This window comes from Sus scrofa, chromosome 11, assembly GCF_000003025.6.
Source record: "Sus scrofa isolate TJ Tabasco breed Duroc chromosome 11, Sscrofa11.1, whole genome shotgun sequence".
NCBI classification, from domain to species: domain Eukaryota; kingdom Metazoa; phylum Chordata; class Mammalia; order Artiodactyla; family Suidae; genus Sus; species Sus scrofa.
In genome coordinates, this window is record NC_010453.5 from 56,023,984 (window position 1) to 56,600,699 (window position 576,716).

General features: G+C 33.9%; 1 protein-coding gene and 1 long non-coding RNA gene across 3 annotated transcripts; one reads left to right on the forward strand and one right to left on the reverse strand.

Moving 5' to 3' along the window:
- LOC110255839 lies at positions 33,721–355,917 on the forward strand. The gene is made up of 3 exons (XR_002336718.1): positions 33,721–33,962; positions 34,662–34,869; positions 354,211–355,917. It is a non-coding gene; the product is annotated as an uncharacterized LOC110255839 (long non-coding RNA).
- On the reverse strand, positions 484,730–498,287 carry SLITRK6 (SLIT and NTRK like family member 6). Of its 2 annotated transcripts, XM_021065782.1 has the most exons (4): positions 498,125–498,287; positions 491,407–491,447; positions 487,732–489,045; positions 484,730–487,140 (listed from the first exon to the last, which is right to left on the reverse strand). In XM_021065782.1, exons 1-4 carry the CDS (start codon positions 498,142–498,144, stop codon positions 486,494–486,496), a joined length of 2,022 nt encoding a protein of 673 aa, XP_020921441.1. In that variant the 5' UTR covers positions 498,145–498,287; the 3' UTR covers positions 484,730–486,493. The 2 variants fall into 2 exon arrangements, with proteins under 2 accessions (XP_020921441.1, XP_020921440.1); XM_021065781.1 differs by having other exon boundaries at positions 484,730–489,045; positions 498,125–498,286.

Genomic DNA, 576,716 nt, shown 5'->3' on the forward strand with positions numbered 1-576,716 from the left:
AATACTAAGTCTAATAGAGTAGAGTGGGAACAAAAGACCTTGAGATACAGGTTGTTGACCTTTGGACAGATGTTGGAGAAGCTGAATTCCTAAACATTCAGCCCATCCTCCCCTCCAATAAAGACTTTAAATGAGTTTATCATTGTCAGTTTACTTCCAAGAAGAATCCTGTTCTCTTCAGGAACAAGTTTTTCTACTCATCACCAGGTCCAAGTAGTTTAACAGGAATTAAGCTCCAACATAATCCAGAGAGAGTATTTTAAGTTTGGCTCCCAAAGAAGATGCGTCTACACTAAAGGATCTGATAGATCGATATAACCTGTATTAGCTCACTTTGGGAAGCAATAGTAGAAATGAATTTTAAAGAATTGTACAGAGGAGGACAGTATAAGTTTGGCATAGGTTAAATCTATGAAATTGGTCATTTGGAATTTAATATGTAAGCATGAGTTTTTAGATAAAACAATTGCTTCATTGGTTAATTAAGATCTAGATTCAACACTGGTCTATGATCAATGAGGTTAAGAGACTATACCAGTGAAGAATGAGTCTGAAGGATTAGAGAAACTGCACTGAAATGGTTTTTTATACTCAGTGTGCTTGCTCAGCACTCTAACCATTACCCTTTGGATGGTAGAGATGAAATCAAATTTTAAATAAGTAAATAAGTTCCTACGCATTCAACTTTTGTAAGTACAATTAAGTGAAATGAAAGGACTATAGTTTCTTCTTTTATACCTGAATTCTCATGCCCCATTCATTGTGCATTCCCTATGCACACATCACAGCAATTATGCTGATCTTATATTGCCTATCTTATATTGATTATTATCTTATTTCATCCCCATACTCTCACCAGTTTTCTCTTGCCTGATATGAAGCATTCTGAAGCTTACTAATTTTACATTTTATGTTTTAGCAGTGGTCTTATAACTTAACTGATGTAGTCCCATGGTGATATAATACCTTTAAAATTATACATACCTTCTATTAAATATGAGTTTCTTAACTTGAGGAAAGGAAAACAATTAAAAAAAAAAAAACCTGAATGGTAAAAGGCACTGTTGTGTCTTTTCCTTTTGCCCTCTTCCAAGTTTATTCTCCATCTTTCTTTGTTCCCCAGGAGACTGACCTCAAAAGACAGCATCATTCACACGCTCATGTGGGCCAGATTCCAAGTAGTTAGGAGAATGGTGGGTGGGGAGTGTCAGAGGGAAGGAGGAGGAATGAATGGCTCTTACCAACCCTGTTTACTTTATACAGTACCTTGATTGTGGCTGTTTCAACTCACCTGTGTAGCATCTCTTGGGTGACTCTTCTTCTCTGGCTCTAACTCTAACTGGCTTCAGTAGCATGATTTACCCTAGTGGTTTGTTGGTGTTGTTTTGTTGTTTGTTTGTTTTCTGGTGTAAGGACAGTAAAGGCATATCAGTACCTTAGGACCTAAAGAACCTTTTGTTGTTATTTCCCTTAGCCCCGCCATTACTTCTGCAAACATTTCTTTTGTTAGAGACTCTTGAAAATTCACAGTGGAAATCTATTTCTTGTTGGGACTTTGACTGATAACTGCACCTACCATTTTCAATACGATGTTTTTGGAATTGTACAGAAAAATGAGAGGCTGACAAGAACATAGAGACTGAATGTTTTATACTTTGTAACCTTAACCCTGACCATGAGAGGTTTCTTGTACTTTGAGCTCTTCAAAAGAATCTATATAAATCCAAGGCTTCTCCTTATAATTCTTGTTTTCTTTGAACTTGCTAAAGTTTAAATCCCTGCCGCAGTGCCAAGCAGGGGGCCTCCAAACAGACCTCTGCTTTCTTAATAAAAGGAATTGAAAAAGGAGAGAAAAAATAATGAAATAAAAAGACCTGAGCAGTGACTCAATTGTGAGGTTCTGGGATGCTTGCAGAGAAAAAAAAAATTAGTAATAAAGAAAAAAGTAGTCAGTGAAAGCTTAGTATTTAAGAATACAGTCTTTTAGATATTATTTGCTTGTGATATTTATGCAAAATTAGATTTATAGGTATATTTTTATTTATTTTTGAGAATTTATATCTCAAATCTCATAATGAGAGTAACACTATGCTTTAAACTTGCACAGTGACAACTGTAAAAGACAAGTGTTCTAATCTCTGTAGGAAATCACAAGAGCTGTAGAGAATTGTGTCGTTATATAAAGTAATAGAAATCCTGGCCTTATTATTCTTAAAACTTTGATCTATCTAGCCAAATAGGTTAATAAAATAAGGGGCTCAGGGTGGATATCACTTCCAGTGAAAAGTCTAAATACAGAGTACAGATGTACAATTTTGAACTGTTATACAGTTAAAGAGCCATCAACAGCTTAAAGGCAAGTTTTATCTACATAAAGACCCAACAGAGTGGTGATGGATGCCTGGCTTTTGGTGTTACTAACATTTCTTGAAATCAAAGATTATGATTAGAATATCTTGGTTAGATACTGTTGAGAAAGTAAAGTTTCTGATAGTTTTGTTCACAAGAGTAAAAAGCAAAGCTAATGATGTCGCATTGAAATTAACCAATGTTAAGGGCCCACAGAATCCAACTGCAAGTGGGTTTCAGCCTCATTTTTTTTTTTTTTTTGATAATCTATCTATGCATCAAGTACTATACAAATGCAATGCTGGAAAAGGCCTATTCAAACTTGGACTGAAGGTTAGAATTAATCATGAGATATGGCATCCTAACATAAAATTTGAAACTCACTTCTGGTTTTTCCATGTTGTCTTGTATAATTAAAGTAACAACTTTTGGAAAAAATTATACACATCTGTAATTTCAAAAGCATGAGAAAGAATTACCATGTGATATTAAGTTAATGATAGAGCACTGGTCAACTAATGTCATTGTGATTTAAAGTAAAGATATAATTAATGCAATATTCTGTTCTATACCTTGTCGTGTTTTTATGTTTTTATATATCTTTACCTGGTTTATGGTATTTAAAAATTTTATCAACATACATCAAATTAGAGTAATAAGATGGCCATTCTTAATTGTTTTTCATGTTTTAAATTGTAACATATTTGGGGGGTTCTAAGCTTCCAGTACCTTCTTTATTATATTTAGTTTACCAAAATATAGCTAAGGAAAGCTTTTCTTATCAAACTATAATCTTTATTCTGGAAAGATTTTCTTCTTGAGTCCCTTTCTCTATAATGATGAACGGAATGGGACAATCTAAAAGAACATCTGAAGCTCCTCTCTCTAACATTCCTGAACTTTAGTGCAAAAGTGTCATTACAATGCTTTCCATCTCTGGTCCCTACCAACAAATGTTTATTTCTTTATAGATTTAGGAAGTGGAGCAGTTCACCCTCATGTTCAAAGTATAAAATACAGAAAATAGTAGTGTTAAAATCATTAAAAGTAGGATAAATGCTACAATGCATGTTGATCTTTCAATACATTGGCTGAACTTATTGTTACTATTCAAAATCAGCAAAATTGAAGAAAAATCCTGTGTTTCCCAGAGCAAACAAAAGAACAATAATTTCCTAAATTCTCAAAAGACTATGAGCTGAACGTCTCCACTCATCAGCCCACAGAGTCCTCCAGCTAACTGAATTCTTTCATATCTTTATTCCTTCTAATAATGACCTTAATCTCACCCCCTGCTCCTTATGCACTTACCATGCTGGGATGCCAGTCCCTGATGATGAGAGATGGCAGTGACAGGCACATCTGTAGAACATAGTATAGCTATAATATCTACCGTCACCTTATTCAGACAGGAATAAATGTAGATTATTAATCTGAGACAGACAACTATCTTTAAATATGAAATGACATGTTGCCTTTTACTTTCACATGACACCTTAAATTTGAAAGCTGAGGAAGAACTCATTAGATTCTAAAGTAATTAAAGGACACAGCATCAAGTGTAAAAGAAAATGGACTGAGACATACTTTCATATCACAGAAAATGCTTTTTTTCCTTGTGTCTGAAATGAGATAGAATTTAGTGGGAAACATAAAAAGGTAGAGAGGTGAGAATTTTCTTTTCTTAAGTGATGAAAGGCAACAAGTGTAGTGCAGAGTATCTTTCCACTGAATCTCAGTCCTCTGCTGCCACGTGCATATGCATGAAGGCCAGAATTTCCTGCAGAGGTCCAACACCACTTCATCAGAATACCTTTGGGGAAGAAAGCTAGAGTTGGTGGTGGAACTAAGGCAGAAGGCTGAGGGATAGGGTTATGCCTATGCAAAATTGGCTGCCACAGCAATGTCTGTAATAAATGGGGGCCATGCAGACAAAAGGGAGAGAGGTAAAAGAGATGTTTGATACACTCATTGTGTTCCAGCCTTCCTGGACATACACTCATTTTGTTTCAGCCTTCCTTGGTTTCTCAATGGTCCAAAGCCACTTCTACAGTTTTGGTCTCTGCAATAGCTGGCCCTTATGGTTGGAATTCTTCCCCTGAATGTTAGAAGAGTAGATCTTCACTAATATTCAAATTTAAGTTAAGAAAATATCCTCTGGCCTCACAATATAAGTACTGACCCCATCTGTCTGAATGAAATTATTGCTTATATTACTCACCATAGCAGTCATCAACTTTTTAGTTGCATGTTGATATTGTTTAGCTTATTTTCTCTCTCCCTTAATTGAATGCTGCATATGAGTGGTGCCTTCACTATCTTCTGTTCTCTACCATCTCCCAGTCCTAAAGTAATATGTGGAATAAAATATTTTTTCAAGGAATATTGTGCAAATCAAATGAATATATGTATTTTTTTTCCCTAAATAGTAAGCAGACCTATCCGCCTTGCCTATATATTAACTTGGAAAGATATTGATGAGCTTAAGTGATGAGCAGCACCTTTAAGATCTAAGAGAAGGGCACACAAGACTCATGCAGTCCTTCATGTTTTGCCCAAACTGGAAGTTTGCGGAGTTACCAAGTCAACAACAGGAGCCAGTGGGGGAACAGAGAGGAAACATTGGACCAATGTGTAGTATCCCCTTCTCCCACAAATAATATGTGGCTATTCATGAAGAGCTGGTTTTCTCCCTGCAGGTACATTGATATGCAGAAATGTATTCTCTAAATGTTTAAAAATAAGACCTGGGGAAGCTTAAGCAAAGACTAAGGGACAGTGTTTGACCTGTGCTGGGATTGACTTATTTACCCAGAGTAAATAATTTTGAAATCATTTTGAAAATGCTGGGATTGGTTGAATTTACATTTTATTTTTTTTTTTTATTTATTTTTTTTTTTCTTTTTGCTATTTATTGGGCCACTCCCACGGCATATGGAGGTTCCCAGGCTAGGGGTCAAATCGAAGCTGTAGCTGCCAGCCTATGCCAGAGCCACAGCAACGCGGGCTCTGAGCCGCTTCAGCAACCTACACCACAGCTCACGGCAATGCCAGATCGTTAACCCACTGAGCAAGGGCAGGGACCAAACCCGCAACCTCATGGTTCCTAGTTGGATTCGTTAACCACTGCGCCACGACGGGAACTCCTGAATTTACATTTTAAAAAGTCAGATAATTATAGGCAAGAGAGATGATTAGGAAAAAAAATCAGGCTCAGAAATTAATATAGATTGTTTTAGCCCAGTTCCTTTCAAAAACCTGAGATTGATGGATTTTTATAGATGTTATGTATCATATATGTGAATCATTTGTCCCCATCTAGATTCGTATTGGTTTTGTAGGCCAAAAGTGAGACAGTCATTCATATATTTACTCTTTTTCAGCAAATGTGATTTGTTTCAAGAATAGAAATTTCCCTGAGGAATTAGGAGTAAGTGGCCTAGTAAATGGAGTCATTCATACATTAATAGATATTTTTTCTAGAAACTGTTGAACAAAATCTTCAAAAAACCCATGTATTTATCAAAAATATTGGCAACATTTAAGATCTAATTTTATATAATTCAGTGATTTATTACTTATAGGTACTTATTCATTTTATTCAAGTAGGACATTATTATTGTTTTCTCTTTTATATACATATACATATATATATATAAACTAAGATTCTCTTATTACAGCTCTTAACTATTTGTGGGGTCAAAAAAAGCAGCTTTTTTTTTTTTTTGCAACAGATGTTTTGTTTTAATGCTAGTGTTGTGAGTCTATCTTTAGTATCTGACATAATGGTTCAGGAAACAATTATCTGAAAATGGTTAAGACCACAGGGAAACAACATAAAGTGGAGGCAGGTTGATTGAGTCAAATGTTCAACAGAATTCAATGACTGAGGACACTGATCTTTCAGGATTTAGTAAAATAACGTTAAATAACATTATTTATCTGCTATACCATAGCTTTTCTTCACTACCTAAACATTTGATTTTGAATCTTGGCCCATGCTTACCTTCCTTAGCTTTCCAGCAGCCTTGCAGAGGCCCTTCCGCCAATCCCTCTGCAGTCCCCAGTCATCCTCTTTAGCTTGTTGGCATATCATGTTGGATTTCTAAAGATTGTAAGAGTGTTTTCCTGTTTGGGATGTAGAATAGTAGCATAGACTGTGCAAGTACTAATATGCCTAGTTTAAATTCTATCAGTTTTAACTTTGACAAGTTTTGAAACCTCACTGTCACTTATTTATATTCTCTGAAGGATATAATGAACCATAAAGATGAGTCCTTTTACATGAATAAATAAAAAAACTTTAAACATTCACTAAAATCCACAAAGTAATATATTCCAACCTATAGAATATGTTTTTCTAACTATTTGTGGAGATTATACAGAAAAAACCCTAAAGCCCAATGTTTAATGAAAAGTTTAAACTCAGTCTGTATTACATGATCCGAATGCCAAAACTCTAGCAAAAAGCCAAGCATTCAGCTTTCCCAATGGCATAGTCAAGAAAATGGGCAATAGGGGGTTCCCCATTTTGGCTCAGTGTTAACGAACCCAACTAGTAACCATGAGGATGTGGTTTCCATCCCTGGCATTGTTCAGTGGGTTAAGAATCTGGTATGACTGTGAGGTGTGGTGTAGGTTGTAGACTGACATGAATCTAGCATTGATGTGGCTGTGGTGTAGGCTGGTGGCCACAGCTCAGATTCAACTCCTAGACTGGGAACATCCATATGCTGTGGGTGTGGCCCTAAAAAAGACAAAAAAAAGGGGTGGGGTGAGAGTAAAAAAATGAGAAGTGAGTTTTTGGAACAGAACTTAGCCAGAAAAATTACTGAAGGATATTTTCATAAACCCTTAGCTACAAGGTATGCTATAAGTCTGTGTTTGAATCACTTTTATTATCCCCAGGAACAGTATTATGTATTAGTAAATGTTTCTTTTTATATGACTAATTCTTGCTTCTTTCCCTTATCAGATATAAGCCTTAATAAAAATTGTAAAGTCATTTCAAAAAATATTTATGCCAGAAATAATGTTTTATTGTGATTTATATTGCTGTTTGCTTTGTTCATGGGTCTTAGTAACAGTGATATTTTCTGAAATTACCACATTTCCAGGAGAATTTTGGATATTTCCAGCTATATTTTCAAAATTGAGTAATACATAACTTGAGCATGTTTATAGCTTTTTATTTTTTTATTTTTTTTTAAATTTCCCAATAACATTATTTTTTCTACTGTACAGTATGGTGACCCAGTTACACATACATGTATACATTCTTTTTTCTCACATTATCAGGATCCATGATAAGGGACTAGACATAGTTCCCAGTGCTACACATCAAGATCTCATTGCTTATCCACTCTAAATGTAATAGTTTGCATCTATTAACTCCAAGCTCCTATTTCATCCCACTCCCTCCTCTCCCGCTTGGCAATCAGAAGTCTATTCTCCAAGTCCATGATTTTCTTTTCTGTGGAAACGTTCATTCGTGCCATATATTAGATTCAGATATAAGTGATATCATGTGGTATTTGTCTTTCTCTTTCTGACTTACTTCACTCAGGATAAGAGTCTCTAGTTCCATCCATGTTGCTGCAAATGGCATTATTTTGTTCTTTTTATGGCTGAGTGGTATTCATTGTGTGTACATACCACATCTTCCTAATCCAATCATCCATCAGGGACATTTCAGTTGTTTCCACCTCTTGGCTATTGTGAATAGTGCTTCAATGAACATGCGGGTGCATGTGTCTTTTGCAAGGAAAGTTTTGTCCAGATACATTCGCAAGAGTGGGATTGCTGGGTCATATGGTAGTTCTATGTATAGTTTTCTAAGATACCTCCATACTGTTCTCCACAGTGGTTGTATCAGCTTACATTCCCACCAATAGTGCAGGAGGGTTCCCTTTTCTCCACACCCCCTCCAGCATTTGTTCTTCGTGGACTAATTAATGAGGGCCATTCTGACTGGTGTGAGCTGGTATCTCGTGGTAGTTTTGATTTGCGTTCTCTAATAATCAGGGATGTTAGGCATTTTTTTCATGAGCTTGATGGCTATCTGGATATCTTCCTTGGATTAATGTCTATTCAGGTCTTTTACCCATTTTTTTCCCTTGCATTGTTGACTTTTTTGCTGTGGAGTTGCATAAGTTGCTTGTGTATTTTAGAGATTAAGCCCTTGTCTGTGGCATCATTTGAAACTATTCTCTCCCATTCTGAAGTTGTCTTTTTGGTTTCTGTTTGGTTTCCTTTGCTGTGCAAAACTTGTCAGTTTAATGAGGTCCCGTTGGTTTATTTTTGCTCTTATTTCTGTTGCTTTGGGAGACTGACCTGAGAAAACATTTGTAAGACAGATGTGGAGAATGTTTTGCCTATGTTCTCTTCCAGGAGTTTGATGCTGTCTTGTCTTGTATTTAAGTCTTTAAGCCATTTTGCATTTATTTGTGTGCATGGTGTGAGGGTGTGATCTAGTTTCATTGATTTGCATGCAGCTGTCCAGGTTTCCCAGCAATACTTGCTGAAGAGACTGTCTTTTCCCCATTCTATGTTCTTGCCTCCTTTGTCAAAGATTAATTGGCCATAGGTGTCTGGGTTTCTTTCTGGGTTCTCTGTTCTGTTCCAATGGTCTGCATGTATGTGTTGGTACCAGTACCACACTGTCTTGATGACTGTGGCTTTGCACTATTGCCTGAAGTCTGGGAGAGTTATGCCTCCTGCTTGCTTTTGGTTCCTCAGATTTGCTTTGGCAATTGTGTGGTTCCATATAAATTTTTGGATTGCTTGTTCCAGTTCTGTGAAGAATGTCTTGGTAATTTGATAGGGATTGCATTGATCTGTAGATTGCTTTGGGAAGTGTGGCCATGTGTACAATATTAACTTTTCCAACCCAGGAACATGGAATATCTTTCCATTTCTTTACACCCTCTTTAATTTCCTTGATTAATGTTGTATAGTTCTCAGCATATGAGTCTTTTACCTCCTTGGACAGGTGTATTCCCAGGTATTTGATTTTTGGGGGTGAAATTTTAAAAGATATCACATTTTTGTATTCCTTTTCTAATTTTTTTTTTTTTTAGTATACAGAAATGTGACTTGAAATTTCTGAATGTTAATCTTATATCCTGCTACTTTGCTGAATTTGTTTATCATTTTGAGTAATTTTTGAGTTGAGTCCTTAGCGGGTTTTCTGTATGTAGTGTGATGCCATCTGCATACAGTGACAGTTTTACCTCTTCTCTTCCTTTTTGGATGCCTTTTATTTCTTTTGTTTGTCTGATTGCTGTGGCTAGGGTTTCCAATACTATGTTGAATAATAGTGGTGAGTGTGGGCATCCCTATCTTGTTCCAGACTTTAGTAGGAAGTCTTTCAGCTTTTCTCCACTGAGCATAATTTTGCTGTGGTTTTGTCATAAATGACTTTGATTATGCTTAGGTATGTTCCCTCTATACCCACTTTGGTAAAATATTTGATCATGATTGAATGTTGGACTTTGTCAAATGCTTTTTCTGCATCTATTGAGTTGATCATGTGGCTTTTGATTTTTCTTTTGTTAATGTGGTGTATGACGTTGTTTGATTTGCATATGTTCAACCATCTTTGTGCACCTGGGATGAATCCCACCTGGTCGTGGTGTATGATCTATTTTATATGTTGTTGGATTCGGTTGGCTAAAATTTTGTTGAGAATTTTACCTCTATACTCAACAAAGATATTGGCTGATAGTTTTCTTTTTGTGGTATCTTTGTCTGGTTTTGGAATTAGGGTGATTGTGGCATCATAGAATGTCTTTGGGAGTGTTCCTTCTTCTTCACCCTTTTGGAAAAGTTTAAGGAGGATGGGTATAAGTTCTTCTTTGTATATTTGGTAGAATTTGCCTGTGAAGCCATCTGGTCCTGGACTTTTATTTGTAGGGAGTGTTTTTAATGACATATTCAATTTCATCTCTAGTGCTTGTTCTGTTCAGTTGATCTATTTCTTCTTGATTCAGTTATGGCAGGCTGTAGGTCTCTAGAAAGTTGTCCATTTCTTCCAGATTGTCAAATTTGTTGGCATACAATTGTTTACAGTATTCTCTCATGATTTTTTGTATTTCTGTAATATCCACTGTGACTTTTCCTTTTACATTTCTATTTTGTTTATTTGGTTTTTTTCCTCTCTCTTCTTGGTGAGTCTAGCCAGAGGTTTGTCGATTTTGCTTACCTTTTCAAAGAACCAGCTCTTGGTTTGATTGATTTTTTTCTATTCTTTTTTGAATCTCTATTCTATTGATTTCCTCTCTGGTCGTTATGATTTCCTTCCTTGCACTGACTTTAGGTTTTCTTTGTTCTTTTCTAATTCATTTAGGTGTTGGGTTAAGTTGATTTGAGATTTTTCTTCTCTTTTGATGAAGGCCTGAACTGCTACGAATTTCCCTGTGATCACTGCTTTTGTGGCATCCCATAGATTTTGAGTGGTTGTGTCTTCATTATCATTTTTCTCGAGGTAATTTTTAATTTCCTTCTTGATTTCATCATTGACCCATGGGTTTTTTAGTAGCATGTTGTTTAGTCTCCATGTAGTAGGTTTTTTCTCATTTCTTTTCCCATGGTTGATTTCTAGTTTCATGCCATTGTGGTCAGGGAAGATACTTGAAATAATTTCTATACTCTTAAATTTGTTGAGTTATAGCTTTTAAATAAATGGTAGTAATAATACTTTAGTGATATAAGAATGAATCTTTTTTCTTTGGTTTAAATGTTAACACATGGCTTGGTGTAAATAATCTAGACATTATGGATGAGGAAATCCTCATACAATCTCCAGAAAAATTATCAGGTGATATGCATTATATCTTACAGTATAACATGGACTATAAAAGTGCATGCAAAAAATCATGTCATAATTTTAACCACTCATGCTATTATCTAAAGTTTTTATTTCTCTAATCAAATATTCCCAGTCTTAAGAGTGACTCCATATTCTACATTGCTGATTTTAAAAAACACTTTGAGTTTGTAAAAGTGTTTTTACAAACACTTTTTTTGTAAAGTGTTTTTGAGGAATTTGCATGCCAAGGAGTTCCTATTGTACAGGAAATGAATCAGACTAGCATCTGAAGACACAGGTTCCATCCCTGGCCTTGCTTAGTGGGTTGAGGATCTGCTGTTGCCATTAGCTGTGCTATAGGTCACAGATGTGGTTTGGATCCCATGTTGCTGTGGCTCTGGAGTAGCCCAGCGGCTACAGCTCTAATTGGACCCCTAGCCTGGAAACCTCCATATGCCATGGGTGCAGCTCTAAAAGGACAAAAAAAAAAAAAAATCAAAGAGGTATCTTTCTGTGACATAAGGTAAATGTATAAATATCAATACTAGGACGATAGTCAATATACTTTCCAGTTTATATTTTAACTTTTACAAAAAGAAAACAAAGAGGGCTATTTTGTTCTAATTTGTATATAAAATTCTAAAATGTTAATTTTTGATAGTCTACTTTTATAATCAGGTCAGACTATCACCTACATCAAGTCCTACCATTTTACATAACAGCAAGTCACTCCCTTGGAAAAAAATTGATCTTATTCTTCTTGATAAAAACATATTAAATGCTACCATTCATATTTTGAATAAATTGTAAATTGCTTTCTATAGCCAACACGGTTTTGCACGATCCACACTCTGCCCAACTGACCAAGACTCTCTCTTGACAAAACTTCAGTCAGTTCCCTCTGAGCTCTCTTCTGTACCAGGCCTGGACTCTGAACCCCTTCTCCCTCCATCCTAACTTCCATCTACCAAGCTTAGTCTTAGCAAGAATCCTGATAAGTGATTTAATGAAAAATCCTCTTACTTTTATCTGATCAAGTTCCTCATCCTGCACCTGTGATGTGCAACATTTCAGCCTTACATATATTTTTATTTTTATTTTATTTGATTATTACTCAATGAATTTATTACATTTGCAGTTGTACAATGATCATAGCAATCCAGTTTTACAAGATTTCCATCCGATAACCCCAGCTCATCCCCCCACACCACAAAACTGTCTCCTTTCAAAACCATAAGTTTTTCAAAGTCTGTGGGTCAGTATCTGTTCTGCAAAGAAGTTCATTTTGTCCTTTTTTTAGATTCCACATGTTAGTGATAGCATTTGATGTTGGTGTATCATTGTCTGACTGACTTCACTAAGCATGATAATTTCTAGGTCCATCCATGTTGCTAAAAATGCCGGTATTTCATTCCTTTTAATGGCGAGTAATATTCCATTGTGTATGTGTACCATTTCTTCTTGGTCCACTGCTCCGTCGATGGACATTTAGGTTGTTTCTATGTCTTGGCTATTGTAAATAGTGCTGCAATGAACATGGGAATACATGTTTCTTTGCAAATCATGGTTTTCTCTGAATAGATGCCCAGGAGTGGGATTGCTAGATCAAATGGTAGTTTTATTTTTAGTGTTCTGAGGAATCTCCATACTGTTTTCCACAGTGCTTGTACCAATTTACAATCCCACCACAGTGTACTAGGGTTCCTTTTTCTCCACACCCTCTCCATCACTTATTGTTTGTAGACTTTTGGATGATGGCCATTCTGGCCTGTGTAAGGTGGTACCTCATAGTGGTTTTGATTTGCATTTCTCTAATAATGAGTGATGTTGAACATCTTTTCATATGTTTCTCGGCCATCTGTATGTCTTCTTTGGAGAACTGTCTGTTTAGATCTTCTGCCCATTTTTTGATGGGGTTGTTTGCATTTTTGGTATGGAGCTGTAGGCAGTGTTTATAAATTTTGGAGATTAATCCCTTTTCAGTCAATTCATTTGCAAAGATTTTCTCCCATTCTGTGGTTGTCTTTTTGTTTTGTTTAGGGTTTCCTTTGCTGTGCAAAAACTTTTAAGTTTAATTAAGTCCCATTTGTTTATTTTTGTTTTTACCGTCATTATTCTAGGAGGTGGAACTGAGAAGATGTTGCTGTCATTTATGTTGGAGAGCATTTGGCCTATGTTTTCCTCTAAGAGTTTTATAGTGTCTGGTCTTATATGTAGGTCTTTAATCCATTTTGAGTTTATTTTTCTGTATGGTGTTAGGGAGTGTTCTAATTTCATTCTTTTCCATGTGGCTGTCCAGTTTTCCCAGCACCACTTATTGAACAAGTTGTCTTTTCTCCATTGAATATTCTTGCCTCCTTTGTCATAGATAGTTGACTGTAGGTTCATGGGCTTAATTCTGGGCTTTCTATCCTGTTGCACTGATCTATATGTCTGTCTTTGTGCCAGTACCATACGGTTTTGATGACTGTTGCTTTGTGGAAGACTGTTACTTTGTCTGAAGTCTGGGAGCCTGATTCCTCCAGCTCCATGATTCTCTTTCAAGATGTCTTTGGCTATTCTGGTCTTTTGTGTTTCCAAACAAACTTTAAAATATTTTGTTTGAGTTCTGTGAAAAATGTCCTTGGTAATTTGATAGGGCTTGCATTGATTCTGTAGATTGCCCTGGGTAGTATAGTCATCTTGATAATATTGACTCTTCCAATCCAAGAGCATGGTATGTCTTTCCATCTATTTGTGTCATCTTTGATTTCTTTCATCACTATTTTTTATTTTTGCTTTTCAGGGCCGCAACTGCAGCATATGGAATTTCCATGTTAGGGGTTGAATCAGAGCCACAGCTTCTGGCCTATGCCACAGCCACAACAAACCTGAATCTGAGCCTCACCTGTGACCTGCACCACAGATCAGAGCAATGCTGGATTTTTTTTTTTTAATTATTGTTGATTTCCTATGTTCTTTTGATTTCTGCTATAAGTGACCCATATATATATTAATATATATATTATATATATTTTATTTTTCTAACATCATCTTCCATCATGTTCCATCATATGTGATTAGATATATTTCCCTGTGCTATACAGCAGGATCTCATTACTCATCTACTCTGGATGCTATCATTTGCATCTGCTAACACCCAACTCCCAGTCTGTCCCAATCCTTCCCCTCCCCCTTGGCAAACACAAGTCTGTTCTTCATGTCCACGAGTTTTTTGGTTTTCTTTGGAAAGGTTCAATTGTGCTGTATATTAGATTCCAGATATAAATGATATCATATTGTAGTTGTCTTTCTCTTTCTGACTTACTTCACTTAGTATGAGAGTCTCTAGTTCCAACCATGTTGCTTCAAATGCTGTTATTTTGTTCTTTTTATTGCTGAATGGTATTCTTAAACCACTGAGTGCTGCCAGGGATTGAACCTATGTTCTCATGGATACTAGTGGGGTATGTAACCTGCTGAGCCACAACAGGAATTTCTGTTTTGGCCTTTTAGAGCAAGAATCTTGTTATGTCAATTTAGAAGAGTTCTTCTGCTTTTGATTTGTCCTTTTAGAAAGTTTCCATCCACTGGCTCCCTCACTCTCCTCCTTGGCTGCAAATCCCCAGTTGTATTTACAATATTCAGTTTTGAGTGTAATCTCTCTCTGTATATAAATGGTGTTAAATAAAGTTTTCCTTAGCATTTTAAGGAAATTACAGAATTATTTTTTCTTTAACACCATCCACCCACTCAATGCTTGTCCCACTTTCTTTCCTTCTTGTTCATTATATTCTATTGAGACTGCTACCTTTAAGTTTCCAGTGTTGCCATTTGAGATATAGCATGTGCTAATTCCTTTTATATTGCTCTCATCCACTTTTTTAGATGCCTAGGTTCTTCTTACAATTCATCTTTCAACTTCCAACTCTATTTCTTAGAGAGCGATTCCTGACAACCTTTTCACAAGAACCTATTGCCACATATGCTCTTATTTTCTGTCTCAGATTTTTGCTCACTTCATTCATTGCATTTAATAACAGCATTTTGTTAAGGGGGTCTTTTTTATTATTCATTATACTGGTCTGTGATATTCATAATATACTTACTCCAGTATATAACATGTTTAAAATTAAATAGAAAATGCTTAATGAGTATTGTCAAGAACTGTGACAGAACTAACATATTTTCTTCTGCCTAAAACCAAACAAATTTACTTGCCACAATTTCATGGATGCTGGCAGAAGCCCTTTAGAAATATTTAGAAATAAACAGTTATTACAACCTACCTAGTGGCATTAATTTCATATTCGCATCAGTTTCACTTCTCCCTAAGGTCCACAGGGGGAAACATAGGTGGGTCTAAATTTTATATGCAATAGATTGCTCTGAAGGAGAGGAACACTGATCTTTCTTTGAGAACTCAAATCTTTGGGATAAACTTTTTTTTTCTTTTTCTCTGCACTTGGATAAAATATTTTGAAGATAGATTTTATGCTTCTTTTTCTTCATCATGGACCTGGGGTAAAAAAAAGTAAAAAAAAAAAAAAAAAAAAAACCAAAAAAAAACCAAATTAAATATATCCTCTATTAGAGCACCTGTCATGTCTTAGCAGTAAGAAATCTGACTAGAATCCATGAGGATGTGGGTTCAATCCCCGGTCTTGCTCAGTGGGTTAAGTATTCGGCGTTGCCATGAGCTGTGGCACAGATAACAGACATGGCTGGGATCTGGTGTTGCTGTTGCACAGGCCAACAGCTACAGCTCCAATTCACCCCCTATCCTGGGAACTTCCATATGCCACGGGAGCAGCCCTATAAAGCAAGTAAATAAATAAATAAATAAATAAATAAATAAATAAATAAATAAATAAAATCAATGCTCTATTGTTTGAGAAATAAATATGATATAAAACGAACAATTTTTATTCTCATCTATCCCATTTATTTTGTGTTTATGTTTTCCTCTGGCAAGTAGAGATGTGTGAACCCTGGGTTCTTGTTTATTCATTCACCAGTACCTGCAGGGCATATATTTGTCTGTGAGGTGTACTGAATTTCTTAGTTAAAGCTCAGGTGACGAATTAAGACTTTTTACTTGATAAAACAATTTGAAGAAAATATTGATGGGAAAACTTTAGCCCCAAGTGCATGTTATATTTAGTTTTATAAAACATATACTTTAGTTTTGTTGAATTTTCATTTACCACAAAACCAATTAGCACTAGCTTAAAAGCTCACATTATTTTTTTACTTTCAAAATATAAATTATAAATAAAGGAGAATGTTTACATACAACTTGAGTAGAATCTAGATGAAATGTGTGCTAACTACATAAACATTTTTTTAAAGAAATAATGAATTAACTATATAATTCAGTTAAAAAAAAAGTCTTGAACTTTGTAAATAACTTCAATTCTCTACTTCCACTGGGAATATACAAACAAATTTTCAGGGAATATAAAGTAGATATACAAAGTCATTCTGCAATATGTATACATTCATAGACTTAAGAGCTATTTTAAACAAATGTGAATAATTTGATTTCCCATGCCAGCAAAATATAACTTCCTGGTTTCAATAAAATGGCTTATAAAAGAGATTCAGAAATTCTGTGGACATCAAATACCTCCTAAAACACAGTACTTTTATGAGCTGTGTGTAAATGAATCAAAACCATATGGCAATCATTTTCTTTAAATAAAATGCACATGGTAAAAACACAAAAGAAGAAAGTCCTAGGCAGAATTCTTGTAAATGCAGCCTCTGGATTTTTAAAGTTGATGTTGCCTTTTCCTGGTACTGAAAAAATGTGGTCAAACATGAAGGACTATTGACATTCTTCCTACCCTTAAGATGTTTGCTTAAGACTGTCAGAGCAATGGGTGTACTTTTTCATATTTTCATTTCATCAAAGCACTTTTCTTTATAGATTCTGCCTCTATAAAACAAGTGTTTCTAGTCATTTTCTTCCTTTATATAAAGCTACCATTAGGACATGAAAAGAAACACATAGTGTGAGTATGATTTGGCATGAGAAAGACACTTAGGGTAGGAAATGCCCTCAACATTACAAGATACAGACTTGGAAGAAAATGCTATTCTATTATAAAATACTTCCTGTGGTATTTTTTTTTCCATTTTGTGAAGTGGCCATCTCTATACACACCTCTTCATTTATTCCTTCCTAAAATGAATGTTTTTGAAAGTGTTATTATAAAATCAAAATGTGCATAAGTTCTTGAAATTCTCCATATTAAATTCTCTCCCATACATTTTGCAGCCTTTGATGTGTACTATATGTTCAATATAAGTACATAAGACTGATGAAACAAAAATAGTGATTAATAGTTCACAACTTTCACTAACATCTTTTTTTTTTGAAAGAAGATTTTAAATTAACTGTCTCTTAAGCCTACCCTAAAAGTTATTTCTGCGCCAAACATAATATTTTACATTCAAAATACACAGTTGAGAAGAACGGAAGCAGGTCTGGCTACATAAGTTAAGAGGACCATTACAAAATAAAAATGTAGGCTTCACTAAAAAAGCTGTTAAGATTTCAAGATGGCAACAGCAGAGTATTATGTCATGTGGCATATTAAATCATAAATTCATTTCATAGTGCCTTTTCATATTAATATTTCCCTAAATGATCTCCCTAGCCTCAGCAGCTAAAATCCAGAATCACATGGACTGAGGTAACATTATTTGTTGAACAGTCTTCAGAATCTTAGCTGCATGCTCATCAATACAACCTCGCCTCAGATTCACTTTTTTAGGCCACAAATGGAATATGTGAATGAACTTAGACATCTTAGATCATAAATAAAGAAATATTTAATGTTCTTATAGGAACAAATAAAAGTCTGGATTGCCCTTATATTTTCCGAACAGACTTTCCATATTGGTATTTGTTCCATCCATATCTATTGATTAGATTCCTTTATTCATGGCAAGAACAAGCTTAGTGTAGCAATCTACTGTGTGGTTGGTTGAAACTAATAGAAAAATCTATGTCAAATTCTCATTATTTATTAGTTTATTTGAATTTGAAGTCAAGTGGGGGACGTTGTAAGACATACAGACTCAAGTCTAATTGTAGTGATTTGTGGCATAATATCATGGTGGATAAGTAGGAAATTTAAGACTAGTGTGTCTCAATTGTAACATATTTTGATTACTTTGTGCAGATTTATTCTAAGGAATAATTTTAAGTCTCAGAAATATGGTGCCCAATATCTCATTATTTATGATTTTTTTTCTGGCAAAAAATATATAGTGTTTTTTGAGGTATACTTTGTATATTAGAAATAAAAAAATTAAAAAATACTGTAATTTTCAGAATGCCTATTTTGGGCTGGATATTATGATAGTCATATTTAACACATGTAATTCTTGTAAAAATGCTTTATTAGGTTTTGATACATGCTTTGTTTATTTATTTGGTTAAAAATGTTTTCCATAAAGTTAAGAAGGCAAGTTCCTTGTTATGTCCTCTGACTCAGGGAGATTGACTTATTTTTGTTTTAATTTTGCACAGCTAATTGTGGTAGATACTACATTTGAACATTGATACTTCTTACAACATGCAATTATTATCTATCATTTATTAACACATATATAAGAATTTGCCTTAGAAAGTTCACCATAAATATAATCTGAATTGTTCAATCACTTGCATTAAAATTTTTAACTGCTATGGTAAAATTTTCTGTGTTTCATGGATTTACTCTACCATAGTATCTCATTTTTCAACTATAAGTAATTTTTACAATAAGATAAGGTTAGAAGACATAGGAGGATAAATAAAATGTACAGCTAAATTTTCCTAATTAAATCCATTGCTTTCTAAAATTCAGATTCAATTGGTATTTGTTGATATGTACTTTGCTATAAGCTGTGCTATGTTTCTACATTCATCATCTCATTTATTTCTACTCACAACCCATAAATACCAGTGAGCACATTTTTCACAGTATAGATTATAATACTGAGGCTCATATAGGTTAAATGATGTATCAAAATTTATAAACAAAGTCAGTGAAGAGCAAAGCTCAAACTCTGGTTTTCTAATTGCAAGATCTATGTTTATTTGAGGTAGCATTTTATAAAATATACAAGGCAATTTGTAGACAAAAAAATTACCTTTGTGACTGTTGGAATTTTATTTATTTATTTATTTATTTATTTTATTTACTTTGTTAATAATATTTAATTCAAAATACTGAAAATATAGTACATAAAACAACATTAGTTTCATCCACTGAACCACAAAACTATCTGTATTTTCAGGAAAAATTAAAGACTAACACATTTTTAAAGTAAAATACAGTAATTTTTTTAGAAAAGAAAAACTCTCAATGCCATTTTAAGTACCTTTGAAGAAGAAATTCATTGGCTTCCCCCTCCACCACCCTGAGTTCACGCTTTGTAAATCTTCTTTTATTTTCTTATTCTAGTTGGTTCACTTACCACACTTGAAATATATATTCATGGTAAATTAGTTGTGGATCAAAAGTTGGGGACAGCAAAAATTTCTTGCAAGACAATCACATTTTAAAATCAGCTTTTTTTATGACACCTTCAAAATATGTAATGCAGTTTCTCTCTAGTTATTTATTTGTTTAAAATACCTATAGCTAAATATAATCAAGCATTCTTAGTGAACATATTTATAGTTATTTATATTTTCCAAGTGGATTTTCTGGAATACTTTGTATCAGTGCCCTTATATTTGGAAACCTATTATTTTTTAATTTATTTTTATTTATTTATTTCTTATGGTTCCTACTTGGATTCGTTAATCCCTGTGCCATGACGGGAACTATTTTGCAGAACAGATACTGACTCACAGACTTTGAAAAACTTATGGTCTCCAAAGGAGACAGTTTGGGGGGTGGGGGGATGCGCTGGGGATGTGGAATGGAAATCCTATAAAATTGGATTGTGATGGTCATTGTGCAACTACAAATGTAATAAATCCATTTTAAAAAAAAGTTCTTTGCTAGAGGATAGACCTACAAATACATCATTTTATACAGAAAAAAAAAAAGAAATAACATGTAGTTCCTGTGGTGGTAGGACATAAAATGGAAATAAACTGAAAACATGAAAAACAATATATTCCATGTTAAGTTATAAATAAATGGACAAAGTGATCCAAGAAGCTAGAAGAGAACTGTGTACTGGATTTATCAATAGTGGTTTTACAGGTCAATACATTTCAAAAACAAATTCATAGAAAAGAGATCAGACTTGTGGCTACCAGAGTCATGGGTGGGGGAGGGGAATTGGATGAAGATAGTTAAAAGGTACAAACTTCCAATTATGAGATAATCAAGTAGAAAAATAATGTATTTGGGAAGGTGTGTGGAAGAGCAAGTACAATGGACAGACTAGATACTGAAGCTCTTTCCAATAGGAAAAAGACCAACGGAACTAAAAACTTAGAATGATCTGTTGAGTAAAGCTGTGACTTGAAAAGGATAAGAAAGGACACAAAATAAATAGAGAAAATAAAAGAGAACTGACAGTGATTAGCAAAATTATTAGCCAGAGGTTTGGGTAACATATTAGCCTGAATGACTGGAAACGTGTGATAGACTTGCCTAAAGTAGGATATTCACAATGGTAATTTAGAACTCATTCTCTGCAATCCATCCTTAGTCTCCCCAGCTTATTTGGGATTCAGGATGATGACATCGTAAGGCACAAGTTGATAGGGAATGCTGAGAATCACTCATGAATAATACCCCCCAGAAGTGAAGATGTGCATTATGGGATGAGTTTATCATTAATAAATGGGAACGGAAATCTATGGTATGGGGAGTTCCTATTGTGGTGCAGTGGAAATGAATCCAACTAGGTTGCTGATTTGATCTCTGGCCTTGCTCAGTGGGTTGAGGATCTGGCATTGCTGTGTGCTATCATGTAGGTTGGAAGCTGTAGCTCCGATTCAACCCCTAACCTGGGAACTTCCATATGCCATAGGTGTGGCTCTAAAAAGCAAAAAATAAAAAAGAAATCTATGGTATGACCCAAGAGCAGTGAAACATGGTTAGTAAAATAAAAGGAGAAATATGTAGAGATTATGAGGAAGACTCTGGTGTCAGATCAACTGGTTTCCAGTTTGGAGTCTACAACCTATTTAGAATATAACCTTGTACAAATAATTCAGCTTTTCTATATCAGTTTCATTATCTCTGAAATGGGGATACTGTTAGTAACTATCCCATGGAGTTGAAATGAATACATATATAATGTTCAGAATAGTGTCAGGCCTATAAAAAAGTCACAGAAGGTCCATTACATGGAAATATAAGAATTTCAGGAGTTCCTATTGTGGCTCAGTGGGTTAAGAACCCAGCTAGTATCCATGAGGATACGGGTTCAACCCCTGGTCTTGCTCAGTGGGTTAAGGATTCAGCGTTTCCCTGAGCTGCAGCGGAGGTCCGGCTTGGATCCTGCATTGCTGTGGCTGTGGCTGTGACTGTGACACCTAGCCTGGGAACTTCCATATGCTGCAGGTGTGGCCCTAGAATGCAAAAAAAAAAAAAAAAAAGACAAGAATTTCAAAATTGAAGGTGTATGCAATACAATTGGTAACTAGGGAAAATTATATAATTTCAAAATCATTATGTAACCCTTAAACATTTTTGGGGAGCTGCTTCATTTCTTTTAAAATAACAGTTTTATTAAGATATAATTCAATTTTACATTTATTTAATATGTACAATTCAGTGGCTTTCAGTATATTCACAGAAATATGCAACTGTCACCACACTTAAATCTGAGAGGATTTCATCAACAAAAAACTGCACATACTCTTTAGGTATCATCAACCTATCATCCTTAGGCCCCAGTTCTAAGCAACAACTAATCTTTCTGTCCTTAGAGATCTGCTTATTCTGGACATGTCATAACTATGGAATCATATAATGTGCAGTTTTTCGCAACATTTTCTTTCACAAAGAACAATGTTTTCAGGCTCATCCATGTTGTAGCATTTAGAGTATTTCTTTCCTTTTTATGACTGAGAAATATTTCATGATAGGATATAAAACTCTCAAACTTAACCACACTTTTCTCTTCCTTTTTGAAAAAGAAACATAATAAAGCCACATAATTGTCGATAGCAATTAATGATAGCTGGGCTGGTTTGGATAGTAATTTGAATGTATCAGATTATAAGGAACAAGATTCACAAAGATCTTTTTCTGTGTGTTTCCAGAGTACTGTAGTCTCAGTCCTCTTATATTTAATATGGGGAACTGTTATTGTGCATTTAGTTTGGTGCTTTTCTGAATATTGTTAACAACTAAATTTAGTGCTTTCAGTTTAGTGAAACTACTGATCAAAGTAGACATATACTGACCTGATAAATATACTTGAAATTCTGCAGGTAGAGAATATCCATCATTCCCCTCCTGCTTATGGCAATTGATTCATGTTTTAAAATTTAACAATCATCTCCCTCACAAAATATCAAACCAATAAACATATCTTACATAAACAACTGGATGATACTTTGAATAATTGTTCTACAAAAGACGGAAAATTTTACATTCAATCATTGGCAAGAAAGTATATTCCTATGGGGAAAATAAAATAAACCACATGCATGTGACATAAACAAACATTTGGCATAAATCTCGACAACAATGATATGTTGCAATCATATACACAATCGTACATAAATGGTTAAATAATAGTAAAGAAGAAGTAAACACCTAATGTTTTGAAGTGTATTTAAGATAATTTTAATTCAAAAGATGGGTCTAGTTTGGCCTCTGTGGTAGGTGTGTGATTGGACAATGTGAAGAATGGGAGATGGTTAGTTTTAATGTAACATGTGCCTGTTAGTCATGTATTTTTCAGATGAATATTTTGCCAAAAAAAAAATCTTACCTCATTACAAAAAATATACACATATACTTGAAAATTAGCTGTACCCACTCATCATCAAAGGTCAAAATGAAGGCATTCTGTGGTGCCGTTCATTTGTCCACAGTGATTATTAAAAACCAAAATCAAATATCTGTAATACAGATCGATGGATATTTGCTTGTCTGCAAAATGCTGAAGAGTTAAAATAATATGAGATTTTAATGTACTGATCTTTTAGCCTAGACACAGTTGGATTTCCAATTCATATGGTCCTGAGAAAAACTTGCTTTTGTCACTTCATAATGACAGTAATTACAAAGTATTCTTGATGATAGACAAGTAAGATGAGTTGTTGCTAAACTCATTTGAATTTTTGAACTTGTTATAAACTAGCACCAAAAAAAAAAAATGTTTCCATTGTAATTTAAACCTAGTGAAACATAAACTTGGTACCATCAAAGTCTCATTATTTCTCTTTTCAGGGAAAAAGTTGGTGATTACCACCGAACATATTTTTATATTCTAACTGCTATTTATCTCAAAAGTTTCAACTGTGTATAGTAACAAAAGAAAGCAATTAAAACATCAGGGGTGGTTGGTAGTGCAGAGTAGATAGCTATTGTCAGCAGTAAACTATCAAACACAGTCAGTAGTAGGAAAATGTGTCATGGTCCAGTAATCATGTAAAAGGAAGGAATGAGTAATAAGTTTCTTTATAAACTAAGAATGCAGAAAAATTTTAATACCATTTTAGATTTGTATCATTTAAAACATAGAAACTCATACATACATGTGTGTACACATGTACTTACATACATACAATAATTTTTCAGCAGTTCATTTGAGATATTCCCTTTTTTATAATAGAAAATTTGCACAAATCTTAGGGAAAAAAATTCCTAAACCCGTCAGTTTCTGGCTGACTTTTCAAAGAGGCTGAGTGTGGTGTATTTGTAGCATGATAATAATTTGAAGGCTATCTCCATAATAAGTGTCTCTTGATTTTCGATTCACATCTAATTGTTATTTATTTATTGACACAAATTATCAGAGTTTAGACTTCTGAGCACCGCAAGGAACCGAAACCGTGTTGTCAATCTCAGTGATTTATGAAAAGTTATGCTGAGGAGATGACATGATTATGGCAAACTGTCCCAGAAAACACTTGTGGCTCGAAAATTAGTTGATTGCTTTTTTAGGGAAAGCAACATTATCATCATCTTCCTTCAAACCACAAGGTTTAGGGTGGTTAGTGAAAAATGCAAACCAAATGTCTTGTGTGGTACCAGGCTTGGTGGGCAGTAGATGTAAATTACTTGAATATTTGATGATATTGAGATAAAACTCAAATATAACATGGAAATGATGCTATAGGTTATACACGCAGATCTCGTTTAATTGCTCTCAACTTTATAGAACTTAGCTAATGAGTCTTTTACAAATTGAAGTTTTGGGGTAACCCTGCATTGAGCACCTCTATGGGCATCATTATTACCATAGAGTTTGCTCAATTTGTGTCTCTGGGTCACATTTTGGTAATTCTCAAAATACGTTAAATTTTTTCTGTGTTGTGGTGATGTGTGATCAGTGATCTTTGATGGTACTGTGAGGATTCACTGAAAGCTAAGAGTAATGGTTAGACATTTTTAGCGATAAAGAATTTATAGTGCAAACAAAACCTTAATCGGCACTGGGAAACCAAAAAAAATATGTCACGTGAGTCATTTTATGGCAATATTTGCTACATTGCGGTTGTCTGGAACAGAACCTGCGATATCTCTGAGGTGTGTCTATAATTATAATCTGCTATTACAATGAAATCACACACCTTGTTTTTTTTGTTTGTTTGTTTGTTTGGTCTTTTGTCTTTTTAGGGCCACACCTGCGGCACATGGAGGTTCCCAGGCTAGGGGTCTAATCAGAGCTGTAGCTGCCAGCCTACACCACAGCCACAGCAACGCCAGATCTGAGCTGCTTCTGCAACTACACCACAGCTCATGGCAACGCCAGATCCTTAATCCACTGAGCAAGGCCAGGGATGGAACCCGCAACCTCATGGTTCCTAGTCAGATTTGTTTCCTCTGTGCCACAATGGGAACTCCCAAAATCACACGTCTTTTTCTTATTTATTTGTGTGTGTGTGTGTGTGTGTGTGACTTTTAGAGTACTTGCCATACATAGTTTCTGTCTAACTTTTCAATGATCGTTTAAAAAAAAAATTGAGATTTGGACTTAAGGAGTAGAGGAGATGAGTATATCAGAATTTGGGAAATAAGTACAGCTGATTTCTCCTAAGCCTCTTTCCTCTGCCCTCCTGATAATCTGTTGTAATTGGGTAGTATTTTCCATTATTATTAGAATGGACTTGTGTCCTGTGGGATGACAGAAAAATTAAACTGTTTACTGAAATCAGATATTAAAATGAGGTCAGAGAAAGAGAACATTATTTACACTGAGCAAACAAAGTAATTGCAGATCCCATCTGCAATGGTGTCCATGGAAATAAGAAATCCTTCATTGTAGCATCATAGTGATACTTTTTGTTTTAATCCAGAAACAATTAAAAACATTTTACAAGGATGTATGTGGAACTGCTGATAGATTAAGGGAAAATTGAACGGGAGTGAATACCTAGACTGAAGAAAAATAAGAGAAAGAGAGATAAGCTAGAATAAGTTTAGAAACCAAAGTGCATGTTGTAACAAAAGTGAGGCCCCTTTTTGACTTTAATGGCCATTTACATGCAAGCTGATTACAATGAGATATCACAAATGAATTTTTTATTTGAGGTACAATTTTGCGTGATGCTGAGAAAAGATTAATTCATTCACTTTCTTCATTATTTCATCCACTAAACAAAGATAATGTTGAGAACCATAGATATTTCTCTCATAAGTCTAAAAAGGAAATAGTATGTGATATGATGTAACATAATATAAAATTATGAACAATGCCCAGGAAATTAGTCTTAGTTCCAAATTTATAATTAGCCCCATTCCTTATAACTTTCATTCCTGTGGAACATGGCAATGTATATATCACTCAGTAAAAATAAATTATTCCAGTGATCTGGTTAATCCCAAGCTTTAAATTGCTTGTGATAATATAGATCCCAGGGTTTTGGACTTCAGAGACCTAATAATATCAAACACTAATAATGAAGGGATGCAATAGAGTGCCTAAATTGGAGACACAAAAATATATCAATATAAAATTTAGACTCAATAATCATCACCATTGTTAGAGGAAATGGAGATCCCTTTATTATAAATATTATTTTCTGTTTTATTTATTGACTTACTATCTTTTAAATCCTATGCTCCTCCCTACTACACTCTCTTGATTTTTATTGTTTAATTTGTACTTTGTGTTTATTTATACAATTGCTATTTTCCTTTTCATATGAAGTTGTTTTATGTAAATGGTACTCCATTTTTAAAAACTTCTCACTAACACTATATTAAGATATTCTATAAATGTTTTATTGAATGCGAAAAAAATAAAAAACCTTGTTATATTTTTTCTTTAAGAAAAAAAACACTATTGTTTCTTATTTTTTGTTTTATCATCTTGAGTCTATGGACACACTTTCACGGTTTGTCTCTATTCCATGATGGTTGCTTCAGAAACGTTGGATTTGGGATGAATTCATTAATCCTCCATAAATATATTTATGTTAGCTGAGCTTTGATAAATATTGACAGATGTGAAACCACAATTTAATGGTGTGTGGCAAGTAATTGGTGTCGAGATAATTGCATTGATAGATTAGTAAATCCATTAAGAAAACAAACAAAAACAAAAGTCACCATGAGCATTGTCTTTAAAAGCTGAGGACACTACTGAAAGCATGTGACAAACAAGAGGTTGCTGACCACTGCATAAAGTTGGGTTGTGGTAATTTCACAAACAGAACAGAAACTATCCTTGTAAAGTGACTTTACATCCATTCTGGATACACAAAAAGATGATCAGAGCCCCAGAAGAATATAATTTAGAATATCGCTGCAATAAACATTTAGCTTGCAGTATTTTATTATTATTATTTTTTTTTTTTTGGTCTTTTTGCCTTTTCTAGGGTCACTCCTGTGGCGTATGGAGGTTCCCAGGCTAGGGGTCGAATCAGAGCTGTAGCCACCGGCCTACGCCAGAGCCACAGCAGCGCCAGATCCGAGCCACGTCTGCAACCTACACCACAGCTGATGGCAATGCGGATTCTTAACCCACTGAGCAAGGCCAAGGATCGAACTCTCAAGCTTGTGGTTCCTAGTTGGATTTATTAACCCCTGTGCCACGACGGGAAATCCTAGCTTGCAGTATTTTTAAAAGCAGAGTTATTAAAAACAATCTCAAAGAAAAACAACTCAGTAAAGCACCAGTCAAACATTCAGCTTTGACCAATGTAACTTCCTGGTGTGTAAATTCAAATATAAGTGGGTTGCAAAATGTATAACCCAACTCTTTGATTACCATTATGATTTAAAAGCTGGAGAACTCTTTAAAAAGTGAGTTATCTAAGGATACATAAAATGAGGGTATTTCTTTTTGATCCGGAGTTGGTCTGACATTGGAATGCTAGGTAAGTGCTCCTCTTTCAAATATCGCACTGCCAAATCTTTAGAGTGCTGGTGTTTATTTTAAGTTTTTCCTCCAGGCTTAAAGTCTGCAAAACACATGTTACCCAGGCATATTGTGTTATTTGACCTAGACATCTATTTCCTTAGCAATTAATTAGTCCTGAAGAAAACTGCAAGCACTCAAATTTAGTCTTTGTAAAATAAAACTGAATCTGAATTGAAACAGAGAATACAGTCAGTCCATTTCAACAGAAATACAAAAAAAATCGGTATAAATGGACATTTTAGTTTTGCAACTCTAGCCACCTTGATCAAAAGTCAAGCTATTGGGTAAATCATATTTTATGCTCTGAAAAATGTCTAGATATATATCTATTTATAGAACAGGCTCTTCCAGGCAGATTGTGTCTCAATTCAGAACAATTTAACTCTGTAACCTTTAACAGTAATGAGGGGGTTCTTAGACATTGGTGCCAGATTAATGACAGATGTTTTTGAGACCAAGCATGCAACTACATCTGTGAAAACACACTGCTGTTTAAACTTGGTGCTGTATCTAGGTGATTAGTTTCTGCTATCTGATTCTTTATTCTTAAATATCTCTGTTCCAATGACTTTAAATTGGATTACTCACCTTCTCCATCTTGTCTGTCCTTTGAAAGACATGTAAGTTGGAAAGGTGATGTGCCTTTACATGTATATGAATTTTATATTTACGTATTAACTGCCTTTTCATACAATCTCCCATTTTCTTTAAACAACATTTTAAATGATTATAATTTTCTCTGATAAAATATAAATTTAATGTCTTGACAAATAGATGAATTATACTTTCACTCTGTCATAGAGTAGAGCTGTGCAAAAACAAGAAAGATTGAAATGCAACAGCCTACTGGGACTTTGCTTTTCTCCACATTCCTCATAACAAGTTATCTTTCCTTTTTTTTTATTGCTTAAAGTTTTATTATAGTTGATTTCCAGTGTTATGATTTTTTCTGCTGTACAACAAAGCATTACAGCCACACCTGCACACACACCCATTCTTTGTCAGATTCTTTTCCCATATAGATTGCAGCAGAACATTGGACAGATTTCCTCACATTACACAACAGGCCCCCATTGGCATTCTCACTCCACACACCACAGTGTGCAAATGCCAATCGCAAATACCCAGTCCATCCCTCCCCCACCCCATTTGTCCTCTTCACACAACCACAAATCTGTCTTCAAAGTCTGTGAGTCTGCTTCTGTTCGGCAGGCAAGTTCATCTGCATCCTTTCTTTAGATTCCACATATAAGTGGAATGACATCTATCTTTCACAGCCTAACTTCACTTAGTATGCTTATCTCTAGGTCCACCCATGTTTCTTCAAATGGCATCACTTCACTCCTTTTCAGGCTAGGCAGTATTCCACCACATATTTGTACCACATCCTTTCCATCCATTCCTCTGTTGCTGGACATTTAGTTACTTCCATGAAAATAGAGAAAATTCTATTATTTGAGGTAGTATAACTTATTGGTCTATTGTTAAGTATCTCAAAATATTTTTTTTTTTTGCTACATAACCTTCTAATCACCCCTCTCAACTCCAGTAGGATTAAATAAAAGTTCATCTACTTCAAGGTTTTGACTGACAGAGTAGGTTATATATTGAAAAGTGGTAATCACATAGATTCCTAATGAGCATGTATTTATATTTTATGAATTTCTAAAAACCTTAATATTTTCAAATAAGTGTTATTAAATACCCTACTTTTCATGGTAAATCTGCAAATCTATGAAATATATAACTAGGGTGTTCAAAATCTTTAAGTTTCAGCAGGAGTACATACGATTCTATAGAACATTACAATAATTCCCAATTAATGATAAAATAGGCAGGCAATGAAAACAGAGTAAACTTTGACTAACACAGAATATTATTCCCCACAAATAAGAGCTAGCTCATGAAAATATATTAGAATCATTGGCTAATTTCCCTCTGTAATTAGTTTCTCTCTAAAGAAACATTATTCTCATAAATTTTCATCTATAGTTTTTCTTTTCCTATATATCTGTACATAAATATCATAAGCCATTATTTGATTCCTATGGCTCTCACCTAGAGGAAAATATAAATATTACTGACTTAAACATTCACATAATATTTTTAACTGGATGCCAACTCATGCCCAATTAGTATTCTATATATTATCATACCAAAGCTAGTATGGGAAGTTTTTAATGAAGTCAGATATGGCTGGAGTTAGTCATATGAGGAAGTACTAAGAATTTTGGGGTCCTGAAAATCGTCACTTTTTTGATGAAATACATGAGCTCTATTAACTCTCTGTCTACTGGTAATTAATGTCACTACACTGTTAGACAGAAGCTTGATTAATATAATAATAAATTTCGGTCCATACCAAGGTAAACATTACAAAAAACATAGCTTTATCCTCAGGACAAATTTAACTTTGAGGAAGAAATGTATTAGAGCATAGTGTGGCTAGATGGATCTATAAAAACAGAACAAAGATAGGGAAAAAAAAGTAATCTGTAAGGGAAACAAAAACAAACTTAAAATGTACATATACTGATTCTGATTTAATATTTGCATTTATTTTTTATTTATTTATTTATTTTTTTGTCTTTGTTGTTGTTGTTGTTATTGTTGTTGTTGTTGCTATTTCTTGGGCCGCTCCCGCGGCATATGGAGGTTCCCAGGCTAGGGGTCCAATCGGAGCTGTAGCCACTAGCCTACGCCAGAGCCACAGCAACGCGGGATCCGAGCCGCGTCTGCAACCTACACCACAGCTCATGGCAACGCCGGATCGTTAACCCACTGAGCAAGGGCAGGGACCGAACCCGCAACCTCATGGTTCCTAGTCGGATTCGTTAACCACTGCGCCACGACAGGAACTCCAAATAATATTTGCATTTATTTTGATGTAAAAGTCATATGCACTGGTTGACAACATTTAGAATTTCCATTACATTGAGAAAATATATATTATTGGTAAAGAATTTGGAATAATGTCAAAGGAGTTTGCTATTAAAGTTGTTTTCTCTTTGTTATTGCAAATGGTGAATAAACTTGTAATAGGTAGGAATTTTTATGATTAACTTTTTATATTTTGCTCATATTTGTCTTATTAGCTTTTATTACCAATTTTGTAGAAAAAAGCATTTTGTAAGATTTAAACTTTATTTCCACAATTTATATTTTATTTTTTCTCATTATATTTAACAACAACCATAGAAAACTGCATCTTCTAAATTATTAAATTTCCCTGAGAACTTTGGCTATTAGAATTGAGATATTATAGCTTTGCCCTCAAAGTAAGAAAGGCAAGCACCAAAGTATTTTCTCAACATTTCATTTCATTATGTTTGTAATCATATTATTGAAATTTCCTTTGATCTATGTGTTTTATAGTAGAGATTTTCACATTAAAATAAATCTCCCAAATTTCATTTTCCTGACACCAGAATTTTTATCTTTGTTATAATCAGGAATCCTATCTAAAATGTAACAAAATATTACATATATATTTATATGCAAAACTTCCTAATATATATGGTAAGTATGAATAATTAGATTTTTGGTTGCAGAAACATGATTAGGAAGGTAAGTAGGAAGAGAGATAATGCTCTATCATAAATCCATTACCCAAATGCTACAAAGTTTCATCATGAGGATGAAATCACCCGGAAATATCATTCTATAAGTTTAGATATTAGAGTTTAAAGGCTTTTCCCTAAAATATATCTAATTCAACATTTTTGGAAAATGTGGCATAGTTTATTTTATATTTCATACAAATTAACAAGAGAGCTGTAGAATTTTTACCTTACATTGTGACTATTGGACAAACTGTAAGGAACATGTAAATTTGCAGTGTAAATAGCGATTTCTGGTCTTTCTCCCATCTTATCACAAAAATATATGTAAAGAAAGGAAGGGTTAAAAACACTATGGCAATATGAAATATTTACAGAAGTTTAACTTCAGTTTCTCATAGGAAATATCTCTAGCTCAATCCTCTATGAAAATAAAATGAGAAATAAAATCAATGATCTTTGACAACTACAAAAGAATAATCACAAATTATTTTGATAGCCTAAGATTAAAAGAATAAAAAAGACATAAAAGAATAAAAAAATACAATTCTGAAACAAAGAGAAATAAATTAGGAAATAAAATAGACAAAGCAATATTTAAGAAGAAATATGTTAAAATGTTATATTAAAAATTGGTGGAAACTTAGCTATTGTTTTTGCTATAAAGCTGATACAAAAAACCCTGGAGAGGAAAATATTTTGTTATCAAATAATTTGGGAATCAATCTAGAATTTCTCCTTAAATTATACAACAAAAAATTTCAGAAAGAAAATAATTCATAAACTATATCAGATACAAATAACTATTTGCATTTTGTCTTATTATGATGTTTTTTAAAAAAGATTTCTAAATATTTTATTAACAAAAACAAATGTCAAGAGAATTGACATAAAGCTAAAAGACTGCATATAAAACATAAAATTTTTTAAATGGAAATATGAGGAAAAATAAGCAACATTTTTATAAAAATAATAATAGATAATTTTTAAGTTTATTACATCATATAAAACATCAAAAGTTAATTAGGTAAGAGTAGAAACAGACAATATTTGTTTAAAGCATTTTAAATGACTAGCTTACAAGTAAAAGTATAAACATAGTGATAAACAAACATAACAAAAGAGCAAGTAACAAAGAATAAAATATAATTTACAATCTATCTTCTAACTGACAATATAAAATAACATTCAACTTTTCCTAAAGCAACTTGAAACAATATGTTATAATCCTTTAAAGATCCTTCAAATTCCTTATATATGTTAAGTATATGGTAGGAAATAATCACTGTTGTAACTAGCTTTTTAAATGACTTAAATACTGTCATATTTATACCGGCAAAATTTCGACACAATACATCTAATAATTGGAAATATTTAATTGTAATTCATACTGTACAATATCATTTCAAAGAATTTTCAAAAATATTAGACCATTTAAAGATATAAAATAGGAATTTCCTTGTGGCTCAGTGAGTTAAGGATCTGGTGTTGTCACTGCTCTGGTTCGGGTGGCTGCTGTGCCACAGTTTCCATCCTTGGCTTGGAAACCTCTCTCTGCATGCTATAGGTACAGCCAAAAAAGGATTAAAAAAATAGAAATTTAAAATTATACCATGTGGAAAAAATCAACAAGTAAACACTCTATTCAACTTGGTTAAACAAACAAAAATGGGAAGAAAAAAATCTATATATATATGTGGAATGGATAGACTGTGGTTGTGTGATTCTAGAGTCAAATAGAAAGAATCATGAGACTTCTAGATGGAAGTATTAGCTAGGCTAGTATTCAATATGCTTCTTAACATTTTGTCACAACATTTTTTTTTTTTTTTTTTTTTTTGTCTTTTTGCTTCTTCTTGGGCCGCTCCCGCGGCATATAGAGGTTCCCAGGCTAGGGGTCAAATCGGAGCTGCAGCCTCGGGCCTACGCCAGAGCCACAGCAACGTGGTATCCGAGCTGCATCTGCAACCTACACCACAGCTCAGGTAAACACTGGATCACCAACCCACTTAGCAAGGGCAGGGACCGACCCCGCAACCTATGGTTCCTAGTCGGATTCGTTAACCACTGCGCCACAATGGAACTCCCTCAGAACATTTTTTGACAGGTCAAATACTGTTAGCAATGAGTTTGAGTTTGCAAAAAACGTTACCAGTTTTGCCTTAAAACTTAAAATTTTTAGGAGCCCAGGTTTATAGAGCAACTAAAAGAGCATCCCAATTTCTAGATACTGCATTGGTGGGAGAGTTTAAAAGATCCTGCTAGAACAATCAGGCACTTTCTTTACCTGGTTACTCATTAGAATCACCTGGAAGTTTTTAACAACTGTTAGGTTCTAGCCCTACCTGGAATCAATTAATGCAGAACACTGGGGAGTCTGGCCAGGGCAAAGTTAGTTTCAAGAGCTCCCCAGGTGATTCTAATTTTCAATTAGAAAAAAAAAAAAAAAACCCACTGAGTTATAACCTTCTGCTTTAACCTGTGAACTTTTGGTCAGACCCAGAACAGACAACAGTAGAACAGAGATTCTAGCAATTAATATTTCAAATCAAACCTTAGGCATCATTTACAGCCAAAGCACCCTTAAAGCCCCCAAAGGAAGAAGTAAAGATGGGAAGGGCAAAGATATATCTGGCTACTAGGGGGATAAGTGAGGTATCTCGCGTCTCCTGCAGAGCCCAACACAGCCTTTGCATCAAGGCAGCCAAGGCAGAAGCAGAAGGCAGTTTGAGCCAGAGGAAGCTTATAGTTGGGTGAGTTCTGATCAGTTTTTTCTGTTGTCTTGCCTTCAGAGATCCTTCACTACCCTATTAGGATAAAATTGCATTTGAAATTGTATATGCTTCCCCAGAATTTCTCTGAAACCAACTCCAGCCAAGGCTGAAATGTAGCCTGAATTGTAATCCCTCAAAAATTAACTTTGAATGCTGGTGAAAAGTAACATGGTTTTACTGAAGTAAATGATACACTCATAGTTTAGTGATTTTGTGATCCAACAGAGAAAAAAATCTGAAATGTACTATATTTTAAGAAGAAGGAATAGTAGGCCGAATACGGCTTTGAATCACTAAGAAGCCTTGCATAAAATTGACATTATTAATAAAATGTTAGATTTGCATCCTCATTTTTCCCATTCTAGGAAAAAAAACTTTTTTAAAAATACATTGCCTTAGAATAGTATGTAAGTGGAGGAATCTCATTTTGCTTCAACTTTTACTTTCTTTTAAGAAAAGCACAAACACTTGTTATGGCATATATATGACTTCTTACCTTTATTTAAAATTCAGTGAAGGTGTTTAAAATAATGTTAAAGCCTATGACTTCGGAGACTTTCCTTTACAGCAGGCATGGTTTGCAAACGTTAATGCTATTGTTCTTTCCTCAGTAATTAGTTAAATGGGCCCAATCATGGAAAAGCTGAAGGTTTTTTTTTTGTTTGTTTGTTTTAACAGGTAAGGGGAGCTTTGCTTTTGGTCCTCATGGATATGAAAGATAAAGTGTTCTGTCTGTTGCTGACAACCCTCTCATGTGACAGTGAGGGAAGCCAGCCAAGGCATGAGGCTGAAACCTCAAGGGGAGAATAGCTAACAAGAGTCTCAGAATGAAGCCAAGGAATGGAGTCCTGCCTGAAGCTAGTCCTACTTCTGACCCCTCGGATGGGTAAGTCAAAAATTTTATTTTCATGCTTAATGGTTTTAGGTGTGGTTGGCTGTTGTTTACAGAAGTAAACATTTTAAATGATAAATCCAGTGTAATCCGACATTTTCTTAGCCTTGTCTTCAGTTATATTATATCACCTCAGAACCTTGGAAAGAGCAAAGAAAAAATTTAAGTGGGAAGTAAATGATTAAAAATAATTATCAGATATGCATCAATTCACGGCGCTAAATCTTGTACTGAGTCTAATTGTGTTCCTTCTCTTTTTGTTGATGAAAGGAAGGCAAAATAGTGTTTAGTTATTTAACTTTTGTTTGGCAATTATATGGATGTGCTTTATAAGGGTAATGACTTTGTCATAGTAAGAAAACATGGTTCATTCTTTCTCATGAAATGAGATTCAAATTATTTCCTATGTCGAATATTATTCATATGATTGAATTTATATGTCCACAAATAGATACGCTTATTGTAGAAACAATTTGTGATAGAGGAACAGTTTGTTAATTTGAATATTTTAAATTTTATAACTTTATAAATACGTTCTCAACCTAAATAAAAGAGAGAAACTGAGAGAAGCTTGGGGTAAACATAAATTGCATTTATAAGGGAAAAGCAGAGGGATTGTGTAGTTCAAGACTCACAACTGAAGATAACTACAGGTAAGTCTGTTGATGGTTTGGGGTGAGCTATTTTTGTGAGAAAGAATGCAAAGAAGGGGGAGTCCAGCCAGAGTCCAAGCAGCAAGTCCATTGGCTTGGTGGATATTCGCTGGTTGATAGAGAAGTTTGGGTCTTCTGTAAATAAGAAATTTATGATAAACCAGTCTCCCAGTTCTTAAGTTTAAATGGCTTTCATGTTTCTTAATCCACCAATCAATGAGCAGGCTTCTCAAGATGCAAGCACTGAAAGTGCTATTGGACATTATAGGAGATCTGTTCTAGCAAAATAAAGCAGCATTTCTCAGGGACGTGACTGAAATAAATGCATAAGTAATTCAGAGCTAAAGTTAATGAAGGGGCAGTGATGGTTTCACAGCCTCATTAGGTACTGGTGTCTGAAAGAAAGTCCATTTTGATAAATAACTTTATACAACTGATTATTGTGTTTTTATAATGTACTTCTAAAAACTAAGTCAATATGAACCATTGGAAAATATAATAGATTCTGATGTTAAGAAGTTAACCCAACTCCTTCGTATCTCCACAAATGTGCTGTGGTCTTGGGGTCTTCAACAATGAACTGGAAATATAAGATTATTACTTGATAGAAGCTTTATGTTTTACCTAGGTAATGAATGAAACTCTTGTTTCAACACTTAGCATATAATAAAAACTTAATACATTTTCCCTACTCGTAGTATTCATGTTTTAACTACCATATCTGCATGTGTTCATTTCCTCTGCTAACAACTGCAAGCATTATTCGACCAAATTATTTTAAAAGCTTACTAAGACTGCTCCCAACTATCCACAAACACATAGCCTTTTTGACCTCTACTTTAATGGTAGAATGCTTATTTTAAAATTGCAATTATGTTTCTTTCAATTCTCTTTTTTGAATTTATGTATCCTTCTATCCTAAAGTTAAATCCTAAGACATGGCCTATAGAACACTAAATAACTTAGATCTCCAGTCTATCTTTTGCCATCATCAAACAAACTTTCCACCACCTTATCCTGCCAATGTGCTATCTAGCCTTTGTGTTTTTGTTTAATAGTATGCTCTTTCTTTTAATGGTCTTCGCAGTAGCAATTCCCCCACCTAAAACTTGTAATCTGTTCCTTTACCCCATCTCCATACATCTAACTCTTTGTATTTCACATTCTATCTTTACTCAATCAAGTAATTTTCCCTAAATACCCCAGTCCCACTCCCAGAATAGTGTATGCACCTAAATTATCTATGCCTCTTCAACTATCTTTCTTAACAGTCATCATACCCATATTTAGTTTTTCCATATGTATGATCCTTCTTAGCCATATGGTCTGTTTTGGCCAGTGGAATCAGTAGCAGATAGGTAAATGCTTTATTATTGAATATATGACTGGGCTTATCCTCCTGAATTTGTACCATGAGACTCTCTTGCCTTGAGCAGTCACTGGCTGAAGGGCATGTGCAACATGTAGAGTGAACTTGAGCTCAGCACTCAGCTTGGGATCAATCTCTGACAAGCCCAGAAAACATCAGCTGAATCCCTGCTGACCATGAGATAGGGGATTAAGAAATGAATGTTTATTGTAATATGCCAATAAGTGCTGGTGTAGCTTGGTGTGCAAAATTATACACACACACACACACACACACACACACACACACACGTATACCTCAAAACAGGACAACTGAGGTTTGGCAGTTAGAACTAAGTATTGGAAATATGTTTATTTTGCTAGGAATTTCTCCTAAAGAATTCATATATTTGTAGAAGATTTATTTTGGAAAAAAGTATATGAACTTGAATACATTCTAGTACTAATTTACCTGTTCCCCCGGCCCAACCTCATAACCCAGAATTAAAGATAAAATCATCAAGACAACAAAACTGGTGGGGTACTTACTAATCTAGCCCTATTAGAGCTGAAATGCTGTGTGAATCTTCTTAAATCTTCGTAAACCTGATATTGTCTTGAATTCTTTCATCCTGAAGCTTAAAAATTTATTCATGACAAGAATTTATGCCACAAAGATTAAGAGCATGATTCTTCACCTTCATTGAATTAGGAATGGCATTTATTCCAAGTGAGGAATCTAGAGATTACAAAAGACCCACTTCCATGTAAATAATTTGAGTTCATGTTGATTTGATAGTCACATAACACTTCTGAGTCTCCATATGTTATACTTTATTAAGCCTTATCTCCCACATGCTATGCATAAATGAGTTTTGTATTTGTTTGATGCTTACTTTTTTTGAGCTAAGTGAAACATACACATATATTCTAGTAAACTTTGCCTTGCTATATTTAGCTCATTGTTTTAGACAGTTTTATCTTTTGTGGTGTGTGCCTATGACAGAGAGAGGGGGAGGAGAGAGAGAGGGAATACAAACTCAATGTTTCTATTTTTCAGTCTTCCAATATTTTATCTAACGATTTGATCAGTGTGACATCAGTGGTCTTCATTAGAGTATTTCATAAAACACTGAACTGGATATATCTAAGCATGAAGACTTTCACTACATATCAGCTCAGGAATTATTACATATTGTTGATTTAAATTATTTAGATAACTACTTCAATATTTACTTCTACTTTTTTGCAGTATACTATGAGCTGATCTTGACTGTTTAAAGATTCTTGCCAGTGTTAATTTTTGGAGGGCATCCACATATTCTAAAAAATAAAATAAAATGATCCCACTACACTCCTGAATGTTTCAAAACTATAGTTAGAGAATTTTTAATCATACATTTGAGATAATACTACATTATTTCTGTATGTTTTTATGCAGTCATTCTGTTTACAAATAAGAACATGAGAATGCAGTTCTCATTATAATACAAAGTGGACTGGGTGCTTTCTCAGGAGACTCATAGTAAAGTTCACAGCTATTTTTAAATGGTTCAGAGTAAATATTTAAATTTCTCATATTTCTGCACACTAACTCCAGGGGAAAAAATAAAAGTTATAAACCATAAAAAATGTTTTGAATGAACCAAAGATTTTCCCTTTGTTTTCCTCTATGGTGACAGCTAAGAATGGTGAAAGAAATTGTTATAATGACTATTCTGTGATTATCTTGATGGAGTGAAAATGATACTCAAACATTCCAACAGATTCTCATGTGAGCAATGATATATTTGTTAGCCTAAGTTTAGTTCAGAGATATATATTTTTAAATAGTATTACTTTTTTAATATTTGAATAAGGCTCTGCAAAGGAATACAAGAGGTTTAACTAGAATATTGATTTGAGGAACATTGATATATTGTTTGTCATAAAATACATACTAGTTCTCTGTTTATAAAATATTTCATTATGGAGTTCCCATCGTGGCACAGTGGAAACGAATCTGACTAGGAACCATGAGGTTATGGGTTCGATCCCTGGCCTTGTTCGGTGGGTTAAGGATCTGGCATTGCCGTGAACTGTGGTGTAGGTTGCAGATGCAGCTCAGATCCCATGTGGCTGTGGCTGTGGTTGTGCAGGCCGGCAGCTGCAGCTCCGATTCGACCCCTAACCTGGGAACTTCCAAATGCTGAGGGTGTGGCCCTAAAAGAAAAAAAAAATTCATTATGAATCCACTAGAAGTGATTAATATATGAATCTATAAGCGAATAAATAGTTAATCATCTCTAAACTGCTCTTTAGAGATTTTGAGAGATTCTTTAGCTTTTTGCCTGACCTATTAAAGTGTTTCTAAAAAGTTTGAAATCCTGTCATTTAGTCCTCGATAGTCAAGGTAAAATTCCATCATCAGAAGTAAAAGACCTACAAATGCCTGAATAGATGCTAATTTCTCACAGTCTAACTCACTGTGACATACTTCTTAAAACTATTCTGTTTAAATATATACTGTCCTTGTGAAAATATTAAAAGGCAATTCTTTCCACACTAAACATAAATATTTGAGGCAGAGGTGTGCCACAATATACTTTTATTTGCAATTTACTTCACTTCTGTTAGTGGTTGCTAGCCCATGATATATTTCGTCTGTAAGATTTTAGAACTAATAGTAACATTTATCTTTGTAAGTCCAGTAGTGTTTTGTGTGAGAAGGTACAACAGATAAGCCTGATATGTCTAAAAGTGCACATCAGTTAATTGTGAGCATATGTTCATTGTCTTTCCCTTCTGTTACCTGCTTTATGGAATGTGTAGTAGTTTATTAACCCCACCTATAATAACAGATCTGGTGGACTGTCAGGAAAAATTATGCAGTTTGTTTTCTTTACTCCTTTCTTGTATTGTTTATGTATTTATGTATTTATTTATGAGGCAAAAACAAAAGAAGGAGCCTTGGATTATCAAAATAAAAAAAAAGTATACTGTGCACTCTGCATATGTGACAGATTCACACATTTGGAAGCTTCTGTTCTTAGTTTGTTACTGATATTCACCAATCCAGATTCAAGTAAAGTGGTTATTGACATCATCAAGGAATTGGCTTAAATTTTGATTGACTCTTAAGACTTATCTGAAATTCTTTAATATTTGTTTCATGAAGCAAAAAAATTACCAAAAACAGCATGGCCCCTTTGAAAAGGAAGAAAGCACTCTGGGAACTTAGATCTCTGAAAAGCATGATCATGGGCATGGGTTAGCTAGATCCAATTAAAATGAAGCCTTTGAATATGAGTTAACCAAGCCTCAAAAGAAAAGCAGGATCCAAATAAATGTAGTTTTTTTTTTTTTTTTAAAGAAGACTAAGAGAATATGTAGAAAATCAGGATATGTATAAAATACATATTAATTTGAATAGTATAAAACATATTTAAAAATCATGTTATGACTAGTATTCAAGTTCCTAAACTATTCATACGTTGTTTGAATATTTTATTCATTAAAAGTCCATATGTGTTAGAGAATGTGAGGCAGTGACAGCTGGTTAAAATGTGATAATACTATTAAAAAGCATATACAATTACTTCCCTAAGGAATATACACCCCTGCCAAAAAAGAAAAAAAAAAAGTAAGGAGAATGTTGCTTTGGCATTGGAGAGAAAGCCAGTGCCCCTGGAAGGTTATAACATGAAAGAAATCTATTTCTAATGAAATCTGTATCTCAAAAAGAGAATAGTTAATTTCATTATCAATAGAAGCACTAAGAGTGTTGTCATCAAATTCCTCATTTGTGGTTCACTGCAGTGCATTACAATCAAAATATATATCATTAAATTATCACAGAGTATATCATCTAATCTGTACTATATGACAACTGCTAAAAATATACTGCCAAGGAATAACATACAAAAGCAATTTTATTTATCTAATTTTCAACAAGCAAATAACAAATTGTTTTCCTTTTCCTAATCAAGCTTTTGTCAACTATATTCCAAACAAATTCAGCTGTGTACTTAATATTATCAAATAGATTTAGAAATAGATCTAAAATATATCATAAACAACAAGCCTTGTTTATTGTATATTTTACCTTAAGATACTGAATATGGTCAAAAGTAAGTGCTTATAATTATCTAACATATAATAGCAATCATCCAAAACAATAAGAAACGTTTCTATATTTTCCAATAATTAAAAAACTTGTAATATACAATACAATTTTTTGTTGATAAATTTCTCTAAACTTATGATAATTGGTTATAAAACATCATTTAGTTTTCTTAAGGGAAAAAAAACAAAATGCCACAAGTCATTAGAGAAATAATTGTTCCTTTGACTATGGTAAAAAATAAGAGATACACTACATAGGGAGTATTAAATTGTACTTCTCTGACAGCAAATATTACTGAGTCAAGCATATAAATTATGCTTAAATTATTAAAAATAACTAAATTTTTACATTATGTTAGCAAATTATGTTGATGCTCAATGACAACCATAGAGTTGATTGTCATAGAATTTGCCTTATCATTCACTTGTTCTTTGGTTTTTGTTTTGTTTTCAGTACTATTAACAAAATGACTTCATTAAATGTAAACATTCAAAAATTACCCCATTTTTAATACTGTGAGAGAGAGAATATTCTCTCTCTTTCTTGCTCTTACTTTCACTCTCTGAATTTATCAGAAATCTAAAGTAGTTGACATGGATTGAACCCTTCCTGACTTTTGATAGACCATTTTCTTGTCATTCTAGAAGTTCAGTTTTATTATTTAATTAAAGAGAGTTTTAGGGTGGAGATTTTTTGAGGTGTTTTAATTTATCTTATTATCCTGTTTTTAAGATGTTGAATTATGTACAGTAATTTACAGTTTGATTTTACAGTATTAAGAATTTTGGCAAATGTGTATAGTCACATAATCACTATCATCAAGTATGAAACTGTTTTATTACCCCTGTCCCTTTTTTGTCAACTCCTGCTTTAGGGCAGTTATAGCCACTGATCTATTTCATGATCCTGTAGTTATTTAATTGTCAGAAAGTTGTATCAGTAGAATAATACAATATGTTGCCTTTGAGTCTGACTTTTTTTTCCTGCAACGTAAGACATTTGTGATCTATCCATGTTGTTAGAAAATATCAGTATCCTTTTCTTTGTATTGCTGAATATCATCCCATTATATGGCTACATCGGGGTTTGTTTATTCATTCCCCAACTGAGGGACATTGGAGTAATTTCCAGGTTGAAATGATTACAAATAACCCACTATTCAAATAATGCATTTATAAGTTTTTATGTAAATATAGGTTTTCATTTCACTCAGTTAAATATCAATAAGTGGGTTTGCTGGGTTGTATGCTAAAGTCTATGTTTAACATTTAAGAAGTTGCCAAGCTGTTATCCAGCATTGCTGTAATGTTTTACATTTTTATCAGCAATGAATGAGAATTCCAGTTTTTTGACAATCTCTGTAATCTTCAGTAGTCAAACCTTATTTTACATTTTCTAATATGTGTATAGTAAAATCTTATTGTGCTTTTAGTTTGCATCAGTGACTGAGAATGTTGGGCATATTTGCCTGTGCTTATTTGCTATCTCTGATTCTTTGGTGAAATGTTTCTTCCAACTGTTTGTCCATTTTTGCAGTGGGACTGTTTGATATCTGAATACTGAGAGCTTTTTTTTTTTTTTAATATTCTGACACAAGTCCTTTATAAGACACAATTTGCAAGTATTTTCTCCAAGTCTGTGGCTTCTCCTTTATTTCCCTTAATAGTGTATTCACAGAACATAATTTCCTAATATCAGTGAAGTACAATTTGTTGTTTATGGGTCATGCATTTCCTGTCATATCTAAAATGTTTTGTCTGACCCAAGGGATCACAAATTTCTCCAGTGTTTTATTCAAGAAGATTTATGATTTTAATTTTTAGTTTGGTTCATAATCTTTTTTGAGTTAATTTTTGTATGTGATGCAGAATGTGGATTTTTTTTTTTTTAACTTGGACATCTGTTCTAGCAACGTTTGTTAAAAATTTTTGAACTTTACTTAAAAAGTAACCTTTGCAACTTTAAAATCTTTTGGCCAGGTTTGGTTTACCTCTAGACTCTCTATTGTATTCCACTCATCTATAGTTTAATAATTTCTTTACTATAACAACGCCATGATTACAGTAACTTTATACTAAGTATGGATGTTAGATTCTAAGTCCTCCAATTTTATTCCCTTTTTAAAAATAATTGTATAGGAGTTCCCGTCGTGGCACAGTGGTTAATGAATCTGACTAGGAACCATGAGGTTGTGGGTTCAATCCCTGGCCTTGCTCAGTGGGTTAATGATCCGGCGTTGCCGTGAGCTGTGGTGTAGGTTGCAGATGTGGCTCGGATCCCACGTTGCTGTGGCTCTGGCATAGGCCGGTGGCTACAGCTCCGATTGGACCTGGGAACCTCCATATGCCGCGGGAGCGGCCCAAGAAGAAACAAAAAGACAAAAAAAAAATAATAATAAATAAATAAATAAAAATAATTATATAAATTTGAATGAATTCACCATGTTTTAGGATAAGCTTGTTAAATTCTATTAAAAAATCCTGTTATGATTTTGACTTAAAATACATTAAAGGTATGGATCATTTTAGGGATAAATGACATCTTAACTTCCAACCCATAAAAATGGTATAGTTTTCCATATTCTTTGATTTCTTCCATAAGCCTCTTATTGTTTCAGCACACAAACATCACATTTACTTTGTATTTTTGTGCATAATAATAAGTGAAACGTTTTTGGCATCAATATCCAAATATTATTGGTAGTATATAGAAATATAATTGAATTTTATGTTAATTTTATCCTGAAACATTGATAAACTATTAACTAGTTAAAAATAATGTTTTAAAAATAAATGTCTACACAAATTGAATATAAAGAATGACTTTATGGAAGTCAGAAATTTAATAATTAAAATTATAAATTGATTTGTAGAATTAATACATTTGAGAAACTTTGAGCTAATAACATAAAGTTATAATATGCGATGCTATAGAGATTTGATGTAAATTTTGAATAAAATTTTCAATCATGTGCCTGGAAGACAATAAAAATATAAAAATCTATTTTATGGCCCAAGTAATACCACTTATTGTGAACTATACAGAAACTCCAGTGACTTATTTTGAGGTATAATTATTTTTAATTAACTGCTAAGTGAGAGAATTAATTTATCTATAACTGAAATTTTGCGGATGATGGAAACTTTTTCAGCAAGTGTACCTCCAGTCTGGGCCTGAATTAAACATTTTCTGCTAGACATTAAATTATTTTAAAAACAAATAATTTCATGCAAGTAATTATAAGGTCTCAATCTTTTAAAGCTTACACAGGAAATATGTTTTTTATCTACATTAATGGGTCTTAAGACTGTCATAAGGAGAGGAATAAAAAATATCTCACTCTTCAGAGAATGTGTTTTCTTTCCTAAAAATAAATTTAGATAAGATCAAGATTTTAATATTTTTCAGTGATTTTTTTTCTTTTTAAGTGATAATTGAAGATGAGTTGACATATTCGATTGAGTCAAGTAACTAGAAATGCACATAATTTTGTGTTACTATGTGACTTTTCTTTGGTTATAACTCCAATTAAAAAAAGTTTGTCAAAAATATTTTTCAAAAACATTCTAGACCAAGATACAACATCTATCATTTCATTGGCATCTGTCAGCTCTGCCCATCCTTCCCAAATAGACTTCATCTATTGAGAATAAACTATCACACAGAAATTACAATTTCCAAGTATGAAGCTGATCCCTACATATGGTAAATCCATTTGTGTATTTCTTTTTGAATTCTGGAGCAAAGACAGATCAGAAAGGGAATATGTTGATCGTGTCCTGATTTGTCTGGCAGTTTAGAAAGTTGGGGTTTTTTTGGTCTTATTATCTGCTTTAGGTGGTTATGAGTAACGTGTCATTGTGTGTATGTGTGTGTAATGTAGTATGCATACAATTTATGTCTTAAGTAAAGAAACACTCTTGTTCTAAAAACATGTTGTATTAGATCTGATATTAGCAAACTATATTGTATACTAGGAATCACACAGTTTGACTTAACTAATTAGTCACAAGTGCCAGATGGGAGAGTATTGTTGATAAGTACTTGTCTTCTCAGGATTCTATCCTAATTTGTAAGTAGCTGGCACTATATCAAACTTCTGATATAAAAGAATATTGGAAACAGAACCATATCAATCACTATAAAACTGTTTAATTTCTCTTGTTATTAGAGAACTAAAACAAAAAATGCTTGTGTCCCTGGGCAACAAATTAGACAACAAATTTATATTCTTATCAGGAATTAATGTGTCTAGTCCTTAAAATATCTTATTATTTACAGAGAGAGATGTTTGAAATTTCTACCAGTGCTAGTATTTAACAATGGTCTTATGTTTTTTAAGTATAAATGCTTTTATTTATTATCAAAGGCCTGAGGTAACTTAGGGTTGAGGAAAAATCTTCTCTAACAGCTCAGCATGTGTGCATCTCATTTCATCTCATTTTGACATGAGACTTTAAATCTTGAGACACACAATCAATATTACATTAAATTTGGATTAAAAAGGTAATTATATAAATTCCTAGGATATTTTTTCCCCTAGAAAGTTAGAGGTCTAGGAGTATTTTAATCTTGTCCTCCCTAATTATAAATCCTCTTTGGTGTGGGTGTCTGATTATTTTTTTCTTTTGTGTTAAATCATCACTAGAGACAGCCAAAACGTAAAGTTCTATAACTTGAATAAATGTATTGTGATGATTAATAAAATTTGCATTTTGAGGGCAGGTTTTAAATTTTTTTTCCAACTCAGAAAAAACAAACTTCCCTGTTGAAAGTTTTAAAATAAAAATCAGTTATTAATGCTGGATTAAAGATTATGTATTTCACCCATTTTAGTTTAAACTAGAGATAAATGCTGTTTGGGAGGCTTTTAAATGACAACTTTATTTGTCTCATCACCTCCTGGAACAATTAGTAGTTGTCTCCATTTGCATGAATTACCCAGATGTTGATGTTGAGTAGTGATGAAGAAGCAATGGTCACCGTTCCAGATGCCCCCTCCATACAGCCAGTTTCAATGGGTTGATATATGATAGCTAACGATTTTCACCTTTTAATTTTCAAAGTGCCTCCTATTTAGTAAGACTAAAGTTATAAGCAGCATTATAAACTAATTATTCCATTTTCCAATATAATAGCTTTCTTCTTTTATATAAAAAATGGTGGAAGAGAAAAGCAATTTTCATTTAAATGATTTTCATGTCCCTTCTGAGTTGTGACTTTAACCAGAGCTGAATAAATAATAGGTTTTCTTTTTGTTTTTTTAAATTCTCCTTTCTTCAGACCTGGATTTTCAGTCTAGAGACAAGGGTCACACAATTTTTTAAATAAAGTGTAAGGTTTTACAATGGCATATTGCAAATGCTTTCTATTAAAAGGAAATTCTATTCAAAGGCTTTAAAACTAAGAAATAGAGAGTTATGATGTGGCATAAGACTGTATAATATCAAGATAATTGGATTTTAATCCAAAATTCACTTAATGCTTCTAGGTAAATTTAACTCTTCAGCAAATTGAATTTTTAATGGGCTTTAACTTAAGCATGACTATATATTTTGTTCCTATTGTAATAGTGTGGTAATATACAACAAAATGTGTAATAAGCATGGCATTTAATTTATGCAGACATTTGGATTTAGCATGAATGATAAAATGGGTAAAGCTTTTTAAAAGAGCATATATTTGCTTTGTAGGCCAGCTTAACTTCTTATCTAAATTCCTATTTGGGAGACCAGTAAATATGTTTTTATAATTGTTATATTTTAAGTAATTAATACCTTATAAGTAAGTTCCTGCAAAACTAAGATAGTACTGCAAACTGTGTACATTTTTTTTTCTTTTTAGGGCCCAACCCGCAGCATATGGAGGCTCCCAGGCTAGGGGTCTAATTGGAGCTACAGCTGCAGGCCTATACCACAGCCATAGTGATGCCAGGTGCGAGCCGTGTTTGTGGCTTACACCACAGCTCACGGCAATGATGGATCCTCAACCCACTGAGAGAAGCCAGGGTGGAACCTGCAACCTCATGGTTCCTAGTCAGATTCGTTTCCACTGCACTATGATGGGAGCTCCTCTGTACACTTTTGTAATTGTTTTACTTAAACATTCTGGATCTCCCTCTCCATGTATAAATATATATGTATATATTTAATTTTAATATTTGATATATTTTAATATTTTTGTATCTCATTTTAATATTAATCTGAATGTATCTTCTGAATATCTAGTTGTGGTTAAGAAATTTAGAAAAATATAATACAAAGATAATTCATGTTGAGGTGAAGATTCTTGAAAAGATAAAATGTATATTTTTCAAATCCTCAATTTAAAATAATAGTTATACAGTTAAGAGTAATAGGTATGTATATGTTTACACTTAATATGTGTGCACATGTGGATATGAATATTGTAGGTAACCAAATGTCTAATTTCAATACTATGGATAAAAATGTATTAGAAACAAAATTACGACAATCAATATAAAACCATTTAATTGCTCTAGTTTTTAGAAAAAAATGACTTATCTATTTCCACTCTTTGGTCAATGATGATAAAGGTTATAATTATATAAAACTGTAACAAACTTGTTTTTACTGTTGAGTATCACCTTTTTATTAATCAAGTCACCTAATTTTTTAGTTATAATTTTTAGCAAAAGATAGCTATTAAATTCAAAAAGTAAGAAAGGTTTAATTTTGAAACAGAACTTTGAATCACTATGCTAAAATGTGCTTAATCAGCAGTTAAAACGTTTTTATGCATACAATTTTGTTACTCTCACCATTATGTTAATAATAGCCTCATGACTATAGAAATACAGGTTACTGCCCATAATAAATAAAATTAAATAAATATTTTAAAATTACTTTCATATTTATTTCATTCTTTAAATTTTTTACTTTTGTAGATTATATGTTATAAAAATATATTTATCTCAAGGAACATACTTTTGGAGTTCCGTACAGCTCAGCAGGTTAAAAATTCAGCTTTGTCAATACTGTGGTTCTGGTTACTCCCATGTCGTGGGTTCTGTCCCTGGCTTGGGTAACTTTCACACACTGCAGGTGTGGCCGCAAGAGAGAGGAATATATTTTTAATAAATATGATCTATTTTCACAATTATATTTGAACACCAATGAAGACATTTAAAATAATTTAAGTTGTTTTTTTGTTTTGTTTTTTGTCTTTTGTCAATTTTTTAGGGCCGCTCCCGCGGCATATGGGGTTTCCCAGCTAGGGGTCTAATTGGAGCTGTAGCTGCCGGCCTATGCCAAGGCCACAGCAACACAGGATGCAAGCCGCATCTATGACCTACACCACAGCTCACGGCAAAACCAGATCCTTAACCCACTGAGCGATGCCGGGGATCGAACCTGCAACCTCATGGTTTCTTGTCTGATTTGTTTCTGCTGCGCCACAACGGGAACTACTATTGAAGCTTTTGTATTCATTAGCAAAGACTTATTTCTCTGTAACTACTTTTTCGTGTATAACTTAAGAACAGGAGCTGTTGCATGGTTGGTTCTCTGTTGCATTCTAAATATCTAGAAGATTGCTGGGCATGTAATAACAGTAACTCAAAGCTTTTGTTGAAAAATAAGTAAAATTGTATTTCGTATTTAGAAGATGTGTGATGGTTGGTATTGCTTTATTTCCTTGATCTATAAAGCAAAAATTATTTAACCATTTTCCCATTTGGCATATTTGAGTTCATCCCAATTTTTGCTATTACAATTATTGTTTCTTTGGACATCTTTGTAAAATGCATCCTTGAAAAATCAGATGAATTTAAGAAAGTGTGTGTGTGTTTGTATGTATGTATGCAATGGTTTATTGTAGTTTCTTCATCAAGTAAAAAATGCACGTATATTCCCATGAAAGTATATTTATGCAGTTCAAGTTATTTATGCAGTTCAAGCCAAGAAATTGTATAGCAGAGACAAATGAGGTTCAGATATATTCTCCTATTTTATAGGTAGTTATTTTCTTTTACAGGCAATTTTGATTGATGCCTCTTTCAATTGTCATCAAATTTCTGGGGATAAAATAATTTACCAGTATCAATAGTTCTGTGATCCTAGCATCTAAACTAGTTAATCAACATCCCTAGGCTTAGTTATGCCCAAGTCTCTAAGATCAAATCTGGCTTCAGTTAGAGTGAGATGTAAATTTATTCATACTACAGTTTTTTTGCCTTATATTTAGGCTGTGTATTTTCAAAGATGATAGGGAACACTATAAAAAAACAAAACCAAAATTTAGGAATATACCTATTAATGGATCATTAAAAAATAAATAATAATACAAAACAGCTTGAGAGACTTGCCTATTAAATATTAAAATTGGTTATGAATTTATAACTATTTGAGGGGAAAAAAGAAAATCATATGGAAGTTGTAGGTAGGGATAATTTGATTTCTTAAGATTTTTAAAAATTTCATTAAATATTGGGTAATCTGTTGTTGTTACATGAGGCAGCCAACTTCCATACCACAAAGCATAAAAAAGCAAGATTTTACTTGTAAAACATTTTAAGAGCTGATGTTACTAGATACTCAATCATAAAAATATGGTTCCTCCTGAGATTTTATATGGATTTATATTTTGGTACTGATATGTATTTTATAATTCCAATAGTAGAAATAATTTTGGTTAATAATATGTGAAATTAATTTCATAGTTGAGTCCAATAAGGTATTGGGCTATATAGTAAAAGTCTGGATATATATGTATAATTATGTATTTTGGGATCCCTTCATATAAGTTTTATAAAAACATTATCTCAGTGATACTTCACTTTGGTTTGTCCTTTTTAGGAATCTCTTAGGACACAAACAAATATAGTTAAAAAACTAAATAAAAGAAAGATAGGCATTGATTGCCATGATTATAAGTAGAAGTTGTTTCCTTGCTGGCATGCTATATGATAGAAGAAATAAATCACTCTTCTTCCACATGGCAGCTCAAGCAGAGCTCAAGAGATTATTTCTATTTAGCAAAATTACTCATTCAGAACTACCAGTAATTTACCTCAGATAGAATTGTGGGTTTTACAAGTAATATTTCCTCTAGTTCTAGTTTCCAAAAGTTGACTACTGTAATAGTTTTGTTTAATACAGCTAAATAACTTCTAATAGTCATAAATTAATTAAAATATGAAATATACCAAATGTAGTGAAAATAAATATTAAAAATGTTCAGACGAGAGCAAAGGATCATTAAGGAGCAAATTTATTGGTCTAAACTTTGAGCTCAAGTGGGATTTTAGTGTGCTTGCTGTGGGGGACACATTATTAGGAAGTGTCACAGAGAATTGCTTGGATGATTTCTCCATTGCCTGAGGTTCTCTGACTTTAAGGAGGATATCTCAGTAATAAGTAGTATACAAATGACAAAGAGAGGCAAATTTAGTTGTTGTGTGAGAACTGGCAGATCCACAAACCAAACCAGCATGTAGAAATTAAATGAGAAAGTGGTAATGACATTTAATATGTCAAAATTAAGTATAAACACAACAGAGATTTAAAATATATTATAATCAATTGCAAAAAGGGGGGAAAAATCCCTATTCCCTACTTGAGCTAGAGTTTTCCTTTTTTAAAAAAAACATGTTTTTAATATATGGTAATGGGATAAACATTAGAAGACAAATGGATAGAGTTATAAAGAAAAAAATAAGGTGAGCCATGAGCAAATATAATGATGCTCTCTAATTTCAGTTTCCCTTTGACAGCTATTCTGTAACTTCTGATTGAGTTGGATTTATCATATTACAGTTTCAAAGTATAAATATGTCCTATTACAGATGTCAGTGCCCTTGAAAGTTTAAGAACAATATCCATACCTATATCTATAATGACTTCTGTATCTTCATTTATGTATATCAATATGTACACCCCAAAGTATATACAAAATAGATCAGAAATGGAACTTTTTACATTTACAAAAATGCATCTTTTTTTTTTTTTTTTTTTTTTTTGCCTTTTCTAGGGCCACACCCGCAGCATATGGAGGTTCCCAGGCTAGGGGTCGAATCAGAGCTATAGCCACCAGCCTACACCAAAGCCACAGCAACACGGGATCCGAGTTGCGTCTGTGACCTACACCACAGCTCTCAGCAATGCCTACACCACAGCTCTCAGCAATGCCGATCCTTAACCCACTAAGCAACGCCAGGGATTGAACCCGCAACCTCATGGTTCCTAGTCAGATTCGTTAACCACCGTGCCATGATGGGAACTCTGCAAAAATGAATCTTTTTCAGAGACAAGTAATTTACTAACAATGTGTAGGATGTATGCCAAAGAAGCCATAATCACTCATACTTTTTATTATAAAATAATGTATTATTTTAATTCTTTGTCCAAATAATCCTTAAAAAAATTTAATCCAAATTACTTTCATTATTTGGTAAAATTAACTATATTTAATGTAAAAACATTCTTCTAAACTTTTTCAGACTTAACTGTGGCTACTTCTAAGGAGATTAAATTCCACAAAAGGGCAGGTACTTTTAGCGATATACTTTTTTGATGGATAGATAAAAGTAATAGTGCATAATGTCATGTGTTAGATAGACTGGAAGGTGAATTTCCATTTCACCATTTCTGGTTATTGATGCTTTAGTGTAATCCCTTCTCCTTGAGAACCCAGGACCTGCAAACTGCTTCTAGCGAATAGAAAATTGCAAAGGTAAAATGATTCCATTTTCATAATTACATCACATACACTGCTCCGTCTTGTTAGTGGACCAGACTAGTTACTTTCCTTGATGTCTTGATTAACTATGTGGCCATATTATGAATGTTATGTGGCAAGTAACTGAAAACATCATTAAGGACTGAAGATGTCCTACAGCGAGAAGCCTGGAAATTCAGTCCCACAAAAACAAAAATAAATAAATAAATAATTTAATGAATTAATTAATTCAGCCAACAACCTGGGCGACCACTGAAGCAAGCCTCCAGATGAACATGGAGTCCAGGCCCACTCTTTGATTATAGCCTTGTGAAATCTTAAACAGCTAACCCAGTTAAGACATGCCTAGACTCCAGTGCCAGAAACTGAGATAATAAACATGTATTGCTTTAAATTGCTAAGTTTACAGCATATAAAACTCATAATATCCCAACGGAGACATTTTCAAATCTATTCATTAAACGAACATATTTTAAGTGCCTATTTTCTGTAAATCAAAAACTCAAGTGGATGGGGATGGAATAGCAATGACTGAAATATAGTCCCTGAACTTGAGGTGACAGGCTGATCCCTTTATTGTAGCATATATCTTAAACTTCCATCTTATTGTTTCATCTGTTGATAATTTTCACTTGAATCATTTATTTCATTAGTTGCAAATGATATCCATGGTTGTGAATGATGATATTGAAGTTTTCATATTGCTTCTGCATTTATCAGTTTCATTTGTAAAGCAAACTTTCTCTAACCAGCTAGAGTTATTCAATTACTTTGAGATACAGCATATATAAGAAAGACAGAATAAATGCTTAATGTTCCCATCTAATTGGCCATCTGTGGAATTAAAAGCTAATGCTTCAATGGTGAATATCAAGTTTATGTTTGTGTCTTCTTGCTCTCTTTTTTAGAATGTTATAAACACCATGGATTTTATATGTATTCAAACTTTTTTCATATATTATTCACAGTCATTTTTTATGTTAAAATTATCCCATTTGGGACCAACTAGGTCTTTCACATTGATGCCTCTTTCCTTCAACAAGCTTCCTTGTTCTGGCAGCTTCCTCACCTATTGACAAAAGTCATCCTAGAGCCCTGTCTCTCTCTTGTGGGAAATTAGAGTCCACAGCTTGAGATCTAGAAGTTGGTATTAATTCCCTTTGAAAGATCATCCCTCTTGTCCTTCTGAGTGGGCAGAAGTAAGAAACATGTATTTTCTTTTTTTGGCCATGCCCATGACATGCAAAAATTTCTGGGCCAGGGATCTAACTCACACCACAGCAGTTCACACCTGTCAAAATGGTAATTGTCAAAAAATAAGAAACAACAAGTATTGGTGAGGATATGGGCAAAAAGGAATTCTTGCGCACTGTTGGTGGAATGTAAACTGATGCAGTCACTATGGAAAATGACATACAAGTTCCAAAAAACTAAATATATAACTACCCCTCTATCCAGCAATTCTAGTTCTGAGTATTTATCCAAAGAAAACAAACAAAAAACTATGTTGAAAAAATAAATGTAACCCCATTGCAACACTATTTATAACAGGAAAGGTATGAAAGCAACCTAATTGTCCATCAATACATTAATGAATAAAGAAGATGAGGTCTATATATATGCATAAATATATATATGGAACATTATTTAGCTACAAGAAAAATTACATCTTTGCCATTTGTAGCAACATGGATGGACCTAGTATTATGTTAAATGAAATAAACAAGGCAGCAAAAAAAAAAAAATACCATATGATTTCACTTACATGTGGGATCTAAAAAAAAAAAAGAAAAAAGAACAAACAAAACATAGACAGACTCATAGATACAGAGAACAAACTGGTGGATGCCAGAGGGAAGTAGGGCCAGTGAATAGATGAAATAGGTGAAGAAGATTAAAAGGTACTAACTTCCAACTACAAAATAAATGTCACAGGGTTGTAATATATAGTATAAGGAATATAGTGAATAATATACTAACTTCATAAGATGGTAAATGGTAACTGGAATTATTGTGGTGATCCTTTTATAACATACAAAAATATTGAAATTCTGTGTTGTGCATCTGAAAGTAATATAATACCCTATGTTAATTTAATTCAGTTTAAATTTTTTAAAAATAATATTCTCATTATTTTGAATATCTCATGTATTCTTTACCCATTCTATCCTATTCCTTCTGTCCTTCGGTTTTATCAGGCTTTTCTTTGATTTACCATATAGTTTTTAATCCACAGATGGTATTTTATGTAATTCTGAATGCTTTTAAATACCATATATAAGAAATCATCATCCACATGTCTTTCTCTCTTGTTGCCTTTGATAGAAACATTGCAATGCCTGGTGCCTCTTACATAAATATGTGTATATTATATATGCAAGTGAAACATATTCCTATGTCATATGCCTACTGTTTGGTCGTGGTACAATGAGCCCATTATTAGACATATATGGGGGCTAACTTTTTTCCATCTTAATTGGAATGGAAACAAAGCTCTTGCTTATGATAGAGATGAGATGATATTTTCTCTTTACTGAATTCCAAGGTAGACAGCTGCAGCTGGTTGTATCTTGAGTTATTTCTTCTCCTCCCTGGCGTTAGACAGTAGAGAAAATTTACAGCATCCTGATATGTGTGCATTGTGAAAGCTTCAAAAATTACGTATATCTAAGTTTTTCATTTGACACTCATGTTTATCCAAAAATGCCAAGTCCCCTTACTATATTCTCTGTTAAAGCCTTTCTTTGCAAGGCACAACTACCTCTGTTCTCAGTGAAATATATATATTTGCTTGGCATGCCAATCCATGTTAACCGGCTATCATGGAGTGGACCCTCAAAGAGGCAGTACATTTATTTTTAAAAATGAATTTAATAATTAAATTCTTGCTCCCAAATTTCTGTATAACCAGAATCTTTTTGAGATGTTAGAAAGTCTTTCAAAATGAAGAACCAGAAAACAACTGGTCTAGTATTCTGTCTTAGTAATGTTTAGATTGCAAGTGACAACTCATTTACCTACAGCTAACAGGAAAAAAAAAAAAAAAGAAAAAAAAAAAAAGAGAGAGAGAGAATAAAGCTTCATCACTGGACCAAGCCTTTTGATCCAGAGGTATTAGTTACTATAAACACCTGAGTCATGTTCTCATACCTGTGACCAAAGGGCAGGGGACTGAGTTTAAAATTCCCCATTGTGACAACATCACTATAATTGGGAAACTGTTCCTAAAAGAAGGGGGAATTCTGCTGGATTGGGGGATTGCCCCAATTTAGAGTCTCAGGATAAAGACTGTCACTTACTTTAAGATTATAGTAGTGTTCTTATCCTATAACTCAATTCAAAGATGGACAATATTTTATCCAATTGAGTAAGAAGTGTGAGGCCATTGTAGCTTAATGTTCTCAGTTTACGTTGTTTTGTCTGTTTCTAGCTACAAACTTCTTTTGAATGAATTCTCACCAGTGGCAGGTGCTCTGGTCACCCCTGTGAAGATGAAGACAGTATGAGTCTTTCTTTTCAAATGTTCTCACTTTCTCATTCATCCTGTAACTGATTATACTGGAATATTGCCCCTTGGATTCTCTGTGATAAAGGTTTCATTGATAGAAGCCCATTCCTAGATGCCATGTAGAGACAAGGGGATTAACCTAAGTAATTGAATGTTAGGGAAACTCAATTTTAAAAAGACATTTTCAAATCCTTTAAGCCAATATGACTGACAACTCTTAGTTCATAGGTTCCAATGTGATGGCATGGCAGATAAACACATCAGGGAAATGAGTGGGAACTACTTTCCCACATGAGAGTGGATAAAATATTACATTTTCTTCTCTTTTAATGCCTATGGGATATTATATTAGAGATAAATAGAAATATAGTTATACCAGTGCAGCCTTATAAAATGAGAAACTGTCTAATAGACAAATGATTTAATGCTGTCTGCTTATTGTTAATTAGCTTGGGGAAATGGGATCTGTTGACATAGTTTTTAATGACCTTTTAAAATGGTTTTGCAGTCACTGGTCTGTTTAAATAAAGGTCTCTTCACTGTCTCAGTGTCTGATCTTTCAACAGACTATTAATAACTCTGTAGTATGTATGACATATCTAACATCCTTCCACAATTTAACTAAGTAATATCCAGCAATTAAAATTATCCATCCCCTTTTTAGTATTATTCTTACATTTTGCTTGAAGATTTCATTATAAAAGTTGTAGCATTCTCTGCATTCTTTAGTAAAATATTAGAAATAAATATTTCTGGAAGAACACAGAACATGGAAAAAATCACATGGATCTCTCTCTCTCTCTCTCTCGCTCCCTCTGTCTCACATACACACACACACACACACACACACACACACACACACACACACACATATACACAAACACATTGGAATTTCAAAATGCATGTTTCATTTATTAAGGAAAGTTTCACCAACTCAGGATTTTCTATATAAACTACATAGATTAAAAGGTAAAGGCCTTCTTCCAGTAATTAGTGGCTTTATTTTTTTTCCTACCTCCCTTAATGCATTCTTATTGCTTTGTTCTTAAAGTAATGAACTATTCAAGTTTATTCCATTATTGTCCTATACTCTAAAAATACTCTAAAAGATTTGCCATTTTATCCTTTCAATGTGAAGCTTAAATTGGGTAAAGACATTGCTCCTGTTTTTTTTATTTTTTATTTTTTAATCATTTATTTATACATATATTTTTTCTATGGTACAACATGGTGACCCAGTTATACATATACCTAGTGCCTCGCAGCATAACTACTCAGCATTGCTTCTACAGTGGCTGTGGCTCGGCCCCTGGCTCCTGTTTTCAAATATTATGTAACCTAACTTTTGTTCCTCTATTTAAAAAAAATAAACTCACATGTATGCTTTCAATTACCTGTTACAGTAAGTTGTTTTTCTTGAAGGGACAGTCTCATTTTATTCATTATTCAGAAACGTGTAATAACCTAAGACACATTTTGTCAGTTGTCCATTCAAGTAAAATGACGTTTCATGAAAATGCTGTTACTCACAATCATACAAGTTCTTTTCTTTATGCAGACTTTTCATTTTTACACAAAGAATATTAAAACAGTGTTTACTCAGGGACCAGAAATTAATGAAAGTAAATAAATAATAATAGTTAACAAGTTTTGTACTTCATAGATTTTCACTGAGATGCCTCAAGTAAAACTGGCATTTTTCCTCTCAGACTGCTTAGGAGAAAATAATACAATGGCTAGTATAAGAGTTTAGTTTCATTGTCTTAATAACTGCTAAGCTGCTTGCCAGCAGTTTTACCTACCACTGTTTATGCATATTCAATGTAAATGTCAACAGTGAAAACAAATATATTGTCTGACCATTGTAAGGAAATTAGTTTTGACTTGATACCCCCTCAAGTACCCAGTTGACAATCAGGGATTTGCAGACCACATGTCAGGATAACTGGTCTGGGGGACATGGCTCTACCTCTTATTCCACAGACTTATAGTAGGTAACTGTTGAGTAGCTCTTGTCCTTGAAGTGTTCTTTTCTCCGAACTATCTTGGCATAGTAAACCAGAAGTTTGTTTCTTGATGAATCCAATGTCTTATGAGAAGGGTGAAACTTCTGGGTCATTGTCCTCTTTTTGGTGATAATTCTGGCTGCTTCATTCATGTAGCATCTCCTCTTCATATATACTTCCAAGATCGCTGGGGTAAGAAAAAAGAGTAACACAGGCAATGACAGTTAAAACCTTGTATCAGAAAACACACACTATTTCTACTAATTATCCATTGGCTAGAATCCATCATAGGAACTACCTAACCTTGTGGTCATTGGAAATGTAATACTTGCAATGCCTAGACAGCAGGGAGAATCAGATAAGAACACTAAAAGACTCCATTACACCTCCTTGTTCATTCGTTTGTTAAATGTTTTTGGAGTTTCAGCATGCATCAGGAATTTTGCTGGGTGTTTTTATTGAGATTAAAAGAGGTAATACTTGGGCTCACTCCAGGGAAATAGAGATGAATAGACAATATAATAAAATGTGATATATGTTCTAATTAAGTGAAGTGTATGTAGTGTTTCACGTGCTACAGAGGTAGGGTGTGGGCAAACACCCAATGGTTTTGGCTACCTGAAGAGATGGCAACCTTCACATGAGCAATTTCTGTGGAGCTCTGGTGATTATTCATTTGGGTTTTAATGAAATCAATAATTTGAGAAAGTTACGAGGAAGAGATATCTAGAAAGTAACTTTAAATGAATTGAGGGGATAACTTAACAAATTGACTCAAATAAGATGAAGGACCAATGTGTTTGCTGAAGTCGTAAGAGAGCAGGAATGGCATAAAGTCATTAAAGTGGGGCCAAAATAAAGCCTGCTTTTTGCATTGTGGGACATCAACAACATAGTTTTTGGTGAAATGCCAATTTCCAGATACTAATCAAATCATTTCCTTAGAATTAAAAGGGTTTTTTTTTTTTCTTTTTTTCTTTTTTTCCCCCTTTTCCTTTCAATATTGGCTGTGGATGCTAAACATGAACTTGAATGTCAAACCCCTGCTTTACTTTGATCATGGATGAGGCATTGTTTGGCAAAGAGACTTGAAGTTTAAACTCTCAACAGAGGCTTTCTGCTGAAAGAAGAGATTTATGCTCCTCTGTCAGGCAAACAACAGAAGGGGTTTTGTGTAAGGCCACATAAGCATAAAAATGGCAGCTGCCCTTACTTTCAGCAGCTTAAAGTGTTCAGTCTGAACAAAGCATTCGTCATTGGGCATACAATGAAGACTTCTAGATGTCAAAGGAAGAGATGGTTGGATGATTAGGGTGCCATTTCATCAAACAATAGAGTAGTTTGATTCACTTTCAGTGCAATTGTCCTTTTTTTCTTAAATTTCATGACACTATCTCTTCACTTTCAACAAAAAAAGAACAAAGTCTTCGATGGTAAGCACTATTTTTAATCATCATCCAAACAGGAAAAAATAGAGGTTAATAATTAGTTAACATGGTATCAATAAATAAAGTTTTCTTTACTATTCAAGTGAATGTTTTATTTTTTATTTTTTCTTTTGATGCTCAACATCACTAATTATTAGAGAAATGCAAATCAAAAGTACAATGAGATATCACCTCAAATCAGCCCTCATTGACTTCACATGAATTCAGATGAATTTTTTAAAAGTACATCATTATCTTCATAAGAAATATGAATAATTTTTTTTTTGTCTTTTTGCTATTTCTTGGGCCGCTCCCACGGCATATGGAGGTTCCCAGGCTAGGGGTTAATCGGAGCTGTAGCTACTGGCCTACGCCAGAGCCACAGCAACGTGGGATCCGAGCCGCATCTGCAACCTACACCACAGCTCACGGCAACGCCAGATCATTAACCCACTGAGCAAGGGCAGGGACCGAACCCGCAACCTCATGGTTCCTAGTCGGATTCGTTAACCATTGCGCCACAACGGGAACTCCTGAATAAATATTTTAATACAAAATTGATGTTATCAAAATTTATGTCTGTGCAACTTTGGAAAATATGTTGAAATTTAAGATAAGCACAGAATAAAACTACAGTGGTTATATTATAATGTCATAATATCTGAATATTATGAGAATGAGACATTTATATTCATGTATGTGTATACAGTTGTATGTGTAAGATTTTTATCTATATAGAATACTAATTTATTTATTTCCATCATCTCTTGATGACTCCCCTTCTAAATATTATAGAAGATTAAAACTTCCCTATTTCATGAAAATATTAACCAATAATTTGTTATCACTCCAGTATTTTCTCTGGTTAACATTTTTAGCAAATACTCAATTCATTCTTTGTTTTGATTCTTTAGTATTAAACTTTTGTATATTTAACCTGCAGTTTTTCTTTGCCAGCAAATAATGTTCATTTGAACTCTAATATAACAACCTATGTCAATATGTCTATGTAATTTTTAAGTAAAATAACTGATGATTTGGTTAACAGGCTGTTCTTACTGAATATATTCCTCTCTTCATTATTTGCCACTGATGTTCTTTTCACTAAATCCAACATATTGCAAAGAATATTGGAATAGGACAGACTTAGATATATGTTGTACTTACTAACTTTTTAATCTTAACCTTAGATAAGGTACTTAACTCAGATATGTAGGGTAGCAAAGTACTACCTGGTGACTAAGATTACTTGATGAATTGCACATAAAATATTTTTAAAAGAACAGACATAATAGGCATTTAATAAATTGTAGTTATTATCTTTCCTATTAGTATTGTCTTTTAACCTGAAAAAAGGGCTTCTTCAGGATAAGACAATGAACATATACATACATATAAAGGGATTGCTTCAGAAATTTAGAATTAAAGCATATTTACATGTCTGTGTGCATTTACCATATTCTCTCTTCAAACATTATTAATATGATAGAAAAATAATGGTAATAGAAAGTGCATACTCACAAGAGGAAGAAAATAGGAAAAAAAATAAATGGCAGGCAGAAGCTCAGTGTTTTAGAAAGAAGATAAATATTAAAAAGTGCACAAAACAATAATGATCAGGAACAAGACAGTTCTATGGAAATTCCAAAAAGAGATATCAAAAATTGCACAGATTGTGATGATTTGGAATTATGTATGTGGAGGAATTAATCTTCCTAAATACCTCTCTAATTGATACAACTGATCTACTCCTCCCAAACCCAAAGGAGCCCTGATACTTAATCTCTGGAACATGTAAACCTGAGAGATGCTGGATTAAACTGAAATCTTCTCCACAATACCAAGAAACATAGCTTCCCAAATTCTAGTACCAAAACATTAGCAGTTAATTGTATACAGCTAAAAAAGGGGGGGGGCATGATTTTTTTTTTTAACCTGAAATTTTTCAAAGAAGTAAATGAACTTGGACATTTAGAGAGCTTATAATGAGGGAAAAAATTAACCCGGTCCCTCAGGAGTGCAGACCTCAAACATATAGCTAACAATAGGCTATTAATTTCTTTTAAATTCATGACCAAGAAAACCCAAGCCTACTAAGCATTCAGGAAATGCCACCAAAGAGAAGACATACACTAAACATAAACAAAAAATAAGATTATTTAAAGGCTACAAAAGTCAGTGTGAAGAGCACAACTAAAATTAAGCAAACAAATATAAGTCCCCAGGGAGATCATAAACAGTATTGAATTTGGATCTTTCAGGAGAAACTGGATACCACTCTTGTAGGCAAACAACAGCAACAAAATAAAACAAACAAAAAATGTCAGTGGCTTAAGAAAATGAAAATGCATGTATGTATTATTCTTATTATTATCATTTAATATTGCCGTGATACTAGTGGTAGTGTAGTAGTGGGGCAGTAGAAGAAGGAGAAGAAGTAGTAGTTGTATGATACAGTACTGCTTGAAAGTTCAGTTGGTATGCAGATGACTCTTAGCTCACAGAGTACCCATACTGATACAACTGCCAGCATCCTATAGCTCAACACCCGTACATACATGATTTTTCATCACCTGGGTGGGAAATGACAATATTGAGAAGTTCTTCATCAAGAACTAAATGTTCAGTTCAAAAACAAAGGGGAAACACACCGGTGGTCAATATAGCCCACTTGCAAATGTAATCACATGGTTTATCTCCAAAGGAAATGAGAAAGTAGAATTCTTCATTGACTTGAAAAGTAAAGAAAACTGAATATGGTTAAGCATTTGAGGTTTTCTAACATAGAATTTTAAATATATATATGATGCTACCAACTAAGAGGTATCCAAAAGCAAGATACACTGCTTGTATTTTTGTAGTTGTGACAGAAAAAACAAATTCACTTATGAGCATGGAAAGTAAAATTGTGCCTCCAACAATGCATAAAAATAGTAAGTAGATTACTATAATAAAAGACAAATAAAAAATTAGAAATTTCAGAAAGAAGGATACAAGATAGTTGAAGTCATCAAAGAAATAATACATAAAAATATCATCTCTAGATGGAACAAGCTTATTTTCATTAATGAATGGTGACTAAAAAAGACATATTCTAGATATTCCATTCTAAAATAGTAGATATTCCATTCTGAAAATATTTTTTCAAAATAATTGGAACGAAAATGAAATGTCATTAGCATTCTCAAATGTAGCGTTATGGAACATAGTTGACTAGTTTTTCAAATTTCTGAGAAAAAAATGATTTTGAAATTATTAAACTATTACTGAACTTCTTTGAAAGCATAATAAAGACATTTATAGAATGAAAAATATAAGAAAAATTTCCCACCTATCCCTTTTCCTAGGAATCTACTAGAACAGAGTACGGAGTTGATTTTTGTGAAAAGCAAGCTATATGATCAAGAAGAAAAAGAGAATTCATAGGTAACGAAAAAGTGTCATAGTGAAATTCAATGCACAGAAAAGAGTGAAACCAGTCATGTTGAGAGCCAGAGACTAGAATGTGTGAGCACAAAAGGCCTCAGCAACAACAGAAAGGAGCAGCAACAAAACACTGGGGGAAAAACACAAAGGGACCAGTATAGAGTAAAAAAACAAATATTGAAAGTATATGAATGAACTATGTATAATAATAAAAACAAATATCTATTAAAATGTTACATATATAATATTCTATAATAGAACCAAAATTGTTCCAAACATAGGATAGGATGTGGAAAGAGTAAGCCATGTGAAGGATTTAAAATTACTAAATATTAAAACACCCCAAAGACAGTAAATAGATAAGGTCACAAAACAATTAATCAAAACATGTCTGTATAAACAAATTATTTAGAAATGTATAAGCAAAATAACAGAGAAATAGCTAAAGAGTTGGAGGTAAATGAGTCAAAGTTGTGGAATTTTTAATAGTAAATGGCTATTTTTTATAGTTTTTAAAAATTTAGATAAATACTTGATAAGGTTTGATGGAAAGTTTATTAAAAAGACAAAAATACATAGTTAAAACTTATTTTTTGAGAATTTTTATGACTCCTAAAAACATAAACTGTTTTACGTTTATGTTTATATGGTGAAACATAAATAATATGGTGATGGGGTATTGTTCTGCAAAGAATAAGGAATTTGGTAAGTTTGATAAATGGTGTTGGAGGTAACATTCTTCAAAGGATAAGGAATTTGGTAATTGCTTATGCTGATACTTGGTAATCAGGCAGGCTAGAGAAAGTACATTCAGGAGGACTAGTAATTGAGTTTTAGTAAAAGGTGGACTGCCCCTGATTTTCATAATTAAAACAAATTATATGTGGAAGAAATTGGTAGGAAGAGGGTATAACTGTCAATTGAAACAAATCAATTTTATAACTACAATCCCTGAGGTATTGTTCCTAATCAATAAATTAATACAGGATTTGGCAAAATATGATCACAGGCCCAATATATCTCCTTTTTTTTCTTAATAAGTAAAGTTTATAGGAACAAAGGCATAGTCATGTACTATGCATTGTCAATGACTATTTTCATGATGCTACAGGGGACATTTGATAACATCTTACAGAAACTGGCCCATAGAGCCTAAAGTATTACACTATATGTGCTTTATGGAAGTTTACCAATCTTTGAACTGATTACTTTTGCTTTGTTTGTTTAGTTTGCTGCATTTGCAGTTCCATGTAAAATAAGTTATTTGAAAAAAGGGATTGCTCTAAATATCCTTGATGCTTCAGTCAGAGAGCATGTTTTAAAAGATTTTGTACATTGGCAACTAGAATGAATATTTTTGCTAAATTTTTCAAAATAATAATTATGAAGTGATGGTTAAACTGTTAAACTTTAACAAAGAGAATCATCATTGTTGTTTCAAATCGATTATATTAAATTCCTCCGTAGAGTTAAAAAGATCAATAATAATAAAGGAAAATATATTTTTTACTGAGTGTCTATATATTGATAAAGATGAATTATAACTACATACAAAATTTCCCTGGTGGACGTTTCTTGAATATATTCTAGTTCTATATATGTGGCCAACAACCATGCCAAATTGCAAATTCTAAATATAACAATGACCTTTAAATTATTTTTTGTACTTTTTTTTGCAAATCTAAACTTTCTCATCTATGAGGAACTGTATTGAAATGTTCATTTCACCTTCTTACACAATCAAGGTTATAGTTACCCTGCTTTCCACAATAAAATGTAACTGTTCATAAAAAAAGTATACTTAATTTTGGAGTTCCCTTTGTAGCTTAGTGGTTAGCGAATCCAACTAGAAACCATGAGGTTGTGGGTTCAATCCCTGGTCTTGCTCAGTGGGTTAAGGATCTGGTGTTGCCATGAGCTGTGGTGTAGGTTGCAGATGCAGCTTGATCTCCTGTGCTGTGGTGTGGCACAGGCCAGAGGCTACAGCTCAGATTAGACCCTTAGCCGGGGAGCCCCCATATACCGCATGTGCGGCCCTAGAAAAAACAAAAAAAAGGACAAAAATAAATAAATAAATAGATAAATAAATTTTAACTGGTTGGCTGTGTACTTGGCTAGTCACTGTTACACTTCTCAGCTATGGAGAACTGACCCAACTGATTCCACATTTATGAGAGGCAAAATCTAAAATATACTTATTCCTATTAAAAATGATAAGCATTGCAATAATTAGTCAAATCAGTCCCCAATCTGCATAAAAAAATCTGAATATTTCAGGTATTGGATCTCTTCCTTTGTATGGAAACACAATGTAATTGAATGGGATTTCGGGAGAGAAGACACAATGGTGTTTCTGGATAGAGCTCCTACTAGGCCTAATTCAGGAGGTACTTCTATTAGCAATGGCCCTGTGTATCATAGAGTCCATTGCTTTTAGCTTCTTTGTCATTTTCAATAAGCATGTTATTGTCTACCACTCTGTGTTCATCAATTCATTCTTCAAAAACACCTTAATCATACCAGACATATCTGCTTTTTATGGAAGCCAAAAAGCTATAATCTATGCCCCAAAATCTGCTGGGATAAATTATTATTGCAGACTTTGCACCGGTCTTTTCCATAATATGCTTTTACTATGTGAAGTGAATTACTTTGATGGCAAAGTAAACAAATAATAATAATGCTAAGGCTGTCTTCAAATTTTAAATATTCACTTAATTGATAAAATCTTGAAAAGTGCATATAAGAATTTGAACGCAAAATTTTTTTCTGCTTTTACTCCAAAAGAACAGATTCAGGAAAATGAAGAAAAAGGTCAAAAAAGTAAAATGTTTTTACTTTTAATTTCCAATATATGGCAGAAATAATCCAGCCTAATAAATTAGAGATCAGGTGCTATACAAAAATATATAAATTACTCTGTAATGCACTTCAAAGATTTGAATGATGTTCAAAGAGTATTGGATAATTGCTTCCCTGGACCTCAAAAAAAGTTCAATGTATCTGCCTCACATTCTACAAATTAACTACTAACAATTATTGGAAAAATATGCATTGAGAAGAACTATGTTCTATTTTCATTATTTTCACAAAGCAGCTAAACCTGACTCCTGAAAAATATACATATTTTTAGAATTTAGATGTCATTAGTTTCATTAAAAAAATGAAATGAAAAAGATATATGTTCATTCAGGGAAGAAAATGGAAAGGAATGCCATTCTATATTTGGAGATGTTATTTGCACTTTTAAAGTATTCTAACTGCCTAAATATATTATATGTATTATACTTATTTACAGAAGTAATGTAAGTGCTGAATTTTGCAATAAAAACAAATAATTATTTATGTAAAATGTCTAAAAGTATTCCAGTAACTGACAAAATTTGTAGTCTTTGAAAAATCTGATCTTAAATTTCAATTCATTGGGGAATAGATTCATGACATCCTAGAAGGATGTCTTTGACATGCAATCTCCTACTTCAATTCCACATGGCATCATCTTATGGAAATAAATTACAGTGATTTTTCAGGAGGTTATTATGGTATTGATATCCACATCAAAGCCTGCTTCCCTAATTTTCTTTTCCTGATACAACTCGGACTTATTTTTGATAAAAAATGGTGATCAAATACTGAGACTATAATAGTGTCATATCATCTCAGTCATCAGGAAAAAAATTCCTTTCAGAAATATAATGAGAGATTATTTCTGGCTAGATTCATATTTGAAGAAAATTGTCCCCACTCTATTTTTACAAGGTAAAGCCTTGTGATATAAAATTTCTCACCAAACTCCAGAGGTCTATAAAATATCCTTTATTATAAGACTCTAGCATCTCTAGAAGCATGAATAGTTAAGACTTAGGACTATTGATTTTAAGTCATAAGACTGTACTTTTAAAAAATAATGTCAACAATGGCAAACAAATACAAATAGGAAGAATATAACTACTATAAATTAAATATTCAACTATATCTGATCCATCAGCCATTTTCAAACATGTAGAATAAGCTATTCTTTGATAAAATAGCTATTAATAAGTGAATATAGAAAAGCATAAATAGGAGTTCCCATCATGGCTCAATGGAAACAAATCTGACTAGCATCCATTAGGATGCAAGTTCGATCCCTGGCCTCACTCAGTGGTTTAAAGATCTGGCGTTGGTGTGGATGTGGTGTAAGCCAGTGGCTACAGCTTCAATTGGACCCCTAGTCTGGGAACCTCCATATGCTGCAGTTGTGGCCCTAAAAAGACAAAAAGACCAATAAAAAAAAAAAAGACAAGCATAAATAATGCTAATATAAATGATTTTAGAACTGCCAATCCATTAGTAGCTTTCATTGAGTTTTATAACATACTTCCATGAGGTTAGGGCCCCGGTGAAAACATGCTATAAAAGACCGCATACTCTTCCTGGCCCTTTATATGTGTATCATTGTATTTATTATTATTTTTTAATTGTTATTTCCCCAATACAATTTTTTTTCCTACTGTACAACATGGTGACCTAGTGACACATACACATTATCACGCTCCATCATAAGTGACTGGACACAGGTCCCAGCGCTACCTTTCCATATGTGTATCATTTTAAATTCATTGCAATAGCTGTCCTATGGCCTTGATGTTTGAAATTGGTTTTGTTCATAATCCAAGCAGAGTACAATAGGCAAGCTGTAATTATAATGTTTCATAAAGAAAACATAAAGGACAGTTGAGGAGTTCCCATCGTGGCGCAGTGGTTAACGAATCCGACTAGGAACCATGAGGTTGCGGGTTTGGTCCCTGCCCTTGCTCAGTGGGTTAATGATCCGGCGTTGCCTTGAGCTGTGGTGTAGGTTGCAGACGCAGCTCGGGTCCCGCGTTGCTGTGGCTCTGGTGTAGGCCAGTGGCTACAGCTCCGATTAACCCCTAGCCTGGGAACCTCCATATGCCACGGGAGCGGCCCAAAGAAATAGCAAAAAACAAAAAAAAAAAAGGACAGTTGAGCTAGATGCTTTTAAGTATCCGTTTTAAAGAACACAACCATGGAGCTCCTTCTGTGGTGCAGTGGGTTAAGAATATGACTGTAGCAGCTCAGGTTGCTTCAGAAGCACAGAGTTCATCCCCAGCTGGTGCAGTGGGGTAAAGGATCTGGCATTGCCACAGCTGAGACTCAAATGCACTCCCTGGCCTGGGAATTTCCATGTGCCATGGGTGCAACTACATAAAATAAAAATTAAGGAACATAAACATGAAAAAATTGACTTTTCTTTGCCACAGGAAAGCCCTAAACAAAGTTATTTTAGATCAACATTTTCCACTGCACATTTACCTGAAGCTTAGAGGAAGGAAAACAATTTTCAAATATTTGACAAGGTAGAATTTCATGTCAAGTTGGACATACCCTGTGAAATACATGATAGTTTGCTTGGCATTTTGAACAGAGAGTCTCCCATGACCCCATTTCCCAGTTTGTGATAAACCCACCTTTTCTATTTTTTTTCAATCTGCAGTCACTGATTTCCACATATGTTTCCATTTGATATTATTTTTAATGGAATTATAGTTTATGATTGGGAATTAGGAATCATATTATGGGGGAAATGGATCTCCTTGATTCATCATTACAAGTTGCAGCCATAATTTTTAGTTATGCTCTGCAGTGATTTGAATTCACGCATGAGTAATTGTTTTCATCTCTACATCTCAAGATACAAGCCTAATTTCAGTGCCACTCTAAAATAACCAGATTTGACTACCATCCCCCAAACAAAGATTCCAACAAAACTATATGAGTATTTCCAAGACAATAATGAAAAAAATTTAAAGCATTTAGTAATTAGTTGCTAATGGGAGGGATTTCTCTGATAGCCTAAGGATTCATGTTTTTACTTCTGTAGCTCAGGTTTGATCCCTGGCCTATGAACTTCTGCATGCCTTAGGCATGGTCAAAAATTGCTAGATTTTAATTTTGAAAATTTATTGAGTCTAAGCAAATTTTATTAACTTTCAAAAATTACCATTAAAATGAAATTATATATCTGGAAATTTTTATAAAAATGAGGGTAGTAAAGCCATTTTTTCAGAGGCTATTAAAATGATATTTCATATTTTATCCTTTATCTTACACTTTTTTCAGTTTTATTTACTGAAAAAAGATGTATTTTAATTTTCAAAAGTAAGTTGCAGAAAATAGACACAATATATTCCATATATGTAAAATGCACATTGTAAAACATCTTTTATGTTTCTATATATGTGTTTATATGGATAACATCATACATAAAATAGCTCAGTGTTCGTAATTGTAAAATTCAAATTACTTCTGAACAAAAAATTATGCTTAAAAAAGTTATTAAAGGATAATCTACTTTGTTTATATTGATTAAAAACTATAAGACTATAGCCATATATATCCAATTTGAAATATTTTTTAGAAAACAAAAAAGTAAATATAATTCATACTTACAATTTATTACTAAAAAGTCAATATTAAAGAATCATTATTCTAAAATCAGAATTAGTAGTTTCCTAAAATTTGCATTCACATTACAAGTAAACACATAGAGCTATTAGAATAATCAACTTAACAACTCTACTTAACCATCTTCCAGCCTAATTTAGCTTTATGGTGTTCATTCATGCAAGCCAATTTTATTTCAAGCTATACCCAAGAATGTTTTTTATTAAATTCCAAGACATTATTGTGCTAAAATTAGATAAATTACATGTTATATTAATCCTGAAGTTACACTGCATGTCAAGTGAGATCATTCAGTCCTTTGGGGATAACTGAATTTGCTGTAAAATATGGAATCTGAAAGTTCACATCAGTTCAGAGTCAATTAGCCATTCTTTCCCATGATGGGAACTTTTTTTGAACAATATATAGTTCATTGTTAATTGTGAGAAATTGCTTTCTGAAAAAAATTTATACTCATTGGATTATTACTGAAGAATAAAAAGTTTAAAGTCATAATTTATCTATCCCTTGATCATATTATATATTCTTCTTATTAAATATGACGAGTATAGTATTTTGTCAAAAAGATTACCTTATTCTAAGTTTAAATATTTTAGGAAAAGAAAGAAGAAATACATATTCTGTGAATACATATTTCTCTTTGTGCTATATAGCCATTTATGTATGTGTTTTCTTTTTTAACCACTGTAAGCTTTAAATCAAGTCTTCCAGCTATAGTTAGTATTTTGACAAAATTTAATTTTTTTTTCTGATATAGTTATTTTTGAAAACCTGATAAATTGTGTGTTCATGCACAAGGAAGAAAATATACTAAAGAGTATTTTTTGTTTAAACAAGTCAATCTTCAAAAGAATATATTTGCCTTTAACAATGAAGAGATTACACAAGAACAGTGAAATTCCAAGGGGGAAAAGAAGTAGAAAACATCTAAATTAGATGATTTTGATAATCTCCTGCTGAGTCATCCTCTCACTTTGTTACATTTGAAGAAAATAAATGGAGAGAGGTTGTTGATTAACTACAGATATAAGAAAGAGTGGTGGAAATATGAAGTTATATATTTATTTAAAATACAGAACTTCCAAACGATGGGAACTATTACACATTGGAATTAGATTTCTACTGATAGTAAGTAAACTTCTTAGCACTGGAGGTGCACCACTGAAGCTCTGTGAAAATGTAAAATAAAGTTGAGGAGAGACTTCTTTCACCACGCAGGCATTTGTCACAGTTGACCCCCAAAAAACCCTCCAATACTACAGACACTGTATCTGGGAGCAGTTGAGGAATCTCTACTATCCAGAAAAGTTATATGGATAAATAATTTATGACAGTGGTGCCAAGAACATACAATGGAGAAAGGATACTATTGCATAAATGGTGTTGGGAAAACTAGACAGCCATGTACAAAATAAAATTAGACTGGTGTCTGATACCATACACAAAAACCAACTCAAAATTGATTAAAGAAGTGAATGTACAACTTGAAACCATAAAATTCATAAAAGAGAACATAAGTTGTGAGCTCCTTGACATTTGAAAGGTGAACTGGAATTTTGGATAGGAGGACAGGAAGTGGCCTAAGAGACAAAGCTTTTGTGTAATATATTTGAATATTGAGGGACAATGAAAAGATCAGCTTGGCTGAAACAACATTTTGTAAGAGACAGTGGATGATAAGTGATAATTCTTGTGCAGTTCTAATTTTTGTGCAGTGGAGAATATTTAATGTCCAAGTTAAGGAGTGTGATGTAGAACTATTGAGGATTTCAGATTGTTGTCTTGGCGTTCTCATCCTGTGGCAGATCTATTGAAAACAGTATGGAGGTGCCTCAGATAACTAAGTATAGAACTACCATATGACCCAGCAATCCCATTCTTAGGCATATATCTGGAAAAAACTTTCATTGAAGAAGATGCATGCACCCATATGTCTGTTGCAGCACTATTCACAATAGCCAAGACATGGAAACCACCTAAATGTTCATCAACAGGTTAATGGATGAGGAAGATGTGGTATATATACACAATGGAATACTACTCAGCCATAAAAAAGAACAAAATAATGCCATTTGCAGCAACATGGATGGAACTAGAAACACTCATACTAAGTGAAGTAAATCAGAAGGAGAAAGGCAAATACCATATGATATCACTTATATCTGGAATCTAATACATGGCACAAATGAACCTTTCCACACACAGAAAAGAAACTCATAGACTTGGAGAACAGATTTGTAGTTGCTAGGGGGAGGGAGAGGGAGTGGGATGGACTAGAGAGTCTGGGTTTAATAGATGCAAACATTTGCATTTGGAGTGAATAAGCAATGAAATCCTGCTGTATAGTACAGGGAAGTATATCTAGTCACTTGTGATGGAACATGATGGAGAATAAGGTGAGAAATGTATATGTATGACTGAACATTTTGCTGTACAGTAGAAGTTGACAGAACACTGCAAATCAACTATAACGTAAAAAATTAAAATCATAAAAAATGATTCAGGATCGCAGACTAACCAATGCTGTTAAAACCTCACCAACCATATTTTGGAGCAATGTAGAAACACATTGTACATATGGCACTCTATTTAAGGATTTACCACATATCACATGTACTGAGGAGTGACCTTAATTGTTTTCCCAATTGTACCCTCCTTCAGCAGCCACTAGGAAACAAACTTTCGTAATCCAGAAAAAAACGATGTCCATATCGTTTCCAGTGCTGCATGCTTGCCAAGACTGACTGTAGTGATGCTCTCTGAGCTGAGAACACTAAGACAGTGAGACTGAATGGAACATTTAGTGGCCTGATGATTAGGAAAGAAAAATTCCTGAGGACCGGTATTTGAATGAGGCTAAACAAAACCAGCTTACACTGCAGTCTCCACCACAGGATGTTACACTGCCTGACTCTTATTCTATGTTGAATACTCAACACTGGCCCTTATGATTGAATGTCATAAAAACCACCCAGAAAGTTTCTTTAAACATTTATATTCTCATCTCACACTCAAGAGTTCTAATTTGGAGGTTTGGACTGAGGCACAAGATTATTGCAATCTGGATTGCCTGTAGAATGATTTTTGAAGGGAAAAACACTAGTGTATTCTAAAAGAAATACAAAATAGTTTAAATTTTGTTTAATTTGTGCTGAAAAACACTGTATCTTCAGAATATCTGAGTCTGAGATATGTTCAGTAATTCAGCAATTAAATGACCAGATTAAGAAAAGTTTACTACAAAGTTAAGGAAAACACAAAACAAATTCTTTGAAATAATTCAAGTTACAATTTGTAAAATATGACTTGCTTTATAAGTAAAGTATTAAATTCACATCATTATTACTTTCCTGGAATTTCTTTGGCAAATTCTAGTTTCAATATTTGAATTTAGGAAACTGACATAGAGGCCAAGAGCCCAAAGCCAAGTGCAGTTTCTTGAATGCTGAAATAATAGATGTAAGTACAATTAATCAGAAAATCCTTCAAAAATATTACTATAAAAGTCATTCTTGGAGTTCCCGTCGTGGCGCAGTGGTCAACGAATCCGACTAGGAACCATGAGGTTGCGGGTTCGGTCCCTGCCCTTGCTCAGTGGGTTAACGATCCGGCGTTGCCGTCAGCTGTGGTGTAGGTTGCAGACGCGGCTCGGATCCCGCGTTGCTGTGGCTCTGGCCTAGGCCGTAGGCCGGTGGCTGCAGCTCCGATTCAACCCCTAGCCTGGGAACCTCCATATGCCGTGGGAGCGGCCCAAGAAATAGCAACAACCACAAAAGACATAAATAAATAAATAAATAAATAAATAAATAAAATAAAAGTCATTCTTACCTTTGCTCAGAAATTTGAATATCAGCTGCTGTATGGCCCACTTACAATTTGTGCATGGTTTCATTTTTTTAAATTCTCTGTCCTTTACCATTATTTATTAGGCAGCATGTGTATTTTCAGTTTTACGTAAGAAAAGATAAGTATCTCAATCATTCAAGAAAAGAGTAAAAAGAAAAGAGTAAGCTTATTTAAGGGAAAATGCATTAGCTATATTTAAAGATAACTTCACAGAAATGTGTATTCAATGTAATTTCTTCCAAAACCATTTTATTAATTACACCTTTCCATTTTTATCTCTTATTTTTGCATTTTGTTTAGTGAACTAGAAGAGAAAACTAATCACTTGGAGGAGTTTGGATGTGCTTTTTTAAAATGACTGACTTATAAATGTCTGCTTCAGTCTTTCAAGCAGATTTTTCACAGAACTTAAGAGGTTCAGGCAAGCCACAATCACATCATTGCAGTAGATAGCGGACTTCAGAAAAGTAGGTGTGAGGATGAGGACAAAAGAAGCCTAGAGATGAGAAAGAACATCTCTATCTATACCTATATCTCTCTAGCTAGAATCACATGTATCTGTCAATCAATTTTTCTATATATGTGCAGATAGACAGGCATAGATATAAGTATAGATATAGATACATATTATTTTTGTAGGAGTTTGTTAGATATTGATTACTTCATATAGGAATATGTGCTATATATAATCATGGAGTTTTTAAAATAGCAAACAAAGCTTGTTACAGAAACATACATTTATGACATCATTGGTAAACAAGGACTAATTGTTCATACTTTTTTGTATTTTTTAAATTAAATTATAGTTGATTTACAATGTTTTGCCAATTTCTGCTGTACACCAAAGTGATCCTGTCATACATATAGATATGTATGATTTATACACATAAGTTTTATATGATGAAAAACACTTATGTTTTTGGACTTTTGGTCTCATGCAAAACAAACCCTTGTTTTTGTAGATGTCTTTATAAATGCTTAAGAATTTGAAAAAAAAAAAGTTATGTTTAGATGGAACAGTTCAAAATAAATTTGGGCCAATAACTCAGTGAATTAATTCAAGGAGATATTTAAGATCTAGTGATACATTTTGATACATACTTTTTCAAGGTATTGGTACATAGTTATAAAATAATTTTAAAGTAAAATTTAATCACTAATTATTAAGAGCAGTTTGTTAACAGTTCTGTAATTTTGTGCGCTAACGTTCATGTACAAATATATTTTAATTATCAGCATGTGTGTTAAATTTGTATGTCATTTTATGTTTCTAAATTGTCATGAGACTGTTCAAATAACTTATATGGAATGAATTAAACTCTAAAAAATAGGCAAAAAGATTCATATTAGTAGGGCTGACCTAAGGGAAATTTATTTAAGCTAGTCAGAAAGATTTGCAGAGCATTCAAATGCAACTTTTTAAGTTTTAAATAGGTTTAAATATTGCTAATGCCCCTGGGGATTTTTTTTCTTTAGGGCCACACCCATGGCATATGGAGGGAAAATTCCCAGGCTAGGGATTGAATCAGAGCTGTAGCCACTAGTATATACCGCAGCCATAGCAATGCCAGATCCGAGCTGCATCTGCAACCTATATCACAGCTCACTGGAACACAGATCCTTAACCCAGCCAGCAAGGTTGGGAAGGAACCTGCCTTCTCATGGTTACTAGTCAGATTCGTTCTGCTGCACCAGGAAAGGAATTCTCCTCTATGGGGATATGTTTAAATGCTGTTAAATATTTAAAATGCTAGTGAATAATTTTCTTGATTGTCTCCCTACTTCTATGAATACATCTATGTTCATCACCAGTTTCTTAAAATCAATATCAAAGGAACATCAGTAGATGGTCCAAACTCCCAATATACTGCTTTGATTGGCTCATCATGAAATTCTTACTACATAGCTACCCAGAATGCTTGAATATTACTAGTGTCTTTCAGTGAATCAGATAATCATGAAATTTAAACTATTCCTGCTTAACATTTTAAATACTCATTTTTGTCTTTTCATTATAGTTTATACATGTGTTCCTATAGATTTTTTGGTTGAAAGTGTTGGATTGCTTTGTATTTAGTACCTGCGTGGTACAGGAGTTCCCAAGACCACTCACTTCAGATACTTACTATAAATTCAGGAGTTCCCAAAACCACCTTCACTTCTGACATAAACTGCAAGTTCAGAGATTTCCAAGACTACACTCAGGTTTGATAATTTTTCTGAAAACTGTCCAAAATTCTTCAAAGTTCCTATACTTGCGATGATGATTTATTATAGCAAAAGGACTGATTTGGATCAGCTAAGGGAAGAGGTGCATAGGGCAAGCTCTAGAAGTTACAGGTATGACCTTCTAGCTCATGGAAGCTCCCAGTGCATTGAGGTGAAGGAATAGTATTTGTTTCTCCCCACCGTGATATGTAGATATAAGCATGTATGTTGCTAACGAGGGAAGATCACCTGAGTCTTTATTGGTGTTCAGTCACAAAGAGATGGTAGATAACATACATAACTGACTTTAGCCTCTAGGCCCTCCAGAAGCCAAGATGAAACTATTTGGTCCAAAGCTCACATGATTAATATAAAGCAGTCAGTTTGCCACAAAGCTCTATGGTAAAGAAAGATAGTCATCAGGCTGGCCAGTTTGATGCATTAGATACACCTCCTAGGAGCTGAGACAAAAGGCTCGTCCTACCCTTGGGAATATTTACATACTGTTCAGAATCTTAAACTTATGTAATCACACACTTATTTTATTTTATTGCCTTTTTAGGGCCACACCAGCAGCATATGGAGGTTCCCAAGCTAGGGGTCAAATTGGAGCTGTTGCTGCTGGCCCACCTCACAGCCACAGCAACCAGGGTCCAAGCCATGTCTGTGACCTACACCACAGCTCATGGCAATGCCAGATGCTTATCTCACTGAGCGAGGCCAGGGATCAAACCTGTGTCCTCATGGATACCAGTCTGATCCATTTCCACTGAGCCATGACAGGAACATTGGAATCACACATTTCTATGTCTAGCTTGGAGAGCAATTTGAAAAATGTGCTTACAAATTTTTATTAAAACTGGGAATATCATTATTTTCTTTATCAGTGCTAAAAAAAAGAAAATTTGTAGAAAGTATCACCCTATCACATTAATTCTACTTCATCAGTTTACACATAAATTGGATAACTAAGAAAAAATTGCACTGCTACACATTAAATTCTTAATGTCTCATCACATGAAATTTGACTCTGATGTCCTAGCATATAAAGACAGTGACATAAAGAAGAGCCAAATAAGAAAATATAGCTTTAATTTTAAAATTCTGCTGGAGGTTTTAGGAGACTAGAAATCTTATCCTGGCTTTGTGACTGATTTGTTATTTGTTAGATTGACAAGCTAAAACAGTGTGGTGCAAACATACGCATTCTTTTATTATTTAAATGAACTTTCTCCCTATTTAAATATGCCACTAAAATATCAATCATACAATGAATAATATTGAAAAGCAAATGCATAATGTGTACTAATTTTCCATTCTTTATATATTTTATGTTCTGTTCAACAATATGGTTTTATCTTGTATATACCTTGCAATGACATATTTACACTGGCAAGAACTTCTCAAGTAAAATATTTATTTCTGCTAAGAAAATGTTTTATTTAAGTATTTCCTAATAGCCCCAATGTTAGGTTCAGTAGCAAACATTTATTCTTCCAGAAAATGTTTCCAAAATGGACTATTACTTTCAAGGGTTTTGGCAACTGTATAGTGTGGCAGTAAGCTTAGCCAACTGTCTTTCCATCTGCTACTCTTGCTTCCCTGCAGTTTTTTTTCCCAATTAGCCAGGAACACTTTAGAGATTTCAGTAACTTCCTGGAAAAAAGCATATTTAAACATTTGTTCCACTAAGGTAAATCAAACATTTACAACAATCCATACTTAGTGCAATCTTACAAGGAAATATTACCCATTACTTAAATGACTTTGAAGTTAGTGAACTTTCTGCAACATTTTCCTTCCAAGTGAATATATAGCCTTAAAAATAATCTATTAGAACTATAATAAAGAAAAAAATTCTACTTATATCTAATATGAAATTATAAATATAGAATTTCAAAGTTAAAAACCTAGTGACTATATTTCCTAGTAAAAATCTAAAGTATTTATACTTACTAACAAAATAAACTTATGTAGTCACAAATATAAATACTTACCCAAATTTTTAGAATTAAAAAAATAGGAAATAAATATTTTCCTTTTATAATTTTTCTCCCATACCATAGTTCTTCCCCATTTGAGTTCTGAATCAATTGAGAAATAAAATAATAGAATAATAATAGAAGCAGTGGATGGAACATTAAAACATCATCCCAGTTACTAATACATCTAGATTAGACTAGAACTAATTAGCATAGACAAACTACTAGTCTCCATCAGTCAAGACCTGGAAAAGAAAACAGGACAATTTTTTTTTTTTTTTTTTTTACCTGTAGAGTAGATCCCTTTTTGCTTTGGCAGTGAAGAAAACATGATGCCTCACATTCATTACTATTATTTGTGTGTTCCAATAAAACTTTATTTACAAAATTGGCAGTGAATGTGGTCCTTGTGCTAGAGTTTGTAGACCCTTGATGTAGAATACTGGCAAGCAGCCCATTTCTCTATAGGGCTCCAGCCTGTCTGATTGCTCTTGATATTTCTTTGATCAACTGTAACCCTTTTTTCTTTTTTTATTAAAGTATAGTTGATTTATAATGTTATGTCAATTTCTGCCATACAGCAAAGTGATCGTCATGTGTGTGTGTGCATATATATATACACATTCTTTTTTTTCATATTATCCTCCATCATATTCTATCCCAAGAGACTGGATATAGTTCTCTGTGCAATATGGTAGGACCTCATTGCTTATCTATTCTAAATGTAATAGTTGCATCTACTAAAACCAAACTCCCAGTCCATACCTCCCCTAGCCAGCCCCCAACTTGACAACCGCAATCTGTTCTCTATGTCTGTGGGTCTGTTTCTTTTTTGTAGATAGGTTTGTTTGTACCATATTTTAGATTCCACTTTTAATGATATCATATGGTATTTGTCTTTCTCTTTCTCACTTACTTCACTTCATATGAAAGTCCCTAGATGCATCCATGTTGCCACAAATGGCATTATTTTGTTCTTTTTATTGCTAAGTAGTATTCCACATGTATGTGTGTACTAAATCTTTTAAATCCTTTCATTTATCACATTTATTACTTTTAAAAGATTACCTCCTGATAAGGAGACTAATTCTATTCCTTTACTAATCAGAGAATTTGAGGAGTAACAAGGTAGACAAGATGCCAGGACTTTAAAGCAAATCCCTCTTTGGTTGTAAATGAGCACTAGGAAAAAAATATTACTACATATTCCTACACTTTCTTCCCTTAGAACCCTGAACTGAACTTTTTTTAATTTTTGTTTGTTTTTTTTTTTGGTTTTTTTGTTTTTTTGCCATTTCTTGGGCCGCACCCACGACATATGGAGGTTCCCAGGCTAGGGGTCTAATCGGAGTTGTAGCTGCCACCTATGCCAGAGCCACAGCAACGCAGGATCCGAGCCACGTCTGCGACCTACACCACAGCTCACAGCAATACCAGATCGTTAACCCACTGAGCAAGGCCAGGGATCGAACCTGCAACCTCATGGTTCCTAGTTGGATACGTTAACCCCTGCACCACGACATGAACTCCTGAACTGCATTTTTAAATCTATGGTCAATCATAAGTGTGACTGTCTGCCTTGAAGAGCAGTCATTCAAGAGGGCTTTTCTGTTCACACATTCATTTATAACACCTTTGAGCACTGAGCTGGGACTGCTGGTAGAGAATTGATAATGAAGATTTCCACAAAACCTCTGAAATGGGTCAGAAGCATGAATAAATAAATTGGATAAATAAAATTGGTTCAAGAATATCTTCTCACCTCTCTAATTGTCTTACTATTTGTGTGAATAAAATTTCCAAAGTCTGCATTTCAATACCCTGGACATTTCTCCAAATCCTAGACATGATAAGAATTCACCTTTACTTCCACTTGGTCCTTAATACTGATGTCTCAGAATTCCTTTTCTAAATGACCACAGTTTTCATTTCTGCTATCTCAATGGTTATTTCCTTAGGAAAGATAAAGCAAGTGAGAAAATAGTCAATGATATTGGTGACATCTTGCTTATATCCACCTCACAAGAGTATAGATTAGTCAGAACACAAACATTAAAGTAGGCGGCACACATGGTGAACTCTGTCCATGAATTTATTTTTGTAGTCAAACGCTCTTGAAGACATACGGCCAAAACTCACTTGCTTCATCTAGTACTGCAGAATTTCTCCCTGAAGATGGCTCTGAAGTAAATACTGATCAGATGTTCTGAATTATATCCCATTCTACCATGTAGATAACTGATATTGCCACAATGAGGAGATCCTGAACTGCTCTTTCTTGTTATTCTCATTTTTTTCTAACCAGTTCTGTAACCTCTAATCTCTCATTAGAGTCATAGCAGGCCATAGTTTGTTAAAGCTCATAGCCTTATAACTTGGGCAGTGCTAATCATATGTTCTTCAAACAAGCCCTTGAACTCATTTTGATGTGGCCAGCTGACTTAAATGCCCTGAGGCTCATAGAATTTCATCAGCCTCTTTCTGTCTCTAAATGTGCTTGAGATTTTATCTTCCTCATTTTCCTCTGTTAATATATCTGGTTTTCAAAGTTTGGGACACTAAACTATTCTCTTCTTGTTTATGTTTATGGAGTAATACATTTATCTACAAAGTCCTCCAAATAAATATGTAGTTTAGATAATAGTAAGAAATCTACCTCCTTTGGTTCTAGGTCATTTAGGAGTATGCACTGATTAGAATTTCCGACTTATTCCCACTTTGTATAATCTGCTTTCATTGAGTTATTTCTTCACTCCACTGTCTATATCTCGGATTATACCTATTGTGGCCCTCTCATTTCTCCTATAGATTGATTCATTCTGCTTGTGTCTTGCTCTAGTTCCTGAATTTCGCAAATTTCAGAAACACATTTCCTCATCTCGGTCCCCAATAACAAAGTTATGTTGAAGATCATTCCATGAAATTTTGAGTATTTATAGCTGATGGTATTTAATAGCAATTCACCCTTTCATACCTATTCACATCTCATTTGCTATAGTTTTTTCCAGCCTTCAAGAATGGCTTGCCTAATAACTTTTACTATGGAGACCATCTAATTTTGAGGAAACCTTCTCTATGTTTTTCCAGATCCAGGTTCCCATTGAGACAGTTGTTGAGTTCTACTTCCTTAGATTTTTCCATTTCTTTCCCCAGCATTTCTACCAGTACTTTTCTAGAGAAAATAACCCCTAAAGCCTCTTAAACTCTTTTTTAAAATCTTATTTTTAAAAGCAGCTTGAACATATTTTAATCCCCCCCCACTCTTATAACTATCTAGATTGGCTCATAAATCTTCAGATTTTTTGAGACATAGTACCTGCTGCTCTTGCATCATTGGGTCCTTCTCCAAAATTATCGTTTATCATTCATCTTCTGTCACATTTAGAGGTAAGGCTATTATTTAAACTACCATGTACTACTTGGCAAAATAATGTTATGTGGTGGTTCCTGAAGTGTCTGCACTCCTTCCGGACGATTAAGATATTCCAGGCACACATTTTTCTTTAAAAGTTGTATTGTGGAGTTCCCGTCGTGGCTCAGTGGTTAACGAATCCGACTAGGAACCATGAGGTTGCGGGTTCGGTCCCTGCCCTTGCTCAGTGGGTTAACGATCCGGCGTTGCCGTGAGCTGTGGTGTAGGTCGCAGATGCGGCTCGGATCCCGCGTTGCTGTGGCTCTGGCGTAGGCCGGTGGTTACAGCTCTGATTCAACCCCTAGCCTGGGAACCTCCATATGCCGCGGGAGCGGCCCAAGAAATAGCAACAACAACAACAACAACAAAAGACAAAAAGACAAAAAAAAAAAAAAAAAGTTATATTGTCATGTTTTTAATCACTGTACACATTTTATATATATATATATACACACACACACACACATATGTAATCATATCTATATACATATATAACAATGTATATCATTTTTATTATTTTTCACTAAGTGTTAGTCATATGTTCATGGTAGGGATATCCATTTTAATATATTTTTAAAATTTACAGTGTTCATTATGTATCTGTGAAAGTAATTGTTTTCTGCCTTCCTAAGAATTGTTATTAAGGAGTATGCACTGCTTAGAATTTCTGACTGGGGACATGCTGGGGAAGTATATTCTCAGAGGGAAGGGAAAGAGATAAGCCACACTGATTTCCTTATAAGACTTAACTTGGGCCTTCTATGCCTGGATACTTTGGACCCCAGGCCAAAATATCCTCTAATGGTTCAGAGATTAGGTTGACAAACAGAGCATAAAGGTTTTATCTTTAGATATACTTAGAGGCTATTTTACAAGAGACATTATCAAAATCAAACAAAATCCTCAAGGACAAAGAATGGGAATGAATCAAGTAAACCTGCATTCCAAAATTCTAAAAACAAAATAAATGAACAAACCAAATCAAACGAAACCAATATGTAGATACAGAGTACAGAGTAGTGGTTATGTGAGTGGAAGAGAGAGGGCAAAATTTAACATTATTTTTGAAAACTGTGAATTAATGGTAAAAAATGAAATGCAAGAGGGAAAAGGGTAGGAGGGAGAGTGAGAGAGAGGGAGAGGAGAAAGAAAGAAGAAAGGAAGGAAGAATGGAAAGAAGAAGGAAGGAAGGGAGGGAGGAACTTTTAAGAAATTTAAGCTAGGAGCCTTTTCAGACAGTTATTTTCTACTCCTTAAAAAAGGAAAGTTCAGTTCCTAACTTCAATAATGGTAAAACCTTTCCTGCCATTAATTCCACTGTAGTAAGTTATTTAGATGAGATAAAAATAAATTTTATTTGAGAACATTTTGTTCACTATGAAGTGGATCTATAGAGGAAAAAAATTGCAATATTTTTTTAACTGTTGTAACCCAGTGTCTAAAGTAATTCCTGATTCATAGTTGGGGATTTTTGTTAAATTCAAAGAACTGGGAAGTACTTAATGTGATATTGTGACTTCAGTTATCACACTGACCTAATATTAAACTTCATCTCTATAACTTATACTGTGGGAACTTTGATACATGATATTGTGTAGTTGGATACTTTAGGAAATGTGTATGTATGATCATTCACTTGTGACTCTATTCCATGTGAGTGGTGTGTGTGCGTGTGTATCTCTATCTATCTATATAAATTTTTGGTAAATTAAGTGGGATGAATAGATCATCATTTTTTTATATGACCAGATGTTTTAGTCAAGGTTTTCCAGAGTAAAAGAATCAATAGGGTAGATGCATGGAGGGATGGATAGATAAATAGATAAATAGATGATAGATAGATAGTAGATGGATAGATAGTAGATATAGATAGATAGATAGATAGATAGATAGATAGATAGATAAAAGGAGATTTTTGTTGGGAATTTGTTTACATGATTTTGGAGGCTAGGAAGTCCAAAAATATGCTGTCTACAAGCTAGAGAACCAGGAAAGCCAGTGATATAATTCAGTCTGAGTTCGAGAGCCAGAGAACAGGAAGCTCTGTTGTCCAAAGACAGGAGAAGATGGATGTCCCATCTGAAGAAGACAGAGAAAGAGAATCTGCCCTTCTTCTATAATTTTGTTCTAAGGCAACCTCCAAAGGATTGAATAATGCCCACCCACATTGTGAGAATGGATCTCATTACTCAGTCTACAGATTCAAATGCTAATCTCCTCCAGAGACACAACTGGAAATAATGTTTCACTGGGCATCCCTTAGCCTAGTCAAGTCAACATGTAAATTTAACTATCACACCAAGACATTTTTTCAGCCAAGACAAACTTTAACATAGCCAGAAGAAAGCAAATATTCAGGGTTTTCATAAGGAATTTACACAGAATACAAGGAAAAATCTCACCAGCATCTCTAAATGATTCTGGATCTCCTCCTCCTATATTTTCAACCTACACATTTATTTTTCTATCTCATCCCAGAGACTCTAAGATCAAATTCATAACAAGAATATCTTGGACAATCTTCCTCTCTTCTTAGGAGCCTTTCCCTCAATTTATAATTCATTATAATTGCGTACACATGCAGATGTGTGGGAGGGTGTAAAGAGACCACACTTTATAGAAGGAATTGGCACTAGAAGAACCATACCATTAAAACTCTTCCCAATAAAGTTATAAAAGTTGTTATTTTCCAAGATGGTCTCCAACAAAAATCTAAATCATGTGATTTTTCAAAACTACCATCTGTCTTCCACCCCAACTTCTTTTATTTGTTATAGGTTTGGCACAAACCAGGAATCTTGTGTTAGCCAAACATTATTTTTAAGCTATTCTCTGATACTTATTTTAATATTATTCACAAAAAAAAATGTATTGTCTTGGTCCATTCAGCCTGTGATAGAATAATGTAAACTAAGTGGCTTATAAACAGCAGAAATATATTTTTAGCTGTTCTGGAATCTGAGAAGTCTGATATCGTGGCACTGGCAGATTTGGTGTCTGGTGAGATCTTGCTTCATGTCAGAAGGATCAAGGAAGCTCTCTGGGTCCCTTTTTTAAGGGCATTGATTTGTTCATGAGGGATCCACATCATGACCTAATCATCTCCTAAAGACCCCACCTCACCCTGGGCCTAAGGATTTTAACAAGTGGATTTTGGGGTACATAGACATTCAGTCTACAGGATGTATGTTATTTATTTGAGTATTATTTTTTATAAAGAATTATAAGACAGTATTAAAATAATGCAGTGTTATAGCAGTTTAAGCAGTAATAGCAAAAAGTTTCAGAATAACCTATCAACAAAGTTTGATTTTTAAAAAATATATTGTTTACTTAAATGAAAGAAGATGGCAATCCTTACTCTGTCCTACATGACATAATTTAGTTACGTGATGAAAGCTACTACCATTAGGCTTAATTCTATAATGTGATTCTGAGAAAAGCGTAAGGTGACTTAACACATTTTACAACTAATTTATCTTGCTTTTAGACCTGCTTTTTACTTTGTGATTTGAGAAGAGTGCATCTCCTATATTCCATTGTTTTAATGTAAAAAATGGATCATAAAATGATTGTGTGATGGAAAATAGCTTATACTATTACTTTCCTGCCCAACTAAAACTTTGCTTTAATATAGTTTTATCTCGTGATTAATGTTCTGTCAAGGTGGAAGTCACAGTGTTTGTGATTTCTATGCTTGATAACATAAATCATGTTCATAGTAAATGTAAACTTTCAAAACAATGTCTATTTGTTATGCTCTGCTAGGTAAGGGATACTAAAGTATTTAAATATGACATAAAACTTTTCTCTATGTAATACACAACTACCTTGAACTAAAGCTGTGATGATAATAACAGTTGATGGAAGAATATAAATAATATGATTTGTCTGCTGAGTGATTTAGATGCCTTTGTTTCAAGAACAGTATTTATTTAAAAATATAAACATTGTCTGAAAGCCTCTTTGTTTCCAGTACTTTTTTTTTTTTTGAGATTTTTAAGCTAACCCAGAACACCCTATACTAATGAGAAATTATATTAACTAGATTTTTTTTTTTTGATTTTGGTTTTTTTTAGGGCCACACCTGAGGCATATGGAAGTTCCAATGGGCTAGGGATTGAATGAGAACTGGGGCTGCTGGCCTAAGCCACAGCCACAGTGATGCAGGATCTGAGTTGCATCTGTGACCTATACCACAGCTCATGGCAACACCAGATCCTACACCCAATGAGTGAGGCCAGGGATCCAACTTGCATCCTCATGGATCCTAGTCAGGTTCATTAATTTCTGAGTAATGAAGGGAACTCCCTATTAACTAGATTTTAAGATTGCATTTTTAGTTTTTTTCTACATGTAAAAGACAATTACAGCTCTTAATAGGGTTGTGTTATATCCTATTTCTAAAGAAGAAATAGGAAAATGGAGGATAAAGCCTATCTGATAAAGGCGATTCTGTTTTTATACTTTAGTCATAATGTTTATCAACTCGGCTCATTTTTTTGTACTTTCCTACTACCGCATGTTCATATGGACTGTTCATTTTGTTTAATCACCATTCTTGCCAATTCACCTAAATCCAGCTTATACTAACCATTAAGAGTCCTTCATCAGGGTTCCATACTTTAATTCCACTACTTTAAATAATTCCACTTGTCCAGATAAGATCAAGTCTACTGTACATATTCCCAACACTGTGCTTCTCTAATATATATATTACAGAAAACAATTTAAATATTGAAAGTGTATTTCTACATTTATAAAGTTCTAAAATGGCCCAAGATTCTCCACCCTACTTTTTCAATTAGGTTACATGATATGACTCAGTTGACCTTTCTGTCAGTCGACTATACAGGTGGTGAGCAAATCCTAATCGTATGAGTCCTTTAAAAGGAGAGTTTTCTCCAACTGGCGGCAGAAAGAGAAATCAGAGATAAAGTTTGAGAGTGATGTAAACTCTCTCTTTTCTGTGAGAGAGTTTGAGGAGGACATGTGGAAAAGACCTTAGGGCCTCCTCCAGAAGCCAAGAGAAACCTATAGGTACGAGAAAATAGGATCTCAGTTCTACCTCTGCAAGTAATATCCTATGCCTCTTTCATTTTGTCCTTCCCTTCATCTCTTTCCAACTTTGAGGGTGCAAGAAGGTAGAAAAAGAGCCAGATTCCTTTTTTGATATACTAGCTGCCAAACATCAAAGTGGCTTGGTCTAGACTAGTACCCATATTTAAATAAAACAAAAGCAAAATAAAATGGCAACAACTCAAAACATTGTTGATAAGAAGGAGACTATAAAATCTGTGTGGAGTAACACATCTACCTGCTTACTTAATATATACCTTAACTGAGCCCCATATATGACCTCATAGATTATAAACTGCGGGAATCCATGAATGACACCCTGCTAAATTTGTGTAATGCACAGCTTGTACAAATGCATGTAAATCAGAGAAAATGCCTTGTCACACTATCAAGAAAATATTAATTTGCTCTTTTGCATTCCGTTTCAGAATGTGGTAATGTCCTGGATCCCCTTCCCTTGACAAGAAAATTGACATACTTTTCACTCTGAATATTTGATTGCTATATCTGAGTTAGGACTATTTTTTCAAAAAATGTGAAAGAAAAACACGTACTCAAATGATCCTCTAAGTGTGTGTGTACTCTGAATATGATATAAATTAGGAGACAGAAAACATAATTCCTATATCCTCAAACTTCCTGTTTGTTGAGCAGAAATGTTCAAAATGCCTAGTTAAGTGATAAAATATGAAATATTTACATGTAAGTGTTTACAGAATTGAGGATGTTCTTAAGCTCTCTTGTTTCTTAATGTGGACTTTGAATTGCAGAAAAAATGACTGTCCTGCAAATTTTTAACTATGGAAAAGTCAAAAACTTTATGCCAAAATTTTAAGAACTGCCATGCCTGGGAGAAAAGATAGTTTCAATTAACATCAGCACAAGTATTTCTCTTTTGTAAGCCAAGAAATGGTAGACACAACAGACTGAATGTGTCAGCTGTACTTCCTTCAAGAACACCCTTATAATTTTTGAATAATTATATGATTTACTAAGTGTTAGTGAAAGAAAACTTAATGTTCAATGCTACTGGGATGTGTGCTAACCTGATTAAAAAATCTCAGAATAATAATAGCAGAATTTGGAGTTACATTTCCCTCCAGACTACTATCAATTTTGAAGGAAACCATGCATCACAAAGATAAAGAAATGTTCTCTGAAGTTTAATTTAAGGAAAATATGCAATGTATCATATTGTAATGACCCTAAGGAGTTTTGGGAAGGCTAAAACTTGCATATGACAGTAGTGCATAAAGCTCCTCAAGGTTTCCTTTTCATTTTCCAAGTATTTTATGTAGACTTACTTGGTAGTAAATGAAGTTATAGCTCCAAACTCATGCATCTAGTTTGGGACATTGGAGAGAAGGGTAATAATATCGCCATGCTTTAAATAAATCACTGTTCTTTGTAAACATATTTAAAATGGGTTTTCTTCATCATAGGAAATGGAAAATAAAGACAAAGATATTTGTATGAAGGTTGAAGTTCTTATAGATGAAAATGCACTATGGTTCATGTTCACATGGTATTTATGAGCAACATTTTCTATACATTCTTTTCAATGTTGTATTCATGTCTACAGTGAGGGAGACAATAGCTATGTAGTCACCCTTGAACTTGGGTCACTGGCTTTAATAAAGTGAACTTTGTTTTGAGAGTCAGTATATGTGGGTTGTAGAACTGCCTGTGCCACATTCGAACTATGTACCTAGAGGAAGAGACTAAAATTGAGACAGAATCCTAATCTAAAATTTTGAAATAAAATACACAACTACAAAGAAATATTGCAACAACCAGAATTGAATAGACTATAAGATTCATAGGGCCTATAAGAATATTAGGGCCAAAAAGAAGTTTTTTAAAATGGCTTAATTGAGGTGTAATTTACATACAATAACTACATTTTTAATGTGTACACATTGATGGGTTTGACTTATAGGAATATGTATATACCTATTAGACCATCACCACAATCAAAATCATGGGCATATCCACCATTCCAAAAATTTTTCTTGTACTTCTGTGTAATCGCTCCCTCTCTTTCCAAACACCAACTTCATTCCTAAGCAAACCTTGATTTTCTCATTCACCCTAGATCAGTTGGCACTTTCTATAATTTTATAAAAATGGAATTATATAGTACAAACTCTTTTCATATGGCTTCTTTCACTTGACATATTTATTTGAGGCATAGTTATGTTGTTCCATATCTTTTCTTGCTAAATGGTATTTCATCGAATGGCTATAGTACAACTTAATTATCCATTCACCTCTTGGTGGACATTTGTGCTATTTCTGGAGTGTTATTGTAATAAAGAGCTTAGCTACTTTAGTGGAGGTGTGGTGATATCTCATTGTGATTTTCGTTTACATTTCCCTAATAACCAATGATGTTGAGCATCTCTCTGTGTGCCTATTTCCCATCTATATATCTTCTTGGGGAAGGCTTCTTTTGATTATCCTTGTACATCCTGAAAACCTGTCATAATTGTGGACATAGAACAGGCAAAATATTTCTTAAGGTGAATTATGTTAGATTTTGAACAATAATGTATTTTTCATATATCATCTTGTATTTTAAATAAAATATTGTTTTAGAGTGTTTTTAGGTTTACAGAAAAATTAAGCTAATAGTAATGAGATTTTCCACATATCAACACCCACTTTTCACTATTATCACCTCCTAACATCAGTGTGGTATATTTGTCATGGTACACAAATGAATGTTGATACATTATCATTACATAAACTCTGTATTTATTCAGTTCTTCTCAGTCTTTACCATGCCATTTTTCAGCTTCAGAAATCATAGAATACTGTATTACATTTAGTTTTCATGTACCCACAGGCTCCTCTTGCTGTGATGGTATCTCCAGATTTTCTTGTTTTTGACTATCTTATGTTTTGAGGAATATTGCCAATTATTATGTACAATGTCTCTCAACTAATTATTGTATGATTTTTTTTTTCCTACTAAGGGGCTGGGGTTATGTTTTTAGGAGGAAAACCACAAAAGTGTAGTACCATGTACATTACGTTATATCAAGAATATGTACCATCAACATGAATTATCACTGTTATTGTGATGGTTTTTAAAGGTTATAATATGTGAAAAATGTATTTAGAGATGAATACTTTTTTTCAATGTATATCATTTAACCCTATTTTCTCACAAGCTTAAGCTGAAAAGAAAACTAGTAATCACATTGAAATTAGCAATGCTTGAAACCAAAAATGATATAGCTGTCTCACCACACAATAAAGATACATGAGTGACATGTAATTACCTCTTATAAGCAAGAAGCTATCTAATTGAATGCCTACTTCTGTCTGCCCAATTCATGTTTTATTTCAAATGATTAGTTTAACTTTTCTAAATGCAAGTTGATAAATAGTATTATATCCATGTACAAAAATACAGTAGAGATGTGTCATCTTAAATAACTAACAATTTATGTAATTTTCCTATTGTAAGCAACATTTATGTTTGTTGATTTGTTCTTACAATCTTCCTATTGTAAGAACATAGGCCAAAATTCATTAATGTAAGGAAAATTTGAAATTTCCACAAAATGTCCCATGGATTTTTATAGGTCATAATGACAGACAATGTGGTATAATATAATCCTGCATGATGCAATGGAAAAGGTACACACTAGAAAACAAACATCCTAAGTTGGAGTTCCATAAAAACCATTAGCAAGTTAGCTGTTGATTAGAAAGACTCCTAATTCCTTTAAGTTCCTCCGTGAATTGTATTGTAATCCTTATGGTGAAATGATCTATAAAGGTTTTTTTTTCCATTCCCATATCGTATCTTGAAGAATCGTACTGGGAATCATAAAGGTAATTTATTCCAATTACCCAATTCAGGGTGCAATCAATGTAGCAATATAACCTACAATCACATTTATTCATTCCCCCCTTTACTTAAATGCCATTAGAGACTTAAACTCAGAATATTTAATCTACTTCCATATCATCATGTAAATGCCGCTTACATATGACAGCTTTAAATTTATCAATGGCCTATTCACATAGTGCTTATATCTTTAATAGATACCTCAAACATATCATGGGTAAAATTGGATCCTGACTTTTCCCCTAAACCTACTTAATCTGCATTCTTACCCACTGAAGTTAATGGGAATTCCATCTTTGTAGTTCCTCATGTCAATTCATTGTTAATTATATTTCTTTACTAAGTCACTAATAGCATCCAATCCATCAGCTAGTCATGCTTGCTTTACCTTCAAAATATATCAGACACACAACGTCTTTTCCCCAGGTCCAAATCACAGCAATATAATTCTCATGTCCTACTACCAGCCTTCCCTGCCTCCACCTTACTCAATCCAGTGTGTTCTAAAAATAGAGTGTCATTTAATAAGTCTAATTGAAGACCAAAACTTATAAAATACTGCAATTATCTATCTTCCTATTATCTATCTTCCTATTCTTCTCTGACCTCATTCCCTATTATTTGTACCCATGCTCATAAACATCAGCTGTATTGGTATTCTTGAAACACACCAAGAAAAACAAAATTTAGGGATTTTGCACTGTACCCATAGATAATCAGTTAAATCTCTTCAGGTTTTTCATTGCTCAAAAGAAACTTCAAAGAGATATACCATCCTAATTAATTTACAATCCACCATTTTCACCTTCCCTGCACTCTCTCAATGTATTAACATGGTTTTTGAAAGCTTTAGTTGAAGTAGAATCAACAATCCTAAAGGTAGGATAATAATAAATAATAATAAGAGCAGCAATATATAAAAATATAATTTACTGAAATTTTTAATGTGCCTTACATGTAGTACTGGACACTTTAAGTAGTTTAATTCCAGTTGCCATAACAACTTCTGAGTCAGTTGTCTAATTACACCTATTTTGAGTGAGTAACTCAGAGAGTTTGAAAGTTATTCAATAATAGACCTTATGAGTGCTGTGGTTCAAAATCATATTATAGTATATTTGACTCTATGGACCATGCACCTTCCACTTCACCATGCTTTTATTTATTCTTCTGTCATAAAGTCCAAAAAGTTTTGTACTTCTTCATTTATGCAACTATTTTCTCCTATTGAATTTTAAGTTCTTTGAACACAAGAAAATTAAGTTCCAGGATGATAGTAACTAATATTCTCATCATGATATCCTTTGTTGTAGCACTCTACCTGGAGTACTCAATAAGTACATTTAGAGTGAGTAAGTAGTGAGTAATGGATTAGTCACTGCTTTTATAAATACCTAGGTCTAAATATTCAAATATGTATCCATGTACTTTATAGCCATGTGGTTATTTTCCAACACTTTTGTTTAGGTATAGTTCTATATATTAATATATAGTATAAATATATAGTAAAATGTATGGTAATAGTATATATATATATGATAAATATATATTTATAGTATTTTATACTATGTATTTATGATATGCTATTATATATTTATTCTATATAGCATGTTTATATATATATATGTACACACACACACACTTACTGTCTGATGTAATGCATATAGATGTATCACCTAAATTTTAGAGAATAGTTTTGTAGGTCTTCAATATTTTAAAATGCTTGTGTGTAATATATTTTCTGTAAGTATATTTCATTGTGAAATATCAACCAAGTCTTCCTAAATATGTAAGAAAGAATTATTTGAACTTGCCTTTGAGCTTTGTAAAAACTTTTATCTTTATAGCATTTAAATTATATGAAAAATTGGTTTCCCAGCATGTATATGTGTGTATATACACGTATACCTGTATATATACATATATAAGGAAAAAATGGATTCCCACTCTTTTTCTGAATTTGAAAGCAAAATCTATAAGACACTTATTTCTGCTACTTTTAAAATGCTCATTCTTTCCCTTTAAAATATTTTAGATTATACTTCCTTAAAATAATCATTTTATAACTTTCTTTGTTTATGACATATTTGGATTAGATTTTGTTGTCTTACATAACCTCTATGAATATAAACACACATACATATGAACATACATATTTTTGTGAAATAGCATGTAATTTTAAGATTTTTAGTCTTATCCCAATCAAAAAGATTTTTTAATAATATATTTGTTATAATTATTATTATATTACTTCCTCTTTTATGCCTCTATTTTTCTGATAATTTTATGTCATACTGATTTCCTTCTATAAAATAACTTTGATCATGTAAACATTATTTTTGATACCCCAAGTTCAGCGAGCCTAGGCTTAAAGATTAAGAATCTTAATTGCTCATGGATATTTGTCAAAATCTGATTAATCAAAGATTTAGAAAATGTATCTCATTTTCTTAATTAAAAACAATCAAATGCATGAAGTTTGCTGAATGACGTAAGGAGAAAAAGAAGAGAATATTCTAAAAAGACCACATGTTTCCATTTGGAAATTGAGTGGTGCATGTAACAACTTCATTAAAACATTTTATAAACCACTTTTAGCAACAACAAAAATCAACATCCCCAATAAATCTGAATCATGAGAAAAATGCTCCTGGATAAATTTGGTGTTCTTTTCTTTCTTCTGACTAAATAAATAATACACTCAACCCTTATTTTGTAGTTCACTACTTACATGTAATCAACAAGATGTCTTATAAACATCTCTCTTTTTAAGTTATGTGAATTTTGAAATCATATTAATATCCTTTTATGAAAAGAAAAAGAATATGTTAAACTTTGTGAAATAATTTTGATTTAGGATAAGAATTGATATACTTCCTCTGCTACACAAGGTTCAAATGGAAATTACATGCAGGACAATGTTGATATAACTGTAAAAATACAAAATTTCTTTTTAAATCATCTATTGATACTGTTTCAGAAAGTCTGATGTAAGAGTTTAGCAATGTCAAGGCCTTTTCAATTTTACCAACTTCAGTTTAATAAATTTATTGACATTTTCATTGATTAATTTTCATTTGTTTCCCAGTGCTGATATAAATATAAAAATGGAACATTATAATATATAATTTGATAAAATGTTTATTTGTATTTATAACATATTTGACTTTTAATTGGAACTAAAATATTTTTGAGATAATTTATCCAAGAATTTTTAACAGATATTTACATGAACTAAGTCTATAATTTCTTTAATCAAGTTGTTAATGCAGAGTGGAAAATCTACTCCATAGAAATAATGAGGCAATTTAGAATAGAGAAGAAATCAAAAGGAAAATCCAATGATGGCACTAAAACAAAAAAGGAATTCAGAACATTATGGCTAATCATGACCTAATCTTTACCCGGTCTCCTTCTGTTGTTTTTGTTGTGTGCCAGAAAGCTCATATTTAAGCTTGAAATAAACAATGAAAAATGAGAATACCCAACAGGCTAAATTTGTTTTCTAAGTATGCATTTCCTTCACAAAATTATAGAATTTCATGATTTTTTCCAGTGTATTTTGTAAACAATTATAATGCATTCACGGATATTCATGTCATTCTTTGTTTATCTATCATATTTAAACAGAGTATTCACATTTCATTTTTTAAATGATTTTTATTTTTTCCATTATAGCTGGTTTATAGTGTTCTGTCAGTTTTCTACTGCACAGCAAAGTGATCCAGTCACACATACATATATACATTCTTTTTCTCACATTATCCTCTATCACGCTCCATCATAAGTGACTAGATAGAGTTCCCAGTGCTCTATAGCAGGATCTCACTGCTTACCCAATCCAAAGGCAATAGTTTGCATCTATTAACCCCAGACTCCCAGTCCATCCCACTCCCTCCCCCTCCCCTTTGGCAACCGCAACTCTATTCTTCAAGTCCATAATTTTTTTTTCTGTGGAAAGGTTCATTTGTGCCATATATTAGACTCCAGATATAAGTGATATCATATGGCATTTGTCTTTCTCTTTCTGACTTACTTCACTTAGTATGAGGGTCTCTAGTTCCATCCATGTTGCTGCAAATGGCATTATTTTGTTCTTTTCTATGGTTGCTATTATCCCATTGTCTGTATGTACCACATCTTATTAATCCATTCATCTGTCAATGGACATTTAGGTTGTTTCCATGTCTTGGCTATTGTGAAGTGATGCAATGAACATGTGGGTGCATGTGTCTTTTTCAAGGAAAGCTTTGTCCAGATATATGCCCAAGAGTGGAATTTCTGGTCATATGATATTTCTATATTTAGTTTTCTGAGGTACCTCCATACTGTTTTCCATAGTGGTTGTGCCAATTTACCTTCCCACCGACAGTATAGAAGTGTTCCTTTTTCTCCACACCCTCTCCAGCATTTGTTATCTGTGGACTTATTAATGATGGCCATTCTGACAAGTGTGAGGTGGTACCTCATAGTAGTTTTGACTTTCATTCCTCTATTTAATTTCGATGATTTCTCATTTTACTTAATTATGAATGATCTACTTGGTATTTGTTGTACATGATTCATATATATGAATATATAAATGAATAAAATAAATATGTGTAAATATACATGCAGTACTTTTGCATGTATTTAAATTATATCAAGATATTTAAAGCAATTAAAATATTATCAGATTTATGATATACCTGTGAACTCTCCAATGCCATCAAGAAAGAATGTACTTCAATTCCTGTACTGTGCATTTTTCTCTTTCAATTGTGTTTATAAACACAACCTTTCATTTATCTAAGTGGTGTATTTTCTATCTTCAAAGCCACCATGCTCCTGTATTTCCATACCATATTTTTAAAAAAATAATTAGCCTAAACAATTTGAAATCCAAATATGTACTGATCTTCACTTAAACAGGCACAGACTAGTTTTTGTAAAGGTCTAAACAATAAATGGAAATTTTAGATTTGTAGGCTTAAACAATTTATAAATATAATTATGTTGTGGCAAATAATCTCTCTATGAGAGATTGTAAATTTCCTATAACTTGAGATCAATAATAGTACTGAATATTATACACAACATTTTTGGATGTAAAAGGATGGCCTGTATGGCTTGTGGTAAACTGATGTGAAACATTTCTCTCTTTATGCAAACATAAAACTGTGTGGATTTTTCTCTTAACATGGGTAAGTAAGATAGGCTTCACACATACTGGTCTGCTTTTGCCAAAACAAAGGTTCCGAGATATTAAGGCAGAATCAATGTGATTTCTTAAAAATCATATAATCAGAATGATCAAAGCCACTTTTGTAGCACTATATTGTTTACACAGGGTACCGAAGGACATGAATACTGGGAACGTGGTTCATTGGATTTGGAGTGTCATCTTTTAGACTAATTGTCATGATGGAAACCAAATCCAGAACATTTAAAAAGAGCTACTCTTTTAAAGATTGTTTGATATTAGAAAGAAGAGTAATCAAACAACATTTAAATGATTTTATTAAGATAGCACTTACCAACACTCAAGTGTGTATTAAAATGTTAGGTGATCTGAAAAGTTTATCCATTGATCTGCTCATTTTGTCAGTAACTCATCCCTGCTAGATCCACAGAGTTGCTATTAAAATAAGATATTTCTCAGCAGCCACAATAAATCTGTTTTACAGTTTAGACAGCTAGGTGATGATTTCCAGTTTTTTCTCGACTATGTGACAGAGAACACAAACATCAGTCAATCATTCACCAAGAGCATTCAAAATATGCAAAGCTATGTTCTCTGAAAAACTGATGACTCTGCCCATGAAAATGCCTATGGACTACTTCTGAGATGTGGGAAAATCCTCTACTTAGGTAAGCTTATCTAGATTTTAGCAAAAACGGTGATCTTATTTTCAATATTACTGTTCTTTTTTCAATTAATCATACAAAATCATTGTATTCCAACCACCTTGAGATCATTCAGTCTAGATTTTAGCATTAATGACCTCCTGCCACAGTAAACCTGATAGGGAAACTTTATGAAGGAAATAATAGTTATACTCAAATTATTTCCCCATTTATTGTGTTAAAAAAATCAATGGAACTAAAAATAGTAAGGCCAACTTCATTCAGGACCATTGTGATAGTTATGGGGAAGAGTACAATGGAATTTTACAGTGGGATTGAGATTAGGCTCAATTTTGAGTAGCTAAAGAACTGGGTGGAGATCAGTGGGTAGAAAGTTACTAAGAAGGAACATCTGAGGTAAGGGGGAATTCTGGTTAAACCTCACACAGTTTTCTTTCTGAAGACAGGAGAGGGTAATCAGACCTCACCTGGGGGATGATGGAGAATCAAAAACGGGATCAGATGTGGAGGGTGGAGAGTTCTGGTGAAATTGACTCAGTAGGTTTTCTTGCTAAAACTAGCTAAAACAGATGGGTAGAGAAGTTTCAAGAAGCTTGACTAGAGTTTGTTGAAGCATGAATCCTGGACAATAGTCACTGAGAATCTTTTTTGACTAGTTTGTGAGTTACCCTACCTTTGAAAGAGGATTATTGATCTAATTGCCTCTATCATAATTTGGTCTGATGAGCTTAACTATCTAACTCTACAGCATATTTTGTCATCAGAAACCACACTCCAGGATTAGAGCAAACGTATTTAGTAATATTAAACAATGAATATTTTTAAAAATCTGAGAATTTCATGCTATTACTAAAATTCCTCATGAATTTTTAGGGATCAATTTATGTGTGGTTTTCCTTAAGGATAATAAGGTTCTACACATAATAGACCTGCATGGTTTTGTCTAGAATGTTTACCTTACAATATCAGAGATAGTGTATCTTGCAATTTTGCAAAAATTATTGCTGTCCCAAACTTTAAAACTCCTATGTAAAAGACATTTTATCCAGATTTTGTAATACATGTGTTTCACAAATTGCATGTCTATATTATCCAACTACTGACTTTACTAAGAAAAGGACAAAGTTTAGACACATATGCCCCAAACATAATTTTATTAAATTATTTTCATTTTTATTGACTCTCTTGGAATTTACATGGGCAAGGTTCATGATAAGTCAAATTTTATCAGATCAAAAAAAAATAAAAAGACCCCATTATCTGTAGTCATTCGGTATATATCTTAGTGCATAACAAAGATGATGGGAGAAAATATTCCTCTACATGCTTCAAAAAGCTTCTTTTGGTACAAATAGTATTTCCCTTTAGCACACATTCTCTGTCACTCATTTATTAAATATTTGACATCATAGGTCAGTGGCATAGAAATATTCACCATTAAAAATAAAAAAGACAAATGTGCTTTTTATATGAGAAGAGGTTAATGATACTACTAAATAATTGCAATAAAATTTATTGTTCTAGAAGGAAAGTTATAAATTTTGGATAGACACATAGACACATAAAAGCATTTTCAAGTAATCCTGTAATAGATCATGTCCCATCTTTTTATATAGGTAATATCATATAATTCACCCATTTCAAATGTATAATTCAATGATTTCTTTAAAGTAAATTTACCAAGTTGTGCAGGCATTGTAATAAATCATCAGGATAAATGTTTTAGAACATTTCTCTCGTTCCAATAAAATCTCTCAAGTTTATTTACTATTACTTTATGTCCCAGCTCCACCTGCTATTCACACTAGGCTAAACTACTTTCTGTCTCTATAGATTTGAGTTTTCATGAGATTTCTTAAAAATGGAACCGTATAATAGATGGTCCCCTATGCTTAACTTCTTTTATTTAGCATAACATTTTTGAGGTTCATTCATAGCTATGCTAAATAAAACTGATGAAAACATTAGTGTACTATCTTTGTGTGGCTGTATGTTTTCTAATTCTTGGGTATATGCCTAGCAGTAGAATTACATCCTGTGGTAATTTATGTTTAACTTTTAAAGGATATGTTTTCCTATGTATTTCACCATTTTATACTAGGGATGAAGGTTCCCATTTTTTCACATCAACCTGTGCTATCATCTATAATTTTTCATAACAATATTCATGGGTATGAAATGGTGTATCATTATAGTTTTAATTTGGACTTCAAGAAGGAAAGTTATTGGCCATCTTTTCATGTGGTTATTAACCACTAGTGTATATTTTGTGATCCTTTTGAGGCTATTTTATCTTGGGACTCACCAGATAGCAGCATACCCATACTAAGTGGTTTTATTGCACACTTACTTATACTATTTCAAACAGGCTATATTTGAATCCTTGTGTCATGATTACTTGCAAGAGGGAAACAAAAGTGAAAAAGTACAATTGTAGGACTTCTCTTGAAGTTCCTTATGTTATTGAATTTCCTGCATAATAATTCTCTATGGAATATTCTGATTTATTCTGTGTACAGTGCCTTAGTTCAACTGAGACCAAAGTTGAATAGACATATGCTCAGGTAGATTTGTTAGGCTCCTCATTAATAAAATTGTGAACCCTGCTCTTAGCTTGATCGTTAAGTCCTATGGTTTTTATTCAACCAGCAATGTAAAATAACTGCTCTTCAGGCATTGACTCTGATAATTGGTCCTAGGGTAATAATTACTCAATGTTTGTGTACATATTACTTGAGACTTCCACCTCCAGGAATATGGTGACTGAGATGCTTTGAAAAAGTCCTTCTGAATCACATATACGATGGATCAATCAAAACAAACATAATTTTATATTCAGAGCAGATCTTGTAAGAGGAAAATGCCAAATGTTCCTCTACCCCTGCGTAAAGGAGGATAAGAGGAAACCAATGCCAGAAGGGAATAGCAATCTAGAATAGTGTAGCACTCTGGGCACATAGGAAAAATATCTTGATTTGGGTCCATGTAAGTGGGGTAATAAGAAACTTGAGTCCACAGAAATCCTGTATTCTCAGTGATTGAAAAACATAGACTAGAACAAATTCAACTTGTCCATGTAAGTGGGGTAATAAGAAACTTGAGTCCACAGAAATCCTGTATTCTCAGTGATTGAAAAACGTAGACTAGAACAAATTCAACTTGCCAAGGAAAAGGGTCTATTAAGAAAGGTCTCTGCCTCTACTGTGACTTTAACAAAGAATTACTCTTAATGCAAATTAATAATAATAATAATACCAATAACAAAATTGAACTGGCCTTTAAGTGATCTGAAGGTTTCAATTTCTACTAGTTGGATGGATCAGGAAATTGCAATGTGGGAAATTATTAAAAAGTGTTCATAGTTTAATAGTGTCCCTAACAGCTAGAAGAAGCAAATACAAAAGTTTTTTAGAGAAGTCATGTGCTGTTCAGGCTGTTAAGGATTTCTAGAGCTAATATACAGCCAAGTATTAGCTATACATGAAAAGCTACAAGTTACATGAGCAATAGATTACAGAAATAAATAATGAAAAGCTTTAGCCCTTATGGCTTTTGTGTATTGGAATTATAAAATATAGAATATAAAATAAATGCTTAACACATTTCAAAAAATGTAATAACATTAGCAAGAGAAAGGGAAGCATTAAGAATAGCTAGAAAAAACATTTTTAAAAACAACTTAACAGAACTTCTATCTGGATGCCAAGGCTAATTGAGTCTCTCTTCTCATTTTGCTTTATAGTGCCAGGCTGCCCCAAATTCCATTATTGCTCATCATCCTACTATGTCTTCAGTTTCTCATTTCCCTGCTTTATTTTTGGTCAAGGAATATTCTTAGAGTTTCCTTCCTCTCCTAAATGTTTAACTGTGCATATAAAATTATATGATTAATAAAACACCTAGGATCTTTAAGAATATCTCATTTACCTTGTTCCTAGAAATGGAAGTCTCAAGTAATAGTTTGACAGACTGAGTTATCTTTATAATACCTTTTAAGAAATGTCCAGAGTTCCACCCCCGCCCCCCATCATGGTTTAGTGGTTAATGAACCTGACTAGTATTCATGAGGAGGTGCGTTTGATCCCTAGCCTTGCTCATTAGGTTAAGGATTCATGAGCTGAGGTGTAGGTCACAGACACAGCTTGGATCCCTAGTTGCTGTTTCTGTGACATAGGCTAGCAGGTATAGCTCTGATTCAACCTCTAGCCTGGGAACCTCCATATACCCCATGTGCAGCCCTAAAGAGACAAAGGACAAAAAAAAAAGAAGAAGAAGAAGAATACATTTTGGAGTTTGGAGTTCCCAGTGTGGCACAACAGGTTAAGAATCCAGTATTGTCTCTGCATTGGCTCAGGTTTGATCCCCAGCCTGGTTGGAATTTTCATAAGTCTTGGGTGTGGAAAAAAAATGAAATGACATTCTATTTGTCTTTGACATTAATAAAATAAAATTCTATTTTGTTTATCTTTCATGCTATTAAATTGCTAAAAGTTATTTATTCTAATGTTCTGTAACCATATACTTGTGGATTTTATACAAATCCTACAGAAACTTTTCTATGTAATTTGTGGAAAATATAGCTTATTTTGCCCTTTTTATCCATATATCTTTTATTTCTTTTTCCTCTTTTCTCTTTGTTTTTTTTTTTTTCTTTGCTTTTGTTTTTTAATGCAACCTCTTTTGAGATCTGTATCTCTATGGTACAACCTCTTGAGATCTGTATCTCTATGGTGCAGTCTATCAAAGCTTAATTCATTCATTTCCTACAACACAGCAATTCCGTTACTGGTATGGACTCAAAAGAATATGTAAATAATGTCTACCAAAGTCATGTACTAGAACAGTGCACAATTTGTCTGAACAAATGAGTAAATATTCTGTTAGAAGTCTGATAAGAGGTAAGGATAGAAATGTAGATAGCATGTTGCCACTATTGCAACACCCAATTAAAAGCATGTTCAATGAACCAAGAAATGCACTTAGTAGTCTGGCCAAAATTCAGAATTACCTAAAATCTAATGCTTAACGAATTAATATTCAAGATTGTTATGACTCACTGGTTAAAGGTATCTGTAAAATGTGTTTCAGTGTATAATTGTGAGAAGTATATTTTTATTTATGTATATTGATTTTAATAAAAGTTTAACTTATCAAAATCTATAGCATCAAACCATATAAAGTAACCAGGGATATGGCTAACAAAATATTGAAATATGTCTGGGAAATAGTATATATGATTGGCAAAATGAATTGTAATGGACCTAACTAAATGGATAAATATGAAATGTACATAATCAAAATAGTAAATATGTTTTACTCAAATTTAGCTTCAGAATCAATGAAATCCAAACTAAATTCAAGAGAGATTTTTAAGAAATTTAACTAACATTTTAAAATTTGTATGGAAACAAAGGCTAAATAGGCAAGATAAACCTAAAGAAAAAAAAAAAACTGTGTGTGAAAAATTGCCCTGCTGGATATGTAAAGGCTCTGAAGCGGAGCACAGTGCTGGAGAGAGACCTAGAAACTGACTTACACATGTACATTGAGTATATCTCAAGGAATTACCACTGAGGATCAGATTTCTTAGTTGAACTCTTGTGTTCTGACAGTTTATCTATATGAAAACAGTTATTTTTCATCTTTACATAATACTTAAAAGGCTAATACAGAAAGAAAAAAGCATTAAACTCTTCGGAAGGAAATATAAACACACATTTATTACTTTGCCAAGTACAGTGTTTTTACAAGCCAAAAAAACAAGCTATGCCTTAAAGGAAAACATGATAAATTTAATTCTATTAAAATTTTTATTTATTTATTTATTATTTTTTTTTGGTCTTTTGTCTTTTGTTGTTGTTGTTGCTATTTCTTGGGCCGCTCCCACGGCATATGGAGGTTCCCAGGCTAGGGGTCTAATCGGAGCTGTAGCTGCCAGCCTACGCCAGAGCCACAGCAACGTGGGATCTGAGCCGCGTCTGCAACCTACACCACAGCTCACGGCAATGCCGGATCGTTAACCCACTGAGCAAGGGCAGGGACGAACCCGCAACCTCATGGTTCCTAGTCGGATTCGTTAACCACTGCGCCACGAAGGGAACTCCTAATTCTATTAAAATTAAGTTTTGTTTTAAACAATGGAAACACCACTTGGAAGAATATATATGAAATTAATATAATAAATGACTATGCTCTACAATATATCAATTAGGAGTGTGAGGTCTATGCAATGAAAACAGATTCACATTCAGACAATACATTGGAAACAATTCTCACCTGTTCCACTATAAACAGGGGTCTTAGTCTATGGCAGCAGTGTGTGTGTGTGTGTGTGTGGGTGCGCGCACTCATCATGCACGCACACACTGGCATGTGTACAGGCCGTATTGAGAGAGGATAAGAATGGGTATATGTGGGAGAAACATTGTTTTACACAATTATTGAGGAAAGAATCTTCAACTCATCTTTTCCAAGGTGGTGCTTGCATCCCCCTTACAATTTTCTGAACTGGAAAGCACTCTGGGGAGTGCCCCTTGAAAGACTGTGTGCACTATCCAGGGAGTGACACATCTTTTCCTTTCGTGTTCCATTGAAAGGAACTCAAGAGCAGGATATACTTCACTGCAAGAGAGGCTAAGAAATAAAACATTGCATGACCCAGGAGGAAAAAAGTCATATCTTTTGGTAAATAACTAGTAGGTCTTCCCTTAATAAATAAGTAACATGTAATCAATAAGAAAGACAATACCCCATAGAAAAAGTATCTGGAAAATCCATACACATGTTTCAAAGAAGTGCAACAGTGCTGTGAATAAATTGATGAAAAGAAGTTCAACATCATGTATAATTAAGGATTCACAGAGCCAAATCAAAAGTAAAATTTTTTTCCACATTGTGGTCACAAATCAAAAGGAATAATACCAAATTGAAGTATACTGTGCTGAATATATTTGTAAATAGTATTGTAAATTGCCTTAGAGAATAATTAGGTTATGTCTGATAGAAAAGAAACAAACAAAACAGGATGACATACTCTGTGGCCCAGCAATTTCACTTCTCAACATATATATCAGTAATTTGTTTCAATTGAATACCAGAAGAAATATACCAAAATATGCATATAACAGTAAAATATATAAATGAACATCTAAAAATAATTCAAATGTGGAAGTTTCCATTGTGGCTCAGCAGGTTAAGAACCCAGCTAGTATCCATGAGGATGCAAGTTTGATCCCTGTCCCTGCTCAGTGGGTTACAGATCTGGTGTTGCCTTGAGCTATAGCGTAGGTCGAAGATGCAGCTTGGATCGTACATTGCTGCGGCTGTGGCCATAGACTGGCAGCTGTAGCTCCAGTTTGACCCTAGCATGGGAACTTCCACATGCCACAGGTGTGGCCATAGGAAAAAAAAAAAAAAAAAAACATAAAGAAATTAACATGGATGAACTAAGAAACATGAAATTGAATGGGAAAGACTAAGTTATAGAAGATTATTCATTATAGGATATTATTTATTTAATGTTTAAAACTCAAATTCAAAATAAATTTTAATTATATAGGAGCACACATAAATATATATATATCATAATTGTATATATTAAACATTAATAAAATGTATATGTTAACAATTAGTATGTTAATTATAATTAGTATGCTACCTAATTATTTTAATTAATTATAGTATTAATAACTATATACCTAATTCAAATTAAAACTAATCAATATTAAACACAGAAGTCGGAAGAGTATTCATCCTCACTGAAGAGAGAGGATTTGATCCAAAAGAAGATTATATGGATTTTGGTGATTTTTTTTTTTTCCTCTTAAACAAGCTTGTAGATACAGAGGCATTCACTACATTAAAATTAAAAACGTATATATGTATATATATACATATATATGTCCAATATATTAAATTGTATACATGTATATGTAAGTATATATATGAATGCAATGTAGCATATTTCCTTTTAAACAATTATTTCATAATAAAATAACTTTAATTACTTAAGATCATCTATGTGCAGGCAGACAAACAGGTGACCAATCCACACTACCTGATCCTCAAAAATATATCTCTAAGTAAATCTAGATCAGTTGAGAGATAAGCATCATATTCAGGGCCTGATGTTTGGCATTACATTTCTTTTGCTCTTTTGTTGCCTTTCTTATATTTTTATGGGAATTCTAAGTGCTATATGGACACATTTATTCTGACAGATATATTGATTCCATTTATATTACTATGTTGTCTATTTCATATTTTTGATATACAGTGTTATTTAACACATACATTTAATTTTTCTGCTTATATTTCTTATATATATGCTAGAAATTAACCAAAACCTTATTTCATACATTTAGCTGCTCTAAAAATGGGTCTATAGAAAAATATTTAATTTTCTCGTAAGTTTAAGCATTATGCTTTGTATTTCATAATAGTTTGATAACAACCATTAATTAAGCAATGCTATTAAAGCTGATGAATCTAATTTTTCAATACTTAAAAACCTAAAAAACTGTTCATGCCTAATGGCATTGCTTCTAAAAACACCTTATGTACTTTACTCTTGGACAGTTGAAGTGATTGTGTTAATGTGAAATAGGAAAATTGGAAGGAAGGAAGAAAGCAGGAGTCAAAAAATCAATTAGCAGAATCTGATAGAGTGTTATTGAAGATAATAAAACTTTAATGACTGTTGCTGGTTCTAAAAGGAAAAAATATAAAGTGATTCACAGCTGATAATTGTATTTGAAAATAAAGCATTCTGTCAGTCTTTACTGATCAATAATCTATTCTTCTACTCTGTAATAATTTTGAATGAGATGTATAATCACAATGACTGGTATTGTTAATTACATTCTTATCTTAAGAGTAGATAAAGGCTTTTCCAAAAATCTTTTTATCTCCAATAGTATTTGCATAGTCAGGCATTTATTGTGAACAATAAACCTTTAAATCAATGTGTGTGCCTGTGTGTGTGTGTGTGTGTGTGTGTGTGTGTGTGTGTGTGTGTCTCCCAGGGATTCACAGGGACTGTTCATGAATTTAGAAAATAAGACCCAGGAGTTCCCGTCGTGGCGCAGTGGTTAACGAATCCACTTAGGAACCATGAGGTTGAGGGTTCGGTCCCTGCCCTTGCTCAGTGGGTTAACGATCCGGCGTTGCCATGAGCTGTGGTGTAGGTTGCAGACGTGGCTCGGATCCTGCATTGCTGTGGCTCTGGTGTAGGATGGTGGCTATGGCTCCGATTCGACCCCTAGCCTGGGAACCTCCATATGCCGCAGGGGCAGCCCAAGAAATAGCAAAAAGACAAAAAAGAAAGAAAGAAAGAAAGAAAATAAGACCCAATCAAATATGCATATACATTGTATGATATATATGTCATATTAACTGATGCAAATTAAACTTTGGAATATGTTTCCTAAATTAATCTCAGTAAAGCATGTGGGCTAAATGTGTAGGCAGATCACGTGACCACCTATTTTCTGTGAACTACTATGATATCTCTCCCCCAATTTTTTGCTTTTGCTAGTTATAGTTATCTTTTAAGTCATTCTTTTGTTTTATTTTTAAGATTTTTATTTTTTCTATTAAAGTTGATTTACAATGTTCTCTCAGTTTCTGCTGTATAACAAAGTAACCTGGTTATACACACATATACATTCTTTTTCTCACATTATCCTCCATCATGTTCCATCACAAGTGACTAGATGCAGTTCCCTGTGCTACACAGCTGGATCTCATTTCTTATCCACTCCAAATGCAATAGTTTACATATACTAACCCCCAACTCCCAGTCCACCCCACTCACTCCTCCTCCCCCTTGGCAACCACGAGTCTATTCTCCAAGTCCATGAGTTTTTTCTTTTCCAACAATAGAGATAGCAGTCAAATTACATGTCTTTTATGCAATTTCTGACTTTGAACACAGCAGGATCAAAAACAGAACAAGAAATTTTCATTAGATGGGAATAAGAGAAGAGTAATGATGTTTGATACCAGTTGGCGAAGACTGAGCAAAAGAAAAAGCAATAGTAAAAACCAAGTACTCTTCACTATTATGTCTATGACTGGCTTTTTGTGAGGCAAATTAATGATTTACAAACACAGGCTTACTAATTAGTTCTTGAAGAGTAAATGGAGTAAAATGAAATAGGCCCCCATCAGCTCTGTACTTTATATCCAAAGAGAATTGCTTGAAACAAAATTCTGATCAGGCTCTAGCCCCGCTCAATAACCTTCACCTGTTACTAATTACATCTAGAAAAAAGACTGAACTCCTGTCTGGCACTAAAGATATTTTATAACCTTTTTTTTCTTCCGTGTTATATTCTACTTCTCTTCAAATTTACCCTTCAGCCAGTTAAATTCCTTTCGCACACAGGCCTGATCCTTTTCTTTTCTCTCTGCCCTGCCTGAAATTGTTAACTTTTTCAGGAATAACCTAAGTTCATTGGCTTCTTGGCAAACTCTCTTCCTACTAAATACTTACTTGAGAAAAGAAGGCCAGTTCAAGTGCTCACTGCCCTATGACATTATTACTAATTTCTCTTTCCAGAACATCCATACCTGAAGGACAGATCCATTTCTGTCCTTTCCTTCAGTCCCTTTAGTTTTTTATAACTGATGGATTTATTTTCCTCCTTTTTAAGATGGAAAGTTTCATGGGATTGAGTCTTTCTTTCTTTCTTTCTTTCTCTCTCTCTCTCTCTTTCTTTCTTTTTCTTTCTTTCTTTCCTTCCTTCCTTCCTTCCTTCCTTCCTTCCCCCCTCCCTCCCTCCCTCCTTCCCTTCCCTTCCCAGCCTGGAACATAAACTTGAAGCATTAATAGTAGACATAATCAGAATTGGGGGAGGCTTCGAAGAAGAAGAAATTTTGCATTTAACCCCGAGCCTTGGTCTATACTGAAGCACAGAAGAAATTTCATAACACTGTCAATACCGAATCATCAAGGATTTCTCGGAACTCTCCAGAGAGTCCCCATGGTCAAGGGATGGAGAAAGGGGTCCAGAAATTCACACAGGCCCCCGCATTAAGATAGCTTCTAAAAAATTGGCCTTCCAAGGATTGGAGAGAGTGAAACAAAGAATAATGCAATTCAGGAACTTTAAGAAGAAAGTACTGGAATTCACAGTCTCAGCCAGCATAATAGATTCAATAGCTCAAGTGATCCAGTTGCACTGCTCTGCAAATACCCTAGATCTGACCATGTCACCTAGCAGCTGACTTCAAGAATAGCATAAGAATCTGAGCATATGTATCTAGGGTTAACCTCACCCATTTTCACCAAGTACCATTAGGCAATCTTCAAACGTGTACTGGTTATGTTATTGTAGTCAGGATGGCAGGAGAGGTATTCTGAAAAACTAGCTTGGATCCAAGAAAAACTGCATCATTTAAAATTAAGTCATTAATCAAAACAACCCAAAATGGTGTTAATTCACAATGATAAGCCCCCCATACCTGATGATTTAGATCAATTATAAAATTTGAAGTGTGTTTTTTTATTACAAATTTATGTTGTGCCATGACTAAACTTTTGTTTCCCTGCTATACTAGCAAAGATAATTTTGTTCATTATTGAACAGAAGTATGTATGTTAATAAGATTAAGAAAAGTAAGCAAAAAAATCCCTCGAATGGGAAATATAAATTGTTTTTTGTGATTCATAATTAAGCCTGTGAAAAATGACAGTAGCTATCTTCCCTATTACAGATTTTTTTTTTTTTTGATAAAAGTTAAAAATCTCTATTCACTGTTTGGTAAATCAAAATAAAGGTGGTAAATAAAGAATGAGGGTAGTACCCATAAATCTAACATATCTATAATGACATGAATTGGTCATATATCTATAATGTTGCTGAATTGTTTGTGCTTTCAGAATCCTTAACCAGGGACTCTCTAGCAGTTTAGTGGGAGAATGCAGCATTTATTATCTGATACCTACTCCAATGAAAGTATTTAAAACATATATTTGCAAAAAACAATTTTCAAATACACAAAGTCTTACTTATTCCTCTGTGGCTTTGAGTTGTATTGGTTACTCTCTTCCCTCCCATGGTTCCTGAGACAATATCATCTTTTTAACCTTCACACTTTAAAATATATATTCTTGCTAATTTTCTGTTATTACTCCCTTTCTATTCTATTCATTTTTGTCATTGAGCTTCCATGATTTAATTTTGCATGTATATATGATGAATTTTTAATCAACTTTCCAGACCAAGCCTCTTTCCCATATCCAGAGTGATATAAGTAATTGATGGTTGGCCATTTTCATTTGGTTGTCTTACACAGATTTTTCAAACTCAGTATCTAAATCTGTGATCATTATTGATTATGCAAACTGGCTTTTCTCTAAAAACTACATTTTCGTGTGTATCTGCAGAGCTCACTCTTAAATATTCCTCTCACCTCCATTAATAACCAATGAATAACTATAATTTATGGCCATATCACATGCAGTTATGCAAAATGGCTCCTCAATAATTCTATATTAATATCTTCACTATCCTCTTATTAGGTTGGGCCTATTATTACTGATGATAACTGATAATAGTGATGATTATAACCATAATCTTGTTCCTTTCATCAAAAATTCAGTTCACCTTCTTCTCCCTTTCCTAATTGGATAATTTCTACCCAACATTCAAAATCAAGTTATATGTGAATCTTTGTGGCAACATTAGGAAATAGTAATACATTTGAAATTAAATCAACTATTCAACAGAGTGCATTTATTGGATCATAACTTCGTTCCCAGAACTATAATAGGGCATTGAATACACAACTGTGAGAAACCTCTGTCTTCCCAGAGTTTGGAGTTTAACAATTTCAAGCTATTTTTAATGCTTAAATTATTCCAGATATTGTAATAAGTTCTTTAGCTGTATCACTTTACCTTTCAAACAAGCATATGAAAGGGGGGTAATCATAACTATTGTTATCCCTGTTTTACAGATGAGAAAATTGAGCCACATAGACAATGTGTCACATTCAGAGCTCTAACTAAATGCTCCCTTTTAAATCACCAAGTTATGACTATTTAACAAAACATTACAAATATAATTGACCACCACAACTAAGTCAAACCTTAAGTGAGAACATTTAGAGGTGGCACTTACTAATGACTGGGAAGAAAAAAAAATTGGTGATTGGTTTTAATATAAATTGGTGTGTGAGAGATCAAAAAGAAATCTCTGATTTCTTCTTATTCAATAAATTAAGCCTCACTGAGTAGCAAAGATCTGGACCTTTTATACTCAAACAATCCCACGGCTTAGAGAAATACATATGGAAAATGAAGCAAACAAATAAATTGCAATATAATAGTGACCACAATATTATTCCTAATAATGTCATGTGGAAACAGAGAAGGTTAAGTAAGAAGTCTCAATAATAGATCAAGAAACATTTTACAGAACAAGCATCTTTAAATACTGTTCTTGAAGGTAAATGAGAACTGCATAGGGCAGTTAAAAGACATTTCTCACTGAGGTAAAAACATGGAAGTGTAAAAATGAAAACTGTTGGCTCAGAAATAACAAGTAGACGTGTATTTATGATAGAATGGGATGGTGATAGTGTGTTATAAAATGAAAAATCTGGCTGGAACTCAGCAGTGAAAGTCCTTGCTGCTAAGAAAGAAATTTGAATTTCATTCTGAAAGCACTGGGTGGTTTCTTGACATTACGTCAGGAAATGGCATATTTTTCAAATGTATTTAAATATATCCCTGACCAATCTGGAGTCCTAAAGAGAGAAATCATGCACTGGTTGAGGAACCTACCAGATTAACTGATGGAACCCTTCACTTCAGGCACCAAATACAGTTCATTAAATTCTTCCTCAAGGGTTGTTGAAACTTTGTCTAAAGATGTTAAAGCAACACAGCATGCCAAAACAAATGATGAATTCAGTTTTATTCAATGCAGTTCACATTTTTAAATGTCAAAATACTATTAAATTCAATGAGAAAAGTACAACTGTGCAGGAATAAATTATACTAAATGAATAATAATGATGGTGATGATAAGGGCATACTGACTATATACAGATATGGATATTAAATTCTGCCCATATTTTCCCTATGTAAATATGGGCACTCCCTTAACTTCTGGACGCTTTCTATAAAATGGGTGGATTTTTTTTTTTTTTTGTACTCACCTTAAAATGATGTTTTTAATCATTAAATGGAATACAGTATATAAAGGACTTTCTACTGTGGTAGGCACAAATTATTATTGTATTAGTTATGCTAAAAGTAAGCATAGTTGGCACTAGCAATGGGCAATATAAATTTATCCTGTGGACTGCTGAGACCACTCAGTGGGTGAGGGCTAAAGAATGGGTGCTGTGAAAATTAAGGAAACAATTAACTTAACAAGACACAGAGATATTTATCTTAAGTAAAGGTGGGAACTGGGGTACTCAAGGTCTCAGGAACCAAGAGCGAGACCTCAAGAAACAACACTGCTTTTATTGTGTTTTTTAGGATTACATCAAGTGAGGAGGGGCTATAGGTACAGGATGTAGTTTTTTTATTATTATTTTAAAAGTTCTTTTATTATTTTAAAAGTCACATAGCTGGTAGATGGTTGAGCTTTTACTCTGACCTTTAGGCATTTAACAATCATTAGCATTTGAGGAAGCTTGGCCTTAGCTATCTATACATAGCATGTAGAGAATCATCACTGTGTTTCTGCAAATGGCATGCCTATCTTCAGCAACCCCTGTGCCTAGGTTTGCATCTTGGTTCTCTTTGCTAATGCATATTCTGCTAATGACTGCTCATAAACTATTTGGGGCCATGAGGTTCCTCTTTCTCTTATTCTTAAGAGGATATATCATGCTGTGCAAATGGCGTGCCTATCTGCACAGGTCCCACGTGCCTAGACCAATGCATTATGTCCTCATTCAGCTGACCTTTTGAATAACTTATGCCTTTAGGTCTTTGTTCTTAAACTTAAGTCATTTATCAGCACCTTGACTGTTTTTCCAAGCAGGAAGATGGGGTAAAGTAAAGCAGGACAAGACGGAGTTTTCAGCAAAGAGGATAAGAAAATATTGTAGCAACATGTCTCACAACAGCAGATTAGATTCCATTGGTTATTTTACATTGATGTTTAAAATAGTTTTTCTTTTGGAGAAAGGAGAATGAGTAAAGCTGGGTAGGATGGCTGGGACTAGGAAATTAGCACTTGAGTGAAAAAGTGCTGCCCTAAATTCTGCGGGAAAAGACGTAAGAGAAATTAGGGTGTACAATAAGTATAAAATCATGTCATTTAGAGTCTGAAAAGTATACCTACAGTGGGAAATTTCCTTATGTACCTTTTTCTTTTGAAAGTTATATATTTTTTGATATTTCAACTTCATGTGTACTGTGTTGCTAAGGTTGTTTGTAAAGTCTAATTTCAGAATAATCAACAAAAAAAGAACAACTTAATTACTTTCATGTGCAGGCAAAAGTTCAGATTATAATTTTTCAGCTTTATAATCTGAAACTATGTTTTCTAGTTCAAAATGTAAACTGAAACTAAAATTTGCTTTGATTGAACAACATCCAAATGCCTTTCTTCTTCAGGAAATCTTATAAGGAGACATATTCTGCAATGACAACATTTCAGAAAAGTGTGAAGTAATATTAGAACTATAAAGTCCCCTTCATCTTTCATGTTAGAAGCACTTTACTTTCTCTTAATGATAACTAAGCCAACAGTTTAGGAAATTTTCCTTGGACTCGCTTTTGTGTTACATACTAATCTCAGATACAGTCCATTCATCCCAGACCCATTTTCCCCATAAAAGCTTATTTGATGCATTATGGTGGTGAGGATTGTGAGTTACTGAGTAAACTATGTCTTTCCTCAAAATGAGCTTAATAGCTAATGCTATGTTTCAGTAATAACAAAATGTTTTCCAGTTATGCACAGCTAAATTAAAACAGTGTTGTTTGAAAGGAACTTCACCATTGATGGGTGAGGTGTTCCTGTGAACTTTAGTTCTTCACAAGGTCTTTTCTGCTCTGCTTACCAGTTGGAAATCCCTTGCCTGTGCAGAAGACATGTCACAAGCACAGTTAGCACCACATTTCTGAAGTGCTTCACATCATACCTGTTGTTGGGGCCCAACTGCTACCTTCTTTGTAACTGGCTGCTGCCCTGTACTAAACCTGAGCAGATGAACTGGGGAGAATGTCACTCCATCTTCACCCAAAGCCACCATCCTCAATGCTTCCTCTGCCTGTGAAATGGAGTTTTAACTAAAGAACAACCCCCTTTGGCTAAGAAGGCAGCTGCAAGCCTTTCCAGCTGTGCTCATCACTATGCCACCCTTCTTGTAATAATGTAACAACTGTGTGCTCTCTGTCCAAGCCAGCAGCCCTGCTAATCAGGTACCCAGCATTGCTTATCAGTTCCGCTTCTGTAACCTTGCTTGCTCAGTTTCTTAGGGAGGAACACTGTCCGCTTGGGGATGGGGGAGGTCCGGGTTGCTTACATGGGAAAATCAAGACCTTGTAGTGTATAAAAGTTACTGAGAACAAAGACCTGGTGCTCAGACTCTGGAGGTGACTCCTCTGAGCCCGCACCAGAGGGCTGAATAAACCTTGCTTTTCCATATCTCCGAGTGCTGTTTGTCTCCTTCCATTGCCACGGTTTTTGCGGTTTCCGCAACACCTGCACACTGCTTATACTCAGCCCACTTCCATCAGTAAAGTTTCTCATTACACCACCATCAAAAATGAGAAATGGCATTACTGTTCCTCTTTCAAAAAGGAAGGGAGAAAGGGGAAAGATGCACATGCATAATTTGAAAAAGACTCCCTAGAGATTTCAGCTACATTGGATGGCAAGTCAGCTCTTCGAGAGAATTAGTGTTACTATTTGTAATATAACAACCAGCAGTACTTTGGCACAGGAAAACCTTCAAAATATTTACCCTGAATAGAAACATTTCAAGACAGATAAATAAAACAAATGGCATGAAATATTTAGAAAGTATAAGCATAATGATACTAAATAAATTGTGAAATAAGCATACCTAAAAAAAAAGAATGCAGATAAAATAATATACTTGACTTTTTTCTCCCTTTATTTCACTTTTGAATTATTGAGACTACCATTTCTAAAAACATACACTCCCAGAAGGACAGATTAATGGAGCTTGACAGAAGCTTAGGAAATGGCCTCTGCAGCACCCTGCCCTTGGGCAGCACATGTCGAAACCATCTAGGACGGCTTCTCCATGGTCTCTCAGGATGCAGACACCAGAACCCAGAGTAGGACTTTCATACCCTGACTGCCCAGAAGTTTTTCATTCACCCAATAGAATCTGTTAGATACTAGCAAAAGTATACTTTTGTTGTTTAGATTTTTCAAACCTGCAAAAGAGCATGCACACGTGCGCTTGCGTGCGCGCGTGCGTGTGCGCACATGGTCATTCAACGTGCTTTAGCTGGAAATAGTGAACATTTCCAAAAGATAATTAATTATTCAGGCAACTAGTATGCATTCAGACAACTGGATGGCAGAACTTGGGATCTTTTTCTGCATACTTGATGTTTTAACATCATAAACTGTCTCCTTAAACATGCTGAAATTGATCTTGTTTGAATGATTTAGAGACTTTGAACAGCACAGCATGTGTATATATTCTTAGGAGAGTTTGGTGGACCTTTTTACGGCATTTTATTGGAAATATAGCATTTTTTAAAATTCTGTTAGGATTATATAATTGCAATCACCTTCAGAATTTTTTTTTTGGTGTATACTATTCTTTCATAAAATTCCATGAGGTTAGTTGGAATCCTTTGTTTTTCCTCTTCACTTACTGAATGAAACACTAGCTTCTGTTTCTAAAGTGGAAAATATACCTTCTCAGTAAGGTTATTTCTTTGGCAAAATGTAAGAGCAAATAAGAGATTCAGTCATACCTCGGCTTTTACAAGCTGGGTAACTTTTTGAAAAATAATTTAATGAATTATATTTATAGTTGTACAACCATCATCACAACCTAATTTTAGAACATTTCCATCCAAACTGGGTACCTTGCTTCTAATCTGCAGAACGGCTCTGAATTGTCCTAGCATCATATCCACCAGGCTAAGATGAAATAATCGTAACTTGAAGTGTATATTTTGTTTTCCACTTTGTTGTTTATTTTCCACCTTTCAGAGTTCATCTGCAGCTATGACAATCATGTATAATTTGAACTAAAGGCAGCTTTTATAACTGCAGCTGTCATTTAGACAAAGCGTCTCAGAGAATGGCAACAGCATTTGAATTAGCCTTGCAAATAACTACCAATATTTACCAGTCCCCAAAAAGGTTACAGTCATTTTACTTCTAGAGGGAAAGAAACTGTAAAATAAAAAGCATCTGCATTTGCAAATGAACAGGCCTGTATAAATTGTTTTATGGGTAGACTTCCAAGACAATGCCAAAATGAATTAACTATAGAATTTATTTAAAAAATTTGGATATTAATCTGAGTAACAGTGTAATAAATTCCTTTTCTGAAGTAAGAGTTTAGTAGATACCCATGGTGAACAGCGGGTTTCTATCTTCTCTGGTTATAAAATTATAAAAATTTAAAAAAATTCCATTTCAGTGTGATAAATTTAGGTTAAAAATGAGGTTAAATTTCCTGACAACACTTGTTAAAATAATATGGTTCCCTGGAAAACTGTTAAATTGCCTTTGAAGATATTTTAAGTTAAGATTTCTGGTGCATGTGATTTCACACATGTGTTCCTCTATTCTGTAAAATATCTCTTACTTTTTTCTTTTTTTAATATATGTTTAAAGTCTCTTTACAGAGACACATTTTCACACGCCCTTTCCATCTCTGTTACTGTTTGGAAACCAAAGAGATACATATAAAGTAGGACTGTGTAGTAGTGCTATATAGTAGTTCTATATAGAGTATTTTTCTAGAATAACCAAAAACAACAACATAGCCACAAGCCACAGGAATGCTTATACAGTCACTGAAATTATTCTTAAACTTCTAATTCTCTTAATGCTATGCAAAGGTATATAACCACATATTACTGTATCATTTGTAAAAATGATAACAATTATTTAAGAGGATTTAATACAGTTACTACTGTGTGAAATTGTTTTCAGATTTACTTATTGCAAGGATGGATTGGTGTAAATAGGACAATAGATCATTTAAACTAGTGTTTCTTAATATTTGGTCCATGAACCATTTATATCAGAAAGATCTTTTATGCTTGTCTCAAACATCCTACACAAACAAGACCAGTTAGTAACTTTGGAGGTAGAACTTAAGAACATAGATTTCTGTAAATAAGCACGTCAGCTGAATTAGATCCTTATGAAGGATCACCTGCACACTACTGAGATTCTAGACGCCACATAGAAGGTTCTGAGGATGCAAAGATAAATAAGGCACCCAGTGGAAGAAAATCTTGCATTGTATCAAACAAATGCTGTGATAGAGATAATGAAAACAAAATATAAATCACATGTTTCTAACACATTCGGTATGGGGACACCAGAAAAATACATGAAATTTTCCTGAAAGAATTGATGCCAGTTCAGTAGGGAAACATCATGGGAAAATTGTGACATAAGGTGAACAGGACAAGGAAATATATTTTCATAAGAGCCTACAACATGTATGTGGGAAACTGTAAGACAGTAAAATAGGGGAGTTCCTATCATGGCTCAGTGGTTAACCAATCCAACTAGGAACCAAGAGGTTGTGGGTTTGATCATCACTGGCCTTGCTCAGTGGGTTAAGGATCCAGCGTTGCCATGAGCTGTGGTATAGGTCACAGACAAGGCTTGGATCCCGTGTTGCTGTGACTGTGGTGTAGGACAGTGGCTATAACTCCTCCGATTAGACCCCTAGCCTGGGAACCTCCATATGCCACGGCTGTGGCCCTAGAAAAGACAAAAAAGACAAAAAAAAAAAAAAAAAAAAAAAAAAAAAAGACAGACACTAGTATATTGTTGAATCATAAACTTTGAGACATACAAGTGTTATGGGTAGGGAGCTGTATGGAAACAAGATAAAGAGGCAGAAATACCTGTTACAGTATATGGACTTATCTAGAGGTAATAGGGAACCACTCAAGGAATTTAAGCAAGAGAGTGAAATTGTCATGTGTGTTCAAGATAGATTCTTCCTGAAGCTCTGTAAGGAAAGATTAAGTGAAAAAGACTTCTTGTTGGAGTTCCTGTGGTGGCTCAGTGGTAACAAATGTGACTAGTATCCATGAGGACAGAGGGGTTCAATCCCTGGCCTTAATCAGTGGGTTAAGGATCTGGCATTGTTGGGAGCTGTGGTGTAGGTCACAGATACAACTCAGATCCTGCGTTGCTGTGGCCGTGGTGTTGGCCAGCAGCTATAGCTCTGATTCGTTCCCTACGCCCATGGCCTGTGGGTGTGGCCCTAAAAAAAACAAACAACAACAACAACAACAAAATCTTCTTGAAATGTAAACTGAGGGACATTTAAAATTCCTAAGAGCTTATTTGAGCATACATCAATTTGAATCTGGCAGCACCAGAGCAAACATGGTTAGGAGCATACTGCTACAGAAGCTAGGGGAGGGTTTTTTATAGACAAGATGAAGAAGCAAAGCAAAACCATTGGGCATAGCTCAAGTAGTTGACTCATCTGGGAAAGCCTAGTTGACTATTTGAGATTGGTTGTTCTGAAGTTTCATTTTGTCAGATTTGAGTGTGGTGATCCTTGCTTAGGTTTTGGTTTTCCTATAGAAAGTACCTAATTCTAATGGCTTCTTTGTTTAATTACTTTGCCAGACTAGAGGTGTAGAAACATATTATGGTATAGTTGTAGTGATTTGAATGAGAAATTATAATTTCATAGGTTGACAAAATAGAAGTTAAAGGATGAAATTGAATATAGTAAATCCATGAAATACCAACATTTTATAATCAACAATGTGTACAATGAAATAGAAGGCATTCAGAATGACTTACTTGTTAAAATATACATCAGTCAATTGAAAATATAGTAGGTTTAATTTCCAACCTTGCAATATTGTCAATACAACCTCAGAAATACAGCTATCTCTTTCCTTAATTGTTGCTTTTCTTCACAAAATTGAAGATGGTACATATAGTCACTAAACGCCATTTGCAACAAAACTTAAGTGAACGTTTGTTGAGAGATGAGTACAGCTAATTCTTATTACTCACTGTAGTTCCATTAAGTCACATGGACAATAAATTAGCTAATGTAGAACCACTTATCCTGGGGGAATGCAGGATTAGGTTCCTGTGAGTTATGGTTACAGTATTTCATCAACTGATCAGTATATAAAATTCATTTTATATAGGTTTCTATTTAAATACCTTAAAACATACACACACACACACACTCTCACATGGACACATGCACACACATACAATTAATGTATTTGCTTATTAACATGGCCACCAGCATTATAACTGTGCTTGCATAAGACAAACATTTTCTTCACAGGCATACCATAGACTTCTTGGGCTTAGGAACACAAACAACACTTCAGTACTACATTTTGTGGCCATTTTAATTTGCAAGACTACACACCTACACATACCAGAAGACTATATGTATATATATATATGGCACTAAATAGTTCTCAAAGACACCTGTAAGATCTGACAAAATAAGGCATACCCTTGCATTGTTTGACCTCAGACAGGAACGTGCATATCCATGAATGGTGACAAAAGAGTTTGAGTTACAAATAAATTTTAGCAAATAAGAGAATTTACAATTGTGTAATCCATGAATAATGATGATTACCTACACTGTGCAAAACTTTGAGTGCTATGAAGTAAAAGTGTTGAACTGAGGTGATGATTTAGAAAATGGACTAATCTCTTCTGAACAGATTTAAGTAATGAGTGTATCAAAATCCTTTGTTGCTTGATTCTTACATTCCTGCATAGTTTTTTTTTTAAAGATGAAATAGAAATCATTGAAAATATAAAATGTATTTAGTGATATTATTTTTATATATCTTAGCTATTAGACTAAATTGAATTTACTAAATATAAACTGAAATGAAAAATGACTTAACACTATTTCACTTACCAAAAATTTAAAATTAGCATTTATACATTAGTAATGCAGTGAATTAAAATGAACTAATTTCACCATACAAAAATAAAAACCAATTTGGAAAATATATGTATATACATATATATAGTCTTTAAGAGTTTTCATTAATGCTATTTGTTTTTATTTTTTAATTTATTTTTAATAAAAAGTAAAATTCTAATCCTACATAGTAAAAGAAATGGCATAATATGTATTAGTAAATACATAACATCTTCCTTTCTTTTTGCTTTTATATAACATCTTCCCTTCTTTTTGCTTTCTTTGTTACAGAAGTAGATTAATAACATTTTAAATTCCTTTTTTACAATTTATCAGATTCTATCATTAAATGGTCAATATAGCAAAAATAGACACAGTATGATAGTAACCTTTTTATATTCTAAATTTGTTTTTCTCAGGATTATTTACATATGGAAGGGACATCAGGAATTAAGTCAATCTCAATAAGGAAAAGGTTAAAATAACTATTATGCAATATTGCTTTAGTGTCAAAAGGGTGACTACTGTCATTTTTATATCTCATTCCTTAGATTAAAAATATCAAATTGAACTACATGATTCATGTTTTCAATAGGAAAGAATAAAGATATCTATATACTGTTCCTTTCACTGACAATTATTTTAGTAAATTCTGAGTTTTCAAAAACAAAAAAATTATAGCTTTTCTCTTCTCAGATGTCATTGCTTACTAGTCAGCCTAGCCTGCAAAAAATATTTGAGAAAAATGCTTGAAGGTTCCCATTTAGTTAGTCCAGATAGTGACTTTAGGAAGAATAAATAAGATAGGGACTTTTACCCATACACCATGGAGAAATCCAAGAATGAAGCAAAAAATATCTGGAGGGCTTGCTTAATTTTCCTATTTTACACTCTCTCCAACTCCTGAGGGAATAACTGTTTTAACTAAATAAGAAGGTTGCCACTACAGAGCTATTGCTGTACTGAGATGAAAGCAAATCAGATATGCTCTAATTCCAATTCCTATATCCTCATCAGTAGTTCTACGGTAGGAATGATTTAGTTAAAAATAATACTCAGCTGTTAGCTGATAGACTTTAAGTTTATCTAACAAGGATGTATATATTTTGAATACAGAGTTCCTGAGTCTAGAATTAATCAATACTTAGTCAAGAGGAATTATTAGGATGGTCTTTTGTCCATAACAGTTTAGAAAATAGTGTGTTAAATAGTACAACCTTGCCTTACCAACTGAATTTTGTTTCTTGTCCTATACCCATCCATTTGTTTACTCTGTAGTCTCATTCAGTCATGATACAGTTTTGAATAATCTCAAAAGTCTCAATTTTTTAGAGTGTTTTAGTTCAGAAGATATGGTCACTTTTTAAATTAATAATTAATGCTATTTAAAGTTATTTTGATGACGCTCAATATTTTAAAAATCTTTTTTCTTCTCAATGACGTCAGAAAGCCAAATCCTGTATTTGCATATGCGCAAAATTGAACTGATAAAAAGCAGACTTTGTATTCCAACTCTTTTTTGAGTTTGGTTCATTTTAATTGTGTAAGTGTTTTTATTTTACAGCAAATTACCTACAGATGAAGTTCTGCCATTATAACATTATCGCTTTAACCACATCCGAATTTATTAGCGCAGATTTTGTTTTCCATAGTAAAAACAAACGTAATTTAACTTCCACTTTTTTCTCAAAGAGGAAAAAAGGGCTTGGAATTGAATTATTGAATTTTTTAGTTCAAAAGAATATCTGCCCCTCTTGCTGTTCTGACAGGCCATAAAAGAAGGCCTCCTTTGAGGATGTAAAGCCAGGTAAATGTAGAGATTCTTTAAAAAAAAAAAAAAAAAAAGTGCTGAAGAGAGAGAAGCCCAGCCCAGTCCCAGTCCTTGCAGACATCCTAGTTAAGGCACTTGTAATGTTAAGTATTGTCATCTTGGACACTTATCCCACTCAGGCTGCCAGCTGGCTACATATGTGCGAGTGAGTGAGCCCAGTAGACATCTCATGGAGCAGAGGGGAACTGCTTGGCAGAGTACAGTCTAGGTTGCAAAAGCAATTAACTCCTTTAGAACAAAGACTTGGCCATCATAGCTACTGTACACCATGATACTAGAACACAATGATGTTTTTGGGAAAAAAAAATAAGAAACTAATAACCCTACATGAAAAGAGAGTTTGGCCTTCATGAAATCATAGAATGCAACCAAAGAAAGAAATCCACTGGAAAATGGAAATAGTGTATGTGAAATGAAGCCAGGGAAGGAAGCAGCCACAGAATACCTAAGGACAGAAGTGGAAGGATGTAGTCATCTATTTATGACTCTTTACAGAAAAAAAAATTATCATAATCCATAATCCATGTGTACTTTCTTAACTGATGCTTACTCATAAAAAAATAAATAAAATTAATGGTAACATCTCCTAGTTCTTTCAGGACACAATTCAAATGTCTCCCACACCATAAAGCCTGCCCTGACTGCCCCAGGCATTTTCAGGTCCTCCCTCCTCCAGGTTCATCCAGGCCTTGACTCTGTGTTTTCTATTGAAACCTTATCACTAGATGCTCACCTGTCCATTTACACACCTGTCTCCCACACCAGACTAGGAGCCCACTGAAGCCTCATTTCTATCTCCTACAATGTATAATAGGAACATGATGATTTTTATAAGGAAGGAGACCTATTACTTATTTTTTTAAAAAGAGGTTGGGGAGAGAGCAGAACAGCCAAAAAATATGGGTTTCAACCCACTCAATCTCTGAGGCATTGAGTGAATCACTTAATGTCACTGAATGCTAAAACAAACAGAAATGAAAGAAACAAAAACCTCCCAAATGAGAAAATGGAGGTGAACATATTTTTGAAACTTGTCAGTGTTGTATAAAAGCTATGCACTGTTATGATAGTGGTAATTAGTTTTGCCCTCCTCCTTATATCTTCTTCAAGACCTCTTTTATTTCAGTTTGATATTTTAAGTTTTTTTAAGGAGGAAATTTCCAGCTTTTCTTTGTACATCTACAGACCTAAATGATAAAAATTAGTTCTCAGTTTTCCATTAGCAAGAAAATTGAAGTTACTTTAACTTTTGCTAAGGGACAAGTTATTTCATTATAATGAAATGGAATTATGTGATTCCCCAAGATTAAGCTAAGATGTTTGGTAAGCAGAAAACTGTGTTTTAAGCCTCTTAAGTCACTTTTTTATATATATACATAAAACAAGTAAGTGTATTTTGGGTAAAAAAAATGATATAATTGAATTCAAACAAAAACATGTGTGGTATGGTACAGTTTCTCTCTTATAAAGTATCATGTTACTTCCATTTATGTGCATAGATATTCCACAGCATTTAGTCCTATTTTTCATTCAACTCAGTATTATTGAGTATTTAAAACATACCAGATGATTTTCTCGGCCCTAAGCATAGATCAATGCAAGACAAATCCTTTTAGTAAGGAAGGTTAAAAAGTGCACATAAAATATAGCATAATTCCAGAGAATAATGTGTGCAATAAAGAAAACTAAGAAAGAACAAGGGCCTAGGAAGTAATGGTGTTATAAGCAGAAAGACTTTTTATTTAGCAGTCAGGGAAGATTTCTCTGAGGATATGACATTTGCAGAGAGAACTAAATAAAGTGAGAAACATTCATAGATTTAAGTAAGATAATTTCTCCAAAAAAAATTTTTTTTGCAAATGCTCTGATACAGAAGAATCGTGAGAGCCCTTAAAAGAAGAAAGTATATGGGATAAACCTAGGGCATCTATTAAAACATAAGTAAAGCTAATGTACTATAATTACTAAAATACTCATAACTAGCTTTACTTCTTAAAAATATGGTATACCCCATAGGTGTTATTCGTCATTATGCAATGATCTGCTTTCAGAGAGTGAGAATGTTGTCAAAGTCACTTGATAAGCAATTGGATTATGCTGGGGTGAAAGTAAATACCATCACTTCTCTCCCTCATTCTCTATCGACCCCACATCCCCACATTTGGATTTGGAAACAATTAGTTAAAAGTCCAAAAACTGTAGAGATAAAAACATGAATTTAATTATTCACAAGAACTTGAACTGGAGATGACATAACTGTGGACAAGTGAGTTTCTTAATATGAAACCCCTAAATTAGGCAGACTTTCTTTCTGGTTATTGGCAAAGGAGACAAATTCCAAGAAGCTTCTACCATGGCCAGAGGCAGGCCACGGTATAGGTATAGGTGCTCTCTACAGATTTGCCTATAACCAATTAATCCCAGAAGTTGCACATCCAGAAGAATCTCACTCACCTCTGACTTCCATCTGTCAAAGACCAAGATTGCTGCTATAAGAAAATCCTCCGAAAAGGAAATATGAAAAGGTGGAATAAAGTGAACATGACTTTGTGTCTTAGCCAGGGACAGACCCAGTCAGCACTGGCTATTTCGGTAATAACCGCTTCCATTATCTACACGGCCTCGGTGACCCTGGAAATATGTGTCTTCTCCTAAGTATATTCATTTTTTTTCTCTTTGGAAATATTTTATTTCATTTTTTCTCACATGTGTGAAGATATACTTAAAATAATTAGGAAATTGTATATTTTCAAAATGCATTTGATTCATGCAGAAGAGTGATTTTAGTGCTAATTTTAAGCATGAGTAGTATGATTTTTTTAAATGTTTTCAATTATTATAAAAATAAATACCAATTAAAATTCTGGAATAGACATTTCCAATGCAGGGAAGAATTTGTAAAAAAAAAAAAAAATAGTGTTGTCTCATCACTCACTGTTTTTTTTAAATTTAATTTTATTGAAGTATAGTTGATTTACAATGTATTAGTTTCAGGGATACAGCAAAGTGGATCAGTCATACATATAAATATATCCCCATATAGGTTATTACAAATTATCGAGTAGATTTTTCTGTGCTTTACAGTAGGTTCTCATTAATCATCCATTTTTGTATAGTAATATGTATATTTTATTCCCACCCTCCCAACTCTCCCCCCCCACAGTGATTTCACCTATGGTAACCATTAGATTGGTTTTGAAATCTGTGAGTTTGTTTCTGACATGGGTCAGACAGAGAAGGACAAAGATGATATAATATCACTTATATGTGGAATCTAATAAAAATGATACTATTATTTTACCTAAGTACATTTCCCTCTTTTTTTTTTTTTTTTTTTTTTTTTTGTCTTTTGTCTTTTTTGTTGTTGCTATTTCTTGGGCGGCTCCCGCGACATATGGAGGTTCCCAGGCTAGGGGTTGAATCGGAGCTGTAGCCACCGGCCTATGCCAGAGCCACAGCAACGCGGGATCCGAGCCGCGTCTGCAACCTACACCACAGCTCACGGCAACGCCGGATCATTAACCCACTGAGCAAGGGCAGGGACCGAACCCGCAACCTCATGGTTCCTAGTCGGATTCGTTAACCACTGCTCCATGACGGGAACTCCCATTTCCCTCTTTTGTGTATTTTTTTCATTGCCTGCTTGGCTCTACTCTATATATTTTCTTTTCTTATTTATATGGGACATATCCCCAATATCTCTTGTTCTAAATTTTATTTTATCTTTTTGCTTTTCAGGGCCGCACCCGTGGCATATGGAGGTTTCCCGGCTAGTGGTCTAATCAGAGCTGTAGCCACCAGCCTACACCACAGCCATAGCAATGCCAGATTCGAGCCGCATCTGCGACCTACACCTCAGCTCATGGCAATGCCGGATCCTTAACCCACTGAGTAAGGCCAGGGATCAAACCCCCAACCTCATGGTTCCTAGTCGGATTCATTTCTGCTGCGCCGTGACATGAACTCCCTGTTCTAAATTTTATAAAATTGCCCAGCTCCCACAAATCAGCATTGTATTTCATCACTTTTCTTTATTGTTGTATATTAACGTTTAGTACGGTAAAACTCAATTAGTGGGAAATTATGATGTTGTTTATAAAATTTGCTGCATTAAATTCAAATTCCCTATATGAACCTCACTTCAGCAGAATTAGTTATTAGGTATTTTTGTATGAGTTATTTGAGTTGACTCATTATTTAAATTTACTTGCTTACATAGAAATGTTTTTATTTAATTGTAAAATAAACATTTTTTAAAACAGGGAATTTTTTTTCATATGTGTACACAATTATAAGATCCTGCAAAAAGCATGTTTTTCTAAATAGTGGAAAAGTTCTGATAAACAGGCCTTAATTTCCTTTCAGACTAACTCCTTTATTTATGTATATAGCCATATGTCTCAATTTTTTTAAATTGAAGTATTGCTGATTTACAATATTATATTAGTCTCAGGCATACAGCAAGGTAGTTGTTATTTATATATACATTCTGTTTCAGATTATCTTACACTATAGCTTATTGTAGGTAATGAATATCATTCCCTGTGAAATACAGTAGGTCCTTATTGTTTATTTTTATATAATGTATGTAGTGTGCATCTGTTAATCCCAAACTCCTGGTTTATCCCTCTCCCCATGTCTTTTAATTCGTGATTGATACACTTTATATTTACTATTTCTCTCTCTTTTAGTCATTTAAATTGTATGGAATTTGATCACATTCCTTCAAATAGTAAATTATATGAAAAATTTCTTTGAGAAAAAAATGACATTTTAAGGCTTTTTAATATTTGAAAGGTATTTGTCATCTCAAAGACACACACATTTCCAAGAATATAAATTTTATGAGGATACAATACAATGATCAAAAGAATATATAATGATTCTTTAGTGTTTGCAATAATGTAAGGATTTACTAGAAAAAAACGTTTCAGAATTATATAAAGAAAGAAAATGGAATGCCGAGACCAGCTCAGCAGAATGGGGCTGAAGAACGGGTGCTGTGGAATGTAAGGAAAAAAAAAAGTTAAGATAAAACAAGACACAGAGACATTTATCTTAAGTAAAGGTGGGAACAGGGGACTCAAGGTCTCAGGGACCAAGAGCCCTGCCTCAAGAAACCACACTGCTTTTATTGTGCTCTTGAGGATTAGGTCAAGTGAAAAGGGGGTGGTAGGTGCAGGATATAGGGTTTTTTTTTATTATTTTATAAGTTCTTTTATTATTTTAAAAGTCACTTAGCTGGTAGATGGTTAAACTTTTACTCTAAACTTTAGGCATTTAAGAATCTTTAGCATTTGAGTTAGCTATCTATGCATAGCATTTCAGAGAATCCTCACTGTGCTTCTGCAAATGGCATGCCTATTTGTGGCAACCCTGTATGCCCAGGTTTGCACCTTGGTTCTCTTTTCTAATGCATATTCTGTTAACGTCCACTCATAAACCACTTGGCCATGAAGTTCCTCTTTCTCTTATTCTTTAGAGGACATATCATGCTTGTGCAAATGGCCTGCCAATCTGCACAGGTCCAGGCACACCTAGACCAATGTATTATGTCCTCATTCAGCTGACCCCGTGAATAACCCATGCCTTTAGGTCTTTGTTCTTAAGCTTAAGTCATTTACCATCACCGTGACTGCTTCTCAAGCAGGAAGACGGGACAAAGTAAGGAAGGAGAAGATGGAGTTTTCAGCAAAGAGGCTAAGAAAATATTATAAAAACATGTCTCGCAACAATGGAACATAGCTACTTATTAATAAATTATATTTACTTAGTTGAATATTTTTGATTAAGTAGAAAGGACTTTCTTTCATCAAATACTTAACACATAAAATAATCATGCTCAGATCTCTTAGTAACCACTTCATGAGAAAAATAGTATTAATGTTTGTTTTATACCTGAATTTTTAAATGCACAATCATTGTGGCACGGATTGTTGTTTCCCCATATTCACTTTTCTTTTTTCCATTAGTATTAGAATCTTCACATTTTAGATGATCTTCAGAATAAAGAATGTATTCTACATTCTCTCAGTAGAATAACCATGTGGCTAAGTTCTAACTAGTAAGTGTGACTAAAGAGAAATTGAGGTTCCAGAGTTCTGTCTTTGAAGGAAATAGACATGCTCTCTACTTTCCTTTAATTAGAATCCAGATGTCATAGCGAAGCTAAAAGGCCATGTAAAAAGGTAGAAACCAATTATAAAGGTATTCCTATTCACTGTCTACTATGTATTGGGCACTGTTCTAGGTAGAGGTGATAGAGTTGTGAACAAAATAGACAAACATCTCAGGACCCACATCAAGCAAGTATATTTAAACAAAAAACAACAGAAAAACTCCTACAAGAAACACAGAACACTATTCTCAACCTTCTCTTACAGATGCACTGTTTATCAAAGGAGAGGAAATCATCACCATGAGATTCAGATTCTGCTTCCCTTTTTTTTTTTTTTCTTCCTCCTCCTTCTCTTGGGCCAAATTTCTTCCTTCCCTGTTTGTGGACTAAACTAGGAAGAATAGCTAAGTGGTTTGATAACTAACCTCTACTGTAAAGTTCAAATCATATAGTATTTCCATTCTCCCAGGAAACAAAGTTATCCTGTCATAATCTCAGACCTCAATCACTGCAAAATGCAAACTGAGAATTGATGGGAGTGGTGGAGTCTTAGAAATGAATAACAAAATAGGAGTTATGCTCTGACATCAGTCAAGAGTCTATTGTAACAGAATCACTGTTGAATACTTACAACATTATAAGTGACAGAAATGATCTTCTTTAATCCATTGTTTTGGCCCCTATTACAGCAGCCAACCAACAACAAAGTGATACAGTAAGAGCAAATATCAGATGAGTTTACAAGCTTGCAACTGTTAATTTATGAAAATCTTATGCATTCACTTATGAGATTTTTATATATGCATTTATCCTTATATTCCAATATTGTCGAATAGCGATAATTTAACTCTTGAAAATTGTTCTATCTAAACACAGTACTAAAGTAACACACGTTTTGAGGTAAATTTTAAAGTAGCAACATAATTTTCTATGAATATGTCCATTCATTAAATTAAACTTTTCACTAGTGAATAGATACCATGAGTTATAACTAACCGGTACTGTGAATGTTGTGTTTATCCAGCCTAGAATATATAAGTATTTCCCAAGATAACTAAAATTGTGGCGTTTATGTTTGGATATGCTTGCCATTCTCAGCCTAATTCTATGTTTTGTGTGTGTGTGCGCACATTTTTAAGTGGAAAATAACATTAAATCAGGTCTTAATTTGTACTAAATTTGAATAACATAATTTAATTAATTTATTGTTTAATTAATTAATTTTGTTGCATTTATAGGTGTACAGCAATCATCACACCCAAATTTTACAGTGAAACGAATAACATAATTTTATTTATTTTATTTATTCTTCTTTTGTACCACTTTAAGTTTATTCAACATTTTACATTTTGTGAAAACCACACATAAGAAAGACACGGCAGAGCTAAGAGGATAGGGTGAACAGGCAGGAAGAAAAAAATGTACCATGTCTATTTTCGGACACTACTTTGTTCCCTTAGTTTTCCTTTGAACTTCATGCTGGATAAAACACACAGGACCGAAGGATATAAAACATCACATATTCTCTGCAGAAGAAGCAGTTCTTTAGCTCTCAGTACATTGTTGAAATAAAGTGACAAGAAAATATTTGTCTTGCATTCCATTATGAAGTGCCTCAATTAAATAATAAGCATAATTACAACAGTAATAACTATTTACTATCTAACTTCTTTACTTGGAACAACTGATTTAATTCAGCCAACAAAATTATAAATGAAGAACTGTTATTATTCCCTGTTTTCAAACAGGAAACCTGGCACAAACATTTACATAGTTTTCCCAAAGCCTTTCATGTATTCAAACCTCAAGCAGCCAGACCCTATGACCATTGTTGTTTAATAATAAATTATATTAATGCCTAAAATATTAACATTTGGTTTCGCACGATGAATAACTAAAGGAGCCGTTATTTATATCATGATTACTTTGTTTTTTAAAAGCATTGACATTAAATTTTAATTAAATTGTGTTATCTTTAAGCTAAAGAGATGTTAAACAATTTCCAAACTGCCTCCACAATCAGCCTTCAAACACTTCCATATATTGCTACTGATTTTATGTCAAAAGTATATGCCTCATTGGTATATTATAAATATCTCATCATTGGAGGTACCTAGTGTTAAAATTTTGACATATCATCCACTAGTGTTTTTTCTTCGTAGATAACTAAAAAAGAACACAACTAAAATTACATTAAAAGCCTTGCTCTCTGAAAAGCATATGCCTCATATTGCTATTATTTTCTTCATACTAGTATCATATAGTCTTTACCCTCACATTGGTCTTAAATGATCTGGACTGAAATCCAGCCCCATGTCCTCAATGCTCCCAGTCTAAGCACTTATCTCAGCATATGCATCCTATGTGCCATTCGCACTACACTTTACCCTGCTTCTCCAAATATACCATGTGCTAGGAGCAGCACACCATGTCTATAAAAGATTATCTAGTAAATATTTTGTGTCTTTGCAGGTCAGTGACATAGTGCTGGAGTAAACATCTGCACAGGTAAACAATAAGCAATCAGATGAAGGTGGCTTTTGTCTATACTTGTATGTACAAAAAAAAAGTACAAAAGTCCAGATTTGGTCCATAGGCCAGTGTTTGTTGATCCCTGTTCCTACATTTCATGCTATTCATATTTGTATATTCCTAATAAGATGTCTCCATTGTTTTAATTTTCAAAATGAATCCACTTCTCCATGAGGCCTCTCTTGGTCTCCTCCGTCTGCTTTGCCATATTGATCTGTCCTCTACAGTGGCCCTATGTAAATGTGTTTTTTCTGAGTTACAATTCCCAGAAGGCCAATACTTTTAATTACTTGTGCATGTGTGTGACTACTTATTATTTTTAACTATGGTTATTCAGCATAATATCCCCTGTAGTACTGAACATAATGCATTATTCATAGTTGAAAATAATTCAGTTACATGTAATGTATGTGTGTGTGTTATTTTTAAAATGTATCTACCATTGTGCTGATCTGGGAATTTTGTACGGGAAGTTACACGCTGAGATTGTATCTACACAATACCAAAACATCTAGATTAAAAGTAAAATATTCAGTCGACCGTGATGTTGTTTCCAAGTATCTACATGCTTGGCATTGGGAAAGGGAAATGTTTAGATGATGGATGTTGCTTTTCATTTTCCATCTGGCTGTTTTGGCTTCATGTAGACAGAGCCTCTGACAGTCAGCATTGATGACAAAACAATTTCAGGTTTTAGATTTGGTTTTAAGCCCACACACATGGAGGTAAACAGATTAGTTTGAAGACAAGAAACTGTTGAATGTCTAATCACATCTATGCTTTCAGCCAAGAGAAATCTCTGAGGGATGATGATCTACATTTACATCTCCCCAGACTGTAAGACTACCCAGTTTCATGAAAGAGCACTTGCCTGGAAAGATCCCCAGCTCAATTATCCAGATATAATAGGAATCTCCAGTAAGACTCATGTCAGTCTGGGGCCCCATGTCCAGTGAGGAGGAGGAAATAATTCTCCCCACGGTGGTTAAAACTAAATTAACTGGTGGAATTCTCTCTCTCTCTGTATATATATGTGTGTATACACACACACACACACACAGAGAAGACTGTAGAATGAATGAAGCTTTAGACTTTATTCGGAAGGAACATGGCAATGGTGGAAAATAAGTAGATATATCTTTGGTTCATTTTAAAATAACTTTGAATTCTTTGTGCAGAAACCAGTGAAGATAAATAATATCAAGTGTACTACATATTAATTATAAAACAAATCCTCTTAAATTATCTATAAAACTGTGAAAGAGAGTTTGGTTTGTCTTCAGAGTAACTATACAGCAAAGAATTCTCAGTGTTCACATCTGTGAACTGTCAGTCAACTATAGGGCATTTTTAAAAGTTAGATGTAACACTCCCCCCAGCTATACTCACATACCCCATGTGCATATGTGTGATTACTTTATATTTTCAGCTACGGTTATTCAGCATGATATCCCCTACAGTGCTGAACATAATGCATTATTCATAGTTGGATACACACACACACACACACATGCATGCATACACGCTGATGCAAGAGGATAAAAGTCATGCATATAAGAATATCTCTATATATGCAAAGAAAACATACACATGTATAGATCTAAATGCTACAATTGGGCTATTTTAAATGAGAGAAAATATTATCCCCTCTGTTAATATCTGTTTGTTTATAATCATTATCAAATACAGAGTCTTTTTTTGGCAGGATACGGATCTTAAAACCACATTATCATTAAAGAATAATTTAACAGTAAAATACTTTGGAATTAGTTATTTGAGCTTTTGTTCCAATAGTGAAAATATGTAGTTTTCATCCCTGCTGATAGAAATATGGGAGTCAGCTATTTTTAGCCTTCCTAACAGTTTTAATCTTTTGTCCCATACTTCCAGAGAGTCATAAACAAGAAGCTCTTATCTTGATTTATGTAGCCAAGCTATATTATTACATAAGGGTTTCCTCCTTATGTAATAATGTAGCTTGAACTGACATTGTAACAGTACTAATACTATATACAGGTAAGATATGTGTAATTGGCACTGATAATAGAAATAAACTTTTCATTATAATATAGGTGATTATGGGATTTGGACTATTCAAAGACTCATGAATGTTACTTAAGAGTTCTTCTAAAAGTTTGTTTATTTGCTGTTTTATTTGCAGTGTGTTATTTCTGATAGAGAGATATAGCTAGCTAGATCGATAGATATGAGGCTGTGCTTCATACCGATATATCATATATAACAAGGTTACTCAATAAACTTGACATGAGTTCTTGAAACTATTTTAAAATTCAGGTTTGGCTCTAAACTTTATCATAAATTTAGATATGATAACTAAATTTAGAATAGCGTTAAACCACTTGATTTTTAGAGGTAACTTATAAGTCTAAGCTTTCATTGTTCTTGGTATATTCAATGGTGTATGGGATAGCACTGGACATCATATTTTCATTTATCAATTTGTATGGGCTAGCACTAGATGTCATATTTTCCTCATATTAGTGTGCTAGTAGTAGCAAATAACAGAACACAACTATGAGTGACTTAATTTTAACTTTAACTTTATTATCTCATATAGCAAAATATAAGATGGAATAATATAGGATATACTAATATAGGTTATTATTACCACATATGTGATATATTATATAATAATATTATTATAATATAGGATAATAGACTAAACCAGCAGCTTGAAGATAAATTCAATGATCTAGATTTTCATAGGTTCTTCACCTTTTGTTATCCATTTTTATAGTTATTTAGCTCCTCATATAAACTACAGACTCTAGATATCAGTTCTCCAACATCAATACCCAAAGGCTATGAACATTGTTCAGGATTAGACAACAAGGCCCCCATGTTGGACTTTGATCTTGATAGTATAATTAACTCATCCATGGTCTTATATACCCATCTTCGGAGGCAGTGTACTATGAAAGATGATCATAAAATCATATGATCCCTGAAGCTTTTCAGAAGTGACTTGAAAAATTAAGGCTTTCTGCAGTTCAGTCCCTTGGTCTGAAAAAGTAACCAAAATAAATACATACTTTGCAGTGTTCTCCTGAATATGAAATCAGTTTTGTTGAACAGTACTGTGCAAAGTAGAATGACAAGTAACAGGTAGTTTTATCTTAAATAAAACAAAAAAACTAATGGATTTTAAATAAGATTTATTTATTTGCTTGTTTGCTAAATAAATATTTTAATAAAAGTCATTCTAGATAAGCCCAGACTCCGTATTTCCTTAGATTTTGCTGACTTTCATAATATCCAGAGCCCATTTTAACGCACCATTATCAGGGTTATTTTTTTCATTCTTCCCAAATCTGGACCTCATTTTCATCTTACTTCAGTTTTAGGAACCTAGTAAAAAATCTATCTAGCTTTCCTCAGGGAAGCTGCTCTTTCAGTGATTCATCATTGAAATACCTAGGCTGTATAAATATACTGTGTTTCTCTTTTCTTTCTCTAAGGTTTGAGGTGGATTAAATATACTTTCTACTTCCCCAGGGATGATATTAAGATGAGTGACAAACAGTTCATTTATGGGAGTTTCCATATTTTTTTCTTTTCCCATACCTACTTAGATGTGCACATTTTTTTCTTTTTCAACTTCTATCTCAAATAATCACTACTTTTTCCCCCTTTTTGTCATTTTCTAAGGATTTTTTGTCTATACTAGATTTCTTTCAAAGTCTCTTGATTTCACCAGATTTGACTTAATACTCTCATAAACACCATTCTTTCATTTCATCGGTCATTGTCTTTTACATTTATCGGTGCATTTTTTTTTCAAACTATCTATACAACATTACTCTTAGAATCAAATACAAGAGTGGACATGTCTGCATGGGTCAGGATAGGAATGGCCCATGACAATGTATTCCTGGAGCTGTTGATTTTCCTTACATAACAAATTCCTCTTCAGCAATTTCCTAACCAATCACCCTAAGCCAACTTCAAGACATACATGTGTCTCTTTCCTACGTCCATTGTCCACTATCAGATAATATCCTTTGTATGTAAAATTCTAGGGCTAAGTGTTGGTCAAGGGGGCACTCTTTGCCAGTAATGGAAAGAGCTAATATTTATAAGATTGGATGGTCACCTATACTTAAAAGATGCCTGTTCTACTGATGGAAAGAGCCATGAGTTGGGGTCATGAAGGGGGATGAGTCGCAGGCCAGGGACTAGGAGTTTTGGGGTGGACATTCCCAGGGCACATGATATAGACATGAAACTTTAATTCTGGGAATTCTAAATTTTAACCTGTCCCTCCATGTCATTAAAAGACATATTTGTTAAAATTATAGGCTAAGCCAGTTTTTTTTTGTTTTATCTTTATTTAGAACTCTTAAATACTAAAGTAGTATTATGAGTCTGTATATGTATTATTACCTGGGCTGCATAAATGTTGAGGGCAAGCCTGCTTGTATGTTTTGATTCCATTTGCCTATAAGGATTCATGAATTGCAATGACTGTGTCCTTCTCTGACCTATATTTAATATATTTTCCTTCTCATGAGGCATCGTTGTATTATTTTGAAAAGCAAAGACACTTGAGCCAGACTATATGTGTTCAAACCCAGTCATATAAATTATGCAAATCTCCTAAGCACTCTGTATCTCATTTTCCAATCTATGAAATATGGTGATAATCATACCTATTACACAGAATCTTTTCAAAGAGTAAATGAAATAACATATATTACTTCCTTAGAAATAGTACTTTGGGCATGGTAAACTCTACGTAAATTTTAGTTTTTCTCTCTGAATGATTTGCTTTGTAACCTAAAGCTCTGGTGTGTCTTTAAATGAATGTTAGAAGGGCATGGTCAACTTTTTCACATTTGGAGTTTGTTTTCTGAAATTTTATTTAACTATCTTCTTTTATTAAAAAAATTAACATATATTCTTAAGGAGAGTAAGTACGAAGTTAAGATTTCATTCTCTGTCTAGGAAAATTAAAGTATCAAGCAGGATTAATACTCACAGAACTACACTAACTACAAAACAGCAGGTGAATAATTTTCTAATGCAAGCTCTAAGAGCTAGAAGAGTTAAGAAAAAAACAAGGGTTCAGAGGATATATCTATGTGTTTTCTTTTTAAGTCATGTGTAGAGAAGATGAAAGAAAGAAGAGCCAGAGATAAGAAAGAAATGGGGAGATAAGAAAGAAAAGAGGAAAGGAAAAGTCTAAAATTTTGCTCAGGCTTTTAGTACCTAGATGCAGCCCCCATCACTAGAACCTTATTATTTTACATTGTATTTTTCCATTGTCCAATTCACCCTTCTTAACCCCAGATTTCCTTTATCTTGTTATTGCTCAGCTCTATCCATGTGTGTCTCCAAAGAAACAGTAAAATTTCCAGGTCTACCCCATCTTTTCTCCCACTAAAATGTAGTTTAAAACCTTGAGTTTATGTAATTGCCACCCTTTGCAAAATTTCTATAAGGCCCACTAAATTATGATATTTCAGAAAGATCATTATACCACCCTTTCAACTATCATTGAATACAAATAGGAAACTCTAAAAGGCAGCACTAACTTAACCACAAATGAATAAATGCCTAATGGTGGAATGTTAATTTCATACTGGGAACCATTAAGAATGACATAAGGCAAATTAAACTACATGTTCCTACTTAACACCAAACCAGGGATATGGATTTGGTCTACTGACTTAACTATATATTTGTAGGTGTACTGAAGAGGAGCCCCATTATGGAGGAAATAAAATGTTGTAATTAATATGGGCAGGTATGTGTTGTCTCTGAACTTGTATTGAACAATTTAGATGATCAAAAAGTGCCACAGCACTGACCTCTATCAAATAGAGACTATACCTCAAGTTGTAGCTTAGTAAAAAGTCTGCCTAGAAGTTATGGTTCTGATATTTGGGGACCATGTTAACAGAATAAATATATTATTCTATTTATTGTTCTATTATTTATTGAAGTAGATAGATATAGGAAAGCGAAAGAGATTCCCAGGAAGACTAAAGAGCAGAACTTAAAATATCACAATTCAAAATTGGGGAAAACTCTGAGATTATCAAATAAAATATAAAAATTTATTTTCACATATTGACATTATACATTTGTTTACTATTCCTAAAATCCATTAATTCACTTTTTAAAGTTTGAGTTTTATGGCCTCGAGACGGCATCATCACCTCATTTTACCTTAAAAAATAGCATTCTCTGATATGTTTCAGATATCTTCAAAGTTAATTTTTTATTAGTTTCCGTAAGAAATGCAGTACATCTAAATGGCATAGGAATTTTCATATTTACATAATTTTAATGCATATTTTTTTAACCTGCCCTGGGAGGGAAAGTGTTTGGTTTAGTTTTGTTTTATTTTAGTCTTCATCAAATTAGTCTGGAGTATGTAGGTAGGAAAATATAATACTAAGGATGCACATATTAAAGTACTCAAATTATGCTGATGTATAATCAATTTAAATTGATAAATAGGTACTTTCTGGAAATGGATTATACAGTCCGTAACCTTTAAATCTTTCCACCTATTAGCAGGCAATTTGCATTTCTCCTACAGAAATCTCTCTTGGATTCTCAGTTCTCTTACTGATGAGTGAAATGTATCACAATAATTACAAAGAAAATGTCTAAAATTAAATATCTACCAGGACATTTAGGTAACCTGAATGAATTATGTATGCCAAGTGGAGATTTATTGAGTCAGGAAGAAAAAAATTCCTGTGCTAAAAAGGGAATGAATGTATAGCTCCAGGTGGGTTTTTCCTTTTGAAAATGAAATATAGAGGATGACAAATATTTCATATATTCAGGCGAAACCAGAAGTCTAGAGTGACCTTCATGCTTAAATATACTGCTCAATACTACCAAAGGAACTCATTACTTGGAATAAAAAATGGTATTTGTGGCACTCCTTTCTCACCATTAAGGTGTTATTTATTTGTTTGTTTGTCTGTTTGTTTGTTTTTGTCTTTTTAGGGCCACACTCTTGGCATATGAAGTTTTCCAGGCTAGGGGTCGAATTGGAGCTGTAGCCACTGGCCTACACCACAGCAGAAGCAACATAAGATTCAAGCCGCATCTGCGACCTACACCACAGCTCACGGCAATGCCAGATTCTTAACTCACTGAGCAAGGCCAGGGATCGCACCCACATCCTTGTGGATGTTGTCAGATTTGTTTCTGCTGAGCCATGATGGGAACTCCAACCATTATGGCGTTTTTAATGAGCTTAAATATTTTATATTCTATTCAAATAAATGAAGAACTAAAAATGTGCATGTTTCAAAATAGTACAAAACTCCATTATCTCTTCCACTTAGTCCCTTTAGAGCCTCTCTGAAAATTTCACAAACACTATCCTCATATTGCATAACATTTAGAAGTATATTTGAATAAGTTCTATGCTGAAACTGAGGCCAACTTAAACACATATCCACATTCAATGTGCATAATTTATCCTGATATTCCCTCATGTCCAATCATGAGAGTCACCAGTGTTGCTTGTTAAAAATCTTTATTCAAAGGGCCCTTAAATAGATTCAATTGATCTAGAAGAGGGTTTGAAAAACTATAGCTTTACAGCTAAATCCAGACCACAACCTGTTTTTGTAGATTGAGTATATTGAAACACAACCACACGTACTTTCCCTATTTCCTGGTTGCTTTTCTGTTATGACAGCAATGTGAAGAATTTGCAGAAAAGATCATGTGGTTCACAGTGTAGACAATATTTATTATCTGACACTTTACAGAAAATGTTTGCAGACCCCTGGTCTACAGCAAGGTCTAGGAATCTGAATACCTTAAGACTGCTCCTTTTATGTGACTATAATAATGAAACTAGTTTGGCTCTTTCTACATATATTTTTATACCAAGTCATTTATCACAGTGCTTTGCAAACCATAAGTTGCTGTTGAATAATATGAGATAGGACAAATTTCAAAACATTTATCCAATCAATGACCTATGTTTTAGGAACTGATCTCCTCCACATGACCTTTTAGGATATTTCTATTAAAATGTTCTGGAATCTGCATGTTTACTCATATAGTTCACATGAGATGAAAACTTTATTATTTAATTGTCTAGTTTTTACTTATTTTCTATTTATACCCAGTTTTATTGTATGAGAAACAATGGTAGAACATGCACATAAATTTTCACAATAGCACATTTTATATATAGCTCCAAGTTTCAGGTTTAACGTAACTTATCTTTTTCTGTTGTTTTTACACAAGAAAATGAATGATTGTAGGGAAAGAGGTAGGTAAATAACATATTAAAATTCCAGAAGATATTTTAAAATCATTATATTTTAAAATGTAATTGTAAATAAAAGTATAGAATATAAAATTAAAATAACTTCTAATATTTAGCTTAAATTCCCATTCAGTGAAAAGCATAGTATCTATTATCTGTATTTTTGTATATTTTGTGGTTGATTTGTCAATATTTTTACTAAAATATGATTTAATAAGTATATGTATCAGTTTTATTCATCTTTCTTTCCACACGCAACAAAATAATAATTGCTAGCATGTATAAATCCATACTATGTGCCTGGCATTTTCATAAATTTTTCTCATGAAACATTAGATTTATTATTAAAAAGAAGCCTACTAGATAGATTTTATTATACCCATTTTATAGATATGGTAATTGCAGCTTAAAAATTATATTACTTGCACAGAGTATCAGCAATTAAGTTTGAATTAAGGAAATTTGACTTCAGAATGTAAATTCCGTTAAGCTCTCCCTGAATGATAAATGTGTTGAATCACTCTATTTCAATTGACTACAACTGAGACCTGCTCCTAGTAGTATCTATAAATTCTGTTTTCTCTGCCATCCCTATTCATGCCCCCACTTGCAGAGTTCAAATGACAAGGTCTTAAGTGGCCTCAATAAAACACTAGTGCCTAAGTCCCCCATGTCTTCATGAACTTAACACAACAGGGGAAGCTAATTTTCCAGGGTTCATAATTAAATAATTAAAATAATTATTTTATATAAGCAATTATACCAAGTCAATGGCTGTTAAAGGTATCTGCATACTTTGTAGAAGATATTTAGGGTATTATATTCAACATATCCACGTTAACCTTAGTTTGAGAACCCTCCATCCACACACATAATGCAGGAAATGCCATCCTTGATTTGGGTTCTCAAGTTACAGTTAATTTAGATTTGAATATCAGACAAATACTACACCATTTAAACCTCTACCACATTTATGATTTGGGTCTCAAAAACTGAGTACAAATCTCTTTATTAAAGCTCTAATGAATAAAGTATGGTTGCTGACTGTGTCCATATTTTCTCACTTAGAGAAAGCATAAAATGCATCAGTGATGAGGGAGACAATGGTGAGTGGAAGAAGGGGGGAGGGGGGGAGGGGCTCCAGCTATATACTCTAAGGATGTGTAAGATTCTGGTTGGTTTGTCTTGAGGACCTTGACAGCGTGCAGCTTAATTATCCCTGGAGCTAGACAACATCTTTACATAGAATCCCAATGAATACAGAAGCAGACTAACAATTAGAATTCAAGTTTCTGTCTTTTACTCCCTGAAAAGAACTAACTTCTTAAAGAAACAAATAAGAGTTCTGTTTGTCCAGGAGTTCCCTTTGTGGCGCAGTGGAAACAAATCCAACTAGTATCCATGAGGATGCAGAATCGGTCTCTAGCCTCACTCAGTGGGTTAAGGATCCAGCGTTGCCATGGGCTGTGGTGTAGGTATCAGACGCGGCTTGGATCCCGAGTTGCTGTGGCTGTGGCATGGGCCGGCAGCTACAGCTCCAATTATTTGAACCCTAGCCTGGGAACATCCATATGTCACAGGTGCAGCCCTAAAAATTAAAAAAAAAAAAAAAAAAAAAAAAAGAATTCTGCTGGTCCAGATTTGAAAAGAGTAGATTTCCTTTGCCCTTTATTGTCTAGTCTCTGTCCAAGAAAGATAGAACCCTGCTTTCTCTGTATAAAAATCTCAATTAAAAAAAAAAAAAAAAAAGCTGAGAATGGGTTTGATCATAGATGACTTGTTTTACTGTTTATCTAATCAAATTAAAACAAAGAAGAAATAAGTTATATCTGGGTAAGAGAAAAGGTTAAATATTAAATAATACTAGCATATAGCAATGATGTTTTTATTTTTATGCAGTGCACACAGAAGTTAAGCATTTTTAAGAGATATTGAAATCTAAAAGCATTCTAATCATTCTAGAATTGCAGAATAAAATTTTAATTTACTTGTTTTTTGTTTATCCTTCCCCAGATAGGGACATCCAGTAGATACAACAAGCTATTCACTAAATATATTGTTTTATGTTTTTATGTTATAGGCCTTATCTATCTTGCATTAAGTATGAGAACAATTTTCCTTCTTCATGAGGAAAGTTCTCTCAAGTTCACCACATCCTTCAATGTGCTTTTTTAATTCTTCTATGAAGAAGTGGTATTTTTTTCCAGCTCTTTTTTTTAAAGGGGTACAGTTGATTTACAATGTTGTATTAGCTTTAGGTTTACAGAAAAATAATCAGATATATGCGTATACATATATATATATGTAATTTTCCCATATAGGTTATTACAGAACATTGAGTAGACCTCCCTGTGCTATACAGTAGGTCATTGTTAGTCAGTTAGCCTATATATAGTAATGTGCATGTGCCATCCCCAGCCTCCCAATTTATCCCTCCCTCCATGGTTTCCCCTTTGGTGTCTGAATTATGGCATTATCAGATTAAACCCCTGAGTTTCATCCTGAACAAACTCCGAAAGGAATGTCTGAAAATCAATAAGTATAGTGATTTCTTCTAGGCATGATTTTGGCAGAGAGTCTTTTATCAGGAGTCATGTCAATCAGTTTGAAATCTGGCGAAGTGCTTATTTGGAAGGTAACCATCTGAGGGTTCTTTTGAACCACCAGCACTATTGGGTGAAGTAGTAAGTCCTGAAAATTAGTGAAATTTTAGGAAAACCTAGTCTTAATGGAAAATTCCTTCACTTCTCTAAGACCCCAACTATACACATCTTTGAAATATAGTCTGTCCAGTGATCACACTTTTTTTTTCCCTCTACTGGACCCTTAACCTGCTGCACCACAAGAGATCTCCAGTGATCACACTTTTATCTTTATTTATATCATGGGAGGATTCAGAGTTATTAAGAGAGGATATACCTTAAGCAGTATAGTCCCCTAGTGAGTACCTGCAACCGTTATTTATTTTGACACTCAAAATCAATTCGTACTGCATATTTTCCTCACAAACTTTAATGTGTCAATGTAAGGCTTTTATTAGCACTCAAATCATCTGAATCATTATGCAGTAAGTATTTTAACGAGTCAATAAAACATCAATGCTATAAAAAAGAAAACAATTGTTACATGAGTCCTTAATAAAATATTGAATGCCCCTATATTTTTATTAATGTCCGTTAGCTCAACTATTCAATAATTATATGTATTTCTCTATAAAAACAAATGATACACACATGAACACATTGATGTTTCATTTATTTAAAAATTTGTCCTCCTTTTTAGTAGTCTCTTAGTTGTTTTACCATTGTTAATCAACTGTAACTTCTCATCTACCCAAGAGAAAAATATGGATAAGAAGACCCAAAACTGGTCAGCCGCTTGTGATATACCAGTTGTAACATTTGGAACCAACTTAATCTATAGTTTAATAGCAGTGTCTTTGCTCACTCTGGTAAACATAACCTTTTACAATCATCCTTGATTAACCATAGAGAGGCTTAGAATTAAGTGGGTAAACATATCCAAAGAAATCTGTCCTCTCCAAACTCCTAGATTAGACTATATTTGTCTCTGGCCACTTAATTTTTAAGGTATTTCTTTTTCCATAAACTACTGATAATCAACTCCTGTTGTTATCCCACGCCAGCATATCTAGGTGGCAATCTCTCCCTTACTGGAATAGATTCCAAGAATAAATGTCTAACACTTATTTAGCAAGTACTGTATGCCAAGAACTGTACTGTGCTATCACCTCATTTGATTCTCACACAACCTAACTGACCCATCATCTCTTTACTTCTCTGGCCTCATCTCGAACATTTCACCTTGTTTATTTCTAATCCAATGCATCGGAGTTCTTGTGACTTCTAGAATGCCCAGCCTGCTTGTGGCCTTGGCATTTCCATTCTTTCTACTGGAAGTTCTTAATCAGATTTTAGTCCATATATCACTGTATAAAATAATGTCCCCTACAACTGTACATACCTCCCCAAGCTGTTACCTTATTTTATGTTTCAGCCTAATACTAACTTACAGATAATATATCATAAATGCAATCCCATTTGTTTCTTCCCTGTCTCATTATTTCACTCACTTGAATGGAAGCACCAAGAAAGATGGGATATGGTTTACAAATCTCTTCTAAATCTTAGATCAAGAAAAGAAACTTGAGACATACTAAGCATTCCTAAATTGAATGAGTAAAGTAACCTTCTCTGAGGTGATCATAGTTGTGGTAACCACTGTACAGATGAGGAAATTGCACTATTGGGGAGAGGTTAACTTTTTTCCCAAGTTCATGTAGCAAATAAGTAGCAGAACTAAGAATTTGAGCTCTGGTCTAATGCCAGAGTTCCTATTTCTAATTACTCCTTATTCTTGGCTATTCTATTGCCCTAAGGCAATAAACAGTTCAATATCATATATATGATAAATGTGTGCAAGAAAGATAATCTCATTCCCAAGTTATTATCCTATTTTCTTTAGGATTGTAATTTGTTAAATTATCTTTAATATATCTTATCATAGTTCTTAGAATATTAATTTACTTTAAAATATTCTGACTTGTATGATGTTTAATTATACTCAGGTTTAAACTATAACCACGGTTCTGATGATGGTCTAATCAAGGAGGTATAATTAGTATGGACTGCTGGCATTTTAAGCAAATGTTCACATTCTAGAAGCAGCAGCTATAAGAAGCTCTGTAACTGGCATCTGTATCAACCTCTGTTTACTGAGTCAAAATACATCAATAAAATACATCAATAAAATAGTAGCCTTTATCTGTGATGGCGATTATTAGTTACAGATATTATTGGGAACAAGTATCCAAAGATGTGGAATGGCCGTTATATTTTAAAGATTCTGGACCCAGGTCACCCCTAGGGATGATCCTCTAGACTAAATTCCTGATACTTCCTTGACCACTATGGACTTGAAGGTTTTGGCTGCCTGATGCTGGCTACAATGTTTACATAATCCAGCATCTTGTCTCTTATCTTGGTTAAACTTTCTAGGAAAGATAGAGGTGGAAAGAGTCATGAAAATGATGCAAGTCTGTATAGTAAGTATTATAAGTTTTTATTTGGATGCTAATAAATGTTAGCAACTACATATGTTGTAACAGAATTTGTTCTGAGACTACCTTTTGTTAAAAATTCATGGAGAAGCTATGAGCCTAGTAGCAAACACATAAAATATGAAATGTTCCAGTGGCTACAATTATCTACCCTCCCAAAATTCAGAGTTCCACATAACATAAACAGTTTACATTGGTTCAAAATGGCATCCATCCTCAGTGCAACATATATTTCAGGTGATGCTCCAAATCCTAAATAATTTACACTTATTTCTGAGGTCTCAGAAATTAAAAGGATCAGGAAACTTAGCTTAAATTATGTCATTATCTCTACTCATTGTTTTTTCTGCTTATCTTTGCTGAATTTTCAGACTTTTAAAATTATTTCAGAACAGAACATCTGTACATAGGATTAATAATAATAATCTGATAATCTAATCCTTAATCAGTATCTTCATTAGAATAATATGCAATTACTGAATTTTCTGGATTCTTGAGAATTAATCTGTTGATACCCACAAGTTTTGCACTACATACTTGTAAAAAAAAATTAATTGTAACTAAAACTTCAAGTTTTAACAAATTTAGATAACTATATTTATATTTAGAGTACTGTATTTACTTATCTATTCATTTACTTAAGTATAGTTTGTATACAATATTATGTTACAGGTGCACAATATAGTGATTCACAATTTTTAAAAGTTATATTTACTTTAAATTACTACTCAAAACTAAAACTTGCCCATTTATGCACATTAAACTATTTATAAGTTATCTTCTAAAGATAATCGGAAATGACAAGACTTTTGAAATTACACAAGTAATGAGATGGTATAGTTTTGCTGAATTATCAGCTATACACCCTCATCAATCTTGTTTTTAACTCTTTAACCAAAGAAAGTTATGAAATAACCACAATAAAGATAAAATCTTAGATGGGTTCTTAATATGTGACTATCTTATGAATGCTACTTTTTCTGGTAAAAAATGGGCTATTATTTCCTCAATAGCAAAGACTATGAAGAATTTGGGAAACTGAATACATTTGATACTAGAATAATTTAATTTGGAGCTTATTCTTTTTCCAAATTATAAATTAATCTTTTTCTTACCTATTGAAATTTATTGCAAAATTCTTATATGGCTGTACTTGTACATCTGACTACTCAAAGTTTCTAGATTTCTTTCTTTTTGTTAACAAATTTCAAAATTTATTGACATACCACTTGGATAATGTACCCAAAATTGTTTCATTAATTGTAAAATATAAGCACATATTTATATACTAAAGAAGAAAATTATAAACCCCTTTCATTTTATCAGTTCCCAAAGAAACTGAGTGTCAGACAAGAGAGTAAGAATGCAAAAAATGAGTACAACCACCTTTCTTTTCTAAAGTGCTAAAAATAAACAGTGTATTATGATATCATAGTATGATCCCTATCCTATAGTTAAGCCCAAGATAAAACAGAAACTTATAAGAAAACTCTTGTAGTCTATAATTTGACTAGAAAAAAAATTAAAGGTATAAACAAACTAGAAAAACTTTTTAAATCTAGATGTAGACAAACCCAAATTTACTTGCAACTTTTGAATTTCTAGGTGAAGTTATCTTCTTGACTCTTCCACATAACTTTTTAAAGCAAAAAGGATAATGGGAGTTGCAATACATTCAAAAAGTTTATTTTATTTCTGTATTTTTCAACTTAACTATTCATCAAAGGATTTTACTTAGTACATCCAGATATATTACCCAAGGAAATCAATTTCTCAAATGTGTTTGCTTAGGCTCTTTAGGGTATGCCAGTTAATAAAAGTTGTGATTGCCAGAGCTCAGTGTTTTATTATATAAAAGCCTCTTATCCATTCCTTTGGGTCAGCTTTATAATGATGAACTGAGCTTTTTCTTAGAAGCTCGATTGTCAAGTGGAGTTGGGTTAATTTAGATTATATGAAAAGAAGCAGGTACTAGTAAATGGAATATAAAATGCTTAATGGATTCCAGAAATGAAGTCAGGCTATAGAAGGAAAAGAAGTGAGATTGAGAAGAATAAGAATTAAAGTAGACTGCTAGGTGATTTATTCAGCCTTGGGGGGCAAAGTGCCCCACATTCAGGTAAATTACTTCAATGCATAGCACAAAATGTACCTTTTGATATATGCTTCTTCTTAATACTTTCTCAGCTTAAAGATTGTTTTAAAGAATGATTTTAAGAGGACCCAAAGCAAACCAAAACAGGATACTTTTTACATTATTATTATAATATCTAAGGCGAAGATAAAGATCCTAAGAAAAAAATATCGTCATCAAAGAAACATTAACTATGTATTTCAAGATATGCTGCAATCAAGTTGTTAGGTTTTCTTCCTTTTTTTAATTTTCTAAAAAATAATGAGTTCAAAGGCAACACTACAAATTAGCATACCGTTGATAGAATTAGACTGTAGTTAAATTGAGCCTAATCTTAGAAGATATGCCTGTTTAAATATTAGAGTCAAGTGATGGTGTAAACCAACATTTAACTCATCAGTGACAGCAGTTTAAATTCTGCAAATATCTCCAAAAGTGTCCTGGCAGCTGACAGTAAAACAGGAGGAGATAATGAAATATCTGGACACAAAACTTGCACCTGAGAATAATTCTACTCAGTTGAAGTTAATGGTCTCTGCAGTCTGCATCCACATGTTCCTTTACTGCTCTTAGAAGCACAGCTGCAGTGGGAATATAAATATGAGGAGCCATAAAGTGAACAATAACTTCTCTGCTTAGAAAACAAATGCGAGAGCAGTAAAGATTAGTCTGTCAAAATATTCACAAGTTTGAAACTACCTTAGGGAGCATGTGAGCCTAAGTCCTTTTAGAGAGAAATTCGGCAAGATTAAATGACTTAACCAAAGTCACCCATTTAGTTTGTGGCTGCATATGAATAAGAAGAGTATCTTCATTTTTTCCCCTTTATCATGATACTGATAGATGTGGTGACCATACATATCGTATGTATTAGTAACTTTAGTATGTAGCCATGATGTAGGAACCAAAAGGGAGGAAAAGAAGCATTATTTATTTTTGTCTTTTTTTTTCTGCAACACAGACATTTAAAAACTGAAATAATGCTGAATATTTGTATGTATTAGTTTTTTTACAGATTCCAAGTGATCTTTCTAGCACATTCCTTCATCTAAATCCTTATGTTCCTTTTCACAGACACATTCTAAACATGTATGCAGGTACTGGGAACATTAATTAACATAAAAGATAATTAAATTTACACACAGAAAGAAATGAAAGTCAAATTGCAAAAATATATTTTTAAAATGGAAAAACAAAGGTCAGTGGAATTGATGGAATTACTCAAAGATATAGAAAGAGGACCAAGGATGAGCATCAACTTTAATGTAAATGAAGCAAAATGAGAAAAAAACTGAGACGATTAAGTTGTGCATATGGATGGAAAGGCAAGCAATTACAGGAATGCAAGGGAGTGGAAGCTGAGAAAGGGTGGTGTTTCAAGGAAGAGAGAGTAGTCAGTATTTTCCGATGAAACACAAAATTGTAGTGAGAATCATAAAGTCTTTGATGCAATTAATAGCAAAATAATTGTGCTACATTATTTTTTCTAGTTGGTTATTGGAGAAATTAAGATGATTGTAACTTGATTTGGTATCTCAAGGTGTCCACTGGGTGAAGGAATTGGGTAATAATAGAATAAAATTATTTTCAAAGGATTCACTTATAAAATGAAGGGGAAATAAGTGGTATAACTCAAGGAAAGCATGAATATGAAGAGGTGCAAGTTCCAGAGAGATTTTTCCTGAGTTTGTTCCAAGATAGGTAAATTTGAATGCATTTAATGTTGCCCTAAAGGTGGCCATAGATAGAAGAAATCAAGAGATATTATAGGGTAAAGGTAATTGATAAATCATTGCTTCTTTGTGAGATAGCGAATATTTTGGAGAATAGCATACCAATCATATGACAGTAATTAGTCTTGACATACAATAACTCACTCTCATCCTTGAGTAGGTATTGATAAGAAAAATATTTTTGAAAACTAAAAAGTATGTAGTGGTCTGGAGGTGGACATGTCAGGCAATTAAGACCTTGTAGCAATTCCTAAAAAAAAACCCGAAAAAACAAAAACTGATTTGCTCTATACAGGATCACATCACAAGGACTGGCTTAATTTCAGGCAAAATCTCTCTCACTTCTAGCCTTTTGAGATCAGTTCTTTTGTTCTGAAGACTCTTCTTTCTGTATTAACCTAGCTACATTTTACTTATCCTTACAAATCCCAACTTTAGCATCATTTTACCTAAGAAAACTTTCCATCGCCAAATGGATCATGTAGAATCCTCTTGTTTTGTGCACCCTATACTCTCCTTTGTTCAAACTCTCTATTCTTTAAATGTGTTAAGTATATTCAAATTCAAGGAGTTACCTGATGGCTCAGTGGGTTAAGGATCTGGCATTGTTGCTACCGTGGCTTGGGTCAGTGCTCTGGCACAGGTTCCATCCCTGGCCTTAGAATTCCCTTGAGTCCTGGGCATGATCAAAAAAAAAAAAAAAAAGCAACATTTAAATTCCTAATCAACCCTTTGACATTTTTCCTTACGGATAAATCAATAAATGTCTTTCTTTGCATAGAAACCTTGTGAGTTACTTACTCGAGGTTGGAGTAAAATTTTGTGTTGTTATAGTTCACTTTAACTTGAAAGATTTCTTTAATTGATAACAGAAAATTTACTCAAAATTCCTTACTATCAATGCATGTTTTCTCATATTCACTTTAGTAACTTTAGCATAATTTATTAATTGTTTTATATCTATAACATCTTTCATCATTTTAAAAACATAAATTAAAATTTCTTTCATTTTTATTTTCTGGCTTACTTCACTTAGCATGAGAGTTTCTAGCTCCATCCATGTTGCTGCAACATAATTTTATAGCTGAGTAATATTCCATTGTATATGTAATATTTTTATGCTTGAGTAATATTCCATTGTATATTTGTACCACTTCTTAATCCATTTAACTGTCGATGAACATTTAGGTTGTTTCCATGTCTTGGCTATTGTGAATAGTGCTGCTATGAACATAGGAATGCATGTATCTTTTTTCAATGAACGTTTTGTCTGGATATATGCCCAGCCATGGAATTGCTGAATCATATGGTAGCTCTATATGTAGTTTCCTGAGGTAACTCCATATTGTTTTCCGTAGTGGTTGTACCAATTTACATCATACCAACAGTGGAGGAGAGTACCTTTTTCTCCACACCTTCTCCAGCATTTATTATTTGTTGTCCTGTTAATCATGGCCATTCTGACTGGTGTGAGGTGGTGCCTCATTGTAGTTTTGGTTTTCATTATCTCTAATAATTAGAGATATTGAACATTTTTTCATATGCCTGTTGGCTATCCATATGTCTTTGGAAAAAAAAGACAAAATGCCATTTGCAGCAATACGGATGGAGCTAGAGACTCTCATACTAAGTGAGGTAAGCCAGAAAGAAAAGACAAATACCACATGGTATCACTTATTTGTGGAATTTAAAATATGGGACAGATGATCCTATATAAAAATAAAAAACAAACCAACCAACCAACAAACATAAAACAGAAACAGAGCAAGGCCAAGAAGAGCAGACTTGGGGTTCCGGGGGGAAAAGGGAAGGGAGTGGGAAGGACGGGCGTTTTGCGAGGTTTCGGGGATGCAAACTGTTATATCTGGAAAGGATGGGCCATGGGATATTTCTGTACAACACAGGGAAATGTGTGTGATTGGGTCACTTTGTTGTACAACAGAACCTGATAGAACATTATAAATCAAATATACTTTATCAAAAAATAAAATAAATAAAACATAAATATGCACAATTGGAAGTTAAAAAAAATTCTTTCAAGACAGGGATCTCATCTATCTTATACACCTGTTTTGAAAATTAAACCTTTTACAATGATCTGTATATCCATTATACGCAAGCCTTTGTTGATAGCCTTATAATTTCAACATACTACAAACGATTCATTCTTTGAGTCGGAGGAAGATTTTTAACTATTATCTTCCCTAAATAATATAGTTAAGGCACAGATATTAACACTCCTTCAAAATTTTCTTTAAAAAAAACTTGACAGGAGTTCCCCTCGTGGCTCAGTGGTTAACAGATCTGACTAGGAACCATGAAGTTGTGGGTTCGATCCCTGGCCTTGCTCAGTGGGTTAGGGATGCTTCGTTGCCATGAGCTGTGGTGTGGGTCACAGACATGGCTCGGATCCTGCGTTGCTGTGGCCGTGGAACAGGCTGGCGGCTACAGCTCAGATTAGACCCCTAGCCTGGGAACCTCCATATGCCACAGGTGCGGCCCTAAAAAGCAATCAAACAAACAAACAAACTTGACAGGAGTTCCCATCATGGCGAAGCGGGTTAAAAACCTGACTGCCGCAGCTCAGGTTGCTGGAGCAATGGATTAAAGGATCCAGCTTTGCTACAGCTGTGGTGGAGGTTGTAGCTGTGGCTTGGATTCAGTCTCTGGCCTGGGAACTGTCATAAGTTCCAGGTGCAGCCATAAAATTAAAAAAAAAAAAAAAGTGACAGACTAAAGTAGCAAGCAAAAGTGATAAGAAGGCAAACAGATGGCTGAGGACATTATGCATTATCCAAAGATTTGCTATAGAATGGACGTGAGAAATGAGAACTTCTTTTTTATCATGATTCAAGAAAGAAATTTATGAAACAATCTAGCAACTCAAAAAAGCAAAGCAAATATGAACTGAATCATTATCTTACTGTTCCCTAATTTGTGGACAACCCTTAATCCTAATTCATTTATCAGAAATAAGTAACATCAAATATATATTCAAATAGAATTAATGTTTATGAATTTCTATAGAAGTAAACATTTTGTTAGATAATCAAACCATATAAGATTATTTTATATTATTAGAGGAATTTAATTCTATTTTTATACTGTGGCATTCAAAGCAGATACTTTTATTGGATGATATTATTTTTTAAAGGGAGTTTAAAAGTTTATTATAGTTTGGTCCAGGCTGCTGTGCCCTCAAAATGAAAAGCATTGAGACCTTTTTTTAGGCTATTTCTGATATTAGAAAGTGGAAGTCATGAGTTGTCCCATTTATAGTCCAACTTCTACAGAAAAATAAGTTACAACTATAAATAAGAATTTGAGCTTTTAGAAATGTGTTGGAAGAGAACCACATTATTTTTCATTTTTTTCTTTTATTTGACTGAGTCAAAATACTTTTTACTGAACTTTTAGACCCACAGAAAGAGCTTTTGACAACCCACTATCTATTAATGAAAAAATAAAATTTAAACTAATTTATCCAAATCTTGGAGTTACTTTGCAATTTTTGTAAATATGCAAGCTCTCTTATTAAACCTTTATAAACACAGTTTTTAATCAAAAGTAATTTGGTCCCAAATTTGGCCCTGGATTTTTTTTTTTCTCATTAGCAAACCAGTAACTATCAGTATCTTTCAGGCTACTTTTTTTCTACTAACTTCAATATCAGAGTAGAATTTGTGTTTTGTTATAGCTCATTTTAACCTGAGAAAGTTATTCAGTTAACAGTAGAAAGCTAAAATCACTTAAAGAAAATTAATTATTAACATCACATATTCTTAATACATTTTAAGGAGAGAGTTTGGTGCTAAAATAAAACATTATGTAAAACATAAAATTAGAAAGAATAGTGAAAAATAAGAAGTTTCAGGAATGACATTTGGATGCACTTTTAAATACAGACCTGACATAAAGGTTTTAAGGGTAGGAATGGGTCTAAGCTCAATTATCCTGAGTAGCCTCTTCTGAGCTTTTGGTAGTACTTCCTATTTATTAAAAGAATGATTGCTCTGATAGACACAGCTTTTTTTCTGGGAAGATGGAACTTATTTGAAAATAATTTTTCTATTGAACTTGCCAGTAGACACTAGTAAGCTTTTAACTCTCATTATTATTAATTTATTATATCCCATAATGAGTACTAAAGATTAGAGATTCTTATTTGTAAAAAAAAAGAGACTTGTTTTGCATTCACAATATCCAAAATTCAGACTGTTTCTTTGCTTCCTTTGCTCTAGCCATAGCTGCTCTGAATTTTCTTTCCCCTCTGAGTTGTCAAAGCCTTAAAAGCTCCTATAGGTTCATTCCTAACTTCTGCTTCCCTGAGATAAACTTCCTCCCACCTTTCATTCTGAATCAGAGCAGCTTCTAAATATGTGCTGTGGGTTTTAACGACATCTATGTATTATTTCTCACTCACTGCTCTTGTCAGGCTTGACCAGGTCCATCACTCATCTTATTTGCTCTGTCAATGACAGCAGGATCTGTAGGCCTTCCTTTTCCCCCTCATGTCAATCTAGTAGAAGCACCCCTAAGAATTTTCCTAAAGCGATCTCCTGTCACAGATCTTCCTTAGATGATGATGATGATAATAACAATATTACATATAAAACAGATATATTACTAAACTTTAATTTTCATTTTATAGTGCTGGACATAATGACGTAAATAAAATTTGATGAATTTATATTAGGTTCATAGAAGCTGGGAGTTAGAAAAAAAATGTATTCAATGACTATAAAAAAACAAACAGACAACAAATCCCAAAACATCACTACTTTTTCCCTTTGGAAATGCTAGTAAAAATTTAATCCAATAAATTACATTCTGTTTGAAACAAAGGCAATGTTAAATGAATGGGAATTCATTTTAATGTGTGAAAGGAAAATTTTTTGAACTTTTATTTGGGAGGTGGCTTTTCTACAGTTGAGCTCCCTCCTAAAGAACGGTGCTGTATGTCTTCAGCTACTTAGTTCTGGGTTGCCCAAGAGCTGATTCTTTTTTGTTTTGTTTTGTTTTAATTTTATTGGAGTACAGTTGGCTTACAATGTTATGTCAGTTTCAGGTCTGTAGCAAAGTGAATCAGTTATACATATACACATATCCATTCTTTTTCCCATAGAGGTTATTACAGACTATTGACTAGATAGATACAATTGATCCTTGTTAATTACCTATTTTTATATACACTATTATGTATATGATAGTCCCATCCTCCTAATTTACACCTTCCTCTCATGGTTTCCTTTATGGTAATGATAAGTTTAATTTCAAAATCTGTGAGTTTGTTTCTGTTTTATAAATAAGTTTGAGTGTGCTGATTCCTGGTGGTAGTAAAATATGACCAACTTCCCAGAAAATTGCCTGAATGGAAGGATGTAATTACTAACAAAGTCTCTCTTTCTTCCCATCTTTCTCTCGCTTATCACCTCATCCATGATTTAACTATCCATCTCTATTTGTGAAAAATTAATATATGCATTCAGACATGTATAGCTCTATTTATATCACTATATAAGTAATTTTAGTATAAAATGAGAGTTTTGTTCTGTGAGAACATATCCAAATTCAAATTCAAAATAATTTTCTGTCTTGAGAAAAATCAATAATTAAGTTTATACCATCACATCACAGAAGAAATATGTTTTCCAGATCTAGTGCCACATTGTAATAAAATGTACTGGAATCACTAAGAGTTTTGTTTTTAAGGTAGTTTACAATGCTATTTTCTGTGGAACTGAAAATAGTTTCCTTTTTGCTTAGTTTTTAAAGAGCTGAATTGCAACCCAGAGCTAAAAAATCTACATGCATTCTGTAGGCTCAGCATTTTGTTGCACACTGTTACTACCCTTGAAGAGCTTCGAGTTTTCTTGGAAAAGAAGATTGACTTGTATAAAATAAAGGAAGCAGATTAAATGGGAAGTAACTAAATTTTGCTCTTTTGTTGTGACTTATCAACTCTGTTGAAAATTGACCATGTGATTCTGTGCAAGGTAACTCATATGCCTAAGACTCAATTTCCCCAATTACAATACTAAGGATATCAATAATTCTGAAGTATATATTAATGCTGCAATTCTGATTCTGAAGAAATAGCAGTACATTATAGTATATAATCAACAGCTAGGTCAAATGGGCACAGCTTTTGGAAGCTATTAAAATTTGGGGAACAGAAAGTTTGACATGATTTGCAGAGATGGACAGCAGCAGAAATGAAAATGGAAAAAGAATAATTTAGTTAATTGTAGTATTTCCTAAAACCCAGATATTGAATGTAATGGACATGCATTTTATTATATAATTTTTTCTCAGCCAGAGTAAACTAATTTTTTCTTCTACTCTTTGAACCTAGTAAGAAATAAAATAAAATATACTGACATAGACATAGGCTTTTAGTGTAACATCTAGTAGTAGCATATTTAAACAGTTCTAAAGAAGAAGACAATCTAATAAGAGATATTTGCATTTTATACCAGTATTCATAAGTTTAAGAATTGTGTAGTAACTTCTTCCTTTTATGGATATACATGTATAGCTTTGTAGATAAAGAAGAAAGGTATTGAAACAGCAAAATCAAATATAAAAACATTTTAATGATTACTTATCCTGATTAGGAAAATTTCACATAGTTCATTACATTTTTTTAATGTAATATGTTTTAACAAAATATTTTTTAATTGATACCATTCCCTTTTTGATATCAGTTCATTGTCAATTCTTCCTATTGTGGTCTTCTTTATTTCATTATCCTGTCAAATACTTCTGAATATTTTCTGGTTAACCGCCAGCCCTCTTGCATGGAATACCCAGAATTAACCAGAGTATCACTTTTTAAAATGTTGTTATTCTAACATGAGGTAAAATTATGCCCAGCTCATAAAATATACCCCCACCAGTATTTATAATGACATTTGGTCAATCCAAAATAGTATATATGAACTTTTGGCAGGCTATATTTGCATTAAGCTGTTTTTGTTTAGTTAGAACTGAGACACATTATTTTAGATACTTTATTATAGAATATTATCATTTTCATTTCAGGCATCTATTCCCAAGCCTACTAAGATTATTTTGAAATAAAACATTAAGAAAATATGTCATGCTTCTTCTGCTCTATTTGTTTTTTCTTCAAATATAAATATGATATGTGGATCCTTATTCATTTAAAACAGCATGACTGTAACAAAGAATGGCTAAGGAGAAAGTTCAGACTGACACAGACAATCAAAATTATTTATAGATGACTCTCAATCCATTTTGAAATACTATCATTGCATCCATCTACAATTGAAAATGGCATAGTTGGAGTTCCTGTTGTGGCTCAGTGGAAGGGAACCCGACTAGTAACCATGAACATGAGGGTTTGATCCCTGGCCTCGCTTGGTGGGTTAAGGATCTGGCATTGCAGTGAGCTGTGATGTAGGTGGCAGATAATGGCTTGGTCCGCAGGTTGCTGTAGCTGTGGTATAGACTGGCAGCTGCAGCTCTGATTAAACCCCTAGTAGGTACAGCCCTAAAAAAAGCGAAACAAACAAACAAACAAAAATATCATGGTTATTTTATCAAATGTTTTGTCGAAACCAAAAAGTCAATTATGTCTGTTGCATAGTCCTCGTCTTGGAACTTAGTAACTCAAGGAAAAAAAAATAATTCAAGGTGAAATAAAAAGAAGGAAAGTGGCAAAATTTGACATGACTTGAATTATTTTGGCTCTAAACCATTATTCTTATTGCCAATGAGACATATTTTGAATAAGTTAAAATTATTATTAATTTTATTTGTTTATAGAGTCTAAAAGCAACCTTTATCAACTTTCAGAAATACCTGCTACCAGTGTTTTGACAGTCTTCTAGCCCCCTAATTCTCACTGATAAAAAAACAGGCTTCAAGGTCATTAGCAGATGTATTTCATCAGGAACTCGATATTAAACTTCTTATAATTGCCTGAAAAATCTTTCCATTACTAATTCTGCCACTACTGGCATCCCCCCTGTGTTAGCTGATTTTTCCCAACCTCACTAAAATGCCATTTCATATTTAAAGTTTTTTGACTCTGAACTTTATTTGAAAGTAATCATCTTATCATCTGCATGCTTTACCTAAAATAAGTTTATAGATTCCAATTTCTCTATGAAAATTTTATTTTTATTAATTTTATCCTCATTTCCTATATTGAACATTAAAATGACAGTTTATTTAGAGTACTTTTCAGCCAATTCTGGTAGTCCCATCATTATCAGTCTGTTTCTATTATCCATTTTCATTTGATTTTTGGTTTTGTGGTCTTCTGTATGCCTAATAATTTTTTTATGATATTCCAAAAATAAATTGTTGATCAGTAATTGTGCTGAGTCAAGGCTGTTTTGCAAAGCTGGTAAGGTTGGGTCAATCTCCCTTTCATTTCTGTCACTTCAGGCCTTTCATCAAAAAAGAGGAATCCTGAAATATTCATTGCAACAGAGCATCCTGAATTTCTAATCTCTCTCTCTCTCACAACAGTCAAATAGTCCTCACTTTCTCTCTTCCAGTTCTTAGCCCCACCAGTTCTCATTGCTCAACAGCTCTCTGATATCTTCGAGCATGTGACTCCTGTATTTAATCCAAATTTTTTAAAACGGGGTTTGGTGTGGCAAAGCTACACTATCCAACTCAGAGGCAGGAATCCCTGGATAAATGGATTTTTATGCATTTCTCCCTGACATGTTTATATTCTGTCTCTCTCTCCCCTCTCTCTCTCATTCCTATCTTAGTTTAGATGTATACACAAACATTGTATTGCACTCCATGGAACACAATTTTGAGATACATCTAATTAAAGGCTAAAAGGTAATTTTATTGATTTTTATATAAATAATGCTTTCTACTCATTTGAAACTCAAAAACTAATGAATCAGGACTGTGGGAAGATAATTCTTTGGTGGGATGACTGAAATTACTTTTCATAAATGAATTTTTTTCAGTCAAGCTAAAATTTTGTGATTTCTCATCACTTTCCCTGTTCTTTCACTTATTCAGTTTTTTTTTTTTAGAATCTTATATTATTTCTGTTGTATCTTAGTGATAACATTTAAATACTTCTTCCAAACTCTATCAACTGCCTATAATTGTCAACTGAAATATCTATCTTTTTTGGCCCAAAGATCTGGGCAACTCACTGCCAGTCTATTCATTAATGCAAGTACTTGGAAAATAGCTGATAACATTTCCACTCACATCAAGAAAACCCAACTGGAATTCCTGTCAAGAACATTTTTACCAAAAATTTCCAAGAGGAGCAAAAAATAAAAATGACATATTTTATTTTTTTATATTTGACCTTTGAACAACATGGTTTTAAGCCATGTAGGTCCACTTATACATGGATTTATTTCAATAAATACATTGGGAAAAATTTTGCAGACTTGCAACAATTTGAAAAAAATTCACATATGAACTCTGTGGCCTAGAAATATAAAAAAAATAACTTTTGAAAAAGTTAGATATGGCATGAATGTATAAAATATATGTAGATATATCTGTAACTTACAAAACATGTTAATTTTTATTTGGAAAGCTTTTAGTCATCAGTAGTCTGGGAAAATTTTTAGTCATCAGTAGGCTATTAGTAGTTTAAGTTTTGGGGGAGTCAAAAGTTATACGGGGTCCTGTGTTATTTAAGAGTCAATGTACTGATCTCTTTCTAACTTTGTTTTTGTTGTTTCACATGCACAAAGGAACTAGTGTCCTCGAACTTTTTGTTTCGAAATCCACAACTCATGATTTTCCCTTATTATTTAAATGCCTGTTTAAACCCCAGCCATCACAGCTGCAATATAACCAGTAGACTTAAAAAAAAGTAATTTAAAAGGATATCTCCATTAAGTAGGGCACACTAATTTTATTTCCCACATTCTAGAATGTATACTTATAAATTGATGGAAATTGTTAGTTTAGTTAGTCAAGTGTCAGCTAGAAATTATCTCAAAGAAAGCATATGACAAGCATAAGATAGGGTAAGCAAAAGGGGGAATCTGCCATGATTACACATTTGAAGAGAGTCTAAATCTTTTCGAATTATTTATTTCAATGCTAACTTTAGTTTTATTGTCACTGACCATATCCAGGACTAATATAATGGCTTTTTAAAAAGCATTACATTTTACAACTTAAATAGGGAAAACTCATGGTTTCAGTGGTCAGATGCTATGTGCTCCATTTCATGATGATATTATTCAGTAAATTGCAGCATTACTTTATTAAGCAGAATCCTGCTACCCTAAAACAGCTGGGCCTCCCTTTAGATGACATAATTTGACTCAAGACAATCACCTCTTGCCACATTGCCTAGCTTTTCTGCCCTTAGGACACTGTATGATGAATGAAAATATCAAATTGTCAAATGAAATCTTAAAAAGAGGATGAGTAAGATTTAGTGGCCAATCATGATAACTGGCTGTCAGTTTAACTATAATGAAATATTTTAGCAAATCATTGTAGAAAATTTAACCTAAGTGTCTCTTTACCACTATTTCAGACACTATCACTTACTAAAATGTGTTTTAGTGAAATGGCTCTACCAGGGATGTGACTCACATAAATAACAAAGGAGTTACGTAATTTTTTTAATACTTAGAATTATTTATTATTTGTTAAAATGTTCTTTATTCTAATAAATTGAGGCAATTACCTTGACTGATTCACTAGATACCTATTGAACAAATGAGTATGAGATGTATATATTCCAATTCTTCAGAATTTTACTCTCTTGTAGCCCTGGATATGGCCTTGTGTGATATTTAGAGTCCCTGGTTTATATATTATGAAATAAAAAGGATAACTTTTTTAACATAGCATGGGTAAAGCATGTTGTATTAAATGCATTGCAGACAAAAATAAATCATGGCTTGTTATATCACCATACTAGAAACTATTGATATATTAGTATTTTTTTTTTTAATTTTACTGATTAGTATATAGTGCTATAATGGTTTAAAAGGACATTCTTAGGGACAAAAAACATATCACTTCAATGAAATTTCAGGTCTTGACAGTTCAAATGCATACAAGTGAATCTGTTTGCTTACCACTTAATAACTGCAACATGAGTAGATAAGTTGACATTCTAGAGCTAGCAGAAAAGAAAAATTGTTAAAATAAAAGTGTGTTTCTTGAACACAGTGTGTAGATGATGTGTGCGTGACTTCTAATAGTCCGTATGATTCCAAATATTTGTTTTCAAACAAGTAGAATACAAAATTTGTAAGGATAAGCTATATAATTTTTTCTATGATTATAGTAGGATAAGGTAGTAAAATATTTTCAGCCTGCTCTATTTTTTTCTTTCTTTGGTATTGTGAAAGAAAGCTCAAATAAAACTTGGGAAAGTCAGTCTGAATTTATATATCTAAGAATTTATAACCCTATCCTTCAGTTTTTTGACAGTGCTTCATTTAGGTAGACTTACCATGGAGTTTGAAGTAACAAATCACTTTCTCTTTAGGATTTGGATGAATTCCGTATGAAATTGGTCTGTAAAAATGTCAAAATCTGTCCTGTGATTAATGAAAAAAGCATTTGAACTGGGCATAATATTTTAAAATGAAACTTATTTCAGAATATTTAATATATCAATTATTCTTTCTTCTTTTGCTGTTTTTCACATTATCTCTCTCTTAACATATTAACATGGGCATATATCCTCAGAATTATGCATGTTTGTATATATACATAGTTATAAGAATTTAAATATATATGGCTGTCACAGTGGCAGAATGAAATAGATAACCCATACAAAAGGGGGTAATTCAAGATATTTCAATAAGGAGAATATTTACAAAAGTGCAGGCAGGATAAATAGAAATCTTAGTTGAGTAAGGTACCATGGTAGAGCAAAAGGAAAACCATTGTCACCTCTAGGCCTAAAGAAGTAAGATAAGTCAGTGTCTACCAGCCACTGTGATTAATCTGTCTCTCCTTATCCACAATGTATTTATTGTTTTAACAATCTATATTCCAAATTATATTAATCAATAATTGCCGTGCAAAAATTATGTAAAAATAAACTTACTGAAGTTCATATTTGATAATAGCTTTTTTGTATTAAATCTGATGGTATAGAGTCAATATATTTTGTTCAAGAGTATTTTCCACTAATTAAATATGGCTGTTCTATTGATTTTAAGTCCATTTGTTTTTGTTTATATTCCATCCTCAGTATTTTTACATCCTCAGTGCGTGTGTGTGTGTGTGTGTGTGTGTGTGAGTGAGTGTGTGTTTGAGCAGTGAAACATACAATGAATTTTTTTGGGGGGGCGGTGCTCCTGCAGTATAAGGACGTTCCCTTGCTACGGATTGAATTGGAGTTGCACTGAGGCCTATGCCACAGCTACAGCCACACTGGATCCAAGTCGCATCTGCCACCTACACTGCAGCTTGCAGCAATTCTGGATCTTAACCCACTGGCCAGGGATTGAACGTGCATCCTCACAGAAACTGCATGGGGTCCTTAACCCTCTGAGCCACAATGGAACTCCTAAACTCATTGATTTCTTATTTATCATCCTTGAGTTAGGTTTTTTTACAGATATATGCAGAGTCGTGTATGTTTCTTCTCATTTTCTCTTACATAGAAAGTGGAATACCATCCCCTTGGTACCCCCCTTTTATTTACTTAACACTATGTTTTGAAAATCATTCCAGTACATATATTTATATAATTATGACTCATTTTTACTCATTTGTTCATTTGCTTAATGCTGCAGTGTTTTAAACTTTCCTGTTTACTTTTTAATAATGTTTCTATATATTCTTCTTTTTGAGTAAACAATTATATCTTCTGTAAATAGTGAAACTTTTTTTTTCTTTCTATCAAATCCATACCATATCATTTCCTGGTCCTAGAGTACAATTTATAGCTTACAGTAAAATACAGTAAAATATTACATAAAGATGGTGAATGAGGGCTCATGTGTCATGTTCAGAAGAACTGATCACCCTTTCATGTGAGACATAGTGTTTTTGACCAGAAAGAAGGGCACCTGGGTGCCTATAAAATGTCAAGTGATAGAGAAAAAAATCCCAAGTTCTGGGTGCGTGATGGCCCTTTTCCATTCTTTGTCATACTCTCTTCTGGCTTCTATCAGAAACCATGTTATAACAAAACTTTTCTTGTTAAGATAACTGGGGTAGTTCCTCTGTGGCACAATAGGAGCATCTTGGGAGCCCTGGGACAAAGTTTGATCCTCAGCCCAGCACAGTGGGTTAAAGATCCGGTGTTGCCCCAGCTGTGGCTTAGGTAGCAAGTGGGGCTCGGATCTGATCCCTTATCAGGGAACTCCACATGCCACATGGCTGCCAAAAGTGAAAAAAAAAAAAAAAGGTAATTGTTTCATTCAAACTACTCTACTTCTAAGAAGCACTTAGTACTTCCATGAAGCCAAACTTGCCTGATTTTCTTCCTCTGTTGAACTATCCCTTCATCTATTTTTTAGGCCTTTCTCTTAGGCCTGACTTCTAACTGCGGCTGCCCATCATTGGTCACTCATGGGCACTCTTCTGTTCTTACTCTTTACCATCTTCCTAGTGATCTCATTTGGCTCCAATGGTTTCGTATATATTTTATTTGTGTCTTCCCCCCAAATGCATAAATCAAGTCCAATGCCCATCTCTAACATCTACATTTCTAAATCCAACTTTCTACTTTATAATTCAACTCAAATATTTCACTAACAGCTTTAAACATTGTTTATAAATCTAATTAATTTTAGTTATAAATCTGATCAACTAGTCTAAACTTACTTCTCTTCTAACCCTATGGTCCCTACCTGGATTTTTCCTCCTGTTTTTCTACATTAACAAATGCTAAATATATCTGCCTTGTTAGCCATATATCAGGCTATATTTTTTCCTCACCCCATTTACATGATCTGCTAATTCTAATTCAAATTTAATTGAATCTGTCAACCTTTTATACTTTCCACTTTTCACATCCAAGCTGCCATCATTCTTGCCAAGTCTATAATAAGTTGTCCTGACTTCTTTCCACAGGCTCACTCTCACCACCTTCCAATTATTCCCCAGGTGGGTAATCTTTAAAAAAAAAAAAAAAAAAAAAAAAAAAAAAAAAAAAAAAAAAAAAAAGTCATACCGGGGATCCTCTCAAAACTCTTCAATTTTTTTTTTTTTTGTTACAAATGACGAAAAACTAAGAACAAAACCTAAGAGCCAAAAGGCCTTAGGAACTTAAGACTTTGTGTGTATTTTCTCTCGAACTACATCTCAATACTTATACATTAAATTCTTCGTCATGAAACCTTAGCTCTTTTCAGAATGCCTCTGTCTTCTTCGCTCAACATTGAAAGTGATGATTTGTTCTTCTCCATCCTGAAATAGTCTTCCTAGCTATTCTTCTTATGCTAAATTCCTATTCATGTATCAATTCTCACCTTACCTCTCACATTCTCTGAGAGGGTTTTCCTTTTCCAATATATTAATTTGATTTGAACTTCTTATCACCTTTCACAGAGGACAGTGATTTTTTTTTTATTAATGTATAGTTGATTTACAATGTTGTGCCGATTTCTGCTGCACAGAAAAATAACTCATATATATATACATATGTAATATATATAAAATAATATATATACACACATGATCTGTTCATATTATTTCCCATCATGGTCTATCCCAGGAGATTGGACGTACGTCTTTGTGCTATACAGTAGGATCTTATTGTTCATCCAGTGTAAATATAATATTTTGCATCTACTAATTCCAAACTCCCAGTCATCCCACTCCCTCCATAGTGAGTTTTAAAAGACTTTGAGACTAGTTTGTATTATTTTATCAGCATGAGAATGTGTATGTATTCAAATATAGATATTAAGCAAATATGTCATTCTATTTTAATAAATAATATGGAGTAAAATTATTTTAAGTGTCAATTCTGTATTGAGAATGACATCTGCTAATTTACTTAGCATGTTATATATGACTATTCATTCACAGGAATAATGACATTGTCTTTCTCTTGAATGTCATCTTTAAAATCTTGGCTTGGAAGAGAAACTAACAATAGACAATGGCAACTTTCTTGAAAACTCTTTTTTTTCTTTTTAGGGCCATACCCAGAGCAGATTCCCAAGTTAGGGGTCTAATCAGAGCTAAGGCTGCCAGCCTACACCACAGCCACAGCAACTCAGGATCAAAGCCATGTCTGCAACCTACACCACAGCTCATGGCAATACCAGATCCTTAACCTACTGAACGAGGCCAGGGATCAAACCCATAACCTCATGGTTGCTAGTCGGATTTGTTCTGCTGCACCACAATGGGGACTCCTTTGAATCCTCTTTTAAGATTTTCTCACTATCTTCATGCCTAAATTTCTCTACGGAGGAAAAAACAGCAACATTAGCCACTTTGCTGTGGTCTCCATTGTTACGCTTCTGCTTATCACCATTGTCACCACTGCAGTGAGAGACCTTAGTAAATATCTAGGTTGCCTCACATGCACATGATAACCATAATTTAATTAAACCTATTTTAAAACTTTAGATAATTGTGTATCCATATGCACTTGTGAGATAATGCAGAGTTTGCATGTGTTCAGAGTTTGCAGAGTTTGATGGCATGCAAAACTGCTGTGCATTATTGCAATTAGTATATTAATGTGATAGAATCAAAATACAGAATCATCCCATGACCACAAGAGCCCTCCATATTGCTCTTTTATAGCCACATCTACCCCTTCTACCAGCTTCCCAATATTTTGGTTATATTTTTTTAGGGCTACACGTGCAGCATATGGAAGTTCCAGGGCTAGGGGTCTAATCAGAGCTGCAGCTGCCAGCCTATACCACAGCCACAGTAACACCAGATCCTAGCTGCATTTGCAACCTAAGCTTCAGCTTGAGGCAATGCTGGATCCTCAACCCATTGAGCGAGGCCAATGCATCCTCATGGACCCTATGTCAGGCTCTTAACCCTCTGAGCCACAATGGGAACTATCTGCTTCCTGATATTTTTAACACAACATACTAATACATGGTTTGGCAAAAATAAATTTCTTTATGGTGCCAATCCATGTATATCAGGACACTTGCAAAATGTAAGATTCCTGTGCATGGTGTGTTAATGGTTTTCAGTATAATTTGTGAATGAATGCTATTAACTGAGCATTTTCTCTGTCATTGGTATTTTGTATTCACGATCTCTCTCAATCCTTATATAATATTTGAAGATAAATATTGTTTTCTACATTTTATGGTGAATGAAACTGAGACTCCAGGTTAGTCTGTACATGGCAGATTAGGAGAAACAAATCTGACTAGTACCCATGAAGATGTGGGTTTGATTTCTAGTCCTGCTCAGAGGGTTAAGGATCCAGTGTTGCCATAATCTCTGGTGTAGATCACAGATGCGGCTTGGATCCCACATTGCTGTGGCTGAGGCATAGGCCAGTGGCTACCACTCCAATTCGACCCCTAGCCTAGAAACTTCCATATATGGCGAGTGGGGCCCTAAAAGTCCAAAAAAAAAAAAAAAATCTGTACATGGCTCTAATCACTGGAATCAATATCAGGTCTGTACAGCTCCAGACTCCATGTTTTCCCATTAAGTGGAATAACCACTCTATACTGCATCACAGAAAAACAACAACAAATGATCAGGAACATCTACTTGCAATTTTAAAGGTTTTAAAATGTATCCGTATTCTATCTAAAGGATATATCTGCTGTAAAAGAGTACAAACTGGTTTTTTTTTTTAATTTGTGTTTTAAAATATACCTTTGCTATCTCTCAAATTCATAGGATCAACTTTAAAATTAGCTGTGCCTATTCTGTGAATTTAGGGGATTGGAAGTACGACCACAAAGTACCTTAGAGACATGCCACTACTCTCTGTAGCTAAAATGTTTATTGCCTGAAGAGGCCCTTATTATAGTTTATTCCTGTTTCTAGGGTGGGTCACTTTAAATAATCATGTTTGTATCTCATTTTAGAATGCTACATAAAATCACGATAGTATCTAGAAGTGTAGGTGAGTTGAAGACAAAGTCCTTTGATGAGGGGTGATGTGGCAGGGGGAATGTTCATAAGTTTTAGATGAGAGAGTTAACCACTCACCCTACTCCTTCCTAATAGTGAGAAGATTAGTTAACATCTTCAACTAAAAGTCCCTTCATCTATAAAATAATGACAACCTATATATAGCGTTCAATAGATCATCTTAGAAATAACAAATTTGGCACTTAAAAACCCTTAAGGTGGTGATTGGCATTCCGTAGGTAATCAATGAAATGTAATACTAAAATATGAAATCATTCTTTTTATGATTCAAAAACTTTCAAGGAACTATTACTGAAAAAAAACGCTATAGTTTGCCTGACCTGACTTGCTAATGTAAGAAACTTTCCTGTCAAATCAATTTTGTTTCTAATGACTGCATTTTTGTTCCAAGACAATTAGGATTTGAAAATGCTTTTAGATCCTGGAAGTTAGTCCATTTTTTCAGACTCTTTTCTAGCCAAGAGTTGTTGGCTTAGTTAGGAGAAAAGACTTCCAACTGCTAAGAATGAATTTCTTTTATTATTTTTAAACATCGTCTGAATGCTGATTCTTTCTGTATACTTCTTTTGTAAATCATTGTTTTTAAAAGGCAAATTGATACCACTAAGAAAATGTATTAGTAAGTTTCCTGGAGTTATACAAATGCTATAAAATTAACTGAATATGTATGCATCAAGGTGAAATTCCTTTAAAAACAACATTGTACTGAAGAATATTTTAAAAGGGAGAGGATTGTATTTTACAATAAGCTAGTAAAATATGAGCCTATTCTGTACATTTGATGGGATTAGACACACATACTCTACAGAATAAGTATACAGTTAAAAAGATCAAAATGTGTTATTCATTAAAATCAAGTGTTTCACTGAGACAACTGATAATGAAATTTAGCTTTCATAAGAATAAAATAAGCTTCATGAAAGCTCTTGGCTTAACATAGTTGATGGGAATTAGTTCAAAACTAAGTTTCAGAAAAACTCTTAATACTATTAGGGAGCCAGAGAACTTCACTTTAAATTTCTTCAAGTAGCTTCAAATGTTGTCATTTTAGCAAACACATTGAAAAAATAAATAATACAAAGAAAATGTCCATTTGGGAAAAGGGCTTATCACTGTTTTAAAATGCAAATGAAAACACAAGCTTAAAATAGGCTATTTCTAATGAAAAATGAAACAGAACTATAAAAACTGAAAGACAAAAACAATCTTTCATATCTATTTTATAGTAACTATTACATTGTGATAGTAATTCAAATTTAAAAAAATAAATATATAAATATAGGGAGATGTGGTATATATACACAATAGAATACTACTCAGCCATAAAAAAGAATGAAACAATGCCATTTGGACAACATGGATGGAACTAGAGACTCTCATACTGAGTTAAGTAAGTCAGAAAGAGAAAACCAAATACCATATGATATCACTTATATCTGGAATCTAATATACTGTACAAATGAACTTTTCCACAGAAAAGAAAATCATGGACTTGGAGAATAGACTTGTGGTTGCCAAGGGGGAGGGGGAGGGAGTGGGGTGGATTGGGGAGCTTGGTGTTAATAGATGCAAACTATTGCCTTTGGAATGGATTAGCAATGAGATCCTGCTGTGTAGCACTGGGAACTATATCTAGTCAGTAATGATGGAGCATGATAATGTGAGAAAAAAGAATGTGTACATGTATGTGTAACTGGGGCACCATGCTGTAGAGTGAAAAAAAAATTGTATTTGGGAAATAACAATTAAAAAATTAGTAAAATAAAATTCCCATTTCAATTTAATCCTCAAGGGTTAAATAATGATTTAATAATTTTTCTGAAAATAGAACCTGTTGGAAATTCCCTTGTGGAGCAGCAGTTTAAGGCTCTGGCATTGCTTCAGTTGTGGCACAGGTCAAAACTGTTGTGTGCGTTCGATCCTTGATCCAAACTTCCATATGTCCTGGGTGCAGTCAAAAAAAGAAAAGAAAATAGAACCTGTCACAGCAAATGTGCTAAATGTGCTTTAGTGATGGTTTCCCCAGAAGAGGAAACAGAGGTAGTAGTAGAACTTTCCTCTTTCACTTTGGTGAGAGTCCCATAGTTGTTGTATTTTTATATGGTGTGATGTTTCCAGATTTAGTAACTAAAAAAGGGCAACACCCAGTTTAATTTGGATTTCAGATAAGCAGTGGGTCAATATTTAGGACAAGTATGTACCATGCAATATGGGGACATACTTATACTAAAATAATACCCATATACCTGAAATTAAAATTTAATTAATTTTTAATTTTATTTGGCAGAGAATGTTTTGCCTATGTTGTCTAAGAAAATCATGGACTTGGAGAATAGACTTGTGGTTGCCAAGGGAGAGGGGGAGGGAGTAGGATGGGGAAGTTTAGGGTTAATAGATGCAGACTACTGCCTTTGGAGTGGATTAGCAATGAGACCCTGCTGTCTAGCACTGGGAACTATGTCTAGTCACTTATGATGAGCATGATAATATGAGAAAAAAGAATGTATACATGTATGTGTAACTGGGTCACCATGCTGTACAGTAGAAAAAAATAATGTATTGGGGAAATAAAAATAAAATCATTTGATATGTATTACAAAAAAAATAATGATAATAATTTTATTTGGCAACTCAAGTCCAGTCATTCTGTAAGATCCATTCTAGTTTTCAGAGGGAGATTTTTAGTTTTTTACTGACTTTCCAAGATAGATAAGCTGAAGCTCTAAGAAGCAAATAAACAAAAATACTGGGGTGTGTTTAGATGGCAACAAATACACTTAAGCCTCTTGGTCTGTGTTTTGGCTCTTGCTCGATTTTTCTCATTATCATACATCAATTTTATGGCACATATTTTTCCACACTGATATATAATGTTTATCACTTATTTTTTATGTTTTTCCTTAGAAATAAGAAAGTCTGAAGTTGGAAAAATTTTCTTTCATATTTACCTTAACTTCTAATTTTATGTTTTGTCTTTTATTCGTGTAGAAATAGAAAAAATATAAATAAATAGAATGATAGAATGTATCGTTAGGCTTTGTCATATATGTAAATTACATAGTAGTTTTTAATTTTTTTTTTTTTTGTATTTTATCGTTCTGCCTTTTTACCTATTTTATTTAGTCAGGAGCCTAAGAATGCAATATGCTTTTTAAGAGCAAAACAAGTAAATAATGGATAATTATTGTTTTTTGTTTCATTCCTGATACAAGAAGAGAACAATTTTCTTCAGCATTTTCATTAACATTACAGTGCTTAATTCACCTTTACTAAGCTTGATAAAAGAACAAATCGCTGGTTTGGAGGGAGTTACTCCTGACAGTGAGTCATGACATCTGTCATGTTCTTTCTTTTTTTTTTCCTTCTTCAAAAAGTGGATACATTCCATTATTTTATAAGTGGCTACTGTATGCAAAGTGTTATGTCTTTATATATATATATACATATATGTAGTTGAAAGAGATGATTTTATAAAACATTGCTTTTATTGCAAGAGGAAATTGCCTGAAAATTAGACTGGAAACTTACCATCAATTGCCAGGGCAGACTTAGCCCTAAGCCCTCTTCTCCCAAGATGAGAGAACAAAATCCAATTCAGTTTTATGTGAGGTTCATGGCTTTTTCTCTTCACCCAGGGAGACTGTAACATTCCATATACTTAAGAACCCCAGCTACCCAAGATCTGCAGATACTGAGCGCTACCCTTCCCATATAATTTTAGAAGCTCTAACATCCATATCCTGACTGTCAAGCACCAAATAGCTGGCATATTCTGCTTTGACAAGGCCATTTTCTCCCACTGCCTCAATGGAAGAAGAAGCATAGAGAGGAGAGTTCCCCCTACAACTAAACTCACTGCTACCCTGATCTGAAACATATTCCCTGGGGTGATGAGGAGCATGGGCACTTAGGTGGATATCTACATTAAGCTTCATTTTTCCCAGTCTCCAATAAAACCTATTTCTTAGTATATTCTGATTTTGTGAGATCTATTTAATTAATATATTCCAGTGCCAGCTCTGAAAGAATCTACCTGTTATGAGTGGCTTTGATGAAATATTCTTATTTCATTTATATAAACATTCAGTATATAATTAAACTTGAAACAATTTTCTTTGCTCTCAACTTGACTTTTGTATTGATATTTTATGAAGACTAATAAAGTCTAAATCTTTCTAAAACAATGAAAGATAAGATAATGTGAGTAGTGTGGCAATATATTTTTATCCTGCTTGAACTTAAAAATATACAAAAACTAAAAGTTGAGTGACTCACAACTGAACATATTTCATTATTCTTCATATTGTAAAATTTTTTAAAGGAAGTATAGCAAACATATAAAAGTGCATGAGTCATAACTTTATATCTAAAATATCATAAACTATTAATAAGGTTTTCTAATTAAAAAATGCATAGATGTTGAAAATTTCAAATTTTTATATGATTATAAATATGAACATGATGTTTCTTCTTTATGCTATTAATATGATGAATTGATTGAGACTTGAAGGTTAAACTAATATTATATTCCCTTTTCAATGCATTCAGTTTACTTAAATTATAAAAGACTTTGTAACATTGGTATCATTTCTTAATCCAATATTGGGTAGGATTCACTCATGAAGTCATTTGATCCCAGAATTTTCCTTGTGGGTAAAAAACATTGTTCCTGATTCACCTGAATGCAAGTGACCAAAAAATAGCAACTACACTTGCAAATACAGAAATAGAATTTTCAGAATCCACAGAAAAGTGAGTAAATACCAGAACATTTGACACTATCTCTGCACCTCAGAACTTTTAATCTCAATGTTACTTAAACTTTTTAAAAATTTAATACAAATATCTGTTTTCCTGTCATAGCAATTATGCTATCTTTCTCTTAATTATCAAGCTCTATGAACAGAAAATTTATTAAAACATTCAATTTTAAAAAGCAAGTAAAAATAGAATCCAAAGTAATGTGCAGAAAATCTTCAAATTGAGTAAAGCCACACATAAAATATAGTTGAAGTGGCAGTACCATAAATTAGAAGCTGTTTTAAATAGGATTGGTAAAATCATGAATGACATTTTCCTTCTCTTGAAAAGAGAATTGCTTAAAACCACTGAAGTCTGTATATTCCATCAGTTTTTTACTCCTAATGAAAAGAGAAGTTTTGACCCTGTTTCACCATTGTATATTTGGTATAGAAGTTTGAAGAGGAGGACAGGAAAAGTAATTTTAGTCTGTAGTTCTATATACCAAAGGAAGCCTCAAAATCTGGTAGAGAAGATAGATTTTGAGCTGGATGAAGTGACTGTATGGGACTTTTCTCCTCCCTGAGGGAGGGTTAAACGTGTTCTGTATTTGGGAAGAAATATAAAATAGCATTAGGTAAGGGAAAGGCAGTCCATGACACAGGGAACAAGAATAAAAATAAATCTTATGTTATTCAACAGTTTATGAGGGTATCTTTTCTCTCAGATCCCTACCAGGAATTTAAGCTCTGAGCCACTTGACAACAAAGGTATCTGATCAAAGAAGAGGTATATTTCTAAAATACCCAGAACCCTAAAACTGAGAATTTTGCCAAGTAACTGATATCACAGAGACCCTAAGTAAAGGAAGATATACCAAGGCTTTTTATTTGAATAGGCAATATGGTATTTTTCAAAAAGAGACTGCGAAACACCACCAGCAACAGAAAATGATAGCAGGCCCTTGTATTATAATTGGTGTAAACATAAATCAATCAAATGCAGAGATAGTCTTCTGCAGCCATTTGCTTAGGCCAAGCACAAACCACAACAATGAGAATAGTTAGAAGACACCTGACAAACTCTATTGATTAAGATGAAGAACGGCTTATGAATTCCTTAGTAAAAAGCACAGGTGATTACATGAGTACAGTCTTTTCACTCTCTTGTAACTAGTTGTATATGGATGTTAACTACAAAACAATGGGAGATAAATGAGGTGGTGTTACCTTATTATATCATGAGAGAGACAAACATTTGATAGTACGAATGTAAAGGAAGGAGACATCTCTATAGGTTTTAAGCTTCAAAGAAAACTCAAGTTTTTTTTTTTTTTAATTAATCATGTGAATACATGAACAAAAAAGGGTATTATAAGTATAAAATACTTTCAGGAAACAATCATTCATTATGTTTTTCTTAATAGCTATCAAGATTTAATATAATGACTCAGCAAAGATCTTTCTTTTGACTTGTCTCTAGACACAAAGAGTTTAGTATGGGACTATTCGGATCTCAGAATCAAAAAGACTGACTACAGACTGTTGTGAGTCTTAATAGAATTGACACTGGATACCTGCTTCTAATCAAGGGATTCTATTTCCAAAAGGATAGACTAAGGCTGGTTCAGTGTTTCATTGTCAGCAATTTAGTTAGTCTGACAGGCTAAGCTACAGACGGAGTGGTTGAAGAAAATGAATGCTTTAATGAAGTTCTTTACCTAAAGACCTTTTATTTTGGCTATCCAGGGGTAAATTTTCTTATTTTATAAGTCCTCAGTAGACTCTGTCTGGGAGAGTAAAAACTAGTTATTCAGACTCAAGCATTTAATGTCTACTTCTACCTCAAGAGCAGCATATGCTCTGGGAATGCCCACTCAGCTAAGAACTATTGACCTAAAATTAGGCTGGTAAATAAAAATTAGTATGTAAGTAAGTCATTATTAAGGAACTGGAGAAAATTTCAATTCAGCCTTTTTAAAATCATGGTATTTTCTCTGTCAAGCTACTACCCCCATTCAAAGATAGAAATAACTACCAACTTTCTGTTTTTTCAGAGGCAATGGAAATACCATGAGATTTAGCCTGAAACAAATTGGGTTTGATTCAGATTTCCTCTGCTCAGCTACTGTATGATATTCATTTATTAATTATTCACTATAATAATATATTCCTACTGGGAAGAAATAACTAATTGTTTACTGAGTGTTAAACACTGTATAAAGTGTGTGAAGTGGCTGAAGATGCTGTGATTTCATGATCTTTTCTAGCGTTACCCACTCTAAGCTCAGAACTGTTCAAGACCATGGTGATAATGCAATTTACTGACAAGATAGCCTTTCCTTATGTAGTTTATATTTTCTGTTCATCAAGAAATTAATGGTGTATTAAGAAAAGAGAATGATAAAAATTAAAACAAAATAAAAGAGCCTTAAAAAAAAGTATTGCATATGTCCAAAAAATAAGGTATGAGACTATAAGAAAATTTCCTTATTCCACATAAGAAAAAGCAATAAAAATATTTTTTATATCCTGAAAGGAGGTAGATAAATGCATACTTCTAATACACAAATAAGCCATTTGTTTTGTGAACACACTCAAGTAGCACTATATACAATAATATTTTAGTATAACATTATGTTTTTTTCTCCACTCCTATTTTATGAAGCGATTTTCTTCAATCTTTCATGTGAATTCTAGACATCACTGTCTGGTCATCATGGCAACTGCTTTATGAGGCAACTAACACAGTTTTCCAAAAGCACATCATCTTCATTTCTTCCTATTTTCTGAAATACAGCATTTAAATAATCTTGTCACTGGAAATTTATCCCAAGCCATCACATTAGAAGGACTGTTTTATTTCTCATGCTTTTTTTCAGTTATTCTTGAGGTATGTGTTTTACCTGTATAATACTTTATTTGCGACTTCAAAAAGCGATCTATCTTTAAATAGGTCATTTTTGTTAGTATCCACTGGTAACAGAGAAGTCTTAAATTTTTGAATAACTGCTTGAAATTTTATGCTATCATAAAGTGATTTTTTAAATTCTTTTTTAAAATGAATTCTATTAGGTGACCTATAAACCATCTCAAGTCAGAAATGATTAAAGTTCTTTCAAATAAATGTTTCCCCTTCAAATTTTTGTTTTCAAAATAGTAACTGAATAAATAGTAAACTGGAAAATGATGTTGTGGTATAAGGAATTCAAATATAAGGTGATTCATTTTCTCCAAGTCATATTTTGGAAAAAAGTTTTATCGTAGTTTTGCAGTCTACATACTACATGGTGATAGACCAGCTCAGAAATAACTCTCAGTGTGACATAGAGGAGGTGATGCTTGACTTGGGTTGTGAAGAATGAATATGGGAATGCAAACTAAGAAAACATGGGCTCAGAGACACAATTTGATTTGCAGAATTGGATCATAAACTACAAATCACTTTGTAAAGAGGAAGCATCAAGTTTCAGGGCAAGAGGCTTCAGGGGAGAAGCAGAGTGAAATATGAGGAGGCAGCTAAAAGAGAGCTTAGTGTGTCCATGCAAAGTAGCTTTCTCTTCATCCTCACACAATAAGGAATTCCCGAAGGGTTTTATACGAAGAAGTAACATGACCTGACGGATGTTTGGGAAGGAGAAAGAGATATTTAAAACTGGAGGCAGAGAATTAACTAGGAATAGGTCAAGCAAAAGATTATAAAGGGCCACAGTCAGCGTTTGACCATAGATATAATGAAGGTAGATGAGAGACTATGGGCATTCGAAGGTATTCTACAGATATTAAGTAATATGGTATATATCTGAGTAGAAGATATTGAAATAGAACTGGGAGGTGTATCTTCACTTCTAATTTCAGTATGTTATTTTTCCATTTGTCGTCTGTAAAATGGTAATGCTAACGTTGACTTCACAACATTTAGGGAAAATCAAATAAAACTGAGTCTGTGTGTGTTAAAAATTGAATAAAATTCTTGACACAAGATAGTTAATCCAATGAATGTTAATTTCCAGAAGGATTTTACCTTTACTATGACCTTTATTCTATTCTACTTTTATCACTCTCAGTTGACACAATATCATTTATCTCTACTCTGTTGTATACATGTTTAGAGGTTCACACCAAGTAACTCCATGCTTTGCAGGGTAAATATGCTAATATTGAATTGATGAATGCAGTATGGGTTAATGTGCAAAGAGATGCATTAGAGCAAGAACAATTTAAGTAAAGGAAATTACAGCTGATGAAGTCCAATTATCATTTCCCAGTTCACTTTAATTAAACTTCGGGTTGGGAATGAGGTATTATTAAGAAAAATGTGCATCTGGACATAGTTTATTTTGTGCTTCATCTCAATGAAGGGTGAAAATTGTGTTAAATATATTTCCAAAATGGAAAAAAAAGACAGTGTCAAAAATATCTAAGTACTATCTTAAAATAGTGTCTGTTATGTAGTTTCTTTTTTGAAATCTGTGGTTGTATGGTGTATAAAGTATAGGTTCACACAGTCATAATTCTAGGCCAGTGCACAATATTAAAAGCTTTCTTAGTTACAGGAAAATATGAATTCTGTTTTCCCCCTCTAAAGTCTTTATTGTAAGTCTGATATTACATGTTTTCATACTCTACTAGTAAACATATTTAATTACTAAAATACCACCACATTAAAAACCTGAAAGAAGGAGTTCCTGTTCTCATCCAATGGGTTAAGAAACTGACGTAGTATCCAGGAGGATCCTGGTTTCATCCCTGACCTCGCTCAGTGGGTTAGGAATCCAGCATTGCTGCAGGTGTGGGTCACAAATGCGGCTCAGATCCTGCGTTGCTATGCCTGTGGTGTAGGCCTGCAGCTGCAGCTCTGATTCGACCCATAGGCCAGGAACTTCTATATGCTGCAGGAGCAGCCCTAAAAAAGGAAAAAAAAATGAAAGAGAACAGAGTTTACATTCATTATCTTACTGAAAGTGTCTCCCCTTTTACTTCTTAAAAAAAGAAGAAAATAGTTTATTTCTTCAGTACACATTTATTGGGTACCTATTCTATGCCAGTTGTATTTTTGCAATATAATGTATGCAATAAGTACTTTATAAACATTTTATCATCTTACTCCACAAGAATATTATGAGGTTCATGGTGCCTTTGTTTACACATGAAGAAGCTAAGAGATAGGGGTTAAAAAACATGACTAAAAAATCATGAAAGTGCTAGAAAGAAAAGCTTCACTGAGGCTGCCAGTTGCACAGGGCCCCACATGATTCTAATCCATCTACCTGAATCCAGAGTCTGTGTTCTTAAGGAGCAATAGATATAATAATCCAGACCCTCAAAAATAGTGGTTATTATATATTAAGATAGAATTAGCTTTTGTAATCTTTCTCTCTCTCTCTTTTTTTTTTTTTTTTGCTATTTCTTGGGCTGCTCTTGCGGCATATGGAGGTTCCCAGGCTAGGGGTCCAATCGGAGCTATAGCCACCGGCCTACGCCAGAGCCACAGCAACGCGGAGTCCGAGCCACATCTGCAACCTACACCACAGCTCACAGCAACGCCGGATCGTTAACCCACTGAGCAAGGGCAGGGACCGAACCCGCAACCTCATGATTCCTAGTCGGATTCGTTAACCACTGTGCCACAATGGGAACTCCTTTTTTTTTTTTTTTTTTTTTTTTTTTTTTTTAAGAAAAGTTGAAAATGAAATACCATAGTTGTGTAGGGAAGGGGGAAAAAATTTCCCCTCTCCCCTTTTTTCATTCTTTTGACTTACTGAATAATTGAAGTGATATTAGACAGAATCACAGTATATAATCAAAGTTTAATTCATGTGTATGAGAATCCCATGTCCATGCAAGAGCCAAGGGCAACACATACAAGAGTTTCAGAGACTAAAAGGTAAAATGAGGTATATGTGCCATCCTGAGCTAAGGAATGGGATAGGGGCCTGGAACTTCAAGGGCAGGAAGGTTGTTCATAGTAGTATAGGCAGCTGATATATAGCAGATGTTATGTAATTAGATATTTGCCCTGCCATATAGATGGTGCTACTTAGATTAAGTTTTTTCTCTAGTAATAACTCTTTTCCAGGAAAAACTTCAATCTAAATTCTCCTAGGTAGTTAAAGCAGGGTCAGTAGTTTCTTTTGAGCCCACAGATTTTCATTTGCCATCAGCTCAAAATAATACACATTTCAAAGTGGCACATCTTGGGGAGATGTATTCTGAACCCCTATGGCTATTCAAATGTTAGCTAATAAATTCCCCTTTCCCATTTTTTAAATTACACCCTATTATTTCTATTGTAAATCTAAATAATTCATCATTATTTAACAATTCATGAGTTTTTCAGGTCTTCTCATCTGAAATTTTAAAAGTTTGTATGAATGTACCAAGGATTTTTTTGTTTTATTTTTACCAACTTAAGTCTTTTTTTAATAGATTCAGCTATTATCTATGAACATGTGCTGACTTTAAAAAAAATCACTTTTCAAAACCTCTCCATAGTGATTGTCACAATTAATATTTGTCCTACACTTTATATTTGCATCTGTCCCCACGTTCTACACCACAGGAAGCAGATGTCAAAAACAAAGAAAACTGGTGGCAATCAAAGTTCTACCAATGTTCTATGCTTGACATCAAATGCCTGGCATCTCCGAATATGACCTTGCACTAAATATGACTCAAGCACTTTTATTTTATCGCATCCAGAATTATAAAAGTTATAGTAGGAACAATTTATCTGAACCAAGATTACTTTATCTTCTGTAAAATGGGTCAAATTTGGTAATAGATATGGCTAACTCATATTAGACTAATATTTAACTGCCCTTACCTCTCTAACTGTAAAATGAGCTTCCTTATAAGATGCTGTATTTTAAGATAACTAAGTTATCTTTTAAAATGCATTACAGGAGTTGATTTTATATTACATAGTGTTCTCTAAAGTTCAATGACATTGACAAAGAAGTGTAATTTGTAAATTGGAGAACAGTATTGGGCATAATCCATACATTCAAAAACATTTTTTAATTGCCAACAGTTTACCAAACTCTAATAAAAGATAATATACAGAGCCATTTTAGAGTTCCCACATGGCTCTGCAGGTTAAGGATCTGGTGTTGTCACTGCAATGTCTTGGCTCACTGTTGTGTCATGGGATTGATCCCTGGCCCAGGAACTTCTTCATGCCAAGGATGCAGGAGAAAAAAAGTGCATGTATATTGATACATTTTTATAATTATTGTCTGTATCCTCTATTATGCACTCACTGAAGTCAGGGACACTTTGCTTATTTATTATATCGTCAAAGCCAAGCACTTACTATGTTTGGGGCACAATACGCATTTAATATTGTTAAATGTTTAATTTTTTGATAAAAATGATTCAAAAGTGCCCCATCATTATGGTTTATCCTTCTTTACACTATATCAGAACTTTGGATAACTTAACTCTTTTTATCACAATCAAGTGTCTACACTGAGTAATCCACTAATAGAAAATGGATAATTGCCAGTCTTCAGGCCTTAAAAATACTTATTACATTTGCTGCATAAGTAATTACTGTTTCAAGTAGTTAAGTGTGAATGCTAATATAAGCTAGAGTACTGAAAGTGTTGGGAAAAAATTGAAAGCAGTTCTTGAAATACTGATTCTAATCTGAAATGAATTAGCTAGGCTTTGAGAGAATGTAACAAACTATGAAAACTGTGCATTCAAAATCGAGTCAATAACTATTTTTGCCTTTAACAAAGGCTGATGTTTGTTTTGAAGTGTTATAACAATAATGTGATATAATGAATACAAATAGCAATGAAGTGTCTGAAACTGGAGAAGAGAAATTAAGAACAAAACTTTGCTTTTGAAAACAAGAAAACAGCCATTCCATTTGCTAGGTAATAAATTTGTATATATCATTGAATAGAGAAAGTTATTGGCATTATACTTGTCAGTGTATTTAATTTCCAGCTCTAGCCAAAGACATACAATGACTGTAAATTCCTAACACCCAGTAGGTGAACTACTGTCAGCATTTTTTTTCATGAACCTTTTGTTCCCAAGTGAAGGATTTTCCTAAATCTAATAGCTATTATTTTGTAAATTTAAATTTCTTGTGTGAATTCCGAAAAAGTAGAAATATGCTTGTTATTAAATTTGATCATTATTCCCCTGATTACAATTCTCAACATTTCTCCATGTTCTACCAAGCTATCAAGCACCAATTCTACTACATGATTACTTATATTTTAATATAAACACCAAGAAATTAAACTTGCTATTTTTGTACCGCACTGCTACCCTATTTGCCCATGTTCTACTCCCCCATCCCCTTTTTGTGGGGAAGGAATTTCATCAACTACTTGTTTGGATTTTGAATGCCTATGTAACAGTTTCCTCCCAGTGTTGTGTGGTAGGAAAAGCTTGCCTGAAATCCTAAGTTGACCAAGCCTCTATCCTTTTCATTGTTCACATTGCTCTTTGCACATAGCACTACTCTGTGAGCTCTTGGAACAAATGTGTGCTGTCAATGCCCTTCATTGCCCCATCATCACAGCCCCTTCTAAGAGACTGTCCCAACCAAGACTTTTGAGGAGCATGATTGTACCTAGCCCACCAAGAAACTGATCCTGGTGGGCCAGTGGACTCAGGGATTCAGTGACATATATCTTACCTCTATCAGGAATGTGGATTTCAATTATTTTACTTTGGAGAAGAATATTAACATCATGTGTAAATGAGGCTAGATCCAACCAATTGCAACTCAAAGTAGTAAGACAGCAAAGAAACTATGATAAAGGAGATAATCTACAAAGATCTAAAAGAAAAGAGCATAACTCTAGAGAGCAAAATTAAATGCATTTGTATCATGTTATATCTCCAGTTAACCTGGTAAATCCATGAAAAGAAAGCTGTGAGGAAAACCATATCTTCATATATTTTTATGACCAAATACTGAGCCCAGATGAATGTTAAATTTTCATTGTATTTTAAAATACACCTGGACTAAATATCAAGAATGAAGGCTTGATATAACTAGGATTGATAATTTCCATTAATATGTTGTAAGAAATTAATTTTGTACAATTCAAAATGATGTTGATCCTATTAATTTAATTTTATTAGATAATTTGATCACACACAAAAGATCCAGTCAAAGGAATTTCAAGAAAAACAGTGTAAGTTTGCAATCAATGAAATCATAGTGTCATTGCAAGGAAACATATTGAAAACTAAGTACCACTGGAAATTCCCATTTAAGTTGTTCAAACTAATAGTCTTTGCTAGTCTGAAAATTTATATGTTTTGCTTTTTGATAAAAAAAGGAAATCTGCCAACACATCTTTCTCAGAAATAAAACATCACTGATTCTCTGAAATGTTAGGAAGCAAGCCCAAAGCTACTTGGCTTTACAATATTCTTTTATATTTTTACAATTTGGATACATGAAAATTGTCAGAAATCATATTGCAAATAAAAACATACAAACAAAAACAAACAAAAGAAAATTAAACCAAAAATATAAACAAAAAAACTCCCTGCATTCAAACAAGACAAATAAACTTGAATATCTTAGTAGCAGGATAATTAAAGTTATAAACCAGGAAAAAAGAATAGTAGTTAGAGATGTCAGCAACATACTGAAGATGAAAGGGCATTCATTGAATAATAATTAACATAGCAGCTTAAACATATCTCCCAATTAGAATGAGCTAATTTCAGTCACAGAAATCCAGAAGGACTCAGCAGTTTAGGTAACTATTAACCTGAGGGCAAAAGTATTGGACAAACTGAAAATATGTGTATTTTTTGATCACTTACATAAGAAGAAAAATTTTCTCCTCAGACTTCCCAGTCAGATGTTTATTTTTCTTGCCTTAAAAGAAGTGAACAATAATCAGTATCAGGGCTGCAAAGAACAAAGAGCTGAATTTAAAATCTTAGAAATTGCAGTTCAGGAGACAGATTTAGGAAAAACTCTAGGAGTATTTTGGAAAGACAAAGAGTTAGGGGCTTATAAAGACAAATGCTGTTAAAATTATCTGGCAAGAATTGTGATTGACTCTGATGCAAGTTAGGAAATACCTGTTCTTAAGGAATCACAAGTTATTTTAGGGTAGGGATGGCTAAGTGTCTTGAGTGTCTGCAACACTGGGCAGGTAATCAGTGTTCAAAGATCAGATTCCATCCAGGCTGAGGCATTCATAAGTCCCACGTCCTTAATGACATTTTGGGTCCATTTTAGAGAGCCCTGTTAGCAATATCGACTCCATCTTGCTTTTATTTTCACAGGAAAAAAAGGGGGGTTCTGCACCAAATGTCATCAGTAGGGATGATGATGCAAGTGAATGGCATTAACAAAAATAGTGAAAATAAGTAAAATAAAAATAAGTAAAACAAAAATAGTGAAAATAAGTAAAATAGGTAAAATAAGTAAGAGAGGAAAAATAATTTTCCTTCTGCCCTTCTAGGTTCTTGGCTGACACTCCTCTGTAATAAAAGACAGATTAACAGGAGGAAAACAGGAGTTCCCGTCGTGGCGCAGTGGTTAACGAATCCGACTAGGAACCATGAGGTTGCGGGTTCGGTCCCTGCCCTTGCTCAGTGGGTTAAGGGTCCGGCGTTGCCGTGAGCTGTGGTGTAGGTTGCAGACGTGGCTCGGATCCCGCGTTGCTGTGGCTCTGGCGTAGGCCGGTGGCTACAGCTCAGATTCAACCCCTAGCCTGGGAACCTCCATATGCCGTGGGAGCGGCCCAAGAAATAGCAACAATAACAACAACAACAACCAAAAAAAAGACAAAAGACAAAAAAAAAAAAAAAAAAGGAGGAAAACAAACAGAAATTTAATAACATATATATACCTCCTGTATATATGAGATACCCAGGAAAAGTAACTCTCCAAAATAGCCCAAGTCATTACCTAAAATATCATCTCCAGCTAAAGATAAAAAGGATGTTGGGGGTTTGGGGAGCCAGTTATGGGAAACTATCAGGAAAAACAATAAACAAGATAAAGTTGTTATGCAGATTTAGGTTATAGCCTTCTCCACTGATTTGAATTTCTAGAGACTTGGTCATTCTTCTCTTTGCAATACAGAGACACCCTTACAAATGAAGATCTCCCATATAATGTTAATGTCTCTTGCCAAAGGATAATTCATACTCAGTCTTAGATATTTGCTCTGCTGCATAGATGTGTCCACTTAGAATTTATTTTTGGTAATAACTCTTTTCTGAAAGAGAGTCCACAATTTAATCTCTTTTATTTAATTTAATTAATTAATTAATTTATTTATTTATTTATTTATTTTTGTCTTTTTGCCTTCCCAAGCATATAGAAGTTCCCAGGCTAGGGGTCGAATCGGAGCTGTAGTCACCAGCCTACGCCAGAGCCACAGCAACAGGGTATCCGAGCCGCATCTGCAACCTACACCACAGCTCACGGCAATGCCAGATCCTTAACCTACTGAGCAAGACCAGGGATCGAACCCGCAACCTCATGGTTCCTAGTCGGATTCATTCACCACTGCGCCGCGTAGGGAACTCTATCTCTTTTAAATAGTTAAGGGAGGGGCAGGAGTTTTCTTGAAACCATGCAGTCTTGATTGCCTTTAGGCAAGATAAATCCTCATTGAAAGTGGCGCATTTTGTTCTGGACCTCTGCAGTACACTTGGATAAAGCAGTAGTGGAATCCTTAGTGTTCCCATTATATTCTTTGAGCCAATGGACACATCCTTAAGTAATTTACCTATAATTGTAAAAGTATGCATTGACTTGAAATACTAAGAAATAATATAGGAATATCTTGTGGAAAAGAGATGTTCAGTGCATCCTTCCTAAAAAACACATTATTTTATTACTATTTTGTATTATTTTAATTTTGACCTCAAAGACATGGATGCCTTCATACAAATTATAAAATATTTGCTAAAGGTAAATGTGTAATTTGCTATGCACACAATATGAAGATAATGGGAGGAGGTGCAATTAGCTAAAGAAGTAGGAATGCCACTGAACTCATGAAAAACTCATGAAGGCTCTTTAGAAACATTATGACTATATTTAAAATAAATGTTCAAAGTTAATCATTTTTAGTATAATGTTCTTTATGTACACCTCTCTCCCTATCCCATTCAGAAACACATGAGTAGCAAAAAAAAAAAAAAAAAAAAAAAAAAAAATGGGCCTGTATGTACAAGAAATCACAAATCACATATACTTAGACACCGTTTCATTATGTATGGAAAATTACTCAGAGTTTTGCATAACTCTTTTAAAAAGGGTTGTTTACTCATGAGCAAGTTGTGTCTAGCATTAAATTCCTTTGGGAATAAATTAACTGAATGGAAAAAAATGACATCAGAAAAGAATTTGAATGTATTGCAAAAAATAAAATAGGAGTGGCTCCATGAAGGAAAACAAAAGAATAAGAGGTATCTTTTTATATATCCTCATGATCTAGGCAAAAGGGAAGGAAAATTGTTCTCAAAGAAAAAAAAAATCCCATTGGGAATGTGTGGGCCCATTAGAGAAGGAATGGATGTGGCTTCTAGTCTCATTCTTCTGAAGGATCTTAGCAACTGCTTATGCTTTATTGCTGGAGCATCTTTAATTTTAAAAGGTTTGTTTTAGAATAAAGTTATGTTCTTATAGCATAATTTAGCTATATGTGATAATATTTAATAAAATACACATCAAAATAAAGTAAAATACTCTATAGAGTTTACAAATATATTTCAGGTATCTGCATGCTATTCCTTAAAAAAACTCAATTCCAAATTTCTAGGATTTAATTCCAAATTCAATTAAGTAGCTAAAAGTGAATAACAAGCTAAATCTAAAGTAAGTACTCAGTATTCCACCTTGTTGGAACATGAAAAATATGACTAGCCAAGAGATGCAGAAAGAACTATTTTTATTAAGTTCGTGCAGGATAAAACTAGTCGGGTGATTATACTTATAAAATAAATTGTGTCTCACTCCTTCTGCAAAATAACTAGGAAATCTAAAGTAGGAAGAAATTCTGTGTGTGTGTGTGAGAGATAGATCTTTATTTCTTTATAAAATTATATTCAATGTTTAAAAAATGATTTCTGAAATAGTTTAAATAGTCAACTTAAGGTCGGTAAGCTTTTTTTTTTTGCCAAACTGATGTATGAGAGACTTTTCCAGGCAAAGTCAACTAAAGTAATATCAAGATGCCATATCTAGTAAAATTAATAAGGCTTGACAATCACAATGAACTACATAAGATTTAGCAATATCCAATTGAAGAGAAATAATCCTAATATACATTTGTAAATTCCTCCTGATAAACTTTATCTTCTATAAATAGAAAAGAATTGCATACTAGGGATGACATATCAGAAAATCTAGTAATAGACATCTCTATTAAAAAAAAACAAATTCAAAGACTTTCACAAAACTTTTAAAATAATTACTCTAAATATATTCTAGACATTTTAACATTTAAAATTGTCTAACTTTTTACTACAATTTCAAATTTTGATTCTTTTATATCCAAACCAATAACCTCTCTAAAGTAGTGGGTATATGCAATATAAGTGGAAGAAATTTGTACATTAAGGTTACAGCACTTTTGTTTTCCTTATTTCATTCTGAGAGGTCTTTCTTCTGGTCCACATGTAGGCATCTGGAATAGAGAAAGAAAAATGTTTAGTAAGGAGACACAGTTTTCCATCTCTGACATAGTTATTGCCTTACATTTTTATTTACTTTTAAAATGACTGGAACTTTATTGGTTATTAGATTTTTTTATTCATTTGTTTATTTATTTTTTTCACTGTACAGCATGGGGACCAAGTTACACATACATGTATACATATTTTTTCCTCCCATTGTTGTGTTGTGATGTAAGTATCTAGACATAGTTCTCAACGCTGCACAGCTAGATGTTTTAATATTAAGTGCAAAAAAAAAGCTTTGGTACCACTTTGAAAAATCTCTTATCATTCTTTTATCAGTATCCTGGGTAACTGTGAACTTGCTTTGGCTTACAAGAGTTCAGAAATTTAAGATTTGTAGGAAAATAAAAATCAATGTTCAAAATAATTTTAAATTAGATTTTAGTAATAAAAATTTATGTGTCTAATATTTTAATATATTTACAAAATAACCTTAGTTAAAAGGATTACTTAGGAAATAACCAAAAAATGAAATAATATTCATGAACATTCTCAAGTTTACAATCAGTATTTAATTAACATTAAATTTAACATCAGAATTAAATAGAACTATTTGTATCACTTACAAAAATATATCCAATCAAAATTGCATTGCTCTTTGAATGTCGTAAAAGAAGTACAAATAACTAAACTGACTACTGTCAAAGTAGAAGTCACTAAATTTTCAAATAGTTATTTAGTCAATGATGTAAATTCTGAAACTAATCATAGCAAAATATTTACCTTTACTGGGAAATAACCACATGGACTAAGAAAACGAAAAAGCATTAATGAAAATATAATTTAAATACTTGGATCTGCAAACCTGATTTTCATACATTCTCTCACAGTTTATGTAAAGTAACAGAACCTAATTTGTTTTTCAAGAGCCTATATAAGGTGAGCTATGAAAATGACATGTTCCAGGTGTCTTGCAAAAAAAAAAAAAAAGCTTAACAAAATAACTAGAAAAAAGGTGAAGTCATTTACTAGAGTATGAATATATAACCCATTTTTCTAAGAGAGAGACATACATGCACATAAAAAGAGAGAGAGACTATGATAAAATAAAAGAAGTTGATAAATTGTTGGAAAGCATACACAAGATTGACATCATAATATTTATTTTATAAGTTTTTAAAGATTTGTGTTGGGGAAACAGAGGACGGTGTTATATATTTGTAGGAATCTACTCAAGCAAAATAATTGGACAATTATTTTGGTTCACTGTGGACCTGAACCAGAAATTTCTTTGGAACTCAAATTTCTCTGAGCTCCTTAGCTTCCAGTGACTGCTTTGATTTCTTATCCTGTCAAAACAGTTTGTTCTGAATGGAATTTGCTATGTGATTCCAAATCCTTAGTTCAATTTAGTTCATTAAAATTAAAATTTTAACCTACCATAAAGCCTGCAAAAATCATATTAATGCCATTGCTGCTAAACTTCAGCAACATCACTTCAGCATTAGGGTAGACTGAAAGCATGAGTTAAGGAAGTTTTCAGAAAATGCACAGAGTAGATTAAATGTCCATTTAGGGTGACTGTCTCTCAAACACAAAATTTTTCCATGCAAATTCTCCTGACACAAGTTATTGGACTGCAGTATTGACCATATATAGTGGGCCAGTCAATAATAAATTTAGCCCACATGATATCAACTCAACTCTCTATTACTATTAATTTGAATTGAACCTAAATGTATTTTGAAAAATTCTTCCACCAAGAATGTATGAAATAACTACAGCTATACAGTCACAGGATGTAGTTTCCAAATTTGAGACTTTACGTAATAAAAATAATGTATCATAACATGCTATATTTAATGAAAGATATCATGAGCACATAGTGATCTTTAAGAATAAGAAGGAGAGGGGAAACAGGCAAAAGTTCATATTTAGAAAAAACTGCTGGCTAATAAGTGTAGAAAATATTGAATTAGAAAATCACCATTTGGAAATACCCTGCAATAAAATTAATTTTAGCCAGAATGGTCACGGAATGCTAAACCTATGAAAGGAAATTGTTAGAGGGGATATTTTAGGTACATGATTTTAAATGTATCACCTGAGAGATTACTTAGTAATCCATAGAGGGAAATGAGCCTTTAGAATGAAAAGAGATGTGTTATTCAACCTCTCATCCAAGAAACCTAATTTATCATCATCAAAAATGTTAAAACCTGGCCTTGGCGTTTCATGAAGTATCTTTGCCACAAAAAACTCTCCAACCTGTATCATCAAGAGGAAACACTGACCAATACTGATTATGGAATAAATGTCAAGATACTTTGTCTGGCATTTTGAATAAATTAATACTATTTAGAAATAGAAGGCTAGGGGAGTGATCTAGATCAAAAGATATTAAAGATAAAATAACAACAATACAATGGGCATATCTTTTTTTTTCTTTTTTTATCACATTGATTTTTTTTATTGTATTTCCCCAATACAATTTTTTTCCTACTGTAAGGCATAGTGACCCAGTTACACATATATGCTTACATTCTTTTTTTTCTCATTATCATGCTCCGTCATAAGTGACTAGACATAGTTCTCAATGCTTAACAGCAGGATCTCATTGCTAATCCACTCCAAAAACAATAGTTTGCATCCCAATCCATCCCACTCCTGCTTGGCTTATGCATTAGAAAAGTAGGATGCAGAAGAAGGGGAGGAGGAGAAGGAGAGGGTGCAGGAACAGCAGCAGCTGTTTCTATAAATGGCATTTTATAGCTGATTTTAATATATAATCTAAATGAAATCATATTCTAGTATCATCATTAATTTTGTATAGAATTACAGATAATTTCTTCATATGTGAAATGCTACCTATGCAGGAAAATGACCTTATGGTTACATGCATAAATGACACATTTATGATTTAAGTACTTTGAATACTACAACTTCCTTTTAAATTATTTATAATATATAAACACATGTATATAGTGGCTAAATCTTCCAAAAGTAAGGGGTGTGTGTGTGTGAGTGTGTGTATCTCTGTGTGTATAAAAACTATGATAAAATATTGAAATTTTGTAACTTTTGGTAAAGCATATATATAGATATAGACATCAATATACTGTTTTTTAAATTATTTGTGTGTTTGAAATATATTAATATTAAAATCTATAACAAAATATAATTAAAGCAAAATTAATTATATAAATTAATAAAGTATGATTATTTTATCGTATATATTTGAAACTGAGAAAAAAAATGGAACTTTTATAGTGCTTTTAACAGTATGTTACATGTTTGGTACCAGATTATTTAGTCTCTACTTTCTCTATATTTTGTGATATATTCACAAATATATTAAGTCCAATAATTGAGCACTTATGTGCCTTTTTAAGTACATTTATTTTATAAAATTTCTGTAGACTTCTTTTAAACAAAGATCTAAAAGAGTTGAAATAGTGTATATTAATCAGAGTTTATATATTTTAGGATACTCAGTTAAACATAAAGTTATTTTATATTGTAGGTAGCTGGTTTGACTTTCTTCATGACTATTTCTTTCTCTTCATCATTGAAGAGTAAAGAAAAGTAAAGAAAAATGTCATTAAAATAATAGAGAAAGTAATAGAAGATGAAAATCAAAGGAAAAGAATCTGCAGATAGCTGGCTATGTAGGGTAATAGCTACACTATATTTATTATCATAGTTGAATAGTGATACAGTCAAAGCCCCAAAAGAATGTACCATGCTAAGCTATGAGTAGGCATCCAAGTGAATGGAGCGAGTTATCAGTCAAGAATGACAGATACGTGTGGATAGTTCATTGTTCATATACCATCTCTGTGCCAAGTAGACAAACACATTTTGTCTTTGTGGGATTATGAGTTTCTTATTTATTTTGACAACTCTCCTAGAAAATTTTCCCTGAAGCAACAGTCTATTCTTTTTAAAGTTTCTGAACCTATTTTCTCTGTGACAATCTCACAGAATTAATTATCAAGCCCATGCATGAAAGAGCTAGTAGGCCTTCTCAGTTTGTAATGCACTCTGTAGTTTTATTCACTCCACATGCTTTACATATTCCATGGGATCCATATTTTAATTCTCCTTTGTTTTAAATAGCAATAGAATCTACTTCTCAGCCCTCACTTTATTAATATTTCTAAAACTGAATTAATATTCCTAAAACTTATCTTTATCATGTCACATTCCTGATTTCAGCTTGTGCTGAAAATAAACAATAGATTTAAATTCTTAAGCCAATATTCCAAGGGCCCCTATTATTGATTTCTGTTTACAGGTACACCTCATGTTCTTTTAAAATTGTAGCTCCATCTGAATATTTTCATTTTGTACTGCCCTCCGTGTCAACATATTATTGCATGTTTTCACATATCTTTTGGAAATAACTCAAGTCCTCCTCTTGATCTCACTTCTTATGATTTAAAGACTAGCCCATTTTTTTTCCAATTTTGTGAAAATTTCTCTTAACCATTCAAAGGCCTAATTCTGTGTATGTTCACTAATACTAATCATTTGGAACATATAATTAAATTTATTAATGCTGGTCTTATTTACATACATATTATCAGTATATTCCTAATATAATCAGGAAGATATTCCTTAGTTTTATCAGAAAAAATACCCTCAGTTTAACCTAAATTACATTGCTTATAAAATTAGGCATAAGCACTCCCTTAAGCCTCTCACTTCAATTTATTTTTCCAATTATAATGTATTATACATATTCCTTCCTGACTATACATTTCCAGGAATAGTGACCATAACTTTCGTTAAACATATTCTTTGCCATTTGCATGCTACTTGGCACAAAATACCTACTAAAAAAAAAAGTTTTCTGGAAGAACGATCTCTTCAGAGTTCTAGTTATACAGTATTTTAAAAATAGGAAAATAATTTGTTCATCATATATTAATGGTATATATAATCTAAATACTTCTGCATCATTATATACTGCTTCAAATGAGTTGATTTTTGACATATATAGCAGCATGAGCAGCTAAAATAATTTTTACTTTAGAAAGCAATGCGCCTTTAATTATGTCAACACTTACCTTTCAATTCAGGTTCAGAAGGGCTACAAACAAAATAAATTCCCATATGAACACTTTTACTAATAAACCTGTCTGTATTTATATTCAGACAAAATAATATCCTGTCTAAAAATAATATATAAACAGGTATGGTCATTCTGTAATGAATAGAATTATATGATGATACAATCAAATAATCATCCAGTTCTATAAATATAAAAGATGAACCATTTCAAGCATACCCTAGGACTCAACTCCATTTTGGATTACATTTTTATGTAACAATGATAGTTTCAGTATATAAATGCATGGAAAGTTGTGGTTATAATCCAATCGTTATTGAATTCCCTCTATATATGTGTCATTACAATCCTTTTACCAACATAAATTATGGAATCATGATCTGGAGTATGCTAAAATCAAAAATATTCTCTAGTTCTAAATAGACTATTATTTATTAGAAAGAACCTCCTTTAGTGTGGGTTTTTAGTTGATCTATAAGAATTAATGACCTGTCTCAAAGGTGTAATTTAAGTTTTAAAATTATTTGGCTTAATTTACATTCACACATTCAATCATAAACACTTTCCAAACTGTTATAGGTAATTGCATTGATATTTATTAGAGCATGTCTATTGCAAATTTCATCTTTGTCTTATTATAGACAGTACTGAGGGTCAAGAAAAATTTCACATAAGTAAATGAGTCAATGACTTTACATTTTAAGCTGTACAATTTGTCTGTTGTAATGCTTAGTGACATCAGTGTTATATTGAGTAAAAATATTGATCATGAATACACCCACATAAATGATCCTGTGAAAACTGAATATCAATACTAACTTATAATATTTATTTTAATATAATATTTGAAAAAATCATACTTTTAAACTCTAGTTATGTTAATCATATATTATTAGTATAGCATACATTTCTCAATTTTTTCTAATTTTTCTTCCACCCCATCCAAATCCAGTCACTCTAACTAAACATGCATATAGTTGCTACCTCTATGCTGCCAATAAATTAACTTTCACATCTTCTTTGATTTCATAGCAGTATTATACATCTTTTGATCATTTTCTCCTTTAAACTCTTTTCTTAGCTTCTATGGTACCACATTTGGATTTAAAAAAGGTTTTTGTTTTGTTTTGTCTGTTTGTTTTGGCTCTCTCTGGTTCTAATTCTAACTCTTTCGTGACTTCTCCTCTGACTCATGAATGTCCCTTCTTTTGTAGGTCTATTTTCTCCTATTATCTAGTAACCTTTTTAAGGATTACATGCATTCCTAATGCTTCACTGCTAACTTTATGCCAAGAGATTCTAAATGTTTTTACCAGTGTTCCATAGATATATATTCAAATATTGTCAGTTTTTGAAATTTTTGCTTGGATATCACATAAACATTTGCAAAAAGGACACTTGAAAAGTTTTCCTATTTCTGAGTGTATTTTTTTCTTCTAACTTACCTTTCTCAGTATTTGACCATGTTTTCAGTTACTGGACCACAGCAGAAACTTCCCTTTTAAAGAAGTCCACTTAGGATCTATAATCATGACCTATCAAGTCTACCACTAAAATCTTCCGTAAATCTCTACACTCCTCCACTTCTTCATTTGTACCATTATGTGGTTCTAGAAAGTATACTATCTAACCCTCTGGAAGAGAGGTTTAGTTTGTATGGGACTGTTTTGGTTATCAATGTATTTTGATAGAGGTAAGGAAATTACCTTATAGGGATAACAAAAATGCTAAATGTCCTGCAATATTAGGGACAATTCTACAGATGATTTTTTTTTTTTCTTTTCTGGCACTGGATTTATTTCAACAAAGACAATTTAATGTGGAAAATTGGTTAAATAGGTGTTGGGGGGTCCTTAGAGGATTATACAAGGGAAAAGGAGATACTAAAATATCACAGAAATAATAAGTGCAGAGAGTGTTTCTCACGCCTAGGGCCAGGAAAGAAAGAGATGGGGATATGATTATCAGAATACGAGGTATAGGGGTAGAGCCTCAAAGAAGTAGAACTCTGTAGAGGAGACAACATTCAGCTGGAGATGGTACCTCAGAGCTCAGAGGAGGTGCCTTCAGAGATGAACTCAAAAAGCTAAGGCAGGGGCACAGTCTGGGTGCTAGTCATACCTTCACTGAAGCCAATGAAGCTGGTTCTGTGAATACTGAAAGAATTTGGAAACTGGAACCAACCATTGCTGAAGTCAGCTGCAGCTGCATGAAGGAAATGCTTCTTATCCAGTTGATACAGATGGGAAGATTTCCCTTTGCCTAAATTCTAGGTATCTCTCATGCCTTCTATTGATAGAAATTTACAGAAAGCCATTGGCAAGGGAAAAATCTAGTATAGGATCCCAGTCCAGAATCATATAGTGTTGGTTAGAAGGGCTGCTTTGAAACTTAAAGACAATCATTTTATACTGTTATTTCTCAGTGTTGAGAAACACTGAATAGATACCTAATTAGGGCTGTTTTCTATCATGACAACTATCCAGATTATACTCTCAATTATTTCTTCTGTTATTTTTAAAAATCACTGATCACATGTGTTACCCCCTCATAAATCTTAGGTGGTGTCACTTTAACATATGACAAATGCAAACTCCTTAGCAAGAGGCCGTATTCAACTCTCCCCTGCTTACTACCATCTTTCTCTTATACTTTTCCTTCCTTCAGTTACTGTGTTCCCATTACAGTATCTAAACTTTTTTGCTTCAAATGTGAATATTTACAAAAAAATTATCAGTAAAAATCCTATTCATATTCCTTTTCAATGAAATGTTACTTCTAAAGAGTGACATCTCCTGATCCTTTAATCCATTAAAATCACCATTGAATTCTGTATATGAATACTCTCATACCTCTGCATATTAGATATCATAATCTATAACTATGTATTGATATAGATTATTATATTTTGATAAATAAACTAAATTTGAAACTTCACAAGGGCATAAATGGCACCAATTTTTTTTTTTTTCTTTTCAGTATGGTATAATGGCATCTAGAATGTCTGGTTTATAGTAGATGTTCCTTGTGTATTTTTCTAATAAAATTAATGAAATAGTCACTCTTATAACTGATGAAATAAATTCCAAAATATTTGGTGCTTTTTTTTTTTATCTCTCAGTTTTGCGGTAATACTGATCAGGTACTTTTTTCTTCCTGGCACATTTCTTCAAAGCACTTTTGACAACTCTCAGGAATACAATTAATCCAACAAAAATTTCTTGACAGTTCTGTTTCAAATTCCATACTGTGAAGTTACTCCCTATTGACTAGGGTTATTTTAATATCTTAATGAACTGCATTTTTGCAAAATATAATGTATAAAGTGCAAGAGAAAAATTGCTATTATTATTTTACAACTATCTTATATTAAAGACCCATTAAGTATGCACTCTATAAATTACAAAATGTTAACTATTTCTGTACAGCTTTACCTTTAATATAGGAATAAAGCACTAAATTAATGCTAGGAGAATCAGCATTAAAATCTTGACAGCTTTATTTTTTAAATATGAATTTAAATTTTTAACAATTTTATTGTTAAATAAGATATATATATATATATAGTTGGTAATACATATTGTAGAAATTTTACCTGCCAAACGTCAAATACATTGATCATACATAAAGATTTTAAAGAGTAAAGTTTCACACTAAAATTGTTAGCACACACAATGTCAATACCAAATAGAAAGTTTTAAAAAGACTTGAAGTATCATCCCCATGAAAGAATTTTCTCTTGGAATTACTGAAGAAGAGTAGCACAAATTGAATGATTAAAAAGGATATGTATATATAAGCAAATTTCTATCCAGTAAGACATAGAGCAAAATAATGCACTTGATTCCCTCTCTTTGTCCAGGAATATTTTGACCTTGTAACCTATCTGTTTAAGTACAAAACAATAGTTTTATCATCCTTTTACAATAGACGGCCAATGCAGTCAGTTGGAGAAACAAGCCTTCTTTACCAATCCAGGGCTGACGAAACCAAGCCCTTCACCATCAATGATTCAGTCTTTCAGCAAGTTTGTGGTAGTCTCCATGAAACACAGCTTATACTTACCACTGAAAAAGTCTCCAAAGTATCTTCATATCATAGGCAAATTAACACTATGGATTGAATGTGCTGCCTTAGATCTTTCCATCACCTGTTTTACAATTTTATTAAAGTCAAGAGTGGAGCAATTTCTCTAAAAGTTGAATATAGAGTTAACACATTACCCAGCAATTCCCTCTCTAGGTATATACTCAAGAGAGTAGAAAATCTGTATCCACTAACAATCTTGTTCACTAATATTTATAGTTGCATTATTCATAATAGCTCAAAAGAGAAAACAACCAAAATGTCTGTCAAATGATGAATGAACAAAGTGCGATATCCCCTAAAGTGGATTATTATTCAGCAATCGAAAGAGTTGAAGTACTCATGTGCATTATGACATGGACAGACCTCAAAGGAAGCCAGACATGAAAGGCCACATGCAGTGTAATTCCATTTACATTAAATGTCCTAGTAGGCCAATTTATAGAGACAGAAAGCAAATTATCTCACCAGAAACTGAGGGGAAGGAGAGATAGGTAATGCCTGCTCATGGATGTAGGCGTTCATTTTGGGGTGATGACAATATTCTGGAATTAAAAAGTGCTGATTATTGGCTAACATTGTGTGTTTTTTTTTTTTTTTTTTTTTTTTTTTTTTTTTTTTTGTCTTTTTGTCTTTTTGCTATTTCTTTGGGCCACTCCCGTGGCATATGGAGGTTCCCAGGCTAGGGGTCTAATTGGAGCTGTAGCCACTGGCCTACGCCAGAGCCACAGCAACTCAGGATCCGAGCCGCGTCTGCAACCTACACCACAGCTCACGGCAACGCCGGATCGTTAACCCACTGAGCAAGGGCAGGGATGGAACCCGCAACCTCATGGTTCCTAGTCAGATTCATTAACCACTGCGCCACAACGGGAACTCCACATTGTGTGTTTTCTAAAACTTGCTGAATGGTGCATTTTAAAAGGGTGAATGATATGGTCTGTGACATATTTCAATAATAAAAATTGTATGAGGAGAAAAAGAGTACAGGTAAGATTTCAAAGAAGGAAATTAAAATTGTTTCTGTGAAAGATGAGAAAGGCATGAACTACCATGGAGCAGAGGCACAGGGATAGATAGACACTGAGAGGATTAAGATGTATTTTAAAACTAATTATTCTAGTTGATGTATGGCTATTAATTAAGAATTCCAATTCTCACTGTTTATACATTGAAATTTATTTCAAGCTTAATATACCATTTTTTCCTTCTAGTAGACTATACATTTCACCAGGAAATAGTCGCCAATTTTTCCTTTCCCATTTCCTTTGACTGTAATACCTTCAAGCCTATCACTTAGTATTTTAAGACAAATTAAATTCAAACTTCTTGAAATACTCCCTTAATACAGATATCTCCCTTTCCATCTAAAGAAGACCTTTCTTTCTCTGTTTTCTCAGGTACCTATTGTCTGGGAAGAAGAAATTTTTCTTTTCTGATCTTTCAGTTGGCCTAAGAATTAAAATTGGCATGACATAGGCTAATAGGAGAAAAAAAACAAGAAAAGTTTAATAACATGTAGACATGGGAGAGATCCAGAAAAATTGGATAACTCACCCCAATGGCTGAAACCCTCACCTTAGATACTATCTTCAGCTAAAGACAAACAGATATTGGGGGGATGGTAGTGATTTGGGACTTCAAAAGGGAGAAAGGCAATTCCCATGGAGGTGGGAAAACAAATGTTTGGTAAATAAATGTCTGCTGGGTCATGCAGAGACAATGGCGCAGCATGGACTCTGATGCCTTGGCCCTGCAGAATGTCCCCTACCATGCTAGCCCATATTCTTTGCAGATATCTCTAGTGATAGCTCTATTCTGGCCACAGACCCTTTGTCTACAAATTTTAGGTACTTAGGCGGCAGGTCAAAGGTTCTTCCCGAAACTCATGGGCCTTACTTATAATAGTTTGAATAATCCACGTGCCAAAGAGATATTTTGGGACAGCAAGTTCTGCTTCCCTGCACTATGTCAGGTCACTTCCTCCCTTGGATTTAGTAATGTTATGTATTTGTCTTAACCCAACTTCTTGGTTATAAACATACTGCATCAGAGATTACATATTTTTACCCTTAAACACCTTCATTCTTAATGCAATAGGACATTCTGGATTCTTATTTTTGAAATTTTACCCTGATAAATAAAACCGAAGTTAACAAAGCACATTTTCTTCTTTATAGTCTATGTTCATAATATACTTCAGTGCCATACAACCAGTCCTTATTGTTTATGGGTTCTGTATTTACAAAGACCTTGTTTACTGAAGTCCATTTGTAACCTCTAGCATACTCACCATACTCACGGTGTTTCAGTGGTTACATGAGGTCAAGTGCAGTGGCAAAACATTGACTGCCCAGCAGCCGCCTTCCCAGAAGAGGCCAGACCAAGGAGGTGCACCTCCTCCTTGTAGCAGCTGGGATATGTAAACAAACACACTTTTCCTGATCTGTTTAGTATACCATGTTTTTCTCATTTTGTGGGTCTTGTTGGTGATTCACTGCTTAAAATGACCCCTAAGAATAGTGCTGAAAAGCTGGTATTTTAAGAGGGCTGTGGTGGGTCATATGGGAAAGTATGTGTTAGACAAACTTCATTCATGCATGAGTTATAGTGCTGTTGGCTGTTGAGTTCAATTTTTATGAATCCATGTTATATATTAAATAAGATATTATTAAACAGAAATGCATGATTTATTTATTTATTTATTTATTTTTGGTCTTCTTGCTATTTCTTGGGCCGCTCCTGCAGCATATGGAGGTTCCCAGACTAGGGGTCTAATCGCAGCTGTAGCCACCGGCCTACGCCAGAGCCATAGCCAGAGCCACAGCAGCGCGGGATCCGAGCCGCGTCTGCAACCTACACCACAGCTCACGGCAACGCCGGATCATTAACCCACTGAGCAAGGGCAGGGACCGAACCCGCAACCTCATGGTTCCTAGTCGGATTCGTTAACCACTGCGCCACGTTGGGAACTCCAGAAATGCACATTTTAAAAGGTTATATAACTGGCAGGAAAAAATTTATATATTGATTTGTTGATGAAATGTGACCAGAAGCTTGCAGGAGCTTAACTGTATTTCTCCTGTGAGCGATGGTTCAATATTTGCTAATTTGGTATCGGCGGTGACTTTATAAATATACTATAGTGACTAACAATAATTGTCAGTATGTGTAATAGATTTGAGAACACAATAATCTCTATGGGTCTCTGATGTTTCTTCTAAGCAGAAGGCACTGACTGTCTTTTTTTCAGACTTTCTATTCAAGGATGTTGATATAAAATACTTCCTTGAAAGACAGAAGTAAGGTCTCTTACATGACCAAAGGGCATATCTCTTTTCTTCCCACCAAAAAAGATGCAGGTTCTCTAAGCTCAGTTTTCTTTTCCCTTAACCCATTCTTTCTACAGTCATATATCTGGTACCCTCTGTGCCATCCTGTGAGGCCTAGGGGCAAGACAAACTAACACATGTTTTTTGATGCAGATTCTATTTGCTCTTTCTTTTGAGCAAAGTCCATTAAGTCTGCCCCAAAGACTTATGTCTTATGCTATGGACCATGAAATTGTGGCAGGCCAGTTTATTAACTTGCAAATTGGGTAACATCTCATACTTTTCCTAGGTCTTGCCAAAAGTGACAAACTTTATGTCACACACACACACACACACACACACACACACACAACTCCTTTTAGCTAATAGTCAGAATATGATGTAATGTCTAATGCTTGAATGTAAATCAAGCATTACTTTTTCCTGATATAAACTTATTTTTTCCATTTTTATTTAAACATTACTTAATCATGTCTGTTTGTTTGAATTTTTACTTTTTTTTTTTAAATTTTAATTAGCTTTTTGAATTGTGCCCTGGAGTCTCTCCTTCAATTTGTGAGAACCAACTGGGCATATCTCTAGCCACCTATGCATTTAGTGACATCACATTTGTGCCTTGAAATCAGCCATTGTGGTAGTAATTACTGGAAACACTGCAAATCAGAGAGTTTTTGTATTGTTTTTGGTGTTTTCAGAGAGCCCTTTTAAAGGAATACCATTAATGCTTTTCCTTGAAATATGCTACAAATTTAGAAGAAAAACAAAACTGCAAACTTTAATTAGATAAATTTTACTTACACGTATTTAGTTTTGTGAGTTTTGAATAATACATTGTACATTTAAAAGATTTCAGTCTTCCGAAGAAAACAAATGCTAACTGAAAAAAATAAACCATGTTTCATTCAAAATTTACATAACTGGAGTTCCCGTCGTGGCACAGTGGTTAACAAATCCGACTAGGAACCATGAGGTTGCGGGTTCGGTCCCTGCCCTTGCTCAGTGGGTCAAGGTTTCGGCATTGCCGTGAGCTGTGGTGTAGGTTGCAGACGCGGCTCGGATCCTGAGTTGCTGTGGCTCTGGCGTAGGCCGGTGGCTACAGCTCCGATTTGACCCCTAGCCTGGGAACCTCCATATGCCGCGGGAGCGGCCCAAAGAAATAGCAAAAAGACAAAAAAAAAAAAAAAAAAAAAATTTACATAACTAAATAAATGTTAGTGATGTTTAAATAATTTAAATTTCTTATGAATTTCTATGTTTGCAGCATTTTAACTTCTGAAGTTTTATATTTTAAAACAATATTATGTGACATCTTGTATTTGAAAAATATATATGCATATAATATTCACTGCAGACATATATATTTATTGTATACATATAAAATATATGTAATATATATGTATATAATATTTTTCTTATATGTAACAAAATTGGTTTGCATTTCTTTTTTTGCTTTTTTATATTTACCTTTAATGAATAAAATACAAACATTATTTAAATGCCATTAATTAATAAATTAGCTTTATTTAAAAACACAAGAAAACTGCTGTTACTACATAAAATTTAATAAATCCTTTATATATTACATAAAGAGGATAAAATTTCTAACAGAATAAATTCTAAAACATTTGCCAATTATTTTATACAGATACTTAACATACTTAACGCAAAGACTATGTTATTTTATATCCTAGAATCATATTTCCAGAATGAAAATATGACATTAATACCAGTAGTGAGATAGTCATTTGAGAAAGGAAGCATTATTACGTTTAAAACAGATATATGTGTTTTCTTCCATAGAATCAATGCCTTTTGAAGGTGTCCAAGAGTATGACAGCCCTAGAAATGGATATTTGAACCTCTGACAGACACCATAGTGTCTCAATTCACTGTATAGAACTCCTGCCCAGAAATGTTTAAATCAGGAGACACTGATCCCCAAATTAGCTTGAATATAGATGTATGCTCACTGAAGTGTAAAATAACTGACAAAACAGAAGAGATAAGAATATCATAGAACACAAGTACTTTGATCATAGGGTCAGGTGATGACTATATTTGTAAACATTAGACTCCCAAAATAGCCTTGGACTTATGAAAGGAAAAATGTCCTTCCAAGATGAAAGATAAACAGAAGTTCTTATCTATACTATGAGTGGACACTACGTTAAAAAACATGATTCTAATGCTGATTTTCAAACTTTCTTTTTATTCAAAGTATTATGCCAATTAATATAAAATTATGTTATTAAGTCTTATAGAAGATATTATTGACTGAATCATTTTAAACTTATTTCTTTATTTGGAGGAATGTTAATTTAGGAGATTCCTCCTAGAAAGGTAAATACATTCCAGCTAGTATTGATGTTTCATTGAATGTATGCTCTTTCACTGCTAAGTCCCTGTTAACTGTGGCTTCATTTTTTTTTTTTTTTTTAAGGGCTGCACCCATAGCATATGGAAGTTTCCAGGCTAGGGGTCAAATTAGAGCTACAGCTGCTAGCCTATGACACAGCCACAGCAACGTGAGATCCCAGCCAAGTCTGTGAACTATGTACCACAGTTTGTGGAAACACCAGAACCCCGACCCACCAGGGATCAATCCTGCATCTCATGGATGCTAGTCAGGATTTGTTTCTGCTGAGCCACAACGGGAACTCCTGTGACTTTATTTCTTGCCTTACTCCCCTTATCAGGAAAGCCCTGTGGACCACTGCAATAAAATGTCCTCACGAAAATGGCTAATCTGTAAATGAGATTGACGTCTTGCATTAGTCTAAAAGCTCCAGGGAAAAAATAAATGATAGCCATGAAAAACTTTATCTTGTAAGCTAGAAAATGCAAGATTAGTGACGATGATTAACTTATCCTAAAAAAGGGTCATTGATTCATGATTATTTCTTACAGCTTTTGGAGGTAATACAGTAGTCCTCTCAACAAATGTAAAGTTAATAATTTAGTAAGAACCTGCACTTTGTATCAGGAGAAAAAAAAAAGTCATTTCAGAGTGAAGCCACATTTAGAAGAGGTCAGCTCAGCAGACAAGTGTGGCACCTTCCTCATTCCTTGGTTCTAATACTGAATGAGTCTGCTGCCTGAAAAGCAGTATGTAAAGTGTACTGGGCTCTAGTTTTCCTCAATATCTTTCTATTTCTGCTAATACATTGCAACTTTTATCTGTATTCTAATATGTGCTATCATTCATGCGTCTCTTTCTCCTTCTGGAATTGTAGCCGTAGGAATTCTTTGAATATAAGTTACATGCCATAAATACATTTGCCTAGTGCACTCATATATTGCTGACATTTAAAAAATTCAGATATAAATGATTATTCTAAAGCTTATTATGAATATATTCAATCACAATAGTTAATCATTTTTTAGTTGCAAATAAAAACTACTTCAAAAGAATTTTATAGAAATTATGACCTTTTTAGACATATAAGCAGGGCATGCAGCAGAGATTGCAAAGTGGAGCTGGAGATTTACTGGGAATACAGAATTCTGACTCATTTCCTGTGTTTCTTTCATTTTCTCTCTCCTTATTTCATCTCCTTCCTGCTTTTTATCCTCCTTCTCTTATCAAACAGTCTTATAAATATGATTCTAATATATTACAAATGTATGATCAAGAACAAAGCTTTAACTGAGATAGCTAAAATTTAACAAAAAAATTAAACAAAAACCTATATAAATATGTATTATTTCATATAAAAATATTTTGTAAAACAATGTGTTTTCTTAATCACATAACATTTTATTTAGAAACAGCTATTTCTTTTCATATTTGCAGAAGTCATATTTTGGTTGATTTTATGTAATGTTTAAAAACTGGCATTGAGGAGTTCTCAATTGGTTAAGTACCCAGTATTGTCTCTGTGAGGATGAGGGTTAGATCCATGGCCTGGCTCTGTGGGATAAGGATCCAGTGTTGCTGGAACCTGCACATAGGTTGCAGACGTGACTCAGATCCAGTCCTATGGCTGTGGTTTAACTGTAGCTCTGATTCAACCCTGGACCAGGAACTTCCATATGCTGCAGGTGCAGCCATAAAAAGAAAAAAAAAAAAATGGCATCTAAAATTTGTACTTTTATTTCTAATCAATTCTGTTTCTTAATGTCTAAAAGCCAGGAGATCAGCTGACTGGAATAAGGGCAGAATGTATGCCTTTCTTTTAATAAGAGCATGATTTTGACATTTTTATGGGCCTTTTAGCTCTAGGTAGAATATAAAAAAAAAGATAATGGTATATTTCTTTATCATGGGGGAAATTAAGAAAGTTTGCGTGTAGCCTTACTATAAAGTAAAACAAAATTGAAAACATTTTTATAAATGAATACTAGTACACTTTCAAAATATGTAACATATTAGAAAATCTGTTTTATATTAGTCATGTAATATACTATAGAAAACAAATTATCCAGTTGAGAACAATTAGCATTTTCATTTGGATACAGCTTGAAAAACACATAATATTCTTTTCTCATAATGAGAACTAAATCTTAGACATTAGCATGAGTGTCACTAATTTGGCAAATTTTCATGAGAAAGTCAATGATCTTAAATGTCAATTCTCTAAAAATATGACTAAAACAAAATAACATGTCAGCCATTCGTGGATTAATCTAAATCATTTAAAAGAACAGAGGAAAGAAGTACATCAGAGAAAAATTCTAAATTAGTGAAACTGTCCATTCCTGATTTATGCATTTAACTATTGTTATTTTTCATATAGAATTGCTGTCTTTGCTGCATTTATTGAGAAGTACCTAAGCTTAAAACTAAAGTTATAAAAATTGGGAGTTCCCATCATGGCACAAAGGAAACAAATCTGACTAGGACCGATGAGGTTGCGGGTTCGATCCCTGGCCTCGCTCAGTGGGTTGAGGATCTGAACCCAACCCACATTGCTGTGTCCGTGGTTTAGGCCGTTGGCTGCAGCTCTGAATGGACCCCTGGCCTGGGAATCCTCATATGCTGCAGGTGTGCCCCGCCAAAAAAAGACAAAAAAACCCTAAAGTTATAAAAATTAAGAACCAACTTATTTTCTAATTCAGACACTAGAAATATTTTCTTTCTGCTCCTGTAAAAGTATTTCTCATCAGAAGTTAAGGAATTGATAGTGTATCTATAGTGATAGATATTCAATAGATATTCCTAGTAAGTGGTAGAAAATTGGAAAATCAAAAGCCAAAGTAAAATCCACTACATATTTTTAATAAAGGCACTGTTTGTATGCAAACCCTATCATTCACAATCTCACCTAGGTGTTCTCACTGATATAAACAGATAGACAACAGCTAAATAGTGATTAAACAGCTTTTTTATTGGGCCAGGTAATTGTGCAATAAGTTCCACATTATAGGGGAATTGTTAGTGCTAGTGGGTAATACATTATGCTCTCTTTTTAACCACAGCTGATTGAAAACAACTAACTAGCTTTATAGAGAGGATCTGTCATGTGTCTGCACAAAGTGAGTCCTACCTGATTTGTTTCTTGCAAAGATGAATCCAAGACACTGGGGTAAATATTTAACACAGAAGGGCAAAAAAGATTCTGTAATGCATAAGCAATTTCATTTAACACAGTTACAACACCCACTGATAAAGATATGAATGCTTATTGGACATGACTCAAGGTTTTGCTCATCACATTAGCTACTTCCTTAGGAGCGAGCAGTCAGTCAGACTTGGAGGGAGTGGCAAGTCTCTCCTTAGCACTTTCATAGAAAGCAGAATACCTGTAGAGCTTACGTCTGTAAGGGAAATCAAAAAATCCCTTTATATACATTTTTTAAATTCTAATTAATTCTTCACTCTCACTTTTTTCATAAAAAATAATACCCTTAATGACTGCATATGACTCAGTATAGAGAGAAGGCATTATTTTAAACATAATCCAAAAAATAAATCTACTAGAAGAGAAACTTTTACAAATCTGTAGGAAAATAAATGTGCATTAATATTTTATTTGTAAACTATATATTATAATTCACTAGACTTTGAGACATGGGTAGAATATAAGATCCAGTAAGCTACATAGATTAATATAGCTCTTTTTGACATTATACCTCCATCATATACCAAAAGCCTTGAAATAGTAAACAGTGTTCATATTTTGTCTCAAATTCTCTAGGGTAGATTGTTACTCAATTTTTTTTTTTTTTTTTGTCGTTTTAGGTCACAACTGCAGCATATGCAAATTCCCAGGTTAGGGGTCAAATCAGAGTTGTAGCTGTTGACCTATGCCAGATCTGAACCACATCTGTGACCTCCACACAACTCACAGCAATGCCGGATCCTTAACCCACTGAGCAAGACCAGGGATTGAACCCACATCCTCAAGGATACTAGTCGGGTTTGTTAGCGCTGAGCCACAACGGGAAATACCGCACTTTAAATCTATGTTTTAAAATACCTATAAATCACTAATTTTATAATGCAACTCGTATTTCTTATATTTCTATAGTTCCTTTAAGATTATACTGGTAATAGTTATTGTAGAGAATGTGCTTTGTATCAATGAAGTATATCTTACTGTACTGCTAGAAGGCAGAATCTACATTTTCAGAATCATTAAAACTACTAAATTCTGGCTGTGATTTAAATTCTTTCAATTAGGTGAACTCAAGCTGCATCTAGAAGGCACTTTTTCTAATTCTTATTTATCTCCTGGAAGGCACAATCATGAGTTGTCTTTTGCTAGAACTGATCCTAGAAGGTGAGGTGTTCCACTACCACCCTCATGATGATGGTGCCCTCATCATGACATTTTCCTTTAGTGGCAATTACTGTCTATCAAAGGGGTGGTCTGATTATTAACATGGAAGCAGAAGTAGCAGCAACACTCTTGGTAATCTGGTTGTGCACCCTTGTGTTTAATTCTTGTTTTGTTTTATATTTTGAATAAACAAAGAGTAGCACTCCTTTTCAACCTTTTGGATTATTCTAAAAGTTAGTTTCTAAAAAAAAAACAAACATTGTACTTTGTTTAAGTAAAATAAATCAATAAAAATGAGCACCTAGCATAATTATAGATGATGATTATTAATAAAATGGTAGTCTGATATTGATTACATGATCTACTTAAATGTCAGTTTGATAATCTAATCAGAATCAGAAAATGGGACACTAGGATCCCATGAAATGTATGGATGCACTTTTAGGTGTGCTGCTGGAACCTACTGTGGAAAAACACCCAAGGCTGACAAAAGCCTCCTAGTTTTTAATCAATAGAAGATTAGATTCTCTGCTTGGTCTCAGCTGCAGGGTAAGGAGCATTGCAGCTTTGCCTTTATGACTGCTGGGATCATTTTTCCACAGATCATGATAATGCATGTGGAATGTGTCATGCACCAACAGAAAATAAGTACAAGCACCTAGGTTTTTTGAGTAAATCCATGGACACTTCAGGCAACAGTTCCCACGAAAATAGATCTTGACTTGACACTGAGACCTAACAAGGTTGAATACCTGAACTTGGGGCTTCCAATGACTATGATTACTAAAATATTTGTCATAAATTGACTGTTATCTGATTTACCCATTCATAGTTTTAATGAGGCAGCAACACTCACTCAGTGGAAGTTGGAAAGGGAGGACCAGCTTCAGCAGACTCTGAATGAATGAGTAATTGTAAGAGTGGGTGATAAATTTCTCACGAGAAAGGTGGTGGTGGTCACCTCTTCTTGAATGAACTGCCACCTATGCCTCTACTCACATTAATGCCATGTGGGTTATTCGCCAAGTCGAGATCATTGAATAACAAAACATTGAACATGATTTAATGGTAATTCTGCATGATGAGCTATATAGATTGGAGCTCAAGTCAGGGTAGCCAAGGCCCAAGAATAAGGTTCTTTCTAGGCCCGATATTCCATCCATATAATAAGAGTGGATGTTCAATTACAATGAATTGTGTGGGAGTTCCCGTCGTGGCACAGTGGTTAAAGAATCTGACTAGGAACCATGAGGTTGCGTGTTCGATCCCTGGCCTCGCTCAGTGGGTTAACGAGCCGGCGGCGTTGCCGTGAGCTGTGGTGTAGGTCGCAGATGCGGCTCGGATCCCGCGTTGCTGTGGCTCTGGCGTAGGCCGGTGGCTACAGCTCCGATTAGACCCCTAGCCTGGAAACCCCCATATACCATGGGTGTGGCCCTAGAAAAGTGAAAAAGACAAACAAATAAACAAATAATGGATTGTGTGTAGCACCAAAATAAGCACCTATCCTGGGGATGGATTTACCGTCTTTGCCCACTATACCTTTTTCAGCTGTACCATTCATGAGATTCCAAACTGTCTTCTTAATTACCACCACATGCCATACAATCTTGTTTCTGAAAAATGAACTCATTTTACAGAAAAGGATACCAGGCAATGGGATAATTTCATGGGATTATTTGATTTTATCATGTTTCTTATGGAAAAGTAGCAACAGGTCTTCAAATGAATGAAATAGACTCTGGAAGACTCAGGGAGCCAGCTGGTAGTTAAACCTTGCCACTTTGAGGTGCTATACCATAAAATTTGGTATATGCTTTGATATACTTAGTAATGTTTCTCACATTTCCACAATATATATGCCCAGAAACGACAGAGTAAAAAAACTGTATTACTTCTCCTAATGGCAAACTTGCAAAATCTTTACTATCATCTTCTTAATCTTTAGCCTCCATTGATTTATAATCTTAATTTCTGTAGGAAAGTCTACTAAAGCACTTGAAAACATTTCCAATAAGCTGGACATTTCATATTACCACTTGGGCATTTTTGGGCGTCTTAAGACCCAGAAAAGATAAGAAAAAACTTTTTGAAAAAGGTTAATCTCTCTAATAATTTTATCATCTTTGTCATGTCTAAGTTTTTGATAATTGCTTTGTGTGGATATGATCATGATTATGAAAGGAAAAAGGGCTACTGCAACACAATGTTGGCAAAAAAAAGGTATATTGTGCACTGACACCTGGGAATACAGAGGACAGGACTAGAACAACACAATGGAGGAAGGACATGATGTTTCAGATGCTTCAGGGAAAACACTGGGGCCATACCACACTAAAGATCTTCATGCAGAGACCATGCTGTCTCTGAGCAAAGGAAACATGAAATAGTTAATAAAAATGAAAATTTCAGCTTTTCTAAATCTTTACATACTTAATATCTTAAATACATTTAAAGCAATAACAATAAAATGAAAAGGATGAACAAATTATGAATCATTATAGATGACTTAAACATACCTATCAAGACAAAGGATAAAATTATGTAAAAATCAATCAGTCTATAGTTAACTATGCATTAAAAAATTAGCAAATTGACATATATGAAACATTATATTCAAGAACCACAGAGTGCATGTTCTTTTCAAGAACACATGCAACATTTATAAAATTCCAGGTTATTTATCAAGTCCCAGACAATTTCAAAAAGAATGAAATTATTGAGATTACTGAACTAGTAACATTAATATTGAAAGAATAAAAAAAATAAAATTAGAGTAGTGCTAACAGTTTGGAAACTAAGTAACATACTTTTAAACAAACCAGGGTTTTGAGAAGAATATATCAGAAGCAGAAAATATTTTAACTAAGAGGTAAGGAAAATGATATATCAAGTCTTCTAAGATATAGTTAAAGCATTGTTTAGAAAAGAAAATATATAGCCTTAAAAGGAAGACCTACTAAAATTCAGTGATTTCAGCTTCCATCATTACAAATAAAAAATGAAGAGCAAATCAAAACTAAGGATATTAAAGAAGAAAAGATAACAGAATAAACCAATGGTATGGAGAATATTTGCATTGAAGGTCAAATTTAATTACTGCTGTTTTGAGATGATTAACAGCTAGACTTATCATACAGGAAAAAAAAAATCTTTATTATTAGAAATAAAGAATATATCAATATAGATCATACAGGCATGAAACAGTGAGAGAAAACTATAAAACTGCATTAAACAAATAAATTTGGTGTATTGTATAAAATAAACCAATGCTTAAAATAATACAAATTTCTGGAGTTCCCGTGGTGGTGCAGTGGTTAACGAATCCGACTAGGAACCATGAGGTTGCGGGTTCGGTCCCTGCCCTTGCTCAGTGGGTTAACGATCTGGCGTTGCCCTGAGCTGTGGTGTAGGTTGCAGACGCGGCTCGGATCCTGCGTTGCTGTGGCTCTGGCGTAGGCCGGCCTCTACAGCTCCAATTGGACCCCTAGCCTGGGGAAAAAAAAAAAAAAAACAAATTTCTTCATATTCACTGTTTTTTCCTTAGATGTGTCAAGTCTACAGGTGAACCCATGGAAATTGTTCATTTTTGTCAGTGTTTTTTGTTTTTGTTTTGTTTTTGGAGCAGTTTTTTTTTTTTTTTTTTTTTTTAATCTCTTAAACTCTCCTTCTCTCTCCTAACTTTTTTTTTTATCAATTCTTGCATATTATCTACTCTTTTGCAGTAAATCCCTGAATATACTAATCATATAGCTATTTAAACCTCTCTAATAATTCTAACATCTTTATCATGTCAAAGTTGCTGATAATTGCTTTGTCTTTTCAAACTATATATTTTTTTTTCTTGTTTTTTGTAACTTAACTAGGTTTTTTTTGAAAGCCAGACACATTTACATACTGGATAACAGAAGTTAAAGTAAATATGCCTTTGGCGTGAGAATTTATGTCAATCTGTATAGGTGTTCAACTGTTTTTAATGTTTTTATCTCTGCTCATGACTTTGTGATTCTCTTAATTACTTCTTCTTAGAAGAGGCTTTCTTAAAACTTAACTGTAATCCATTGTCATTATATTAGAGCCCCGCTGGTATGGTAGAAAGGTTGAGGTGGAATGGAGTCCTCTATAATTTTCCAATTAAATTTTATAACTGATAACATAATAAATAAACCACATTATTATTATTATTTTGTTTGAAACATGTATAAAATGTAACCATTAAAATAAGGCAGTTTGCAAATCTCACAAGTTTCTCTAGCCTAGAAATTCACTGTTGAACTTTTGAGAAGAGTTCACTGAAGCTGGGAACAATCATGAAATACTTTTCAGTGTTACAGGTTTTGAAGGATGAATTAAAACAAGCAACAAGGAAGGTATTCTGCAAGGCCTGGAAAAGAAATATGTTAGGGATGTTGGTTGAACTGTATCTAGTGAGTTCAGCTTGTTAAACAGGACTCATAAATGAAAAAGTATAAATGTTCTTTAAAAAGATGAGATTAGCTAGTTTGTGGGAAGTTCAAACACAGGTTAAAGAAATTTTACTCATCTTTCAGGAAGTACCCAATCTTTTGAAATCTTTGAAAATATTTGAGCAAATAACTTACAACAGGTAAACTGTATGTAAATCAAAATGAACATGTTTGCCTCAAAGATATGCTTCTTTGAGATTATCATAGACTATCAAGAATACTAGCCTCAAGATCTCACAATGGCAATTGGTCTGAAAATTTTAACACATAAAATCTCCCTTCAAAATTTTTAACGAGCAAAATCTTTGCTGTTTCACACACAAGCGTATTCTCTTTAAGTTTTGCATTTTAATTTTTTAGTTAAAATATATAACCAGCTGTTCCATATTTCCTTTCACAGACCTCTACATTGTTATGCCAAATGCCTACCAAAACTAGTGGAGACTTCTTCTGACTGCTTAAAACTTTCAAATTCTCCCACACAAGAACTGCCATGGTTTCATTTCTTCCCCCATTGTATTCCTCAAGTTCAATAACTAACTCCTGTTTCTTTCTCTCTATATTCATTAGGAACTCGTTTTTCCAGATCTTTTCAATAATTGACAGGCAGGATAGTAGATAGCTATTTTCTCACTCCATGGCTATGTTACATTGTTTCTTTAGCTTTCCAGAACTGCATTGTGATTATATCTTAAAAGCAATTTCACACAAATTTTAATAATTTTATTATATTTCTCTCCTTGCCCATCTAACACTAGATTGGTAGGTGAAATATACTGTTGGCTGGAGGCTTTTAAATTGAAAAATATGTGACTTCAACTGGTAAATATCTGTTTATCTATTATTATTATTACTATTCTATTACAAACCCCAGAGCATGTAGGGAAGTAAAGTCTTTGGCGATATACTATTTAGAAATTTCTTTATTTTTGGCCACTAAAAGAAATGAAAAACAAAACATTGTGAATATATACCACATCTTCCTAATCCAATCATCTGTCAGTGGACATTTGGGTTGATTCCATGTCTTGGCTATTGTGAATAGTGCTGCAATGAACACGCGGGTGCATGTGTCTTTTTCAAGGAAAGTTTTGTCTGGATATGTGCCCAAGAGTGGGCTTGCTGGGTCATATGGTACTTCTATGTATAGCCTTCTAAGGTACCTCCATACTGTTCTCCATAGTGGTTGTACCAGCTTACATTGCCACCAGCAGTGCAGGAGGGTTCCCTTTTCTCCACACGCCCTCCAGCATTTCTTATTTGTGGACTTTTTAATGATGGCCATTCTGACTGGTGTGATGTGGTACCTCATGGTAATGTTGATTTGCATTTCTCTAATGATCAGGGATGTTGAGCATTGTTTCAAGTGCTTGTTGGCTATCTGATATACACTTTGGAATACTACTCGGCGATAAAACAGAACAAAATAATGCCATTTGCAACAACATGGATGAAACTAGAGACTCTCATCCTGAGTGAAGTAAGTCAGAAAGAGAAAGACAAATACCAAATGATATCACTTATATCTGGAATCTAATACATGGCACAAATGAACCTTTCCACAGAAAAGAAAATCATGGACTTAGAGAATAGACTTGTGGTTGCCAAGAGGGAAGGGGAAGGAGTGGGAGGGATTGGGAGCTTGGGGTAAATAGATACAGAATGTTGCCTTCGGGATGGATTAGCAAGGGGATGCTGCTGTGTAGTACTGGGAGCTCTGTCTAGTCAATTATGATGGAACACATAATGTGAGAAAAAAGAATGTATACATGTATGTATAACTGGGTCACCATGCTGTGCAGTAGAAAATATATATATATATAAATAAATAAAATTCAAAAAGAAAAAAGAAAAACAAAATAAAAGACAACAACAACCACTTCCTGTCTGTGAAGACTTATATGCTGCATAAAGTTGGTATTCAAATAGATAAATTGTTTGTGAAATAGTAGCTTTTGATTAAAGCTGCATAGTAAGAATGTTACATATATAGTATAAATATGTCTTCAAAGATTAAATTAACTTATTTTATAAACCTTACTTGATTTATGTAATGCTAATTAAACTGTAAAGAAATATCTTAAAAATATGACCAATGTGGAACAACACAACAGAGTTGTTTGTTTGGAACAGCTCGCAGAATTTCCATTTCATAAATAGCTTTAGCAAATTATCTGTAATTTTTACATAGTGTGCACACATTAGGGCTTAATGAGGAACATTTACATGAGATTTAAATGTTGCTTTTTATTAAACTCATATTTAAATTTTTAATCAGTTTGAACTATAGCTGTTACCTATTTTTCCACATTAATATCTTGCATTAAGAGAACAGCTTTGGTCTTCAAGAGAGTCAGTTTACATCCACTCATATAAAATACTGCCATTTGTGCAAGGATCCAATTATTACTAACCTATTACGCCTGAGCAGAAGAAAGCTAGCTGCATTAAGCTAGCCTACTTGGAATTCAGAAACACTGAGCTAAAACTTTAAAATCAAAAAAAAAAAAGACCAACAAACCCACAATTGAAGGATAAAATATAAAGCATCTAATCTTTTAAGTGGTAATAGTAGAATTTGTTTCTTTATACATTATCTTTTGGTAGCCAAAATATTAACTATGATTAAACTTAATGCTCAAAAAACTTCCCTGCCATATTCAATAAATGTTGCCATTATTATTTCCTTCCAAGATATACCTAAGTTTTCTTTAAAAACTTGATAAATTGTATCAGTCTTTTATAATAGAAAAAAATTAAGCTGGTATTGACTTTTAGTTGTGATGAGTTTGAGTATAATTCTCTCTTCTGAGACCCATTTAAAGTATTTAAGTTGGGAGTGATCACAATTACACACATGTACATTTAGTTAAATAAGGAAATGTTACACACATTTCATGTAGATTTCCTATATAATTTTAAATGGAATATTTCTGTCTTCCTATATGTATTAATTTGCTAAAGAAACGAGAATCAGAAACATAATTTCCTAAAGTACATATCGTGAAAAAAAATCCAAAAGTTGTTTCTCAAAACAGAGTTCATGGATTCATTATCTCAAAAAAAAATGTTATGCTTCATCTTCTCTATGAGAGTCAGAGTCACTTTAGAAGATGTAAAGCTTTAGAAAATGTTCTTTAGCTTTTTAAATATGAATTTTTCAAATTTCTTTTCACCAGGAAATAAATGTTCACAAAATAACTCAAACATCTTAGGTATTGCTGTTCACATGGAGCTCTACTGTGTGGTCATAATGTCTAATGAATGTGCAGTAATGTCAGTGATAACATAATTCCTTTATTTTACATATGAGAAAGAAATAATTACCACAGAATCACCACAAAGATTCTGCTTCTGGTTCAAACTCTACTGCCTGTGGAGGGAAGGTGGTTTCATATTACCTGTTTAAAATGATAGTGAAAATCACTCTATGTACTTTTCATTCATTTGCTCAACTTCTTTGCTACTTTATTGACCTATGCTATTAATAAGGACTTAGACATGATCCTTACACATTCTATGAGTATCCATCATATTTTAAAATCAAAAACTAAATATGTAAATTTAATAAAATATTGAAAGATAGAGATAGCTTGACATAGACTTTAAAAGTCTTTGTTTAGCTTCAGAATGAACATGGTGGCATTCTCATGTTAAGTGTTTAATAGACGTTGACTAGATCACCAAATGGATTTTGAGTCCTTTCTACTTTAATACATTATTATTTTTGACTCAGTATCACATATCTCAACCACCCACAAATTCTGATAATAAGGCTTACAGCTTCAAAAATATGGTTTTGTTTAGATTCCTGGATCCTATTTAGAGAGATTTCTCTCTGAAATTGTCTTAAGCTTTTTGATATAGGAATAATGATATCTCCCTTGCAGTTTGTAATGAAGCTTAAATCAAGTAATGCATGTGAAACCCTTAGCTTATGCCCCAGAAATGGGGTTTATTATCATAATAATGAAATTTCAGAACTCAGATATTTTTATTGCCATCTAATTCAGTCCTGTCATTTTACAGATGTGGAAACCATGTTAAGAAGCAAGGATGGTTAAGATTACAAAGCAAATACATGACTTGCTTTGCTGATTTTCAGTTCTTTGCAATTTCTTCACTGTTCTACCATCTGTTTGCTCATTGTTCTTAATCCTCCTTCCAAATACCCTTTGAATCTCTATGGAAAACTCATGGACATCAAAAAAAGAGAAAAAATCCCTATTGATGTATTTGCAGATATACATTTATAGAACCGTGTGTGTGTGTGTGTGTGTGTGTGTGTGTGTGTGTGTGTGTGTGTGTGGTTATACCATAACCCTGTAACATCAAAATTAGAAATCACCTAGGGTATTCTTAAGTTAGCTGTGCAAATGTATAATTGCTTTCTATAAACTGGAATGATCTTATTAAGAGATCTCCTTTATCTTTCTACCACAACACACCAATGATACAAAATCTTTCAAGGTAGGGATTTCTGTGTAGGGGGAGAAAATGGGCAACATCAATGTTTGGAATAATGCTGGAAAGAGACAGTATTACCTAATGCTATATCAGATTTAGAGGATGAAAGCATGCAGTTTTGATTAGTCATACGTGGGTTCTGCCTATGTTCCCTCTTATGCTTGGTGGTACTAGTTTTACTTTTTTTATATTTAGTTCAAGGGAATCATTATATGTTCCTATTCTACTGACCTTGGCTTTACAATGTGTAGTTTTGAGGCTGAGTTTGATGTGGAGATTAACTGGGCATTTTGATTCTGGCCAATAAGATAATTTATCTGATTTGCAGTTGAAGAATATAAAATTTTGCAATTTTGACAGGAAGAATATCATGTCTCTAATATGCAATGAAGATTCAATAAATTTTCTCTTCATCATCAATTTTTATTCTCTAGGAGAAAAAGCTAATGTTCTTTAACAGAAAGATATATAGTCTTAATTAGAATATATTCAGTGCTGCTTATGTTTCGTTCTAGAGCTAGGTAGATAGAGTACATTCTCTGAAAACCAGGGAGTTTAGAGCAGGTGCAGGAAAATCCATTAATGATATTTCATTGCATGGGGCTACAACAGATAAGTAGGAGGCATAAACATGTGACTATATTGATGATCACTATCCTTTGTTTCCACTAAATAAAATAAGTACTATTTCTTTGGATAGTAAAGCTATCTAATATCTGGTAAATTTATCTTTGGTTGTATCCCCAAATTCTGGGTAAAACTGTAGTCATATAGTAAAGCTATCTAATATCTGGTAAATTTATCTTTGGTTGTATCCCCAAATTCTGGGTAAAACTGTGATACTATATCAGTGGTAAAATGCTTGAGCTTCTGTAAGAATTTCAATATTTTAATCCTTTTTTTAACCTCAGTTTGTACATTGTGGATTGGGGCAAGCTACTTGACATTTCTGTGACTCTGCTATTCCCGTTAATACTACTTAGGATAATAAAGTATACCTATTTTGGTATATAATATTCCTGGAAAAAACTTATTCAGTATACTTTATTAACATGTATAATCATAGCTTGAACTTGTGAAATACTCCTTTAGTTTAGTATATCTCCTATGAAAAACTGAAGTTTAGAAATAGGAATAGTTTATTAATATTACCCTCCATTTCTTTGAATTTTGCAATCTATTATAAAAATAAATTGAAAATAATTGTATAAGATTTTCAATAGCAAGGTTATTATTTAAGTGTATCCTCTTGCATTGTGACCCCTTTACTTCTTTCATTTGTAAATATAGTAAAATTTTAAAAGTATTGATTAAAATTATGAAACATAGATTGTGTCACCTTACTTTGAGTGTACAGTGAATAAGAAATAATTTTTGTGAAAATGGCCATCATAGTAACCATACCAAATATTATTTTAATTGGTTAGATATAAAAATAGATAAATAAATGACATATATAGTAATGTTTTAAAGAAAATATTTTGCTTTTTATCTACATTTATATTTTTATCTAATATCTACAGTCTCTTTCAATAATTTATTGTTTCATAGGCAGTTTTTCTACATGTAAAAATGAATCAGATATATGACTTTTCTAATATTTAAGTTTTATCTTTGTTCCCCTTAGATGTGAGTCTTATAGTGTAGATTTAATCAAAATATACAAATGCTCTGTATGTTTTAAAGAAAATATATTTGGGGCTAATGGATTATAGTAAAACTTCAACAACATGTCCTAACAGAATGAAATATAAATAAAATATAATTGGTTTCTCAGTCTTTTTAACTATTCTAAATAATTTCAATGACAGATGGTCAGCCAAACTCCTTATCTGGGAATCACTTAAAATTTTTGCTTTTTCTTTGCTTCCCATATTAAGATCTATAATTCCACTTCACAAATATAGTTCACATTCAGATAAGATATACATGAAAAAATCATTGCCTTAGAGCATCTTAAGTATTATAATTTATATATATGTGTGTATAGGCATATATAATATATGTGTGGGTATATATATATTTATACATACATGCATATAAAGATAATTATAAAGATATAATGACATGTTATGTTTGACATAAAGATACTATTATAAACAGATTCAGTGATCAAGTAGAAATGAAATTATGGAGTTCCCGTCGTGACGCAGTGGTTAACGAATCCAACTAGGAACCATGAGGTTGCGGGTTCGATCCCTGCCCTTGCTCAGTGGGTTAACGATCCGGCGTTGCCGTGAGCTGTGGTGTAGGTTACAGACGAGGCCCGGATCCCGCATTGCTGTGGCTTTGGCGTAGGCCGGTGACTACAGCTCCGATTCGACCCCTAGCCTGGGAACCTCCATATGCTGCAAGAGCAGCCCAAAGAAATAGCAAAAAGACAAAAAAAAAGAAATGAAATTATGTTCAAGGATGGCAGAACACAGGGATGATTAGTAGATGCGTCCTAGATATAGGATCTAGGTATATAAATTGAGGGGATACTAGCATGTTAAAAAGGCCTGTAGTCACAGAACAACATGTTTCATTTAGTTAAGTCTCTTCAGTTTGCTATTACAAGCAGAAAGCTTATCAACAGGCTATACGTTTGAAATAACAGGAAGGAAAATGTTTTATTGGTCCTATAAAGGTGTATGAGATGAAGAGTTACTGAAAGATCAGGGAAAGTAATGTGCTTCTATTAGATTTTTAAAATATGAGAGAGCACATGACAGTTAGGAGAGACTTTTATAATAGCAAGAAGGCAGTTTCGAAGAGATTATTTCTTTAGTCTGAGTGGGAAAAGATGGATTTACCTAGTAACAGTGCTGATTCAGACAAGGTAACAAATGTGAGAACTATTAAGACTTAGCATGACGAAATATGTCAACAAATTAAATTCAGTGTGTAGGATACAAGAATAAGTTAGATAACAAGAATATAACATTAGAATTCTTTTAACATTAGTATTATTTTCACAGTGTTATTCATAATAATGAAAGTATAGGCGAATGACCAGATGGTGAAGAGGAAAACATGAGTGTACATTTTTTTTAAAATTTTTATTAACTTTGGGTGCTATGTTAGTATAGCGTAAGTGTAAGGTGCAAAATTTTGTAGTAAAACAGCTATCAGATTAACAAAAGTCAGAAATCTTCCACTGTGTCCATTTGGGCAAGTTACTGGATTTTTCTGGGCCAAAATTCCAATCACTGCAAAATAGGGCAATAATATTTCCTACTAATTAGGTAGTTGTGAGGATTAATGACAAGAAAGCAGTATTTAGACTAGCAGTAGGCCTGTGGGAAACAGTGTTTATAATGTCAAATATTATTCTTCTTCTCTATCAAAGTAAACTCTAATAACTACCTACTGGATGATTGAGTAGAAATATAGGATAATGTTTTGAAGCTGTCACAATCCTTAATGCCTAACATGCTATACAAGTAGTATCTGCAATTAAAACTACTAGTGGCAAAATATCTAGAAGATGTGATTGTCTATGAGTCTATAGGAGGATCTATGCTGGCAGTACAGATTTGATAGCCTATGGGGGCTGTTAGGGAAAAATGTACCTGGATTAAATCACTCAGTGAGTAGGAAAAGAGGTTGATCAAAGATAGAATCCTGAGAAAACAACAACCTTTTAAGGAAAACACAAAGCAAGTGTATTTGGTGAAGATAACTGGCTCTTAGAAAGTTAGCCTAGTGTATATCTGACAAGTTACTTATAACATGCTGTGGGGGCTGGAGCATGGATATTCTGCCGTGAGATACATGGCTGAACACTAGTATGGGGAAGAGGAAGGCGACTCGTATAACAGCTCAGTCTTTATGATTATATTTGTCACAAACCAGCAGTTTCAATGTCTTTTGCATTTTAGGTTTGTGGAGAAAAGATTTAAAACCTGACATTACACTTAGGATGGAAATGCTAAACATGGTGGGAAAACAGCATACACGTTTTTCCCACTTATAAGTCAATTAAAAATGTTTGGACGGTACCTGGAAAAATAGGTCAAGACCACAGTAAAAAAAAAAAAAAAAAAAAAAAAAAAAAAAAAAAAAAAAAATGGTGTATCTTGACAGCAGTATCAGAACACATGGAAGAGACAAAGACTGAGTCTTGCACCAGGAAGTGAAGACTGAGCAGTAACAAAAAGGTGCTAGAGATTGTTCTAAATTTACAAAAGTAATGGTTAATAAAAAATAGCTAAACATCAGATGCTGCAGCTACTATTCCAAAGAAAAGAGAAAAGTTAAATACAATGTGCTTAAAAGGAACTTAAGAAAGAATATCGGAGAAAAGTAGTTAGCTCTGAGAAGCTAGTTTTTGTCCTCCTCTTTACTTTACTCTCATAATCCTGTAGTAGGAAATTTGAAACCTAGAACTTTTTCTTTTCCAAAGTTACCATCAGTAGGAGATGTCTATATTCAAAATGTCAATCAATCCTCTCTTTGATTTTGTAACAGCTTAAGAATGGTTCAGTGTCTGTTTACTTTTAGGAAAAGGCAGGGAGGTGTAACTGCGATTTTACTTTATTTAATCCTTGGTTCCAAACACTCATTTGATTGCCAAGAAAATGAGCTCATTTTTCTTCCTTTGTTAATATGTGCTTTCCTCTCTTTTTCTCTGGAAATCGTTTAATAGAAGAAACTTTTTAAAATGTGTTTATTTATTTATTTATTTTTTGCTAATCAGAATTTTTGGTGCATATTTTGCCTGTACCAGTAAAACAAATGTGAATAGAGAAAACTGAGTTTAGTTTAATAGAAAATAATTTGTAAAAATGTCTAATGTTCATATTTGGACTTACGGAAATCCTTTCCTATGGAGAGTGTGACAGTTTTATATAGAGTCATCACTTTTTAAAAATTTATGATATGAAGGTATTGCCATGTATAATTATAATTGCAAAGTGAAACAGAAATCATTCCTCTGAATATCCAAATATGATAGGAATGAGTAAAGAAAAAAATGATTCTTAGGATTTCACTCCATGTTATAGAAATGGTGTCTATTCTAGAAAAAGATTATAGACATTAAATTTAATATAAATGTTGGGAAAATATGTGGGCTTAGATTAGAATAAAAATCATATTCCCAAGATTTAGGTCCATACTACTCAGGGTACACAGAGATAATAAAAGTAATTTACTTATGACTCCAGTGTATATATCCTAATACTTCCCCTTTAATCTTGAAGATTATTTTGTAATGTGTTATATATGCTATATTTGGTTATGTTGCTCAGCGTATCTTCCATTTTTGAGTATTGTATAGAATATCCTCTCTTTTTTAAAAAAGATTAGCAAAATGGTAATTGTTAAGAAATGATTTATTTAGAACTTTGTCTTATTTTTTGTTTGTTTTGCATTTTCAAGCTATGCTCATTTTATATCAGGGAAGATCCCACTGATGATTTTTCTGAAGGAAGCTGCATTGCAATTCAAATTAGGTCCGAACATCTCATATTTTTGAAGGAAAATCCTGGATGGATGTATACCTAGAATGATTGCCGTGAAAAATGTTAGAAATTGTGACCACCCATTGAAGGTTTTTATTTTCAAAATTCCACACAATTTTCTGAATGGACCTTTATATTCTCAGAGTATGACAATCACTATAATTAGCTTTATGGAACAACAAACTATGAAAAGCCTAACCATCACACCATTTATAAAGCAAACATAAAAGTGATGTGAGGTATGTCAACATACAAAGAACAGATGGTGACTGAGTGCCAAATTTGAACTGATCCTTTTTAGTTGATTATGCATAATTTAATATGTCAGTCAATGGAGGCCTTCAATAGAAAATAGAAAAGTTGTGGGAGGTATTTGGAAAGGAACCTTTTAGAGCCAGTATTAACAATTAGTTGACTATAGCACAGCAGGTAAAAAATCTACAAAATGTCTTTTCTGATGTTGATTTAGAGTTTAAAATCCTGGATTGTTTTCTATTCCTAAGTGACCTAGAATTCATAGAATATTGGGTGATTTTTATTCCTTTGATGAAAGTTAGCTTTTCAAGATTAAAATATTTCTGTAAAAATAAAATGCATAGATATAAATTTAAAACAGTTGAAAGTATAACAGATTTTTCAAAAGGGATCTAAAACCTTTATTGATAAAAATACTGATAGATGTATTTGAAGTGAAAACTTAGGAAGCCTCTAGACACGAATAAGCATATGTTTATGAATAATTGTCATGATCGTTGCTATTTCTTATTTCAAGTAATGCAATCCAAACGATTTTATAGTTAAGTGAAATGTAGACATTGAAGCAAATATAGTCATTCTTTAAAATTCAAATTTACAAAAGTACTTTAAAATTTTTAATTTATTTATTGCTTTGTTACACTGGCAGATATTTGCTATATAGCTTTACTCCTTTAATTGGATTAATTCTACTATAAAGATAGTGTGATGAACTAGTGATGTAAGTTTATATTTGTGGAACTCTTTTTGAGGTTTTTTGGTGCATTCTTTTTTTATATAAGTTACAAGTATACAACCTTATAGTTCAACCCCTGTATACAGTACATAGTGCTCATCTCATCTGTTTTTAAAGATTTTGAAACAGGAAAGAACAAGAGACTACAATTTGAGTTAGTAAGCCAATTAAGCAGTTAGCCCATAAGTACTTTAAAAATATTGAATTAAATTTTAAAAGCCATAGAAAAGTGCTCTATTATCCCTATTGGAAGAAGCAATTAGCTAAAAGCAGCACAAGTAGCAGTGTGAGAAGTATGCATATAAGAAAGGAATACCTAGAAAGCAGAGACTATTAAAAGCAGGGAATATTCCAATCCCTTCCCTACCCCAGTCACCTGTAAGTGTTTGTAGCTGGTGGCTCAGAATGCAATAACTCTTGTCATTGTTCAAGAGTACCTGGAAACCTCACCAGACATCAAAGGGTTATAAATAACAAGTGTAAAACAATGATAAATTTCCTTTACTTCGGCTCATGTTTGTTGTATCTTAGCTGCTTGTCATCTTTCCAATGTCTAATACAGATCTTCAATTACTGTCTATAACATGTAAAGAAAATAATCAGCCTCCTCCTCTCCCACAAATCCATGAAAATTCTAAATATAAATATAAGTAACAATTGTGAAGAGGATATGAGTTCACATGGACAACTGTTAGATGTAGAAAATATTGAAATTTAGGGATTTGTTTTAGAAGCTGATTTGAATAATATGAAATTCAAATGCAAACACTGCACATGGTATATGAAGGTTTTGCTCTTATTTCAACAAAAACGTAAAATACAGACGTGTCATGTAATATTTATTGTAGACGATTGCATTAAAAGATTTAAAACTGGTAAAGTCAAACCAGAGATTGAAAGACAGAGACAAAAGTATGGGACTTTCACCATTTTATATAAGCATATATATATATTTTCCTGTAGTTTCAGAAATGCTCTTGGAAAATGGAACAAATGCTCGCTAAGCAGAAGGTCTGACATTAGCATAGAGTCAGCCTGTTTTCCTCTTCTTTCCTTTTTTCCATTTTTCACCCTATTTTGTCACTAAGCCAGAAGAAGAAAAGCCAAAACAGAAGGCGCAGTGTGGGTTGTGCTTTGGAAATTTTGACGACAAACATATAAAGAACATGTTCTCATGAGTTTTCAGAAAAATAAATCCTTAATTATAGTCATCTAAGGGTGGCACAGATATTTAAAATAAACCGACAACATTGAGTCTTCTGGAAGTATTTGAAATCATGGACAATCAATGTTTTGAAAAAATCTTAATTTCTTTGGAGTAGCATAGTACATATTTTCATATAGCAGATTAAATATATCATGATAAAATTAATTTACTGTTGATATATGTTTAGGTAAACGTATTGCATATCTATATATTATCTTGCAAATTCAAAACTGTCCTATAAAAAGTGCTGAAAAAACTTCACAATTAAGACAATTGCTTAAATTTATTTTAGCCAATGATTCACATATTTCCCAATTTTTCTTTCTCTGCTCAGATATCTATTACAATCTCAGGAAGATTCGATTGTGAAGTTGAAGTAAAATTATTTATTATTACTTCAGTAGATGCATAATTTGGTTATGACATTTTGTGATACTAACAGCAGTAGGTCTTATTCACTCAGCAACACAGATGCTGGCTTCCTGCTTCTGTACATCTGTCAAGGGTACTGCAATATTTAAGACTTATTCTGACACATGTAGCAAATCAGTGATTCCAGACTGCTGTCCTATGCCACCACACAGCTTCCACTTTGTTACATTTTGTAACTACTGAAGTTTGTTAGTTTAGAGAAAGAGTCTAATATAAATATCTCATGTTGATTTATGTGTTTTTTATTAAAACTTCCATTTGAAATATTGAGGTCAATTTGCTTGCAAATAGGAAATAGGCATGAACCATTTTGACAATGCACAGGTTTATTTATAGGGTCTCAAGACAACAGCAAGACAAATTTCCTGAATGGTAATATGCATATTTAGTGACATGAGGATCCTTCAAACAAAGATTAAAGTGTATATGCCAAAGAGAGAGAAGAACATTGCAGTGAGAGAACTAATCACAAGTCCCTCTAGGTTTAGTTTCTGATTGTGTTTCCAAAAAGGTTATGCTTTCTAAGACAACAGGCATTTAAACTTCAAATGCTACACGGTGTTTTCTGAGTTACTTATGGACAGTGAAATGCCTTCTCATAAATGAGAGGCATACAGCTTAAACAAGGTACTTGGGAAGGCTCACAAGAAAATGATAATATAGTTTTTCCGCAAATAATGATAGCAGCAGTCATCATTGTTATGAAAATGGTTAAAATAGAAAGTTTATTTTCTAATTTAATCCTACAAATAGTAATAAAAAGTTTGGAATAAAATGCCAAAATATAAATAATGACTATCAGAAAGAAATTGAGCAATTTCTTTTCTGAATTTTTGCATTCTCTTTTATCCCCCTTTTCTTCTAGATAGCATTCATTATATTGGCAACATATAAAGTAGGACACGTTTTTATAAAATTAACTTGAAGGAAAAAAGACAATAAAACTATAAAAAATACAGAGTGGTTTGACAAGATTAGAGACCAATAATGTCAGAACAGATGGAGCTAGACAATTAATGTCATCAGGTTATTTACTGTTTGGGAATAAACACATGTTATCATGTATTATCACTTGGGAATAAACAGTGAAATATCCAGATATCCCAGTGGAATCAGAATTTGACAGTCTGCACTCATTTACCTTCCCATTCAAATGTCTGTTTATTTCCAGCTTCCATATAATCAATTTCAAACGTGGTCACTGCAAATCACTGGGCTACCTGCTAAGTCCTTGAATAGTTTAAAATGTTTTGGTTCTTTATAAACCTCTTTCCTTCAGCTGCCTGTTTGCCAAATTCCTCAAGACATTTCCTCAAGAATTACTGTGCAGTGATGTGCACTAGTAAATGCACAACTTCAGGGATGCTTTAGGTTACCACTCTGTCTTAAAGATAGTCTAGGTCACAAGTATATACTATCAATAAGATCCAATACCAGTCAAGACAGAGATCTGAAAATTCTCAGTTAAATTTGATCAGGAAAGTGTATTAGTTGAGCAAAATGCCAATCAAGTGATGTGCTCAGAGATGAAGTAGAGAGACTAAGGAGGCAAAGTGAGCACATCTTTGGCACGCTAACAGACAGCATATTGTCCGGTGGCTTCCAGCTCATATTTCGTACTTAAAATCAGATTCTCAAACAATTCTTTGGTTGTGATACATGGAGAGCCCAGTGGCAATGGAGTCACACTCATTACAATCTGGCTTTATGGAGCTAGTCTGCAAGACAGAGTGACTGACAGGAAGCCAAACCACATACCGACTGATGAGTTGAAGCAGGGTGATCACAAACAAGTCAAGCAGAGAAAACATCACAAGACTCCTTTATTTGGCAAGTTGAAGCACTGTGAAACACTGCTGATGGCTGGGAAGTGACAGCAGGGAAAGAGAAACAAACCAAAAAAAAAAAAAAAAAAAGAAAGAAAGAAAGAAAGAAAAGGAGAAAAAAAGAAAACTATAATAGCAATAGCATGTAAGTTACTGAATAGGGAAAGCTCCAATTGTGCAAAAATGTCATGTAGTTCTCCAGGCAGAGGCAAAACTCCACACAATGACAGTCCTGCAAGCAGTGGTCATAGCTAGTGACTAGCAAACAGTTCATAAATATTCTTCATGGATTGCATTGCAAGTAAGAAATTTGTTTTCAACCAAGCTGATAAAAAACATTGATACTGAATCTTTTGAAAAATAGCCCTCCAAGCATGGTATTATCTTTTAGAGAGTCATTTAAGAAATTTGTTTTCAACCAAGCTGGTAAGAAAACATTGACATTGAATCTTTTGAAAGATAGCCCTCCCACTATGGTATTATCTTTTGGGGAGTCACACAGCTTAGCCCTGAATTGCGGAGTAATCACTTAAATTGTTAATTATAGTTTGTTTAGTATAATCACTAAATTGTAATTATGCACAATTAGTGAGATTTAACACCTTAATTGTTGAAATATGTAAATAGAATTCATTCATTTTCTAAATGTACTGCTATGAGACTTTTCAGAATGTGAAATTTCATAGCTGTAAAATTACTGAAAGTAAAATGAAAAAAAAAATGGAGGAAAGAATGTTTCACATGCCTGTGGTGACATCACGCCTCTTATTTTTCCTTCACTGAGATCCACACACAGATGCAGAAACAGCACATCACTGTCTCTGAAAACATTTTCATTACTTTCCCTAAGTTTCTGCAATGGCAGAATTTACCATATAGTAGGGATCTGTGGCAGAGGAAAAATGAGTTTTAGAAAAACTTTAATACTTGGTGATTGGACATATATTTAGATGGAGACTCCACATATAGGTGCAGGATGACTGTAATATACCATTTCAAACTGATCATAACAGTAGTCTTTTCTTTCCCAACCCCAGCATGTCACTGCCTTGCCTATGACTACAGCATATTTAAAACAGTATTTGATAGAACTCTGTAGGATCTGTAACAACTAATGGATGCTACTATGCAGTATATAAAAATCTCTCTCAGCAGTTTGAAATTTTCATGAAAACCCAGGTGATACAAATTTCAGCACTTTATATAGGATAGCTCAAAGACTTTCTCTGTTAATGTGGGCTATATATTGCCAAAGGATGAACATGGGTTGCAGCATCTTGATATGTCCAAAACTTATTTGATCACCAAACTTCCCTATGATATTTTTCCACAAACTAAAATTTCAGTGAAACAGGCTTCTATCAGTCGTCTCCTATTTTATAATTTAGAATTTGCAGTGATCTGAATATGCATGTCTCTCTTTTTCTAGGCTACATGATCTTTCAGATGAGAGGAATATTACCTTTACCTGTATTTCTGGGGTATAGCACTGTTCTTCCTCATAGTGGGAACTCAGTGACTATTTTAGAATTAATAAACAAATGATGATATTTGTCAAACATTAATTCTGAAACTGCTGGCCAATGTCACAGAATAGATGTGATGCTAATTTTTGCCAATCTCTGAATTTGGGCATAATTTGATAAAACTCGGAAACAACAGCAAAATACAGGCAGCTAGTAGGATGCTATAGAGCTCCTAAAATCCTTGATTATTGTACTTTCCTCTACATATGCCATTTAAGAAAATGTGTCTAGATTTACAAATTCTCTTAATATGCTTGATTATCCATTGTCAAAATACACATGCTCTCCTGGGTAGAGTTGCCAGATAAATCAGAGTGTCTAGTGTGATATACACCCACAGGGTGATCTCAAAGGAGACAAATTCTTGTGTAATCTTTTCTAGACTTTGGGCCAAACCTGTGACCTGCTTCTACCCAGTAGAATATAGTGAAGGTGATGGGCTATCTTGCTGCTACATTATAGGATTTCTGCCCTAAAGGAGTTACAGCATGATAAATGAATATTTTTTAAGATGTTAAATGTGTGATAATTTGCTACAATTGATAAACCCATTTAAATTTCAGTTTCAGAAAAATGAACTTTTATAAAGTGTGTAAATATGTTTGCATAATGTTTTGGGGATACGTATAGTAAAGCAGGTATTTTTTTCTTCTCCGAAATTTGAATTTACCAGGTTTGCTAAATCTATGTAATTATGTACATATTTATTGCTAAATCTGATGGTCTTACTCCTGGGAAATTATCAGTTTTACCTGTTCCCTCCATCTCTAGGAAGTCACTAGTACTTTTCATACTTCACTTTGAATAGTGTGATAAATCTCACAAAAATGATTTTGAGAAGAAAATTGGGACCACAAAATAAGAAATGTTTAATTTTGTATAGTGTAGAAAGCCTATTTGCTTTATAATTTCTATCACATCCTCACCTACACATACAAATAATTCAAGCAGTGCTGTCCCCTTCAAACACACACATACAGATATATGTACTGACAAGCAATAAAACATATTCCTGAGGCCATGTATGGTTCAATAACTTAGTTTTTCCTATTTAAAGAACAATTTGTTGAACTTCCCTTTTGATCAAAACTTGAACAATCAAAATCTTTTTAAAGTATATTTATATTTAATTTACAGATTTCTCTTCATATCACAAGAATCTAGGCAAACTAGTAATTAATATCAGATTTTTAGATTATAATCATAACTTCTCTAAATATATCTGCTGTTTCAGATCTTTAGAAGTTGTGATAATTTCCCTAGTATGAGGCTACTATGTTATGAGCTACTATGTTAGAATTTAGATGGCCTTTAAATAATATAGTGATTTAAATGAAAAGAGCCTAAGTGTTTTTTTGTTTTCGTTTTGTTTTGTTTGGTTTGGTTTTTGTCTTTTTGCCTTTTCTAAGGCCGCATCACGGCATTTGGCGTTTCCCAGGCTAGGGGTCTAATCAGACTACAGCTGCTGGCCTACACCACAGCCACAGCAATGCCAGATCTGAGCCATGTCTGCGATCTACCCCACAGCTCACGGCAACACTAGATCCTTAACCCACTGAGTGAGGCCCGGGATTGAACCCACAACCTCATGGTTCCTAGTCAGATTCGTTTCCATTGCGCCACGACTGGAACTCCCAGAACTCTCATTATTGTAAAGAAATAAACAAATGGCACAAAATCATGGTAGCCATGAAAAATATTCATCATCTTTTATTCTGTATCAAACACTTTCTGTTGTATCATCTATTCTTATTGTCCTAAATTGCTAAGAGTCAAATAGGGAAGATATTATTATCTTTATTTTCAGAAGAAATTGAAACTTAGAAAGGTTAAGTAACTTGTGAGTTCAACTACAGCTTCATACAAATTCTGTTTCTTCCGCTTTATCTCAATTATATAACACATCTCAATTGCGGGATTCTTATTATAAAGTTCATTTCTTTGTGTGAGACAACTTGAGAGGAAGAAAGTAAAAGACAAGGATCATACACACACAAATTCTGGTTCATAAAGGTTTACTGATGGAAAGGCTAGTTTTGCCTCCCTACAGCCTTACTCCAAATAACACAGAAACTCTCATTTTTCCTTTTCTCCTCTGCATTCAAGTGTTGAAAGGGGAAGGAGCTTCAAAACAAAAATAAAATAAAATATACAACAACAACAACACAAATAGCTTCTCTCCTGTACTTTACCACGGCATGCGTTCTGATCTTGGTTTATTTTGTTCATTCTTCTTCTCTGTAGCATGACTAAGAGATCTTAGATACCATTGTCACAGAGAAAGTGTAGAGGGAGCCACTGGGAAGGATTTTCATTTTAGGAACATCAAATCATCATCCCAATGTGAAGGTCTGACAAGTTCCAAATAAGCAGTACCCTTTTTGTTTTCAGGTATGTGAGAGTAAATCAATATACATATTCTCACTCATAGGGTTTTCCATTCATATCCCACTCTTACTAATTGAAAAAATATGATAAAATTAGTTTATTCTTACAGACAGAGTTTTCTTATATTCCAGATCAGACTAGAGTTCATATTGGTTTAGAGGATTAGATCACCTCTTCCTTATTAGGCATTGATTGAAAAGCTCTAATCTATTTGGGTAGCCCACTCTTTGATGTGCAAATTGTTCCTCAGTTACTAAGACTGCAATGAGGTTTCCTTTACCAAATGTAGCCTTTCCATTCATACACAGTAATGAATGCTCATGTACTCTAGTTTAAATGTCATTGTCACCCGGATGTTCTCATGAGATAGGCAAAAGTAGCTCAGAATAAGTGAAACTACTTCAGCCAATAAATAACTGTGATGCCATGTTACTTTGGAAAGTAAAGATTCACTTTGCTTTTATGCTTTGAGATTTTTGTTTGTTTATATTATATCATTTAGTCATATACATTTGAATAAAAGGAAGTATAGATGACAGAGGTCATAAAATTAATTTAAAATGCAAAATAACAAAATTTCTACCCATGGGAGTTCCTGTTGTGGGGCTCAGTAGGTTAAGGACCTGGTGTCAAACTACTATTACGATTAATTTAAACACAGAAATTGCTTCATTTAAATTCTGGTTAATTCTATACATGTGTTTATCATATGTCTCTTGATTTTGGACCTGACCAGAAATAATTAGAAAAAGATTTAAAAATTTTTAACATAGCTGAGTAAAAAAAAAAAATATGAACACATTTTTTATTATAAGGCATTGTGTTTCAACATTTAGCTTTTTAAAATTTCATTCGTTATGTCATTAGTAAATAATCATGCATTTCTGGAGAGATGACCTAATTTGGACAATGTGAAATTTACTGGTTTTTAGTTCACATGAGTTTCAATGACTTTTTTGTTCTTAATATTCATTTTCATTCAGTTTTAAGTTATATTCCCCTTTAGTCCTTAAGATTTCCTTCAAATTTTTATATAATTCAAGTACCTCCTAGCAAGGAGTAATGATATTATGTTCCAAAGGGGACAAACAATCATGTTTAAATGTTATTCATATTTTTTCATATGAAGCAAGGACATTATAGAATGAGAATTTATTATTATAATTGATTGAATAAATATTCCTGAGATCAAGTTATTCTATTTTACAAGTAAAATATAAATTTGCGGTGACAATCATGTATTTTGCTAGGACAAGAGTCAGAGTCTTCCTCTATTCAATAGCTGTGAATATTCCTCTTTTTTCTAATATTATGACTATTTTTCAAATATAGGTAATTTAACTCCTATATTTCTTTTTTTTTTTGTCTTTTGTCTTTTTAGGGCCACTTCTGCAGCATGTGGAGATTCCCAGGCTAGGGGTCGAAATTGGAGCTGTAGCCACCAGCCACAGCCACAGCCACAGCAATGCCGGATCCTTAACCCACTGAGTGAGGTCAGGGATCAAACCTCATCCTCATGGATACTAGTTGGGTTCATTAACCACTGAGCCACAATGGGAACTCCAACTCCTTTATTTCTAATCTTGTTGAAGTATGGTTAAAAAATTCTACCAAAAATTTAAAACAGGCATAATTCACTTCTGAGAACAGCTGTTTCTCTTTATTTTAATCCTTTTTGTAAAGAACATGGTATATTGTTATAGGCTGCTTAAGATGAGCCAGCCATTTTAAGAATATTGACATGTTTAATCCAGATAACAATTCTGAGTAGGTACTATGAGTGAATTGTTTTGCAGCCAAGGGAATTAAATCACAGGAAGACTAGATGACTTGCCCTCAAGAGATGTGTAGACAGGTTTAGGGTAGAACCCAATGGGGTACTAATTGAGAAGGGAAATTGAAGAATTCTGCACTCTACAAATCTCTACTCCAGTATTTCTGAAATTTCATTCTAGAGCTATTACTAAGAGGCTTGAACATGCATGTGTGATTACGTGTTTATTCACACAGATGCAGACAGAATCTTTTGATTTAATCATTTACAAAACACTGTGTGAGGTATGTCCCTATTTGACCAAGTCTCTATTTCTTTACATAAATATAAGTGATGTTTAATGAGACAGACACTGATATTCACTTCAGTGGTACCTGGCTGTGGGAATGCCACTTTGCACCATAGTCCTAGCATCCCTGTACCAAAAGATGATCTTGGCATATAGGTGGACATCCAGCTTATAAATGAGAACCCAAGTGCCAGGCTGCACCTGGACTTATGGATAGCAAACTTATGCAAGATGGGATAAAACTCTTCTATCTATGCCTCTAAAATAACCTTGTTTAGCACTCTTCTAGGGGGATCTAAATTGATACCATCCTAAATAATCTCTCAGCAAATTTCAGCAGCTGTACCACCAGATTTTCTTTGTTTGTCCAAATGAACAAAATCAAAAGATGACTTTTTAAAATTTAATTTGGTTTTCAGTCAGCTTTATCTTTATACAGAAATGTCAAAAAGTCATTTAAATATATATAAAAACCTTGTTTATTCTGAAACACATCTTCAGAACACAATACCACACCATCAGGGATGAAGGACTTCCCCAGTATACAGGCGATTGCCTTATATGGTATTGAAGTGAGTGTTGGACTGAATTCCACAACTGGCCTACTTTCATTATATTTTGATAATGTGCCCAAAACTCTCTTCATTTATGCTACATATAGTCTGTCTGCTAAGGATAAAATATTGTTCACTAATCAAGAGTAAATTAAGTTTTCATATTTTTTCTGTAATGGAGATATTTTCTTCAGAATTTATCATGTGCTATTTACATATAAGAGATCACTTTGCAGGTCTAGCAAAATTTGTAGTAAAACCATCATGACCATCAAAATAGCAATAATGCAGAACTGCATTTTGTAACTCACTAGCCTGAATGAGTAGCACACTGCATTTTATTAACAATGACACTCCTAAATAGTCATTTTATCTAATGAGACCATCTGCCAATTCCTTGCTAAGCATTCACAACTGCACTAAGTGTTAAAAAAAAATGGTACTTAAAATGCCATTTCCTTTCTGCTGTGCACAGCTTGTTCCATTAAGGCTAGGGAATTTCAGAGGTTTGACCTATTTCAGAAAATTTTTCTCTGTCTTCAGCTCTTTGATTGTATCGCTCTTTAGATTCACATCAGACTAATTTTGGGTAGAATTTAGTGATCTTTGACATGAACAGAGAAATCTTTGGTATAATGACATAAAGTTCTATTGACTAAATTACAGCCAATTATATCTAGACCTTTGACCTAATTAATGACCTTGAGATCAAGCATGGCAATCAAGTCAAGAGAACTTCCTCTTGATCATATCATGCATTCCTCTATGAACTGAAAATTTTACAGTGGGCTAACTGGTAGTATGCTGACTTATTAGCGTAATTGAGAAGTAAAGATACATCAAAATATTTTACAGTTTATCATTAAAAATTACAGAATAAAAAAATATAAGGTAAGTATATAATAAAAATTTTACGTAAAGCCATTAAAATAACCACACGTATTTTTATTGAGTGAATTTGTTTTGTTGTTTTCATATTTAAGTTTCAAATTACTTTTATCTCCTAGCTAATTTATGTCCTATAACTAGATAAGACATTTAAATATGTATTATAGAAATTATACTTCCTTTAAAGTTGTCAGTATTTTAGAGTAAATTTGATAAGTCACTTGCAAAAGATTTGAAACAGAAATTGCTTTTTTCCCAATGCTATTTTCCTTTTTTACCAACTCAAGAAAGGACAAAATTAGACTTTAGATCCCAGAAACAGGTTACCAAACAAAAAATATTTTCTTATTTACCATGGTAGAAAAAACAAGCTAAGACAAAACAGACTAATAATTTGAAATGGAGCTGTCATTGAGAATGTGAAGATATTAGCACCAACATAATGTACATTTTTAAATGTTTGTCTGTTTTTTGGTATGGTTAAAGGCCTTTTATACACCAGAATAGAATTTTTGTCCAACTCTCTATTTGTTCTATTCATGGTAATTACTACTGAAAAGTATTTCATTCATTCAAGCAACTATATCTGTAAGCAGTGAGCAATAAAGGTTGCCAAGGATTTTAGGCTAAGTTCCAATATATATTTAAATAGAATTTTTAGAAACTCCTGGAAACTAGGCCATTCTCATGTTCTGTATATTAACAATTGTTTCCCGTAGAGAATCCTAGAATAAGATCATTCCCATGAGTTACACTTAAAAATGTTTCCCACATGCAATGCTTATATAACTTATCAAATAAGAACAACAACAGAAAAGAAATATCCAAAGCTTCATTCTGAAAGAAATTTGATAAATCTGTGGATGTGTTGATGATATTCATTTTATTGTATTCATTTCTAATATAGTCAACTTAGATAGAATTTTTAGAAATATTAGCAATGAGATTTGGAATCAGATTCTCTTAATGATTTATTTTTCACAAAAGAGTTTGCAAGTAACCACAATCATGATGTAATGTTTAATATATTGATCAATAGATTTCACTATAGATTCACTATAGATTTACCTAAATTGTCCAACAAAAAAATGGTTAGTATAATTTCTATTGTTATGTCATTTTTATATTTAACTACATTCTTTACTTGTATTTACATTGACATTTTTATTTTATTAGTTTTATAATTTTATTTTAGAAGATAGGCTTTTGTGCAATTTAGATCTTTTTAAAATATTTTCTTTTGTGTATTTATGTTTCCACCTTTCAACTTGGAACTCTAACTTAACTCCTCTAATTTCTATATTACATAGATCTGTATTAATATCTATGTTATCTGGAGACTGTTATGTAATTTATTTATTTCTTACCAGTTAACTAAAACATTTTATTTTTATCTAAGTCTTTCTTACATAAGTGGTGCTTTTAAATCCAAAGAACTAATTCAAGTACAAAGAAAATTACCAAAAAGAAAAATTAAGTCTTCGCATTTGTGAGAAGGGGATTTTTTTAAGACTTTAATATTTATAAATACTTAATGAGGTACTAGGCACTATATAATCACTACTATTTATTGTTATTTTTTTCAAAAATAAAGCACCCCACTTTTTAAAAAAATTTCAGTGTATTTAAAAGTACACAAATACACAAAACTCATGGGCTCATAGGGTTAATATTTCTGGAGAAATCCAGAAAAATTACTTAAACTCACTGAGCCTGCATTTCCAGACTTAAGATGGCAATGCATATTAATTCATGGTGTTTTACAATCATGACTAAGTTAAACATATGCACATCATTTTTATTTTTTTATTTTACTTTATTTTCACTTTTATTTTTATTTATTTATTTTGCTTTTTAGAGCCACATCCGTGGCATATGGAGGTTACCAGGCTAGGGGTCAAATCAGAGCTACAGCTGCTGGCCTACATCACAGCCACAGCATCATGAGATCTGAGCCGCATCTGTGACCTACAGTGCAGCTCATGGCAACGCCAGATACTTAACCAACTGAGCGAGGTCAGGGATCGAACCTGCAACCTAATGGTTCCTAGTCGGATTCATTTCCACTGCACCAGAATGGGAACTCCAGCACATCATTTTTATTAATGTTTGTTTTCATTCAACAAATTTTACTGAACCAGTACATTGTGCCCGGCACTCTTATAGGTGTTGACAATAGAACAATAAGAGAAATGCCATGATAGGTGCTAGAAGAGAAGGAAAATTTCGTTACTAGGAGGGCAAAAAGCAGGAGCAACTAATGCCATCTGAGGAAGGGTGGTATGCATGTAAAGCCATCGGAGCTTTCCCTAAGAGTTGATATCTGAACTGAGAGCTGAATTATGACTAATAGGAATTAGCCTGATAAGTGAGGTAAGGAAAAGAGGGGCATGTTCCAGTAGTTACCTTGTTTACTGTGGAAAATAGCCCAATAGCTTTTAGGTTAATTTCTCTATTTGTTATCACAACTCATTTTATCACATGGGAAACCTAAAGCTCAAAGAATATCAAATCCATATTGGTCTAGGTTCACCTAGCTAAAAAGAGAGCCTGAATAGATTCTGTTCTGCCAGGCTTTAGGGTGGAAAATATTCTTTCCAAAGTACCTCCATCATGGAGCAGGGACTAAATACATATTTGAGTGCCCGTCGTGGCTCAATGGAAACAAATCTGACTAGCATCTCCAGCAACCTTCACTTTTAAAATGAATTTTCTGTTTTATAATCTATATAAATCTTCAGATTATAACATTTGAAGCATATAAATTTAAAATTTATATTTGAGAATTTATATACCTAGCACTATCTAAAGCATAATTCATTTTCACTTCATGTTCACAAACAAAGCCAATATTTAGCCAGTATGTTTCGGTGTTCTCACAACTGATGATAAACTCTTTAAACATTTTTTCTGCTGGTACCTTTCTCCTTCTACCGTAGTCATACCAGCCTCTTCCAGGCAGTTCCCTCTCTTTGTGTTCTAGAAACTAAATGGTTAATAACTTATTTACAAGGAAGCCCACAGGACTCTGCAAAAAATAGCCCCAGTACTATCTGGCTGTCTTCACTTTGCATGCCTCTGATTATGCTCGTTTTGCAAATGTGGAAACTGAGATACTAAGAGGATAAGACAACTTGTCCCCAAATAGTTGGACTTTACACCCAAGCAGGTCAACTAAAAATTAAACTCTGTAAGAAATACTATATAGTCCTAGGCATTTTACATTTATACTCACATTCTAATAAACAAAATTCTAGAGAACTATAATGGACTGATACAAACTCATTATATGTGTAATACATTTTATATTTTTGCATATATGTCTATATATGTATTAATATTATATATGGATTATATTTTATTTAAAATAGCTTTCTTTTAACATATATGCTTTTATGTATTATACAGATTTATTGAAAGGATAAAAACTACATAGTTGTATATTGTAAATAAAGATGATATCAAGGGAAAATTTGTTTAGTTCCAGCATGCACAGCTAAGTCAGTTTTAGCAGCGATGGTGCTTTGAATTTGTTTTGCAGGAGGAAACTATAGTGGGGTTTAGGCCCAAGCCCACTACCTTGGCTGGCTTAATCATTTGTGAGCTTCAAGCTTGAGATTCTTTGTGTAGCTGCAGGTTAGTGATCATTGAGCTCATATAAGCAGGGCTGTTGCAAAGGTGACCTTTTCAGTCTCCTACAATTTATATCATTTGCTGGCAATTGGGAAAGCAGCTACAATAACATCAGCTGCCTGAGAGGCTAGTCAGTCTGCCGGGCCTCCTGGCTGGGCAATAGACATCTCTGGAGATCTTGTGCCAAGAAAAAGCATGCAAGTAGATATGGAAAGGGGTAAAAACAAAATGTCCTGTAAAAGCTCTTACTTGTATAATCAAAACTAAAAGGACTCTTCAAATCTGTTGGCATAAGGCATTATGTAAGGTAATATTTACATGAGGCTCAGCCAAAAGTAGGAAACTAGGAAAAAAAAATTGGAACAAGGATTCCTTTTAGTTCTTTATTTCAAAACTTGTGTAAACAGCAATAACCAGCTTTTGTTCCTGTGCTAGAAAAATAAGGGCATAAATGAATTGGTTGGTCAGTATCACCTTGTACAAAATAAGGTGCCTTTCTTTAACAAAATCTCTTTAGGCATTGCTTTTGTAATTGAACATTTACTTCTTACTGTAAAATTGATCAGCTTATTTTATATATTTTAAAAAATATTGCTTTAAATGAAGTTCTCTTTAAGATACTAAGGTCTTCATTTCAGCTAGTGATTTTGCATTATATTAAAAAATAATGTTATATAACAAAATTTTAACATGGCCTCTATCTTGAAATATATAAGGCAATCCTGAATATAAGAAGATCCCCTGTGTCCCTTATGAGAGAAGCTTGAAGTATGTGGTCAAATCTCTATTTACATTTAATTAATTCTATAACACAGTTTTAAAATTAACTACTACCTGAAATAATATATTTTATTTTTAAAAATTTTTTATTATTAAAAAACTACTACCTGAAATAATATATTTTATTTTAAAAACAAAATAATATATTTTGGTTTTTTTCTATTGTTACATTTATGAAAAAGAGTCATCTAAATTCGTGAGATATATATTTGGTTTCATCATCTTTTTTCCCGAATGAGGCCATTTTACTTTTCTGGAGTTTATCAGTTCACTTTCATCTAGGTTGTCTGAAGTAAAATACCTGTGTAAAATCCCCATGTGATGCTGTCACTAGCCACCTTATCCCATGCAACAGGTGCCCATTTTTATAACTACAGTGATCTGTCAAGCAGCTGTGAAAAGCCTTTTACCGAGGTGCTTTATAAAGTGATATTTAGGAGGTTTATTTACCATTACACCCAACACAACCATGAAGACTTATGCTCAGGAATTACTAACCTATGTCAAATATCTTTGCCTCCTGTTTACTCATTTCATTCAATGACCTCTCTCATTCTCCAAAACTACACTGACTGAGATTAATTTCTGTCCTACATGGACAGTACTGTGTTGTCCAAAATAAAGCAATGGAATAGGTGCCCCATTATAGTCGGTGGTAAGCCCACCTCGGAAGGGTCCCTAAGTGAATACTGGCTAAACTGTCAAAAGATTTCTGTTTTATAGATCTAATCCTACTAACATAGGACTAATAATTGTTACGTGTAGACACATATATAAATTAACACAGTTACACATTACTAATTATATTAGTTAATAATATCATTCCATTTCATACTTTTACATAACTGGTAAATTATTATGAAAGCCACAGAAAAGTGATTGAGGTCAACAGTCTGGAATCAGTTATCAGCTTCCAAAACTCAGCTCTGCTTTCTAACTTTGTTGCTTTAGACAAGCTGTTTAAATACCCTAATTCTTACTCTACTCATCTTGAAATTAGGACCAATAATGGCACTGACATACTAGAACTGATATAGGGATTTAAGAACTTGAAAAATATGCTTATTAGTGGTATGACCATTAGAATCAGAAAAACACTTGGCAACCCATTTTTGAGCAAATGGATATAATATTTTTATTTACAATATTTTATGTATAAAAAACAGAATTGGGGAGTTCCCATTGTGGCTCAGTGGGTTAAGAACCCAACATAGGATGTGTGAGGATGAGGGTTCAATTCCTGGCCTCACTCGGCAGGTTAGGGATCAGGTGTCATTGCCGCAAGGTGTGGCATAGTTCAAAGATGCAGCCAGGATCCCATCATTCTGTGGCTGTGGCCTAGGCTGGCAGCTGCAGCTCCGATTCAACCCCTGGCCCAGGAGCTTCCATGTGCAACAGGTGTGGCAGTAAAAAGAGAAAAAAAAATAAAAATCAGAATTGATATTTTACACAGTGAAAATGAACAGAACCAATCAGTAAAAATGTATATAAAAATTTTAAATACTGTAACAGAGTGTGTGTGTGTATATATATATCAGCACTTCTTATTTATGTGCAAATATATTTATAGATATGAACCTTATATAGGTATATAAATGTGCATATGTGATTTTCCACTCCCCCTCCCTTCTTTTCATATATATGTATGAAGTATAGATAAATAAGAAAGGGACATAGTTTTAAACATCTTCTATGTAAGTATTTCCTATTTATATAAATAAAAGGAAAAAGAGCCTCTGATAGATGGACCTCTGCTTCAGATTTGACTATAAATTTCCACACAAAGTGATGACGCCAAGAAAAATTATTTGGTGTATTATGTACTTAGTCCTATGGCACATATGAATAGCATGGTTCATATTCTTTAAAATCTTATAGTTTAATTTTTATATCTTAGAAATACTCAGGCAAATTTTTATTTCCTATAACTTACATCTAATTGTATGTTTTTCCACATAGAAAACTGCTAAGATGCCCAAGAGATTCTCCTCCTTTTCCTGCAGTAAAAATTATTAGTAACACATGAGTAATAACAAACTTCAGTTTTTTAGGTTTAGCAAACACTAGCAACGCTTCTTACCCATTCCATAGAGATATCTTTTAACAACATGAGTAACTCTAGAAGTTTTTATTATCTTTCAACAATGAAGAATATTGGTGAGGGGTCCAGTTCTAGGCTAAAATCATATGTGTGATCTCTCAGGCCAGACCATAGTCAATTACAAAGACTCTATCTGGCAGCTTCTACACCAGGCCCAGTGCACAGCTAGGACACTAGCCCCCGACTGGCTATGCTCTCATGCATATCTCGATTCCAACCTAGACACTCCTGTTTGGTAGCCTCTGTTAAGCAGTTCTGCCAAGTGCCCTCTTTATGGTGGGTCTTGGAGACACTTTTCTCCAATCAGATTCAATACTTTTGCAGTCCTAACCCTTCCCCTAACCCATCCCTTGGCTCCGGAGTCAATAAAATGGCAAGAACCTTTTGTTTGGGGCCCTTGAACAGTGAGAAAATACCCACATCTGCACTGATCCACCAGATCCTCACCCAGGGCTGTTCCCTAGGGAAAAATGGAACATTGAGGGAGCTAGGACTTTCTCCTGTTTATGTTGCTTATATTTCATGATAAATGATTAAAGTCTTGACTGTTACTTTCATGTTGACTTGTCTTAATCAACCACTTGGCATCTGGCAGCTCGGCATTCTCCAGTTCATCTCAGCTGCTGAGAATTGGTGAGGAGAGGGATGAAAAAGAGATGCTATTCAAAGGCAGCAGATCAAAGAATGAGAGAGATTTAATGCAATTTCTTAAAACAAATAAGTCAAAAGGTATGCTGTATTTCTATACCCAACACTATTTTCTTAATTTAACTCTATGCATATAAGAAAGAAACACAGGTCTAGAACATCAGAGGTATTTCTTATATTTGGTTACCATAGGATTGTGCAAAGTGAAGGTTTGTTTCTGATATACTTGTAATCAACTACGTAGGATTCAGTGCAAAGCAAAGGCTGCTTGCATCATCTGTGTCATTTTAGGATTCATTAGATAGGAAAATATTAACCAGAAAAATAATAGAAAAAATCAAGACTCAAGCTGTAGTATGGTTGGTGCTCATTTTTCTAGAACTGATTCAGTATCGTATCCTTTAAGCATAGCATTCTCTATGTATGTCACTACCAAAATTTGCAGCTCTTAAATAATAATATATCTTCAGTGAGTGAAGACATAATTTTGGCACAACTCTACAGAATATGTGAAGTAGACGATGGAAAACAGAAGACAGGCATTATTAGTCTTTTAATTCCTTGGTTACATTCACAGAAGTTGATGGCATTAGACATAGTAAATAGGGAGTAAGAGCTTTGACCCCTCAAGGTTCTTTTAAATCCAGAAGGCATTCTACAATTTTGATGGGCTTGGATTCACAGCAATTTGACAACATGTTCTTTCTCTGATTAAAATTGCTGTAGTTAGCTTGAGAGCAGCAGAGAAAGCTGTCAAATTAATAAGCAAGAAAATGCTGCTTAAAGCAAGATTTTAGAGGCTGCTTCTCACCTCATTTGCCAGCACTACCTCAGAGACCACTTATTTGAACAGTTCTTACATTGAAATACTGTATATTCCTTGTGTTAATTTTAATTATGAACAGCCCTTATGCTAGGCTGAATTCCCAATATTCATCATGATATCTATCACAGCTTCAAGTTGTTTTTGCTATTTCAAATACAGGACAAGCCTTATTTGATAGACTAAGATATTTTAAAACATAAACACACCTCCCTCCCACCTCCCACCAGAAGAATAGCTATTCATTAACTATTGCAGGTCTTGAGTTTTTTTTGGAAATAAATATATCTTGATTTCACTTTGAAGAATCCAACTAAATAGACCCACCCAAAGCTGTAACTGAGAAAATTAAAAAGCCTAATGTCTACACAAATGGAATCATTACAGAATGGATATAAGAATTATTGGTTATCTTATAATGAAGTTCAATAATAATATAAAGTATCCAAAAGTCCAATAACAAATATGTTCTTTTAGCTAATGATTTGAAAGGTATGGATTAGTATTTGTTGAAAAGTTCTTAAATGCTAGCCACCACCAAGATAGATATATGTTACCTCAAAACAGACAAAATATAGTTTAATGAGTGCAGATGCCTGAACTAAAGTCCTGAGATGCCCAACAACTTCACTCAGTTCACGTACTCCACAAAGTACCTTCTGGTCCATCAACCTGGCTGGCTTTGACAGCCCCTATGCGCTATTGATCTCAGGCACTGTCCCTCATGATGTTTGTTGAGCATGTGTGACATTACACTAGGTACTGAAAGCCTGAAAGAATGTCAAGATGAGTTCCTATATTTGTGAAAATTATCAAATCCAATTAGAATAGGATAAAACTACAAAGCATTATGTTAGGAAGAAAGGAAATGAGGGAGGGTGGCAAGGAGGGACGGAGAGAGGAAGGAAATAGCAAGCTGTGAAACCTTTTTTTTTTTTTTTTTTTTATTGTTGGCTGACCTTGGTAAATTACTTAAACTTACTCTCCTTCAATTTACTAATCTGAACATGGCATTGTGAATGAAGCCTCCTTTGTAGGCTGTTGCATCACTTGGAAAAAACCCTTATAAAGCATGCAGCACAGAGATATACAGAACATAAGCTTAATATATGCTAATTATTATCATTATTCAGTAAAGAAACATAAATCTTACGTGCCGAGAAGCATAGTAACAACCACAGTAACAATAGTAATAACAATAACAGGAGTACTAATCACTTCAGTTTACATGAATTAACTAATCACCTGAGGTATCTTGGCATATTATTATACACATTTAATGGTAGAGAAAATTACAGTACAGAGAGATTAAGGAACTTGCTTAACAACTTTCCACCACTAAATGACCGAGAGCTGAGTGGCTGGATCTTCTGTGTCACTTGACCTGTGCATATACTGAGCACATACTAACTGTGTTCATGCAGTTCTAATGTGAGTGTGTGTGTGCTGCCTAGTCACTCTGCATTTCCTGTAGACAGCATGACATGATGTTTCTATTATGACATTGAAAACTAACCAGAACACAGATGTTAGATCTAGGTGAAGTGGCTTGATAAAAAGATGGTTTTTACATTCATAGGAAGTAATTGTGTTGGAATTTCACAGTGATAGGGTTGGAAATGCTCCAGGAAATGCTCAGAGCTCCCTGGAGCCTGGCAGGATATCCTCTATAGACAAGTCTAAACGGTCAGCATCCAATACCAGTGCTTCCAGCATGAGTGAGCACTGGGGCTTGATGACTGCCCACTTCCAGCCTGGCACATCCTGCTCTGACATTGCTTCTTTTAAGCTTATTGTTAAAAAAAAAAAAAAAAAAATCCTACTTAAGGAGTAGAGGGCTCATTTCACCAGCATCCATCCCTGTATTCTACTTTATTGGGTGCAAAACATGCTTTCATACAAGTGACTTCCTGATTTCAATCTTAAAAGGCTAATCAGAATAAGATTTCTCTATATGGGATGGCCTGCCATCCACTGCATCTGTTTGTAGCAGAGCACAGGGTCCCGTGAGAGTACTGCTTCTGCAGTCCAACAGGGAGCAGGATCTAGGTGATAGTTGCACTAGCCAAGAAGTACAAGACATAGGAATGCAGGAGGCTTTTTGGAAGAAATATGCTACCTTTTACTTCAATTCACTGGACAGGTGGGGGCAGAGATAACTTAATTGAAATCAGAAGGAGAGAAGCTGCCTGAGGCAGCTTACACATTCTGAAAGCACTTGGAATCATAGCAGAGGAAGACTTGATTGATTTAATTACTACTCAAGTGTAGAGAGATTGGAGCCCACAGGCATTCTCTAAGCATGCACGACTTCTTTCTGTGAGACAAAATTTATGCTATTGAGAAAGAACAAAGCTGGATGGATGTGAAAGAATCCAATGAAGAGTATCCCCTGAAGAGGAAATCCCTGTTTTTTTCTAGTCCTATCTATCTATGAAAATAATACTATAATGTTACCAGGGCCTGCTTTATTTTCTCCCTTTACATATCCCTAGTTAAGTGGGGTGAGGGATTTCCTTAAGCAAGATACAAAGGTGACTGTGTCATCCCAGGCAATCATAAGTAATGGTTCACACCGTATGGCACCTACTCTGTCCCATCCACAGTTTGAAAATGCCTATTTTAGTTATTAACTCTGACACTTACTACAACCCTATATTTAAGATGGAAACTATTTTGATCCATATTCTTGAGAATTACCTACATCTGGATAGTAAGTAGATCCATGATTGGAACCCAGGCAGACTAGTCCATGCACCTGGATACTTGGATGGATGGACTGCCACTCAATTGCAGCATGACTAATAATGAAGAAATAAACAATAATGACCACAAGGTAGTACATCTTCAAAAAATCTCTAGATATCCCTAGAATGACAGGTAGCAATTAAGGACAGTATTTTCAAACCTAAGGATCATTGGGTCACAACTGATTTGACCCAATGAAGTTGAATTCTACAAAATTGTATCTCTGGCAGGATTCATCCTCACCATTTGTGAATGGCACCGGGGGGCTTACAAAATCTTGTTGAACAAGGAAGTACATTCTGCCCTTGTTACAAAGTGTAAAAGTCCCAGGGAAGCAGTAACCATCATTAGATAATGATGCCTGAGAAAATATGCAGTCCAGATGGACTTGCTAAGAGAGAGGATACAATCTCTTGGGAAGAGAGTTTACATATGTCTAGCTTCAGATGTTCTTAGAAGTGAACAGTTAACCTAATTATTATTTATTATTGGCAGAGGCTCTACCTCATTGGAAGTTCTTGGTAGATATAGTATGGAAACTCCAGCCATCACGGCATAGTGGGTTGATATCATATTGAATATTGCTGCCTGAGTGAGAGAGGCAAGTTGGTTGCAAGGAGAGAAATATCAATATAGCTCAAAGGATAGATCATCAATGCCCAATTTGACAGAGTATTTAACTAATGATAGCTATAGGTACAATTCAAAAGTATGGGAAGTAAATAGCTGATGTCACATGTCAATGAGATTGTTTCATTAAAAATGAACTGGTTAACAAAGCTTTAGAGGCTTACTAGAGACTACAAAGCAAGCATATTAATATTAATATTAGTGCATACTAATATTAACCCTAACCCTAACTCATATTATTAATTAAAATTTCGGTGACAAAATCCTAGTGCATAAAGCAAGAAACATTCTAAGAAACACCTGTGACAGATTATGTTTCTTAGGAAGAAGATTCTAAGTGGAGGACAGTGTATAGGAATTTTACTGAGAAAAAAGCAGATTTGGGAAGAGGGAAATATTGGGTTGTGTGTTGGATGAGAGGAATACTCAGAGAATGCCACAGTGCCTCACCCCCTCCAGAAAATCACCTTAAGGATGACATTCTATCGCGGGTCTCACTAAAGGCAAGGGAGTGCACCATGCCTTAGTCTACAGCAAGGAGTTCTCCAAAGCAGGAATAGTGCTGAGCACCAGAGGACCCATCTCTGCAACATTGCGAGAGAAAAATTAAAACCAAGAAGCAAGCTCTGGGAGTAGTAGAGACCCATCCTGGCAGCATCGTGATGAGGAAATCAATACTGAGAAAATTTGGAGCCTCCTCTAAAACAGTAAAATGTATTACTGAGTTTACTGAAAATTGTTAAATCACCTTATCAGCATGAAGGAAGAACATCACATATTTCATCAGTCCATAATAGAACTCATATTCATTGTATCAGGACATTCCTAGTGAACCTCCATAAAGTTATTTTAAATACAACAAAGGAACCACAGAAAGTCCACATCATAGCATGCTCTCAAAGAAGTCTGGACAATAAATGCTTAAGAACTGAAAATATTATTGACCTAGCTAGTCCCATCCAAACTGAATAGAACCTCCATAGGCTTTAATTAGGGGAGCCAATACCAGCCTCTTTTGTTTCTAATCCGTATTCTTTTGGATTAGAAATAGAATATTTGAGGGAAAAAAAAACTGTTTACACATGTGTATTTCAGTCCCAGAGGCCACTGAAATACACATGAGGAAATGTGATCTCATCTAGAAGCCAGAAATGTGCATACAAACATACCTTGGAGATATTGCAGGTTGAGTTCCAGATTTCTGCAATCAAAACAAGTATTGCAATAAAGCAATTCACACATTTTTTGGTTTCCCAGTGCATATAAAAGTTATGTTTACACTGTTCTGTAGCTTAGTAATTGCACAATGGCATTACTTCCATAAAAACAATGCACTTAGCTTAACTAAAAATACTTTATTGCTAAAAAATGCTAACAGTCATCTGAACCTTCAGTGAGTCACATTAATAACTTCAAAAATGACCAATTAAAGATCACCACAACAATATAATAAAATTGAAAAACTTTGAAATATTGCAAGAATTACCAAAATGGGAGGCAGAGAAAGGAAGTGAGCAAATGCTCTTGGTAAAATGGTGTCAAACTCAAGGTTTCCACAAACCTTCAATCTGTGAAAAATGAAATAAGCAAAACAAAATAAAACAAGGTATGCCTATACCAGGATTGATATTGCAGGATAGCTCATCGAACAAAATCAATTTCATCCAAGATACAACAATCCTCAAATGAAACTATTTTATTCAGAAATGTGTCCAGATGACCTGAAACGATAGAAGACTTACCATAGTGAAAGAGCCTATAAATGTCCGGGCCTCCTATTTGAAAGCTCTTGAATTCTAGAGACCCAAGTTCAGTATATCTTTTGTATATATTTACCTTGAGTTTATTGACTCAGCTGTTATCATTTGTTTAGAAATTGGAGGACAGATGCTTTAGCAAAATGATAGCTGACTTGATCCAGCTTCCCATTATGAGCAGCAGTGAGTAAGCCTACGTGATGTTCAACAAGGTCTACCATAACCATGTACCTCAAATAATTATATAAAAAGTCTAATGGGAATTTTAGTGGTCTTGGTAGAAGGGTCCATCAAAAAGCAGTTCATTTATGAATTGTTTTGCGAAGCCAAGCGCTTTGGATAGACATAGAATAAATCTCCTAACCTGTTAAGTGGAAACACCAAAGAGGCAGTTCTCCACCTGCCTTTTGGAAATCCAAAATAGATATTCTTATTCAGATAACTGAAATCACAACCTGAGGCCACACCTCACATGAGATCAGGGTAGCTGGAATGCTATATTGTTGTAGGTTGGGAAACACTTGATCCTACTGTCCCCAAATGAAGCAGTCACTCCAGAAACCTCCTCAGCCAGCAAGGAAACACCATGATAATGACATCATAAAAATTCTGTAGGGAACAGGGGAAGCATAGGTTTGTTGAGAAGATTAATAGGATCTTTCCTATATTTGCCATTGTTTTACAGTAAACAATGTCTTAAGGTGACAGCACTGAATTACTTCTCTTGATACGGGGGACCATGACCACAGTAACCATAACCATTACCATCCTCATTAATCACTTAGTACACTCTTGAGTAAAATGATTTATAAGTAATACATAAATGGAGTCATAACTCAAATGATTAGCAGTGACCAAAGAAATAATTTTACAGCCAAAGTCATGAGGGACTAGGCAAAGTTGAGCAATAAGTCTTGGACTTCTCATTTACTTAATCAGCACTGAAACATGGAATAGATGTGCATGCCTATCCTCACTATATATCTAGCTAAAAGAGCCAATCAATCAAAATAATCTAGAAGAATGTTTATTTAATGTTTCTTCAGTGATGTCTTGAGGATGCAGGAATCAGCAGGGTGTTAATTTGTGCAGCACACACTCCCTGGAGCACAAAGCAGAAAAACCTCATTCCAGTAGTCACCACTGTGGGGGTAATAGATTGGAAATTGAATTACCCTATAAATATATTCAATTCATGATAATACTATAATGCTATTTAAATGCCAGTAATTTCCCCTACTAATGTGATATTACTGAATATCAGTGATACCACAATAGGTTTATAAAACATTCTCTTTTATTGGAAAAGGAATATTAGCAGTGCCACTTGTTTTACCCCCTCCATCCACAAGACTCTTCTCCATGGTTTATCAGAAAGGCCTAGAGCTACTGTGTCAATTGGGATCTACATTATGGAGGGGACCATGTTCAAAAAAATATTATGCACAAGCTCTCTAGAAATAAGAGAATGGGAAGTGTAAAGTCAGATTTTTAATATTTTACAACCAACAAATTATGGGTAACATCATTACAAGAAAATCTGATGGCTCTTAAATAGGAAGTTGATAGAATTTATGACATTGTAATAGTAATTTCCTTGCTCTTCAAGGTCTTATTTGAAATTTGAAGGATTTATGTCCTTTGAAATATGTTCTGTGTCCATTAGTCAGTGAGGGATTTTGGAAAAGGTGCTTTAACAGTGAATGGTTTGTTTACTCTCAGTCCCTTAAAACAGGGAAATTAGCATTGCAGGTGGGCTCAAAAATAGTTCCACTTTGTGTTTGAAGATAAAAGTAAGTACACTGTTCACTTACTGAAAATAGGATAACATACCTTCCAGCAGTTAACTTAGTAGTAGCGTGTTTTGTAACTAGATATAAAAACTAGAAAGAACTACTACCTGAACCATCTTGAACTTGGTTATTAAACTTGTTCAGAAAAAAGGAGATTACCACCAAAGTCCACAACCAGTGGTTAGAATGTGATAACCCCTAGACAGCCATGCCAGGCTCCATTTGCCTCAGGTCTTGTCACCTCATACCTACATAATACATGTAATTATTATATAGTTAAATTGTATCTGTGCATGCATGATATTTAGTTTTCATTATAAAACATTAGAATAATGCAACAAATTAAATCTGGTAAGACAAAAAAAATGAACTTAACCCCAAACATGGATTGAGGTGGTGAGGCTTGCTAATGGTAAATGCACCATGACATAAAAGGGGCAGAAGAGATTCTATAATACCCAGCTCAGGGCCTGGGCTGCAGAATACCAGTGTCACTCCCCTAAGGATTTCCTAAGAGAATATGGGGAGACTCAGAGTGACCCTCTCACCGAACATCACTGGCAAAGCATACAGTGGATTTTTTGACATATCTTTTTAGCTACTGAAGCAGAATTTAACTTTTATAAGATTTATGAGTCAAGCAACTAATTTTCTCCAAGCCTGCAGAGATTTGTATGTCTACTTCAAGAAGTTAAAAACCCTGTAACTTTTATATTGCAGAGTCCAAACATTGTAATGCATATATTTCTTTGTCCAAAGCATGTGCCATCAACCATTAGAGTTTACTGCTATTGGCACCTCAAATTAAATATATCACAATTACATTATTTAAGCTGTCACAAAACATGTTTCTTCCAATGCATTGTTATACTTGAAAAAGATACCCGTTTTTACCAAAGCCATTAGGAATCTGAATACATTTCAGTGTTGATCATGTCCTCCATCTCCCAACCACATTAACTGAGGATTGTATCACATTTATTATACCTCAAGATAATATGTGAATCTGCTTTTCTTCTTGGATTAAATCTCTACTACTAGTTTAACCACTTCCTACTTTGACCAGGGGCCTCATTTAAATCATTTCCCTGTCTATGGCATTGCTTCCTAAAATCAATCCTTGACACTGTGAACACAAAATCTTTCTAGAACATTAGTACAATCAAATTACTCTTCCTTATACCAGTTTTCCACAGTTGAAATGATAATTTGACAAATCCTTCAATTAGTACAAAAGATCTTTTATGGATTCTTCTTTACTTTTCAAAATTATGCCCAGTGACTATCCATATCACACTCCTTCCCAGGTCATACCACCTACTCACAATTGCTAACATTAGCCACCTTTTTTATTATTTCATGACGTGGCTATTATTCTCTCAACCTGGACTATTTCCCTGCTGAGTAATATACACTCATCTTTCAAAACATTCTGCACTTTCCACCTAAATTGACTTCTAGTGATGATTTTTTTTTTTTTGTATAGGCATTGCAGTCTCAGTAACAAGCATAATAACTATTTTTCAGTAGCAACTCAATAAATATTTATGGAGTAAATAAACAGAAGTGTTGATGAACAAAGTTTATTATCCATATTTTCCTCCGGCTCCAGATACAGCTCTGTGTTGTGGGCAGCCTCTAGATAGCTCCAATGAGACCCCCACCTCCTGCTGCTCCTGAATAGATTATGGCAGAAATGCTTGGTGTCACCTCTATGATGATGTTTCAAAATGACTGGGACTTTTGCTTTGAGTGCTATGATTTGCTCTCTTTGGGATCACCTGATCTTAGGGAAGCCAGTTGCCATGTACTGAAGCAGCCCTATGGATACACAGCTCACACTGTCAAGCCATACCAATGACCATGCAAGCTCAGCCCACAGATGAGACCATAGGTCTGGACAATGTTATGATGCAATTTTATGAGAGACCTAGAACCAGAGACGTTTGGTTAAGCTGCAACTAGACTCCTAATCCACATAAACTGAGAGATAAGAAAAGTTTGTTTTAAGATGCTACAACTTGGGGTAATTGATAGCAATCAAAAAAATAACATGTTATACTATAGTTTATGTGCTAAATACACTTCAAATGTTAAAACAAATGGAAATAAATTTATTTAAGAATATTAATGAATTAATATTTTGTTAAATTTTTAAATTATTCCCTAAGTGAAACCATGTAGATTTGTAGTTTTATTTGTGGTTTTACACTTAAAAAAAAAAAAAGCTTTGAAGCCAGGTATTGACTTCTTTTCTCTAGCTATAAAAGTCTACATGGCATCTTCTTTCAGTAAAAGTCCGTTTTGTTTACATTGAAACTCTGCTGAGTAGTATAGCCAGTATAGCCACTTTCATTATTCACCTTAGCTAGATTTTCTGTATAATTTGCTCCAGCTTCTACCTCAGCATTTTTTGCTTCACTTTTTTTGTTGTTGTTGCTTTTCAATTTTTAATTTTTTTTAGGGTCACGCCTGTGGTTTATGGAGGTTCCCAGGCTAGGAGTTGATAGGGAAATAATCAGAGCTACATCTGCTAGCCTACACCACACAGCCACAGGAACACCAGATCCCATCTGTGTTGCAACCTATACTGCAGCTCTTGGTAACACCTGATCCTTTAACCCACTGAGGAGTGGGTTAATCCACCCAGGGATGGAACTGGCATCCTCATGGATACTAGTCGGGTTCTTAACCTGCTGAGCCACAACTGGAGCTCCCTGCTGCTTCACTTTGTACTTTTATGTTATGAAGATAGTTTCTTCCCTTAAACCTCATGAACCATCCTCTGCTACTTCAATCTCTTCTGCTGCTGCTTCTCACCTCTGTCAACATTCATAGAATTAGAGAGATAGGAACCTGCTCTGAGTTAGCCCTAGAATGAAATGAATGTAATGGCTGTTTTGATCTTCTATCCAGACCACTAAAACTTTCTCCATACCAGCAATAAGGCTGTTTTGCTGTCTTGTTATTTGTGTGTTCATTGAAGTAACAGTCTTAATTTTCTTCAAAACTTTTACTTTGCATTCACAACTTGGCTAACTTGTGCAAGAGGACTACCTTTTGGCCTACCTTGGCTTTCAACATGTGTTCCTCACTAAGCTTAGTAATTTTTAGCTTTTGATTTAACATGATAGACACGAGCTCTTCCTTTCACTTGACCACAGAGAGTCCATTGTAGGACTATTAATTGCCCTGATTTCTGTATTGTTAGGTGTCTCAGAGCATAGGGAGGCCTGAGGAGAGAGAGACAAGGGAAGGACCTGTTGATGGAGTGGTCTGAATTTGCACATTTGTCTCTTAAGTTCATCATTTTTTTTATGGGTGCAGTTTGTGTTACTCCAAAGGAATTATAATAGTAACATCATAGATTGTCATAATAAATATAATAATAAAAGGTTTGGAATATTGTAAGAAAGTACAAAATGTGACACAGATACAAGAACTAAGCAAATTCTCTTGAAAAAAATCTGGCACCAAAAGAATTGCTTAAGGGAGGATTGCTACAAAACTTTCATTTGTAAAAAATGCAATATCTATGAAGTATCAAGTTCAATAAAACAAGGTGTGCCTATATATGAACAATATCTTTAATAAATGAATATGATATAAGTACAGGTGGCCTTTGGTATCTGTGAGGGATTGGGTCCAGGAAATTGGAACCAAAATCTGTGGATGCTGACAGCCCTTACACTTTGACTTCTCCATCCTTGGGTTTTTCATCTGAGGAAATGGACAGCCAACTGCATATTTATTGCAAAAAGTCTGAGTGCAAGTGGACTTACTCACACCCATGTTGTTTAATAATCAACTGTATTATAAAAAGTGAGTATTGTATCAGTTTAATTGGCAGCATGTCTTTTCTATAGGATAAAATAAAATAATGGTATGTTTTATAGCAAGGGAGACAAATATGTTGAAGTATAGTTCATAAATTGATACTTATTTTTGTTGTTGTCATTTTGTTTTTATATAATGATCTTTATTTGTTTCCATTATAGCTGGTTTCAATGTCATACACCATATTAACAAAAGAAAAGTCAAAAACCACATGATCATCTCAATAGATGCAGAAAAAGCATTTGACAAAGGCCAACATCCATTCATTATAAAAACTCTTACCAAAGTGGGTATAGAGGGAACATCCCCTTAACATAATCAAAGCCATTTACGACAAACCCACAGCAAATATAATATTCAATGGAGAAAAGCTGAAAGCCTTCCCACTAAAATCTGGAACAAGACAGGGATGCCCACTCTCACCACTGTTATTCAACATAGTATTGGAAGTCCTAGCCATAGCAATCAGACAAACAAAAGAAATAAAAGGCATCCAAATAGGAAGAGAAGATATAAAACTGTCACTGTATGCAGATGGCATGATACTTCTTATAATGTTATTTTTCTTGCCTGGCTTTTGAAGGCATTTGCGTTTGGTCTAAAAATGCATATGTGTTAACAAAACAATACAACAAACTATCTAAATACCATTTATGTATTTTCAAATTACTTAGTAAGAATTATGAATGCATAATTAACAATGGTGTGGAACAAAAAGGAATATTAAAAGTTTTCCTGTAAGATTATCTTCTGAATCTTTCTATAACATCTGTGGTAGATGAGCAGTCTCTCATATAGAGGAGACTAAATTTAAAGGTTCTATTCTTTAATGTTTTAGTATCACCTAAGCAGCTAATTTAGATGAATTTTAATGTAGGTAGCATGGATGAGATCTCCTTCATTAGCAAAGAAAATACTTTAAATGTTCCTCTAAGTTTAACTTATAGAAAATAACCCACTTCATGTTTAGTTATAAACAAACCACTCTGTTAATAGCCTTTAAAAGAGTAAAGTTAAACTAGGGTATAAACAAGCGCCTGCTGAATAAAGTGAAATTAAGCACACACACACAAAAATGAGGTCACATAGATGCATGAGGTTGGTGAGTGGAAGAAATTGAATACCAGTGTTTGGTGGTTGCATTTGAACAAGAAGCCATGGTTGTATTTCAGGGTTGTGGTCTTTTTTGAACTTCTGACTTATAAAATTCCCAGAAGACATATGATGTTAGTCAATAACATGGAAACGCAAATAAGTTAGAACCTACTGTTTTGAAATATTCATTTTCTGAGGTTTCCCACATTGGAAAAGATAAAAAAGTTTTAAATTACTTTTGTATGTGTGTGTGCTCCCCAGTACATCTGTTTTGCTATAAAAATCCTAAGTTCTGTTGGAAACTGTTGAAAAATGAAAATATAGTTTTGGAATTTGCTTGGGAAAAATATAGAACCCAACATAAATAAACAGATAAAATATTGCCATGACTTTTTTTAGGACAGTGGGGATTTTTGTAACCATTATAGTGTCTGCTACTGTTTCGGCCTCCAAGGATTGAAAATCCAAATACTAACTGTCAGTGAACTTTGCCAGTTCTGGAGAGAATTTCAGAAAAAGAAAAAGGTTTACAACCATGGGAAGGGGTAGGAGGAAGGGGTGGAGAGTGGCAGAGGATGGGTTCTTTGTGACTTGCTGTCTTTTATGGAGGCTTGATTACTAACTCTAGAGACTAACTTATACTTCAGGCTGTCATAAATCACTGGGCATAAAAAAATAATCAAGCAGAATTATGCAAACCACTGTTGCTGGTTAGGAAATAAACATGACATGAGATGCTCACCTACCATTTGTCAGAATTTTAAAATAGAATCTTTATTATTAATTGATTTTTAAACATTGTTATAAACATTGCTATGGATGAACTCAGTATCAAAAGCACAGAACCTCTTATACTGTATCTCTTATGTTATCCCATCTGTCTCTCCAGCTTTAATCCCTCTCCTAGATATTTTTCAATCCTTTTATTTCTAGATTTTTTATACTTAGCTTCATTACTCTAGACATTATATTTATGGTTCTATTCTTTGATTAACAAGTACAGACTATTTTTTATTTCCCCATATGAAATGTATAGATTGAGATTGATTGTACTGTTTGTACCATCTTTTTTTCCATGTTTCCTTTCCCCATATCTGATATTTATAATGTTTTAAGGTCTTTCACTGACTGCTTTTCTAATTTGACATAATATTCTTAAACTTCCATTAAGTTTTCCATCTCTTTGGTCCCAATATATAAGATGAGGATATTAACTTTCCCATTTATTTTCAGTTTTTCTCCTCACTCCATGCCCTTCCTTCTTCCATCTCTATCGTTGATTTGACAGTTACTGACACTGAGCTACAATTATTTATAGTTATATTCTACAGTCACAATAAAATCTTCTGCACTTTGTTTATAGTTTTACTTTAGAGTTAAAAATAATAAAATGACTTTGGATTATCTTTACCACATAAATATATTTTTTATACTGAGCCAGGTTTTGTGTCATGTTATTAATTTCCTTCTCTGTAAGTCTCACGTAGGGGTTCTTGGTTCATACTGAGCACTAAAAAAATTTAATTTTTTTCCTGCAGCCATCCACTGACTTTAAACATTGAACTAGTTTCATTCACTTCATAGCTTGATCATGCCTTTCCTTTTTTTTTGTTTTTTGTTTTCCTTGTATCTTTTAATATCATCTGTTGTATTATATCCTGCATCATCCTTTCCTCACATTTTCATTCATACTTCCTTTTCTATCAAGACTCTTTCCATCCTGGAAAAATGTTTTCCCTCACTCTTTTCTGTAAAGGCTGGATTCCATTTGTTACTCCTCCGGATTTGTTAACAGCTTTCCTAGATCTCCTACCTTCACTCCCCCATTTTCCTGAGGTATAAATAAATTTCTTAAGAGAATTCTATAGGAAGGAAACATTCTGTAAATGCCTGTCTGAGTGGTCTTCATTCTGCATGCATGATCTAACAGTGAGTGCAATCTACTTTGTCCTAAATCATTTTCCTCAGAATATCCCAGGAGGTGCTCAGTCTCCTCTTGCATCTGTGATCGCTAACATCAAGCCTAATATCAATCTGATTCTCATTCTTTTGTATTTGTTCTATCTCTAGAAGTGTTAAAATAGTTATATCTCAAGGTAAGTCATTTTTATTCATTTGCAAAGACTTGGTGCTTGAGGAGTTAAATAATGCAAGGAAGAGTGTAGCCTAAGAGGAAAGAGTAGAGGAAGTGGTATCAGATGATGTTGGAAGTAGACAAGGGCCAGATTATGTAAAGGATTATAACAATTTGGATTATTATCATGGAGCATAAGTATAGGATATCAAGCAGAAAGTAATGTGACATGATTCACATTTTAACAATGTGTCTGCTTGCCAGGTAATTGATTTTATAGGGACAGAAGTAGAAGCTGAGAAAACAATTGAGGATGCTGTTGAAATACTTTAGAAGAAAAAAATGGCTGGAAATAAGTTGGCAGAGATGAAAATGGGGAGAAATGTTGTAAAGTTAGAATTGAGATGATCCGATGATGGTTGGATGTGGGTGGTAAAATAAAGAGAGGGGAAAAAAAAAGATGATTCCTAGCTTTTTGGCTTAAACAACTTGGTGCGTATGATTTTCTCATGTGAAGGAGATTAGGAGTTGGGAGCAAGTTATGGGACTTTACTGGTGAGAAATCAAGAGTTCTCTTTTTCACATGTGGGTGATGAAATCTGTAACTAAGACAACTAGAGCATCTTCAGTTTGTGTTTAGTTTAGATGACAAGAAATAGATACAGTGTTAAATTGTCACGAATTGCTAATTTTCATGTCTGCACATACACAGATGTAGACTCACACAGAGATGGAGATCCTCGCACACACAACATAAAAATGTGCATATAGTCTCCTTTATCTTTCATAGTCACATGCCAGAAAATCTTGAATCAGTTAGAAAAAGAAAATTATGCACTGCATTTGCAATTTTAATTGCTATAGTTTGGTTGATTATTGGCTAATTTTAATTTATAAAGGCACATGAATAATTTATTTTTCCTTATTTCCATAAGGTCCTCAGATACATGGGTGGTATCTTCTAAATCCTTGGCTAGTCACATCCTACAGTGTAATTTTCCTTATTTATAAATTGATGCAAGCATGAAATATTTTTCTTTCTTTTAAAATAAACGTTTCTATTTCTGTATTTCTCTCCTGGCCTCCAGCATTTTTCTCACATATTTACCTAATTCTAAAACAATAGGGCAGCTCAAAGCTTTTCTCTGCTAAAATAATGGAATCCAGCTCCTTCCATCTTTCAAGTATGTTGTTTTATATGGTCTAGAACTGCAAGGCAGATGCCTTTGTATATTTTTACATTTTATATAGTTTACTATTTTTAAAAATGTATTTTTAATAGAATTAGGCATTGGACAGTGTCATTGGGAAGAGATATGGGGATTCAGGGAAAGAGTTTAAAGAATGCAAAAAATGGATCAACATCATAAATCTTGATAATTTAAGAAAAAGAGAAATTTTAAGATTTTAATATATTTTTTAGTATTTGATATATGAATTTCATATATTTTTTATTTTTTGGAAAGAATTTATGGGTGTGTTGTATCTATGTGGGGATGCATATATGTATACATTTATAAACAGAGAGAAATCCTCATTATTGTCATTATTCATGAATTCCATATTTATGAATTCACCTGCTCAGTAAAATATATATTTTAATCCCAATTTAGCTTTTCAGTTATTCCTGGACACAGTCATGTGCAGAGTAGGGAAAACTGAGTCTTCTGGCAGGTGCATTCTCAGATGAATTTTAGAAAGGCATGGCTGTGCCTTCTTGTTTCAGCTCTCATATGGTAAGAAAGTGTCCTTTTGTGGTGGACTTAGTGCCACATTTTTCATATTTTTTTGCTTTTTTATTGATGATTCCACTGCTTAAAGTGACACCTAAGTACAGAGGTTAAGGACTCTCTCTTGTTGCTACAAGCAAGAGACTGTGATGTACCTTACAGAGAGAATGTTTATATTCAGGCATGATTTATAGTGCTGTTGGCTATGATGCCAATGTTAGTGAATCAACAATATGTATTAAGTAAGATTCCAATACATACAAATACACATAAAGCAAAGTTATTTATTGATCAATCAATCTAAGTATGGTGTCCAGCGTCTCACAGGAACCTGAATCTGTTTCTTCTCCTAATAGCAACATGTTCTCTAATTCAGCACTCAGAGCGACTTTATAGAACATAAATACTGCAGAGAATGTAAAACATAAGTACACACTCACACACACAGAGAAATCTTGGGGGTTTTTTGTTTGGTTGGTTGGGTTTTTTGTTTGTTTGTTTGTTTGTTTTTTATAAGGATATGGTAAACACAATGAGTGAGAATAATGCCTCCCCAAAGAAGCCCATGTTTCGCTTCCTGGTACAGGGAATGTTACCCACAAGGCAAAAGGGACTTAGTGCGATTAAGTGAACGACCGTGAAATGGGGACTTTATCCTGGATTAATTGGATAAATTCACAGGAGTTTTTAAAGTAGAAGAGGGGAGCAGAGAAAAAAGTGAGAGAGATTTGACTACAGAAGAATAATGAGAGAAACACAAGGTTCCTGGCTTTAGAGTTGGAGGAAGGGAGCCATTGGCCCAGGAACGTGGACAGCCTGTAGAAGCTGGACAAAGCAACAAAATAGATTTCCCCCGGCTTTACCAACACTCTGATGTTAGCCCAGTTAGACCTGTGTGGAACTTGTAACTTACAGAACCACAAGGTAATCAATTTGTGTTGTTTTACAGCACATGGTTTGTGATGATTTATCACAGCAGCAGTTGAAAATGAAAGCAGGCTTTTTGTATGGCCTTATTGATTGTATGCACTCATTCTCTAGTACTCTGGCTCCACAACTCTTCTATTTCAACTCCAGATTTTGCCTTGCATTTTCTACTTAAACCTCAAAACTTAAAAAAAAAAAAAAAAAAAACTCTGGTAACAAGGCACACTCTAACATATGAATTCTCTACCACCTGACTTCAAAACAATAAATGGAGCTGTGGTCAAGGAGACATCCAGCTGCTGATATGGCTTTATTTGCCATGAGATTTCTCTGTTGGGACTCCTGTCCAATCCCACTTGAGCAGCAACGTGGACTGTCCTGTATTTGATGCCTGGAACTGTACATTTCTTAAATTTCTCTATTTCCTTAATTTCTATAGCATACATCTGTCTTTTCTGGAAACATCTTCCCAGTTTCCCTATTGCTTTCCTTTTCTGTCCTCTTGCTTAATAAAACTCTAATGGAGTTCCTGTTGTGGCTGAGTAGAAATGAATCTGACTAGTATGCATGAGGGTGCAGGTTCAATCCCTGGCCTTGCTCAGTGGGTTAAGAATCAGGCATTGCCATAAGCTGTGGTGTAGGCCACAGACATGGCTCAGGATCCAGCATTTCTGTGGCTGTGGTGTAGGCCTGAGGCCACAGCTCTGATTAGACCCCTGGCCTGGGAACCTCCATATGCCTTGGTGCAGCTCCAAAAAGACAAAAGACAAAATAAATGAATATAAATAAATAAATAAATAAAACTGTAGGATTAACACTTTGAGCCACTTAGTCCCTCAAATGACCTAATTTATCTCCTTTAGTTATTGCAGATACGGTGTAGAATCCTATTTTTTTAAGAGATACTGCAACATCACTAGGACATCCATACACATTTCCTGGCTGCTTATCTGCTGTTACTCTATCTTCGTTATTAGCACCATCAAGTAGCCAGTAGCCAATAAAAGCTGAGAGTGCTTCCTGGTCTCTTTGCCTGCATTACCTGAGCAAATATCACTACTTAAACTTCCCGAAAAATTCTCAAATATTTATCTTCTACACCTTTACCACCTCCACAGTTACTATAGTTACTATCATTTCTAGCTAGGAAAACTGCTAGAGACTCCTGGTTTTTCTTTGTCTCGTTCAAATCTGTCTTCCACTGTGTGGCTAGAATGAGCTGCCTGAAATTCAGCTTTCACATTTACATCATTTTTCCCAACTCTTTAGTACATGACGCCGTCATTTCAATAGAACACAGGGTTTTAATAGGACGTGCAGAGCTTTCTCTGATCTGATTCTGCCTACCTCCCAGTCTTTTTAAATCACACTCCTGAATTCATACTTTATATGCCTCAACACTAACTGCTTACATTTCTCTCTACCTATGCACTCTCTCACCTCATTGCTTTTGCTTGCAGTGTCCCTTGGCTTTGAAGAGCTTTTAACCAATGCTGTTAATGGAAAAAAGGCCAGTCCATTTGAACTTTTTTTTTTTTTTTCTGTAATATATTTGTCTGCTTTTTCTAGAAACCTTTCCTTGACCCTTTTCTGATTCCCCACCAGGTTTACCTTGGAGCTTTCCTATGTGTTTTCATTTGCCTGTAAAAATCATGAACATTGCAGCTGCCACATCACCGTATAATTTTCTATCATATGTGCCTCAGCCGTTAAATTGTGCCAGCCGTTAAATTGTGCGCTTTGTAAAAGTAAGGGCCCTAAATATCTCATGCTAGCACAACAGGAGCTCAGTACATGAGGGAATGTGAATACAGGACCATTTGGAGGAAACATATTCCATCTGTTTGAAGCAGTGTGTTTGATGTACCCTGTGTATTTTAGTAGAGATTTTACTTGTCTTTTCTGGCTGCTATATGTTCTGCCCCTTCATAACCAAATCAATTGAAAAAATTAAGGAATGCATTTAAATGAATAATACATTCCTTTGCTGGGCATTTGTTATGACTTTTATCACACAAATTCAGAAATATGTACATCCTATACATCATGAAATGGAAATACACATGGCTGAATATGATAGAAGCTTCATGTCTAAATTTGCATTTTTAAACTGATGAGGGATTGAGTTATCTATAATGCAGCTTTGATCATCAAACAGTTTCTCTGGAGCATGACTATAATATATATTGGCCAAAAGTCTCAGGAAAATAGGTCAGTATAACTGAAAACATGTGTTTTACTTTAAAAAGAAACTTTATAATGCATTAAAACTAATGGGATTAACAAAGGATGTTACAAAATGTCTCAGGAAGATGAGAAAGAACTCATTTGATATAGAGATTAGCACTACTATCCAAATGTATACATTCCAGTTCACTCATCATTAACAAAAATATTAGTTTATAACACATAAGCATAGTCTAAATCATCCTTTAAAAATTAAATATACATTGATTATCTTTCCATTTGCTAAGTAAAAGCTCTCATAAGGTTTACTCATTCTCTATTATTTATGCTGTCATTATTAAATCTAGAAAAATGTGGTTACATATTGTTGCTATAGGGAAAATAAGATTTTTCCAATGTTTCTATGTTTATATGTTTAAATTTTTTGCACGCTGTTTGTCCATTTTATTTTTCTAAAACAGTCAATGAAAATTTCTGAAAATCACAATTTGTTGACTTTATAGTCACATATCTTCACATTTCTGATGTGAAAGCATTTCTGATGTGCCTTATCAATGTGTTTATATAATTTCTAGTTACTATTCTTATAGTATGCTGAATATTCTTAATATTTATGAATAAAATTTCTATTATTATAAGCCCATGAATCTGAATTAATTATACTTATATATTTAATATATTAAAAAGGGAAGATTTCATGTTAATGATGTCTAAGGGAGATTATATATATTCATAGTTTAACAAGTGTTCGCATGTATGTTTAAATGATTTAACATGCAAATAATTTAAAGATGGTATATTTTCTAAAATCACTTTCACATTAGATTGTTTAAAATTTTAAATTTAGTTACATTATGAATTTCACAATAAAACATTCAGAGTATCTTTAGATTTTCTATATGTTTGCACAGGTATTTTTATATTTTTAAGCAGGCTTTTTCTTACTCCATTTAAATATAAAGTTATTTAATTTAATAAAAATGTCACTAAATTAAGACTAATCAGGAGATTCACAAGGTAATTTTTGAAGAGAAAGAACTTCTTTAGCATGGGTAAATATTAAGAAAATGTATACAGTTAATATAATAAGTTTTAAGTATCTTTGCAAAAAGAATGGGAAAGAAATAATTGACATGCATGATGACACAAAGACAGAAAAACAGTAGAGTATATGAAAGTTTTGTGGCTCAGCCATAACAAAACCAACTAGTGTCCATGAGGACTAGGGTTTGACCCCTGGCTTGGCTTAGTGGGTTGAGGATCCAGCATTGCCAAGAGCTTCAGTGTAGGTCACAGAGGAGGCTCAGATCTGGCATTGCTGTGGCTGTAGCATAGGCCAGCTGCTACAGCTTCGATTCAACCCCCAACCTGATGCAGGTGCAGCCCTAAAAAGACAAAAAGGAAAAAAGAAAGTTAATTGGATAAATACTAAAGTAATTCAAATAAGAATGAATTTTATAATCTATAACACCACGAGAATTGGTAGCTGAAGCAGAAATAGTAGGAAAAATTTTTATGTTAATAATATTATATTTTTGATTTTACTTAGGTTTGATGTAACCAATGAAGGTAGTATTAACCCATAAATACTTGACATTTACAAATTGACTATGAGATGGCATTAGCCTTATTTTTTACTGATGCAGAAATGCCTCTACCTCCAGAGTGGTTAGGTCGGTTTCCCCAAAGTTACATAAGCATTAACTATAAAAGCTTGTGATAAGAACCAAGTCTATATGACTACAAAGGCCATACTTTCAACAATTGTGCAATGAAATGAATAACATTATAGTTAAAGGTGGCTGATGAAAGGAAAAATGCGAACAAGGAATAGAGCTCAGCAATTCCTAACCAAACTGCAAAAAAAGGAAGAAAATTTAGTAGATCCCATGGAAAAGAGTTTCAGGAATTTGAAAAGAAATCTGAAGAGAATGATGTAGCAAAAAAAGAAGGGAGAATGGTTGGAATGAGAGGATGATCAGCAGAATGAGATATCAAAATGTTCAAATAAAAAGAAAAGTCAAGGAAATCAAATTTGGGATTTGATTTTTATTATTCATTTTGGAGATGGCAATTACAATAGACTACCATACTGTGGGTAAAACTGGGAGAAAAATCAAGAGGATAATGGTGAGGAAGTCAGGTAGATAACCACAGACTCTCCCCACCTGTGCCCTTGATCCCATACTAGCCACTTGAGTTAAATGTTGATATATTAACAAAAATTTCTTTCTGACTAGACTCATTTTATTCTTTTTATTTTCTTGTTTTTATTCTCTTTTTAAAAATTACTTTCTTATCTCTCTACTTTCATGTATTTTTCTGGGATAATTCCATTTGGTTGATATTTAAGTATCAACCAAATGGAATTTTTAAAAATGATCCCTTTCCTTTTAGGTTATTGTCACCATTCAACTTCTAAGGCCCATTGTTTGTTCATTGGCAGTGTATAAAACAGAGAAAAACACAGAATTGCTTCTTAGAATACATTTCAAAAGTCAAACTCTCCAATGGAATGTAGAGGAGGAAGAAGGCATTATCAGAGCAGATGTTCTCTATCTTCCTAAAAGGACAGTCACACAAAACTTTCCCAAGACTGAAGAAAATAAGTCGCCAAAAAAAGACAATTCTTTGGTTTTTTTTTTTTTTTTTTTTTTTGAGCCCAAATAACATTTGAGTTGGCTGGGGAACTTTCTGGAGGGATCAGTATTCAGTGAGAAGAAGAGAGATTCTGTCTTATACCCTACAGGTGCATGGGAAGAGACCAGCTTCAGTAAGGCAAGTTGATGAAGAGGGATTGTTCTTAAGTGGGTTGATGATAAGAGATTTGAGTTTAGAGAGTGGAAATTCTGAAGTGCACAATGGAAGGGTTTAGAGGAAGAAATGTGTTAAGAGATTGTAAGCACCGAAGGGAGGGACATGCCTATGATCTGTGATCAAGTACACAGATGAGAAGTATGACAGATGAAGCTCATCCAGGTTTTCTGGAGAATTAGCCTATGGTAGACTATCTATCTTGTATTGGCTCCACATGGTCCCAGTGGGTTACAAGCCCCTCGTGGATAGAGGTGATAATAGCTGTCTGAAAGGATTCAGCACGTGTCCCCTTCGAGATGAATGCCTTGGCAAGAAACCCAGAAAGGGTTTACAAGAAATGCACCATACAGGAAGGATAGAGCAGATTAATAAATTCCTCATGGAGCTTCAGGAACAAATTTGTGTTTGTTAACTACCCTCTGAAACCACTTGGGGTGCATAGAGCCCTGGTAGGATGGTGGCAGATACAGGAGGCAAGCACTTTGTCTTGACCTCTGGAATCATGCCAGCTTGCATGACTTGAGAAAATTATAGCTGTTGAGTTGTTAGGTTATTTTACACCTAAATTCTGGAAAATGTAAGAGGAAGGGGCCACCGTTGACTATATCTAACTTGTAAGTCACTTTCAAGTTCCTTATACATGGAATGTCTATAACAGGTATGTTTATTTCCTTTGATGAGCATCTGGATTTTGTAGAGGACAGACAGAATGTTTCTAATCATGTTTCCATTGGGAATCATGATGTTCTGAATTTCACTTTTTATACCTGTAATTCAGGCTTTCTAGTACAAAAGTAACTTTGCTTTTTGATAAGATAAACTCAGATAAATCAGCTTATTTCATTTTATTTAGTTTAAATTAAGCTAGCCTAAAAGCTTCTTCTGAATTTTAGTAACATATTTAGTTTTCAAACATTTGTCACAAACATAAAGCCAAAACTCAAGATAAATAATGAATATTTAGGCTATATTTTCGGTAGAATGTACTTATTGAATCTCCCCTTCAGTGTACTCACATGTTTTTCATGAAAGAAGGGGACCACAGTATTTATGAATTAATCAGAGAAGTAAAGTATACTCCAGGCTAATAGTTGTTTGTCTTTGTTTGAAGGCAGTTGTTTTATCCAAATATATGTTATTAGTTATGCAAATGCTTTCCCTGGTTCTACTCAACTGAATTCTTTTGTAAAAATAACAAGACATTGGTCTAGTTCCAGACTTTAAGTTTAAAGATTCAATGTTAGGGAATCGAAGAACATACGCAAAAATATATGGTGTTTGTATATCAAGGTTTACATATGTGATGTCAAATGAGTCAGGATGTGCTCCAAAGAAGGATATAAGTTTGAATTCATGTAAAGTTTAGATGTCTAAAGGAGCTTTTGTTAGGAGGCAGAAAAGCTATAGGATTTTGGTGGTTTTAATATTACTTGTTTTCTTCCTTCTTTGGTGGTCAATTTTTCTTTTTTTTTTTTTTTTTTTGGTCTTTTTGGTCTTTTTGCCATTTCTTGGGCCGCTCCCGCGGCATATGGAGGTTCCCAGGCTAGGGGTTGAATCGGAGCTGTAACTGCTGGCCTACACCAGAGCCACAGCAACGTGGGATCCAAGCCAAGTCTGCAGCCTACACCACAGCTCACAGCAACGCCAGAGCAAGGCCAGGGACCAAACCCACAACCTCATGGTTCCTAGTCGGATTCGTTAACCACTGCACCACAATGGGAACTCCATTGGTGGTCAATTTTCTTATGTTCTATTACCTACCTTTCTTTCCATACCATCTGATGGGTATGATAATCAAAGTGCACTTCCTTCCATGGAATTTGAACAATAAAGACAGTGATAAAAGGGTAAGAGTAAAAATATAAAAAATACGTATGTATAAGTGATGTTCACTTTCATGACAACAATGAAATGAAACTCTTGGGAATGTTTCTTTTAAAAGAAATCCTGGAGTTCCCATTGTGGCTCAGTGGAAATGAATCAGGCTAGTATCCATGAGGACACAGGTTCAATCCCCAGCCTTGGTCAGTGGGTTAAGGATCCAGCATTTCTGTGAACTCTGGTGTAGGTCACAGATGCAGCTCAGATCTTGTGTTGCTGCAGCTGTGGTGTAGGCCAGCAGCTGCAGCTTCATTTTGACCCCTAGCCTGGAACATCCACATGCCATGGGTATGGCCATAAAAAGACAACAAAAATAAAAGAAAAAGATAAGGAATCCTGAAACTATGTGATTTCTATTCTTTCTGAATCAACTTTTTCTTCTTCCTATGGATCCTGTAATTTCCAATATTTTTTTTTGAGTTATTTAAGTGAAATCTGGGCTTGCAAAGAAAGAACAAAACTTATACAATAATTGGCTTTAGTACTTGCTTATAATTAACAGATCTGAAAAAAATTTAATAAGAAATTTGGTATATTTGAAATTGATTTCTTGGGAAGATGAATAGGAGGCAATTCAATTAATGCTCACTTGCTGGAATTAAAACCCAGAAGCCTTGTTATCCATCGAAAAAGCAGCAAATTTAGGTGTTGCTTGTGGTAATATGGGACAAAGTATTCCTCTAGGGCCTGGTTATGTGGAGCCAGGTAGCTCTGCCATAAAAGCTCAGGCAGTAAGGAAAAATGGCTTATTCTGAAGGCATTATATAATTAAAGCAATACCAACATGGACCACTTGCCTAAATCTCACCTTAAAATAAAAATTAAAAATCTAGATTTTTCCGATGACTGTGATAAAGTAATCTCTTCTTGAAAGTTAAATGCCCAATATTAAAAAAAAAAAAATATTCTATTATAACCAGAATTGAATTACAGTGTAAGGAAAGTTTAGACTTAACATATCTTATTTGAAAGCTGTGTCATTGATAGAAAAGGGCTAACTTCTTGACAGTGAAATGCAGCTCCACACGTGACTGAAGTCTTAGAATCTTAATGCTTTTTGAAGCACTTCCCACTTCATATCATAGCTTAAGATAACATTGCCCCCAGAGTCTAAAGAAGCTGGCCATCTCTAGCCTGAGGCAGCTGTTGGCCCTTGTAATATCTAATACCTAATTTTCCTTATGCCACACCTCACTTGGTTTTACTCCCTTTCTTTGGAATGCAAATCTAGAATTAGAGAAGTAAATTTAAATAGTCAAATATCAGAGAACTTTTGTGAAAACAGATTTGGAGCATGTTTAACCAAGAAATGCAAACATAATTATAGTGCCCTCTAAATTTTTTGATATGGGTAATACTTTCTCTAAACTCACAGCCATATAGGCTGTATCTTCTTGAAATATCCACTTGGATATGTAAATAGTCATCTTAAACTTACCATATCCAAACCTGATTTCTTGAACACAGCATAGTGTATTTCATGTATATATGTTTCATCTCATACACTCTTCTTTCAGAGTAATGCCTACTTCTCTCCATCAAGAGTTGGGGTATTTATCTTTCTCCTTGAATCTGAGTAGACCTTTGTGCCGGGTAAAGTGGATTAAATGTGGCAAAAGTGACAATGCTAGATTGTAATCTAAACTAAAGCTATACTATAAAAGGTAACTGGTTTCTGCATGTCTCTCTTGACATGTCAATCTTTGAGATCTCACCACCTTGCTGAGAGGAAGCACAAGCCATGGGGAGTCCCCCTCTTTAGGTAAAAAGGCTAGCAATCCCAGCTAAAGTCTGTATTCCATAGTAAGCAACAACTACCAGGGATGAGTGAGACTTCAGTGAGTCCAGCTCTTACCTTTAAGCCCTTCAGGTGACATCAAGTCAAATAGATAAGAGCAATCCCTGAATTGGAGTTTTGTGAGCATTTTTTGCTCGTTTGCTTGTTTTGTTTGAAATCACTAATTTTAGGGTACTTCATTACACAACCATAACAATTCAAAGCTGCTATCTCCTTAGAAGCAATTTCTTTTTCATTGTTCCCTGTATCAATTAATGGCATTCATTCTGTCAGTTGTCAAAGGCAAAAATATTAGAGACTTATATCCTAATTCCTCCCCTTTTTCTTCACATGCCATCTTATTAACATCGCACACATCTTAGCTCAAATTTCAAAATACATCTAGAGTCTTTCAATTCTTACCTCCTTACCTCCATTGCCACCATTATTTTCCAAGTCACACTCATTTCCTTCTGTATCATTGAAGAGTTCCTCTTCCCGGTTATGCATTTCCCCTCCCACCTATCTTACATCAAATTTCATAGAACTAGAGGCTAAAACATGAATTCTTGTGCAAGTTATTTGTCAACAGAATATACTCTGAAAAAGTTGTAAGGAGCCAAGGAGACAGGATAGTGTAGGGAAGAAAATTAGATATAGATAATGTGGTTCTAGAGAAGTCCAGCCACAATCAGGTCCCTCAGAGAGCTCTGGAATATTAAAGACACCACAGAGGTTGTCCTAGCGGAAAGTCCATGACCTCATCTGTCAGTGATTGGAGAAGAGCAGCTTATGCCCCCCAGGCCTCTGATGTTGGACTGCTCTTGTTAGCCAAGAGCAGTCTTATAAAAGAAGAGTATAAAATTGCTAGTATTTACCACTAACATATGTGGTAGCTGGAGGAGGATGCTGTTGAGAGATGATTGATCATGTCAAGGGGATCTGGACAGTATCTGTGGTATTGTCATATTAAAACTTTAATTACTTCCCATATTTCACATCTTCCTTTATTATTTTAGTTATGTTTCCTCTGAGGAGGCTATTTTTAACATCATGGATATGTTATTGACATCTTCTGATTATTTATTTATTCATTTTTTTTGTTTCCATTGGAATAAAACTCCATTATACAGAGCTTTTTTTTTATATCGTGTGTATGTGTCTTTTTGCTACTGCATCCCTAGAAACTAGAATAATGCCTTGAATTTAGTAACTGTTGAATGAACTAAAGATTAAATTACTATATATATATATATATATATATATATATACTGATTAAGAAAGGGTTGCTTGACAAATGTTTGTTCTCAGTGCTGAGGCAAACTGAAATCACAAACTTTTTTATGTTAAAGGCCAGATTCTAAATACTTTATAATTTGGATGCCAGAGAATCTCTATAGCAATTACTCAACTCTTATTTTTGTAGCACAAAAATAGTCAAAGATATTAAGTAAACAAATAGGTTTGGTTATATTCCAAATAGTCTGTATTTTAAAAAAGAGAAGACCTTTTTTTTTTTTCTCTCATCGGGAACTTTCCAAAAGACCCATGGAATCTTAAGTAGCAGGTATTAAAGGGCATATTGCATCCCAAGATTCAATCAACCTCTTGCATCAAAGCATATGCTTACTCTGTCTCTGAATCTCAAACTATTGTATCATGATCTTTCCCCAGTCCCAATTAAGCATTGAAAAACCACACTTACACTGACATCCAAATCTCATAAATATTCAAATATTGACCTATCCTGATGCAACAGTACTGAAACAAAACCTTTCTTTTGCTGCTAAAAGCAATAAACTTGGCTTTGTCTTAAAGACTATTATGAGCAGCTAGCATTTGATGTTTGCTTTGTCCTAGTTTATCTCTTACTTCTCTCATGCTTTCTTTTTTCTAGAACACATTCCTGTCCTCTCTCTTTGTGGTATGATAAATGCTTCAAGATGTTATTCAAATACTGTCTTCATTATGGCTCTTTTCCTTCTACTTCTTCATGAAAAGTCGCGTCTCCATTAGATCCGTTTTTTTTTTTTTTTTTTTTTTTTTTCCCACTGTACAGCAAGGGGGTCAGGTTATCCTTGCATGTATACATTACAATTACATTTTTTCCCCCACCCTTTGAATCTGGTTTTGAATGTTGTCCCCACCACCTCTGAGTAGGATCGTGTTAGACCTGCTTCTTATCGTCTTTCTGCCGATTTTTCTCTTTTACAATCCACTTTATAGGATTGCTTTAAGAGCTAAATGATATAGTGACATTAACTAAATTATGCTGTTTACATATAATATTTCAATTGTTGTGGCAGAATATTTTGAGATAATTTGTTTGCATTTCTAAAATTTCACCTATCTACAGGTGCTTAACACATTTGGGGTATTTCTCACCAAAAATTAGTGTATATAATCATTTCTAATTTATTGGATTATTATATATAATTTTGAATCCCTACTTGTTATATTTCATACACTAGTGTTTTTGAATCCAACAAAGTAATTATTGATCAGAAACTTGGTAAATATTTTTTTAATAACTAGAGTTCGTAGTGGTAGAGAAAGAACAACTAAACTCATCAGTTTTATTCTTGATTTTTGAAGAGAATGTCTCTAGGATCAATATATTCAACAACTCTAATTTAAATTTGCCTATCTCCTGAATCAAATTTGTGTTAGGCATATCCTCTATTCTGTATATTACCTCAAAACAGGAAGACATACTAATTATTTAATAAGTATGTGAATGCATTTTCCTAAGCTGCCTAATAGCAAACTTTAGTTAAATCATTTTTCTAAGCTTAAAGAATAACTGAGGACAAAAATGCAAGCATGTAAAAAGCAGGAAGGGAGTGCCCGTCGTGGCGCAGTGGTTAACGAATCCGACTAGGAACCATGAGGTTGCGGGTTCGATCCCTGCCCTTGCTCAGTGGGTTAAGGATCCGGCGTTGCCATGAGCTGTGGTGTAGATTGCAGACGCGGCTCGGATCCTGAGTTGCTGTGGCTCTGGCATAGGTTGGCAGCTACAGCTCCGATTAGACCCCTAGCCTGGGAACCTCCATATGCCGCGGGAGCGGCCCAAGAAATGGCAAAAAGACAAAAAAAAAATAAAATAAAATAAAAATAAAATAAAAATAAAAAGCAGGAAGATTCACCATTTTAAACCCTGCTATGCCTCATACATTGGCAAACTTAAACTCTTATGGCTGCCAAAGGAATAGAAATAAGTTATCTTGTGAACTATAGTAAGAAAGTACTTCAGTAGTTCCCCTCGTGGCACAGTGGAAATTAAACTGACTAGGAACCATAAGGGCGAGGGTTCGATCCCTGGCCTTGCTCAGTGGGTTAAGGATCCAGCGTTGCCGTGAGCTGTAGTATAGGTCACAGATGTGGCTTGGATCTGGCATTGCTGTGGCTGTGGTGTAGGCTGGCAGCTACAGCTCCAATTAGACCCCTAGCCCAGGAACGTTTATATACTGCAGGTGCGGCCCTAAAAAGACAAAAGACCAAAATAAAAAGACAAGTACTGCAAAGTTTTAATCTTGAAATGTGGGTAATATGGTTAAGTCTTTTTGGAAACAAATTAGAGATAGAAAAGTGGTTATCTAGGGAAAAAAAGGCTATTAAGCGTATTTAGGTTTGCTTGTTCTTTTGCTGTAGAATGCTAATAATATCAAATAGAAGTTTGGAGTGGAATACAGAAACTTGATTTGGAATCTTTTAGTTTGTAATGTATTTGTATCAACTGAATTCATTCACTTAATCCAATGGCAATTCTTGAGTCAAATATTAACATGGCTCAAGCTCTTAAACAGTGATAGTATTTAGCTGAACAGAGTTAAGTCTCTCAACTAGTGTCTATCTACAGTTTTAGAAGTTGTTAATATCCTCAAGAGATAAGAAGAAAAATAGAACAGATTACAGATGGCCAAAACTGCATGTATATTCTTAAGAGAACTTAATTTCTCTGTGAGCAGGTTAGAAATTTCTTTCAAATTACTTTTACTGAAACAAATAACATTTTTACAAGGAAAAATAAATGTTTAGTTCTGAGCACCATGAAGACAACACACATTTCTAATTTCAAGTTCAGGTAGCAGAGTAAAATGATGAGATTCAAGTTCAGAAGTCCAATCTATTTCCATGCCTAAGTCATAATAATAATCAAGAGATGGAGTTCTTTAGATAAAAGACATTTTCCTTTATGATACAGTAAAAAGACTTGGTTAATAAGTTAGACTTTCTATTTCATTAGAATAACTGTTTTCCTGTGCATTTTTTTCCTTTGTCTGAGTCTTCTTGAGGCTGATGATATTGTTACAGAATATCATACCCAGGATCATTTTATTTCTCACTGTTCACTTTCCAAGTGTTTATGTCCTTCATAAAAAATGTAATTTCGCTCCTCCTATTATTAAGAAAACCATTGGATCCAAAGTTAAATCTAAAAGATATATTTATCATTATGGAATTTTATGTGTTTATATACTTTATTCTGCAGCCCCCTCTCTTCCATCAGGGAAGAAGAGGGGTAAAGTCTGATGTGGTTGAAGAATTACGACTTAAGAAACTTGATATTTAAAATTACAGTGCACACTGACCAAGATCTTCTTAATGTTTCCTCCTCCTGGAGAGGAAGGAAAAAGAGGAGGGGCTTAGAGGTAGGGAGAGAGAAAGAGAAAGCGATAGGAAGCTGTTATGAAAAGAAATCAGTGAAAATACATAAATTATGTAATTTTCCTTTTGTTTTCTCTTTTTATTATTTTTTGGCCATGTCCATGGTATGTTTAAGTTCTGGGCCAGGGATCAAACCCATGCCACAGCAGCAACCTAGGCCACTGCAGTGAAAACTCTGGATGCTTAATCCACTGTGCTACAAGTAACATAAATTTTAAACTTGCTTTCATCACAATGGTGAATGTCTTATATTTCCTACTACATGTGTTAAATAAACCATCTTGATTTGGATGTACATTTTTGACTGGATAGAGAGATAGGCACAAATTATTGAACTAGGGAAGCTGATAGGAGAGACAAAATTGGCAGAGAAGAATAGGGGAGAGAAATTTTGCTTTCAACTTGAGAATTAATTTGTCTCTGTAAGATTCCTAAGTTAAAAATTATCATAAGTAAAATCTCAAATGTATTTGAGTACTTTAACAAGTGGGCCTGCATCTTTTAGCTGTGTCTTAAATACCATGAGCAGAAATTATCATCATGATCAGCTACTCTTTTCACTGTAGCCTAAGGAATAACTGCCTTAAGATTACAAAGTTAAATACATTTATAGGTAAACTTTTTTTTTTGAAATGTACATTTAAATAGTAACATTTTATTTAAATGTAACATTTTAAGACTTGAGATTTGATATCCATTCTCCTCTCCTGGTGAGTCAGAAGGTTATAAAACAAGAATCTAGTCTAAGCAAACCCTCAAACACAAAATGAGACACCAAACAAGAATGAACAAGAGAGGAGGTTCTTTGCTCAATAGCAAACCAAAACTAGCAGAAGCCTGTCCTATAACTAAAATCACAATTGGAAAAATGCTTCCCTAAGGGTAGGATGTAAAACAATGCAGGTCAGAAATAAGTACTCAAAGTTTTGAATATTGGAAAGCCCTTATAAGTGACTGCAATGGTTTGGTTTGTTCATTCATCCACAATTCTATTATTTTTGGGGGAAGAAAGAGCAAAAATTGGAATGAGACTGGGTAGAATTTTCTCTTTGCTATATAAAATATCTCTAAAGATTAACTTTTGAGATTTCAATTTATGTTGCTTACTTTAACAAAACATGCATTTATAGATCTACGTATTTTATGTTAAATGAAATTCAAGGGCTTAAGCAGAAAGTCTGTCTCATCTTAGAATACAATGCTTATGATCTAAGTTTCCACCATTATGTATATACTGAATGATGCTTTTCATTTAGCATAAGGTTACATAGGAATAGAAAATTATATGTGTAACTTAAGCAGTACATTTCCATCCATCTTAAAGGAGCTTTGGGAAAACAGTTTCTGTAGAGATGGCAGGTAGCTGTGGTTACTGAATGATTAATGACTTTGTTCTTGCATTTAATCATTAGATCACTTTCCCTTTAGCAACAAGGAAGATGTAGACTAGAACCTTACATTTCAAAATTTGAACTTTTAAAGTGTTGTTCCCCATAGATCTAGCTAAATTAAAACTTGAAAACTACTACCTAAAAAATAAAAAATTATAATGAAAATAAATTATGAGATTTTTGTAAAAAGACATTATTTAAAATAAAATGCTTGGAGTTACCATCACGGCTCAGTGGTTAATTAATCCAACTAGGGACCATGAGCTTACGAGTTCTATCCCTGGCCTTGCTAAGTGGGTTAAGGATCTGGCGTTGTTGTGAGTTGTGGTGTAGGTTGCAGATGCGGCTCATATCCCACGTTGCTGTGGCTCTGGCATAGGCTGGTGGCTACAGCTCTGATTAGATCCGTAACCTGGGTCCATATGCTGCAGGTGTAGCCCTAGAAAAGACAAAAAGACAACATAAATAAATAAAAATAAATAAATAAAATAAAATAGCTTTACTATTAATTGACAAATGGCACAAGAGGAAAAGCTTAGGTGAAACCTTGATACACTAAAATAAAATTAATCGTTTTTCATAGTATGACTGACAATTTTCAAAAAACCCAAACATATTGTTACTGTGTGGAAATGTTGTATATTTATTCCTGAAACCATTTTTATATAATTAACTAAATAATATTTTACTTAAGCCTGTTCAGAAATTTTTAAAAAATAGATAAATTTGGGCATTTCATTTTTCTTTGTTAATCTCTTTTTAAACCATATTTTGCTCATGTGTTGAATTGACTCAATTCAAAATTACCAAGACTGGGATATAGAAACTCTGCTTGATATCTTCAGGAACACAGTGTTGTTGAGAACATCACATAGATTAAATAAAGCAGACACAATTTTTACTCTGAGAATTTTAATTAGCAAATTACCTCCTTGATCAGCCTTCCCTTAATATCTGTTACTAGTGTTTTATTAACCTATAAAATGTTCTATAGCACATCTACTAAACTTCTGAAGTTATAAAGAATATTTGATAGTTCTAATATTTTTCCTAGTACAATACAAGCTTAGCTTTGATTTGCATCTCTGTAAGCCTCAACCAACAGGTAAATTATAAATACATTTAAGAAACTCTAATCATGAAAAAAAATAGCAGCACTTTGAGAATTGTTTTGATTATTTGATCCAATTCTTTCATTTGTTTTAAAATGTATTATAAATAATTTGGAAATAAATTTATTAGGACAGAGTGCCAAAATAGTGAATGATATAAGACAGCTTATATTAGTATTAATTTGTATATTATTAACCAGTCCTTTAGAGACTTTAGAGTGCGTATAAATCACCTAGATACCTTGTTAAAATACAGTTTTTGACTCAGGAGTTCTGGGTAAGTCCTGAGATTGCATGTTTCTAACAGTCTCCCAAATTATGCTATGATGCTACTGCTGCCTGCCTTTGAGCACTCTTGAGGTAGTAAGGGGAACACCGTAAAACAACTTTAATGGAAAAAATAAAAATCATTAAAAAAAATAAAACTATAAAAAAGAAAAAATCAAGGAAAGAAATGCTACCCATGCATTTTTAAAAGAAGGGAAGAAAACCAGAAGTAAACTGTCAGTGTTGGAAGAATGGTAAGAGATTTTGAAAGGGGCAGATATAGAGGTAGATTACTCAATATTCTCTTTAGCACAATCATCTGGATTACCTCATTCCATAGGGTATGCAATGCTCACTGTCTTTGATATATTTTATAAGACCCCAGTCATAGAGAATTGACAACAGTGCAAATAACTGGATGAGGGAAATTTACTTTGACTTGTGTTTTTGCAATGTATTATTACCTTGTGAATTTATAATTGTATTAACAAATTCATTTTAGCATTTCTGAGTGCATATATGTGTTTGCTCTTTGAATTCTACTGTAAAATAGTTGTGTATCTTATTGGTTCTTTCATTATATAATGAGTACATAAAATCTTTTGTCCTTTAGTCATTTTACAATTGAATGGGAGTCATAAACTTTCTTTTTAAAATTTATCTTTGAATTTAATGCCAGGCTTCACTTAAGAGTTAGAATTCAAACTGAGCTTGATTATATAGGTAAGACACATTTAGGTTAAAAAGATATTATGAAGAATATATTCTGGGAGAAAAGAGATGATGGAACATGATGTTGATGCATTTATGAAGGGGGGGTGGTAAGTGTGGTTGGCAGTCGGGGCGAGTGTATGTGAAGAGCTGGGGAATGAAATACATGAATGCAATATTTAAAGAGAATATATGACATATAGAGACAGAAAGAAGAGATGAAAAAGAGGTTAAAAAAATCAGGATGTCCTAGTAATTTTTATCATTTGTGGCATAATGATGGACATTTAAGCCACAAATTGACAATATGTAATGAACAACTACAGAAAGGAATAAGAGGAAAATAAGCCAAAATGACCATGCAATTACTTTTATAATTTTTTTGCATTAAAATAATTTCAAAAGCATGTAAATTCAGCAAGATTAGTTTAGAGAACACTCATGTGATCAGATTCACCATTTTTTTTATACATTTTTCCTTCCCCCAAGATTGTGTGTCTGTATGGGCCTGTGTGTGAGTTTCTATCTATCACGTATCTGTTTCTCTCTCTTTCTCTTTCTTATCCATTTTCTTAACCTCTTGAGTATTGGTTTAAGTGTCCTAATTCTTACAATTTTGAAGTAGACTTTTTAACGAGAGTATCATTTTCTCTCGGAATAAAACATAAGTATTTAAAAAAATAAATGAAAAAAGACCAAAAATATGGAAAAGAAGCTGGTTTTATCAAGAGTGGTTTTAGTCAGCAAACATAACATAGCTTTTAACTAAAATTAACCCTTTACATCATGAAATGTTAACTGAATTTTTGGGCAAAATACTGGTGAGAGATAACTTTTCTTTCCTGAGTATTGTAACAACTGAATATTATTCAAGTATGTTAATTGTTAATTTAAAATTTGTAACTTTAAGACACAGATTGCTTCACCCACAAAGTTTCTCTCATTTTTTATTGACAGTCAGATGTCACCAAACTAGGGCTCAGGGGATATATCTGGCTTGTCGCCTGTTTCTGTGAAATAACATCAGTGAATGAAGAATTATATCTATATTTTTAAAAATCATTGAAAAATTAAAGGGTAATACTTTGTGACCTGTGAAAAATATGTAAAATTCAAGTTTCAGCATCCATAAAAAAGTTTTATTGGGAACCCGCCATACCACCAACTTATGTCCCACCTGTGGCTGCTTTGCATTACAGTGTCAGTATCTAGCCTTTTAAAGATACTCAGTATCTAGCCTTTTAAAGAAAAAAAAAAAAAGATTGTCAATACCTATTCAAAGCCTTATGCCTTATGAGATGATCTGCCTCCTTCTTTTAACAGTGAAATGGGGAGTTCCCATCGTGGCTCAGCAGAAACAAATCTGACTAGTATCCATGAGGATGTAGGTTCAATCCCTGGCCTCTCTCAGTAGGTTAAGAATCTGGTGTTTCGGAGTTCCCGTTATGGCGCAGTGGTTAACGAATCCGACTAGGAACCATGAGGTTGAGGGTTCGGTCCCTGCCCTTGCTCAGTGGGTTAAGGATCCGGCGTTGCCGTGAGCTGTGGTGTAGGTTGCAGACGCGGCTCGGATCGCGCGTTGCTGTGGCTCTGGCATAGGCTGGCAGCTACAGCTCCGATTAGACCCCTAGACTGGGAACATCCATATGCCGTGAGAGTGGCCCAAGAAATGGCAAAAAGACAAAAAAAAAAAAAAAAAAAAAAAAAAGAATGTGGTGTTTCAGTGAGATGTGGTGTAGGTCACAGATGTGGCTCAGATCTGGCATTGCTCTAGCTTTGGTGTAGGCCAGCAGCTACAGCTCTGATTTGACCCCTAGCCTAGGAACCTCCATATGCCTTGGGTATGCCATAAAAAGACAAAAAGAAAAACAAAACAAAGTGAAATGGTTGACAGTGGTGGTGGTACCCAAATAAAGCATTTGTTCTAGTTCAAGGTACTGCAAGGTGGCTTCCCTCTCATCTCTTAGTGAAGCATTACATGTTGTATGAAAAGTTATAAAGTGTGGAAGAGAGCTGCTCCCCAAAACATTTCTCCCTCATCCCTTGGGAATCGATGGCCTACACTTTCTGTACAGTTCTCTCCCAGTGATATTTTTTCAAACCCAAATTTTCCCAGATGAACAAAAAATATTCAGATGGAAATGGCCAAAATGTCTTAACTATGAGACTGGGTTTGGCAAGGGTCACATGGCCCATTTCACCCTGCAAATTTTTCATTCATTGGAAACAGATGGGCACTATTCTCAGTAAAGAGGTTTTCAACACTCCTAGGGACATTTGTAAATGTTTGGAGGCATTTTTTTTTTTCCCCTTAAAAACCAGAAACCAGGAGTTCCCGTCATGGCTCAGTGGTTAACGAATCCAACTAGGAACCATGAGGTTGCGGGTTCGATCCCAGGCCTTGCTCAACGGGTTAAGGATCTGGTGTTGCCATGAGCTGTGGTGTAGGTCGCAGACTCAGCTCGGATCCCGAGTTGCTGTGGTCTGGCGTAGGCAGGTGGCTACGGCTCTGATTTGACCCCTAGCCTGGGAACCTCCATATGCAGCAGGAGCAGCCTAAGAAATGGTAAAAAGACAAAAAAAAAAAAAAAAAAAAAAAAAACCTAAAAAACAAAAACCTGAAACCAGCTACCAACAGTTAATGGGTAGATAACAGGAGTGTGAAGCATCATGGAATGCATATGTGACAGTGAAAAGTTATCCTTTCAAAGATTTCAACACACACTCACTGGGGAAATACTACTTTGAAGCATTAAAAAAATAAACAAATAAAAAAAATAAAAATAAAATCTTATCATCTGTCTTTCAAGATAAAATCAAAAATGTTTTGGTGCCCATCTGGCTTGACAACAACTTACCACTAGTGAAATAGTAATGCTCAACAAGATGATGACAAGTGGCCAAACCTTCCAGGCATCTGTGGTTTTACTGCTTCCATTTGGAAACAAGTTTTACGTGGCTTACTATTTTTTCATAAGTAAGTTTAACTTAAAAATCTACATACTCTTTTTCATGTAGTATTTTCACAAAGATTTCCAGACAAAATTGTTTTAATTTTTTGTTTTGTCTTTTATCTTTTTAGGGCCACACCCATGGCATGTGAAACTTCCCAGGCTAGGGGTCAATCTGAGCTATAGCCACTGGCCTACACCACAGCCATAGCAACACAGGATCTGAGCTACATCTGCTACCTACACCACAGCTCACAGCAACACCAGATCCTTAACCCACTGAGCAAGGCCAGGGATCGAACCCACAACCTCATGGATACTAGATAGGCTCATTAACCACTGAGCTATGTCGGGAACTCCTGTTCCATTTTAGTTTAATACTAAGATTATCTCCAAACCAATCACAATTGAAAACTCTGATTTTTTAGGTTTTACTCCTATTTCTATATGCTCTTTCTGAGATGGACCATTTTTGTTTTCTTTAGCCAGTGGTTAGGATGTTCATAGCTTCATAGATGTTTGCCTTCACAAAGTGCTGATAATGTAGTTAGTAGACTTAATTAAATTGACTATTTTTTTCTTATTCACCATTAGAATTGATCAGTCACTTTCCATTCTCAGCACAGTGTTCCAATGTTACAACTACTGAACCGCTAAAGTCAGATTTTTTTTTTTTTTTCAGGGCCACACCTGAGGCATATGGAGGTTCCCTGGCTAGGGCTTGAATCGCAGTTGCAGCCACCAGCCTATGCTATAGCCACAGCAATTCCAGATCTGACCCACATCTGCAACCTACACCACAGCTCACAGTAACACCAAATCCTTAACCCACTGAGCAAGGCCAGGAACCAAACCCACATCCTCATGGATCCTTCTCGGGTTCATTAACTGCTGAGCCAGAAGGGAACTCTAAAGTCAGATATTTTAATAGAATACAAAAGAAAAAAATGTCAGTATTCTTAAGGTGAATTGCTAAAACAAACCCATAATAGATTGGGGGTAGTCATCATTTTAGACAGTTAATAATCTTTCTCTTTTGCTCTATAAAATATTAACATAGAACTGGAGGCCCAGTTTTGGCCTTGAATCTCTAATTAATTCATTCCTTTTGTTAATTTGTCCTTGCATGTTCATAACTCATTTGAAATGTCACTTTTCAGATTCTAAACATGTAAAAGCAATTATTCCTTGTTTTATTTGTTTGTTTGTTTGTTTGAACTCAAAATAGTCAGATGGTAGGATAGCCTGACCAAGTAGAAAAGCCAAGTTTTGATTGGCTTAAGCAGGTGGATTCTAAGGGTGCCTAGTTTACCCCTGGGGCAGAGTTGACTGTCATGCTTGAGCCATCCAATCCATCTCACTACACACCTCTATGATATAACTTTATTGTTTTGAAAGCTTCTAAGAAATTTTGTCATACTTTATGCAAAAGCTATATTCTGTTAAAGTAGAAGTTTTGTCCTGATGGTTATTGTGTGGCTCAAGGTCCTTTACTGGCCTGTCATGAAGAAGTTCAGTGCCTTTAGCATGGCAGGTAAAAGCTAATTCCAATCATTTTGGTTTGAGAATTCAATGAGATTACAGAGACCTATGACCATTTTAAGGCAAACTTCCCTCACAATCACTGGCCAGTTTATTTATCCGTTTCCTGGCTCTTCAGTTTCCACTATGTGCCTTGAGGGGATATCTACAGTACTCTTGATTATGATTGTATTCCTGAGATAAGATGTGTACTTTCAGAAACCATTAGGATTTTCATTTTAACTTGTTAGATGTTAATTATACACAGGAAATTGGCCTGTACAAATTTTGACTTGAGGCCTTAATCGTTAGAACACCAGTGACCAGACCAGTACCTGAATAAATAAATCAGTGGCCAGACCAGTACATGACTATTTGTAGTGTTGGACCTCTGACACGTGCCAAGTGCACGTACCTTTAATTACCTTTAATTCTATGCAGTGAGATTAGATTCCTTAATGCTCTTTTGTAAAGATTCATCGGAGGCCATGTATGGACGAGTTGAAACTAACTATTGCCCTGGACAGTAAAGTTGAAGAGCCATCTGTAAATCCCAGATCTAATGTCCAAAGACAGTACCACGTAAGAGATGAACTCCAACTTCTACTGATGGTTAAAAAATACTATTCTGGGAGTTCCCATCGTGGCACAGAAGAAATGAATCTGACTAGGAGCCATGAGGTTGTGGGTTCGATCCCTGGCCTCGCTCAGTGGGTTAAGGAGCCAGCATTGCCATGAACTGTGGTGTAGGTTGCAGACGCGGTTTGGATCTGGAGTTGCCGTGGCTCTGGTGTAGGCCAGTGGCTACACCTCCTTTTTGACCCCTACCCTGGGAACCTCCATATGCCGCGGGTGCTGCCCTAAAAAGACAAAAAGACAAAAAAAAAAATTATTCTTACAAAACAAAGTCAGTGATGATATAACAGTGAAGAAGTGATTTCTAACGTGCTTCCCATATTAAACAAACAAACAGCATTGAATTCATAGCACAAGTACCATCTTAATTTTCTTAATGAAGAAAGACTGTATTTATTTTTCACAGTCTATGATATGGAGTTAAAAGAGAAAATATCAGGATATGCCATTTCCATTTCCTCTGCTCCGAAACCATAGCTGCGATTAGACTTAGTCATGTTTCAAAGAAAATAGATGCAAATAAACAGTGTTTTATAACTGGAGCACCTGAGATTCTTACTATTTGTGTGGTCTTGTCCATTGAATTATGCTCTTTCCTTTGAAGGAGGATCATATTTCCCCAAGATTAACAAAAAATCACCTTGAAAGACACACTTAGGGAAAGCTAAAATTATGTCTGGAAATTTATTTATTCTTTGAGTTCAAGTTGTAGTGTGAGTACAATCCAGCTGCTTCCTGAATTGTCATTGTTACTTAATGGGCACCAAGGTAGGATTATCGATTATCGTCCCTTCTGTCAGCTACCAAATGAGAGCAGGAAGAAGGGAAGGCAGGCGTATGATCTGTTTGCTCTCCATCAGTGACTGTCTCTAGCCAAAGGAAATGTGAGGGGAAGGCTAGCTTTGAAGACTATATCCTCACAACTGCAGTAAGCCACCAGGAGAGGAGATTCAAATGTTCTCTAAAAGAAAACAGAATAGAGTGAAAGGAATTGGGAGAAAAGTAAAGAATTCCTAAGCTTTTTGCCCTGCTACTTTTCTAATCTAAACTCCACAGTTTCGGTTGGATTTGAGATACAGTAGCTTAGAAATATGTTACAGAAGAAAGTTTGGAAATTCTTTCTCTCCCTCACTAGAGTATCATGGGGTCATAATACAATGATTACATTGCTTAATTTGTTATGTTTATACCCTATTTTCATCAACGTATTGTATTACACATTTGTCAAAATTAGTGTTCTGGAAATATACACACAAACACCCACGCACACACACACACACACACACATATATATATATACACAAGATTTATTTAAATTATATTTAGTGCTCAGAGTATTATCTAATGCTCCTTTATACTACTATACAATATCAGATATCAACCATAGGAATTTTAGCCCCCTGCTTGAAAGATGAGTTACTTTTTCATACATGTGTATAGGTATGATAATTTGGAATAAGTATATGCAGACAGTTTTGTCTAGAGCTAGGCTTTTACAAAGTGAGACGATTATCTTTTCCATTATATATCCTCCATTGGAGAATATATGTTTTTTAGTGATGATAGAAAATCTTAACTTCATAGTGTCATTTATGGAGTTTTAATTGGTGGCTCCTACTTTATGCATAGATTGAGCATTGGATAGAAAAATTGCTTCTGTCAGTTAGACTCTCTCAGAAGCAGTTGCTGAGATGGAATTAGGACCCCAAAATGTTTATTGAGGAATAATACCTGAGAAAGATGAAGTGTACTTTGGCAGGGTTTGCTGTCAGACAGCTATAGAGACCTGACAAAATCTTGCAACATGAAGGAAGACGTCCAGAGGAAAGACTTCCTACTGGAGGAGCACCAAAGAAGGCAGAAATGGCTAAGTTCCCCTATCACTGCTTTCTCACTCGTTGACTGGAGGCTCTCCCAAGAAGAACATGGCTTTGGCGTAAAATCTAAAGTGGAGTCTGAAAAAGACAATAGATAACTATGTTTTTTTGAAGATGAATTTCAAAATCTATCTTGAGAAACTATTTGAGCTGAGCATCCATGTGTCTGAAAGTAAATGTCTAAGAGTGGGGTTAATGAAATAAACTAGTCCCATCTTTTGGTCTCAGGGTCACAAATTATACTCATCATACCCTTATGAAATCTTCCCTCCAAATTATCGTCAGCTCAGTTCCTACCTCTGCCAGTCTCTATAGTTGATGATTTTATCCACCACCACCTCCGCCCCATATATAGGAATCTCAATCATTGGTCAGCTTTTTCCAGCTTGGTGCAAATTGTTCAATTGGGGGTTTGGGGGATGCAAACTGTTATATCTATAATGGATGGCCAGTGGGATCCTACTGAACAGCACAGGGAGCTGTGTGTGATTGGGTCACTTCGTTGTACATCAGAACTTGAAACATTGTAAATCAACTAAAATGATCATATTAAAAATAAACAATATAACTAAAAACATTTGTTGAAATAATGAATAATATAATTTTCAATAAAGAACAATATGTAGAAAAAAATCCATGCACAGTCAAGCTGGTAAATGGTTTTGGGTTTTTAAAATCCACAATGATGACTACTTATTACTGATATGGATGGGCAATAGTATTTTAAAATGTACTTTTTAGTCTAATGGATCTTTGATCAAAATCAAAATTATATTTTTAAATGCAAGAGGGAAGGCACAATGATTCCAATGCAGATTAAGTATCAAACCATGAGTCATTCAGTAAGTTTGAAGCATATGCTTATTTAGATCATGCAATAGTATGGGTGTTATTTTAAACAAATAAATGGTAGGAAGCATTTTAAAGCAAGGAGGAGAGTATTTATGAAAATGATATTAAGATATTTTTGATGTGATAACTAGATACTTTGTAAGGAAATTGTTGTATCAAAATAAATTTTGAAAGAGAACAAACTATGCTAGGGACAAAAGCTATGACGCCAGCTTATGGTTTTATATATATAGTTTTATATATATATGTGTAACACAGCAAATGATTACAAAATAAAATCTCTGCTTATTTATCATTCATAAATTCCACTTGTGTTTAAAAAGCTTTAGCAATAGAGATTTCTGTTTATGCAAAATTGAGTTATGCAATGTATTTCAATACAGAATGGTTGTGTAAATGTGGGCTATTTGAATAAGAAGTACATATTGTCCCTGGACATTCTTCTCACACCCTCAGTAATGGGGAAGGAAAATTAAGGCATGACCTGAATCAATTTCTACAAGTTTATTCCCTATGTGATCTTTCAGTGGTATTCAGATAGTAGCAAACAATTTAAAAACTGCTGGAAATGGACCTCTCTGCAATGCCTAATATGGGCCACTCCACGTAAATTCAAACACTCTTTTCACCATAAATGAATATATTTATTGACATAAATTATAGTGGCTAAACTGTATCCCCTAGAAGCCAATTGTTTCACTGAAATATTGGTTCCAAAATTCATTACTTGTACGTTTTTCTACACTATGAAATATATGTGTGTCTCGGTTTCCTCAACTTCAAAGTGGGCAAAATAGTAAATACTGCATGAAAAGAATAACTTTATATTTAAAAAATTATATATGGAACTTCCCTTGTGGCTCAGAGGTTTAGGAACCCAGCCTAGTGTCTGTGAGGAAGGGGGTTAGATCCCTGGCCTCATTCAGTGGGTTAAGGCATTGCCACAAGCTGTGGCATATGTCACAGATGTGGCTCAGATCTGTCATTGCCATGGCCATGGCGTGGGCCACCAGCTGCAGCTCCGATTTGACCCCTAGCCTGGAAACTTCTGTGTGCTGCAGGTGGGGCCCTATAAAATATTTTTTAAAAATATTTTTGATTATGCAAAAAATATTTTTGATAATACATGATTACGCAACAGAGCGGGGAAGACAAATATTAGGGTAGAACATTTATCATGTACAAGGTATCAAATTACATGCTTGATATTTATCTATTATCCCTTCAGCAAATATATATTAAATGCCAATAATGGTCCAAATTTTTGGCAAAGATGAACACCCTGTAATTGTCCTTTTCTCAAGAAATTTATGGTTGAATGATGGAGGAAAAAAAAATAAATGAAATACATAAAATATTTGAAATTGGGATGAAGGAAATGAAGGAAACAAAAAGTATACATATTTTATTTTTTTATTTTAAAAAAAGAAAAAAAGAAGTAGCTGAGGCAGGTAATACCAGGGAAATCTAGTTTAGAGGGAATTCTCAGATGAGACTTCTCAGAGCAGGTGATAGCTAAAGTGGGACCTGCAGTTTAAAAAGTAAGAAAAACTGTGTGAACTTGACTGTGGTAAAATGGCAAGAGAATGTCAGAAACACTTTCTGTTTTGTGAAAGGAAAATTAATTTCAATGTATTTTATTTTTCCATTTTTTTTCACGTTCTTGGGCTTCTATTCTTGTTAGATCTTATCTTTTTGAGAAAGCCCTTGAATATTCATTTTCTGTGCATCATTTAACTTTTTATTTATTTGAAATTATTGTAATAAATACACAAAAATGTTAGGAAACTTTCTTAAGCTTTGAGGCTCTGTGTTCAGGTGAGTAGTAATTAAAGCTGACTCTTCAGAACTGCGTGTTCCACTTTTGCCCATTCAACCAATCTCAGATAGAAAATACTCTAAAACAAACAAAATCTGGAAAGTTCCACAAAGCAAAACTTGAATCCATCACTCACTGGCAACTATTTACATATCATTTACATTATATTGAGTATTATGAGTAATCTAGAGATGAATTAAAATGTACAAGAGCATGTGCATAGGTTGTAAGGCAAATACTATGCCATTTTATATGACAAACTTGAGCACCCAAGGATTTTGGTGTCCAGGTGTGTCCTGGAACCAATCCTGCATGGATACAGAGGGATGACTGTACATTGATTGTATAATGAAAGCTATAAATGTTAATATGGTCCACTTGACAAACAACTACTAAATTTCAGAAAAATAACACACTGCCTCTTGTCATATTGTGAGGTTAAAATAGATAAAGCAAAAAACTCAATGTAGATTTTTAAATGTACAAATATACCTAAAATTTTTTAAACTCTGAACACATATACATTATGATATATATAATACTACTATTGATATATGAAAATAAGAATGCCTATATGAATATAAGAATATGTATATGCTTAGACTTTAAAACAATACTACTGATTAATATGTATAAACTCTTAAATTATAAATATTTTAGGGAGTTCCCATCATGGCTCAGTGGTTAACGAACCTAACTAGTATTCATGAGGATGCAGGTTTGATCCCTGACCTCACTTAGTGGGTTAAGGATCTGGTATTGCCATGAGCTGTGGTGTAGGTAGCAGACACAGCTCAGATCCCTTGTTGCTGTGGCTCTGGCATAGGTCAGTGGCTACAGCTCCAATTCGACCCCTAGCCTGGGAACCTCCATATGCTGCCAGTGTGGCCGTAAAAGACAAAATGAAAAAAGATAGAAATATTTTAACATTTTTAATCTAAAAATTATCCAGATACTGATGAACTTTTAATACCATAGACAAGTATTTATTCGATGACAACAGTTTCCAAATATATCCATTTCAAATAAAAGCCTTCAAAGTTCAAGGATATTCACATGTCAGAGTTATGGGGTATAATAAGGGGTATAAACATATAATTTGGTAACTGGAATAAAAAAAATATGTAAGTTTTCCCCCTATTTGTTTCGCTGAAAAAGAGAAAAGAAGAATGACTTTGACTTTGACTAGTATACTAATTTAAGGTGCCATTAGATTCATGATTATCTTACATTCTCACAGTGCAATTAGATCTTATAATTGATTACTTAATGAGAAGGGCAGAATGTATACGTGATTGCAAAATTGAACTAAGTATTAGTTACTGCATTGGCCATTGGTATATAAATGTGCTAGAATATTTACGAAATGTGTTTGCCATTAACACGAAGATACTCTGTTGAATTAAAATATTAATCTTGATGCACTATGTGATTCAATGCAAGACGTGTTTATAGAAAATTTGGGCAAAACAAATACTGTTCACATAGTTTGCTGGATTGTCAAAGGTATGCTTATTTTAAAATACAATAGTCATTCAGTAGCCTTGACCAATATTACTGAGATTTTTTAAATTCGTATAGTGCTTTAAACAATATATTTCTACATTTACCTTTGTTTTAACTTTGAGAGTAAGGCTCCATTAGAGGAAACAATGAGGGCGTTCAGACTGTGACTTAAGTATGGTCCAAGAACCTGTCCTGTGGAATGTGTGAGCCAATTATAGAAATGGCTTTAGCAGAAATCCACACCTCCTTGACCTCCCTAACTCTCTCACTCACCATCCTCACCCCCACATCTACAGTCTGTGAGAGGAATCAGAGACACCCATTTTCATGTCAGTCTCACTTCCTCAATAGAACATGTTCCACTTTCCTTACAGAGTACACACCAGTTCTGTCTCTTTCTGTCAGAGACAGACAGACACACATGCACACAGACAATGGAGAAGGAGATCAGAGGTCCCAGTAGAAAAATGATGGATAGCAGAGCTCCATTGTGAAGTAGAAATGATAGTGTTCCCTTGCTTCACATTTTTTCTTTTAAAGAATATGTTTCTCTACCGTGTTCTAGTTATTAAGTTTAAAGCCGTGATTTACTGTGTCTGTAATGGGATAATAGTCCTTCTTAGTAAATCTTTACTGAACATCTATGTACGTATATGATTTCAAGGGTAGCTGAAAAAACAACTCCTCTTCCCCAATAGACATCCTAAGGATCTCCTTCTGTGTCTGAAATTAATTTTTAAAATACCATATTTTTGAGTTAGGTGCCATCTGCTTTTAATGCACAAATACCTCTGGAATAGGTTTGTCACAACACCTGGACTGACAAACTCACAATAGTACAGACCTATTTTTGAGAAATTGTATATAAACCCCCAAATAAAGAGGAATTAAGATAGTTTCATTTTAATAGGTATCCTAAGTTTACGTAAGTATGGTTATTTGTATACAACACATATTTTAAGTATAATTACTTGAATAATTTCTATGCCCAGACACAAGATATGAATACTTCCATTTGGTTGATCCTCAGAATAATCCTATGCAACAGGTACCACTATTAATCACCATTACATAGGTTGAGTGTTTAGAATAATTAATTGGTCCAAAGTCATATAGCCAAAAAATTAGAGCTGTGATTAAAATTCTGGACAACGTTGTATGAGTTTTAAGTATAAGAGAAAGAAAGTAAAATAATTTCAGAATCCTGGATATTGCTTTGAAATAACAATCTCTACTGGGATAACAGAGAAATCAAGACCCAGCCTAGGAATTTCCCATGTGGCTCATCAGTAATGAGCCTGACCAGTATCCATGAGGACTCGTGTTTGATCCTTGGCCTCACTCAGTGGATTAAGGGTCCAGCGTTGTCATGAGCTGTGGTGTAAGTCACAGACATGACTCAGATCTGGCTTTGCTCTGGCTGTGGCATAGGCCAGCAGTAGTAGCTCCAATTCGACACCTAGACAGGGAAATTCCATATCTTGCACTTGTGGCCCTAAAAATAAAAATGCCAAAAAATTTTTTTAATAAAAAAAATTAAAAATAAAAAAGAATCAGTCTAATCTACTCACTAGGAGTAGCTTTTATGGGCACACAAGTTGGAGGAAAGTAAAAAAAAATTAATTTAGTTCACAGTTTTGCTTAGGTTGGATTTATTAACCTGCTACTATCTCAAATTATCTACATTATGCAGTTTATTTCTCACATTTGATGTCAATTATTGAATCACATCTTGTCTTGCATCATCTGCCACCTACTCACTAGAATGAATTGTTATGTGTTTGTTAAACTTTCCACAGGGCTTTTTTTCTTAAGTCTACCATTATTTATTAGGTGGCAGTTGTTTTCTAAACATTGTGATAGATGGATGAAACAGTTACATAGAGTCAATATAAGAAGTATAAGGCTTATGACAGTGATACACAGACAGCTCTGAGGTGCTTGTTTCTTTACCCAGCAATGGCACTGAGATTAAGTCAAGAAATAAACACTGCTTTACTCTTTTACATTATGTTAATAATCATGATTATTCCACATAAATTAAGTTTTATTTAATACACTTAAAGATTTAAATCCAAAACTCTCAGATTTTGGATTTGGTTAAAAAAATTAATTTCGTGAAACAACTGAAATGGATAAAATTGAACTTAGTGCAAATTAGATTCTACATTTTGCAAAGTTAGGCAGTCAAACTGATGTTGTATTACAATTTTTCAGTTTTAAAACTTTTGCTAAACATACATTTTCCACTGTTGATCAAATTGTATGTTATTTTATTTAAGGAGTCATTGGAAATATAATGCTTCTGGTGAAGACTGTTCACTCATGAAAACTCAGATTTAGGGACTAAACAAGTAGCAGGCATTGGTTAGCACTGTCACCATGCTTTGTGCCTGGACTCTGAAATTATAGTTAGTTGATTAGATTGAAAAGACTTCAAATTTCAGGAAGACTTAATGAAGGAATAACAACTTGAGAGAGGCCAGACCACAAATTAAGGTGCATATAGTTTGTTGTGATGTGTAGTTGAGAGCATCTGGTCCATGAAAAATTTGCTAAAACTAGAGTTAGTAGTCTATGTAACGACGTATTTGATACAGCAAAACACAGTACAATGTCAAAAGAACCAAGAAAATTTCATTCTCAAACTGTTTGCCAATTTTTTTTTCCCCCTGGTAAAGAATCTGACATTTGTCTATTCATTCACTAACAGACACTTAGGTTGTTTCCATATCTTGGCCATTCTAAGTAATGTTGCCATGAACATGGGAACATAAATATCACTTTGGATACTGATTTTATTTCCCTTAGATATATACTCAGAAATATACTCAGAAGAGGAATTGCTGGATCACATGGATAATTTAAGAAACTCCCACACTATGTTCCATAAAGGCTGTACCAATTTAAATTCCCACCACTGTGTAGAAGAGTTCAACATGGATGAACCTGGAGGACTATATGCTAATTAAAATAAGCCAGACACAGAAGAGAAATACCACATGGTCTCTTCTATATGTGAAATCTAACATGTCAAATTCGTAGAAGCAGAGAATATTTTGTGGTTATCAAGGGTGGGAAAGTAAGGGAATTGGGGAAATGTTTATCAAAGTACAAAGTCTCAGTCATATAGGATGAATAAATGTAGAGATCTAAGGTATAGCATTGTGACTTCAGTTAATACACTGTATAGTATACTAGGGAACTGATAAGAGAGTCTATATTAGGTGCTCTCACTGCCTCCCAAATAAAGGTAATTGTGCGAAGAGATGGATATGCTATTTAGTTTAACTATAGTGATCTTTCACTATATATATACATATATATACATCATATGTATATGTATATATACATATATATACATCATATGTATATGTATATATACATATATGTACTGTATATATACATATATATACACATATATATACATATATAGACACATATATGTATATATACATATAGACATATATATACATATATAGACATATATATACGTATATAGACGTATATATACATCATATATATGTATATATACATATATATACATCATATATATGTATATATACATATATATACATCATATATATGTGTATATATACATATATACATCATATTGAACTAATGTATACAATTTTTAGTTAAAAATAAATTTAAGTAAAATAAAAAATAATCTGCAATTTAAATTTATACTTCTGTATTTGACTAAATCTTTCTCCATTAGCAATGTTCAGTTTTATGTTTCCTTGTAATTAAATACAGCACCTGATTCCTTGCTTCTCAATGTCTCTCTAACAAACAAAGAAACTACTAGTTTGGGAGGGGAGCTTTTGAAATGGGGACCCTCGATAGATAAAATTATCTAAAACAAAGCTTGACTTGCTGTTTTTTGGAAATGGAACTTAGAATTAAATGTGAAATTTAAATGTGTCATATTTATTTGTTTGAACCTGTGATCCCTGTAAAGTTGTCAATTTTACCAGTCTTAACACTAAAGAAATAAATAAGACTAATATTGCAAGGATCATTCATCTTTTCTGTTGAACTGTATACTTGAGAGAGAGATAGGCATCCTATTCAAGCCATTTTATCTAAACTCTTTCTGTGGCATCTTGATATTTCAGTATTTAATATTAATATTGATTGAAAAATGTTAGTATTAAGAGCTTAAATTGCATTTTTATACCCACTACTATCCTCTTGGTATATTTGATAAATGTGTTAAATCAGAATCCAAAGCATATTGTTTTAAGAATTTTTCTATTCTACTTTAAATACAAAATGAAATCACTGTCAAATGTGGCATTCACTATAACACCCATATTATAATTGATACTATTTTTTCAGAATTAGAGCCATAAGCTTATGTCTTTATCTCTTAAGCTTTTTTTCTACAGACAAAAAATTTAACTATACATTTCCAATATACTCTTTTCCTCTATTACATCTTATTAATTCACCAAATACTTCTTGACACCTATTTCAGTATTTGGCACACTTCTTTTAAAGGACCAAATAGTAAATATTTTAGATTTGTGTAGCACACAGTTTCTGTTGCAATTACTTAAAATCTCCTGTTATAGCATGAAAGTATCTATAGGCAATACATAAATTACTGGGTGCAGCTGTGTTCCAATAAAGACGCATTTACAAAAACAAAGGCGAGTTTTTCTTTCTATATTAGAAACCATTTGATAAACCACATAGGTGCTAATTTTGTCCATTTATGACAAACCCACAGCAAATACAATACTCAGTGGAGAAAAACTGAAAGCCTTCCTGCTAAAATCTGGAACAAGGCAAGGATGCCCACTCTCACCACTTTTATTCAACATAGTATTAGAAGCCTAGCCATAGCAATCAGACCAACAAAATAAATTAAAGGTATCCAAATCAGAAGAGAAGATATCAGATTGTCACTCTATGCAGATGACAGAATACTCTGTAAAACACCCTAAGGACTCCACACAAGAACTACTCAGAGTGATCAACAAATTCAGCAAAGTAGAAGGATACAAGATTAACATTCAGAAATCAGTGGAATTTCTCTATACTAAAAATGAAATATTAGAAAAGGAATATAAAAAATAATACATTTTAAAATCACACCCCAAAAATTAAATACCTAGGAATAAACCTGACAAGGGAAGGGAAAGATTTATATGCTGAGAACTATAAAACATTAATCAAGGAAATTAAAGAGGATTCAAAGAAATGGAAAGATATTCCATGCTCCTTCATTGGAAAAATTAATATCATAAAAAATGGTCATACTGCCCAAAGCAAACTACAGATCCAATGGAATGCCTATCAAATTATCCATGACATTTTTCACAGAACTAGAACAATCAAAAAATTTATATGGAACCATAAAAGACACAAATTCGCCAAAACAATCCTGACAAAAACCAAGAACACACCCTCACACCATGCAGTAAAATAAACTCAAAATGGCTTTAAGACTTAAATGTAAGACAAGACACCATCAAATTCCTGAAAGAGAACATAGGTAAAACATTCTCTGACATCAACCTTACAATTGTTTTCTTATGTCAGTCTCCCAAGGCAACAGAAATAAAAGCAAAAATAAACCAATGGGACCTAATCAAACTTAAAAGCTTTTGCATAGCAAAGGAAACAATACAAAAAAAAAAAAATGGAATGGGAGAAAATAGTTTCAAACAATGCAACTGACAAGAGCTTAATCTCTAAAATATTCAAAAACTAATGCAACCCAACGCCAAAAAACCAACAACCCAATTGAAAAATGGGCAGAAGACCTGAATAGACATTTCTCCAAAGAAGATATAATGATGGCCAACATGCACATGAAAAAATGCTCAACATAACTAACTATTAGAGAAATCCAAATCAAAACTGCTATGAGGTATCACCTCACACCAGTCAGAATGGCCATCGTTAACAAGTCAACCAATTACTAATGCTGGAGAGGAGGTGGAGGAAAAGGAACCCTCCTATACTGTTGGTTGGAATGTAAACTGCTATAGCCACTATGGAAAACAGTATAGCAGTACCTCAGAAAACTCAGTGTAGAACTACCACATGACCCAGCTATCCCACTCTTGGGCATATATCCAGACAAAACTCTCCTTGAAAAAGACACATGCAGCCATATGTTCATTGCAGCACTATTTTCAGTAGTCAAGATATGGAAAGAACCTAAATGTCTATTGACAGTTGAATGGATTAAGGAGATGTGGTATATATACACTATGGAATACTACTCAGTCATAAAAAGAACAAAATAATGCCTTTTGCAGCAATGTGGATGAAACTAGAGACTCTGATACTAAGTGAAGTAAATCAGAAAGAAAGAGAAAGACAACACCATATGATACCAGTTATATCTAGAATCTAATATATGGCACTAATGAAACTTTCCACAGAAAAGAAACTCATGGACTTGGAGAAGAGTTTTTTAGTTGCCAAGGGGAGGGAGAGGGAGTAGGATGGACTGGGAATCTGGGATCAATAGATGCAAACTATTGCATTTATAGTGGATACGCAATGATATCCTGCTGTTATAGCACAAGGAACTATATCTAGTCACTTGTGATGGAACATGATGGAAGATAGGTGAGAAAAAGAATATATATATATGTACACACATATATATATATATATACACACACACACACACACATATACATGACTGGGTCACTTTGCTATACAGTAGAAATTGACAGAACACTGTAATTCAACTAAATGGAAATTTTTTTAAGAAACTCAAAAAAATCTGCAGACAAAAAAAAGGAAATAAAAGGTCCTAGATTTTGTTAATCTTGTATTCTAAAGAAGAGGCATAAAAAATAAATAGCTAATACCTACTCATATATATATACATGAAATATTTACATGTAATATGTGTATATATAGTATATATAATATATATAAATAATGTCTATAAATAAATAAGTATATATATATAAAATTTTCCCCTTTATACTAGGTACATTATACTTCAGCAAAAACATTTAAGTATAAACAAACAAAAAAGCATTTTATGTAGAGAACAAAAGTTTTGTAATGTGTTGAACAGCATCAGGAAGACAATTTTAGGATTGAACGTCGATGAAATGTATCTCTAAGGATGTATTCTTTAACTGAGATCTGAATGAATGAATGAAGCAGCCACCTGGGAGAAGATCAGGGGAGAGCTCTGCGGGTAGAAAAATAATGCTTGTGCAAAGGCCCTTAGGGAGCAGTGGGTTTGGGAAGTTTAAGGAACAAAAAGGGGGTCAATGTGTCTGAGGCATCTATATACGATCCCTCTCCTGCTTTTATTGCCATTTAATTTTTTTAATCAGTTTCCTCCAAGTTAATTGCCTCAAGGAGGAAAACATGAAATTAAAATGACAAGTAGATAGAAGATGGGACAGGCATAGCTTTATGAGTCAAAATTTTTTTTATCTTAATGTAACTGGAAGCCATAATATGTCTGAAATGGAGAGATTAATGCAGTCTTAGTTATGTTTTAATAGATTACCTTAGTTGCTCCAAGGAAATCACCTATCTGAGAAAGCAATTAATGACCAATGCATTGTCCAAACAAAGAATGATTGAGTTTGAACTATGGTGTTAGTAGTGGCAGTGAAAAAAGGTGGATAAATTTGGATACATTTGAGAGATAGAGTTAATAGGATTTGTTGATGAATTTGGATGGAATGGAAATAAAAGAAACGCAGAGAACTACTAGATTTGGTTTGATTTGCTCAATGTTTACTCATGTCTATGCTAAGATGAAAAATAGATGGAAACATTTTTGGGTGGTGAGGAGGGGATTGGTTGATGGGAGTTCTCTTTTGAAAAGTTATGTGTAAAATACCAATTATATATTTACATGGATATGCCAAATGGAAAATAGAATATGCATGAGTGCAGTTCCAGGGAAATAAATGGACTGAAGATCCAGTTTTGGGAGTCATGACTTATTAATAAGTCATGTACTTACTCATTAGAAACTATGAAAAAAGATGAAGTCATCTAAAGAGGGTATTTCCATGGCAAAGAAGATGTTCATATCAGAGCCTTTGAATTTTCTAACACTTTAAAACTTTCTTAGAGAAGCTTGAGTGAGAGCTGATGAGTAAAAATAGATGGCTTACAAAGTAGGAGAAAAGCCAGGAGCATGTGGAATGCATGTAGTTGGCTGTCTCAAGTAAGAAAGAATGATGAATAAAGTCAACTCCTGAGAAGTCCAGTAAAAGAAGAGCCAAGAGTGATAGCTGGATGTGACCATGTGGCATCTACAGTGAGCTTTGTAAGAAAATCTCCATGGAGTAGTGGGAATTGAAGCCTTATGGAAATAGGCTGAGAAGAGAATTTGGGATGATGGTTTGGAAAGAAGGATTTACAAACTGTTACTTCCAAAAGAAATGGAAACAGAAAAATAAAGTTGCTAACTAGGGAGTTTCAGGATCCAGGGAAGTTTTCTTCTTTAAAAGAGGCAATAAAGATTATGGTTGTGCACTTGGCCAAATGAACCTTATAGGGCAGGAATAATTAATGATGCTAGGGAGATGGATAATTATAGAAACCATCCAGTGAGAGAGAAGGGGATCTGGGCGTGCATGAACAGTTTGATTATTGACAGGGACAGGCTCACATCATGCATAGTAAGAGACGGGAAGGCACTATGTTTAACGGTAGAGATGAGGACGGACAACCGAAGAATTGGTGGAAAGATTAGGAGAATGCCATTTACATGCAAGTTTGATCTAAAGTCATCAGTTTCGGAGTTGGCAAGCAAGTAGGAAGCTAAGGGAGACAGAATAAATTACAAAAGTTAATTTAGAGAAGGAAATGTGAATATACAGAGCAATTAGACTAAATTTTTCAGGCATTGTTGAGGGTTCTTTTGAAATTTGAGCCCTGGGAGTTCCCGTCGTGGCGCAGTGGTTAACGAATCCGACTACGAACCATGAGGTTGCGGGTTCGGTCCCTGCCCTTGCTCAGTGGGTTAACGATCCGGCGTTGCTGTGGTGTAGGTTGCAGACGCGGCTCGGATCCCGCGTTGCTGTGGCTCTGGTGTAGGCCAGTGGCTACGGCTCCAATTAGATCCCTAGCCTGGGAACCTCCATATGCCACGGGAGCGGCCCAAGAAATAGCAAAAAGACAAAAAAAAGAAAAGAAATTTGAGCCCTGGGTTTTAATTGAGGCCAGTCAGCACAGCAATATTCAGTTGCTAGGTCTAGATAGGGATTAACTGGAATGGGATGTTTAATTAAGGTTGTGATTTGTCAATTGACACTGACAAGTTAAGATTTAAGTAAAGAGATTAACAAAATTTGGCAAATATTTTATCAACTGAATATCACAAAAATAACAGGGAAAGAACACTGGATCACAGGAGCTTAATTTTAAACTACCTTTTTAAGATTGAAGGGAAATCCTAAATATTATGGACTTGTTTTATATTTTATTAAATGTGCCTTTTCTATCCAGTGATCTTTGTGTCTCAAAAACACAAAATCTTATTTAAATCTATATCACTGTATAAATTTAGGGCATAAAACATAATTATTTTACATCTATTATGAAATTATTACCACAATAAATTCAGCTAGTGTCTATCTTTTCATATGGCTACAATAAAAATAAAATAAAGAAAAAGGGAAAAAATATTTTCCTTGTGGTGAGAACTCAATATTTACTCTCTTAATACCTTTCCTATATATCATAAAATAGTGTAATTTATATTTGCCATATTGTGCATTGTGTCCCTAGTACTTATTTATCTTATAACTGAAAGTTTGTAACGTTTGACCACCTTCTTCCAATGTCCCATCCTCCCACCCTCTGCCTCTGGTAAGCAAGAGTCTGATCTCTTCTTCTATGAGTTATTTTGTGTGTGTGTGTGTGTGTGTGTGTGTGTGTGTGTGTGTGTGTGTGTGTGTGATTTTTGTTTGTTTTGTTTTTTAGTTTCCCTCTACAATGAGTTCCTACAGTATCTATCTGAATCTTATTGTTTTTCACTTGGCATGATACCTTCAAGGTCCATCCATATTGTTGCAATGGTAGGACAGTTTTAATGTTGGGATAATATTCCATTATACATATATCCCATAACTTTTGATAACTGTCTTTTGAAAACTGTCTTTCAAAAAATGTACTGAAAAATCAATCTAAATTAATATTTAAGACCCATGGTAATGGAGCAAAACAGGCATTGCTTTGAATTGTGGTACCACTTATTATGTGTGTTTTCTTGGACAAATTAAATCTTTATATAATCTACTAGGCTACACAATAACTTAATATTATCACATATATATTATCCTACATCTGGCATAAAACAAGTTTTTAGTAAATATTAACAGTATTACTTCTCTTTCTATCACTTTTGCTTTGTTTTGGTCCTTGTCAATAACTCTGTGAATTAGTTTACTAGATTATCTTTGTCTGCATCAGCATGTTGACTTCCCTAAAATCTCATAGAACAAATTGAGGCTGTCAGTTGTGTGCTTACATGAAATTCTCTTTTTATAAACCTAAAATTATATCAAGATAAAATCTACATTTGAGAATTTCCTATATGCTTTCCTTTCCTTGCTTTACCCTAATTTTACCCTAAGATTTCATTGAAAAAAATTCTTGCAGAGATTATTGCGAAGATTACAAATCCCTTAACCTATGTTTAATTCTCATAATTCTTAGATTTGCTGCAAAATATCATATTTTTATCCTTTCCATTATTGAAATTTTTGACATTCTATGGAATGTCACAAAATTTATGGATTTCTATTCTCTCAAATGCTTTCTTCTAATTGATCATTATCTCCAAACTCTTTGGCTGTTCATTATTTAATCACTGACTTAAATACTGGTGTTTTGAAGAGTACTACTCTCCTTTTTGTTTTTCTCTACTCAGTGAACCTTAACATTTGCTGGAATATTATAAAATTATGAAATTTTTCAGATGACTTGCTTGACTCTCATTCTGAAAGATATTTACTAACTCTTGAATGGGGCTTCAGAAAGTGTAGCTGCAAACACTTCAGAAGATAGACATGCAAGAAAAATTGAGAAGCACTGTCCACACATTTTCTCTGGGCCTCATCCAACCCTAGTACCTCATATCAAACTCAATTTGTAGCTTCAAAGTGCCTAATAAATATGTGATGAATGAAAGTAGGAATACATGATTCCCCTATAAAAAATTTAGGATGAAAATTTAGGATGAAAACTATTTTTGTGGCATTATCATTGTCAACCTAATTTCAAATTATTATCAAATAGGTAAAAGGAAATATTATTAGTGAAGACTGAATAGAAAATGTTCTTAAATGTCACAATATCAACTTTCCATTAGCTATGTATAAAAACCATAAAACAGCAAGCTTCTGACTTAGAATCTTTTTAAAATTGCCAGCAAGATTATTAAATAAACCAGTAAAATATGATTTCATGCTCTTGTGGTTACAAAATTGCAGATAACCAGTTTCTTTGTGAAACCAAAAGTATGTCACAGTGCTGCTGTATGTCACAGACTCTGGCGCTCAGTTCTCAAGATGTTTAATTTTCCAATGTACCCTTAGTAAACAAAAGAAGTTGGGAAACTTGGCATAAAGTTAAACTGCCTACAGATGCAGACAATCATTTTCTAAAAGCCTTTAGTAGTGTTGATTCTTCTTTGGCTTCAATGTGACACAGGGTCTGTCTCCGTTAGTTTATGAGTCTGTAGTCTTCATATATAATAGCTTTCCCATCTGTACAAACTGTGCATTGGATCCTGTTTAAAAGTAAAAAAACTTATAAATAAAGTTTACAGAATTTGTTATAATCATAATCAAGACGACTGTTATTTTTAGTAAATTTTCATTTTACTGCAATATAATGTTATAATTTGAATAACATTTAATGCAATTAAGTTATATATATTTTGCAAAAGAAACTCTTTGTTTGCCATTTTCACATGCTATGCATCAAATATTGAAAAACCGATGTACTGTAAAATCTGAAAGAATTTCCCCTGTTTACTATCCATGTCTCCTTGGGCAAGTTACCTAACTTGCAGTATTTTCTTAAGTGTTAGATCATTTGTGCAAATGTACCTAATGGAGTAGCTGATATGTAGAAGATAATCAATTGATGGAAACAGTTATTAGGAAGTGACTTAAGTCGCAGAATAATGCTATAGTATTTGCTTAGTTTATAGATGGAGTCCTAGATGACTGTAGTTTAAGTATTCTATTTAGGACAGTCTTCAGTGATCCAAAGAAGATAGAATAAATTATAAGATAGTTGAATATATTGGTAGTTAAATAAATGTTTTTAAACATATGCAAAAGACAATTTGTCTTTTTGGAAAATAAATCACAATAATTATTTCCATAAGAATTATACATTTTAGTGTATAAATGGGGCACAGTTATAAAGTGAAGTGAAAATAAGAAATACATTTAAGATAAATAAAATTAAGGTACATGAGACAGTGATATATGTATACCTTTCTGCTAATTAACAAAACAGGTTTACTCAGAAGGTAAGGAAATAGAAGTATATTAGTTATTTGAAGAAAGTGACTTTTGAAGTACAAATCTTCTGTCTTTGCCCCAACCTATTCCTTTATTTCTATTAAAAACCCTATTTGAGAATCCTTGAAATATTAGAAGTATAATTGCAGGGAATGACTCTACATATGCATAGATCATGATAAAGTTAAGATTCATATATTAAACATATCCTTTGACATAACAGTATAAATAACATTCTATTTATTTAAATAGAAAGATAATTCCATCTAAGCCTTACTCAGCTTCATAACATCTTGTATTAATCATTTATATTCTAGATTCTAGATTATTTATTATAAGTAAGCTATTCTTTGAATATGTAACAGATTATATGTTTGCTGAGGAAAAGACTATTCAATACTCCTACTTGTTTTCAGTGCAAAATACATTGATTAGAATATGTATGGAGTTCCCGTTGTGGCGCAGTGGTTAACGAATCCAACTAGGAACCATGAGGTTGCGGGTTCGGTCCCTGCCCTTGCTCAATGGGTTAACGATCCGGTGTTGCCGTGAGCTGTGGTGTAGGTCGCAGACGCGGCTCGGATCCAGCGTTGCTGTGGCTCTGGCGTAGGCCTGTGGCTACAGCTCCGATTGGACCCCTAGCCTGGGAACCTCCATATGCCGCGGGAGCGGCCCAAGAAATAGCAAAAAGACAAAAAAAAAATAAAATAGAATATGTATGTTAAAAGGTACATTTTTAATAAGAACAGTATTAAAACCTATCAAACATTATCCTAGTTTTTGATAAAGTATATGCATTATATTTTTCTTAATAGAGACAGCAATGAGAATTTGAGTAAGATATTTTCATGTATTTAACACACATTTTTGCATTTCTTTTATAATGTAAATGTTTATTAATTGTTTTTAGTTTTATGTTTTTTCACTTGACTAATTCTTGGGACTACCTATATCTGAATATTCAAAAACACGCAATATGCTATATTTCTGCATATGTGGCAGATACCATATTAAAATATTTAAGACAATCACTCATTGTCTGAAAAATTTTATGGAAATCTTCTTTAGAGTAAAACAGATCAAGTGATTTTTACATCAACTTCTTCAAGATTTACACTCCAAAAATCTCTTTACCCGGAAGTACGTCATAGTCCAGTCCTAATTCATTTTTAAACCTTTATCTCCATGTTGATAGACCATGTAACATGAGAAGATAGTGAGACATATATGATATCTGTTTAAAATAGTACTTCATTTGGAAACACCGGTTTTTGTAAGCATCTTGAAAAAAATGATAAAACACTTCTATGACTTTTCCATTGCTTAGTGTTGAGGCCATGGAAAGTTTTTATTTGCTTTTGGTCAGCTAGATGTTGTTTAGTTTGCATAACTTAATATTTTTAGAATTTATAAAAAATATTTATGAAAAAGTAATATGCAGTATGTATTTGTTACTAATATATACAAAAATAAAAATACTTGAAAAAATAGCATTTGCAAGAATTACTAATGGTGATATTTAATATGCTGAGTTTTTTAGTTGTTATTTGTTTATAATGTTTATTCAGAAAGAGTCAATGATATGGATGCAGTCTACAGATCTATTTATTTTTAAGCAAATAATATAATTTTTCTCTAACTTGTATACTTGTTTTTCTAAATATATTTTTGTACCAAACATTATCCTAAGGATTTAATAAAAACCTTAGGATCTGAAAGTAATAAAGGATTGCAAAGTATTCTACAAATATAATTTAAAACAAATATACATTTATTAAAATAATCTGAAATAGTGTCAATTTAATTGTTTAGATTATTATTATAAGTACCACTTCCTGTTTAAAGACAGACTCAGGCAAAAGTGCATTCAAATTCCACTTCATTACATCTGAGCTAGGTAATCTTTAACATGTATTTCAACCTCTAAATGCTTACATAATCTCATTGATAAAACAGAGAAAGTAGTATTTTCTCTCATGTGAGATCTTTATGAGAATAAAATGTGACTATCAACCCATCTATTTTTTTATAAGACACAGTGTGACAAAGACAGCTCCTCCAATATCTGTTCCTCCATGGTAAATGAAAATTCCAGCCTCTGGCTGGACATATTTATCCAGGATAGAGATAGAATCTCCATAATATAGGCATGGTTATATGACTGAGTTCTGAATATTGGACAGTAAGTAGAGTGCCACATGGGAATTTCTGCACAAGTTTTGCTTGTTTTATTCTTTAGTCCTGATGCATGGAATGTTGATGTCATGATGGATCTCCAGTTGCACTATTGTGGATCAGGCTACTTAAAAAGCATAACCCCAGGATTGGTGGGATAATCTTGAAAGAATATACATCTCAGAGGATTTGTAGAATGTAATGAAACACAATCCCTGGTTTCTGCTTCTGGATTTTTTATTCAAAGAAGAGAAAATTTCTATTTTATATGACTCTGTTATACTGAGTCACTATGATTCCTGATAGATATAGTGCTATTCTAGAGCTTAAATAGACACATCAACTAAACCAAGGAAAAGTCTTGAAGTGAGAACTAAGCCCCTGTCTCCATTCATACAATGCAGAGATGAGTGGTAAGCTGGAGGAATGAGAAAGATATTAAACACATTTTGGATTTAAAGGTTCAGTGGACTGTCTTTTCCTTTCTAGCATTGCATATGTCATTTACTAATAAATTTATGCCATATTTGAAAACTTAAACATACAAAATCAAGAATGATGGGGTTAGAGGTTAATGCAGAACTGGGCAGAGATATGGAATTGAACTTAGCTTTAAGGAATGTGGTTGCATGGAGTTGGCCCATTGTTATTCAGAGATAAATAAAACAGGGCAACTTGTGAAAATATTTATATTTTAAGGTTCTTGGTTAGCACTTTTGAAGTTCTTGAAAAAGATAAAAATCAACAGCTTATGTCTCTAGTTTTTGTTTTCGTATATGCCTCGCATGTGCTAGTAGTGTATTATAAACATGGCTGTATACCATGTCGAAAAAAGTGGCAGAATAGAGTGAAGCACATAATACGTATTTGTTTGCCTAGTGACCCAGAACTGATGGTACATTAATTTCCTATTGTTTCCAAAGCAAATTACTGCAAATTTCTTAATTTAAAACAGCACAAATGTATTCTCTTACAGCTCTGGAAGTTAGGACTCTGACCGGTCTCGTTGGGCTAAAGCAAGTTGTCTGGAGAGCTGCATTTCTTTCTAGAAGCTCTAGGGGAGAATTTATTCCCTTGCCTTGTTCAGTTTCTAGAGGATACCCACTTTTCTTGGCTCCTGGCTCACTCCCTCCATCTCCAAAACCTACAAGTCACTCAAGATAATTTTCCCAATTTAACGTCCTTCATTTAATCACATCTGTAGGCGTTCGTTGCCTTGTAAGTTAGGATATACACAGGTTACTAGGATTAGGACATAAATATCTTTAAAGAGAGTTGTTACCCTGCCTACCACAGATAATTGCTAAAGGGATTCGATAAACATTACATTATTATCTCTAGGTTTCTTTCTGTATGTATATTCTCTGATTCACTAAATCCACATAATGCTGTTAAGTTTTGGATGACTGTGTATTTTCACTGCTTATCTTCAGAGCTATTTTTGTACTAGGGAAGTACAGATATTCTTGCATAGTTAACTAAATACTGACTTTAAAGAAGTCAAACATAAGTGGCAATTCTGGAGAACCAAAATAAGTTTCAGAGGAGTGAAAATTATGGAGCTCTAAGAATTAGAATACCCATATACATTATATTTCACTTTAACTTTTATAGCATTGAATATATTCACACACACACACCCTTACATATATTCATAGATAAGATTATATATGCATATTTATTGCATTTAATTTCTTTTTCAAATTAACATTTATTATAAAATATTTGAAAATACGGCAAATTTATGTTTTGAAAATTTAGGATTTTAACTTCTGTGAGTTATATGCTAGAGGCATATTTGGGATTGCTGTTATGGGCATAAACATCTGATTATATTTTTGAACATTTTATTCACCCTTAATGAGGCAGTTAGAGCTATATAATAGAAATGCTATCAACAAAAAATAAACATTTTTTTAGTTTTGCCATTTATAACATAGTCACTAATGCAATATAATCTGATAGCTGTTGAAGTTTTTCTTAAATCTTGCAAAATTTAATGAAAGGCTCAGTTGTTAGTCACTGTACAGTTAAACAATATTCTAAAAGAAAGAAAAAAGAAGTCATATGGTTCCGTATGTCTGTGGGTTCAAATGTTCACTTTTGTACTCATTTCATACAGATCCTATATTTATTGTCCTTTGTTTCACTCTCTAGTTCCTCACACTCATCTCCTTACCAAATGTTATAAACACTTTGAAATTGTTTTTGCTATCATCTCAAACTTTTGAATGTATGTGTGATTTATCTTGAATGGAAAATATACACAATGTTTACATTTATTTTCAATATAACTCAAAATATCTTTCTTAGGTCAACTATAAAGAGTTCATTCCTAGGAATTGTACCTACAGCTGTGCATTGCCTTTTGCCCATTTTAGTGATCACTTTGTGTATGTAACTCTCTAATCAAACAAATCCAGCTGATCTCTCCACTGAAATTATTATTTTTTTAATTGTATAACCCACAAAGTTTTCCAAAACAATGCATGGGTAGTCTGAAATAAAGGGCTGTGTATTAATATGTAGAGGCTTGTGTTTTTTTATTTGCTTTTTCTTTTGTATGAAAAATATCTTTGAGATTCTTTAATGATAATCTTTCCAATTTTCCCATTTTTTTGGGATTTGATACAATTTATTTTTGCTAAGAGAACGGCTGAAATATCTCAATTTTTACTTCATTTGGCCATTCAGTTTAAATAATATGAAGTCTTGATATTTTTTAAAAAACTATTGGATTTAATTTAAATATAACATCATTTTTTTCCTTCCCACATAAGATGTAGCTAATTGCATAAGGACTGTTATAAATCAGTGGGCTACTCTTGTAGGGTTAAAGACATGCATTTTATTTTTCTTGCTATAAAAATATTAATGAAATGCAAGTTGCTAAATATCATCTACTAATTACCTGTGTTCGTTTTTTTAAAATACATAAACAGAAGAGAATTGTTTTCCCCTCTGCTTCATTATAGGTTTCTGCTTACTGAAATATAGGTTTGAATATAGGGAGGCTGGATAAAAGATGTCTTTCAGAGAGAGTGGTATGTTCTTGATTGCTGGATCACTTTTAGCCACTCCACATTTTTTTTAACTCCACTTATTTTATAGGAAGCGACAGAAACACCATTTCTGATGTTCGTTTTCTTCACTACTCATTGCATGGCTTCCATGCCTACCTAGCATGTTTGAAGAGATGTAAAGCTCTTATGATGTAGTTTTCAGGGACACATCATTTCAAAAAGAAGGGTCTGTATATATTTAAGCACACACACGAGCTGGTGTGGGTAGTCTAGCCATATGTGAGAGGAGGTCTAATAACATTGCTGCCTGTGTTTCAGGTGTGCATTAAAATCTGGTTTGCTAATAAATCTTAAAGGAAACAGTGTCAAGACAGTAGGCTCAGAAATAGCACATTATTTGATTACTGAAAGACAAGCAAAGACCAACATTATTTCTGTGTGTATGTACTTGTGCATGTATGTATATGTGTATGCATATTTATTTTTGCCTTATATACTTTGCATATCTATCTTGTGTTTTAACCAGTCTTTTGAGAAAATCACTGTCCATTCTATGTCCTGCTGGAACAGTTTATCATGTTTTATTGGTTCTTGAGCCTTAAGAAGGGGCCAATCATAGCACTATATCTCTTGGAGCATAGTGCTCAATTTAAATGGTGGGTATATTTCAATCAGTGGTAATGCTACCGGCACACATCCTCTGCTCACTGGAGCCAAATAGAAATGGAGAGACAGAGTTTTGGGCGAAGGAGAAATAATAGCTCTATAGCTTTGCCAGACAAAGAAGGGTCACAGCAGGCTAATGTCTTAAAGATTGTGCCCTCCCTTCAGTGAGATTAGGAGGTAGTTTTACAGTTTGGGGAATGAAAAATAGGGCCACAGATAATGGTCAGGGTAGAGGCAAGCTTGCATTGTTTTCAAAGCTGGTGTTCAGTGGTCTGGTGGTCTTCTTTCCAGAATAAAGAATGCTTCATTAACATCTTCCATTTGTGGGGGGGGGGGGTAGTTCTGTAGAAGAACTCAAAATTATTGTTACCTATATTCCTTGAGGAGGTACCAGGACCCTGCCCCAAAGCTGCACTATTGTTTCCTGATTGCTTCTCTCCAGCCTCTGCATCCCCTCCCTTCCTTGATTAGTAACTGTTTGAATTAGTCTTTGGAACTCAGGGAAGGTCATGGAGGCTGAAGTTTATTTCCTATGAACAAGAAATGGGGGACACAGAAAGTCTTGTGTGCCCAGGAGCCCTCAAGGCCCTGCTTGGTTTCAGTAACATGACTCAATCAAATCCAAACAGCATTTTCTGATATTTTACTAGTTGAAGATGGAAATGCAATTCCCCCTTGCTTTTAAAATTGAAATTATAAGAATCTGACAGTTTTGTTGACACATGGATAGTCTGTATTATAAAAGAGTGAAGGCAACACATAGAGAGACGCAAAGACAAGCAAAGAATAGAAATAGACAAAGTGCAAAGAGAACCCTAATGTCATTGTTTTGGGGGCTCTTTCTTCAGCAATACATGAAAATTTACCCATGTCCTTTTTGTCAAATAGCAAATGTATTTCCTTTTTAAAAATTATATAGTTTCATGCTGCCATCAAAAGCCCAAATCATTTTACTAATAGATAGAACTATTAAGAGTGAGACTTTTCATTGTTACACTATAAAACGTGGCATTGGCTGAATTAAATCAAGGTGGATTGTAAGGGTTATGATATCCCTTGCTGAGAAGTTGCAGTTGTTCCAAAGAAGCTGGTTAAACTATCCATCAATCATGCTTGGGAGTTTGGAATGTATGCCTGCCAAATGTTAAGCTCTATACATTGGGTAGAAAAATGTCAATATGCTAAATTTTGTTGGCTATCTAAAGTCCTCCAGTAAGTTCAAACAAATATGAGAGAAAAATTAGATTCACACTGGTCCATCTGAAGCAAAAAAGATAAAGCATATAATTTTGTTGTAAGAGATCATTACCTTTTATAGCTAGCATGTCAGAGCAGCTAATGTAAGAGAACCATGTGCATTGGTTGAATGATTAAAAACTTAGTAATCTGTTTTAAGTTGGAGAAGCTCTGTGTGACAGCTGCTTTCAAGGATTTAAAGATAAAATTGGGACTTCAACATTTCAGGGTAATAAAAAATCTTGTCATCTGAAAGTGGTATATGCACATTTTAGAATTTGAGAATTATGTTTTATTTAGTGGATTTTCAGAGGACTTCAAGCACAATAGACAGACTCTCAGATCACTCTGAGGGGATTTCTCCAAAGAGGTAAAGGAGGAGCCAGGATATATAGGAGTTTTTGCAACAAGGACCAGGTAGTTGAAACACCAAAATATTAATATTAATTGAAGAAAACAAGATAACCGAAATTAATGAATTTAACACATTTCTATGTATGAGAAGATGCAAGAGTCTGTACTCACTGAAACCATTCCTTTGATATGCACCTTAACCCTCTAGGGTTATCATCCTGTGCCTTCCCCGCCTGAGCCCTGACAAGGTGCACTCTTGGGGATGGCTGCAGTGGCTGTAGGCAACCCATTTGTTTCCATCCTGAGTTCACTCAGGGCTCACTTCTGGGGGCCACTGTAATGGTATGATGGCTGCAGTATACTTTGTTTACTGGCAGGCATCATTTATTTCTACTTTCAATAAATATATCTTGATGAATTATTTTTGATACAAACTAGCAATGGTTTAGAATATGAAATCTTTTTGTTTGTTTCATTTTTGCCACATAAAAAGAGTTCTCAAGATAAAGAAGTGCTGGCAGATTTTCAGCAGCTCCATGATAGCATGTCTAGCACATACACTTTTCTCACTGTTGGTCATTTTTTAGCACTCCAAACTCAGCTAATATTGAGAAAAATTGGAATGAAAATACTATTTAAGTCTTAAAAATTATAATTATGAAATATATATTGTAAAGAAAGTGGTTTTTTTTTTGCATATCGAATGTCTCAGTTTAGTTTACATTTAGTCTTTTTAACAAACTAAAAATATAATTGAATACTAAGAATAAATAGGGAAAATATAAACTACCAATCTCTTTGGAGGGTTGACCTTACTTCAGATAGTCACAATTCTTCCATAACTAATAAGTAACATATATTCTCAGGATATGTTTTCTTTATTCTTTATTCTCCTTACTGTTCAATAGACATCAAATGGCAGGAGTAGATCAATAATAAGGAACTAAGGCCATTAGGTCAAAGGCCTAATAAAGAAGTTACTTCTCAAATCTAAGTTTACACTTTTCTAATCTTATATATTACTGAGACTGATCAAAATCAACATTCTTTTCTTTTATAATTAATGTTTTTTAAAAATATACATATTTTCCAACCAAAATATTTTCCCAAAAAACCTTTTTGATTTTTAATTCATTTTAAGAACATTTTTGAAAAATTGTAGAATGCAGTTATGTGTTGAGGAAATATATTTTAGAAAGTAAATCTCCTAAGCCAGAGAACATGTCAAAAAAATAAAGGGAGTCAAAAAAGGGAGTCAAAAAAATAAAGTCATTTAAATTTGTGTAAGCATTAAACCAGAATGTTATGTGCATTATAGGAAATCAAGAAAGAGATTGAAAAGACAGAAAGAAATTTCTCCCTTTTGTATAGCCAAGCAGATGCAACCCATTTTATACATTCTCAAGATAAACAATAGCTAGTCCTTATGTAAAAGATCTTGACATTTCCATTTGTCACACAAAGTTTATCCCAAATTCACTTGGTAGTTGGATTGACCATCTTTGTTAGCTGATTGGCTTTATCCAGAGGAAAAGCAAATTTTTCCTTGCTTTATGATGGGAGGTAGTTTTGTTTCATTGTATAGTTATACTTTGTAAGAGGAATAGGGGAAATATAACCACTCCCTCCTCCTGAAAGTGAAAATTCTATCCTTATTTTAAACCTCCTTTCTAATAGCCAACCAATGGACAATGACTAAGGTCTATGGTATATTTATAACCAACATGTGCATGTACCTCTAAATATATTACAAAGTACAATATACATTGAGTTTTAATCTTTATTTTTATTAGGTATACCTCTTCTTTATAAATGCTAGATGGGAATGGATAATACTAGTCAGTCTCTCTTTTATAGGTTTTTGCTATATAAATCAATACAATTTGAAGAAAAATACTGGAAATTACCAATATAGCCTTACTACGCTCTTATTGAAAAGTATGAAATAATAAGATTAAGATAAACATCTAGTCTCTATCATAATAATTTATTTCTGAAAAGAACATTTGTTTTTATCACCAAAATGCATTTAGTCTATATATACTCAGAATAAATAACTGATATTCACATTTTAAGAAAGCTAAAAACTTCATGCTGATAAAATATTCTTTATACGTAATGATTTAAGGTTTTAAAGGAAAATCGCAACATAAAATTTTATTATAGCATATTGAAAAACCACATCATAAAATTTTATTTTATGATGGCTCATTGATAGACTAGCTGTCTTGACCCAAGTTGTTAAATAGTCTTATCTGTTTATTGCAGTGCAACATAAATAGAGCATGATGTCCAAATTGTTTATATATTTCATTTTTATAGGCATTATAAAAATTCAATTTTATACAGATATTTTGAAAAAATTGGATGTACTCTTCTGAAATTTATTTTTTTAAATTTAGACTACTCTAGGAGAACTAAATTAATGTAAGATTCAGTCACTCCAGGCTACCCCTGTCACCAGCTGATGACACTGAACTAGTGAGGGCTCTGGATAAGAGGATTCAGTGTGTTGTCTAACAGGTGGCAACTTACACTTTGGTTGGATAACACAGGATTGTGATTGCTTAATAGGATCAATTAGAAAGTTGAATCATGTAGCTGTGAAAGTTGCACTAAAAATGAATATTGATTCAAGAATGTGCAGCAGTGAATCACTGGGTAAATGGAAGGCTAGGCCTAGTTCAAGTGCATTTGATCTCTTAGCATCCTTCTATCTGCAAAGTGGAAGAGAAATGAGAAAGGTAGCAACTAATCTTTGGAGATATGGAATCCAAGGTAACTGAGAATGTGAAATTTTCTCAGCGTTAGAACAACTGACATTCCCATGAGTGGACAAATCAGTATACTAGGGACTGAAATAATTATAACTCTAGGGTAAAAAAAAAGCTAGATAAGAAATGGGATGGTAATAAAACTTTTGAAAAATTATATAAATAGGAGGTTACAGTTGAAAAGGCAGTAAGCAGAAAAAGGGTGACAAAAATTAAGGGAATCCTAGACAAATTATAGACAGTCTGTTTCAAGGGTATTTTTTTCATTAAAATATGTCTTTTTTAATCACAAAAATACCATATTTGCTATAGAAGTTTAGGTAAATCCAGAAAAATACATAGGAGAAAAATATCAAATCATCCATCATTTTCTAACTTAAAGATAACTTGGCAGCAAATTGTTTCTCATTCATGAGACTATAGATTGTCTGGGTGGCCTGCTTCATGACTCAGGCCTGCTTTACCCTCTTGCATTTTGATCCAGTGACTCTCTTCTTTCAACAGGGTGCAGACATACAAAAGCCCAACACAAATGTCTTGCCATTTTAAGCTCTCTGCACTATGCAAATTCACATACCAATGGCAAAAATAAGTCTCATGACTAAAGTGAATATTAATGGAACAGGGACATATAATCATGGGAATTACTAAAAATCTCAAGATAAAGGTTGTTGATGGGTAAATGAAAAGCAAGAGGGATGGAAAAGTAAGAAACAATAATTATATCTGCCATAGTAAACTAGACTCTTTTTGCCCTTGTGGTCTAACAATAAAGCTACAATCAACTCCCTCTCACCCATTCATCCATTTTTAAATCACAAATCCTAAAAGTCAAGAAGAAAAGCAGCATTATTATTGGCTATTGGTTGAGGAAACTGGTTTACATTCTATTAAATGTTGGATATTGTTGAACTAGATAGCCCCATATTTAATTATTTTGCCCCAAGTTAGCAGATTTCCTGGTCATTGATAATTTCTAATTTCCAAAGTCTTACTCCTGACTTTCAAAGTCTGTAAGTTAACTCCATCACCACTTTCCCCTCTGCTACTATCATAGTGTAGGCACCAATAATTTTTTCTTCTGGACTGCTAAAACACCAAGTTGCTAATATCTGGTCCTTTGTAATCCTGCCAATAAAGCAAATGCAACCATCCCACATTCGCATACAGTTCAGAACTTTGTGTACAATATGCAAAGCTCTTCATTGCCTGATCCATGCTTTCTTTGACAACCTCATTTCTCACATTTCCTGATGCATATGATAATTTACAATTGGTTAAAACTATTGGCATTTTCTTCCATAAGTTTTCTCAAACCCTCACATGTATAATTTATTTTTGACCTATCTGCCTAAAATCCATTATTCTTTTTCTTTACTTAACTAAATCTTATTTAGCCTTCATTTCTTTCAAGCTTTAGCTCAGGTATTATCCTTTCTAGGAAGCATTTCTACCTATTGCAGTCAAATCCAACTTATTGAACTATACATTTTTAAAACTCATCTATTTTTTTTCATTTGTTTAAAATCTTGATGACCAAAAGTGTGTCCACTAACTTGATTCCTGGAATGTGGCATATAGTAAATGTTAGTAGAATAAATCACTGTTAAGTTTTAAAATGTTTTGATTCTCTATTTTTACATATACTTACATTTTTCTAAAAGTAATTAATGATTCATCACAAAATTTAAAGTCCACACTGCTCTATGCTAAGAAATTACTATTTTCTGGGAAGTTAGGCATGTATTATTTACTCAGCATGAAAATAATTCATATATATATGAATTTACTGGTTTTGAGAAATAAGCTGGCTCACTAAACAGGGAAAATTAATTTTTTTAGGTTACACGTACCCTATTTGGTCAATAGAAAGTGCAATGTAGAAATTAGGCATAAACAGTTGTTTAGGCACAATGTTCAGAGCAGGCACAAGGGAAATGTCCTAGGACTACAAACCTAAAACAAAGTCAACTGATGTAAAAATCACATAATTAATGAAAATCTTTGGAACTGTATAAAACTCTATTAGGATAAGACTAAACACTAATACATTCTCCTCCACACAACTGCAAAAGTGTACGGGTACATAATATAAAATAAATTCCTGAAATCATTTTTTCAATAAGCCCTGTGGAATTATTAAATTAAAATGTTTGATCGTTTCAGGAAATTACATCAGAATATTTTTAGCCTTTAAACCATATTGGATATTTTCAAATTTAAGACAATTTGTATGTTTTGCTTCAGGTTTGCTATGTATATATAGCATTGTCTTTGTCAGCTTTACCTAGCCTAAGGAAAGATTTAATTTATTCAAAATTTGCCAAGAGAAACAGTAGAGCCATTTTTTAAAATAGAAGAGTAGACATTCTTCTGGCCAGAATTTAGGAATCAGTATTCCAAAAAAAATAAGGTCCTAATCTGAATGAAGCAACTTTGAGAGAAGACAGAATGATTAAGACTTGGTCATGATTTTGTTTCATGAGCCTGGGTTGAGTGGGAGGTTAAGACCTTGCCCCATGCTGAACCTCCTTCTCCAAATCCAATCTTACCCTTTTTCTGGTTTCCTTGGCAGAAAGAAAGTCCAGCTGGATCATAATCTAGAAAGAGCCTTTAAGGAGCCAGAATGTAGAAAGAAGCATTACATTGTGTCTGCCATGAGCAACTTCAGTTCTCATGGAAAAAGACTGTAATGGAAAACTACCCTGTGGCCCCAAATAGATAAATGGGAGACTGCAGAATTGACACCTGACACTGCATTTTCTTCTTATTGTTCATCACATTAGAAAGAGCTCTCTCTCCCTTTCTCTCTCACCAGTTTAAAAAAAAGTGGAATTATATTCAACCTTAAAGCAGACTATAAAGAAGTGATTACTATCCTTAAATTCTGTAACAAGAATGAAAGCCATTCTGCAATATGCACATACACACACAAAAAAATTCTCACTATATTGTGATTATCAACACCTGTATTTTTTATTTCCCCAGTTTAAATTTTATAAGGAAGGGACAGAAACATTCATAGTACATCAAAATCCTCTTAAAGGAAGAGCAAAAAATATAAACTATACATCTCACAAATCCTAAACCTAAATATATTTATACCAAATAAAAATATACTCATAATGTAAAAAATTAAAATTGCATATAGTGGAAGAAAGAAAAACAGTGGGAAAAAAGATAAATTTCAAATGGCTTGATGCACTCAAAATATCTTTTTGCAGACAAATTAGATGTTCAGAATGATAAATTAACTTTTTAGACCATTTTCGTTTAGTAACCTGAAAATATAAATGAAAGATTGATGGAAAATTCAAGACTTTTCATGATAAGCATAAACCTTTTTTCTGTATAGAAGTAGGTATGAAGTTTACTAAATAGAGTATTTAGTCTTTAGTGATTTATTTTTCTCCTTAGGAAAGAGTCTTTGATTGTTTACAGACATATTGGCATTTTACTCAATAAGGTATCATTTCAATTAAAACAATTCATACTTATCTTTAACATTAGACCAACAAGCTTGGTTTAAAATGTGTAGCTCAGAATTTAAAGATGTATTAAATTAATCTAGGTATTTTTAGGAAGCATAACATATACTTTTGCTAAGGTTAAATTTTTGTTACTGTATTTAGAAATATTAAATTTTCTAAAGTTCAGTAAAAGTTTTATATACACATTATTTAATATACATGCTGTTTCAAATAAGTGACTAATGTAATTAAAGTTAAATTTATACATCAATCACTTTAGGTAAAAAATAAAACATATGACTGCCTATATCTGAATTTTCTACAGTGAATTCATTAGAAAAATATCCACAAAATATCATATCAAGAATGTATATTTCTTTTATAATAATGGACTTCATAAGGTGAGTACAGAGCAACATACAAATTTGTTTTCATGAAAGCCAATAAGTAAACTGAAAATTCTCAGGAAGTCTTCAAGTCAAGGATAGCAGTATTTTCTCCTCCATGTGAATTTTAAAACACAGTAATATAAATTGCTCATATCAAAGTATACAGAAATCATATGTCAAAAAGTCTCAACATGTGATCACTTATTTTCTTTGTCATAAAGGAACTGACAAATGAAAAAACCTTCTGGATTTCTCCTTACTACATTGAGACTTTCCAATTTCGGTAGATTTAATAAATGCTGAACACAGAGGGAGATTCTAAAATTAAATCACTAAACCTTTTAAAACACATCTATCACTAAGGAGCCTTAAAAATACATCACAAATAGTATTTCATGCCATAGATGTTACTAAATGTACTGGGTAATTCAAAACCAAAATAGCAGTTTTGAAGTCAGTCTGAACTTCTTCATTTTAATAAATAATAAATTTTATTATCTCAATGTTAAACACCTATACTTTAATTTCTTAAGATGTTAATTATGTTTTCTAAATAAGTGAACCAATATTTTTACTTACAATAAACCCCTGGACATTGAGTGTAATCTGGTTAATTATAATTCTGCAAGTATCATCTATCGTAAACTCAAAACATGTTTAAATATATAGGACATGACCTGTATTATCATAGGTCATACATAAATTAAAACTATGCTGTAGTTCTACTTCTAACCTATCAGTTTAGGAAAAATCTTAAACTTGGCAAAATACACTGAAGAATCGTGACTAATGCAATTTTGAAACAAAATTGTATATAACTCACTCTAATTTGACTATAAGATTTCACTATTTTCAAAAATTGTGATTGACATAGAGTCTAACCACTCCAGTTATTTCCTATTTTTGGAGCATTGGTGATGCTGCTAAACTGATATTAGATTCAAGATATAAAATTCCATGTATCTAGGCTTTTGTCCAGGCTGGTTTCTACCCAGCCCATTCACTGGTTTGGGGATGGAGAAATAGGTGACTGAGGACATCCTATTTCACACAAATCTGTGAAAAATTACTAGTTTAAAAAAATCTACTATTTAGTTCAAGAACCATATTAATGTCAAATGGCAGGCTTTCAAATGGCATAGTAGAATGAAAGCATTTCTAGCATTATGAAGTGTAAACATATTTTTGGCAGAAATGATTCAGCAAGTTTATAAAATTTTCTTATAGCTATGTTTTATTAAGGACTATGAGAATAAAATAACAATCATGCCATATGAATTTGGCCAAAAGTAGGCATCTCATCAGATGATCTGGAAAGCAGATACTGAGAAAAAATAGAAGGGTAGTAGATTTAATGGGGAAAACACCTATGAAAAGATGAAAATGAGAACAGAAATAATCAGGGAAAGCCCTCACGAACCATGCAAGTCTGCATATTTGCAAATGGGGAAAGAAGGACAATCTGGGAAGCTGACCAGAGGTGCATTAGACTTTAACACAATTCTGAGAAAGTCTCAGCCAGACCAGCTGGGAAGCAGATGCAAAATTTGCCCATAGAAGAATCGCAAACTGAGTTGATACAGTCAATCATAGAGTGGCAGTACCATAGGAAGCTTGCCGTCTGATCAAATGTACTGAGAAATCCTGAAGACACTGCAATTGCGTAGCTGTTAGATATATGTAGGTTTTCATAGTTTACTGGCAATTTCTTATAGAAAACTTAATTAATTTTTTGTTGCCATGACTGCTCCTGGGTCATTTACACATTAATATGTAGAAACACAAAGCATTTGGCAGATATTTGTAATGAGTGAATGTTTCACCTTGACTTCACCTGGATTGGTTAAAAAGTTTGTAGCTATTAGGTTTTCTCACATTCCTATTATATAAAGAAAGTGTTCACACTGTTTCTTTTGTTGGTGATGGTGTTGTTTATTGGTTTCTTTGTTTTTAATTTTATGGACCACCTTTGAGAGGCAATTGATTCCATGGGCAAACAACACATGCATTTCTTTTTGCAACTTAATTACAAGACAGCGGTCTTTTAATATTTCAAGAAATGCCTTTTGTGAGGCCACAACTCATTGAGAACGATCTGTTCTATATTAGATATCTGGTGTATTATTAACTCCATCAGTAAATTAAAACATGAAAAATCATACATAAAACATGAATATAAGTCTGCAAATCATCTTGTGAATCCTTGTCTTAACAATTGCTATCTTGCCTGCCTAGATATGGTCATCATTGTCCCTAATAAAGTTTTTTTTTTTGTTTGTTTAAGAAAAAACATCTAATTAAGAACTTTCTTCTAAAAATTACCATTTTATTTATTTATTTTTTTAATTTTTTGTCTTTTTTGCTATTTCTTCCGGCCGCTCCCGCGGCATATGGAGGTTCCCAGGCTAGGGGTCTAATCAGAACTGTAGCCACCGGCCTACGCCAGAGCCACAGCAACACGGGATCCGAGCCGCGTCTGCAACCTACACCGCGTCTGCAACCTACACCACAGCTCACGGCAACGCCGGATCGTCAACCCACTGAGCAAGGCCAGGGACCCAACCGCAACCTCATGGTTCCTAGTCGGATTCGTTAACCACTGCACCACGACGGGAACTCCTAAAAATTACCATTTTAAAATAAATTGGACTTTCCTTAATTTACTTTCCATGCTTTTGAAACATCTTAAATCCACTTTTGGCCATGGATTTTTTGAAATCTACCTAATAGAATGTTATTTTTGTATATTTAATTATTCACAGATAATATTTTTTTCCATTTTGTGTGACTAATAATTATAGTGTTAACTCAACCCAGGAGAAATTTGATATTGAACACAGGGTATAAAACATATTACATATAAATATATATAATTAGTGTGCATTATTATTTGTATTGTACTATACATAATATGCATTAATTTTATTGATGTAATATATATTATTCCAAATACATATATTATCTAAGATATGTTCATATTTTCTTTATTCAAATTTGTAGTAAAAATTGTATATACTTAAGGTTTACAACATGATGTTTTAATATATATATATATATAATGAAATGGTTACGAGGGTATGGCTAATTGATATATCATCTCCTCACACAGTAAACATATTTTGTATAATGAGAGAACCTGAAATATATATATATTTTTTTTTTTTGTCTTTTTTTTTTTTTGCTGTTTCTTTGGGCCGCTCCTGCGGCATATGGAGGTTCCCAGGCTAGGGGTCGAATCGGAGCTGTAGCCACTGGCCTACGCCAGAGTCACAGCAATTCAGGATCCGAGCCGCGTCTGCGACCTACACCACAGCTCACGGCAACGCTGGATCCTTAACCCACTGAGCAAGGCCAGGGATTAAACCCGCAACCTCATGGTTCCTAGTTGGATTCGTTAAACACTGCGCCACGACGGGAATCCTGAAATATATTCTCTTTGCTAATGTCTGGTTTACAGTACAGTTCTATTGATTGTAGTCTTCATGCCAGGGATCGAACCCACATCTTTGTGGATACTAGTGGGTTTCGTTACCACTGAGCCACCACAGGAATTTGTAAAACAAGTTATTTTTAATGCGAGGAAGAAAAAGTTTTTATTTTACAACACGTATGTTCAAGGGAAGAATGCAGAATTAAAATATTTGTCAATTGGCATTTTAAAATTTTTATCTTTGGGTGTTCCCATCATGGCACAGTGGAAATGAATCTGACTAGGGACCATGAGGTTGCGAGTTGAATCCCTGGCCTTGCTTAGTGGGTTATGGATATGGCGTTACGTGAGCTGTGGTGTAGGTCACAGACACAGCTCGGATCTGGTGTTGCTGTGGCTGTGGTGTAGGCCGGCAGCTATAGCTCCAATTAGACCCCTAGCCTGGGAACCTCCATATGCAGTGGGTGCGGCCCTGAAAGGACAAAAAAAAAAAAAAAATTGTCTTTAGTGTAATATATATATGAGCTGTTAATTTGAATGACATTTTTCCCAAAGAAATTGTCTGTACACTATTTATCACATCATAAATATATGAATGTTACTTGGAAAGAATATTAGGATTCCTTAGGAGGTGACACTGCAAAAAACACTTGCCTTTCTTTCAGACTTAATTACTTGATGTTGTCACTTTTTTGTGTGGGGATGGGGGAAACTGGGAGGTTTTGCCTTTAGCAAAGCACATGTGGTCTTACTCAGAATGCAGATCATGTAGACTGTTCTCTTGTATGTTGATGCTATAAAACTGAGAGTTATGAATTTAGTAACAAAATCTGTCCGCAGAGGCAAAAACAAAATATAGGCACTTTATTATTAGACATTCATTCTGGCATAGTTTAAGATTTTTTTGTTGTCATTGAAAGATTTGAAAACATCATGGGCTGCAAAACAATAGGACTAACATTGTCATCATGCATATTATATTAACCACATTGTTTAAAATAAGAAAAAAGTACTTCTGGGAGACCAGTTATGGAGCTCGCAGGCCATACGGGCTGACTAATTGCAGCATACTCTTCAGATCTCAATATTTTCAGATATAATAAAAATGCTGAGAGCAAAGTATAAAATGTAAATGATCAAAAGAAAGAGATAAAAACAATACCCCCAATCCTCATCAGACATCTAAATTTTTCTCCTAGAAACATGCAGTTTTTATATAATTGTATATCTAAAACAAAGTAACCAAAAGTAATTGGAAATGTCTTAGTTTTCTTTTAAAGCCAACATTTAAGGTGGCCATGCCAAAATTCATTTTTTTCACTGTATTGTTTTAATCCTCTATGTTCTTCACTTTTATTACCAAGCATTTCATTGATTGCTTTTATGTTCATTTTTGGAGAAGAATTTCAAACATATTGAGTTAGTTTGGGTATTTAACAGTGAATTATCTGTTAATATTCTGGAAGTATTAGTTTTAATTTTTGGAAAGGGTTTATGTCCAATGTTTATTCATCTTTGAAAGTAAATATTAAGTAGGCCAATTATTTCAGTTTAGTTGCTTCATTTCATATTAACCAAATTGCATTTTTATGTACCAGATTTTTATCAACTAGTGGGTATTTTATGAGGCTTCCTGTACTGGCCATGTGTCTTCACCCATCTAATCTTTCTTTTGTCTAAAATCTCCACCAGGCCACTGTCCTCACTCCTATCCTCATTGTCAAATAACACTCCATTTTTCCCTTCCTTGTGTAAACTCCTCTTTGTCTTGTAAAACTTATGGCTAACATCTGGTTCCTGAAATTTTTTTCATCATTCTTGAATCTAGTGAAGTACTATTTATTTTATATAGTCACCAAGATATGTACATTCTTCAATTTTATCACTATCACACTGTATTTGTATTTGATCTGCTTTTCCTAGGAACATGAAAATTTCCTAAATGTGGGAATCAGATATTAATATCCTGGTATCTCAGGGCATAGCACTATTTAGTCCTTGCATTCAGGAAACTGAATAATAGAACATACCAATAAATAGAACTTTTATATATCTTCAAAGTGATTGTCTTGTAAATAGTATCAATAGGAGCTTCCAAGATAGCCAGAGAGATGGGATTTCCCACCACCATCATTGTAGGAACGGTATCTCATAGTGCAAGAAATGTCTTATTTCTAATCACACATGGTGGTCAATAACTATTGACAGTGAAAGTGCCCCTTGTCATCTGTGGGGTCAGTCTGAACACAGTGGTTAATGATAATGTCACTGCATGGTCAGAAACATGTCCTTGATCTTGGGTAAGCGTGCCTCCATTTCTTCCTTTGAGCCATGTTTAAATAGAGAGAGTAGGAAATACTAACATTCTCATATCCAGGTTTAAACTATCCATAAATGGCACAGGTCAAATATTCCACAAATCTATACTTTATAGAAGCCTCCACCCCGTCACCCTGATACCACACCATTACTGCATTTTGTTTTTATGCATAACAAAACCATATCAGCTCTATATGGGGAAATATTCTGTTTCTAAGAATACTGTTTCCAACATTTTTTATCATTTGAGTGAAGGTTTAACTAAAGAATATTATAGACAGAACTTTAGTGGTATTTATGAAATAGTCAAATCCTGTCATACCAAATTTGGGGAAAAAAAGAGGTGAAATAGACTATTCCTTTTGTTTTCTATGCCAGAAAAATGATGCACAAATGTAGAACCAATAGGAAATTTAGTCCTAAACATTTAAGACCGAAGACATTTCTCTAAGAAAGTGTGTTTTATGCTGAGATGGAATTTATTATAGCAGGTATATGTTTTTGTTCTAATTAACACCTGTTTATATATAACATATACCTCCAAAACAGAATTTTTAATGGAAAAAACAAAAACCAAAAATTATAATAAATTCTAATAAATACAGTGTAATTCAGAAAAATAATGGCTAATACATTTTTACACACTATTATGGGGCAGGCACAGACATTGCAGATAGATTATTAAATCAAAGTCACAAGGATACAAAGAGTTGGATTGTACTTTTATTTGTATTGTATTTAATGTCATTTTTTCAAATGTCTATCATCTTTCACTTCTGCAAGCATAATTATAACATCCTCGCCTCATTCTTCCCTATATAGAATAATATAAATAATATAGTTTATTAAATATTTTCTAATGTGATTGGTGAAAATGCTAAAATTGCTTTTTTTTGAGAATTAAAAATAATTCAATTCACTGCACACTCTGTATTCCATTATCTTCCTAGCATCTTGGGCTGCATTGACAGAGGAATATTATGTGGAAAGCAGTATTGGAGTTGGTGTTTGAAACAGAATTGCAACTGTTTGCAAATGGAAAATTCCAAAAGGCATTTGGGTGTTTGTTACTATTAACATTAATAATTATTATTAAAATATATTAGTAATAACCTATATTTATAGCAAGTAATTTTTGAAGTTGGTACAAATTAATCCAATTATTAGAGGGGAATTAGAATTGAGAGAATATGAAGTCAGGAGTAAGTCTTCTTTTACTTCTCAGACATTTTGGTGTATCCAGAATGGCTACTGTGAAAGTATTGACTCCACCAGGGACTCTGATTCCCCCACTTTATTACAACTGTTGCATTACTTCAGATGTATATTACTCATAGCATTTAATCAGGTAATGAAATGCCATTCTTCACCCAACGAGCTATCCTCATCCCAGTTTTATTCTTTATAAAATTTATAATTTTCTAGAATCATTTCATTGTATTTTTTAATTTATTTTATTGAAGTATAGTTGATTTACAGTATTGTGTTAATTTCTGCTGTACTGCAAACTGATTCAGATTATATATATGCATATATAATTTTTTGTATCTTTTCCATTATGGTTTATCACAGGATAGTGAACATAGTTCCCTGTGCTATACAATAGGACCTGTTGTTTATCCATCCTATACATAAAATTGTTTTCATCTGCTAACCCAAACTCCCAGCCCGTCTCTCACCTAAATCACTACCTTTGGCAACCAAAAGTTTGTTCTCTATGTCTGTGAGTATGTTTCTATTTCATCAGGGAGTTCATTTGTGTCATGATTCATTGAGAGTTTTTGTTTCTTGTTGATCTCTCCCCTTAGATATGTAAGGTGCATAAACCTAGACTAGATTGCTCTGTTTACTACTGTATCCTTTATGCCATGGCCTGACATGTACTAGGCTTTCCCTAATGTGATGTTAGGAACATGTTTGATGTTACACAATGGTTAGTGACTGAGCCAGGATTATAATGGCAGACTTAGGTTTATTGGGTATTTGCTGCAGGACACCAATCTGTATCACATGCAATATCAAGAGAGTTTGAGAAGATGTCACAGCTCATAATTAGGTTTAATCATTTTCCAACTCCTCTCATTTTGAAATTTATATTCATATGCTTCCTTTCTCTTGGGACTTTTCTTCATATTTTACTGAGCTCCTCAAAGGATTCAAGGCAGTTATTTCTACATTCTGCAGTTCTGGCAAGGTTTTGCTCTGATGTGTCTATCTCATGCTTCTAACAAGTACTCTATTATCTATTCATGAAATTGGGTGACAATGTATTTACTTGAGTCTAGACAGGGTTGTTACTCAGTTTTGAGTTATTGTTGTTTTCCCAAAGAGTGTCTCTAAATGCAGTTTGATTTGAATGCAGAGCAAGTAGCAAGTATTGTTAGAATTGGAATCTCCAATTCTAATATGTAAAATAAATACATAAACTTGAGTAACTGATTTATTTGAATTACTGTTTATAGATAAAATGTAATACACTTAAAGACACAATTTTTATGTTAGGCCATGTTTATGTGATCTCCAAAGCATTCCACTTCAAAGAGTCAAAGAATTCTTTGTAAGCAGAGGCAGGCAAATCATTTCATTACCAGGCTATTACATCAACACATCAGGATTCCTTCTGAATGCAGACTGTTGATATCCTTCTGTCTCCTTTCCAGCTGGCAGTTTTGGACACTCCACTGAATTTTTCAGTTTTTCATCACGTCAACAATACAGTCTATTTACTATCTCACATTTTTCAAATCTTTCTTGTATTACAGGCTCAAATGCCATACATACAGACAAATTCTCTCAATTTTATACTCCAATAATATTGTTGGCTTTTCATTAAAGGCAATTAAACATGTCATATTATCATTATAATACCATTGTACCATTGTACATTTCAGCAAAATGGCATTTTCTCTCTCAGGTAAAGAAAATGGATTATTGTTAATGGAGTTTGATACACTGACAAGGTAGCACACAGAGGATATTTCCTCTTTTACAATAGGTGTATTATCTATGAAAGTAATTTACTTATTATTTTATCTAAGATAATGAAGAGAATAATATCTGTTTCAGCTACATTTAAAGTAAATAAAACAAAATAGAAAGCAAGGAAATAAAACTGACTGAGAAAAATTATGTTTTAAATGTGTTTTTGATGATATAGGACTCTATATTTGTGTTTTGTCTTGTCTGTCTTGACACGTTCGTATTTTGTTTATCCTATTTAAGAGAGAAAAAGACAACTCTTTTTAGAAGTCAGTTGTAAAATAATGATTACAGATGTCAAAACATATTGTAATATATTTTATATCAATGAAACCCAAAAGTTACACATCATCTGCAGACATAATAGCAATGAGTTATATAATAAGGGTCAATAAATAGCCACTTTAAAGATGTCAATAATCTGGAGTTCCTGTTGTGGCACAGCGGAAACGAATCCAACCAGGAACCATAAGGTTGTGGGTTCAATCCCTGGCCTTACTCAGTGGGCTAAGGATCTGATGTTGCCATGAGCTGTGGTGTAGGTCGCAGATATGGCTCAGATCGGGCGTTACTGTGGCTATGGCATAGGCAGGCAGCTACAGCTCCAATTTGACCCCTAGCCTGGGAACTTCCATATGCCGTGAGTGCGGCCCTAAAAAAAAAGCAAAAAAAAAAAAGTCAATAATCAGAAAGTTTCATGTAAAACATCTCTTAAATGTTTAAGTAATAAGCATAATGTAATGTCATGTAGAAAAATTACATTTGTCCTTTAAAAATCAAATTACTCCCCACAAGAGAAAAGGTGGAATAAAACTATTCAGTGATAAATTTTGGAGCATCCTTCATGATTTTTTGTTAAGATAAATTCTCCTGAAAGATAAATTCAACTGGATACGCTTTTCCTAAATATTTAACTAACTAAAAGAAATATATGAATGTGATCTTAGGACTGAGGTTTATTCAAATCTAATTTGTTTTTAATCCTTGGTATTTTGAAATCATTTTCTATAAAATTAATAAGATATTTTGGCCTATCTAGTAATTAAAACATGGTTGTTTCTTATTCTTGTTTACATATCTTTAGTCTTAACACAAAACACCATATTATGCATCCTTGTACTTACTTATCTATTCATATATATTATAAATTACTTATTATTTTAGGTGAAAATCACTCACATCTTTCCCAGGGTTTCATTAGAAATGGTGGTAGAAAAGAAACATATATATCTCTGCATTACATTAAATGGCTATCAATTTCCTGTGGGTAAAAACTACAATTTTAGTTGTGATCGTAACACATAGTCACTGTAAAGATATATTTGTGCAAATGAATTTATATAAAATTAGCTATATCTAGATTGCCTCTAGATATGATGGTGGTTTATCACTAATCTATGATTGCATAACCTATGGTTATGCAGAGAAAGAGTGATTAATGAGAGCTGTCATCCATATAAAATGAAAAGAATAATGTTAGAAATTGAATTTCACTAGATAAGAAATTGAATATATAATAAAAATACCTCCTATAAACAAAAGTCCAGGACCAGATGGCTTCACAGGCAAATTCTACCAAACATACAAAGAAGAACTTATACCCATCCTACTTAAAACTTTCCAAAAGTTTGAAGAAGAAGGAACACTCCTAAAGATATTCTATGAAAACATCATCACCCTAATACCAAAACCAGGCAAAGATACTACCAAAAATGAAAATTATAGGCTGATATCTTTGATGAATATAGAGGCAAAAAATTCTCAACAAAATTTTAGCCAACCGAATCCAACAACATAAAAGATCATATACCACGACTGAGTGGAATTAATCCCAGGTTCACAAGGATGGTTTAACATACACAAATCAATCAACATCATATACCACATTAAGAGAAGTTAAAAAACATATGATCATCTCAATAGATGCACAAAAAGCATTTGATAAAGTCCAACATCCTTAAATGATAAAAACTCTCACCAAAGTGGATATAAAGGGAACATCCCTTAACATAATCAAAGCCATTTATGACAAACCCACAGCAAATATAATATTCAATGGAGAAAAGCTGAAAGCCTTCCCACTAAAATCTGGAACAGAACAAGGATGCCCACTCTCACCACTGTTATTCAACATAGTATTGGAAGTCCTAGCCACAGCAATTGGACAAACAAAAGAAGTAAAATGTATCCAAATTGGAAGAGGAGACATTACATAGTTACTCTATGCAGAGGACGTGATACTATATATAGAAAACCATAAGGACTCTACACAAAAGCTGCTTGAACTGATTAAGTAATTCAGCAAAGTAGCAGGATACAAGATTAACATTCAGAAATTGGTTGCATTTCTCTATACTAACAATGAAATATTAGAAAAGGAATATTAAAAAAACAATACCTTTTAAATTCACACCCCCAAAAATTAAATATCTAGGAATAAACCTAAGGAGGTGAAAGACTTATATGCTGAGAACTATATAACATTATTCAAGGAAATTAAAGAGGATTCAAAGAAATTGAAAAGATATTCTATGCTCCTGGGTTGGAAGAAATAATATCATAAAAGTGGTCATACCACCCAAAGCAATCTACATACTCAATGTAATCCCTATCAAATTACCCATGACATTTTTTCACAGAACTACGACAATCCACAAATTTATATGGACCCATAAAAGACACAAAATTGCCAAAGCAATCCTTAGAGTGGGGGGATTGAGCAGGAGGCATAACTCTCTCAGACTTCAGGCAATATTACAAAGCTACATAATCAAGACAGTGTAGTACTGGTACCAAGACAGACACACAGACAAATGGAACAGAATAGAGAACCCAAAAATAAACCCAAACACCTATGTCAATTAATTTTCAACAAAGGAGGCAAGAATAAAAAATGGGGAAAACACACCCTCACACCATACACAAAAATAAACTCAAAATGGCTTAAAGACCTAAATGTAAGATAAGACACAACCAAACTCCTAGAAGAGAACATGGCAAAACATTCTCTGACATTGACCATATAGATATATTCTTAGGTCAGTCTCCCAAGGCAACAGAAATAAAAACAAAAGTAAGCAATGAGACCCAATCAAACTGAAAAGCTTTTGCACAACAAAGGAAAACATTGGGGGAAAAAAATAAAAACAGAAGGGCAGCCTGCAGAATGGGAGGAAATAGTTTCAAGCAATGCAACTGACAACAGCTTGATCTCCAAAATATACAAACAATTTATACAACTCAACCGCAAAAAAACCCAGTAACCCAATTGAAAATGGGCAAAAAACCTGAAAAGACATTTCTCCAAAGAAGACATATTCTAGATGGCTAACAGACACATTAAAAAATGCTCAACATCACTAATTATTAGAGAAATGCAAATCAAAACTACTATGAGGTACTACCTCACACCTGTCAGGATGGGCATCATTAACAATTCCAACAATATCAACTGCTGGACAGGGTGTGGAGAAAAGGGTACCCTCCTACACTGTTTGTGGGAAAGTAAATTGATACAACCACTATGGAAAAAGAGTATGGAAGCTAAATACTAAATGTAGAACTATCATATGACCCAGCAATCCCATTCTGGGACATATACCCGGACAAATCTTTCCTTGAAAAAAGACATATGCACCTGTATGTTCATACAATAGCCAAGACATGGAAATAAGCTAAATGCCCATCAACAGATGAATGAATTAAGAAGATGTGGTATATATACACAATGGACTACTACTCAGCCATAAAAAAGAACAAAATAATGCCATTTGCTGAATCATGGATGGACATAGAGACTCTCATACAAAGTGAAGTCAGTCAGAAATAGAAAGACAGATACCATATGATACCACTTATATCTGGAATCTAATATATGGCTTAAACAAACCTTTCCATAGAAAAGAAACTCATGGACGTGGAGAACAGATTTGTAGTTGCCAAAGGGGAGGAGGAGGGAGTGGGATGGACTGGGAGTCTGGGCTTAATAGATGCAAACTACTTTGCTGTACAGTGGAAATTGAAGGAACACCATAAATCAAGTATAATGGAAAAATAAAAATTGTAATAATAAAAAAATAAAATGGAATTGTTATTTTCAGAGAATAGGCCCAATAGAATGGTTCTTTCTTTCTTTTTCTTTCTGGGTTTAGGTGCAGTGTGGGGTAGGGATGGCCAATTTCTTTGCTACATGCTTCTGCTATTCTTCTGCCACAGAGAATTTAATTTCTGAAAATTTCTCCTGGGTTCTGTCATAGGAATACTGCTCAGTAGTCACAGTGACACAAATTAATACAACTTGCCATTTCTCCCTGTTCTTCTATTGCCAGTGGAAGAGAAGGAATAGAAGATGTTACCTGGCTGGCAGTTCCATTATTTATAAAATATCCTCTCAATTATCTAATCCTAAAGAAGCTGTACTGCAATTAAATATTTATATTATGCTGAACATATTCCAGCAGTACATGTAAATATAAACTTTCTCTCTAAAGGAAATCCGTATTTAAATGTTTAAGTCAAAAAATGGCAATGTATGTACAGTTTGCATAAAAATGATTTGCATTAAGTATAGAGATGAAATAAAATGATTTTATGCTGAATAAAAGTCCAATAAGAAAATAAATAAGAACGTCCAATACAAAAATAATTTATAATCCAATGTTTCCAATTTTTGACTCTTAGTTTAAACAATATCAGAGTGCATAGTTCATATAGAAATTGTACATGGGGAAATAGATTACACTTCAGTGTCTTTGAATTCAAAGCCATGCTTTCAATCCATTAAGTTCAGCAGAGTTAAATAAATATAGATATATTTAATATTAAAAAAAACTGATTAAGTGTGAGTTTTCTCTTTTCCAATGGTGTATTTGCAACTCTTTTGATGACTTTACTCTCAATCTTCCATTTTCATCTAATCATTCAGATATTTCTTCAGTGCATACTTTATTGCAATGTTGTATTAGTTTTGGCTACATAGTAATGAAACACAAATATCCTGCCCATTTTAAACTTATACAGTGAAAGACAGATATCATATGTCACATATAAGTAGCCTCTAATAAAAGGGTACTAATGAACTTATTTGTAGAACAGAATCAGTCTCACAGACTGAAAAACTTATGGTTACAAAGGGGAGGGGCTGAGGCAGGGAGGGATGGACTGGGGGGTTGGGATTGGCATATGCACACTGTGGTATATGTAATGATGGGGCAACTGGGACCTGCTGTGTAGCACAGGGAACTCTACCCAATATTCTGTGATAATCTATATGGAAAATGAATCTGAAAAGTAACAGATGTGTGTGCATGTATGACTGAATCACTTTGTCATACAACAGAAATTGTCACAGTATAAATCAACTATATTCAATAAAACTTTTAAAAAAGACAAAAAAAGGAAAAAAAATAATCTTACCTTCCTTCACTGAACAATGTTTGCAAACTCACTATTTAATGGGGCTTTTAATCAGATAGGCTTGGAGTTAATAATGGTCATGATTATTGGAATTCCTTTCACTGCAGTAAACTCATATGATGTTAAAAATCCCTGGTGTATATATGGGTTTGAAGTTCAAGCTTTAGATTATATGTATCTGGTACTTTTAATAACAGATTCTGAATATGAATTTCATGAATGTGTGAAATAGAGAAACTCATTAGGAATAGTACTCTAAAATTCAGACTTTCAGTAAACATTTGAACTATTATACAATGCATTTTTTGAGGTTAAATACTGGTAGTATTCACTTTGACCAATGTATCTCTTGGAAGATAGAATATTTATAAACATATTAAACATGATCTTATTGTTTCCATTTATAATTTCTTGAGTCTTATAGGCAGGAGATTTTAACACAATCTGACCAGTGAGCTTAGTTCATGATTGCTATCTAATAATGAGTCATTTTCCTGATAGTCTCCACTTTCAGACATCAACTCTCTCCATTGTAACAACTGAATTTATGACTACTGTCAAACTCTTTAATATTGGATGATCTATTAATATATTTTCCTTTTTTCAAACAGGGCTATATGTATCTGCTTATGGAGAGAAAGAAAAGTCAGTGACACACTTTTTAAACAGATTTATCTCAAATATACCAAAACTCTTGAACATATTTTATCATCTGAACAAAAATGGACTACAATAATTTTAAACAAATTGATATATATAATTTTATCAAACTATCAAGAAAGTGTATATGGATTGAAAATTATGCAAATACCTTGCTTATTATCAGAAAGTTTAGCATCTACAAGTTAAGACTAAAACTGGAAATTCAATAACATTCTTAAGAACGGCCTGTGAACTTAATTTAATTGAGGTTTGAAAGTTCCACTGATAAATACATGCCAGATTCAAATTGAGAAAAGATGTTAGGACAAAAGAGCCCAACTAAATCAACTCCATATGGATTCGACAATATTTTAAGGATCTGAATAAATATAATAAGACAGCATTGTTTAGTTAAAACTTAAAGTCATCCAAATTAAATCTAAGCATAATAGTTTTGGGTAAAATATTAAAATTCATAACTATGTTGAAAATGAACTCATTAGTTGACCAAACTACCCATTGTTTGTTAAGTGCAAGTTGTATCCAGTAAACTAGGTGTAATAATTTCTGGGATGGATGTTGTTACAGAAACTAAGAACAAGCAGTGTTTATATTATCCACACTCTTAAAACATGAACTGGTAAATAAGGCAGGCTCACACACTAAGTCCAATGCCTCACTGAGGACTCACCATCCTCTCAGCCTCTGGTCTTTATGGGGTCTCTTTCCTTTCACACACACCTCTATACTTGACTAATCAAATTATCTGATAAGTAAATTTTGATGGTGCCCGTTTAACATGCCCTTCTCTCTTTTGAGAACCAGTCTATCTTCAAGGTGTACAAGCTTTCTCTCTTTCCTATAACATAGATAGTCAACACTTAGAAGGTTACTGCATGCCTATGATTGTTCTACTGTGTCTATTAATGGGGAGGTAACTAATTCAGAATCTGGAGTTAGGAAAGGGGAATGGAGATCACGCTCAGTGAAGAAACAGAGTAGCGAGGTCAAGAAGTGACGCCATATGAAACGTGAAATGCCATGTCCAAAGTACCAAAGTAGGAAAATATATGTGAAATATAGTGAAATTAGAGTCAAATTCACAGCCTGGAGTATAAAGCAGGATGGCAACATTTGAGAGAGATGTGAATAAGGTAGATATTACACATGTGACCATCATTAACAGAAGTAGTTCATCTGTATATTTCTGTGTTGATTTCTTTGTGGATTATATATCCCCCAAGGCTATAAGCAAACCTGCCCTCTGCTCTGAAAGGAGATGCTATTTCTTCCAAGGCTGTTCACTATACAAATATTCTTGCAAGAGTCATCTATAACAATGGCATTTAGTGCCTCTTTCACAACTTGTGAAAAGACATGAAAAGCCCATGAAGAATTGTCTCCTTATAGAAGGCAGAGTCAGGGCAGCCAAGGTATATTGGATGACCTGGGGGAACCTCAGTAGGAAGGAGGTATTTTATTTATTTATTTGTTAATTAATTTATTTATTTATTGGTTATTGGCTACTCTCAAGCCATGTGGAAGTTTGTGGGCCAGGGATAGAACCTACACTCCTTATGTGACCCAATCTTCTGCAGTGAGAATGCCAGAAATTTTTTTTTTTTTTTTTTTTTTTTTGTCTTTCTAGTGCCTCACTGAGGCATATGGAAGTTCCCAGGCTAGAGGTTGAATTAGAGCTGCAGCCGCTGGCCAGCACCACAGCCACAGCAACACCAGTTCCTAATTGCATCAGCCATCCACACCACAGCTCAAGGCAATGCTGGATCCTTAACTCACTGAGCAGGGCCAGGGATTGAACCCACATCTTAATGGATACTAGTTGGGTTTGTTACCACTGAGCCACAACAGGAATACCACAATGCCAGATCTTAAACACACTGCACTCCATGGGAAATTCAGGAAGAAGTTATTTTAGGAAAGACTTGTGGAATGTGGAAGCAGGAATAGGAACCTGTACTAAAATCTAGAACATGTCAAAATGGAGTCAAAATGGAGTCAAAAGGGAGTCAAAAAAGAGAGGTGTTGATTTGGGAATGGGCTTAGCCTGTGTGTGGAAAAGCAAGGAGGCAAGTGTGACTGGAAAGGAATGAGGGGGGAGGAAAAAAATGCTGGATGAGCTCAAGGAAAAAGGGTTTTGAATACTGAACTCTTATTACCTTGTTCAGCTTTCCTATTTTTTCTCATAGTTTATTTTGGCCTATTTATATAAACATATAATCTTTGTTAATTAAGCATATTTTATTTATAATATTTCTTCAATTTCTGTTGTACAGCAAAGTGATCCAATCACACACAGTTCCCCTTGCTGTATGGTAGGATCTTTCAATTATGAGGGCTTTTTTTTTTTTTTTTTCTCTTTCTACCCTTTCTTTCTCTTAATTTATTCTACTCATTTTATTATCCAGTGTAATGTGTAATGCACTTGGTGATTATGAGTATCTTTTACTTTTTCCTGATTTTATGGAGATGAGTCCATCATTTTGTCATTTTGGATGTTGCTTTTGTTGTTGTTTCCATTTATTGGGTAAAGAAATTTCTTTTTAATTCTTATTTTACAGTTTTTGTCATATAGTTATATTGAATGAGATCAAATATTTCATGTTTATTGATATCATATGACTTTTTTCTTAAAGAAGAGAATGACAATATTTTTGTAATTTACTGCATTATCATTAATTGACAAGAACAAACCTTACATTGTCATGGTGATTCTCTTTTTAACATAGGTGTGCACTTGGTTCTCTAATATGCCTTATGCCTTTTTAGTCATATTAATAAGCAACATAGAATTGAATTTTCCTTTTTCATATTATTCATGTTTGTTTTAGGATTTAACTTATTTGGCTTTACTGAATGGCTTGGACAGTATTCCATATTCTCTTTAGAAATAGTTTTGGAAAATATTTCTGGAAAAGTTTCTATAAGAAAGGAATGTTTCTTGACGTTTGGTAGAACCTGATTTAAAAAATCATATAGTCTCAAAATTTTCTCTGGGAAATATTTTTTAATAACAGCTTCATAGCTTTAATTTATTGATTTAAGAGTGTATTTTTTCTTTTTCTTTCTGTTTGAGCCAAATTTGGTATGTTAAGTTTTTTGCACCAATAAGTGTTTGCCAAGTAAAGAAGGTGAGGAAGAAGAGAAATCCCTGGAAGACAGGCAACAAATTACATCAAGAGCAGAATAAAGGGGTCAAGCACTGCCAATTTTAAGAAGTGTAAATAACTCAGTACAGGTAGATCATAGATTCTGGGTTATTGATGTAATATCAAGAAAGAAAACCTCAATGGATTGAATAAACTTGGGCCAATTTATAAAGAATCTTAAATATCAAGTTGGCCACATAAATTTATCCTGAAACTAACAGATATATTACCAAAATCCTTTAAGCAAGTAAGTGCACATTGATAATTGTTAAATAGTAGTTAAGTAGATGTGTGGAATATGTTGGATGTAAAGAAGTTTAATGATCTAGCTTAAATTATTTATAAACATAAGTAGACAGCAACAGAGGAAAGACAAAAGGGCATGCCTTCTTTAGGTATTTTACTCAAAGCATTGACGATATTCAGTAAATGGATATATATGAGGAATTACAGGAGAGAGGGAGAAAAGTAAAGTAATTCAAAACCTTATGGAGTTCCCCTTGTGGTACAGCAGAAATCAATCTGACTACTATCCATGAAGATGCAGGTTCAATCCCTGGCCTCGCTCAGTGGGTCAGGGATCCAGAATTTCTGGGAGCTGTGATGCAGGTCACAGAGGCAGCTCAGATCCTGCATTGCTGTGGCCAGCAGCTGTAGCTCCAATTTGACTCTTAGCCTGTGAACTCCCATGTGCTGAAGGTACAGCCCTAAAAAACAAACAAACAAAAAACATATAAGTTCACAGTAAATGAATTGTGATGTCGAGACAATCATGCAATTGTCCAATTTTATTATTAAAATTGTGAGATGTGTTTAGATTGGAAATCAAATATCCTGGAATATTTAATTGATGTTTGATATCACTGAACCTAATGAAGAAGATCAACATAATATAATGTCTAGTATTAGGTCACACCATATAATATAAAATCACTTTATTACGCATATACTATTATCATAGGCTTGGTCATTGTGCATTTAATAGCATGTGAACTGGAAGCCATACTGCTGTGAAGTAAGGACTGAAGAGCCGTGAGAAAAACACCAACACTTTCAAGAAAATTGGCTCTACCTGTTGACTAATGCCAAGTTTCAGTTGTGCTAAGTCCCAAAATTCCACCATAGAGCACGGTTCTTAAAATTCACAATAGTATATTGTATACTTAAAAATTTTCTAAGAGGACAGATCTTATGTGAAGTGTTCATATCACAAGATAATAATAAATAAAGACGGAAAGAGGAAACTTTCAGAAGCAATGGACATGTTTATGGCATAGATTATGGTGATGGTTTCGTTTATCTCCAACTTATCAAGTTGAATACATTAAATATGTATAACATTTAAATATGTAAATCATATGCCAATAAAGAGATTAAAACAATTGGCTCTAGAAGATTCTGGTGGCCTAGTAGTTAAGCATTTGGTATTGTCACTGCTGTGGCTCCAGTTTGATCTCTGGCCTAGGAAATTACTCATGCCATGGGCACCACCAAAAAAAAAAAAAAAAAAAAAAAAAAAAAGACAGACATTTGGCTCTAAAAGAATGAAAAAATAGTGCATGGTGATGAGGATGGTGTTTTGGATTTCTATTGTTACTTTGGTAGTCTATATTTTTATTATAATGGAACACAGTAAGCAAAAATTAAGTAAAAACAGGTTAATATTCAACAATTCAAATAAAAAAGGGCAAGGATCAAGTTCTATAAATCACTATGGTAAATAAATTAATTCATGGATGAGAAAATGTAGAATTTATGCAGTTAGGAGATTTTATTTTTATTTTTTATTTTTTTATTTTTTGTCTTTGTTCCTTTACTAGGGCCACACCTGTGGCATATGGAGGTTCCCAGGCTAGGGGTCGAATCAGAGCTGTAGCTGCCAGCCTACACCACAGCCACAACAACATGGGATCTGAGCCGCATCTACACCTATACCACAGCTCAGGGCAATGCCGGATCCTTAACCCACTGAGCGAGGCCAGGGATTGAACCTGCAGCCTCATGGAGATTCATTAACCACTGAGCCACGACAGGAACTCCCAGTTAGGAGATTTGAGAAAGTCCTGAAAACACCATATTTCAGTTCCCAAAAATAGATGAAATAATCTCACACATGAAGTCCAGAGCACATCCATAATTATGTCTACAAACAGATGAATAAAAGTGGATTAAATCTTATAGCTATGTAGCTTATAGCTGAATAATTATTTCCAGCATTGTACAATAATTGGCAGCAAAGAATTTGTTGTGAGCAAAATTGGGACATGAGTCTTACTTCTCTGGAGTCATAGTTGACTTTTAATCCCACTCTTTAACTATTTCATATGAGGCAAGTTACTTAAATTCTAATATATACTTTCTTACTTTTAAAATGCAAATGATATGTGTGCCTATTTCACAAATCATTGTAAAAGGTAATGACATAGGACCTTGTATGCTGTATAAGATCTCAATATATAAATAGCATTTTAATTGGTATTATGTAGTTTCCAATATATGGTCCAATCCCTTTTCTTCCTTTTTTTTTTTTTTGTTTTTTATTTTGTCTTTTTAGGGCTGCACCCATAACATAGGGAGGTTCCCAGGCTAGGGGTCAAATCGGAGCTGTAGCTGCTGGACTATACCACAGCAATGCAGGATCCTTAATCCACTGAACGAGGCCAGGAATCGAACCTGGATCCTCATGTATACTAGCTGGGCTCCTTAACCACTGAGCCATGATGGGAACTCCTTTTTTCTTCTTCATATAGTTCTCAAAATTGTCTTTATTCATTCTCATAAAGTGACTACCGTGTCCTTAATCAGATTCAATATTTCATGTTCTTCTATTGCTACTTATGTGAAAAAATTGTTTTAAAGTTTTATAATGCTACCAAATAATTTAATATCATTAGGCTTTTTGATGGGGTGCTGCAAAGCTTTTATTCTCCTCTCTCTTTCTTCCTGAGTTTACAAATGATAAGAAATGCCACTTGCTCATTGTAGAATGATCCAGTCTCCCTCTCAGGGATCTTGGTGCCAAAGAGAGTAGGAACACAAACCATGAATACTACAAACAATCCTCCAGCTATACCAGCTTTGAGCATCACAGCTAATCAACCTAAACATCTGTAAGCAGAATTTTGGAGCTGATATTTCACTCTGTTCTACTCTGGGCTTACAACTCAATTGACTTGATGCCTGGTATTTGGAAGATTTAGCTCTATGCTTTTTTTCAATTAACTTTCTAGAGCAGTGCTGTCCAATAGAACTTCCTGTGACAATGCAAATGTTCTATATCTCTGCTTTCCTATATTATAGACACTAGTTACATGTAAATATTGAGCAGTTGAAATATGACTAGTGTGACTGAGGATTATTTTAATTTTATTTAACTTTATTGAAAAGTTTATATAGTTACACTCACTAGAGGCTACTGGATTGAACTTAAAGTTCTAGGGTTATCGTTTTCAACTTTTAAAATGGTACTTCTATCTGTCACATCATATTTTAAGCTTGCTGAAATGGAGGATTATTCTCTAAATTGAGAATCTTTAAACTTTCTACTTGAAGTCATGGTTACTGATTTTATGCAAAATAACTGATATATGATTGCTAACCTTTTTCCACCCCTAGTAAAGTCTTAGAACTTTATTGATGGCATAAACTCAGTATATGAGCCCATCTGAATCACAAGGGGCTCTCACTTTCTATATCTATGCTTGACGCGTTTGGAATGATCTTAGCCATTTTATCGTGTGTGTGTGTGTGTGTGTGTGTGTGTGTGTGTGTGTGTGTGTGTTCAAGTCATGTTGGGAGGCTGGTGATGCTGAAGATCTGAGAACATAGCTAGTGTTAAGACTGAATTTACCTGCAGAGATTTCACAGACTGTCAAGGAGAGGCTCTGAGAAAATTGACAAGGAAATGATCATTCATATCCAGGCTATGAGAACACCAATTTCATGTGCTTTTCATATTTCAGTGCTTATTTAGTAATGCCTTTGTTCTTTACTCGATCAAAGTAAAGTTTGTGAATATTTCTGAGGGAAAATAAATAATAAAAGGTTAAAGTTAACTTTCATTATTAAATATTTGTGTATTTGTTTCATTTTCAGAAATATTAAGTGCATTTGTATATTAACATTCTAAGATTAAAACAATCAAGGGAGAACGCTTTGCCTGTTCCTTTAGGTCATTTCCTCTTTGCAATTGCTCTTGCCTGTACTCCTTTCATTCAGAGCCACTGCTCACGTGTATCACACATTGTGGAGAGAGGCGCATTGAATCCTACAGCTGAGGATGGGAGATGTGCATGGTCTGTGAAAGAACTGCCCAGAGTCAGCACAGAACAAACAGTAACTGCGGAAACCCTAGCACTTTGCTCTTTAATATCAGTTTCCAGAGTTCCCTGGTGGCCTTGTGGTTAAGGATTCAGCATTTTCACCGCTGTGGCTCGGGTTCAATCCCAGTCTGGGAACTTCTGCATGCCAAGGGCACAGCCAAGAAAATATTTTTTTTCTAAAAAAAGATTAGTTTCCATAATAGTATGAACCAACCTGATCTATGTAGAGGATGACCCAACCTTGTTTCTATCCAAGACAGCAAGTTCAAAGTTATTACATTTGTTTTATAATCATTTTAGAAAGAGTTATCAATTAAAGTAAGCTAGATAACCACTTGGCCTGTTAACTGAGACTCTAGACAGTCAAAATCATTTTAGGAGGAATCAGTTAAGGTAATTCCTCCAAGGAGGCCTTTTCCATGTCTTTGGCTTCTAGAACTGTACTTCATAGAATGATTGTAGGAAAAGATGAGTGATTAAACCATCAAATGAAAAGTGATAAGAGTGCTTCAGAGAATAAGATAGGTTCATGAATGCGGGGTTACATATTACTGATTTCCTACAACCTTTACGATGGAAGCAAAACTAATGTGCACTGTTGTCAGAATCTAAATTACCTCTTAGGATAATTTTGTATTTATATTGTACTTTTGCATTTCCTACTTTTACTTAGCAGACCACAATAGCAAAAGTTGAATAATGAAGAATGTAGGAGCAAAGCACTGAGTACAGTAGTTTTGTAGGTAACTAGAATATGTCAAATATAAGTGGAATTAGATTTAAGAGCACCAATACTGGTGTACTGAGATATATTTTTAGATGGACCTGAAGAGTGATGGATCCTCATCAGGGGACAGAGGGCAATTTCCTCAACATTATGTGCTTACAGGAAGCAGATGTTAAACAAATATTGAATCTGCTTGAATAATGATAAGTATATTTGCAGAGTTCCCACTGTGGCACAGTGGGATAAGAATCTGACTGTAGTGGTTCGGGTCACTGGGGAGGTACAGGTTTGATCCCAGGCCTGGCGCAGTGGGTTGAAGGACCCTGCAGTGCCGCAGCTGTAGCGGCTGTAGCTTGGATTCGATCCCTGGCCCAGGGAACTGCCACATGCTATGGATTTGGCCATTAAAAAAAAAAAAGTAAATTTGCCTCTTTCAAGAAATGATAAACAGGCTTTTTTCATCTTCTTTGGTCTAACTGCAACGTGGTTGCCTTTAGGCAACAATATATTTTAAATGAATTTCTTTAAATATCCCTAGGTATGTTTGTTCATAGGCAATGGATATGTTTGTTCACAGATAGTCCATAAGTAATGGAAAATATACCAAATAAATTGCATCAGTTTAGCATTTTTAGTCCTCTACCCACTGCCTATTATCTCCTTTCTCATTCCAAGCCTAATTTTTATCTCTTACAATTCTCTATAATATAAAAATCATAGAGAAAGATTGTAAAGAGCATTATTCTCATAGGGAATAAATATTTATGTATATTTGGAATATTTCATAACATACAGAAGAAAAATAAAATAATACTATGTTCATTGCAGCCATAAATGGAAACCAGGAGGGCTGGTATCCACCCTGTTCCATTCATATGTTATCAGGATAATGCCCCTTACACAGGGTTATCTGAGAATTACTCTTTCAGAGATGCTGTATTTCTCTCTCTTTATTGTACTAGACCTCCCAGAAACAAGTTTCCAAGTAAAGGAGAATATTCACCTTGAAAACTTTTTTAAAATTTTCAGCAAGTTGCTGAAATTTAGGAAATTCTGAAGCCTGTAAGTAGCAGCAGGAGGTGAGCCAATTAGGATTAATACATTGATTGATGCCTAATTCAGACATATTTCTAAGGCCTCTACTTTTCTCTGACATGTCAAACCAATTATTTCAGCCATAGTGGGAATCTTTTTCTTTACAAATGTCTTGCTGGCCAAAATAAAATGTTAACTGACACATACAACTAATGTTTTAATTCACTATGTGCAGTAAGAAAATAGAACCCATAAGAAAACATTAAGAAGAAAGTTATCTAACAGAAAAGCACTTTGCCATTTCTCGTTTCACTGTGATTTATGCCCTTGATTTGGAATATTTATCCACAAGGAAGTGGAAGATATTAGGTAAAATAGTGACTTTTCATAGAGGGAAATGATAGTAAAGATAATTTTATGATATTCATTAATATGTACTTGAACTTTTAAGTTATTGTATACTTTATTTTATATGCTTACCCTCTTTCTTCTATACTAATTTAAGACTTTCAAGGGCACAAACACTGTAAGAGAATGAAACAATGGTGACTTTAACTTGAGAATTCTATTTTAGATTGCTCATACTCTTCCCCCTTGGATCCAACCACCTATTCAATTTCATAGAGTTTTAGGGCTATGGGATAAAATCTCCCACAGTCCCAATTCTCCAAATAGATTAGAAATGTTAAAATAAGAAACATGAAGCACAAAGACACACATGAGTCTATCATACTTTCTACTTTATCTCTTATAAACTAGGATTAATAAATATGAATGTTTACTTTTCCATCACTTTGTAAGAAATAAAGAATAAAAATAATAAAATCAATATTACACACTGCACATTCATACAAAAATAAACTTTACTTATTAACACTGAATGCTGGGAATAATGACAAAAGTTTTTTTTACATGTTTATTCCCACTGTGGCTATTGAAATCTAGGCTATAACGTTGAGGCATGATGCATATTTTCCTAGCATCTTTTCATGACAGTACCTATAAACACACTTTTAATTCAGGAAAATATTTATCATCTGTATTTGTCAGCAGTGATTAATATATATTATCAATAGTCTAAGTTTACATATACATTTCATATTATAATATAGAAATATGACATAATATTATATTTTAGGTACGTAAAATAAAGGGTGATAATAAGGTTCAAAAAATACACCACAAAACAAAATCATTACCACTGATAGCAAATGAATGTTATCTAAAGGGCCAAGAGATCTGATGGACTGGGAAACAGGCAGAAGATTCCTGCTGGCACTGGCCTCCAGCCTGGGAATGTCCAACACAGGCTGTCCTCTTCCCTCAGCCCTGGCTGGGTCCATCTGCCACATGCACTTTCTCTTCACAAAGAAAATAATATACATTCAAAAAACCTTAACACAACCAAATGTCCTAGAAGGCCCTTGGTAAGCAAGAGTTTGTCCCATTGGAGCTGATGAAGGCATGACAGGGACAGGAGAACCAACTCGGGTCTTGCTCAGCTGAGTTATTTGTCCTCTTATGGTGAGTGGATGGGGCTTGGGGTACCCTGTTCACATGGCCAGGGTAACCTCACCATCACCATGATGGTGAAGGAGAGATCAGTTGGCAAATGTCCCAGTTATACGTCAAGAGGCCTTGGTGGGGCTTCTGTTCTAGGACCAAAGACGCTAGAACATAACTGTGCCTGCTAAGTGCTTGGCTGTCTGTCCTTGGTAGGGAGAAGCACCTCTACCCGCTCCCAAGCATTTCCTCAATCCAAGACCCATCTAGTGGAGGCCTCAACAAGAGACAATTAGAAAAAAAAAGTGTAACCACATATGGTGATGTATGTTAACTAGATTTATTATGATCATTTCATAATATATACAAATATTGAATCATTCTGTTATACACCTGAAATATAATATAATGCTGTATGCCAATTAAACCTCAACAAAAGGTAGAGTCATCATAATCCATAATAATAAGGAATACAAAATATACAGTTAGAATGTTTGTTGTAAATTGCTTCTTATAAAGGAACCAGGGAAACCTCTTAGTCAGTGTGACTACAAAAAAAAAAAAAAAAAAAAAAAAAAAAAACCAGAGTCTAGAATCTCCTGTGTGCTTTCCAAATTGCTATTATTCCACAGAGGCACTGGGAATTTTGCTGCTTGTTTCATGATATGTGGTGGTTTTTTTAATGTGATAACTTTCCTAGACTAAAGTACTCCATTTCTCAGAAGTCCCTTCTCTGCATTTTTTTGGTTGGAGTGGGTCACCAAATAGATTCCTGTGGGAGACTGGGGAGCCCATAGTGAAGCAGAAGCTATTTAGTACCCAACACACATTGTCCCTAGTCTGCTGGCTTATCTTGTTAGTGTGGGACAGCCGCTAGATCTGCAATGACTGTACTTTCCCTAAGACCATCTTCAACCTTGGAGATTCTTAGACCACGTGTATGTTCCTAGCTCTGTGACATACGGCCTGGGCTTCTGAGGATATGCAGACCAGCAATGTTAGAGGAATCAGAACTAACATAAAATTTGAGTCCTTCCTCACGGGTTTCAGACTCTGAATCTCTCCCATTTTACACCCATCTTCCCTTCCAAAGTGGCTGCTCTGAGGACCTGAAACTCTAGCATCATATGCAAAGGCAACAGTCTCATTAGACAGTTACCTCATTCCCACAAGTGCACAAATTCAAAAAAGATCGACTATAGTAGCCAGCCTCCAAGAGAAACCTGATGTTCCCTGACTCTTGGTATTTTACACCTTTGCATGGTCCTCTCTCTCCATGTACTAGGATTGTCTGTGTGACCAATAGAATGAGATAAGCAATGTAAATCCCTCCAAATTAGATTATAGAGGAAGGCAGTTTTCTTTCTTGGCCAAGTTCATGTCTCTCATTCTACTGGATAATTCAGTCTGAGGAAACAGGCTGCTATGTATGGGCAGCCCTGTGGAGACCCACATGAGTCAAGGAACTGAACTTTTCAGCTAATAGCCATCAAGGATCTGAGAACTGCCAACAATGACATGAGCGAGCTTGTGAGCAAATCCTTCCCAGTTGTGCCCTGACCAAGAACCTGACTAAAATATCATGAGACACTCTGAACCAGAACCACCCAGCTGGGTTGCTCCTAACTCACAGAAACTGAGTGAGGTAAATATTTTAAGCTACAAATTGGGGAGGAGGGATTACCAACAAAGTAATATTAACTAATACAAGAATATTTATCAAACCCTACTTGCCATGAATAATTCAATGAAAGTTCAACCTCTATGAAGTGGTTTCTGTAGAAATCTTTGATTTTCTCTTGAATAATGCATGTTTAGAATATTACAGGTTTCTCTACGATCTTAACAATATTCACATCTGTATTATCTTTGTTAAATGTGCTCTCTTTATTGTGTTTTTTTTTTCTTTCTTTTCTTTGAGTGTTTTCTCTTAGTGTTGTGGCACTAAGCAACATATTCTAAAAATCAATTGCTAATTAGAATATATGGTAAAAACAGCCTGAGCATTTGTGGAATACACTAATGGAAGGTCAGCTTGTATTTTCCCTAAGTTCATTCTTTTCCATCACTAATCCTGTCCCATGACATTAAATACCACCTATAAATTATTTTTCCTAATATATACCTAGGCGTTTTTCCATGTCTTTGATGATTGTATTTATACAGTAAGCTCTATTTTAAATCTCTGAAGGGTAGTAAATAGCCACCTAAAATTTAACACATTCCAAGTATCCCATATTCCATTGCACTTGACAACCACACAGTGTAAATAGTTTGTATAGATTGCCACAAATTCATGCAAACTTTTTTTTCCCTAGTTGGGAAAGTGAAAAGCTAGTGATCGTAACCCTCCTGAGTACAAAAGAGTTTTTGATAATGCAGACCATTTTTTACTCCTTTGTTTGCTATTTCTGTTTCCACAGAGAGTTATTAGAACATAAATTTCTTGTCTGCAATATGCTATTCAGCTTCATGAGTGTGGAATAGTATGGAGAGGTCACAGCATTGGCGATGGCATTCCCATCTGGCTTCCCAATCATTGTTTTGCATCCATGGATGTCTATTCTCCAGCTTCCTTGGTATCTAGACATGGTTGCACTGGTTGAATCAGTGGCAGGACTTTTGTTCCAGTGATGCTTAAAAGAATATCTCCTAACAGCAACTATATTTTGGTAATTTCCCAATGTTTTTAGGAGTTATTTCCTAATTATTCAATCTAGAACTTACTATTTAAGCCTTTCCAATATACTTACTCACTGTCCTACTCAGGCCCTTTCTGCCTAAAGTTCCATAGAGTAATTTTCATGTGCTACACTGACTTGAACTTAAATTTTCACTTCCTCAGTCTACCCTTCAAAATATTGTTCTCTATCTCAGGCAACTCCATTTGTTTCAGTTACTTTGGTATAATTCTTGGAGGCATAATTGACTCTTCCTTTTGTCTTTTCCTTATCCGTAATACAGTTGTTCATCATGTTGATTAATACCCTTCTAAAATTAATCCAGAATCCTTTTTTTTTTTTTTGCCATTTTATTTCCACCTCCAGGGTTAAAGTCAGCATCACCTCTTTTCTTAATTAGAGTAATGACTTTCTAAATGGTTTCCTTGCTTCAAATCATGCCGCCCTAAAATCTCCCCTCCATTTAACACATAGACTGGTACAAAAATATCAAACGTGTCCCAAAATTGTACATAAAATAACAACAATCTTTCACCATGGAATCAACTGCCCAGGCACTTTATTTTGTCTTGTATTTCTCCATAGCACATATCACTTTTGCATATAAGAGATGTTTACTCAACATCGGTCTGATGGCTATCTGTTTTTTGCACCCCCACCCAAATACTACAAGCCATATGAAGTAAATAACATTTTTATGTGTTTACTTATCTATTCCCAGGCTTTAGAACAGCAGCTGACTCACATTAGGATGCTTGATAAATATTTGTTGAAGAAATGAATGGCAGACTTCCACTAAATCCTTCTAATTACTCCTCATCTCACTAAGAATGAAGTACATGGTGTTTTTCCTTCCTTCAGTAACCTACATGTTCCAGGCTTCTGCTAACTCTGACCTCATTTCTATCTTGTTCATTTTGCTCCAATCATATCCACCTCAGTACTTGTCTTTTAAAAGGCTCTGTAATGGTCACTTCTGCCCAGAATGCTTTTTGTTTAGGTACCCATGTGGCTTACCCTCTCACTTCTCAGTTCCTAATAGCATCTGTTAATAGAAGATAATGTTTTAAAATATTCTTTGAATCCTTAAGTATTAGGGAAAATATGTTCCAATATTTAATATGCTTTACTTAGAAGCATATGGAATATTGTATATTATGCTCACCCTATGTAAGCATATGGAAGCCCTCAGAGAGGCTTAGAATGAGTGTCTAGGGCAGTAGTTTCCGCAAAAAATGCAGACAATATATCAAATGGATTTTTAGCTTTGTAAAATGCCAAAGGAAGAGCTGAGACATTTGATAATTGCCAGAACCTTTCTCTGAAAGCTCACCAGGACCATGAGTCATTGTTTAGGTGACAAGATGTCAGGATATGACAAGATATTCCTGTTATATAACATGACAAGAAGCTTAACCCAGTTCTAATGCTGAAAAATACAAGTCAAAGTAAAAATAAAAATGAAATAGGTCTTCCTTAGTTTCTTTGATGAAAAGATATCAAAGGACTTATAAAGTACTTCTCTTTTCAAAATGCACAAACTCAGAACCTGAGCCAAAAAGTAGGAGTCTTTATAGATGGAGACTCGAAAGTTCTTTTAGTAGTGTAAGAGCAATCTTAGGACAAACCTGGCAGAAGAACATAGGTCTGTCAGAGTGTCACATTAACCAGGAGGAAATTGTTTTTATTAAAAACAGAAAGAGTTTGTTGAATAAGAATTAAAATTTAGAAATAGCACATATTTAATAGATTTACTGAATTTCTTTGGATTTATTTAAAACTACATGGGGGAGGAACTTTTTCCTCAAGTATATATGGCAGTTGTATACATTTAAACATACAGGTTTAGAATGATCACATTTTTTTCAAAATATAAACTTTATTGTGAAAAACTTCAGTGAGGACAGATAGGTTTGTCAGTGAAATCAATTGCATGATTTGTTAAAAACAATGCTTTGTTAAATCAACTCAAATTGAAGGTAAGGATTTCAGTTGATACTATTAGTTTCATTAGTTAATAAGAATACACACAGACTACTTAGTCGTTATTTTGCAGCAGTTTTAAGTTGAAAGGCATTTTCTGACAATAAAACAGCTGCTTCCATTGCCTAATGAAGTAACTGAATAATTTATACTATACACCAAAATTCTCTCTTTGTTTGGATAAACCCAGATATCTATAGAAAAAAAAAAAAACCTTAAGTATATGATAATAATCCATATGGAAACAAAAAAAGGTAAATTAAATTAGATGCATATTTGAAAACATTAGCAAACTAAAGATTTTCTGTCTTTGTGTTCTGCTTATATCCAATCTTCCATATTCAAGTTTATATCCTGAAATAAAATAATGCTTTCAACTTTATGGAGTTAAATACTCATCATGACATTTTTCCAATCTTTTAGCATTCATGGATATATTTGGATATTCAACATACATGTCAAAAACCACTCCATCATCACAAATGTAGTCTTATTTGAATGTTATGGGGAAAACACCTCATCCCCAAACATGGCATTTTAAGGACTCTATGCTTCAACAGTTAAAGATTTCTAAAATTTTCTTCAGTCAATAAAATTTTTATTTTAATTTTTTTCTTTTGAAGTTTAAATATTTTTGTTCTTCAAGACATTTCTAGAGTCCCTTGGCAATTTTTTTTTTTTTTTGCTCTTCAGGGCAGCACCCATGGAAGTTCCCAGGCTAGGGGTCAAATCAGAGCTACAGCCGCTGAGCTATAGCCGCTGATCTACACCACAGCCACAGTGATGTCAGATCCAAGTTGCATTTGTAAACTATACCACACCATAGAGCAACACTGGATCCTTAACCCACTGAGTGAGGCCAGGGATCAAACCTGCTTCCTCATGGATCTTAGTTGGCCTTGTTAACTGCTGAGCCATGAGGGAACTCCCAAAATGTTACTCTTTTTTTAATTTATTTTTTTATTTTTAATTATTCAGTGAATTTATTACATTTATATTTGTACAAAGATCATCATGATCCAGTTTTATAGTATAAAATGTTACTCGATTTAGGTAATACCTCTAACTTTTTTCAGCTAACACTTTATTCCAAATTAGCTTACAGCTGAAGGAGAGAAGAAAGGAAGGAGGGAAGGAAGAATAATAAATTACCTGGTTTTTCAATAAATTCATTCAGCAAGGAGAATTCATGATCACCATAAGCCTCCCCTGTGCTGGAAGATGGTAATAAAAAGCTAAATGATTTATGATACCTGCCCCCAGGGCCTGAGAGGACAGATGTTACATGAATGTATCTATAAATGTGGTGTGGTCAGACATGACCTTAAGTGTTCTACCAATCTCCCTTTGTCTTCCAGCATGTTCTCTCTATCCTTGTATCACCTAGTTACCTTGTGTTTTAATGAGTTTTACTAGCCTCTCAAAATATTTTACTCCATGTTACAAACAGCACACTCAAAATCCTTATTATGCCAAACTTCATACTTATTTAAATATTCTGGTTAAATATTGGAAGAACATCTGATAAAATCTGCAAAGAATACCTTCTGAATAGTTTAAAGAGTGCCTTACAGTGCTAGATTTTGCATACTTCTTTATATATTAAAGGAATCATGTAACAACACAATGATGATGAAATTTCAGGGGACTTTTCTGAAAGTGATACACACACACACACACACTTTAGTAACTAAATTTCAGAAGCCTGCTTCCTATCCTACTTCCATTTCCATCATGGAATTATTGACCCAAATCAGTGAGACTAATGCATCCCATACCTTAAAATTCAGTTTTCTAATGTACTGAATATCCAAAATCTTAATTTCTATATATATACTTAGCACTGGAAACACTGTAAATACAGATGGATTAAGTAAAGCACAAAGTCCTTATTAAGTTAATAATAGTGTAAATACTCTTTAAAAATAAAACATGATACAAACTATAAGGTAAATAGCTAAAAAACTAATCTACCGCATTGCAACAAGCTAAATACAAGTAATAATTTAAATCACCCAGGGTCCATCAAAAACAAAACAATATTTTAAAAAGTGGAAACCAAGCCAGATAATTAATTCAATAAAATGAATTTAATAAGAGAATAGAATTATAAGAATTGCAAAAGATGAAAGAGCAAAGATAGGGAGACCTAGAAATTAGTAACAGTCTAAAGTCCTGTACACACAGAGCTCAAGGCTCAAAAAGGTGGATGGATGTCACAGAACACAGAATCTCTAGCTGTCCAGTAAATTCCAGATCTACCCAAAGGCTTCTCAGAGGGGAAGTTGGGTCACTGCCAGAGATGCCACCTGAAGTGGAGGGGGGGTGAAGGCCTTGGCTTCCCCTCGTATTTTGTGCCCAAATCTCCTGCAGAGCCTCCCACAGGTAGAATTAACTGAAAGCTAGTTCGCAAGGGAACCAGGAAATACAGTTTACAGGGGTCAGTCTTTGAAACAGAGCAGAGCAGGGGGAAAATGTGATTTCAAAGCAAACAAGTGATTAGGAAATTCTTATTTTTAGAAATGGTAAAATTTTCCTTTTAATTTCCTAAAATTCTTGAGCACATTGATTTACTTTTTTTGTTAATACTTTTCTAAGTTAACCAATATTGTGAAATGAATTGTGTTCTTGTTTTTGATGAAAAACCTAGTTGTGGAGTTCCCGTCGTGGCGCAGTGGTTAACGAATCCGACTAGGAACCATGAGGTTGGCGGGTTTGGTCGCTGCGCTTGCTCAGTGGGTTAACGATCTGGTGTTGCCATGAGTTGTGGTGTAGGTTGCAGATGCAGTTCGTATTTCGTGTTGCTGTGGCTCTGGTGTAGGCCGGAGACTACAGCTCCAATTCGACCCCTAGCCTGGGAACCTCCATATACCGCAGGAGCGGCCCAAAGAAATAGCAAAAAAAAAAAAAAAAAACAACCTAGTTGTCAGCTTGATGAGTCTATTAGCTAGTTAGTGACCAAATACTCAAATTATGACAAATAGCAGTCCATGTTGTTTACCTGCTTAAAACGCAAAAAAAAAAAAAAAAAAAAAAAAAAAAAAAAAGCTTCCTGGTTAACCTAGAATAGAATAGGAAGTTGGTGCTCTTTTCAGTAGGCCTCTGTGACTCTTGCCTGACCTCACAAAATCATGTCTTATTACTCTCCCATGCATCAGTCACTGGATTCTCTTGCTCTGGCTGTCTTTCTAAAAAGCAACAAACTTCTTCAGCATAACACATTTAAACATGATTTTCACTCTGACTGGAAAAATTTCTCCACATATGTTGTTGCTGGCTTAGGACTGAGACCGCAAATGAACTTCTATATCCTGAGAGTAGGTTATGTGTCTGTTCTTGAAGAAGTATGTTGGTCAGTCTTTAATCCTAGCAAATAATTGTCAACATAACAAGAACCAATTCTTGATATCTTATTGTTTAGTTATATTTTGCTGTCTTTGCTAGAGCTGCAAATTTTCCCCAAATAGAGACTGTCTCTGTCTTGGCTTCCAAGGAATGCATCTTACTTATATTTTTACTTAGGAAATGCACAACACATAAGGAGACTTCATAAATATTTATTAAATGAATAAATAAGTGAATGAATGAATAGCCTATTGTTGGGTTTTAAGCTCCTACATTATTTCCCACATCTGGTCCAGCTCTGCCTACTCCCTTAAAGGCCTACCACCCCCTTCAAGGAAAGACATGTTTTAAATCGTTTTGCTACTAAGCCACTATCTGAACCACATTCAACTGGACCAGTTGAGGATACTTCACAAAATCAGTTATCTTGACTTCACCCTCCCCTTTTGCTTCTGAAGTAGATAAGGCCAATAGAGTCTTCACATCTTGCTCACCCAGATTTCAAGAAATTTTCTGTGGATCTTTTCTACTATCTGGTTAACTTCAGTTCATGCAGGTTCAGTCAATTTTAAATCAAACTTTCTCTAAAACTGAGACAAGTATTTAAGTGCTTGGTAACTATTTATAAATGGTTACTTGGCCTCTTTGTTCGCTTTTCATGTAGGTGTGTCTATTTTGAGACAAGGATTCTCCAGATATGAAAGGATGAATGGTAGAATCAAATTAATTATCTATTGAACTGTCATCTGGTACCTTTTTAATGTTTATTTTTATTTAACTGCAGTGATATGCGACATGTAAAGATAAAATTCAAATTTAAAAGTGTTTTCTCTCCAAAAAAAAAAAGAAAAAAGAAAATATAGACAGAAAATCATGCTAATATTAGGAAGACTAGAGCTATGATGAATGGACTGTGTGTCTTTCTCCTACTTTTGGCTATTCCATGCTTAGCGTATATACCAAAGAAGAGTCTTTGTATTTATTTTTTGTTTTTACTTTTGCGATATGTATCTTTTAAGTTCTCCTTATTGGAAAAATGAAACTTCTGCAGGTTGAGTAGTAATGGCTTATTGTTTTCCCATCCTCTCCACTCCCTCGTCCCTAAGGCCACATGGACGTTCCATCTCCCTTCCCTTCCCATTGCTCTGAAATTTCTATCCTACTGTCTTCATAATGGCCTTGGCTCATGTCCACTCTTCTTTCAGCTCTGGCTTGTATCTTGCTTTTCTTCTGGCTCTAAGCCTTGTTCCCACCATCTCAGCCCTTCCAACTTCAGTCCCTACAACAATCCCAGTACACTTCACCTCTAACTCCAAATTTACATTCTCTTCTGGCAAAGAGCTGCACACTTCTCTGCCCAACCCCAACTGTCTCATACACAACATCATTTAAATCTCAGAAATTAATCTCTAGTTCTTTCAGCTCTATAGAGATTAATAATTTGCAAATGATCTTTATTACTGAAACTATTCTTAATATCACTTTGACTTCTAAATACACAATTCTTTGGGCAACACACACCATAACCTCAAAAACCAAATCTCTATTTTTCCCACTTCTTTCCCACATCTTTCCTTTCTTTAAAAGTTCCATTCTTTTCTTGGCCTGAAGACTGTTAATCACTTCCAAGACTAAATTTTAAAACTTATCAGGCATATGTCCTACCACAATTATTATGCAAAATTGAACTCTTTCCAACACTTAGCTAGTCCAAATAGTAGCTTGTTCCTTTCTATTTTCAAGTTCCCAAGTCCTAATAACAAATTTCCCCCTTTTACAAATTCCATTCTTTCTCCCACAGGCATTCTCTGGAACCTGGTTTCTTCTTTCCTGTTATTCTGATTATTGTTTTTTTATACTTACACTGTTTAGTAAAAGCAGCCAGTTAAACTCTTTCCTTGGTTTCAAAGAAAAGCTGTGGGTTTCCCCCCCTGCTCGTGTATTCCTCTGCTCTTAGTCTTACATCCCATGACTTAGAGGGTTCAGTTCCACTCACACCGCCTTCTCCAAAAATCCCACATTCTTAATAGCTATGAAAGTTGCAAAAATGTTTTATATAGGCTCACGAAGGGGAAATATGTCTTATATTTGGGAGTTTGTAATATGCAGTATTCTTTAAATTGTGGCACCTTGAAACACACTCATCTCCCTTGGATCTAAGAACAAGGTGTGAAGCTCCTCATTTCAAAAACACAACAGAAGATTCTGCCTGAGGACATTCTCTGAATGAAAGGACATGTCTGGTCCTCCCTGGGGAAGGCTGCAGGTGTTGGGGAATTACCACATGGGAACACTGATGGGATGGATTTTATAGAAACCTCAGACCCTTCACCTCTCATGTGGGACAGCACTAGGTTGACTTCTCTATGCATTTCTAGATGTCAGTCCCCAGTGAGATTGGGCATCAGCAGCAGCAGTAACTTTCCTGGGGTGGTGGACTGTATTGCTCCCTTTCCTTTCTCATTTCCTCATTCTTTTCCTTCTGTTTCTCGATTCAAAGTAAATAGTCTAAAAAATAAAATAAAATAAACAATCTATATTCACATTTTTTTTGTCTCAGGATCTACTTCTGAATTCAAACTAAGTGTGAGACAGCCGCTCCATTCTTATGTTCCCCATTATCTGCAGCATACTGCTGCACCTCCATTCCAGCCAGTATTCAAAGGTTGGCTTAAAATCTAACCAAAAAATCAGCTTGAGTTAGAGACCTATAATTGTACTAATAAACAAGTAAAAAAACATTATTTTTTTTTCTTATGGCTTAAAAACCGTGTTGCATCTATTATGTTCATCATTCTAAATTGCTTAAATCCACTGTTACTGATATTTGTGGCCATATTTATACCCAGCAATCTTTAAATGGGGGGCATTGATGGCCATGTTTGCCATGTTTAAAGGAGGATTCTGTGTGGGTATGGACCTTGCTATCATGGATTTTCTCAAGAGATAGACAATTTGAGTACCTGATATGTATCAGTGATCATTCTAAGGGCTTTATGCATATTTATAGATTTGATTCTCTGAACGACACTTTGGGATAGATATTATCATATCACTCAGTTTTGCAAATTAGTAAACTGAGGCCAAGAGGTAATGGACCGTGTGGCTGAGGGATGACAGCAAATGGCATAGCCAAATATCAGTGCCCCCATTTCCACCCCCTGGTCTCGCACTGTCTCCTTAGTACCATGCGCTAAGCCATGATGATGTACACTTATACATCTTCCAGTCAAACTCTAAGATACCCACAGGCAAAAGTCATCCAAGTAAATAGATTTTTTTTCTAACATATTGAACCAAAAACACCAACCAAAATTCCTAGTTTTCATATATTTCCTCATCTACATGGTTTGCACCAATATGCCTGGAATTTAGTCTTCAGTGGTTTTTCTTAAGAAATCTCAAACTTACAAGCATTTTCTAATTTCTTTCTTATTATTACTGATATGAGGTTAAAGGGAAGTGTCACAATGCATGATATACAGAATTTATTTAGAAAAAATATGGAATATTTGGCACCTCTGAAGTGCCCCTCCCTAGACATATATATGATCACCTGGGTCCCACCTGTTTCAGCCCACTCCATCGCATCCTAGCCATCTCTATTGGGTCTCCCGGCCAAAATACCCCATGGCGTCCCATTCTTCCCATAGAACTTACAAAGTGATACTTTGATGAGAACAGTGATTATTCCAACAGAGTTTGGCTTAAAAATAAATAAATGATATGCAAAAAAAGCACAATAGCAACAACAATAACAAACTCTTCCAAATTGGAAAAGGGGAAATACATATAGATATAGACAGATAATACCTACTGTGTGCCATACAATGTTCTGTAATTTTCAGATGCTATTTTACTCAATACTAATAAAGTCCCTTTGGCTTAGGCAGTATTACTTCTACCTTCCAAAAAAAGGAAATTGAAAAATCTGAGATTACCATAGTATCTGCCTCTTTCCACTCTACTACACAGGAACACCTAATTCATTGATAACCATATTATAATGTGCATAATAATTCTCAACTAACCAACTGATTCTAGACAATCAATTATGGTCAAGCAGTTTTACAAAAGCAAATAGTGTACCCAGTTATTCTCACTTTTATTCTAGTGCTTTTCCACACACCAAAATGTCTTATCTTCTTTGTGCTTTGTAAGCAAAAAATGAAAAGTCCTATATATCAGCTGGTTATAGGGTTATTTATTAAATAATTCTGGAAAATTAATATTCAATGGAAATTCAAGAGAAGAACAAAAGAAACAGCAAGTAATCAATTCATCGATGTAAATTAGCTATAGGACATTCACTCGACCTAGCTAATAAAATATATTTTAGTATTAATACATAAGGGATGTAATTAATGCTCACAGGCATTCATCTATAGCTATATAAAACTTGTCCATCCTTTTTTTTTCTATCTTTTTATTTCTATTATTTCTACTGTTTCTCTAGACATAACTCTATAATATTAGGGGATGAATATACTTGAAAAATAATATATCTAGTCATGCACAGGTCATCCTGAGTAGAATTAGAACTAAGCATAAATTTGCTAAATTATAGAAGTCAGGAAGAAATATAATTATGTCCAAAATGAGAAAAATGCAGTACAGGGAGCAGAGTAACAGGAGAAAAAATAGTAAGCTTTACAATCACGTGATAAATATATGCAAACTGGCACTAAAGACCAAAGCTGTCAGAGAGAAAAAGTAGCATAGCAGACAGTCAAAGTTGTTACTTAAAAAAGAAAAGTAAATTTTATAGTCAAATCTTAATTATATTCTCATGGCCTACATTTTGTGCTGGATCATGTGCTACTGAATCTTGAAGCAAGATTGTCTTTCCTTGGCAAATTCTTCACTGCATGACTATTTAGAGGACCAATCACTTAGAGTTTATATGCATAATACATATAATACTTTACTTAGGGCAATCAAGAGCTGGTTTTGACGTTTGAGAATAAAGAAAGATTTTACTCTTTCTCATAGAAAGGCTAATATATATGAAAATGTAAAGTATATGTCATATATATATATACACACACATGTCATATATATATGTGTGTGTGTGTATACATATATAACAGGACATATACTTTATATGATTATGACAAATTATATACACATCATAATTTTAGAATATTTAATTATTATTGATAATTACATACCTGCTATGGTAATTCTAAGTATGCTATCAAAAATATTATTTTTGTTTTATCTAAAATTTGCAGATGGTTATAACAAACATAGGTACTTTATATTCACATTCACTTCCTAGAAATTATTTAAAAATACAGATAACATTTTTTTTTTTTTTGGCCTTGTCTGCAGCATGTGGAAATTCCTGGGCCAGGGATCAAACCCAAGCCAAAACAGTGACCCAAGCCACTGCAGTGGCAATGCTGGATCCTTAACTTGCTATTCCACAAGAGAAATCCAAAAAATATAGGTAACTTTGTTCCTACATATTGGTTACTGTTTTAAGATATTTTAGGTATAGCGCAAAAATAAAAATTTAACCAACCTTAGTTCAAATAAAATATTAATTAAAAGATTTGTATATAAAACTTTTTACCATTTGTCTTCAATTATCAGGTCCAGGCTGAGGGTAGTATTTTAATAGAGGTGTTGTACCCTGGCTGACCCAGGAGACATTTTCACCAGATGAGTTACCCCACGGTGGTATAAAAAAGGAAAGAGAGTCAGAGTCATTACAGAGATCCTTGTATGGAGTCTTAATTCATAAGAAAAACTGAGAACAAGCAGCAAGATTAAAGCCAGAAGGCCCAGAACAAAAGTTGAATCCATTTTGGTGACCTGAAAAGGCTTTGGATGGCAAGGCTACCAGAGTTGTTTTTGTTAAGTCCAGTGCCTCTTCATTGAAAAGTAATAAATGAGGCTGAACTTGCCAACAAAATGATTATTTGGGGGCTGGGCACTTTCTTATTTATGCAGTGTGGTTCTGAATTGTCGGAATAGCCTGATACAGGTTCAGATTAAACCATCTTTCCTTCAAGTCATGAAACTGAGCAACCTTTCGATTTCACCTCCTAGTTGGACTAGGTCTACTAACATCTACTCACCACCTGGTCAATATTTGTGACTATAAATCAATAAACCTGATTTTTTATAAGTAGTTTTGATTCTTCCCTAAGCTTCTAGAACATTAGGTTAAAAGTTCAGTAATTCAAAACTTTCCTGAACTTCAAATAAAACAAATGCTCCAGGAAGATGTATTTTGATTTGGCACAATAGATTTCAGATGTGTTTGTACCTTAACTTTGGGAAGTAATGGCAGACATGGATGGTAGCTACCAGAGTGAGGAGTGATCCATAAGCAAGCTAATTGAACCATTGTGACAAATAATTTGGTTGTTGAAATTTCAAAACCCCTTTATCTTGCATAAAACTATGTAAAATATGGGATACCATTTGTTCAACTTACTTTTGATTATATTTATGCAATTTTGCTCATCCTTAACAACATTTCAGTATTTTAAGCTTGCATTGTCTTATTCTCTGCTTCTTCATACTTTTAGTCTATACTCTGTATTCTTTGTGAAATGAAGAATACACACACACACACACACACACACACACACACACACACACAGTTCAGATCTTAAGATTCCATTCCTTAAATGATTTCTCTTTCCCTCATCAGGATTAATCTCACTCTGTTTTGCAGGACCATTGTATTCCAAATGGATGCTGAGGGGCGTTCACACTCAACATCTATACAGTACACCAACAAACACATACTCACACACATACCTGCATACACACACGCTTACCCATGACACAGGCACCTCTATGGGTCCTCACCCTGGATTAACTTGCAGATGCAAACACTCACATGTGCCCACTCTCACAATTATACATGTGCTCTCCTTCATTGTCTAACACACAGACTCTTGTACGCACCCACTTGTACACATACACCTACAAGTGCCCACAACACATGAACAGATACACATCCACACACAGTACACACTGCCAAGCAGGAAAGGTTTATAAGGTCTGAACAGATTTCCTGGAACATTTTTTCCCCTATTATACATAGCGGGATCCATGTAATATTTTCCTCAACTAATATGTTAATAGTTTTAAAACTTTAATTAGGAGTTCCTGCTATGGCACAGTAGGTTATAGATCAGGTGTTCCCACCACTGTGGAATAGGTTGCAGCTGCAGCCTAGATGCCATGGCTGTGGCAGAAAAAGCAAAAAACAAAAAACAAAACAAAGCAAAACACAAAAATCTTTGATGAATAGGAAAGATAAAAATTCATATCATAATAATGCAAGTATTACCAATTTACCTTTTCTATCATATCTCTTTTCATCTCTCCTTTTTTGCCAACCTAACCCCAAGGTAAACCATAAGACTGTTATCAATATGACAACAGATGAATGATTTACTGATTCTTTTTCCTTTGTTGGCTTGTTACACATATTTTTTATTGAGATAATACTTATTTTTGAAGGCTTAGTTCAAATGTCACTTTTGTGAGGTTTTACTAGCCTCTCTAGATATAATTCATGGATTTAGCATCCCATGTTTTGCATATAATTTGTTAATTCTTCTCCTACAAATATTGTGATGTTGAGTTTCAGTCAATCTTTTATATTTGTTTTCCTTGCTAGATTTTAAACAGCTGCAGAATTTTTGAAAAAGCACTTCTTTTTGTAACCACTGTTATTTAGAAGGGTTTTGTTTTTTTGTTTTTTGTTTTTTGTTTTTTTTTGCTTTTTAGGGCCACACCTGTGGCATATGGAGTTTCCCAAGCTAGGGGTCGAATTGGAGTAGCCTATACCACAGGCACAGCACGGTGGAATCTGAACGGCATCTGCAACCTACACCGCAGCTCAGGGCAATGCTGGATCCTTAACCCACTGAGTGAGGCCAGGGATCAAACCCACAACCTCATGGTTCCTAGTCAGATTTTTTTCCACTGTGCCACAATGGGAACTCCTAGAAGAATATTTTTAAAAGCCATTTAATGAATATTTATTAAAATAATAGAATATTTCAATGTTTGCTCTTTAAATTCTATGTGGGTTTGTTAAAGAAAAGCATATCTCCTTTTCTCAGAAGATAATGTATTGAGCAAAGAGACATTGTATTTGTTCTCTCACTTTGATAAATAAGTCCCAACCTAAACATATCTCCTTATGTCAATTATATAAATATAAAGTTTCCTCATAAGAGTCATGTTTACACTGGGACTTAGATACCAAGTAGAAGAACAAAGAGAGTGTCTCTATACTTAAAAAACTGAAGAGTCAGGAGTTCCTGTTGTGGCTCAGTGGTATCAAACTCTACTAGTATCCATGAGGATGTGGGTTTGATCCCTGGATATGGCATTGTTCTGAGCTTACTGTAGGTCACAGGTGTGGCTCGGACCCTGGGTTGCTGTGGCTGTGGTGTAGGCCAGCATCTATAGTTCTTATTTGACTCCCAGCCTAGAAACTTCCATATGCTGCATGCAAACCTAAAAAGCCAAAAAAAACAAAAACAAAAACAAAAACAAAAACAAAAAACAAAAAACAAAAAAAAGAAGGGAGGGAGTCAAAATTAAGGTGAAAAATATAATGTTTCAAAAAATGTGAATGTCTGCGGTTCAAGAGACAAATTTACAAGTTAAGTTGATATTTTATCACTCAGCAGAAAGCTAAATTTACAACCTGTATTTCACGGTATTTTTCTATTTTTCTTTTTTGGCTGCTCCCATGACACATGGAAGTTTCCAGAGTTTCTAGGCCAAGGACTGAATATGAGCCATAGCTGTGACCTATGCCACAGCTGCAGCAATGCTGGATCTTTAACCCACTGCACTGTGCTGGGGATAGAACCTGTACCTCCACAGAGACAAGCTGGATCATTAACCCATTGTGCCACAGTGGGAACCCCTATTTCATGATGTTTTTCAACTTTTACCTTGAGGTTTACTAAAAAAAGATTAGAATTATTGACATTAAAATTAAAATGATTTAAAACTGAGAAAGAATAATGATATAGTAGAGGAGAAATGGACCAAAGAAGAATTATGTTTTTAATAATGATTCCCTTAGCACATTTCTAAAACTAGAACAGTAGTATCTTCACTCTAATATGCTCAAGGAGTCAACAAAATTATCAGATACTTTATCCACATTCAATAGCCCTATTACATTTTTCTGACACATTTTTTATTCAGGTAAGATAAGTTCCAATAATTTGAATAGATGTTAATTGCAATCTTAGTTATATTTTTAAAAATGAATTAGATTGCTATATCTATAATTCCTCTGAAAACCGTATAACCTTATAAATGTGTTCTTGTGTGTGAAGGCCATTTGGAGCTCAATTCACTCTTAATTATCTGGCACAAATTATTTATATTCTGTAGTCAATACTTTATGGTTTTTCTGCCCTGTAAAAAATGTGCTCGCAAAATGAAATTGCTGATGTTACCAAGAAACTTCATATCTTAATCTTCTTTATGTCATTTTGTGAGTAGTAATTAAAATCCTCCCTGTCAATGCAACTACAGACCTTCGGAACATCTTTATGTTTTTTTAAACTTCTATGAGGCTTAGATTCTTGTCTGGTGGAAAATATTCAATTAGTTGACTTACATTCTGATCAAGTAAAACTAGAGTAATAACTCGTGATTTACTGCATGTTTCTTAAACTCCTTGTGCATCAGTTATTTTTACATAAAGTGCTTCAGGGATTGATGCCCAAGAATTAACTCCACAGCTTAATGATATAGGAAAACATCACATTGAATTGCACTACTCACACCTCAAAAGATTAGCATTTCCTTCTTTTTTTTTTCTTCCTGGCTTTAACATAAAATGAAAGAAAATTATGTCTAAGCACACAATTTACTGCATAGGATTGAATCAATGAAATTATTACTCAATAGGAATTGATTGTAAGCATTTTTTTCCATTTGCCATTCACTGATTATTATCCATCTTTAAAATTGTTTTTCATAAAAATAAGTAATTCTGAGAAATGTAGAGAAAATGATAAATTTTTAAGTGCTACAGAGAAGGTTTGTATGTGATTTCTGCCATTTATGCTAGGAAATTAATTTTGGGGATTATTACTTCTTAAATCTGGTCTAACTTATGTAGTTAGAAAGGGGTATATAGTTAATGTGGTATATTAATGAATATCCCACTATGGTAAAGTGATGACACAGTATTTATAGTGCATCAAGTATATTTCTAAGTAGTAGAAAAATCTTGGTTTATGTTACAAATTTTATTTATATAAAAACGGAAAGGAATACTTATAATAAAAATATTCTTGGAGTTCCCATCATGGTGCAGCAGAAACAAATCCGACTAGGAAGCATGAGGTTGCAGGTTTGATCCCTGGCTTCGCTTAGTGGGTTAAGGATCCATGTTCCTGTGGCTGTGGTGTAGGCCAGCAGCTGTAGCTCTGATGGGACCCCTAGTCTGAGAACTTCCACATGCCACAAGTACAGCCCTAAAAAGAAAAAAAAAAAAAAAATCTTAGAGTTCCCATTATGGCTCAGCAGTTAATGAACCTAACTGGACTAGCAACTTTGAGGGTGGCAGTATGATCCTTGGCACCACTCAGTGGGTTAAGGATTCAGCATTGCCGTGAGCTGTGGTGTATGTGGCAGACGTGGCTCAGATCCTGCACTGCTATGGCTGTGGTGTAGGCCGGCAACTACAACTCCAATTCAACCCCTAGCCTGGGAATGCTATGGGTGAAGCCCCAAAAATACAAAAAAAAAAAAAAAAAAAAAAAAAAAAGTAGATAATATGTATATTTGATAAGATAGTATGTTCTCCTTCAACACTTCCTATTTCTCGTTAGGAAAGAACTAGTTAAAGCTTATGACCCAGAAATAACAGTTTGTGCACTTCCACCTCATTGCCTAGAAGTCAGTCACTTGTCAACATTATAAAAAAAAAAAAAAGACAACTGGGGAATTTAATGTTTAGCTGGGAGATCATTTGACCCACTGTAACTATATTCAATTACTGAAGATCCGTGCTTAGCCTGAATGTGAGGTAAAGGTAGAATTCTCTTCCCCAAACTCCATATTTATGATGATAAGTGTATAATTTAACTGCTTATCCTGTTTTATATTTAGCCGTGTTATAATGTGTTCCTTTTTCTTCTCCTTGCATGTACTGGCTGGATAAAATTATTTTTATTTCACTACCACTCGAACTCCACATAATCTGGATGTACCTGGCTGTCCCTAGCAACAGTCATTCTCATCTTCATTCTTCCTTGTCACTTGACAGTGAACATGCATGCTGTCCCATGTGCCACTGCAACCCCATCTCTCTGTGCACACCTCTCTTATTTCTCTCTTTAGATATGTAAAGAAATGGTTCAGCATTTATGTGTAGAAATGGTCAAGTCTACCTAGAGAGCTTTCTTGGAGGCTCTGTGTTGATAGAAAATCATGTGCCACATGTCACAATGTGCCCATTTAACAGCTTATGTAATAAAACCTACATAAAAAAAAATCAGAAGAAGGGAAAATCTTCTTTCCCATTAGATATTGTACAATTTCAGGTCTTGTCCCCCTTTGGCTTATTGGATCACACATTGCAAACCTATCGAGGAACTTTGAACCACAGACCATAGAGTTATCTAGGCAGACCCCCTATCCACACACACAAACTCATCTCCAAGTAGTCTCTCTATGTGTATGTTTCTGTATCAGTGTAATTAAATGCATGCACAGAGGTTTAATTATATCTTGGCTAGAGAGTGCTGAGGAATTTTTTTCCCCCAAGGTTCATACTCTGTTCACATTTACTCATGTGATACTTCCATACTATCTTTTCTTTTTGTTCATGAAACCTCATTACATTTAGTAAACATGTGTTTTTACTCTCCTCTTTGTTTTCAGTTTCTCAGATTTTCCTTGTTTTGGATGATGATATAAATTTATAAAATTAACACTTATTAAGTAGAGCACAGGATGGTGGATGGGGAGCCTGGTTCAACAACAAACCATAAAAAAAAAAAAAATTGAAATAGAGAATGTTCCTATTCACAGGTCCTGATGTGAGTACCTTGCATGTAGGGAGGCAAGGCAGAAAATAGAGAGAGATTGACAGGCGGGCCCTGGGGCATATGCCTTTATCAGAGTCCCTGAGTAGAGTGCTTTGGATTTCCGAAAATTGGTCAGATTGGTCAATTGAAACCTAAAGAGAGTGGTTTTGGTAGCCCCAAGGGAGTCTTACCTAAAGGTCACAAAAAGTGGAAGGCACTTTTCCAGCTACTTTTCTGTGTTAAATTTATGTTGAACATATTGTGTTTTAATAATAGTTGTTGGATTTTTACAGCTTAATGGAGGTATAACTGACAAATACACATTGTATATATTTAAGGTAAATAATATGATTTAATAAGAGTATATACAGTGAAATGATTACCACAATCAATTTAATTAGCATCCATAATCTCACATGGTTACCATTTGTGTGTGTGTGGTGAAAACACTGCAGATCCACTTTCTTAGCAATTTCAGGTATACAATATAATTAATTACAGTCACTATACTGTATATTAGATCTGCAGAACTTATTCATCTTGTAACTGAAAGTGTATACCTTTTAACTTACATCTCCCCATTTTCCCTACCCCCTTTTTTTGGTAACTACCACTCTAGTCTCTGCTTCTGTAAGTTTGACTATTTTAGATTCTTCATATAAGTGGGATCATACAATATTGTCTTTGTATGACTTATTTTGTTTAACATAATTTCCTCACTCTTCATGTTGTCACAAATGGCTGAATTTCCTTCTTTTTTATGGCGGAATAATATTGCAATATACATACATTCTGTATGTATACCGTTTTCTTTATCTACTCATCCATCAACTTAGGTTGTTTTCATGTCTTGGATACTGTGAATAATGCTGTAGTGAACTTGAGCAGTCAGTCATCTCTTTGAGATACAGATTTCATTTTCTTCAGATATATACCCATAAGTGGGGTTGCTGGATCACATGGCAATTCTATTTTTCATTGTTGTTCCAGGAAATTTTTCTTTTAAATCCCACTTCTACTGACATTCTATAATGTCATCTATTTTCTTGAACATATTAATCATGCCTGATAAATCCAATACCAGTAATATTGTAGGTTTGCTTCTATTTAAAAAATATTTTTCTTGATTTTTATGTATCATTTTTATTAAATTTAGGCAACTTAAAAAGACAACTTGTGTGGAATGTTACCATATTTCATCAAAGATGAGATTTTGTTTTTTCTGATACACAGTAAGGATATATCACCTTTCTCTAGTCAGAAGTTGCGAGGATTGAGGTTAGATTTTAGTCTTTGTAAAGTCTTACTCATCATTATACCAAGAGTCAAGTTGAGCAATTCATTTGGTCCAATTGATACCTGAGGTATTTGCCAACGCCTTGTGAGGTTGGCCAACACTTTCTACACGATGTCCTACCTCGAACCCAGAGTTGAATACAGATCAGCTCATGCCTCAAGGTGAAAAGCAAGGCAGGATATTGGATTCGCTTTTCATATTCCTCTTTTCTTCACTTCAGTGAAGTCCTAGTGCCTTACTGACCATGTCCTCCAATATTTGTCTGCCTTGAATCCATGAGACTGTTGAAAGTTCTGCTTACAACAGGCTTTGTATACAGCTCTTTACTAATTAATTTCTTGCTCAGAGTTGCTGACCAATTAAAAAATGCCTGGAGGAAAAATGCAAAGTAGCAGACTAGACTAACCTCAGTGTTCCTTTTGTCTCCTAAAATACTGTCCCTCATTCTTGCTGCATTTGTAGTCCCACATCATTTCATTTTGTGTTTAGAAAAGTTAATCTTTTGTAACCACATCATATCATTCAGATGAGGAAGTCCTTCCCCTCACATTATGATTTGTCCTCAAATCTTTATATGTACTCTGCCTTCGATCTGGAATATCCTGTACAAGTTATTCATCTAGCTGATATTTTCTAGACTTTCAAATCAATTGTTAAAGTGTTCTTCACCTGGAATTTTCTGTCTTCAATCATGAATAAATACCCTATCCATATACTACCACAAAATCTTATATAGATAATTCTTGGTATGTACAACTGTAAATATTTATTACTTTTTTCTTGAGTGCAACAAAATACAAAAATATTGTATATACATATAAATGTATACAATTATATATTTGAGGAATAAATCTAATTATATATTTTATATACTTTATTTCTACATAGTCATTATATACATTTATATGTAATTCTAAATTCAAGGAAAAGATAATACCTATGGTTACAAATATATGTTACATAACACATGGAAATATATATTATACATGTAAATGCAAATATATATACATATCTTTAATTATGCTATCATAGGAGTTCCTTGGTGACCTAGTGGTTAAGGATTCAGCACTGCTGTGGCTTGGGTATCCCTGGTCTGAGAAACTTCCACATCCTGAAGGCATGGCCATATATATATGTAATTTTTAAAAAAAATAATGTTACCACATTGTATAAAATAAGGTGTGATGCAAAATAATGTCTGTGTAATTTTAGATAGATTAGACGCGTTATGAAAGCAGAAAAATGAACATAGATATCATTCATAATTTTTAAATAATTAGTATAAGTGTTTGGAAACAGTAAACTGATTTCTCCAGAGACCTCATTTATCATCAGGGAACATTTTAGGACTGATAGATTAGGATATTAATAGTCATAGACACAATCTGTTGTTCAGTAAACCTTGCACCTGAGCAGATACTTAACATCACCTGTGGAAAATAAGACCAATCATTCTAATATTTTCAAGAAACCCAAGGAGAAGTTACAGCAGGAGCTCATCAGCTGGGAGAAAATCACTCTACTGAGCTCAGAAGTGTTGTTTTCATCGCTTGTGTTGCTTGAATATATTCCACTTATTATTTGTATCTAAAATATGATCTAGTAACAAGTTTTTTTTATATTCATATGTTTTGTGACTTCCTATTCTTGTTCCTGGGATATAATAGTAAACGAGCTGTAGCAAACAAAATAAATAAATATGTGTAGCACTGAGAACTATGGAGCATGATAATGGGAGAAAAAAAGTATGTATACATGTATGTATAACTGGATCCCCATGTTGTACAGTGGAAAAAAAAATTGTGTGGGGGAAATAACAATAAAACAATAATAATAGAATTTAAAAAAACAAAACAAAATAAATATATAAAGATTATAACATCATACAAAGTGATGCGGATTTGGAAAAAATTAAGTAAGGGAGGGGGATAAGGAGTTGGGAAATGGTATTGTAAAATACTCAGGCTGTGGGTGGGGGAGGACTCACTGAAGAAAAAGCAGTTGAATAAATACTTGAAGATAGCAAGGAAGTGAGTGATAAGGATGAGGAGGGAGGAGCTCTCCAGGCAGTGGAAACAGCTTCATTCTCCTCTAGAAACTCAGATTGCTTGCTATTCAGATAACAAATGGGAAAAGATAACACCCAGAAGGTACTTCTGCTTATTTACCTTCTATGAACTAAACTGACATATCATTTCCATTCACATTTCATTGGTGATAACTAAGCACAGGGTCTTATATTGCTAGAGATGTTGAGACATATGCTGCAGATATGTGCCTGGGAGGATGATGGAGTGGGGTTAGAGGTTCGATGTAGAAATATGAGCTCCTCTGCTTTAAGAAAAGTGTTGTTTTAATTCCATAAAATATGTTTTGTTTTCATTTTAAAATTTTATAAGAGTTTTTGATTTAGGAAAAAAATGCAAAGATAGCAGAGTCATTCTCATACACCCCACATCCAATTTCCTCATTTTAGTATTTATATCACAATAGTATATTTGTATACATTAACAAACAGTTATTAACAAATTATTACTAACTAAAGGCCATGCTTTATCCAGATCTCCTCAGTTTTTAACCTATTGTCTTTTTTCTATTGTAGAGTCCTGTGTTAATGTTTTGCAGTCATGTCTCCTTAAGCTCCTCTTGGATGAACTTCCCAATTTTCCTTCATTTTGATGACCTTGATAGTTTTCACCAGTCTTGGTTAGGTATTTTGTAGCATGTCTATCAACTGAGATTTGTCTGATGTTTTTCTCAGGACTGAATTGGGCTCCTGAGTTTTGAAAGACCACAGAGATAGAATGTTCTTCTCATCCTTTCATACCAAAGGTAAGTACTATCTCTTATTACTGTTTATGGGGACTTTGACTACATGAGTGATTAACTTCGTCACCTGCCTGATTTTTTTTTTTTTTTTAACAAGATAAGTACTAGCATATGTGCAAGCTTTGGGGTAACTATAGAAGCGAAAAATGGTAGATGGATGAGAATTGGGGAAGATGATATTAACCTAATCCACATATTAAAATTGTGTGTTTGTAAGAGCCAAGGACAGATCATTCCTAGAAACTGGGGGAACGTTAGGGTGTGGGACAGACTGCCTTGCTTTCCTTAGGGAATCAGAAACAAAGTCATCAGCTGATTGTGTGGCTGAGGTAGCATGTTGGGAATGTCTCTGGACAGGTGAAGAAGCATATGAAATTTGAAGTTATCTGTCTTTATTTCTTAAATGCCCTATCGATAATTGTGTGCCTTGTATTTATTTATCACACATAGATGTGTTTGTCTATACAAAACTAAAAGCAAAAATGAATCATAAATCATAACTATACATATTCCAAGTATTATTTTTACCTGTGTCAGTGCCTACGTTCACAAACTGTGTGTGCATCTGCATTTATATATATTCAGTGCAAACTAATGAACTCACTAAGATTTTTACCTTTTCACCTGATTAAAAATGATTCTTTGATTTATACCATAAGAGTTCACATCTACAGGAAAAAAGTTGTAATAATGAAGATAATATTTCTACGTTACTACACAGACACTGCCATTTGAGTATCATGGAGAAAATATATTTTTTGTTGTGTATGTGTATATAACTCATGTCATCTTGAATATCATTTATGCTAATAAGCATTGGCACATTTGTATTGAATTACTGTGTGGCAAACCTTTTAATGGTGATGTATCAAATGATCTTGAAATTTATATCTCATCCTAATTCATAGCTTTAATTTAAATACACTTTCATGTTTGAAGAGAACACTTTTATCTGATATTAAAATGAAAACTTATGGTTATTACAACTTCTGGAAAACCCTTCCATTTTCATATGGAACATCTGCTTTACAAATGAGCCTTCTGTTCCCAACTTATGGTACTTTTCCCTCTTTTGTATGAGAGAAACTATGAGTAAAGGAAGTTGTTCAAAACTGGAGATGAATCAAACAACCGTAAATTGCACTTGAATCTGTACAATCAAAATATATTTCAAGGAAATGACAGCTTTGTTTTAGGCCACTTGGATACTAGGACAGGAATTTTGTTTTATATCTTGAATCATTGACAGGTAAGTGAATTTTCTCAAAGATTATGTATAGTTTTTAGTTGTTATTATCCAGGTAATACCTTATTCTAAGAAAATGAAAGTTTATAGCAAAGTCTAATTCACATAATGCTATTTGAAACATAATAGTATCATTTCAGGTTATTTATATAGAAAAATATTTTTCATTGTTCATAGACTTACTAATTCAAAATGATTAACACATCTACTAAAATAGGGGTTTTGGCATTTTTCCTTTAAATTACAATATTTTTCAAAAAGCAAAGCTAAAATCATACATAAGAATATAACTTTTCTCCATTAAAGGAAAGAAACAGAACATTTAACTTACAAGAAGAGATAGTAGTATGAATTAGTAATTTGTTTCTTTTGTTTGTTTATTTGTTTGTTTGTTTTTAGGGCTATACCCCCGGCATATGGAGGTTCCTAGGCTAGGGGTTGAACCTGAGCTGTAGCCTCTGGCCTACACCACGGCCATAGCAATGCCAGATCCAAGCTGTGTCTATGACATACACCACAGCTCTTTAACCCACCGAGTGAGGCCAGGGATCAAACTTGTGTCCTCATGGATACTAGTCAGATTCATTTCCACTGAGCCATGAAGGGGACTCCAGTACTTTGTTTCTAATTCATAGTTTGCCCCAATTATAGATGTGTCACACAAAGAAAATTTAGATAAATATTTTAAGAACACTTAAAAATATCTATCCCTCATATATTTATGTTGTTAAATAAGACAATTAGAATTGCTATTGTGCATTTGATATATAAAATTGTATTATATTCTGCTTGAAACTAACCGCATCAGTGCAGCACTATCTTTAATCAGCCTTGGCTATCAAATTTTAAAAATAAAACAGTTTTAAAAACATTTTAAAAAGCAATGCATTTGGGTACATTCTTAGAAATTTTGTCAGGATTCCTAAAGATAAAAAATGCTTTGGGAGTTCCTGTCGTGGCACAGTGGTTAACGAATCCAACTAGGAACCATGAGGTTGTGAGTTCGATCCCTGGCCTTGCTCAGTGGGTTAAGGATCCGGCATTGCCATGAGCTGTGGTGTAGATCACAGATGTGGCTCGGATCCCGCGTTGCTGTGGGTCTGGCATAGGCCAGCGGCTACAGCTCTGATTTGACCCCTAGCCTGGGAACCTACATATGCTGCGGGAGCAGCCCAAGAAATGGCAAAAAGACAAAAAAAAAAAAAAAAAAAAAAATGCTTTGATAGACAATCAGTCTATATTTCCTCTTTCTTTTTCTCTCTCCTCCTCTCTTCTCTCTGTCTCTCTCTTTAACCTATAAGTTAAAGCCCTGGAAGTATATACTCTGCAACATATTATCCTGACCATATCAGGCATATTCCTCATAATCCAAGCCCAATGCACCATATTTAAAGAGTCAAAATAACATATATTTGCATTCCACAATGAAAACTTGAGAAAGCTTGAGTGACCCCAAATATCACATACCTTGTATCATGATTGGACAAGCTTTATCAATTTTCTTCGTGAAATTATAGCAATTGAACCCCAGTAAAATTAAGAACAAGAATACCTTTTTCCTTTTTCACAGAAATTCTGTGAATTTTATATAGTCTTTTGTATCCTTCAGAAGGATCCTGCTTCCTCTTTACCTTCAAATCTAAGTCCCTTTCTGTTTTCCTTAGGGACTTGACTTAAGAAGAGAGCTTTATAAAAAGAACTCTTTAAATAGAATCAGAGTGAGCCAGACCTCCTCTACCATTCTTTGAAATAAGGTGTATATTTTTACAATGACACAGAGTAGGTCACTGTGATGAAGACAGGAGATACTTTCAATTTTGATATGTATGGCAGGGATCAGTTTCTCCCTATCCTTGGAATCCTCAGCATGAAGCTACCTTTTTTCATGCTGCCATGTGGTGTGATTCATTTTACTATGCTACTTACAGAAGTAGGAAGAAGTGAGGAAAAGTGGAATCAAAGGAAACTGGAATCCCTTATGATCTTCTGGGCTCCAAGTACTATGCTAGCTGCATAACATGACATATTGTATCCAGTAGCTATCATGGAAGGCAAGCATATTTGTACTGATTTAATTTTGAGAGATATTAGCTTTATACATGGTAATTATTTTTTCCAAATGACAAGTTATCCACATCCAGTAATCAAATCCACATCTTACTGTATCTGCAACATTTTATCATCATAGGGCATCACCAGAGCATGGTGAGGGTGAGTACTGCTGTTCAAAACCATATTTCCTAAAGTTGGATGACTTCAACAATTTCATATATACATATACATCACTTTAGATCAGTTAAGAACATGTGAATAAATATTTGAGGAAATATTTGAGAGCCATCTATAAGACATTTAGAGAGAGAAGCAGATGATAGCAAATTATTTTCATATCCTTACTGCCACAGAACAGCTGGGAAAGCTCCAAACCCAAAGGAGCACCACACCTTGAAACAGACACTCATCTACCTGAATGTTAGAAGCTGGTTATTTCTGTGCGGGGGAAGGGAAATGAATATTTCTATCTAGAATGTATACCACACTCACTTGTGCTTAAGACGGAAACTTGACCTTACTGTGGGACAAACCCAAAATTCTCCTAAATGTGATGGTGTACTCCATTTTAAAAGATTAATAAGGTAATGTGTACATTTTAGTGATTTACTCCTTAAAAACAGAAATCTAAAACTATACATGAACAATTCTAACTTGTTTTGATTATCTCCTATAATTACACATATGCAACGATTAAATTACTATTGTTTCTTTAATTTTTTCCAAGTAAATTTCCTAAATTTATGATAATGCTGACAAAGCTCCACAATACAACACACACACAAACATACAGACATATAGAAATCATTAAAAAAGAAAAGGAAATAAGAGAAAAGCAATGTTGAATAAATTATTTCTTCTAACCATTGGGAGCACTTGTCATCCATCCACAAAACAATACTCAGAGTATTTTACGGGTAGAACTGCAGAAGGTGAGGTCCCAAAATTATACTCTAGAAAATGATAGAATTTTATATTTTCCAAGATTATCTTTCTCTAGTTTTTAGCATTCTCAAATATGATAAATGTAATGGTAAAAATTTCATCATGATTTCAGTGAGACAATGTAATTTTCAATTCTTATAATTCTTTGTTATATAAAGGCCACCGTTTTCTGAAAATAATCTAGGCAAATTTAGAAGGTCAGATGGTACATTAATTCTTTATTTTAGTAAATACATACTGAGCAAGTATTAAATGCCAGACACTTTTCCAAGGACTGGGGTAGAGTGAGGAAAACAAGCTCTGTTTCTTGAGCTTAGATTATAGTTGATATGGTAAAGAATAGACAAATAATGTAATATCTATCAGGTAATTAGTGCTATAATCATGAAAGCATAGGGGATGAGTCTGGACAAAGGATGCAAGAATATCATATAGTCAAGGATTTACTCCTCGGAGAAGAAATATTTTGAGCAAATGCCTCAATGGAATGAGTGATCTCTGAACCTCCTGGAAGAGGAAGGTGAAGACACTATCTCCCTTTATCTTTCTTTTCATGGTTGGAAAGCATAAAAGACTCTTGTGGTTATATCATAACGTCTATATGTGTTGTCCTGAAGATTTTTAGACAGTGTTATGTAATGTTGTATGATATTAGCCATTTTTAACATTTTATATTATTCATTAATTTCTTACACTCTTATATAGCATTTAAATACTTAAGACATTAATGGAGCATTAAATTCATACCCTCTTTCTCTGCTCTCACCACACTCTGTATTTTCTAACATTAGAGCTTGTATTGTTGTTATGGCTATGTGTATATCTCCCACCAAACCTTGCACTTCCAGAGCGGTGAACAAGAGTGCATTTTAGAGAGTAGATGTTTAACATATAAATATTATCTAGTTGTTGAATGATTCAACAGGCTTCTTTTCAGGGGCAAAATTATTTCTCCTAGCTGTAATTTATGAGAACCCTACATGTGTTTCTATTTGAGTAGATCTAAAGAGCTTCGTTCTGGTGCTGCTATGTCTGGGAAGGGGGTGGTGAGTAGATTTCCACTCAGTTGAGAATACTGGATAGGCTTCTAATGCCAACGTTGCAGTTCGCCCATCTGGTTTCCAAAGCATGTACTGTACCCTTACAAAACACAGAGTAGTACCAGCATTCCAGGCATTAACTGGAACAACCAGTATCCTGCTCCTAACCAAACCAGAACTAGAGACTTGATACTCTTTTAGAGGCTGAAGATTATCTAAGAGACCCAGAGTATTTACATTTTATGCTTGGATCCGGTTTGACCACATTCATTTAATTCATCAGAATTTCATCTTGATTAAAACATTTTATTATTCTCTTAGCTTTTGTCAAGAGGTGTGTTACAGTATATAGTAACACAATATTCAGCACCCCGGTTCCTCTAAAGCTAGTTTTGAAAATATTATTTGTTACTTCAGTCAGTGTTCAAAATACAAAATATTTGTGTCATTTTTACTTTACAATATTTTTTGGTTCTTAAAAATGTCTATATTCCCTGAAGCACTGGTGCACTTCCTCCTTTATGATCAAATGAACTGTATAAATAATAGGATTTCTTTTTATTTTCCTTTTCCTCTAAGAAGATCAAAGCCAAACGTGAAATTCATGCACAGTAACTTTTCCCTTTCTCTTTATTTACTACTTCTATTTATTTTTTATTACTTAACTGAAACTTCTTTTACTTTAAGCTGTCTCAGAGTTTTGCATATAGAACTGGCATATAGTGATATATAATAAACAAATTAACTATTTCCAATTTTCTCTTGAACAAAGCAACTAAATTCTGAACCTCATTTTTCACATTAGTAATTATGTTTTTAATTTGCTTTTCAAAATATTATGGAAGACCTATGAATATATATTTAGCATAACACCTATTGTCCTTATAAACTTTTATTCAGATATTGATATAAATTTAATATCATAAAATGATTTATCATAACTTTGGATGATAATTTTAAAAGCTATTTTATTTAGATATTTATAAATGATTATAATAGAAAATATTGGTAATATCACCCTTAATTAAATTTATTTGATTTTACTTATTTATAGAGTACTATTTTTTAAAGTGCTAAAAATCCTGTTTAAGCTAAAATAACATTTATGTGAAACAAGAAGTACAGATGTTTGGAATTACCATGCTATTAATATGCATGATGTAGAAAATGAAAATTTGAAAGTTATAAAGAAATCAGTTTCAGAGTTGTATATATCTGTCAGAATGGCTATGTTTATGCATAACTTCATTACATCTTTTATATATACTGCATTGTTCATGCTTTTCATGTTCATAACTTCATTTAAGTTTTTTATGTATACTGCATTGTACAAATCAGGTTCTTTAATGGACATTTTGGTTAAGAACATGGATTTTATGTTCTCCATGTTCTCAGATCTGGAAGTTCTGTGTTTGAACCCAGGCTCTGAAACTAGTTGTATGAGGTAATTTATTCAGGTTTCTCCTCTAAATAATAGTGACAATAAAAATCTCTATGGCTGTTTTATAGATTAAATGAGATGATGCAGGCCTACTAATAGTACAGGCCATGAAATGAGTTCTACAGAAAGTAGATAACATGAAATTTTAGTGCCAAAATAAGTCTGTGACTACCACTCCCCATCAGCTACTTAAAGTACATTAAAGCAAAGTTTTTCTTTTTACAATACACCAACAGCATATGGAAGTTCCCCAGCTAGAAGTCAAATCAGAGCTGCAGCTGCAAGCCTATGACACAGTCATGGCAGCAGTGGATCCAAGCTGCATCTGTGACCTATGCCATAGCTTGCAGCAGTGCCAGATCCTTAACCCACTGAGAGAGGCCAGAGATCAAACCCATGTCCTCATGGACACTATGTTGGGTTCTTAATCTGCTGAGACACAACAGTAACTCCAACACCAGTTAGAATTTGACAGGTCTTTCTTTTCTTTTCTTTTTCTTTTCTTTTAGCACTTTTGAATGTATCATGCCACTCCCTTCTGGCCTACAAAGGTTCTGCTGAAAATATGCTGATAGAGTTCCTCTGGTAGTTAACAAACTGTTTTTCTCTTGCTGCTTTTAATATTCTTTACCTACCTTTAACTTTGACTTTTTAATTATAATGTGTCTTAGTGTGGGTTTCTTTGGGTTTGTTTATATATTTTTTTTAACTTTCTGGGCTTTCTGGATCTGGATATCTATTTCCTTATCCTGGTTAAGGAAGTTTTCAGTCATTATTTGAAAAAAAAAAAAGGATTTATGTTTCTTTCTCTTCTAGGACCCCTATAATGCCAATACTAGTGCCTTTGATGTTGTCTCCAAAGCCCCTTAAGCTATTTTCATTATTTTTTCTCTTTTTTGCCACTCTGATTAGATGAGTTCTACTGCCTTGTCTTTGAGTTAACTGATCCTTTCTGCTGCTTCATCAAACCTGCCATTGAACCCCTATAGTATAAATTTCTGTTCAATTATTCTTCAGCTCTGTGGCTTCTATTTGACACTTTGTATATTTTCTAGCTTTTTGTTGAACTTTTCTTTGTGCTCACCCATTCTTCTCCCCAGTTCATCTTTAGCATCTTTATTACCATTATTTTGAAGTTTTTCTCAGATAAATTACTTACCTTGACTTGATTAAGGTTTTTTACCCCCTTAGGTTTATTCTTGTTCCTTTGTTTGGAACATATAGCTATTTTTCTTCAGTTTTCTTGACTCTCCATGTTGATATCTATACAGTAGACCACTAGAAGAGTATACCACCTCTCCTAGTCTTAAAGAAGTGGCCTTGTGTAAGAGACAAAACTTGTCCTTCAACTCTGCCTCACCTATTTGTTGTTTCTCAAACCTTTGTGCTTTTCTAAGAAGCCTATTATATTTTTAATAGTTACCAGTAAACAAAGATGTGCCAAGACTTGTCATATTCTTATGGGGAGTATTGTCAACACCTATTCAGGCTGTTTGGAAGACAGACCCTCAAGCAGCAGCATTTAAAAGTATGTAAATATATGCAGTCCTGTTGGCCAAGTGAACTGGCAGTGTTCCCTGGGTGGCAGTAATAATAACTGGAGCTCTGGACATGTGTATAAGCTCTTTTCTTGGAGATGCTGTTGAGCTGGAGCAAGGCAGAGGGAAAGCTCCAAGGCAGAGGGAGAGCTCCAAGGCAAAGGGAGAGATGGCATCTACAGACTACATTTCTCAAAAGCAACTTTATCCAATAGGTGTATTCCAAACCTGAAGCCTTCCCCTTGGGCTGAAGCTCAAGGACAAGCAAAGAGGACTTTTTAACAGGAAGACTGAGGAGTGTGCCTCAGTCTGCTGTGTGCACAGTGACCTGGAAGTGGCAGCCTATCAAGAACTGTCTCTTTAATTGCCACAACACCATGGGATCTAGGAATGCAAGCCCTCCAAACACCAAACCCCGGTGATCAAAGTGTATCCCCTGGGTGAAAGCTGCAAAAACCATGGCACCAGATGCGTCTCCCCTCCAGGAGACACTGGTGGTCTAGGTAACCATATAAGGAGAATGCAAAGGTGGTACCTGCCCTCCAAGTTCTTTGGAAAGGATTACAGTCAGTGCCTAGATGTTGTTTAACTAGAATCATCAGATCACACCATGATGATTGGCTAATAGGTCTCCTTCACAGATAAACTGAGCTTCTAAGATTTTGCTTTTTGCTGTTCCCTGGAGGTGGTAGCTGTTTAAAAACTCTGTCTCTTTTGCTCACAATTATGTGGGACTACCAGTGTCACCCCCACTGGCTGCCATAACAAGTGATGTAGAAGTGTCCCTGGCAGCAGCAGTAAAAATTGTGGTGAATAACAAGGGCACAAGCTTCCTTCTGGATGACACCAATTATTATAGTCCTATGAGACAAGGAACGCAAGCAGCATTTCAAGTTACTGAAATGATATCCTGAAAGCAGAGTTGGAAAGAAATATGCAGAAATAATTCAAATGTGGTATGCAGGACACCAGGGGATCTACCATTAAAACTATGTATGCATCTCTAATTTCCAATATTCAGTTTTTATGTTTTTGAAAATAAATATATCAGTGTTTTATTATAAAGTCTTAGAAGAATATATATACAGTAATTCATATGAAGCTTTGAATCTTCTATCCAAAGTATCAATCGCAAGTCTTTTTTTTTTTTTTTAGTATAAATACTTCAGAAACCTAGAATTATAGTTATTTTTATATGTATCAAATGTCTTTTACATTTACCAGTCCCCATGTAGTATCTCCCTGGCTTCGTTTCAGGTTTTTTTATGTGCCTCTAAGGCACACATGACTGAGTTCATTTCATATATGTCATACTAAGACCAAGGTCACAAATTGGTAGTGCTTAACTTGGTATTCAGATTTATTTGGCAGTATGCCATGCACTTCGCTTTACTCTCTTCTATTGTTTAAACAAATTCATAAGAAATACTATCTTAACCTTAGCTCCCTGAAGGAGAGTATGAGATAAGGTCTTTTCTTGCAAGTAGATTATTTGGGAAGAAATTTCATCAAGAGGCAATTAGGATCTAGAAGAGAAAACGGGAAGTAAAGAAAAGGCAGTACTAAGCTGCACTATTTCGTTGACCACTAAAATGATGATAGAGGTTGGATCCTTAAGGTTGGATTCTGAGGAATTTATAAAATGAGTCTTAGAACAGGCTGCCAAAAATGGAAAAGGAAAGAACTTATCATTGTCTCCTCTTCACCTTTTCAAGGATGACCCTACAAAATTAATTGCTGGGTCACTTCTAAGTTGCATGAGAATGAGTGTGGAACTTTTCTCAAGATATTTACATACCAGCATCAGAGAAGCCCCAAGGCACTGTTGGCTTTAGGTGGGGTGCTGCTTAATTTTGTCTTCAAAGTCTGTGTGAAGCCAATGCCTTTATCAGTGGTTCGAGCAAAAGATAAGGCCAAAGGATTTTGAAGTAGTACACAAAAAATGCCTAATACAGCTACCTATTCCACTCAAAATGTGTCTATTAAATAGAAAGATAGTCTGTGATCCAACTGCTTGTGTTTTAATTACTTTTTTCAAATCTCAATATCCAATATTCCATTTTCACATTTTTGAAAATGAGTATATCATTGTTTTTCTCTGAATTTTTAAGAGAATATAGAGTAGTTCATATAAAAATCTGAATCAGGTATCAAGTTTAAATGGCAAGTTGTTTTATTTTTCTTTAACAATAAATACCTCAGAAGGCCATAATTATAGGGATTTAAAAACGTCTATTGTTTCGTTTTTACTTATCAATAACTATGTATTATTGGTCTGGTTTCTTTTCAAGTCTCTACATGTATGTCTGAGGCATATGTGAATGAGTCCATTCCATATATGATCATACTAAGACATATTAGGACATATTAAATATATTATATGGCATATAAAATATAAGGATCATATATAATGCACATGTGATTTGAAGATTTTTTTTAAATGGAAGCAATGACATATAGACAAATGTTGCATCACCTACCACTTTTGAGTCAATTTGAATCATCCTGAAAGACCTAAAACCCGCAGTATAATTTGATTGGAACTGACCTATTATATGATATTTATGCGAGAAAGTAAATGTAGAGGATATTTGGAGAGGGCTTTACTCATCACTAATAGCAAATATTTCACTTTTCAACTCTTCAGTTTCTTGGTTGAGGGTTTGGGTTAGTTGCAGCTTGATTGTTTATGCAATCATAAAATACCTTGGCTCTGAAATTCCACTTCCTTTCTAAAAGCAGTCTGGCTCAAGTAAGTCATTTCCTCAACTTCATGTGGCTTTTTATTATAAATATATTGTTCAAATCTGTATGGCCCCAGTTTATTTTTTTTCCAAATTGATTCTAGTAAACCAAGTTACTAACAGAAAAATATGTCCTATAGTGTCCTATGAAAGCTCACACAAGGTTTTAATAGCTGACATCAGTGGTAGGTTTCAAACAATTGTTTCCATTGTATAGACTAATTTAAATAAAACTAATATGTAACTATTTTTAGTCTTTAAAAAATATGTGTCCCTTGTGAAAGTCATTCTTGCAAGTTAATCTGTAATTTTTTTCTATTTGCTCTGTGTTTTTTCAACAAGTTTAAGAGTATGGTTTTATGTTTGTTCCTTTCTTCTTGAATTTTCCTTTATGTAGTCCGGCTCTAGCCTACATACAAGCAGATTGACTAGAAGTAACATTTCAGCCTAGACTTGACTTATCAGCAACTTAATTTGACTAGGACTTATAGCAAGAATGGTTTAAATCAAATAGCTTCAGTCAAAATAGGCAAATTATAGTTTAATTATTTTCATGAGGTAATTATTTCTGAGGTAATTCAGAAACAAACTGAATTAATGTGCATTTATTCTGCAAATATATGTATGCAAGTCTTATATCACTGGGTTTTTAGAGAATATCCTTGTCCTTTTTGTTGTTTTACCATCCAAATATTTACTTTTCTTAAGAATTTAAAATCATAAGATCCTGCTGCCTCTGCTAATGGTGAGATCATAAGATCTCTAAAAAATGTATGCCATGTGTTATACAGAAAAATAGTTTCCCAACAATGTCCATGTTCTGATTGGAGAAGTAGGTTAATATCTCATGTGGTAAAAGGGACTTTGCAGATGTGGTTAAGATTCTTGAGATAGTAAGCTTATTCTGTCTTATCTAGAGTCCCAAATTCATCACAAGGATCTTATAAGTGAAAGAGGATAGCAAGAGGGAGTCTGAGTTAGAAGTTGAGGTCTGAGTATGGAAGGAATTAGAACCAAGGAATGTGGGCAGGCTCCAGAAACTGGAGAAGACAATCAATAAAATTGCCCTGAGATTCTCCAGAAGGGCTAAAGTATTGTCAACCTAGACTTCTGACCTCCAGAATACTAAGATAATAGTTGGCTGTTGTCTTAAGCCACCAGGATTGTGGTAATTTTTTAAAGCAGCAATTGGAAACAAATACATCTCCACTCCAAGAATTTCTGGAATTTCCAGCCAGAGGTACTTACTTAACTGGTACTTACTTCTAGGTTTTGGGTTGTTTTGTTTTGGTTCCCCTACCCCTCACTTTATCAATTTTAGTTGAATCTGTTTGGTACTAGTGACACTCTTCTGTTGTATACAATGATGTCTATTGGTCAACAATGCTGCTTGGAGTTATCATCACTGTCATTTGAACATGAAACAGACACTGCTAGTACTTTATGTCATATTGAATATTGCTCCCTCTTGCTATTGGCTATATTACTACTCTTTTAAATATTATTTTTCCTTATTCTATGCTCAGATAAACAGATAAATAAAAGCTCATTATTTGCTCATAGAATAAATACTGCTCTCCTCCAGTGGACACAGCTGTGTTCAAGACAAGACTGATCAGAAGATATTTTGCCCTGAACTTCCACTCATCTGGACAACATTTATCTGGGGCCACACAAAACACAAACACAATTTTTCCTCCTTCTGAGGGCTTCCATTGTGTATTTGATGATATGAATTCAAGCCCTCACATCAACATAGTTGTTCTCATTGAGCCTGCTTTACTTTATCATCATTTCTCTTCAAGTGGGGCAACTATAAGACAACACAGGTAGAGGCTGCACCACACAAAATAGAGAGTGCTTTCATCTGTTCTGAACTCTATGATCAGAACTATATACTCGGTTAATATTGCAAGGTTGAACATTAAGTTATATGAATAATGAATTTAAATTATTAATCAAAGGGATTTGAAGTCACTTAAATCCTTACTATTTTTTATAAAAATTAATATTTTATGAAATTTGCATGTTTTGTCCTCATTCTGATATTTTTTAAAGTGTTGTATATATTAAGAAAATATTTGATGATATTTATTTCTCTGTTGAGAGGAAAATACCTAAATATTTATCCTCCCACCTTTCTTCTCTCTCAATCAATTAATTAAAGGTAGAATTATTAATTATCAATGAACAAGGGTGATTAGCAAGATGATTACCAATTTACTTTTGCCTTACCAATTACACTAAGTATAATTTAATTAACTAATTAAGAAAAAACATTTATTTTTTTGTTTTTTTGTTTTTGTTTTGGTTTAACATGTTTATTTCTGAACCAATAACTCTGGCTGGAAGGATGGAATATGATATAAGCTTAAGCTCATTATTTTGTTTCCTGATGAACAGCTTATAAGGCAGCAGTTCTGGGTGGTAAATGGCAGAACCAGGCCAGAGCACTGCCATCATTGTTCCTAAAAACACAGGCACAAAATGCAAGGATCCTTGATGCTTATTCTAATGGAACTTCCACCTGCATCACTACCATGTCAACACAGCAGGAATGAGGAAAGGAGATAAACTGAAAAATAATTTTAAAATAATCCACTTTCATCTCAGCCTTCTTGAGAGAAGAAACTGAGGCAAATATTAAAATTATTTCATTTTATTTTACTTTATATAGGTGCAAGTTTAGGACAACGGGGTTGAGGGGAGGAGAGAACTAAGGCAGGGAGAGATGCAGAGCCGTGTTGCCTAATACATTACTGTACTGGCTGCTGCTTTGTGAAGAGCTGCCCAGATACTGCATTGAGCAAGAGGGATGTCTCCTGAACTGCAAAGCAGAAGTTCACCTTGGAGTAGTCCTGCAGGCCCACTGCATCACCAATTTATATCTTAGACCTTGTGACGTGGTAGCCAGTTTAATGTACCATAACACATTACTTTGATTTTCCATGATTCCTTTCCAATTTCTCTCCCCTGCCAAGGGCTTGCACCTTACAAACAGAATGTTACCACCTTAATTCTTCCTTTAGGTTATGTTTTTAAGAAAAACAAGTCTAAGATAATTGGTACCAAGCATGGGGTTATAGAAACTAGCCCTCGGGATATCATTTTAAGTTAATATATTTATTCCTGAACCAGTAAGTCTGGCTAGAAGGATGGAATATCTTGTAGGCTTATGCTGATCAAAAATTTTTCTTAAAACAAGAGATTATTGAATATTAAGGATTAAGGAAAACCCTGGTTAACAGGAATACCAGAAATTTAAATTTTTATAATTGAATTGTATGTTTAAATTATTGAATTAAATACTCTATTTGACCAATACATTAAAATATACATAAGTTTAAATGTATTGACAATAATAGGATAATTAGTTAAATATAAATATATTTTAAGTATAAAAATATAAATTAGATTTAATTGCTTTTGTTATGTCTATATAATATGTTTTATATTTTATACCTTTATAAACCTTAGAAAAGAAGACTCCTCTGGTATGAATATGAACATACTATGGATGAGGAATTTGAAGCTCCAGTGAGTTAAATGCTTTTCTCAGATAATATCACCAGGATAAGGACCCAGGGCTTTTCATTTTTATACCTTCATTCTTTGAACAACATAATCTTACTGATTTTCACTATTAAGCCTTGAATATGATGCTGTTTTCTTGCTTCATTTTCTTTTCTCTTAAATACGAGGTACAGCATATTTTTAAGTAATGGAAGATTTTTATAATTAGAATTCAAAGTAATTTAGATTGTGAATGATTAATGGTACTCAGTGATGTATTGGTTGAGATCTATTTTTTAATGCAACTTCCAAATAGTATTTCTGCTGAGAAGACAAATTCATAACAACCAATATTTTTTTCTGCAAAGCTGGGCATAAGTATCTAAATATTGTACTCAGCAGATTATATGAGGCAGCGTACTATGTGCATTCTAATAGAATTTGACAGTTTTATTAAGGAACTGCTTGCATATATTCTGAGCAAAAATTGAAGTCAACTTTGTGACCATTAGAATTTTTATTTTTTTAAATGGTTTTTATTTTTCCCATTATAGTTGGTTTACAGTGTTCTGTCAATTTTTACTGTACAGCAAAGCGACCCAGTCACACATACATATACATTCCTTTTCTCACATTATCCTCCATCATGTTCCATCATAAGTAACTAGATATAGTTCCCTGTGCTATACAGCAGGATCTCATTGCTTATCTACTCCAAGTACAATAGTTTGCATATATTAACCCTAGAATTTTGCTGTTGTTGTTTTCCTGTTTTTAGAAACATCATATTGAATTCCCGCTCCTACAGATTTTGTTCATTTAGAAAAATTTCTAAGAGAATCAACTGAAGTTAAGATTTCCTTTCTCCTCTCTTACATTACCTATAATTTCATGATTATAGACATGGATTATCACTATAGTTAGTAATTCATTTTACTTTCTCAACATACAATTTTTGCAGTTTGAGGGAAACAATGGAAGGAGGGGGGCATTTGAAATTTGTTTCTTTTTTCATCAACTATGTGTGCAAATATTAAAAAAGGGGGTTGCTTTAAACACACTTTAAAATAAAAAATATCAAAATTAAATCAATTCATTTCACTTTCATGTAGCTTTTCAATATTTAATGCAGCACACATTCTAAAGACAGAATAGCTAAGTAAGAACCTTGATTGAGCAAGTTGCTTTGCTTAACCTCTCTTTGCCTCAGTTTCCAACTCTGTGAAATGGTGATAATAATAGAAACTATTTGACATGGCACTACTGAAACTATGAAACATGTTGATATATTTAAACTCCAGGGTACTTTATCTAGCACCTAGTAAGTACTCAGTAACAATAAACAATTTTTTGAAGAAATAATGTGTAATTTAAAAGTAAAGTTTTAGTTTAGAAGTTTAAAGTTTAGAAATATAAGTGTGCCAAATTGCAATACTTAGAAAGTTCTAGAAAGTAACTGTCTAAAAGATGAATGAGGCACCGAACAACACTTGTTTGATCTTATCTTTCTTTCATTAGCTATCTTCTAGACCTTAGAATATATAAATTTATAGCTCTTTGGAGTGTATTTTATTACAGCAGACAAAACAAAATCAAAATAATAAACCAGGTGTTGAAATTCTCTTGTGGCACAGTGGGCTAAGGATCTGGCATTGTCACCGCAGCATTATTACTGTGGCATGGGTTCAGTCTCTGGTCCAGGAACTTCCACATGCAATTTGAGCATGGCCAAAAAAAATTAACCAGGTGTTGTAGTCTATATGTTGGGCGTTAAAAAAGAAAAGTGCCTGTAATATAAAAGATCTGCAAATATATAAATACTAAGACAAACAAATAAGCCAAATAATAATAAAAACATCCAAATCCAGTCTAATCCCACCTAATAATGGTGGTATTTTAATATTTTCAGTTTTTATATCCTGTTTTCACCTTAGAACTTTATAATTCTCTTGAGATATTTATAAAGCAAATATCACATCATTATAACAGTCTCTTCACCTGGAAAATTGTGCTGTAATTATATTAGTTAATATTTCTATATAAGTTAGGGGGAAATGTATATCATATTGTATTTTAACCATTAAAGAAGCTGTTTTATGTACCCTTATGGGCAAATTATTTTAATGTCTGGGTAATCTAAGTTCAAATGTATTATATTTATTCAAAATAAAATGACACTTAAGTCAACTACAGTAGACTCTCTTAACCAGCCTCCAGTTAATAGATTCATTAGAATAACTATCTCAATGCACTCTCTCCTTAGAGCATACAGATCAAAGCCCTTGAAACACCGAATGCTCACTTTTATTGCTTCTATGGAAAAAAAAAAAAGCGTCCAATTGGAAGCTGATGAATGGGGCAAGTAGTTTTATATACAATGGCAATGAAAACAGCACTTTTCTATTAACTATAGCCAAAGTCAAAATGTGGGTGGATGAGGATGTAATATCTAGGAGCATGAATACTTTACATTCCTATTGCTCAAGAATAAATTTGAAACTGAAAATTGTACATAGTGTATTGCATACTTTACATTCCTATTGCTCAAGAATGAATTTGAAACTGAAAATTGTACATAGTGTATTGCAAAAATAGTGCAGATGACCACAGTTTTTTTTTAATGTAGTGGTTAAGTAAAGCCCTGTACTAAATGACTGTCAGATTGCCTTTTATACTTGTTAAAATATTACTGCATATTTATATGCCATTTATGATTTCTCACTTTAAAAGGATTTTGATCACTCAAGCAAGACTGACTCTCAATTATTTTATTTCATCTTTTTTTTTTTTTTTTAAGGGCCAGATCCAAAGCGTATGGAAATTCCCAGGATAGGGGCCAAACTGGGGACAAGAACTCCTCAAGTATTTTGTATAGAGATGTTTCTGTTTTATCTAAAACATGAAGGAAAATTCTACATTTGGTTATTACATAATAATTTAAGAGTATTCCATTTCCACACAATCTTTTAGTATAAATTTGAGACTCAGAGAGTGGCCATACATTTCAGACCCTAGAATAGGACAGAAATGAGACCTAGCTATCTCCGGTTTTTTTTGTTTTTATTTTTGTTTTTTTGTCTTTTGTCTTTTTTAGGGCCGCACCCATGGCGTACAGAGGTTCCAAGGCTAGGGGTCTAATCAGAGCTGTCACTGCTGTCCTATGCCAGGGCCACAGCAACACCAGATCCAAGCCGTGTCTGCAACTCACGTCACAGCTCATGGCAACACTGGATCGTTAAGCCACTGAGCGAGGCCAGGGATCGAACTTGCAACCTCATGGTTCCTAGTCAGATTTATTTCCACTGCACCAGACGGGATCTCTCTAGGTATCTCATTTTTAATGTATGAATGAATGCTGAATAGTCAATCTGTTGTTTTTAAATAGGGAATAAAATAATCAAAAATTCTGACATAGTTCATAACTTGTCCTTTCATAAATAGTTTAGGTGAAGTTTCTTATTCAAATTTGTCTTTTAACAGTGTGTCTTTCTTTTTATTTATACTTAGTCTCAGCTTATTCCTCCTCTGTATAGCCCCTCCTTTCACTTCCTATTTATCAGTAGATTGGTGGGTTTTTTTTTTTTTTTTGAGTTATTCTTCTTAAGATTAGACAGCTGAAGCAGTTCTAGGTGTTACAACCACCAATGACTATCTCCAGAGGCAAGACAAAAAAGAAAGAAAAAAGTAACTTATTTTGTGTATTTTTTTAAATGTGAGGAGGTAACCTCATACTTCCCTTTACCTCGGCCCTCTATCTCTGCAACATATATAACTTGTCACATTCATTTGGCCAAAAATTCTCCAAATTATCCTCAAACCATCATTTCCTAGGAAAATGGAAATAACATGATTTAGATTAATTTGAATTCACTCATTTATTAGAGACGGCAATATCTTTGGTGAATTATGTATACTTGGAGGAAATATAGGCTGGTAGCAAGAAAAGGAGCTGAATATTTTGTGTGTAGACACAAAATAATGTGTACTAAAATAGAGGATACCACTTAGTATTTAAATCTTTTTGTTGTTGTTTTGTCCTTTTAGGGCCACACTCGTGGCGTATGAAGGTTCCCAGGCTAGGGGCGAATTGGTGCTGTAGCTGCCAAAACCCAGCCACCGCAAGTCAGGATCCAAGCCTCATCCATGACCTACTCCACAGCTCAGGGCTACTCCAGATCTCTAACACACTGAGCGAGACCAGGGATTGAACCCATGTCCTCATGAATGCTAGTCAGGTTCATTAACCACTGAGCCATGACTGGAACTCATATTATTTAAAATTTCAAATGATTTAATCAAATCCAAGCTTAATTAATTCTGAAGTGATGTAGAGTCTTACAGAACATAATTTTATCTAAAGGAAAGGGAATGTTCTGAAGAGAATATACAAGAAAACATTCTCTAGTCCAAACAAGAGTCAGCATTACGGAAGGTGTGAGAATGAGGTAGGATGATATTTGACAGGGAGTTCTATTGGATGAACAGATAATACATATTCAGGAAAAAAAAAAAAAAAAACTTCTCAGCAGATAAGATCAGGAAAAGATGGATCTTAGGACAGTTTTCAAGACTCCTATGATTTAAAGGAGGACAAATCAGCATAAAATAGCAAATAGTTGCAGATAGATAAGGAGTCTTGATGTTGATACTAAAACCTGGAAATAGTGAAAAGAAAACAAGCTGCAAATTTAAACTTTTAACTGAGGCTAAAACTCAGAGTTATTTATATTACCATAACTGTGAGAAGAAATGACTTAAAGAAAAGCAGATAATACCTGAGAGTCCAGAAGTTAGTGCCTAAGATGGTAGATAATAGGTAAATACTGGAGATAATGTTTATTAAAGTATTGCATACACTTTTGACATACTGTAGAGTTTTCAGACGCATTTTAAATAACTGCCACCCATTTTTTTACAATACTGGAAATTATATTAATGTGTTATATATTATTGTTTGTATCATAAACCAAATTTAACATCCACAAAAGATACTTTCTTAGACTTCTGACATACTCCAAATATATAGAATACATTAAGAATACATAGTTTCCCTCTGTATAGTACACTATGATGTAATTGCAAAATTCCTCCTTTAGATAATATGCTTATAAACAGAGTAGATGTATTAGTAAAATTGTGTTCATTCTTAAACATGTAACATGTGTTTTCAGTTATTACTTCAGCAAAATTAAACATTTCTGCATGTCTTAGAAACATAATTTATGTTTTATTTTTAATGCCTTATTAGTTAACGCAGTATTCTATTTCTAGACTCAAACTAAATTTTCTGGGCATTTTGCCCATAGGACTATTTGTATTTATCTCCAGACATTGAGAAGTAAAAGGCAGCTTGCTAGAAAGAAAAAGAACATGTAATACACATTTAAAATATATAAAATTAATGTATTAGAAAATAATATGGTACTATAATTATAATTAATTATAATATAATATAAAAATAATATCTCCAGCTCTTTTAAAATAAATTATGAATGCATGCATATTCCTCTCTTGATACTGAGGACCAGTATAGTTATGGGATGAGGATTACATGTAATTTTATTGAATTCAGAGACCACTGTAGATTAAAGAGCTTCATAGATGTCAGTTGTCTTGCCCACATTCCACCACTGCTCTGACCGAATCAGAGACGGTAGGGCCATAGGCTGCAGGCTAAACAATGGCCTAGGCATGGTCTTGTAGAAGAACTCTTCCTAATACCATTCTGATATCCTGGCCCAGGACTGAAACAGACTTAGATCCTTCTTTTTGGGTATATGAGGCAATTATAGAGAAGAAAACAGAGCTGGAAGAAGGGAGATCAAACTGGCAGATACACAAACAGGAAACATTGAGCAGGGGCCATGTCAAAGGAAAAGCCACACAAAAGCAAAGGCAGGGATGTAGAGAAATATTTATGGCATCAGCAGGAGCAATCACAGTTAGAACTGGAGTCAAAGGATTTCTGAGTCACTATCAGAGCGTAAGCAGTGTTAGTGGAGCACGGAGCAATGTGTTCTGCCTGCTGAGGAAATAAGATGGCCTGTTTCTCTAGCTGGACCACTAGAGGTGCATCTCCTGAACATTTCTGACTTCCTTCAAGTTTCAACACGAGGCAGCTGAAGCTATGACCTATTTTTCCTTAATCCTCACAAAATCCTTAACATCTGAGAAAGCCTTTGTTTTCATCTGATTCTCCCAGTCTAAAAGAGCCTACCTAAGACAGTCAATATTTAATTATTTGTGATCCACACACTTTCTCAAATGACATGATGAAAACTGTAAATAAAAAAACTATAAAATTAAAGCTGTTAAAATAGGAATATAAAAATTCAAGATATGGAGGAAAACATTTTAGTAATTTAAAAACTAATCATATTACTATGTTCAAATATTAAAGTATAAATTTATTATAATTAGAACCAAAAAAACCCAGAAATCTGATGGGGTAGGAATGTTTATATAATTTTTATTATCTCATAAAAGAAACAATATATGCTATTCAAAGAAAGGCATAATTTTTGCTCATAGTAACTTTTCCAGTCCAAAGTGACCTTAGACAAGCAGCATTAAATCACGAGTTATAAGTGATGTCTTTACCAGAAAGTTTATAGTGCATCCAGAAGTTTTTTTTATGTGACTCTTTCTAAGATCACCCATGATAAAAGACAAGGAAATAGGTTTGAAACTAGATTGTCTGTTTTCAATTTGCTTTATATTTTGAGTTCCAATCTTGTCTTTGAAAGGTATTTTGGAACTATCTTTTCTTTCCATATTTAAATGTAGAACAATACTATTCCTTAGATTTCTATAGCTTCATTTCCTAGTTTTAACCAACTTAACTAATGCCTTTACTCCTTTGCCTGAACTTGACTTGTCTACTCCAGAACATTTTCTCCAAGTCAATCATGATACAGTGCACATTTTTAAATACATAGATTTGGTTCCCTAAAAAGGCATTTTCAAAAAGAAATAGTACTTCAAACTCTGCTATTTAAGATGTTCAATATTTCAAAAATGAAACAGCACAGCTAAAAGGATATTATCCAAATAAATCAACTAAAATATTAAGGACAGGGCAAACATTCTGATGGCTCATACAAATTACCCATTACTGATGTCTATCTGGATTTCATCTCTAAAATTTCACTGTATATTTCTAAAGCTGTCACCCAAGGCTTTCTATTTAAATTTTAAAAATCTGTTTAATCCAATGACAGACAATGTTATTTCTTTGGGTTTTAGTGCAACCTTAAATGGTATAGAAGTCTAAAAAAAGTATCACAATTAGAAGCAAAATATCACTCTTTCTTATTTTAGCTCTATGTATCCAAACTATTTTACTATCTAAATTCGGGTTCTAATATCTGGTTTAGAATGCAATCTTCCTGAAGTCTCTGGCTTTGAGCATGATTGTCCTTAGACTGCTAGAACCTATCTGGAGAAGTGATTCATGATGTGGTTCTAGAAAGACATTGAGCAAGAAATAGCAAAGAGCGAAGTCTAGATACAACACTCAGGATGGATTTTGGAAAGCGAAGTAATGGGAAAGGGAAGCAGAGCACAGAGTGATAACTGTTTTTTAGGTTAAAGAGACTAAAGAGAAATTTGAAAGTATATCTTTGACCTCAGGAAGGAAGAGGGAGCAGTAAAAAAGCATAGACTTATTGTAAACCACAGGGATGAGAGGAGAGTCCCTTGATTTTGAAATTTCAATGAAAATAAGTAGGCCCTCAAAACTCACCCAGCAACAAAGATTATTGCCAAATTCAGGGCTGGTGCTGTCTTAATTATATTATATCTTCAGTTCAGAATGTGTCTAGCTGATTTGTTAAGCATCAGCCTTTCCATCTAGAGAACATAAATATAAGTTTCATAATAGTTTATTTAACTCAACATTATGGGTTGAGCAGCAAGGAATTTTATAACATGATAAAGTTTAAGGTTTTAGAAATTTTAATATTTTACAAAGTCTGTGATAAAATAATTTTTTGATTTCAATCTTCCTCCTCCAATGTGAAACTACTCTGCTCAGTTTTAAAAAAATAAATGATTACTGAAAGGATAAATAATAAATAGAATATATTAAACATACCCTATACACAAAATAGTTCCAATTAACAATTTAATATTTTACCTTAAAATTTTCTATAACTCTCTTAGCATAGTTAAGATTTTATTTTTTCATATATTTTGATTTTCCAACAATAATTCTTTCTAATTTCTCTTTCTTTTTTTCTTTTCTAAACTATTGGTGGACAAATGTTGACTTTGCTATATATTGCCCACTCACTCAGGTGTTCTTAGAATAGCTTCTAGGTATCACCTAGCCAGCTTTGCAGACAAATAACTTCCAACCCACCCACTCCCAAGGATACGAACATCAAATTAAGTTAAACAGTAACCACCACTTTCCTTATTCAGAAATATTTTCTCAGACTCCAACTCTATTATCATTCTAATTGGTATCACATTCATTGGTGTTGTACAGTCTCCCCATCTGACCATCCCTACCCTTTATATCTTTGATTTTTGGGCCGATCTTTGTTACAAAGTGCCCAAGTAAATTTGGACAGATATAATTATTAAGATTTTTTTTGGTACTGATTTTGGCATCAATAGTACAGGTGATGAGAAGAATAAGTCTCCTCTCTCACAGTAATATCATGTTTTGAAATCAAATTTCAGCAAGTCTATAAATTTTCACAATGATTAAACATTACTAGTAGGAATACAAACGCCCTCTTCTGTGGTCTCAGTGAAGTTCCAGCTCTTGGTGTTTGTTTTTTTTAGGCTCAAATTCTGTGACTCCCATCCAAAAGCAAAACTTACAATATTCTAGAGCAGCATTAGGTAACTATACATTCAGCATCATAGGAACAAATTTCCACAAATATGTTGATTATTATGGAGAAATTTCATAAAAAATGAAAATCAAGTGCTTGCTAGATTTTCAAAGCTAGTTCATGAAAAGGTAGATTCTCCTTAGAATATTTTAGACAATCTACTTATTTTGGATGCAAGTAATTTTATCAGTAAAAACACATTTCTAACGTAAGTTATGCTTTGGGTATTTGTCAGAGAAAAAGATGTCTAAAGACGTCTCTGATGTGTGGACTTTTGACTGACATTCTCAATGCATGCATTACTAATTTGAGCAATTGTCAGATCAAACACTCATACGTGTGCATTTTTAGCATAAGCCCATTACAAATATATTCTTTTTAGGGCCACACCCACGGTATAAGGAAGTTCTCAGACTAGGGGATCAAATTAGAGATGTAGCTGCCAGCCTACACCACAGCCACAGCAATGCCATATCCAACCCACTTATGTGACCTACACCATAGCTCAAGGTAACACCGGATCCTTAACCCACTGATTGAGGCTAGGCAGGGAACCCGTGTCCTCATGGATACTAGTCAGTTTCGTTACCACTGGGCCACGATGGGAACGCCATACTGAATAGTTTCTAATAAATTATGGATTATTTAGCAGTCACCCAGATGTTAAGCTAATCTCTCTAGAGTGCTGCTCCCTGAATATACCTCTCAACATTGACATATACAGGAATCTAGCTGATGATATTCTTCTCAGCATTCCTGCTTCGAATAGGGAATAATAAAACAGGAAAAGAACATGGTACTTTCAATATCTGGTTATCCTCTCCTTCCCAAGAATATCAGCATACTTTCCATCCTCGTTTGCAGTTAGGTTATAACCAAGTGACAGGTTCCAGTGAAGGAGGTGGGTGTTCCTTATATAATGGCAGATCAGAGATAATTACACATGGAAAAGTTCTCTACTACTCTCTCGCCCTGAAAAGGCTAATCCTGAGATGTGTATTGATAATGTCCTATCACAAAATGATGAAGCCTAGTCCCTGAGAAATATATGGAGAAGAACTCCCCTTTTGTCCTCATTGGAAATATTGTATGAGTGAAAAATGAAATGTTTGGGTGTTGGACCACTGAGATTTCAAAGTTAATTTATTTCAATGGCATGACTTGCCCAATCTGATTTACACAGAGATAGATTAAAATATGTAAAATCAGTAGGCCATGTTAACTTTATTTTAATTAAATAAAATATGGGGGAAATGATGCACATGTATTTTTAAATTTCACTGTGTGAATCATCTATTGCCCAATGAAATAGCCTGTGGTTTAGCACGACATTATAGCCACATGTAAGAATTAAAATCTGCTGGATTTTACTTGTCTGCCCTTCATCACCATTTCAAAAATTAAAGAATCAATTGGAAAATACACATGCATATGCACACAAAATAAAAATATAGAAATCTGTAGTTTCATAGTCATCACTAATGTATGATATTCAGACTTCCATAGAGATGAAGAATCCATGAAAATAAAAGCAAAGCCAAGCTCAGTCCTCTGGTACATTGACTTGTAGTGCAGATCTAAAGAAATAGTGTGTGTTTTAAAAAGATGGGTTGAATTGTCAGTTCTTAAATTAATCCAACACTTACTCGGTGGGGCATTTTATGTCCCTTTGGAGGTGTAGAAAATATTTAGGTAGCACCGATTCTCCCTTCAAAGAGCACACTGCTGAGAATTATTGGCACAAGAAATAGCAAAGCCTGCTCCAAATTACATAAGTTGAAATGTTCAGGTTTTCCCTCTCCTTCCAATAGCGTCAGGGCACTTCTTCGTGAACAAGTCTCCTTCCCTGAGACTTTTTTTTTTTCTTGAGCAAATGGCGTAAGGACTGAGATGGCATGTTGACAAGGTGCCTCTGAGATCACTTATTTCTTGCTTCTTCTCCAGAGCTACCTCAGATCATGCCAGGTCTCAAAACCTCTGTTCTAGTTTCTTACTGCTTCTGTAGGTTGTACAATTAATTCTTCTTTGGTACATGTTGTAAAATGACTGTTTTCTGTTGCTTGAAGTGCAAATATCAGATCTGATAGACCCAGGCTCCTTTTTTCATCTGTAAGAGGAAGCCTTAATACTGACCACCAGGCCAATGGAGAGAGCCAGGAGAAAACCTGAACATATCTTCATGTTACCTGACTTCCATTCAATCCACATTCCTCTCCTTATTTCCCATTTGTATTTTGTTTCATCTCTCTACAATGAAGTCATTTTACCAAATCATATTAATATTTGTCTCCAACAGACACTTAATAAAGATCTATAATTTCATTTCATTCTCACTTTGAATTATACTTGGTATGTTTACATGGGCGGACATAAATGAGTTAAGCTAGGGGAACACATTTCATGCTCTGTTTTAAACACATAATATGTGCCTAATACAAAATAATGCATGTATAATTGCCGAGACCAGCTCAGCAGAATGGGGTTGAAGAACAAGACACAGAGACATTTATCTTAAGTAAAGGTGGGAACTGGGGGACTCAAGGTCTCAGGGACCAAGAGCCCTGCCTCAAGAAACCACACTGCTTTTATTGTGCTCTTGAGGATTAGGTCAAATGAAAAGGGGGTTGTAGGTGCAGGATATAGGAGTTTTTTTATTATTTTATAAGTTCTTTTATTATTTTAAAAGTCACTTAGCTGGAATATGGTTACACTTTTACTCTAAACTTCAGGTATTTCAGAATCATTAGCATTTGAGTTAGCTATCTATGCATAGCATTTCAGAGAATCCTCACTGTGCTTCGCAAAGGGCATGCCTATTTGTGGCAACCCTGTGTGCCTAGGTTTGCACCTTGGTTCTCTTTGCTAATGCATATTCTGTTAACGACCCCTCATAAACCACTTGGTCATGAGGTTCCTCTTTCTCTTATTCTTCAGAGGACATATCATGCTTGTGCAAATGGCGTGCCAATCTGCACAGGTCCTGCATGCCTAGACCAATGTATTATGTCCTCATTCAGCTGACCCCGTGAATAACCCATGTCTTTAGGTCTTTGTTCTTAAGCTTAAGTCATTTACCATCACCGTGACTGCTTCTCAAGCAGGAAGATGGGACAAAGTAAGGAAGGACAAGATGGAGTTTTCAGCAAAGAGGCTAAGAAAATACTATAAAAACATGTCTCACAGCATATAATATACATGAATTAAAAGAAATAACAAACTGCCTTTCAGTTTAAGAGAATATTTTAAACAAAGAATAATTATTGACTCAGAATTGAGCACAAAAATGTTAATGAGTACCAAGCTAAACTGATGCAGGGCCTCTGCCCTCATATTTGAATCAAAATGATACCTTAGTGCATCAAAGAAAAGTAGAGCAGTGCTAGACAATATGACCATTCTATATTAACTTGAGATCATGAATCATACACTTTAGTTTGATTTCCCTTCCTCTAGGAAGAAAGCTAGTATGGATAAACTTCTTCTGAACTATGCTTAAGATTGCAGATCCTTTAAATTAAAAGTGGTTACCCTCACCCCACCCTATGTCGACATAATGCAAACTAACATTACAACCACAATAAGAGTTCCGAACTGGAAATTGGGAGTTCTGGGATGTAGTCTTATTTTTGTCTTTGATGCTATTGAAAACTCTAATGATAACTTCATAAATGCACAAAAAGCTAAAATCTCAATTATTAGCCTCATCCCTGTCAAAAATGTCATCAATAGTAGTTGTACCAGCTTACATTCCCACCAAGAGTGCAGGAGGGTTCCCTTTTCTCCATACCCCCTCCAGCATTTGTTCTTTGTGGACTTATTAATGGTGGCCACTCTGACTGGTATGAGGTGGTATTTCGTGGTAGTTTTGATTTGCATTTCTCTAATAATCAGGGATGTTAGGCGTTTTTTCATGTGCTTGTTGGCCATCTGTATATCTTTCTTGGAGAAAAAAAAAAAGTGGTACACATACACAAGGGAATATTACTCAACCATTAAAGGGAACAAAGTAACAGCATTTTTAGCAACATGGATGGATCTAGAAATTAACATGCTATGTGAAGTCAGTCAGACAATGAGACACCAACATCAAATGCTATCACTGACATATAGAATATGAAAAAAGGACACAATGAACTTCTTTGCAGAACAGATACTGACTCACAGACTTTGAAAAACTTATGTTTTCCGGGAGTTCCCGTCGTGGCGCAGTGGTTAACGAATCCGACTAGGAACCATGAGGTTGCGGGTTCGGTCCCTGGCCTTGCTCAGGGGGTTAACGATCCGGCGTTGCCGTGAGCTGTGGTGTAGGTTGCAGACGCGGCTTGGATCCCGCGTTGCTGTGGCTCTGGCGTAGGCGGGTGGCTACAGCTCCGATTCAACCCCTAGCCTGGGAACCTCCATATGCTGCGGGAGCGGCCCAAGAAATAGCAACAACAACAACAGCAACAAAAAAGACAAAAAAAAAAGACAAAAAGAAAAACTTATGTTTTCCGAAGGAAACATTTCGGGGGGGTGGGAGGATGTGCTGGGGGTGTGGGATAGAAATCCTATAAAATTGGGTTGTGATGATCATTGTACAATATAAATGTAATAAATTAATTGAGCAATAAAGTGTCATCAATAGAGAGACAGAGACTCTATTGGAGGGAATGGAGAGAGAACAGTAGTGCTCAGTGGTGGGTGAGCTCTTGCTTTAAAAAAGCATATTTAAACAACACAAGTCTTTCACAATAATCTACAGGAATAAATTATGGAAAGTAAAGATAATTAAAATTCTCTTTGCTGTCGAGAATAGAAAGAAGAAAGAGTGAAGATGCACGGCAGTGGAGGGGTGGGCAAGAAGAAATAGATGGATGAGAAGCAGTAGTAAGCAAATAAGCTTTCTTCAAAGCTAACTCTCAATCATCCCAGGTTTCCCCAGCTCCTAATTTATCTTTTTCCTTTGAATTTAAAACAGGGTGATTAAAAGTGTCACCCTAAGATACAATATAATTTGTATCTACTTATCACATAATGATTCATCAGTAATATTATTTTAATAAGTTGTCATATTTTTAAAACAGAAAAATTCATGTCAGAATGAAAACAAAAACAAAGTGATTTGCCTTTTAAGGTAGAATTTTTAGGAAACTTAAATTACACCCAAGTTCTCTTTCTCTCATACTTTAAAATCACTTTTTTTACAGGTAATGAGAAATCAAGGAAATATGTTTTGGTGTTCTAAGGATATTCAGTTTAAAAAAGAGAGAAAAACATAGTCTTCAGTATATTAGGTAAAATAATAAATTGTCATTTAAATTAGATGTTTTAGAATTAAATAGGGCAACATCATCTTTTTTAAAGTAATTTTTATGCTCAGAAAATAAAAGCACAGCATATGTAATTGGTATATACGCAAAACATAACTGGTAGATATGTCTTAATTGAAAAGGACTGATTATATTCTTTTGTATCATCATCACTCATTGTCTAAAGATGGCTTAACATGTGCTATTTCACTATTTCCCTATTGTGACATGGGACACTGTAATCCAAGTCCCTTTCCTACTGTGTGTTATAATGTTATATTATCAGGAATAGAAAAATATCTGCTGCATTTTCTTTAGCCTGACTTCTGGCACTGCAAATTCTGTTGAACTCTTCCATTCACTAATACACACTTGTATCACATTAATATAAAAACCTATCTTTCAAGTACTCAGTAAAGCAATGATTAAAATTTCAAAAATCCCTGCATTTATAGGAATGCTATCTTTATGCAAAGTATAAAATGCATGCTTTAAGTGGCAATTTTATCTAGATTTTATATATCAAGATTTAATAAATTGGTTCAAGCTTCTATAAAGAAATGGAGATATTTGAAAACCAAAGGTGAGGTTTAAAATCTTTTTTATTTACCTTGTCATAGCCTTCTTTTTCTCTGACTCATTTCAAAAGTTATAACAAAAAATCTTTTTGTTTTGTACTTAAAAAAATCAGCCTTTAAAAGCAATTTTTATTTCACCAATCATTCTGCAAAAAGCTAGTTTATTTTCTTCTCCAGTGTCCTGAAACAGGAACAATTTCATTGAAACAAATTTTGATTTAAAATAACTCCATAATTACAATTTGCTGACTCTCCAATGTAAGAACACCTCAGGTGTTGAAAGATTAATGTGGCACAGACTTGTGAATTTCATCAGCTAAATTCTCAACTATTCTAGTTAACATGCTTTTCCTCAGACAGCTTTACATTTGTGTAATATTATATTCAATAATGTATAATACAATATCACATTTGTGTAATATAAGAGATCATGCACATATATTAATTTTCTTTAATATATGATTTATATACACATATACTTATAAATATTATACATTTATATTTTAATATGTCTAATATTTCTGAAAGGGACAGATGGTCAAAGAAATTATATAAAATCAAAATACCTGAAATAAATACCCTTCAGAAAATATTATTTGGAACCAAATGTGTGCAATTATCTGGAATAGATTCTTCGTTCAAGAATTTGTTCAGTCTCACTCCAAAATTACATCATGGGGGCAAAAATGCAACCTTAAATGCTTACAGTGTCAATCATGGGCTCACGTGTCAATATGATTGTCAGGCACTCAAGCATAAGGTGCAGGTCAAATTAGAATAGATTTTTAGGCAAGTCATTGATTTTGGAACCAGAACACTTAAGAGAACCAAGACAAATAAATACCTCATATTTTTGACAGTTATTTTTTCATATTAAAATATAGCTTTGAATCCTTTCTCACAGTAAACATTTACTTTTTAATTTATTTTCCCAGAAATTTTTTTTTTCAGATTTTGAGATACTGACATTGAATTTCACAAGGACCTAATCCTAACATAAGAAAGATATTCCATCCATTACTTTGTTTGACTTGAGACTCTTTATTTTTGTTACTCACACTTTTTTTCTTATAATTTGCTGAGAAAGTAGTCAGCAAATAAATTTTAGGAATTAGCTAATTAGTGTTTTTCTTTGCCCCCCTCTTAAGATAATTTAGTCAAATTAATAATTAATTAATTGACAGTTAATTTGTAGTTTAGATTTCTATATTGAATATCATATTTCTTCAGAGTTTTGAGGGCAACAATTCATTATTTTTGATTTTTTAGGTGTCTGGTTAAGAAGCATTACTATTCCAGAGTCTTTGTACATTATTCACCTCCTCCCCCCTACCCAAGACTTTATGAATTTTTTCTTTATTTTCAGTGATCTGAAATATCACAGCAATATACCTTAGTGAATGTCCACTTTATTTACATTGCTAAACACTCAGTGGGAACTCTGAAACCTATTTCCTTCAATTTGGAGAAATTTTTCTCCCTTCCTTTATATCTGTTTTCTCTGAGGTTAATATTAATTGGATTTTATACTTTTTAAAATATAATTTAAAATCATCCTCATTTTTCTGTTCCCTTTCTTTGGCTTTGGGAATCTTCTCTCATCAGTACTTCTTCAACTTCAGCCAAGTTTGACACGTAATATTCTGCACTGATTCTCTTCTCTACAAATTCCTTTTTTTAGGCTTATTTGTTTTACATTCATTTTTTTATGTTGGAGGCTTTCCTCAAATAATCAGTGACCATAGACTGCATGTCACTATGTATGTGTTAAAACATCAAATATTGAAATAAAGCTCTTCATGTTTTTGAAGAGCTGTTGATTAGTGGGTTTCTTTAAATGATTACTGGGCAGGCACATAGGTTTTTCTGCAAGAGATCTGCAAATGCTTTTATATATAGATTGTCTTTTTGGGTGGTCGCTTCTCCAGATAATAGTCTTCTAATTACCCTTCTTAAAGGTATAATCTGGCAGTTGACTTGGGAGCCTAGAGGAAGTAGAGAAACAATGGTCCTCATGCTGAATTAGTTGACTTTCTAAAAAGTACTTAACAGCACCCTCAGACCTGCCCCAAATCTGTTTGTTTCAAGCTCCCAAACCATAATCTCTGGTGATAGACTGAGAAGGTAAGAACTAGTGGCCAGAGGTAAGATGTGGACAGACACCTCTGAGTTCTCTTAAAGGCTTAGCCCCAGTGATGGCATTCTTGGCTGTGCTTTCCATTCACACATGTGTAATAGGTCTTGTGTCTCCAGTACTGAGACTTTGTAAGGAGAGGTTCTAAAAAGGAAATTATTGCCTCTTCTTAACATCTCTTACTCCCGTTTTAGATTTCCACCTATGTTAAGTTGATTTTAATAGCCCGTGGTATATTGATTTATAAAAAAACAAAACTGTTTTTCTTGTTTTCTTACTGGATTGACTGAGCAAATATAAATGTTTGTGACCATTCAGCTCTCTTATACTTATTAATTTATGCACTTTGAAACACTTTGAAGGCAGGTACACTTCTAATATTATCTTCAGATCCATTTCTTGGTCTTGTGCAATATTTTAAAATTTCCTGCTTGCACAGATCTCTAGAATTGACTTGTTTTTATTTTTAATATTTTAATGATCTTATTACCTAATTTAATAGGTCACACACAGTTGAATATTATTTCACTCTTTCAATAACTTTGATTTGCTATAGGCATTAATATTCAATATATATCTTTGAAATTATTCCTATGATTAAATTCAAAACTCAGAACTAAATCATTTATAGATTATTTTAATAAGTTCATTTTAGAAGTCTTAAAAATGTGTTCATCTAATTTTAACTCCCTCCAAGGCCTTCTGTGGAGCCACACAAAATTTCACTGAATCTTTACTTTAAACTGAATCTTTGAAAAGACTCATCTCATTCTCAAATTCTGCTAAAGTAGGCATACCTAACATGTCTAAACACATCAGTCACTGTTTTGATGTAAGTAAGTTTCATAACTGAGCAGCTCTATCTGCTGAAATACTTTTTTATTTGTTAGGGAGGGTTATAATTCTTAAGGGCAAGGAAATCAGTAAGATTGTTATTATTGCATTGTCTAGAAAAGTTAGTAGGGTTTAGGGCAGGGATTTACAAACTATATGCTGTGGGCCGAATCCTGTTGGTCTCCTGTTTTTGTAAATAAAGTTTTATTGGAACGTACCTATGTTTATTTGTTATATGCTTTGTTTTTATGACATTATAATAATTATCAAATTAAAATTAATCACCAGGGAATGCTAAAGGTAATTATTAAGTGTGTTTAGTTTTTAGATAGTAGGATATGATAACTGAAAGTAGAATATGCTGATTTCCAGATAAATTGACAGAAATGATTCAAAGCCAGTTGTTTGTGACTGGAAGCAATTTTTAAAAGAATGATTTGTGGCTAAAAAAAAAGGAAAGAAGAGAAAAGGAAAAGGATAAAGAAAAGTGAGACAAGAAGATATAGCAGCTATTGCAGACAGAGCAACATGTAGAAAAAAACAAAGATGGCTAAAATAAAATTTAGAATGTTTGTTGCACTAGGTGCAATGTGATTCCACAATCTAAATTCATACTTTACATTATGCCCTACTTTAAAGATCAATGCTTCTTATGCAAATCATATATTTTGATGTTATAAACTATCTAAATGGAAAAGATGGCCAAACTGGTATTAATTTTATTGAGGTATAAATAATAATAAGAAGAAGAAATTACTTTTATTGAGGTACTATTTCTGTCATTAGGGGAGAGAGAGAGAGAGAGAGAGAGAGAGAGAGCCTAAACCAAGTCTGGATACTTAGCTCTGTTGAAAAAAATGTGGGAGAGTTTAAGAGCTAGAGTCTAGGGATTCTAAGCCATATATGTTTGCTAATTGGTTTTATCCAAAGGAAAATTACACTCCTATCTTCGTACTGAGAAATAGTTTTACATCTTGGAACAAAGTACCCAAAGAAGTTAAGCATTTACTATTCCCACAGAAATTGGAAGATGGGAAGCAATCTTCCCTGATAATTACATCAGTGGGTTCCATGATGCACAGAGAAAAAAAGAATGGCGTCCACTAAAGAGGATAAAATTGGTAGTATCCATCACTATTGCAGATGAATCAGTCCATATGGAAAAACTGTAGAGAATAATTAATGAGCCAGGCTACTTGGGTGCAGATACAAGTCCCAATACTTGTAGGATCTGTGACCCTTGAAAAGTAAAACAATTTATCTTGCTCACAGTTTCCTTTTCTGTGAAATGTGAATAATGGTGCCTTGGTGATAGTCCCTTGTGAGAATTTCTTCATAGCAAACATAATTAGTGCCTACTATATGGTCACATCACTCAACTCATTTAATGCATACAGTCACCCAGAGAAGTACGCGTATTATCCCTATTTTATAGATAAGAAACCAGGGTCCTACAGAAGTTATGCAACACATAGAAAACACATGGAGATCAATTCTAGCTCTATAGCTATGACATTCAATGAGTGGAAACTAGCATATGTGGCCATATAAATTTCAACTAACAAAAATGAAATAAAATTAAATATTCAATCTATTAGTCAAACTACCCATATTTCAAATATTCCAGAGCACACATGGCTCATGACTGCCATAGTCACAAAAACTTCTGAGATTTTTTTTTCCCCTCTGAAAGATTTAATACACATCACTGCCAGAGCCTATAACCCATAACAAAATTCTATCTCTCTATAAGGAAAATGGTCAAGTACCCAGCAAATAGCAACTTCAATGAAGGTTTATCTCTTTTTGTTCTTCAGGGAAAAATGAATCTTTTATCAATGAAATCCTTCAATAAAAATGTTATATACTTCTTCAGCCCCCAGAATTTTACTGGAAAGGAAAACTCAATTTTCTATAAAATCAAGTTTACAAACTTTTCCAAAACTCCAATTTATTTTCTTGTGTAAGAATCAGCAGTTAATAAGACGCAGTGACTTTTAGCCTAGTGCTACTTACTCTGGTTACTGGAATGAGATGAATTTTTGTTAAGTATTTCATAAAAGGTACTACAGTTTCATCAAGCAAATTCTGCCAAACATTGCTCTCTCTACTATCATTACAACTTGTAGAAAATGAAATTCCTGCTATCTTATCTTATTTAATTGTTTTGTTTTGTCTTTTTAGGGACTCACCCACAGTGTATTTAATTTTTGGATTTCAGAAAATTGTATTTATTCAGCTACTTGCTATCAGAGCTAAATATACATTTGCTTGAAAATTGAAGAACGGGTTATTTTTTTTTTTTTCAAGTATGGGATTCTGACCTATAAAAGCTAAATGAGAAATATTTTAGGTCAAATTCAAGTGCAGAGCTAAGGTCTATCTCTCTGGGCTCAGCAATTTCTTATCAAAGGCAATAAATTCAAGTTACTAGTGCACTGAAATATTTTCTTATATCTACATTTTTCATTCTTCTCAAATTTTTTACTACATTACCCTAATTTCATAAACTGGAATAATTTTCTAAAATATCAATTATGAGATGAAATTTGGGCAGTCAATAAAACTATTAGTCTATTAAGTAATTTTAACATGATTGGCCCTTCAGTTGAGCAAGTAACTTTCTTTGTATTTAATTGTGTTTTTAAGAATTCACACTTAATTTGCTTCTACAAGAGAGAATAAAATTATTATTATTATTTGTTCCTCCCTTTTTAAAATAAATTAGACTGAGCACTAAACAATTAGTTATAAATTTGAATATAAATTGGCATGCTTATACCAATAAAAATATCTTATATTATGCCAAGCAAGAAAACCATACCATACACACTCAGGTAACATCAATTCCAAAATTACTTAGTGTTGAGTGATTGTAAGGCATACAGTGAAAATATTGATGAATAGGGCTCTGGAAAAAAATTCAAATAAAGCAAACTTGTTGCAAAGAAAATATTAAAAAAAATAATAAAAAAACAGGAGTTCCCATCTTGGCACAGTAGAAATGAATCTGAGTGGGAACCATGAGGTTTCAGGTTTGATCCCTGGCCTCACTCAGTGGGTTGAGGATCTGGCATTGCCTGAGCTGCGGTGTAGGTTGCAGATGTGGCTTGGATCTGACATTGCTGTGGCTGTGATGTAGGCCAGCAGCTATAGCTCGATTGGAGCCCTAGCCTGGGAACCTTCATATGCCTTGGGTGCAGCCATAAAAAGCCAAAAAAAAAAAATTAAAAAATTTAAAAAATCAACATTGCTATATCAGCAGTTTTTAATTTTCATTGCAATTCTAAAGAAATAACCAATACAATATCAACATTTGTGATACCCTATGTTAAAAAAAATGGAAGCTATCATTCATCCTTATTGAATTTAAGTAAAAAACAGTCAGTTCTTGAGTGGTGTTTTTACCTTTTGAGAGTTCTTAAAAACAACAATCACAGCAGTAAAAACAATAAGTTCCTTCCTTTGCCTTTGTGTTTCACTGTGTCAAACAAGGTCAGATTAAAAATCTGAGTTGCAGATATGATGGGCTTCATCCAGTGTTTAAGATATGTCTATCAATTAATTATGGGAGCAAATTAATAATAATGTATTAGAGCATAGACACAAGGTCAAATTTGTGCAAAATCAGAATATATTACTCTCCAATATCAAAAATAGAATGATGTTGCACAACTCAACTAATACAGGTCATCTAGGTCAGATTTTTATATTAAAACATCATGTTTTCTGTATAAGAGGATATCTATTTTTCATCACCTTATATTTCTTTAAGATCTATAAATAAAAAGGGAAAGTAATATGCATTTTTAAGGAAACATTTAATTTCCTGATTGAATAGCTTCAATTGGGACTATTAAGGCAATAGGGATGTTTTAGTTGCTAGTTTTAATACCTCGAACCGTATAAAATAGAGGATCTTATTGGTAGAAGTTTTCTTTTCCCTTGTCTTAAATGACTGAAGAAAGGTATGAATTTTATGACTGAAAAGGAATCTTTGAGGTCCCATAGTCCAAACTCTACTTTTGTTTTTTTTTTGTCCATGCCAGCAGCATCCAGACACTCCGAACAGGTATTAAAGCCATGCCACACCAACTCTCTCCTTTTACAAATAAAAATGTTGAGACTGGGCTGCTTAAAAATGTAAATACCTCTGTGACTTTCAGTCCTTCCTATTTGTAAGAGGATACACATCAGCAGGAACATATATCCCCTAAATTCTTTTTTTTTTTTCTTTTTTTTGCCATACCTGTGGCATGTGAACATTCCAGGCCAAAGATCAAATCCACCACAGCAGCAACTGGAGCCACTGCAGTGACAATGTCAGATCCTTAACCTGCTGCACCACAAGGAAACTCTAATATCCCATAAATTTTTGTCTAGGAAAATAGAGGGTACATGTTGAAATATGATAATCTGTCTATAAAATTAATTCTCTAAGAAGGCTTTTAATACATATTTTGGGGGTGGAGATAGGGGCAGAAAGAAGGGAGTATAATTTCTTGAAATCAGTGTTGGCAACAACCATCTTTTCATTCACAGTATCATTTAGGCAGAGTCTAGAAGATGATCAACCAGATATATTTTTTTCCTGGTGTACTGCAGCTGTCCTAGCAAAACTTAACATATTTTTTTATTCAAATGAATCGTATGTCATCTCAAGGTTCATATTAGCAGGAAATACTTTTTTTTATTATTCCTTTTTTTTTGGATTATTTCCCATCATAGTTTATCCTAGAGATTAGACTTCCCTGTACTATACAGTAGGTCCTTATTGTTTATTGATTCTAAATGTAATAATTTGCATCTACTAACCCCAAACGCCCCATCCATCCCACTCCCTCCCCTTATCCACCTTGGCAACCACAAGTCTATTCCACCTGTTTATGAGTGTATTTCTGTTTGGAGATAGGAAATGCTTAATTGGAATATATATTTTTTCTTCTTTTACACATTACTTTAAAAATCCTTGTTTAATTGCAAATCCAGGACAACACTTGAAGACATATATATCATAACAATTGCTTATATATTCGTTTATTCATCTGGCCAGTTTTTTTTTTTTTTTTAATTCCTTTAATGTGTTCAATAATTTCTAGGATCTTTGAAAACAAAGATAAAGAAATAATCTCTTGTATTTAAGTATTTCCCAGCAAAGAGAGGAAAGAGCATAAATTCTGCCAAAACATTGGCTAAAAGATAAATGTAGTTTTTATAACTTTTAATATGAAGAATGCAAACCATAGAAATTATGCAGTTTTTTAAATGGGATATTGAAGAAATACCCATTGATACTGAAGTAAATTATTTAGTGTGGTCCCTCAGAATCATGGGACAATGAAAACATCAGTTTCTAGGGAATAGAGCCCAGGAGAAACAGAGTATAAGGAAGCTTGATATGAGCCACTGTATCAACAGATGGAAAAGATTAAAATCAGAGGAGGAAGAATTGTCAGTGATTGCAGTTAACTTTCGGAGACCATTAATGATAATTCCTTCCCTTATTATTATTCAGCCTTTTAGTTAACTAAACATAAACAGGAAAAGTTATAAATTCTCCCTGAATGCAAAAACATTGATTGTATTAAAATAGACTTTTTTGTCTAATATCAGAAGCATATCATTTTAACTCATAGTTTCATCTGAACAAAATGATTTATTTCTCTTCAAAATAGCATTTTTTTAATATAGAGAAGTTCAAGTGCACAAAGAACATATATTCACACAATATTGACGTGAATCTTTGTCTTCTCTATAAAGCTAATGGACATTTTCCCTTGATTTTGAACCTCACATAAAACATTAGATGATTTCAAAGGAATTTTATTTTAATACCATTCAAAAAGTTTATTTATGCTCAGAAAAAAAGATTAAACTGGGTGAAATTAACAATCTGACCATTACATACTAAATTTATAACAAATTAATGACTCAAAATTTGTGACAAATTAATTTTTGAGTATAACATTTCAGTTTCAAATTACTTTTAATGTAAGAGAATTATAAAACAGTTGTCTTTTTTTCTACTTTACTAATAACAGTATCTATGGGAATTTAGTATTTTAATCAATTTACTTCCGTTTTCATTTTTTTTAAGAGAACTTGGAATAAAAATGTCTGCACTTATTTCTTTTAACCGTGCTTATTTTTCTAACTAAAAAAAGCATAATGAATACTTAGGGTAATACTTCTAAGAAATAGAAAAATAAAAGACAGTGAATATTCTGTGAAATTTTACCTCAGATGAAGAAAATTTTTTCTCTATCTTGAGATGAGATGAGAGAGAGAGATAGTCAAAGAGAGATTAAAAAAGGGAAACCCAATCATAATTTGTAACTATTTCTCCTTTACTGAAGAATAGGATTTTCCTGTGTCATTAGGTAATCATCCTGTTTTCTTTAAACTTAAAAAAATAAAAGTAAAAACTTGAAAACCTGGACAAAAACACAAAAATTAATTTAATGAACCTAATGTTATACTACTCACTGCCCAGGTTCAGCAGATACCAAATACATAACTAAGCTTATTTTCTCTATATCCTCACCCACTCACTTGTCACAATTATTGTGAAGTTAATCCCAGACTCATATCATTAGATCTCATTTTTTTTTTTTTTTTTTTTTTTTTTTTTTAGGGCCAAGTGTGTGGCATAACAAGTTCCTAGACTAGGGGTCAATTGGAACTACATCCACAGCAACACACAGGATCCGAGCCATGACTGCGACCTACAGCATAGCTCAAGGCAATGTCGGATCCTTAACCCACTGAGCAAGGCCAGAGATCAAACCCGCATCTTCATGGTTATTACTTGGGTTTATTTCTGCTGTGCCACAATGGGAACTCCATTAGATCTTTATTTTAGATGGCTGCTAAGTAACATTTTCTTCTATTTACCACAATTCTTTTATCACTCTTTTATTGACTATCTCATCAATGTCAATTTTTATTACACATAAATATTACTATTTTAGAATCTTTTTTGACTTTAGTGATGGAAAGGCAGAAGCATCTAGTAAAAAGTACACATGTGTTTTAGTGAGACTAACCTCAATTTGAATATTAAATACTAGGACTGTGACTCTGGAAAGTTCATCTCTGTAAGCCTCAGTTCTTCATATATGAAATGGGAATCATAATACTATATTTATCTAATAGAATTGTGAAAAATAAGACACAAACAGTTTCTGACACTAATTTGTGACTTTGCCTGTTGAATAATTTTATCTTAGACTTTCAGATCATATTTAAGGAGGAAACACTGAATTTGGTTAAAAGAAAAAAGGGGGGATTCTCTTTGTGGCTCAGGGAGTTAAGGATCCAGCATTGCAGTGAGCTGTGGGCATAGGTCACAGATGTGACTTGGATGCCCTGTTGCTGTGGCTGTGATGCAGTTAGGCAGCTGCAGTTCTGATTTAACCCCTAGCCTGGGAACTTCCATATGCCACTGGGGAAGAAGAAAAAAAAAAACAAAACAAAACCTTTATTACTCAGGTTTAAAAAGAAAATGAAATAACATCTTACATATATATGACTTTACAATGTAAATAAGTGGAAATAAAGTTATCTATACAAACACGTTAAAAATATTTTTGCTATTCATATTTGGCTTTTAAGATAAATACATACAAATGATGTTTTAGAGAGCATTAAATATAGAACTGCTTTATATGCAAGTTCATTCATTACACTTGATAGTTTAGTAATTTATATTTTTATTTGATGCTACTGAAGAATAATTGCAAAGTAGAACATTTTGCTTTAAATTATTTTGAATTTCAGTCTATTACCAGAATTCTTAAATTCAGGAAAATAATACTCTCTAGTTATTTCAGTAAAAATATTTTATGACACATAAAATAGTCATTTGGAAGTTTTACAAATTGTAAAATAGATTTTTATATACGGAAACAGACTCTAATATGATAGAATTGGTAATTTGGAGAGTTCTTTATTACAAATGAAAATGTGCCAATGATTTTTTCTGAGGAATAATAAAATGAAACTTTGGTAAATTGACTTGAAGTTACACTTCCGTAGGAACAAAGAGTTCCTTTGGCAGTCACTGAACATAATTGTTAAATTACCTTTTTGTCCATTGAAAATGTATTATTATAATAGCTTGTAAATAATTTGAAATATTTATATTATAGAAAAAATAACTAAAATATATTTAGATATGGTGAATATATTAAGTAGAGACCATTGACTGTAGACTAGAATACTGGTTCAGCTCAGACATATAGCAAGCCTGAAAATAAATCATTTATACTATCTCACTGTCATTTATCTATAAAAAGACTGAGTCATTAAAATACTCTTTTAAGTCCTTTCAACTATAAAAATTGAAAAGTTTTAGACCTTCCTTCCCTGGACCTAAACCATTCTGTTAAAGCTTTTCTTGCATACTTTATAAAACTTCAATAGAGGTGATTTTTAAAAGTCTCAAGAAAGATTGCTAAAGGAATTCAGATAGTTCCTATTGATGCTGTATCAATACTTAAACTAAAATCAGTATAAATTAAAATCTATGCTTAAGTCTACTAAAATCACCCTCTAAATCTAACTTTTTTAAATCTTTCTTTTCTTAGAAGGGAATTCCTATCTTTTAGCAGAGATTCCTCATAGAGTCAATATGAAAATATCCCTGACTCAATTCCTTAATTCATAGCGGAATTAGAGGTTGCAGTGGGAACATGCTGACAGAAATTGAAATTATCTGTATCCCAAGGGCCATCTGTATTGAGAACAGGGTTTAGTGTGACTTCTTTTGCTCAATGTATCTCTGTTATTGGAGAACTAAATGAGATGATTAATGAGCCAGAGAGGTGAATGCATGAAGACAACTTTGTTTCTGTCCAGATTCTGTCCTGCTAATGGGAGATGGCCATTAAGCTATTTACATTTGTCTCTATTCCTCTGGGGTAAAAAATCAGGAAATACTGGTTTATACATCCACAATTCAGGCATTGATTACATATTCGCCTGGAGAATATATCATAGGCCAACTCTTCCAAATCAGAGGAAAGTCCAAGTTATCTGAACAATATAACTTAAAAAATAAAGACAATCGATATTCCATAGGGCAAGTCAAACAACAGGAAAAACAACAACAAACTTTAGGTTCAATTTAAAAGCTGAGCTTAGAAACATAAAGGGAGTGTTAACAGAATTACCAGACGGTAGGATCTGCCACTTAAGAAGTATAAGTCAAAAGGTAAATTATTTCATAACAGTTTAAGTTCCTGTAATGTGTCCAAGGGGACTGAAAAAAAAAAAAATTGAGGACTATGATTAACTGATCACACTTGTTCAGAGTTTATCTGTGCATGTTCAACTCAATTATTTCTCCCAAAGGATCCACAAAAGAATTTTGTACCAGATAGTGGGTCTGTACATAGCTTCACGGTTCAAAATAAAACCGGGTAATAATTTTGATGATGTGTGATGTTAGTGTTCAAAAATCATACAGAAGCCATTGTTGGAGTTCCCGTCATGGCGCAGTGGTTAACGAATCCGACTAGGAACCATGAGGTTGCGGGTTCAGTCCCTGCCTTGCTCAGTGGGTTAATGATCCGGCGTTGCCGTGAGCTGTGGTGTAGTTTGCAGACGCGGCTCGGATCCTGCGTTGCTGTGCTCTGGCGTAGGCCGGGGGCTACAGCTCCAATTCAACCCCTAGCCTGGGAACCTCCATATGCCGCGGGAGCGGCCCAAGAAATAGCAACAACAACAACAACAACAAAAGACAAAAAGACAAAAAAAAAAAAAAAAAGAAGCCATTGTTACTGTTTGTGCTCTTTGTGCAAAGCACATCTGTAAAGATCTGGTTTATGACAGTTTAATTTTATGTAATGTAATTATATGTGTCTTATATAGGGTCAGCCATACAAGCAGCTGAAATAAAAGTGTGAAGCACGTTAGGATCATAAAGCAAATGATTTAAAAACTCAGCAGTAATGAGCTCAGAAACAGATATTGTTATGAGGCTTACTTTTCTAAAAACAATTAAAACACTTGCTTAAAAAACAAATTCTCCTTTTCTTTTGGACAATTGTATCATATTATGTCAATTCTGATCATCTCCAAGTGGGCAGGCAAAACAGATAGGTTGTTGCCTACCAAAAGTTTGGCAGAGCTAAAGCAAAAACGCTTAAAATAATGTAGTATGTAATATCATAATATAATTTATAAAAGCATTACTAGAACTTGTGCCCCAGATAATAGTTTATTATACAATTCTTACAAATATTACTATGGTAAATATGATGTTGGCATATGATGTAATTCCTAAAAATACTATGTTAACTAATAGACTAATTAAAAAATACCAGATTCAAGTTTTCCGAAGTATTTTAGAGTTTTTCAGTATTGGAGGAAAGTGGATGTCTTTTTTGAAATTTAGTAAAGGGGAGCCCAGACTCCATAGAAAAGTGAGTAAATAGGAGTTCCCATGTGGCTCAGCATGTTAAGAACCTGACTAGTGTCCAGAGGATGTGGGTTTGATCCCTTATCTCCCTCAGTGGATTAAGTATCCAGTGTTGTCTCAAGCAGCAGTGTATATCACAGATCAGTATCCGGCGTTGCTGTGGCTATGCCATAGGCTATCAGCTGCAGCTCTGATTTGACCCTGACCTGGGAATGTTTTTTTAGGTTCAGCCCTAAAAAAAAAAAAGGAAAAAAAAAGAAAAAGAAAAATGAGTAATTATGTATTGCTAAGAAAGATACACTTTATGTTATGTGAGCTAAAAGCAAAAGCCAGAAACTGTCCTGGCTGTGATGGTGTGCCTGAAACTTTACAGAGACAAGTTAGAAAATAATGAATTAGAGGTTATTTGGTTTGGGTTTACTATGTGCCTCATCTAGTATTTATCTCTTAACTCTAGTTGCAAGAGCCAGATTCCCAAGAAAGATGTTAGATGGATATACAAGGAAAGGCATGCAGTTTATACTGTTATATTATACTATGCTGGTATGACTGAGCTCACACAATTTTGTGTTTTCTTATAGTGCCTAAGTACAGATCAGGTTTTAGTTGCAGAGAATGAAATGCACTCTACCTAGTTTTATAGCAGAGGGACTTAACAGATATGTACTGAATTGTTGGGAGAGCTGAAGAGAGATACTAGCCTGGAATTCCAGGATTGATTCCCAGTGTCTCAGTATTAATCAGGATGCCAGAGAGGCTGTGACTCCTGCTAAGACCAAAAAATTGCCAGATGACTCAGGGAAGCTGCTTCTTCAGCATCCAGCTCCAGAATCCTACCTTTTCTTTCTTGACTAGCCGGTATAATGTATATATTTATCTCACTCCATCTCTCTCCCACATAAGCTCAGATTTAATTCAAGTTTCAAGTGAAGGCATTGCTTTGCTAAAATTTAATTAGTTATAAGCTTAGAAATGACTGTTTTAGGAGTTCCCGTTGTGGCTCAGTGATTAACAAATCCAACTAGGAACCATGAAGTTGCAGGTTCGATCCCTGGCCTTGCTCAGTGGGTTAACGATCCAGCGTTGTCATGAGTTATGTTGTAGGTTGCAACGTGGCTTGGATCCCACATTGCCGTGGCTCTGGTGTAGGCCAGGGGCTACAGCTCTGATTAGATCGCTGGAATATGCCGATGTAGAAATGGCAAAAAGACAAAAAAAAAAAAAAGAAAGAAAGAAAGAAAGAAATAATGTTTTAGTGTTCCAGTTATGTACTATAAAAATGCAAATAGGAGTTTTGTTTTGTTTTTCTTTTTTTTTATGCACCTGTGGCATATGGAAGTTCTCAGGCCAGGGGTCAAATAGGAGTTGCAGATGCTGGCCTACACCCCAGCCATGGTCTGAGCCACATCTGTGCTGTACAACCTACACTGCCAGCTTGCAGCAATGCCAGGTCCTTGAGCTAGGCCAGGAATCAAGCTGGCATCCTCACAGAGACAATTCGGTTCCTTAACCCACTGAGCCACAAGGGGAACTCCTGGGAGGTTTGAATAGGATTGTCTTTAAACAAGGCAATCCACATCTCCTCCATAGTAAAATAACCTGAATTAACTATAAGGTGGGAAGAACCATTCTGAATCTAAATATCATGTCTAGATGACAAAATTAGATTAGTATTCAAATACCTTAAAGGAGATATTAAAAACTGATACAGATTAATTAAAAAAAAAAAAAGTCTTTTTTTTTTTTTCACCAAAGATCAACAAAGCATGTAGACAGCAGCTGCCATTCACTCCTTTCTATATTATGGATGCTATTTTGGTTTTAGTAGATATTTCAAACATGGGATCATCTTCCCAAGTAGGGACCAGGCTCTGACCCATATTATTGAATAGGCTATTAAGTGATCCAACTTAAAAAGGATTCAAGAGCAAGAATGGAAAGATGCTTCATTGAGCCACAAAGAGGGTTACCAATCCATTTCTATTTTTTACTCATTTATAGGCATTCCACCCTCCTGGATATTAGTATTTGTCATTTACCTGTAAAGGATCACTCATCTTCCAGACAACTAGCATGAGGTGAATAGAACTGAAAGCCTTAAACCTACCTGCAGTGTTTAACAAAAGTAAGAGTCAGTAAGGGAAAAAGTGATATGGATATTTTATCTATTATTAAATAAATGTTAGGTAATTTGGATAAATTATTAGAATGTCAGATAAATATCAAGGATAAAACTGCTTCAAACGTACATTATTTCTGGAAAAATATGATAGATCATCAAAATTTATTAAATATCTGTTGAGCTTTATATAGCCGGCTCTTCACACACATAGAACACATGGAACATACAATCTAGCAGATGGCAGATTTGTAAATTATTAAATATAAGATTTTAATATATTGCTATGAGAGTCACATAGAATTGCAAAGTGAATGATCATTTATTTTAAATCCTACTTAAAATTTTCCTGTTATATTCTTGCTGGGTAACAGGTGCTTCATAGATATTTGCTGAATAAATCAATGAAAAATAGAAAATAGAAAACTTCTAAAATTCATTCATACATATTATAATGTAGCATATATAAGCATATACAACATAACAAAATATTAATTAAATCATCATTACATATGAATTTGTGACCTAAGTCTACACTGCCAGATGTAAAAAATTCAGTTTTCACTTTTAAAATTCATGGTGCAAACAGGGTAATATTCTAATACAGGGGGATAAAGACATTTCTAGATCCTGGATTACTATCATTGATATTAAACAGCATAGAGGTTTCTGCAAAACCTGAAAATTAAGGAATATTTGAGTTGCAGTGTGAAAGTATTCTAGGTTTGTCCACTCTTCATAGACTTTAGTGTTTTTTAGCCTCTTGGAAATTTGCCACATCTGGACAACTGAGAAAGGTTAGGATTTCTGGTGGTGAGCCTATTCCATTATCTCTTTAAGCCTCTATTCACATTATAAAAGGTTTCACCAAAATGTCCATGAAACCCTACAGTTTCTTTCTTTCTTTCTTTCTTTTTTTTTTTTTTCTTTTTCTTTCTCTTTTTCTTCAGGATTCCCATCTGTCCCATGGAGTTCTCTGTTACATCCTTAGGTAATCTGGGAACCAACCTATTTTCCAAAACAAAGGCTAAGACTCATTCACTATTATTATGCAGAACTCTGATCTGTAATTTAAGCCTTTTCTTGTGAATCCCCCCAGGTATTTTCTCACCATCCTCACTGAGGTGACTTGTTCTGTGTCCATTTCATTGACATTCCCCAACCCAGATGGTTTGATAGCCAGATACTTTAGAATTTTGCCCTTATTTACTTTCATTTGTCAAGTACAGCTAGTGTATTTTCCTCCCACCTCTTTTACAGGAATCATGAGTGTTACACTGTGACAGTAACTACTTAGTGTGTAGATTTCCTTGGAGAAATACTCTTTTGACAATTCTTGTTAATAATATGAATTTTGGTAAATTGTAACATTCAAAAAAGAAAAAAAAAAAAGAAAAAAGACTATATGCCCTTTCGCGTATCTTCCATTAATTAGAAAGAAACTTTGGACTTCAAAGTAAAAATCTGAAAGCATATGACCTCAATTCAAAAGCCGTGAGTACTTAATACTGATATGTACCTGTTTACTATGTGAGTGATAGACTTCCGGCAATACGTGTAAACAGTAGTGGCTACTGCTTCATCACCCTGTGAATTCAGTACTAAATAGTTACACTGAATTTCATACCTTGATTTATTTCTTTCAAAGTTAAGCCATGATTTCTTTCTCTAAACCTCAAAAACTTTCCATCATCAATCTCAGGGTTTTCTTTATCAAACAAAATGAAAAGGGCCTGAAATCAATCCTGCCCCAGCATTTATCTCCATTAATATTAAAGTTCATTAATTGAGTTATAACATAATTGAGTTGTATTGTCATCTGTTAGTCCTAGTGAACTATTAGCGACTCAATGAGTAACATTTAATATAGATAATATTTAAATAAATATGTGGATGTTTGTGAAAACATGTACATTAAAGTTAAGGGTTATACCATAGAATTGAAGCATATTACCTTAAAGAAAACCTCACCTTGTGGGAACATGTAGTCTAATAATTTAGTGATAAGGTTTTGGATTTTATTATCTAAGCAGTTGACAACTGAGTTCAATTTTGGCCCCTCCTGGTTTGTTTGTTTTTGCTTTGTGACCTTGAACTCATTTTGTCATTTCTTTTTCATCTGTAAAATGAATGTCATAACAAAATCTGTATCCTAGTTTGCTGTCAGGATTAAATCCAGTATTATAAGTGAGTACTTTAAGCATGTATTATATACATAAAATGCTCCAATAATTATTAGATGTTATAAATATTTTATTATCAAGATTCCCTAGGTTCATTCTTCACTATTAGTGTCATAGGGATTGCTGTCTCACCAATAATTAAAACTTAACATATTTTGTAGAACAGAGATGACAGCTTGTGTTAACCACTTTCCAGGTGTAAGATTTCTATTGGTTCATCCTGCCCAGGTACCTGCTTTCCTGAGTCGGGCATAGTAGCTCTTTTATATCTTTTCAGTGAATTGATATGGTAGCTCACAGCACAAGGCAAAGCATCCTAACTAAACCACTTGTAAACAAGTCACAACATGCAATCAAAATTTTTGTTGTTTCTGTCAGGACCAGGAAGCTAAAATAATGTGAATGCTGTGCTTCAAAGCTGGATATCAGTCTGCTCCATTGGAATCGGTGCGGATGTGTTTATTCAGATCCTGTTCTTTTCTTGTCTAACGCAGTTGTACCAGCCTGTCCACTCCCTTGTTTTAAGGCTTTTCTCACTAAAACCCAAAAATGCCATAATTTCCTTTGCACCTGCGCAAAGTACATTGAGTCCTGGTTCTTTATCATTTGTCTTCTATGGATTCTTTGTTTCCTTCCAATTTGCTTTACAAAATTCTGGCTGGTCGCCTTACTTTTTAAGCACGCTTGAAATAGCTTACCTCTTTTTCTAAAGTAAAAGCTCTTTTGTGGAAACGCGCACTATCTGTAAATCATGCTCTCTTGGCTGCAATCGGTTTTCCTGGTTCTGTGTAGCAATGATCCCAGAGAGGGTTTTTTTTTTTTTTTTTTTAATAAAAGTGGTAAAGGTCTGAAATGAAAAACAGTCGTCCATCCCAAGGCACCATGGCATTTAATATATAATCTGAATAAATCTCTGTGTACCTCTACTCTTAATTAATCTGTTACTATGTAATCGCTTTACCACCAAAATTACACAGTTCTTCATGCCTCAATCTAAATCCCATTCACCAGGTCTGGAAACCAACTATCTCTCTGACTTAGCTACTGTTGTTAACATGACCACAGCTGTTCTTTCTTAGCAAGACTGAAATATCTGAGACAGATTTAGGATTTCTAATTTCTTTGAACCAGGATCTTTTAATTTCACAATTAAATGAATTGCGATGAGGCTTTCTTCTTGAGACGCATACTTTAATTTTCATTGACACAGAACCACCTTAGCTTGGCCCCTTGCTGTCTTTTGTCTTCGCCCTTCATGATTGTTAGAGCCTCCTAATTAGTTTCTGTATCGTGTCTTTCTCGTATTCTGAAGTAGATTTATTTTTTTCTAAACTATTACTTGAATTAAGGGTTTTAGCAGTAGTGTTTAAATGTGATATTAAAATGCTTAGATGTTTCATGCTTCAAGAAGTTCTTTGAGAAATCATATTTTCAAAAGACAAAATTTAACACTTTGCCCATTGAGTTTTGTCCTTTTATAATGTTTTCCTCTCTGCTCCAAATAATCTTTTAATGAAACATCACATTTGTCTTAAATGCCCTTTATTATCAACTTAAAATTAAGCCCTTGATAGCTATATATGTCTCAAGTATATTGTTTGCTATCATCAGCATGAATGTGATGGATGTACATGACACATAGTTTTTGCCAAATTTTATTAAATTAATAAGTCAATTAGCATGCTGAAATTTACTCAACATATTTTGCCATTATAACAATAGAAGTGGGGAAATTTTTCAAAGTAGTATGTATATATTGGAGCCATTTTCATAATATAATATCACCTTATGTGTGGACTTAAATACATAGCTAACATCATTCATTAAATATCATGAGATGGCAAATATATTAATAGTAGAGTTCAAGAGAGAAATACCATGTAAATATAAATTTAAAAAACCCAGAAAATCGTAGCGCTATTACATTTTAGAAAATTCCTTCAAAATGTTTAGTTATTCTTGCTCAGTTTTTCAAGAGCAAAACAATTCCAAAAGGATTTGCAGAACAGCTTTTCTCTTCTGGCTTCAATATATACTTAGAGATGAGAATAAATTACATTTCATTAAAAGATGTGCTTTTTACCATTGTCAGCTTGCAGCAAATATTTACCAACATACTACATCTGGTGGTGGTTGACAGTAAGTTTTTATTGCCCTAGTTTATACATTTACAGTAGACAAGAAACCAACTAAAGAGGCACATCAACCTCTGGACAAAAAAAAATTAATAATAAATAAATGCTTTAACTGTTTTCCTTCTATTGAAACGTATGTTGAAGCAAATGATGAACCCTAGGTTTCTGAGATAGACTAAAAACTTCAGTAGATTCTATGGAATATAAAAATGTGCCAAATCACTCTCACACCAGTTGTATGAGGAGAGACCACTTCTAAAATTCCGGTCACAGCCTAGTAAGAAAATATGTACAAAACAGATGAAAAATACAGTTGTCTGGGCACTGAAGGGAGGGCTTTCAAGTCTCTGCACTGATCACTTTGTTTACTGCTGTGTGGATGGGAATTTGACTAAAACATATGATTTGCTTGCAAATAGAGATGCTGGGTAGATGCAGCCCAAGAAAAAATTCTCACGTCTGAAAAGGAACTGGATATTTTTAAAATATCTGTATTATATCAGATATGACAAGTACTTTCCCATAGTCTGTCATCTGTTACCATAAAAAACAAACAAATGGACCAAAAAACAAAATTAGTGTTTACCTGCCTTTTCACAGATGTTGTTTATTCAGTGGACACTTTGAACCAGCATTTCATTTCATTTCATCTCATAGATACTGCTTAAGTAATTAGCATGAATCTGGCATTTTAGATACTTTATCTTACTTAATAGTCAGAACTATTCTTCAATGTTTGCAAGAAAATACCACTTTACAGCAAATGAACGAAGGTTCCCTTAGATTAATTAACTCACTTCATTTAATATGGTAAATAAATTTTGTCAGGAATGAAAGCGTTCCTCTTTTGCTTCCGAAGCGTAAATTCCTTTTTCAATATTTGGCTACATTTTAAAGAAGATTGTTCTATTGAGAAAATAAGTAAAACAAAATAAGAACTTCTGCTGGTTAATTATTTTAGCTGACCCCTGTGAATTAAAGTTACAGAAAATTGATGACATGATTCAAGAGATAGTAATTAAGATCCAAAAATAAATGGACTTAATGCCAACAACAGAGTCAAAGCCACTATCATTCATTTCTTGAACATCTAAAATACTAGTATATTCCTAGCCACTCTTCCCTACTTCACATTATTCTTTTTTATTATAATTATATTAAATTTATAATTTAATATCTATTTAAATTATTTAAGATATATTCCAGTTAATCATGTCCTACTCACCACAGCAGCATCCACAATTAGCAAGTACTAGTTGATAAATATTTATTCAGTTTATTATTATAAAATAAATATAATATTGATCAAATAAATACCTCAATAGAAAAGTTAATTGCCATGTCATTATACAGTGAGATTTTTCTTCTAGTATTTTTTGCTTCTTAACCTTGTGGTGTTTTATGTCTCAGGATTTTTCACCACCAGAGTAATTACTCTGGGATACCTTGAATGAGATCCTGAGAAAAAGTCTTATGTACAGGTGGCTTACTTGGAAAGGTGATTCCAAGAAGCCGTCAGAAAGGGGTTCCTGGGGACAGGTGTCAAAAGGATATAGCATGCAAGGATGCTTTATCCAATGAGCCATTGCTTCAAGTGCCTGGATTTCAACCACATAGATTCTTCCAGATACTTTATGAAATGTGCCTGGATACTGTTCATCTGGGGGAGGAAATGGTGAAGCATTTTTTCATTGACATTTTCAATACTTCCACATTTCCCTCAACTAGGACAACACATTGCATACCTTTGTTTTTTATGTCTGTGAGTATGTTTCTCCTTTGTGTATAGATTCACTGGTTTTATTTTTTAGATTCTACATAGAAGTGATACATAATATTCATCTTTCTCCATCTGACTTACTTCACTTAGTATGATATTCTCTAGGTCCATTTATGTTGCTGCAAATGCATTATTTCATTGTTTTTATGGATGAGTAATATTCCATTGTGTGCGAAGGGTAGGGGGGTTGTCTTGGCTATTGTACATAGTGCTGCAATGAACATGAAGTTGCATCTATCTTTTTTAATTAGTTTTATTTTTTCCAGATATATACCTAAAAGTGTAATTGCTGGATCCTATAGTAGTTCTTTTTTATATATATGTATTTTAAGGAACCCCTTACATAGTGGCTATACCAACTTATATTTCCACAGCAGTATGTGAGTCATCCCCCCAAATATCTTAAACTTTATTTTCCCTATCTGTGTCAGGCCTAGGTGGTTGTAACTCCCATTCAGAATTACAATTTTTCGTGGAAATATCAAAAAATGCTCTAGTGAATCTCCTTCATTTCAAACATGCTGCAATCTTCTCTTACTATACAGGAGCACCTTTAGAATTCCATTCAAATCAGGATTATTTTCCCATCATTGTAGTAACTTCTGTGTTTACTTCTAGTCCATGGACAGCAGAACACCAAAGAATGAGGCAGCATTTGTTTCTTCCAGTTCAGTGAAACCCTTCGTATTTCCCCTCAAAAGTAGTCTTTCCTCTAAAACTGTGAAGATGGGATGTATACCTTCTGCAAGTGAGTCTCAAGGAGTGATCAGGAGCAGTACTAATCCTACGTACAACTCCTGTCTCCTGAATCCAGCACTATATGCCAAGTGTCAATTCAGCATATCCACTACCTTCTGTAAAACAGTGTTCACAGGTGCTGTCATAATGTGGCAGCATCTTTACAGCTAGCACCGACAACATATTGTCCAGCCCCTTCTATCAACCATGTTTGACATTTTCTTCCTGATTAAGTCACCAAAGCTAATATCCACATAATCCACATGTCTGAACTTAAAGAGGAGTATTTGTCCAAGAGGAATATTGGTCAAGGAATTGGTGCCAAATGTTCATGTAATTTATTTGTGTTTTTTGGTACTGATTGTGCCTGATTCTTTTCGACATTTCTGTCATACAATGGATTATTGCTGTACCTGGATAATTTATGACTTAGTGGCTCATATGTTAATCAGCTCAGGATGGGAAGGTCTGACTGCATAGTCACTTGGAATTCCAGTCCAGTGTTATTCTCTTCCAGAGACTGGTGTTGTGCCAGGGACTTCATTTATCAACCTGAGGCCAGTTCTCTGCTCAAGAAGGTTCAGGCATGCTCTTATACCTTAAGGATCTATGTAGAAATTCTCTGAATAAGGCTTCATAGATACCACACACACCACACTCATCCACCACAAGTACCTCTACCATCACTAGGTCACAGAGAAAGTTGTCTGTATCTGAGCTTCCTCAGATCCCTCACTTCTCTGCACCCTAGAAACATTGAGTAAATGTCTGATTCATTTCATAGTATGACTGATTCTTTTTTTTTTTTTAATAGTGATGCATTTATACTGAGGAGATGTGATGGCAACTAACACCTCAGCACCTTTTGTGTCTTTGATGCTATTGCTCATTATTGCAATACCTCCTAGGGTACCATACTGCTTTTGATTTGCAATATTTATTAGGGAGCAGAAATTATCCTCTAGGAAGCTCCCTTCATAATAGCTTATAGTCCACAGGTCAGGAAATCAATAAGAGGTTGTGAGCAGCTACCGAGCATATTAACCCTAGCTATCCACTAGGGGAGGAAAATAACCCTGGAATCGACCCCCAAACACCTTTCAGACACAGTGTGAGATGTACATGAAATAGAAATTTGTTTTTAATCTAGCCTTCATAATCCTTCTCTATAATTGGTGACAAGAATATATTCTAGATTTCCTCTTATTAATGTCTGTTCAGATACCATATCTAATAGTCTTCAGATTTTCTTGGTATTTCCTTTGGCCTAATGAACATTAACCTGGTAAATGCCTGCAGCTTTTTCTTGAGGAGAAAATCAGAAGAATGTAGACACACATGTGGCAGGAGTGCTTGATCCTTCTCAAAAAGTTCCAATGCCTCCTCAACATTCTATGCCACTTAGCTGACATCACACTCTGTCTTGAAAGCTATTGACCTTTATCATATACTAATAAAGATATTTTTATACAAGTCAAGTGATATCCTTGCCATTTGTCCATCTTTTTCACTCCTTAGAGCTAATTGTTATTTGCAACTGGTACATGGAGGAATCCTCAACTGCCTGCAAACATTAATGAACTTTATAATATCAAGTATAGACTTATTTAAAATATTTACTTAGCATATAATTTTAATGATTTGTATTATTTTTGATCAAACATGGAATTTCCTACTATATACTGTAGATACCTACAGAAGCTTTCTTCGATAAGGAAAAAAATCATTAATTGCCCATCATTGAAGACAAACCATTGAATCTGTACTATTAACTCTTTCCCTATCAGGGCCAGTCGTCTGCATCTTCTCTAAGTAGACACATAGACTTTATTATTTACCTCATTTAATCATAGTTTTACCTGTATAGTAAACTATAACATTAAATTAACCAATTTCCTTTTAATGCAATTTCCTAATTAAGTTTAATCCCTGTTATTTTAAAAAATTATTCTCTTTTGAAAACCCATGCTGCAAGGAGCTAAAAGTTCATGTTATCTGTACCTCTGTTTCTCTGGATATCATTAGGCTAAGTGGTCTACTTATGGTCACATTTGTCAGGAGTAGTTTATACCTTTAAAGTGCAAGTATTATAAACATCCTGTAGACTTTTTAAAAATCAGACATCATGCATTTGTTTTAGAATTATCTACACTCACAAAAAATGTTTATAATAACTGATTTCAAATTTTTTTTAATCTTCAAATGCATGCAATCAAGTACATAACTATGCTTATTTCAACTCAGTCTTAAAAAAAAAAAAAAAAAAACTCGAGTTTCATTTTTACATACCAGGACATGCACCCTAGTCACACTAGAGTGAATAATTCAAACATATAGAACATACACCTCCATTTTTCTCCACCAGATATGGAGCATTGCTTCTGATACGGAAAATATCATTAAGACATGTTTTTGTTGAAGATCATATGTAACTGTTCCACTGTATATCCATCCTTTGGCAGACGGTGGTTAGATTTTAAAACCAATTATTCTTATTGGTTTTGAAATTTCAAATTGCAAATGGGTAATTTATAATTAAATTTCTTAAAATATACTTGTCTGCACTGCTTAATATTAATTGAAAATATTTAATATGAAATATTAATGTTAAATGAATTATTTAATTAATTAGGTATTAAATGCAAGAATTAATATGAATGTTGAAAATATTCAATATGAAAGTTGAAACTGGTCATTTGTACTAGCTGACAGCAGTTTGTAGCTGCATACCACTAATGAAGTTTAACCTAATCTAGCTGGAGAGTTCACTGCACGAATGTATGGTAAAGAGGTGGGTGCCTTTTGTGAGATGCTACTCAGGTTCGTTAACCTCTGAGCCACAATGGAACTCCCTGAAGTAATTTTAAATATTTAAAATTATTAAAGCATTTGTGATTCTTTTATTCTGTTTACACATAAAATTATCTATGCATTCAGGCAATTTCTATTTCCGAATAAATTTTTATTTTTGAATAAATATTATTTTTAAATAAATTTAAATTGATTAAGTATTACATCTTATTTGCGGACAATTTTGAATGTATACCAAAACAAACTCCAAGTATATATTTGTCCCATACATGCCTTTAGTAAGAATATTATTTTTATAAAAATTATGTGGTCCTCTAAAATTCATATTTGCCTTATCAACCTGAAATTACAAATTGAAAATATATGAGCTTATTTGATCTGCATGAAAAATCATGCTTCACCTGGCGATGTATAACTGCCCTTTCTTCAAGTTCACGTGTTATATTATTGTGCTCTGCCTTGTCTTTTTAATATAAGCAATAAATTTTGAGGTCAATGCTGAACAACTTCAGCAGATGTCTGTGTTTTAGGTTTCTGATGTCCTGATATCCTTGTGAGATGGCATCAACTCTAAGAAATGGAATTTTGGATGTCAGTTTTTCATTAAATATATGATCCTCTTTCATTTCTTTTTCAGTTTATTGCTGTGCTTTCAAAAAAATTCATTGTAAAATAAAAAATATTACTTTAAAAATAGATATAGATTAACACCCTGTATTAAATGATTAAATCACCCTCTAACTAGACCACTGACACTGTTCCTTATATGCTTTATAGCTAAACATCTCAGCATCTATTTCTCCCACCTATTTTACACATAGCTAATCTATACTTTTCCTGTTTCCCAGCTATCTACTGTGGCCAGACTGCAGTATGAGCCCTAGCATAACTGGCTGATGAATCAGGGGAAGGGTTGAGGAAGCAGCCAGTTTTAAAACCCTCTCTCACCCACATTACAGAACAGGCTGAGTTAATCTTCTTAACTTCTCCCATCTAAGAAGCTTCCTCTTAAGAGTTAGCACCCTGAAGGCTATCTTTAAAGAGGAGGTTTTCAAATCCACCTGCCTTGTACAACAGTAATAACATCTTCTTAAAACTGAAAAAAATTTGTACAAAATTTAAGCTGAACGAAGTGCAAGTACAATGGGCATAAAACAGGACTGGCTTTAACAGGGATATAAGTTCACCCTATTAATAGATTATAATTGATTGTAGCCACAGAATTTTAATATTGATAATACTTATGGTTAGCTAATGGTTTTTCACTTACATAATGTAAATGCACATATTACCATAGTTTATATGTGCATTTTCTTTTGTGCATTTCATCTTTTTTCTAATTTTCCATGCCATATATATATCTTATATTTCCCAGATTCCAGACATCTATGAATCATCACCACTATCATGTAACTGTTAGTGCTTTGCCGCTCACTAGGCCTAGAGAAATGTTACTCTGAATGAACTACAGTCCCCCACTAAGGCGTAAATAATAAGTTGAAGAGCCATCAGAAATACTAGAGCATAAAAATGTGATTGGGGAAAGAAGAAATGGTGATTTAGAAGAGATATTCTATAACAACAGGTGATTTAAGAAGCCAGGAAATTATGTCTTCTGAACATTATCCATGTCTAATCAAAGTCTAATTTGCTCCTTTTCAAACTTACTAAAAGTCTCACAAGAGGCATTTCAGATGAAGAGAAAGATTTGCTTTTAAATGTCAGTTCTAACATTGATTAACTTATGACCTACAAATATAAGTTAATTTTCAAAATAACATTACTGGTGTCTACAGCATAACATTGATTAGAGATTAAATGAGACAAAATAAATAACACATTTAATTTAGTAGTTTGGTCTTATTAAACTTTAAATGGATATATATGTATAAAATATTTATATATAGTTATGATTTTAATCACCATTTTTATAACATATATTTATTAACTGACTCTTACACTACACTCTTTCTAGACTATGGGAATAAAAATACATATTATTTTCTATCCCTTTTCCTTCACTGGAACTATCATTGAACTAATCCAGTTTTTCACCATATTTTGTCTAGATGTGTGCTATGACCTCTGGTTGATTTTTCTGCCCTGCCTTCTTGCTGAGACAGACTTCAATTTCTTGACAGCTACCTTCCAAATTACCCAGATAATATATTTTAACTCAGATCATCACTTGTAATGATTCCTAATTACTTTTAGGGGTAAACATCCAAAAACTATCCTCTGTGACTACAAGTTACTTCCGTAATAATTATTCATCCTGCCATTGATTTAAAATTTAGTGAGATCTCTGTTTGTTCCAGAGGTTTTTACAGATTAAACATAGAGAAATAATTTAGATACAGTGTGTACAGTAGAAAAATTAGTAAGAAAATCCACTCTTTAAATTATATAAGGGAAGCATGATGATGAGGCTGTGGGGCTATCAGGAAAGACTAACTCACTCTGTAGAGAAGATGGTATCTAATACTATCCCTGAGAAGGGAATTATATTTGCCAGAATAAACAATATGTGAAAAACTCAGAAAAATTAAAACATATAGTCAAGGATAATGTGATTGGAAATAGCAGGAGATAAGATTGTAGTAACTGCTGGCACATATGGTAGCAGGTACTTTTGACAGTTTTATCATGTAACATCTAAGCAGAAAAGAAGAATGTAAACAGAGAGACCAATATGGTATACATAGATGATAAGTAGAAGAAAATCGTCCCAGTGCTAAAAGGAAAGAATGAAAACATAAGCAACATGTGAGTGATTGCACATTTCAAGTAAGCCTTACTACTCACTGTAGTAATCAAGGAGGGCTGAATTTCTAAACCTGTGAAAAAAAAAATTTCATTGGAATGTTAGAGAAAGGTTTGCAAGTGATTTTTTTTTTTTTTTTTTTTTTTTTTTTGGCATTTCTTGGGCCTCTCCTGTGGCATATGGAGGTTCCCAGGCTAGGGGTCAAATCGGAGCTGTAGCCATCGGCCCATGCCACAGCCACAGCAAAGAGAAATCCGAGCTGCGTCTGCAACCCATACCACAGCTCACGGCAACACCGGATCCTTAAGCAAGGCCAGAGATCAAACCCGCAACCCCATGGTTCCTAGTCAGATTCGTTAAACACCAAGCCACAATGGGAACTCCACAAGTGACTTTTATATCAGTGAAAAGAGTGAGATTTTGCGACAAGGGCCTTAAATACCTAAACACCATATAAATTCAGATGGGATTAAATCCAAATTTTGCAGGAATGATAGAAGGCTGTACAACATATTAATGAGCTTGTTAATGTATTACTTTTTAGATACCGAGGAAAAATCATATAAGTTATGTTTAAAGGACGCTAAAATAAATCTATTAACCTTATGCCTGGATGTTCAAGACAAGTTGAAAATATCCAAACTGCTAACTCATTTTTTTAATTTTTGTAATTATAGTATTTTATATGGTATAAAACCAAAATAACAGCATAATGTCTTTCTATACCACTCTCTCATATAGCCATACCTTGTTCTTTCATGAAAACAAAATCAGCAGTCCTGTAAGAATTTCTGAATGTGGGAGATTATAAATTGCTATAAGAATATAACAAAAGTAACTTTTTCTATCTTTTGTCTTTACCACATTTAAGACATTTCTGCCTAAACCCACAGAATGTTTATATAGTATATGAACTTAGAGCAACTTTAAATTTCTTAATGCCCTGCCATAGTTGTCTTTGTATTGATGGAATTAGTGTTAAGAACACTATTTTAGACATTTGTAGAGGTTTCATTATTTTTTACAAATAAAAGTAAATTGAGGAAAAATTTCTATTTTGAATTATCAGTCAATATGTGACTTAGACCTGTGTTAATTAAGCAACCTAATCAGCTATCTGTTAGATTCTCAATTATATTTGCTCAATAGTAACTATACTTAACTTCATGAAAAATATCATACTACAGCAACTGCCCATCATTCATTCACTGAGGAATCCACTCCAAGGATTACTCTGGCTTTTCCTACTGAGTCTTTCTGGCACTTCCATAGGCACTTCAGTACGAAAATGAATAATGAAGATAAGGAAGTTCCAGTTCAAATCATTTGGCCGTATTTGATCTCCACAAAAATGAATGTGGAGATCATTTATGTATTTCATATATATATACATACATATGTATATATATGAGGTCCCTTTTTAATTGAGAGTTCGCTCAAAGTCCTGTAAAATTTACAATTTGATTATTTACATTTCATACCAAGACTCTAAAATAATTTTACTTTACAGTCTGTGAGTCAGTGAATTGCAGAATGAATATGTTCTGCAATTTAGAGACATGTAATAGTTATTTTTTTTTTCCTACTTTTACCTAGTATTGGCCATTAAGTTTCCACTCACTAAAGCAGTGAGTTTCACCTGGGGCAACTTTATTCCCCCAATGCTGTCCACATCTGTCAATGCCTGAAAATATTTGAGACATTTTTGGTTGTTACCACCTAGGGAGGGAAGCTGCTGCTGGCTTTCCAGTGACTTGAAGGGAAGGATGGTATCAAACATCTTATGAAGCCCAGGATGGCCCACCACAGTCAAGAATTATGAGGATCAGGAGCTCCTTTTGTGGCTCAGCAGTAACAAACCTGATTAGCATCCATGAGGATGAAGTATAGATCCCTGGCCTTGCTCAGTGGGTTTAGGATCTGATGTTGCTATGAGCTGTGCTGTAGGTCACAGACATAGCTCGGATCCTGCATTGCTGTGGCTGTAGCATAGGCCAGTTTGACCTGACCCTGGGAACTTCCATATGTCATGTGTATAACCGTAAAAAGAAAATTAAAAAAAAAAAAAGAAATTATGAGGCTCCAAAGTCTCTAACACAAAGGTTGATAAACCGTGAAGGAGAGAGAATGCAAGAGATACTAAGGTAATGATTATTTTCCCCTTTCGATCCTCTTCTTAACTGATGTCCAATAACTTGAGATTAGGGCTTCTATCTTCTTAACATCTTTTAACATGCTACAGCTTTAAAAACTTGTCAGATATTTGTAGGCCTGTAGTTAATTGGTCATACAGTTAATTGGTGAATTTGATGCATGCCCAAATATACTAATGTTGCATCTAGAAATTAGATTAACATATAATTTGCCTTTGAGTTGTTTAGTTAAGCTATATAGTTAAGATATAGTTAAGAAAATATTGATTATTATGATTTTCTGAAATGAGCTCTGTTACTCAGTATATGTCTAAAACTGGCATCTCAACATCTAAAAGCATATACATTTATTGCTCTTTTCAAATAATTCTTTCTAAAATTTTAAACCCCAGAAAAGGAAATCTGTAACTCCTGGCACTGTCATTTTATGGGGGAAAAAAAACCGGTCTGGCTTTGTGAATCATCCCACAGAAATTTTGAGAAGTATTTTTCTATTTTGTTCTGTCTTTTTATGTTCTTTTCTTTTTTTAATGGTCTATTGATGAAATATCAAAGGCAATTTAAAAAGTTTTTACTTTCAAGAAAGGAGCAGTCAAGTATTTGCATACTAGAAGCCAGGAACCAGAAAAGCTCTGCAATCAGCAAGTAGTAAACTCATCGATAATTTAGATGCAGCCTAAAGGCTATAGGTGGATATTTGTAGTGAACTGCTGACTTGAAAAATAATTGCATTCTATTCTGAAATGTTTGCAAAACTTCAGCTTTCAAGTCAGGGTGTGCTGCTGGGAGCTATAAGAAGCTATTACATTCTCCACACTACCTTCCGTTCTCCTGTGCTAGAAAGCACCATGTGCTTTTCCGTACTTGAGAGAAACTTTTCTTTTACCTTTAGTTTTAAGATTTCAGTTTTTTTCATTTCTCCCCTGCTCCCCAAAAACTTTCTGTGTACTTATTGGTCCTAAAGCCAAGAGAATACAATCATGGTGGGGAGACCAAAGCTACGCCCATGTTTGATTTCAAAGTTTCAAATGCTGAAAGATAGACTATAGAAAAGTTACTTTTGAGGTATTTTTAGAGAAAATATCTTTTTTTCATTTTCCTCTCCTTGATTATTTCTACAAATGCTATATTAAATATTATGCACACATGCAAAAATTTTTTAAAATTTAATATGACGATTCTGATAAATATCAAAAGGATATTTTTCCAAAGTTTATGATATCCAACATTCTATTGCTCAGATTTATCTAACTAGAAGAGGCTACAACATTTGAGATCCAGCACAGTTTGTATGTAGGGGCTGTGAGCTGTGGTCTTCATCTCTTGACCCTAAACATATTAAAATGACTTGGATTTAGTTGTAAGAAAATATAAATAAGTTGAAATATGTGAAATTGATCAACACCAATCTTAAATCTCTTCTAGTAAATGGTAAGGGATGCAACATAAACAATTGGACTACTTATTTTTGAGTAGGACCAATTTATTGCCACACCACAGAGTGGTAGGCTAGAATGTGTTATTTATTATCAATCATTTCCAAAGAACAGTTTTCTTTATATTAAGTTCTCAAGTATTCCAACCGTTAGGGGATCTGTTCTTTAATAAGGTAAAGTTAAGACTCCAGAATCCACCTTAGATAAACTTAGATAAAACTTAGATAAAATATAATTGTTTACCACTCAGGAAAAATTATCTTAAAGTGACTCATTTTTTCACTTTCTTTGGGACCTTGATATCTGAGGCAATAGTCCTGAAATAGCAAACATTTACATGCCCCAAACTGGAAAGGTATAAGCAACATTTTATATTAGTTTACATTTAATGTCTCATCAAAAATATCAATAACATTTTTAGAAATTAGTTGGATTCTGAAAATACACTATCGTTACTATTTGGATGGTCTTTTCCTGTAACTTGTGGGACTTCAGAGCTTCTCCAGTGAGATAAAACTCAAAAGCCTCCTGGAGTTCCTGTTGTGGCACAGGGGTTACTGAATCTGACTATGAACCATGAGGCTTCAGGTTCGATCCCTGGCCTTGCTCAGTGGGTTAAGGTTCTGGCATTGCTGTGAGCTGTGGTGTAAGTCGCAGACGTGGCTCGGATCCCGCATTGTTGTGGTTCTGGCATAGACCAGTGGCTATAGCTCCGATTAGACCCCTAGCCTGGGAACCTCCATATGCTGCAGGAAGCCGCCCTAGAAAAGAAAAAAAACAAAAACAAAAAACCAAAAAACTAAAAACAAACAAAAAAACCCAAAAAACTAAAAACAAACAAAAAAAATCCTCAAAAGCCTCCAGCCAAGATAAGAATTGCCAGACCCTTATCATCCCACCTGTCTTACTGTGATTGTTACAATGTTCCTAAAGACCTCCCCACCCCAGCAACTTGGCCTACTCCTTCCTGCCCCCTACTAGGAAAGGTACCTGGCCCACTCATCACCTCCTCCCCTTGATCAACCTGGCCTACTCCTTCCTGCCCCTGCTGAAACTGTATGTTTTTGCTCCTTACTCAGCCCCTATAGGGGCAACATATGCCCCCAACCAACCAGCAAGTGTATCCAATGCCCCATTCTTCCCCAACCAATCAGCAGGCAACATATGCCCCCAACCAACCAGCAAGTATATCCAATGCCCATTCTTCCCCAACCAATCAGCAGGTCAACAGGCATATGGCAATACCACTCCCTGCACTGCTTTGTCTGTGGGCTATAAAAACAGATAGGACCATGTTCCCAGAGTTGACTCTGCATGATTATCAGAAACTTAGCTCATTCTGTTGACAGTGTTTCTTGCTTCAATAAACTTGTCTTTTCTAAACCTTACTTTAAATCCAGAAAATTATTTTTCCACCTGCATGCAGAGACCACAACATAACTTAATTCTATAATTGACAATTCCAAAACAAGAGAGACTAATACTTAAATATATTGGTCTTTGAACTTCATTCATATTTGTATGCCTTTGTTGAGTAGACAATGGCTCTATTAACAAGGAACAGAGACATCTGGAGAATGGCTCTACATCTCTGGAAAGAAAGAGTTCTGAACAGCAATTAGAGGAAAAGCTGGTGACAGAGGAGAAATTGTATTACAAGGCTAAATTTACTGACAATGATAATTGGAAAATTGTCATTATCAACAACCTGAGAAGTTCTATTTCTGGGAAACTTGTGTGCAGAATTAGTTTGATCTTGATATTTTTAATTTCAAATTCCTGAAAGTTTTGATTCTTGAGGAGAGAATGTGAAAGCTAGCCAATTATCTATCAACTTGACCAGAATGATTCTTATCTTAGTTTTTGCCAGCTGCTATAGCAGAATACAATAGGCTAGGTAGCTTATGAACAACTGAAATTTTATTTCTCACGGTTCTGAAGACTTGGTAGTCCAAGATCAAAGCACTAGCAGATTTGGCATCTGGTGAAAGCCTGTTTCTTGGTTTATAGACTGTTGTCCTTATGTGGAGGAAACAGCAAATGAACTTTCTGGAATCTTTTGTAAAGGCACTAATCCCATTCATCAGGGCATCATCTTATGGACTGATCACCTTCCAAAGGCCCCACTGCCAAATACCATCACAATGGGAATTAGGTTTCAGCTGATAAATTCTGGGAGGACAAAATCTTTCGATCTAAAGCAATAGAGAATAACGTTTTCTTATTTAAAATCTTTTAATGTTCATTATCTTTGCAATGTTTACTTCAATTACCTTCAGCATTATCAATATAAATTTTGTTGTATTTTGTACTTTAATTATCAGTAATTTAATTTCATCTGCTTTGATTTGGCACTCATTTTTTCTACAAAAATTCAATTTGATATTATGTAGCAATACGTAGCAATAAATTTAAAATTATGGTAATGAAGGCAATCAATTATATGGTTACTTAATAGTTCATTTATCAACTATGATTTAGGCATTTTATTTTGCTGTGCTGTATAATTTACTGATAGTTGCCATACTATTTTTGATAAAAGATCAGTTTATAAAATTTCACTACCACTTACAATTGGAACTAAGGCTTATATAATGACCTTTCCAGTGTCCTATTCCTACTATTTGGTATTCAAATTGATGTTAGTGTCATTCCAACATACGTGCACCTTTCACTAGACACTTCTAAAATTTCCGTCTATAAATTCAAAAAGGATTTTGTAAAAATTTCCATTTTACACAGGTAAATTAGATAAGAATTCTGGAATTTCTTATTAAAAGACAAAATATATAGAAATATTGGAGTTACTCTCGTGGCACAGCAGTAATGAAGCCGACTAGTATCCATGAGGACACGGGTTGGATCCCTGGCCTTGCTCAGTGAGTTAAGGATCTGGCATTGCTCTGAGCTGTGGTGTAGGTTGCAGACACTGTTCAGATCCCATTTTGCTGTGGCTGTGGTGTAGACCAGCAACTGCAGCTCTGGCTCTGATTCAGCCCTTAGTCTGTGAACATCCATATGCTGCAGATGCAGTTCTAAAAAAGCAAAAAAAAAAAAAAAAAAAAAAGGCAAAATATATAGAATATTAATTTTATTTATTAAGAAAATATTTTAATATAAGATATAAAATGTTGTTCTCCATAGACTAGACACTAGTAAAACAAAATAAATCCTAATTGAATGATTACAATCTATTAAATTTCAAAAGAAAACATTTTTTATATTTTAAGATTTTAATTTTTACATTATAGTCAATTTACAGTGTTATGTCAATTTATACTGTACAGTAAAGTGACCCAGTCATACATACATATGTGTGTGCATATATATATATATGCACACACATATTCTTTTTCTCACATTACCATCCATCATATTCCATCACAAGTGACTTGATATTGTTACCTGTGCTATATAGCAGTATCTCATTGCTTATCCACTCCAAATACATAGTTTGTATCTATTGACCCCAAAATCCTAGTCCCTTCCACTCCCTCTTGGAAACCACAGGTCTGTACCCCAAGTCCATGAGTCTCTTTTCTGTGGAAATATTCATTTGTTCCATATATTAGATTCCAGATATAACCGCCATTATATGGTGTTGGTCTTCCTCTTTCTGACTTACTTCATTTAGTATGAGAGTCTCTAGTTCCAACCATGTTGCTGCAAATGGCATTAAATAATTCTTTTTTATGGCTGAGTAGTATTCCGTTGTGTATATATATACATCTTCTTAATCCATTCATCTGTCAATGGACATATAGGTTGTTTCCATGTCCTGGCTAGTGTGAATAGTGCAGCAATGGACAAATGGGTGCATGTGTCTTTTTCAAGGAAAGTTTTGTCCAGGTATATGACCAAGAGTAGGATTGCTAGGTCATATGGTAGTTCTAGACTTAGTTTTCTGAGGTACCTCCAGTATGTTTTCCATAGTGGTTATACCAATTTACATTCCCACCAACAGTGAAGGAGGGTATGCTTTTTCCACTCCAGCATTTGTTATTTGTTGACTTGTTACTGATGGCCATTCTGACTAGTGTGAGGTGGTTTCTCATAGTTTTGATTTTCATTTCTCTAATAATTAATGATGTTGAGCATTTTTTCGTTTGCTTGTTGGCTATCTGTATATCTTCTTTGGAGAAATATGTTCAGGTCTTTTGCCCATTTTTCAGTTGGGTTGTTTGTTTTTTGGCTGTTGAGTTGTATAAGCTATTTGAGTATTTTAGAGATTAAGCCCTTGTCAGCTTCATCATTTGAAACTATTTTCTCTCATTCTGTACATTTTTTTTTAATGGTTTCCTTTGCTATGCAAAATCTTGTCAGTTTGTTTAGGTCCCATTGGTTTATTTTGGTTTTTATTTCTGTTACTTTGGGAGACTGACCTAAGGAATATTCTTACAGTTGATGTCAGAGAATGCTTTGCCTATGTTCTCTTCTAGGAGTTTGATGGTGTCTTGTCTTATGTTTAAGTCTTTAAACCATTTTGGGTTTATTTTTGTGCATGGTGTAAGGGTGTGTTCCAGTTTCATTGGTTTTCATGCAGCTGTCCAGTTTTCCCAGCACCACTTGCTGAAGAAGCTTTTTCCCATTTTATATTCTTGCCTACTTTCTTGAAGATTAATTAACCATAGATGTCTGGGTTTATTTCTGGATTCTCTATTCTGTTCCATTGGTCAGTATTTCTGTTTTGGTACCACACTATCTTGATTACTGTGGCTCTGTAATATTGCCTGAAATCTGGGAGACTTACGCATCCTGCTTCCCCCATCCCTCAAGATTACTTTGGTAATTCTATGTCTTTTATGGTTCCTTATAAATTTTTGGATTGTTTGTTCTAGTTCTGTGAAAAATGTCATGGGTGATTTGATAGATGTTGCACTGAATCTATAGATTGCTTGGGTAATATGTCCATTATAACAATATTAATTCTTCCAAATCAGGAGCATGGAATATCTTTCCATTTCTTTGAATCCTCTTTAATTTCCTTGAATAATGTTTTATAGTCCTCAGCATGTAAGACTTTCACCTCCTTAGTAAGGTTTATTCCTAGGTCTTTAAGGGGTGTGGTTTTAAAGGGTATTGTATTTTTATATTCCTTTTCTAATATTTCACTGTTAGTATTCAGAGATGCAACTGATTTCTGAATATTAATCTTGTATCCTGTTACTTTGCTGAAACCATTGATCAGTTAGAGTAGTTTTTGTGTGGAGTCCTTAGGGTTTTTAATATATGGTATCCTGTCATCTGCATACAGTGATAATTCTACCTCTTCCCTTCCGATTTGGGTACCTCATATTTCTTTTGTTTGTCTGATTGCTGTGGCTAGGGCTTCCAGTACTATGTTGAATAAAAGTGGTGAGTGTTGTCATTCTTGTCTTGTTCCAGATTTTAGTGGGATGGTGTTCAGCTTTTCTCCATTGAGTATTATACTTGCTGTGGGTTTGCCATAAATGCCTTTGATTATGTTAAGGCATGTTCCTTCCATACCCACTTTGGTCAGAGTTTTTGTCATGAATGGATGCTGGCTTTGTTCAGTGCTTTTTCTGCATCTGTTAAATTGATCATGCAGTTTTTGACTTTTCTTTTGTTAATGTGGTGCATGACGTTGATTGATTTGTGTATGTTGAACAATCCTTGTGAACCTGGGATGAATTCCACTTGGTCATGGTGTACAATTATTTTATATGTTGTTGAATTTCATTGGTTAAATTTTTGTTGAGAATTCTTACGTCTGTGTTTATCAAAGATATTGGCCTATAATTTTATTTTTTGATAGTATATTTGTCTTATTTTGGTATTAGGGTGATTGTGGCTTCATAGAATGTCTTCCTTTTTCTTCAACCTTTTAGAATAGGTTAAGAAAGTGGGTATAAATTCATCTTTGTTTGTTTGGTAGAAGTGGCCTGTGAAGCCATCTAGTCCTGGACTGTTGTTTGTAGGGAGTGTTTTTATTACATATTCAATTTTATTTCTAGTGATGGGTCTGTTCAATTTATCTATTTCTTAATTCAATTTTGGTGGGCTGTATCTCTTTAGAAAGTTGTCCGTTTCTTCTGGATTGTCAAATTTATTAGCATATAATTGTTCGTAGTATTCTCTTACGGGCTTTTTTTTTTTTTTCTATTTGTATTTCTCAATATCTATTATTATTTGTCCTTTTTTGTTCTTTTTTTTTTTTTTTTTTTTTTTTTTTCTTATTTGACTGGCCTCTTCTTGTTTAGACTGGTCAGTGGTTTGTCAATTTTTTTTTACCCTTTCAAAGAACCAGCTCTTGGTTTTATTGATTTTTTTCCTATTGCTTTTTGAATCTCTACTTTATTGATGTCCTCTCTGTTCTTTATGATTTCCTTCCTTCAGCTGACTTTACGTTTTGTTTGTTCTTTTTCTATTTCTTTTAGGTGGTAGGTTAAGTTATTCATTTAAATTTTTCTTCTTTATTGTGGATGGCCTTTATCGCTATGAACTTCCCTTTAACCACTCCTTTCGTGGCATCCCATAGATTTTGAATGTTTGTGTTTTCATTATCATTTGTCCTGAGTTTTTTTTTAATTTTTATTTATTATTATTATTATTATTATTTTGTCCTTTTGCCTTTTCTAGGGCTGCTTCTGCGGCATATGGAGGTTCCCAGGCTAGGGGTCTAATCAGAGCTGTAGCTGCCAAGCCTACACCAGAGCCACAGCAACACAGGATCCGAGCCGCGTCTGCAACCCACACCACAGTTCATGGCAACGCCGGATCTTTAACCCACTGAGCAAGGCGAGGGATCGAACCCACAACCTCATTGTTCTTAGTCAGATTCGTTAACCACTGAGCCACAACAGGAACTCCCTGAGGTATTTTTTAATTTCACTTTTTATTTCCTAATTGACCCATTGGTTTTTTTAGTAGCACATTTTTAAGTCTACATGTAGTCAGCTTTTTTAATCATTTCTTTTCATGTGATTGATTTCTAGTTTCATGCCATTGTAGTCAGAGAAGATACTTAAAATAATTTCTACACTCTTGAATTTGTTGAGGTTAGTTTTATGCCCCAGTATGTGGTCAATCCTTGAGAATGTTCCATGTGCACTTGAAAAAAATGTATATTCTGATTTTTTTTGGATGTAGTGTCCTGAAAATGTCAACTAACTCTAAATTTCCTATTTTGTCATTTAGAATCTCTGTTGCATTATTGATTTTCTGTCTAGAGGATCTGTCTATTGATGTGTCAGGAGAAAAAATTATTTAAAGCACAAAATGTTGTATTTTCAGAATCTATATTCTTACAAGTGGTTCTATGTTTCTTCATGGCTTTCTTGATGTAATAATTATTTACTTGTAAGATATTTTGCCCACAAATGCTAATAATTTATTTCATATTTGTACTTTAGTAAACTCTACTAAAAAGTTTTATAAATTGTGTAGAGTGATCCTTAGAAAACATTAGTTTATAATGTCTGATGTTATTAACAAAATAAAACATAAACAAACTCATAGGTACAGAGAACAGATTAGTGATTACCAGAGGGGAAGAGATTGGGATTGGCAAAATGGGTGAAGGGGGTCAACTGTATGCTGATGGATGGTAACTAGACTTGTGGTGGTGATCAATCTAGATATACAGGTGTTAAACTATTATGCTGTACACCTGAAACTTGTATAACAAAGATTTTTTTTAATTTAATAAAATCAAATATTTTTAAAATGTTAATATCATAGCAGAAGATAATCCAGAAAAATATGGAAACTAAATCCATCCAATATAATCTAGAATTGTCAGTTTTTGAGGTTCTGAGGCAAAGTTATATAATTAGCAATTACTGTTCTCATTATCCCTATCTGTTCTGAAAGCATGGTGTGAATTCAAGATAACCATCTGTATAGATTGCTTTATAACATCCGTATTGCTTTCTTTAATTTAAAAACAAATTTATGCATGAGATACTCATTAGACAATGGATTTGAAATGGTTCACAAGATGTTTGGAGCTTGAGGCACTTAGGCACCTTGGCATATTGAGTATTTTAAGCTGAAGGTAGTCAAGAAAAAAGCAAGTTCAGGGAGGACTCTCTAACTTCCCCTTGCTCTTCTTTCCATAAGGTCACAAGACACTCATGTGAGAGGTGCTTTCCCTATACCCAGAGGACAGGAAATGTCTTACCTCCAAGATAAAGGAATACCTAGAGGAGTCGGAATGAATAGGCCATGCCAAATTTCCCCCAGTTTGATACATTTAGCTCATACCTCTTTTGTCCTACTGCATCTTCCTTATTCTTTCCACTCTTCATCAAACCCAGCTTAAAATCCATCAAGTTTAACTGCTTAGCAGGTCCCATTTCCTTATGAAGGTTTGTGTCATGTAAAACTTATATTAACTAAGTCTGTGTGCTTTTCTGTTGTTAATATGTCTTTTCTGGAGGACTTAGAAGTGCAGAGTAAAAAGATATTTTTTCTCTCCTGCAAGTTCAAAGAGCAAAGTCAGAAAACTGGGGAGGCACAAAAGGAGGAAAAACAGTTGTATTTTTCCTCCATCAAAATGAGTATTAAGGAGTTCCCGTCCTGGCACAGTGGTTAACAAATATGACTAGGTACCATGGGATTGGGGATTCGATCCTTGGCGTTGAGGTGAGCTGTGGTGTAGGTCGCGGGTGCGGCTCAGATCCTGCGTTGCTGTGGCTGTGGCGTAGGCCAGCAGCAACAGATCCGATTAGACCCCTAGCCTAGGTACCTCAATATGCCACGGGAGCAGCCCTAGAAAAGGCAAAAAGACAAAAAAAAAAAAAAAATGAGTATTAAAATGAAAGATAAATTTGTTTTTGTTATCACTCTCATTTAAATCTTGATAAGTGACAGAGGAAGCTTCATGCTTATTCACTCTTTTAGACCCTAGAGTGTTAATATTCTGAGTAAATTAAATGGCTTATTTTACAAGCTGGTTTTGTGAAGAGAGGAGGGTACCTCAAAAATTATTTTCTCTCATAATTGAAATGTTAATGTCCTTACTCAGCTGGAGGGTATGTATTGCCTAACTGTGGGGGAAAGGAGAGCCCCCCACAGCCACAACCTCTCTGGTCTATTAAAGTATGTCCATACTTATAGCTAAGGACCTTAAAAATTATAAACATTTGATACCTAGAATTATAGATATTTGATACCTAAAATTGTGAGAATAGGATGGGTTTTCTTTTTCTTTGCATATTCATGATTTGTCTATAGGTAAGAGAAATATCTCAAATATATTTCCATAATCATAGGTATGCAAGGTAATTTCTTTGAGATGAAAATTAATTATGGATATTCTGGAAAAAAAAAACTTTGTGGATTCACTAAATCAACTTCCAATTATAGCTTTGTAAATGTGTAACCAAATATCAGAGTCACAGGAAGAACCTATGTTTAAATTCTGAATGTCTAACTCAGTTATAGATCACTATCCTCCATAGTGTATTTCTTATTACAATGTAATTATTATTACTGACTGCTACCTTATGTGTATACCTGTATCAGTTATAAAACTACACTTAAAAAAATCCTTGCATAATTTTAGCCATAATTCTTCCATAGTCAGTTTTCAATCTAGAAGTGTGATATTTAAATTTCCTGTCCGTAAAATTAAAAATTAAAGTTAGAAGTAATTTCTCAATTTTTAAGCATTATGCTATTGCATTTTCTGTATCTTAATTTGTTTTTTAGTTGACAGTGTTTTGCAACATATCAGCTTTTAGTTCAACAATTTGTAAATAAAGACCTAAAATGCCTTTGCTCCTTTTACTTTTTCTTTCTTTTAACACCAGGAATCCTGATAGATCTCTTTCCAAGAAAGTTGATTATCAGAAGTTGATTCCATGTAATAAAGTAAAAGACATGAGAGGAGAATACTTCTCTCCAAATATTTGATTTTTACTCCTGTAGTTGTCGTTTTGGCTTATTCCCCCCCCCACCCCAGGCAAACTGACTTACCTCTACTGTGTAGTTATCCAGACTATCTCAGCAAATATTGGAACTATATGAATATGTATGACACAAATAAATGTCTATGAGTGTGTGATTCTGCCTGTGCCCCTTTGCCAAGAAGCCTTCAGGGAAAGAATTTTGTACATATAGGATTCAATCTTTACTGGGAGATGGGCCTAGCTCTGTACTCTGGCTCCTCCCCCAAGCCAGGGAAAAGTTTATTTAAATTTTCCAGATTCTCAGTTGGTTAACTACTCTGTAAATGAGAGTAATGATCTCTGGTAATGGTAGACCTATTAAAGAGTAAAAGAAAAAATCCTTAGCATAGTGCCTCAGGCACTCAATAAACTTGAATTATGTCCCTTAACATCTGGGTTTCAGATTGCTGGTTACTTTGAAAAAACTTCCAGAATTAGGATTCTCTTGGCTACTTATTTAGATTTAGTTGTTGTCCCAGATCTTCTGATTTATTTGTTTTTCTGGATTTTTCATGTATTTTGCAATATAACAATGATTTAGAGTCTGACATCTGGTATAAATCGATGCTTTGACAGTCACTAATAGTTAAAAAATTCTTCGAATCAAGAGTCACCTTTCACAATTGTTGATGTGTTTCCATTTATCACTAAACATGTTTAAATTATAATCAAGTTTCTTGTAAACCATGAATGTCCTTGGTTGTAATATTATCATTTTGTATGTCTGGTAGAACATTAAAAATGTTAATAACAATATTTTGCTTATATTATTAATTTTATAACAGTGTAACAACTTACAACTCTAGCAAAGAGATTTCTTAAATTTTATCTTAAATTTATTAACTATTATAAAACATAAAATAATTATATATTACTAACATTATCACCCTGATTATTTTATATTAAACTGGGGCATTTAATGAACTAGGATAATTAAAAGTGATCACAAATAATTACTTATGTTACATATTATCTTTTTCATTCTCAAGATTTAAAAATTAAATTTTTGGAATTCTCTCATGGCTCAGAGGGTTAAGGATCCAGCATTGTCATTGCAGCAGCTTGGGTCATTGCTGTTACATGTGTTCAGTGCCCGGCCTAGGAACTATCACATGCCATGGCCACAGCCAGAAAACAAAAGAAATTTAAAAATTAAACTTCTATCTAAGTGGTATTAGCTAAACTGAAAAATATGAATTGCTGTTACAATATTAGAATATTATGAAATGCACAAAATATTTAGAAATTTTAAAAAGCCCATACAATAAATTGCCAATAGAAATTGGTGTCTTGTTTCACCTGAAGTGGCGGGTGGCATGTGGTGGACAATTTAATTAGCAGCTGATTTCTGCACCTCTCTAAATCTAGTTTAATAATAAATAAATAAAATGAGGGAAAGGGGGAGAGAGAGAGAAACAGACTTTGTTTCCACATATTACTCTTCTGAGGTTGATGTGTATTTACTATATTTTCCTGGTTCTTTTTCTTGTTCTCTTTTGCTCATTCAGATATTTTCAGACATTGTGCATCCATCTGTGACATGCAGCATTTATATGTTTATTTGTATTGAGGTGTAGTTTATTTATAATATCGTCTTAGTTTCAAATGTACAGTAAAATGATTCATTTTATATATATATTGTTTTCAGATTAATTTATACTATAGATTATTATAAGATACTGAGTATAGCTCCCTGTGTTATACAGTAGGTCTTTGTTGTTACCGTTTTATCTATAATAGTGTTTGTATGTTAATCCCAAACTCCTAATTTATCACCCCCTACCCTGAAATCCCTTTTGGTAACCATAAGATTGTTTTCTATGTCTGTGAGTCTATTTCTGTTTTGTAAATAAGTTCATTTGCATCAATTTTTTTGGATTCCACATGTCCATAGACAAAGGAATGGATGAAGAAGATGGGGTATATATATATGTATGTAGAATATCACTCAGCCACAGAAGAATGAAATAATGCCATTTGTAGCAATATGGATGGACCTAGAGATTATCATACTAAATGATGTAAGTCAGACAAAGACAAATATCATATATCGCTTAAATGTGCAACATTTATTTTTATATTAATGAGATGGCATTTCTTTTCTTTTTGTATATATATTTTTTGTCTTTTTAGGGCTTCACCAGGGGCATATGAATGTTCCCAGGCTATGGGTAGAATTGGAACTACAGCTACCGGCCAATGCCACAGCACAGCAACACAGGATCCAAGCCACGTCTGTGGCCTGCACCAGAGCTCACTGCAGTGCTGTATCCTTAACCCACTAAGCAAGGCCAGGGATTGAACCTACGTCCTCATGGATGCTAGGCAGATTCATTTCTGCTCAGCCACGGCAGGAACACCTGGCATTTCTTTTCCAAATAAAGCATATACTAGGAACCAATTATATAATAATAATAATAATAATAATAATAATAATAATAATAGTAATATATCCTTAAAAGGATAAAAACTATGGCCCTGATATATTGTTATTTCTTTTCTACTATAATTTAACTATCTTTCCATTTTTATGTTTGCTTGAAACTAAAAGCTATTGAAAAATAAGGAGATATCAAAATAGATACAAATATAGAGAGGCACAATAAAGGAGAGAAAATAATTATTCACATTATATTTAATTTTATTTAAATTTATGCAACTTTGAAAGTAAGATATATGTTTAATCAGAAGAAAATAATTAAATATTCTGCATCTTCAAACTTATTTAAGGCAATACGATAGGAGAATTTTATTTCACTCTTGATTATGTCCATTGATATATATTTTAGATTGCAAATGATATTTTTAAATGTAGGCTTTCAGGCACTTTAATCTATGAAGTGTTATTTAAAATATATTAAATAGTTGTTGGTTATAGTCCCACATGTTTACCACACTCAAAATTATCTGGTGCTCATAGCTAAAACAAAATATGTAGAGATGCTGAGAGGTCAACATAATAACAAATCATAACATGCCATGTAGATGAATAAAGGAAACTTAGTTGAAGGTTCTATTCTAGGAAATTGATAACACACACAACTAAAAGGAGCATAAGAATTATTACCGTCTGGCAGAACCCTCAGTGGGCTGATAATATTCTTAAGAGTCATCAGATGTCATACTCCATGAAATTTTCATAGCCCTTTGAGGCCCTGCTGGGAAAATTATTGTATGTTTCTCAAAAGTTAACAAGTTCCACTTTATTATACTCAGCTGTACAAAACTTTTGTTCCATGTTCCTTCTCCCACCTCTCCAATATCATATATTCATAAAATTCAATTGATTTCATGGTCTTGGAATCTACAAAAACCCTCCAGGAAGAGTTCAGTGGAAAAAACTCTGGATTAGGGATTTGAGGCATTCTGTGTGTCTGTGTTTGTGTAATTTCTGAAAATAATACATTTTTCCAAAGAAAAATGAAGCAGTATCAGAATGTGGAAAGAGATGAGCTGTTTGGATTTGAGGATGTGTTTTGGGGGGACTGTTTTACACAGGGCACTCAGGAAAAAGGTTTTTTTGTTTTTTGTTTTTTTTAATTTCTTTTGCTTTTTTAGGCCACACATGCGGCATGTGGAAATTCCCAGGCTAGGGGTTGAATCAGACTAAGCCAGGGATCAAACCCGCATCCTCATGGATACTGGTTGGGTGGTTTAGTTACTGCTGAGCCATGACGGGAACTCCCAGAATGAGGTTTTTGAGAAAAGACTTAAAAATGAATGAGAAAAAGCAGTAAGAAAATTAGAGGAAGAATTGTCTAGCCAAATAAAGGATATGTATAAGAACTTGAAGTAGATATTTGCATAGTATACACAAAAAACTATTTGGGCAAGGGTGACCATGGTAGAAAAATTAGTTGAAGTAGAAGGCAGAGGCCATAACCATGTTGTCAATAGTAAGGAGTTTTGATTTTATTCTACTTGTAAAGAAAGTTGTTGTAGGATTCTGCTTAGTTGAATGCATGATATGGTTTATATAAGCAGAGACCACACTAGATGCTAGGATAGAAGCCACTGCCATAGTCTAGGAGCCAAAGACAATGGTGGGTCAGACTCTCAAGCAAAGGAAGAAGAGTTAAGAAAAAGAGGCAAAAATTAAATGAAGTTTAAGTATAGTTTGGCCATCAAAACAGCAAATGAGTTTGAACAACAAATGAAATGGAGAAAAGAGAAGATTCAACACTATTTTTAGTCCTAAAGAACTAGAAGAATGGAGCTGTTGTTTATGTGTATGAAGATACTGAGGAAGAAGATAATTATCAGTAATTTATGGTAGACATATCTATTGTACATCAAAATGGAGAAATATAGGTAGGGTTGTTATAAACTTCGTATCTGATACACATACACAAAGTTGGCTACAGAAACATATAAATATGGAGATGACATTTAAAGCTAAGGAACTAATAAAATCACCTCAAGTGAATATAGATAGTGAGTGCACACAGACTAACCCCAGAGAATTCAAATATTTAAGGAAGAGAAAGAAGAGGAAGAAGAAACAAAGTGATGAGAAATGAACATTCAGTGCATTGGGCGGAAAGAAATCAAGGAGATTGGAGTTTCCTAAAAGATTAACTTATGCATTTCAGGAAGGGACTATAGAAATTTGAGGTAGTTTACTTCCAATTGCCCCTATATTTCAGGGAAATGAGAAAAGTCACCAAGGGAGAATGTGGAGAGGGGGAGGGCAGTAGGAGTTTTACAAGGAGAGGTGGAGAGGTGGAAGATAAGATTGAAAAAGACATGCAAATATACTGGATGTTTATTTTTTTTAGGACCTATTTGAGATTTAAGGTCAGTGGGACATGCACCTTTTTTTCAGTATATGGAAAGTGTATGTATTTAACCATACTCAGCTCATAACAGAGCAATGAGTGAGTGGAATAATAATTCATGCTATAGATGCTTAGTGAATTAACTGGCTAGTGCTGGAAGGCAGAGAATTTTGTCTTGTAAGAACTAGAACCAGGGGGTGCTATAATCATCTGGCATCCATTCAGTGTTGAACTTGTGGTTGGAATGTACGTGATGGGAACTCTAGGGATCCTCCAATTCTTTGCTTTCCACCATGGTCAACTGTGGTTATGGTCTAACACTTCTCCTGAGTTACTCTCTGTACTGAGAAGTTATCTACAGAAGTTTTTTGTGTGTGCACATGGTAATCTTGGACCCTGAGCAATGCTTACAGCCACTTGCTACTTCCACCATTACTCAGGCAATTACACAGGGATACACTTGGAACAGAGTCCATTATTGATGGCACTAAGTTCAGTTTGGCACTAATGGAAACGTTGATAAAATTGGTGTCAACCAGGATGTGGTAAGGTGGAGCCAGCTGTGTGTTATAATGGGAGAATTAGCAGGAAGGTCCTTCTGGCCAGAACGAAAGGCTGTGTGTTTCTTTAAGTCTCATCTAGCACTAGGGTACACATAAACAAAGTAGATGGGGATTTTTTTTTTTCCCTAGGCGAGTGACAAAAGGGAGAGATCTATAAGAGAGTTGTGCATGAGTTGTCTAGATTATGCTGCAGAAGCATACATTCCAAAATCTCAGACTTAATACAAAATTATTTACTTTTCAATTATAAGTTTAACAAGGGGCTACTCTGAATCATCATTTAGCTACCTATTATTAACAGAGATGAAATGGTAAAAATCTTCCATACACATGCATGAGCTTTGTCTAAGTGATGAAGAAAGCTAGAAATCTGGAGAACTGGCTTAAAATATTACTTTAAAAATAGTGGTTTTTATTTTGAAATGAAGTCAATAAAATTTGTGAAATGGCTGTTGTGTGGTTAGGTATCTACAGTGCACTTTGAACAAAGAATGTTTTATTTTGCTACTATCAGCATTCCTTAAAACATAGCTTAAAGCAGTTTAAAATTACTTTCTTGAAATAGTTTTGTGTACGTAGTACAAGTGTATAGAAATTTGTATTTTTTTACTTATCTCACCAGCTGACTTAGAATAATGCGTGATATAACACTGAACACTACATCATTTAGAAGGAAAAAAGGAAAGAGCATCATTTGTGCAAGTGACAATTCTCTGATCTTTCTATTTATTAGAGAGTTTATTACTCTTTAACCACTGATTTTATTCTATGTAAACCAGTACGTGCATGTTTGTAAGTGCGTTTGTTAGTTTGTGAGCATGTGTATGTATGCTGACAAGAGCATACATGCTTGTATTTTCATAAACTACTTGGCAATGTTTTCTTCTGGTTTGAACATTTATTAAACAGACGTGCACTGTAATATAGGTAACAAAGAACCCTACACCAAGGTCTCAAAAAACCAGATAAAGAGATTAAAGAACAATATAAAATCTATTTCATAGGCATATTATAATACCATTTTTATTGGAAAAATATATGTAGATTCAGAAAATAAAACATGAGAAAAATAAATAAATAATACTATTTAGAGATCACCACTGTTGATTACATATTTTGAGGTATGTTTAGTCTGGTATTCTCCTATGCTTTACATGAACATTCTGGCCTTACTTTCCTATTCAACTCTGATTTTTCTCCATAAATTATACCCAGGCAATGTACTTTCTCTTTGGAGCTAAACTGTTAACATGTCAATAATTATATCATTTTTATCTAAATTCTACTCTGTTAACTTTTATATACATACAAAAACATACGGTTCCTCAAATCAAGGGGCTTAAAATATGCTTTAAAATGGTAGTCATAGGTTTAAAAGAAGAGTTAACTATGTCAAACTTGATATAGTTGAGTGGATAATGGGAAAACAAAACCAGTAAAACTGACTATTTTGTGAAATCTAAAATTCAATCTGGGCTTTTTGCTGGAGAAAAGATTTGAGGTAATATATAAAGAAGTAGCAGAATCGACTGAGTGAAAAAGACATAAAATATGAATTAATATATGAATTATTATTTATTTTACATTCAATCTTGCTCTCCACTCCTGGCTCTTCATTTGTTTAATAGATGACTTATTCTCTGTTTCCTTCCCATGTACCACCTACATCTTGCTTTTTTTCTTTGCCACAGTCCTCTTTTTTCTTCACCTCCTGGTTTAATGTTGAGCAGTAATCCTGTTCTCATTGGTAAACATCTATCAGAATGATGGTACCACCTTTAAATGCTGCTGGGCACAGTCGAGCAGGTGTGTACGTGCCTTAATGGAAACCCCGTGGATCAAAGTAAACTGTTAATTAGAATTTTTCAAAGGCTCAGAGAATGTATATTCTAAAATATAGGATTATTCTCTTAATTTTATCTCTCAAGTACAACTTTGGTTGTTCTTTTTTTGTTTAGATCATTGTTGCTTCCTAATTCTTTAACTAACTCTTCTGGACATCTGAAATAAATTATTCTTCTATACTTTTACGTCGAAACTTTGTAAAAAAAAAAAAGGGTCTAAAACTTTAATGTAGACAAAAAGTTGAAACAGCATCTTTCAGTGTTTATGGGGGTTGAGATCTCCCTAGGGTATTTAGATTCTAGGGGAATATTTTTAGTTCTGTTCTCTCCTTACCATTGATTAAAGGCCTCAGACTTTAATCTACAGGTCAATTTGTAGATTTTTGTCCAGTATAGATGCAAATAATTTGTGTCCATTGGAGCAAATAACCCTAGAGATAGCAGTTGATATGATTGTTGGCTATCATGTAGCAGTTTGTTTTTGCCATTTTATAAGAATTTTAGCTTCTCAAATGCTCTTGGAACTAGCAATTAGTATGCTAAAATATTTGGTATGTGTTCAATTTATATACGTGTGTTTATATACATAATACTGTTATGACTTGATCTTCTCGACAATTAGTGAATTGTATTTTAATCCATTTCTACATCTGTATCTTCCCTATATTAACTTTTCAGAATCGCTGGTTCCTTTTTTGTGCTCTATATTCTAAAAAGTGTTATAATAGTTTGCTTTATAAAGGTTACAATGCTTATTCCTATAGATTTATCTTAGGATGTGAGGAAATACCTGTGGGGATGTGAATGCTATTCCATAGCCATTAACCGGCAGATAAGGCTTCAGATATAAAGCACAGCTTTTGTTCCTGAAAATTGTCAATTGATCAGAAGAGTAGAGATGAGACAAAAACTCAAGGATTATTCATGTAAGAAACTTCCTGTTTCTTACCCTGCAAACCTCCTGGGCATACTGAGTATGTTCAGAGAGGCTTCATAGCAATTCGCTGACTTTTCTTCTGAACTTGGGGAATTGATCTCCTTTCATCTCCTCCCCAGGCCCAAGCACATACAAAAATAGAACAGCCCATTCTTTCTACCTTTCTTGCTTATCCCTAAGGCAAGCATACAATCTTCTTGTGGTTTTCTGACTTATCTATTACAGCCAATTATTTGGAAAAGAGCCAGAAAGTGAGGAAAAGTGAATATAAAGTTAGAAAGAGTCTCATAATAAAAACTGTCTTTGGTTTCATCTAATTTTGTAGATAAGGTCCTGCCACTTCTTTATTCCTGTCAGTGTCCCTTCAATTCTCTTTCTTCCCAGGGACCATCATGATTTATCCTGATAGATAACTCTGCACCTCTCCATTGAGATCATTTCCCCTCTCCGGTGAATGCCATGATGCCGTGCTCAGATCTCCTTTGAAGACTGAAGAACTTGTTCCCTTAGCTACTGAGAATGTTGTCATAAAACCACCTTTAATTTCAGTTCTCTTCTGAGATGCCTTAGCTACAAAGGAGATCTCGTCAAGTCCACTCTCCTGGTGGCTCAGATCCAACTGTTGACCAATGGGGAGTTAGAAGGGTCAATCCCTCTAGATCAAACTCATGACAATTCTGAAGGGCCCTTCCATTTCCAGAGTACCCTGAGAAGTCAGTCAAGGTCACGGTTGGGATTGTTTCACAGGTCAACTTTTCCCTCTACCTAGCTGTTCCTCTTCCCTCCCTTCCACAGGTGTTGATTCCAGAGGTAGTCCCTAGTAAATCTTCTGCAGAATCACTTCCTAATCTCTTTTACCTCTTAGCTCCCAGCAGAACCCAGCCAGTGACTGCACTCCAGAAAGAGCATGTCTAAAATAATTGTTATGTAGATAATCATGTTTGGTGTTTTCAAATACAAAGAACTAAATTAAGAATAATTTGCATTTCCAGGAGCTATCTGCAATTCCCTTCTTTTCCTCTTCTTTAAAATGATGGCTCAACTGGATATTTTATCACAGAAGTTGTATGAGAATTCTGAGGAAAAGACAAAAATAGTCAGAGAAGGAGAAGGAAGCAGAGGGTAGTTGTAGGTGAGAAGAAAGCTGTGGGTAAAACCCAGTATTAACAGGAGATAGCATAGTAATGGGAATTTAAATTTCTTTTCTTCCCATTTATCTCTCCTCATTTCAGTGCCTGCTATCACTGCAGTTACTCCTCACATTTAGTCTTAGAAAAAGTTGAAATAGATTTTCCATCACTCAGATGAAGCTTTGGAGGAAGCTTTGGAGGTTATACATCCTGGAAAAAGATTCTCAAGCAGTACAGAAAGGACCATTAGAAGCAGGAGAATAAACAGAATCCCTGTGGTCATTAGCCTAAGGGAAGCTATGAAGATTTGTCCACTTGAGACACATCAGTTGAAAAGATAGGAGTAGTCTAGACATATCTGCAAGAATGGCAGTATTGTGTCACCTATTCATAGATAAACTGACAAGTTTGGAGGGTAACATTGTGTGTGTGTATCTATTAAAAGAACCGAGTGTTTGCATGAAATAACCTCTCAACATCAATAGGTTACATGCATTTGGAGTTCATATTTCTGCTAAATAGAATCATAAAATCAGACTTTAAGCTTTCCCTGGCTTAAAAGTCTGAGAAAAGGTAACATGTGGGGATGACCCTCTTTATGATATAGGAGTTGTTTTTTGCTGATTTTACTTTGTCTGTCTCTTTATTCATTACTACTCACCATATGATTAGTTTCAGCATGCAGTGGGCTCATTAGTTGCAATTTGATTTGTGCTTATCTGTCATACTGGGCTTTTTCACAACCAGATGACTAATTAATTGGTGTTTTTTAGATTAAATCACTCCCCATTCAAGAGACTCCAAGGGCGTAGAATAAAACCACAACTTCTATCTATGGCTACATGCCCATTGGACTGGCCTCTGCATCTCTTCAAACCTAGATCCTGTAAATTTCCTCTTTACTGCTTTCTTCGGTCACTTCAGTCTTAGTCCTCAAAAGCCCCAGCCTTCTTTTTTTCCTATATTTGTCTCTTTCTACAACTGTTTTTCTACATCTGCCCTTGCCTTGGTCCATAAACCCTTTCTCCCATGTTCACACATATTTATAATTCTCACTTTATTCATTGCTCTGTTATCACCCAAGAAAGGATTCCTTAAGTGTAGTGTAAGTTAGACCTCATCTCCAATTTAATTTATTCACTTACCCCTTACTTTCTTAAATGTATTTTATGGCACTTATCATAGCCTGAAATGCTTATTAATGGGGAAAGACCCACACATATTATAAAGCATAATCTATTGAAAAATGTATGGTTTTAAAAATTACCCACATCTAAAAATCTATTTTCACAGCAACATCTAGACAAATGTTTGAACAAACAACTAGGCACCATAGCCTATCCCGTTTTAACATGTAAAATTAACTATCACAATGAGTATTTAAGTATTTGATTTTAATTCTAATTAATTAAGTTATCACTAAATAATCATCCCATTCCATGCATTCTATTTTCATGTCACAGCTTTTAGATTATACAGTTAGTACTCACATTCAGACCCTGGTTGGAGATTAAAACTTGAAATGTTCTCCTGTGTTTAAATGTCTATTTATCATATTGATTCCTTGTAAACTTTATTTAATAACTTTATTAAATAAAGTTAAATCTACATGTCAACTTAATCTAAATATATTACAAAAATCTATCTCATTATCAATAACAAAAATCCATCTCATTATCAATAACATTATGACTTGATAATACTTTCTACCTCACAGGAGAGTATTTTAAGTATGATGTTTTATAGCTCTGAATTGACCTGAATGGAAGAAAGTAAAAAAATATATTGTTCACATAATATATGGATGTGAGACATACATCTTAATATTATCACAATGATCTTACCTGGACTTCATTTGAGGTAGAGTAGGGAAATTAGTTTTATAAGAGTTGACCAAGAAAGCACAATTATGATACTAAAGGGTGAATTTTCTCAGAATTATTATAATTTTACTGTTCTGAATAAGTACCTTGACTTCCTTTTTGTCATCACGCCTCAATAAATACATATTGTTTTATAATTATTTATGTAATACTTACTATCACCTTATCACTCTAAGTAAAAGGTATTGTATAAACAAGCTTTCTAAAAATGTGTTTTTGATTTGAAATGAGCCTCTATATACACACTCAATATTTTATTTTTTATTTTTATTACATGAAATGAGTGTGTGTTCATACGCCCTTTTTTTCAGTTGCAATCACTACATTAGAAATGGAATGTAAATGTTTTATAACATTTATAATGTAATTATCATCATCTCCTGGCCTTAATGATTCTCTAGAAAGTGCATTCATATTTTTAAATGTTACTGTGTACAAATAATTATCTAGAACAAGGTTTATAGTTCACCCTATTCCTGTACTCAGGTATACTACTATTTATACATTTGATGAACTTCAAAATGACTTAGTCCATACAACAGTATTTACTGGAAAATCAATATGTCACTTTTCTATGAACTGAGTACACATCAGTGAATAAATAGGAAATAAACCTTCTTGTTCTATTGAGCTTTCAACCAATGGAGGGAATACAGACAGTGAAAGAAGAAATGTACACATATGAAGTAGGGATAGGTAATATACAGAAATATCATCAAAATTAGTTTCTAAGGAGACCTGGGGAATAGGTGGCCTCAATGAAGCAAGTGACATTTGAACAAAAATATGAAGAGTTGAGGAAGTGAACTACTTATATCTTGGGGAAAACATTCCACCAAGTGCAAATAGCAAGGAGGCTAGAATGACTGGAGGTCCATGTGACTGTTATACATCACAAGGCAATGATGGGAGAGGAGGACTGAATATGGAATGAGAGAGACTATGTGAATCCTCCTAAGCTTCAGTAGATGGTTAAACTAAGAAGGGAAGCCAGGAAATAGCATTTCCACTCCAGCTGATGTAGGAATAGTCCATGAAGAGGGGAAAGGAAAAGTTAGAAGAGTATTATAACACTGCAGGTGAGATATTCAAACACCGAAGTTGGTGAAATGTGGTTAGATTCTGAAAGAAGAGGTAGCTTGTTGTTTGGAAATAAACTACGCGGAAAAAGAAATTGTGGAATACTCCAAGTTTGGGGGCTAACAAAGTAGGACAAGTATGCCAGTGAGTATTTGCTGAGGTGGGTAAGATTGCTATAGGAGTTAATCTGGGGAGAGGTGGAGGGGAAGTGACCAGGAGCTGCTAAGACATTCAGCTATCTCATAGACATCCTAATGGCAACTTTGAGCAACTTGTATATGTGCCTATAAATAAAAAGATGAAATATTTCAAGCTCGGATATTAATAGTCCACATTAAGTTTAGGAACAAGTTTGGTAATTACTTGGATAATATGAGCATTATGTAAATTGCCCATAATTATATGAGTATCTTGCATTTTAGATATAATTATGAACTAGCTTTGTGACTTCAAAGTCAAAATTTTGGTTGAAAAATAAAAGTTAAATTGGTGATTAAATATTACATTGAGAATTGATTACTTTGATATTTTATGCTTGTAAACTTTATACAAAATATTACTCCTCATTTATTGCTTAAGGAAATATAATGCCAAACTTGGGCTTACCAACTTTGAAGGAACAGGCGTATTGAATGTTTTAATTATTTTTAATACTCTTAGAGTGATAAGTACATTTGGGTAATAGCATTACTTGGTGATAACATATGAAAATATAAGCATTTCTTAAATTCAAATTAAGAGCTAATAAAATTAGGTTTAATTCTTGGATATAGACTAATTAAAACAGATAATATATTTAAATATATTATATACTATGTTTATATATATATATATAAACAATACACATTAAAATTAATAATAGAGACTGAGGGTATATCATGATCATTTTATTTAAGTAGGATTTAAAATTGATACAGTTATTGAGACCTGTTATTTTTTGGTCAAATTTTATCATGTGCATTCTGATGTTAATGTCTGAGCATTTTCTTCATCTGAAATTACATGTTTAGTTAGCTGTGTGATAGATAAGTATATTTCATAAATATGCATTTAAATTTCTGAGATGGAAAATCAACCAAGAGAAAATATATAATTAAATTAGAAATAATATAGATGAGTGTACCAAAAAAAGTATTTGATATGTCACGACTGGAGTTCCCGTCGTGGCTCAGTGGTTAACAAATCCGACTGGGAACCATGAGCTTGCAGGTTTGATCCCTGGCCTTGCTCGTGGGTTAAGGATCCGGCGTTGCCATGAGCTGTGGTGTAGGTTGCAGACGCGGCTGGGATCCCGCATTGCTGTGGCTCTGGGTAGGCCGGTGGCTACAGCTCGGATTGGACCCCTAGCCTGGGAACCTCCATATGCCGCGGAAGCGGCCCAAGAAATGGCAAAATACAAAAAAAAAAAAAAAAAAAAAGTGTTTGATATGTCACCACAAAGTATCTTCTGACAGGAAAACCAAACTGAAAGGTAAAGCTTTTGTGGCTATTGTTTGTCCAGAGAAATCAGTGGCAAAAATATAGTATGGTTGCTTTTCCAAATAAGGATATAAAATGTTAGATAAGTAGTAACATTTTTTTCTTTGTATAGGTCAGGATGCAAGCACTTATGTAAGCATTTGCCTTTTGTGAAAGTGGAAAATGAGATTGAGTGAGGATATTGATTTGTTCGTGATGTGTTAGGTAACCTGAGTAAAATGGTTATAATGAAAATAGTTATTCGCCTTATCATGCTGTAAAAGTGCTTCATAATCACTTAATGAAATAACCAGGAAAAAAACCTTTAATTTAAAACTCTTATCTTCATTTTAATGCTATGAATTAGAACAGCAAATTAATTTATCTTTGTAAAAAATGTAAATTGCTGCAAGAATTAGAATTATAGTTCCTAAGATTGCAGATTGCCCAATATCTCCTGAGTCCAAGGTTATGATTTAAAAAAAAGAAAAAAAGGAAATATAGTAAAGGGCTTTCCTGCAATCCTTCAAGTAAATTAATTAATATCAAGTATCACCTTATCTCCTCATGAATGCCAACATAATAAAATTAATTCACAGTAAATAAACACATTTAAATCTTTTAGTGTTTTATTTTATAAACATCCAAATATCATCTTATCTTCTCACCCATCATCATACCATTGCTGTCTAAACACAATCTTGACTTTACCCTCCAAAATGACTCCTTACATAAAGAAATGATGTGTTTTGCACTGTAACAACCAGTCTGACCTAGCCATAACATTAGTTTTCATTTACTAGTTACCTAGCAATTTCCAAGTTTGAGTGGGGTGGAGTTGAATTACACTTAGTTCTTTTCAATTAAGATGTTTTGGAGTTCATAAGCGAAGCCGCACAGAGGTGTATATCTTAATAATATAGGCATAAATATGGTAAAATATAACAATACAAAGTCATTCTTTTTTAGTGGTCACACCTATGAAATATGGAAATTCTCAGGCCAAGGATTGAATTGCAGCAGTAACGGCAACCTATGCCAGACTTGTGGCCACACTGGATCCTTTAACCCACTGTGCTGGCCCAGGACCCAAGCCACTGCAGTCAGTCAGATAGATTCTTTTTTTTTTTAAAGCCACAGCTGTTCCAGGGGTAGAGGTCAAATCAGAGCTGCAGCTGTAGGCCTGTGCCACAGCCATAGCTATAGCAACACCGGATCTGAGCCACATCTGTGACTTACACTGCAGCTTGTGGCAATGCCAGATGCTTAACCCACTGAGCTAGGCCAGAGATGGAACCTGCATCCTCACAGAGACCATATCAGGTCCTTAAGCTGCTGAACCACAATAGGAACTCCCTGCAGTCAGGTTCTTAATCCACCGTACCACAATAGAAACTCCTAAAAAACCATTCTTTTAAGTTTATAATAATGCATATTTTCAAGTGTAAAAAAGGAAGTTCAGTCTCCATTGCACTTTTCTTGCCCTGCCTCATATAAAACATGCACTAAAATCATTACCAAGCTTAACAATTTGCATTCCTCTAGATATTTTTCCATATATTTTATATATATGTATATATGTGTGTATATGCATATATATGTACATATAGTTTTATTTATTTATATCCTACTATATTGTTTAGTAATGTGCATTTTTAGCCAGAGATATATAACAGATACTTATGACAATCCATGAAGACATTTATTCTTTAACAAATTCAGAGTAATTGCACATTATGCATGTGCGATGATTTGTATTATCCTTCATCAAGTAATGGATGCTTAGGTTGACTCCAATTGTTTACTAGCACAAAGAGCACTGTAATAAGCATGGTGAATTTTGTTTTTTGGCTTTTTCCTTAGTATATGGGTGTGTGCGTGTGTGTGTGCGTATGTGTGTGTGTGTGTATTTGCCTTGGAAATAGACCTTAAGCAAAGAAATCCTGGTTCTGCCAGTTATAATCTGTTTGACACTGGGCAACTCCTATGTTGTCAAGATTTACTCTTCTGTAGAGTAGGATACCATCTCCCTTACTGGAATTACTGTGAAGATTAAATGAGATAATATAGTAAACAGTATATTTTCTGGCCCATAGTGATCAGAGATAGATGTCTTTTATGATTGTACTTTTTTTCAGACTTTGAAAAAAGCTGATAATGTTTTCATGTTAATTATACATTTCAACATATTTTTTATTCAGCTCATTGTTTTCTGTTGAGTTGTTTATCTTGATGATTTTCTACTGGACTTTAATTACATTGTCTAATTGCTATGCCATTTGTTTCGTATGATAAACATTAAAAAGAATGGGCAACAGAACAAGGCTAACCAGGGAGATGCCTTTTGTGGCACCTCTAGGAAAATGGGACATACTGACTTAACTAAATTAGATCATTGAACAATGAGTTCAAATTTTATGCCGTGTTATTCTTAGTCTTGAGTATTTTTCTATATGTTGAAACAGGAAAGCAAAATATATTTCACACAAGAGTAGTGCCAAAAATCAAATTATACTTTTGGGAGTTCCCTGGTGGTCTAGTGGTTAGGACTTGGCACTTACATCACTGCAGCCCATGTTCAACCCCTGTTCTGGGAACTGAGATCCCTCATCAAGCCACTGCAAGCTATGGTCAAAAACAAAACAAAGCAAAACTCTCTCCAAAAACAAATTAAAAATCTAATTGTACTTTAATTGTCCTGATGTAACTAGGAATCTGCATGACTCAGTAAGAGATCTGGAGTCTAACTTATTGGAAAGGGGCAATTCAGTCACTTCTGAATTGGTGTTATGGCACCGCAAAGGACTTTTATGTTTAAGAAGACGACAAATGGTTCAATGTACTTTGTCTATAATTCACCCATCCAATCCCATCCCATAGCAAGAGAAGAGGCACTCCATTGCCTGATGTAATTATCTTGTAATATAACCTTCTCTTAGAAAAAAGATTAATAATGTTCTCTACTGTATAAACTTAATTCTGCTTTTACTATATCTATATTTTAGGAAAAGCAGATATTTGGGACTTTAGATTTCTGATTTTAAATTTTATATTGTGGGGTCTTTTCCTGACATGAAGGTTTTCTAATCATTTCAAATTTTTTTCCATAAATTATGTCATCACAATTGAGTTTTAGAGAGAAAAATGCACTGAGTATTAGAGCTGAAAGCTTAATGCTTATAAGGTAGGAATTGCTAACACTCTCATAGCTTTTGGATTTTATTTAGAAGGTAGCAGAAAGGGGGTCTTGTACTTAAGCTAATGATTAACAGGATATAATATTTTAAACCACTTTAAATATTTACAACCTCTTGGCTAATGTCACACGTATCACATTTCTTAAGTTCAATATTGTCTTTCAAAGACAATATTATCACTGTTACAAAACATTCCTAAAATTTTCAAACGCATGGTATCATATTCTGAGATTTCCAATTTTAATAAAAATAATTCTTTTCAGGTCCTCATTCTAATCTCAGGTCCTGATCTAATTATCTGATAAATGAATTACACATAAATTCATTTTAAGAAACATCCATATTTTTTATTATTTTAAAATGCAGAGCAATATTATGAATGAGTGATTACTTTTAATTTTTTAAATAATTTTATTTTTCCTATTATTCACACAGTGGAATTCATTATTTTGGGGATTTGAATGTCAAAATTAAAAAAGTCCTACCAAGACTATTTGAATACTGGACTAAAGGAAAGACAATTAAATTATGGTTCACCTCACTAGAAGCAGATAAAAAAGCAATAAGGACAACAACAAAAAATCAAATATAATTAGTTAACGTGACTATGCACTCATAATTTTGCAGTCAAAGTGCTGAGGGATTTGCTTGTGGTCACATATGAAATCCTCACAACTCTTACTTAATCCCCATTTCATAAATAATAGAGGTAGGAAGAGAACTGACTTAACCAGAGTTAAAGGCAGGAGCTGGATTCAACTCATATCAGCTTCACAGTCTTACAAACTAGGTGTGATAATCTGAATGAGAATTGTAACTCAGCATGTTTACATGCAAAATCTATTAATACCAAATTGCACCATATGGTACAAAATGGGAAGAAATAATATTCTAATTTCTATTTTAGGCTCTGGTCTCATAAACTAAATTAAAAGTGTCCATTTCTGATTGTTCTTTCTTCTTTTAACTCTTCAGAGCAACATTAGTGGGCATTTACACTGATGACTGCACGAGATGTATTATGTATGAAGTAAAAAAAAGTTAGCTGTTGGTAAATTTTTAAATGCCTTACACATATTTATTTCCTCATCTGTTAATAATTAAGACATTAAGCATAGTTTTGAAAATATGGGATATTAAATAAAACAGAAAATGCATGTGATTTCACTATGCAGACATAATTTTTATAATTTTCCAGATATATTTTAGAAATGATAATTATAAAATGATAATCATAATGGATATTTTGGTTTATGACTGCTTTTTCACTTACCATTATAGAATCTTTTAAATGATATGTCTATCCTTATACAACAAATTTTAATGAAGGCATAGCTGAGTATTTCTTAAAACATTTTGGATGCCTTGGCAGCAATAACTGCCCTACCGCTCCTTTCAAAACATTGTTAGTGTAGTAGCTAATTTCATCACATGTAGGTTTGCGAAAACCTGGAGCTCATTTTTCTTGTACCTGTGTTGACAAGAATTTTGAAGTAGCTTTAATAACATACACACACACACACACACACACACACACACTCTCTCACTCTCTCTCTCTCACCTCTCTCTCTCCTTTTATCATAGTGTCAGAGAGAAAATATGCAAGACACAAACATGCAATTTAGATAATACCTGGACTTTCAAAATGAAAATGTTATATTAGAAAATTCTTATTTCCACAGAAAATTCAGACCTTATAATAGTGATAGGTGGTAATAATTTATGAGAAAAGATAAGGATATTGCCTGTGACTTGCATTTTGTGAAGAGGCTTTTGAATATCCACAGTGCAAATTAACACCTGGGAGATTTATCATTCTTTGCTTTATGTACAAAAACAAAAAATCAACAGCTGTTAAGTGTTTTAAATAACAATGTGCAATTGTCTAGGATGTAGAAAGTGTTTCTCATGTATTATCATTGATGAAAAAGTTCAAAGTAGAGAAACCTTTGAAGTATTATCTGGCTTCCTTATTGGAATATGAGCAAAACAGCATTTCTAATAGTTTATATTAATACAGAGTTCATGGTTTGATCTCCTTGATTCAGAATGGATTATACCAAACTTTAAGAAGAACAATTATAAGCTTTATTTTAATAGTAACAATGTTAAATACATACCTTTTTTTTCCTCCATATAATTGTAAATATTTGTTCTAAGCTACATAAGGATAAGTGGATTCTAGTTTCTAACTACCACTAATATGCTACTGGCACTCCATGTAGAGAGAAAAAAGTAGAGGTTTAATATATAATTGTATACTTTATGGTCTTATTGATACTTTTCTAGACATTGCTTTTGTGGTGAATAATTGGAAATAAACCAATCTGTATATGTTCCTTATATACCATCTGGCTAGTGGTTCTAAATAACTATACCAAACACGAGCAAACTACTATAATCTTGGCACAAAACATGATCTGGAAAACTTCACGTGCAAAGTTGCACTTAATTTGGTTCTCCTTTATCCATTTGTACATTAATTATTTCATGACATCTTGAATAAACTGTTTCTCTGTAAAACTAGAGAATAGGCAACATTCTCTTAACATCACTTTATTTTGCATTGGGGTGATTTTATGAATCAAGTAAATTACTGTAAGAAAATGCCTTCAGAATTTTTGTTTTCAAACTAAAATCATCAACATCTTTGCCAAACATTTCCCAACAATTAATAATCTTATAACATTTTTATAGAAAAATAACTCATCTGTTTCCCAATTACGTATTTGCAAATTGTTATCCTGAAGAAACCAAAAGGAAATTAATTTGTTCAAAGATTTTCCTTTGGAATGGATAAACAGTGAGATTCTGCTGTGTAGCACTAGGAACTATGTCTAGTCATTTATGATGGAGCATGATAAAGTGGAAAAATAGAATGTGTACATGTATGTGTGACTGGGTCACCATGCTGTACAGTAGAAAATTGACAGAATGCTGTAAAACCATCCATAAGAGAAAAAAAAATAAAAATCATTATATAAAAAATGTATATTCTATGTTGAAACTTTAATGAAATTGACTATGGTAATGGCAAACAATTACTAGTTACATTTTCTTTGAAAAGTTTGAATGCTTGTTTAGCTGTTTTCTTATATGTGCTCCAAGGACTCCATTCTTCAAGAACTCTTAGTCCACCCACAGGTCCTTCCTTAGTTCACTTCATTTTTCCTTTATATACCATAGCTTTTGTGCACTCTTCTTCATTAACTATAAAACTATATGGATCTGACTTAAACCTGAATCATATTTGCTGTCCAGATTTTTCAGGGAATATAACCCTAAACTCTGTGGTATCTAATTCTTCTCTAAAGTTTTAATGTAAGGATCAGTCATTTCGAAGGGGCTCCTGAAGCATGTACAAGGTAACCGCTACTCTCAATTACCTACACGATGTCCGATGATCATCTGGCACAATGATGGTAGTGGAACTCCCCTGTTTTGTCTTCTTTTATAGTTGCTTTGTTGAAATTTGGTTATGCCATTGGCCTTAGATCAGAGACATTATAGGAAGCATCCATAAAAAATGTTACTGTATTTATCTTAAGTAAGTATGTTAGCAAAGCGTATGTCCACAAAATTACATCATGTTCCCTTTTATCAAGATCAATGGGTTGTATTTTTCTAATGATTCTTTGTGGAATTTCTTTTGAGAAACTGGTTTGGTTATCTCATGAAAACCTTTGTTTCTGTTTTCTATTCTGTTTTGTCTCTTTGATACTACTTCATCAAATGTGTGACTACTTCCAAAGACTGTTTAGGATGTCATTGAAAATATTTTATGTGATTATTGTCATTATTCACTTTATGTTGAAATTTTTAAAATTTAGTAAAAGTAGGTCTTCAAAATTTCAACCATTTTGTTCCTCACTCTCCACAGAGTATATGTAAAAACTAATCTAATTCTATCAAGTAAAATAACATGACAAATGGAGAGATTTCTGATGCATATCCTATTTAATGTCCTGTATAATCATTTTTACATTTATTTCTGTGTAATTAATGATGAGTTTATGAAGTTGTGATTGAGTTTATTGGTTAAATTGGTGTCTTTAAAGAGGTTTATCTCAACATAAATCATGTATAATTGATTAAAAATAAATGCAAGAGTTTTTTTTTTAATGTCATTTTACTGGTATGCACATGAAAGTTCCAATACTGCTTTCTGTCATATACAGAAAAAAATAAGTGATAACTGTAAAATGGTAGGGAAAAATTATTCATTGTCGATTGTACTAGCCCGAACAGTCTGATAACATAAAGTTATCTTAAATTTATACTATTAAAGATCCATTATGTATGTAAATTATTCTTTACTTCACAGCAGATGAATTAGCTAATTTAGAAAATGTGCAATCTCAGAAACACCAGATAATGAGCATCTTTTGCAGTGAAATTATCTTATGCTATAAATGTCAAATACTCTTCTTCTTGGCAGGCAATTCTGGAAAGCTCCTGTAACTTGCACTTTTCTTTAAATGAATTTGAGATGAAAATGTCCATTCAAGTATTTTAAGGTATAATGAGCTCCATGGATCCTAGAACAAGTAAAATACTGTCTGCTGGTCTCATATTCTTAGGCGATGTAGTGTATCAAAATAGCAAACTTGCTGCAGCTAATAAAAGTTAAAACCTCTCAGCAAGAAACATTTTAAAAACATAATCCTTTTGATTATTTTTACAACATATTTTATGATGATTTGCTATCTTCAAAAGAGAGCAATGACATAATTAAAGGTTTTTATAATGACTTGAAGTCATCATTAGGTATACTCAAATACAGTATAATCAAGTAATGTCTTTGAGGTCTTTACTGATGTTTTGCTTCAGACTTCTAAGCTTTCTGACATTTTCTGCTTATTTTAAACTTTAGTATTGTTTCAGCTGCTAACCTAAATTTCTTTCTATTATTAGCTAGCCTTCTTAGTCTACTTCTTCCAAAATATTTCTAAAATACTGATCTACTGGTAATTGCAAGGCAGCCAAACAAAACAAAACAAAAACAAAAACAACCCCCCCCCAAAAAAACAAAAACCTGCTTGTTATCAGTACTGTAGCCAAAACAACAACAACTTCAAAAACTGCTGTATAACAGTACTGTCAAAACATTTAGGGTCATGTATTTACCAAATATCTAATTTTAATCCATAGTACTTTTTTGAATCTTTTTAAGTTTCATTTAAATATTTATTTTTTTTTTAAGGGCCATAAGTGTGGATTATGGGGAGTTATCAGGCTAGGGGTTGAATCAGAACTCTGGAGCTATACCAGCCAGCCTACACCACAGCCATGGCAATGCCAGATCCGAGTTGCATCTGTGACCTACACCACAGCTCCAGGCAACACCGAATCCTTAACCCTCTGAGCAGGGCCAGGAATTGAACTCATATCTTCATGGATACTAATTCAGGTTCATTGCCACTGAGCCACAATGGAAACTCCCATACATTTAAAAATTTTAAATGTAGTTAATAGCAAATGATAAAATGATAAAATTGCAACTATAAAGGTATTGCTAAATTTATAAAATAAATCCATGATGTTCTTTTAAAAATTATGAAAAATAGAATTCAAAAGCTAACAACAAATATATGCCCACAGATGCTACAATATCTTTCTAAAAACAACATGAAAATCTCTTAAAAAATAGTTTTAAAAGGTATATATATTTTTAAATTTTATCTTATTTTTTAAATTATTTCCCCCAAATATTTTTTTTTCCTACTGTACATCATGGTGACCCATGATGTATATACTCTTTTTTCTCCCATTATTATGCTCCATCATAAGTGACTAGACAGAGTTCCCAGGGCTACACAGCAGGATCTCATTGCTTATCCATTCCAAAGGCAATAGTCTGCATCCATTAACCCCAAGTACCCCATCCATTCCACTCAATCCCCCTCCCCCTCAGTAACCACAAGTCTATTCTCCAAGTCCATGATTTTCTTTTCTGTGGAAAGGTTCATTTGTGTCCTATATTAGATTGCAGATATGTGATATCATATGGTATTTGTCTTTGTCTTTCTGACATTTCACTCAGTATGAAAGTCTCTAGTTCCATCCATGTTGCTGTAAATGGTATTATTTCGTTCTTTTTTATGGCTGAGTAATATTCCATTGTATTAATATACCACATCTTCTAATCCAATCATCTGTCAGTGAACATTTGGGTTGTTTCCATGCCTTGGCTATTGGGAATAGAGCTGCAATGAACATGCAGGTCCATGTGTTTTTTTTAAAGGCAAGTTTTTCCCAGGTATATGCCTAAGAGTGGGATTGCTGGGTCATAGGGTGGTTCTATGTATAGATTTCTAAGGTATCTCCATACTGATCTTCATAGTGGTTGTACCAGCTTACATTCCCACCAACAGTGCAGGAGGTTTCCCTTTTCTCCACACCCCCTCCAGCATTTGTTGTCGACTTACTAATGATAGCCATTCTGACTGGTGTGAGCTGGTATCTCATGGTAGTTTTGATTTGCATTTCTCTAATAATCAGTGATGTTGAGCATTGTTTCACATGCTTGTTGGCCATCTGTACCTCCTCCTTGGAAAAATGTCTATTCAGATCTTTTGTCCATTTTTCCATTGGGTTGTTGGCTTATTTGCTGGTGAGTTGTATAAGTTGCTTGTATATTTTAGAGATTAAGTCCTTGTCAGTTGCATCATTTGAAAGTATTTTCTCCCATTCTGTAAGTGGTCTTTTTGTTTTCTTTTTGCTGTGCAAAATCTTGTCAGTTTAATGAGGTCCCATTGGTTTATTTTTGCTCTTATTTCTGTTGCTTTGGAAGACTGACCTGAGAAAACACTTGTAAGGTGGATGTCAGAGAATGTTTTGCTTATGTTCTCTTCCAGCAGTTTGATGGTGTCTAGTCTTACATTTAAGTCTCTAACCCATTTTGAGTTTATTTGTGTGCATGGTGTGAGGGTGTGTTCTAGTTTTGATTTGCATGTAGCTGTCCAGTTTTCCCATCAATTCTTGCTGAAAACACTGTCTTTTCTCCATTTTATGCTCTTGCCTCCTTTGTCAAAGATTAATTGGCCATGGGTACCTGGGTTTATTTCTGGGTTCTCTATTCTGTTCCATTGGTCTCTATGTCTGTTTTGGTACTAGTACCACACTGTCTTGATGACTGTGGCTTTGTAATATTGCCTGAAGTCTGGGAGAGTTATGCCTCCTGCTTGGTTTTGGTTCCTCAGATTGCTTTGGCAATTCTGGGTTTTTTGTGGTTCCATATAAATTTTTGTATTGTTGGTTCTAGTTCTGTGAAAAATGTCATTCGTAATTTGATAAGGATTGCACTGAATCTGTAGATTGTTTTGGGTAGTATGGCCATTTTTACAATATTAATTTTTCCAACCCAGGAACGTGGAATATCTTTCCATTTCTTTACATCTTCTTTAATTCCCTTGATTAAAGTTTTATAGTTCTTGGCATTTAAGTCCTTTACCTACGTGGTCAAGTGTATTCCCAGGTATTTGATTTTTTGGGGTGCAATTTTAAAAAGGTATTGTATTTTTGCATTCCTTTTCTAGTATTTGATTGTTAGTATACAGAAATATGACTGATTTCTGAATGTTAACTTATATCCTGCTACTTTGTTGAATTTGTTGATCAGTTCAAGTAATTTTTGAGTTGAGTCCTTAGGGGGGTTTCTGTATATAGTGTGATGTCATCTGCATACAGTGACAGTTTTACCTCTTCCCTTCCTATTTGGATGCCTTTTATTTCTTTTGTTTTTCTGATTTCTGTGGCTTGGACTTCCAGTACTATGTTGAATGGCAGTGGTGAGAATGGGCATCCCTATGTTGTTCCAGATTTTAGTCGGAAGGCTTTCAGCTTTTCTCCACTGAGTATAATATTTGCTGTGGGTTTGTCATAAATGGCTTTAGTTATGCTAAGGAATGTTCCCTCTATACCCACTTTGGTAAGAGTTTTTATCATATATGGATCTTGGACTTGGTCAAATGCTTTTTCTGTATCTATTGAGATGATCATGTGGTTTTTGACTTTTCTTTTGTTAATGTGGTAACAAAAGAAAACGTCTGATTTGCGTATGTTGAACCATCCTTGTGAATCTGGGATGAATCCTACCTGGTCGTGGAGTACGATCTTTTTGATATGTTGTTGGATTTGGTTAGCTAAAAATTTGTTGAGGATTTTTGCCTCTATATTCATCAAAGATATTAATCTTATTTCCAACTATTTTTCCATTCTATTTTTCCTAAATATCACTATCCTATTATTTTAATATTTGCTAGTCTTATTTTGATCACCATATCACACATACCTGAAAAGAAATCTGTACATGCATAGAAAAGTTTCATTGACTAATTTCCCATGATTAGTTTGTTGAAAATTTATCTCAAAGTGAAATAAATGGATTTTTTTGTGAGTCTCAGTCAGTAGATTATTACTTTATTCTGTTAATTTCAAAAAAAGTTCCACTGTTTTTTTAAAGATTGAAGCAATGTGAAATGCTTTTGTATTAATAAGAATTTGCAATTTCACTCAATTCTTTGCACTCATACTGAGTAATATGCCAGTTATCAAATCATCAGTGAAATTATCCCAAGCTCACTTGTAAGGCCATAGGTTGGAGGCACACCTCTTCAGTGATTTATGAAAGCAAAATGTTCACAAGAATTATCAGGGAAGGTCAGCTTACCATTTAAAAGGGTTCATACTGAATAAAATAACCTTGTTAATTTGATGAATTTTTCACTAGTAATGCAAGTAATTTCTGCCCAATGGTACAAACAACCCAAAGTTAATGACCCTGCAGGGAACTTATCAGTTTTATAACTAACCTGGTATTATTATTCTAGCATGTATTTTTTTGTTAAATGGCTTATAATAGCTTCTCATTTCATCTTGGATTTGGCCATAGCATCTTATCAGTTTCCTCATTATTTGATACAAGTTAATTTTTTATTTGTCTGATGGTAAAGAGTTTACATTTTGGAAATCATATTTAACATCACCTATAACAAAATTATTTTTACTTATCTATCTCAATTAAGTTTTCCTTCAAGTTAAAACAAGATTGCAAAGGATTTATTACATAGTCATTAGAATAGTTTACTTTCTTCATTTCTCAGTATATAGATGAGGATTTACTGACATCAAATGACTTTTATTATGTATTCTACTCTCTTTTTTTTTTTTTTTTTTGTCTTTTTGTTGTTGTTGTTGTTGTTGTTGCTATTTCTTGGGCCGCTCCCGCGGCATATGGAGGTTCCCAGGCCAGGGATCTAATTGGAGCCGTAGCCACCGGCCTACACCAGAGCCACAGCAACTTGGGATCCGAGCCGCGTCTGCAACCTACACCACAGCTCGCGGCAACGCCTACACCACAGCTCGCGGCAACGCCGGATCGTTAACCCACTGAGCAAGGGCAGGGACCGAACCCGCAACCTCATGGTTCCTAGTCGGATTCGTTAACCACTGCGCCACGACGGGAACTCCCTCTACTCTCTTTCTTAAACACATCGTATTTATGGAACCAATATTAGATGAGTATTGAGTAAAATTAATCCTCATAAAATTGGATATTTTATATTTTAGTATGTTATTAATTGGTTATGAATAAAGATTTATATACATTTTGTAAATACATACATAGTGGTATATATCCACATTTAATAGTTGAAAATATTAATAGTTTAATTATGCATTTTCGTGGATTAGTAAAACAGCAACATCAAAGACAGTTGAATTAATCCTAATTAAGTTCATCTGGCTTTTTGAAGTTCGAGACTTTAAACCCATCTCAGTTACATAAATACTCCCTCCTCCCTGAGGCTGAAGTATAAAACCTTTTGTGGAGAATATCCAAAAATAACATCAGCAAAAAAGGAAGGCATTTCAGGCCCACTGGAAAATAGAGGTCTTTAGAAAGCTATATTTATGACTTTTGTTGCCACTTTTTTTTTTTTTTGGCTAAAACAAAAGCCTTCAATTTGTAAGTACATTTTTGAATGAACAAACCAGTAGACGTGCATTAATCAATGAACATAGAAAAAATATAATACTGTATATTGATTAGCAATATACAAATATCTGAAAAAATATTAATAAAAGTATTTGTATAATAGGTCTGACATTGTTTAAGAAAATATAAAACACTATGTTCAATATGTTATTTTATTCCAAATATAAGATTGATTTGTCAAAAGCAAATGTGATACTTTCACCCTCTTCTTCCTTGCAATTCTGCAAATGTACAACTAATGCACAAAGTATAATATGGATGAGTTAGATTACTAAGCCCTTTAAAAATTACTAACAAAGAAAAAAGAGCATATGCATATCCCATCAATTTCTTCCAGCATGCTTTTTACAAGGATTGAATACTTCAGTTTTAATTTAGACAGATAGAGAGTTGAGAGTGAGAGAGCAAGAGAAAGACCAAAATAGATACATAAAAACATGAAGTCTTGCTATGGGTTTATGACCTAGAAGTAGAACATATTGAGTTTTTCCATATTTATGCCTATCAATGCCTTTTTTTTTTTACTCTCAAGAGATCCTCCATGAAAAACAAACATTTTTTGGTTAACATTAAGAATAAAAATGTGATTCTCTTAAATAAAAATATCAACCTTGAGTCAAAAATCATTTATATAGCTGAATTCGCAACATTCCAGCTTGTGCTGAAATAGCCAATTTATAACACAACTCTTAACTCATATATCTGGAAAGATATCAACTCTATCATAGGTCTCTTGGTTAAAAAAGGGTTTAGTAACCCCAAGAGTTTGGATTACCTTTTTGTTTGGCCCACAGGAATGGTTTTATAGCTGAAGATTGGAGACACTAATTTGTCATAATAACATTGGAAATGGAGGTGAGATGTACTTTTTAAGGTAGAGGAAACATGATTTTGTTAAGGGATGAAAAGAGAGAGCCATCATGGCTCTAACCTTGACCATTTTCTCAGGCATAGTTATTTCTAAATTCCTTAAACTCTTAATTATTTCATACCCCTTTGAGAGTTTTTGTTTTCCTCATCTGGGTGCAAAGAGAGTTGAAAATTTCTACTCAAATCATTGAATTTTGAGATGTTCACAGTAAAAAGGATAAAAATTTCACTTAATGGTCAGTGTTTTGAAAGGGTCAATTTTTTGAACTGATCAATTTTTCTTTTAACAACTAAAAAACAGTCCATGCCAGTTTCTTCCTGCCTCCCTTCCATGTTTAGCCATCACTGAAAAAAGTCTAAACTTCCTTAGGCTAACACTTAGCTCCATTCTATTCTATAAATTTGTGGTCCTAGCTCCCATCCTGCTCTACTTTACTAAAGATCTTATTCATATCCTCAGCTATTCTCTAATTGTCCCATCTCCTCATTTATCTGAGTCTTCCTTATGCTCAAAGATATTTTTCACTCCTACAGCCCTCTTATTTTTTTCCTACAAAACTTTCATGTATTTCAGGTATGTTAGTGGTATAAGAATCAAACTTGTTTCCCATTGCTGCTGCTTTTACGTTTCTTTCTGCTCCTAATTTGAAAAATGTAATATTTTAATGCATATCCCCCCATACAAGTAACCTCTCCTTTTCTCGTTGTTACCTACCAACTTTTCTTTATGCACAGATGTGGCACTTATTTTAGCATCTTCCCAGTTATTCTAAGCATTATTCTGGAGATGAAAAACATAGACAAGTGTGAACTGATGAACACTGTGGACTCTTTCTTCTTTCTGAACTGTAATGATTTTTATCCCCATCGATAGCTTGTGGAAGTTTCCAGGCCAGGGACTGAACCCAAGCCCCATAGTGACAATGCCCAATCCTTAACCATTAAGCCACCAGGGAACTCTGCGTATCCATTAATTTTTCTTATTCCGAGTGTTCTTCTTTTGACATTACCATCAGTAACTGCACCATCTCCAAAAACCTCAACTTAAAACCTTCTGTTCTGGCCAGCAGCTTCTTCCTGTACTGACCAATTTCCCTAGTCACTTCATTCCATACACTGACTGAAAACTTCCAGTGAGTTGATCCTTCTACATTTTCCCTATCCATAAACTCATCCATGTATCCTGCCCGCTTTCTTCCTAAATAATACCTTTCCCAACACTTTAATAACATGGTATCGAATATCCTTAATTCTGTTACTCTTCCCTATTTTAATTGGCAAGCTTTATACCTGAAGATCTCAATTATTTTCTCACCGTGTAACGTTTTTCAAGCAAATGAACAATGGTGGCTATAGCTATGGAAGTGAGATTATTGCTATAAATTTAAAGTCATTTTGACTAAACTCACATGACGACAAAAATGCCCTGACAATCTATACTTTTCACTTCTGATATCAAGCGGGTTTTTAACTGTAGCCCTCATCTGTCCTCTAATTTCTCATCTTATATTTAAGAAGTCTTATATTTAAAAACAATGCTTCAGGCATCCCTCTCCGCCCCACATCATCAAATTATTCTCTATCAGATCATCCATTTCAGCATGTAACATGCTAATATCTTCCCATTAAAAAAAACTTTTTTTAAAATTTTACTTCTCTTACTACCTAATTTCTTAGCTCCTCTTTGAAATAACATTCCTCAAAAGAGTTGTTATGGTGTTGCTTCCTATTTTCTCCTAATATCATTCTACTGAGACTTTACTTGTTAAAAGAGCTCAGAAACTGTGCTTAGCAAACTTGCCAGAGGCTTCCTCAGGGCAATCCCCAACTCATGTTGCAGTCTTCATCTTAATTTACAAGAAACCTTTGACCCAGTAGATCACTTCCTCTTTGGTGATTTACTTCTTCTATTCAGCTGCCAAGAAACCACCCCCTTACTTTCAGTCGTTTGTTCCTCTGCCTCTCTCAGACCACCTTCTTTCTATTGGAGTTCTTAAACTGACCCCTTGGTCAGATCTTTCCTATCTACTACATGTTCCCCCATAGTCATCTGGTTTGTGTCTTGCATCCATAAATGCCCTAGAAAGGATTATGTTTCCCACCTACACCTCTTCCCCTGCTATAGAATTAACCCATATCACCAAATACAAATACCTACCTGTCATTCCTGAGTATCTACTAGACATCTCAAGTTTAATATATGTACGACACCCATAGTATTCTCCACGTCAGTTAATGCAGCTGCATCCTTCCAGTTTTCCAGTCAAAATAACCTGAATCATGCTTAAGACATTACCTGCAAAGCATCAGGAGACTCTTTTTCCCATGGTTTCTTTTACTGTCAATCTAGCCTTAGTTGTGTTCCTTTACTTCCCAGAAAACCAATCTCTCTCCATCCAGACTCTCCACTGTCTCTAGTAAAATGATGAATTTCTTACTTAAGTGACATCTGTCCAACGCCTGCTTAACAATCATACATTTCCTTCCCATCTCACTCAGCATTAAAGCAGAAGTTCATAAAATATCCCCAATGATCTACCTAATGTGTTCTTCCTCTTTTAGCTGTTTTCTTTTTCTACTGTTCTCCTTGACCATTTTGCACCACTCACCCCGGCCTTCTCACTCTTCCTCAAACGCATTACCTGTGCTTCCATTTGAGGACTTTAATTCATCAGTTTTTCCCTTCACACACTCTGGTATCCTGCCAGTTCTCCACTTGACTTACTCCCTAGCTGCCTTCATGTCTGTGTTTAAATGTTACCTTAAGGAGCCCTACTGTCATCCTTCTCTATACAATCATACCCCATCCAGGCCTCATAGCTGCTCCCTTTTACCCTGTTACCCTTGGTAATAATACTTGCCACTTTTTCATTGACTGTATAATTTAGTGATTGCATTTATCCTGTATTGGCTTCTTGCCCCTAAATAATAAAAAATAATAATAAAAGTGGAATTTTATTTCTATTTCTATAAATGTTGCATTTCATTAATATAGAAATGGGTTTTGTTCTTAATAGGCACTTAACAAATATTTGTGGAGGAATCAATGATGGTAGAAGGCCTCTAGGCTCTATTCTCTGGTCCAGAATTTCTCTCCGTTTTTTTCATTTAAGTTCCACTAATTAATATTTGAACAATAATTTCAGACCAATAAAATGTATCTCTATTCTGACCAAGGCCCTAAATAATAGTTTCAAAATCCAAATGCCAACTGAGTTCCTAACTTGTTTGTCTAAAATAGATTGTAACTTAAGTCGTCTAAAATATCATACTGATCTTTCTCTGTAAAACAGCTTCCCATCCTTCAATTCTCCCTTTTTCTTTACTTTTACTTCCTGGCATCTGTTCTCCTATGACCCAGTTAGCCACACCTTCTTGAGAGCATAGTCTTTCAAATTATAACACCTTCTTGCAGAGGGTTGGAAGATTTGCATTTAGTACCAAATATTGTTTTGGTCACTATATTTGAGGGGAATTGAAAACATTCTGCTGGTCTCTGTTTCTTCATGACTTATAATTTTTTAACCACAGTGATTCAAATTTCAAAACACAGACTGGTTTGTAAATCAAGGGTCTGCTCCAATACTTTCTTACAGAATAAATTGTTGACTATAAATGGAGGCATTTTAAGTAAATTTTACCTCAATATAAAGTAAATTTTTAAAAAGGTAAGCTAAGAAGTTCCCTCATGGCTCAGTGGGTTAAGGATCCATGGCTCTAGATTTATGGCATGGATTTCATCCCTGGCCTGGGAATTTTCTCATGCCACAGGCATGACCCCCCCCAAAAAAAATAGAAAAGATAAGCCACATTAAAATATTTCAACCATTTATTTGAGCAAATATCAGTTCAAATAAGGCAGCCTCAAACTGGAAGTATTTAGGTACACTCCATAGACAGGAACTCAGAGAGAAACTATTATAGAAAAAAGGTGGAAGCAAATTAAGAAAATTATTGAGAGGTTATAGCTTAAGTCTAACTGGCTGTGTGTAATGGATATCATTAGGTTTCAATTTCTTAACTCTGAGGCATTATAAGCTTAAGTTTTGATTTCCTTGTATAGGCTGTCATGGCATTAGGGCTTCCTAGGTTTAATGGCGTCCTTGTTCAATTAATTTAACAGTGCTTACATAAAGCAAATCTGGGAGAATTGTTCTCACATAGCATTGAAATCATAGGTGAGAAGATGCTGAACATTATTAAGTAGTTTGTACCTTAGAAAGAAATTCAAAGTTTGAAATATATTTGACTGTTTGAAGAATTCAAATGTATAGAAGAAAAATGAGGGTAGAATTTATAAAGTAGATTGACTTTGTGTAGTGAAGATCAAATTTCCATCATTGATATGATATCAATTTTCAAAACAATTATGAATCAACCTGATTTTCTGTAACTTTAGTAAAATTAATAATATTGTGTCATGTCCTTATAAAAAATTAGGATGATTTGACTATGGAGACTGATTTTTAGTGTTTTCAAGAAGTATACACAAAATCTCTTTTGGAAGACTTGAGTTACTCATTCTTTACTGTGGTATTAACTGTTGTCATAATAGGAGACTATTTTTCTAAGTTTTCACATCATTTCCTTGAGAACTTTAATAACAACATAATCATAACATCTCGGATTATTTATCTAACATATATTTTATGTTAATTAAAATTAGTGAATAATATCTTTTATTATTTTAATGCTTAAACTTAATAGACATTAATCAAGATAGTTTTCTTTTTTTAGTGATTTTTATTTTTTCCATTATAGTTGGTGTACAGTGTTCTGTCAATTTCTATTGCACATCAAAGTGACAAAGCCACACATATATATAATATATACACATTCTTTTCTCACGTTACCCTCCATCATGTTCCATCATAAGTGACTAGATAAGAGTTCCCTGTACTATACAGCAGGGCATCATTTCTTATCTACTCCAAATGCAATAGTTTGCATCTATTGACCCCAGACTCCCAGTCCATCCCATTCCTTCCCCCTCCCCCTCCCCTTGGCAATTACAAATCTGTTCTTCAAGTCCATGAGTTTCTTTTCTGTGGAAAGGTTCATTAGTGCCATATATTAGATTCTAGATATAAGTGATATTATATAGTATTTTCTTTCTCTTTCTTTCTGACTTACTTCACTTAGTATCAGAGTTTCTAGTTCCATCCGCATTGCTGCAAATGGCATTATTTTCTTCTTTTTATGGATGAGTAGTATTCCATTGTGTATATATACCACATCTTCTTAATCCATTGATCTGTCGATGGACATTTAGGTTGTTTCCATGTCTTGGCTATTGTGAATAGTGCTGCAATGAACATATGGCTGCATGTGTCTTTTTCCAGGAGAATTTTGTCTGGATACATGCCCAAGAGCAGGATTGCTGGGTCATGTGGTAGTTCTATAGACAGATTTCTGAGGTACCTCCATACTGTTTTCCAGAGTGGTTGTACCAATTTACATTCCTACCAACAGTGTAGGAGAGTTCCCTCTTCCCCACACCCTCTCCAGCACTTGTTCTTTGTGGACTTATTAATGATGGCCGTTCTGACTGGTATGAAGTGGTACCTATAGTAGTTTTGATTTTCATTTCTCTAATAATTAGTAATGTTGAGCATTTTTTCATGTTCCTTTTGGCCATCTTCTTTAAGAAATGTCTATTCAGTTCTTTTGCCCATTTTTCTTTTTTTTTTTTTTTTTTTTTTTTTTTAAATGAGAGTTGCAACGTTTATTTCAGGTTCTCTCTTGTTTTTTTTGTATTTTTTTTTTTTCTTTTTTGCCACACAGGCAGTATGTGGGAATTCCTGGGCCAGGGATTGAACCTACGCCGCACAGCAGCAACCAGAGCCACAGCGGTGTTTTGCCCATTTTTCAATTGGGTTATTTGATTTTTTTGTTGTTGAGTTGTATTACTCAAGATAGTTTTCTATCTCTTGATTATATATCGTGTGCTGGGGAGGAAAGACTATTACTTCCATGATTTATTGTTAACAGGGAAGACTTAATTTGATACCACTTATTACTCTGAACTTATTTGTCTTTTTGGCAATTGGCATAAATTGGTGTTTTTTTTTTGTGGAACCTATTTAGCCATACATTTATATGATAGTTTAGTATTTTAGTGTTTAGATATTTACTGATATGAATATAGCCAGAAAAAGACATTAAAATTTAACACTATATCTTTTCCTTGATACTAATATAGCTATTACATTTAAAAAAAATTCCTTTGCAACTGTTTTATTTTGAAATCTAAGATTAAAAAACATGAGTAGATACTATGAAATATTTTAAGTTTCCATTTTACCTGTAGCTAAAAAAAAACCTACAGTAAAAAAACAGGCGAGTTTAACTCTCATGAATGTTTTATCTTAATCTTATTTTGTTTGCTATTCTCTAGCCTATAATTCAACCCTATCTCATAATAAAAACTCATAATAATGGAATGTTACAAAAAAGAAATGTGTACTAAGTAAATCTTTGGTAATTTGAGATGTTATGCAGACTTTGACCCACCTGCTCTGCTTTCAAAGAGAGATTATGTTAACACAATAAAAGGCACTGTCTTCTTTTCACAAGTATTATAGTCAATGGGACTGAAGTAGAAGGAAAATGAAAGTTCTTAATTTGATTTTGGGTCACATGTGTTTATAAATAAAAAATTAAGGAATGAAGTGTTTGAGGAACCTTTCCATCATAGCCTCTGAAGGAAAACAGAAATTAGAGCTAATAATAATCCTTTAGAACATGCGTAGTACATACAATGGTAATGCAATTCTTGATATGTAGAGCTGGATGACAAGGTTGGATGAAGACTTAGGATTTTGACATAGGAATATCCTTGAAATATGTAGAAGTATAGTAATTAAAAACCTTCATTCAATAAATTTAATAAGTAGTAACTGATAATTAGGTATAAAAAACTTTTAGGTATTTGTGTCAAGAATTCTAAAGGGCATGACTCAACTCTGGTTTCATTTTTATTTCCTCTGATTTAAAAACAATTTAAGATTGTTCTTCACCAAGAGCTGTTAAGAGAGCATATGTGGACACTTTCTCAAAGACCTTAACCTGTTTAATGCCATGCTTGTAAGAAAACAAAATATTCAATTTCACCGTTTTTAACCTTTTACATGATTTTTGTTTATATTTTATTGTGAATATCCCTGTTTCTTCAAATATTCCTTTTAATTCACATTGTTCTCCAATAAAAGGGTAGAATTTTATATCAGTTAATATCACATAGGGAATTAATTAAATTAATATATTATTTATCCATCATGTCTAGAGAAGAAAAGAAAGATGGTATGAGCATTGATAGAGGGAAAGTAGAAAAATGGATTATTTAGAAACATAGCCAAGAGTATGATCTTTGGGCCCAGGCAGCCTTGAATTTGAACACTTGTCCTTTCATTTCTGAGCTAACTCATAATAAGTTACTGCTTAAATTTGCTGGCTTTAATTCCATCATTATAAAATAATCCTTGTTAGTGATTAATGTATTTTAACATCTTAACACTGAATAGACTAAAAAATAGTGGGGCTCTTTTTATTGTTATTTCCCCCAACACACTTTTTTTCCCCCACCATACAGCATGGGGACCCAGTTACACACACGTGTATACATAAGTTTTTCTCCCATTGTGGTGCTGCGTTGTAAGTATCTAGACATAGTTCTCAGTGCTACGCAGCCGCAGCCAGATCTCACTGTTAGTCCATTCCAAAGGCAGTAGTTTGCATCCTTTAACCCCAAGCTCCCACTCCCTCCCACTCCCTCCTCCTCCCCGCAGGCAACCACAAGTCTATTTTCCAAGGTTTTTTGTTTGTTTGTTTGTTTTTTAATTTTTGATTCTTATGGGTCTACTATTGAAAAGTTAAAAGAACTAAAACAATTTTAGAGTAGAAGAAAAAGGAAAGTATTTCCAGAAGTTTGGGTTAGAAGAGAGAATGGAAGAGGCCAAAAGGTAGAAAGAACAACAGGGAGCTACTACAACTTCACTCCTTTTAACATATTCATTAAAAAACAAACAAACAAAAAACAGAATTGTATTCATTTTTCAAGTAATGCTGTAGTCTTCTTTTTTAATATATGCTTGATCTCCCAGTACCTCTCACTGGCCTCTAGAGAGGCTATTTTCATTGCTAAAATATGATATCATACCATCTGAGGTCTCTGACTTTTTCTCTTTCATTTTCCACCAAGTGATAAAAATCCTAAAAGGAGAGCAGAGTTAAACAGGTTTCCATCTTCTTTTGGAACATTTACACGGCTAATCTGCTGGCTTTGGCCTTTAAGACTTCCTCCGAATCCATCCACAGCTGTGACAATTTACCCTGAGCCCTCCTGCAAAACACAGAGGTTTTCCTGCTCAGGCCCAGGGCAGATTTTGTTTCTGGGTAATGGGAAAGGGACTGCTTTTACTATTATATAGATAAGGATTTTGGAGCGATTGTAAATACTTGTTCTTTTAGATGTTTAGTTAAAGAATCCATTAATAAACAATAGAACCTTTTGAACATTTACTTTTCCTTGATTTCTATTTTATTTTGCCAAATTGACATTCATCTCTTTGATGTGGTTATTTCTAAGTTTGGGTCCTATAAACACAAAATTTGTGTCTTTCTTTTTGCTTTTCATAGTGTTTACCTTCTCTCATTTCTTTGTTATTTCCCAGGTGATATTCTAAAGATCATATTGTGTTTATTACTTTGAAGTTTGCGTGTCTTATCATCCAAACTAACATGATTTTTTTTTTTTTGAAGTTTTGCAGTTTGGTTGTTGGAATAACTCTTCCTCTGGCTATTTAGTCTTTGTACTGTAGGGCACAGGTGCTAGCTGATCTTCCTCTAAAGGGTTTTGCTTGCTTTGGTTTGTTTTTTGTTTCCCATTATTTGGGATTTCTAAATACACAATCTTATCATCTGTGAAAAAGACTGTTTTATTTATTTCTTCTTCTAGTTCTTCACCATTAAGTGTGATGTTAGCAAGAGGTTTCTTAGCTGTTCTTTATCAAGTTGAGGAAGTTCTCCCTTTTCCTTGTTTTTGAGATTGTTTATCATGAATGAAATTTGGATTTTTTTCAAAATTTTTTTTTGCATCTATTCATATAACCAATGATTTTTATCTTCATTAGCCTGTTAGCCTGTTGATGTGATGGATTACCTTAATTGATTTCTGAATGTTTAAACAGCTGTGCATAGCTGAAAAAAAAAATCCCTTTTGGTGAGATTGTTTTTATAAAGTAATAAATACATTATCATTATTTCTCCACTTCATTATTAGCTTTTTTAATATTTAAAATGTGCTAATTTTAGCCACCAAATAATCACATGTGTATGTGTGTACCCTCTCAAAAAAAGTCTCACGCTCTTTAATAAAACGGAAGTAGCTAGAAGTTAATCTGTTATGTTAAGTGGAAGACAAAGCTTTCATGCTTCCACTTTTCTTAACAAAAAAAGTTATTTTTAATGGCTGAAAACACTTAAAAAGAATTACAGTTAAATTAAAAGTTGAATGTGATAGAGTTAATATATCGCTGTCTTAAGAGAATACTTCTATTTCCTTATGAAAAAAATTATTACAAGAGCAAAACTCTCTGGGAGGCCTCCTGGGATGTGATGCTACATGTTTTCCCTCATATGCTTGCTATTTGTCAGTCATTTAGTTGCCTTTATGCTTCACTCTCTCAAAATTGTGTTCTCTCTCTTCATGTGCTTCTTGTAATCACAGAACCTGCCATCTAAGTGAGTAACTGGTCTCTCTTCCAGTTGATTAATGGAAAGCCACAAATCCTCTTAGCCACTGATGAATAGTAACAGATGCTTCACATCTTATGGCATCAGAACATTAGAGCAGACCACCAGCTGAAAGAAACAGGACCATTTAACAAATATACCTGCACCAGAAGCATGCACTCTAGTATTTATGGATCCTAAAGAGAAGTTTAACTGTGGCTTAACTGATACCTAAATTGCATAGAAAAAGTCAATAAGAATAAAATGCAAGCCACATTTTTTCCCAAGAAATGGGATACCCATAATTCAAACAATTGTATTCAAAGCAACACAGTACTTCAGGTTGACATGGAGATGAACACCCGGTTATACAAGATGATGATTATCCAGGTGGAATTTTTTGAGGCTCTAAGACCAGAAATTTTAAGTGTAGTCATATTCACATTCAGACTGCTTCTTGGGAAGAAATGAAATTTGAGTTTTGGCTTTGTGAAGTATTAAGAGAAAAGAAACAAATTTAAAAATAAGAATCTAGCTAGGCTCCTTAGAAAGCTGGCAATATTATTCACTATTATCCTTATCTTGTACTTCCCAGGTAGTTATTTCTAAACCAATCAGAATAAAATGTGTTCTTAGTAGAAGATATTAATGTATCCTTAAGTTCAGTTGGTGATTAGCCTGAGTGAGTTAGAAAGGGTCACATGCTTTAACTCTCTACAGGTATCTTCTAGTAGTCCAGCAGGCGAATGCATTGAGTTGTATGTAATAATACTCAGCAAGGAGCCCCTTTGCCGCCTTATATTTTCAAGTTCAAGTTGATAGTTAATAATACATGATTAGTCCTTTTGATAGTGGCAAGCTATTGAGTGCATTTTATTTTTACGAAAAGGTAGTGGAAAATGTTCATTTTACAACTTTGAAGATAATTCTCAGTGGATTGTGGAAAACAGAATAGGATATTGAGAATTTAAGACTATCTAATATAAGTACAAATAAACATATTACTTATCCTACTGTTATGTCAACATAATCATAGCATTTCATTTTGCAGAGTAATTTAAGTAGACTACAATTCAAAATGTCTAAAATTATATCACTGATTGCATTTTGGGAGTCATCCAAAACTCTGGTGACTTCTATAGATTATTGCTTAAGAATATTGACACCATTCTCTGTTCTCCTCCTATATTACTTAGGGCTGAATTATAAAGTTACCAAGGTATTGAGAAAATAAAGGTGTGGTTTCCAAGACGAGGTTATAGAAGACATTGCGGTGTACACTCTTCTCTCTTGGATCACATGTTCTGTGGAAACCACCTGCCATGGCATGAGGACCCTTCGCTAGCACCAGGGAGAAGTACACATTGCAAGGTACTGAGGCATCCTGTCAACATCCACAAGCAGACCCTCCAGTCACAGTCACACCTTCCAAGGAAGGCACCCCATCAATATCTTGATGTCACCTAATGAGAGATTCAGGGCTGCTCCCAAATTTCTGACCCATGAAAACAGTGAATAATAAATGCTTATTGTTTTAAGCTTCTGATTTGAGGGATAACTTATCAAGCAGCAATAGAAAGCTAATATCTGGCCTTTAGCAAATAGTTCTGTGAAAATGATAGTAAACTGGGACTTCACTCTCTATTTCATGCAAGCCAGTTAACTGCTATTTTGTTAAATTTGTTGACATTTTTCTATAACATGTATGGTGGCCAAATTTCTAAGCTAATGTAAAAAGAACATTTGGTCCATGCTCAGTACTTCATCACAAGGTCTATTTTGATTAGCATGGCATGATGACATCAGGGCTCAACCCACTTTCCTGCTATGTGAAGCATTTCGCCAGTTTTTAGTACCTGAAAAAAACTGTTTTACTCTTTTAGAGGAAACCATATGTTTATTTTATTCTTTTCTGACTCTTCAAGATGGGCTTAATAGATACTTTTTTTTCCTTTTCCCAAAGAAATGGCATTATACTGTATTTCCTTATAACCCCATTCCTATTTCACTATTTATTAAATTATACCTTCCTAATTAAAGTCAAAGCAGGTGATCATTATTCTCCCTATAACATAGTAGTAGCTAGCTTGTATTGATATTTATGAGCATTGGTGATAATAATAATAGATGTTTTCTATTAAGTTCTATACATCAGAGTGAATGTTGCATATTTGCTCATTTAACATTCATTATAGTCTTCTCCTCAGTGGTGAGTGTGTTCATTATTCCAGTTTTAGAGATAAGAAAGCCAGTTTCTACCTAGTAACCTACTGACCAGAATTCCTCAATTAATATACAGGAGATCTGAGTTCATTTTAGCCATAAATTATGTTCCAAAGATCTCTTTCCAGAAATACAGAAATTGGGGGAGGGGGTTAGAATTTCTATATTTTGGAATTTGGACATTATTTTTGCCAGATTTCTATGCATAATGAAAACTACTTTATGAAAAGTTTTACTTTCATTTGGTCTTTCATTTTACACACATTCATCCAGTGTCTACTAAACCTCGTATTGTATGATGGTTTGTGATAATAGTGAGAAAGAAAAGAAATGATCGACTTTGTGGAGCTCATAGTCTATTAGGGACAAAGAGGTTTTAATTGCACAAATAAGTATAAAAGTATAAGTGTTATTAGTGCCTTTACAGGGGGATGGAATCTCAAGTGAGTACATACACCCAGTGATTTTTGTCCAGGTGTATATATTTGCCTCATAGCAAGTATCAGGCATGGCAAAGCTGAGCTTAGAACTAGTAAATGAATTAGCATTTTCCATTCAAAGTGAAGAGGGAAGTTTCTTCTGATGGACAGAGCATCATGTATAAAAAGTCTAAAGATCAGACTGGAAAAGAAGGAATGGGATTTGTCTATTTTGATTCATTACATCTTGCAAAAAAAATAATATTGAAGTAAATTTTTGAAAAGTTCACTGTAAATATTGTGGAGAAACAATAGTGATATAGATAAATCAGTCAAATGGCTCATGTCATAGTACAGAAAAAAAAAAATTCTATGTGTAGAGAACACCAGAAATAACATTTTTTTTTTTTTAACAAAAAGTCTAACTCCAGCAATTTAACCTGGAGAATGTTTAATAGATTGTGGCTGACCATCGAAGATGCCTTATTTTTAAAACTTACTGTGTTTAAGAATAAAAGGAAAATATATTTAATTATTAACATATTTTTATTTTAAAACCTATAACAACATCTTAAGTTTTTGGCAAAAATATTTAAACACATAGAAAAGGCATAAATTTTAGGGTCTTTTAATTGAGAAATTAAAAATTATACTCAATCTAAAACTCCAGGTAGGAGTTCCCGTCGTGGCTCAGTGGTTAACGGATCTGACTAGGAACCATGAGGTTGAGGGTTCAATCCCTGGCCTTGCTCAGTGGGTTAAGGATCCGGCATTGATTGCCGTGAGTTGTGGTGTAGGTTGCAGACGCAGTTCGTATTTCGTGTTGCTGTGGCTCTGGTGTAGGCCAGCTGCTACAGCTCCAATTTGACCCCTAGCCTGGAAACCTCCATATGCCGCGGGAGCAGCCCAAGAAATAGCAAAAAGACAAAAAAAAAAAAAAAAAAAAAAAAAAAAAAAAAAAAAGAATAAAACTCCAGGTAGATTAAAAATTATTTGGAAATGTCACACATTGTGATTGATAGTTTTGTTAACTGCTGCCAGCATTGCAGGTATGTTTGACCTATTTAAATCCTAAGTGATCACTCAGAAATAGTGCCTCTTAATGGTACTTATAGGGCTAGACATGAATTTTCAGTTAGCAAGAGAACTAGAAATCATAAAAAGCCAAGAAAATGAGATTTAAATCAACTTAGAATTAAGTCGAATAAATCTTGAAAATATACCTCCTACAAGAACACAATTTACAGACAAGTAGCTGCTGCTATAAAAATTCAATTTAAAAACGAAGAAGTAACTCTGCTTCTCTTCAGAGCCATTACCACCCGTCAAGAGTGTTAATGATATCCTGAGATCCATGTCAGCACTATTAGCTTATGATGATATGATGGATTTGAGTAACATTTCAATTTCTAATATCAAGGTCATTCAGCAGATATGGTGCTTTTATTAAGGGATATTCAAATAAAAGAAGGAAATTGAAACAACTTCAGTAAAAAACAGTAAGAAATTGCAGAAAAGAGGCTCATATGCTCAATGAGGACAAAATAATGATCATAATATTTGCTCAGTACAAATTCTTTTTTTAGCATCTTTCTACATTCACTGGCTGGCATATTTGAAAAGTAGTCTTTCAAATATGTATTTAATCCAGGTGACTTTATCAAGTTTTTGTATGTTCTTTCTGAAAACATATCACATTATTTATACTTCCCTAAATAAGGAATCAAATGAATACTAAGAAAATTGAAAAAAAAATGAACAAAGTAAACAAATAAAAATAAATCACATTGTATTCTGCCCAAAAAAAAGTGAATAAAGATAGCCTAAATGCCTATTAGATCACTTGAAAATACACAAAACTTTTGGACCCACATAGAAAATTTAAATATTCCAAAGTATTCTAAAGACAAATTCAACCAAAAACAGCTTAGAGTTAGGACGTTATGCATTAAGAAGATGAATTATAACAAATTTTATAGGTATGTGAAAATATTCTCTTATTTTAGTTTTTAGAATTTTAATATTCTTCAAGAAAGAATAACACTGTAATAAGAAACTAATATATTTATATTTCTGTGTTTTTATCATTAATAGCAAATCAATTCAATATGGTATTTATATTTTTATAAGAAGATATATAGTAAATTAATTTTATGTTACATATAGGTTTAACTTTGTGGCTGAAAATTATTTATCTTTTTTTTTTTCCTTTCACTGCTTGTAAAAATAAGTTTTCCTTTGTTTGCCTGTCTCTTCCAAATCATTGGTATTTCTTGACTTTGTCTCCAAATATTTTGTCAATAATCCTATGGCCTGACACTGATACTAGTCTTAATACATCAGTGAATAGTAGCTTTAACAATTTCTGGAATCATTTTTAAATTTTTTCTTATGTTTGATACCTTTCCCTAGAGAGGAGATATGTCAACAACAATTACAGAATGCTGAATTAAGCACAGAACTATCTTTTAAAAATTTTATTGGAGTTAGTTGACTTACAATGTTGTGCTAGCTTCAGGTGTACAGCAAAATAAATCAGTTATACATGTACACATATCCATTCTTTTTCAGATTCTTTTCCCATATAGGACACCACAGAGTACTGAGTAGATTCCCCCATGCTATAGAGTAGGTTCTTGTTACTTATCAATTTTTTTATATAAAATAATTTTATTTTTTAATTATAGCTGGTTTCATTGTAGCTGTCAATTTTCTACTGTACAGCATGGTGACCCAGTTACACATACATGTATAGATTCTTTTTTCTTCCATTATCAATTTTATATATAGTACTGTGTGTATATGCCAATTCCAATCTCCCAACTTATCCCCCCCAATATTTTCCTTTTTTTCTAAACCAAACCATAAGTATGGTTTAGAAATATTTTAGTCTGTTTCTATTTTGTAAGTTCTTTTGTATCATTTTTATTAGATTACACATATTAGTGATCTCATATGATGTCTTTGACTTATTTACTTCACTTAATATGATAATCTAACTCCATCCATGTTGCTGCAAATGGCATTATTTCATTCTTTTTTATGGTTGAGTAATATTCTATTGGATATAGGTACTGCATCTTTATCCAGTCATCTGTTGATGGACATTTGGTTTGCTTCTATATCTTGGCTATTGTAAATACTGCTGCAATGAACATTGGGGTGCATTTATCTTTTCAAAATATGTTTTCCTCTGGATATATACCCAGGAGTAGGATTGCTGGATCATATGATAATTCTATATCTAGTTTTTTAAGGAATCTCTATACTGTTCTCCATAGTAGTTGCACCAGTTTACATTCCCCCCAAGAGTGTAAGAGCATTCCCTTTTCTCCACACCCTCTCCAGCAGTTATTGTTTGTAGACTTTTTGATGATTGCCATTTTGACTCTTCCATTTCTCTAGTAATAAAGAAAGATCAGAAAAAGAAAGTAAGGAAACAATCCCATTTACCATCTCTTCAAAGAGAATAAAATACCTAGGAGTAAACCTACTTGATGAAGCAAATATCTGTACTCTGAAAACTATAGGACATGGATGAAGGAAATCAAAGATGACAAACAGATGGAAAGACACATCATGCTCTTGAATTGGACGAGTCAATATTGTCAAAAAGACTGTACTACTCAGGCAAACTACAGATTCAGTGGAATCCCTATCAAATTACCAATAGAATTTTTCACAGAACTAAACAAACAAACAAAAAAAATCAATCTTTTTATGGAAGCACAAAAGGCCTGGAATAGCCAAATCAATCTTGAGAACAGAAAACAGAGCTAGAGAAATTAGGCTCCCCAACTTCAAACTATGCTACAAAATGACATTAGTAAAAACAGTAAGGCAACAGCACAAAAATAGAAATATAGATTAGTGGAATAGGATAGAAAATCCAGAAATAAACCCGTCTACCTATGGTCAATTTGTCTACAAAAAAAATGTGGCAAGAAAATACAATGGAGAAAAGAGAAAATCTTCAATATTTGGAGCTGGGAAAACTTGACAGCTGCATGTAAAAGAATGAAATTAGAACATTCTCTAATACCATACACAAAAATATACTCAAAATGGATTAATAACCTAAATATAAGACTGGATGCTATAAAACTATTAGAGGAAAATATAGGCAGAACACTCTTTGACATTAATCGCAGAGATATTTTTTGGATCCATTTTCCAAAGCATAGAACTTTGGAAACATAGAATTTAAATTACATTTATCCATTGACATGTTTGTTCAATCTGTCAAATCTAATTCAAACATTTAAAAAGAACTTCAATTAAACCACTCTCTCACAGTTTTTACTTCCTTGCTCTATATCCTTAGATTATTTTGTAATTTCTCCAAAAATCACTTATAAATAAAACACAATCCTGGATATGACTACTGTCTTCCAAAAGAATAGAGTGAGTACATATTTACTTTCTTGCAATAATCTTCAGCAGTTGTTAATAATCTGAAGATAATATGCAAATAATTCAAAACCTTTCATGTTGTAACATTGGATGATAGATAGTTTAATATGACAAGGTGTTAAAACTTCTAAGTAAAATAAAGCTTTGTTTTTTTATAAATGGCTGCACCATTTTGCATTCCTGTCAATACTGAATGTGTTCCAGTTTCTCAACATCTTCATCAACGTTTGTGATCTTTTTTTTTTTTTTTTTTGATGGTAATGATCCTAACAATTTTTTGGTGATATTTCACTTAGTGGTTTATAATTTGAATTTCCCTGATAAATAATGATTTTGAGCATATTTTCTTATATGTGTTGGCCATTTGCATGTCTTCTTTAGAGACGTATCTATCCAAGTACTTAGCCTATTTTTAATTCCAGTTATTACCTTAATAGCAAAATAAGTAATAACTGAATTAAAAGTTTTCCCTTATATATCTTTGAAATTGACCCATTATCAGATGTTATTTACAAATAACTGACCCATTTAATAGGTTGTCTTTTCATTTGGTTTAAGGTTTCCATTGCTTTGCAGAAGATTTTTGTTTGATAACAAATTCAACTCATTTATTTTTGCTTTTGTTTCTTATGTTTTTGGCATCAAAACTATGAAATTATTGACAAGACCAATGCATATAGCTCTTTTCCTATGTGTTCTTCTAAGGGTACTACAGTTCCATGACTTACCTTAATGTCTTTAATTGATTATAAATTGATTTTCTTGTATGATAGAAGATGAGGGTTCAATTTAATTTTTTTTTTTTTTTGCATATAGGATATCCAGTTTTCCCACCACTGATATGCAGGCTTCTCAAAGGACATTTATTTATTGAAAATAATTGAAATTAAAATTTTGAAAAGATATTATTGCCTCCATGTACATTAAAGCACTATTCGTAATAATCAAGATATGGAAAAACACCAAACTGTCCATGACAGATGAAAGGGTAAAGGAAATAGGATATACATGCACAATGAAATATTATTCAGCCTTAAAAAATGAAATCCTGCAATATGCTACAACATGGATGAATCTTGAATATATTACGCTAAATCACAGAAGGATACATGCTGCATGATTCCATTTATATAAGATAATCTAAAATTATCAATCTAGTAGAAGCAAAGCAGAGAGCAGAATAGTGGTTGCTAGGACTGGAGGGAGGGGGAAAGGGGATGTTGCTAATCACAAGTATCTATATATTTTCACTTATGCAAGATGAATAAGTTCTAGAGATATGCTATATAATAGTTTGCTTATAGTTTAAAAATATTATACTCTATACCTAAAAAAATTTTAAGAAGATAAATTCATGTTAAGTGGTCTCACTATCATAATTTTCATTGAACTAATCAAACATTTTACGGGAAAATTTATAATTTTCTTGTCTAATAGATTTTGGAATATAGAAATATATAGTAATAGGAACAAATTCCTATAACCTCCTAAAAAGTAAGCTAGTGATAGAATCAAATTAATATTTATTTCTTAGTGGATTAGTATGTGTACGGATTCAGTGATTAAAAATATTTAGGAGAGTTCCTGGTGGCTCAGCAGGTTAGGAATCTGGTGTTGTCAATGTTGTGGCTTTGGTCTCTGCTGTGGCCTGGGTTTGAAACCTGGCCTAGGAACTTCTCCATGCTGCAGGTGCAGCCAAAAAGAAAAAAAAAAAAATAGACTACAGATTTTCCATCACAATAATATTCCAAAGAAAAATCGATGATCTCAAAGAGTTGATGAAATTGGACAGAGTAAAAATTGCCTATTATATAATTAAGGCTATATATTTGAGTTCCTACCATGTTTCTACTCCTCTACTAAATGTGGAAACACAAGGAAATATAAAATATACTTCCTGACATCAAAGCCTTTGCAATATCAAGACAGAGCTTGGAAAATGCCAAAATAAACAACTATATAGGGCAATACACTAGTATCTAATGAAGATTATTGAGGAGATTGCAGCAAGACTCTTTGAGAAGGGAGGTCCTAGGCTGAGCCTTTTAGAAACAGAAGGAGTAGCATAAACCAAAACTATAGTATGGGAATGTACACAAAATGTTCAGAAAAAAATATCTATAGGACATTAGGCTAAAGAACAAATTATAGAGAGGAAGTAGAGAGAATCTGGGAGGTTGAGAGGAGTTAATTTTGATTTTCTGAATGCAGTACAAAATAAATTATTCATTAATCTATGTTTAAATTTTGAGAAATGTGTAAATCATTTGTATTAGCTGCTTAAACATATATAATTTAATTTTTATTTTCTGTAAATGATCAAAAAATGATCTGGGAATTTTATAATACTGAAATTTGAAAAACACTGGCATAGAATAAATTGCTCATACAAAATTAATCATAGCTTAATTATATGTTTTGTTGGTGTACTAAGTCTCTCTTATAAAATGAAATGCTACGCAAGAATGAACCTTGTTATTTTTTTAAACATCTTACACTCTATAATGCCTCATCCTATAATTTTCGCTCAGTAAAGTGACCTGGACTTATTGAACTAATATACTTCAATTACATTTTTAAATCAAACTTTCATACCTTTGAACACACTTAAAATCATTAAATCCCTAGAAAAAATAAATTCTGCTTCACAGGCACTTTTGGATTTCCAGAAATTCCTTAACTAGACATGTTCTATAATCAACTGGTCTTACTGCTATACAAAAACTTGTACCTCTTGAAGCAAACTATTGCATTGCATTTATTGTCTCCATTTAGTCATGATCCAAGGACTTACTAAAAGGACTCTAGCTTCTTTTTTAATACATTTTAAAGTTTTATTGTAGTATAGTTGATTCACAATGTTGTGATAATTTCTGCTGTACAACAACGTGCTTCAGTTATAATATACACACATTCATTACTTTTCAGATTCTTTTCCCATACAAGTTTATCACAGAATATTGGGTAGAGTTCCCCATGCTATATAACAGATCCTCATTGGACAGTCATTCAATATACCAGAGTGTGAATATGCCCTGAACCTGTTCCCTTTGGTAACCATAAGTTTATTTTCAAAATCTGTGAGTCTGTTCTGCAAATAAGTTCATTTGTACCCCTCTTTTATATTATATTATGTTTGGCTTTCACTGTCTAACTGTGCTTAGTATGATAATTTCTAGGTTCATCTATGTTGCTGTAAAGAATTACTGCATTCTTTCTCAATGGCTGAGTAATATTCCTTTGTATATATATACCACATCTTCTTTATGCATTTATCAGTAGATAGACATTTAGTTTGCTAAGTTCTTAATAGACTTCAAGTCATTCTAGGTTAAAAGCCATTACTCTAATGGAAGCTGATATTGAAATCCAGGCCAGAAAGACCAACTCTTGCTGAGATGGTAACTCTTCCATGAACAAGACTTTCTGGCAGTTTCACCCAGGCTTCCTTTTCACCCACATTTGATGTATAGAGTTCTAAATATACAGGAGAGAATGGCTTCAATACATGTCAGAGGAATAACTCAATAAGTGAGTAAAGTCACAACAATCTACTCATATGATTACCAGTGGTTCTAACATTTTTGACACCATCCAAAGTCTACATTCTCAAGTACTTACCTGTCACTATTGACCAAACACCATCTTTAAAACGACAGTGAAAAAAAATCTGTTTAGACAAGTATAATAGCAATCTAATAGAAAGGAAAATACTGCTTAAAGTACTGTTTAAATGAAATGTAAATGAGATAGACTAGTTTGTACTAGATGTGTATATTACTTAAAGTTTTGATTTCAAAATTAAACTACAAGAGGCATAAAATCCTGTTTATCACAGCAGTGGTTATAGTCAAAATGGCAGTTTCTTTATAGGCTCCTCTACAATTAGAGGTATTATAATTATTAATCTTTCTTTAATATGAGATTAGAAAATCTTTTCATTTTATAAAAAGTACAATATTTTCAGTTATTAAAACAGTATAAATTATCATTTTGGATTTTGTAGAGGTACAATGTATTTTTTTCTGTTTTCAAATATTAATTATTCTTGGATAGTATGTATACTTTTGATTTTACCACTCAGTATTTCTAGATACTGTTTTCTTAAACTAGTCAGACATCTTCACAGAACTATTTAGAAAACGGATGATTCATTTGAGAATTTTCACAGGCTAATGATCTGTATGTTTATACTTTCTTTCTTGTCAACCTCCTTTTATCTTTACAGCACATTCAACTCCAGATAAGAGGAGATCAAACATAAAACAATCAATGACAGTTTTATTAGCAGCTAAGATTTTGTCTTTGTTTATAAAACTGATGCTATGAACTAAAATTGTTTGAGGGAATAGGTTCACTTAATCCAACAATGTTACTTCTTGTCAAAATAATAAATGATTGAAAATTCCTTCATTCTTCAGAATATTTATGATTGATTTGTGAGACTCCTTATATAACACAACTTAAACATCCAGTGAATTAAAGTCTAGTTCCACATAATGATTTTTTTTTTGAAAAGAGAATGAAAATAATCACTGAAATTCTATAGAATTGATTGCGGAGTAATCCAGACTCCTCATCATTTTTCCTGAAACCTTCTGTGTATTTATACAATACACTTTATTGTCCTTTTGCTTTTCTTTTAGATTTTTTAATTTCTCATCTCTAAATAGCAGTCATGACTGAGAAATAAAGTATCCTTAAGACCATGCAACCCCTGTGAATTACATATGTATCTTTCTTCCCAGCCTAACACACACTGGATTCATCTAATCTTTCTAATAATTGTTTTCCAAATCATATCTACAAATAAAATCTTCACATATCTTCACATATTAGTTAATATACTCTATTCTTGTAATTGAGTCACAAAAGGTTGAGTCTTCAATAACTTTTGAGAGCTTCAACAACTAAATGCTTTTATTTTTATTCTATTTGATGTTTTATAGCTGTAAGTATGTGTGACTCAGACATTAGAGAAAAGGGTAACAAAAAAAAATGATTTTGAAAGGACTAAATAGCCCAGGATGAAACACTAGTTCTAGATCAATTCATGTTTCCTTTGAATTTAATACTAATTGCACAATTATATGTCATTGCATTATTATTTTACTAAATCTGAAACAAAATGACTGATTATCAGAGATGTTAATTTTCAGTGAAAAGGTCAAGGTCATTTGTAATTATTTTCCTTTAGAATTCTGTTCCTCCAGTGTTAAAAAAAAAAAAAAGTTACTAGAGAGGGAAAAATCAGCTAAAGAGACTCAAATATAGTGTGCCCCTTTAATCTGGAACTTTGCAAAGAAGGGTTGTAGCAATACAGAAAAGGCGGTATTAACTTTAACAAAGGCGACAGGAAATTGTTAGGTGAACTATGACCTGCAGTAAAACTGAAGTCTAATCACAACCGGATTTGTTATGAATGTGGACATTACCTCATCTTGAATACTTCAGGCATCAATGGTAATGTGCTTTTGGACCTGTGAACTGCACAAATATAGTTTTGAAAATTTACTTTCAGATTAGTGTGCATCTCTTTATGCATTAACACATATATGCATGTCTGTTATTGCAAGATGCTTCGTTTTCAGTGTCATCGCTTGAAGCGCTGAGACCAACATTTTAACAAATACTGGCACCGTAAATCATTACATTCTTTATTTTGATAGAATCTTTTCCCATGATTATATAACTATATGAGAGCTGGAACTGTGATTTAGAAATCAGCTATTCCCAGGTTTTGGGGTATTGTATGCAGCAATAGCGCACAACACTTAAGCATCATTAGAGCAGTTACTGTTTCCATTGGAGAGTAAACACCTTCATAATTCACTAAATGTAGCATTCCTGAGGCATACCATTTTTTCTCATATTACTCTCATATATTTCTCATATTCCTTCCAAATTGTGCTTGGTTTCCATCAGAGTATATACAAAAAGATGAATCATAAGGCAATATATTTGCGATATGATCCATTTGAAACAAAAAGGTATAAAATTGGACCTTAAAAACCATCATTTAAAAGGATACACACTAATTTAAAATTGAGACATATTGAAAAATTATGTTGTCTTTTCTGTCTAGATAGAAATGAAATAATTACATACTTTATTTCCATTTTCCTTCTAAACTTTGTGTATTTTTTTAGTCTTATTTTCATCTGAGTATGTAAGCAACTATACACTTCATAAAGAAATATATATTTAATGCTGAACCTAGCTTATACATATAATACAGAATTTTATTTCAATAAAATGTGTGCTATTTAAAATTTTACACACTAACCTAATATCAGATAATTAATTCAGAAACTGTATATCTTTTAAAAAGTCATTTGAAAAGCCAACTCTAGTTCCTTAAAGTATTCTATTTCAAAGAAATTGAAAGGAAAAATTTACCTCCTAAAATATTTTTCATTTTCTATACTTAGAAGATTTTCATTGTCTGTTTAAATACTTCCTAAGTACCTAAAAGTCAATGAGCCAATTTTTCTGTTGAGGTTCAGCGGTTTAAGAACCCAGTTAGTATCCGTGAGGATGTTGGTTCGATCCCTGGTCCCCTGCGATGGGTTAAAGGAGCTGGTGTTCCCATGAGCTGTGGTGTAGGTCACAAATGTGGCTTGAATCTTGTACTGTGACTGTGGTGTAGGCCAGTGGCTATAGCTCGGGTTGGAACCCTAGCCTGGGAACTTCCATATGGAGCCAGTGCTGCCCTAAAAACCAAAAAAGGAAAGAAAAAATAAATGAACCATATAAAGACATTATTATATAATTTTTTGAAATCTATTATTTTAAAGTAGTTTTATTATCACACTTTCAATGATTCACATCAATATTCATGTTAACAAAATGAATCTTTCCTTGCCTCTTCCAGTGTGTGGTGGTGGCCATCAACTTTTGGTTTCTTGGGTAGTAGATGAATGCCTCACTCCAATTCTGCCTCTGTAGTCACATAGTGCTTTCCTTGTCTATCTTTGTGTGTCTATACACAACCTTATTATAAGAAAACTAGAATTCAGTATGAGTTCAACCAATTACCCCTGCAAAAATGCTATTCCCAAATAAATCATGATCTGATGTTCTGGGTGGGCATGAATTTTGGAGGACAATATTCAATCCACTACAAGATCCATGAAAAATATTTCTTCAAAGTGGTAGAAATAATTTTATTTAAAATTATATGTAAATTATTTAATATGCAGGGTATCTAATCATTTGCATATATACATGCATATTATATATATATATTTTAAATCACAATATTTTGGCTTTTCTTTTTATGTTAGGGATGTGGAAATCAAATGGCTGTTAATAACAATATGTTTAATTTTTTTCTATATTCTATTCTTCCATATGTTTTACTGGAGGAAATTACTCAATTGATCTAAATTATATTACTTGTCTAAGAGTTGTATTATTTTTATTTTTACCAAATTTTGTTACTATTAAGAGTGAGTAAACTGTTTTTTGTTTCTTTTATTGTTGTTGTTTTGTTTTTTTTTGGGGGGGGGGCTGCACCCGAGGCATATGGAAGGTCCAGGCTAGGGGTTGAATCAGAGCTGTAGCTGCTGGCCTGAGCCACAGCCACAGCAATGTAGGATCCAAGCAGCACACCACAGCTCATGGCAATGCCGGATCCTTAACCCACTGAGGGAGGCCAGGATCGAACCTGCATCCTCATGGATGCTAGTCATATTCATTAACCCCTGAGCTATGACAGGAACTCCAAATGTTTTGATTTAAGTGCACAGATTCTGGGGTTCATAAAAATCTCAGGACAGAGTGAGAAGACAAGCCACAGAATAGGGAAAAGATTTGCAAAAGATATATCTGATAAAGATTGTTATCCAAAATATGTAAAGAACTCCTTTAAAACTCAACAACAACAAAACAAACAACCTGATCTTAACAACAACAAATTGGGCTGAAGAGCTTAACAGACACTCCACCAAGGAAGATCTATAGATAGCAAAACAGCACATGAAGAATGCTCCAAATCACTTTGTCAGGTACATTAACTAAAACAACAAAGAGATACCACTACACAACTGTCAGAATTCTAAAATGTGCAGCACTGACAACATTCCATACTGGTGTGGATGTGAAGCAGCATTCATTGCTGGAGGGACTGCGAAGTGGCACAGCCATTTTGGAAGACATTTGGTGTTTTCTTAACAAAGCTACAAATACTGTTATCATATGATCTCAGATTTATGCTCCTTGATGTTACTCAAATGGGTTGAAAACTTATGTCCACATGAAAATCTGCACATAGAGGTTTATAGCAGTTCTATTCATAATACCCAAAACTCGGAAGCAATTTTCTCCCATTCTGCATGTTGTCTTTTTTTTTTTTTTTTTTTTTTTTTAATTATTTCCTTTGCTCTGCAGAAGCTTTTACATTTAAAAAGGTCCCTCTGGTTTATTTGTGTATTTATTGTCTTTTCTCTAGGAGGTGGATAAACAGATGTTGATGTGATTTATGTCAAAGAGCATTCTGCCTATGTTTTCCTCTAGGAGTTTTATTGTGTCTGGCTTTACATTTAGATTTTTAATCCATTTTGAGCTTATTCTTGTGTATGGTGTTAGGCAATGTTTTCATTTCATTCTCTTACATGCAATTGTCCAGTTTCCCAGCACCATTTATTTAAGAGGCTATCTTTCCTCCACTGTATATCTTTGCCTCCTTTGTCATATATTAATGACCACAGGTGTTTGGGTTTATTCTGGGCTTTCTATCCTGCTCTATTGATTTATATTTCTGTTTTTTTTTTTTTTTTTTTTTTTTTTTTTTTGGTGCCAGTACCATACTCTTTTGATGACTGTAACTTTGTAGTAGGGTCTGAAGTCTGGAGCCTGATTCCTTCAGTTCCGTTTTTTCTTTCAGTATTTGACTATTCAAAGTCTTTTGTGTTTCCATACAAATTTTAAAATAGTTTGGTCTAGTTCTCTGAAGAATGTCGTTGGTGATTTTATAAGGATTGTATTGAATCTGTAGATTGCTTTAGGTAGTATTCTCATTTTGACTGTATTGATTCTTCCAATCCATGGTATATTTTTCCATCTATATTTCTTTGATTTCTTTCTTCACTCTCCTATAGTTTTCAGAGTACAGGTCTTTTGTCTCTTTAGGTGGGGTTTATTCCTAGGGTATTTTATTTTCTTTGATGCAATGGTAAATGGGATTGTTTCCCTAATTTATTTTGTGATATTTCATTGTTAATATATAGAAATGCAATCAATTTCTATGTATGTATTAATTTTATATCCTGCAACTTTACTAAATTCATTGATGAGTTCTAATAGTTTTCTGGTAGTGTCTTTAGGATTTTCTAGATACAGAATCATGTCATCTGTAAACAGTGGTAGTTTTATTTCTTCTTTTCCATTTTGGACTCCTTTTATTTATTTTTCTTCTCTGATTTCTATGGCTAGGACTTCCAAGACTATGTTGAATAACATTGGTGAAAGATGACATTCTTGTCTTGTTCCTGATCTTAGTGGAAATGCTTTCAGTTTTTCACCTTTGAGAATGATAGTTGTGTGTTTGTCATAAATGGCTTTATTATATTGAGGTAGTTCCCTTCTATGCCCACTCTCTGGAGAGTTTTTATCAGAAATGGGTGTTGAATTTTGTCAAAAGCTTTTTCTGCATCTATTGATATGACGTGGTGTATCACATGGATAGATTTTCAGATATTTGAAGAATCCTTGCATCCTGGGATAAATCTTACTTGATCATGGTACATGATCTTTTTAATGTGTATTTCTATGCAATTTGCTAATATTTTGTTGAGGATTTTTGCATCTATGTTCATCAGTGATATTGGCCTGTAATTTTTTCTCTTTTTTTTGTGTGCTATCTTTGTCTGATTTTGATATCAGGGTAATAGTGTCTTCATAGAATGAGCTTAGAGTGTTCTTTACTCTGCAATTTTCTGGAAAAGTCAGAAGAAGAGGTGTTAACTCTCCTCTGAATGTTTGGTATAACTCATCTGTGAAGGCATCAGGTCCTGGACTTTTTTTTTTTTTGGAAGTGTTTTAATCACATTCTCAATTGCAGTACTTGTGATTGGTCTATTCATATTTTCTGTTTCTTCCTGGTTCAGTCTTTGTATGTTTTACCTTTGTAAGAATTTGTCCATTTCTTCTAGGTTGTCCACTTTTCTCGAGTCATAACTCCTCTGCATTTGTTGTTAATTTTCTTTTTCTACCAGGTATTAATATATTAACTTATAACAGTATGAATCATGAAAACATAGTAACAGAGACATATATATTTTTGAATTGGTCATAACACCAAGTTAAGGGATAGAAATACATTTAACGTCCATTCACCAATAGTAGTCTCATCAATGGTAATACTGCAAATTTAAAATTGAACATGTTCATCTTGGCAACAAACTGATTCATTTGTGTGTAGTATCTATTCAAGAACTCTATAACACTAAACATGGTGGCATGACAATTAAACATCCATAGGTTTTTTTGTTTTGTTTTGTTTTGTTTTTTTAAAGGCCACACCTGCAGTGTATAGAAGTTTTTCAGGCTGGGTTAGAATTGGAGCTGCAGCTGCCAGCCTATGCCACAGCCACAGCAACACCAGATTCCAGCCCCATCTGTGACTTATGCCATAGCTCACGGCAACTCTAGATCCTTAACCCACTGAGCAAGGCCAGGGATTGAACCCACATCCTCATGCATACTAGTCAGGTTCATAACCTGCTGTGCCACTATTGGAACTCCTCAGTGATTTTATATAAGAGAAGTAACTCAAAATACCTTCCTCATTTACAGATAATCCTTTTTCTTACTGGTGGAACCCAGATGTAAAAGGCAGTGATTACTTGTGGAAGGTCAGGTCTGCTTTCCACATTCAAAGCTTCTGAAATGAAATCACTCTTGTTTAAAAAAAGTGTGTGGCAGTTCCCACTGTGGTGCAATGGGTTAAGAATCTGACTGCAGCTGCTCAGGTGGGTCTCTGAGGTGCGGGTTCAATCCCCTACTCAGTCTCTAGGCTGGGAACTTCCATGAGTCGCAAATGCAGCCATAAAAAAAATGTGTGTATGTATAACTGAATCACTTTGCTGTGTAGCAGAAATTATCACAACATTTTAAATCAAATATTATTCAATAAAGCTTTTAAAAATGAAAAATATTTTAAAATATGTAATTTTAAATAATTTTCGTTGGAAATACATGAAAGGTTGCACGTATGTATGTCATTGCAAACTGCTGTTTTGAATTGTTTCCATTCTTTATTCACTGATCTCCTAAAAGACATTTAGTAACAGAAGAGTATTTGTCTATGTGTTTATATTTTCAAAGCAGCTAGAAAAGGATTCTTCTACATCTGGCCATCTTCTCTATGTTACATATACACAGGAATATGTGTGTATGTAATAAATATAAGTTCAACTTTAAAACAGAAAATAAAGTTTATTTCCATATGAGACAGAGTTTTCTTAAAAATGTGATTGTAATAGGAGTTCCCATCATGGCACAGTGGTTAACGAATCTGACTAAGAACCATGAGGTGGTGGGTTTGATCCCTGGCCTTGCTCAGTGGGTTAAGGATCCGACGTTGCTGTGAGCTGTGGTATAGGTTGCAGACAAGACTCAGATCCTGCGTTGCTGTGGCTCTGGTGTAGGCCGGTGCCTATAGCTCCAATTCGATCCCTAGCCTGGGAACCTTCATATGCCACGGGAATGGCCCTAAAAAGGCAAAAAAAAAAAAAGAAAAAAATATGATTGTAACAATATAATCATCTTATTGTAATTCAAAGATAAAAAACTATTACATACTACTTTTTATTTGAGGCATTATTTTGGTTTTAAACCCCGGTGAATATTTTGATAAATATCTATGTTTCGGGATATATGAAATTGAAAAGGCACAAATAAATATTGTATTTTAAGTCACTTGTCATTTCTCATTAAAGAGATCACTCTTGATAGAGCTGCCCAGATTTAGGACTATGCCTCCTTGTAATTGTCTCCTTTCCTATTATAAAAAAAGAGTGTCCTTTTATGATATCCCAGCTTCTCAAGAAGAAAACTGAAGCCATTCATGCTTGAACCATAAAAGTGTTCAGGGAAAAGAAATAGAGAAGAATCTTCAAATTCATTGTAAAACCTTTTCCCAATTACCAGGATATCTAAACTTCTCTTCCTACATAGTTAGCATTTTCTGCACATGGATAATTATTTTATTGTAGGGAACAGCCTTCCCTAAAGATAATTAGATAGAAAGTCATATGTGGGGAATATTGGAATCTTACCTTAGATACGTATTTGAGTTAAAAAGTATATTGTCCAAAAATTCTGCAATTTAGTAGTGTTCTTCTTTTAAAACTACCTTTGAGGGAGCTCCTGTCATGGCTCAGCAGTTAACGAACCTGACCAGCATCCATGAGGACATGAATTCAATCCCTGGCCTCACTCGGTGTGTTGAGGATCCTGTGTATGCCATGTAGGTCATAGACGTGGCTCAGATCCCATGTTGCTGTGGTCCTGGTGTAGGCCGATGGCTACAACTCTGATTGGACTCCTAGCTTGGGAACCCCCATATACCACAGGTGCAGCCTTAAAAAAAAAGGGCAACCCCCCCCGCCTTTGAGGAGTTCCCTGGTGGCTCAGTAGGTTGAGGATACAGTGCTGTCACTGCTGTGGTTCTGGCCATAGCTCAGGTTTGACCCCTGGCCCCAAAACTTCCACCTGCAGCAGGCGGCCAAAAAGGGGTACCTTTGGTTATACTTCTATTAGTTACCATCAAATAATAAATTATAGAAATAAATTACATTTCTATTGAAACTCTCTACCTATCATTTATCTATTTAATCTTTATTAGTTCTCCAAAAACATATGTAGTCATATATATTTATATATATGCATATAATTGTGTGCATATATATGTAAATATATAACCTATATATTAAAAATGCATTTTAATAACAAAGGGATGGCTGTATCACTTTTTTTTAATCCTAGATTAAAGATTAAGCCTTTCAGAGTGCCTGCCTTGGTTCAGTGGAAATGAATCTGACTAGCTACATGAGGACACAGGTTTTATCCTTGGCCTCACTCAGTGGTTAAGGATCTGGCATTGCCCTGAGCTGTGGTGTTGGTTGCAGATGCCCCTTGGATCTAGCCTTGCTGTGGGTGTGGTGTAGTCCTGGTACTGATGAGACCCCTAGCTGGGAACCTCCATATGCTGCAGGATCAGCCCTAAAAACAAACAAACAAACAAAAAACCCAAAAAAAGATTAAGCCTTTCAATTAATTGGATCAAAACATCAAAGCAGCTTAAAGACCACTTAAATGGTACTTCCATTTACTTACTCTTAGAGTATCAAGGAAAAAACCTGCTTTCCTCCATGGTATGCGATTGACTCAGGAGGGAGACTCAGTATCCTTTTGTAGATAGATTATGAGATTTTCATCCCAATCTGGAGATCAATGTAAGATAACTAAAAAACACTTATAAATTCACAGTAAGTGTTTCCATGGTTATTTTGTGAAAATAATATTTTAAAAATAGATTATTACCAGTTGTGTCTAAAAAGATTAATATAATTGAAAAGGTTTGATCCAGTATGATTACAAACTACTATCATTATACTACAAATATTCAAGATTCAGATCAGAACTTGAAATGATCAATCTGTAACTTCTATTTAAAATTAAAAAAAAAAAAAACTAGGATAATGAAAAGTCTTATTTTTTTAAATTTTATTTATTTATTTATTTATTTTTGGCTGGACCTGTCACATATGGAAGTTCCCAAGCCAAAGACCACATCCAAGCCACAGCTGCATTCTACACCACAGCTGCAACAATGCCTGATCCTTAACCCACTGTACTGGGCTGGGGATTGAACCCACATCTCAGCAGCAACCCAAGCTGCTGCAAAGACAGCACTGGATCCTTAACTCACTGCACTACAATGGGAACTCCTTTTTATTTTTATTTTTTAAAATGCCCAGGTATATATGAATATTAAGGTGAAGATGTTGAATTAGGATTTGAGACTCTGAATCCAACAACTTGTTGCAGAAAGAAACACTCTTGACCTTGTAAGTAAATAATCAAACAAGAAATATAATAAAAAGGTCTCTGCAGTGGGAGGGAGAGGAAATAGGAAATATAGGTAAAATAACCAAAGTTCTGAATGATTATCACAGGTCACAAGACCTGAAGAGATTAAAGACCATCATTAGGGTTCTCATCTATCAACTCCTTGTAGTAGGAAAACAAATCACTTAAGAAACATCCATCAGGAATGAAATATTTAAGCCTTTAAAATCTTTTACTCTTTGGAAACCATAATTATTTTTACATCAAAAACCATAATTATTTTCACATCAATGTGAGTTTTACATCCAGACTCCCACAGGGTTTTAGTTTGGGGGTTGTATTTAATTTGGGGGATATCTTTATATGACTTCATGAGCAATTTTGTTTCATCCTGATATCAAGTTTAAGAATGAATATGATTGCTTTGGGCAAAAAGAGAAATATTTCCCTCATTCAAAAGAGAAAAATATTCCTGAGGACATGTCTCTGTGTGCATTCATGGATCCATTCCAAAGTTTCTCCAGGCACAGGAATTTCTTAAGTCTCTCTTAATACCTCTTTGTGCTTAATTAGAATAGGGAAATACTGAGCAGAAGTGCGATAACATGAATTCTGCTCTTGCTTTGTTCTTTTCTTTGAATGTAACCTTTAAATTCTTGTTTTGAAGGGGTTACTACTCAATATTTTTTAGTGGATAAACATGTAAAGTATTCTATATGCACACAGATTTCCCTTTAGTAAGTATTAAGAAAATGATTCCTATCTTTGTCCTTTTCCAAACTTTTACTCTAAGGAGAAATTTAGATTTTCAATGAACTTTTTTTTTTTTTTGTCTTTTTAAGGCTCCACCCATGGCACATGGAGGTTCCCAGGCTAGGGGTCCAATAGGAGCTACAGCTGCCAGCCTACGCCACAGCAATGCTGGATCTGAGCCAGGTCTCTGACCTACACCACAGCTCACAGCAACCCCGGATCCTTAACCCACTGAGCAAGGCCAGGGATCCAACCTGAAAACTCATGGATCCTAGTCAGATTCATTTCCACTGCGCCATGGCGGGAACTCCCTTCCATGAACATTTTAATATATAATTTTGGTTGTTTTATATTAATATGTGCAATGCTTTTGAATAAACCTAGTGATATGATGTCATAATAGACTTATAATTATTCTTCAGACCACATATCTCATTCTTTCATACAGGTTCCTATTGTTTTTATTAACAGGAAAGTCTTCTCATTCAAAATCAAAGAAATACATGTCTATTTAGCTAGTAGTGCAGACAGCTGAGTGTTGAAGATCAAACACATTTATTAGAACATTCAGGTATTGGTGTTAAATTAAAAACATCCTTCCTAATAGAACGTATGTTCCCTCCTAACTCTATGCTTGGATCTGAGTACTATTCAGGAAACAGAACTATATTACCTCGATTAATTCCACTTTGCCTTGTGGAAATTTTCTGCATGATTGATTCTACAATCAGAAAGATGAAAATCAACTCATTTCTATTTGGATTGAGTAGGAAAATGATTTGCCTGGAAAGAAGCTCTACTGGTAGGACTTTAAGTTTGGCAACTTGTCTATCACACCATGGCAGTGAATGGCCTTTTTGCACATGGTGAACAAATTGCTTCTGTAGTAGGTGACAACAAACAAATCACATTTTGTGTGTGTGCACGTGTGCCTGCATGCGTGTGTGCTTTAATTATGACTTGACAGAATTCCAGATTAGACTAACTGAAGAAAGCACATTTAAAAAGAGAGTTTTCATTTTAGTTTTATTGTAGTGAGAAGTATTTTTAATTTTCTTGAAAGGCACCCAAGAATAATTACCTTTGTGAACCAAAAATATACAAAACTGTACAGAATAAATAGTTCATAAAAATCTAGCTATACTTTCTTGTAAAATAAAGCTACATTGTCCCACTTCTGAGGCAACTTAAACCACTTACCCTTAGACATGCTTTTTGCTACTAATTTATGCCAACTACCAGTATACATCAATAAAAATAAAATGAATTTTTTTCCTATTTTTTTTTACACCGGTGAATTCTTACTTGCCACAAGAAACATATTTCTATCATGGTATTGAAATTTATAAAGGATTAATGCTATAAAAGAAACCAAACTCAACAGATGCACTAATCATATTTACAGCTGAATATCAGTAGCATTTTTAAAATATCCCAAGAATAATAATTAAACTTTGAGCACAAATGACATACCTCAGTTCACAGCAGCATTGACAATAAGACTGTCCACACAAAATGTGCAGAAAAAACAAAAAGTTTGCTTGTCCATTCCACCTGAACCATTAATCATTCTTATTTTTAAATTCATAAAGCATAGCATTGGCATTTTTTTCATCCTCAAAGATTCAAAGCTTTGGGCCATTCATAGCCCATAAAATTCAACCTTCCATTTTTTTTCTTTACTATTACCATTTGAATTTTAAAGTTCCAGTTCTTTTTGCCTTTATTGCAAGAAAATTAGGTATATCTAACAATGTACATTTTTGCAGTACATATACTGATTTTATAAACAATATGATTCTTACATATTATAGCTACACATACAAGTATACTTTTTAAATGACAAAATCCAATTCTATTTTTTCCATTGGTAATATAATTCAAGAAAATAAGTGTTGCTTAAATATTGAAACTTTTTAGATGTGCAAGAGAACTTCTATGGAACACATTATGAATATGGGAAACATTACTATAATCCTTGAATGATTGACATGCAAGGATTTATTTTATTGGGGATAGACAGAATTGCCTAAAGACAATGCAATGGCTTCTCCCAGTGATCCCTGAGTTTTTTTCTTCTTTTTTTTTTCCCCATAGGCTTACTGCTGTGCTTAAGTTCTGATTGATGACACACATATAAGGCACTTATTTACAAGGTTTGGACTTAAGACAGAATCACAGCATTTCTGCAAAAGCCCTGAAACTCTCTATGTTTGCTGCTCCAGGACTTCTAAGTAGTCAGGTTCAGCATGTAAATTAGCTTTCAGCTCAAAATACTCATTTTTAGTCTGTTCCACTAATACCTTTCTTGGTCTTGAGTACATTAATGTCTCCATCAACTTTAACTCTTCATGGGCTCCTGGATAATGTACCTCCATATCAGGCTGAAGTTGAGCAATGTTTTTCCTTAGGTATTCTGTGATTCCCAGTTGCTGAAGTTCTCTTTCTTTCTCTAAAATGTTCCTATATAATGAACTGGCATCCTGGAAGGATAAAAATTCAGTGGATTGGTCAGTGGTTTTGTACTTCATATTTGACCCTGTGAGTGGCGAATGATTTTCTCGTTCTAAAAGACTTCTTTGGAGATGTTTTGATTCACTTCCCTCTTTCTCATTCCTTTCTTCTTCTTCTTCCAGATGCTTTGGGCCAAAAGATGGGCTTCTATAGACATGAACCATGGGACTCACCATGTGTTGCTCATAGATGGATGCTGTGGGTCTTTCAGTAGTGTGATGAGTTGTTTTATGGCCATACATGCTATACTGAAGATGCACAGGACTGCTGTCTCTCATCTGCTCATCTGTTTGTTTCTTTTTGTACCTTCTCCTCCGGTGGAGGACAAGAACCACTATCCCTGCAGCACAGAACACAATGGTTATGAAAACAATCAGCAATCCGAGTATTAAAACAGAGAGTGGTACAGCATCAGTAAGTGATTTAAAAATATTGTTGGCTGTAGTTGTGGCGGTAGGGGTATTGACAATTACATAACTAGTCTGAGTTGGCAGGGATGGATTATTGACCAAACCTGGGCAAAGAAGTTCACTATTGAGTGCTTTCAATTCCTTTTTGTCTAGGTGCTCTGGAGAGGTGCAGAGTATTTCATCTGTCACTATGTTCTTACTTAATTTTTGTATCCATTGCTGTAGTCCAACCAGGTCACAGGAACAATCCCAGGGGTTGTCTTCAAGGTCAATCTGGGTTAGTAAATCAAGGTCATCCAAGATATTACTTACAGGTAGATGGGTAAACTGGTTTGTCTTAAGGTTTATTCTCGTTAGAGGAACTCCTGAAAAAATATGTGGTGGCAAAACTTGTAGGAGGTTGTTATTTAAATAAAGGACTTTAAGTTTAGGCATTGGATTGAAGGTTCCAGGTAATATTTCCTTAACACCATTGTATTCAAGGTATAAGTACTCAAGATTATGGAGACCAAGGAACATACCTCCACTTAATTTGGTCAGATGGTTACCATTCAGATACAGCTTTTGCAATCTTGTTAAGTTCATAAATGATCCTTCTTCAAGAACCTCAATACGATTGTTTCCCAAGTGAAGCATTTCCAGAGTGAAGTATTCTGCTAGGTCATATTTCATTAATGTATGAATGATATTCCCTGCGAGAATAAGCTTTCTAGGATTTTGTGGAGGAGGTTTTAGATCTGATAAGCTTTCAATATTGCGCTCTTGACAGTGTATTAGAAGTCCAGACGGGGACAGTACTTTGCAGTTACAAGGAATAGGACAGTAGGGTCCCGGGAGTTGAGTGGATGGCTTTGTAATATAAGGTATTAAACCTGGTGCTTTGGTGGGTGATTTTAAAAGAGATGTGGTCTTGGTTGACCTGCGACCGTCACTTATTGAAGATGTTACTGCCAGGTGTAATGATCCTGAGGGATCCTCATGTTCTTCATACACTGGTGGAGTGGGGCAAATTGATTCCTTTTTCAGCCGGCTTAGAATGCTTCCTTTGAAAAACGGAGGGCTGTTGCACACAACATCACCAATTACAGTCTGTGGGGGCATGTTTTCCAACCACAGTTTTAACTGTAATAAGTCACAATTGCAGGCCCATTTATTGTCCTCCAGCTGGAGATCCAGTATTCGGCCAATGTGTTCTAAAAAACCAACATAAGGCAATGTTTGTAATTGATTGCCACGTAGATCTAGATGGGTTAGAGGAACGAATCGAAATACGTTTGGAGGAAGACTCTCAATAGCATTGTCATTTAAAATTAACACTTTAAGTCTGTTGAGTTTGCTAAAGGCACTTGGTTCAATCACTGTAATAAAATTGTTATCTGCTTGTAAGAATTCCAGGTTTTCCAGTCCATGGAAGGTATCTTCTTTAAGAATTTCTAAAGAATTGTGATTGATATGAAGCTTCTTAAGGAGGCCAAGGCCATTAAATGCACCAGTCTCAATATCTGCAATATTGTTAAATCCAAGGTGTATTGAGATAGCATTGGTAAGCCCAGAAAAGTCATTTGCGTGAAGCATGGTCAAGCCATTATTTAATAAACTCAGGTGGAAAGGCCGTGATGCTGGCACACTTATTTGGGATAACTTCTTGATATCTTTCTCTTCACAATTTATGAGCATTGTGCCATCTTTTTCCTCACAATTGCAAAGAGAATCACAAGAACCTCTGGCTGAGGCCGAGGCTCTTGGAAACTGGGACTGTGAAGACATACAGGCAAGGAGAGATGAATACAAGAGATGCATCCAGAGCTTCATGTTGTCATGTGATTGATCTGATTCTGTAAAATAAAAAGCAATAGCAATGGACTTTAGTGGGAAGAAGCAGGGAGAAGAAGATGAAGCTGACATTTTCAAAATGATAGGGTTTCCTCTAAAAAGCAAAATATGGATTATTCTGAACAGATAAATACATTTCTGTGTCCACATTTTCTTTGCTTTTTTATGAATATTACGACCGACAGGTTTATTTTACTTTTAACTTGCATTGTAATCAAATTTTAAAATTTAAGTCGAAGAGATTTTAGAATATATCAGTTTGTGTTCACATCTACCAAATAATCAGCATTTTAAGATACATGAGTGGTGCTAGCTAAATAGAACATCGATACTCTGCTGTGATGCAAAGGTATATATTTGAGAAGACCCTGACTTTTTTATTAAACCTCAAACTAGATGACTCTAAGTCTGAAGGATTACAATAAAAAACTATGTAGGCTTTAGCTAAAAGCACAGAGAACTATAGGGGATTTAAAATGATAGAAGGAATGTACGTATGAACGCAACATATCCTTTACATAGTTTTATTTTGCACTGATATCACAATATAGCATCAAAAAACTGTCTGTTTAAACTGCTTTAATTTTAGGTCAAGATACTTATTTTTCATTATTTATTTAAGCCTTGAGTAAAATATGTCTCTAGTAATGAAGTAGAATTTTATTAAATAATTTTATTTTAACTGCTGCCTATGGCAGTTGTACAATCCTAGGAGTATCAGATATATATGTTTAAGGGTGTCCATTCAAATTTCACTTGAGTCGCACTTTTTACTGAATTTCTAGAGGTAGGATACTTACTGCTACTTTTAATTCTACCATGGATAAATTTAATATAAAAACTAAAGAAAAAATTTGGTCTTTAACATGCATTCGTGGCTATTAGAAAAGAAATAAACAATGCCTCTTAAAAACTTCTAGCAAATGACGTACTAATGAGGTCTTGAACCAGGCTTTAGGGCACTGCATGTCATCACATAATTAAGCAGCTGATCTCCTTTATTATAAGGTTTAATGTTGCAAACAAACTCTGAAACAAACTTCACTATATCAAAATATTTAAAGAGATCTCTAATTAGATAAATTTAAAAAAAAATGGCAGTTCAGGATAACAACATCACATATTCAACTCCTTAAAAATTTAATACATGCATCTAAAACAGCAATTTTTTTTTTTACAAAAAGATTCTAACTCTAAAATGACAGCAATGGTATGGAAAATACTTTGAACTCTAATGCATCTAATTTTATTCCCTTCCTTTAAAAATTGCACCTAAAATTTATATTTTAAAAAAAGGAAAGGTAAACATCACATTCTTATATCTATTTGACTTTTGGAAATGATATTGCTTTTATTTTTCTGGATGCAGCATGAGCAATAACTTGAATGCAATTAAAATTCACAATCACATGAAACATCCCAAAACCCAATCAATAATCCTGAAAATAAACTATCATTCCATAAAAAGACATTGTTTTACTGAAAACACATTTAGCATGACATTTCTGAGAAGTAAAAGGCAACCAAAGACATGGAACAATAGAGCACTTTCCTATATAAAGGAAAAGTTAGCAGACTGAATGTTTCCACAGGAACATAGTTTGATTTTAAACAGCTCTGAGGGCTGTGCTTAGATTCAAGCAGCTTGAAGTTGGAGTCTTCAACTTGTGGATTAGCTTCCACAAATACTGAAACTACTTCTCCATAGATTACTAAGAAAGAATATCATTCATTTTATCAGGCATAGCATCTTGAGAAAAGAGTGAGTAACTACCAGATGAGAATCTCTTATTATTTTTTAAAGTCTCATATGCATTTTGTCCTCTTCAAAATGTCCTAAGGAACAGTTTCCGATCTTCTCAGAAGTAAACACATATTTGGAGAGGTTCCACATTGACAATATCGGATACAGTGTTAAAGTGGTAAAAACAAAACAAAACACAAAACTCTATTTACATGTTTTCAAGTCCAGGAAAAATAAAGGTGGTAAACAAAATACAAAGAATCTTGTCATATTCTGCTCATATTTCAAATTCAACAATAGTGTTTGAAAGCAATATTTCCTTCAGAAAGCATATATATTTAGTTTCCAACAACAAACTGTGGCGTAAAATAAATAGTGGCACATTATTTTTCTTGTTCTTCTCTACAGCCAGCTGTTGGACTAACTGCCTGCTGCTCACAGAAAACAAGCTTCTGCTATAGCATTCTTTGTGCCAATGAACAAGAATGCAACTGGATAGCCTTTCATGCAAAGTTATTTTTTAAAGAGGCAAACATAAATTCGATCACTTTAGCAGAATGCAAAAAAAAAAAAAAAAAAAAAAAATAGTATAAGAAAAGCCTGGGAGCATTCATCTTACCTGTAAAGCAGAGACTTCCTGACGTTATCTGTAATGCACAGCTGGAAGAGATGTTCAAAGTAAATTCAGTTTCTTTATTTAAAAAGAAAACACCAACCACCGCATACTTTCTTGTCAAATACCACTTTTTTGGCAAGTCCCATGTTTTGTAAAGTTAAAACCTCTGGTCAAAGACAAAATGCTGAGCATTTCATTGAAAATATTTCAAGCAAAGTGCATACTAGATCATCCTGAAGCAGTTGTCCTTTTATTCCCCAATTAAAATTCACGGCATACTTCACAGCTATGCTGACTTTTTTGCATATAGTTAACCATTTGCAAGCTGTTGGATGCAGCAAATAAACAAGATGTTGAACAGAGCTGGGGCTGATCACTTTTGCTTTCTTAGGCTGTAGATCCAAGCTGCAGCAATGTTCTCTTTCCTCCCTTTCTAGTCTTTCTTGTTAGCTCAGTTTGTTATTAGTCAGATTGCCAAGGGCTGGGAGGTAGGCGTAAATAAAGAGACTTCTTGGCTTTTGACTCAGCCTCTAAGCCCTTCCCCATCAGAGCGCTTTAATCTGCCAGTGTCATTTAACACAAGAGACAGCTCCACCTTGGGACTCAACTCCTCCTCCTGCAAACGGTCTTTCCTCTCCCTTTTAAAACCAAATATAGTGCAAATGAATTTTAATGGAAATAGTTACATGTCTCTTTAAATGTTTAATAATATTTTGTGTTACATAGCAGGCTAAATAACATATTAAATTCTCATCTAGCACAGTAATGAACTGTTTGCACACATGTGCAGAAAAACTGCAGGCAAGCTACCTACAGAATAGTTGCCTCAGTTGAATGGGCTTTTTAAACTGGTATTTATGGTTGAAATTGTGCACTAATTAAATCTTAAGATGTTAACATAAACTGCTTTCCTGTAACATTTGTGTTTTTGTATTCACCATTTGAAAAAAAAAAAAAGTACAGCTTTATGTCTGAGACTCTAAGTTTTATACTTCATTATTTCTTGACCTACAGCTAATGTTCAATAGCAAGACTAGAAATGAGGTTTTTTTCCAGGCAGATAGTATTTATTTCAAATAGAAATATGTTCACTTAAAAATACATTCATGAATCATCATTATAAATAGTTGTCTTTAATCAAACACAGCTTATCACTCTCAAAAATGAGACATCATGTCTTTGCAGATTAAGTGAAAAAAGGTAAATGAATATATAGAAGTTATAATAACCCAATTTTATGGCACTAGCTTAGGGAGCATTTTTTCCTATAAAGATTATATTTAAAAAGTTACTTGTTTCTACAACTCCTAAAAGTTTCTGAATCATCACTAATAAAACTCTCAACTGTCAGATTCTTTATTTCCCCAAATGCCTATGTTTTAAAAATCATTCCTCTTTACCCACATTCCAAGGGCCTGAACTTTTTCACAGCCAAAATGAATATACTAGATAGTATTGTTTATTCCTTTTGAAACACTCTGTGTTAGAAACATTCCTGCCTATAGGTTCTAGAGTTTCCTGTATAATATTAGGTCTCTTTCAGAAAAAGCTGTTTTTTAAAAAAGAGGTTTTATGCAGCTTACATCATCAAAACAGAAAAATATCGGATTAAAATTTTATTTAATGATTGTGGTCATGCCCTCAAATTCAAAAGTTTTCATATCCTTAGTGTGGAATTATTGTCTTAAAAGTTAAGGATTTTGAGGCAATTTCCAATATCCTCGCTTTCCTTTATACTACATTCTCTAATTCATTAAGTTCCTCATTTATTTTAATAACATTGTGTGCTGTAAGTAGGATCTACAAATGAGGGTGTGGAGACAGGAATAAAGATAAGGAGATAAAGGGAATGAGACAGAATAAAGGACATGGTTTACTTTTAGGTAAAAATCTGCTGCTAGCTGATGGCCAAGTAAATCAATCTAATGATTTTGATAGATGGTGACAAAATGAGTTAGAATCAGTGAAAAAACAAGGAGTGATTTTTCCCCCACATCATAGATGTAATTCTCCAAATGCATCCATTAGGTTTTGGAGGCAAATTCTCACAGGAGGAATGCTCTCGAAGTGGAGTATATGGTGGAAAAATTGTTCAGATAGACATGTGGGACAAATGGAACTAAGTGCCTTATAAATCAATGTATTTCCGGCAAATCCTTATAAATCAATGTATTTCCCCCAGTTTGAGGATGTATTAATTTTATTCATAGTACATACCTGGCATTTATTCGATGTTATTTATCTCAAATCCTTTGCCTATGTATTACATGCTGTCATTGTCATGCGTAAGTTACTGGTTAACTGCACGATGACAACGGAGAAAAGGGGTAACTAGCAGGCTTTTTGAAATATTGTCTGCTTTTTCTGTAATTTTGGGTGGGCATATAAAGAATCATTGCTTAAAAAGCATTCTGTAACTTTTAACTTAATTCAAAAGAGTAATGTTGATAATGAATTACTTAGCATTACCTTATGCCTAATAGTCAAGTACATAATAACACATTCAAAATGATTATAATCAAATGAGTTAAATCCTTTGATCTCTATGTTTTGTTGATTAACTGATTCCTCAGTTGTTTCATTAAGCCAATAATGCAACCACTCATTCCAAAATGATCATGGTAGAATGTGTTAATTATTGTTGTGCAACAATTTTTTCAGCAATATTTTTAATTTCCAATGATGGCATGGAAGACTACTTTCCCAGTGTAGGTTGCTCCAAGTTTTGATAATGAATTACTTAAGTGATCATAACAAATATTCAGTTTTGTTAATCATTCCATATGATTTACCCCTGGTGAATCCATATGATTTACCCCTCCATACTAGAAAATATTTTAAAAAGAATCATTTTAATCACATCTTCTAAGTTGTGCATTTTATTTATTTACTTATTTTTGGCCATACCCATAGGGATTGAACCCACGTCACAGTAGTGACCCAAGCCTCTGCAATGATAAAGCTGGATCCCCAAACTGCTATGTCACAGGAGAATTCCTAGGTTATGCTTTTTAGAATGTGCATCTAAAATAGCAAACATCAAAGTATCCTAGTCACTCTAAAGAGTGCCAGGCAGTCAGAAGCAATAAACCAATCCATGTCAGTCACTTTCAAGCGGCAGCATGCATAAGGCGGCACAGTACATTCGGTATCAGGATTTAGGAGAATGCCTCTTCCTCCCTGCTTATACAGATAGTGGAGGGAAATCATCTTACAAATCCAATGGTGACCAGATGGAAGAATATTTTATGAAATTTGTTGGACTGTTTATGTATATGGGACAAAGAGAATAAAGAAAAGGATCATCCTCCGGAAAAAGGAAAAGATATTTAGTGAAAGATTTATTAATTAGGACTAGTTCTACCTCAGGACATCTGCCCACCTTTTTCAGTGCCACATTTAAATGGTAAAGTGAAGATGTATGTCAGATTGATACTAACTCAAGGAAATGGAAGGTGTGAAGAGAGAGGCTTTGCACTCGTGTGGTGTAGATGAAGGCATGTTTTAATACACTGAAGGTAGAATGTATAAAACTTGGTGACTCTTTGAGAATGATAATGCTGTAGATGAATTTTCAATATCCACTGATGATTTCATGGTTTGAAGAAATAATTTAAACTTAGAAGAAAGAGTTTAAAGAAATAATTCTAAATAAATGGCACTTTTAAATATGTTATAAAAAAATTCAAGACACATCCTTGAAAAACAGCTATTATTGTGGATTCTGTCTGCTCTGTCCTTTCTGGTGATTACACTGAAACTCATGAAACTTTTATTAAGATTGAGTATAACAAATATTTGCAAATAATATTTAAATTTATAGACATGTAGAAATCTTATTCACTAATTTTATAAACATTAATCAGGACATTTCATTTTTCTTATTTCAGAGTTTTCTTTAAAATAATAATGGAGTAAAGCCTACTTGAAATATATAATTTGACGTATATACATAAATCCCATCTATAGAAAATAATAAAAAAGTATATTGTCTCTCTTCCACAGTGCCATGCTATTCAGTAAACTTTGAGTTTCATACCCGAATCTTGAATTTAGGATTCAATTCTGTCTTTCACTGGAAGAGAAGTCCAAACTCTTTACTATAATTATGTACTTTTTTGGTTCTGCTAGAGTCGAAACATAATCATTATGGATAACTTCACTTCTGACAATGACATGCAATTTAGATAAAGGAATATGACCTTTGTATGGGGAAATATAAAAGATTCTCTCACCTTTTAGCAGTAACATCTTTGAATGAGAGTACATTTGCACACCCTCATCAAAAATAATGGCATTTCAGTGAAAAGTCAATGTATCTTAGAAAAAACTTATATGGTTGATGTATTTTATAAAGTGACACATGAATGAGTGTTTAGGAAACTTGCCTTTTACATTGAAACTTTAATAAAAAAAATGTTAGTTTGCTATTTAAATCTTAAGTTTCCTTCATGCTTAATTTGATCTAGAGCAAAGGTATAAAAGTAATAATAGGATTGCCTTATTCTAAGAGAGGTTTTACATTAAAACTTCCTGTTTTGATTTGAAATCTGTTGACACAAAGGGACTCTTTGAAATCCTTGTTTAACCTGGCAAAACTGAAAACAAAACAAAGCTTTCTCCTGGAAGCTTGGACTGTAAGTTGTCTTGTCTTCATTAAAAAAAAAAAAACTTACAAAAACAACTAAAAAATGCTGGTGGATATTACCATGATGAATAATGAGCAGCATGCAACAGAAAAAGGTCCAATGGAATAACAGTAGACTGTGGATTATATTGGTCATAAAGACTCATCAAGGGAAGCCTTGTATGTACTTCATATTTTTTACACAGTATCATAGAGTTGCACATAGAATAATAGTCAAGTAAGTAGTTATTCAATTTGAATAGTTTCTTTGTATGTTCTTAATATTGTGTAATCTTAAGGCACTTACATACTTGTTCTCAGGAAGATACACAGATTTCTTTTTAAATCTTTGTCCATATAACAAAAACCTAATGCTAAAAATCACGATTGAAAATAAAAAAATTAAAAAATCGATCCCTATGAATCTTTCCAAATGTTGTTGTTTGGCAGATATTATAACACAATCTGTGTGACTTAATTATTTTATATTCAGATGATAAACAGTAATGGCAGGTAAATACCATTGAATCAAATATGCATGATTGATTTGATGGACCACTTACAGGAGATTTTAAATTCCTGGCTGTCTTCCTATTACCAGTCACAGTTCAGACCTTGCTGCCTCTCACTATCACCTATTGCTGAGTCACTGAGGAATGCAACTTATGTTAATAGTTTTAATTTTGTAATTGTGACTATTTAATCATTTTACAAAAGATGTCAACATATTATTTCAATAGATAAAGCTGTAAATATTATGACCATAATATATATATATATAGAAATTTTTTTTTTTTTTTACATTTTGATCTATATTCTATAATGAAGTAAAATAATCAGCAAGGTCCACATTTGTTGAAAAAGTGCATAGTTAAACAGATGACTCAATATTTGTTAATTGGCATATTTTTAACTTTATAAGAGTAAATACAAAAGGACATTTACTGAACTATTAATGTCATCACTAGACTGTTAACATTGAAAAAGTGAATAAATCATCACTGACAGGTTTCACTGAATAATGCTGGCTTTTTTGTTAACAGAAACCTTGCCGAAAAACTCTAAAATATGAAATATTCTATTTTGGTATATAGTATTTTTTAAAGTGTTATATAATTTTGAGAATAAACTTTTGAGTTGTATATACTTCACTCAGATACCCAGAGAAAGATATTCTACTACAGCTCACAGCAATGCCAGATCCTTAACCCACTGAGCAAGCCAGGGATTGAACCTGAGTCCTCATGAATGCTAGTCAAATTTGTTTCCTCTGAGCCAAGGAATTCTATTGTCAACTTGCAAAAATGCATTTATCTTACTTACACACCTACAAGAAGATAAATAAGATGTTTTTGTTAATTACTCTTTTAATGCTTTTGTAGGGTATATCTTACCTATATTGATATCTAACACACCTTCTGGAATAACTGAAGTCTCTTGTGACATGTTTTGAGAGTCTATACATTCCACAAAACATACTCTGTATATTGTGGGTTTAGGAAAATAACTACAATTTTTTTTTTATAATTTTAATGTTTCCCTATATTGAAATAGGACAAACCATTATGATATGTAATAAATAAATACTAATAAAATATTAACACTAACAATATTCTAATAAAAATCAAGACCTAATTAATAATCAGATGTCTCTAATAAGTTATACTTGTTTAAATTGACAGATATCCTTTGCTATTTCAGGGAGGGGAAGGACAGAAGGAAGTATCAAGTTAATTTTTGGTATGTCATTTTCCTGGAAAATAAAAAAGAAAATGCATCCTTATAAAACACTAATTTGAACTAAGAAAGATTTTCAATTCCTTTATCCTCAAATAGTATTAAATTTGAAGTCACATGATAACAGTAAACAAATACTTCTGGAAACATTTTATTTTTCTATCTGTTACTTTGGCTAATTATAATCAAAGAGGCATTTTCTAACAAGTAGTTTTACTTGTAACTCCAACCTATTAAAATTAGGAAACACTAATTTTTAGAAATTTCACAGATTTAAAGAATTGTTTAGCCCTAAAACAATTTTTGAAACACAGCTTAGCTAGCTTAAGAACTGAAGCATTTCAAAATAGCACTTACCTGCTCTTCCTTCTATACATAGAAACACATGCTTTCAACAAATTATTACAAATCTCTGATAGTAGTAGAAGTCCTCGATTGGGGAGGAGGAAGAGAAAATAAAAATAAGGATTTTTCAACCTCAAACTACCTTGAATATTTGTATAGCATTGATAAGAATTAAGAGAATCATTCTTAACACCTCCCAGCTTGGTTTAAAGCTTTTTTCACTCTTTTAGCACCCTCTAGTGGATATTTTTGAAAAATTATTAACTTGGCAAGCATAGTAACTTGTTTAAATTTTACTCTTAACGTGATAATTATGTGTGTAGTTCTGCTGGCCCATATTTCTTATTATTGTGTGCTAAAAGTATATATTTCAAAAACTAATCAAATTCTAGCATGCTTACAAGCAAAGTATTACAGAATATATTATTTGTAAGAATAATTGACAATCTCCATTGTATTCATTAGAAAGTTTTATAAATTTTCCTCAAATTTTTTTAAAAAAAGGTCAGATTTCAGTTATTCAGTAGATTCAAACTATCCTAGTTTTTTTAACCTTAGATATTTAATATATTAATAATAATATGTAATATTTTTATACAATTGTGAGCACTTCTCATGTTTGTAACTTTTGTGGTCAATCTATGAGTAGTAACACGTTTATTCTTAGCACAAACCTATAACATAGTTACTATTACAATGATAAATTGGCTCATAAATATATACACTGTTACAGAACTGGAAAGGACAAAATCTAGATTTTAAATAATCAACTGACTGTAGCTTCTGCATTTGTTTATTTAGCAGATAACACTGCCACTCAGGATGAAAATTTTTTTCTCTTTTTTGTCTTTTTAGGGTCGCACCTCAGCACATGGAGGTTCCCAGGCTAGGGGTCGAATTGGAGCTGAAGCTGCTGGCCTATACCACAACCACACCAGATCCAAGCCACATCTGCAGCCTACACGACAGCTCAGCAATGCTAGATCCTTAACCCACTGAGCGAGGCTAGGGATTGAAACTGCATCCTCATGAATGCTAGTCAGACCTGTTTCCCCTGAGCCATGATGGGAACTCCTAAGGATGAAATTTTAAAGTGTGGATATAATTTATAAAAAGAACAAGTTTTAGTGTTTTATATAAGCACAAGTTTTTTTTTTTTTTTTTTTTTTTTTTTAATGCTTTGGTTTTTCTTCTTGAATTAAAAAATACTTTCCTAAAGCACATTTCATTCAATGTGTAAACTTTAATGATGATTGTGGACAAATCGTTACATCAGTTGAAAACTCAAAAGATGATTTATACATATACACATATATGGTTCATACATATTTAGATATATCTGAAAAACTGTATAAGATTGATGAGATATGTGTATAAATACCAGTTTCCTTCATATTAAATATGCTAACCATCTGTACTTTCTTGTCCTTCTATCTCTAAGTCAAGGAGAACTAAGCTGTTATAAAGACTGGCATTGAAAAGAAATCTGTTTATATCAAATTTACTCTTCCTACTTTAGGGATGCCTAAAGGAGAGCCTCTGATGCAAAAGAGGCCTTTGGATCATACTCATGTTATATGTTCTACATCTTCGGAGCTGCGTATAGTCCCTGACCTAGAGTGGACCCCAGATAACTCATAATATTCCCTAAGCAGATACGTAATCTTCCCTTTATTATATTCATTCTCTCCCTCCATCCCCACCGACCTCAGCCCAGCCCCTGTGAGATACAGGTGCATTTTAGTAATCAAAGGAATGGATGTCAGTGGGCATCCACCAGACCCCTGGGTTATCTGAAGAACAAATGCAGGCAGGAGAGAGACCTGAGGGAACAAGCCACCAGGCATGACGAGGCGCTGATGTGTTAGCTGTCTGTTTCTGGTCACCTAGATCTTCTCACAACAGACCTTCGTAACTAATTTAATACTGCTTCTCATCCTCATGATTTAATTTTTCTGTGCTGTTCTAAGTCTTAAGAAATCAAAACCCATAATTTTATTGGCAGCTCAGGGTCATTGTTATGAATGTTAGTTATTTTACTTTGCCCTAAAATGATAGATAAACCACCTTACTTCTAATACGTCATTATCATTTCACTAAATGACTTTAAACCACAGTAAATTCTTGCCCATGCTATCAAATTTTATTCTGACTCTCTCAGGGAACTCATTTCTATCATCTCTCTTTAAAACAAATAAGCAAACTTTGCAAATGTACATGGAATTTGAAACAATAAGTTTACAATGGCATAGCATGCATATTTTTATTAAAAATGTGATATTTAGGGGTTACTGCTGTGGCAAAGCAGGTTAAGAATCTGACTGCAGCAGCTTGGGTGTCTGCAGAGGCATGGGTTTAATCCCAACCCAGTGCAGTGGCTTTAAGGATCCAGCAATGATGCACACTGCAGGACAGGTCACAGCTGCAGCTAGGATTCAACCTGTGGTCAAGGACTTCCACATGCCATGGGTGGGGCCATAAAAAAAAAGTTTTAAAAAATATGATATTTAGGTTACTGTTGTACTGAGGCAATTTTTTAATTTTGAATTTCTTGTGTTTGTACCTTTTCTAGATAGGTAAAGCAGTTTTATAGCTGAGGAATTTATGAAGATTTATGGAAAAGACCAAAAATTATCATAACATTAATATAAATTCAGAATACATGTATTTGATAAATTCTGTTCGTTTGTTTGTTTGTTTGTTTGTTTAGGGCCACAACCGGAATTTGGAGGTTCCCAGGCTAGGGGTCAAGTAGGAACAATAGCTGCTGGCCTACGCCGCAGCTACAGCAACATGGGATCTGAGCCACCTGAGCTGCCTCTGCAACCTACAACACAGCTCCCAGAAATGCTGGATCCTTCCTTAACCCACTGAATGAGGACAGGGATCAAATCTGCATCCTCATGGATGCTAGTCAGATTTGTTTCCACTGAGCCATGAGAGGAATTCCTGATAAATTACTTCTATACAGAAAAATTTTGAACCTTAGAATCTTAAAATTCATAAGGAAACGGATTTGAATGTTAAAGAGTTACAGAGATTACTTAACTCACAATGATATTTTAGATGAAGTTAAAATTCAGGAAAAATAGGGAGTTCCCGTCGTGGCGCAGTGGTTGACGAATCCAACTAGGAACCATGAGGTTGCAGGTTCGGTCCCTGCCCTTGCTCAGTGGGTTAAGGATCTGGCGTTGCCGTGAGCTGTGGTGTAGGTTGCAGACGCTTTGGCGTTGCTGTGGCTTTGGCGTAGGCAGGCGGCTACAGCTTCGATTAGACCCCTAGCCTGGGGACCTCCATATGCCACAGAAGCGGCCCAAAGAAATAGCAAAAAGACAAAAAAAAAAAAAAAAAAAATAAAAAAAAATTCAGGAAAAATATGAACCGTTCAAAATTATTTTACAGCTTAGTAACTGAGGATTAACAAGGCCCTTGATTTCAGGGTTTTTTTTGTTTTGTTTTTGTTGCACTAAACAAAAATGTAAGAACTTTTTGGAAACCATGAAATAAAATGTAATCATTTACACATAACAGTTCATTATCTTTGTTTTTGAATGTATGTGTACATACATTATACACTCAAGAACATATATGTATATATTCTTAATTATTCCCATATTCATTATCATGTAAATTAAAGTTGGTTTATTTTATTTTTTGGAATCCTGAAATTAGGAGTACTCCCATCACATTTTTTGTGAACACACTTACATATTTAGAAAGTTTCATGGCTGGTATTCAGAGTATTTCCTGCTGGTTATTTTATTATGTCTGATACTGATAGATTTTTTTTTTTTTTTGCAGGTTGGTATATAAAATAAAACAGTTGGCCCTTGAACAACATGTAGATTAAGGTCACCAAACCCCATGCATTTAAAAATCCCATGTAAATTTACAGTCAACCCTCTCTATGTGTGGTTCCATGCCCACAAAATCAATGAACCTCAGATCATGTGGTACTGTAGTACATATTTATTGAAAAAGTAGACCTGCACAGTTCAAACCCATATTGTGCAAGAGCCAGCTGTATGAGAATAATTATATTAAGTGGTTATTATTAAGTGATAACAGCATATTTTCATTATTCACTAATTCTGTATTTTCAAATTCACTTGCCAATAGTATTTATCCATAAGCTCCAAGTCTAAACTTACTGCATTTTGCTGGCTGATATGTACATGACCAAAAGGTGGAATTTTGAATTGCCAGTTGTGCACATTCTTAGTTGAGGTGAAAGGATTAGATACTCTGCCTTAAGTTTGAGCTCTAGTACTGTGAATGAGTGTCTCTTTCAGAGTATAATTAGCGCCACGATTTTTGCCTTTTTGTGCTTCTTGGGGTTGATTTTGCTGGTTAAAGTGGCCACCAGCATAGTTCTGGTTAATGTTCCTAAGCACGAGAAGGCTGTGATAGGCTTACAGAGAAAATACTTAGCTAAGCTTCATTCGGACATGAGTTGAAATGATGTGACATGAGTTCAATGTAAATGAATCAATGATATATACTAAATGAAGTGTCTTTGAAGGAAAACACATATAAGCATTGTTAGGGATTGATCAGTTGTTAAAGTAATTATGATCAGTGGCTGGTAGATACCTAGCCTAAGCTGTTCCTTCTGAAAAAAGAAATATTTTCTTGTTGCTCATCTTATCTGTCAATGACTTCTCCTTGTTTAGATGGATTTGGAATCCAATATCTACAAAGGACACATGATTCTTATTTATCCCATCATTTGATTTAACTGGTAGAAATCTCATCTGTAGGGGTTGCTAGTGGAGAAAACAGCGTTCTGTAACGGGAGCTTATTAGAACTTCCTTTATATCATACAGCAACAAAATAAAAGAAATCAGAAAATGAGTCAAATTTTAATCATTTTAATCATTTTATATAGAATAATGTTGCATCCAAATTGAAGTTATAGTAATCTTTCACATGATAATGATAATAAACGCAAAGGAAAACCACAGCTACTAATTTTATTATTATTAAATTCAATTTGATACTTCCTATTTGAGGCCATTAAAGCAGTATTCTTCTAGGATTACAGCTATATGGTATCCATACTATCTCATTCCCCTTTTATTTTTCAATATCCTTATAAAAGGGTTTATATAGGAGTTGCCATCGTGGCACAGTGCTAAACGAATCCAACTAGGAACCATGAGGTTACAGGTTCGATCCCTGGCCTTGCTCAGTGGGTTAAGGATCCGGCATTGCTGTGGCTGTGGTGTAGGCTGCAGACACGGCTCGGATCCCACATTGCTGTGGCTCTGGTGTAGGCTGGCGTCTACAACTCTGATTGGACCCCTAGCCTGGGAACCTTCATATGCCGCGGGAGCGGCCCAAGAAAATGGAAAAAAAAAAAAAAAAAAAAAAAAAAGATTTATTTAGATGGGATAGCATGTGTTCCTATATTTACTGAAACTTTTAAATGAATAATCAGCTATTATAATAAATTCTAAAATGGATACATTTTATATTACAAGTTACATTAGAATGATTATACTGTACAGGACACAAATATATAATTGCATATTTGCTATTCAGTTCATATCAGGTGCATTTAACTCTATCATACATAAAGTCTCACACAGTATATATGCATAATATCAGAATTGTTTTAGATAAACTAGATTCATAGTGTAATAATTTCATATTTATATTTTTCATGTATCATTACATCAATAAATATTTCCTGACTTCTAAAAGTAGTAATGATGATATTGAGAACTTAAATATATATTGGCAATTTTAATGGGAAATTACTCATCGGGCATTTATTATATATCAATTAAAATATCTTCACCTTAAAACATATAATATTGCTGTTCTCACTTTACAGATAAGTAAAATGAAAATTAAGAAAGAAATATACCTTGTTGAGGGTCACACTGCTAGTAAATAACAGAAACAGCTGTTTCTGTCTGACTGAGGGTAAGAAACGATTGTATATTGTATCAGTCAGTTCCAATAACATATAAAAGTTTGTGTCATTTAATGTTATTTAATGTTTAGGTCTGAGACATTTTGTATAATATAAAATGACATTAGCATAATGTGAAAAATTAATTTTCAGATTTTATAAAATATGTTGGTTGTGCAACAGATCTTCAGGGAAAAGCTTTTTATAAAATAGTTAAAGAAAATATTTTCTCAAGAAAATAAAGTTCAAAATCAAAGTCTAGTTGGCTACAAAGCATTCTGCAAAAGATGTGTACTGAAAAATATTTAATTTGTAGTTCAATATCTCCCTCTGCTGTTAGAAAATACTAATGAAAATTGTTTAAGCATATATGTTTACTTAGATGATAGACTATGTTTATACATTTAAAACACCAGAATACATTAAGATTTTCATAACCTTTCTTTTCATGTTTTGAAGTTGTGATTTCTATATTTTATTTAAAATTTTCATTTTAATGTGTAAATATAGTAACAATTAGACATTAAACTGATAGTGAAAAGCATATGATTAATTTACTGTCTTGAAATTTTGTCTGGCATAGAGTTATCTCAGGTATTTATTCTATATAACAAGTATTACAAATGAAAGACATGCAAACACTGTTACCCAAAATAATAAACATTTGCATGCATATTAATTTATATTGGAATACTAACTTTTTTCTGTTATAAAATTAAAATTTTTTAAAAATTCCAATTTCACCTATTTCCAGGATAAGAAAATACTATAAATTAATATATGATTTCTATATAGCTACATTAATAGATTCTAAATACTGTATTAGATTAAGAACTACAACAAAAAAAAGAGATACTATAAATAAAATATATTACATTATCACCAACATTTTTCTTCCTGAAAGTGTAACATAGATATTAAAAAGAACATATGATTTTTGTTGGAGCTCTGTTGGGGCTCACTGGGTTCGGAGTCAGACTTAGTGTTTGTGAGGATGCAGGTTTGATCCTTGGCCTTGCTTGGTGGTTAAGGATCCTACGTTGCTGCAAGAGGCTGTGGCATAGGTCTCAGATATAGTGTTGTGGTAGCAGTGGGATAGGCCTGCAGCTGAGGCTCTGATTCAACCCTAGCCTGAGAAGTTCCATATGCTGTAGATGTGGTCATAAAAGAAAAAAATGAAAAAAAAAAAGAATGTATCATTTTTGTATTTAAGAATATTAAGTGTTTTATAAACTGTTTCTTAAAATTATATTTGTGGTAGGAAGCATTGCATGTATGTTATTTAATACTCTCCATGTTAGTGACAATCAAGAGAAAAATGGAAAGTTGAACATTTAAAAGGTGGAAAAATTAAGTACTTTTATCAAAGAAAAGAGAGACTATACCAGTTAAATTAATCTTGATTAATCTGGGGGGCATAAAGCTCTTTGTAATCCAATGAGATAAATTTCATAATGAAATTAATATATTACTGAAATATCTAGCATAATGATTTAATATAGTACAAGATTAAACATCATGCGTTTGCTTGCATTTTTACATCTAGTTATTTAATACCTGAACTTTTTCTAAGAATTTTTGTTCCTTTGAGTATGAGGGCCAATGTCTTTATCATACTCTTCCTGATTCTTCCAGCAAGACAAACATCTGCCAGGTTCAAAGAAATGGGAACCACCTCACTTTTCTTTTCCACCTCAAATCATAATAGTGATAGCTATAGCTATCATTCTACCACATAGATCTCTAACTTCTTTTTTTTTTTTTTTGTCTTTTTGCTATTTCTTTGGGCAGCTCCCGCGGCATATGGAGGTTCCCAGGCTAGGGGTCCAATCGGAGCTGTAGCCACCGGCCTACGCCAGAGCCATAGCAACGCGGGATCCGAGCCGCGTCTGCAACCTACACCACAGCTCACGGCAACGCCGGATCGTCAACCCACGAGCAAGGGCAGGGACCGAACCCGCAACCTCACGGTTCCTAGTCGGATTCGTTAACCACTGCGCCACGCCGGGAACTCCCTCTAACTTCTTCAACAATGCACTTCCATGATCACACTCGGTTCCTTGTCCTATTCATTGAATGAGTCATCTTTAATTTAGAATTTCAAGTACAACACACTGCTTAGTGGTTGACGGTTTAACACCCAACATTCTGGGAAATAAAAAAACAAACAAAAAGAGAGAAACAACTTGATACATGCTATTTGCCAATTCCTGTGATGTAAATTTGTAATGACAAATAATGTGATATCATTGTGTGTAGAGTCCTGAAAAGCACAAAATCACAAATCAAGTCAGCTTCAGCACATGACTAAACTCTCTGACCACAGTCTTCATTCTGGTCTCCCTATTTGTTCAGATATTCCCACTGCAACTTGTTTTAACCCCCATATAAATTTCTAGTTAATTTTTATATTCCAGTTTATCTTAATTTCCTACAATAAAAATGAATTTATTTCTTGAATGGACACCAATGAAGTTGTTCCTGGCCAGGAATCTCTCCTCTTCACAGTGATTAAAGAGTCCTATCTCTTTACCCTTGTGGTGCTCACAAATTTCAGAGCCATCAAGTTCCTCACTTATAGTTATGGCAACAGGGAAAAAGAGAGAACATGAGGGATTGCCAACCATTTAGGGCAGACCCAGAAGTGCTGTATATCATTTTCACTAAATTACATTGGAGTTCTGAATGAAGTAGATATTGGTAGAAACTAGAAGTCACTAGTACATTTTCATTATTGTAGTTTCCTCTAATTTGTTTTTTTGTTTGTTTCTGGCCGGCCTGTGGCACATGGAGCTCCCAGGCCAAGGATCAGATCCAAGCCACAGCCACGAACTAAGCCACAGCTGTGGCAATGCCCAGATCCTTAACCCACTGAGCCAGGCTGGGGGATCAAACACACATTCCAGCACTCTCAAGACACTGCTGATCCCATTGCGACACAGCAGGAACTCCTCTAATTTGTTTTAAATGATAATGGCATTAACATTTTGTATTCTCCCTGATTGATAAGTGTGTGGCAAGTTTTTGTGTTTTGTTTTGTTTTGTTTTTTCTGATAAAGCATGCCATGTTCCTACTTCACCTCAAATTGAAAGAGGACATTATTCCTTTCCTGAAAAGAAAAGCTATGGAAAACTTTTCTTGGAGATAAATGAGAAGGAAAAATAGAAAAGTAAAACAAAAATTAAGAAACTAAAATCATAAACATATTCTGCCTTATCTTTCTTTTCTCAACATCAAAGAAGGGTATAGTATATTCCAAACAAGTACCAAATAATGAAACATGGAATCAACTAGTGGTATGCTTCTCTGGATGTGACCTGGAAGAAGCCATAAGTCTCTAGGACTCACACCCAACTATGTAACTATATTCATGGCTGTGGAAGAGTGATAGATATAAAAGACCAATTAAATACTCATATCTGCACACACACTGTGGTTTTCAATATATAATATTGGGAGTCAATTTATAAATGTTTGAACATACCCTTGAGTTGTCAGTGCCATAATTAAATTTCTTACACATCTTTGTTATCTGAGAAAATAAAATTTATTTTACTATGGTCCTCGAATTTAGCTAAACAAGTACATTTTCCTCATCTGGATGGATCTTGTAATAAAATTAAAGGTTAAATTTTGTAATGGCAATAAATTTAATATTATAAATTAATTTTGGGCAAATAAGCTTTCTTATATTAAGAATTCTTATATTTTTCTCTTCCTGGAATATTATATGAGTTTCAATTTATTATTATAATTAAAATTAAACATTAAAGCATGATAACGATATTAATATGTATTGAAATGCTATATTTTTACTAGTTAGCCTGTAATGATGGAAAAAATTGTGTATTTTTAAGTGTTTTTAATGAATTCCTTTTTTAGTTCTAGTTTTAGTAATATTTCAGTTTATTTCTGTATTTTCATTTCATTTCAAAATGTTACAATTTATAAAACTGAGCTCATCACTTAGGTGGCTTAAAGAATATTTCAAACACATAAATGTAGTACAAAAACCTGTCATTATATCCCTTTGAGGTTAAACGCCTACTAAAACACATCATTATACTTGGAACAAAATTAGCTATTTAAGATTATCAGAACAATCTCTGACCAACCGTTAACCAATTTTCTTCTCTGTTCCTTTTAACATGACTAAAAGTGATATCAAATTATCAAAATGACTAGATAAGTGCTAATTGATTTAATACATGCTTTAAAAGGCATCTGTGGAACAGACAATTGCAATATTTGTACCAAGTAAAGGAAAAGATCAAAGAGTACTTAGTACTCTGATCTACAGATACACAAATTTTTAAATTTATTTTCTTTTATTTTCGTTTATTATTTTATTGGCTGTGCCTGCAGCATATGGAGATTTCAGGGCCAGGGATCTAACCCAAGCCACAGCAGTGACCTGAGCCACTGTGTGAAAATGCTGGATCCTTAACCTGTTGAGCAACCAGGAAACTCTCAAAATGGTCATTTTAATTTACACAAGGGAAAATAACAACTTATACAACCGTTCCTATACTAAACATAGAGCTTTATCCAAAACTCTTAGATAATCTGGTGATTCTAAGTAATTCTAGCTTGGTGGCTTATATCTTCACTTTAATGAATTTATCCATAAGGTAACAATATTTTAAGCCATTTATGTAAAAACAAAACTTTCTCAGCAAGGTAAGTGATGTCTAAATTAATATCATCTTTGACTATTTTGCTATCACAAATAGGTGCAACAGATAAACCTAAACAATTGTCTTATTTAAGAACAAGTAACAGGGTAAAAATTTGTAATGTTGTTTCAAACTCAGTTTAAAAATCAGAAGTTCCAATTGTGTCTCAGCAGTAATAAGCCCGACTAGTATACATAAGGACTCAGGTCCAATCCCTGGCCTCACTTAGTAAGTTAAGGATCTGGTGTTGCTGTGGCTATGCTATAGGCCAGCAACTGTAGCTCTGATTCAACCCCTGGCCTGGGAACTTCCATATGCTGCAACTGTGGTCCTAAAACAAACAAACAAACAAACAAACAAAAAAATCATCCAATGTGCAATATTTTATCACCACCCATCATTAGATAGCAGACACACACACACAGAGCCTTGCCTAAAAATCTGTACACCTATTTTCCTTTATTTTTGTTTTTTTTTTTAAACTTTATTATTTTTAAAGCCAAATTTTTACATTTACTACTCTTATTAACATAGCTTATTATATGGCAAGCACCATAACGTTATCCTTTATTCAAAAGCTATTTATGGAGAACTTAATCATTGCCAGACCACTAGGAGCTGCTGAATATGTTTATCAACAATAACAACAAAATTCTAGCCTTTCTAGATTTCACCATATCAGGAAGAGCAACAAGAAAGAAATACCACTATTAGGGTTAGTTACAACTGTGAATGATGTTAAAAATAAAAATTGGTTGATTGGCAACTTGGGGATATAGTTTAATTTAATACTCCACATAGAATTGACATGTATGCTAGCATTTCCATGAGTCAAAAAATGGCTTAATGGTATGAACATCTTTGTGGAGCACTTGCTGTGAAAAATACAGGATATATATGAGATTCTGGCAGTTGAAGTCCTCCCTAGTAGATAGCGGGAAGGAAACTAAGATAGTCTTGTGATCTAGAAACATTGACAGTTAAAACAGTTTTCAAAAAACTATTTGAAAAAGAAACTAAAAAGAAATGAAACAGAATCATCCCCTATCTTTCCAATACCATGACCAAGTGTATAACTGAAGATCCCTTTTTCATTTTTCCTTTGAGGGCTGAAGTATATGAAAACAAAATGAATCAGTCTATGAAAAGTGCATAGTAACTTTTTTTTCTTTCTTTCTTGGTTGGCCTATGGTCCAAGGTCCAAGAAGGGATTTAAAATCTTGAAAACCTGCTACCCCTTAGGGTAGTATTTTTCTATGGTAGAGTTTTAAAAATAGAGCTAAGTGAAAGGAATTTTAGCAATAGAAATGTATATAAAAGGCTTTCTACTCCAAAGTTGACTCTGGAGAAGCCATGAACATAATGTGTAAGTATGGATCTTATAAAGTAACACAAAAACTCTGAGTAGTGCCTAAGGAGATGTAGGTTTCCATAATTTGTTTTGTGTCCAGAAGAAGACATCTTGGAATGGAATAATCTGGGCATAGCAGACTAATATGAGTGAGAGCTATTACATTTTACTCTAGCTTCACTTCCATTTTCATTTAGGAGGTTATTTTATTTATTTATTTTTTGTCTTTTTGCCTTTTCTGGGGCCGCTCCCATGGCATATGGAGGTTCCCAGGCTAGGGGTCTCATCAGAGCCATAGCCACCGGCCTACGCCAGAGCCACATCAACTGCGGGATCCGAGCCACGTCTGCAACCTACACCACAGCTCACAGCAACACCGGATCCTTAACCCACTGAGCAAGGTCAGGGATCTAACCCGCAACCTCATGGTTCTTAGTTGGATTCGTTAACCACTGAGCCATGACGGGAACTCCCATTTAGGAGGTTTATTGACTACCCATCCTCCAAGGCATGGAAATTGGCAGCCTTAGCCAAGGATGTTAAGTGTGGGTGGACACCATATATCAGAGAAGCCATGTTGGGTTGAGATACTGATGAAAGTATAAGCTGTCTGGCCAGTTGTCATCTGTCCTTTCCCTCCACACTTCCGTTTTGCCTCTTCCAGGGAGTAGACAGCACCTCTGTTACCAGAAAAGTTGACTTGTGTACTGGCCACATGAGAAGATTATTGATGGTGGTTTGTGGTTCCTGGGACTCTTTGGTCTATGCACATCTCTCTTCTCCCTCTAGATGAGTCACTAAGTACCTGGAATTTTATTTAAAATTAAGGATTCTCATTTAGTTGTAATTGCTTCAGATTCAGGAAACCAAAATTGGAAAAGGGTATTCAGCTCCTTCTTAATATCTCTCCACAGAGCCTCACCCACTTTACTACCCCATCCACACCACATTCCACCACTTTCTGATGGCTGCACATCTGGATCAGTTCTCATAAAGAGTGATCAGTGGTAGGAAAGGCATGATTTCATTGGTGCTAAGTACCCTGGCATTCCTCTGGTGTTTTCAGATGCTTAAAACTCACCCTTTAACTTGAGGGACAAATTACCACTTGTTTTGTGATCCTGCTCTACTACACTATTTCTGATAAGGAAAACTGATTCCTCCATCTGTCTACTTCTGGTTTTTCCTCTGATGGTTCCTTTCTGTGAGCCTCCAAGAAGCTTTTGAGAGCAAAGGACTTTAAAGATGGCTCCAGACCTGCTATTTCCTTCTTAGCAAATATCTGGTTTATGGGCGACCCTTGGAAAGATTGCCTTGAGAGATTGTCAGAATCTTAGTCATTCTTCATGAAGTCCTCTTCCTTTACTCTGTCATCGGAGACCTGGCTTTACTGTCTTCAACTTGAGGCATCTCTAGGTGTGTGTTTAATCTATGTCCATCACCTCAAAATCAGGGGATAAAGGTTATGAATGGTCTCCCTGAAACCCATCTCAGCACAAATTAGAAAAAAAATCAGAAGTTCTCCTTTGCATGGACATTGGATTAACTATGAGATCCTGCTGTGAAGCACTGGGAACTATGTCCAGTGACTTATGACGGAGCATGATAATGGGAGAAAAAGGAATGTATACATGTATGTGTAACTGGGTCACCATGCTATACAGAAGAAAAAAAATAGTGTATTGGGGGAATATTTTTTTTTTAATTTTTAAAAAACTTAAAAAAGAAAAAAAAATGAAACAGAATTATAATATTTTCCAAAGGAATTATCACTCTATTCTCAATAATTCCAAATATTTATACCTGAATGCTTATGGTGGTGTCAAAATATACACCTTTATTATATATTTTGCATAGATTAGCTATCTTATCATTTTGAATGTGGGAATATTTACCAAATATTTATCTGTCTTGGTGTTCTGATATCTCAGCCAAAGTGATTTGGAACGTGCCTTATGTTAACAGTGTGTTATAGCATTAAAAAGAAATGACAGTGTGATACAATCTAAGAAGTTTAACTCAGTTTTCTGTACCTTAGCTCCAATTAAGAAATATAAATTTGATCAGAGGGATATTCTTTGCCAAGACCATCTCAGCAGGATGGGGCTGAAGAACGGGTGCTATGGAACTTAAAGAAAAAAAGTTAACATAAAACAAGACACAGAGACATTTATCTTAAGTAGTGGGAACTGGGGGACTCAAGGTCTCAGGGACCAAGAGTCCTGCCTCAAGAAACCACACTGCTTTTATTGTGCTCTTGAGGATTAGGTCAAGTGAAAAGGGGGTTGTAGGTGCAGGATATAGGTTTTTTTTAAATTATTTTATAAGTTCTTTTATTATTTTAAAAGTCACTTAGCTGGAAGATGGTTACACTTTTACTCTAAACTTTAGGCATTTGAGAATCATTAGCATTTGAGTTAGCTATCTATGCACAGCATTTCAGAGAATCCTCACTGTGCTTTCGCAAAGGGCATGCCTATTTGTGGTAACCCTGTGTGCCTAGGTTTGCACCTTGGTTCTCTTTGCTAATGCATATTCTCTAATGACCCCTCATAAACCACTTGGCCATGAGGTTCCTCTTTCTCTTATTCTTCAGAGGACATATCATGCTTGTGCAAATGGCATGCCAATCTGCACAGGTCCAGGCACACCTAGACCAATGTATTATGTCCTCATTCAGCTGACCCTGTGAATAACCCCTGCCTTTAGGTCTTTGTTCTTAAGCTTAAGTCATTTACCATCACCGTGACTGTTTCTCAAGCAGGAAGACGGGACAAAGTAAGGAAGGAGAAGATGGAGTTTTCAGCAAAGAGGCTAAGAAAATATTATAAAAACATGTTTCGCAACAATTTTTGTCAAGTAAATACATTTCTGTGGTCTTTATGATGTCATTTTAGCTCCAGGAAAGGGTATAGAAGAAACTCTAAACCAGAAACAAGTATGATAGAACATGTGGGATATATAGGGTGGGAAGAAAAGACTTTACACCAAAAAATTTGACAATCAAAAGAGAGAATACAGGGACAGACAGGGAAGTAGGTCCTAAGCAAATGTGTCCTGACCTCATTCTGAGTTTCTAGGTCGTGTAGAGAGATGTATTAGAGTTTGAACGGAAATCCAAGGGTAAGGGGCTTTTGCTTTCATCTCTATTTGGGGCTGTCTGAGAAGATGACCTCCTCTCACAGTTTGCCTGTGAGAAATCTGTGGAGTATTGATACAGCAGTGGCAGAGAAAGACAGCTTTTGGATAAACAAATGTTTTCCTAGCTCTCTGCTGGGAAACTTGAGAAACAAATATGTGAGAAGAGGATTGGTGGGCTGGCATCAGAACAAAGAAGTCAGAGTCTAAAAGACATCTGTGTTAAAATCAAATGACTGCGGCTACAAGACTACATGACGTCTTCTGAAAGGCCAAATCAGGCCAGTCTACCTCATTAAAAGCCAATGTAGAGCAGCAGGGAACTCTACCCAATATTCTGTGATAATCTATAATGGGAAAAGAATCTGGAAAAAAAAATAGCCAATGTAGAAATAGAATAGATGAGATAATCCATGACAAAGATCAATGGGAGTCCATTAGATTAAACATGTATTTAAACTCTTCTCTCCCATTGCCACAGATGACATAACCCTTTCCCTATAAGACATATGCCTTCTTGGAAAGGAAGAGGTAGAGAAAAATCTAAAAGATTAAACTTCTATATCTGTTAAAATAATTAAATAAAACAAGTTAGGCGGTGACAAATTTTATTTAACACTTCATGGTATGGACAGTCTCCTTTTGGAGAAGAGCAAAATGTGGCATAAGGTAGGAGGCTTTTGTAGAATAAACAATAATGAACAATATAGGGGAAATATTAAAAAGGTAAAATTGGCTGGAGTCACATAGTTAGCCTTGTTTGCAGTGAGAAAGCCTAGAGTTGACCCAGTTTGGGGATTGGCACCCTGAATATATTGTGCTTCTGGTCAAGAAGAGCATTTAGAAAGACACAAAAGTTATCTAAGTTTTGGTTATTTATTTTAGCCTTCCCTGGAAGGGAAAATCTGTCCCTTCGAGAGAGAAGAATCAATAACCAATACCCTATAATGTGAAATTATAATTTCTCTCAACTGGACACTACAGAGATGAAAGGGGTGACTTTGGTAAGAACATTCACCCTTTGCTGGCTTCAGTCAGTTTTCCTAGGATCTCATCTGCAGTCTCCAAAGAGAGTGGGGTTTAAAGCAGAGAACGTAGTTGCAGTACCTAACAGAATTTGGCAAGGTTTTTTCATCAATGTCCACTTGACTTCCTCCTTGGCTCTTTAAGGGAATAACTGGCAGCAATTTACTAGAGAACCCTTTCAGGTTGCCTCAACCCTGGGAGAAGCATAGGCAGATTCTTTCAAAGGTAGACATGGGAGCATTGACGTTGGTGTGACAAAACCTGCAAGGATAATTGTTTTCTTATGTCCCAGATGCTTGAAAATGAGACACTTTTTTTTTTTTTTTTCCGCCTGTGTTTTGATGATGGGCCCATAGAAAGTTGCAGTGGGAGACCCAGGTGTTTTAAGTTTCTGGCCTTGGAGCTGTTGCAGATGTAAGGCCACTAGCTTAACAGGCTACTTCTTACAGTCTGTGGTTTTCTCAGAGTGGAAAGGCAATTCAGACAGAGGATACGATGCTATACTATACTATACTGTACTATACTATACTAATACTATACTATAGCCTGAGTACTCAGGTGTGGGAGTATAGAGGGAAGTAGAGCAGTCACATCAATCTTATTGTCTTTTACTTGACACATCTCTTGTGTCTTTAACTTTTCATTAGACTTTTACAATGAATCTTTCAATGAAGCGATTTTGGAAATTTAAGTAATTTTGGAGGCCTCTGCATTTCAACTGAAGTAAATATTCCATTCCATTTGTTTGATTTTGGAGCCTTTGCTTTCAAGTGCACTTCTTAAATGATTGGTCTTACCTAACTGGAGCATTCCCATAATGGCCGTTGAAACATGAATAGATCAGAAGCTAGTATGTAGAATGAAGATAGTGGTACTTGTTGACATTTAATACATTCTTTTGATATTTTGTTTAGTGTTTTACATAAAGGGAATTTCAAGTCTTCTGATTATGTCCATTGACTGTTGGAGAACATTTTACGTTTTGTTTTTGGTAGAGGAAATGTATTCTATCCTATGCCAGGATGGAATATATATGTATATTATGACTGTAGAGAAAATGATAAAAATTAGAAATCATTATAACACAATGAATACTTTCAACCTGATGGTTCCTTTAGGTATTCTTTTTGGGAGGGGGAGGATGTTAATTTTTGTGCTTTCATGGATGGAGGGATTATGGACAAAAACAGAAAAAAAAAAAACTGTTTTCGAGGAAAGCTCCATCAGACAAATTTTGCTGTGGAATATCCACAGGTCATACTGATTTGTTTATAAATATGTAACAATGGGGATCAAAGGGGGAAAATACCCATTTACGTACAGAATACAGGACACCTCTGAAGTTTAAAAAGCAAAGGTACACTCAGCCTGAAATGTGCAAGTCCTGACTATGATGAGGTTACCTCAAAGTATGTGAAATACAGAGGGCAATGAAAAGGAGAAGCCACAAAAAGAGAGGAAAAGCAGACTTAATGGCTAACATGATCAGTTTGGCTTATGAGCATCAAAGAGACATTGACAAAACCAGTAAGAGAACATGCTGGGGGATACTGCAGTGGTCTGGGTTTGAGTAGGGAAATTAGATGACTTACTTGTCTTATTAATCTAGAAGGTAGTAAAATTTAATTTCGAAATATCAGAACTGCAGCATATATCTTTGAATTTCAGGAATTTTTAATCATGGATCTTTCTTTTGCTGTTTTATATATTATAAAGTAAAAGGTATTTACTTCAGCCACCTAATTATCAGTATTGCATTATGTCAAACTAATGGGAATGCTTGCCCAGGATATTCTGATCAGGCTAGATGTATATGTATATAAAGAGAGTCTTATTTTAAGGTTAAGATACAAAAAAAAAAGTGGTTTCTTAACATGGTAAGTTTAATTCCTATGAAAATTGCTTTATATGGAATTACTTCAAATAATATTTATAAAATTTTGCTCTATTATGTTAATTATTATTTATTGATGAATAAATTAATCTTATTTCAGATGAGATTGGATGTGTTCAAGGTGGTATGACTGTAGACAAATTATCTTATTTCAAATACTTGAAAAACTATAATATTATAATGCCATTCACCAACCAAATAATTTTAACAAGATATTTTGCAAAGCAAGTGATAGGTCTTTTGAAGCACTAAAAAAAAAAAAAATGTCAGTATTTGTTTTTTTCTTTAGATACAGAAATTGTTCCAAACTTGGTGAGCTTATCTGAATTTTGTTTGGTCCTATGCTTTATTAGTGAGGATTTTGTTTATTACATTCAATATTTTTTGTACCAAACAATTCACCTTAAATGTTCCTTTATTTTTCTTTTCACAGCCACACCTGCAGAAATTTCTAGGCTAGGTGTCAAATTGGACTGCATCAGAGACCTACACTGTAGCTTAACTTGAGCCACAGCTTGTAGCAACATTGGATCTTTAACTCACTGAGCAAGACTAGAGACTGCATCCTTGAGGTTACTAGTCAGGCTCTTTATCTACTGAGCCACAGCAGGGACTCCTTTCTTAAATATTTTAATAATATATGTTAAGAGTTCCCATTGTGGCTCATTGGTAACAAACCCTACTAGTATCCATGAGGACGCAGGTTTGATTCCTGGCCCTGCTCAGTGAGTTAAGGATACAGTGCTGCTGTGAGCTGTGGTGTAGGTTGCAGACATGGCTCAGGTCCCACGTTGCTGTGGCTCTGGTGCCTAGGCCAGCAGCTGCAGCTCTGATGTGACTCCTAGGCTGGGAACTTCCATATGTCTCAGTGTGGACCTGTGGAAAAAAAAAGAAAAATAAATATGTGTTATACGTTATTAGTAATGGCTTAATAATGGTAAGTCCATAAATATATCAGGTAGCACCATGCTAAAGTATTTAATTCTCTGTATTTCTTATTTAACTGAATTAAACTATTTGAAAATTAAACATTTAGGGTTTTTTGTATAAAATGAAATAATATTGCAAGTGCTGCCATCTGCTGTAAAAGAGCTGTCATAGACATGGCATAGAAAGGTGAAAGATGTTCTATATTTGATTAATAAGAAAATTGTATAGAAATTCCAAGTTAACCCAAACTTATATACTTTTAGAAAATAAATCATTAAGAGATGGAATGACAGTCTTAAAATGTTTTCAATTTTTCAGAAATATATCAGTTCACGAATAGTTTTTGACTGCAAAAACAGTTTGTCAGTTCCTAAAAACCTTCAATAAATGCACTGTGGTTTCTGAAGAGTTAAAGAGCAGTCAGGTTTTCTGCATCAACAGGTCAAGAAATAGGTGTCTTATAACTACGCCTGATGCCACTAATTTTCCTTGCTCCACAAACTATAGACAATTGAAAAAATCATTTTGAAATCATGTTCCCAGTTGAAAAATCTTTTATCTAAAATACACAAATCCAAAGATACGTGTATCTGGAATTTTGAGAAGGATTAAATCTATGAGAATAGAAATTTAAGTCACTAATGACCTATAGGTGTGTATAATTATTCTTAAACTTAGAGGTCTGTAGTGAGAAGTTCATGGAAATATGTTTGAAATAAATTATAAGCTTTCTATTTTGATATTTTAAAATATTAATTATTTGATACTTTTAAGAAAGATTCTAGAGAGTTTCTGTTGTGGCTCAACATAAAGGAAACTGACTAGTATCCATGAGGTTGCAGGTTCTATCCCTGGCCTTGCTCAGTGGCTCAGGGATCCAGCATTGCTGTGAGCTATGTAGGTTGCAGATGTGGCTTGGATCCTGCATTTCTGTGGTTGTGGCATAGGCCAGCACCTGTAGCTCCAATTCTATCCCTAGCCTGGAAACTTCCATATGCCTCAGTTGTGGCCCTAAAAGGAAAAAAAAAAAAAAAAGAGAGAGAGAGAGAGATCCTGATTAAAAACCATATATCAATATGAACAACCTTAATGGCATACATGATACTTTTCCAGCAGATGGCAACACTGAAAATCTCAAAAAAAAAAAAAAATCTTAAAAGGTATTTAAATTGCTATCACAAAAGTCAGAATTAATGTATTGTTTTAATTATATAAGAACTAGCACAAATTAATAAATGACTATGTTTTTACCTTAGTTGATTTCTTTTAGTTAATTTTTATTTCTAGAAGAATTGACCAATAAGGCTTTATTAAATATATCAGATGGATCTTATAGCTAAAAATTGAATAGATTATTTATTAAACCATGATCTACTCTCTGATGATTATGATATTGTAGTAATACCATACATTATAAAAGGTAGACATTGATCAGTAACTTAAAGAGAAGAAGAAATGTAATTCTTAAAATTATTAAAATAGAGCAAAACAACACAACATAAAAAGCCTACCGAATTCATAACAAATCATCTCAAAATCTAATTTTAAAATAGTACAAGGACCATAGATTAATCTTTTGTTGAAGCAACTGACAAATTTGCTTAAAAATACAATTTTAAACAAAAGTAGTCATTGAAACTATAAAGCCAATGTAAAATTGTGAGTTGGGTACGTAACACAAAATGCTATAGAGACATATAAGCATTTTGGAAGACAAAAAAAAAAAAAAAAATGGATGGAACATGTTTCATCTACTAAGACACTTTAGAATTTAACAGGGCAATTTGTATGAAGATAATTGAGGCAAAGTGACATAAAACATTAGAGGGAATTAATTTCTAATACATTTTAGACAGAATTTAGAATTATTGCAGAACTGCCTTGAAAGCTTTCCTGGTCTATATGAGCCTACAGAAAATCAGTAATCAAATAAGAGTTAAAGAAATCCCATAAAAAAGTTACAGCACAGGAAAGTATGGAGGGTAAATGTCTAGAGATAATTTTAATGTAAGTTTATCATGTGGATTACTTATTCCATGCAGGAACACACATGATTATATATTTGTGAGATCTAGAAAGTATAGCATCAAAGAAAAATAAAATTACATATGACTGGGGTAAAGGGAAATGGCTAGAGGTATTATTGGCAGTGTGAATTGGATCCTACTATGGAATGCTTTGAAGAGGCTTTTCAGAACTGTAGAGTTTTTCAGCAGTTTTGGAGAGAAGTGGATGAAGACTAAGAGAAAGGCTAGAGATTAGGGCAATATTTTAATTTAAGGTTAATAAGACCTTAAATTAGATTGATGGTAATATAATAGAAAAAAATAGATAAGAGATATTGACACATTACCTTAGAAAACAGTGTGAAATTTAAGTAGAGCGACCAGGCAAACTATTAAATCCATAATTCATCACAGTTTTAAATTTATTATATTTGCTCATCTTTTTTTTTTTTTTTCTCTTTTTTCTTTTTAGGGCCACACCTGTAGCATATGGATGTTCTCAGGCTAGGGGTTTAATCGGAGCTGCAGCTGCTATTCTACACCACAGCCACAGCAATTCAGGATCTGAGCCATGTCAGTGACCTAAACCACATCTCACAGCATTGCTCCTTAACCCACTGAGCGAAGCCAGGGATTGAACCATAACCTCATGGACACTAGTCAGGTTTGTAACACACTGAGAATGTGAACTCCCTATATTTGCTCATCTTGAAGGTTTGTATTCTGTTGGCATTAACAAAAGATCATCATAGGGAAAAAAACATGTTGAAGAAGATACATAGTTATCATGGATATATAGAGTTAGCCTGACTAAAATTAAGAGAAAGGAGCAGACCATGAGATTAGGTGAATGCAAAAAGTTTTCGGTGAATCAGAAAGTCTGAGCAAGTATTTAGGAGATTATGGGGACAGACTGAAAGCATCAGTTTGAATTATGTAAACAAAAAACGTTCGATTTAAAAGCAGAAAAGGAATTTATTAATAGAGGAAATGAGTAGCTTAAAAATGGTTTCAGTGACTGAAAGAAGGGAGGTCAGGGCCACAACTGAAGCATTGGCTTAAAGATGAAGTATTATAGTTGTGCCTCTGGTTCTGTTACTCCATAGTTGCAGGGCCTGTGAGCAGATTTAGGATTGCAGAGGTTGGACGTTGCAGCTACTTCTCAAAGTGAGGGTCTCAACCTCATCTATCACCAAAAGGCAGTAAGAATGTGGCCTCTGTGTTACTTAATCATCCAGATTTCCTTTCAGTGTGTCTCTGGAACCTACTTTATATCCAAAATCCTAGCTGCAAGGGAGTATGGTTTAGTTTCTCATATTCTGTGATTCAAAAGGCCCATAGAAGGAGATGCTGAGAAAAAACCAGAAATGTGAATGAGGATGAAATACTGGAAGGTGATTTTGGTATATAGCATAAACACAACAATAAAAACCTAGGTCTGAACCTAGTTATAATGCTAATGTTTCAGGTGACTCCTCGGCCTCAAGCAACACAGATTGCAAATATGACAACAGTAAGACATGAAAAAAACACAAAAATAACTCCTATTCAGGAGCTACAACTTCTCTTACAACCAAAAGCATACTTTTCAGCTTTTTACAAATAGTAATGTTTGGAATACTTCCAATGACCTAAACATGTGAACTATGGCATAAGAAGAAAAAAAAATGCATGTGTATTATTTGATAATATAGTTCATAAAAAGGGACTAATTCTCCCCTCAAAACATTTTAGGCAAAAATAATATATAGCTGGAAATGTTAAATGACTTGAAAATCTAGATATATATTCACAAATTATTTCAAAACTTAAAATCAAACCAACTTAGAAGCCAGCTGACATAGTTTCCCTTTTTAAAATTGCGATTGTGGATATCTCACTTAGTATACTTGAGCTTTTAAAAAAATATGTCTATAATGATATGAATAAAAACTCAGATTCATTCAGCACTTACTATGTGGCAAGCACTATGAAAATAATTTTACATATGTTTACCCTAAATCTTCCTCAAAGAACTATAGGTTCTACAGAATTTCTGTAATTATATTACAGAAGGATACTAAAGTTTAAAGAAGTGACTTTCCAAATGTCATATAAGTAAACATTCGAAAAGTCAGGAGGCAAATCCAAGTCAGTCCGATCTCAAGGTCTGCACTTTTTTATGGCCGGGGGGTCTTCTTAGGGCAGCACCCTCAGCATATGGAGGTTCCCAGGCTAGGGATCAAACTGGAGATGTAGCTGCTGGCCTACACCACAGCCACAGCAACACGGGCTCTGAACCACATCCTCAACCTATACGATACCCTTACGGCAATGCCGGATCCTTAACCCATTGAGCAAGGCCAGGGATTAAACCTGTGTCCTTATAGATACTAGTCAGGTTTGTTAACCACTGAGCCACAACAGGAACTCCAAAGTCTACAATTTCTTAACTTCTATGGTCGCTGCTCCCTATAGGATGACCAACCATTTAAGTTTGCCCAAGACTGAGGTAGTTCTTGGCATTAGAGTCTTGGGAAAACAGAGAACAAAGAGGTTATAGACATCAGAATAAATTCTAAGGAACCTAGTTCTACAGATAAAAGCAGTGGTTGAAAGAGGAAATAGAAAGTCATAAGTAAAGAATAACCTTAGAATTCTGACTCTGAAGGCAAAACTTATGAAACCTTCAAATACTGATCACTCTGCCTTAGTGCCTGATCTATAAATGGGAATAATGCAATACCTATCTCTTGAATTGCTGGGAATGTTTAATTGGATTTAATTTTAAGTGTACTAACTACAGGTCATAGTACAGAGCCTGTCGTGATAATACTAGATTTTTAACTATTGTGAATGAACACATTTTCCGTCACCACAGTTAGAGATGGGTCCATATTAAAAACAAGCTGAGAATTGATGGGGTATGATTTCATCTCCTGCCCACCCCTGCCCTTGCCAAGGAAACTAAAAGAAAAATATTTTCGAGTTAGCATATTTTCGCTAGTGGTATAGTCCTGAATATTCTAAGGAGAGCTTTAAGTTTTTAGGCATTTGTTTCTTCCACAAAGAACGCCTAGATCATTGAAAAAGTACATGTTGCAATTAAAATCATGCTTCTATTTACATGACTATGTTTAACATACCTCATATGTGGTGTTCTCAGGTTTTATATTCTCTAATACACACGTTTCACTGAACAAAATATTTCAAAGGATTATAATTGCTAAAAAAAATAAATAAAATTAAAAATCAAGAAGTTCCATTGTGGCTCAGTGGAATCAAATCTAATATTCACGAATGTGGGTTCGATCCCTGGCCCCACTCAGTGAGCTAAGGATCTGACGCTGCTGTGAGCTATGGCTCACTGCTGCAGACGTGGCTTGGATCTGGTGTTAATGTGGCTGTGGCATAGGCTGTCAACTGCAACTCTGATTAGACCCCTAGTCTGGGAACTTAACATATGTCACATGTGCGGTCCTAAAAAGCAAAATAAATAAATAAATAAATAAATAAAAATAAAAACATTAAGGATATATAATCCGGTCCTACACTTATAGAAATAGGGATCATTCCTAAACAGTAGATTTCTGACTGCCCCACTCTAATGCCTGTACATGCAAATTATGAAAGCTTTAACCTTCAGCACAATGAGAGTCCTCTTCCCTGTCACGAAACACCTCAGTGGCTTTCAGATGCCTTTTTCACATGCAGCATTTCTCTGCACTGATCTCTGGCCCCTTGAGCTGCTGTCCACCAAGCTGGAGATGCTGAACTTTAGACTGTTTTCTTGGCTTGGTTAAGCCTTCAGAGCCCTCCTCTAACAATGCATCTATGTGGTCCTTGCTAGAGATTTTTAAAAAATATTTCTTGAACTGTGATTTTTCAAAAGCTTGGAAGTTTGGAATGCTCACTTGAGTGGCAAGTGGTGAGATGACTGCATCACGCATACCATGAGGACTGTGATTTATCTAGGCGCCAGAAGAAGGTTGAAGTGACTTAGAAGGTTAGACAATTCTGGTGAGAGCTACTGGGAGTTGAGGGAGCAAAGTAGCACCATCAATCTTCAAACCAAACCAAATCAAACTCTGAATATTAAAAAGACACTGAGAATTAATTCACAATCAAGATGTTTTATATCTGCCCTATTTAAGTTGAGTAGGGGAGACAAAAAAAAGAGTCATAGGGGAGATTAAGTTACAAAAGACCCTCATTGTGGTCATTTGGAGTCTCTATGCATCTATGACACTGCCCTCTCTTAGTTTTTGTTTTTATTATATTGTGCTTTCTTATGTCACTGGACTAGCCCCGAAATAAAGAAGTTCTTCAGGATATTGTGTTGAGACATTTTATAATGTTGGTGAGGAAATTAATTTCTCTTCTTAGCAAAATTAACAACAGCAACAAAAATTTACACATATCTAGTATATTATTTTTCAGTTTTTCTTCTTGATGTAATTAAGGCACATCATTTCTCCATGTATTTAATTTAAAAACAGAGGAAAGTTTGGCAACTGGAAAATCTAGTATTAATTTCTAGCTTATATGAAGCAGAAAAAAGCAATATTTGCTTTCTTGCATGCATTCACAATTCGTTGACTATTATGAGATTTGATCCTAAGGAGATTAGTCTAGTGGGTTTTAATCATGGAAAATTCTATAGCATGATATTAAATACACTATTTAGAAAATATATTGGGAAAGAGGGACTGATATTCAGCTGGAGCAAAACAAAAATTACTTCTGGATTCCATGTGCTATCAGCAGTTTAGAATATTAATATTAAAAATTTTTGAGATGTCAGTAGATTAGAAATGTACAGAGGACTCTAATATAAAAAGAAAAACACTCATTACTATTTTGGCTTTGCTTAGTACTGAATTAATCAGATATGACTTTCAACCGATTAACACATTTAAATGTAAAATAATTTAAATCTTTCTAAATTTAAAGTGCATTACAATAAAATAATTGATTAAATGTACACATATTTTCCAAACATATGGATTGATTACAAAATTATTTAGTAAAGTGCTCTGTACCTTTAATTAAAATTTTGAAGCAAATGAATTAAATTCTCTTAAGTCTTAAACACACTTTAAAAAGCTAATGAAACCAAAAATATGCACACTGCAAGTATCAAATTAATTGTGCACATAAAGGAAAAGTGGTTAATATAATTACTGTGGTTTTGTATTTCTCATTTTTTACACCTTCGTAAGCTGCAAGTTTGTTTTTAGGCTTTCAGTAATTCTACAGAGGAAAGTTCTAAAGTTCATAAATTTAAACCTCTTTGAAAGCTGCATATTTTTATTGACTTAAATAAATTTATATATATTTTGTGAATCCAGGAATAAAAATATCTAATTGGTTCCTTTTTATATAATATACTTCTCTGTGTAATTTAATGTATTATATAAATTACATAAATAAAACCAAATGGCAATAATTATTTTTATTTTTTAAAACAAGTAAATGGAGGAGTTCTCGTCATGGTGCAGCAGAAACGAATCTGACTAGGAACCATTAGGTTGTGGGTGATCCCTGGCCTAGCTCAGTGGGTTGAAGAGCTGGCATTGCCATGAGCTGTGGTGTAAGTCACAGACGCGGCTCGGATCCTGTGTTGCTGTGGCTCTGGCATAGGCCGGTGGCTATAACTCTTAATCGACCCCTAGCCTGGAAACCTCCATGTGCCACAGAAGTGGCCTGAGAAAATGGCAAAAAGATTAAAAAAAAAAAAAAAAGTTGAACAAATTGACTTAAAAATATTTCCAAAATTTGAACCTAAGAAGCCTAGTTTCAAAATTTGAGCCTATAACCATAATGCTGTGTAATCTTTAGTATATAATAAATATTACATTTCTCATTAATGTAAAAATGACAGGCTACTTAAAAAATTATTAGGAAGAACTGTTTAAACAGTTTTGCCAGAATAAAAATCAAATAGACAAAAAATTAAGACCCTCATTACAAACTAACAATAACAATGTTACATTTCTGCCTCATGTCATATGCTTAATAAAATTAAGATGGTTTAAAAAGATAAATTTAAAGCCAATGAGAAATGTATTCAGCCAAGACAACTTTATAATCTAGAAATATTAAAATGCATAAGGACTTTTCTAAGCAAGGGACACTACATAAGACCCTAAGTAACTTAGATTCTTGGCACATAGTACTCAATATTTATTTGTTGAATGAAAGATTGAATAAATGAATGAGATGAATGAAACAGGATGCTCACTATATGACTTCTGCCTATGAACTTAAGGAAGGGTTTATCAACTTTTCCTCCCTAAATATTCTTCTCTTACTCATACCTTGTCCTAAAGGAGGTCGCCAGTAGTTAATCTGTTTCTATGAATCTCTGCACGTAATAGTGGGGATCAATAATGACTTCTAGATATTATTTAGTCACAGGGTCAGACATTAAATCTTGGCTGAGCAAGGCAGGGCAGGCAATACCTTAAGTGATCATGCGAGTGCATCAGAAGATAATTTAGTACATCCAGTCATGATCATGAAAAACAAGGGAGAAAAGGTGATTTTCTTAGAATGATTCTAAGGATAAGGGAGTCCCTGAGACTCCCCCTCTCATAGAGCTTATATATGGTGGTATCCATGAAGTATCTGGCTTTGATGGTACTTAAAATTTAAATTTCTGTGAGAAAATTGGGGTTTGAGTTGATATCATCTCTTGGCATCTTAGTGTGTACAAAGGCTCTTAGCACAGACCCAAATAAGGAAAATCATATGAAGAATTGATTAATTTAATTAGAAAACTCTGAAGATTAAGGACTTGATTTCAAACTTTAAATCCTTAATCCACTCTAAGCAGATTCCAGTGAATCTTTATGAAACTTACTGTCCTACAATTTCCTGTTACCACATGCATCAAACTCCACACACACAGACACACACGCGAGTGCACTGCGTAAATCAAATAACAAAATACTGTACACACATTTTTGAATCCTCGATTTGATTATGATTATGATTTTTTAGTTCTAATTTCTGAAAGACAGCAGTGTGCGATGGCTTGAAGTGAGATCTTAATTCTCTGCTTAGGAATTGAAACTGGGCACCCTGGGTGAAAATCAGGAATCTTAGCCAGTAGACTAGTTAGAAGCTAAAAGAAAAATTGACCCAATTTTGTTCCCTGTTGAATGCAAGAATGTTTCAAGGAGAGAAAGACTAAAAATAGGTCTAAAGTTTATTGTTAGAATCACAGTACAACTAATGGGAGAGCACAAAGAACAGAGTCTATTTACCTAAGACAGAAGCAAAGCAGTAATACACACCCAAAGAAGTGAAGGTGTGGGTGTCCCCTGAATGAGGAGTGTGCCAGAGAGGTGATTTAAGTCACTTACATAGGGTAGTTCTTCTGGGTCTTTGTCTTACTTTTACCAGGTTTTTTTTTTTTTTTTTTTTTTTTTTGGAGGCGGGGGTGGCTACAGGTGTGGCATATGGAAGTTTCCAGGCTAGGGGTTGAATTGGAGCTGCAGCTGCTGGACTACACCCACAGCCACAGCAATGTGGGATCCGAGCCACATCTGTGACCTATAACACAGCTCATGGCAATGGCGGATACTTAACCCACTGAGCAATGCCAAGGATCAAACCTGTGTCCTCATGTCCTCATGGATACTAGTTGGGTTTCTTTCCACTGAGCCACAATGGGAACTCCCTGACCAATTATTTTGTTTTATCTTTCACCCTTGACCAGACCCAGGGCCCTCCCCCAATCTGTGTGTGCATCTTTTGGTCAAGATTCCAAAGAAAAGCATGACAGGAAGGTTATCTAGACTTATTATGACAGGGCACCCCCTTCCTTTCTGACCCAGAGGGGTCTCTCTGCACATGTGTAGTTGGGGTCTCCCTGAACCTGAGGATGGGGCATATGTTACCTCTTGGTCTTTTGTCCAAGCAGGGCTCAGATGCTCTTAACAGCTTACAAAAGGTAAGTACGTTGTTTGCCTTGTGCCTGTTGTTATTTCTATCTTGAATTATAGATAGGTGGCTGTCTCTAAATGTTTGTCCTGGAGCCCACCTATTTCCTGCCTAAGGAAGTGTAAATAAGAGGATAGTTGCAAGTGTTTATCATGGAGCCCATCTATCCTCTGCCTCAGTTCTAGGTAATCCAAGTTTTAATAGTTATGCTGCAGAATTTTTTAAATATAAGACATCTCTAAAACTTTCAAAGTTACCATATTCTTATAAAACTACATATAGAAATTTGCAATGATATATATGTGCATACTCATACAAGCTCATATGTATATAATAATTGGTTAGAAAATATACGGAAGATTGCCTTATTCAAAATGAAAACAAAATTATCAAATTTTACAAATATGCACACACACACACACAGACACACTTCTCAAACTCTAGGATAGAGACTGTTTTATTTTAATTCATCTTATTTCACCATCAAACAGGAAAAATACGATACTTATTCTGGGAACAATAAAACTAGGATCAATAGAAGTAATCTATTTAAAATACTTTATATAGCAACATAAAATAACTTGAAAACTTTCTACAAAATATTGTGGAAAATGAATTCTAACTGAGAGGCCTGTGTTATTTTTGTTTTCCTAAGAAGAGCCAAAATACAATCTTTTTCTGAAATATACTTATGTTAATTGTTTAATTAACATAGAAAAATGGAGATGACTACTCATTAAAATACAATTAGATTTCACAGTTTTTGGGGGAAGAAAAGTTATTCACAATCCTATAAGCTACTACTCTTTGTTTGTTTTGCTCTTGGTGCTAGTTGTCACAAAAGCCAGGAGTCATTTTACTATTCTATACTGTTCTTTTATTTATAGAAGCTCACCAGCAGCTTCTATAAACCTCAAGTATGTAATAAACTATTTTGTGTTTAATCTAGATCACAAAAACTTCAACCATGCTTTTCCCATTGCTATTATTTCAAGATGAATTAGTGTTATCTTTCAAGATTTCTCAAGCCAAATCATGTTCAACTTTGTAAAACAAGCTCTTAATCTTCACTTCACATTTTTTCTTCATGTTCAACTTTATGATCTCTAAAACAAAAAGCCTTTGAGACATTCTTGCTAGGCTATTTATCCTCTTAGATAGAAGAAAACCTTTGAGAAAAAAAAAGAGAAAGTTATAGATGCCATGAAAAAGATAGAAAGCAAAACAGAAGTGTGAATAAAATTCAGTTTTACTTTATCTTGCATATTGCTTTTTATAACCTCCAGCAACTTAGAATATCCAAAATGGGTAACATATTTGCAGATAAAAGTGATGGATATATTCCCCATTAGGACTGTTACCTCAAAGGATTGCTAAACCATTTTTGTTTTAGGCAGAATTAAAAAAAAAAAAAAAAGATAAGAATTCCACTTGACTTTCAGAAGCCTTCTTCTTCTTTTTTTTTTTTTTAAGTCAATGTCTTTCGTTTTGACTTTTGAAATTTCAGTAAAAGCAAACAACCAGGAGGGTTGAGAAATAGCATTATTAACAATAAAGAATATATGTATTGTCTAAGTGACAAGTTAGTTGCTTTCTTTTACTGGCTATTTATTTGCCAAATAGTTAGTGGATCATTCCTTCTTTATAAATCTAGATCTAAAAGCAAATATAAAATACAAAAATGCCTTTAACACCATAGGTATCTAATAGTATCTATGACACTCCATTTTAGCTTGAGTTTCAGAGAGATGTGACTTAGATAAACTATTATAGCCCTTACTGTCTTTAAAAAAAATGTAAAATCACTGCACCGACATTTTCTTTTACAAAGACGCTAGAATTACTTATACCACTATAGGGTGGTCTGAAACTGTTCACTTCAAAGCTGGTAATTTCCCTTTTTTATTTCATATCCATTATAGACTTCCTTAACTTGAGTTAGTAATTCAGAAATATCCCCTTTTCAATGTTCATTGGAACAATTTATTAATATTTTCAGAATCTGAGACACTGAGAGTAACATAAGAGAACTTGCTGAAACATGTGTTTTATCTTAGACTTTCCCCAGAAAATGATTTTTTAAAAATCTCCTTTTTATTCTATGTATGGAGAAATCTATGGTTAATAGAATATATGCAATCAAGTATTATATAAAATTTAACATATACATATACTTAAAATAATTATAATAAATGTCACGTCTTACTTCCAGTAATTTTATAATATTCTTATATTTTCTCATAGAAAGATGTCTTTTTTTCTTTTTTTAAGATTATTTTCCATTATTTTTGATTTACAGTGTTCTGTCAATTTCTACTGTACAGCAAAGTGACCCAGTCATTCATACATATATATATTTATATATGTGTGATATATATGTGTGTGTGTGTATGTTCTTTTTCTACATCATCCTCCATCATGTTCCATCACAAGTGAATGGATATAGTTCCCTGTGCTATAGATTTCATTGCCCATGCACTCCAAGCACAATAGTTCACATCTACTAACCCCAGACTCCCAGTCCATCTCACTCCCTTCCCCTCCCACTTGGCAACCACAAGTCTGTTCTCCAAGTCCATGAGTTTCTTTTCTGTGGAAAATTCATTTGTGCCATATATTAGATTCCAGATATAAGTGATGCCATATGGCATTTGTCTTTCTTTTTCTTTCTGAATTCACGACTTAATTCACTGACTTATTTCACTCAGTATGAGAGTCTCTAGTTCCATCCATATTGCTGCAAATGACATCATTTTGTTCTTTTTATAGCTGAGTAGCATTCCATTCTGTATATATTCCACGTCTTCTTAAGACATTCATCTGTTGATGGACATTTAAGTTGTTTCCATGTCTTGGCTATTGTGAATAGTGCCACAATGAACATACAGATGCGTGTATCTTTTTCAAGGGAAGTTTTGTCTGGATATATGCCCAAGAGTGGGATTGCTTGGACATACGGTAGTTCTGTATTTAGTTTTCTGAGGTACCTCCATACTGTTTTCCATAGTGGTCATACCAATTTACATTCCCACCAACAGCGTACAAGTATTCCCTTTTCGCCACACCCTCTCCAGCATTTGTTATTTGTTGACTTGTTAATGATGGCTGTTCTGACCAGTGTGAGGTAGTACCTCATAATAGTTTTGCTTTACATTGCTCTAATAATTAGTGATGTTGAGCATTTTTGCCTGTGCTTATTGGCCATCTGTATCTTCTTTAGAGAAATGTCTGTTCAGGTCTTTTGCTCATCTTTGAAGTTTTGTTTGTTTGTTTGTTTGTTTATTTGCTGTTGAGTTGTATAAGTTGTTTGTATATGTTAGAGATTAAACCCTTGTCAGTTGCATCATTTGAAACTATTTTCTCCCATTCTGTAGGTTTTCTTTATTTTTTTATGGTTTCCTTTGCTGTGCAAAAGCTTGTCAGTTTGATTAGGTCCCATTGGTTTATTTTTGGTTTTATTTCTGTTACTTTGGGAGACTGACCTAAGAAAATATTCTTACAGTTGATGTCAGAGAATGTTTTGCCTATGTTCACTTCTAAGAGTTTTATCTTGTCTTGTCTTACATTTAAGTCTTTAAGTTATTTTGAGTTTATTTTTGTGCATGGTGTAAGGGTGTGTTCCAGCTTCATTGATTTATGTGCATGCTGTCCAGTTTTCCCATCACCACTTGTTGAAGACTGTCTTTTCCCCATTTTATATTCTTGCCTCCTTTGTCAAAGAATAATTGCAAAAAAGAGGAAAAACAAAACGTGAAATTGGAAAACATACATCTAACATATGGCATTTATTTCTACAATTCAGGTGGGCTATCTAGAATAGATTAAATCTAGAATATTATGATCTGATATTAAAGGCATTTGAAATAATTAATATGTGGCACAGTGGAAATGAATCCAGCTAGAATTCATGAGGATGCGGGTTCGGTCCCTGGTCTCACTCAGTAGGTTGGGGATCCGGTGTTGCTGCGAGCTTTGGTGTAGGTTGAAGATGTGGCTTGGATCCCACGTTGCTGTGGCTGTGGTGTAGGCTGGCAGCTATAGTTCTGATTCGACCCTTAGCCTGGGAACTTCCATATGCTGTGATTGTAGCCATAACAATCCAAAAAAAGGAGAATCAATATGATTCAAATGTTATATTTATTTAGAATTCAAATAATCTAAATATTCTCTCTCTGATGTAGGACCATGTAAAAGATATTTCTCAAGGGTTTTTGCTCATTTCTTCTATTATTAGGCAATGATTTGTCACTTGTGATTAGGCTATAAAATAATCATAAATGAAATTTCTGTTTTCTAAGAATTTATAATGCAATGGAAAGATTGCATAGAGCAATATTTTTCAAGCCTCCATTAAAGTCTAAGGAAAATATCCACTTTGTAGTTTATCAAAAAAAATTGACTCTTTTACTTAAAAGTGTATGGTATATTGTTACTGCGTGGTCCAATAATATGTTTCTGCTTTTTGGTTATTTTGAAAGAACATAAATAAGTTCAAGTTATAGTAGTGCAACCACATTACACATAGGCCCTTCAAATCTTAATGTCCAAGAAAACCAGATGCACTAAACTGAGTCATGTTTGCTTATTCCAAAGATAGAATTATACAATTATTCAGGAAGAACCAAGCAACTAATCAAACAAAACTTTTCACTATTTCATGAAAGCATCAGTGGGCAGAATCTAAATGTATCAGTATGGTGTGTCTGTGAAAAAATAGAAATATTAATAGATTAACTGTGTTGCTTTAAAACACATTTCTCTCTCCCACCTTTAAAGGATTTATTTATAAATGCTATCCTGCCTGATACTGACCCATGACCACCAATTAGTCCCATTACAATATTCCACCTCTCACTGATGTTCATTATATATATTTTTATAAATTTCATTTCTTTAGAACTTAACTATCTTTTGGACTTAAGAAATTATATAATGCTGAGGGGAGTATACAGTGTTAATAAGTTTCTGTATTATTCTACCATTCATCTTTCTCACTCCTTTATTAAAAATTATTGCATTATTTGCATAAAATAAAGGGCGAAAATATTAATTGTTCATTTGAATGAATTTTGGCAACACGTACACCTGGGTGTATACCTATTTCTGTGTATATTAGTCAGAATTTCCAGATAAACAGAACCATGGGAGGTAGGTGGGTAGATGAGTAGATAGATAGACAGACAGACATACAGACAGGTGATAGATATAAAAAGACAGTATACATGCACACACACACACACACACACACACACACATAAATAAATTTATTATGAGCAATTGGCACATGAGATTATGGAAGCTGTCAAGTCCCACACTCTGCCAATTGCCAGCTGGAGACCCAGGAAAACCAGTGGTGTAGTTCCAGTCCAAAACTAGAAGGACCGAACCAGAAGTGCCAGTGGAGTCAGCACTGGTCTGAATCAGATGGCATTAGAACCAGGAGCACTGATGTCCAATGGCAGGAAAAGATGGATGTTCCAGCTCAAGCAGAGAGAAAAATTTGTCCTTCTTGGCTTTTTTACTCTCATCAGGCTCTCGGTACATTGGACAAAGTCCATCTGTGTTGGTGAAGATAACATCCTTTATTCAGTCTACAGATTCAAATACTGATGTTTTCTGGAAACAGTCAAAAACATACTCAGAAATAATATTTTACTAGCTATCTGATTAACCCTTAGCCTAGTTGAATTGTCATATAAAATTAACCATCACATGGGCAATGTTTGTATTTATCATGCTGGGTTTCCTGAGTGTTTACATTTGCAGTGGATGTCATTAATCAATTTCTGAAGGGTCTCAGTTGTTTTGTTTATTTCTTCTGCTCCATTTTTTTTTTCTCTTTTCCTTTTGGGCAACCAATTATATGCTAGGCAGTATCATGTTCTATTACAGATTTCTAGCTCTTTTTCAGCCTTTTTAAAATACATTTTTGGTACAGATTTTTAAAATTAACTTCATTTTTTTTCCAACATTCAGAACATTTTAAAAAACTCATCCATGACTTCTTTATTTATGACATATTTTTAATTTAACATTTCTTTCCTATTCTTTTATTGGTTTCTTTGTCTCTGATGGATTTCCCTATATCATAATACATTGTTCATAATTTTGAGTATGTACTTTGGCATTTTTATTATAATTACTTTTAAGTCATTTTCTGAGACTTAAGTATCACTGAAACCTCTATGTCTACTTCTCCTGACAGTTTATTTCAGACCATGTGTCATATTTTCTTACTCCTGTGTGGCAATACTAGCGAAATATTGTTAACTTTTTTAAAAAGGCATGCCCTTTCTTGAGTCATATTTGAGTGGGATGCTAAATCAATCTGATCAGTAGTTGAACAGAATCTGGGTGGCTTTGAATGTTTAATATGATTCAGGTTACTAATAGGTTCAAATATTTTTAACAATAAGATCAGAACTTTTCCTTTTTTGGGACTTTAGATATGAGATTAAACAGATCATTTTGTGCTTTACAGCTGAGCCTCCATTTTCTACACTATAAATCTATGTTCTATATCTTACTATCAGCTGGCTTTCTTTTGTTTTTGTGTAATTTCTCCTTCACGTTAGTCTTTTTTTTTTTTTTTTTTTTTTCCTTCTGGTCTAGCCTGTGGCATGTAGAAGTTCCCGGGCCAGGGATCATACCAGCATCACAGCTGTGACCTGCTACTGCAAGTGACTATGCTGGATTCTTAACCAAATATGCCACAAGAGAACTCCTCATTTTAGTCTTGACTATGCTTTCTATGCCTGGAGACATCTTTTTGAAGGGTTGTATAAATGGGGTTTTCCTCAGCATTTTTTTCATCTTTCTCTTACCTCCATCTATGGTAGACTTTACTTTTCTCAACACTTGGCCAGTAAAGAGAAGAGACATAGGTTCTCTACTCTCTTATGAATGTAGGTCATTTTCCAAAAAATATTTCACTTTTTTTTGTATATTAGTTCTCTGCTAATTTTAGGGAAGCTAAGATAATTTAGGGGGTCTGGCTTGCTGTGTTAGTGTGAAGTTAACAGTTGTTACAACTATTCACAATACAATAAAAACAGAAGTCTCTTTTTCTTCTTTCTCACATGTATATACACTTTTCTGTTGTTGTTGATAACTTAATTAATTTACTACCAAGATTTTCCATTCACTTATCAACAAGATGCTTTGTAGCACTATGGCTAAGATATAATATTTATAAATAGTTACTTACTCCTTCTTTTTAGGACTGGTTAAATAACCTAATATGAACATCTTCAAAAAAGTAAATTCCATGTTATTTTTGGTAAAGTTATTCAATGTTGAATCATCACTGAAATCTGGGCATTTCCTCTTTTGTGATCTTTATTCTGGTATTTAAGGTGGTTTAATTTATACTCAATTTTTTTTCACGTGCTTAAATATGACTATTAGATTTATCTTAAGTATATACACTTTAGAATATCTTTCTCAAGTGATCTATTTTCTTTGTAAAGAATTATTTTTTTACCATCTCATTTTAAACTATAATATAGTTTGTCATGATTTTAATGCCAGCAATTTCCCACTTGGTCTCCAACCAGAACGAGAAATGGGAAGAACAAGGGAGCTATCATGGTTCTCAAAACATCTTATTTAAATCTCGCTATCATTTAGTTTCTTTTTAAAATCATTTAAATGTTTAAATTAAGAAAACAAATATTAGCATGTTTTAAATACCCATCAGGTGTCAAATCTAGAATCCATTAACAAACATAACAGGTATGAACATGTGTATGAGAGTGACTGAAATAAAAAAAAACACCGCCTAATTTTCCCCCAACACTTCAGCTGGGTTCTCAATCTTCCCTTTTCTAAAATTGCCAAAAGGACCTCACATTTTCTTTTATTTGTTTATAAAAATGTCAGATCCATTTTAGTCTCATTCTTCATCCCATTATATTCTCACAGTAACTCTTCATTAAGAAAAGCATTTGGAACTGATTGGCTTCAGTTTGGAAAATCTTATACTTGCTATTTTTTTTTTTTTTTCCCTGACATGGTTTAAATAGCACTTTGTTTTACACTCTGCAATATGCTGAGGAGGAGTCTTCAAAGTGCTGAAATATTCATGTTTGTGATCCACTGCAATCATTCCCTTTGCTTTCTGGGTTTTGCAAGAATAAAACAAAGAGGAGTTATATAAGTATCAGTAGTATCGGGGACTTTCAAAATAAACTTTATAAATACAGTATTTAGGAAGAGTTTGTGCCTGTCAAAGGTAAACTACTAAAGCTAAACAAACTTAGTAATTTCTTAGACTCTGTAGAGCACATTGAAAAATAATAGATTATTACTTTAATAGTTGTAGTCAGGTAATTCAGATAAATATTGAAGTACATGCTTGGGAAAATTACTTTTACTTGTAAAATTAGAGAATATAAATGATTATACTATATTCAAGGGCCATATCTGTAAAACAATGAAAATCAATGACATTTGGATTTTATGATCTCTTTTTAATTATTATGCACAATGATACAGTTCTTAGGTCTGTGATCATTAAATATATTTTATGTCAATGTGATAAAAAAAATCAGAGTCAGGTTGAAGGGAGAGGATGTCATGAAGATTGCAAAGTAAGAGACCCCAGCCTACATCCCTGTAGTTATCAATCATTGGACAACTGTCCATGAACAAAAGCAGCTCTGGCAAAGTTCAGGAGTCCACTTAAGAGACTTTGGCATGACCGTGGGGGAAAAATAAAACAGAATAAAAAATAAAAAAACTAAAAATAATCACACGTAAAAGGAAGGAAGAAAAGCTTCATTTTCCTGCATTATCCCATCCCCAAGGCTGGCACAGCTCAATGCCAAAAGGGAGCTCCCCAGATAGAAGAGTGAGATGAGAAACTGGTTTCTCTAGCCTTTCAGGGTACCACTCAAAGGGTCTGCTTTGGTCTCACCCCATCCAGAGGCCAGCAAAACTGAGACAAATCGAGGTAGCTATGAACAAGGAAGAAGAGCATCAGCTGTGCAAAGCGAGCAACTGTGGTTTCCAGTGAGCTGCTCTGCAGAGGACCCCAGCAGCTATTGCCACTGGAGAAACCAAGACCAGTATAGATTCTTCAGACTCTTTGCAGATTGTCAGTTTTTACCCCACAAGTATCTGCACTGGCAGATGTCCAGCCCTGCTTTGTTCTATCACTCTCATGAGAACCTGGGATCCACATGGCAGCCAGCTCAAGCCTCAGTGACTTGTATGAGTGCATGATACTGGCCTGGATATCTGCAGCTAACCCTCACTGCCATGCACACACTTGGACTGTGTGTACACTACTGACGTCTTCATTGGCTTCTACTACCACCCGTGTGACCATAGCGAGATCCTATAGCCATGAAAGTGCACACCAACAGCCGATGCCTCTACAGCTGCTTGGTGACCCATATTTAGCCTTATCTCTAGTCCCTTGGCTGTACTGCTGGGCTCAACTGATGGTAGCCTTCCAGCTAGGGGCCCTCCTGGCAAGGGCGGAGACCAACTGCAGACATGCACTACCATGGCTGGTGGATCTCCACATAGGCACACAACAAAGGAGGCTGGTATTTGGATCAAGGCCAGGGAGCCAATGTTGGGATATAGGGCTGAATCTGGGCTCACAAGAAGCTGAGCATTCCCTGACTGTTGGTGTGCACACCTGAGGCTGCAGGGTGTCCCCACAAGTGTGCATGTGGCAGTGTAAGCAAGGTATATACACATAGAATCTTTATATATAAAGATAAAGGTATATATACCTTAACTGCTGTATCCTTGTAATTCAAACCACAACCCACCACAGAATAGATAATAAATATTTTTTGATGATCAATAACCAAAGCTTTTAGATGTATTCTATTTGTTTTACAAAAAAAAAAAAAAAAAATTAAAACCACATCCAGACCAGAAAAGGACAAGATATGAAGCACAAATTTAGAATTTACAGTTCTCTTATTCCTGTTTTGAAAATAAAATATAAGAAAACCATGATGAAGTCCTTTACCTCACAATAAATCAACTTGTAAATTTGCTAAACTAGTATAACTTAATAAATTGGTAATATAGCAAATATAATTTATTGTAATTTCCAAAAAACTAAATTTTCACTTTACTTAAATGATCATTCCTTCCCTAAACAATTCAAGAACACGATAAGGAGTTCCCGTCATGGCACAGTGGTTAATGAATCCGATTGGGAACCACGAGGTTGGGGGTTCAATCCCTAGCCTTGCTCAGTGGGTTACGGATCTGGCGTTGCTGTGAGCTGTGGTGTAGGTCACAGATGTGGCTCAGATCCCGGTTGCTGTGGCTCTGGCATAGGCCGGCGTCTACAGGTCCAATCAGACGCCTAGCCTGGGAAACTCCATATGCCGCGGGAAGTGGCCCTAGAAAAGGCAAAAAGGCAAAAAGACATACACACACACACACACACACACACACACACACACACACACACACACAAGAACATAATAATATGGCTTAAAATGTCTAACATCCTTGAACAGTAGATCTCACTACATTTTCAGAAATTATAAAAATGTGCTTCAATACCTGAGTACATTGTTCATATATGCCTTGTTTGAAAGGTAAGTTAATTTAATAATCACATTTAAGAAAGAGTATAGTATTAGAGAAATATATAATCTCATTTTCTTTGTTCTAACCATAAAATGATTTAGATATTAGCCTAAATGATCCCTCCATAAACTTTTGTGTGTTTAAGTACATCCCTGCAAATAAGAGCTCAGCTTTCTCCACTTAAATATTCCCAAAGCACTAAGCCAGCAAAGACTGTCAGCATCTGGGGATATCATTTTCAAACAGATGGATGCAAGATGAGAATAGCAGGAGATGAGAAAAAGGAGAAGAATTTAAACTGCACAAGTTCACACATATGTTATCTGCATATTACAAATTAAAAGGTGGGACTCACAATGGTTAAATGGCTTACCCATGACACAAGAAAAGAATAATCATCAGATCTGAGGCTTCATTCTCTGTACTAAATGATGAAGGAATATTTGTACATAAATTTTTTTACTTTATCCAATTAAAAAAAAATCTCGGTGATGCCATCTCTGGGATAAACAGCAGAACAAAATCATTGTGTGTGTGTGTGTGTGTGTGTGTTTAAATACATGTGCCTGTGTTGTTGTGGTAAATGTTTCGAGGTGTTGAATCCAAAATCATTTGTGGGTATGTAGGAGTACTGGTAGTGCCTCTGAATCTTGCAGAGTGATTGTTCTGGACTCTGCTTCCTCCTGCAAGGTAACTGCTGTACTGTGCTCTCCCTCTCTGGACACTGTACACTCACGGCCACACTGAAGATGGTACTGATCAAGTGACTTGTATCCCATCACCTGAGTGTGATACAGTGATAGTGGAATGGAAGGAAAGACCTGAATAGAAGAGAGACTTACATTCATAATTTTTTTAAAATTTTTATTATGATTGATTTACAATGTCCTGTCAATTTCTACTGTACAGTAAAAGTGACCCAGTCATACATATATATACATTCTTTTTCTCACATTATCCTCCATCATGTTCCATCACAAGTGATTAGATGTATGGTTTGATGTATAGTTTCCTGTGCTATATAGCAGGATTTCATTGCCCATCCACTCCAAATGCAAGTTTCCATCTACTAACCCCAGACTCCCAATCCATACCAATCTCTCTCCTTTCCCCCAGCAAAATGTGCCTTCTTTTCCCTCCCACCATCTCTTTCCTCTGTCTTCACTTTCACTTAGCTTCAAACCATATAGAACTTCCCCGTATCAAGCAACTGCACTTTACTGGCACCTGGGGAGGAGAGATGAATATGATTTTTTCTCATCATTTAGGGATTTACCACAGATGAGGAGATAGGGTTAGTGAAGAGAAAGAAGAGAAAGTTCCTAACAAACACATTACATTACCATGTAGGGTATAGAGATCTATTCAAAATATAAGAGGACCATTCAAAATGAAATTATTACTTTCACTTGGTAAAAACTGAAAATGTTTCTCAAAGGTGATAACAATTTGCATATTTGTTATGTAACAGTATTATCAAGAAATGCTTATACACCAGATCTTATTTTATCTATTTTTAAATATTTATTTATTTTAAATACACTTCCCATACTAGATATTGCTATTCAACTTACAACAATAAAACAGCACATTGAAAATCAGATCACTTAAACTTTCATTTGGTCCACTGTTCTAGTCTCATTTGTCCTCTCATCATGTAAGACTGTCTATGAATATTTTCATGGTTGTTAATTCTGTTATCCTTGAAGGTAACTTTAGAGTATGAAGGGGAAATTAATTGCTTGTAATGTTTATCAGGATGACAGTAAAGCATTCAGCTTATGTCACTCACGGCATTTTTTGATCCAGTAACTACTTAAAGTTTTCTAATACACTAGAATGTCAAATTGACGATTTATGCTTTCTAATCTGTAAAGGCCAAACAGAGATTAATAACTGATATTTACTGGCAAAATTACTAAATGGAAATAACCAGGCACATGTTGATAGATATTTTTCTAAAATAATTATTTTATCAGCTTAATTGATTAAACATTTTATCAGTTTAAGTTTTATTAGAAATTGACTTTTTAGAAGCTCACCTGGCCATTTTAGACACATGTAAAGCTACTATTCCCCCTCTGAAGGGCAGGAGGTAGTACCTAGTGAATTTTTAGGGATCAAGTCTCAGCATCAGACCTTGAAGTGTAAATCTCTTAAAGACATGGACTGCAACAATCAAGCACAGTCATTCAAGTTTGGTGCAAAAGTGTTATTTGTATTTTAAGGCATTTCTTTTTAAATGAAAATAGAATTAATTGATGTATTATTATTGCTATTATTATTATTTAGGGCCACACCTGTGGCACATGGAAGGTCTTGGGCTAGGGGTCAAAAAGGAGCTGTAGCTACACCACAGCCACAGTGATGCCAGATCTGAGCCACATCTATGACCTGCACCATAGCTCAGAGCAAGACCATATCACCATATCCTTAACCCACTAAGCAAGGCCAGGGATCCAACCCCCTTCCTCATGGGGGAAATTGTCAGATTTAGGGGGAAATTAACTAGTCAGACTTCTTATCACTGAGCCATGATTGGATCTCCCAAAGTTACTGAGATATAATTTACAGACAATATTCCCCTGGTTTTTTAATACAAGTAGCTTGAAGTCCTTTACCGTTGGGAATGTATTAGAAACATATAGGAATTTGGCAAAATTATAATGCATGTTCCCAGGCTATGGAAGTAAAAGCAGATGAGTGATATTACTTTAACAATGAATCATCTTACCAACCTGTAAAATCTACAGAGAATCATATTTCCAAGCAATGTATTTTCAGTTTTGCAGCAGTGAAAAAACAAATGATTTTTTTTAGCAATCACGCTAGAGATTTTTTTAAATATTAAAGTATAATTGATTTACAATGTTGTGTCAATTTCTGATGTAAGACTTTTTTTCAATGGTTCTTGAGTTAATTGTGGCAATCTTACATTAGTTAGGAAAAAAGATAGTTGCCATCTTTCTTAGTTTTACATTTAATCTCTGACAATTCTATATATTTTTATTACTAAGCATTTGAGAAGTAGATTTTCAGTAGGCTAAAGCATTTTACTCTGGGTATTTTAAAATTTAATTTTCCCTTGTTGATCAGTTGTCTTTTCTCTAGCAGAAAAAAAATCTGAACTTAAAAAGTGAATTGCCTTTTGAATAAAATTAGTTTTGTTTTTTTTTTAATGGTATACTATTTTACTTTCTGGCATGTGGCGGGGGAGGGGGATCTTTTTAGGGCCACACTCACAGCATATGAATTTCCCAGACTAGGGGTTAAAATGGAGCTGCAGCCGCCAGCCTATGCCATAGCCACAGCAACAGGGATCCTTAACCCGCTGGGAGAGGCCAAGGACCGAACCTATGATCCTCATGGATGCTAGTCAGATTTGTTTTTGCTGAGCCACCATGGAAACTCTTAGGTATACTATTTTATTAAGACTTACATTTCACCATCAAACAATGATGGCCATGCCTTTATGTTCAGATTCCTGAAATAAAGACATAAGGGCAGAGCTTTTAAGATGCAGTGCTAAACACAACATAAGATACTAACGGAAAACCTAAGGAGTAGTGAACTATACCTTTGTACACAAGTACAGGAACAAGCCTTGCAATTGGAGGAAAAGCACAAGACTGAAGAGAGGTCCTTGATTGCTGAGAGTCTGTCCTTGACTTCAGACTTGTGACAAACCAAGGAGTTTGTCAGTATACAAAAACCACAGACTTCAGGAGCTAATTCAGATTGTGGGGGCCAGGCTGAAGCCAGCAAGGTTAGCTGGGTGTTGCAAGCCCAGAATCTGTAGATTAGAGCAGGTCTAGAGATAGACTTGGTTTGTGCTTTCTTCTGAAATTGCTTGTTTCCAAACAAATTCCTAAGATGCTTTTCCTAAACAATTAGTTTGTTTTTGTTTTTTACTGCTACACCCGTGGTATACAGTTCTCAGGCAAGGGGGTTTAATTGAAGCTGTAGCTGCTGGCCAGAGCACAGCCACGTAACACAGATCAGATTCTCATCTGCAACCTTTGTCACAGCTTGCAGCAATGCAGGATCTTTAACTCACTGAGCAAGGGGAGGGACTGAACCTCATCTGCATGCTCACTATGTTGTGTTCTCAACCCGCTGGGCCACAACTGGAACTGCCGAGAATTAGTTTTTTAAGTAAGCAAAAGATATATTCCTTGTTCTTCCCTTAACCCCTACTACTTTTCTTTCTTTTTTTTTTTTTTTTTTTTTTTTTTTTGTCTTTTTTGGGCTGTGCTGAGGCATATGGAGCTCCCAGGCTAGGGATCCAATCAGAGTTGTAGCCTCCCACCTACACCAGAGCCAGAGCAATTCAGGATCCAAGCTGAGTCTGTGACCTACACCACAGCTCAGGGCAAGACTGGATCCTTAACCCATTGATCGAGGCCAGGGATCGAGCACATGTCCTTATGGATGCTAGTCAGGCTTATTAACCGCTGCGCCATGATGGGAGTTCCAACCCCTACTACATTTACTCGAATTCAGTTTGTTTTACTGCTAAAGTCTATCAGCAGCCACCAATATAATCCAAAACTCCTAAATTTTGATAGAAACTTCTTTTGTTCTCCCTGTTTTCATTTCTCAGTTCCTAAAATACTGTTCTTCAAGCAACCAAAGGGATCTTTCCAAAAAAAAAAAAACACCCCCATTATTTTAACCCTTTCCTGCACAAAATCCCTCAATGGTTTTCCTTTGCATGAGTATAAAGGCAAACGTTTTCTTCATGGCTTATAAGATCACCAGGTTTTTGCCTGTTTCTCTGCTGCCTTATACTCCTCGCCTTCCTCATTTCTACACCATATACATGGTACCTTCTCCTCCCTCTTTGAACGTTTCAATTTTATTTTTTTAAAGAGACATCCTCTGACATCTGACTTGAATAACTGTCTCCTAACTCTGCTTAGTTCATTGTCTTCATAAAATGTGTAAAAATGTATTTTACCTTTATATGCCAGGTTTAAAATTATCTCTGCTCAACAGATCAGGTGGGTTTCCCAGTTAGTAAGACAATTCATGGAATATGTCAGACATTTAAATCATCAAAATTCAATTTATGGGATAAGAAGCATATTAAATAACACAATGCTACTTGAAAATGTATGGTGTTTTGTACAGCATCTGTTGAAATTGAAGCTTATTTCATTAATATTATAAGACTCCCCTACCTGGCCCCTCTAATGGGCCATGCCCTGACACAATCATCTCCCCTTGAATGTGGTCAAAACCTGAGTTTATGATGGGATAGGACAGCCACGCTTAGCTTATGCCCCACAACAATGGTGAAGGGATCTTTCAGATGTAATTAAAAAATATAATCAGTTGAATTTCAGTTAATAAAAAGTGCAGAAAACCCTGGTGAACCTGACCTGATCAGATCAATCACTAAGGGAGGTTGGAAGCAGTAGTAGAACAAGATCTATTCCATTTTGTTATTTCAGCATAACCAAGGGCATTGCTCTCTTACACATGTTCAAATCTTACTCATTGTAACAAGAAGGCACTAGCTGAAGTTAGAGACTTCTCTTTCTATTTGAAGATGATGCAGATGAAGAGCAAAAGATAGAAAATATTACCTAATCTAGTATCTTTTTAGAGCCAATTAATAAGCTTTAAACTGAATAATAAAGTTGATTTCATATAAAGAAATTTTATTCATCGCCATAAATAATGGTGAATACAGAATATTCATTTTTTAAAAAGTAAAGTCATATTATTTGGTGAGATGAAAATTTGAGAGGAATAAAAATTCTGCATTTGAGTAGAACGATTTTATTACATTTCAATGATCTGTTTAGGTATTTGAATTGAAGTCATCTAATTATAAAGTATTATGTATTCACCTTGATATTAAATTTAATACAATTTTTTCTAGACAATGAGTACCCAAGGCTGTTAAATGTCAGTTATATTCGTTAGAATTTTTGCTTCACTTTTAATTTTGTCACTTTTCAGGTTTTATACAGAGTATAAATCTTGTATAACCTTAGAAACTTTGAACAATCACCTAATTAAAGGCTTTTCAAACACACTTTATAATTTCACAACCCAGCTCTCATTTCAGGAATGTTAAGAGTTCATCCTTCTCATAAGCTACAACCCAGAGACTAAGACCATTATGCTTACACACAAAATATGCAATTTTCAATATGAGAGAAACTCTTTCAATTTTTTCTTTGTTGAAGCAATACTCTTAATGATCCATGGAAGTAAGGATAAAAGAGTATATAATTTGTGTTTTGGTATTTTACATTCCAACTTTTTCCCTTGATATGTTTTTTTTGGTAAAGTAAATCTGTATGAACTTTTACTTATTTCAAGTAAATTAATATCTGATTGTAATGACACAAAATATTTTTCAGATTAAAATGTATTAGAAAATAGTCTAGTAGAAAAAGAGCTGGAAATGGGAATCAAAGTAAGTTCTCCTTTAAGAATTGTGTAAAAATTTTAATTTAACCTTTGCTCTAGATTTTTCCAAAGTTTTTTTTTTTTTAAATAATAATTCAGGAAAACTGTGAAGGCTTGAGACAATCCATTCTATCTTGTATTTACACTTTAAGAATGTTATTGCATATTAAATAAATAGTAAGGATAGTGTTCTGAAATGTTCCATGAATTTAACAAAGTTTAACTTGTCCCTGATCCCACCATTATTCACCTAAGAATGACCATTTGATGGTCTGGTTACTGAAAGTGCATTTCTTATGAACCCACTGAACTGAGATTTAAATATTAAATATAAATTATGCAGCTTTATACCATATATGTATAAATAATGTATATATGATTGCCTTCTACTCAAAAGAACATTAGAGTTTACATTTCAAACCTTATTTTTGCAGTTCAGGTTCTTTGAGATAACTGAATGTGAAGCAGATTATAATAAAGAGAGATTATTTTCATTACATCTCATAAATAAGCTTTTTTAACTTTTATTGTATTACAGTTACCTCAAAAGAGTTATATAGTTCAGCACTGTTGTTCTCATCACCATGATACACTGTACAGCATTACGCTCAAAAGGGTATTACTTAGAGTTACCCATGGTTTTACACCAAGTAAGAAGTAGAATTTTAATTAGAACTCAGATTTCTATTACCAATTTCTATTTGAATAATGAGACTAATGTGACCGCTGCTCATTATACAAGGACAGAAACCTCCTAGAGGAAAGGGTAGAGGAACACAGGTAATATATCTTCCAAAATGTTTGCAGATAAGGTTTGCAGAAAAGGCTCTAAAAAGAATGACTAAACTATTCTGTTTACCAATACAAGACAGAGGATGCCAGTTCTTCATAAGGAATATTAGTGTCAGAAACTTGTCATTTTAAATCTATTAAAAACCAATTGCTCAGGAAGAAGATTTTCAAATAATATGGGGTTGGTACTTGGGACAATCAATTTCTCATACTCTGCAACACTTGGTCCTCAAACTCGTTGCTTCATCTTCCGGTTGCAATGGAAATCTAGTTCTTTCCAGAGGGCACTCCTCCTGTGGATTGTTCAAATAGAGCATGCTTTTCTATACTGCACCTTCCATATGTTTTCATTCCTCTTACATTTTTATCTAGAATTAGAACTCCTGGGTTGTTTGGTAGTTTTATGTTTGATTCTTCAAGAAACTGAATATTTAGCAAAGTGGTGGTACCATTTTACTTTCCCACTAGCAATGAATTTGGGTTCCTGTTTCTTTATATCCTCAATATAATTTTTAAAATTCCATTATAGCCATTCCAGTAGGTGAAAAATGATATCTTATGACAGTGTAGATTTGCATCTCCCTATTGATGCTAAATATTTTTCATGTCTCATTAACAATTTACATACCTTTGTCAATGAAATGTCTCGTATCTTTTCCCCAATTTTTTGATTTTTTTGTGCTGTTTATCTTATTATTGATGTGTAAGAGACTTTCATTAGATGTATGTTTACAAATATTTTATCAAAGTCTATTTTGTTTATTTGTTCTTCATTTCAACTTCTCAAGCCATGATATTTACAGTTGCAACCAGCCTACAACTGGCTGTCATCATTTTCTTTCTTATTTTTTTATTAATATGTCATATTATCATCTAATACAAGTTTTACTTATTTAAGTATTTTTACTGTCTTTTTTTTTTTTTTTTTTTTTTTTTTTTTTTTTTTTTTTTGTCTTTTTGCTATTTCTTGGGCCGCTCCCGCGGCATATGGAGGTTCCCAGGCTAGGGGTCCAATCAGAGCTGTAGCCACCAGCCTACGCCAGAGCCACAGCAACGCGGGATCCGAGCCACAGCTCATGGCAACGCCGGATCGTTAACCCACTGAGCAAGGGCAGGGACTGAACCCGCAACCTCATGGTTCCTAGTTGGATTCGTTAACCACTGCGCCATGATGGGAACTCCTTTTACTGTCTTTATATCCCAAATAGAATGTAAATTATATGCGGAAAACATTCTCTGTCTCTATTTTTGGTACTTAACATATTATTGACTCTCATTACTATTATTTGGCATTTGAAGAAAAGGATAGTTCAAGAAATTCATGCAAAATAAATGTCTTTAAAATAACAGTGCATTATTCCTTCTTTTTGTAGTGTGAAATAATACTGTCAAATTTTTACTATAGGGTTGTGTATATTTTCTTTTGAAAGTCTATTAGTATTACAAAAACAATATCAAATTATTTTAATAAGTATGATGCGTTCACAGAAATTTAAAATTTAAGGTAATGCATAAGGATATATCAGGTATCTGTACAATAATTTCAGCTGTCTAAGTAATTTCATTATGATTTTGTCTTTTAAACTGCCTTTTCAGAAACAGATAAAAATTGATCTGTATTCAGTAATGTACAAAACTCCTACAACCTTTTGCCAAGCTTTAGAAAAATTAGTATTATTGTCTTGTTCTTATCTTGCAGCTAGTTCTACAACTAAATCAATCTTGAGTTTGTTTTTAGCTCCCTGCCTACTTAGGTTTAGAACCAATCTATTACGAGCTGTCTGAGGTTCCTTTCTGGATCCTAAAGTAATCTCATCCTTAATGCTTTCATACAGTAGCCATTTAATCTTCTTCATAGAGTGGGCAGAATAACCTTATACTTTACTTTTCTAATAAAATGTGTCTTGGCTAAGAATTTCAAGTAGGAGAAGAACTGGACTATCTCGTTCAGGTGCACGTGAAATAGTTTTAAACCAACCAGTTCACCTTCAAATTAAATAATTTTTGAATTGCTGGTTTTATATAATGTGTATAAAGAATTAATATATTTTAAAAGTCAGTTTTTTACACAAATAAAAAGGAAATATATTATTCTCACTCCCTCTGTGGAGATCTTAACATAAGTAGATTTTTTTAAAATGAGTTCTTTCATTTTAATGATAAATGTGAATAAGTCACTTAAACTTTGATATATCAATTCCTATACCTAAAAAATAGAGATGACAATAATATTTATCTCACATATTGTTGGAAAAATGAGTAATGTATGCTTGCTATATTATAAACAATTGAGCAAATACATGTTATATATTTCAAAACACCTCTTGGAAGATTTTGAGACTAATAGCTTACTATACATTTGTTTTTTAATTCACAGCTGCTATGGAAAGGCTATAAAACTGCATTGTTTTATGGAGATCATTTAAGTGTTCCAGTAGTAGTGTCTGGTATATAGACTAGAGGAGTGACAGACAGGAAGAGGGACAGAAAGTTGGAGAGGAAAGGACCTTATTAAGTTACTTGATGCTAATCAATATATGTAGATGAAAGCAATGCTTTATAGTAAATTAATATACTTGTTATTTTTTTCACACTTTGGTTTCAGAATCTTTTTTTTTTTTAGGGCCAGACCTAAAGCCTACATAGGTTCCCAGGCTAGGGGTCAAATCGGAGCTATGCCACAGCCACAGCAACATGAGATCTGAGTGCGCGTCTGCAACCTACACCACACCTCAGGGAAACACCGGATCTTTAATCCACTGAGCAAGGCCAGGAATCGAACCTGCATCCTCATGGATGCTAGTTGGATTCATTTCTGCTAAGCCATGACTGGAACTCCTCAGAATACATTTTTGTTAATCATGTTCTTATATGTCATCATAAAGCCCAAGTTCAGTAAATTCCTTATAATAACATGTTTACCTTTGCCAGAAGTACACACACACAAACACAACATCTGATAAAATAAGTTTAAAGAGTATAATGTAAATTGGATGCAATATCTCAGAATTGTTTTTCTGTATTTAATCAAGCTATAAATGTTATTTCTCCAAGTTGATATAGACAGATAAGATTAATAACATAAGATTTGATTCTAGGAAAAAAAATCTAAATTTAACTGAGTAACCTGGATGTGTAGATTCTTCTCAATTTAATTTTTACATGTGTTCTAAATGCTTAAAACATGTAAATACATGTGTTCTAAATGCTCAAAACCACCCTATCCATTACAATTTCAAGTACCATTTACATCAAAAAGTTTAACTAAATCTACTAAATTTAGTGTCCATCCATCATTACACTTCACCCCCTGTTCTCATTTGCCCCTCCCCAACATCTTACCTTCTGGTAACCACTACTCTGTTCTCTGCAGTCTATGTGTTTTAAACCCCAAAATTTAAAGAGAGCAGATTATAACTGATCAGAGTAACATACTATTATGTATTTAAATTAGGGTATTTTTCTATAAATTAGCATCTTAAAAAGCATTAAATATGATTATTTTCCTTTAAATAATTTACAAGGTCCCTAAAGAAAATTTTTTTTGTGTGAAATTGACTCCTGTGGTTTTCACTCAGTACTATATCCTGCAATTAAACCTGCTGAACAAGGAGTTCCCATTGCGGCTCAGCGATTAACAAACCTGACTAGTATCCATGATGATGAGGGTTTGATCTCTGGCCTTGCTCAGTGGGTTAAGGAGCCAGCATTGCCATGAGCTGTGTTGTAGCTTCAGCTGGGGCTTGGATCCTGCATTCCTGTGGCTGCGGCGAAGGCCAGCAGCTAATGATCTCATTCGACCCCTACCCTGGGAACCTCTGTATACCATGGGTGCAGCCCCAAAAAGACAATAGACAAAAAAAAAAAAAAAAAAAGTGTTGAACAAGATTTCTTAAACAATGAAAATACAAAATATACTAACTGTAATGCTAGAAGTACACAGTACTTCTCTTGTTCTCATGAAAGTTTGTCTACTGTCCTATCAATACATTTGAAGTTTTTCAAAAATGTCTGTCAGAAAATATTTCAAAATATATTTCAAAATATTTATATATATCATATATATAGCATAAATAATAAAATGAATATCAATGCTTTTAAATCATTCTCTTAATGATTCACTCAATTCCAATAATTTCTCAAAAATAGTTATTAGTATTTTATATAAAATAATTAAAATATTTATTATGCTAATAGCATGACTATTTCATTAGGAAAATATTGGTAAAAAATAGATTTTTTTATTTCATAGAAAACTTACAAAAATATATAATTCCATTAAGATTATGTTCAAATTATAAAATGATCTGTTACATATAGCAAGACAATGGCATTTTTAAAGACTAATTTCCAATAGGAAATGATTTGAGATCATCTTTAGAGGGCAGCACCTAACTAGGGAAAGAGGTATTCCAGGTTTAAGCAGGAATTTGATTTCATATTGTTAACTGTTAAAACGGGCAGTTAAAAGTTGATAGACAATTAAAGTATCATTTATTCACAATTCCAATATAAAAAGAGGCTAAGTAACAGCATCTGGCAGTAACTTAAATTTGCAGCACAGTTGAAAAATTAACGTTTTAGATCCTCACCAGTGGTTTAAAGCATATAAATTTTGTCAGTTAATATCGAAGCAACATGGCATAAATGTCTCTTACTCCTTGCATATAATACATAGCAACTGTAATCCATGTGTTAACAACCATGTTTTATGAAAAGAAGAGAATAGGGATGTATTTCATTCACCACTTAATTTTGATCATAACAAAAAAAAATTAAATACACAAATTGAGATGTAAAATGAATGACTATTTTTATACTCAAGTGAGACTAGAATTTTAAAATATGGCTCACAAAACTTTTATTCAATATTACTTGAATTAAAAATAGAAAAAAATGATTGTTAAGAAATTACACCATGAAATATTTTAATAATTATTAAGCATGTTCAAATTAATGAAACAATTGTTCCATTACTCCATGATTATTTAATGGGAATAGCCATTCTACACAAAATCACTATCTATCTCTGGAAATCATTCATATCACAGAACAATCTTCTGAAATTTTCTCTACCTAATAATCCTTTTGTAAAGTTTTCAAACTATTAAGGACAAACTAAGACACTTCAGAATTTGTATAAACTGGACTCTTAATCATCTCAGTGTTTAACTTTAGAGCTTGGGTATGGTGTTACTTATTAGTTTTTACAAATGAATCATACCCATAATTAATAAATAATTTAATATCTCACCAGTGAATTATCAAAACTACTACATAGGAGTTCCCATTGTGGCTCAGCGGTAATGAACCTGATAGTATCCATGAGGACTTGGGTTCGATCCCTGGCCCCACTCAGTAGGCTAAGGATCTGGAGTTGCTGTGGTTTTGGTGTAGGCCAGCAGCTGCAGCTCTCACGTGACCCCTAGTCTGGGAATTTCCATATGCCTCAGGTGTGTGGAACAAAACAAAAACAAAAACTACCACATAGAGCAAGTCCTTCATCCATTTGTCAAAAAGAAAACAAAACAAAAACTACCACATAGAACAAGCCCTTCATCCATTTATCATTCAATTAAGCAAGTAATTGTGCCGAGCATATCTAGGAGCTTGGATATACAATGACGCCCAAGACTTCACAGTATAGGCTCCTGTCTCAGGAAACATTAAGTTAGCAGCCTTCTCATTTTACCTTTAGATAGGATGTGTGTGTGTGTTTGTGTGTGTGTGTTGTATTCACATGTGTGTGGTATAAAGAAGCAGTTGTTCTGACTACCCCATCAAGGAAAACATCATTTCTTTAGCACAATGTAATAAATTTTATTCATAAAGTCTAATGTTTTAAATAATTAGGTGTAGTAGAGAAAGTATTTTCTACAATATTCTGTGCTTATGCTGTTATCTATAAAACCATTAAAATAATTTAGTATTTTAAAATGTGGGTAAAATTAAAAGCTGTTAATTACGTCTACACTATTCTAACCCCTAGTCTAATTATCCAATTTAATTGGTTGTTGTAGCTTATTAATAAGATGTAGACATAATGAGCATAATAATTTTAAGAAAACCTATATTTAATTCACTTTTCCCTTTGCCCAGTTATTTAATTTAATTTTAATTTTAAATTGTATTATTTTAAGGGCATTACTGAATTATTACTAGTTACAGTGATCAGACTGGTTCAGATTCAAAAATCAGATATTACAGACTAGTTATTACAGTTATACAGAACTCTGCATTCAAATGAAGTACCAGGCATGCATGTAAAACTAAGATGAAGATGAAAGGTAGTTTTATTAAGATATTTATCTCCATGAAATAGGCAAAATCTTGGCCTTGGCAGGTTCTCAAATTTTTATTAAGTGACTATAAAATGCAGATGAGCTTTTGTGTTGTCAAAATATCAATTTTAATGCAATGCATGGAAAATCCAGTACTAAGCTTAAATTTGAATAGCATGATCTACTATCAAAACATTTAAACAGAGCAGAGGTATGCTTCAAGTATATCTCATGCTCATCTTAGATAAATATCCCCACAAATTATTAAGCAGTTATTTTTTTGACATGAAATGAAACTTCAGTTAGAAAAGAGAATAACATGTTTGTTTGTGCCTTAATATTAGTCTTTAAAGCTAATTTATTTCTTGCCATGTTATTACTATTAAATTGCATTACTTACCTTGAATGGGCTTTTCTTGTCATTAACTTTTTTTATTATTATTTTATTTTTTTATTTTTATTACTCAATGAATTTTATATATTTATAGTTGTACAGTGATCATCACGATTCAATTTTAAATCATTAACTTTTGAGTTGCAGCATTTGTACTTTTAGGATTATCTCCATTCATTGCTGAATGTTGTGAAACATTATTTATCTAAATTGAAAAAAAACAAGATTTTACTTATTAAAAATAAAATAGAAGGAGTTCCTGTCCTGGCGCAGTGGAAATGAATCCAACTAGGAAGCATGAGGTTGCAAGTCAATCCCTGGCCTCTATCAGTGGGTTGAGGATCTGGCGTTGCCGTGAGCTGTGGTGTAGGTCGCAGATGCGGATCAGATCAGGTGTTGCTATGACCGTGATGTAGACTGGCAGCTGTAGCTCCGATTGGACCCCCAGTTTGGGAACCTCCATATGCCGTGAGGGTGGCTCTAAAAAGGAAAAAAGAAAATAAATAAATAAATAAATAAATAAAATAGAACCACAGAGGAAGTAAATGCTGATTTCTGAAACTATTATTATTGTTATTATTACTATCATTTCATCTGTTTTCTTGAAGCACTTATTTTTTACCAGGTTCTGTGCTATATGCCCTGGTCATCATTTCTAACCTCAATAGGGTTATTTCAAAAAAGAAAAAAAAAAAGAGAGAAAGAGAGAGAGCCACGTGTAGTACCAATAATATTTATAGTTTAAAAACAAAGTTAAGGCTTTTTGATTTTTTTCATTTAGCACCCATATCTTTTATTTTTCCTAGCAACTATTTCACTTTTCATTTATGGTAAAGGTAGGAGAATAAATGTTAACTCCTAAAAAAGAAAAATGACTTAGTTTTAGGACATGAAAGACAGGTAAGTCATTCTACTTTGGGGCAGGCATGAAACAGAGGAGATAATGAAGAGTTAAAGAAAGCAACCAGTGAGCTACATGTGTCCTTGCTTTCCTTTTCTGTGCAAAATCTAATGTAGGAAGATTTATAGATTTATCTGAAAGAAAATCACATACAGAAGAGCTTGTCCTCCACTCTTTATTCAAAAATATCAGAGAAGACTATCATACAGATGGATCTGCTCATCACACAAAGCCTATCAAACAAAGCAGACATAGAGAAAAAAAAAAAAATGCAATGGTGAGTGGGAGTTGCTGAGTTCCTGCTCCTGACTCTCTCCTAGGAGATGTGTGGCATAGGTGGGATATAGAGGTTTCCATAGGCCACGGACAGGAATTAATATTTGCTGTTTTCACTGATGGTGGGCTTACCAAAAAGTTAATAAAAATGAGGCAGGCATGGTGACCTAACAATCAAATCCTAGAAACTGAGTCATTGGCCTGATGAAGAACTGAGAACTACATTAAAGCTTCAATGGAATTTACAGCATCAGTGAGTGTTGAGTTAGGAAAACCCCTAGGCACCAACTAATCACCTAACAGAACTGCATGGGCTACAGATTTCACCAGTGGGTACATGCTTACAGAAAAGAACAAATTAGCCTCCACACAGTGGAACTCAGCAAAGATACAGACCAGTATGCACATCTGAGGATCCGTATCACTTACTACTACAAGAAGGATCTTCCACCATCATTAATGGTCTACAAATTGTATCTAAGAAGTTTTTGTCTTGTTTCTATGTGTATTTCTAGAAAACTGAATCATGACTTTAAAATTATTTTGCTTTTATATATCACAATTTCTATAGAAAAATATCAGACTTATCTATTTTCAAATGCAAATCTATTCAAGAAACATACCACAAAGGGATTATAACAAAAAATAGCTACTTGTCAGATTTTAAGCAATATTATTTTTGCATGGAAGATTTACTTTTTATTGGAAAAATCACTTTACAAAAAATGGCCGTGTAATCAAATGTTGGCAAGGCTTAAATAAACTTGAGATAAATTGTAGTCTTATTAAATACTCTTACTCAACTTTATGAAATTTAAACTCTGAAAATATTGGATTAGAATATAACAACTAAAGTAATTTTGGCATTTCTTCATGTGGTCTCTGTTATGCTGAACAATATTTCCAGCCATATAAGCCATATGTTCTCCAGTATCTGTTGATAGAAAGCTAGTATTTGTAACTTAAACCTGAAAAGTTTACAGAAATTTTTGAACATTCAGGAGATGCATGATTTTTTATATCTTACTTGAAAACTATATTTAACATAGTTGATGTCCCTCAGAATCTTTCCATGGTTTTGAAATTCTCATAAGCATGCCAACTTTCCTTTTCTTCACATCCTATGTGGCATCATATTAAACAAATCCTAAGGTCCTCGGATACTATCCTGCTTCTTATTCTCCCACTGTCTTCTACAGATGACAGATATTAGCTACAGAACTGTGGTTGCATAATGTAGTTAGGACACTTTCCATGGGCTTCTCCACTTGCTGCAGACAAAATATGTACAGGGAGGTTTACACAGTAGCATTACGGGCAGAGTGGCATAATCTTCATGTGTGGGCACTTCATTCACTTCTGCGAAGCCCTGTAAGGCAAATGTTTTTTCTAACATTTTAATTGGCTTACCATATGAAAATTAATGGTATCAACCTGTAGATTGAACTCTCAGCACCATGTATTAGTTTGCAAGACAGTCTCTGATAATTTTATTTATTACCCTGATTAAGTCATCTGATAAACTTCATGTAATCATAATCCACCATTGCAGGTAATGTTCTTTAGAAAAATATATAGATAGAGGAGGCCCTCACATCATTAAAGGAGGCCATATTGCTTCACATTGATACATAATACCATGAACTATTTCACCTGGAGGCTGTCCACTAAGGAATAAAACCTATTCCCAAGTCTGCTATTTTCTCAGTTTCTGATACCCTGGAAAACTACCTTCAGTTGTATCCACTTTTTTGCTTCTTGGATTTGATTTGTTTTCATGATTTCAGTGATCTTAACTGCTATTGTTAGGTCACCAAGATATTGATCATTGCCTTCTTTGCTGGCACCTTTTATAAAGAAAAGTCCATATCAGAAACTAATGCTTTTTTCTTTTACTTTACCCCTCAACATTTATCCAAATGTGTCAGGAAGCAGAAGCCATTAGGAATGAGTTGATATTCTATAAACTCTAGGCTGTGATAACAGCCAGGGTCACACTCCTATAGTAAGCACTGACTGGTGTGGGCTTACTCCAGTTCTGGCAGACAAGGCAAGAGCCTAAGTGGCTCATAGCTGGCAGTATTATCACTGCTAAGGCGCACTTCTGGCCTTCTTTCTTTGATTTCTGTGTTACATCATGTCTGCTATTGCTACATCTTTAATTTTTTTTTTTTTCGTTGCCATTCTCCTTAAACTAATACTGAAAATTTGCAGCTTCTCTAGATTCAACCTTAAAGTCTCTTTTTCTAGACAATCCTAACTATCCCACATCTTTAAATCCCATCTATAATCCTCCAACTGAAAAGTATCAATGATAACTCCAGGAGTTTTTCAGTTGTTGTTGTATTTTTATGATTTCAAATCCAGGTAGGAAAGTAACACTTTATAGCTTCTTCTGGTACCTGGAAGTCAATTCAGACCCAGTCCGAACTAAACTTATTTTTAACCAACCAAGTCCTTATAAAGAGCTCCCCTATCTTGGGATATGGCAGTATTATAACCAGAGACCCTTATGTTACCCTTATATCCAGGGGATTACTAATTTCTTTCAACTCCTTCCTATTATCTATACATATCTATTTATTCCCATTGCCACTAATTCAAGCTCTCATCATTTTCCCCTACACTGTTGCAGTAACCATCAAACATATATCCGTCTTTCCAAACGTCAGTCAAGTTTTATAGAACAGTTGATATAATAATTATTTTGCATAATAAGACAGAATTACCAATTCTCTGCTTTACAATACTCTCTGAAAGCTTGTTATTCTATTCTTAAGATAAATTTAAAACAAAAGCACCTAATATAGCCTAAAAATCTCTGCATTGCCTGGTTTCTGTTTAATCCTTGGATATCATATCATTTTATTATGAAATCAGGGTACTTGAATTGTTTTAAATTCCTGGGAGTTACCATCGTGGCTCAGTGGTTAATGAATCCGACTAGGAGCCATGAGGTTGTGGATTTGATCCCTGGCCTTGCTCAGTGGGTTAAGGATCCAGCGTTGCTGTGAGCTGTGGTGTAGGTTGCAGACACAGCTCAGATCTCACGTTGCTGTGGCTCTGGTATAGGCCGGTGGCTACAGCTCCAGTTTGACACCTAGCCTGGGAACCTCCATATGCCGCAGGAGTGGTCCAAGAAATGGCAAAAAGACAAAAAAAAAAAAAAAAAAAAAATCCTGGTAAGAAACAAACTCCCTCTGGGTTCAGGGAGTGAACCCCAGGGAGTGAGTAAGTGCTTTTGCACTTATTTCTGTTACCTTGAACATTGCTCCATTTGTCCTTAACCGTAATACTAAACCTAACTCTTTATGGGTTCAGATTCACAGTCACTTTCTCACAAATATTTTCTCTTATATATATTTGATACAATGAAAGGTCTATATTGCTTGCTGTTGTTTCAAACTGTTTTCCCACTTTTTGTCACCTATTAAACACCAATACATTGTTTTTGTAATTATTGACTTAGTAAGCATCTACCCTCAATATTTAAGTTCTACAAAAAAAGTTAGCCTTATTATCAGTGTCAGTATATGACAATTTGTCAGGCAATATTTAGAAAATTAATGAATAAATAATAGGATTATTAATCTTGTAATAATAAACATTTATAGTTTGGTAGAATCTTACTGTTGCATGAAATTTTTACTCCAAGTTACATCTGGAATGTTACTTCTATTTGAAAGAGAATATTTAGATATAAACAATTAATCCTAACAAGGTGCCTTGTTTGAGTTGCTGATATTGTAATGATAAGATGTGAGGAGTACCAACACCATCATAGGTTCAGGGACCCCAGAATTGAGGTTCAAGTGTAGGAGCTGTCATCTGGTCTTCCAGAGGCTTAGGCTAATGCAGAATAAAGATCATTTGGTCAAATTCTGAGAATGAAGCTGAACATAAATGTTATAATCCTTAGTAAAAGCTACCACTATGAATGGTTTTATAAATGGAATGTTGATTAGTGATGATAAGGAAGAAATAGATTTTAACTCAGGTTATTTCTATGTTTGACTGAATGCCATATGATGTATTGCTAGTCCTTAAGGTGAAAAAATATTGTTGAACAAAAGATTATTCTGGCAGTGTTTTATTAAAATTAACTTAAATGTACAAAAGTTAACACATGAATTATTTTTACCTATTCCTTATTATTCTATATCAAATCTCAGTGAGGGCAATATAAAAGCATGCCTTGGCTGAATTATTTAAGAATATTTTACTGTAAAGGCATTACATATGGTTTTGTATAATTAGGAATGACATGGATATCATTCACTAGCAAATCCTTTATTTTAAATTCTAATCATGAAAGTTCAGATATAACAAGAGATCACAAATTCAATTCAATTTTGAAAAACACAATCAAAGAATCTAGTTCACCTTTATCTTCTGGGAATCAGTATGTCTTTACTAGTGGGATTTTAACTCCATGAGAGTAGAGGTTTTTATTTAATATTCCCAGCATGAAGAATGGTGGAGAGCATATGATAAATATTGAATGAAAAGTCATTGAGGGACTTCCCATTGTGGCACAGTGGTTAACGAATCCAACTAGGAACCAAAAGGTTGCAGGTTCGATCCCTGGCCTTGCTCAGTGGGTTAAGGATCCAGCATTGCGGTGAGCTGTGGTGTAGGTCACAGATGTGGCTCGGATCCCACATTGCTGTGGCTTTGGCATAGACCAGCAGCAAGAGCTCGATTAGACCTCTAGCCTGGGAACCTCCATACACCGCAGGAGCAGCCCTAGAAAAGGCAAAAAGACAAAAAGACAAAAAAAAAAAAAAAGTCATTGAAGAGACTACATAAATGTATGAATCATTAACGCATATTTTGAATAAAGTATATTTGCTCTGGAATACAAAACTATACTTAGTATTTAGAGAGAAAAACAGTAACTTGGCATAAGATTTCTTTTCTGCTGGCCCTTTTATTTAATTGTCTAGAGGTGATTTTTCTCCATTATATTTGAGCAATTATTATTTTAAAATTACTTTGTTTTACTGATAAGTTTACATGAGACATAAATAGCAAACTGCTTGTAAATATTGGAAATTCACATTGTTAAATCATTGCAATGCAAATACCAAGGAATAAAACCTGTGCAAGTATGTATATTTAGCTCATATGTCAACAAGGATACATACATACTTCTAAAATACTGTTATAGTGTTAATGATGGATTTTTTTTTTAATTTACAAAGTTTTTATTGTTCTATAGGAGAATTTTAAAGCCTTTAAATCATTGATATCTGATAACATCACCATGTAACTTCAGTATGATTGCATGGAACATAGAGCCTTAAGTTAGAATACCTTTGCTGCAAGGAGAAAAAGATATATCAAGCATTTTTAAAAGAGTTTGTTTTAATAAAAACTTTAATGTATAATAAATAAAAATTAATATGCTTTTAGTCATAATTAAAAATATGTTCATATAACAAGGTTTTATTTCAATTTTATTTATTGAATACTTATGCAATTTGAGTCTTTTTCTCACCATGATTACCTCCTACCTGTCTTTACTTTCTACTTCCCTTTCAATCATATAATTGAGGATAATTGAAATTAAGTCTATGATTTGGAAACTGACCAACATTCTGGAATGTGAATTACTTTCTTAGTTTTAATTATCATCTTTTTATACATAATGTATTATTTTGAATACTATAAAGCAGTAGCAGAATGGCAAGGAGACATATTACCAAACTGACATAGTCTTTAAACTACCAAGCATCATTATCCATAAACTTTGAATGACAATGAGATAAGCTATTTTCCTTTACGTAATGTACAAAAAATGAAAGCACTTCTAGTCAGTCAGTTGTGTGCCTTTAACCTTCAGCATCATGATGGAACTGGAAAGAGAGCTTGCAATGAGGTTTGGATGACTCTGTAGCTCACCACACCCATTTTTCTTAGTCCTCTCTCCATGTAATTTTAGTTCTACAAAGATTTAAACAATAACTAAGGGTAATTCTATCAAATGTTCCTTCATTTTAAATCAATTGCTTCTTAGCTATTCCCTACTCACTTTGGAATAACTTCTAATTTAATGACTGAAGAAATTACTCCCAGTTTCCTGAGGGCTTTATCTGGTTCTAAAATCCCCAAATTGGATAAGAAGACCTTTTTTGTCTAGTGAACAAATAGATATAAAAGCATTCATTATATAATTTTTACTCCCCACTCCCTTTGTAATCAGGATAAGAATATTGGAAGCTTGTATAAATGAGATAGTTAAATATTGAGATTAGTGAGAAGGAACTGGTAGGTTCAGGTACAGGCTTATGAGATATTAAAGTTTATTGTCATTGTTTGCAATTTCCAGTCCACATTAAATGATTATTAACCCATACTCAAATATTCGGTTATTTCTAGAATGTCTGCATATATACCTGTAAAAAACAAGGTAATTCATTTGAGAATAACTGAAATGATACCTTATTATATTCCTGTCCAGCTTCAATGTTAAAATGTTGTAGTTAATTATTTTTAAGATAAAATAAAATTGAGAGAGTCATTACCATTTTGAAATAAGACCAGGACATAGATTTACAGCGGAAAAGAAAACCATTAAGTAGATGAGATCAATAGATGTCAAGTGCATGAGAGATTTTCATGACACCTAAAGAAAAGAAGTGACTTTTAGCTATAGACAAAAGGATTTATAAATATAATCTCAAATGCTTCCCATTTAATTCACAAAAAAAAAAAAATCTAAAAGCCTGGAATGAAATGAGTATTAGATCAAGAATTGCAAAATACCACAAGCTATCTTTAAAATGTCTAATTTGTAAGTATATCTTTGGTTAAACTGAAATTGAATGCCTCTCCTAATACATATTACAATTGTTTTAAAAACTTTCTTCAATTATAATTTATCCTTTATGTTAGACAATGACCACATATTCATTTCAATTTCTGACTCCATATATCATATATTCTCATTATTACATAATTCAATTAATGTATAATTAGTAACATATTGTAGTCTTCATTTTAAGACTATTTAAATTTACCTATATTACACCAATTTTTTCAAGCTTCACTTTTTTCAAGTTATTAATTTCTAGTTTGATAAGTTTTTTTTTTAATTGGCAAAGGGCTTTATATTTTTTATTATTTTTGTCTTTTTGCTATTTCTTGGGCCGCTCCCGCAGCATATGGAAGTTCCCAGGCTAGGGGTCTAATCGGAGCCAGCCACCAGCCTACAACAGAGCCACAGCAACGCAGGATCCGAGCAGCATCTGCAACCTGCATCACAGCTCATGGCAACGCCGGATCGTCAACCCACTGAGCAAGGGCAGGGACCGACCCTGCAACCTCATGGTTCCTAGTCGGATTCGTTAACCACTGCACCACGACGGGAACTCCTAGTTTGATAAGTTATAATTTAACCTAAAATTATACAAACTGTTGAATATTAATTAATATACCCTTTTTGTCTTAGGTACAATCCCTTAATTTGTAAAACAAAGATAGTGGACTAGATTACAACTAAAATTATGTCTGGTTCTAAAATATTTATGATGTTTCCTTGATTTTAGAGATAGCTGATTGGCAGGGAATAGATTTTCAGAATAAGTCAGATTCTTTTCTTTAGATATTTTGATATTCATTGAATAGTGTAACTAATGATCATAAAAAAGTTTTCAAAACATGATGACTGCATTGAAAAAATTAGATTATCTTGTACAGGAGTTAAAAATCACAAGAGTTAAATTTGTAAAGTAGACTAAAATAAGCAAGAATATTTTCAAATATTGTGTTAATCCAATGTTAAGATAAAAATAAATAGTATCTAAAAATCAGTTTAATGCACATGATTGCTCTTTAAAATTTCAGATGTAGTGAATTTATATGGAGAAAATGTATTTAGAGATTGCTGTTGAGGTCATGTGGAGACTTTGAACAACACAAGGCGCTTCTCAGACAGGTAAATTGAAAGACCTTAGATAATATACATCCTTGACTGAATATATACAGATGTGGCCTTTTACCCTGATAAGCATCACCTGAGACTGACATACCAGAAAATGATAGTGTCACTGTGTAGATGGGCTTCAATGATTTCTCTGACTCTACTGACTTCTTGATTCCTCCAACTTCCCCATTCCTCCATAAACACTCTAAACAAGTCTCTATTACCTGTTACACATTAATCCACCCAAACCCCTGAAGCAAGGAAAGAATGCGTTTACTCATGCTAACTAAAGTATGATCTTGATTATTCATCTTCATGTCAACTAAATAATGATACTACATTTCATTCCATGGTTATGGAGGTATGCCATTTTAGTCTTTCACAATTGAGTATAACAGCTTCTCTAAGTTTTTCTTAGACCCTTTTTATCTGATTTTAACATTCTCCTTATATTTCTAGTTTGCTGAGAATTTTTAATTGTTAAATATTTTTTTACTACTGAGAATTGACCAAATATGTACATTTGTATGTTTTAAATCTGTAGATGTGGTAAATTGCATAGGCAAATTTTCAAAAGTTGAACCATTGTACTGTTCCATAAATAAACCCCACTTGTTCATAATCAATTTATAATAGAAAGGAAGACATTATGAATGCATTTACTATTGAAATGTACTTAGTCATTAAAATCCTTTTAAACAGTTTGTTGTCAGTGTTTTTGGATTTTGGTGATTACGACAGATACACATCTCCTTTTATTTGCAATTCCCTAATGATATGTGATGTTGAATTTTTCATATGTGTATTTACTATCTGTAGAACTTCTTTGATAAAGTATTTGTTCAATTCTTTTGTACACCTTTTAATTAGGTTATTTTTTTATTATTATTGAGTTTTAAGATTTATTTGTATATTTTAAATGCAAGGTTTTTTTAAAAACATATATATGCTTGGCAAAACAATTATTTTTACAAACAAAAGAAACAGATGCTGGTTAAAACATGCCACAAGGTAATGTAAGTGGTTTCTGGGTGGATAGCTTATCAAATAGTTATGGAATCTGGGGGGAGGGGGTGGGACATAAGCTTGGAATATAGAAACCAAGGGAGTAGTAGTGATCTGGGAAGTTGTAAGTGTAACAGTCTAGTTAGCAACCTTGGTGAATTCTTTTGCTTCCTCTATATCTTTTGCTTTCATCCTTGTGTCCCAGCTAAGAGCAGTTAATTAGTCAGGCAAAGTTCTATTTCCTCTTTCTAATAATTATAGAGTGAGGAACAGATTCAGTCATTTTCAGCTTTGTTTAAATGAAATGGGTACTTGGATACCTCTAAGCAGTAAGGTTAAATAAATTTAATAAAAAATTAATGGAGTGATAGTAAGTGAAATAACGCTGATAAGCCCCCAAAATGCCTCATACCAAGGAACTCATTATAGTTTTGTATTTCTCCAATGTTGTATCATTATCCGATATAATTGTGGAAACTGTGGAAAAATAAAAGTGGTAAAGGTAGTCAACAAATTGTATATAAAATGGAGAGCAGAAAAATAGATGACTACCCTTTGAACCAAAACATGAGTTCATGTTTTTCAAAACATCAGATTTCAGAAGTAAATAAGTCAAAATAAATGAATATAAAACCGGCATGAGTATATATGAAAATAGAAAAAAAAATGTAATTATATTCTTGCTTTTAAATCATATATTATGAAAAGATGGCCATTCTGTTTAATGACCAAATTTTTCATGCCTCATAAATTATTATGCTGTAATGCATGACTCCAAACGTGATTTCTCCCCTTTGTCATTCCATCAAGATTCAAAGTACTATAGGCACTCTGACTAGTTACTTTAACGGAAGATCATCTGAGAAGTCTTTGCTTAAAGACAAGGCTTCATGCATTCAAAAGGTAATCAGGGAGCCATTTCAAGCAGTCTTAGAAAGGCAAAAATTACAAGGAGATCCTGCTGAATAGCATTGAGAACTATGTCTAGATACTCATGTTGCAACAGAAGAAAGGGTGGGGGAAAAATGTAATTGTAATGTATACATGTAAGGATAACCTGACCCCCTTGCTGTACAGTGGGAAAATTAAAAAAAAAAAAAAAAAAGAAAGGCAAAAATGATAAATGTCCACCTCACCTAAACAAAGGAATGTATCCCAAGTTAGACAACAGTTTAATAATCTCAAATTTAAAATAATTAGCCAAGTGATGCCAGGACCAAGAGGAAAAATGTGGAAAATTACATGTATATTACCTACCTCTATCTATCTATCTATCTATCTATCTATCTATCTATCTATCCATCCGTCCATCCAGCCATCACCTAGATATCTACCTGTCTCTTATCTATGAGTGAATAGTTCCTGTTGCCTAAAACAGAAACTTTACCAGACTCTGGACTATTTCTTTTTTTTTTTTTTTTTTTTGTCTTTTTGTCTTTTTGTTGTTGTTGTTGTTGCTATCTCTTGGTTCTTGGGCTGCTCCCGCGGCATATGGAGGTTCCCAGGCTAGGGGTTGAATCGGAGCTGTAGCCACCGGCCTACGCCAGAGCCACAGCAACGTGGGATCCAAGCCGCGTCTGCAACCTACACCACAGCTCACGGCAATGCCGGATCGTTAACCCAGTGAGCAAGGGCAGGGACCGAACCCGCAACCTCATGGTTCCTAGTCGGATTCCTTAACCACTGCGCCACGACGGGAACTCCTGGACTATTTCTTAAATATCTTCTAGTTACCAGGAAATGTGTGCACTGCCTGGTAATTCACAAAAAAATATTGCTTTTAGCCTAATTATGAATAGTTGATTTTTAGTGCTTATGAGGAAGAACAATAACTCAGGTAGTCAGTGTAGGAGCATGGGTTTCTTTGATGCATTCTTTGATATGGCTGTTGATTAACATTTGTGGCTAAGGGCTCCAGGGAGTAACATCACCACAGGCCTTGTTTACTATAGGGAGTGTACCTAAACCCAGAGCACATTAATCTCTAAATCCCTGTGACTCAGTTTACTGGAAGGAAAGGGCAAAGAAACTATGAGACTTACAGTGCATTTCCACCCCCAAAACCCCTATTGGACAAGGACGGATATAGGTAACTGGTCAAGGCCAATGGGAAAAAACACATCTTTCTGGACCCAACGTTGGTACCCCCATCTTTAAAGGATAAAAAAACCCTATAAGACAATAGAGAAGGGGGGCTCTTCTCCCCTCCCCCAGCTGTCCTAGGAGCTATTTGGTTTCCTGTAATAAAGACTTTGTTTGCTTGCTGCCTATGTGTTCACAAAATTCATTCTTCCATTGCATGAACAAGAACCTGGATTCTGGTAACATCTTTCTGGCATCACTTACAACTGAAGAACTCCAATTAATAATTTTGTAAAAAGCTGCCTTATTCATTGATTTGTTTATTCTTTATATGCCTTGTTTTAAGCTGGTATTAAACCAAGATTTTTGGATTATGGCATAGACAAAATGTTTTAAACAAAGATATGTTTATTAAACATTTATATTGGAATCTTAGAATCTCATATAATGTTTTGTATGTACTTCAAAATTAATTAAAAAATAATGATTGTATCCTCTGGTTGTGGGAAACCTATTTATGCCATGAAAATATAGACTATAATAGAATAAACCTTTGTTAACTTTACCTAAAAGAGGTGATGATATTTAGGACAAGATCTTAGCTAATATTCTACTGCTGAGTTTTAAAATTACAATGAAGACAGTTATCACTGATTTAGTTCTAGATGCAAATGAGAATTCTGCACCAAAATATAATTTGTAAAGCAGGGATATATATATTTTTGAAAACTGCATTCTTATAAAGCTTGATATACCTATAATTTAGCCAGACAAATCCCCATTTTCAATTGTTCTATTTTATAAACTTTATAACATAAATAAAACAAAAAATACAATTTCAAGTCTCCCAAATCTTACCACTATTATGTTTCATGTTTTTGATTTTCAAAGATGAAGGCAAGCTTAAACAGAATTTTTGAGTGTAGAGAACTAAAAATATACGATTGCATTCTACCTTATAAAAATATTTTATATTTCCCAATTACTATAATTAAAATCATAGAAAATATCTGTATTATGCTGTGTATATATAGTGGTCAATATTACACTCTAATATTTGTGTGATTTTCTGTTATACTGGTAACTGTTTTAATTAGTTTAGACATAATTAATTCTAGATCTATGATGTTTCTCATTTCATTTTTCAACTTTTATAATTACACCTGAATTTTAAGCATAGCACTTAAAACCTTTAAGTATTTTAGTTCTCTCCTAAAGTGGCAATTTCCTCTAAAATTGCTTTGTTTATGAGAACACAGCATATGCTTAGTTTTCTCTCAGTACATTATATAAATCTGACAAAGTTGGGAAATAAAATGCCATGAGTACCACTATTCTAATTATTGTTTCATTTTATACTAACTTGTTTTGAACACATTGGATGATTAAACATAATTTTTCTCAAAAATTTATAATAAAGTATTTAATAACTATGTTTTAGAATAGTAAATGCAACCAAATGTGTTGAAAAGCTAAATGAAACCTTGCATTCCTATTTTACTGCTATTCTTAATAAAATGTCTTGATTATAAGAATGGTTGCCAAAATTTGGCCTCTGTCTGCCAGTGCTGAATTGAAAAGCAGAGACAGAGTTTTGGGTAAAGGAGAAAAAGACAGCTTTACTGCTTTACCAGGCAAAGGGGGCCACAGCAGGCTAATTCCATAAAGACTGTGCCCCACTAGGAAGGGGTTAGGAGGAGGTTTAATAGTTTGGGGAGAGGAATAAGGATAAGGGCCCTAGATAAGGATGGGGTAGAGGTAAGCTTGTATAATCTCTCAAAACTGGTGTTTAGTGGCCCCAGGACTGGTTCTGGTGTTCCTCTTCTTGTAATGAAGAGTGCTTCATCAAGTAGTTCTTCCATTCCTTGGGGATGTTAGTTCTCCAGAAAGGCTCAAAGATATTGTTATGTATATTCTGTGAGGAGGAACCAGAACCCTGCCCAAAGGCTGCACTATTGTCTCTTGACTGCTTCTTCCTGGTCTCTGCATCCACTCCCTTCCCTGATTAGCAACTGCCCTTTGGAACTCAGGGAAGGTCATGGAAGCTGAGGCTTATTCCCTAAAAACAAGCAGTGGAGGACACAGAAAGTCTTGCGTGCCTAGGAGCTTCACAGGGCACTAGCTGGTTACAGGACCACAATTTCATTACATAAAAAGTCCTTTTAAAACCGCAATGTTAAAATGATTAAAATGAAGTCAAGGTATTTACAAAATAACATATTGAAATGTGAACATTTTCTTTACAAAGATGTCTTGTCAGAGATATTTTTAAGTTAAAAGGCTGAAATGCTGAACACATGAAAATTAATAATCAAGTCAGTGTAACAATCTTGTAGATACTAAAACCCCCATCAAGAGGAGTCAGTTAACTACAAGATGACTAGACTGTAGCAGCCATAACATAAGCTGCCACAATTTTGAGAAGTGGCCTCAAGGAAATGGGAACAAACTGACCCTGGAACTGAAGAATACTTAATCAAGATTACACTTGATAGGGATGGAGTAGGCACAGGAATTTGTAGAAGTCCCAATAAGGGATAATAGATAAAGAGGGAAACCTAGGGGACTTTTGGAGACCACTGTTAAGTTCAAGAAAGCCATCAGACCAAGGCAGGCTTGCTTGACTAGTGGAGTGTGAGAATTCCCTCAGGTCATTAGGTGGGGGGGGGGATGAGAGGAGGCCTGCATTCAGAGCAGGAGTTTGAGGACTGGCCTGCTGCTGATTTGAATGAATACACAACTTATCAGACACTAAGGAGGAGCTACTACTCCCAGAAAGGTAGAGGCAGGCTTTTCCAACCCCCACGCCCCTTGGATGATAAAACTGTAGCCCCACTGGATGCTGGGGGCAGACCTTCCCTGCCTGCCTGTTTGCATCTCTCACAAGCGTCCTATCCTAATCAATCTATTTCTTGCCTATCACTTAGTCTCTCACTGAATTCCTTCTGCATGGAGGCATGAAGAACCTGAACCACAATAAGTCCAGACATCCGGTAAGTGAGTCAATTTGAAACTGTGGGTTCAAGTCCTAATCTGGGTTTTGGCTGGGTTCCAGTCCTGGCATGTGAGTTCAAGTCCCTGGCTAGGTTCAGGGCGTTAGTGTTGTCAGTTTCACACTGATCAGGCCACAGAATGACTAATCTCAAGTTGACTGTCAGAGATGACTGTGCTGTTTCTGCATGTAGCCCCCCTCCCTCTGCCTATAAAATCTCTTGCCCACTGATTGGCAGTGGGGAGTCAGCCCTTTGGATGGGCTTTAGAGCTGTGAGCAGTTGGACCCCACTTTTGGTTACAAAAATACTGGATTAATCCAGATCATTTAAACACACAGGATGCTTGGCTTGCAGTCAAAGTTTTCTCTGTGTTTATAATTTTAATTTATATGTTATAAACACAAAATTAACATAAATAGTAATGTCACTTTATAATAATATAATGAAATAGTAAAATATATTTATGAGAATACTGTATTTTACAAAGGATTTTCCACAAATACTACCTCATTTGATTGTAAAAGCAACCCTGTTAGGTAAACTACATATTTTTTTTAACAAATAAAACTGGAGTTCCCGTCGTGGAGCAGTGGTTAACAATCCAACTAGGAACCATGAGGTTGCGGGTTCAGTCCCTGCCCTTGCTCAGTGGGTTAAGGATCCAGCGTTGCCGTGAGCTGTGGTGTAGGTTGCAGACGCGGCTGGGATCCTGCGTTGCTGTGGCTCTGGCGTAGGCCAGTGGCTACAGCTCTGATTGGACCCCTAGCCTGGGAACCTCCATATGCCGTGGGAGCGGCCCAAGAAATAGCAAAAAGACAAAAAAAAAAAAACAAATAAAACTAAAAATTAAGGAATTTAATTGACTTTCTTTGAGATACAATTAAAACAGAAACACTTGATCTGACAAGAAAAAATTGACTTTTGTTTATTTATTTGTTTTTTTATTTTTTTGGCAGCACTCACATGTAGAAGTTCCCAGGCCGGGAACTGAATCCTTGTCATAGTTGCAGACTGTCAATGCTGCAGCAACACTGGATCCTTAACCCACTGCACCATGAGGGAGCTTCCTATTTCTTATTCTCTTTAAGATAATGACACATCTATATGTTTTATTTTATATTTCTAATATATTTAAAACGTATTTCACATATAATTTAATAAATTATATCAGTTTGTTAATTATACATCGTCAACATTATCAAAATAAGTTACTATTAGTTTGATAGTTGATGGTATATATTTAATTAAAATTATTTCAAGGTTGCAAATAAGTGTGTGCTGATCTTCCCTTTTACACCTTTTCAAATCCAGCCTCTGCCTAACACATACCTTCAGAGAGAGAAACCATATTCTAGTGACATGGTTATATCTTTCCATCATTCTATATTTTACAAAGGATTTTCCACCAATATTATCTCATTTGATTGTAAAAGCAACCCTGTTAGGTAAACTATGTATTATTTTTTAACCAATATTGGTACAGCATGTCCAGATTCTTTAATGTAAATTATCTTAATTACCTAATTGCATATGATCTCATTTGGTATTCATTAGGAAAAATGCATTGAGTAGATGTCATTATCTTCTACAGCTTTTAAGACAAAGGTTTCAGATTAAGTAACTGATGCAAAATTGTCAGTTTAATAATTTGCAATATAATAGGTCAAACAGGTAAAAATTAGGACTTCTAAATTCATGTATAATTCATCTTTGATATACAATTGTCTTTATAAGCTCTGACTTACTGCAATCAGAATACTTATAAGTATTAAAAATACAGTCTTTTAATCTTAAAATTAAAAAGAGATTCTTATTTGGATAACTTAGATGAATTTGTACATTTTGTCATTATAAGAGTGAATATTAACCGATTTTTAATTAATATTCTGATGGACTATCTTTCAGATATCATATTATAGATACTAACCCAAACAATAGCATAACATCATCAACAACTTAACGGTTTTAGTTACATAACACGTGTAGTTCTGAAATAAATCCTATAAGAAGTGGATCTGTTCTCTATTCGCAAACTCTCCCAACATTATTATTTATTTTTCAAACCCAGCTCTTCTTCATCACTACAATAGCAGAGGGAAAACACTTATTTCTCTCTTTCTTTATTCTCTTTCAGTACATTTTTTTGCATGTGAGATGTGTTTGTATAATTCATATTCCAGGATTGACCAGCATATCCTAAAAAATACTAATCTGATATTGTTTAGGCAATATGAAAAGTACAAGGAAAATTTGTAACAAAAATTGCTTTAAATATACTTCCAACATTAAAATTAAACAAGATGAGCCTTATTGCTTTCTAGCAACAAGGTACAACTTCACTCTTCTAAGATTACCTTTCATGCCATTAAATGGAGGGACTGCATATATAATCAGACAATAGCTAGACCACAAGTTAAAACAAAACTTTACCCACAGCTTTCAGCAACCTGCCCAAGAGACAAGCTCTCTATGATAAATCCAGGAAGCCTGTCTGTTATCAGTGGTACCTGAAGGAAGCCAGATTGCTCTTTCTAGTGATAATCCAGGAGGCTAAATAATAATGCCTCTAACATCAGTCCAAAATGGCCAGGGCTTGTTCAAAACTCCTCTAGTCTTTTCCCTGATTCTAATTTAGACCAATCAGAGAAAGCCAAATACACACCCTGACCAATCACATAGGATTTCCCCTGCCTAGTTACACAACTACAGCCTTCACATGGATGTATTTGAAGCCTGTCCTTCTTACCACTGGCAAACTTTATCACTTCTCTGCCACCTTTGAATCAGTGCAACAAGCATATGATGGTGGCTGACTCTCTTACAAGCTCTAAATAAATGGCTTTTCTTTTTCATTTGGTTGGTCTTCCTTTATAGCTACAGAATATCATTAAAATAGAGACTGCTACCTGTTCTTCAGAACATTTTATTCACAATTTTCAGAAGGTTTTTTTTTTTTTTTTTTTTTTTTTGGTACTAAAGCTTCTCTAGTTTCTTCTGAATAATATGTAAGTCAGCATGCTGCATTTCTTTTAAGACAACTCCAAGAACTTTCTCTAAGTTTTAAGTATTTCCTGCCATTTTCATACTACATCATGTTAAAAGAAATAAAATCCTCTGCCTCTCAAGGACCACAGAGGGTATATGCCCATTACATGATGCTAAAAATAAATATTCATTATGAGTTCAGATACTAGGATCTGAGGTTTGGGATTTCAGCCCCCTCCCACTTTACTAGTTGTATTGCATTGTGCTAGTTGCTTAACTTTTTGTGGTTTCAACTTTCACATCTGTTTGATTTGTTGTTAACATTAAATGGGTTATTATTAATTTATTATAGTTAATAAAAATAAATAATATGGTTGTAAATAAATTATCAATAAATATTAATAAATAATTAATAAAATGGTTAATATTAATATTCAATGGGTAACATACTTGAAGTAATGGTGTATCATACACTAATGTTGTTAGTGAACCAAACCTGGGTCCACTCACCTAAAGTGCAGTAGAGTCCATCTATTGACATCAGACTGTGGTGAAGCAAAGTACAGCATTTATTACAGCCTTATGCTCAAAAGACCCAAACTCCCGATGGCTTTCTGGGAAGGGTTTATAAAGGCAAGGTTAGGGACAGGTCCAAAGGGTGCCTGATCAGCTCCTGTATATCTACCATTCGGTTGTTGGTGAGGTAACGAGGTGGTATTTCAGGAAACCTAATTATCAATTTTCTACCACTATTATGGGGTCTACACGCTAGTGGTCATGCTAGTGGAACTTCTTCCATTTGGTGGGGGTTTTAATATCTGGAAGACAACTCAAGGATATGAATCAGGGAATTATCTACACCCTTTTAGGAGGAACTAAAGGTTCTTCACTATTGTTTTATGGCTAAACTTTTATTGTTTTGCCTTGTTTGATCCTTTTCCTTTGTTTCTGCATTTTCGCACTTCTCTGATTAGTTCTGCTCTTTGGACATCTGGGAAGGCCTAGAACTCTAAAGCTTTTTTACACATAAGAGGCATGTGGGGAGAACAGGAAGGCCCTGCAGGGTCCTGCTCAGTTTCAATATTAGAGGAATAAAGGCAGAAAAAAATAAACATGTCGCTGGTTCCATAAGTTCATTTCCCTCATGACTTAATTTTCCTTTTCTTAAGAATTAACAGTTATGTTATATTCACCAGGATGGTAGCATCTAAACATGACTAAAATTATGCTATCATCTTAAAGTTTCCATTAAAAATACATTTTCTTTAGGACACATAAAAACTGTTAATCTTGTAAACAACCCATAATTAAAATACTAATATCTAAGGCTTCAAATAGAATAGTAACTTTAGGCAATGTAAATATTTTAAAAGGGAAGCAACTAAGGCTCAAATAAATTATGTAAAACACCTTATCTTGTTATAGTACCTTCAATCCATTATCTTACCATCACTTGAAAGAGTTAGAAAACAAGGGAAGATGCTTATTGTTTGAATATTCTATTTTTTTAAAACATTTAAGAGAACGTTTGTTAAGCAATTAAGAGTATTTTATGATATGGTTCATTTAATGCAGTAGTTTATTAAAATAAATTCTAAAACAAGGTCAACATTTTAAAAGAATAAAAGCTCAATTAAAAAAATATTTTGCAATATTCACAAAATATAGTGTTAAAAGATAAACTGAGGCATAGTAAAGTTTTAAGGTTCTTTGAGCAAAAATCCATTTGATTAGGGTAGTGCCAAACCAGAAGTTGTAAGGAGTACCCCGTCCACAAGAACATAGGAGAGAGATTTTTATAGGAAAAAACATAAATTAAACAAAATAGATGCAGAGTAAGGAAATTATTTGCTGGCTATAACTTAAGGGCTTTGTGGTTTTTAGTGATTGTTTTCTTTTAAGTCTTGGTTTTGTGACCTTGAGGCACTTTTAGGCTAAGGTTTTGGTTTGCTTACATAGGCTTCCAGGGCATTAGAGCCGCCTGTGTCTACCAGACTTCTGCTAATTAATTTAGTAGTAAGAAAAAATAATCCTAACTTAAACTGATTTTTCTTTTTTTTTTTTTAGGGCCACGCCTGTGGCATATGGAGGTTCCCAGGCTAGGGGTCAAATCATCAAATCGGAGCTCTAGCTGCCAGCCTATGCCATAGCCACAGCAATGCATTATCTGAGCTCTGCCTGCAACCTAGACCACAGGTCATGGCAGTGCCAGATCCTTAACCCACTGAACAAGGCCAGGGATAGAACCTGAGTCCTCATGGATGATAGTCAGATTCATTAAACACCGAGTCATGATGGGAAATCTGGAAGTGACTATTCTTTATAAGTAAAATGTTTTTAAGAATATTTTTACTTTTAGAAAGCATTATGTGATCTAAATTGACCTGATTAATAATTGTTGGGAAATTAAGAGTTGCTAAAGCTGAGACTTAAAAATAATAAAATGTTTGAAAGCAAGACCAAGTCTTCTTGAGAGACTGATATCCATAAACTTCAAGTAAAGTTCAGAGTAAAATCAAAATTCCAGAAAAGACAAAGGCATTGATCACAGTAAATGTTAGGAATCCATGACTACAGATAGCAATAGAAAATATAATTCAATGTCACAACAGAAGATAAGCAAATGTGCACCAGGAGTAGAAGAATTTGAGAGTTACAACGGATGAAAATGTTACAACTCTGGAACTGTTCTGGAATTTTCTTTACAAGTTTACTTAGGGGAATTGGTTATCCATTTGGTCAGAAAGCTTGATTTATAAATGCATCATTTAATGGAATTTTCCAGGTTATGCAATTCCAGAACTCTATGACATTTCAAATTTATCTTATTAAGAATTATGAAAGGAATAAACTAATTAAAATTGTTAGCTCAATAGATTAATTGATAAATAAAATTACAGAATAGGTTAAAGTTCAAATTCTCGGAATGTTTACTGAAAGCTAGGTTGTTATTCATATGATGGCATGCAGGGGACATCCAAAGAGTGGGTGCAGATTTGAACTGTTGGCTAATCATTTTTTTTCTTCTTAAGCTATTTTTTGGGGGGCTATGATCAAGGTATGTGGAAGTTCCTTGGCCAGGGATGGAACCTGCACCACAGCAGCCACCCTAGCCACAAGAGTGACCATGCCAGATCCTTAACCCACTGTGCCACCAGATAATTCCTTAAAGCTATTTTAAAAGCAAGTTTAAGTTTAAAATTTAAGAAGAGGATACAGCAATTTCCCATATACCTCTAATCCCACATCTGTATAGCCTCCCCTATTTTCAACATTACTCATCAAAATGGTATAGTTACTACCAAGGGTGAGCCTACATTGACACATCCTAATGACCTAAAGTTCATAGTTTACTTTAGGGCTCACTATTGGTGTTGTACATTATGTGAGTTGGGACAAATTAATAATAACATATGTCCATTATTATCATACCATACAGAGTATTTTTACTGCCCTAAAATTCTTCTCTGCTGCCTATCATCTCTTTTCTCCTAGCCCTCACCCCTGTCCACTCCTGAAATTTTTATTGTCTCCATGGTTTTGCCCTGTTCAAAAAGTCATATAGTTGGGATCATATAGTACATAGACTCTTCAGATTGACTTCTTTTACTTTTTAATATGCATTTAAATTTATTTAACTTTATTTATATCCATCATTTTGTGATTTATGTCTTTTGTATTGTATGTACAAAGGTACCATTACACTCAAAGTGATCTAGGTTCTCCTCGCATGTTATCTTGTAGGAGTTTCATACTTTGATACTTTACATTTAGGTCTTTAATATATTTTGAGTTAATTTTTGTAAAGCGTATAAAGTGTATATCTAGATTGATTTTTTTTACATATACTTTCTGATTGTTCCTTTTGTTGAAGAGAAATCATCTTTCTCCATTGTATCACCTTTCATCCTACACAAAGAACAATTGGCCACATTTAGAGAGGTGTATTTATGTACACCTTTCTATTCCATTGATCTATTTGCCTATTCTTTTGCCAAAAATACACTGTCTTGATTGCCAGAGATATACAATAAGCCTTAAAGTTGGGTAGCATTAGTCCTCCAAATTTGTTCTTATCCTTCAATATTATGTTGGCTGTTCTGAGTTTTTTGCCTCTTCCTGTAATCTTTAGAACCATTTGTCAATATCAACAAACTAACTTGCTGACATTTTGATTGAGTTTCCATTGTAACTATAGCCAATTTGAGAACTGTCTTTTTCTTCTTCTTCTTTTTTTTTTTTTTTTTTGCCATCTCTTGGACTGCTCCCACGGCAGGCACATGGAGGTTCCCAGGCTAGGGGTCTAATCGGAGCTGTAGCCACCTGCTTATGCCAGAGCCACAGCAATGCCAGATCTGAGCCGTGTCTGCGACCTACACCACAGCTCATGGCAACGCTGGCTCCTTAACCCTCTGAGCAAGGCCAGGGATTGAAACCGTAACCTCATGGTTCCTAGTAGGATTTGTTAACCACTGAGCCACAACCAGAACTCCAAGAACTGTCTTCTTAACAATATTAAGTTTCCCTTAATATTAAGTTTCCTTTTAATGAAAAGGAAGTACCTTTCTATTTATTTAGTTCTTCTTTGATTTTCCTCATCAGAGTTTAGTAATTTTCCTTATACAGACCTTGCACATATTTTGTTAGATTTATACTTAACTGCTTTATTTTGGGAGGGTTTAAAGTGAATGGTATTTTGTTTTTTATTTCAAATTCCACTTCTTGCAAATAATTGACTTTTGCATATTAATCTTGTATCCTATAACCTTATTAAAATCATTTTTTAGTGCCAGCTTTTTGTCATTGTTGATGCTTTCAGATCTTCTATGTAGACTACCATGTCATCTGTGCATAAATATACTTTATGTCTTCCTTCACTATGTGTATATCTTTGTTTACTTTTTCTTGTCTAATTGTATTAACAAGAACTTCCAGTGCAATGTTGAAAAGGCATGGTGAGAGAGTGAATTCTTGAATTTATTATAGTAGGAAAACATCTAGTTTATTATCATTAATTATGATGTTAGCAGTAGGTTTTTTGGTTGATTGTTTTTATCAAGATGACAAAATTGTCCTTTTTTGTAGTTTACTGGTAATTTTTATCATGAGAGGGTATTGGCATTTTTCAAATGCTTTTTCTGCATCTATTGATATAATATTTTTGACTTGTTTTATTTTTTAGTATGTTGATGTGATGGATTACATTAACTGATTTTTCTGATGTTGAATCAGTCTTACATAGTGAGTAAATCTCACTTGTTCATAGTGTATAATTTGTTTTATATATTTTTTTGGATTTGCGTTACAAGTTTTTTTTGAGGATTTTGCATCTACCTTCATTGGAGAGCGTAGTATGTGCTTTTTTTTTTTTTTTTTTTCTAGTATTATCTTTATCTGGTTTTGGTATTAAATTAATGCTGACCTCACAAAATGAGTTAGGAAACATTCCCTCTTTTTCTATTCTCTGAAAAGGATTGTAGAGAATTGGTAAAATTTCTTAAATATTTTGGAAGATTCACTAGTGATTCATCTAGCCATAGTGCTTTTTGTATTGGGTGTTTATTATTGATTCATTTTCTTTAACAGATAAGAATCTATTCATACTCTATTTTTGTGTGAGTTTGTGTTTTTCATTGAATTGGTCATTTTATCTAGATTATCAAATCTGTGAGCACAGCCTTGTTCATAGTATTTCTCTATTACATTTTTAATTTCCATTGGTTCTTTAGTGATGAACCCCTTTCATTTCTGATACCAGTAATTTGTGTTCTTGCTCTTCTTTCTTAGTTGGTCTGACCAGAACCTTATTGATTTCTTTAATTCTTTCCAAGAATTAGCTTTTGATTTTGTTGAATTCCTTTCAATTTCATTTTCACTGCTTTTCCACTTTAATTATTTTTACCCATTAAACGATGAGAGATTAAAATGCTTAGGTAAAAGTAAATGGACATTATCTTAGCTTGCTTAAATGAAACTTCCTTGATTTTAATGGAAATTTGTCATTAACTATCAAAGCATAAGAGGAAGAAAAAAAAAGAAAACCTAAACTTGAAAACATAGGTTTGTAATCCAAAATTCAAAGCATAAAGTGAAGTAATTATGGCTATGTTTTAGTAAAATATGAGCTATATTGTTTTATTTTTAATTATAATGGGATAAATGACAATAAAAATATTAATGACAAAAATGCAGTGCTATTATGTATGATTGTTATATATAACAAGATTGTTATCATTCACACAACAATATTTTATTGTAATGAAATACATCCAAATGACTAATTTGCAGAATTTATTTTAGGCATTCCTTACTTTCCTTAATATTTTTGAAGTTCTTCTTTTTCTTTTTTCCTTTTTTGTCTTCTTAGGGCTATACACGTGGCATATGGAGGTTCCCAGGCTAGGGCTCAAATCAGAGCTGTAGCCACCACCATACACCACAAGCCACAGCAATGCAGGAACTAAGCCATGTTTGCGACCTACACCACAGCTTATGGCAATGCCAGATCCTTAACCCAATGAGTGAGGCCAAGGTGCTAGTCAGATATATTTCCACTGAGTCATGACAGGGACTGCTGAAGTTTTCTTTTAAAGTGAATTTTAATTTTATAATTAAGAAAAATGTGATTACTTTTATAAAACACTCAATGAAAATAGCTCAGATCCTGAGCAGAAACTAGCTAAGAAATCAAGATCACTGGAAAATTTCTATTTTAAAAGAAACATTCATTGACTCTGACAGTAAGAAAGAATCTAGAAAGATATATGCAAATTTTATGCAGAAATTTTCTTTGGCTAATGTAATTAAGTGAATGTACTATTTTTTACTTTAATTTTCCTTTCTCTGAAATTGTATTCTTTTCACTATGAACTTTAAAGTGATAGCGCAGACACATTTTGTTCCAGCACACATTATGGTATGAGTACAAGCCTGACATCTGACTACTTTGGCATAGGTCCCAACTCAGCCACTCATTAATTTTACAAACTTGACAGATAATCTAAGCTCTACAAGACATTGTTTACAGATAATCTAACCTCTACAAGACATTGTTTTCTTATCTATAAGCATGAGCATGATTTTATTTACTCACAGAATTGTTCT

Excerpts from the sequence above, each read along its gene's own strand:
- SLITRK6 (XM_021065781.1), bottom strand. The coding sequence starts at position 498,144 with ATGTATAGAAGGAAGAGCAG. Across the intron at positions 491,448-498,124 it reads ATGTATAGAAGGAAGAGCAG|CTGTGCATTACAGATAACGT; the intron begins GTAAGTGCTATT and ends CATCTCTTCCAG. Across the intron at positions 489,046-491,406 it reads AGGAAGTCTCTGCTTTACAG|AATCAGATCAATCACATGAC; the intron begins GTAAGATGAATG and ends TTTATTTTACAG.